The 519,511-nt window shown below is 42.5% G+C and overlaps 5 protein-coding genes, 1 long non-coding RNA gene and 2 other non-coding genes across 15 annotated transcripts; 4 read left to right on the forward strand and 4 right to left on the reverse strand.

Annotated features, from left to right (window-relative positions):
• The first annotated feature begins 25,104 nt into the window (after positions 1-25,104).
• Positions 25,105-25,177, forward strand: TRNAK-CUU. The gene has a single exon. It is a non-coding gene; the product is annotated as a tRNA-Lys (tRNA).
• Positions 25,178-44,019: 18,842 nt separating this feature from the next.
• On the reverse strand, positions 44,020-82,899 carry ASB7 (ankyrin repeat and SOCS box containing 7). Of its 6 annotated transcripts, none has more exons than XM_033166474.1 (6): positions 82,611-82,899; positions 75,764-75,852; positions 72,577-72,663; positions 70,713-70,979; positions 61,738-62,343; positions 44,020-46,343 (listed from the first exon to the last, which is right to left on the reverse strand). In XM_033166474.1, exons 4-6 carry the CDS (start codon positions 70,921-70,923, stop codon positions 46,204-46,206), a joined length of 957 nt encoding a protein of 318 aa, XP_033022365.1. In that variant the 5' UTR covers positions 70,924-70,979; positions 72,577-72,663; positions 75,764-75,852; positions 82,611-82,899; the 3' UTR covers positions 44,020-46,203. The 6 variants fall into 6 exon arrangements, with proteins under 6 accessions (XP_033022365.1, XP_033022364.1, XP_033022362.1 ...); XM_033166473.1 differs by having other exon boundaries at positions 72,577-72,666; XM_033166471.1 differs by having other exon boundaries at positions 72,577-72,671.
• Positions 82,900-83,413: 514 nt separating this feature from the next.
• On the forward strand, positions 83,414-172,795 carry LOC117056462 (protein Lines homolog 1-like). Of its 2 annotated transcripts, XM_033166848.1 has the most exons (16): positions 83,420-83,557; positions 86,204-86,725; positions 86,837-86,926; positions 90,643-90,784; positions 91,008-91,607; positions 96,295-96,466; positions 138,228-138,410; positions 141,375-141,492; positions 144,314-144,432; positions 147,380-147,437; positions 147,996-148,046; positions 148,520-148,612; positions 151,236-151,364; positions 152,952-153,058; positions 155,437-155,593; positions 171,308-172,795. In XM_033166848.1, the coding sequence occupies exons 2-16, from the start codon at positions 86,294-86,296 to the stop codon at positions 171,431-171,433; spliced, it is 2,577 nt and encodes an 858-aa protein (XP_033022739.1). In that variant the 5' UTR covers positions 83,420-83,557; positions 86,204-86,293; the 3' UTR covers positions 171,434-172,795. The 2 variants fall into 2 exon arrangements, with proteins under 2 accessions (XP_033022740.1, XP_033022739.1); XM_033166849.1 differs by lacking the exons at positions 138,228-138,410; positions 141,375-141,492; positions 144,314-144,432; ... (5 more) ...; positions 155,437-155,593; positions 171,308-172,795 and adding an exon at positions 102,282-103,541 and having other exon boundaries at positions 83,414-83,557.
• A 13,255-nt stretch (positions 172,796-186,050) lies between these two features.
• ADAMTS17 (ADAM metallopeptidase with thrombospondin type 1 motif 17) lies at positions 186,051-344,949 on the forward strand. 2 transcript variants are annotated; one of them, XM_033166477.1, is made up of 24 exons: positions 186,051-186,401; positions 190,089-190,456; positions 199,725-199,890; positions 214,266-214,438; positions 221,105-221,188; positions 222,146-222,303; positions 227,311-227,354; positions 253,887-253,992; positions 272,967-273,107; positions 274,450-274,600; positions 280,127-280,228; positions 283,162-283,307; positions 287,461-287,627; positions 288,447-288,574; positions 291,496-291,616; positions 292,986-293,060; positions 300,286-300,366; positions 309,845-310,002; positions 315,890-316,049; positions 317,202-317,337; positions 323,634-323,838; positions 330,222-330,374; positions 341,085-341,262; positions 343,921-344,949. In XM_033166477.1, exons 1-24 carry the CDS (start codon positions 186,317-186,319, stop codon positions 344,070-344,072), a joined length of 3,438 nt encoding a protein of 1,145 aa, XP_033022368.1. In that variant the 5' UTR covers positions 186,051-186,316; the 3' UTR covers positions 344,073-344,949. The 2 variants fall into 2 exon arrangements, with proteins under 2 accessions (XP_033022368.1, XP_033022369.1); XM_033166478.1 differs by lacking the exon at positions 292,986-293,060 and having other exon boundaries at positions 186,052-186,401.
• TRNAA-UGC lies at positions 264,923-264,994 on the reverse strand. The gene has a single exon. It is a non-coding gene; the product is annotated as a tRNA-Ala (tRNA).
• On the reverse strand, positions 341,090-361,751 carry LOC117056279. The gene is made up of 4 exons (XR_004427721.1): positions 361,623-361,751; positions 359,807-359,970; positions 344,529-344,582; positions 341,090-341,215 (listed from the first exon to the last, which is right to left on the reverse strand). It is a non-coding gene; the product is annotated as an uncharacterized LOC117056279 (long non-coding RNA).
• Positions 361,752-361,895: 144 nt separating this feature from the next.
• On the forward strand, positions 361,896-368,216 carry LYSMD4 (LysM domain containing 4). Its single transcript, XM_033167729.1, has 3 exons — positions 361,896-362,079; positions 365,186-365,476; positions 366,785-368,216. Exons 2-3 carry the CDS (start codon positions 365,201-365,203, stop codon positions 367,364-367,366), a joined length of 858 nt encoding a protein of 285 aa, XP_033023620.1. The 5' UTR covers positions 361,896-362,079; positions 365,186-365,200; the 3' UTR covers positions 367,367-368,216.
• Positions 368,217-377,310: 9,094 nt separating this feature from the next.
• On the reverse strand, positions 377,311-437,747 carry MEF2A (myocyte enhancer factor 2A). Its single transcript, XM_033167932.1, is given in 14 exon segments — positions 377,311-378,990; positions 381,017-381,143; positions 384,527-384,568; positions 384,571-384,616; positions 384,618-384,653; positions 388,170-388,193; positions 389,178-389,234; positions 389,236-389,256; positions 389,258-389,370; positions 405,640-405,699; positions 405,808-406,027; positions 408,587-408,718; positions 428,740-428,943; positions 437,529-437,747. Coding segments are annotated over 14 exon segments (1,488 nt in total). The 5' UTR covers positions 437,583-437,747; the 3' UTR covers positions 377,311-378,638.
• Positions 437,748-519,511: the final 81,764 nt, after the last annotated feature.

Below are 519,511 nucleotides of genomic sequence, written 5' to 3' on the forward strand. Positions count from 1 at the left end.
GGCTTCCGTTTCAGGAGAACAGGGTGCAGGTTCTGTTACGTACGGTGGAGTTTCACAGAAAACACAACTTGCGATACTCTGAAAGAAGATATCGGAGAACTCAAAATCATTTGCCCATGTACATGCACAGGAAATTGTGGGTTTATCCAAAGAGATATGCATTGAAACGCACCCTTCATTATTATTGTAGTATAATAGTTGAGACTGTGAGGGGGTGTTGTCGTGACCGAGTGTGGAGGAATCCTGTGCATGAAGGGTGTCGTGTATTGATTCAAGGGTTATCATATCTGTATTATTAGTGTTTATATTCACATTAGGGAAAAGTAGCTGTCTTCCTGTTCCAGAAGGAACAGCTACTATTGGTTCATTTAAGTTGCTGCATTTGGATCCTCAGTCTTATTGGTTCCCACCAAAAGGCGGCTTTGTGATTGCTTGAGATTGTTCCCTCCAAAATGTATCCTCTACTGTCCCTATAAATGTATCTCCCTCTCCTCAGTTCCCCAGTCTTGTTTGTCTGAATAAAAAGTGTTACATGAAGAAGCTGTCTCCTGCCTGCTCTGTCAGAGCTGAAATCACTCGCTGAATCACGATCCCCACGTTACAACAAAGGGCTCCTGCAATTCTGACTTTGCCAGTACACTGCTGTTGGTCTGGAACTGTGTAATGCTTTATGCCCCTTGAATGTAGCTCAGTAGCAAAATAGCCTAGTGGGATACTTGGGTCTGGGTACAAACCAAACATTCTTCCTTCAAACCCTATGTTTTGAAGCCTCTGAAGCAGGGCAGGCTTTTTCACCCCTTTCCCCAGGCCCAGAGCCATTTCCCAGCACCCTTGAGCTGCAGTTGGGGCCCCAGCACTTGGCAGGGCCCAGGAGTGCTGAGGCCTGCCCAGAGTCAAGCACAAAAATAAGGAACCCACTGTATAGGAACACATGCAAATAGAAAAAAAAAAACAGGGATTCAGGCCAGCATACAAAGACACAATATATGGCAAGCAATGTACAACGAATGTATTCGTCACAATGTACCCACTATTACTAATAATATATTTTCAGCAGTCGCACCTCTACTTGTTGCCTCTAATTGTACCCGATGTGGGACCTTGTTAACTTCACGGGCTGAAGGAGTTTCTCTTTGAAACTGGGATCGCTGGACTCCAGTCCTGTTTGCTACTACAGCTGCTCCGCCACTCCCAAGAATTCCCTTGTGTCAGAGATAATGAAAATATTGGGTTGTTGTTGTTGTTTTTATTTTGATTGTGTAGTTTGTGCTTTTATATTCTGATTTTATTCTGTGAACCACCCTAAGACCTGCAGGTATAGGGGGTATATAAATTCAATAAATCAATAAAATAATGCATCACGTGGGGTGCTTGCAATTGTTGCCGGTCTTCATGGTGACCCATGCATTTGTCTGATTCCTGCCCACCACCCAGCTGCTATATTTTCCCCTTCCTATAGCATACCTTCCAACATTTCTCTGATGGAATTAGGAATGTCCTATTCAACAACAACAACAACAAGAACAACAATTTTACTATTTATATCCCACCCATCTGACTGGGTTGCCCCAGCCACTCTAGGTGGCTTCCAACATATATAAAAACATAATAAAACATTTTTTTAAAAAAACTTCCCTATACAGGGCTGCTTTCAGATGGCTTGGGGATTGGATAACTCCATACCTGCCAACATTTCTCTGATGAAAATAGGGATGTCCCAAGGAAAAGCAGGACATTCCAGGATCAAATCAGAAACCCAGACAGCTGCTGTAAATCTGACGCTGTTCCTGAAAAATAAGGACACTAGGAGGGTCTACTATAGGTTGCTGACTCCAATTTTTGCTGACTTTTGCTCTTGGGAGACCAGTTTTGATGGGGATGTAGATGGAGAACCATCGCCATGTGCTTTCCCCCTATTGTAAACTCTGCTCCCTCTAGCCCAGCCCAACAGCTGCTTGGCAGGCTATATGGTAGCATGATTGAGATGGGAAGGGAGGCATGTTTGTTATTTATTTATATTTATGACATTCCCACCCCACCCTTCCTCCCAGAGGATCCCAGGGTCCCATACAACAAAGCAGAAAAGGGGGACAATTAAAAATGAAATAAGTTTTAAAATAACACTTAAAAGCATTAAGTACATGCTACAAACAATCACAAATCCTTACAGCTAATAATTTAAATGCTGACAGGAACAATGTATTTCAGGCATCAGATGCCTGGGTGATTGGGGATGTTTTTGACTTCCTCCTGTTTATTAATGGTGAGGGAAACAAATGTACCTCACTAGGGAAGGCTTTCCACAAATGGGGAACCACCCATGAGGAGGCCCTATCATGGGCAACACATGGGGAGAGTCGTCCCAATATGCCTTCCTCTCCATCACAATGACCTCCTCCCCAATCTTATTCCCGGGTCAACCCAACTCTCCCCTCCCCTTGTGTGCTTCCACCGCTAGCTCTGGAAAAATCCATTCCTATGCACTGCATGTTGGCCCCTGTACCAAATGGTTTGCCCACCCCTATAAACACAAAGTGGAATCACCCTGCCTATCTTGGGTCTGCTGGCCACCACTTTAAAATTTCCCATAATGCCCTTGGCATAACACCACCTTGAGGCAGTTTCAATAGCTCCATTAGGGGCCACCACTAGTTTTCCCACAATGCCCCAGAATAAGATTATGTCAGGGAATTGTGGGAAATTTAAAATCATGGCTCATAGTTCCTGGTGCTGAAGGGAACAAGAGAATAGACCCAGATGAGCTTGGGGAAGACGACTGCTGAGAGCTGTTGCTACTAACCAGTGAGTGTGGAGGTCCGTTGTGAACTCCATGTTGCCTGTGTGGAATGCAAAACTTGGATTCCACACCAACCTGGATGCCCTTAAAAGTGGATTAGACAAATTCATGGAGGAGAAGCTATGCCAGACATGCCAGGTTTACCTCAAGAGGCAGTAATGCTTCTGAATACCAGTCACTGGAATCCTTAGGACAGAAATGTGCTCTTGTGCTCATGTTCTACTTGTGAGTTTCCCAGAGGCATCTGGGTGGCCACTGAGAACAGGATGCTGCACTAGGTGGACCTTTGGCCTGACCCAACAGGGATCTTCTTAATTATTTGGGCGTCTGTGTGGTGCGCTTTTATTCCTTGGGTGTTTCTGCAGAACTGGTGCATGCTTTGTGCAGTATCCACACTATGGCCATCCTCATCAAGATGCTGACCCTCATTATTTTCCTGTTTAATCTAGATTTACTGTTTCTGTGGAAAATTCAATAAGTTATGGAAGAGAGAAGGCAACCATGTGTTTCTGGTAGAGCTAGCACACATCCTGATTAGGTTCAGGGCACAATTTGGTGCTTTAGATTGGGCCCAATCTGACCCAGGGTGACTTAGACTTGAACCTAGGGCCCAAATCAAATTGAGGGCCTTGTGCAGCCCTAATGGTTTAATTACTCTTGCTAGGTTTCCTTCTTCCCTCATGACCAATCATATGTTTAAGTATGGTACAAAACCATAATTAAACATGCTGTCGCCCAGCTGCCACTAGTCTCAGATCGCTCTGGGTGGACCTGACCTGGAGCAATTCAGGGTTGCCTCTACCTGTTCCATGAAACTCCAGACTCGCAGCAGCCACATTCAGTTCGGGATCCGGGATTTACCCAAAGTCAGTGCTCAGCCTTAGTTTCTGGTAGCATTCTGTGGTTGCAAGACATCCAAATGATGAGGATTGGGGGGGGGGGAGTAACAGTTTGGAATCATGCTCTATGATGGTCAAGAACATTGCAATAACTCTTGTCTTCATCCCAAATCTGTCTGTTGAGACCTTAAGCTGTTCCCTCACAGACACACCACCAGCAGTTTCTACAATGGCAAATTTGGGGTTGGTTTCTCTGTTGGCTTGGTTCAGCATCAGGCTAAGCCTATTTAACCACAATTTAATTGGTTCCCTTGAGTTTTTATTGCACGTTGTTTCCACCTAGCACAGCTGTCTAGCCAGATCATTTCTGGCAAAATTGTTTCTCTCCCCGCCCCCTCCCAGCCTCTGCCCCTTTTCTGAGGCGCCTTTGCTTCCTTCCAAAAGTTTTTAAAGAATATATTTTTAGTGTCATTTTTCCATTGGCAAGCTATTAAGCCCAAAATGTTGTATGCCTGAGGAAAACAGTTCTGCTTTCCATATGGAAGTTGGGATGGGCCGTGGGAGGGAGAGAGGGAGAGGGATAACTTTTGTCATCTTCCAAAGAGGAAGGGTCAAAAGTAAGCTTGTTGATTCATCTAGGAAATTTATATGCCACCTTGCAAATCAGAGTTTTCTCAAGGTGGGTCTTTACCATGGGTCTTTACCATGAATGTTCACTTGCTAGGGTTTTAGTCTTGTTTTAAACGTGTTTGTTGTTCTTATGTTGGCTGTTTTTGATGATGTTCTGTGCAAATTTCCTTGAGATGGTGGTTTAGAAGGCTATTAATAAGTGGGTAGGTTGCCCTACCCATAGTACATCTATTTTCACTGAATTCAGTTTCAGTTTCTTATCATTCCAAACTTTCCTCCAAATAACAGAGTCTAGTGCAGGGATGAAGGGACAAAACTTGGCATTTGGCAATTTTGATCTGATCAAGCTTTGCTCACATTGGGAAGCCTCTTGGATCCAGTGTGCTTATGTCTGAGCGGCTGATGTAACATCAGTTTCCATGCTATGCTAGATTTTCGCAGCATAATTTACATTTTTACATAGTCACACACACTGTATCTGAAGAAGTGTGCATGCACACGAAAGCTCATACCAAGAACAAACTCAGTTGGTCTCTAAGGTGCTACTGGAAAGAATTTTCTATTTTGTTTCGACACTGTTCTATGTATTTGTTTATGCGCTGGTTGCTTTAGAAGTTGTATTCAGCTAAGCCCTACTCAGAGCAGATCCACTAAAATTAATAATCCTACGTTATCCAGGCCCATTAACTTCAATGGGTCTACTCTGAGTAAGACTAGCATTGAATACCACCACCACCCTGTGTATCTCTAAGAGCATGTCTGTTTAATACAGGAGCAGAAATGGTGCCACAGTTATCAGACGTTTGGGAAATGCTACGTGAACTGCGATGTTTGCCTTCAGATAAAATCTACCTAAATTTAGCAGGCCGCCGTTTTTACAGCTCAGTCGCTTTAGCCCAGCCTTTTCCAACCTGGTGCCCTCCAGATGTTTTTGACTACAGTGGTGTTGGTTGGGAACTGTAGCCTGAAACATCTGAGAGGGCTCTAGGTTGATGAAGCCTGCTGGTAACCATTGTCTTGGAACAACCTTTCCACCCAGCCCCTCTCTTAATGAGTTGTTTTCTCTTCTTCTGCAGTCACACAGAACTTAATCCATAATGCAAACCCAACACAGAATCCCTTAAAAAACACACAAAGAAAACAGGCAACCCAGAACACTGGGGCCTTCCTTAATCCTCTTAACTTGCCAAAAGATTTCCCCCTCTCCTCACACCTCTTGCTTCCTACTTAAGGCTGTCGGTGTGCCTCCATCCTCCCAACCTCCCACCACTTTCCCTTTCTTTGTCTTCTGGTTACATCTAAGCCCTTGGCAGGAATGAAAAGCACAAAATCTACCCCTAACAGATGAGCTCTGAAGGATGGCTTACATGTTTTGTGGAAGGAAATTGAACACGCTTTCTTAATTACCACATCCAATTGCACACAACTTTCCCTCTTTATCAAAGGAACCTCACCGGGTTTATTTTTATCGTAGAATTGTGGGGTTGGAAGGGATCTCAAGGGTCATCTAGTCCAACCCCCTGTGATGGAGGGATTTCTACTGAATCGTAGCTATGGGGGGGGGGTGTCACATAACTAGCCTATTTGCAAAGAAAGCTTTTTCATCTTTTCACTTTCATTGACTGATCCTAATGCTACAGTTCATCTTCTTGAGCCAGGGTCACTCATATTCTCCCCTACCAGTTATCTGGTTGGTGCAAACCTACACACACACACACACACACACACACACACACACACACAGAGAGCTGGGAATCTAGCTGGGGATTTTGGTAACTAGAAGTGGATGCACATGCATCAAAGTGAGAAATGTCTGGTTATTTGCAGAATTTGTGGGAAGTATGACAGAGCAATCGAAATGATAGGGAGCCAGCTTACTTTACACTGGGGTAGATTATGCCATTGTAACATACTCCTGTTCCAAACCCAACCTATTCCAACCTCCAGCCTATTCCAGCCTCCAGCCTATTCCAACCTCCAGCCTATTCCCATCACAGCACCCTTTTGTAGGACCTACCCCAATCTCAGCTTATGCCAGTTGTGTTCAGCACAAGCTTTAATTTAGGAACTCTCAGGTTTCTATTTCTGTTATAAAAAATAATAATAATAAATGGCACACAGTGAAACCTTTCCTGTATCTCCCCTGTAGCCAGAAAAAGGTGGTACAGTCCACTTTCAAACACCAGTTTCAAACAAACAGGCACCACTGTTACGGTGTGTCAGGATTCCAATCCACATCAGCTCTGGTACTTTGGGCCAGAGGTGCAGTGGTCTGGGGTTGTTGGGTTTGTGTGGAAAACTAATTATTATTTCTACAACATAGTCTCAGTGGGGACCCTATCTCCAGTGTCTGAAAGCCACCCAATCATCATGAAAGGGGAGCTTTCAAGCCACCGAGAAAAAGTCTTCTCGCTCTTTTGTCGTGATTGGAGCCAATCAGGGTGAAAGGAGGCTGGTCAGCCATTGAGGATTGGTTCCTAGAGTGACTCTGGAGAAGGTGCACAGGAAGAACACGGAGAAGCTGTTGATCTGTATGCTTCAAAGCTAAACATTTAGGAACACTGAAAGGACAATTTCAAGAGGATGCTGTGCAAGTTCTGTTATGTACAATGAAATTTCAAGGAAAGAACAACTTAAGTTGCTGCAAAAGTAGATATTGGAGCACTCCAAATCATTTGCCCATGCAAGTTCTAGCTGAAATACAGCATGTTTAGGGAGGTTTTTGAAGTTTTATTCTGTTTTTAGTGTTCTGTTGGGAGCCACCCAGAGTGGCTGGGGAAACCCAGCCAGATGGGCGGGGTATAAATAAATAAATTATTATTATTATTATTATTATTATTATTATTATTATTATTATTTTCTAGTCTTAGAAGGAGGCATGGCTGTGGCTATCATGATGGGACCCTGCACTTCTGAACATACCACTACACAACTGCTTGTGGTCTGAACAATATGAGGCAGCAATGCAGGATGGAGAATCTGAGTGTCTTACAGTGTTGTAGATGAGGCAATAAACAACATCTTGTGGCACTCAAATATGATGCAAGTTGAGGCTCTGAATTTAATTCGCCACAACCACAGCTGCTTCATGCTGAGAATGTGTGAAGGGAGATGAGCTTCTCCAAACAGTCAACACTTGGAGGCTGTGCACTGGGTAGCGATGATGTTGACATGAGACCCAACAAAACATCAGCGCCAAAGTGTAAGAGTTGACTTTGTTGTGCAAGTGGAAGTGCACAAGGTTAACAGCCACCAAGTGTAATAATAATAATTATGGCAATTGCACTGGGGTTGCACAATGCCTTTTTATGAGCACAAGATTAGAATCGGCTATTGAGCAATGCAAAGAACGAGGCTCTTGCTCTAGCACAGCCTTTGCCAACCTGGTGCCCTCCAGATTTGGGGACTACAACTGCCATCAGCCACAGCCTGGTTAGGGCTAGAGGGAGCTGTAGTCTAAAAGATCCAAAGGGCACCAGGTAGGCCAAGCCTTCCTTAGTGGAATGGCTGTTGTGCAGTTTGCCTTTACTTACTTACTTACTTACTGCCCTATACTCGGAGGTCTCAGGGTGGTTCCTACCCCCCTATTTATCACAAATTCAATAACTATTAATGGGCAGGAGAAATTCCATTTGCTAATTGCAAACTACAGCCTCAGTTAAATGATGCTGCACAGCCCTTCCGAGATTATACCATTTAGTCTGAGCACTGGTATAAAGCAGCTTCCCATTTGTCCAAGCTAGGGGATCCCTAACAGAACATTTTCAGCTCCCTTGTGAAACTACGCAGTCTCAATAGTCTACTAGCATTTTGTTTTGTTTTGGGGAATCAAGATGCACCTTCCTCTTTCTGAAATGGTACAGTCACTGGAAGGTTGTATCATACATTGTTTCAGAGCATCTGCATTAGCTTCTGTTCTCCATAGTCTCACATGCTACCACCATGCACCAGGAGCAAATGTGTAGTAATAAATTTGCTGGGAGAAAATAGCACTCGTGCCTACTCATTTCCCAAGGAGGGCATCGTGTGATGAAGGAAAATGTGTGTGTAAGAATGTGTCTTAGGTTTCATGTCAGCTTCTTCCTAGAAAACTATGTTTTATGTCATGGACTGTTGTTAAATTGGAACCATCCATGAGGCTGCATTAGTTTTGCACCACCTGATGGTCACCCTGTCCCAGATGCCTCCCTTCCTTTTATCTCTGCTGGAGCGAGGAAAGAATTTGAGGGTACCCAAAAATAAAATGAGTTTGTTGAGCATCCTTAGATATATCAGCCAAAGCAGTTCCCAGCATCTGCATCCTGAATTGATTCAGTCATGCTGCAATGAATACCTGTGGTTTCTGCATTCTCAGACCGTCAGGGGTAAAAAGAGACTGAGCAGAATGAAACTATATCTAATACAGAGATGGATCCGTTCTTAGTCCCTCACTCAGAGTAGACCCATGCATTCATTTTCGTAGGCTTAATTTTACGGAACTCCTTTCTAGTTGGGGACATTAAGCCGAGAATTCCAACAACCGGTTGTTCTGCATCCAGCCAGTTTCAACACTTCCCACCTAGGCTTCGTCGTTCTCTTGGAATCTGCCATAAGCAGCAGCAGAGCCTCACAATGAAGAAGCAGAGAAAGAAGAACCACAAGTCAGTGGTAGGGCATCAGTTTTGCATACAGAAGATCCAGGGAGGGCTGCCTGTGTGAAACCCTTGCAGAGCTGCTGCCACTCAGTGTAGACAATACTGAGCTAAAAGGACTAAGGGTCTGTCTTGGTCAATGACGGCGTCCTATGTTCATTCGAAAAACAACAAAAGATGAATTCACATGAGCCACGACGTGCTCAGCCTAAAGACTTTGGGTGTTCTACATCTGACATGGCTGTGTTGCTGGGAGTTGCAGTATACACCTGAAAGGTACCAAGTTGAGGAAAGCTGGTCTGGGTGAGCTGTGGTGGAGGAGAGAGGTGCTGTTGCACACTGGGCTTCCCATAGACATATCCACTCTGAAAAACAATATGCTGGGCTAGATCATACCCTACAAGCACCCCAGAAAAACTGGGACATCCATGTAAGAACATGGCAGCTTTAAAAAAGTGCATCTTTTGGGCGCCATGATCTCACGCGGGTCAAGTGACTTGCGTGGGAGCACAGATGGGAAGACATGTATCCTGGTTTGGGGATTCAACATGTTGGAGGTTATGCTAGATGGGTCAGATCCAGCAGAACTCTTCTTAAGAAGATAAGAAGAGCCTACTGGATCAGGCCCATGGACCATCTAGTTCAGCATACTGTTCTCACAGTGGCTGACCACTAGTTCAAATGTTCTTACAGACAGGCAATGCCATAGGAACCAATTTTCCATCACCCTTCTCTCTCTCTCTCTCCCTCCCCCCCCCTTCTGTTTTTTTTACGAGGAGCAAATTTATAAAGCATGTTAAGCACTTTACAAGGAACACTGATTCTTTCCAAAATGTTCAAGAACACAAGGCCCTGTTCCTGCCAGGATCCAGCTGACGCATGCAAGGACCAGGCTGGGGGTGGAGACACGGGCATTGTCCAAAGAGTCCATGCCAGTTAGGGGGGGAGGACTATTTGTAGATCAAGCACTCGAGAGATTAAGATCTCCTCTGGATTTTATTACCAAGTGTTTGCGTGAAACAGACTCATTTTAAGACTGATAGAAAATCAGATGTTGGGGTGTGTAATAGCACCGTTTCCAAGAAAAAATGAAGCGAATGGGCTGATATTGAGTTGTGGGGGGAGACAGAAAAGGGATCTAAAGCTCCGAGTAAGTTGTTGCCTTTTAATGTTTCCAGGAAATTACCATAACCTTTAAAATGTTGGTATTTTGAGATGCTAGTAGAGGTTTGTGGGATTTTCTTTTCTTTTGTTTTGAAGGAAGATCAACTCTTTAATAAGAAAAGTCTGAGTTGTGACAGCAGACTATCATTTCCAGATTTACTTAAATAACTTTTCTCCTGCATACATGATTTCTCCTGCATACATGATTTGGCAAAGGCAGAGGGCCAGCTCTCCACTCCACTGGCCTCCACTAAACATATGCAAAAAAAAATGACAAATATGAAAGAAAGCTTTGATGGTCATGTGATCTGAGCCAAAATATTTTTTAAAAAAATAATGAAAAAGTGTGTGCTCAGTTCCTTGATGTTCCTGTAGAGGAACTTTGAAGAATCTATAAAGTGTTGCAGGAATTCCTTCAGGAGGAATTGATGTTATGTTGGTTTGTTTTATTACTGGTATGTATTTGGCGTTCTCATTTCATATTTTTTTGTTGTGAACTGCCCTGTGATCTTTGGATCAAGGGCGGTATACAAATTTAATAATAATAATAATAATAATAATAATAATAATAATAATAATAATAATAATAATATAACTACTACTACTACTACTACTTACTTAAGTTTGTATACTGCCCTTCATCACCTTCATATTTTAGATCCTTAGTCATAATATCTTTCCCAGCATATGTATACAGGATAGGTCTATTATGAGCAGAAAGAGATCTTTTCTAGCAAATGAATATTTCCAAGGCTTGTTCTTGGAATATTTTCAAGGTTAGATGGGGAAAAAGAAAAGAAAGCAAGAATTTTAATACTTGTCAAATTCCTCTCATCGCTTGGTGGGGAATTATAGGCAATCAGGTAATTATACCCACAGAACAATAACTTATCATTCATAACTGTCTGTTTGCTAAGACAGAACACTTTGGACTAACCAGTTTGGTGACCCCATGGACCAGAGCACGCCAGGCACGCCTATCTTTCACTGCCTCCCACAGTTTGTCCAAACTCCTGCTAGTCGTTTCAAGAACACCGTCCAACCATCTCATCCTCTGTCGTCCCCTTCTCCTTGTGCCCTCAATCTTTCCCAACATCAGGGTCTTTTCCAGTGAGTCTTCTCTTCTCATGAGGTGGCCAAAGTACTGGAGCCTCAACTTCAGGATCTGTCTTTCCAGTGAGCACTCAGGGCTGACTTCTTTAAGGATGGAAAAGTTTGATCTTTTTGCAGTCCATGGGACTCTCAAGAGTCTCCTCCAGCATCATAATTCAAAAGCATCAATTCTTCGGCGATCAGTCTTCTTTATGGTCCAGCTCTCACTTCCATACATTACTACTGGGAAAACCACAGCTTTAACTATACGGACCTTTGTCGGCAAGGTGATGTCTCTGCTTTTTAAGATGCTGTCTAGGGTTGTCATTGCTTTCCTCCCAAGAAGCAGGTGTCTTTTAATTTCGTGACTGCTGTCACCATCTGCAGTGATCATGGAGCCCAAGAAAGTAAAATCTCTCACTGCCTCCATTTCTTCCCCTTCTATTTGCCAGGAGGTGATGGGACCAGTGGCCATGATCTTAGTTTTTTTATGTTGAGCTTCAGACCATATTTTGCGCTCTCCTCTTTCACCCTTATTAAAAGGTTCTTTAATTCCTCCTCACTTTCTGCCATCAAGGTTGTGTCATCAGCATATCTGAGGTTGTTGATATTTCTTCCGGCAATCTTAATTCCGGTTTGGGATTCATCCAGTCCAGCCTTTCGCATGATGAATTCTGCATATAAGTTAAATAAGCAGGGAGACAATATACAGCCTTGTCGTACTCCTTTCCCAATTTTGAACCAACCAGTTGTTCCATATCCAGTTCTAACTGTAGCTTCTTGTCCCACATAGAGATTTCTCAGGAAACAAATGAGGTGATCCGGCACTCCCATTTCTTTAAGAACTTGCCATAGTTTGCTGTGGTCAACACAGTCAAATGCTTTTGCATAGTCACTGAAGCAGAAGTAGATGTTTTTCTGGAACTCTCTAGCTTTCACCATAATCCAGCGCATTATATATATATATGTTGCCATAAATTCACAGACTTCCCTCCCTCCCCTTCCAAGACTAATTTAACTCATCCACCATTCCTGCATATTTTTAATATATCCATCTAATTCTATTTTCCTATTTTACATCACTTCAATATGTATTGAATTGACAATTTCAGTATAGCTGTAGAACTTGGTTCATCAGTGAGAAAACAGGTGCAGCTGAAGCGTGCAGAGCCTGTGTAGCAATCTATTTAGGGTTTCCAATGCATCATATTTCATCAGTCCAGCAAGCAGAACTATATTCTGTTGGGCAACCAGTACATGGATCTAAAACACCAGATTTTGTCACATCTCACCCATGACCCACCAGACTCCACCATGGCCCTACGCAGATCCACCAGATTCTCCAAGCTTCACCTGTAGCTTGCCATGTTCCTCCAAGATCCACCCCTGATTTTCTTTCATGTTTGTCGAAGTTGAGGATACATATAAGAAGACAGCAATTTCCATTCTGACCTATCTTTGTCGCAACCAACGCCCTTTCCATTCCACTACATTTCGGTTTCTGCCAAATGCTGCACTACTCGTCTTACTGTCTGCTGTTTCACACAATTTACATGGTTATTTGCATAACTTACATAACCTAGAAATGTATCGTGATTAACAACATACGTTTCCCCACACCATTCATTTCAATCCAAAGGAAACACAATTTAAATAGGGGGAAAGTAATCATTTGTGGACTGGAACCAAGGAGAGCAGTGAAACTGACCCATATTCACTGGATTGATTTCCATTCCAGGCATGGGATGAGTAAGCGAGCACCAGAAATTCTACTTCTGTTTCCATTTTGAATGGAATTCTATGACACCCCATTGGAATTCTCCAAGCTCAACACATGATCTAGCACATTCCTCCAAGCTCCATCTCTGAACTGTCAAGTTTCGCTTTAGCTCTGTTCACTGCAATGGCGTTTTTCAAAATCAATTGCCAGACACAACCATAAATCCAATGAAATAGTAGGTCTGTCTCTTGCTGATTCCACCAAGCAAGATCCTCCTGGTGTCTTCATTTTTCTTTTAAAAAAAAAAGAGGAAGGAAAAAGAGGCATTAGTAGTGAATTAATTAAGAGAAAACCAATGAAGCTCACAATTCGCAATCACTGTGGCAGGGACCGCCAAACTCGGCCCTCCAGCTGTTTTGGGACTACAATTCCCATCATCCCTGACCACCGGTCCTGTTAGCTAGGGATGATGGGAGTTGTAGTCCCAAAACAGCTGGAGGGCCGAGTTTGGGGGTGCCTGCACTGTGGTCATCTGGCTCCTTCCACTATCCTCCTTAAAAGGGAAAGAGAAGTAATTCAGTTTAGTTTATATTTTAATGCAATCTCACCTAATTTATAATTCCTGAAAAATCATATGCAAACCAAAATGCACCATTCCTTTGAAAGTCACACTTTTTAGAATTTTGAAAAAAAACACAATTTACCTTTTTAAAAAAGTGTAAAATGTGCATTAAATGCACATATTAGTGAAAACAGCATACAAAGGGCATTGCATTAGGAAGAACTGACTGTGAAAAAATGTACTATTAAGAGAAACATACACTAATATGCTGACAGGTTTGTTTTTTTTTTTCACAGGGGGCTTTGAAAAAGAACTGTAAACCGGAAATGTGGCAACCAGAACTTGAGATTGGAATAATGAGAAATTGAAACTGACGGATTTGCCTATCCCTGCTCCTTAAGTGGAGGAGAAATTGATTTTGTGCAACAAAATGATTTTTGGATGAGCACTGGAATCAGTTAGGCATAATCATTGTTGACTAGTTGGAGCAGCCCAGACAGCAATTACACGATCCACAGCTTCTCTGCAGCTCTGTGCCAGAACTATGCCGTGAACAGGGGGAAGATGGATTTCCTCAATCTCCCGGCATTGTTCTGAGATGGACATCTGCATCCCTCGCCTTGTTTCCTTTCACAATGCAGAACAATGCCTGGTTTCTAAGATGTGAGCAGCTTCATATCATGCTGCCGGTGAACCACTGATTCCCGTGGTCAACACAAAATGCATTAATAGGAATGTGTGGCCCCAAACGTTTGGCATGAGTAGAGATTGTGGCTTAAATAACTTAGTAATGCTATTATTTATTTATTATTACATTTATATCTAACCTTCCCTCAAAGGAGCTCAAGGTGATAGATGTGATTCTCCACCCACATTTTATCCTTACAACCTTTGTGAGTTCATGGCTGAGTCAGGATTTGAATATGGGTCTCCCAGGCTTAGTCCAGAACTCTAACCACTGCCAATACCAGGCAGCAGACTAATGGTGCACAAAGCAAATAGGAAAATGGTGTCTCCCAAGCTGTGAAACCTCAACACACTCCTAATCAGCATATTAGGGGGAGAGAGGAAGAAGAGAGCGAGGATTCCCCCCCCCAATCATCTTATCTTCTGGTCCATCCACAAATGCATCACTTACCACCTAAGAACATCAGAAGAGCTTCATAGCCAATGGACCATCTAGTCCAACCCCCTATTCTCAAAGTGGTCAATCAGATGCCAGACCTCACTAGGAAGGACATTGTGGATAACAGAGACATAGGAAGCTGTCTTATTTTGTGTCAGGCCATTGGTCCATCTAGTTCAGTCTACACTGACTGGCAGAAGCTATCCAGGGTTACAGGCAGGGGGTCCTCCTAGCCCTACCTGCAGATGCCAGGAATTGAACCTGCAACCTTCTGTATACCGCTGAGCTCCGTTCCTTCCCCAAAATTTATGCTCCAGGTGAGACTTGAACTCATAATCTCAGCACTGCTTTGCGGTATAAATAGAGTGTGCTCACTCACTGCACCACTGGAGCTGAAAATTCTCACAAGCTTGCAGACAGGGAAATTATCTGAGCTTTCCCCCATTCTCTGGCCAGGAAACCTAGCGTAATTTCTGAGCTAATCTGAGGGGGGGGCGCCTTTGGAAAGCTCGCCCCTCTCTAGTTGGTAGCCCTTGAGCCTTGTGGGAGCCTGGAGGCAGGCCAGGGTGTGCTCAATCTTTTGCTACTCCAGATCAGTTTCTGGAGACCTCTGCCATGACTTCATCCCACCAGCCTTGACAAAGCACAGCTTAGATTTCTTCACTGCTGCTTTCCCAGATCAGTGTTCTTTAAAAAAGAAAAGAAAAAAAGCTCAGCATGCAAAATGAGCATTGTGGACCAGACTTTGCATAACACTCGGTTATTAGAAACAGCTCTTCATGTCAGCCACAGCCTTTCACGACGTTTCTCAGCCAGCTGAGAAAGAGTGTGGCCCTGGTACGTGAGAAACCCAAGCTGTTATAGAGCTCGTTTTGCCACTCTTGAGAAAACCCTGGGGCAGATGATGTGTAAGGAACCACTGAGCCAGTAATTCCACGGATAGGAGCGCCAGTTCTTTTTTCATGCCTGGGTTCTGAGTGGATCTGATGCCAGTGCCTAGCCGGTAAACACCATTTCTTCGTGTCACTTTACACTCCTCAGCAGATGTTTCTGCTTTTCAGAGTAATGGAAATTTTATGGGCCATTTTCTTTCTCTTCCTCCTCTTCCAAGCTCTCCTCCTCCTCTTCCATTGCCTGAGGTCCACGCATCAGATGTTTGATAGAGCACAGCAGTTATCTAAGGCAAATGTCCACCCATCTTTGGGTTGAAATTCCGGAGGAAGCTTCTGCTGAAAATCAAAATTGAGTCACCTGTGTGTGAACTAAGGTCAAAAGGGAGGGAAGAAGGGGCCATGCTCCTGAGATCATTACACTTCTATCCCAGTCTTCCCATAGGAGAAGTTTATGAAAATCTAGTCTTTACAGATTGAATGTGTACCTCAATCCACCAACCATTGAGAAGACGTTTTCATTAAATTAGTTGTGCAAAAGCCTTAAGGGAAAGTCATTTTGCATATCCAAGGATGGAGCTTGCCACAGTATATATGCACCCAACTCCACCCCTAAAATTGGGTTGTTCTAGGACAGTGGCTCCCAAAGTGGGTGGTCTCACCCCCTGGGATTACATGTTGTTGTTGTTGTTGTTGTTGTTGTTGTTGTTGTTGTTGTTGTTGTTGTTTAGTCATTTAGTCATGTTCAACTCTTCATGACCCCATGGACCAGAGCAAGCCAGGCACTCCTGTTTTCCACTGCCTCCTGCAGTTTGGTCAGACTCATGTTGGTAGACTCATGGTAGAGCTAAGAAGCAAGGAGGTGGCAGGGGTGCTGAAGGGGTAAATAACTATCAGATTTGAAAAGTTGGTATCACTGGATCGAGTTCATCACTTTTGTCAAATTAATTAAACTAGTTTCTATTGGATTTTGAATCAGTGTGCAATTAATTGTTCCTGTTGTGAATTTCATTGTGCTATTATCTTCCTTTGTTTTTCGTGCAAACCACTCTTCTGAATAATGCTTTTTGTAGGGTAGGGAGCACTACAGATGAGTTTATGGAATACAGACTAAAAAATAAGTGAGAAACCGAGAGAAATCAAAATGGAGAGATTCGCCCAACCCTTCTCAGATGTAAGTCCTATGGAGTTGATTCCATTAAATGGGGCCCTAATGCAGCCCAATGCACTGTACCACAGACTTCACTGGAAAGATGATGTTTTTCTCCCAACAGAGACCACATCATTCACGCAGGTGTTCTGCAAAGTGGTTACAGGCATAAGGGGCAGAGTCATTTGAGGGAGTTGGAGCCGCAAACTCTTGGCTATAAGCTGCAATCCCTCTTTTCAATACTTCCCCAGCCAACATGCATTATTCACTAGGGCTTTGTTTTCCTCTTTCTGCAAGACTTTGTACAAACGCCAGAATTTTCCCAGACTGGTTAAATAAAATGCATATGTTTGGAATTCTTTCTTAGGCATTGAAAGTTGCAGGGAGAGCTCGTGAAAGTCGGGGAATCCCGGTGACTCACACCTGTGTTAATTATTTTTAGCGGGCCTTGGATTTAGTCAATGAGAATTATTATCCTGTGGGGATTGTGAATACAATGGGAACAGGAAACTTTAAAAGAGCATTTCTATGCTGATATTATCTCACTGCTTCAGGACACAAGATTTACTTAATTGCAGCCAAGAAAGTTTTGGATTACCCTCTTTGCAAGAGGCAGCCTGCGAGTCTCAGCTATCAAGGGGAAGATTCCTTGGATGGCTCTTTCTTTTCAGATATGCGCCTTATCCACACAATTATGTCCGGATGAAAGTGGCTTCCAAACACTAAAATTAAATTCAGAGTGTTGGAATCCAGGATGGGGCAGTGCTATGAAATAACTTATCTTTGCAGATTCCATCCTAACCTTTTTTTGGTGAAAGAAAAATGGCAAAGCCTTCCCCAGCCCAGTGCCCCCCCCCCAGCTGTATTGGACTATAACTGCTTAGGACAGGATTTTCCAAACTTGGGTAGCCAGCTGTTTTGGGGCTACAATGAGCTAGCAGGACCAGTCGTCAGGAATGATGGGAATTGACCAAAAACAGCTGGAGACCCAAGTTTGGGAAACAGTGGTTTAGGATCAGGTTACCAGAAGGGTCACCTTGTCCCTTATATGCCTCTCAGATCACTGTGAATAACTGGAGAACCCTCCTGACTGTCCCACACTTCTTCCCATTTGCTTTCTGTATGTATGAACTAAGGCTTTTAGCACGGCGGCACAAGTATTTTGGGTCACTGCTCCCACTGAAACCTACCATTTTGATATTTAATCGCCTGCTGAAAACCTTTTCGTTGCGCCAAACGTTCTTAGGAGAATTGATTTGATTCAGTATTGGTCACATGTTCTGTATTCTATGATTTTGGAATTTGGGGGTGTTTTAATGATCCTGCTATTGACTGCCAAGATATTTTATTTCTTGCTGTTGGCAGTTTGTGAATATTATCATACATGATTAGGCTCTCATCAGTTCCAACTGACACAGAGGCATTACTTCCAAACAGCTCAGCATGCCTCTCAGGGAACGGTCAGTGGCAGATCATGTGGTCAACCATCAGGCTGGTAGATGGGTTCCAGAGGAGGCTGACAAGGACTCACAGGGCCATAGGCAAATGACATGGTCTTAACAATGGACTGGTGCTCAACTTCCAGTGGGGTAGAAAGGCTAATTTGTTACCCCTTTCACTATTGGACAAGCTGTTCAGACTGAGGAACTAAGCAACAATTCTATAGGGCCAGCTGGGTTTTTAGGTCACCTGGTCTGGCTGGGCTTCAAGGCTTGTTCTCCCCATCTTTATTAGGGATGGGGTAGAAATTTGATTCAGTTCGTGTTTAAGGGCAAATTTAAGGTCACACTTTCCAAAACAATAGGCAAACCAAAACACAGCCACCCTTTGAAATTCACACTTCTCTGAATTTTGCAATGCAAAATTCAAGTCATGTTTACAAAATACACGAACCAGGGAACCATATACCGGTAAATACATACATTGGTGAAAATGACACACAAAATGCATTATATTAGGGAAAGCTGCTTTACAAAAATGTGCCTATTAGGGAAATTGCATAAAATTGTGTACCTTAAAGGAAATTTGCACTTAAACTTCTGATGAATTTTCACAGGCACTTAAATAAATTGTGAACTGTTACAAGAATGTGGAGAACTGAACTTAAGATTGGAAAAAACGAGAAACTGAGAGAAATTGAAACTGACAGATTTGCCCATCCTTACTCTTTATGGTTTCTTATCCTTAAGCTAGACCTGGACTGGACAGACTTCAGACAGAGAACACCTTCAGAAGACTGTCCTTTTAGAAAAGCCCTTTAAAATATAGACCCATCCTCTGTAAAATAGGTCCTATGGTCATCCTCAGTAAAATCTGGTTGTTTTTTTTCAAGGGCTCAGCACTGCTCACCTGGCATAATATAGTTTTACTGGTCATTGAATACCAGCCAACATATAGACAACATATTCACAGCTTAGCCTCCCAGTCTCACAGGAACACTGTGATACTCCATTAGTCCTCTCCTCAAAGTCTCCAACCTCTTCCAAGCAAAGCTAAAGGATCTAAAATGCAGAACAAAACAAAAATAAATCTGAAAACCAAGACGGCTGCATTCTCCAGGTGAAGTCATGTGTGATGGGCATTTTTTGGGGGGAGGGGGCTAATTATTTCAAGAATCAGGCAGCTCCTTCACTGTGTGTCGCCAGGATTCTCTTTGTCAGGTAAATATGAGGACGGGCTCCTGTGAAGACAAATGCTTCCATCCTTCAGGAATGCCAAGCTTTGCTTGTTAGCTCAGGTTTCATATTCTTCTTCAAACTTGATTTTTTTTTTTAAATAAAAAGGCGGGGGGCTGAAATAAAGCTCCTACTGTTCAGCCCTGAGCTATTCCATTCCCAGGTCCTTCACTTGTGCTCAGGAAGGTTTCTTTAGGTTGGCAGGCATGTAAGGAGAGTCCAACTAAGCTGGCATTTAATGGTGAGTTTACCGAATTCACACTTTTCGAAGCAAGAGGTGAATTGAAACACAGCTGTCCTTCGAAATTCACACTTTTCTGAATTTTGCAATGCAGTTCTCCAGTCTATGGATATACTGGTGTAAACTGTGCATATAAATACTAAAGAAAGTACCATACATAGCATGAGGGAAAACTGTTTTGCAAAAATGTGCATATTAGGCAAAATTGCAAACAAAGATGTTTACATTAGGAGAAATTTGCACTTAAAATGCTGGTGAACTTTCATGAGGGCATTAAAAAAAATTCTGCAGACTGGTATAGAAATGAAGAAAATGGAGCTGAAGATTGGAAAAATGAGAAACTGAAAGAAACCAAAGTTGACATATTCGCTCATCCCTAGGCCTAACTCATGTTTCTTCCCATTCCATTAAATTAATATGAATGCCCCTGTATTCTTTTGCTTCGTTTGTTTGTTTGTGTTTTTAAAAAACCAGACCTTGTCCAATGCCACAGAACACAAACACACACACACTCCAATTACAAGCAAGGCTCCAGAAAATTCCATAACAAGTCAGATAGCAGATGCACAATGGCTTCAGATTATCTCTGAAGAAATTATCCCAGCAGGAGGGAATTCCTCTCTTTGTACTTTAGCTGGTCTTGGTCATGCTTCAGTGCCTGGCACATCTGGCCGATAAGACAGGTGGTTCCAAGGCAGATGTTGCAATCCTATGCACAGTTACATGAGGGTAAACCCCATAAAAAAACCCATTGCTCCCTGTATTCATTAGCTGCCCCATAACAAAAATTATCTGGGTGTCATTCAGCATATAATTGAAATCATGCAATCGTACAATATGAAAAGCCCCTTTAACAAAAATCAATTAAAAAAATTAAAATGATTCCAACGGCTAAAAAACACCATCTATCAATGATAACAACAACAACAACACAAAAACAACAACAAAAATAGTACCCCGCCCATCTGACTGGGTTGCCACTCTGGGAGGCTTCCGACATATATAAAAACATTAAACATTAAAGAACTTTCCTATACAGGGCTGCCTTCAGATGTCTTCTAAAGGTTGTATAGTTACTTATCTCATTGACATCTGATGGCAGGGCATTCCACAGGGTGGACACCACTACCGAGAGTCCATCAACAGACCACACCATATGACTTGCAGCATACAAAAATGAGATACAATATAGCCGTCTGCTATAACAGGTGTAGGAAACACCTTTCAGTCCAAGGGTCACATAGGCAACCTTCCGGGGAGGGGGGATACCAGTGGTGGGCAGAGCCAGAGACAAAAATGAGTGGAGCGACAGATGTGACCCTCACCTTTTGGACAGTAGGTTACAGTCAAGCCATGCAAAATTCAGATGTTTCTACATATACATTCAGGCAAGCTTCATTCTCATAATTATTTGGGGGAAGCCATGACCATTGTATCATAAAAATGCAGCGCAAATGTGACCTTACAGAACATGCACCATGCTTGTTGTTGGCACCGAATTCAGCCAGCTATGCCACTCAAAGCCAGTCTCAAAAGCACAGCTGGTTTGGCAAAGGCTTGCTGTAGCCCCAAACATGCCAGAAAGGAGAAGAAATGACCACAGAGGACAGGGTTCAACATTGAGGATTTGCAGCTGAAGTCTCAAAATGAGTTATCCGGAATGCCTGCTTGGGCAAAAAAACAAATCCACAAGGAAAACTCCACCAATTCCTTGTAACAAATACTTGGAGGACACTCCAGGCACTAGTCACACACACGGTGGCTCTCAATATCTCCCCAATCAAGCAAATATTAAGTGTTTTTTCAAGATGAAACTAATCCCGCTTCGCTGATATTGGAAAGGATATAAATACCGCTCTAATCCTGACAAGCTCCCTTTCTAGGAAGTGTCTGCTGGAGCAAATTAGTTAACAGGCAGCAGCCCATAAAATTTCATGTATTTCACCAAGAGAACAAACACAGCTGGTGGGGGGGGGGGGTTGGGGAGCTGATCCTCTGCTATACTCTCAAAAAACAAACTTTGAGAGGGTTTGTAAATCTCCTAATGTGCACAACCAGCACATGAAGAATATCAGTTCAGAATGCAGGTGGGATCGGGACAGTGCCACTTTTGAATGGTTCCCCCCTTCCACCCATGAAAAAATATGCTTTGGAAGCATGAGGAGGAGTAATCTAGTGCATCAAAGAACAAGGTTCTATCTCTATTTCTGACGGTCTCTATTTCTGACGGTAGGGGGTTGTTACTGTTTTAGTTTGCTTTTTCAACATTCGGCACAAGACAGCATTCGGAAATGTGATCCTCTGAAGTGACACCATCCATTCTGCCACCTCTTTACTACCTCATCCCTCATTCCTACTTCATTTGTAAGAAATCAATCTTTTATCAGCAAGCACACTTTGGAACTCACTGCTTATTGATATCAGGTAAGTGCCTTCACTGTGCCCACTTCGGTGTCCCCTAAAAGCATTTTTGTTTAGAAAGGCCTACCAGCTACATAGAATGTTGGCATGTGTTCTGATCAGTTTTTTTTTTTTTTTTTTAGTTTATCATGGATATTAAACTATTTTTTGAATGTTTTAACTGATTGTTTTTTAACTGGTTTTGCGGATAACTTTATTGTTTTATTCTTTTTGTAAACCACCTTGACGTTTTTGTATTGCAATCAAGCAGTATATACATTTTGGGTATATATATCCATCCAGTTTAATTAATTGTGGCATAACGATTTTGGGGGCCGGAACACACACTGTCAGGTGTGAACTGCTACAACAGACTGTAGGGTTGCCACTGATTAAAAAAAGAGAAAACACATCAGAAAAAAGACAGCTGTAGTTTTTTTAAGGGTGCTGAGAATTGTTAGGGTATATATATTGCCCTCAAAGAGCTACAATTTACAGAGTGGTTTAACAATCAATCCCTCTCCACAGGAAACTCTAAGGATTGTACACCTGTGCAGGGAATATGGTTATTCTATCAACTCTCAGCACCCTTAAGAAACTAAACATCCCAGAATTATTTGGGGGAAGCCATGTTTAAAGTGGCATCATAGTGCTTTAAATGTATGTTGAGAATGTGGCCCAAAGCAAAACTCTGCTAAACATGGCCCTGACTAACCCGTGACCTTCTTGGCTGGTGTGGATTTAAAACTGGCCGTGTTGAAACCCACTTCCTGTTACTGGAATGACCTCATACTGAGTGGGGGCTTCCAGGCAAAAGGAGGTGCGTCTCAAGCTTATCTTAGCACGGAGAAGTGATTCACTTTTCCAGCTCGTGTCCTGGAATCTCTTCACCGCTTGAAAGATGACAGAACATTCCGGCAGCACTGTTACCCACAGGGCTAGCAGAAGAAATTTGGCTGCCCAAGTCAGAAGAGCAGAACAACTCCCACTTGGGAGTATAGCAATACCCAAGGCCAGTCAAGTAACTTTGGGATCAGAGGCTGAAAACCCGTTCCCCCATCCCTTAGCAGTAAAAATACAAGAAAAATAAAAGAAAGCAACTTAACAATTTACTACCCTATCATCACCCCCAGAGCTAGTTGGGGCGGCCTTGTTAATTCAGTGCTTTTTAAAGTTTCTAAAATGATAAGTGGGACCTGCAAGGAAATGTTGCAGAAGCAGCATGTTCCCCACCAGAGGTACCCCAAATACCCCATACATATTATTTATGTAATGCACTTTAAAATATATTATTATTACTATAATTCACTTATATCCCTCCTTTCCCCCAAAGAATTCAGGGATTGTGCAGTTGGGCATTACCCACCCAACACATATCCCTCCAACCCTAATTGTGCCCCCCCCCCGGGGATGCTCACTATAAGCACAAATTTGTGTACCTACTCCCACCCTATGATACCCCTTAAACTGTCATGGCTTCACCCTCGAAACTCCTGGGAACTGTAGGGTGCTGAGAATTCTTAGGAGGCAACAATTCCCAGGGTGGTTTCTCAATCCATCCCTCTACATAGGGAACGCTGGGAATTGCAGTGCTGGTTGACATCACGGGAACATCCATGCCTTAGAAACCTCCCAGACATTTTTGAAATCATGCTTTTAGCATTGTCCTGAGTTCAGTGATAAATACTGGACTAGCTAGCTCATCAGCTTATTTGCATCGGTATGTGAATTGGGTTTTTTTAAAAAACAAACCATTGCTCGTTCTCCCCCAGTTCATACTTGCATGCTCATTGAGTGAACATTGAGCCAGTGTATTGCAGTGGTGTTGCATTAGGACCTGGGAGATCTGAGTTGGAATCCCCCATCAGCCATGAAGCTCACTGAGCAACCTTGTGCCAGTCACTGCCTCTCAGCCTAACCTACCCCACAAGATTGTTGTGTGGATAAAATGGGGGAGGGGGGAATCATGTACCACCACCTTGACCTCCTTAGATGGAAGGTGGGCTATAAATAAATGATGGCATCTGTTATGTACTGAGTTGAATAGGATCCAAAATGCAGCAGTCTGATTGGTCCTAGAACAATAGGATTGAGATTGCAGCAGTCTGACTGGTCCCAGAACAATAGGATTGAGATTGCAGCAGTCTGACTGGTCCCAGAACAATAGGATTGAGATTGCAGCAGTCTGATTGGTCCCAGAACAATAGGCTTGAGATTGCAGCAGTCTGACTGGTCCCCAGGAGCCACCCAATCCAGCTCCAGGTGGAAGTGAATCCGCACTCCGATTGGCATACAGGAGTATCCCAGAATTAGCCAATCACGTGGGGCCCATTGTGTAAATAGTGTATATAAAGCAAACATTTTGGGGGAACTGCATTCCTCACTACTATGAGCTGAATAAAGAGCATGAAATTCACACTTGACTCCGAGTATATTTCAGCATCATTAAATGGGGACTTGGATGTGTGAATGAGCCTACTGCTGATCAAAACACCCAAGTCCTGAACTCTCTTATCTATTCTCACTCAGTAGCCACTTGTGCAAGATAATAAGTTGAATTAATGAGCTGAGTTATGAATGGCCCTTTTTGGTGTGTGCATTCCTCCTACCCAGATGGGATGGAACAAAGCAGGGAACTGTTTGATTTACTATAATATTCCATTAGCAGCTTCCCAACAAGCCAGGATATTAAGCTACGTATCTTCAAACCATGTGTTAATATCCTGTGCTGTTTGAAACTCAACTATAGTTTCCTGGATTGGATGAAACAGGAAACTATAGTTAATAGAAGACATTCCGGTTTGCTCACTCATTCATATGAAGGGCCTGCATGCATGTCAACAAGGCTCATTAATATCTCAGCTTATCAAGAAATGTTTTCATGTGGTCCCTAAAGGAAGATTGGCACCAGGCAAACATCCCAGGGAAAAGTACTTTGTGCCATCGCCTCCACGTGTACACAGATGAACATGTGCCCAACAGATGTTGGGATAAGTTGCAATTAAATCAGGGGGAATTAAAGTTTCAAACCAGCATTTAATTATGCCCAGAAATTCACAGGAAGCAATCAGAGAGTATAGAGAAGTAAGCTCCAGTCCTTGGGGGGTGGTTTGAACCAATATACAAGGAACTGTGGTTTGGACCAACACAGTACACCTGTTTGAATAAGAACATAATAACATGCAGAGCTGAGATAGCTCAGTCGGTAGAGCATGAGACTCTTAATCTCAGGGTCATGGGTTCGAGCCCCACATTGGGCAAAAGATTGCATTGCATGGGTTGGACTAGATGGCCCTACTGGCGTAGGAAGGGCGGGGCGTAGCGGGCAGGGCGCCCCGGGCAGCAGGATCCCGATAGGGTTCCATCTCGGTGCACCACGCCCCCAGAACGCACACCACGCCCCTGCGGGAAGCGTGCCCCACCCCTGTGGGTGGTGTGCCCTGCCCCCAGAATGTGCGCTAGCCCCACCCCCGCCTGCTTCCCACCCCCGGTGCCAGAGCATGAAGCTCCGCCACTGGATGGCCCTCATAGTCCCTTCTATCTCTATGATTCTGTAATAAAAGCCTTGCTGGGTCAGGCTGAAAGCTCATATTTGTCCATATCTTGTTCTCACAGTGGCCATCCAGATGTATAATAGAAGTCCATAAGCTGGACCCAAGTACAACAGCATCTTCTATCCATATGTGATTTCCAGCAACTGCCGTTCAGTGGAGGAAGAATGAAGCCATTTTGGCTGGGAGCCATTGATAGCCCTCTCCCCCATGAATTTATCTAATCCTTTTTAAAAGTCATCACAGTTGGTGGCCACCTCTATTTCTTCTGGGAGCAAATCCCATCGTTTAATTATGTGTTGTGTGAAGAATAAAATGAAATACATGTTTTGCCCCACTTTCAGTTTATTGTTATTATTATTATTATTATTATTATTATTATTATTATTATTATTATCCTAACGTGGCGCCTAACGATAAAACCAATGTTACGAACTTAGAAAAAGAGTATAAAAAATTACACTTCAGAAATGGACAGAGTGCAGCTCAAATGCAATTTGTGAAACAAGCCTCTAGTCTAGTGCAAAAAATAGGTTACTCAACATGTAAGCTATGTCCTAAGATGTGCCCTGGATTCCTATCCCAGCCCACTGTTATCAAGAATTCAAGCTTCTGAGTCATTATTGACCCTGACACTTTCACTTTCCTCAGAATATTATGCCTTGTTGCTAATCTGCTGCCTAAGATCCCTTCCTATCTTAATGCTGGGAGACCAGGCTCCCAGTTTCATGCCCTCTTTCCTCTTGACTCAGAGCCTCTGCTGAAATCTTGACTCAGCTGCATTCCTGCTACCTGCATTTTCAAGTGGTGCAATTTCCTTTGTGAGATACACAAAGATGTCCAAGAGGAGTCCTCTTGTTTTGCTAGCAGAGCAACGGGGGCTTGGAATGCGTTGGCTGAATTGACTCTTGTTCCAGGAAATGGATGACATCACTGCTTTATCTGTCTGTTGGACTTGACTTCTGCTTTCCCTTCCTGGCAGATCCATCCGCAAAGAGGTCTCCTCCTTTGCTCCATCAAGCTTTTGCCAGGCTTTTCACTCAACAGAAGAGAACGAGCATCTGCAGTTTTTTGTTTTTAATGAGGCTTTGGAGAATAACATTTGTGCAGGTTTACCTTGCAATAAACACTTCTGCACATTAGTGTATCTCATGCCACACCTATTGTTCCATTTTGGGGGGATGGTTCATGGAAGCAGCTGCCTCCAGGAGACCTCACCAACAACTTTGCTCTTTGGTTTTATGTATTGAGGGAGCTCAGGGGGAATAAATTCCATTTTTATGCTCCTAGTGCCCTTCATTTTCAAGTTACAATTGATACATCGGGTGACCACTTAAGTATTGCCAAACATTAGAACAAATGAGAACAGATACTTGGAAAGATTGTGTGTGTTAACTGAGCAGTAATTACTACAAATCTAAGTAGAGATACATCTCTCACCATAGGGAGATAGACTGTGACCAGTTGGCTTGTCTGGATACTGCTAGCAGTTGATGGGCAACCTCAAGGCCACCAATCCCTGCTCTCCCTTCTTAGGGTTTTTTGTCTTTAATGACAGTATCATTATCACCATTTAATATACCGCCTGGTTTTGTTCAGAATAAATTGGCAGCTCTGTGCTAAATCCCCAAACTGCATGCCACAAGAGAATTGCTCAGTCTGCCACAAGAAATCAACCAGAAGCTCGTGGGAGTCCAAGTACCCTATCAAAGGAGGCTGCTTGCCATGTCTCTGCATGAGTTGATGTTCTATCTAGCTTCTTCTACAGGTATGTCTGCATTTCAGGGTTGTGCATGTGTGTGTGTGTGTGTGTGGTTTTTTCGGAGGGGATTGTGGCCAATCACTGCACAAGGTGTGTTTGGATCATTAAATATTCAAAATATAAGGGGGGGGGTGAGTGAGAACATGGGCTTGTGAATGCGGTTGTTTGTTGTATATAACTGAGAGCAGATCATCATGTCCTGCATTGTGTCTATTTGGATCATTCCCGGTGCAGATTTAGAGCATAATTAACAGTCCTCTGAGGTGACATGCCCAGAACAGTGACTGCCACAGAAGCGCAGTTTGTTGGCTCCGTTGAGGATGGAGAATTCTTCTAACATTCATGCTAAAATTAAATATTTTCAGGTGCAGTAGTGAAACATGTCCTACATAAAAAGAAATGCTTCCTTTTTCAACATCTATTGGAGTGATAGACATTGATATGCAATATTGCACATTAAAAGCTTGCACAACATGAGCATGTGTAAGACTCTCTTTTCAGGGGAATTTAAATTTTTGAATACTGATTATTTTGTCTTTCACAGCCAAGATAGGAGCAACCTTCTGAATCAGAGACAATGACGTCATGTTTTCTGACATTAAACTGAGATCCTTGTGATGGAAAACATTCTATAGAACAAACCACTATGGCTATGAGGGACGTCAGCATGATTTCATTCAGCAGTTATGTAGGTCTATTTGCTTGATCCGCTAACACATTGTTGCTAAACTGAACATTTGGGGTTTACGGATTTTTGCAATCAAGCATGCTGGAAGAGGAAAAGCGTTCCTGCTGCACTGATTACTACTTTTTCTTAAATGTCTACTTTTGTTCCAGAATATTTTGGCACACATTGTTCTCCCAGAGATGAGCTTAGGGACTTCCGCATACAGAATTGAGAGCTGTGTCTCGTTCCTTTTGTTGGGTGGGACCACAAGGCACAGCACTGAACAGGTTGGCACAGCTGTCAGTTCTGACAGCTCCAGTGACTTATGTAAGTTTGTGAGAGCAGGGACTGAATCTGTGCCCGCCCCATGAAAAAACAACAGTGCAGATGTTCCAACCTAGAGATGCAACACCTATCCTTTGATTTCCAAACAGTGCAAACTCAATAGTCACAGCTATGAAGAAGTGTTCAGAATAGAGCAACACGCTTCTAAATAGAGCCAAAACAAAACCAACAAAACAAAGGCAAGTCGTGATTCATTGTGAAGTTAGGTCAACTGTGCAGAACAGGGAATGAGATGCAGTAGCAGAAGTAGCCAACCTACTGCCCACATATGCTTTTGTTTAAAAAATAATTTTATTAGAGATTTTCTTGGCTACAAAACAAACAAATAAACGGGAAAGTGCATATAGCATCTTCACTTTTGATTTATGGAGTCTTTTTCACAGTTCATTTGTGTTTTGTATGGGACACTATCGTTCTAGATATTATACAGTTGGGGGAGGAAGAGAGGGAGAGAGAGGGGAGAGGGATAGAAGGGTGCTGTTCTTTTGTTCTATTGCATTGCATTGCATTGCATTTGTGTAGGGTATCGTGTCAGAGACATCACCTTAACCAACAAAGGTCCGTATAGTTACAGCTATGGTTTTCCCAGTAGTGATGTATGGAAGTGAGAGCTGGACCATAAAGAAGGCTGATCGCTGAAGAATTGATGCTTTTGAATGATAGTGCTGGAGGAGACTCTTGAGAGTCCCATGGACTGAAAGAAGATCAAACCTATCCATTCTTAAGGTAATCAGCCCTGAGTGCTCACTGGAAGGACAGATCCTGAAGCTGAGGCTCCAATACTTTGGCCACCTCATGAGAAGAGAAGACTCACTGGAAAAAGACCCTGATGTTGGGAAAGATTGAGGGCACAAGGAGAAGGGGACGACAGAGGATGAGATGGTTGGACAGTGTTCTTGAAGCTACCAACATGAGTTTGACCAAACTGCGGGAGGCAGTGGAAGACAGGAGTGCCTGGCGTGCTCTGGTCCATGGGGTCACAAAGAGTTGGACACGACTGAACGACTGAACAACATTTGTGCAGCAAATTCACTAGCAATCTGCTTATGCATTCTCTTGCACAACAATGTTCTTTGAGCGCAAAGCATTTCAACAGTGGGGACAAATGTATCATTGAGTGACTTTAACTTAGTGCTACATTGGATACAACCCACTGTGCTCAGTGAGACTTGCTCCTGAGTAAGTATGTTTAGGATTGCAATCTTATTCTCCTGAGCTTTTGAATTTGGTATGTTTCTCTACTTTTCAGCTGCTGTTGCTGCTTTTAAAAACCGCCTCATGATTTCCTTAGTAGTTTGCTGTTTGGATCAAATGTAACTTTTTAAACTTTTATGTAACTTTAAGCAACTTCGAAAGTGTTTAATGAAAAGTGGAATAGAAACCTTGCCGATCAATACATACATAGGTAAGACTAGTGGAAGCGTCTATTGAAACTATGCAAAAGCTTCAGAAGGCAGTCTTCTGAACCAGGGGTGGCCCTCCAGATGTCGTCCTCCAGATGTTCCTGGACTCCAACTCCCATCTTACCTGGTCATTGACCATTCTGGCTAAGGCTAATGGGTGTTGGGAATCCAACAACATCTGGGGGGCATAGGTTAGCCACTCTGGGAGGAATTCAATATAGCTCTAATGTGTTTCACCTTCCCAGATGGAATGATCTCTCCTCTTCTTCTGCTGTGCACTGTCCTGGGAGTTCCCCTGACACCTCACTGGAGCTAATTTGGTGTGCGGATGCTGGGGCTGGGGTGGGGGTGGTTGGACAGGGAGCAAAAAAGTCCTGTTGCACTAGCAGAAGAACTTGAAACTGCCCCCCTGATCTAGCATGGTTCACTAAAGAAGAGAGAACCCACTGGGGTATTAATGACGTTATTCCCACTCTTGGTAGAACTGTTCTCTCATTTCCAACAGATTTTTCTTTTCCTGGCAACAGTTCTTCTTTAAATGGGTAGTTTAACTTCATCCGGGAAGACAATACGACCCCAAATGTCACTTAGCCAGCTCACAAATCTCTCTTTATCTTGCCTTCCCCACAAAGGTTGCCCCCAGAATTTTGTAGACTAAACAGAAAGGATGTGTAATAGCTAATACAAAAGGGTGAGAACAGGCAGGGCATTGAGACCGAATGACACTTAGAATGAACAGGAGGCCCATTTGCAGGGGGGTAGGGGGGTGAAATTAAGTCTATCTAGTAACTGCAGTGAGGGATGAATAATGCTTCTTAAGAAAGCCTTCTGTATCTAGGAGCAAACTTTTGGATTTTGTCACTTGGTCCAACCATTTAGTCTTGCCTAAGTAACAGCTTCCAACTTTCCATCGCTCTTTCGAACAGAGGGCGGCTAACCTGTGGCCCTTCAGCTGTTCTTGGGATCTCTCCTACCATCAGCCGTGGCCAGCATGGCCAATGGTCAGGGATGATGGGAGCAAGGAGTCCAGCAACACCCGGAGGGCCACAGGTTCCCCACCCCTAATCTAGAGTGACAAAAACACATATGCTGGAATAGGGGTGAAAGGAGGCAAAAACTGCCTTTTGCCCCACTTTTAAGAGCCCCGCAGATATGCTAATATTTTCTCGCAGCACCCGGAAAACCAACAAATGGATTGCAGCATAGGTTTTCATACACTAGAGCACACCTTGTCACATTTACAAAGTCTTATATGCAATTGCAGATGTAGATGTGTGTTGGGAATCAAGGGTAGTGGTGGTGGTGGAAGAGGAGGAGGAGGAGGAAGTATGGGAAACAATGGGACCCAAAGACCCTGAAATGCTAGCGGTCCATGACATTTCTCCAAGTTTTTTATTTTATTTCATGGCATCACCTCAAATATGATTTGGTAGAGTTGGGAAAGTTTCAGAAAAGGGCAACCAAAATGATCAAGAGGGCTAGAGCTTCTCCTCCTCCTCCTCCTCCTCCTCCTCCTCCTCCTCCTCCTCCTCCTCCTCCCGCTACTGCAACCGCTCGTAGCAGAGTAAGATTGTCTCCCATAAACACGGTTTTAACAGTGAGTCTGTAAGAGACTGTAGAGGCCAGTTCTGGATCCACACATCCTTCCACAGTGGGGACATAGGTTTCCAGGTGGGAGTTGATCATGGTGATGGTTTGCCAAGCATGCCTTCCTCTTAGCACATTTCTCCCTTTCATCCTGAGTTCGAGCATCTTCAAAGTCCATGACACCTTTGGTAAAGGCTGTTCTCCAATTGGAGCACTCACAGGCCAGTGTTTCCCAATTGTTGGTGTTTATACTACTTTTTTTTAAGATTTGCCTTGAGAGAGTCTTTTGTTGACCACCAGCATTACGCTTTCCATTGTTACTAATAAGTAGTTGCTTTGGAAGACAATAATCAGGCATCCACACAACATGACCAGTCCAACTCCCATATGAAGGAAGGTTGTAGCATTGGGGACTTTGTCATTTAGAGAAAAGGAGAGTAAGAAGCAACATGATAGATGTTTATAAAATTATACACGACACAGAGCAAGTGGATAGAGCCAATCATTCCTCCTTAGCACTAGAACACCCAAAGAAGCTGAAAGTTGGAAGATTCAGGGCAGATAAAAGTCTTCACACAGGACATAGATAAACTATGGAATTTGCTCCCACAAGAGGCAGTGATGGCCACCAACTCTGATGGCTTTAAGAAAGGAGTGGACAAATTCATGGAGAAGGCGGCAATCGAGGGCCGCTAGCCATGAGGTCTGTGCTCCAGTTGCTAGAAACTGCAGGAGGGGAGAGTGTTCTTGTGCTCAGGACCTCCTTGCAGGTTTCCCACAGGCATTTGGTTGGCCACTGAACAGGAAGATGGACTAGATGGGCCATTGGCCTGATCCACCAGGGTTGTCTTATGTTCCTATGGTGTTGGGTCCCAATATTTAGGGGGGTTGCCCTCTGTATCCAGCAAGCATAAATGTCTGCCAATAGAGGATAAAACTTACAAAACACCTGTGACAAAGCAGACTCTAGTCCTCAAAAACAAATGCCAAAGTAAGTTATCAGAAAATCTTGAAGGTGCTACTGAAACTGGCTAAGACGGCTGTGTTCTGTTACAGGCATTTACTGACATTCTCTCTCTTTCAGATGGGCTGGGCCATAAATCAATAAAATGAATAAAGGACAGGAAACTGGGGTGACAGAAATCATGTTCACTAACTAAACCACTCAAATTTGCCAAAGCGATCTGGTTTTTCATTTCTTTCGCTGCTGGTGCTAACCAGATTGCCCATCCCTGAAAGAAACAGGAGGCTTGTGGAGAATGAGGAAGCTGCTTTATAGAAAACAAGGAGGCAGAATTCATTACATGGCCCATTGTTCTCATTCTCAGTTGAAAAGAGTGCCAACATACCAAGAGTGTCTCATCTCACAAGGCTGCTGCCAAATAATTAGAAAATGGCAGAAGGAAAACCCCTGTCATTATCAACTTAGGGGCAAATCACATATTTACAGGCTCCACTTGCTGGTCAGTGTGGATTCCTGATTTGCACAATTCCTCCCTCTCAGGGGTGGAATACAGTGGTACCTTGGTTCTCAAACGCCTTGGCACTCAAACAAATTGGAACCCAAACACTGCAAACCTGGAAGTGTTTCAGTTTGCAAACTTTTTTCAGAAGCCGAACATGCTCCGTTTTGAGTGCCACCCTTCCGTTTTGAGTGTTTCGCTTCCATTTTGATTGCCACACTTCCGTTTTGAGTGCCACACTTCCATTTTAAGTCTTACGCTGACAGTTTGATTGTCATGCTTTCGATTTGAGTGCCACACCTCGGTTTTGAGTGCCACACTTCCATTTTGAGTGTTACACTAAGGTCTGTCTGTTTTTGCTATTTATTTTACGTTTTTGTGGCTCTTTTTTGGTTTTTGTGACTGTGTGGAACCCAGTTCAGCTACTGATTGATTGATAGATTGATTGATTGTGTGACTGCAGTACGTTGTTTATTGCTTTCATTTGGTCTGGTTAGATAGTAAAATTCATGTTAAACTGCTGTTTTAGGGGTTGTTTTTAAAAGTCTGGAACAGATCGATCCATTTTGCATTAATTTCTATGGGAAAGCATGCCTTGGTTTTGGAACGGACTTCCAGAATGGAAGTTTGAGAACCAAGGTACCACTGTATTGCAAAAATCAAGCTCACACATGTGTGGGGCTTCAGATACTGAAAGGTCACACCCACACCATAGACTTAAAAGCAAAGAACCATAGTTTGTTAAAGGTGCTGGCAATTGTAGCTCTGTGGGGGGTGAACTATCAGCTCCCCAGTCGCCACCAGTGGCCCCCAATCACGCTCCCACTTGCTGCGACAAGGGCAGCTATCTATTGGCTGCCGCAGTGGCAAACAGGAGGGCTAATGGTAGCAATCACACAGCTGCGATGCGAGCGGTTGTCTGCTGTGTTCCAGTGGGTGAGCGATTTTCGGGATTCCCCCCCCCCCCAAATCAAGCGGCGAATGCCGACAATCACTCACCCACCGGAATGAAGTGTGAGCCTGAGTTTTAAGTGGTGATTGGCCGCTTGATTGTTGGGGGGGGGGGGAAAGATGCTGAAAATTGCTCACCCGTTGGAACGAAGTGCGAGCCCAAGATTGTAAGCAGCAATTGTAAGTGACGCAAGCAGTTGTGTGCTGCGTTCTGGCGGGTGAGCAATTTTCGACACCCCCCACCCAACAATCAAGCGGCCAATCCCTGCTTACAATCTTGGGCTTACACCAAAAAAAAATTGCGCGTCCCCCCTCATACTACCCGTGTATAAGACGAGCCTAAATTTTGAACCTCATTTTTGGGTCTTATACACGGAAAAATGCGGTAATTATTTTGTGACTGCAATTGTTTCTGTGAGAGTCAAGCTTTGTGTTAACTTAGGGTTGCCATATTCCCAAAAGTGAAAATCCGGACAAAGGGCTTTTTTGAGAATTTTTAAAGTTTTTTTTTTTTTTAATTGCCCTACTTGCCATACGTCTGGGTTTCCCTGGACATTTTGCCGATTCAGCAAAAATCCACCCGGACACCATTTTGCAGCCCGATTCTTGGATGTGTCTGGGAAAATCCGGACAAATGGCAGCCCTGTTTAAGTTCTGTCAGTTTTGTTTCCACTGGAACCATTAGTTATTTCCAAATATTTTTAAATAAGCTCCTTTATGGCTCATTGTTGTGCTGCAAATACTTCTTTTAAAATATTGCTACTGTTTTCTTACTCCAGTGAAGAAGAGGCCTCTTTTGAGGGCGGCACCATCTTGGCTGCAGCCAGCGAGCCTTTCATCCCAGGGCAGGAAGAACTGAGTTAGGTCTTTTACTTTCAGCGTTTACAAATCCTTTTGCATTCCCCTCTTCTTTGTTCAGGGTTTGGGTTTTTGTTTGTTTGTTTGTTTTTTAGGACAGCATCGGTTTTGGCTCCAAACTGTTTTTTTCTAGACCTTCAGGCAGAACTTAGATTTTAAGGGGCTTTTAAACCTAGATTGCAGCCCATTCATTTTGTTCTGTGGATTTCCCCAGGTCTTTCCACCATATTGTTTTCATACCTTGAGGGGGCCAATCGGTTTGGCAAAATACACCTCTGGACCTTTGCTCAGTGGTAGAGTTTTGGCTTTGCACAATGAAAGTCCCATGGCATCTCCAGACAGGGCTTGGAATGTTTCCTATCTGGCCCTGCCAATCAAAGTAGACAATACTGAGCTGGATGGCCCAATGATCTGACTCAGTCTAAGGCAGCTTCCTACATTCTTAACCTGCAGCTTCTTTGTCATCATTTAGGCACCAAGCCTATCACCCAAGCTATTTAGAGAGATGGGCTGATTTTAACGGAACTCTGCTTGCACGGTTTAATTGTAGTTGCAGTGGCTCCTTGCTTTGTTGATATTGTGTTTTATGCAGTTGTAAACTGCTTTGAAATCAACAAATACATGTTTAAATAAAGAGAAAATGTTATCTCCCAGCAAAGTCATAGCATTTATTGTTTTTTGCAATCATGCACAAAGTAGCTTTCAATGGGGTCTCCAAGATTCTTTTTATGCCTCTCACTAAATGATGAAGTCTGACATTTAGGAAACAAGGTGTTGAGCCGCAGGAGCCCCCCCCCCTTCACGTATCCCTCCCTAATTAGGCAAGGATAAAGGAGGTTTTAAACAATGTCATGGCAGATTCATTCTCTGCATTAACCTCTGTCATAAAGCAGAAAGGGGCAATCAGTAAGAAAAGAAAAAGCAGGAGTTTGGTTTTAAGTTCGTTTGTTACACTCACTGCTTTTGAACAAAGTTGTCCTTGTGGCCCCTAAACCACCAAGAAGAACAAAAGTCAAGGTCACAATGGCAATACAACTGGGAGGTGGGGGATGGGAGAGCGATGGACCCAAACGTACTATGATCACCCACTGGAATTACTGAACATGGAAAACACAGACAAGACCACCAACCCTTTTATCTGATTATTATTCCACAGTATCCAGGAATTGACATATTAAGGTGCTTTGAAAGTGGTTAATTAAATTGTTGATCCAGGCGGCCCCTTTGACACAAGTAACTGGAATGTAGAGCTGTAAGTATAACCATCCCTTTGATTCAATATCTATAAGCACCAATTCATGCAAAAAAAACCAACAAAAAACCCAAACAACAATCACCCCAATTTCTTCTGTATAAACACTCCATCATTTCCACTGGGTGTCTCCTCTTCCAAATGTAGCTCAGTCTTACCATTCTGAATTTCCCAATATATCTCTAACCACATCCTTTATGCCCCTGCAAGCCAATTGCTTCCAGATTCTAAGATGCCCCTTGTGGCCAGTTCTCATTGTACCCATCACATGTGATGCCTTCTATCGCTCCTTCAACAAATATCACCACAATGCCAACAATTCACTTGGTTTCAAACAGCAGCAGCTGGATGCACTGGGGTCAGAGTAAACAGTAATGTATGCAGAGTGCAAACAGGCTAAATGGGCACCTATCAGGAAGGCTATAGAGGTGGATTTCCTGCACCACTGAGGGATTGGATTAGTTGACCTCTGAGATACCTTCCAGCTCTATGATTCTATGCCTTCCCCCCTGAAATGTGTAGATGCTTTAGAAGTTTGAAGGAAGCAAACAACCAAATCAAAACCAGACCACACAGCCAAAGGCCTGTTGCGATGCGTTGGCAGAATCTATTTGGCAGATAAAATAGCTCATCTTTCACAAGGCATACTTGATTAGTAATGCTCCTGATATGAATTGGGTTTTTTATTTTTGTTTTTAATGGTCAGGCATTATACCCAGACAGAGCCTAGACGACAGCAGTCATTACAATGAGTTTCACTGACGGGAGATCAAGCAAGTGAAAAGCAGTGTCACAACGTTTAAACTTCTCTGTAAAACTGGATAAATATCCCTATTGTGTGGTACTGTATACAGACTGGGGGTTTTGTGTGCCTGCCATGAGGACGACTTCCAAAGCAAGCCTATTTAGCAGACCAGCCCTACACACAGACTACAATGTTTTAATAGTGTGTACTAAAAAAATCAATGTGACATACCCAACCCATCTCTGCTTTGAAACTGGCATTTGTGGCTTGCAACTGGAGTTGCACCAGACTCCCTCAAACTGGTATTTCATATTTAGCATTTTATATAGTGCATCTCAGGTATTCAAAGTGTTTCATGTAAACTGTCCAAGTAACCAGGGGCAGCGCATCCCATTTCGCCACCTGAGGCAAAACGGAAAGTGCCACTCTGCCCTGCTGCTGCTTCCACCACCACCTACCTGCTCCTGCTGCCACATCCTGCTCTGTTGCTGCCACATGCCCTACCGCATCCACCACTGGGAGAGAAGCAGCAGCACCATTGGCACTGATTTTTGGAAGATTGTGCCGATTTTGACTGAGATCTCACATATTGTGCACTTCGCAACATCATGTCTGATTTCAGGCAGAATCTCACCCAAAATGGATGTAATCTTGCCCAAAATCAGTGCCTGGGAGTCAGAAAGGAAGGCAAAGGTGTTGAGTGCAAATGAAAGCAGGAGGTTTGGCTGATCTGATGGAACCTGCAAGCTATTTGTTATGGAAAATCAACATCTATACAAATGCAATGTACATATGCAATGCCCTCACTTATGCCCAGGAAGCCTGCCAAGGCCACTTACCAGCTCCACACATTCAAGAGCACAAGGCAGGCTAGAGGCGTTGGGGGTCTCATTATTTGTCTGGAAGAGAAACTGTGGCCAAATTAGGTCAAGCCTAATTTAGGTCAAGCGGGTGGCACTGTGGTCTAAAGCACAGAGCCTAGGGCTTGCCGATTGGAAGGTCGGCAGTTCAAATCCCCACGATGGGGTGAGCTCCCATTGCTCAGTCCCAGCTCCTGCCAACCAAGCAGTTTGAAAACACACCAGTGCAAGTAGATAAATAGGTACCGCTCTGGCGGGAAGGTAAACAGTGTTTCCGTGCACTGCTCTGGTTCACCAGAAGCGGCTTAGTCATGCTGGCCACATGACTCGGAAGCTGTCTGTGGGCAAATGCCGGCTCACTCAGCCTATAGAGCAAGATGAGCACCACAATCCGAGTCGTCCACGACTGGACCTAACGGTCAGGGGTACCTTTACCTTTAAGTGTCAGTTTACTCAAAGCACAGTCATGGATACACAGTCCAACCTCTTTGTTTCCAGCATCTGCTAATTAGCACATACTAAGTAAGCAGAAAATCTGTGAGGGAAGAAGTACTAGAACTGTATTAGCAGACTTGTGTGGGGTTTTGGGGGGGGAGGGAGTGGGGGGGGAACTCAACACTGAGCTTAAGTAGACTGGTATACAACAATAAGCTTGATCAATCTCTCAAGCTGAGGGGGAGTGACCTAGCTAAGCTTGGCAGGACAGCTTACTCTATGGTGTTAACCCCTTCATGCATTAATTAGACTTAAACGTGTTGATTATAAGAGGCTGGTTATCCCAGTGTTTTCCCCTATGAGTTCTAAGGCATATCTTTTAGAGTAATTGGTTTTAATTCTTCTTTCTGGTCAAAGTCTTTTTAAAATTTTGCTAAGTAAGCAAGTTAATTCACTTCTTAATATGATAAATTGATAAATTCAATCTCCAGGGAGGGCTGGGAGAGATCCCTGTCTGAAACCCCAGAAAGCTACTGTCAGTCATCATGGAAAATACTAAGCTAGATGGACCAATGACTCCATATAAGGCAGCTCCCTATGCTCCTAGTCAAACATATTTATGGAAAGAATGCGCTATGCCCTGTATAAATTTCTTTTCACCAACAGCTTGCAGAGAATAATTTCTGTAAACAATAACATGCACCATTAATTATTCTGCAGACACAGGAAACATTATACATAAACTGGGACATAGTTTTTAGCCCAATACAGTTTAGCAGTCCATATTCACCAAAAGCACTGCCAATGGAAGAAGAAAAAACCTATTGAAACCTGGCAAGAGTACATTTGTACAGCTCACTTGAGCACAGTTCCCCTGTCTCTCTGTCCATCCTCACTTTTAAGTATTTTGCTTTGCTTTCCAGTTGGATGCTGTTAAAAGATATTCAGTGCACGCTATCTGTCCCAGAGAATTCTGGATTACTGATATGGCAGTTTCAACTTTTAGAGCCGGGTTTTCCAAACGTGGATCTCCAGCTATTGTAGGACTACAATTCTCACCATCCCTGACGACCGGCCCTGCTAGCTAAGGATGATGGGAGTTGTAGCCCAAAAACAGCTGGAGACACAAGTTTGGGATACCCTGTTTTAGAGCATGGTTTTAAAAGTCACTACGGGTTTCTCCAGGGATCTTTATATGGACCCACCTTGCTAACCAACTTGGGACAGGTAATTTGTCCCACCTACCAGTCAATCATGTGACTGATAGGTGGAATGTCAAGTGAGCCCATGCAGTCCTTGATCCAGAGCAAAATATGTCCCCTGTCCATGTACTAGATGTTTGAACTACTGTATTTTTCTGTGTATAAGACTAGGTGTTTTTTGTTTGTTTGTTAAAAAATGTCAAAAATTAGGGGGAGTCTTATACACGGGGCCATCTCCTCCCATTTTCTTAAATCTGAGTCCCCCAAAATAGGGGGTGTCTTATACATGGGGGTGTCTAATAGACAGAAAAATATGGTAATCATTTGCAGAGAGCTGTTGAAATTAGGCCAAGCCCAACAAGCAGCCTTAGGGTAGCACATTGTCCACTTGAGGTATGCATTTTTTTTATTAAAAAACAAGAACTACTAGGTGAAGCTGGCCTTGTGGTAGTATTAAATCCTCTGCATTCTACTGTTAACTTGATGTCAGAGCCCAACAACATATCCTAGGTGGTGGGCAGGGGGAGAGATGGGAACAAAAACCATATTAGAAACTCTTAAGTGAGTTTCAAGTATGAATGGGAAGAGCCAACAATATCCTCTTGCTTATGCTAACAAAGTCAACAAAGATGTCATAGAGAAGTTGGAATAGTGGTGGAGCTGAGATCAGTGCTGCTTTAGAATTAATGCAGAAAATTCAAGTGAAGATAGAGGGAGGGGTGTGTGTTTGTGTGTGTAACAAGTGCTAGATAAAGTGTAAGCAGGAAGAAGGGACGTAGGACATTTGAGACAAAGCAAAACAGCATCTCACCTTTTGGTAGTCCAGGACAAGACAGGACAAGTGTTACCGGTAATTAGTGGTATCAAGGCCAATCAAGGATGCCCAACTTGAAGCCTATGATTCCTCCCCTGCCCACCCACAATGGTTCTGTCAGAATGACAGAGCACCTGCTGCATCAAAAGCAGCACTCGTATGCTCTTTGACTAGGATAGCAAGCCTTCCCAGGCGACTCTTTGTCCAGGCCAAAAGCTGCAGAAGAGGGGATCACCATTTGTCAGTCAACATCAACACTCCTACGGCTAGGGGATGGGAAACCTGTGGCTCTACAGCTCCCATAATCTGTGACCATTGAGCAAGGCTTGCTGGGGCTGATGAGATTTGCGAGTCCAACAACATCTGGAGAGCCACATGTTTTCCATTTCTGAGCTAAATGCAAACTTTCTATCTGCCACTGGGAGAAGCATAGCTGGCTCTTTCAGATTCTTAAGATACAAACAAAAATGGTTCATCATTGCTAAAGCATTGCCATGGGATACAGAGAGCTCCCTGCTAGGACAAGACAGCTTGCATAAGAACAGGTTTTATAATACCAGATGTGTTTATATACTGTTCCCCTGAGTCAATTCTCACTTTTGTACAGGGTGGATAAATAAACCAGATTTCTTTTTAAAAGATTCAGTTATGAGTTTGCTTTCAGAATAAATTGATGTTAAATGCAATCTGCACTTAATGCAAATATAAGATGACCCACTTATGAGATGCTACTTTTATTAGTAAACTAGGGATACATCATAATCATCAGTCATTACACCTCCCAATAGTTCATGAATATATGGCTTGTTATCTGGACCAGGGACTGGCAAGTTAGCCCAGTGATTGATCATCATGTGAAATTTTACTCTTATTTCATGCCAAACTCCAATTAGCCCAGAGTCAGTAAATATTTATGATTACCTCATTGGTAACCTTCTGGAAGAGGTCACATACCAGCTGTGGGAAGGGCCAGTGTGGGTGGAGTAACCCACTCTCATACACATATAACACAAACTTCCATTCATACACATCACAACTTATCACACCACACATACCTTCCTCCCCCACCCTATATTAGGCTTGAAAAAGCATTTGAGATTTCCCCAATTCTAATTGCGAGGAGAAAGGGGAGATCCTCACAGAGACTGCAGGGTACGACATTAATACGTCCTACCCCAGCTGCAATATACACAAAGATCCCCCCCACTCTGGAAGCAATTCGGCTTGAAAAACAGTCTCCCTATTGCTCCAGTGGGATACCTTTTCCAAGCCTAATTGCTGTGATGGAGGGTTGCAGGACAGTTGAGCATGTCCCTGAGGCTGCACTTGGGATATAGGCTCCCCTCACCCCAATTTATAACCAAGCATCAGCCCAAAACCATTGACAGTTACCTTCCATCTCATGGTCTGCCTCCACTAAGGACCACCTGTCCTTGTGTCTGAATGAGATTGATGTTTTGCAGTGGGGGGTGGGCAAGGCAGTTATATACCCCACATATGTTTATTTTCATTAAATACATTTACAGTGATGCAGTGCTGTAACAGTGCTACAGTCATCCAGTTCTTCCCATTAACAGAGTAAATCTAATCTAAAAATAAGCATTTCTTTTAGACTATACTTAGGAAATGTATAGTGTACCCTCTGAAAGTTTTAGATCATTTTTTATGGTAACAGGAACCTTGGTGTGCAATTTTATTTAGAAAATATCTAATAATAAATGGAGAATTTGGATTTTAATTGATTACTTGACGTAGACTTTCTGCTTGGTAATTTAAATTGCTGATATACGGTAAATTACTATGGTTTAAATCCATCCATCCTAGTTTTTTCCCCCCAGAGGCGATCACTAAATTCCAGGTCTGAGAAGTACACAATTTCAACAGCCAGGGAAAGAGCTAAGTCCAGGAACTGATGGTCGTACTTCAAGTACAATATTTACAGAAGGCAGCTACTGAGGCAATCCTCCTCAACCATTGCAATATAAAGAATAAAAACTTTTGAATGGGTTTTTTTTTTAAAGAAATGAAGCAGATTTAAAAGAATTTGATAATTATTTTAATTCAAAATGACCCAACGCAAAACCTTACATTACAAAAGGAAGAACAAAATATGTTACGATGCTGCTAACACAAAGAACTGCATGGAAGATAATAATGGCGGGCAAAATGGTACATCATCCTTCTCACAGTGAAGTTTGCAACAAACTGACCGTATTGAGTTAGACTGGGATTTCAGATTTCATTAGCCCACCCTTCATTAAAACCTGACATAAAATCCGCAGCAAAGGTCTCCATCTCAAGCTCCGCTGAGAGGAACCGGAGCTTGCCACAGACCAGAACCACCAATTTGCTTCAAGTGTGCTTCTGTAGGCAACGTTCCCAGTGGACTGTATTCTCAATCACTTGAGGCTGGTGCAAATGAAATGCTGGCTCTCTGTAGGGTAAACCATGATTTGTAAACATGGCTTTGCTTAAGGAATGTGGGGTCCTTCTCTTATCAGGGATTATTTCCTTCTCCTGTCTGGTGTCAGCTTTAACTGGTTTAAACATTGCACCTGCATTGTGGTTAATGCTAAAATAAGGATGCCATCTTAACCAGGATTTGACACAGACAAGAGGAATCCTGGTTAGCACTGGTGCAGGTATAGAATTAAACTGAATGGGGGTGATGGGAGAGAGTTTGTGCTTAGAGAAGGAAAAACTTGTTCATGTAGCTGGCTTCTAATTTGCAAACCAACACTTGCAGGGAGCCACAGTTACTCCCACACTGGGCATCTTTGTGTGTATGAAGTACCAAAACCAACAAATACAAAATGCTGTGTCTTCATGCTGTCCCTATGAGGGCAGATTGTTCCTATCATGAATTATGAAATAAGCCAAAAATGAAAAATGTAACAGAAGCCTTGGGAATTTACAAATATGGTCTCTAATATTGTAAATAGATTAGAAATATGGTAATTAAATAATCTAAAAAACAGACTCTTACTCTGCTGTACATTTATAAACAGAAATATTTACAAAACTATGGTTTTGTTTTTAAAAGAATGAGGTTTGTGGTTTGCTAATGATCTTCATCTTGTCCATTTCTTTGGTGTGTTTGCCAATTTGTGGTTTTGTTTTTTTAAAAAAAGCTATATAAAAATGTTAAATATGAAAGAAGTGGGATAAATGCTCTTATCTTTTTTTCTTTTTTGGAATTTAAGCCAAAACATTTAATGGAAAGCTTCCATCATTTTTTTAGTGGTAAAACCAAAATACATCAACATCATTTCATTCTGATTCTCTTCTCAAAAAGAAGTTATGTTTGCTCAAAGAGGTACAAATCTTTCAGGCTGTATAACCCCTCATCCAGTTGGGCTTGCATGGAGATATGCACAATGCACATTCTGCCCTTTGGCCCCCATTCAACATGGTGCATATGCTATGGAATCTCCTGTACTTTAAAAAAAAAAAAGAGAAAGACGACCAACTACCCAGTTAATAAGTCAAAGGCTTGATTTTCTTAGGAACTGGGACCGAAGGTTATCCCTCCCCACTTTGCCATCAGCTAGTCAAATGGCTTTACTGAAATAATGGATAACACAGTAGGATTAAGGGAATTTTACTTTATGGCCTAAGATGTACTTCATTCAAAGTGTGTCAATTATTAAAACATTGGGGCAGGGGGAGAGACACGAAAACAAACCTCAAACAAATAAATAAATGGAATTATACATTTCATTAAATAGCACTTTTGTTATCAGCAATACATTTTATATATATTTTTTGAAGTCACAGCAGCAAGACAGAATAAAATTCACCTTACAATTGATCCCTGAACCAGTAAAGACTACTAGGCTGGTAAGAACGCACCATCACTTTAAGAAAGTCAACCAAACTGATCAAAGCCTGAATCTCCAGTAAACTGGGTTGGGGCCTTAAGATACCAAAGAACATAAAAATTAGAAGAGATTGGGAGGCTTTTGTGAACATTTCCATGAAGATCAAAACAGATGAGTTACTCCTAGCTCCTTATTACAAGAAACAGGGACCTTGTTGTCCAGACTTGCAAAACCCTTGTATTCACTAAAGACCATCTGATGAAGCATACGTAGCTTGAATGCTGTTCCAATTAAGGGCAAACTAAATAGAATAGAATAGAATAGAATAGAATAGAATAGAATAGAATGATGTACTAGTTGGGCATTGAAATTCATTTTTTTAAAAACAAACACATATATTCCTCTCAAGTAGAATCTTGATAAGGGAGGGGGGATGTATGTGTGTTGGGAGGAAATACCTTGTACTCTAAGTCAGTGCTTGCTGAGCAAAAAGTTGTCCTTTACTACCTTAGTTCCTTGTAATTGATTGACAACAACAGGATTGATGCTTATGAGAATGGAAATTAATGCTGCAGTCATATACCATCGATTACATAGCTCTATTGATCCTAAATTACTGACTTCTGTTCCCCTTCAAGAAATGAGTGGTGGGAAAGTGATTGCAAACTGCAGAGAGAACTAATAATGTTCCCCAAGTGCAATCTATGTTGAATCTCAGATGGAATCTCAAATCTCAGGATGCTAAAGCCACTGACATATAGAGGATAACTTTTATAAACTCATTTCCTTTGTAATCTCAACTCCTATCAAACTGCAGGCTTTACCCACGGTATCACTAGTAACCTGTGCCATAATTAAACATGTGCCAGTTTCAGCCTAAAAAGCACAGGCTGGGTTCTTGCAGATTTAGATTTGTGCTCAGAAGCTTATCATCTTCCTAGTGAGAAAGTCTCATTACAGTGGAGTTATATATAGAATCTTCAAAATAAAAAGGTCCAGGTGCTGCGGCTAAGTTTTCTATGGGTATGGCCAATTATTTATGCTTCAACATACTTATGGAACTTAATCGTTCACACAAGGTTCCCCTTTAGACCTGTGACCTACAGATTTATGGTAAATTTTACACAGATCTGCCTGTCAGCAAAGGTATTTTGAGATGCTGTATTTACATCACAGCCCATAAGAACCAATTAAGGGTTTGGTGAATCAGCCCAAAGTCCTAATTAACATCAAGCAAGCTGAAAACACAACAGGTTCCAGGCTATGGAGCCCTTTTAAAAATATGGAAACCCAATTGCTAGGCCAGATTCTGGTTTTAAGAATACCACAGATTAGCCTCTTGCATGGGGGTGAGGGGTGGGGAGGAAGAAGCGAGCTCAGAAGTGAGCCACAACAGTCCAAACTAGATGCCTTTGAAATTTGGGAGGGGTAACAAAAATATCTATATATATCCCAATAAGCAAGCAGCAATTCCAATAAGTAACGAACATCATATTGAGACCAGGGTAGGAATGTGTGTGAGTCACATGTGTGATGGAGAAAATATAAATCGGGGAAAAAATTATTGCATATGAGAAACAGGATGCATCAGCTTTGAAATTAGATTAGTTTTCCGTTAATGTTTTTTATAAAAAAAGAAATAGAGAGACCACAGAGGCATCTGAGCAGTGTAAAACCTAATTACAAACAGCAGTGAACATACTGGCATCAAAGGAAGGATAAGACATATGGACATCGGAACTACAATTATTATGTTAAAGATCCAACTTGTATTTTTTTTTAAGAAAAAGGAAGAAAAAAAAACAATGAAGGTGGCAATGTTTCCAAAGAGCTATCGTGTTTATAGTAAACTCTGAACACTCTAGTTACAAGCCTGAGCCATGATTCTGAGAAAAGCACCTTATGGGTAGAAAATAGTGACCATATGGAATCCAATCAACTGTCAGGACTCCTTATGAGGAATAAGCGGATACCCATATTGGTCCTTGGCACGGGAGCAATGCTAGTGGGCTTAATCCAGTAAGCACTGCTGCTATGTAGATCCTTCATTTCAGAGGGTCCTGCCTGGGATTCCCCATGGAACAGAGACTATACAACAGCAGTGTGTTGTGGATTACTCCCTTAAGTCTCCCACCTTTACTTTGTTTAGCATTCACTCAGCCATCTCACAGTATTACACATGCTACATTGGGGTAGGGGAAGGATCCCTTTGAACAACTAACATTCTGTCTTTATTTCAAAGCTGCAAGTTTAAGTGTTTTAAAAATAAAAGAATAAGATACTCACCCCTGTGGAGGGGGTTTGGGGAAACCAAACTACAATCGTAAAGTTGTATAGAGAGCTTGGATCTTGTAAACTTGGACCAAGAAATAATAAAAAGTAAGACCTTCTAGCATTTGGTATAAAACACCCCCCTCCCAAAGAAATTGTATACCTGCCTTCTGACTTCTCGGGGAAAACAAAAAAATCAGAAATTGCATAGGATATACGTTGTGCAAGGTGACCAGCCTTTGAAAGGTATCTGGAATATAAACTAATCTTGCTTATCGTCCAACGTTTTTGCAAAAATGTCAGATATCGTCAAATTTGTGTTTTAAGTAGTCTTTCATAACCTTGGCAATTGGTAGTTCATCAAGTAGTTTGAGGTTTTGAAGGCCTATACACTGGCGGATTTTAATTCGGCATAGATCTTGTAAATTCCGTGGCTGCCCTGAAAAGGAGATAAAAAGAATATGCCATCATTAAAAGGTAATTGAAAGCTGAAACAAACAAGCAGAAACTCTCACAATCACTATGAAGCAGAACAGCTAAATGTATAGACCCAGAAACTGGTTTTGTGTATGTTCAGTTAAATGTCAGGTTTCAACTAAACTATCCAAGTTAAAAACAATTAGCAACAGGTCTCAAGCAGAAGTCTTTCCCAACCTTGCTACCCAATAGCCTTTTAAGGATGCCAGAATGAACCTTGAATCTTTTGCATGCCAACTAACTATTACTATGCTCTAACACTGAGTTGCTCCCTTCCAGAGTTGACCCAGAACAAAGTTTAAGCTAACTGCAGAATGAGATGCACAGAAATAAAAAAAGCATTGCCAACTCAAACTTAACCATATATACATTTGCTTTTAACCACTAGTGCATGATTTTATATTCACATAAATTTATGGTATTTACAGGTGAAGACTGAAAATCCCACAGATATTTCATGAATATGAGGGGGGGGGGAGATTGAGTTTTTCTCCTTTTCTAGACATACTACAGTGATTGCTAACAACTACAGTTCAGGAAACTCAAATAGTATTATCTCAATAGTGTTCAGACATTCATAACACTTGAATCGGATTGTCACATCAGCATTCACAAGTGTACATCGAAAGTTGAACACTGACTGTAGCCTATAGAGAAACATCTCACATCCAAATCTGCAACAGATCTCCTGAATAAAATGGAAGGGGGTTGGCAGACAATCCACACTTAGGGCAGAATTCCTTAAGAGCTGATTATTAAGCGTCTTGACATTTCCCCCTGATAAGCTGAAGAGCATTTCCTGGGAATGTGCTAACAATAGACATTTCCAGTGTTAAGCACCAGTTGCCACATCTATTGGCTCTTGGTGTCTAGAGAACTTACTCATTCTTGGTTGCATTTGAATGAAAAAGGGAGGGGAGGGGAGGATTATAGACCAACACCAGGGAACCTTCATTTGGCAAATGTAAAATGTTATTAGTAATCAGGCAAAAGCAATACAAGTGAAGAAGGCAACAAATCAAGCTCTATCTGACGATGATTAAGAGGTGGTACTAAGTGCAGAACCTCTGCCAAGTTTGGAAACATTAAAAGGGAGATTAAACATGACAATTAAAAGACTTCCAAAGCTAGCACATTCAGAAATACAATGGTATCAAAACTAATTTCATTAACCCTTCTCTGTCTGCTTCCAATGATGGCACATGTTTGAACCATCAAATTTAATGAAGGCTCTTATTAGTAAGTTTTATTCCAGAAGTATAGGCAGCAGCTGTCTGTTCCTTTGGTACAGGCAACAGTTAAAAGCCTGATTTAAGCAAACATTTATAACCCATCCTATCCCAAGGGCTCAAGTTCAGTGAATGCAATACTACTTCAAAGAGACAGAAACTGAGAACTGTCAAGCTGGGTACTCCAAAAACTGCAGCTGCTGTCAGGTGAGCCTGCCCACCTTTTCCAGGGGGGAGGGGGCAGCTAACAAGTTCCATTTCCAACATAGACCAGCCACAGCGACTCACTTCCAGGTGTGTATTTTGTATACCTCACCAGTACAAGTGACTTAGATCATAAAAAGTTGCGACCATTTCATAACACTGTTCAGCAAAGTCTGAGAATTCTGACTATTTGGAACGTTAACTTTTTCGGAAATGCATGTCGAAAACATTACTACAAACTAAATTCCAATTTGATTTTGTGACTGTTATTTTCTCAACTAATAAGGATTTGGAATTTGAATGTTCTTTTTTATATGGATTTGTTGCAATATAAATTATAGTATGTAAGGGATAGTGAAATATAGTATTTAGCTGAAAAATGTTTATAGTTTACAAACTGTCCAGCATTGATACAACATTATGCACTTCATTTTCTACAATTTTCTTGTATACGGGAGATGCACAATATATATTATGCGAGATATGATTGGGAGGAATTGAAAAGTGATTATTTGAAAAAGAACTCTGAAACAAATTGATATGATACTGATTCTGTCTGTGGGATGGATGAAATGAAAGATTTATAGTTAAGATTGTCCTGCTACTATATTTGGGAGTGAATTATTCAAAGTTGATTTGATACTTTTGTGGATATGGCTCCAAAAATTTCTGAGAAAATTATTTGGGTAAGAGATCCCAATATAGTCTCTCGAGGTAAGAAAAGAAATTCTTCAATGAAGGAATTCAAACTGTCAGAAGATAGACACACAAAGAAGAATTGAAAGAATATACTGAGAAATCTAAGAGTGTCAAAAAAGTAGATTAAAAACATCAATGAATAAAGTACATGTTTATGTATATAACTTTAAAGAACTTGGTGATAAATTGGATAGTTTAGTTCAAAGAGAGAATGATTTTGGGGATAGTGTTCCTCAAGTGCATTAGCAAAAAGCATTAGGATGTGCTCAAGCTGAAAAATGGTTGAGATTAAAATATTTGATATATTCAGTAATTTATGATTAGGGGGAGTTTTAGATTTAAAATAAAAGCAGCTTATGATTTTATATGATTATGCATAACTGCAACATAAAGATACAGTGGGAATTCCATATGTTCCTTTCAATGTGCCCAATTCAACATGAGTCCTCACTCCAAAGTTCTCACCTCATGAGGTATAATAGGCAGCTATCATGAGCAGGGTCTTTTCCAAACTGGCACCCACCACGTGGAACTATGAAGTGCGACTCCAATACTTTGATTTTATGTGGTTGGTTTTAAAAAATGGCTCTTTAGGAAGGCATTTGGGCTTAACACATAGGAAGCTGCCTGATGTAGAGACAGACCTCCAGTCCATCAAGTTCAGTGCAGTATTGTCTACATTGACTAGCAGCTGTTCTCCAGGGTTTCAGACTAGGAACATTCTGAGTCCAATCTCAAAATGCCAAGGATTGAATGAAAGACTTTCCATATGTAAAGGAGATGCTCTTCTTCTGAGCTATAGCCCTTACCAAATACTTGTCTTACAAAATTGCTGCTTTCCCCTTTATAACTGTGGTTTTATGAATTACTTTCCTTGATTAACACTGTTCCTAAATTTCTTCCATTTCAGAAATTATTTAAAATGCTGGGCTGCCATCTTTTTATATATTGTTTGATGTTCTAATATGTAAGCTACTTTTGAAGTTTTGGTTTTTTAAAAAGTTATTTAAATAAAAATAACAAACTCGTAAATTGAGAGATGACTAAATCAGAAATGTTTCAATTAATCAGCTGTAAAGTGAAAGTAGCAACTGTAATTCTTAGTTACAATGGACAAAGTGTTTATCAGAAGGAAAAATACAGATTTTACCGGATTTTCAGTCAGCTTTATTAAATAGAAGTAGAGTATTTAGATTTTTGGACAGATATGCTTTGGATTATGCTTGTAATAAATGGGTCGTATTTAAATTGATAGTATCTCTCAAGAGGGTAATATGCAATGGTAGAAGCAAGTGATGGCACTAACTAAAACAATCATATCTTTTTGAGGTACTACATGTATATTAAGAAATTTATGTTGGTTAGTTTAAGATTTTTTTTATATGTAGATGATGCCCCAGTAGTATTATAACTGGACACTTGTAAATACAGTAGTCAGATGGAAGACTGTATGTGAAAATTAGATAAGCTTTTATTACTCGATGAGAAACTGTTAGAACAAAACAAGCTACAGAAAATCAAATCTCTTAATATACACGTAGTACCTCGAAAAGATATAATTGTTTTGGTTAGTGCCATCACTTGCTTCTACCATTAGCTATTACCCTCTTGAGAGATACTATCAATTTAAATACGACCCATTTATTACAAACATAATCCAGAGCGTTATCTGTCAAAAATCTAAATACTCCAAAAAGCTAGATTAAAAACTATACTGAAAAAATGTACCTGTGCTGCTGATACACGTAGTAATCTAGTATAATATATGCAACACGTTGGCGGCGCACAATAATCTCCAAGTCAATTATACATTCTTAATCATATATTAGTCATCAAAGTTCTGAGAAAAATATATAAAGTCTTATACAAAAGCCACAAGGACTTATAACCGGACAAATATGAAAACAGACTATTGATATCTACCTATTTTCCGGCGTATAAGACGACCCCCAACTTTTCCAGTTAAAATATAGTTTGAGATATACTTGATTGCAGATTCTCCACCCGGCGTATAAGACAACTCCCGACTTTTGAGAAGATTTTCCTGGATTAAAAAGTAGTCTTATACGCCAGAATATACAGTAATTACAATGGTTTGTATTATCAGTGTATATGTATCCAAGTTTTGAGAACCACTGAAGAAGCCCGTAATCTTTCATGGGAGTGTGCTATCTGCAAGCCCCAATCAAAGGGCCCCATTGGGGGCGAATAACGGCCTCCTAAACTACAGGATTGCCTGGGCAAAACAGGTGAAAAACGCTGGCACCCTGTCTCTTCATCTTTATGTACATCTTTATTAACGTCTGTTTGTAAAATCATCAACACCTCACACTTTTGGAAACCACAGTGAACTTACCTTTGTTGATATCTTCAGGAATTTATTTAAAGGAAATCTAAAGACTGAGTTTAACATCTGCAAGACATACTAGAATTAGATATTTAGATGGTATCAAACTTTTTGCAAAAAACACATTGTAATTAGATATCAACAGTCTGTTTTCAGATTTGTCAGGTTATAAGTCCTTGTGGCTTTTGTATAAGACTTTATATATTTTTCTCAGAACTTTGACTAATATATGATTAAGAATATATAATTGACTTGGAGATTTTTGTGCGCTGCCAACGTGTTGCATATATTATACTAGATTAAAAACTATGGCAATATATTTGTAATGGGTTTATTCAGCAGGGGCAGGAGAGGGAAAAGGAGATTCCACTGGTTATATTACATAAGCATTGTAAAAGCTATGAGTGAGTTTGCCACATTTTTCAATATGTTAAGTGCTATGCTGAACCTGATCAGCTTTTGTGAAGTTCTTCACCTGCATTTTCTCCCTCTTTTGTATGTGGTGAAATTCTTCACTACTGTGGGAACTGGTTTCATAGCTATACTGTATTCCAAATTCTATAATGTTAAAACTTAATTTTATTTGTGATTCTGAGAATCAAATTTGTGAAACTCCATTTCATAAAAAATAGCTTTTAATGACCTTCTGGGAATATATGACGTTTAGATATGTTGCTAGCCATTATTCATAATTTTTGGTATGATCTCACAATTGTTTTGCTAGCCTTTTCCAGTGTATTAATGTTTATTCCTAATGTTATGCAATTTTAATTTTAGCTAAAGGAAACACAAAAGTAAGACAGAAAACACTGTGCTCTAAAGATTTGTTTTGGAAACTAAGGGGGGGAAAGGGAACTGAAATGTTGATGCAATTATTAACAGCCTCCTAATTCGTTTATTTCTCCCATCTTTCACTGGGCAAGGTATTTCCTCCATCTCTAACCCCATTTGGGGGAAGAGGCTAGAGCTCCATCCTCAAGGAGGAAGAGGGAACAATTTGTGAATTGTCGTATCTGACTATAGCAGGGCGAGCCTGTGGCGACTCCCCTCCTCTGGGTTAGGAGGGTGAACCATTTATTTGGGATCTTGATGGTCCACCCCCATGGCAATTGTGGGGGTGGACAATTTGTGACTACCCTCTGGGGTAAGTCGGCTCCTCGTGTTGCTGTTGATATGTTCCACGTATGAGTTCCGGCACAACTGGATGGTGTCTGACAAACGCAAAATAAAATCTCAGAGAGGGAACAGTGACTGAGAAATCTAATTAAATTACTTTCCATTCATACAAATATTTGTTTCTACTCCCCTCCCCACAAGTTAACTCCTGTCTTGGACTCTTCCCAAGGAAGCCCAATTCTCTATACAAACATTACTTCCATGTGAGAAGTGTGTGAAGTGTTTGCATTTACATTCTCCCAGAATACAGGAGTACCTATGTCAAATTAGCTATGTTTATATGCCATGGGAACCCACAGCCAACTCTTTCACGACAGTGTATATATGATGAAGCAGTTGTAGTTTCATGAGTGAGGTCACATCCGTGTAGAAAATAGTCTCATGCAAATTTCTGTAGTAATTAATAAAACTGTCCTGATGTAGTGGTCAGTGAAAGGCTATAACCAGGGAGATTCAGCTTCAATTCCCATCTCAACCTACCTCATATGGCTGCTGTGTGGTTGAAGGGAAAGGGAGAAACCTGGTGCATGACCCCAAATTTGTTGCGAGGAAGAACAGAACATAAAAAATGCAATATAGTAGATCAATGCTTCTAGACCTGATTATTAGACCATATACTGGAGAACATATTGCACTTATTACATCTCCAATCGAAGTTGAACAACAAGCGCAGAAATTTATTTCCTGAAAGCACTGGGACACCAATCTGAGCACTGCTTTCTTTATGCATATAATGGGGCCACGATGCACAGCTGCACAGCTAGCCTTACATTACAAAGGCTTAAGAAAACATGAATTTGTGCTTAAAATGACCTTATGAGTCACCCCTCAGCCTTCATATTCACTCATCATAGATAAAACCAAGAGATTCCAGAACACAGAAATCAACAGTGTTGTGACTTTTCCATTAAGTGGTTTTGATATTATTCTGCAGTCTTTATAAATAAAGTATATGAATGAGTTACAACCATAAGCTTCACTTGACTTTAAAAGTAAGTTCGCATATTATGTTACCACAAGAAGCATTTTTAAAATAATCTGAATGGCAGCCACCTTTGAACATTTTTCTGCTGTGGGAAAGGACAGCGAGAGTTGAAACCTCAGCAATTCAAGACCTGCTTAGGGGAACCTTTTAAAAACGCTAACTTCTCATGCTGTGTTAACCAAATCTGGCCATTCTCCAGAAAGAAGCTGATTCCTACAAGTGAACAGTCTAACAGGTATATGTTAACAGCGTATTTTCCAGTATATTTCATTTGACAGCAAGCACAGACATGTTACAATTATCATTTGAAGTATCTGGGGGTGGGTGGGTTGTTTGTTGTTTTAATGAAGCAGATACGGCAATGGGAAAGTAAAAAAAACCAATGACAAAAAACTCGATCACAAACAGGAAGGCAGGCACAAGTCTAAGACAACAGCCCAAAGACCTAAATATTTTAATTAGAGTCTACAAGTCAGCCATTAATAAGTTCATAGTGCCTTTGAGATTCAGTTACCCAGCACCTTTAATATTATCCTCATAGTTGTAATATATGGCAATTTGAAGTCTACAGAAGTTACTAGACCACAAAGTTTCTTATAGAAGCAGACGTATCTTTAAAAAAAAAAAAGACCCGAAAGCTCCCATCCCCAACAACTTTTTGTAAAGTTTTCCAGCCTGGCCTAAATATACATTTTTTTTGCTCACCAAAGGCAACAAAACCTGCTGTGATTTTCAAGCCTACGTGGCAGCTAGATTTTCATCATATTGTGGTAAGCAAACACCTGCCCTGCTCTGAAAATCCATTCCCATGCAAGGGACATGGAATACTTTTCAAAATCTTGTTTCTAACAGCCTGAAAAGGGGGGACGGAACAACTTCTAAGTTGTAGAAAACTGATACCAAGTAGTATTGTATTTAAAGCATTTTAAGTTACTTTTTTTCAAATGCTGAAATGCAGCAATCAGAAAATTGAATATGTACGATACCAAACCTCCAAGAGATATATTAAAATAAAGATAGCTATAAGATAGGATTCAAAACACTACTTTTGAGTTTGCCCAAGTCAGATCTCTGGTATGCTCAGCAAGGTGTCTTCCACCACCCCAACTCTGAAAGCTAGATTTTCTCAAATCTAAAGCCCTGTCCAGGCAATACAGAGAACATGAAAGAATTGCATGAAGCATGTAGGGGGAATGGAGGTGCATGCTGGCCCCACCTTCACCACCCCCATCTATGCCTTGATCTTTCTGTGTTGAGCAGGAAAATCTAAAACTGGCTAGTGAGCACACTCAATGCAATGCATTTAGAAACCTCCCCATTTTTTAGAAACTGGGTAACACAAATATGTTCAGCTGAGCCAGTGTGCAACTTCCCTTCAGTCTCTCTTGTTGAATGTAGAAAGGTCAGGGTGGAGTAGGCAGGGGCAGTGGGGCAGCATGTATATCCCCTACACACTTTATGCCCCCATGCATTTTAAAGTGCCAGAACAGGTCTGTAAATCCAATCAATTTCAAAATAGGTTTGTGATGCAGTATGGGGAGGATGAGGAACACAAACTAAAAACATCTTTTGGCATGTAGAACTAATTTTGCAGTTATTTGGATTCTAGCAAAATTTAAAAACCCTCTCCCTCCAAAAAAATCAATCAAATAACCAATAGCTCATTAACACAACATTTTTTTAAAAAACAAAACAAAAACTTCCTCACCTCTGATGAGCAAGCATTCCAAAACCAGGGGACAACTTTGGCAAAGAACCTGCTCCCCCCTGCTGCTGGCCTAATGTGATGCACTGATGGATTAGTGAGCAGGGCCTATTGACATATAGGCATATAATATGAGGACATGGTCAATTTATTATGGTCTTTAAGCACCATCACAACTTTAATCATTCTAGATATTTCAGTAGCACACAAGTCGTTCCCCAGATCAGCAACAGTCCCATTACAGGATCACAAAAGCAGCAACTGACCTGCAAACTAGACCAGAAGCACAGAATTTGGTTTTCTGTCTGCGGTCTATATGATGAATAAAACCATCATTGTCAAATGATAAACTGGTCTAAAATTGAAATACAAATGAATCAAGAGTATCAAAAGCAGAGCAATTATGTACTTTAATGTGATGGTATATTTCTCCTTCTTTAGTTTTCCTTGATTGATTGCTGATTGGTGAAATCATTTTAGTTGCGCAAGAGTGTCCATTTAAAAAAATAATAATAATTGCCCGACTTGCCCAAAAAATCTACCTCCTGCAGCTTGCTTTAGATTCTTGTGGCCAATGATATAACAGAGCTCTATACAAGAAAAAATTCTCTCTCCCAGAAGAGTTACCTCAATGGGAGAAAGCTAGTATTTAACCCTCCATTTCAAATGCATTCCAAAGCCTGGTTTTAAATGATAGTTTGAGACCAGAAACAATGAGGTTCTTTCTCCAGTATAACATTTCTTATACTTAACATAGATTAAGAAGAACTTTCCATCAATACAAAATTTTGCACTGATCATTTGGATGCCCACAAAGACCCAACGTTTCCAGTGAAGGCAAAGAAGCGCTTTGTCTTTTTGTTTTTGTTCCACCCCACAAAAAAGTAACAACCTAAAATGCAATATAATTCCACATAGCTGGAAAAGAGCAGATTCCCCCCTCTACCCACCACCATTCTTCTTTCAAAAAATGTTTTAATTGGTTTCTCAAAAGGAATGTGAGATCATAGCCCCCTGTAAGAAACATTTTCCCTACACCCACAAAGCACAGAAACTATGGAGAACATTATTCCAAAGTTTCAAATGTGAGTTAGATAGATGCCATGTTTTGTCTAGCTACCCTGTTTCTCCTAAAATAAGACATAGCCATAAAATAAGCCATAGCAAGATTTCTATGCATTTGCGAAATATAAGCCATTCCCCAAAAATAAGCCATACCCAAAAATAAGCCATAGTGACGTGGTGCCTCCCATTAAAACAGCCTGGAGAGGCGTGGCTATGCAGCGTACCGATGCGACGCGGTTAAAATAAGACATCCCCTGAAAATAAGCCATACTGTGTTTGGTTGAGCGAAAAAAAATATAAGACAGTGTCTTATTTTAGGAGAAACACGGTAGTATAGGTACTCAAGATATTGGTTAATAATAAATTTCAAGGTAGCAATGAACTATATTTGATGTTACTATCTACTGTTTAAAAGGCTCCAAAACAGTAATATTAAGCAAAAAAAAAAAAAAAAGGATAGGTGTGAAATTAAAGTTAAACTAATTTATATCTGCTTTAAAAATACATATAAAAACCAAAACATCTTTCATCAGATACCGTATTTTTCTGTCTATAAGACGCCCCCTAATTTTTGACATTGTTTTTAGGGGGGAAAACATAGTCTTATACACAGAAAAATACGGTAATTCAAGTGCAATCTGCAAGTTAAAACGCCATCATAAATGGGCACCAGTCCCAGAAAGCTGTTTTAAGGAAAAGGCAATTGTCATTATTTTGATTGTCTATGTAATTTATATCAAGTGGAGAGTGAGGTAGAAGAAGCAATTCACACCGCTATTTTTGGTTTTGAAGTAGTGTTGCTTCCACTCTCCCCACTTCATGATTTTAACAGAGTGCACATTACAATCAAATACTAAAAATACAATTTGATGACCATTTAAAGCCTGAGGCATTCACATGCAGGGTTCCTATAGCTTCATGTGCAGTCTTGCATCTGCACTGGAAAAACTTCAATGGTTTTTATTTATGGAACTGCTTTTAAATGTCTGTTCTGTTTTTATATATGGAATTGTTTGTAATTGTTTACACTTTTGTTTTATGGTTGCAACTATTTTGTTTTATAATTGTATATATTATTGTTGTAACTCGCCTTGGGAACTTGCAGTAAGGGGCGGGTAAGAAATCTAATAAATAACTCCCTACACATTTATATTTATGTTAAATCTGCTTGCACAACTGAAGGGGTAAGTACCACTCACCCGTTTATTGTTTGGTGACCTGAAAATGCTGCAATTAAACTCCAGCTCTTTACAAAGCCTCAAGCTACAAGTTTATAACACCTTTTTGGTATACAGACTGTAATACTGTTGCCTAACACAGCAGCAGGCAATAGCAACTGTATGCAGATCAAAATTCAATAGGCATGTAAGAAATCCACCCCAACTCCAGCATCAGTAAAAGTAGAATATAAAAGTGGTTGAAATTAAACTCCAAAATTCTCGCAAGGTCTCTCTTTTGTTAAAAGCTTATTTAACTTTGTAGATCAAGCCCTAAAGAAGTCCAGCTCATGCTCATGGTGTTCAAACTCGCTGCAGACAGTGTACAATTATACATGGTGGTACACTTACAAATGCATTATTTAAATCAGCAAGACTTCAGCATATGTTATAGCTTAGCTCCATTTACAGTTAGTACACTGGATATTTCACTTTTATACTGTATTGCAATGCCCAAAGGCAGCCCAACCTCCCTGAAACAGAGTACTTTAGGGGGGTTTGAATAAAGGGATTGTTGGGGGATAAACACACAAAACATACTGCAATATCAAAGCACCTACCTGAACAAAAAGGCCAGTTATGTTCTTGAGGCAAACATGCATGCTTTGAAAATGTGCTTGGAATATGATAGCCAGGGAGTTTGCTTTGACTAACAGTCACCCACCTCAGATACTACATAACCCTTTGAAAGTTTAGCCTCCTATTTTCCATGCCCAAAAGAACCTAGGATGTCTCTTCTCTGAAAGAGTCTGATCCATCTCCAACATACATAAAAGACTGCCCCCGTCTCATAAAACCCTATTTATTTTAAAACTGGCATTTGACTATCAGCTACCTAACAAGGGGAGATTAGTACTGCATGAAGAGTCTACAATATCACATGCACTATAACATTAGTGCCATAAAAACAACATCTCTGCAAGAGGATGAACTAAGCCATCATCTACAACCTGACTTGAAAAGCAGAGGAAGTTTACAACCATTAATTGAAGCAAATGATTTTAAAACTTCATATTAAGTTATAGAATATTTTCCTACACATTGAAAGATGCTGATGCAGGAAAATCGCCCCACTGACCACAACTACATTCCATGAAGTTCTCATTTTCAAAGGATTCAAATTACGTAGGAGTGGAAGCCACTGCACGACTTAAAAACACCGAACACACTTTTTCAAATTTTGGCAAAGAAAATTTAGATTCATTTCAGTTGTAGGTGTCTAAAGAAAGGAGAATCTAAAAGGCTTTCAAATTACTTTTCAATCCATAAATCTTTCAATTTAACAAAGGGATTACAGTACTGTAGTATAACAGATACAAAACGTAATTAAATAATCTCCCTTGAAAAGTCTAATTTATTTAAGTGTCCTCTTCAACAGAGTCCTTTCTGATTATGATTATCAAGTAAACCACATTCCAAGCATCCAACCTTAAAGCTGGCTGGCCCCCCCTCAATCAATGGAAGCTCCTTAGAACAGTAATGTGCCTTTTCCTTAGACTACTGCAACACAGTAATAAATCTTGTAACTACAGCTTTATACTTTGTTGCCACAAACAGTTATTACCACCTAGTCAAACTGTCAAAGCCAACCTAGAGAGAAGCGTTCAGACACTAATTTTCACAGCACTACCATCATGGCTACAGGAGACAAAGACCTTTTCGTGTTGGGGCTTGGTGTGTATCAACATTGAAGGGCCTTCTCTCATGCTGAAAGTATTTGCTTTTACACACATTGTAGGTTTTCGCTTAAGGAAGTTCTGCAACTAACCACTCCCTTTACAAAAATAAGAATGAGTTTGCACCTTGGCTTTTCATAAGCCTGTCGCAAGTTTGCCAAAAAAGCTGGAAGTGGTTCGATCCACTTAATAATGGACACATCCTGTACTGACTTTTTGTGATGGGAGTACTCTCCCTGCTTCACTTAGTTAGCTAAAGTACAGTACAAACTTGTCAAATAGCATCCCAGAGGCAGAGATAAATGCAATAAATCTTGGGAATAAAGCCTAAATCAGGGACAAAGGAACCATTTTAATCCCAAGGGCTGCATGGTGAATGGGACCAAAGGCAAGAGTGGGCAAAGCAAAGGATGTGACTTTCCTTTGTACAGTTGCCTACATTTCAGGCATGCTAAAGTCAGCACACATGCACAACCCTTTCCACCATTTATCCAGGAAGCAAGAGGTATTACCACAGTTCAAGGACACATTCCTGTCAAGTCAAAAGCATTTAAGGAGGGTATGCAATAGGACCAATGTGGCCAAGAGAGGCCCAAGGCCATCCCAAGGATCACTGGGTGTGCTACACATGGATGCACTGGGCATCAGAAAGAGAGAAACAACAGATGTAGGGAGGAAGTCAGTGTGGCTGCTTATTCAATGCTTAAGTATTCAAAGGGTTGTACAAGGGTGGTGCTGAAGGTATGCCAAGCAGAATGTGAGCAAAGCAAGCCTTAGAAGGGATAGGCTCAGAAGAAAATCAGCACAGAGATCTTTCAGTTCAGCCGTTCCACAAATCTTAGCCAGTGCTAGTGTGGCGTTACATTTTGATGAAGAAAGGCATACAATCAAAATCAGGAGAATACATGCCAACAGCACTGAACATGTTTAAAGGGTTAAATGATTATGACAATAGAAGGGGCATGATGAAAAGAAAAAGACAGTATAGAAAAGCACTGTACAATCCATGAAGGACACTGAAAAAGATCAAAATTACACTGTAGGGTTAAGGAGACCGAGTTTTTAAAAAGGGAAACATTGATAGGAACAGTGCTACTAAAAATTACTTAACTACAGTGGTGAAGGGGCAATCCAACATACCTTAGTCGGAAGTCAATTTGGAGTCTAATGGAGCAAAATTCAATCTAGGTGTTTAGGACTGCAGCCTTAATGTTCAAAAATCTGAACATATGCAAAGTTATGCACATTTTTTTAAAAAAGGTTTAAGTGTTCAAGAAAAAAACAACAACCCCAAATTCCCACATGACACACAGAGGAGGGTGCTAAACAGGAAGTTGCTAGGGTAGGAGGAGAGTAAGCTGGAAGAAAAACTGCAGGAAAAGTGTTTTACTAAAGAGGAGTTGTGCCTGGATACAAAGTAACTAGGATATGAAAGCATTGTTATATGCAAAGAAAACTGGGTGAAATCATACTTCAGAGAAGAGAAAAATGAAGGAAAACTACAAGTCCAGAAAAACACTGACAATTCAAATGGTAGTAACCTCTCTCTTTGTTTTAAAGGAAAGGATTAGTTTTCTGGGACATTTTTTTTTAAAAAAAAATAAGGAAATGCTTTAAAGATCTGCGTTGTTGTTGTTGTTTTTTAATTGATAAATTAATGGTTTCTGTAAACCCAAGAATAGAAACTGTGAGGGAGAATTAACAAAAGACCAAACTTCATTTATATAATGCTGAAGCAAAGTTTAGTATTATACCCGTTACTAAATCTGTATGTTAAAAATTAATCCCTCTGTAGTTTCAAAGGAAGTACAAATTCAATAATGTGAGCAGATAATTTACATACCTATGACGTGCCTCCTCGAGCTTATTCAGCAATCAACCCCCCCCCCACACACACACTTCTTGAATGTAGGAGCCTCAGACACAGCTGAGTTAGTCTTACCCATATCTCAGCAATGACTAGAGATAAGACAGGTGATTGCTACTGAACAGAATTGGAACTATGGGTTGTTACACGCTACCTACATTTGACAAGTTCCACCTTCTGTGAGATATCATTATCACACAGTGCACACATAACAGGCTGGTTGTTATTATATGGTTTTGTAAAAAGAACAACTCTGGCTCTGCTCTATTCTGTATACCCTAGATCTTACTTCAAAAATAAGCCTGAAGTTTGAGTGGGGTTACGTTCTGGGGATCATGCCTAAAGCCAAAATCACATATAGGCAAAACACACTGGATTCAATGACAGGTGGAATTACCAAAGTCATTTTCCTTGAATCTCCACTCCTTTTTAATTTTTTTGCCATGCATGTCAAGCTGAATGTGCACAAGTTAAATGTGCGTAAATTGGGGGCTTAGTGACAAAGGAAAACTGTACAGATTAACCATGTCAACACTGCATCATAAGCACAAACCAAGAAGAAATATTGTGTCAGGCAACTGCTGGAAAAGGAATTGGTTTGGTAAAGTTTGATCGCCAAAGAAAAAGAGAAGAAGACTGATGGTGAAAATAATACTACTGAGTATCAACCACGAATTGCTTAGATCTATAATTTAAGAACCAACATACACGTGTTAATATCACTGTGAGGTCCAAAGGATGTCAACACAATAACCAGGCTCATTTCACAGCCCCAAGGGATAAATAATTCAGTATCATCTCCCATTCTAATGAAGAACAAATAAAAGTGAAAAATAATTTATGAGCAAGCAGCAGTTTTGGAACATTCCTTTGTAAACCAGAGAAAGACCTTGGAAAAATGTATTTTACGCTTCTCAGCCTTCATTCTCTGTTACCTTCCTGTCACATGTAGATCCGTTGATTGACTAGGACTGACAAAAAAATTCAGGATTTGAATCCAAGTTAGTTCAGGAGGAATGTATATAAGTTGAAGTACAAGCATGATTCTGAAGGGGGAAAGAGTGGTTATTCTCTGGGCCTGCCTAAACTTTCAAGTAATAACCAGCTAAGTAGGAAACTCATTTTTCCACCAACTTCCCCCAAAGACCATTGGAGGACTCTGATTAAAGATTTCCAGTATACATACTTGTTACTTCCTGTAGGAAATCCAAACAAGGTCGGCTACTTCCAGAAATACTTAGTGAAACTGCCAGCGGAGTCTGTCCTTCATAGTTCTTTGTATTAGTGTCTGCACCATAGTTGTATAACATCTGTGCACAGAGTACATCATCCCTAAGAGCAGACAAGTGCAATGGTGTCTGCCCGTCTTCTAAGCGCCCCAAGTTTGTATCAGCCCCTCTCTGAAGGAACATCCGGCAATAAGAATGATTGCTTTTGATCACAGCATAGCGCAACAGGAAGCCGTTCTGAATGTCAATGTTGGCATTGTGATCTAGGAGTATTTTGACACAGCTGGACCTTTCGCGGATAATAGCCAGTTGAAGTGGTGTAGTACCTTTGTCACTGAGTGGATCAACCTCAGCCTTGAATTCCAGCAGGAGACGGACAAACGAGTCTCTGCCGTAGTGAGCAGCCACATGCAGAGGAGTCCAGCCATCATTACTTTTTGCATTAATGATATCAACGCGGTAGTCTGATTCCAGCATTAGGCGTGCAATCCGAGCTCGGCCGTGCATAGCTGCATAATGTAGAGCAGTGAAGCCTCCAATTAAGTCTTTCACTGTGGGATCAGCTAAAGTTAAACAAAATTGCAATGGGTTAGCTATTATCAGGAGAACACAAAAAGGCAGCTGAATTTCTTTCTATACATTGTTACAATTCTTGGGAGGGTGTCCTACTAAATCATCTTACCCAACCATCTTGCAATTGACCAGTTCACTGGTCACATAATAATTAGTACTTATATTATGCTGTAAACTGTTCATTTTATTTACTTACTGTAATAAAAGCTAGCTAGCTTATATAGATATAGATATAGATAGACAGACAGAGAGATCTAAAAAGTTAGGGGAAGAACTAGTCTTGCTCCTTTTTCACTTTCACCAATTGAAAATATGTAAAATTTTACTTTATGGCTTTCTAGTCTTAGCTGATCCAAACAATTTGATAATATTGGCACACAACTGCTTGTATGCAATTTTCCAATTCAGTTGTAACCCTCAAAATACAAATTTCTTTATAACTTCAGAGAATTTAAGATGTAGTTTGGCAGATCCAGGGCAGAGGCTGTTGAATAAACAATAATAAACAATAAACCAAAATCTCATGTGCAGGCTGTATTTTGGAACATGGGCCTATTTGAAAAAGTGAGTTTTAATTTTATTTATTAAATTTCTATACCACCCTTCATCCGAGGATCACTGGATGGTTTACAGTAAGAACACACAAAAATACACAACATAGTAACAAACAAAATTAATGTATTTTAAGTTACGGGTGAACTCACTTTCCTTTTGAACAGACTCAACATTATTGCATATTAGCCTGGTTCACACATAATACTGAACAGCAGCTTGTTTAGCCAAAGTGTGGCTTGTTAAGACACCTGAATGCAGCTCAGCAGACTAACCTTGATTTGTTGTCTGGAAACATGCTACAATGCAAAGCCATGGCTTGTTTTAACCACAGGTGCTAGTTCAGGGGTCCCCAAACTAAGGCCTGGGGGCCGCATGCGTCCCAATCGCCTTCTCAATCCGGCCCGCAGACGGTCCGGGAATCAGTGTGTTTTTACATGAATAGAATGTGTCCTTTTATTTAAAATGAATCTCTGGTTTATTTGTGGGGCATACGAATTTGTTCATATTTTTTTTCAAAATATAGTCTGGCCCCCCACAAGGTCTGAGGGACAGTGAACTGGCCCCCTGCTGAAAAAGTTTGCTGACCCCTGTGCTAGTTGGTACCTTTCTTGAAGAAGTCTTTGCTCCTAACTCTGCCTGGCAGCAGGCTCCTTTTCCGGCCCAACTCCTCCATGGCAAGTCCCCCCCCCCACAAGCCAAACCAGGGAAGACGAAGACGGGGGGGGGGAATGTAAAAGCTACTGTTTTGCTGTCTAACTATTATGACAAGGCTGCACCAATTAACTGATACTTCACTACCGTGATTGCTAAACCTACTTACAGTAGAACAATTAACTCTTCAGAGCAAGGAAAACACTGATCTTCCACACTATACACTTTTTATTTTTATAAGGGAAGTATGTGCTTTCAGAAAAGGTGTTAATATTCATGTATCATTTTAATTAGGTCTTTTAAATTTTTAGTACTGTTGTGATTTATAATGTTTTTAATGGGAACACAGGAAACTGCCTCATACAGAGCAACAATCCATCCAGCTCATGCAACAGCTCAAATTAGAAGTAGATTCACTGAAATCCATATTTGCTTGAAATATGAATTAACTGATGCAGAGTTCTTGTAGTAAGCTTTATCTCAATTCACCTCCTCAGTTTCCACATATTGGTCAAAAACAAACCAAACAGGAGTACATGGTACAGATTGCTCACGCCGTCCAAGCTCCCCAACCTCCACTGTGCATCCTAAATTCAACTGCTCGAGCTATTTCTATGTATCAAAGCTCCTTCAACTCTAAAATGTCATGCTTGTTTCTGTGTTTTGTTTTGCCTTGTGCTTCTTGGTCTTAAAAAGAAGCATGTGAAGCAACATCTGCTGGCCCAAGATGCAGATGTATTGTGGTCTGGCAAGATGAGTTTGTATTGGGGGGGGGGGGAAGAGTGCACAATACTGTATAAGGTAAAGAAAGAATGCCCTCTGTGGTTCACAGCATTTCCAAAGTATGTAAGCTACATGTTATTTCAGATCATCTTGATAAAAGCATTTTCTATAAAATGAAAATAATCTGGGTTTGCCATTTCACAAAATGAAGGTTTTTCAGGCATGTAAACATCCAGCCATAGGAGAAAGAAAATAAGGTAACAAATAATAAAAGAAACAATATCACAGATTTCCCTCTACCCCCAGAAATCTAGATTCATTCTTTAAAAACCCACCAGTGTAGAGAGTTGATATTCCAACACAACACACATACCCCCCCTCAACCTTTCTAAGAGTAGTTTTGCTCATACATAATTGCCAAGATGCCTGGCAGTCAATCCTGTACAAACACACTGGCATTAGCTGCATACAAGATTGAGGTAAGATATTTGCAAGGACAGTTTAAAACATTGGCCTGGCTAAAATACAACTTTAAACCACTTTAAAAACTAAGATCTAATGCAAAATTCTGCACACTGCTCAAACACCTCTGCTTTGCTTTTCCCCTGTTCCTAACTCTGCTATGCTTAAGAAGGAAGCAAGCCATAGGCTGACTACAGGCAACCCATCATTTATGTACATTCAATATGTGTGTGTCACCATATATATGTGCATCACGCCATACCCGGGAGTGAATTTTAAAAATCGCTAAAACAGCCTCAGAAGAGGCACAAAACAGTCAGAAAAGGAGCGGAAACAGCACCTAGAAATCCCACAGGCCTTTGCACTTGCAATCCCAATAGCCCTTGCACCTACCGTTGAGGCTGGTGGAGAGTTGGGAGTTTGAGAAAGGAGGTTGGGAGAGAGTGATTTTTGGAGTTTTGGAGGAGTTTTTTTAAAAGCTGTTCTTTGATATGGCACCTAAACACACAGCATCGCCAATGCTGGAGGAGAAATTGGAAGTGCTGGACTGTTTATAGAGTGGCATGAGTGTGTGTGCTGTGGCACGCACGTTTGGCAGGAATGAATCCAGCATACGTACCATTAAAGTACAGGAGAAGAAAATAATAATAATTTTATTATTTATACCCCGCCCATCTGCATCAGGGGCAGCAAGTGCATGTACACTTACAATTGCCATAGTCCCCAACTACATGCTACTGCTACATAGTCCCCAGCTACATGCCCAGTGTTAGAAACAGATATGAAAGCTAGGAGCTAAATGGCACCTTAAACCTAGGTTATGGGTGCAACGACAGAATGTCTAGATGAGTTTTTTTAATCACAAGAATACAAAGCTGAAAATGAATGAACTGCAGCTAAAATATTATGTTCGTTTTTCACATGGTCTAGTCCTTCCCCTGCCCACCCCCCTAATATTCTTAAGAGGGTCTCTTCTCCAGTCTTCAGAGTAGCTGGAAGTGGGGCAGAAGAAAAAGGTCCTCCTTTCCTTTCACTCTGCAGTTCTAATCTAAAAACATAGGCGCAGGACTGCACCCAGAGCTCAGAAACTGCTTGCACTTATTAAATTACCAGTCTCAAAATGTGCCTAGGACAATGGGAGTTTCGAACACTGAAGCCCTGGTGAAGGCACATGAGGCACTGAATCTGTGTCTAGAGCAGTGTTTTTCAACCTTTTTTGGGCAAAGGCACACTTGTTTCATGAAAAAAATCACGAGGCACACCACCATTAGAAAATGTTAAAAAATTTAACTCTGTGCCTATATTAACTATATATAAAGTAATTCTCTTGAATTTTTTAATTTTTCCCGCGGCACACCAGGCAACATCTCGCGGCACACTAGTGTGCCGCGGAACAGTGGTTGAAAAACACTGGTCTAGAGGACATGAACTGCTAGTGTATCCCCATTGACAGCAGCACCTTTGCAGGCTGCATGTGCACTTCAAGCAGCCTGCAAAGGAGTTCTGAGCTAGCTGCGGTTGGCTGGACTGCTTCAAATGACATTTTAATTTAAAGAATATTGGCACCCATATTGAAGCTGCATTTGTGGACCAGGAGGCTGCCCAAATGTGCCCTGACCAGCTGAAGAGACAAAAGTGCCAGCTGCCCATCCCCATGTTCTTCTGCAATACACCATCAGTCCCACCAAGTGAGTCTGACCCACAACCAAGCACTTTGGGGTACCAGTCTACCCTGCTTGTCATTATTTGCAAATCATCCTCCTCCAGCAATGAGGAAGACTGAGTGCCACCATTCCTGCCCGTCTGGTAGGGCTACTGGTTTTTAAAGCGTTTTTTTAAAAGGGTTTCCAGAGCTTTAGAGGGTGTTTGCAGGCTTTTCCAATGGGTGCTTCAATTATACATGACTTCCCGTATGCGCACGGTGCCTAAGAACATAACCCTTGCTTAAATTGGGGGTTGCCAGTATATGTTAAGCGCAGACCAGTGCTGGTGGTTTGTTTCTCTCAAGACAAACAGAGGAAGCAAAGGAAGAAAGAACGAGGTGAAAAAGCAGGGGTAAATACTGTGGTGGCCAGGAAATGAATTAAGAAGTTTTCACCAAGTGCTTTCCCAAGGGTGTAGCAAGCCTGAGGTCAGCCCAGCTGCTCCAAACCTTAATCTCATGTTCTTCCTGCATGTCCCTGAAGTTCTGTTAAAGCATAGTTTTTTTTGGTTGGTTTTACTGTGAAGCTTCCAATAAAAAAAATTTTTTTCTACCCAATCATGTAACAGGGCTCTAGAACTTTAGGGTAGGGCAGCCATACGTCTGGAATTTCCTGGACATAGCCAGGATTCGGTAGCTGGAAAAAGTGCCCAGGTGAAAATCGCTGAAATGTCCGGGAAAATCCAGACTTATGACAGGCAACCCATGTCAATTTTGGCGAACTTCCTTAAAAAGGGGTAAAACTTAAAACAGCTCAACAACTTTTGTATCCAGATTTTCACTTTTTGAAATATGGCAACCCTACTTTAGGGCAACACTGTTAACATAACTATCTTGCTCTGTTATTATCTGGTGCAGGTGTTAAACCAAGTAATTTTAAGACTAGCTCTTAACACAAACACAAAAAAACCACTCTGCCCAACGAACAATTCCAGAAAGTCTATAAGTACTCAGTAGCCACTGGAAGGAATAGAAGAAGCCAATCTATTTAAATTACTGCAGACTATTTCTGATAAAGCAACTGCATGACAACTTAAAAACTCATGCTAACAGACAGTATTTATTATAACAAGTGATGCTACTATAATCCTATTTAGGACCATGGGTCTTCACTGTTGTTGTTGTTGTTGTTTTACTCAATTTTAATCTGAGAATTTGAATGCTTTGAACTTGTAGGTTTCTCTTCAATGAAGCCCACCCCCACCCCACCATCTATCAAACAATATTTCATGTTATCGATCAAAAGTTATATGATTAAAAATATAAATGATTATGTCTGTTTTTCAAAATCTAACACTAAATATTACTGCACGCTCATCATCAGCACACTGTTATGGGTACAGAGATTTTGAAACTTTTGTGGGGGCAGGGAGAGAGTCCCATTAGGGTTCCCTAATGAGAACAACAACTGGAAGATGGTTTGCCCACCACTACTGATCTTTCCTCTGCAATGTGCAGCCAAGGTGGAATGAGGCAGCTTAGCATTGCCCTGGGTGAACTAAGCAACCATCTTCAAACATGCTACAGAATGCTCTGTAATGTCCAGGAGCTGTATCACAGATATCACTGTCTACAGTATTCCCTTCAGAAAGTCTGAAAACCACCTTAACATACTACTGCCTACCAGCTATCAAAAGTATTGCTAATGTCAAATACGTTTTAGCAACTATCAAATACAGCTAATATAAACTGGCAGATATCAAATACTGGGGGGGGGGGGAACACTGGATATCGAAGCTATCAAATATTCTGACGAGTATTTGCATAACTAGGGAACAGGTGGAGATTATTAGACATCAAGACTCACACAGGGTAATTTCTGGGAGTAAATTCATTGCAGTTCTAAATCTGGTCTGCAAACACTTGTACTGCCATCTTCTGGCCACACTTACCACAGGAAGGATAAAAAATGGTCTTAATTTATTCTACTGGACCTTAAAAGATAATACAATTTTCAATAGTTGAAGTTTAAGCTAAAACTGGCCAACTCTTTATGCATTTTGATAATTTATAAGCTTTGCTTTAAGGCAGCAAGAGGCTATTTCTGTGCTATTCTCCTAATTAACTAGTAGTATATTTCATTGCACAAATCAACCCCCTCAATAAATGCTCAGTTCCATAGGTTAGCACCATCTAGAAGGAATGGGCTTCGTGTTTATGCAGCACATGCACTCAGACATAGATCAGGCACTATGTACAAGATCTAAAAGATACAATGATAAAGCATGAGAACTATTTCTTGCAACACAAAAATATTTTTCTTTTTCTTACAAATATAGCCAACAGTAAGCAAGAGGAATCTACTCTACTGGAGCAATGTAAGATAATGCAGAAGAGTCTACAATAAACACACCATTGTCAAGAGAAGGTGGGAGCTACATGAGCAAAACTGAATAATACATCATCATGCTTTCCTTGAGTGTTCAAAATCATTTCCATCATAAAACCTCAGCCTCTGGTAGATTTATATATATACTGTATTAGATACATGAAGGGGTACTTATGTGGCATACAGTAATACCTCTGCGAACGTCCGCCTCGTCTAGCATCCATACTGGTGAATGTCTGTGGCAAACCTGGAAGTACTGGAACAGGTTACTTCCAGGTTTGCCGCTCACACATGCGCAGAAGTGCTAAATCGCACTTTGTGCATGCGCAGAAGTGCAAACCGCTCCACGTGTGTGCAGATACAGTGCTTTGCCCAGAGTCCTTTTTGGCTAGCGTTTGGGGCTCCGCAACGGATCCCAGACACAAAACAAGGTACTGTATGACTGTACAAAGCTTTATTGGGTTTTGACAAAACATGATTCACTTGGATCAGTTTCTTCCACAAGCTCTTGCCTCCAGAGAAATTTCTCTGGTAAGAGGCTACCAGATCCATTGCTGTCGCTTGAGGCTCAGTCAGCTTCGGTGGCCTTCCATCAGCTTTGGCTGGTGGCCCAGCTGCACCCCTAACTTCTGTTGTCTATGCTCTGGTAACCTCTAGGTTACTGCAACATGTTATACATGTGGCTGCCTCTCCAGGTGGTTCAGAATCTTCAGCTAGTGCAGAATTCAGTGCCAGGTTGCTCACCAGGGCAAAATGGTTTGAGAATGTAACACCAATACTGGCCTGATTGCATTGATTGCCAATTAGTTTCCAGGCTCGATTCAAAATGTTGTTTTTGATCTGCAAAGCCTTAAATGACTCAGGAAAGCAATACATCAAGGATCGCCTCTTTTCACATGAACCAACCCAGATCCTGTGGTCATCATCTGAGGCGCCCTTCTTCATTTGCCACATCCATGAGAGGTCCAGAAGGTGGCAACTAGAGAACAGGCCTTTTCGATGGTGGCTCTCTGTGGAACACTCTCCCCAAAGAGGTTCATCTAGTGCCTCCATTACATGTCTTCAGGTGCCAGTTGAAAACATTCCTCTTCTCCCAGGCCTTTGACTAATTAAACAATCTATTGCCTTTTAAACTGGGGGTGGGGGTTGTTCTGTTTGTTATTATATTATATATTTTTGTGTTTTTTATATTGTAAACCGCTCTGTGATCCTCAGATAAAGACCAATATATAAATTTAATAAATAAATAACTTAACAAGAGAAAACTAACATAGCCTAGATGCAAAGTGAATGGATTCCTTGAACATCCTTGCAACCTTTTATTTCTCTGGTATGTACAGTATTCAAAATACTTAACACAGGAGAGCCCCCTTGTGGTGGATTTTGCAATTCCATAGCTTGCCTACTCACTTTTTTATTTTTTAATTCACTATTAAAGTACAGAAATTAAGTCCTACCCAGCTTACCTGACCATTTTGTGAAGGCAAACACGAAAAGAGCCACATTCAGATGATAAAAACCTAAGCTCAATATGAGTATACACTGCATACAGGTATGCAGTTCCTTCATTTCTCTCTCGATTGAACAAGCCAGGAAGTGGCAGTTAATAGCTTCCCATTATGCCCAACCAGGAACTATGGTTAATTGCTTTCAGTCAAGTCAAGATCTAGAGGCTAACTTTAAAGTGACCGTTTCCAGATTCAGGCATGACTGGAAGACAAGCTGCCATTTCCCATCTCATTTGCATACTCACACCAAGTGGGAAGCAAGGAGTTCATGAAGTTTGCACATATCTTGACTTACTAAGCAGAGATGTGATCATCTGAATGTGGCCACTGCCATAAAACAAACAAACAGGAGTTTAAAGTGAAGGTGTGAAGGATAAAATCCTTGATGTTTGGTGAAATTTCACCCCCACCTCATTTAAGTCAACCAACCTCCATGTTCGAGGAATACACGGACACATCTTTCTTTTCCTCTTGCTGCTGAGAAATGGAGCAAGGTCCAGCCATTGGCATCTCGACCATTTGGAGAATAGCCCTGCTCTAGCATCTTGCGCACAGTGTGAACATCTCCAGCAGCCACCGCAGCCTGAATCTGCAATTCTTCCTGTAGCTCGGGGTTCCTCCGGCAGTGATGATGTAACATCCTCGCAGAATCTGCCTCCTAAAGAAGGATCATGAGGTCTCACAGGTCACCTGCAACTGAAACATAGTAAATACAAATCAGAATTGGAGAAACAAAATAAAAAATTCTTTCCAGTAGCACCTTAGAGACCAACTAAGTTTGTTCTTGGTATGAGCTTTCATGTTCATGCACACTTCTTCAGATACACTGAAACAGAAGTCACCAGATCCTTAAATATAGTGAGGGCGTGGGGAGGGGTATTACTCAGAAGGGTAGTGGGAATGGGTGAGCAGCTGATAGTCTTGCAGGGAAAGGCAAGGGGTGAGATGGCTAAAGATAGCTTTGTCATGTATAATGAGTTAAGAATCCAATGTCTTTGTTCAGACCAGGTTTCTCCATGGTTTTAAGTTTGGTGATTAGTTGCAATTCAGCCAGTAACCAGAATTGGAGAGTAACCAGAATTGGAGAGAGGGAGAGTGTCAATAACACTCCAGAAGCAACATGGATAAATGGGACAGGATCCACAAAGCTGCACACACACACCCATGTGCCAGGGCTTTTCAGTCCCCACTACCCCACTATACCCCCAAAATAGCCATGTGAGAAGGCTGAAGGATCAATTATAAAGTCAACTTTCACATAATAAAATTTAATGGTACTCAAGGTTTTAGAAGCTTAACATTTTATTACATTCCAAATGAATTCCTAGATATTTAAATTCATGCCATTGGTCAATCAGCTGTTCATCCATTGCCCCTCAGTTTCTGATATTTCTTTCCAAAAATCATAACCTTGATTTTTTATTTCACCAAGCCTAGACACTTGCCCTTTTACAACTACATGTTTAAGACTGAGAGGGTGATCTGGCTGTGCCATTTAGGCCCCTCATTGCTCTTACTTCCTAAGTATCAATGGACACAACTATTTCTAATAAAATGTCATGCAGCATTATCTACATGTTCCTCAGGAACAGTGGAATTAGCTACACTACAATTCAAATGGACTATCTATGCATTTAAAAAAAAATCTTTGGGTTCTTTTAAGATTTGTGATGTATGCATTTGCATTATACAAGTGAACCAACAGCTTTTCTTCCTCCGACTTAGATTTGTGCAAGTGTAGAGGATGGTTTGCTTCCAACTTTAACTAAAGAATTAGCAGAAAACTGTTATTGTTCGAAAACTACGCTGGTTTTTTAAAATAGGTTTCAGAAACACTTATACATACATAGAAAACCATAACTAAAATTGCTTTGCAATCCTTAAAGTTGCTTTGCAGTTCTTAAACATTCTTTAAAATTTGCCAGGGTGTTCATATTTTGAGTAGCAACAACTAGGGTAGCCACACTGGCTGCTGACAAAGTTCAGTATTTAGTATTTGGCATTTACTATCCAGTATCTGAAATAGTTTTCTCTCTCTCATAAAAACTTTTTCTGTGGCTAGGAAACTATAACATGTTTTATAATACAAATTGAGCCAGGGAGGGGGGAAATTGCAATGAAAGTTTCATTTGTTATTATTTGCCTCAGCCATTTATCCCTAATGCTATCACTGAAGATAGCACTGCATGAGTAGATCCTGGATGTCCTCCACTGTTACTACCCTAAAAAAGAGGCATTTTAACCTTTTCTAAAACAAATCAAAGTTTAAGTGTTCAATTAAAAAAACAGTTACCTTATAAGCAGAGGTCACTTTTTGTTAGTTGTATTTCCCATCTTCATTATACATAACCTTGTTGGCAGGTATAATGTGTCAAGCGAACTGCTTTCCTTGAAATAAAGAACGTAGTCTTGTTAGATCAAAGCAAGCAAAAATTGTTCATCGACTCTCAAATGTCACACAGATTTCATGCATCTTAACACCAAGGTGTCTAAAACAGGGTGAAATAATGGAAGCAGTTTGAAAAAAGTTGCTTAATTTAATACATGTAACTTGGCAGGGTAGAACAAGATGGAGGAAAAATGCAGGGTGGACAAAGAGAAGGAGGAAGAGACAGTAACACCCACTGGCACATCAGCATCCCATCTTTTTTCTAGTAGGCACATAGATGTACAAACATTAAAACCCTAAAGGTTATCCTGTGAAGGAGATGGCAGGTGAATGATGCCCCCTCACTATAGTCTACAGAAATACACCCAACACTCTTTCTAAAGATTTATGGGTAAGAAATAATTCCCCTCCTGTGAAACCTCTGTATGCCAGATAATCAAATAAGTAGTTATGGTTATGGAATAGAAATGCCACTACCAGTTTAGGCCTGGTTGGGGGGTCTAAAGTAAGGTTATGGAATCGAAACTACTTTGGTTCCCTGGATGATGATCTCTGTCTCAACCTCTCAGTTGCTTTCAATACTATCAAGCATGGTATCCTTCTGGAGCGACTGTCCAAGTTAGGGGTGGGAGCCTTCAATAACTGAAGGACCACCTATACGCATATAAACTAACCTGGATGCTGTGATCACCCATCTGAGGCCCTTCCTCGTGTGCCTCCTCTCTGCAAGAGGTCCGGAGGGTGGCAACACAAGAATGGGCCTTTTCTGCAGTGGCTCCCTTCTTGTGGAATGCTCTCCCCAGGAAGGCTTGCTTGGTGCCTTTGTTACATATATTTAGGCACCAGGCAAAAACATTCCTCTTCTCCCAAGAACTTTGGCTAATTAAACAATCTATGTCTTCCCAACTGTGGGGTTTTTGTTTCTGTTTGTTATGATGGTGTGTATTTTTGTGTTTTACATTGTACACCACCCTGTAAACTTTGTATAAAGGATGGTACAGAAAATAATAATAATAATAATAATAATAATAATAATGACTTGTATACCCACATGGCCTTTTTATGCACAGGTCATAGGATCAGAGACCCAGTTCCTTTCTCAGGATTATAACTGTCAACATATATAGACAATGTACAAGACTCCTCTTTCCTGACCTTCTTTCTCACTTGAAGACTCACTCCTGAGTAAATGAGTTAATGATTATAAAGCACTAGGCATAATATTGGTGTGCATATAAATTAAGATTTTAATTCAAACTTAGACTTGTTAATGTTAAATAAGTGTATGAACCAGATCTAGGTTCCCTGTGAAGTCTTTCCTACCCCACATGTTACTTTGATCCTAAATCTAGGGAGGTCCCTTTTGACATTAGTAAACAGGACCTTTGGACTGTGGACAGGATGATCTAGTTCAACTATCCAGATTTTATCCTATTTGTATATAAAATGTCATCTATAATTTTATATGCTCATTGTTTTATAATATGATTGTAATTTAAACAAGTGCAAAAAACTCCTCAAGATCACAAAGACTCCATAAGAGCATTGCAATATAAAACAGCACAAACATTTGAATATACTTTAGCCTTCAGATAAATGTAAATATTTAACATAAGATGAATTTCAATCAAACTAAGATAAAACACTTAAGGCCAATATATTCCACCTTTTGTTCATCTTCAAATTCCTGCAATACTAAAAAGCCCCTTAAAACACAGCCTCACTGAACAAAAACAACATTTGACTCTTTCACTGCTAGAGTATCAATAGAGCCCAATCTCATCAAGACATTTATGATCATAAACATACATCAGTCACAGAGGATATCCAATTTCCAGGGATATGCATAAAATGCCATGGTTCAGACAAGAATCTCAGCTTAATAAGTGAAGATACACATGATTCTTGCCCCCACAAGAAACGGGCTAACTGAAGACTTTCTGGTTTAATTGCAGTGCACCGAAAAGGCAGTGCAAGATGGACCATGCAGGCCCAAGGCTCTTCCATATCTTAGCATATGCAGTACGAATCTGTGCTTAATATCTGAACCAGACAAGTGAAAAGTAGCACAGAAACTGATGCTCAGAAAAGCACAAATCCAACTAGAAGTTAATCCATAGTTATGAGTTAACTTGGTTCTATTTGCACTGCCTTCCTTTCACTTTGAAATCTAACTTGTACTACAATAGGTTTATTACCTGTATAAGCAAAAAAATATCCAAAATGGAGACCTTTTTACATGAAGCACAATCCTATTGGAATACACTGGAGCTTCCCTTGAAGGAAACATGCATAGAATCAGGCTTCAATAATTGCCCATATTGCACATGATACGTGCTGTCAGGGAACTGCTACCTCCCCCCCCCCCAGTGCCAATTCAGCAGCAGCACCTCTTCCAGCGGGGAAAGCCGCCACACCTCCAGTGGGGAGGAGAGGGAAGGAACCAGCCAGGTGGGGAGGGGGCTTACGGATGCCACTGAGAGCCCTAGCACCTCTTCTAGCCAGGAGCCATAAGCAGGGAGCCTGGCGGGGAGAAGGCTTGGGGATGTTGCTGAGACCCTGCACTCACCTCACCCGGCTGGTCAGGAGGGAGGCATGCCATTTCCGGCACCCCAGTTGTGCAGAGGGGTGAAATGCAAGGAGGGTAGGAGGAGACTTGGGGTGCCAAAATTCTTATGCTGGGGGAGAAGCTGGAAGGGGCCACTCCTGTATCCTGCCAGCGACTGAGACAGACATGCTTTTTGTAGCTCTGCACTGTAAATAGTTTGTACAATAAAACTGCAAAAGACTGTTTGGGCTCCTGCTCCATTACTCGTGAAGCACCTTCACGCGAACCTTACATGTGCTATATAAAATTTAGAACAGCTAATTCTAGAAGGCCATCCAAGTTTTCCAGGGTAACTAGCCAAAATACAAAGAGAAAACAACTATGCCACTTGCATCTCTCAACATTTTGATCATTTTATCACAGTGGAAGCTATGTAAGACATCAGCCAACAGTTACAATCCACTGTCAGCAAGCCAAGAATCTGGGTAACAACACTCACAAAATAGTGTGAAAGCATAAAAAACCAGGATTGAAGTTTGTCACCTGGATACTGGGTTCTTCCATTACATCTTTGCCTCTTGATTTTTGTTTTGGATTCAAAATCTGCAAATTTATTCTGCAGCGGCATGAGCCTGGAATGACAAGAAGAACCAGGGTTGCAGCTGGTACAAGATAATTCCTTACTCTACACTTGTTTTATTACATTTTACTCTACCCTTCCACCAAGGGCAGTTTATTGTTCTCCCTCTCCGACCCCAATTTATTCTCACAACAAATCTCTGTATTTTGTTTTATGTTGTTTCAATTTAAAAATAAAATAAAATTGGACTCTATATTTCTAATCTTGGACCTTTGGATGAAGGAGAGGGTATAAATAGTAAATAATCCCTGTGAGGTAGGTTAGGCTGAGAGATGGTAACTATCCCTAGGTTGCCCACAGAATTCCATGATACAGTACAAAGTCACAACCGAGTCGTACAGGTCAATTAACAATATTAAGTAGATCCTGCAAGATTAAAAGGGGGAAAACACTTAACTCTAAAATGACTAGGCCAGAGATTTTCAACCTTTTTGAGTCCACGGCTCCCTTAACCAACTACATTCTTTCTGTGGCACCCCTGTGGGGCTCAGGGGCCCAGGAGCATCACTTGCCTCCAGAGCTGGCAGCCTCTCACCCTTTTTTGAACACCCTCCCTTGTGGGGTGTTCCCTCAGTTTCCTCTCCTCTCCCTTTGGGAATCCTCCAGGCAGCTGCTGTTGCCGTCCAGGGTCTCTGAGCTGCCCCCCCACCCCCACGCATTCGCCTGCAGAGCTTATACCCAAGGCTGCTGCACTAAACAACTATGCAAGCCTTTGGGAGGCAGAGATGCGAGAAGGCATCAGAGGAGGGAGGGAGGAAAGAGGGATAGAGACCAGTGTTGCCCATGGCACCCCTGACCATCATTCAAGGCACCCCAGGGTGGCATAGCACACTGGTTGAAAACCACTGGGCTAGGCTATAGAAGACTTCCCTGTGATAGTTTTAAAAGACTATGGCTGCAATCCTATAACAGCCTAGCTGGGAGTAAGTCCCATTTAACTCAATGGAACTTACTTCAGAGCATATACATACAAGAGTGTGCTATAAACAACCACCTAAGGATCATGTCAGAAATGTAAAACAGATGACCAAAATAATAAGCTTCAGATTATTCAGAATAGATCTATGATTCAAACACATTGCTGTTATGCTTCAGTAGTCTTAGAGCTACATGGAAGAGTATGTGCAAGTTACTTCTGCATCTACTTGCTGCTTTCACATATATGCAGTATAACCTTCACTTACAGAGTACGATAAACCTGAGATACTCATATACACTTTTCATATTTGAAACTGGCAATGTGTTTGGGAATATTTTGTTTCCTTTTCTGTTATAGCTTGAAACTCATAATCTGGCCCCCAATTAAACTCTTAAACTTATAAAAATTGAAGCAGTGTTTCTTTGGAATCTAATAGTTTGTGGACCCCAAAAAGCACTCAGGGATAACATGAGACCTGCTGACTGTGTGTTGTCCTCCCCCCAAAATTCCTGGCAGTGAAGGGGAAGGGATAAGATTAGCAGACACCCCATTTCCATTTTGGGGGGGGGGGATTTTGGCAATCCCCAAAATGGCAAAGGTTAAGCCTGATCAGTATACAGTGGTACCTCTGGTTACGAACTTAATTTGTTTCGGAGGTCTGTTCTTAACCTGAAACTGTTCTTAACTTGAGGTGCACTTTTGCTAATGGGGCCTCCTGCTGCCGCCGTGACGCTGGCACGCCATTTCTGTTCTCATTCTGGGGCAAAGTTCTTAACCCAAGGTACTACTTCCAGGTTAGTGGAGTCTGTAACCCGAAGTGTTTGTAACTCAAGGTGTTTGTAACCAGAGGTACCACTATACTTAAGTCCAAGCCCCTGGAGAACAAAGGAGGAAACAATTATATTTAAATTTAAGGAAGGAATGAGGTTATGACAATATTAAGTGGATCAAACTTAAGCAGTATTGTTGGTCTGTTGTAGCATATATTACCATGGCACCTTAAAGCAGTGTTCCTCAAGGTTTTAAACTAGGGTTCCTGTTCTGAATAACAAATCAGGCCTCTAGCTCAGTACTATCTACACTGACTAGCAACAGCTCTCCAGGGTTTCAGGCATGAGTCTCTCTTAGCCCTACCTGGAGATGCCAGGGATTGGATCCAGGACCTTCTATATAAAAAGCAGGTGTTCTGCTGCTGAGCTACAGCCCTTCCCCTACCCAACCTTATGGCTGTCCCCCAATAAACTGTCTTATGGGTGAGTGTGTGGAGATTCTTGCTCACATGCTGCACATTGTGGAAATCTAGGGATGGTGGTCCTAACTGTATACTGCCCTTAAACAGGGGAATCAGATACATTTCCACCAATTCCCCCCTCCTCAAGAACAAGCCTTACAACAAAGCAGCAGCTCTAGCAGAGCTCCCTTATTCCCAAATCATGTTAGTATAATGTGGCACTGGGAATACAGTCATACACACCCCTCCAATATATCAAATATGGATGCTCCACCAGAGAGCATTCAAACTCACCCAGATCCTGGCTAGTGAGGGAAGGAAAATCCTAGCTTTACATCATCCTGTCCTGAAACTCCTCCAAAATTTCAGGTGTTCTGTGCCCTGCACCTCCCTCAGAGCAGCCTGCTCTACAATTTGAAAATCACTCCTTTAAGACTAGCATACTTGCTATGGAACTTTCACACCTTGGAAATTCACTGTTACTGTTAATTTGCTGTGTCATACTAGCCTTTATTAAATATTTTAGTTTTAAAAAATCTATTTCTATGATCTCCTATATGAGCTGATTATATTTAAAGAACTAGAAGAATATCTCCATTTCATGCCTTATGTCTTCCTGTTGCCCTTCTCTCTTCTCCTCTCCCCACATCACAATTTAGAGTGCAAGCTCCTTGAAGGAGGGACCCATCTTCTACATCACTCTGTAAATTGCCATATACTGTACTTGGGTGTCAGTATATTAACTCCCCCCCCCCACGCGCACACACACACTAAGAAGAGTGCTATAAAAGGCTATGTGTCCACTCTGAACATAGAGAAAGTGGGTAATGGGGGCAGATGTGTTAATCTGCTATGCAGAATCAACTTCTTCCATATCCCACATATGATCACTGCGATCTGCAGGGGAGCTTCTCCTACACTACAACATGGGTAGGCAAACTAAGGCCCGGGGGCCGGATGTGGCCCAATCACCTTCTAAATACGGCCTGCGGATGATATGGGAATCAGCGTGTTTTTACATGAGTAGAATGTGCCCTTTTCTTTAAAATGCACCTATGGGTTATTTGTGGGGCCTGTCTGGTGTTTTTACATGAGTAGAATGTGTGCTTTTATTTAAAACACATCTCTGGGTTATTTGTGGGGCATAGGAATTCGTTCATATTTTTTTTCAAAATATAGTCCGTCCACCCCCCAAGGTCTGAGCGACAGTGGACCGCCCCCCTGCTGAAAATGTTTGCTGACCCCAGTCCTACAACATCCAAAGATTTCAGAAGCCCACTCCACAGTAATTTGGAGCAGGGAGCAGTGTGGTTCTATGGAAAAGCATTCCTGTCAATATATGACAGATGCCCACTACCTGCACTTTCCAGAAACACCTGTAAACACGCCTTCCCAGCTATGTGAATAGGTATATCCTGTAAGTGTCTAGCTGGTATAGCTGTTTTATCTGCTACTCTTTTCTTTACTGTTTTAAAACTGCTGAGCTGCTTTACTGCATTCTCTACATTGCTGTGCGACGTGTGGAAGGTGACAAAAATCCCAAATCTCTGAGATACTCAGAAAAGGCTACTTATTCTAAACACATAGTTTTTAATCTAAAGAAAAGAACTCACCATTACTTTTCAATTCCTTCATCCCAGAGAAGGGATGGAACTTGAGCACTGAGGTGACAATATAGGTCACCTCATTCCTCACCACATACCCTTCCCAGATCAACTCATCTTGATTTACCTGCTTCCCTTCTCCCAGAGATGGGAAACCGATGGCCAGTCAGATGCTGCTAGAAAGCAAACTCCAGCCCTCCTAACAGAACTCTTATTAACACAACTAACCCACCCCATCATCTTCCCGATTCTTCCAAATGAGTCACATTTATTCCTTCTGAATCTATTCCTATAATCTCCAAAACAAAATCGAAAATTCTTTCTAGTAGCACCTTAGAGACCAACTGAGTTTGTTCCTGGTATGAGCTTTCGTGTGCATGCACACTTCTTCAGATACACTGAAACAGAAGTCACCAGATCCTTAAATATAGTGGGGAAGTGGGGAGGGGTATTACTCAGAATTGTGGTGGGAATGGGTGATAGGCTGATAAGTGTGGAAAACCTGTTGACGACTCTAAACGGCTGCAATTAGTCTTGCAGGGAAAGGCAAGGGGTGAGATGGCTAAAGATGGCTTTGTTATGTATAATGAGATAAGAATCCAATGTCTTTGTTCAAACCAGGTTTCTCCATGGTTTTAAGTTTGGTGATTAGTTGCAATTCAGCCACTTCTCTTTCCAGTCTATTTCTGAAATTTCTTTGTATTAAGACAGCTACTTTGAGGTCTTTTATAGAATGTCCTGGGAGATTGAAGTGTTCTCCTACTGGTTTCTCTGTCTTGTGATTCCTGATATCAGATTTATGTCCATTTATCCTTTGGCGTAGGGTTTGGCCTGTTTGTCCAATATAGAGAGCTGAAGGGCACTGTTGGCATTTGATTGCATACACAATGTTGGAAGATGAGCAATTAAATAGTCCTGAGATGGTGTGTTTGATGTTGTTGGGACCAGTAATGGTGTTATCCGGGTTTATGTGGCAGCAAAGTTGGCATCTGGGTTTATTGCAGGCTCTGGTACCAGTGTCCATGTTGAGTCCTGTTTTTGTATTATTGTGGGTGAGGAGCTGTTTGAGATTGGGTGGCTGTTTGTATGCGATGAAGGGTCTTCCTCCCAGAGCTTGAGAAAGAGAACTGTCATTGTCTAGGAGAGGTTGTAGATCTCTGATGATGCGTTGTACTGTTTTAACTTGGGAGCTGTATGTGATGACTAGTGGTGTTCTGTTATTTTCTTTTTTGGGTCTGTCTTGCAGCAAGTTCTCTCTGGGTATCAGTCTGGCTCTGTCGATCTGTTGTTTAACTTCATCAGGTGGATATTTTAGTTCTAAAAAGGTTTGCTGTAGATCTCTTAGGTGAGAGTCTCTGTCTGTAGAGTTGGAACAGATGCGGCTGTAACGTAGGGCCTGGCTATATACAATGGATTGTTTGGTATGTTTGGGATGGTAGCTAGAAGCATGTAGATATGTTTGTCGGTCAGTTGGTTTACGGTATAAGGTGGTGTCTATGTGTCCATCCTGTATTTTTATAGTAGTGTCCAAAAAGTGTATTTCTTGCATAGATTGGTTCATAGTTAGGTTGATGGTGGGGTGAAAGTCATTGAATGTCTTGTGGAAGGTGTCCAGGGTCTGTTGACCATGTGTCCAGATAATAAAAATATCATCAATGTAACGCAGGTACAAGAGAGGTTTGAGTGGGTAGGAGTTTAGGAAACGTTGTTCTAAATCTGCCATGAAGATGTTGGCATACTGTGGGGCCATAGTCTCCAACTATGCTCCCAAGCTTCCAACTGCCTCTTTCCTCCAAGCATGACAAATAAGTGGCCACATTTCAAACATCCCCACCAACACACAACCTAGCACTACAATCTTAACCACATCATTACAAAGTAATCCCCACTGAACTCAATGGAATAAACGTCTAAGTTGACATGTACAGAAATGAAACTAAACATCAGTAAAAACTTCCTGCTAGCACCAGCTGTTAAACAGTGAAAAGAATACTGTACTTCAGAATGTGATAGGCACTTCAGCATTAGAGCTTTTTAATCAGAGGTTAGATTGCCACATTTGGGGGATGCTGTAGCAACAGACGTCCTGCACTGGCATAGGTTGGACTAAATGACCTTTAACGTACCATCCAACACTATGAGTCTTTCACTTTGGTGGGGGGAGGGATATCGCTTTCAGAAGCTATTATAAAATAATTAAGTTATTTATGTGGATACAATAAAGCTGCCAAGCAACAATTACAGGATAATAAACAATGGTAAGTTGTTTCTTTAGGTTGCACTGAAACACTAGCTCAATATCTATGGCCAGGATGAACTACGAGCAGAAGAGGACAACTAGCACAGAAGCCAAAGAAAAATCAGAGAAGAGAAGCTCCCCCCCCCCAAATGCAGCAAACTACTACAGGAGAAACAAAACACTCTCTCTGCCTCACCCTCTGCCAGACCCCAGCAGGGCTCTAGCATTTTTTTTCACCCTCAGACTATTAACTTTTACAGCCATTAATTTTTTTCCAGTTTCTTACTGGCCTTTCACTGCAAGGTCTACATTTATTTAGTAGCCTTCTTACCTGTCTGTCACCCAAAGGTCCCTGGATAGGTTATAAGAGTTAAAAACAAACAAACACAATTACAAAAACAAAACAACTACAGCCATAAAGCTTGCTTCCAGGTTAAGGAGCGTTCACTGAAATAAATAATTAGAGAAATAGCAGTTGCAAAGAAAAACTGGGTAAACCTAGCCACCCCTCCTGATAGGGCAAAAGGGCTAAGCACCCCACCAAATCTCTAGCAGAGCAGGCCCCTCTCTAGCTTGCCAGGAAGGAGGCAAGGCTCAACCATCCCAGGTGAGGCTCACCTAATAATAATAATAATAACAACAACAACAACAACAACAACAGCTGCTGCTGCTGCTGCTCCCACCTCTCCCCTTCCCCAGCCCGTGCTGCTATTGGGGGAGGGGGCCGCTAAGCCCCTCCCTCCTCGCCGGCCGTTACCTGTCTGTCTTCCCGTCTCTCTCTCTCTCTCTCTCTCTCTCTCTCTCTCTCTCTCTGTCACTCACGGGCCCGGCCCAGCCGCCAGCCCGCGGCCACTTCGCCTCCTCGCTGGCGGGGCAAGTGGGAAAAGAGCTTGCGTACTAGAGGAGGAGAAAGGAGTCGTAGGCACGGCCGGGAGGGCGAAGAAGAGAAGCGGCTGCGGAGGGGGAATCACTTTGCACCGACCGACTGACTGACTGAGGAGGAGCCACCTCCTCTCCTCACTCAGGGGTCACCAGGCAGGGGCTGACCTCGGCGCCCAGCCAATCAGCGGCCGCGCTCGGCTCCCCTCCGCCTCGCGCCGCAGCCCACCGCCTCTCCCGATTGGGCCGCGCGGGGGTTCCGAGCGCTCCTCCCCTCCCACATCCCCGTTCCCTCCCCCCCCCTCGCTCTCGCTCTCTTCTTCTCTGTCCCCCACACCCACTCCCTCCGCCTCACCATAAGGGGCACATTCCCGCTGCACTCCCTTTCGACACTTCCGGAATCATGGCAGTAACTTTGTTGTTGTTGTCTCGCCTGCTAACGCCGGTTTGTAGAAAAGGGGCTTTTCGTTCAGAGACGGAGAGCGGCGCTGCCCCCCGAACTCCCCACATACAAAGCAATGGCCGGAAGCGGCTTTCCGTTTAATTCCTAAAGTTCATGGTGCGCGAATTCACTCTAAACTTTTCTTATCTCGATGGGCTCCCACCGGAAATCCTGGGTGTTGGTGTCACTCTATCATTTTGAAAATTAAAAGATCTATATGTCCTACGGTTCGCTAAGAGAAAGAGCGGAGCGGAGCCTTCCTTCTCTCCCTCAGTGCCGGAAAGCGCGAGTCAGGGGTTGTTGTTTTTTTGCGACGGGGAAGGCGGGTCGCTCGGACTTTGGATGAGGAGGCGCTGCTTCGATGGCTAGGCCTAGAAGCTGGGGTGGGTTGCCTAGCAACGCACGGGCGTTGGTTGTAGTGATGCTGTTGGAGGGCCTTGCGGCGGCGCGGGGGGAGGGCCTTTGCGCTCTCGGGACGCGGTGGTAGAGTGGACTGAGCGGGTTGAGTGGACTGTACCACACTGCACGTGGGGGGGGGGGCTTCCTTTATAATGAGAGACAGCGTGCTTCAGAAAACCGGCTGCTGGGGATCGCGAGCAGGAGAGGAGTTACTATGTTTTGGCTCTGCTTGTGGGCTTCCAAAGAGTCAACGGGATGGTAGACTAATGTTATGTTGCATTTATTTCCCACCTCTCCCCCCCCCCCCCAGGGTTCAAGTTGTGCCTCTGCTTGCCTCTTTATTTAATCCCCACAATCCTGTGAGGTAGGTTAGGCTGAGAGGCAATGACTGGCCCAAGGTACTTGATCTTCCCTATATGGTTGCAATATATCTATTTTAAAAAATCAACCAGTATTAAAATCAGTTAAAACAATTAACAGTCAGAAAAATAGCGGGGTGGTGGGCTAAAGAAGCCTTCAGTTTGATCCAGCAGGTCTCTTACATTCTTAATGAGCCGTCCTAGTAAAAAACCAAAATCTGAAGTCCAGAAGTAGCACATTACAGACAGAGCTGTTATATGTCATCAACTCCCTCCATCCTGTGTCCAGCTCTTTTAATCCTGTGCTAGTTCTGGACTTCAGATTTTGGTTTTTGTAATATATGCAGCGTACAAAAATCCACTCAGCCCCTTCAGGATCCTACCATCTCATTCTGCTCTGTAAATATTAGGTTTCAAGGAAGGACTACCAGGAAGAGATGGGTATATTGATAAGTTTTAAGATGAGACATATGAGGGAAGCACTAGGATGCAAAAAAAGTTATTGTGCTTTATATTACTTAATATTTGTAGCATTTATTATATAGCCCTCTAAAGAGTTCAAAACACTTCATATTACATCAGTGTTGTGCCAATCACAATAATAATTAACCTAAGAAACAACCTAGGTTAATTAACCTAGTAGATTGCATCCTTACTTCTCTTAATGGTCTCAGGTATGGGTGAGTTTTCAGTAATGAACATAGTTCTGAAATGTGTGTTTGTTTGGCTGAAATGTTTATTGGTTTGGCTGAAATGTTTTATTTGCCAAAGCCATGTGCCTTCTTGATAAAATGTATGCAATAGTAGCAGATTTAGACTGCGATCTTATACATACTTTTCTGGGAGGGTGACCTCATTAGTGTCTGCTTCTGAATAGACTTGTAAAGAACTGCACTGTTGGGCTGTGTAATAAACAAAATTAGCCCTTATTCCCTTATGGGGTACACAAGAGCCCTTTGTAGGTTCTCCATCCGTAGGAGAATAACAGAGGCCCCACCAGAGAAGATTGAGAAGCAAAGTCTTTATTATAGCTGTTGCAACAGGGTGACTCCCCTCACAAACAGGAGAGCAGGGGAGGGACCTAGAACAAAGGAGCACCTGCCCTTATATAGAAATTTGAAATTGCCCATGCTTCCATTCAAGACCATACATCACAGAAGAGGTATAACCCAAGACCACCACCACCCCAGATACATCATACCTACATCACAAAAAGGCGGTCTCCAACAAATTTCAACAGAAATCTGAGAAGTTGTTTTCCCCTACCTGCCAGTTTATCTGATTGCCTTTCCTGGGTAGCCCAGCCATTCCTTTGAGATGGTAAATACTTAGTTCCTGAATCTCTTACGCATATTGATAGTGTGCTCAGCTTAACAGATACTTGCCAGACTGTAGGGAGGAGGTGAGAAGTCTCTGCCTGAGGATGGGTCATTTCCCTCACAAAGGACAGCCAGTAGTCCTACCAGCCAGGGAGGAAACCTTTTGTTTTGCAGAAATGTGTGTTTGGGAGGGGTCAAGGAGAGATGGCATAGGTGTGGAAAATTCCCAAGTTACCTCCTCTGACCGCCCCCCCCCCCAATTTGTGATGTAGCTCTGATGTATCTGGGGTGGTGGTGGTCTTGGGATAACCTGTGATTGGATGCTGTTTCTGGGGGTGGGCTAGACTCCAGGAGAGATTTTTGAAATGTCTTTATAAGAGCATGCCTGCTTTGTTCTGGGCCTTTTCCCCTGAAAATCACCGCTGTTGCAACAGCTTCAAGAAAGATCAAGCTTACTAGCGCTTTGCTTCTCAATCTTCTCTGGTTGGCCTCTGTTTTTACTCCTATCAATGGAGAACCTGCAAAGGACTTTGCAAGGGCTCTTGTGTACCCCATAAGGGAATAAGGGCAGATTTTTTCTTATTACATCTTCCTCCTTGCAGAGAAATACTTGGTCAGCTGGGAGTCAAAATGGTGCTGTTTCAGACATGTGGCCCATACATTCATGTACATGTTTGCTTATGAACAATTATTATATATAAGACCTTAATATTCTTACAACAGGCTGCAATATCTATTGTTATATCCCACCTTTCTTTCAAGGAGTTCAATATTCATAGTTCTGATATGCTCCCTTGAAATATGGTTTATATCTCCCATAGGTATGCATAGGATTGCACTGTTTCCAAAAGTACTTATTTCCAGTCAGATAACTAATCTAAACTGTTTGGTCTTCTTGCTGATTTAACAATCTCCTGCTGATGACGATATTCACTATTGTCTTTAATTCTAGATACACCAGAGAAAAAGCTGCATGAAATGATGAACTTTTCCTGCTTATTGGAGAACCAACTCAGATCTCTGTAATGTGAATGTGCAAAGAATGACCGAAAATACCAAATTTTCCCACAATGGGGACTCTCTCCAGCAAATGTATGATGATATGCTGGTAGATGCCTTATTTCTGAAAGATAGTCATAGTTGTGCAGCTCTTCTAAATCCTCCTATATCACTGCAACATTTGTCATCAACAAATAGAATATCACGGGCAATGAGTCTGTTTTCTCCTAACACTGGTGCTCGGAACTCTTCTGATCCAGCGTTTACAGCCCTCAAGACAGATGATGAGCCGGACACATCTGAAAGTGTGATTCGTTCAGTATGCCATTCACGAGAAATTATGCTGCTTCAGTTAACCTTGATCAAGATGATGCTATCCAAAATACAATCCCAAGGGGTGGCAGTTGAATCAAAACAGAAATATGTAGAGATTATTAGAATTCTTCTGAAAGAAGCCAACATAGACTCAAAATTAGTAAGTTTGTGGATGATTCCCCACCCCCCAGCCCCAGCCCCGCCCAGCCCAAATAGCTCTGTTGCTAAGATATCCATTATTTACAATTTCTCCCTTTTCCACTTATTGCAGATTCATCTGTTACTTATTTCTGATAAACAGCTATCTTATCAGGCTTCCAAAGCTTTGGTCTTCCTTGTGCATTTTCAACTAACAGAAGAGGTGAGTTACAAAGTGGGCTTCGGGCTAGTTCCCACTAAAACAGCTATCTGCTTCACTCTGTTTTTTGAAGTAGGTGTGTAATTAAGTCAGCTGCATCATTCAGTTGATTTAAAAATCTGCAAGTAATTAAGGGATCCTTTTTAAATCAATCATAATGTTTTAAAAGTTCATTATTTTTTATTTAAGTACTTAAAAATCTGTGGATGGCAGATATCTTCTTAGAAAAGGCTTTCTTTTGCACACCAAGAGGGAATTATGGGATGTTCTGTTAAGTTCAATGGGGCTTACTGTTGGGTAAATGGCTGCAACTGTGTACCTACATAGAACTCAGTGGGGCTTACTTCTGAGTAGACTTATAGGAGAATGCTGTTAATTGATTAAACAGCCAAAATTTATTTATTTGGCAGGGCTATTTTTAAGGTGGTGTTTGAGAAATGAATCACTTTTTCTTCTTTTAACTAATCAGATTCTGTAGTGTTACTCCATCTTCCTAGGCTGGTTTAATCCGGGTTTTTTGTGCTTCTTTACTGTGGGGTGTGAGGGTAGAACAATCACTCAAAACATGGTCTGACAAAACACTTGCGTCTTCAGGGGTAGTGCCTAGATTGTAGAATGTCAGGGGTAGTGCCTAGATTGTAGTATGTCTTTGTTGGTGAGAGCTTCCTCTCTACTTACCGTAACTGTTATTTAAAGCTTTACATTTACAGCTTTTATTCTGTTCTTCAGTTGCAAAGGCTCTAAGTGGCTTATATAAGATAAATAAAAGCAAGACTGCCTCTGTCTTCAAGCTTACAGTGTTGAACAAGTGGACAGATTTCATATATTTATGATCTACTTTGTTGTTTTTGCTAGAACCCCAATTTGCACTAACCAGAATTGGGTACAAAATACCACTAGCACTGAAAGTACAAGTTCCTTCTGAGCATATTTTGAGCCTAGGAATTTGTTTTCACTATCTGAACTGAACTTACAGTCCTTCCAAACAATAGTCTGCTTTTGGTTAGTCTGGGCTTTATTTCAGTAGTCAAAATGAGGTGGGAAAAGTCATTTGTTGTTGGGAGTCATAAATCATTGCTATAGCAAAGCACTCAAAGATCTTCCAATAGATCTTGATCTACCTTCTTTTCACCCCTTGTCTTGGGTACATGACACAAAATGAGAAGGTTTATGGAAGGAGACAACAGAAATAATGACATCAGTTGTTAAAGCTGCACTGTAATTTTTATAATGACCAGCTTGATTTGAAACAATTCAGGGAGAGTAAGGTCAGTGAGAAAGAGGAGAATTGGTTTGAGAGGATATTGAATTATTTGGGTAGGTTTGAACAATTTGGGGTAATTAAAATGTTAAAAGTTAAATAAACCTTGTGGAGTGTTAATATATATAGAATTGTACATGTGGTTGATTTGAATATGTTTTTATTGTTCATGTATACCCAATGTATCGGCCACCTAGGGGGTTTCACTGTTTGTGTTTTGGTTGTTGGTGATTTAAATAAAACTATTTTTAAAAAAAACAATTCAAGGAGAGGAGCAGCTAAATGCAGCTGGTCTTGAAGGCATTGGCCACTGCCAATAACAGATGAGGAAAAGAAGAGCATGTCCTGTCTCCAAAGAGCTAGTGAAGTTCCCAGTTCTCCATCTGCCATAGCCTGATAGAGTTAAGACTGTTCCTTTCAGTAGGCATGGGGTATGATAGCTGCTTTGAAGTACAGTACAGTGGAACTTGGGTAGTTGAACGGCTTAGTTGTTGAAATCTGCTCCCAAATGTTGAAAACCCGGAAGTCAGTGTTCCAGTGTGTGAACATTCTTTGGAAGCCGAACATCCATCGTGGCTTCTGCAGCTTCCAATTGGTGATTCCATGGTGGCAGCACACATGGCCCCTATTAAGCATGAGCTCTGTGTATGCATGCCTGGGTTCTGATGCAGATTCTCTCCCATGCTCAGCCAACTTTCGCATCCTCAGAGTTTCATCCAGAGGGTGGACGCAGGTGAAGCCTGTTCCGCTGTATTGGTTTTCTTTTGGTAGTGCAGTACCAGAATAATCAGGCAGAGGGCTTCATAACACAAGAGAAACTTCATTTTTGTTATTCCATCTTCAGAAGTGTTTGCACACTTAAGGGGCTGATCAAGACAATGTCTGCACAGTGCATTAAGGGTAGCAATATCTCACCCACTATCCAAATGCAAGACCTTCAACTTAATCCCAGCAGCTGCTAAGTAGTGGGTGACAACTTCCTCGCAAAAGCTATCTGTTCCCTACAGACCCACTTTCTACAGTTTCCCCCAAAAAAGATTTTTATTGCAGTAAATCAAAGTCAAACACAATAAAAATAAGAGAGACACGAAAGGGTATCAGGTAAATCATAGAGTTGGAGAGTTGGAAGGGATCGTGAGGATCATCTAGTCCAATCCCCTGCAATGCAGGAATCTTGCCCAAGACCATTAGGAAAGCCAAATTTCATGTTGTACTGTGGAGAGGGAGTCCTGTGTGTCCCAACGTCATAAGAGTTTTTCAAAATCCTCCGAGCCTTTGGCAACACATAATTTATGAAGTATACCGCCGCCGCCCCATGCTAAACGCTACATCCTCATTTTATATGAAAGTCTTGTAAGGTTGTCTGTCCATTTGGGGGCAGTGAAGGCTTTAGCAGCTACCAGCATCCATGCCAAAAAGTTTCTGAAAGCTAAAACCTTTCAGCTGATTGTCCCATAGACAACGGTAAACAGAGCTGCAGTGAGTTGGAATAAGATGTTCACCTTCTACATTGCTAATGATATAGCTGAGCTCTTGCCAAAGGACTGAGCGATTCCCATACACTTCAGTATTGCCTTCATATTTCATTAAATTGACCCAGAGAATACAATGTTCTTTGCTGTGAAAACGTCAAACGGAAGCCTAAGAAGTTGGCAAAATTGAAAGCCAACAACAGGTATTATGATTTATGATTTATTATTATTTATTTTGTGGGAATAACAATTATTGATCTGTTGTTAATTGAATGAATGAATATGTAAGATTTTTTTTACTATGTTATATTTTATTTAAAATTTAATTGGTGTATTTTGTTATGTTTGATATTTATTATTAGGTTGGTTTTTTTTTCTTTTCTCTTTTTCTTTTTCTTTCTTTTTCTTTTTTCTCTGTTTTTGTTGTTGTTTGTTTTGTTCTGATTTTATTGTATGGAATGTTATAACCTTCAATAAAGAATTATTTTTAAAAAAAATTTAAAAAGGGAAACATCAAACCCATTACAGAATGTACTATCCATTACCTTTCCATGGCAGCGGCAGCTATTTATCTACTTGCACTGGCATGCTTTAGAACTTCTAGGTTGGCAGGAGCTGGGATGTTTCCCTCACGGTGTTCCGTTGGCCCAGAAGCGGTTCAGTCATGCTGGCCACATGACTTGGAAAACTGTCCGTGGACAAACGCTGGCGCTCTCTGCCTGAAAGCGAGATGAGCACCCAAAGTCGCCTTTGACTGGACTTAACCATCCGGGGTCCTTTACGTTTTTTTACGTACTGTCCATTGTGGAAGCCACCATTGGTCTTTCTGTTCTGAATTCAAATTGTGGATCTTGGGAGTCTCAAGGCTATTCACATGTTCCCCAATGCTCAGGTGTAGGAGGAGAAGAGGTCAGATGACACTTCTTCAGGTCTACCAGTTGCTCAACCCTAATACAGAGAATTGTTTTTTTCCTCTCTTTTTTCAGGGTTCCCTGAATAGCGCCTGGTTTGCTTTTTGTTCAGAGGCTTTGTCTGGGTTTCCCAAGAGCAGTCATGTAGCGGAATGCCTGTGGACTCTTACAAACGTGATCAGAGAAATTTTAAAAGATGAAGGATTGTGCAAAGGAGGTATCATTTGAACCAGGTTTACTTTGTAAATAACCTGTAGGGGAAGAAGGCAGCGTATACTAGAATAGTTTGTGTGCCTGAAAATATTTACTGTGGGCTTTTCTGTCTAGAGCAAAAATCAATATTTGGAAGTTTAACATTTTACAAATCTGCTTTAATTAAGTAGATGAGCTAAACTGTCTTAGAGATGGTCCTGAAACACTGCTTGATGCTGTCATTACAGGTGGGCTACAGAAGATTCTTACTTCTCTTGACAATGTGCTTGAAGACTTTTACAACCGCATCCCATCTTCTTATTCTGAAATTGCCCAAGATATCCCAGTATCTGCAAAAGCCACAAATGACTTGAGCAGCTTTCTGGACCTCCTTGAACTACTTGTGGCCTCCAGAACTCAGACACCACTGAACCTTGTCTGTCAAAGGATGTTGCTTTTGAACGTTTCATGTGTGTTGGGTCTTGTCACTTCACCCGTTCATGATTTAATCAAGAAGAAAGCTATCGTGCTGCTTAAGAAATGCGTTCTTCACAAGGCTGGTGAAGACCTAATCAAGGGAAACGTTCCTTCTTCCTCCCACCCCAACCTGCATTTTGCCAAGGACAGATTAGTGTTTGCTGATGTTGTTCTGCAGTTTGTAGCTACTGGGTGGCTGAATCGTTTCACCCTTAGTGAAAAGGCGAGCCACTATGGAGGCAGTCAGGTGAAGCCAGAAGTGGGTATCTGTTGCAATCCTGCTCAAGTGACCCTAAGAGCCCTAAGCTTGGTTTTGCTTAAAGCTTTAGAGGTTAAGATAACAGATTCTGCATCTGAAGCTGAAGCCCGAGGTAAGTTTTCAAAGTGGCTTAAACCCTTTCCAGCCATTAGTTTCGTGGGAGAGGGGTACCTTTAGAAAGGAGTGAAGGGTGATAGGCCAATCTCCCTGACTTCAGAAGACGGCGGACTCTCCTTCATTAGAGGCTTTTAAACAGAGGTTGGATGGCCATCTGTTAGGAATTATTTAGCTGTGATTCCTGCTTTGAACAAGATGGGAGGGGGTCTCCAACTCTACCAAATTTCTGTGATTCCCACATCCACAACCATTTTGTCTATGTGCCTCTTCTCTAGATCAGCAGTTCATGTGAATGGGCAATTCTACTTCGTACAGTATTGCCAATTTTACTTCTATAATTGGTGCAGGCTCACAGTTTTGGCAGCATGCCACATAAGGCCTGGCAGTGTTGTAGTCTTAAACAAAAGAATCCCTTCTACCCTTCCATTGAAACACTTCCATCTCTCCCTTCTGTTTGTGAGTTGCAAGAGCTGCTGGAGGGTTTGGCAACATTACACCCAAGGACACAAAGTGTGTAAGGTTAATGTGTTGGTGCCTCACGAGTAACGAAGCAGTAGCCCAACCTGTCTTTTTACAGGTTTATTGTGCAAAATATTTATAGTGCAGAGCTTCCAAGTACATGTCTGTCTCAGTCGCTGGCAGAATCTGGGAGTGCCCCTTCTGGCTCTTTCCCCAGCATAAGAACTTCGGCACTCCAAGTCTCCTCCTACCCTCCTTGCGTTTCACTCCTCTGCGCCATTGGGGCAACGGAAATGGTGTGCCTCCCTCCTGACCAGCCGGGCAAAGTGAGTGCAGGGGCTCTGTAGCCTCCCCAAGCCCTGTTCCCACAAGACTCCCTGTTTGTCACTCCTGGCTGGATGAGGTGCTGGGGCTCTCCGTGGCATCCCCAAGCCCTCTCCTCACCAGGCTGGCCCCTTCCCTTTCCTCCTCACTGGAGGTGTGGCGGCTTTCCACGCTGGACAAGGTACTGCTGCTCAGTTGGCGTCGAGGCTCTCTGTATCCTAACAGAGCCTCCGGTCCCCTCAGCGGGCCAGGTGGCGGTTCCCTGACAAAGTGCTTCTGAGCCTCCACCCCAACTCATCCTTGGTCCTGAGGTGGTGAGTGGTTACCTTCTCTGTTGAAAAGTATATGCTTACTCTTAACCTTATGCCCATCGAAAGTACATATGGTTGAAGAACAAGGAAAGATTGGTTTATTACTTGAAATGAAAGTGAAAGGGCATATGGGTGGTGCTCCAGACAGCAAAGTTGCAATATAAGTGGGCAGAAAATCGTACCTGTACATACACACCTTGATCTAAAGAGGAAAAAGAATACTTCTCAAAAAGCTTAAAGGGAGAGTGAGCATGACATTTGCCACACACCCATGCTAAAAGTAAAGTGAGAAAGGGAAGAAGAAGGGTATACATGCCGTGAAGTGAAGCATAGCATCATTTTGGTTCTTCAGAGTAGAGAAAAGAGGTCCATGTTGGAGTTTGTGAACTAGCTAGCCATTAAAAATCAGGGGTTTATGTCCTATTTTGAGGCAATGTACTCTTATAGAAGGGGGGGGCTTTTGAATGAGCAATTGTCAATAAATTTTATTCTTTCATTTCATTGTTTATTTCCTACAAGTTCCTGTTTTTCCCCCATTTTGATATCTTTGGTAGTTAGTAATTGAAGGACATAATCCTAATGAGAAATTTTTGTTTGTTTGTTGAATTCTAAGTTTAGATTCTATTTACAGGTAGGTAGCCGTCTTGGTCTGCCATAGTCAAAAAAAAAAAAAAATAAACTAAAAAAATCCTTCCAGTAGCACCAAAAGGTAGCACCATGCACACGAAAGCTCATACCAAGAACAAACTTAGTTGGTCTCTAAGGTGCTACTGGAATGATTTTTTTATTTTTTGTTTAGATTCTATTGTCTGTGCAGGGCTCCCATAGGGGGTGTTAATTATGTTTGGTAGTAGCACAAGATTACTGTGCTGATCCTTACATTAAAAGACAAGGAGTTTACCAATGCATTCCAGGATGCGTTTCAGATAAGAAGTAGCACCAGGATGGGGTTATCAATGGGGGTCTGTTTTTATATCAAGTTATGCCGACTGTACTGCTGCCATTATCTACAGTAATAAACCATAGGAAAAGTTCATATTGGCACCCACATCTACATTCTGTGTATGGGTTAGAGCAGTGTTTTTCAACCTTTTTTGGGCAAAGGCACACTTGTTTCATGAAAAAAATCACGAGGCACACCACCATTAGAAAATGTTAAAAAAAATTAACTCTGTGCCTATATTGACTATATATAAAGTAATTTTCCCACGGCACACCAGGCAACATCTCGCGTCACACTAGTGTGCCGCGGAACAGTGGTTGAAAAACACTGGGTTAGAGGATAACCAGAATGAGTGTAGCCCACAGCTCTTGCTCACAAAACCAAAATGGAACTAAAAAGTTTAATGATTCCTGTGAGACAAGACATTGCCTGAAGGCCTATTAAGGCACCAGATAGTTGCTTGGGATACATGCTCTACCAGCACTTTGTTGAAGCTGCAAGCTTTAATCAGTAGGTTAAGACGGTTGGGTGGTGCCTTGCATGTCTTCTTCAGGCAACTCCTACAGCCAAGCTAGTGCCAAATGTACTGCTCCTCTTTCCTTTGGACCACATCAGTGAGGCCAAGAGAGGGGTCTTGTTGTCTGGGCAGCCCAGGACCTCCATACACGCTGCCCAGGCTTGCGCCCTGGGGAGGTCACTTCAGTGCGCCCAACACAGTGGTTTGACTTCACCCCTTGAGGCGCGCTCCATTGTCTCTGAAGGATGCCAACAGCAAAGCAGCTAAAGCTTTAGTTATGTAAATAAGGACCACTTTAATTGGTGAGGACTAAGCAAAAGCCACTCTTTTCCCCCCAAAGGTTTTTTTTAAAAAAAAATATCTGATGTGCATATTGCTGTAATAGGAAGTTAAAAAGAAGATGCTAAAGGTGGTTTTTAACAAGTTGTTGCATGTTTTGTATATCAAGTAGTGAGGTTATGAAAAGAACTTTGTCTTGAAAATGCATGGAAATCCTAGAATGGTGAATTGCTTTTGTATTTGTATCAGCACCCGTTCTTTGTTACTCTGCTAGCCAACTAAAATGGCTTTTCAGATTTTGAGATTACTTCCATCATGGCTTTGGGGGTGTATGTGGCCAAGTAGTTCCAAATGGGGGTGGGAGTATGAGCTGATGTTGAAAGACAAGTACGAAAACTCTAAAGAATTCAAATTCTCCATGCAGTATAATTTGGCATGTCTCTTCTCTCTAATTAGAAAGTTCAACCCATAAATGTCTTGGTGCATAGACTGTTGATTAAGAAATCAGAATCAATTAATTCTTTAAAGGAGGAGCTAATGATATGTATGTATAGAACCAGTTTTGCATATTTCAGAAGACATAGGCCTCAAGGTTCCTGTTTGTTGTCTGTGGCAGACAATCTGCTGTGTCAGGTCTTTTTTTACCCTTCTGAACAAAGCATCAAGTTTCATTTTCCTAGAAGCTAGAAACTAGCCTAGGTTGTGGAACTCCTCACCTGCTTGTTAGTATTAACCAAACACCAAACGTACTTGGTTTCAAATATCTGTTCAAGACCCTTCAGTTTTGCCTAGGCCTTTTCTAAAGTGTAGCTCAGTCCACCCATTCCGGTATACCACCATCCCAAATGTGAAGCCTTTTATGCTGTTTTATGGATGAGTTGCATTCACTGGCTAGATACTTGTTTATAGGGCTGTGATATAAATATTGACCCTTTTGGGGCTCAGTCCTGATTTGTCTCAAGCTACCTTTTAGTCCATCTTTCTTCCACTTACAGTTTATTTGTTACCTGTCCACTTATACCTCCACCGAGCCTAAAAGGCCCATATTGTGACTGGAGTGGGAGGCACAGAGAGAGCAAGACCTATGGTGGTGCATGGATGCATTTCTGGCAATTTTGTCTCATTTCGCCAGCCAGCTTTGGCAAGATTGCCTGGGTTCAAAAGGCTGTTTTATCATTTAGCCAGGCTTAGGATAATGTGGAATGAACTTACAGGTGAAACTCGAAAAATTAGAATATCATGGAAAGGTTCATTTCTTTCAGTAATTCAACTTAAAAGGTGAAACTAATATAGGAGATAGACTCATGACATGCAAAGCGAGATATGTCAAGCCTTTGTTTGTTATAATTGTGATGATTATGGTGTACAGCTGGTGAGAACCCCAAATTAACAATGTCAACTTAGGGGTTTTCATCAGCTGTACGCCATAATCATCACAATTATAACAAATAAAGGCTTGACATATCTAGCTTTGCATGTCATGAGTCTATCTCATATATTAAACTCCAGTAGCTAATGAAAACAATTGCTTACATAAATGGAGTTTTCCATGATATTCTAATTTTGCAAGTTTCACCTGTAAATTAATGTTACGCCAGATTTGTTCCACAGGCTGCCAGTTGCCTACCATCACAAGGTATTTGGAGGTAATATGCACAATCCACACTATTTCTTGAAACTTTCCCTCTGTATTCCTTCTGAAACCTTTTAGAAGAGCAGTTAGTGATAAGTAGCCAGTGTAGAGCATGTGCAAAAGGCACACTTGGGAACACTCAAAAGTGAATGTTTGGTTTGATTAAAGAGAGCTTGGCTCACAAGAATCCTTTCTTCTCCTGATTTTTGCTTTTAGTTCATCTGGAGAGTATTATGCACCCGCTGCTGGCATTCTTAAAGAGCCATGTGTGGTCATCTCACACATCTGAACATCCTTGCGCATGGCTCTCTGCGCTGTTCATAGAACAAGACGATGACATGTTGGAAGCTGCAAAAACTTTATTAACAGTTCATTTAAAGTTTGAAAGGTTAGTGTCCATTTTCACTTTTCTGAAGTCATAAAGCATTAATTAATTAATTAATAAGTAAATAATGGTCATCACAAATAAGAAAATGATTTCATCTATATTTCAGGTAACAGTTCAACCTGAAGCTAACTTCAGGGAGTAGGAGTAAGAGATAGACATGGGTTTAAAAAGGACACCATGTAAAAATGAATGTATTACCAAGAAAGTTATTTTTGTTTCAATCAATCATGGTGGTTGGCAGGACAGAATGTTTCAATGTATGGCAAAAAGATATTTCTAAATATATCTGGCAAGGGAAAAAACTGGAAATATAAAATATTGATAAATGTGAAAGAGAGAGGAGGTTTTCCCCTGCCAGATATGAGATTATATTATGAAGCATCTCATCTATGCTGGTTGAAGGAATGGTTGACATTGAAAAATCTGCATATTTTAGACCTAGAAGGTCATGATAATATTTTTGGATGGCACACTTATTTGTGGTATGAAAAGCTGAAATTACATAAAGGATTTACAAACCATATAATTAGGAGAAATTTGTATATATGGGATAAATATAAAAATCTATTGGAGGAAAAAACACCACTTTGGCTTTCACCATTGTAAGCTATAGCATTACAGAAAAAGATTATGACGGAAGAGTGGGAAACTTATAGAAATTTATTAAGAGACGATGGAGGAGAATTTAAATTAAATTAATTTAAGGATTTATCAGGAATGTTAACAACATGGATACAATATCATTTGAATGAAGTATTTAAGAAAGATATGAAACAAGGTTTTGGAGAACAATTATCACAATTGGAAAGACACCTTTTGGAATGTAATGTTAAAGTGCTGTCTAAAATGTATAAAATATTACTGGGATGGGAGACAAAGGATGAGCAAGTAAAAGAATCAATGATACATTGGGCAATAAATTTTTGTTATATAGATATGGAAGCATGGGAACAATTGTGGAATATGGGCATAAAATTGACAGCATGTTATGCTTTAAGAGAAAATTATATGGAAATGTTATATAGATGGTATCTAACACCTAGTAGATTGGAGAAAATGTATAAATCAAAATCGAATTAAGTGCTGGAAATGCAAAGATTAATACCGGTAAGGTATTTTTATCATATATGGTGGTTTGTAGTAAGGTTAAAGCTTACTGGGAAATGAAATATAACTAGTTAAAAAAAGATGTGTAAGATAACATTTTTTTAAAAAACAAACAACCCAGAAGCTTTTATCTTGGGAATTATAGGTGCAGAACTACCCAAACAGTATAGAAATTTATTGTTGCTCCAAGAATTACACTTTCACAACATCAAATCAAGGAGTATCATGTCCTTTGGGCTTGTGGGGGTGGCTGAGGTTCTTTTTTTTTTTTTAAGAAACAGCAACTGGTGTGTCTGCTACAGAATTGCAATTGTTGCATTATATATTGGATTTCTGGTTTTATATTTTGATGTGCTGTATTCTAATGAAATACTCAATCATGTAGTGTTTTAGTAAACAGGAACCTTTGTGTTGAAAGCTGGGCTGTAAGTATAATGAATAAATGCAGACTATAGCATTGATTAATTTAAGCCTTTTGATCAGATAAAAAAGATTTAATCTGTCTTTAATGCAGCTGCTTACAAAGCCATGTGTGGTGGGCACCATCTTTAAAAAGCCATTTCCCTTTCTCTAGCATATGAGGGAATACTGTTTATAAGATGTGTGTCCACTCTGATGCATACATGTATCACCTTAAAGAACCCTCACCTTTAGGCAAATAGAATAGCCTAGCACTTCCACAGTTAAATAATAGCACAATCCTACATATGTCTACTGAGAACTAACCCCCACTGAATCCAGTGGCTTACTCCCAAGTAAGTGAGTAGATGATTGCACCCTTGTAATTGGGTGACAACTGTACTTTCAGGAGGAAAATTTATGTTTTAGTACCTGACCTGACCTTTGAGAGTTTCAAGTTGGAAAAGCTTCTCTGGGAGTGGGTCCCAGCCAACAAAATGGCTGGGGCAGGTTCCACCGGGGGGGGGGGGGGTTCACTGGGACAACCAATCTCAGTGATCACGGGTAGGAAGAGGAGTTACGCTAAGACCAGACCATGTCGTTACCAAGGAGGCAGGTTTCGTTGTTGTTTGAGGACTATTCCTGCCTCCGGGTCTGGTCTTGACCAGACGGATACTGGAATCAGCAAGGGATACCCACATGACCTGATGGTGCTGCTGTGCAATGCCAGGTCAATGATTCATAAGACCACTGCCATCCATGACTTGATCGTGGATGGAGGACTTGACCTGGCATGTGTAACAAAGACTTGGTTGGATGAAGCAGATGGGCCTGTCCTTGCCGCTGCTTGTCCACCAGGTTTCTCTTATGCACAGCAACCCATGCCTTGTGGGGGGGGGGGTTTGCAGTGATTTTTAGGAAGTCATTAGTTTGCACCAGGAGTCCTATTGGGAAGACCCAGTTCTCTTGAGTGCATGTTAGGGAAGTTGGGCAATAGGGGCAGTACAGGATTCCCTTTTGGTGTACCGACCTCCTCACTGCACCAAGGGTTCCCTGCCTGAGCTGCTTCAGGTCGTGGTGGATGTTCTGGAGACACCTAGTTTGGTTGTCCTAGGGGATTTTAACGTTCATGCCGACACAACCTTACAAGGGGCCGCTCGGGACTTTGTGGAAAGCATGGGCTCCATGGGGCTGTCCCTGAATAAGTCTGGCCCAACCCATAGCCACAAACATGCCTTGGATCTGGTGTTCACCTCTATGGATGTTGGTGATCTGACACTAAGTAAAAGCGAAACTAAAGAAGTGCCATGGTCAGATCACTTCCTGGTGCAACTGGACTTCTCTGCGACCCTTCCCCTCTTCAGGGAGGTGGGACCAATTTGGATGGTCCGCCCCAGCCACTTAATGGATCCAAATGGTTTCCAGAGAGTAGTAGGGGATGCTTTATCCCATGTTGATGGCCTTTCAGCTGATTCACTGGTGGCCTGCTGGAATGTGGAGTTAACCAGGGCTATTGACTGTTTGGCTCCGATTGCATGGAGCCAGGACAGCCCTGTGGTTTCCCACAGATCTGAGGGCAATGAAACAATCGCTGAAACGGCTAGAGCACCAGTGGCGGATAACTCATTCTGAAGCTGACCGGACACGGGTTAGAGCTCAATGTCGAGCCTACCAAGTGGTGGTAGCGACAGCGAAGGAGACTTTCTTCACTGCCTCTATTGCATCTGCAGAAAACAGCAGCAGGAGACTCTTTCAGGTGATTCGCAGTTTAGCAGAACCACCTGCTCCATTGGTGCCCAGTACGGGCCACATGATCTGCAATAATTTTTGCAGATAAAGTTGCTCAGATTTGGGAAGAGGTAGACTCCACCGTGGGAGCAGGGCCAGGCCGGGAGAGTGCTAGAGTCCTGTCTAGTCCAGTTGCGTGGAATCAATTCCAATCTGTTACCTCCAAGGATGTGGACAGGCTGCTTTGTGGGGAGGTGAATGCTTCTCTCTGTGAGGGAGCCTTCCCAGACCCGCTGAAAGAGGCAGTTATTAAACCGCTTCTTAAAGAAACCATCTTTAGATGCAACCAATATGACCAACTATTGCCCAGTCTCAAATCTTCCATTCTTGGGCAAGGTGATTTGAGCAAGTGGTTGCTGAACAACTCCAGGCATGCCTGGAAGAAGCGGACCACTTGGACCCCTTCCAGTCGGGATTCAGGCCTCATCATGGAACTGAAACTGCCTTGGTTGCACTGGTTGATTATTTCCGCCGGGCTAGGGACAAAGGTAAGAGCTGTTTCCTAGTTCTGTTGGATCTCTCAGCGGCTTTTGACACCATCAACCATAACATCCTTCTGGACCATCTAGAGGGGCTGGGAGCTGGGGGAACTGTTATACAGTGGTTCCACTCCTTCCTCCTGGGCCATGTTCAGAAATTGGTGGTGGGGGATGAGTGTTCAGACCCCTGGGCTCTCACTTGTGGGGTGCCTCAGGGTTCTGTCCTCCCCCCGTGCTTTTCAACATCTACATGCAACCGCTGGGAGAGATCATCAGGAGGTTTGGGCTGGGCGTTTATCAGTATGTGGATGACACCCAGCTCTACCTCTCTTTCAAATCAGAACCAGTGAAGGCGGTGAAGGTCCTGTGTGAGTGTGGAGGCGGTTGGAGGATGGATGGCGGCTAACAGATTGAGGTTGAATCCTGACAAGACAGAATTATTGTTTTGGGGGGACGGGGCGGGGCGGGCAGGTGTGGGGGACTCCCTGGGGCAACTGTGCCCCTGAAGGACCAGGTGCACATCCTGGGAGTCATTTTGGACTCTCAGCTGTCCATGGAGGCGCAGGTTAATTCTGTGTCCAGGGCAGCTGTTTATCAGCTCCATCTGGTATGCAGGCTGAGACCCTACCTGCTTGCAGACTGTCTCGCCAGAGTGTTGCATGCTCTAGTTATCTCTTGCTTGGATTACTGCAATGTGCTCTATGTGGGGCTACCTTTAAAGGTGACCTGGAAACTACATCTAATCCAGAATGAGGCAGTTAGACTGGTGACTGGGAGCGGCCGCCGAGACCACATAACACCGGTCTTGAAAGACCTACATTGGCTCCCAGTACGTTTCCAAGCACAATTCAAAGTGTTGTTGCTGACCTTTAAAGCTCTAAACGGCCTCGTCCAGTATACCTGAAGGAGCGTCTCCACCCCCATCGTTGTGCCCAGACACTAAGGTCCAGTGCCGAGGGCCTTCTGGCGGTTCCCTCGCTGCAAGAAGCCAAGTTACAGGGAACCAGGCAGAGTGCCTTCTCGGTAGTGGCACCCTCCCTGTGGAATGCCCTCCCACCAGATGTCAAAGAGAAAAACAACTACCAGACTTTTAGAAGACATCTGAAGGCAGCCCTCTTTAGGGAAGCTTTTAATGTTTAATAGACCATTGTATTTTAATATTCTGTTGGAAGCCACCCAGAGTGGCTGGGGAAACCCAGCCAGATAGGTGGGGTAAATTATTATTATTTATTATTATTAATTCTCTAGGTATTTCATCACATCCATGTCTACTATGCATGCTGTTTTTCCATACTGATTTGCTTAGTATTCATCTTAGTAAATCATTCTAGTAAGTTCAGCATTTTTTTGTTTCTTTTAAACCATAAGAATTGCTTTGCTGGGTAAGGCAAAAGATTCACCTAGGCAAGCATTTTTACTCGAACAGCACACAGTCTGATATCTTTGGGAAGCTCACAACATGGTGTAATGCACTGTCCTCATGAGTTCAGATCACTGACCACGAACCAGGATTAATGATATTATTATTATTTATTCATACCCCGCCCATCTTGCTGGGTTTCCCCAGCCACTCTGGGCAGTTCCCAACAGAACACTAAAAACAGAATAAAACTTCAAACATTAAAAACTTCCCTAAACAGGGCTGCCTTCAGATGTCTTCTAAAAGCCAGGTAGTTGTTTATTTCCTTGTCATCTGACAGGAGGGCATTCCACAGGGCGGGTGCCACTACTGAGAAGGCCCTCTGCCTGGTTCCCTGTAACTTCACTTCTCGCAGCATATATTGGTTTCATATCCGGCTTTGTAGTAGGAGATTAAGCCACAGTTTCCTCGTTTAGATATAATTGGAAACCATGGTTTGACAAGCCCTGGAAATGTTGAGGGAGGATGAAGTGCATGGACACCATGCATTGCACTGAACTATGGCTTATTAGACCAAGCTCATTATGTTTGGACCAGGCTATGGTAAATGACAGAACTTTGCTAAAATGTTCACTGATTCAAAAGCAATGAATTGCTTATTCTACAACTGTTAACTTTCTAGGTTCTGGCACAAAGCTGGTCTTTCCTTGTGTCATTCTGATGATGGAACCTGGGCTGCTTTTACACATCGGAATGGCTGCAATCCCCATTGTATCTTCTTATTTCTGCTGAAAAGTATTTCATTTGATGCCACAGTTCTACTTGATTTCTTGATTTCATCTGAAACCTGCTTCTTGGAATATTTTGTAAGATACTTAAAGCTTCTTGTACAAGACTGGGACCATTTTGTCAAGATTTCTAAATACTTCAAGACCACCTCTAATGGAGAGCTCAGCTTTTCTATTGTGAACTTCTCCTTCCAAGAAAAAAGTGCCTACCAGCTAGACTCAAGTTTGCAGGATGCTTCATATGATCCCCTATCCGGTACTGAGATCCTTTCAACCTCGTTCCCAATTTTTTCTTCACTGTGGCATACTGACAGTCAAGCTGTAAAGCCCAGCAAGTCTAACCTTTTGCAAGAGTCTGATAATCCATCTTCGGTGGAAGCCCTTCACAGGCTGGTGGATTATGAAAGCTCAGAAGATTCTGAGGTGGAATGGATGGGAGAGGAGAGTTTGGCAGACATGAGGCAGACACCTTTAGATCAAGCTTGTGCAGAAGTCACTGGCCTTATGGATGTGGATGGCCAGACAGAACGATGTGTGTTGCCTCAGGATACTTTGGATACTTCCTCACCTTTTCACTCCACAATTTTGCTAAATAAACTTGGATCAGAAGAAGGGGTGCTTCAAAAATCAGTGAAGTGTTTCCAACAAGTGCACGAGTCGGTTTCTAGACTACACAGAAGGAACCTCTTTCCGTACAATCCAAGTGCACTCCTGAAGCTCTTGACCTCTGTTGACACTATTAGTAGCAAGCACAGATCTGCTTCAAAGCAGTTCAGAGTCTAAGGATCTGCAGTGCCCATCTCCCGCCTTCACCCACTTACTGGTTTTCAAATGAGTTTTTCCAGAAGCTTAAAGTTTACCAGAACCGATGGTCAGAGGCACATTTTGGGATTTGTCTATGGGTCATTAAAAGCTGGTCCAACTGGCTGACAAACACGGACTAATCCATTGATGTGTTTAAGTGTGAAAGTGTTCGACAGGAGGATATGGTCTTGCCTGTGGGTATGTATAATGCAGCCACTGGGGGTGACTTTTAAAAAAGAAAATAATAAAATAAAACCCTGAATTTTATTTTTGGTCTCCTTGATAGTCCATCCCAATGGAAAGGCATAACCTTTCTCAACAGGAATAGCTGTCCCTTTTAAGAGATAGTAGGGCAACTGTGTGCTCCATCTCTGGATAGGCATGTACATTGTCTAAAATAACTAAACAGAATCAAAGTTAATAGTTATCCAGTGCTGCTGTTCTGCTTATGCAACAGACTTCCTCCTGCACATTGGAACTTCTCCTTCACCTCCTCCCTTGTTGCACCCTCAAAATCTGCTCCAAAGGGTTGAGGGACCAGCCTGAGCAAATTTTGGAGGTGCAGAGGGAACTCCTGTTGCTCAGTATTTGATGCAACTCAAGAGTTTCAATCTTTTAAAAAGTTTGTGAAATGAAAGGCATGGGCAAAGGTGATAAAGGTAGACTTACTTGTGACTGCCGCAAAATATCTGGATCCTGGAAGTATTCTGCCTCTAAAAGGCTTTTATAACTTGTTACCCCACAGCAAACTGAACACAGTCCACTTACCATATATGATGGCCCAGCAGGGAATCAATGAGCCTTCTCTTTTTCACCATGCAGGCAGCAAAAACACTGAATGTACCAAGCACCTGAAATATCACAGCACTTCTCTGGGGACTGTGTTCTGCTTGATGGGTAACCACAGGTCTGCAAATGTTATTCATTTACCTGCTGCGTCTGATATATAAGAACAATTGGCTTGATATGTATCAGGCCTGCAAAAATTGTGATCTCATAGCCAAATGTTGTCCATCCATCATGATGTCAATATAGTTCCTTGTTCACATGTTATACATGCATGCAAAATGCCCAGAGTTGTGGCAGTCCATGGGGACAGGTCCGTTACACACCAATTTCAGGGCGAAATACCAAGAAAACACAGGCTTCAATTGCAGATTTGAAACTTACTGAGCTTCTTACGAAACATTGGGCAAGTTAGTATATACAGAGGTAAATCCCTGCAAAGATTTCACAGGAAAAACCTGGACCAACAGGTTTACTTGGAGCAAGGAAGAAAGAGAAACAGATAAGAGGCAAGGAGAATTATTGGGAGGGGAGGGACACTAGGGGTGTAATAGGCTGCAGTGAAGCCCTAAATGCAATGGGATGAACTCTGAATGTAGTTGGGAAGCAGAACTCACTTTCTCAACTGTCACCCTTTTCCATTAGGTTGTAAACCTGTAGGCAGGGATTGCCTTGTTCTGTACGTAAGCCAGCTTGGGAGCATTTTTGTTGGAGGAGAAGGTACAGATTCTGCGAACAAATAATAGTAATAATAAATTATGCCAGTTGAGATTAGAGTGGAGAATGAGATCCAATACATAAGTGAGAGAAATGGAAAGTTTGAAGCGACCTGCTTCAAAGAGAAAATCACACATATCAAACTGTAAAATATTGTGGTTTATATTAAAATGTGAGCTATTTATTTAGTTATATATTTTTCAATCATTGTATAAGGTATAGCAAGTTTTGTTTCACTATTAAGGGAAGCGATATACAGACAATTGGAAGTCAATTTTTAATTGTTATTTATAATTCTTTGCTTTTTCTGTGTGTTTTGTTTTTTCAAATTTTTTGTGTGGATTATTATGTCTAGATTATATGTTTTTTTGGGGGGGTTGTTTGTTTATTTGTTTCTATTGGTTATTTGATATTTTTGTATTTTTCTGTTTATTTGTTTCTATTGGTTGATTTGATATGGTTGTATTTTAGAAGTCTAAAATTAAATAGCTATTTTAATAATAATAATAATAATAATAATAATAATAATAATAATAATAATAATTGTGGTTTGGAAAGAATGTATTTCCCATACCAGAAATGTTTCTTCCTGGAAGGAAGATATAAGGAGGGCCAGGAGTTATCTACATAATAAATTGAGCCATTATTTCTCATTTGAAAGCATTTTGTCACTGCACAATGTCTTTTTGTGTTATGCATTTTGTCACTGCACAATGTCTTTTTGTGTTATGCCTGGTGGAAAAGTAGCAGGAGATAATCTTTGTGATTATCTTCAGCAACTTTGCATTGGCACAAATTGTGCAGATTAACCACCATGCTTTGCTTAGGTACAAATTGGGAAATATTTTTGCATGTCAGTGATGTAAGCAGGGAGTGTATGGGAAGCTGCCACACATGAATATCTCGTTTTTCAGGTGAAATTGGTACTGAATGCAATTTCCAGTTTTAAGCATGGCAATAGGATTTTTCCATTGTAAGAGCTGAGAATTGCTGCTGTTTTAAGAAGGCACTAGAGATTGCTCTTAAGCGTATTACAAATAATAAGAACAATGAGATGCAGTAGTGGGAATCTTGGATTTAAAGGTGGAATCCCAGCTGAACCTATGGACTATGCTCTCATCGTTTATTCCCCTTTTTGTGAAAAGGGAATCATCCATCTTCCATCATGTTTAGGAGGATGGTTGAGAGCAGGATTGTGAAAGAAACAAATCTGGAAATGTAAACATAAGTATAAAGTAGAACAGAACACTTAAAAAGAAAGCATTGTGAAATCCCTCTTAATTGTAATGTTAGTTCAGATTACTGTATAAAGTTTTTGTAATTTTAAATTTATTCGTATTTAGCCCTGAAATTTGGCATCTTTCCGCAGGGCCTGCAAGACGGAGCTGTTCCACCTAGCCTTTGGGTTGGTTTCAGTTTAACCCTGATGTTTCGCTCTTTTGGTGTGATTGGTGGGCTACTTAAAAATGAGGCTGCAGTTTACCGGTAGATTTAATTTTAAGTTGTATTTTAATCTGTATTTTAATGAATTGTTTTATGCTTTTGTTGTGATTTTATTTGTGTTAGCCGCCCTGAGCCCGGTTTGGCGGGGAAGGGCGGGGTATAAATAATAATAATAATAAATTTTATTATTATTATTATTATTATTATTATTATGATGATGATGATGAAATCCAGTTTTGGATTGAGGGTGGTTTATACAGTTTTAAACAAAACACAACACCGAAACCTCATTACTGAAGAGCACCAAAGGGACAGTAGAGTAGAAAACATTAGATAAGAGGGTGAGAAGTCAGATCACCCACGAGAATGGAAGGGTTTGTGAAAAGAAAGCCCTCTCCTGCTTGTCTCTCCCCCACCCCAGCTGTCCAGCCTCATTGCAAGCTGCCTTCAAGTACTTCTGCGAGTTTATTCAGTCTGGTTAACTTCCCATGTAGGTGGGGTTGTAGTCATGGCACTAGTTCCCACAGCCTTCCTCCAAGCATGGGGCTGAGCAAGGTAGGTTCACTTGGGCTGGGAGGAACTTTGCTGGCCGACTCCCTGCTCCCCAGCAACCTAAGATGAGAATTGTAGTCCAGGGACACCTGAAGAGCACCTCATAGGCTACCCCTGCAGTAGTTCACTTGCTTCTAGTAGAAGAAGCTGGTGGCTGTGCCGCAACTGGACTGGAGTAGGCTCTTTCAAGAAGACCTGGGTTGATTAAAAATGTTGGGCTTCCTGCCCAACACCCCAAAGTAGCTGCGCAGGTGACCATAGTCAAACAGTGTCAAGTGGCTCAGCTCTTGTGACAGCATTGAGATTAGATGGTATAATCCTTTCTGTACTTCTATCACTGATTTAGTGGATTTTATTTATTTATTTATTGCACACACCTCCATCATGGTCTGGGTAACCTTGCATTTTATATAGCGGGAGGCTAACCCATAGCTGTCAAGTCTCCCTTTTTTGCGGGAAACTCCCTTATTCCAAGCTGTTTCCTGCTGCTATCCCTTATTGTTGATATCCCTTAAATTTCCTTTATTTCTGGGAAGGAGAGTTGGAGTCCGGGGACTCCTTGGGTCCCTGCATTTCTCAGCCCTGCCTGCCTGCCTGCCTACCTCACAGGACTGTTGTGGGGATTAAATGAGGACTAGGACCAGGGAGCTCCTTGGAGAAAAAGGTGGAATATAAATACCTAATAACAGACAGACAGACAGATATATAAAGAAGAAGATAAAATAGATGACTGTTTCTCGGCAACAGGTGCTCAGATTAAGCATTGCTGCCCCTAACTGGAGGCAGAGCAGAGCCAACCTGGCCAGAAGCCATCAGTGGTCCTCTCCTCCTGCATGAATTTGCCTAATCCTTTTCTAAAGCCATCCAAGTTAGTGGCCATCGCTGCTCCTTGTGGCAGGGAGTTCCAGAGGTTAACTGTGTGCTGCGTGAATAAGTGCTTTCTTTTCTCTGCCCTGATTTCTCTTTCCTGGGAGCTCTTTCCTGGTGTAAATTAATTTGTAGCCTGGGGGGATTACCGCGGCGTGGACTGTCCCTGAGAACCATAGACTGTCCCCAGGACAGGTGAGGGTGCTGATCCCTTATTTTCAAATCCGAAACTTGACAGCTATGGGCTAACCTGCGTTGACCTCTTGAAAATGTCTGAGAACATTGTACCATCCCCCCAAGCCCAAGCATTGACAAGGAAGACAGATCTAAGGTAAAACAGCATGGGAGGCAGATTCATACAATGTTAGATAATTAATTGGACACCCAACTATATTACATTACCGAACCAATTTGTTGTGTGTTTTTGCTGTGCTACTGCAGCAAACATGATTGCCCTGGAGAATGTCGCTTGAGAAAAGCATAGCCTACTGTATATTCATTCATTCATTCATTCATTCATTCATTCATACTGTATATGTTCCTTCCTGGAAATAATCTTACTTAATGCACTCTTTATGCACACAGCCCTAAACAGGCCTGGGTTGAGATCTTGCAAAGTGCTGTGCCAGGATTGTCTGTTGCTTGGTTGACTCTGGTGACATCTAGCTCCAATAGTCACCGAGTTTCAAGGAGCTGGATCTAGAGAGCAAGGTGTGGCCCTAAGGACTCTTCCCAGGCTACACCTTTTTTGGCCCTACTGTAGTTCTTCCTATCCAAGAGAGTTCAGTGGCCAACACAATGCCATCCCAGAGTCTGAGAATACTTCATTACTCGGACAACATGGCAAGAAGCAATTCTGGTGGCTCACCACCACACTGGGGAGAGTCATTGGTTTCTTATTCTAGCGTGGGCAGCTTCTGTCCCTGACATAAAGGACGGCTTGGAAGTCATTTGGATCCATTGGCCTCTGGTGGAAGACCATTCTAATAGGTCCCTCAACCCTATGCCATTTAGAAGCCACTGAAAGTCAAAACTTAGCTGAACAACAGGATGGATTACCAGCAGAATTTACATTACAGGGATGGGGAACCTGTGGCCCTGCAGGGGTTGATGGACTACAACTCCCAGCATCCCTGACAATTGGCCATGTTGGCTGGGGATGATTTGAGCTTGAGTCCCAACAGCATATGGGGGGCCACAGGTTCCCCCTTCTGTGCTCTCTTCTGTCTCTGGCACCCAGCATCAAGTACAGTGCTACCTTGGGTTACAAACACCTCGGGTTACTGACTCAATGCCTTTCTCCACTGGCAGGGGTGTGTGTGTGTGTGTGTGTGTGTGTGTAAGTAAGTACAAGGTAAGTGTGAAAGGAGAAGCAGGGAAGAAATTGTACAATATGAGGCATGTCCACTGCCACAGACCTACATATGGTGGCCAGGACAGAAGGTGGTGGTGGAGCCAAGTAGATCATCATGCCAACCTGAAGTTGGTGTAACATTTGGACATGGTTTGAGTGCAATGGTGGCTCAGAACAAAATGGATCCCAAGCTGGCTCCACCTCACCCCTGGAAAGGCTGCTTGGGGGCTTTCCATTGGCTGTCAGCAGCAGGGATGATACAGATAGCACACCTGCTTGCAGATTCACTAGGCGAAAGGGACAGCACAGTGCCAGTGGAGTAATGCTAATACCTGCTCCCCCCGTCTCACGGGTGGCAGTAGGTTAATGGAGGCTAGCAGGACTAGGTGGAGGGACACCTCTGCCCAGTCCAGCCCCCAGCCTAGCACAAAGAGGGAGCTGAGTTGCTCAGAATAATTCAAGGTGCTGGTAGAGATTGTCCTTATGAGATGGGGACTCTGGGAAAAGCAGATAAAATGGATATAGAACACGTTGTAAATGTGCTGGAAGCAATGCAATTCCAAGACCAAGCAACATTAATCTACAGCAGGGGTCAGCAAACGTTTTCAGCAAGGGGCCAGTCCACTGTCCCTCAGACCTTGTGGGGGGCCGGACTATATTTGGGGGGGGGGGAATGAACGAATTCCTATGTCCCACAAATAACCCAGAGATGCATTTTAAATAAAAGGACACATTCTACTCATGTAAAAACACGCTGATTCCCAGACCATCCGAGGGCCGGATTTAGAAGGTGATTGGGCTGCATCTGGCCCCCGGGCCTTAGTTTGCCTACCCATGATCTACAGTGTTAGCCTTTAAGGGTACCATCCCATACATACTTACCTGGGGCGTAAATCCCATTGAGTTTAGTGTGGCATACATTTGAGTAAGATATTCATATGGTTAAAGATTAAACCACATGGTCTTTGGTAATGGTTATGTCTCAGTGTTAAGAGATTAAAGTATAAATTGTAAATCTAATCTGCATTAGATCTAAATTTCCTTTTAAACTTTTTTTTTAAAAGGCACTACACTTTTTACTAAAAACCAACCAAAACCCTCATTTAAATAAATGAAATAAATTTGTTTATTTATATAAATGAAATAAATACAATTTAATTAAATATATATATATATATATATATATATATATATATATATATATATATATATATATATATATATATAAAATGGATTCTTATCCATCCTGCTGACATGTCTATGTAAGAGTCAATTAAAAGGAAACTATTAAAGGTGGCTTTTGTTATTAAGAATCAGTAGTGCGCTTCATAACTATTTCAAAACAATATTTACATTGCAGTTTTGGTCACAGTTACAGACTCTTCTTGTTTTTCAGCAGCAGTTCTACTGAATTAAAATTCTTAGTTGCTGAACATTACTTTGTTTTATGTAACTAAATAAATGCAAATCTATTACTGTCTCTCTTACATTTTGGGGGAATGCACTGCTTTTTCCTTGAAGTGCAAATACAAATTGGACCTGAATTTGAAAAATTGTGCCTTGTTTCCAATGGACTACAAATTGCACCATTGCTTAAATGTTCTCTTCTGAAAGTAGTGAAGGTGTGCAATAGCAGTACTGGTATGATTGTTCCATTCAGGGCTGAGTTTACAATTTGACATACAGATATTGTAGTCTCCAAAAATGGTGTTATCTTTCATGCATGGAAAGCTTAGATTTCCTCCATTCATGTAAATTCCATATGTTTGCTTGGCGAGATGAGCATCATAGTCATGAAAAGAGATATCCCAAGTGGGTGTAAATGTTGTTGATCTTGTTACACGGGAAAACGTAGCCTCTCACCTAAAGCATGAAGGGACTTGCTGTTCCCTTCCCCAATCCAGTTGGGAAATATCCCTAGCAAGCCCTACAAACATAATACTTAGTCACAAATCTCCTGTGGGAAAGAGCTGGAGGTGACTCATTCAGTTGATTTCTGTTGCTTCCATTTAATTTTTTTTTAAAAAAATGTTGCCTTTATTACAAAATGCTGTCTTGCATCAAACCAGTGGAAACCTTTGAGGAATCCACTGACTATGCACAGAAACTTGTGGCGAGATCTCTTAAAATAAACAGTAAGGAAAAGGAAAAGACCTTACCCAAACTGAACCTGTTGAATACACAAAGCTGTAAATCAGGGGTAGGCAAACTAAGGCCCGTGGGCCGGATGCGTCCCAATCACTTTCTCAATCCGGCCCGTGGACGGTCCAGGAATCAGCGTGTTTTTACATGAGTAGAATGTGTCCTTTTATTTAAAATGCACCTCTGGGTTATTTGTGGGGCCTGCCTGGTGTTTTTACATGAGTAGAATATGTGCTTTTATTTAAAATGCATCTCTGGGTTATTTGTGGGGCATAGGAATTCGTTCATTCCCCCCCCCCAAAAAAAATTGTGTGGCCCACCACATGGTATGAGGGACGGTGGACCGGCCCACAGCTCAGAAAGGTTGCTGACACCTGCTGTAAATCATAGGACAAACCTTGGTTGCAGTTCATGGTTTGCCTGGAGAGAGCTAAACCTCAAGCCCAGGTTCATCAAACCCTCCAAGTGTCCTGGTTTTCCAAGGACAGTCCCAGAATTACAGAAGCTGTGCTGGTTTTGCTTTCTCCTCCCCTCCTTTGTTTCAATTAAAAGTGGTAGAGAGATCAGACACCCCCCTGTCCTTTTAGGAAACAGGAGACTCGTGTGTGTGCGCCAACATCTTCATGGCAGATTTATTTATTTATTTATAAAGATATTTTATTATTTTCACATTGAACAACAAAAACACAATACATACACAAATACACAATAAAAAAACCATAATAAACACATCAAACAAAAACAACAAAGAATAAAAGAAAACTTATACATACCTACATAAACAGGAACTATCCTTATTCAATTCTAGTTTCTATCTTCTTTGAGGAGGGACTTCCCCCGCTCCTTCAACTGCGTTCAATATCAATATATTTTAGTAACTTTGTATCTTTTTTCTTAACATTAACCACTCTTCTTAATAGTCTTTAAGACATAATTAATCAAATATAATTCATTACTTAGACTACATATCCTAAAACATTCTTAAACATTTAGATCGTTCATAACAATACTTCTTGTATACAATTTTATCTAACATCAACTAGCTAAAGCCAATTCACCAAGCTAATTCTGCTCAGATATCCAATTTTACACGATTTTTTAAATAGTCCTTAAATTTCTTCCAGTCCTGTTGCACCTTCTCCTCCCTCTGGTCTCGGAGTCTCGCGGTCAGTTCAGCGAGTTCCATAAAGTCCATTAGCTTCATCTGCCATTCTTCCACGGTCGGGATCTCTTCGCCTTTCCAGTTTCTTGCAAGTAAGATTCTAGCGGCTGTTGTGGCATACATAAAAAACACTCTATCCTGACTGGGTATCTCATGATTGGTCATGCTCAGAAGGCAGGCCTCTGGTTTCTTACTAAAGGTAATTTTCATTACCTTCTTGAGTTCATTATAAATCTTCTCCCAGAAAGCCTTGACCCTTGGACATGTCCACCACATATGATAAAAGGTACCTTCCGCAGATTTACATTTCCAGCACACATTACTTGTGACATGATATATCCTAGCTATCTTAACTGATGTCAAATACCACCTATATATCATTTTCATAATATTTTCTCTTAATACATTACAAGCAGTAATTTTGATACCTTCCTTCCACAACCTCTCCCAGTCATCCATCATAATATTATGTCCCACATCTTTTGCCCAATCTATCATTACAGATTTAACCAGTTCATCTTTCGTATGCCACTCTAGCAACAAATTATACATCCTGGAAAGATTTTTGGAGTTCGGTTCAATTAGCTCTGTTTCCAGCTTTGATTTTTCTGTTTGAAAACCAATCTTTTTATCTAATCTAAAAGTTTCATAAATTTGATGATACTGCAGCCAGTCGGTGATTTCTTCTTTCATTTGATCGTAACTTTTCAGCTTAAACGTCTCACCTTCTTGCTGCAGTATATCTACATATCTTGGCCATTTTGCAGACATATTAGGTCTTTTATAGGCCTTGGCCTCTACAGGTGAGATCCATCTAGGGGTCTTTCTCTCCAATAAATCTTTATTTCTCATCCATACCTGAAAAAGGGCTTTTCTGACTATATGATTCTTGAAGCCTTTGTGGGCCTTTACCTTATCATACCAAAGATATGCATGCCATCCAAACACATTATCAAAACCTTCCAAGTCTAACACATCGGTATTATCTAGTTTAAACCAATCCTTCAACCAGCAAAAGGCAGCTGCCTCAAAGTAAATCCGTAAATCTGGCAGGGCGAAGCCTCCTCTTTCCTTTGAGTCCGTTAGTATCTTAAATTTAATTCTGGGCTTCTTCCCCTGCCAGATAAACTTCGTCAAATCCTTTTGCCATATCTTAAAACAGTCTAATTTGTCTAAAATCGGAATCACTTGGAATAAAAACAGCATCCTTGGTAATACATTCATTTTAACAGCAGCTATTCTGCCCATCAATGAGAGTTTCAGTCTTGTCCATGTTTCTAAATCTCTTTTTATCTCGGCCCATACTTTTTCATAATTATCCTTAAACAGGTTTAGATTTTTTGCAGTTAGATTAACTCCTAGATATTTTACTTTTTTAACGAAGCTTAGGCCAGTATAGTCCTGTAACTTCTGAATCTGCACAGGATTCATATTTTTAGTCAATACTTTGGTCTTCACCTTATTTAATTTAAAGCCGGCTACACGTCCAAAAAGTTCAATTATTTCTAAAGCTTTGGGGACACTGCTTTCAGGTTCTTGTAGGGATAACATCAAATCATCTGCATAGGCTCGTATTTTATATTCCTTCTCACCCACCTTTATTCCTTTAATCTGTTTCTCCGCTCGTATCATATTTAGAAGGACTTCCAGGACCGTGATAAATAACAAAGGGGAGATAGGGCACCCTTGTCTTGTTCCTTTCTCAACTCTAATTTCCTCCGATATCACACTGTTAATTATAATTTTTGCTTTTTGCTCTGTATAAATGGCGTTAATGCCATTCAGAAATCGTTGTCCAACTGCCATCTTTTCTAATTTTTTCTTCATAAAAGTCCAGGATATATTGTCAAAGGCTTTTTCTGCATCAATAAACATTAATGCTGAATCCATATTTATGTTTTTCCAGTTTTTCTAAAATGTCCACAATAATTCTCGTATTATTGCTTATTTGTCTTCCTGGTAAAAAACCTGCTTGATCCTTATGAATATAATCCTTCAGCACTCTTCTTAATCTCATAGCCATGACATTAGCGAATATTTTATAATCCACATTCAATAACGAAATCGGACGGTAGTTTTTCATCAAGGTCTTATCTGAATCTGGTTTCAAAATCAGTGTGATATAGGCCTCCTTCCATGTCTCCGGTGCCCTACCTCCTTCTAGCAAGTCATTGCAAACGTCTTTCAGAGGCTGTGATAGCCAGTCTTTTAACGATTTATAATACTTTGCAGTTACCTCCATCTGGTCCTGGTGCCTTCCCTATCTGCATATTGTTAATTGCATCTTCTATCTCTTGTGTAGTAATCGGGTGGTTGAGCATATTTATCTTATCTTCTGAGACTTTATGTAATCCATTTTTTTTCCAGAAACTGGTCTATTTCCAATTCTTCGGTTTCATCTTCCTTATACAATTGTTTATAATATCTTTGAAAACACCATCTAATTTCCTCTGGGTTCTTCACATTCCTTCCATTGATTACTAAGTTGTTGATGATATTTGCTTTTTGTCTTTTTTTCAACTGCCAAGCTAATAGCTTTCCACATTTATTTGCTGATTCAAAAGTTCTTTGTTTCATCAATTTTATCTTCCATTCTAAGTCCTGATTCAGAATTTTTGCATATTGGGACTGCAAATATTTAATTTCTTTCTGTATTTTTTGATTTTTAGGGTGGCCTCTTAATTCTTTTTCTTTTCCTTTAATTAATTTCAACAATCGTTCCATTTCTACATTTTGCTGCTTCCTCTTTTTTGCTTTTTCACTGATGATGAACCCTCTCATCACCGCTTTACTTGCGTCCCATACTGTCCTCTTTTCCACCTCAGTATTCAAGTTAATTTGAAAATATTCCTTCATCTTTTTTGCAGCTCTTTGTATCAGCTTGGTATCTCTCATCAATGCATCATACATTCTCCATCTAAAGGAGCCCTTGGAAATTACCTTTAAATTCAATTGTACAGGATTATGGTCCGAATAGGTCTTAGGACCAATTTCTGCTTTTTGTATTTTTGGTGTCAGTTCATTTGAAATCCAGATGTAATCTATTCTCGACCACGACTTCTGAGATTCTGAAAAATAAGTTGCCTCTGTTTCAGTTGGGTTTCTCAATCTCCAGGCATCCACCAAATTCAAATTATCAACCATTTCAAAAAACGTTTTTGGCAGTTTCCCATCATTTGTAATTTTTGTTCTTTGGGATCTATCCATTAGTGTGGAAACTGCACCATTAAAATCTCCGAGGCACACTATTTTGTACTCCAAATAGTCCAATAGCAAGTCATGAATCTTTTTGTAGAAATTTGACTTTCCATCATTTGGTGCATAAAGTCCCAGAATCAAAAAATTTTCGCCTTGCACTTTAATTTCAATAGCAATATATCTCCCTTCTTCATCTTTAAATAACTGTCTTGGGCTGTATTTTTCCTTTACATAAATTACCACTCCTCTCTTCTTGACTTTATCCGATGAAATAAATTCCTGGCCTAACTTTTTATTTTGTAGAATCCTTCTGTGTTGCCGAACTACATGAGTCTCCTGTAAACATACAATGTCCAAATTCTTCTTTTCCAAACTATGAAAAACTCTGTGTCTCTTCGGTCTCTGGTTCAATCCCCGAACATTCCATGTCATCAATTTCAGGGCCATCTTCTAATCTACTCCTCCAGATGCCTCTGCTTTCTTGTCTTCTTCTGGTTCTTTTGGATCTTCTGGCCTCGGTGCCCCTGGCAATGGCAATACTCCTGGAAGTTGAAAGAGAAAAGCTGGATCTAATGCTGTACCTTTGAAGTCTTCCAGATGCTTGTCCAGAAATTTTTGTTTCTCAGCCGGGGATCTTATCCTTATCTTCTTTTCTTTGAATGTAAATGCAAGGCCCTCTGGAAATTCCCAACTGTAAGGAATTTTCCTTACTCTTAGCTCCGATGCCAAGTCGTTGTAGGATACTCTTTTGTCAAGGAAAAATTTGGGGATGTCTTTAAAAAAATATAATTTTCTTCTGCTGTACCACCAGGTTATTCTTATAATGTAAGTCCAAAATATAGTCTCTTTGGTATCTATTATGTAGCACAATCAGGCAGTCATTGACTACTTTAGAACCTTTCTTTCCTCTGGATCCAAATCTGAAGGCCTTCACTATGAGTGCTGAGACGTCGTTCTCCTCCAGGTTCCAGAACGTTGCAAATTCATTAACTATAAAGGCTTTCAAGCTGTCTTTTTCCAGTTCTGGAAGTCCTCTTAGACGGAGGTTCCCTTCTCTCTCTCGGAGTTGCAGAAAGGCGAGAGATTCTTCCACGTTCTTCTGCTGTAATCCAATTTTTTCAATCTTTTCTAAATCAATATTCTCCAATTTCGTCTCCACCGTTTTTATTTTCTCCTTTACTTCTTTAAATTCCTCTGTTTCCTTTTTTAAAACTTTCACCTCCTTCCCGATTTTATCAATTTCTTCTCTGTTTTTCCTGACTCCTTCCTCAATTGCACCAATAGATTTTTCCAATCTCTGAGTGGAGTCTTTTATTTCAGCTTGTAACTTTTCTGTTGCTGTATTTACGGCTGTATTTACTGAAATCTGTGTTTGTTTCACATCTTCTCCTACTTTTCCCAGTCTTTCTGACACATCCGCAATACTGGCAGTTAATTTCTCAATAGCAGCTGCCATCTGTTCTTGTGTAATTATAGATATTGAAGTTTTTCGTAGTTCTTTTGATTTTGCTCTAGTACTATCTTGCATTTCCAAAACACTCTGCAGCTGGTATTTCAAGGTCACCTCAGTTGATGTAATTGTCTCAGACATTCACAGGGAAAGACCAACAGTCCCAAAAGTCAACACCAGGTGGCTAGCATGCTAATTCCGAGAACAAAGGAACAACAGAGCCAGGAGTCCCAAACAGTTCCAGCCAACCATCCAAAGTTTAGGCTTAAATTTCCAAAGTTTTAAAAGTTCTAAAGTTCATCAAAAGTCAAGAAGAGTTAATCCTTAAAACAGTCCAAGGCAGTACTTTACTATTCTTCTTGCAATGTAACCACCAAGTCCGAAATAAAGACTGCAGCCAGCCACAAAGAAGTTAAAATGTCTCCGCTGGTAAACAGTTGCAAAACAAATGACAACAAAGTAACGCAACCCGCTACCGACCCGGGATCCTATTCCAGAGGGCGAGCGGTGTCTTCTTTTGCCATAGTCCTTAATTTTAAGTCTTATAAACCAATTTAAACAACTTTTAAAGCACTTTTAAAAAGTTCAGCAAAACTTAGCAAACTTTTTTCCCGCTAGTCGCGGCTTAGCTCCTTTGCCATTACCTTGCTCTATAAAACAGTCCAAGAGAACGGGCTTCCTTTTTACGTTCTCTCTGCAAGTCCAAATCTTTTCTTTTAAATCCAAAAGTCAGTTAAAGTTTACTACTCACAGAGCTTCTTTTGCATAATCCAATTAAGAAGTGCTGAGCGCTCGGATCTGCCAGAATCACTGCTTTGTTCCTCGGGGGCAGACGTCTCTTCAGCTCCGTGCCGGAGCCTCGCTCGCCCGATTTTCCCCCTTACGAGGGTCAATCGGGAGCGGGGACGGCACGTCTGGAGCCCACAAGACCACGGTCCACGGGACGCTCTTCCCGTGGCTTTAAGGGGCCCGTAGCGCAGGTACGGAAGCCCCAAAACCCCCGGGGAACCGGAGCTCTTCAGCTCCCGTCCGACATGACCGGCGCTAAACCGGAAGTGGTTCATGGCAGATTTAGAACATTTCCTAAACTCCTACCTCTCTTGTACCTGCGATACATTGACAATATTTTTATTATCTGGATAAATGGTCAACAGACCTTGGACACCTTCCATCAGACATTCAGTGACTTTCACCCCACCATCAACCTAACAATGAACCAATCTATGCAAGAAATACATTTTTGGACACTACTATAAAAATACAGGATGGGCATATAGACGCCACCTTATACCGTAAACCAACTGACCAACAAACATATCTACATGCTTCTAGCTACCATCGCAAACATACCAAACAATCCTACGTTACAGCCACATCTGTTCCAACTCTACAGACAGAGACATTCACTTAAGAGATCTACAGCAAACGTTTTTAGAACTAAAAACGTTTAACTGGTGAAGTTAAACAACAGATCAACAGAGCCAGACTGATACCCAGAGAGAACTTGCTGCAAGACAGACCCAAAAAAGAAAATAACAGAACACCACTAGTAATCACATACAGCTCCTAATTAAAACAGTTCAGCGCATCATCAGAGATGTACAATCTCTCCTAGACAATGACAATTCTCTTTCTCAAGCTTTGGGAGGAAGACCTTTCATTGCCTACAGACAGCCACCCAATCTTAAACAACTGCTCACCCACAATAATACAACCAGACTTAATGTGGACACTGGTACCAGAGCCTGCAATAAACCCAGATGCCAACTTTGCTGCCACTTACACCCGGACAACACTATTACTGGCCCCAACAACATCAAACATACCATCTCAGGACTATTTAATTGCTCATCTTCTAACATTGTGTATGCCAACAATGCCCTTCAGCTCTCTATATTCGACAAACAGGCCAAACCCTACGCCAAAGGATAAATGGGCATAAATCTGACATCAGGAATCACAAGACAGAGAAACTAGTAGGAGAACACTTCAGTCTCCCAGGACATTCTATATAAGTTCTCAAAGTAGCTGTCTTATTACAAAAGAATTTCAGGAATAGTCTGGAAAGATAAGTTGCTGAATTGCAGCTTATTACCAAACTTAAAACATGGAGAGACCTGGTCTGAATAGAGACATTGGGTTCTGATCTCATTATACATGATAAAGCTATTTTTAGCCATCTCACCCCTTTGCTTTTTCCTGTAAGACCAATTGCAGTCATTAACAGTCATCAACAGGTTTACCACACCTATCAGCCAATCACCCATTCCTACCACCCTTCTGAGTAATACCTCTCCCCACCATCTCACTATATATAAGGTTCTGGTGACTTCTGTTTCAGTGTATCTGAAGAAGTGTGCATGCACACGAAAGCTCATACCAAGAAGAAACTTAGTTGGTCTCTAAGGTGCTACTGGAAGGAATTTTTATATTTTTTTATTTTGTTTCTCTGTGTGTGTGTAGGTGCAAAAACAGAGTCCTGTTTAAACTGAAAATAAAATACCTGCACCAAATGAAAGAAGTGGTGAAGCTGGCGTATGAAGTCCTTCCTAGAATTTTGAAGGAAAATGAAACCAACCAACTTAAAATTCTTTAACTGCGATGCTTCAGCAGCCAGCCATTTTTTTAAAGGAAATGCATGGAGTGTTTATTCCTTTACTGTAAATGCACTGTGAGCCATGTCTACTCAGAAGTAATCCCTACTGTATTCAATGGAGCTTGTTGTTGTCGTTCAGTCATGTCCGACTCTTCGTGACCCCATGGACCAGAGCACGCCAGGCACGCCTATCCTTCACTGCCTCCCGCAGTTTGGCCAAACTCATGTTAGTAGCTTCGAGAACACTGTCCAACCATCTCATCCTCTGTCGTCCCCTTCTCCTTGTGCCCTCCATCTTTCCCAACATCAGGGTCCTTTCTAGGGAGTCTTCTCTTCTCATGAGATGGCCAAAGTACTGGAGCCTCAACTTCAGGATCTGTCCTTCTAGTGAGCACTCAGGGCTGATTTCTTTAAGAATGGATAGGTTTGATCTTCTTGCAGTCCATGGGACTCTCAAGAGTCTCCTCCAGCACCACAATTCAAAAGCATCAATTCTTCGGCAATCAGCCTTCTTTATGGTCCAGCTCTCACTTCCGTACATTACTACTGAGAAAACCATAGCTTTAACTATAGGGACCTTTGTCAGCAAGGTGATGTATTTGCTTTTTAAGATGCTGTCTAGGTAATACCTCTCCCCACCATCTCACTATATATAAGGTTCTGGTGACTTCTGTTTCAGTGTATCTGAAGAAGTGTGCATGCACACGAAAGCTCATACCAAGAAGAAACTTAGTTGGTCTCTAAGGTGCTACTGGAAGGAATTTTTATATTTTTTTATTTTGTTTCTCTCTGTGTGTGTGTAGGTGCAAAAACAGAGTCCTGTTTAAACTGAAAATAAAATACCTGCACCAAATGAAAGAAGTGGTGAAGCTGGCGTATGAAGTCCTTCCTAGAATTTTGAAGGAAAATGAAACCAACCAACTTAAAATTCTTTAACTGCGATGCTTCAGCAGCCAGCCATTTTTTTAAAGGAAATGCATGGAGTGTTTATTCCTTTACTGTAAATGCACTGTGAGCCATGTCTACTCAGAAGTAATCCCTACTGTATTCAATGGAGCTTGTTGTTGTCGTTCAGTCATGTCCGACTCTTCGTGACCCCATGGACCAGAGCACGCCAGGCACGCCTATCCTTCACTGCCTCCCGCAGTTTGGCCAAACTCATGTTAGTAGCTTCGAGAACACTGTCCAACCATCTCATCCTCTGTCGTCCCCTTCTCCTTGTGCCCTCCATCTTTCCCAACATCAGGGTCCTTTCTAGGGAGTCTTCTCTTCTCATGAGATGGCCAAAGTACTGGAGCCTCAACTTCAGGATCTGTCCTTCTAGTGAGCACTCAGGGCTGATTTCTTTAAGAATGGATAGGTTTGATCTTCTTGCAGTCCATGGGACTCTCAAGAGTCTCCTCCAGCACCACAATTCAAAAGCATCAATTCTTCGGCAATCAGCCTTCTTTATGGTCCAGCTCTCACTTCCGTACATTACTACTGAGAAAACCATAGCTTTAACTATAGGGACCTTTGTCAGCAAGGTGATGTCTTTGCTTTTTAAGATGCTGTCTAGGTTTGTCATTGCTTTTCTCCCAAGAAGCAGACATCTTCTAATTTCATGACTGCTGTCACCATCTGCAGTGATCATGGAACCCAAGAAAGTGAAATCTCTCACTGCCTCCATTTCTTCCCCTTCTATTTGCCAGGAGGTGATGGGACCAGTGGCCATGATCTTAGTTTTTTTGATGTTGAGCTTCAGACCATATTTTGCGCTCTCCTCTTTCACCCTCATTAAAAGGTTCTTTAATTCCTCCTCACTTTCTGCCATCAAGGTAGTATCATCAGCATAGCTGAGGTTGCTGATATTTTTCCCGGCAATCTTAATTCCGGTTTGGGATTCATCCAGCCCAGCCTTTCACATGATGAATTATGCATATAAGTTAAATGAGCAGGGAGACAATATACAGCCTTGTCGTACTCCTTTCCCAATTTTGAACCAATCAGTTATTCCATATCCAGTTCTAACTGGGTAGAGACTCTGCAGCCTTATACTGCAATCCTAACAATTTTTCTCAGAATTAAGTCCCACTGAGTGCAATGGGATTTACTCTTTGGTTTGTTCCTGATCATTCTAGTAGTAGTAGTAGTAGTAGTAGTAGTAGTAGTAGTAGTTGTTGTTGTTTCATTACCTGCCTTTCCCCCTGACAGGGACTCAAGGCAGCTTACAGATAACATTTTATTTCATTCTATTCACCTGTTGAAGGTGCTATACATGATGCCTTCCCTTGCACATTTTTCTTTACCACTTTTCTTTTCTCTGTGATCTTTCACATTTCCCACATTTTGTTGTAACAGCTGGTACAAGAGGCAATGGACAAGATCCAGCTGGCATGCTGAGAACATGGGTTAAGTGGCTTCCTCTGGAGAATTCAGCACAGACAAATTAATACTTTACCATATTGCTGCTTGCAATTACGGTAACTGGTGTGCAATCTCCTTTAAAAAAAAAAAAAGCCCCCCCCCCAACAACAACACTTGTTGATCCTGTCTGGTCTTTGATCTCAATAAAGGTTGATTGATTGACACTTGTTGATCTGTACAGCTCAGCTGTTCTGTACACAGACTGTTCACCACCTCAGGGCACACAGTTCGGCCTAGCAACTGTCAACACCCATAACAAATTACACTTCCTAGAATTATTTGGTGGGAAGTCTAATTTCTATACTATGCTAATGATTGTTGAATGTTACTTTATTTGATGTAAAAAAGAAAAAGGCAAAGGACCCCTGACAGTTAAGTCCAGTCGCAAACGACTCTGGACTATTTGATGTAGGTTGCTTATTTTAAAGTTAGGTTTTATTGTCACGTTTTTGTATTGCATTAGATTGTTACAAGGTGTGCATTCTTTGTTTCTTCAGTTTGTAAACCGCCTTGGCTATTGTAAGATAGAAAGACGGTATACAAATTAAAAGTGATGAGGATGAGGATGATTTGCTAAATGGTCTCATAGTGCTTTAAATGTATGGTGTGAATGTGGCACAGGATTCTTCACCTGTTAAAATGTTGTGCACCTTTCATATGTATCTATTAAAAATGTATTGCCTGTAATACATATGTGCCTTTAAAAAAAAGAAGCTTTTCATACACCACAGGAATGCATCCCATGAAATTGGAGCCCATTGTGGCTCCTTCAGGGAATTCGTTAGGATCGAAGTGGAGTTTCTTACATGAAACTCAACTTTAAGCTGAAGAATCCCCTCCTGCCTCTGCTGTATTTGCCTCCCTGATTAAGGGATACCATAAAACAACGACGCTCTCTCTCATTTTACAAGGTTGGGACAAGCACCAAAGGCAGCAGATCAACATTATTCCACTGGAGGTGCATCCTAAGCTTTTACACAATAGGAGGATTGCCCTGAGTCAGGAATCCTGAATTGCAACTTTCGTGGGTGGGACACTGAAGAATTTAGAAGCATGCACAAATGGGGCGTTACCACAGAGAAAGCCGCTGTGCCTCTTAAATCTTCTTCACTAGGCGATGTAACGTACTCTCTGGAGTGAAACAGCCAGGTAGGACTTTTTTTGTCTTCTTTCATTCTTGAGCTTCATTCTGCAGCTTTGGTTCTTTCTCTTTTTTAAGGAACGCAGTTAATGCTAACAGTTGTATGCTGCGGGTCGCATTCACTGAAATTAATGAGTTTATGCCGAAAACAATGAAACAGTTCACCATCCTAATGAATGGCAGGTGTACTAACTGACCTGGAATGCTTTAATAACAGCAAAAACATGTAGAATCTTGACATGTAGATAGATATAGAGTTACGTTCTCTTTTTCTTGTCACCTTGTAACTACTGAAATATTTTAATGCAGCCATTGATATTACTTTTTTCCTGATGTTTATTTAAAAAAAAAACAGTTAACAGATCCATATGATATTCTGGGAGACAGGGAAAGACTGCTGCTTGGGCAGAGTGCTAAAAACCTACATTAATGATTTTAGATGGATAAAGTCATACAGTGAGGGGGAAAGTATTTGATCCCCTGCTAAATTTGCCTGTTTGCCCTCTGAGGAAGAAATGACCTGTCCATAATTTTAATGGTAGGTTTATTGTAGCTGTGAGAGACAGAATAACAGCAGGAAAACCCCCAGAAACCCAGAAGACAAAAGTCAAGAGATTGAAGTGCATTATAATGAGTGACAAAAAAATTGATCCCTTTGCAAAAGATGACTTAGTACTTGGTGGCAAAACCCTTGTTGGCAATTACAGAGATTTCTTGTAAGTGGACACCAGGTTTGCACACATCTCAGGAGGTATTTTGTAGCTACTCAAACCTTCAGCTCCCTCCACAGATTTTCGATAGGATTAAGGTCTGGAGACTGGCTAGGCCACTCCAGGACCTTAATGTGCTTCTTCTTGAGCCACTCCTTTGTTGCCTTGGCCATGTGTTTTGGGTCATTGTCATGCTGGAATACCCATCCTCAACCCATTTTCAATGCCCTGGCTGAGGGAAGGAGATGCTCCCACAATATATGACGATACATGGTCCCTTCGATGCGGTGAAGGTGTCCTGTCCCCTTAGCACCCCCAAGGCATAATGTCCCCCTCCATGTTTGACGGTGGAGATGGTGTTCTTGGGGTCATAGGCAGCATTCCTTCTCCTCCAAACACGGCGAGTTGAGTTGATGCCAAAGAGCTCGATTTTGGTCTCATCTGACAACAACACTTTCACCCATTTCTCCTCTGGGTCATTCAGATGTGCATTGGCAAACTGCAGACAGGCCTGTACATGTGCTGTCTTGAGCAAGGGGACCTTGTGGGCTCTGCAAGATCTCAGTCCTTCACGGCGTAGTGTGTTACCAACTGTTTTCATGGTGACTATGGTCCCAGCTGCCCTGAGATCATTGACAAGTTCCCCCCATGTCGTTCTGGGCAGCTTCATCACCATTCTCCTGATCATTGCAACTCCACAAGATGAGATCTTGCATGGAGCCCCAGACCGAGGGAAGTTGACAGTTATTTTGTGTTTCTTCCATTTGTGAATTATTGCACCACCTGTTGTCACCTTCTCACCAAGCTGCTTGGCAATAGTCTTGTAGCCCAGTCCAGCCTTGTGCAGGTCTACAGTCTTGTCCCTGACATCCTTGGATAGCAATTTGGTCTTGGTCATGGTGGCTACTTTGGAATCTGCTGGATTGATTGCTTCTGTTGACAGGTGTCTTTTGTACAGGTACTGTAACGAGCTGGGATTACAGCAGGTGCTTCTAATCTCAGCTTGTTACATACAGTAAAGATACCAGGTAGCCTGACATCTGGCTGGTTGATAGGGGATCAAATACTTATTTCACTCATTATAATGCACATCAATCTCTGACTTTTGTCTTCTGGGTTTCTTGGGGTTTTCCTGTTGTTATTCTGTCTCTCACAGCTACAATAAACCTACCATTAAAATTATGGACTTCTTCGTCAGAGGGCAAACAGGCAAATTTAGCAGGGGATCAAATACTTTCCCCCCTCACTGTAAATAGGATACTGTGACCGAATATGTGTTGCCTCACTATTCTTACCTCCTGATCCCTTAAACACGTTGAACTTGTTGTACCTGCAGGTGGTAATGAGGAAATCACATGACTAATTACTATTACATACCGGTATTGTGTGGAGTATGTAATGAAAAAATTGTTGCCACATCCAAGGTTGGAGAGAGAAGGCAAGCCTCTTACCCTTCTACCAGAGACACCTTGTTCACTATGTGCTGGGATTTAAAAAACAAAACGTGCAAGTCTTATTGTATAATTGATAAGTCATAAAAACTGTACACAATTTACATTATCACAATCAGCCACAGGAGCAACACTAAATGATTAATTCTCAGAAAGCACCTGATATGAAATTATTGATGATACAACACTATTACTTGGCTAGAATAAATATTGTTACACGCCACACCGATACCAGTTTCTGTATGTATTGCCTTTTGGACAATGAAGCACAGGAGAGGCTGCGGTGTCTTTATGAAATGTGGTGCATTTACACAGATATACAACCTGAGCCTAGGATAGAGGGTGCTCAGGATTGCAACCACAGGAGGGTCCGTTGCTTCTCTCATAGGTGCAGCACGCTTGGGTCTGCAAAAGGAGAAATCAGTCATGCCCTCTGTGTCTTCTTGTTATAGCTTGTCCTAGCCAGCCCACATGGTGTTCTCCTCTCTTGCTCTGCTTGCCAAACAACTTGCAAAACTGATAAGTCTTTTCTGTTCACTTATGTCATTCACCCTGAAATCTGAAACCGCTATGGTCTCCACCCACCACCAACGCACAGCTGGGGGAGGGGCTCCTCCCCTCCTTATGTGGTACATTTTTGCCATCTTGGCAGCTTCCTGGATGGGCTAATGACTGGCCGTCGTCAGCCTTCCGATCTTTCAGTGAGCCTCACCTGCTGAGCTGGCCTGGCTCGTTAGCATAAACCACATTAATCAAACGTTGATTAATTCTAAACTTTTACTAATTCCAGGATTGATGGGTGACTTTCACACACAGACTCTATATATAATATAATTTATTATATTATAAAGAACAATGCGTGATAAGTATAATAAATACTGCTACTGGTGTTCCTCAGCATACTATTTTCCTTTCTTCACAAATTGGTATATGCAGTTCCCTGGCCTGGAATTCCCAACTCCCTTTATTATATACACTGTGTTATTACCGGTTACTTAGTCATACTTTCTTCCTCCTTGAGCACAGTAGTTGATCCAACAACGCTTAGCTTTCCGCACACTTTCTTCATCTGATCTGATTTATTAGGCTTCTTATCCCCAGCATGCATTTGCATATAATATTCTGGCCGGACTTATAATGAATAAAGCTTGATTCTTTTTTTTTTTTTTACATCAGTGGTTCCCAGTTAGCTAAGTACTGCGGGCCCCCTGTTTTTCAAAAGCAGAAGCCATGGACCCCCTACTTTTGACAGTTTTGATAGTTTTTGTTATGGTGCCACAGAACCTCAGGGGTCTGCAAACCACCCATTGGGAACCACTGTTTTACATAGTTTAATGGCAAATTCACACCATACATTTATTTTATAAATATATAACTTTTTTTATTAAACTTTCTGTTTTATCATTTAGAATATTCATTTAAACATCCTTAAAATATCAGTGACTTCCCTTCTTCTCCTTCCATGGTTCATTTTGCATAACAAAAATCCCTGCATATTTTACATAAACTAAACCATTCAGTATTCCATTATTACATCCATCAAGACTTATTTGCACTGTTGAATTTAACTTAATGCTGCTATTGTTTTCAAGTGTATACAGTCCCCCCATATATTCAGTAAACATTTTCCAATCTTCTTTAAACATATGTTCTTCTTGTTCTCTTATTCCAGGCACCATACATTTAAAGCACTACAGTGCCGCTTTAAACAATCATAGCTTCTCCCAAAGAATTGTGGGAGCTGTAGTTTGTTTAGGGTTCTGAGAGGAGGAGCAGAACCAGGAGGCTCTGTGTGGTAAGCAGCCGGGCTATGTGTGCCTAATGAGGCCAACCCCCCAAATCAAGGACTCATGGGATATCAGCCATCTAAGCTGTGCACTTCTCACGACAATGTAGCTGTATTGGGTGGAGTAAGGGCCATATCACAGTGGTAGAGTATCTGCTCTACAGAAGCAAGGAGTTTACAGGTTCAGTCCCTGACAATTCTAGGTAGAGATGGGAATGGTCCCTGTCTATAGCCTTAGAGAACTGCCACACCAGTCAGTGTAGACAATACTGAGCTAGATGGGCCGAGAGTCTGATTCAGGGGTCGGCAACCTAAGGCCCATGGGTCGTTTAACCGGCTCACAAGCCGCTGCCTCCAACCGAGCTGTGTGCTCAACGAGTCTCCGCACTGCGCTAAACTGGCGCGGCACAGGGACTCGCTTCTGCAGCACCAGAAATCGCATCTGCGTAGACGCAGATGCCGGAAATCACACTGCGCAGACACAGATGCCGGAAATCGCATCTGCTCAGACGCAGACACCAGAAATCGCGGGTGCGCGACCTCCTGCCCACGGAGGGACCTCCACTGGATTGAACCGGCCCAGGCAAGGTAAACCTTGCCGACCCCTGATTTAATACAGTGGAACCTTGGTTCCTGAATGGCTTAGTTGTCAAACAAATCGGCTCCCGAACGCCGCAAACCCAGAAGTAAGTGTTCTGGTTTGCAAACCTTTTTCAGAAGCCAAACGTTTCCCGTGGCTTCTGATTGAGTGCAGGAAGCTCCTGCAGCCAATCGGAAGCCGCGCCTAGCAGCAGCTAAAAGTTATTTAAAGCAACAAGTTTTCATGTTGTTAGTCCACATATTCAGTGGATATGTTGTGGGGAGACCTAAACCAGTCATTTAATTATTTTAGATATTTCTTGATATCCTTGAGAACAAAATAATGACACCCAAGGGCATTTTCACCAATGATGGAAGAATGTCCCTCAGGGCCCACAGCTCTAGCCAGAAATCCTGTGTTGACTGCAATGTGATAGGAGACATCTGCACTGGTGTACAAATGCCATTTGTGCAGAACCACACGTATGATGAAACAGATTTACAGTGGTGCTCCGCTAGACGAAAAGAATTCGTCCTACGAAAATTTTCGTCTAGCGGGTTTTTCGTCTAGCGAAGCGGCAATGACAGCCGCACTTTTGCTAGACAAAAAAAAAAAAAGACGAAAAATTTTCGTCTTGCGAAGCAGCCCCATTGACTTTTTTGTCTTGCGGGGCAGCTTCCGCTAGACGAATGCCGTTCGTCTAGCGAGTTTTTCATCTAGCGAGGCATTCGTCTAGCGGGGCACCACTGTATAAGGCCTTGCTAACCACAGTGATTTCCATTCAGACTCCTATATTGAGCATTTAAATCCTTCTCCCAAGAACATTTCAGACCCAGCAGGGGACCCAGTGGTAAGTTCTAAAAGCACTATGTAAGTAATAGAGACCAGTGCTTTGCCTCTGTGTCTCTTACTCGATACAATAGATTTAAAATTAGTCAGAAATCTAGAAGCTTGCACTCGAAGTGACTGATCTCCCAATATATGCCAAAGTTGATACTTCTGTAAACAGTTTAGACACCGGCCCCCCATTTTTAATCTGATCTGTTCCCCCAAATTAGGAATATCATTAACATAGAAGTAATGCAATCTGATTGTCTTTGTCCATGGAGTTTTCTGGGCAGAAAACTGGTGCTGGAGGAGACTCTTGAGAGTCCGATGGATTGCAAGAAGATCAAACCTATCCATTCTTAAAGAAATCAGCCCTGAGTGCTCACTAGAAGGACAGATCCTGAAGTTGAGGCTCCAGTACTTTGGCCACCTCATGAGAAGAGAAGACTCCCTGGAAAAGACCCTGATGTTGGGAAAGATGGAGGGCACAAGGAGAAGGGGACGACAGAGGATGAGATGGTTGGACAGTGTTCTCGAAGCTACTAACATGAGTTTGGCCAAACTGCGAGAGGCAGTGAAGGATAGGCGTGCCTGGCGTGCTCTGGTCCATGGGGTCACGAAGAGTCGGACACGACTGAACAACAACAACAACAACAATGCAATCTGAGCATGTTTTTTCTGTTCCTCTGATATAATAGCCTTACACATAGATGGATCAACCGCCTTAGGGAGGAATAGTGGGAAAGGCATTGTTGCCAGGTTTTCCAAATCTTATATGTGTTCAGAGTAAATGGGTCGTTAGTAGTCTGCAGTACAGAGGAAGACGATTTACAAAACAGCAAAATCCATTACCGGTAATCCTTATGAGACAACATCTCCTGTTCAAAATAAATCCAGGTTTTACTGAGAACAGTGCATTTATAACGTCAGAATGACATGAAAATCACTATCACCCCCGAGTTACTAAACATACATTTTTGTCTGAATATGGTACCCAAACTGGATTTTTCCTCCATCATTTATGTAAGCAGCATCTTGATAACTGTGAAGACAGAGTAGCTCCTAGGAAGAGGGCCTTTCACCCAATTCCACTTACCCGCCCATAATAATCTGTTTTAAAAACAGGTTTTGTAAGTTATGTCAAAGCTGTCTGTGGCACTGCATTCTGTAATAGTACTTCCAGAGACTTTTGCCTGTTATGTGTTCTTGAATGAGCAGTCATGCTTTTTCATTTCCATGCCAATCTTTTCCATTTCCTGGTTTCAAAAAAACGGCTTGAATCAGAGGGAGCTTTTAGGCTATGTAGAACATGACTCAGTGCTTGAGCCTCTCCTATGCATGCAAAAGTTCCCAGGTTCAGTCCCCAGCATCTCCAGATATGGCTGGGAATGTCCTTTCTCTGGTACCGCCCTGGGGGGATGACACTCGGGGCGGGCCCCCGTGATTGGCGCCACCAGCCAGTGGCGAAAAAAGCCGCTGAAAGGGGGCTTTCCCCCTTTCAGCGGCTTTTTCCGCCGCTGGGCTCCCGGCCTGAGTGGAGCCGGGGCATGGAGAGGGGTGTCACGCCAGCCACAAGCGTGACGCCCCTCCTCGCTGGCCTGGGTGGAGGCATCGCTCCATGCGCATGCGTCATGACGTCATGCACACGGAGAGACGCCCCGCCCTCGGGGGTGCCGCTTGGCTTGCCGCCCCCAGCAGCCAAGCGGCTCGCTATGCCCCTGACAGCAAGTCAGCATAAGACAATACTGAACTGGATGGGCTTTTGGTCTGACTCTGTATAAGGCAGCCTGCTTCTGTAGTAGAATCCTCAATACCTGTCAGTTCGTGTCCAGGTAGGAAATAACTGGGCGAGATCGAGATATGAAGCAAGGCACCCAGTAGGTGATATTTATTAATTGCCGCAGCAAGTTCCAAGTCCTCCAAGAAGGAATGGGCTCCATCCAAGCCTCTGCACAATACTTTTTATGCTTTTCTCGGGGTGTTTTCCACCCATGTTTGCAAGCTTATTTATTACAGCTTAATATTTCTAAAAATGTTCATTGTTATTTGTCAAGTATGCTAAGGGCTGGTTTCTAGCATCTGCTTTGCTCACCAGAAGCTCTCTGCTACTTATTTCTGCTTCTCACTGGGTAGCTCATACCCTCCAATAACCGGGGGAGCCAAATGGGAACGCTTATTTTTGGGTCAGCTGCTCTGGTGCAAACAAGCTGACTCCCGCCAGAACGCCAAACCAAAAGGCAGGACATTCCAGGATTCATTCAGAAGCCGGGATGGCTTCTGTAATTCCAGGATGTCCCAGCTGAGCAGTATAGTAGCTGTGTACATGTCTTGTCAGTACTTTTGTTATGGCTTTTGCTCTGTTAAATTTGTTCACTGTGCATAAACAGCTATGACCAAGATGGCTCCTCTCACACTATTTTTTATGCCAAAATACACCGAAATGGCACCACTGCAATAATAACATCCTTCTGTGCACTGTCCTGTCCTGTCCTGTCTAGGGTTTACTCACACATTCACTTTGACAATATCACTTTGGTTTGGAAAAACTAACCAAGATTCATTCTTGAGTTTACTGCTCTGTGGTTTGTTTGGAGGAGACAAAACACGAACTGGGTCCAGGAGGCATATTAAACAAAGCATGCATAGCTCAGTTGGTTGGAGCATGATGCTGATAATGCCAAGGTTCCAGGTTCAATCCCCACATGGGACAGCCGCATATTCCAGCATTGCTGGGAGTTGGACTAGATGATCCTCAGGGTCCCTTCCAACTCTACAATTCTATGACAGCTGGCAGCAGCAGCAGCAGGACCAGAGGCCGTGATGTCCTTGCATGCTTGCGCATTCACACTTAGGCCATGCTCTGGCTGGGCGTTACTGCAAACTGAGCCTAAATATGTGTTGCTCTTATCTGCTGTTTCTCAGGGGCTCCTCAGAATTCTCTTGAGTTAAAGTCTGTCTTTTCGCACAATGAGTATAACATGACATCAGGTTCTAAGGCTGCAACCGTGTGGGTAGCCCCTTTGAACACGGTGGAATTCTTTTCTGACCAAACATACACAGGGCTGTATGTCTTGGAATGCATCCATTTGATTATTTCTTGGTTAGTCTATTCCCACTCCTGCAACACACCCTTCCCCATCTTTCCAGTGTCAGTGTAATGATAGCAGACCCTCCAAGTATCCCTATTTTCCAGGGACGTCCCTGATGTAGAGAAGCTGCCTTGGTTTCTGATTTGATCCCAGAACATCCAGCTTTTCCTTAGGATGTCCCTATTTTCATTGGAGAAATGTTTGGAGGGTATGGTGTTATCCAACCCCCAAGCTGTCTGAAGGCAATCCTTTATAGGGAAGTTTTTTTTTATTTATGTTTAATGTTTTATTATGTTTTTATATATGTTGGAATCTGACCAGAGTGCTGGGGCAACCCAATAAGGCACTACGTTTTATTTACATTCTATACAGACAATTCATTATCACGTCTGTGTTCTCCAAGCTCTGGCAGAACAACTGTTGCATACTGCAAAAGTGAAAGTACAGTTCAATAACATGCTCAGACGGAAGAGATAAGACACTCTTTCTTTCCCACACTCTTCTCAAACATCTCATGTGATTTATACTAATCACACTAGTGCAGCATCGGCTGCATAAAATCCCAATAATTGATGTAGGTTAATTTAACTCTCCACATGCTAATTGCTCGTGCTAATGAGTTGTTGTTGGCATCCATCTGTCTCAAGAGACTATGGAATGCACCTCGTAGGTGAAGTCAAATGCTGTGTTAGTAGCATCGAAGTGACCTCCCCTGACGCAAGCCTGGGGAGTGTGTATAGACCTCCCTCTTGGCCTCTCTGATGTGGCCAATGGAAAACAGAGAATACGTTTGGCAGCAGCTTGGCTGCAGGAATTGCCAGAATGAGGTATACAAGGTGCCATCCAACCATCTTGGAGACTCCACCACAGATTAGTGTAGGGTTTACTCCCTTAGCCTTTTCTCCCTTAGCGAGATGAGCGCTGCAACTCCATAGTCGCCTTTCACTGGACTTAACCGTCAAGGGGTCCTTTACCTTTACCTTTTACCACTCACAGTTGCCAACCAGATGCTTGTAAGAAGGCTGTAAGCAAGACCTGAGCACCCGAGCACCCTCCCCTCCTGCAGTTTCCAGCAATTAGTCTTCAGAGACTTAATGCCCCTAACGGTAGAGGTAGAATCATAGAATTATAAAGTTGTAAGGAGTCATCTAGTCTAACCCCCTGCAGTGCAGGAATCTCAACATGCGGTCCCCCATCCAATTTGAAAACATGCTGGAACGTGCTTAGCTTTGCCAATGTGGTAGCAGTCTTATTGCTGCACAATTCCTCTTTTAAAGACATCCAAGTCGGTGGCCATCACTGCCAGATGTGCGGAAATTGCTAAAAAAAATTGGGGGGGGGGACTTTTTTTGTTTCGTTTTTACGAATTTGACAACTTTGGCAAAAAAGAAAGAAAGAAAGCTCAACCACTTTTGTGTCCGGATTTTCACTGTTTGAAATATGGCAACCCTAGCCAGAGCCCACAGCATGGGTATTATTCCAAACTGCAGTTCTGATCACTCACCACTCAGGGCAGCCATATACAAGGCTGAAGTTTCCAGCTCCTGACAGTATGCTACCCTTTTGTTTTGTGATAAGGCTGCCTTATGGATCAGCTGCTTGTTTGTTAAAAGTGCCCAAAGTCCTGTTAAACCGCTGAGAAGTGTGGCAATGCACTGTTGTACAGCGTTACTTGTTCTGATGTAACTGCCTCAGCATCCTTTTACCTAGCCAGAAGGACGAGTCTAGCCTGCTGTACTCCTTTCATTTCTGGGTTATTGGAGAACAAGTTGCAGAGCCACCTGGTGCTCTGCCTGCAGTCAGGGCTCTGTGGTACTTTGGCAGCCAGAAAAGCTGGTTTCTGCAACTTCAGTTGTGCAGATGCTCTCTTTTTGCATCATTTAGCCTGCAATGGTTTCTTGTCAGTTTGCCCTTCTGAAAGCTGCAAAGCTCTGTGATGTTTGAATGCTGGTAGGCTCAATATAAGCATGATCCTTCTACATTCCCTGCAATAGAATCAAAGAAATATAGACTTGGAAGGGATACCGAGGGTCATCTAGTGACTAGTCCAACCCCCTGCAATTCAGCAATCTCAACTAAAGCATCCATGACAGATGGCCATCCAACCTCTGCTTAAAAACCTCCAAGGAAGGAGAGTCCACAACATCCCAGGGGAGCCTGTTCCACTGTCAAACAGCTCTTACTGTAAGAAAGTTCTTCCTGATGTTTAGTTGGAATCTCCTTTCTTGTGGCTTGAATCCATTGGTTTGAGATGTACCCTCCAGAGCTGGAGAAAACAAGCTTGCTCCATCTTCCATGTTACATTGTGTGTGTGTTTGCCTCCAGAAAAGGGAATCCTATCATGATCACCTTACCCCAAATGTGCCCACTCATCAGCTTCAGTCGGCAGAACTGACACTATTACAGAAGCCACATTAGACCCATTCCAAATTTGTAAGAACCTGATATTTTAGTGTGGCAGCATCTACCCTTTGGAACTTCCTGAAATTTGATATCAGGCAGGTGATTTCACTGTACTCTTAATGATATCTGCTAAAAACATCTTTGTTTAGGCAAGCCTTTAGAACGTTGATGTGAGTCTTAATCTGTTTTTAAGTCTATTTAACTTTTTTAATGTCCTAAATAATCGTTGTTCATTTTTCTTAGTGATGATCTTATTGTTGTTTTTGTAAACCACTTTGAAGTTTATTTTTACAATCAAATGGCGTGTAAATTTTATGAAGCAAAATTAGCTGCATATGTAATTTCAGTTGTTTCCCCGCACTTTGGAGAGTGTAGAACTTTTTATGTGCGCACATTGCACTATGTTCATTCAACACTTGGCCGGTGGAGACCCAATTTATGTGGGCAAATGAAGCTCTGCCCCACCAACCTCTGTTAGCTGCCTGGCAGCCCCCTACTTGCCTTGTTACTTACAACCAGATGGGTCAAAAAGAAAAAAAAATTGTTGCCTCTGCCTGTCATTGGCTCTGGCGCCCCCTACTGTTGGGCTCCCTGCTTTCTGCCCTGCCAGGCACAAAGGGCACCAGCTGCTACTGCACTTGATTAATTCATGGAGGGTAAGGCTGTCACTGGCTATGAGTCATGATGGCTACTTCCACTATCAGAACCTAGATAGTGATATGCAGATTAAATGGGGAGGGGCTATGCAAAATGGGACTGACTCCATTCTCCTTGGTTCCTATCAAGATCTGTGGGGTCAAGTAAATTTGGGGGTGCTGTCGTAGAATGGGATGGGGAAGCTGGGGGAGGGGTAAAATCTCTCTTCTGTCCCCAGGCAGTGGGTGGCCTAGCTTTTCGCCTGCCACAATGGCTGGCATTGTGTCAGTTTTCAGATATTTCAGGGTACTTTCAAATGTAACAGAATTACCCCCCAAAGGCCTCCTTTTCATATTGTGTTCTGACTTCTGTCAGACCCGCCTTTGTTTTCTGTGGGAGTTTACTATTACTGATATAAATTTTTTGTTAAGTCATTCTCTCTCTCTCTCTCTCTCTCTCTCTCTCTCTCTCTCTCTCACACACACACACACACACACACACACACACACACACAAGCACACCATCGGTTGTGACTGGCATGCTTAAAGACCCTTTATCTTAAAGCCTATGTCTAAACAGCCTCTTTAAAAGGCTGGCTTCATTATCATGGCATCTGCTCACTGTGAATGAGTGCCTTTCAGAAGTCCCCATTATAAAGTTCAGCCAGCTCTGGTTTATAGTTCAGTAATAAAAATTTGCTCTAGGCTGTAAGTTGGGGATACAAAGCATTTCTTCATACAACAATTGCGGTTGTTTTTTTTTGGTTTTTTATAAGGCATTGATGCATGGCACTCTTAAAGTTGTTTGGTATGCCTTTAGTTTTACCATATAGATATAAGGTATAGATATTTAAAAATGTTTCAAATGTTTGAAATACTGGCTGCTTTGCATAGGAATCTACCTGTATACAAACACAAAAAGTCCCTAAATACAAAGGGTGAGGGTCCCACCCTCTCTCTCTCTCAGGCATCTCCCTGCCTACAGAATCCTCCACCCTGTCCTCCTCTTCTTCCTCTTCACAGACAGCAACTCCCATCCCAAACCTGCCCCTGAGACACAAGCATGAAGCATTATCACACTCCAGTGACACATTCCAGCCAGGCAAAAGCACTTGAGGCTGCATAGCAGAGGCAGTGAAACATGTGGCCTAGTGGCAGGGATCAAGGTCTGGGGACTGACTCAGGGCCAGACAGAGAGGGCTCAAGGGCCGCATTCAGCCCCTATAAGAACACCAGATGAGCCTGCTGGACCAGGCCAAAGGCACATCAAGTCCAGCATCCATTCTGTTGCACCTTAGCAGTGCACACACCCATCTTAACAACGCTGTTAATTTAACCAGCAGAATAATTTCTTGCCCTAGCTTATGCAAAAAAAGTTGTTTCTATCAGGACTTTCTATCGGTGCTTTCCCACATTTTGACAAGAGGTATTCAGGCATATGTATAGATGTAATTCAGATAAGCAAGTATCGCTTCACTTGGTACATTAGAAGTATTCTTTGTCATGTGTGAGTTAGTGCTAATGCTGGAGTCCCACTTATGTCTGCAGTTGAGGACACGCACAGGAATGTGAGAGAAATTTGATTCAGTTTGCATTTAAAGGTGAACCTACCTAATTTGTGCATTCTGAAACAATATATGAACCGAAACATTAGCCATCTTTGAAATGAGCCTGTCTCCAAATTTTGCAATGCAAGCAGCAAATACAAAAAATGCACATATTTGCAAAAAGTGTGCATAAAAATACATATATTAGTGAAAATAATAATCCCAAAGAAGGGCAGTGCCAAAGAATGCTCCAACTACCGCACAAATGCACTCATTTCACATGCTAGCAAGGTTATGCTTAAAATTCTACAAGGCAGGCTTAAGCAGTATGTGGACCGAGAACTCCCAGAAGTGCAAGCTGGATTTCGAAGGGGCAGAGGAACCAGAGACCAAATTGCAAACATGCGCTGGATTATGGTGAAAGCTAGAGAATTCCAGAAAAACATCTACTTCTGCTTCATTGACTACGCAAAAGCATTTGACTGTGTCGACCACAGCAAACTATGGCAAGTTCTTAAAGAAATGGGAGTGCCGGATCACCTCATTTGTCTCCTGAGAAATCTCTATGTGGGACAAGAAGCTACAGTTAGAACTGGATATGGAACAACTGATTGGTTCGAAATTGAGAAAGGAGTACGACAAGGCTGTATATTGCCCCCCTGCTTATTTAACTTATATGCAGAATTCATCATGCGAAAGGCTGGACTGGATGAATCCCAAACTGGAATTAAGATTGCCGAAAAAAATATCAACAACCTCAGATATGCTGATGATACTACCTTGATGGCAGAAAGTGAGGAGGAATTAAAGAACCTTTTAATGAGGGTGAAAGAGGAGAGCGCAAAATATGGTCTGAAGCTCAACATCAAAAAAACTAAGATCATGGCCATTGGTCCCATCACCTCCTGGCAAATAGAAGGGGAAGAAATGGAGGCAGTGAGAGATTTCACTTTCTTGGGTTCCATGATCACTGCAGATGGTGACAGCAGTCACGAAATTAGAAGACGCCTGCTTCTTAGGAGAAAAGCAATGACAAACCTAGACAGCATCTTAAAAAGCAAAGACATCTCCTTGCCGACAAAGGTCCGTATAGTTAAAGCTATGGTTTTCCCAGTAGTAATGTACGGAAGTGAGAGCTGGACCATAAAGAAGGCTGATCGCCAAAGAATTGATGCTTTTGAATTATGGTGCTGGAGGAGACTCTTGAGAGTCCCATGGACTGCAAGAAGATCAAACCTATCCATTCTCAAAGAAATCAACCCTGAGTGCTCACTAGAAGGACAGATCCTGAAGTTGAGGCTCCAGTACTTTGGCCACCTCATGAGAAGAGAAGACTCCCTAGAAAAGACCCTGATGTTGGGAAAGATGGAGGGCACAAGGAGAAGGGGACGACAGAGGATGAGATGGTTGGACAGTGTTCTCGAAGCTACTAACATGAGTTTGGCCAAACTGCGAGAGGCAATGAAGGATAGGCGTGCCTGGCGTGCTCTGGTCCATGGGGTCACGAAGAGTCGGACACGACTGAACGACTGAACAACAGCAATACCCTAGAATGCACTACACTAGGGGAAAATTGCTTTGCAAAAATGTATATACTGGGCAAAATTGCCTGAAGACAAATATATTAGGAGAAATTCGCATTAAAATACTGATGGTTTTCATCAGGATGTTAAAAAATAAATCACAAGCAAGGAAATATTGAGAACTCACATGGAGAACCTGCATGCACACGTTATGTGACACACAGCCTCAAGGGTTAGAGAAATTATCCTTGTACTTGATGTAGAGAAATACCCTTAGCAGGAGAGGACAACATGATAGGGCAGAGGTGCTCATCTGATTTCCCGGCAGGTGAGTCACTGCTATTTAGCAAGGAGGGGCAAGGCCACACCAGCAGACCCAGCCTGGTGTTTCTACCACTGCATTTGCGCCTCTCCTGCTTCTCACTGCCTCACCCATTTCCTCCTCCCAGGTGAAAGTTGTCACCTCGCCACAACTTCCACTACTGATACTTAGATGTGTATATACCGGTACTTGTACCGGTAAATTGATTTGCATTGTTTAGTTGGCATACAGTTGCAGAAGATCTTGTTGTGTTCATGTCTAAATGTTACAAAGCGGTCGCAGTCTCGGTGTGCGTGTTTGTTAATAGACTAGCACGGACTAATTTGCCCCCCTTTTCCTTCCACTCAGAATGGCACACATAATAAAATTCGTGAATAGCTGGTTTTGGTGGGAGAACATCTGGATGCCTGCCAACTGTAGCTGGGCGAACTTTGAAGATCAGAATGGATACGTCTTTCCGAAACCACGCCAGTTATTGGTCACAATTCCATATACATTTGGGATTTTGGCTATTAGGTTCTTCGTTGAAAGGTATCTATTTCTCTTCTACTTTTATCTATTGCTTTTCCAAAGCTCCAAGAATGCTAAGGCAATGGGAATATTACTTCAGATTGGCCGCACATAGCTGTAATGTTACGAAGCTGTGTGTAGCTTCCTTAGAATTGTTTCTTGTTTGGTTTTGAAGCCTCTTGGAGTAAGTACCTTGCTGCTTTTTTCTATTCTGTTTCTAGCTGAATAGATTTTTGTAGCATTAAGGTGAGGAGCTTATATTTTAGATCACATGCCTCCCATGGATCGGCTCAGGATCTAAAACTGAGGTGTGGGCCCAACCTAGAACAGGTTACTGCAATTATTATTATTATTATTATTATTATTATTATTATTATTATTATTATCTATATATATAAAACGCAAGTGTCTCTGTATCCAGTCCCTGTGTCTCTGGGTTTGCGCTACTGAGCATGTGCCCCACGGACACAGGGATTGGAGCAGAGAGATCTGGCCGGGAGCAGCGGCGGCAGTTGAAGCGGCGGTTGAAATGGAACGCTGGCGCTCCAGAGGCTGAAGGGAGGCCGAGAAGGGAGGCCACGCTGCCACTCTCGCCGCTGGGCAGAAGGAGGAGGAGAACCGGGGGGGGGGGCGAAGCCTCCCGGGAGATGATGCCGCTGCCTCACCCCCCTCGCTTCCCCACCCACCACCCCACACTCCGAAAGGGGCTGGGAGCCCCACACATCCGGAAGGAAACCTGTTCTACCGTCCCCCAGCCCCACACCACTCCAGGGAAAAAAAGCCCCCTCCTGTCGCCGCTCTCCCTCGGCCTCCCCTTCCCCCGGCCAGAAGACCTCACCACAACGGCGGTGGGAGCTCCGCAGGAACCTACCATCATGGCTGCTCCCAGCCCTTAACTCCATTCCCTCAGCAGCAAGCGCAGGCCTAGCCCGCCAGGCAGCCCAGACCGGAGGGGCGGGATTAAGGCGGGGTTCTGCTGAGCTCGAGCTCGGTGTCGGCCGTGGGTGTCTGAGGCAGTGTGTTATTTCTGGGCGAGTGACAGGCATGTGGAGAGCATCGCGCGCACGCGCGGAAAGTGAGGGGAGGAGGAGGAGGCAGCAAGCCATGCTTCGTGCAGTAAGTATGTTTAGGACAGGAACAATAAAAGGAAACACACCGTCATTTCTCCCTCAGGAATCTTAACGCCATGTAGGGAGTGCATGGTTTGCCCTGCTCCCTGTACTTCAGGACCTTGGGTTTTGTGTCAGAAATGTTCTAGCGCCCGTTATTTTAACGGGTTTAAACCACTAGTTATTATTAAAGATAAGGTGGTGTTGAAAGACAAAGATGAAGGAATATGTAAAGAAATAAATTGAGGGATAAAATACCATAAAACAAATGTTACATGCATTAATTCACAGTAATATGCACCAAGATAGGAATCAATGGCAGATATGATGATGATTATAATAACAATAACAATAATAATTTATACCTCTCCCATCCTTCTGGATTACCCCAGCTAAGGCTGACCTCACTACTTTATTTATTTATTCATTTTATTTAAGTTTCAGCAATGGAAATGAAGTCTTTTGCTATTGCACTGTCATGTCATAAAATATTTACAAGTATTCCAAGAAAAATGAATGAAGAATATGAAATTTCAACTTTTACTTCTTGGGAGGAGGGGGAAGTACATGGAAGCACCTGCCCAGATCAGGGCTTGGCTGAAAGCCAGGAAAGGGGTACAGCCTCCAGTTCTCCTACCCAGGCCATCAGTCTGAGCTGCCGCATTGCTGAAGCAACATCTCTTGGCCGCACTCCAGGTATCCTTCTCTGGAGAAATTGACAGCTGGAAAGAGATGGGAGCAATTATATATATGGCTATACCAGAAGCAGTTTGTCTGGTAGGTGTGGAACTGCTATGCTAACTTCTTGGCAGGTGCGTTGCTGCTGCTTATGAGCAGGGAGGGATGAGGTGGCAGAGAGGCAAATCCACGAGCAGAGCCAATCTGGGCGGTCCTTAAACTTTGCACTGTTCTGACTTCTGCACCACCTCACCTATTTCCCTCCTGGTAAGCAATAGCAATCCACCTTCTGCAAAGCCAGCGTAGTGGCTCCACCCCTCCTGTTAGCTCTTTTCTTATCCAGCAGTACAGTGGTACCTTGGTTCTCAAACTTAATTCGTTCCAGAAGTCCGTTCCAAAACCAAGGCACGCTTTCCCATAGAAAGTAATGCAAAACAGATTAATCTGTTCCAGACTTTTAAAAACAACACCCAAACAGCAATTTAACATGAATTTTACTATCTAACGAGACCATTGATTCCTAAAATGAAAGTAATAATCAATGCACTGTACTCTAAAATAAATAAGACAGTATTGTAGATGATAAAAATTGAAATTAAATATTTTTCTTACCTTCACTGATGATAGTCATTGTTTGGATGGGGGGCTTGTATCCGTTTCCGCAGTCACACAATCAATCAGTCAGGAGCTGAATTGGGTTCCACACAGTCACAAAAGCAAATTAACCAAAAAAGCCCCCAAAACAAAAAACAAAATGCAAAATAAATAGCAAAAAAAAGCGCCAGACTTAATCCGTTTGACTTCCGAAATGTTCAAAAACCAAGGCGCAGCTTCTGAGTGGTGCAGATGCCCTGGAAACAATAGCCGACAGCCGCATTGGACATTCAGCTTCCGAAAAACGTTCGAAAACTGGAACACTGACTTCCGGGTTTTCGCTGTTTGGGAACCAAGGCATTTGAGTGCCAAGGCATTTGAGAACCAAGGTACCACTTTATTCCGAAGTGCAACACAGTCCTTTTTCCCCAGCTAAAAGAGTGGCTGATTTTCCATGCAAAAACCTTTCCATAGACACAGGTATCATTTCTCAGTGTTGCAGTAAAAGCAAACCCATCATGGGATAGCACAGTTTCCACTGAATATTAGAATCATTGCTATTTCTTTCTCCCTTTAAAAAGGGTTCCTTTTTCCGTCTTTCCAGGTGCATTGCTGCTCCTCTAGCAAATCTCATGGGCATAAAGAGTATGAAGCGTGTCCGGCCCCAGAAGAATCCCACGTTGGAAACTTTTTTCAAGACGTGCACAAAAAGACCATCACAGGTGAAGGCTTCTTTAAAAGGCTGTATCTTTAGTAGATGCCTGTTCTCAAAACCATCGTCTGTGCTTGTCTGCATTGGAGGTATAAGAAGGCATTGTTTTTCATTCCACCCTGCATCTGTCGCATGCAGCACTGCTTCCATTCTGCTGCAGTTCCTCTTCCACTGAAAGCTACATTCTTCATTTTGCTGTCTTTTTGACATAGCAATTTATGCAGTTAGGTACATAAATCATGCAAGTTACACGGTCATTACGTTATTCCATCCCAAGTATTTCATTGCAAAGAAGATGCAATGCAAATGGGGGGGGGGGACATAATGATGTATAATTTGTGGACTGAAAGCAACAACAACAGATTGATTTCTCTTCTGGACATGGGACAAATAAGCAGACATCATCAATTTCCACCCTCCATTTCTGTTGAAATTCTCCCTAGTTCTGAATGCATATGGCTTTCTAAAACTTGCCGTATATATCCCCCTAGCTAGACCAGTATTGGAAATTCCAAGTGGCACTCATAAATACACCTATGTTACATTTTTATCCTGCGTTTTAGACCCCAAATCATTAACTTAATAATGAAAATCCTATTCAGTTTACAATTCCCACCACAGTACAAAATGCAGTAAAATCTAGCAAAACACCAAAAATTTGAAAATGTTATACATCCATGCAGCCAGTTCGAGTAACACACATTCCCGCTGGTGCCGGTTTAACTAATCAAAGGAAGGAAGGAAAGGAAGACTTCAAAATGCTTGATGCAAGTGGACTCTGAGGCACTCCTGATTTGCCCTGTAGACTTTGGAGGAGTTGCAGCCACCTTTGATCCTCGCCACTTCCCCCCACTCCTCTTTTACTCCTGCTGCCGCCCAGCCTGAGTCCTTGGGCAAAGGCTGGTTTTTCAACTCTTAACAAATTAGAAACCAAAAAATGACCCCCACACTCTCCCCATGCTCTGATCCTTCAAGGGACTGTTTCTCACAGTTCAGGGAGAAAACAGCAGCATCCAGGAAGTCAAGGCACATGTGAGGCAAGACTGAATCAAAGAATTATAGTGTTGGAAGAGACGCCAAGGGTCATCTAGTCCAACCCCCTGCAATGCTGGAATCTCAGCTAAAGCATCCATGACAGATGGCCACCCAACCTCTGTTTAAAAACCTTCAAGGAAGGAGACTCCGCCACCTCTCGTGGGAGTCTGTTCCACTGCCAAACAGCTCTTACTGTCAGAAGAGCTGTTTTTCCGAATGTTCTTGTAATTTGAAGCCATTGGTTCATGTCCTACCTTCCAGAGCAGGAGAAAACAAGTATGCTCCCTCTTCCATATGACAGACCTTAATATATTTGAAGACGCCTATCATATTTCCTCTCAGTCTCCTCTTTTCTAGGCAAACATACCCAGCTCCTTCAACCGTTCCTTGATCTGGAAACCCTGAGTTCCACTCATTTGTATCCTGCTTTTTCCTTCCTTCAGGGGTGGCCAACACGATGTCCTGAAGGGATACGCCAATTTCATTTTTTTAAAAGATCTTTAAAAGACTGAGGAAGTAGAAAGGTCTCTGCCTGATGATAAAGAGATGTTAAGATAGGTCCCAGGAGGACCTCTCTGGGGAAACAGTGTGATTTACATAGATCATGTAATTTCACCACAGCAGGCAGTGAGACCATTAGCGTAGCTTCTGTCAAAAGACAAACTGCAGCAGAACGGAAGCAGTGCTGCATGCAGTGAACAGAGGGAAGAACAGAAAATAGTGCCTTCATACATCCCGGGAGGGGGGCACTACTGAAAAGGCTCTTTCTCTCAAATGCCAAACACACTTTCCCCACAAGCATGGGAAGACTTCAATCAGAAATAGAGAAGACAATGATTTTAGAAATGGTTAGAGAGCAAGCACCATAACATAGCAGCAGCACATGCATTAGAGTAAGAAAGGGGAGGCAAAAAGTTGGGTGGCAGGATAGTAAATAGAGACAGGTGAGGGGGGGTGCCCATTTACCCAAAGCAGATTGTAAACCAGTCCTATAAACAAGTGTGGTATATCTCAAAATGGATCAATTTAGGCTGACATCCTGTACACAATTATATGGAAGTCCCACTGAGGTAAGTTTCAGATTAGCCATTCTGCTGGTTAATCTATTATTGTTGTTAATTAAATTTGTATACCACCCCCAGTGTTTTTTTTCTGGGGGGGACGCAGGGGTAAGCATGCCTCTAAACATTTTGTGAATCTAAGTTTGGCCTCATTGAGGGGCAGTATTTCAATATGAGTAAGGAAATGAGAGTACCTCTAAACATTTTTAAAGGAAAAAAAGCCCTGACCGCCCCTCATTCAAAGATCCCAGGGCAGTCCACAACAGAAAAATACACAATGAGAATACAAATCTACCTCTAGAATCTACCAATGAAATAACAGAGCCTTTCCCACATTAGTAGTTTAAACCAAGCTCTGAATAAGGAAGAACTCTTAGGATCCTACAACCATAATGTGGATAGTAAAGAAAACAAAGCATAAACAAAGAGTCTTGTGACACCTTGAAAGACTTAACACATTATATTCCATGAGCACTTTAGCCCACTCCATCCAGTGCTTGAATGGCCATGAAATCTTATGCCACAATAAATGCATGGGTCCTTAAGGTGTTGTTTTCGCTGCAACAAGTTTGAGTCAGCCCCTGCCCTCCGAAAAAAACATGGAAAGTCAAATGTCAGAAAGAAGCGCCTACTTCCTAGTGGTGAAAACTGCAGCCTTAGAAATGAGAAGACCCTTTCTTTTTGTCTTTTTGCCTCTAACCTGTGGCATGTGTGTGCTACTGACTTTCCCTACAGTTGGAGATACGTGGATTAGCCAAAAAGTGTAACTGGACAGTGCACCTGGTGGAGAAATGGTTCCGGCGGCGGCGAAATCTAGAAATCCCAACTATGCACAAGAAATTCCAGGAAGCTTGGTAAGAACAGGCAGCATGGCCATCTGTTTGTGGGGCTTTGTTTTTTTTTTTTAAAACTTCTGTGTATGTAGAAAATGAGCATGCCAGGGAGAAGAAGATGAGGCTAGGAGGACCTTTATCTGTCTCTCCCCCCCTCTACCCCCATTATAGTTGCATGGAAGAGTATTCCATCACAGGAGCCTGCATCCTGCAAAGAATGCCCAATCACAGATTTGTTGGCTCTGTAAGGACAAAACATTAGATCCCTGACTCTTCAGTAGGGGCTGTACCAATTAGGGGATGCGGGGGTGGGGTGAAATTCAATTCAATTCACATTTAAAGGCAAACATAACTGATTCACACTTTCCAAAAGAATCCGAGAACCAAAACGCAGCTCTTTGCATTATTTTCACAAATATATGAGTATATGATATACATATACAAATACATGTGAATGTACCCTTTTGGTACACGTTACTTTTCTGGAGAACTGCATTACAAAATTCAGAGAAGTGTGATGGATGAGTGTGTTTCATTTCACTTATTGTTTTGAATTTGAATTGAACTGAATTGGATTTCTCCTCCAGACTATATCACTCAGTGTGGGAAAGCTAATATTTCATCATTCTGAATATTAGGAATAAAAATTATCTGGTTCTCTGTTCCTCCCATTCCCACACCCAAAGCTTTCCATGTATTACATCACTTTATTTCCACAGTGCAGGAGTAATGGCAATTTAAACCTCACTTTGTTTGCCTTTCACGGAATCTCAGCAGGTTCAAACTTGCAGATGATTCTGGGTACCATTTTGTTTTTAACTTTGCCTGTTTAGTTTTCTTCTCAGATCTCAGAATAGCTAAGCAAAACTGAGTTCTTTGTTTCAAAAGCCAAAGCTTAGCTGCCAAAGACCCTTTGGAAGTAAGTCCCACTAAATAACATGAGGTTTACTTCCAGGTAAACAGCAGAGGTTATTCAGTGTGTAACTTAAGGGTTCATTCTGCTATTGTTAATGTCAACTGGCCAAGAGGGGGATGGGTAGAAGTGATGCTTAGCAACTAAGCCGAGCAGCATGATCTTCACTGGTAGTGCATCTCTGATAGGCTATTTACTTCTGAGGGAGTTTTCATCTGTATGGTCCTGGCTTCCAGTTCCTGAGGAACAAACACTCAAAGGAGAATTCTTCTCAAAGACTTTAAAGTTTAGATTGCAAATTGCTGGGTTAAGGCACTTCAGGCAATACTGTACACACAATTAATCCTGAATACAGCTACAGGTCAAAAGATGTGAAAAGATGCTGTCATGCCCTTGCTATCCTATAAAGAGGAAATGAACCAACACAACTTAATGCAGCAAGTGTTGCTGGAATATCTCACCATGCCCAGTTGGTGGAACCCTCTGTCCCTTTCGCCTTTGGTATCTCCTAGATCTAGATGCCTGGGGAGGTGTCTCTGCCTCCTGAGAGGCAGCCAGGCCCAGTGGAACATCACCCTCTGCAAAGGCAGAGCTTCTCCCGGTGTCTGACAGCGTTGGGATGGGTGGCGTAGCAGGCACTATGGAAGTGTCAGAGACAGACTCTGACCTGTGAAGAAGCAGGCAGGACTCTCATTGCAGAGAGGGATGGGATGAGAGAGCAGGTTGAGGGACCCCCACCCCGGATCTTCACCACCGGCAACCCCAATCATGCTGGAGCCTTCCCCTAGGTCCTCAGCAAGCCCTCCATATGCATTGTCCTGACTTGGCCAGCCCAGGGCAGTATGTTTGGTTGAATGTCTTCCTGCTTTGTGCAAGGCCTGAACGAAGAAAGTTGAGTTTGGTTAGTGAAGTGTTACCAGGACTTTTTTCTCCCTTAAATGACTTCGCTAACAATGCATAGAATCAGTCTGCTCGTGTATGCATTGCTTTCCCTTCTTTGATGTTGGCTCGGTGGTCTAGCGGGTGGCCACACATCTGCAGTCTACCCACCATATTCACCTACTCCTTCCTTCTTCCGCTTCATTACAAATCTTCCACCTCCTTTCATTGGCCTGTGTGATTCTAGCTAGCATTATATCTGCTCCCCCAAAGGCACACTCCTCCATTGTTTCCCGAGGCAGATGGATGCCAACACAAAAAATGTATGCACTGGTATTTTTCACCAAACATTAAGGAATGATATTTGATTATTTTAAGTTGTCTTAGTTTCTCATATTTCCATTCTTAACTTCAGTTCTCCACATTTCTAAAGCAATTTGTGTTTGTTTGTTTGTTTGTTTGTTTAAAAAGCTCATTAAATTTAGCAGCATTTTAATGTGCATTTCACCAACCAAACACATTCGTGTATGAAGTTTTGTCTAATATACAAATTTTTGCAAGCCACTTGACCTAACACAATGCATTTTGTATGTTATTTTCACAATTATTTGCATGTATATGCACAGTTTCCCCTAATATAAGTGTCAAATTCTGAAGCATGTCTGCGTTTCGGTTCTTGTGTTGTTTCAGAAAGTGCAAGTTTGTTAGATTTGCCTTTAAATATGAACTGAATCAGTTCTCTCCCCCACTCCTGGTGCCCATCAAAACTGCACTTTGCAATCATAATTAGAAGTAGGATTTTGAAGCAGTTTCAGCTAACTACTAGCAGTAATCAGAAACAATGTTAAAGCTAACCACAATTTACCGTATTTTTCCATGTATAAGACTAGGTTGTTGTTTTCTTTACCCCCCCAAAAATGGTTTAGAATTGGGGCTTTGTCTTATACACGGGTAGTGCTGAGGGGTGTTTTCTTAATTTGGAGTCCGCATCTTATACACGGAAAAATATGGTAACTTTGAAAATGGAAGGAAGGAGTTAGGATGAAATGAGGGAGGTGGAAAGAAGGGATCTTTTTGATCTCCAAAATATGTATACAAAAACTGGGCAGCATTATGTCTACTCCAGATGTGTGACTTCTGTGTTCTTAAATCCTTTTTTCCTCCTTCTTTTTGCAGTTGGCGATTTCTATTCTACTTGACATCATGTATTGCTGGAATTGTATTTCTCTATGATGTAAGTTAAATGGGAGATAGCAATTGAACCTTTAATAAAATCTTCTTCAAAACTAAGGCCTGGTCCTGCTTTCTTTAAAGCAAGATTTGCCGTGTGCCTAGAATTTTTCCTTGTTGCAAAATAAGGGCTAGATTCCCCATTTCTAAGCAGTTGCTTGTCATTATAATCCCAAATCTAGTGTTATAAATGGGGATTTATGCAATTTTATTTGATTAAGAGGAAGCCGGAACTGGGAAATTATCCTGCCCTCCTCTTAGTCCAACACAGATATTGTGGTGTAAGGGTTTCTCTCCCCCCCCCCCAAGCTGGAAATCTGCAGGACATCTCTCCCACTAATAGTAACCCTGTAAGGTAGGCTGGAATTACCATCCTCATATTGCAAATGGCGGTAAGTGGCAGGGGAGTGAGAGTGACTTGCCTCAGGCCACTTTGTGGGTTTGTGGCAGAGGTAAGATTTGAACCAGCTCAGTTGCTCAGCCAGCGTGCTGCGCTCACTCTGTAACGTGGAAAATAATGGTAATTATCTGCCTGATTCTGTTTTGGTTTGTTTTCTCCTAGAAACCCTGGCTTTATGATATTTGGCAGGTTTGGGCCAACTATCCATTCCATGTGAGTGCTGTTTCTGCTGCTTCTCTTAGCATTCTAATTGTCCCCCTTTTCTGAAGATGTTCCCCACAGTGCTTCGATGGGGTCAGAGTAACCTTTTTTGCCCACCCCATGTTGAGTTTCGCATGCCCACTAGTCAAGAAGAGAAGAGTGCATAAGCACATAGGAAGCTGCCTTTTCCCAGGCCAGATTATTGGTTGACCTAGCTCAGTACACTGACTGGCTCTTTAGGATTTCAGATAGGGGTCTCTCCCAACCCTACGTGGAGGTGTTGGGGATTGAACTGCATGCAAAGTCCTTGGCCTCATCCCCCAAAGAAGGGAAAATCTGTCCCAGGGTCATAACTGCCCCCCTTCTTTTTGGCATCCTTCTGTTATTCCTTGGCCACAGTGCTAACACCAATTACCAGTGTTTTCTCCCCTCCCCCAGACTGTTTGGTTGACTCAAGAAGTAATGGGCATTCTTTCTCTTTCCAGTCTTTGCTGGCATCCCAGTATTGGTACTACATCCTCCAGATGAGTTTCTATAGTTCCCTGTTGCTTACTCTTGGATTTGACACCAAAAGGAAGGCAAGTTGTGATAACGGTTCATTATTTACAGTCCACAAATGTATCATGATTTTCTGCCTTTTTTTACTGGAGAAGAAAAACGTTGCACTGCAGTGTTCCATAAGTGCTATACAGCCGTACCTTGGAAGTCGAATGGAATCCATTATGAAAGTCCTTTCGACTCCCAAAATGTTCGGAAACCAAAGTACAGCTTCTGATTGGCTGCAGGAAGCTCCTGCAGCCAATCAGAAGCCACAGAAGCCCCGTCAGGTGTTTGGCTTCCAAAAATAGTTCGCAAACCAGAACACTCACTTCCAGGTTTGTGGTGTTCGGGAGCCAAAACGTTTGAGAACTAAGCTGTTTGAAAACCAAGGTACGACTGTACTTAGTTTAGTGCTGGGAGAGAACTGGACACCGATGGTTCAAGGGCTCATGATAGCAGCTCAGAGAAACCAGGGTGAAATGCACACGCCAAAGGCATTTTGAGAGACATACTGCGTATCGGTATGTTAATGCTAGAAGACTCCAAGCCAAGATGGCTCCGAGCAACAATTAATGGGCACAAAGGAAACTATAGGAAGGACAGGGAAGGGCATACTGAAGGTTGTGTTGTTCTCTGTATCAAAGAGGACCTAGAATTCAACAAGTAAAAAACTCAAAGGGGCAGGCTTTTCCCACATAATCACTGTGGGTGATAATGCTATTTATTATTAATAGTAAGTTTAATTCTGCCCTTCCTCCTACAGAATACTTTCTGGGACTTCTTCCTAAAGAGGCAAATACACCCATAAGAATTCATTTTTCAAAAAAAAAGTTTCTAAAAACAGTTTCAGCTAAAAACACTGTAAAAACATTCTGATACCATGTCCCAAGAGTAATTTAATACTGCAGATGTTCCCTCGTGAAAGAAGGCAACTTCTTTCAGAACATAAAATTCTCTTCAAATATAGCAGCTTGGGTGGAGGTGTGAACAGGACTGACTTTTAGATAACCTTGCTCCAATACTGTCACTTGCAAGCATTGGTGTTGGCTTGTGCCACAGGTAAGCTATGCCCCACCGCAATCATCTTGCTGAATACACTCAGAAAAAGAGCCAGAAAGCATCCAGCAACGTGCTGGGGTTTGGTGATTGATGGAGAAGTAAGGTAAAGGAAAAGGACCCCTGGACAGTTAAATCCAGTCAAAGGCGACTATGGGGTTGCGACGCTCATCTCACTTTCAGGCCGAGGAAGCTGGTGTTTGTCCACAGACAGTTTTCTGGGTCATGTGACCAGTATGACTAAACCACTACTGGCGCATGGAGGACTGTGACGTGTGCCAGAGTGCACAGAAACACTGTTTACCTTCCCGTTGCAGGAGTACCTATTTATCTACAGCATTGGCATGCTTTCGAACTGCTAGGTTGGCAGGAGCTGGGACAGAGCAACAGGAGCTCACCCCATTGCAGGGATTCGAACTGCCAACCTTCTGATCACCAAGCCCAAGAGGCTCAGTGGTCTAGACCACAGAGCCACCCGCGTCCCTTTTGGAGAAGTAGTAGCCATTAACAGAGTCTCATCAAGCAAAGGCTAATCAGGACCCTGGACAGCTCCCAGTGGGTCTTCCTGGGAAATGTTGTCTCAGCACAACATTAGCTCAAGAAATGTTGCAAAACATTGCCCCCCCCCCCAAAAAAAATCACATGTCAGGATGAAAAGTGTTTAGAAATGAATAATTGTGATAAACTGCATGTGAGAAAAGATTTTGTGATAAAATGTGTATTTAAATGTCATGCTTTTTAAAGATGTACAGAATAATGTGGATGGGATGGAATGAGCTTATGAATTAACACTTGTGACATTGATACATACTGTGAATAGACTGGCTGGTCCTTACCTACTGCCCATGTGTAAATTTTTGCACAATTAGGTCTTTATGAAAGATGCATCAACTTCCACCTCCAATATGCATCTGGTGGCTGAAAATTGAGTATTTTATGCTATGCTCCTGCACTATAAAATATGCTCTCTTCTTGAACCAAGCAGCGCTCATCTGCACAAGCTACAGAATGGGGACAGTAGCAGTGAGGTGCTTCAAAGTAATATGGTCCATCTTCAACATGGTACTAATGGTCCCTATATTGATGTGGCTTTGCTACACCTGCAAAAAGCCAGAGTTTCTGGAATGAACACAGAATCAGAGAGCCTCTTTTTAATTTCTACAACCATACCCGAGGCATTGGCTTCTGTGCATCTACCCAGCCCTCTTTTCTTGAGTTCAGATTCTGTGTTTAGGCAGGGGACAGTCAAGATGCTCTCAGTTGTCTCCCTTCCTAAATGTCCCCTTTTCGCCACTGCCACTGTTGCTTCTTCTGACTCACTGGCCTTCCCCTTTGGGCTCAATCTGCAGCATCTCCCAGAGCTGATAGAGAAACCATGGAAATGCTACTTCTCTTTGTCACCGCTTGCTCAGACAAGGAAGGCAGGTGAATACGAGGCAGCAGCAAGGGATTGGCAGGGCACCCCTGGTGGTGCATGGGTTTCAGGAGGTGCCCATCAGTGCCGACTCCTGACACTGACCATGATGTCAGGTGTAACAAACACATTTCTGTTAAACTTGTTTGAAGAAGAGGGTTTGAGTTATTATTTATTCTTCTCCCCAACAGGACTTTAAAGCCCATGTGGTTCACCATTTTGCTGCCCTTGCCTTGATGTTCTGCTCCTGGTCTAGCAATCACGTCCGCATAGGAACGCTGGTCATGCTCATCCATGACTGTGCGGATTTCTGGCTGGAGGTAAAAGCTGTTTAGTTTCCAGCACCTTCTATTTATGAGATCATACTGGGTTTGTGTTCTTTGTTTTGATCATTCAGACATCTGGTTTGACAAGCAAAGATAGTCAATTTTGGCCTACGTCGTTGTCAAACCAGTTCCACATGAAGGGCAGCTGATGTCCCATTGGGAAAGGAAAGTGCTTTCCTTTGAAAATTACTTTGCACTTTCAAAGGTCTATTTAACAAGCATTTGAGAACTTCTCCCTCAATCTATTTTGGTTGGCTGAGTAAAAAGTGTTAGATGGATCAATGGAGGTGGCAAAGAGGTTGCATTTGTTTTGATTCGTATATTTGCAAATGATGTGAGACTGTGTGAAGCATTGGTCAGTAGTGCTATAGCCAGCTCTAAGTCCGCCCCCACTCCTTGTTCCTCATATCAGATGTTGTTTTTGTGGAGCCAAGCAGGTGTCTTGGCTAGGTTTCTAACATAAAGTTTGAAGGGAACATCCAGTAAACCAATAGGGCAATAATTGGGGGGGGGGAGTTTTATTCCCTTTCTTGTGAATGGATTTCAGGATGGATCTGGAAGCATACTCCTCCCCCCAACTATGTACCTGTTCCTTCAGAGGGAGTGCAACCCTGTCCAGAACCAGTGAACTACCCAACTCCCAGACCTGAGAACTGCTCATTCACAGTGCCTCCATCTCACCAGGATTCAGTTTCAGTCTTGTTGGCCCTCATCCATCCAGGCTCTGTTTTAAAAGAGACAGAGCCTCTCCTGAGTCATATGTAGCATGCCCCATATCTCCTAATGACCACTTCCAGCAGCTTCATATAGTTATTGAACAGCATTGGAGAGGAGCAGTGCAGGGAAGATGCCAGCATAGGAAGAATTGCACCATTGGTCCCTCCCTATCTGCACTGGGCCAGAAGTATGGAGTGCCGGAGGTGTCAGTACCAGTGGGATGGAATGGAAGTGCAGTGAGATATGCTTTGATAGCTCTTGCAGGGAGGTTTAGAAAGGACTGGGAGTGGCAGACTGCAGATTAGATAAGAGAGTATGAAGAAGAAGAGGAAGAAGAGTTTGGATTTGATATCCCGCTTTTCACTACCCGAAGGAGTCTCAAAGCGGCTAACATTCTCCTTTCCCTTCCTCCCCCACAACAAACACTCTGTGAGGTGAGTGGGGCTGAGAGACTTCAGAGAAGTGTGACTAGCCCAAGGTCACCCAGCAGCTGCATGTGGAGGAGTGGAGACGCGAACCCGGTTCCCCAGATAACGAGTCTACCGCTCTTAACCACTACACCACACTGGCTCTATGAAAGCCTATGGAAGTAGGAAGCAAGCTGCTATTGACTTATCTGGCTCAGTATTGTCAGCACTGACCAGCAACTGCTCTTCGGGATTCCAGACAGGGAACATTCCCAGCTCGGATGTCCCCATGATTGAACCAGGGACTTGCTTCATACAAGACAGAGAACCGTACCAAGAAGGACCAGCTCATGGCTGTTCTACCGCACTGTGCAACCGTTTGATAATCCTGCAGATTTGAAAGAGGGGAATCTCCTAAATTTATGGATGTTGCCTAATGGATTTGTTTGCATTCCAGGCAGCAAAGATCTTCAAGTATGCTCACTGGGAGAGAGCTTGCAGTTTCTTCTTTGTTATCTTCTCCATCGTATTCTTCACCACACGAATCATTTTCTTCCCCTTTTGGTGAGTTGCTTCATATGGACTAGCCACGTGAACACATGTTCAGGGTAAAATAAAGGGTTGTATCCAATGTAGCACTACGTAATGGGCCTATCCAGATAGGAATTTCCACTTTCTCAATAGAACTACCCTGCCTCTCCTCCCACCACTCCATCCTGAAAAGTGTTCTACACCTCCCACAACCATCTGGAGCAGATTCAGGGAGGGTGGGGAGAGGAGCAGAGCAGAGCCTAAAGTTCAAATGCACAAGTGGAGATCCTTACACTGATGGGATGCATTAGTTGGACACCAATATTACAATTATATGTCATTCAACTTCTGTTATAGTTGTGATTGTGCCCTCTGTTGGCTGTGTTCAAGGGTGAGTGGCATTTTTTTATTCAAGAAGGAACACCTATTCCTACATCAGCCTGCCTAGGTCCTTAGATCAGGGATGGAGATCAATGGATAAAAGGCGGGTTAAAAAATGCCCTTAATAAATGAATGAATGATACTGCCTGAATGGCATCACCCATAAAGAGAGGCAGAGACCTCCCTGCAGGTGTACAGGGATTCACTGAGATATACAGAAGTGGAAAAACAAGCAAACAAACAAACAGGAGCAATCTTGAACTGAAAAACTAAATGAATATGTCGAAACAAAATAAAAAAATAAAAAAATTCCTTCCAGTAGCACCTTAAAGACCAACTAAGTTTGTTCTTGGTATGAGCTTTCATGTGCATGCATACTTCTTCAGATACCATACCAAGAACAAACTTAGTTGGTCTTTAAGGTGCTACTGGAAGGAATTTTATTATTATTATTTATTTTGTTTAGACTATGGCAGACCAACACGGCTACCTACCTGAATGAATATGGCAAGTTCCGCAGAGGTTATTTTAAAATTCTTTTTTTACTTTTCTATTTTTTCCTGTTTATATTTCTGAAATAATGAGGCTTGGGTGCTTCCTTTTGAAGAAGGAAGGCACAGAGCACCAATGAACTTTGTGTTGCCGCTTGGTATGGGAGGAGCATGATGAGCTTTAGGATAGTAAACCTTTCCTGGCTGCCTTTGATTTGAGCTCTCATCTTTGCTTGGGCTCTGTCAGCATTCGAGTGTGTCTGTTCTTAATTTCAGCTTTTGCCTCTTTGTTTTTTAATAGACTTTTTGTTTTGTTCTGCATTTTGCTTTTAACTACTGTACGCTGCCTTGATGCCCTAAGGGCAGCTTAAAATTCAACCGCAATTACAGTGATCCATAATGTTCTTTGGAAAGTGGCTTGTCTCTGTTCTCTGTGAATTTGGACACCTCTTACTATATTGTAACCAAATTTTGCACGATGATTCCTGAGATCATTCCTGAGATGAGTAGGATTTCATCAGTATTTGGATACAGTTGGACACCATTTTGAATCAAGGCAGCAGGCTGAATGATGGTTCCTCAATCCTTCCCCCTGCAGATATTTATATTTGTATTGACTTTTCAATAATGTACATTAAAGGAGCACAATAACATCCATACAAAAAAAAATGTAAATACCCCCCCCCCATTGCCAGAAGTCAGGTAAGTATTATCCATATTCTATAGTATGTCCTTTACCCATGTTTGGTTACTATCTAGTTTTGTATCCCTTCAACATGGTTTTTTTTATCATAGTCTCTATCACTCAACATAGGGCACACACCAACATAGTTTTAACAAAGGAAAAGCAACCAGGAAGTCAAGATCAGTACTGATGCAGCCAACATCATGTTATCCAGTCCACATGTAATCAACGGCCACCAATTGGCCTAGAAAACACCCAATTTCTCTCTTTCCCTTTCAATACTGCTGCATCATGAGTTGTTTCCTCTGCAGGTGCTAAGTCTCCATACATTTTTGAACCATAGTTGAACCTCATTTCTGTGATGAAGGAGCAGGTTTTCAGCCATGTTTGGACATGATTTGGTGCCATCTTGAATCAAGATGGCGAGTTGAACCTTTCAAGGCTGCACAGATTTCAACTGCTGGTTTCAAAATGGCACTCATCTCCTTGTCTTGTGGAATTCCCAAGCAAAGCAGGGCATGAGGATGATAGTAAAGGTATACACTGCTTAAAATCCACCAGGGTCCCCCCCACACACACTTTGTCACAATTGTTGTTGTTCAGTCGTTCAGTCGTGTCTGACTCTTCGTGACCCCATGGACCAGAGCACGCCTATCCTTCACTGCCTCCCGCAGTTTGGCCAAACTCATGTTAGTAGCTTCGAGAACACTGTCCAACCATCTCATCATCTGTCGTCCCCTTCTCCTTGTGCCCTCCATCTTTCCCAACATCAGGGTCTTTTCTAGGGAGTCTTCTCTTCTCATGAGGTGGCCAAAGTACTGGAGCCTCAACTCACAATACCTTTTCTATTTCAGGATTCTACGAGCCACAATGATTTACCCTCTATATTATACACAGACATTCGCCCTAGCATATATCCTCTACAATGGACCATTATTGATCCTGCAAGGTCTGCATCTGTACTGGGGCTACTTAGTTCTCAAAATTTTGAAGAAATTCATCTTTATAAAGGTAAGGCTTAAGCTTCAGCCAGAGCATCGGGGTAAGTGTATGATTTGGGCAGAAGTCCATTTGATAATGATAGACTAGGAAACTCCCAGTTCTCTTAACTCTTTGCTTATTAGGAACTATCGTTTACATCAAGGGCAGGAAAACTCAGGCCTGGGGTCCAGAATGCCTCCCTCCATGCCTAGGGGTGCCAACTTGAATAAAATATTGGGGGGGCAGGTAAGCCCCACCCCTCATAACTGATCACAAGACAGGGCTCTCCCAAACCATTTGAATGGCAATGCCCATCAACTTTGGGGGGCCTAGCCCCCTCAAATATTTTATTGGGGGGTCGAAAGGACCTCGGCTTCTCGGTGTTGGCTCCTATGTCCATGTCTCTCTGTATGACCCCTGTATGTTTGTGTTTGTGTGTGTAGTTTTACACGATATTTTAAAAATGGAACAGCAAAACAGCAGTTGTCTGTACAGTGGTGGTCATAATACTGCCCTTCCTTTGCCATCTTGGATGACTTCAGCAGGCTCTCCCTCCCCATCCATTTTCCAAAGGGGTGGTGAAGTTGGCTGTGAAGGCAGCTTGTATCTCCAAAGCCATTAAGCGGATTTCAAAAGCAACCTGCTTGACAGGCCATGTCACGAGATCGTCTGTTTATAGAAGTTGGTACTATGCTAGATATTTAAATGCATATCTCTCCATCTCTCTGTGTCTTCTTCTAGCCATCCCCACTCCTGCAACTATATATTGCTGGTTCAGGGGAATGCCAATTAGATGTGGGCCTCGGTTTAGCAAGATTTTGTCTCTGTATCTAATTACTTTTGGGTGGTATTCATTCAGGAAGCAAATACAATTCTGAATTTTAACCTCGGGGCAGTATCACTGGCTGAAGGAAATGTGTGACCATTGCAAAAGTTTTCCATCTCCTCCTCTTCCTTGTATCACTGATTCATGCAAAATGCACAAGGTGATCCCTATTTCACTTCATTGGCTGCTGCTTCTGAGGGTAGGGAAACTGGTAGCATGATGAAATCACAGCATGTATTTTGTATCACTACACAAAAACCTTAAGAGGAGCGCCTGTAGCTCAGTGGCAGAGTTCAAAAGCGTCCTGGTTCAATTCCCCAGCATCCCCCAGTACTTGGAAAGACTCTTGGCTGAAACTCTAGAAAGCTGCTGCCAGTCTGTGCAGACAGTATGGAGCTAGATAGACCAGTGGTCTAGCTCAGGATAACACAGCTTCCCATATTCTCAGGGAAGAGGCCATATATCAGTGATGCCACAGATAGTTTGCACAGTTCATGGCATCTTTCCCATACGAAACGCTGGAGAGGGGTCAAATCAAATCGAGTTTGTAATCTGGGCAAATACAGAGCTAGACTGACATGGACTTATTATGACAGCACCCTGTGTTCCAGCTGTCTGGCACGCTCTTTTCAGCAGCAAGTAGATGCATATCCTCCTTCATCTCCAGTTCTTTATATGTACAATCAGTTCTACAAGCAACATTTTAGGCTGTGGTTCTTAACCATTGGGGGGGGGGTCATTGACCTCTTTGAGAATCTGGTGAAAGCTATGGGCCCCTTTCCCCAGTAAAATGCAAACAAAGGCATAACACTAAGTTTATTGCATTGGGGAAATTTGTGTCTGTGTGTGTGTTGTTCATGGATGCCCTGATGGTCCATGGACCACAGGTTAAGAATGCCTGCTTTGTGGCTTCAAAATAACTCTACCTTAACAACTATCTGAGCCCTTGTATCCCAGCCCAATCACTGAGATTATCCATTCCAGATGTATTAACACATGTTACAGAGGCCCGATTGGCCTACACTGGATGTTGGGCATTTTGTGTTGCCGGTCCCATGCCTATGAGATACTCTTCCAGCATATATCTGGCAGAGGCATTCTCACATTTGGCTTTCAGACACCTCTTGGAAACCTTTGTATGCAGACAGCCCTGTTCAGTTTTTAGTTTTAATTAGCTGGTCACCTTAAAGTTTATCTGTGTTTCTGTCTGTGTGTGTTTTGTCCTGAACCCCTGGCCTACCTGGCAGCAAGTCAGTATGTCAAGTCCAAATCCACACAAGCAAAGTCCAAAGGTCAGGAAACACAGTCCACACACAACACCTCAGCTCTTGTTTCCCTTTTGTTCTTTGCATGCTGATTGCAACATCTGGGCTTGATGAGGCATGTGACGCTCACCTGTTCTGAGCCTACTGAGGAATCACACACCACTTCCCAGAGCTAGCGAGCCCCACCTGGCCAGCTAGGGAGCTGGGCTGAGGTCCGTTGCTTTCCTCTACCTCCTAGAGTGCTACTCCTGCTTCTCCCTATTCCTCAGAGGAAACAGAGGCCCCTTTGGCTCTGGTGATGGGTCCCAATGCTCTGGTTCCTGCATATTGATCCCCATCTCCTCGCCATCCTCTGTCACCCTGTGAGTACTTCCTTCCCCATCCCCTTCTTGCCCCGGTGTATCCCAGTCCTGGCTACACTCCTTGCCAGAATCCCATTTCTTCTTCTTCTTCTTCTTCTTCTTCTACCTCTCCTCCTCCTCTTCTTCTCCTCGTCCTCCTTTTCCTGCCAGTTCATGTTATGTTTTAACTTTGTACACCACCCTAATATTTTGTGATATAGAATGTCATTTGTGGTGTAGAAATACATTTATAGATAAATGTACTATGCACCTGCGAAGGGCCAGGTCACCAGTTGGCTTTCTAACTGGCCGTCCTGAATTTGTGCTTTTGAAGAGAAGTTTTTGTTTGCCATGTCATGTTAGGTTAGGGAATAGTAACACAGAATCCACTCCCCACTCCCAACCCCATTTTGTTTGGTTTGGGCTACCATCTTGATGTTGAAGGATTTCTGTTGCTAAGAAGCACATTTTGTTTCTGTAGTACAACTCCCTCTTGTAGTTACAATGCCCTCTTGATTCAAGCTTCCAGCATCACTGAAACATGTCCAGAGCCAGAATGTCTAAACATAGGGTGGATATTTTAGGGACAAGCTTTAAAACATGTGGGGAATTGAGGATGTGAAATGATGTACTAGTGGAAAGTATCTTGCCAAAGAGAATCCGCTGAGATTAAGTGTTTTCTTTCCAGAGCTGAATGAATGAGTATAAAGGATGGCTATGCATCTATACTACCGAGGCAAATTAAGGCAGGACACTTTTAGAGCATGACTATTAAAGGATACTACTGTTGTCTGAGATGTGCAGAATGCCTGTAGGTTTTGAGTTTTTGACTTATACCCTATGCAAGCATTAGATTGCCAGGCTGTGTGTTGTGTCACACCCACAGCATCCAGTTAAATCAACAGTCTAATTTGTCAGCGCCTAAATGATATCAAGTGTCAGAACAACTTGGCCACAATAAGGAAATTTTTCCCATTCATTCATCCAGTTAAATCACTCATATGCCAGCCATGGCTTCCCAAAGGATTCTGAGAACTGTGTTTTGTTGAGGGATCTGATCTCATGAACCTACAATTAACAAACAGCTCCCAGGATTCTCCTGGACTCTTAAAGTGGCATAAGAGTGCTTTAAATGGATGTTGTGTGGATGTGACTTCAGAATAGATGGTCACGTGACAGGAAAAGCCTAGCTCCACCTCCTTCCTTTGAGCAGAGTCAATCCAGTGACCTGGAAAGGAGGGGTTCATACAGATGATCTCTCAAACAGCCAGGTCCCAAATGTTTTAGGGCTTCAGAGATCAAAAACAGCCCCTTAAATTATCCGGCATCCTAAGGAAGAACCAGTCACCTGGGGCCTGCCCATAAAAAGCAAGTCTAGAGTGAGAGACTGGGGTGATGCCTGCTGTTTCCAGGAACTCTTTAACATTGCGAGACTTTTTGTGGATGAGCTGAGAGTTTGTTTGGACCCCAGAGGCTGAGAGTTAGAAGGAAAATGAACTGATATTGATTTATACATATTAGTAACAAAAGTAACAATTTTATTTATAACACTGCATTTTTGTCTGTTGTTGCTTCAGTTTTTTGTACACCATTTAGAGATGTTTTTTAAGACATTAAGCAGTATGGAAACTAAGGAATCAAATCACTCAAACCAAATTGAAGCAAATAATGCCCAGTGCAAATGGCACAATTTTGTGCATAGACCTCATCAATCACACTCTTCTTATGTTCTTAACTGACTTTAGAGAGGACGTGCAACCCTCTTTAAAACTGGTTGCAAATCTCTTTCCAGATCAGCTGCCTTTCTGACCAACAGTGCCTCTAGCTTCTTTGACTTAAGCATCGGAGTTTTCTTTTTTGCCCTTATCAAACCCAGAATTGCTTCCATGTACTCATTCTGGATTTCCTCTGCTTTCTTGGAACTTGTTAATGGGAAAACAAAGGCAGAGCTCTCGACAAAGCAGCTCGGATCTGGATGTGGAAGTCCTCCAAGATGAAAAGCCTTGAGGTCCTCAGCACTACCTCTGAGATCAGCCCCATTAATTTGGGCAGAGAGACCATTAGGAAGGGGATGGATAGTGCACTAACAGAATCCCAAACGTGCCTTAAGCCTCTGATGCAGTGGTAGCCGATGTGGTGCCCTCCAGTTCTTGTGGACTGAAACTCCAGCATGGCCAATGGTCAGGGATGATGGTAGTTATAGTCTACGATGTCTGAAAGGCACTATGTCAGTTACCCATTCTCTAACACCCAGGACTGACATTTGAAACTGATGCACTGGGTGGGACAGATTTAACATGAACCTTGTGAAATGTTCATTGAGATGTCTCCATCTCTTGCACCATTTTGTTGGGGGTTTTTTTTTTTTTTTTGCTTGCTAATTTTGTCTCACTTGCAAAGCCTTCAGGGTTCAGACATTGCCATATTTTGAGCCAATCAACAACCTCATTTTGAGTAAGAACCTTAGCTTGGTGTTGCTTCAGCATTTTTTGTGGGCTTCTCGCCAAGGGTGTTTCCTACCACTGTAATTTTGGTCTGAATGATTACAGTGTTGCTAACACCTTGTGAGAAGCTTTGATGCGAAGGGATAATGCAAAATCCCAGTGGAGACAAACTGATTGTATGCTAATGTTTTTCTTGGTATTGGCCATCAAATCTGCCTATACTTATCTCTTCCGCAACCACAGATTTTCACCACCATCACTTCTTTGGCTCAAGATTTTTCTCCCTACTTTTTTCTCTCGATGTCATATCTGAGATGTTTCTGCAGATGTTTTCACACTGGTTCCATTCAGTTTACTGTAATAGCTGTCAACAACAAAAATGTAGCAGGGGGCCTGGGAATCCTGCAAAATATCCAGCAATCGCTTGCGGAGAAATCTTGATGCCAGCACCAAGGAGAACCTTTCACCCTCCAGAAGTTTTTGGACTACAGCTCCCATCATCCCTGACAATTGGCCATGCTGTCTTGGGCCGATGGGAATTGTAGTTCAACAACATTTGAAGGAACAGAAAAGTTCCCTACCGTTGACTTATGGTGAGGGTCTTGCCCACCTTTGGTCCTCAAATACACACACACACACACACACACACACACACCTGAAGGTGCCAAGTATTAAACCTGAATCTTTATGCATGCAAAGCATGAACTATGAGCTGTCTCTAATAAGCTCTTTAAGAATGTAAGGTGAGATCGTCTTGTTTTTCATGTTCTTTTTTTGAAAACAGGTTTTCAAGTTTACCTCTATGATCATGCCATTTGGGGGCGGATGGAGGTGGGGTAATGGAAGCTAAAGACTCCTGAGGATTTTATCTCAGTCTTTGCATAAGTATCAAGTAATGTGGAGAGCACTGTAGAGCCTGGGCCACACTTCTGCCTTAAAAACCTCAGGTTGGGATAGCTCTGTCGGCAGAGCGTGAGACTCTTAATCCCAGGGTCTTGGGTTGGAGCTCCACGTTGGGCAACATATTCCTGCATTGCAGGGGGTTGGACCAGATGGCCCTTGTGGTTCCTTCCAGCTCTACAACTCTATGATTCTAGGTTGCCATAGCCAATATCTGCCTCTCTTTCTACCGTACACATTCTCCACTGGTTAAAGGCAGACGCATTTGTAGAAAACCCCAGAGACGCGGTAAAGTGTGCTACTGTATTAAAACAATGTCTTCTCCTTCAAGTTCACTCTTGAGTCCTGTCCCGTCCCATCCCCCATCCCCCAGTTGTGACAGAAGAGTCCTTGCTGCTACAGTTGCAGTAGGTCGCACCATCTTGCTTTCCAGTGTGTGAAGCAGCAGGTCAGGAGCTGTTCCAACACAACAACAGATGAAAGCAGAGCAAACACAGCATCTTCGGAGCTGCTGTTCATGTGTTGGTCACCAGTCATTTTATAGTCAGTTATCCTTTCCAGGTGCTCAGAATTCCTATCTCACATATCCCAGCCTGGGCTAAAATTGACAAGGACAAGGTAAGCACCAGCTCTGGCATCCGCATGTTCACCCTGGATGCATGCTCCACTCTGGTGTCCTGAGGCACTTAACAGAATCTCCAAGCCAATGGTAATCATTTTCAAAACAACACATTGAAATTGAACTACTGATTCATCTCCTCTGTGATGCAGCTTGTTCTGTAAATCATGTCTGTGGTGCTGATTCTCTTGAGTTCTGTATAAATCATATTTACCCGCAATCATCTTTTCCTCTCAACCTCTTGTCCCATTGAGACTCACCGGCCTCTCTGAAGGCTCATCTTTTCCTTTAGTTTATTAGTAGACTAACAGTCTTCCAGTAGGGAGTTAGATTGTCCCAGAAGTGGGAGAGATTTTCTGTTCTGGGACATATGTACCGATGGATTTGGCTTCTGTTCTCCTTTTCATCTTTACTGATTTGGGACACCGTTGTTGTTTCATGGTTGATCAAAGAAATTACTCGGATCACTTTTGCCATTTAGGACTTTGTTTGGTGAACCAGCTTCTTTTGGCTTAAGTTTCTTTTTTTTAGTAGGTCATTTTTCCATTAGAGATCTAGCCATCTGAGATCTCTACAATTAGACAATTCTGTCTCCAAAAAGTGGCAACTTCAATTCAGTATCGAAGAAAGTAATGCACATTTCCATTTCCTGTTGTTCACATTTTCATGAAGTTACCATAACTGGGAGAGTTTGGTTGTCTTTACCAAGAGCTGTTGAATTTTAGCACTACCTGTAATAAAAAATCTGATTATACTGCCAGCCATCAGCACGTCCTGTGGCATGGAGTTACACAAGCAAATCCTGATTCTCCTTTTAATCTCACACCACTGCATTTTAACTGCACTGAGAGTGGCAACACTTTTGCTATTCACTTTTCCCCAAACAATTCATTGATTCCCATGTGTTCTATATCACTGGAAGCATCTCTATAGTCTTTCCAACCTCCTGCCGCTAAGAATCTCAGATCAGACTAAAGGTGCAGGATCAGACTAAGGGTGCATTTCTCCAATACCCTGTTTCCAGAAGCAGGCAGCCAGATGCATCCAGGAAGTCCACAACCAGGGCACAAATGCACCAGGCTTCCCCTTCTATTTGTCCCAGCAATTGATATTGAGGTCTGCTGCCTCAGAACATGGAAACCAGCTGCCGTTGGTCTCCATGCATTTGTCTGGTTTTCCACTGGAAGCCAACTGAGCCACTGGTCATTGCCATGACTCTGCACTACAAAGATATCTGCAAACGTGACATGAAGGCTGGCAACATCAACCCTGCCTTGTGGGAGTCCTTTGCAGACAACCAAAGTGCCTGGAAACAGTCAGGTCATGTTTTCATAGCAGTGACCAGAGGAGGAATGATTTCTAGAAGGAGCGCAGAGAGAAGAAACGCCATGGTGCATTTGCAGCAGCACAACCAGACACCTTCATCTGCCCCAGCTGCAACAAAACATGCAATCTTCCAACAGTTTTTCTTCACCCACAAAGGTGCATTCCTCCATTGTCTCCCAAGACATATGGGTGCCAACAGTTGGCTATATATTGATAAATGGTATGCATCCCTCTAATCCAAACCTTTCAATTTTCCCTTGAAAATTGATGAGGATTTGGTGGACCACTTAAGGATTTTTTTTACCTGTTGTAGCAATCATACTGCACTTTGCTAGAATCTTTATGGTATTAATTTGTATTTCCAGGGTTTCTTTTATTTGTTATATATCGTATTTCATTGTATTGCAATTTGAATTTCAGACAATACAAATTGCAGTGCAATAAAACAAAATATAAGAAACCTATCTCCACAAATAAAGATGAAGCTTCTAAATTCTAGCCACCCATTTACTCTGCTGCCAAGCCTCCCCGCTCCTTTCAAGCGCCTCCCCTTCCCATTGCTGCTAGTCCATTCTGCTCACCTTCTGAGCATACCACTTGGTTCTAAGAATGATTGAGTAGCCACTGCACGTACCATTCACAGACCCTGCCCCTAGCCCAGCTGTTCTTCACAGACATGCCATGGACCACCTAAATGAAGCTTGCAGACTGCTAGTGGGAACCTCTGCTCTAAACTTACAAGGAGGAATCTATTGCTCTCCAGATGTTGGTGGGTTCCAACCCTCCATCATCCCCAGCCAGCGTGGGATGATGCCGGGGTGATGGGAGTTGGGAGTCCAAAAACATCTGGAGGGCCACAGGTTTCCACACCACTACCATAACAGCCATTTTGTTGAGCATCTTTGGTGCCTTATCCCACTCTACTCCATCCCAACCCCCAATTGTGGTATTTGAAAGCTTCTTTATACAGTTTAACAGGCTCAAGTAGTAAATATTTTATTGGGCTGTTTAGCTTCAGGCCACGTGTGGGTGTTTGGGTGGGGTGTCCTTGTGTTCAAATGTTCCTATAGGAAAGAAATTCCCTGCGTATAGATAAACGAACTGTCAGGGAGAAATGATGCTGAGCTTGTCTCAATGACCTGCTAGCTTTCTATGTTTATGGAGCTTTCATTGAAGGAGAAACTGTAGTCTTCCTACCTGAAAAGATTCAGACCAAGATCAGCTTTCCCATTTGATTCTACTGGTTTATCAGCTGGCCTTGATTTACAGGGCATGGTAGCATGGATTCATCTTGTTAACATCTCCTTATTCTCTGTTTTATCTTGTAACTTCACCTACCCGCTACATCCTGTGGCTTAAAAACCTTCCACTCAGCATATGAACACTTGGGCAATGTTGCTTAAGCAACTCAGCCTACATGGAACACTGTGGAACTGGCGACAACTTTGCTGGTGAAAGGATACAGTTTTCACACACACTCCTTGCTGCTCCTATCCCATTCAACTTCAGAGTGGCTTTCAGAGGAAGAATAGGGAATGGTGCCATTCTTCAGCAGCCGAAAATTCCAAGAAGCTGGATGGCTTCTATATAGTGTGAAGCTCTCCTCCTTTTTTATTGACTTCCTCTTCAGTCAAAAACAAAAGCAAAAACCCTTGGCTTTTGTACAACATCCCCGCTCTGGAATGTGTTTCATGGAGAGTAAGTTGGCCAAGGTTGGAGTCCAAGATCGAAATCTGATGCTGCAGGCAAGAGTGTAAAATGTTCCTGCCAAGGCAAAGATCTTCCTCAAAAGAACATGCCGGTCTCCACCCAATGAATTCTTTTCAATTTATAGAAAATCAAAGAAGAAGGTGTTTTGTTTTCTTATTGGCCCAGAAACCTATCAGTCAAGGGAGCTGAACAGGATATCTGGTAAAAAGGAACATCTCAAAATGCCGCATGAAGAAAATCAGCAAAGTGACCTTTTTCTCACACTTCCTTCACTCTGGTACATTATTCGTAAACACTTGCCTGGTGAGCTCATTCAGAAACCATTCTTACTCCCCAAAGCTGAACATTCTTGTGGCAAAAGCAATACCCATTTCAGAGGATTTTGCCCTTGAATGTTTTGAGAAAAATACTTGAGGGCAAAAAGCATCAATGGAAGATGTACTTCCTCAGTTTCCTGTACAACCTTTTGTCCTCTACAGGTTTTTCCTCAGCACTTTCATGGCTTCACATAGGAACGGGAAACAGCAATGCAGTAATAAGGGATCTTGGGGTTCCCTTCTGGATGTAATGTCACTTGGAAAAATCACAAAGGGAAGACTTCAGCTTTTGTGCAGAGAACAGCCCTTTTGATTTTGTAGGAAAATACTGCCCAGAAAATCCATACCAACCAGATCCACACCTTCAGTAGTGAAGAAGAAGGCAGTGGTGCTCACCTGACCTCTGGTTCCTTTGCTGCTTCATGTCCCAGGATGGAGAAAGGGCAGGGCAAGGGTGGCACATTGCAAATACACCAGCAGCTCCTCTCCCTCTGCAACCATTTGTTCAGACTTGTGAATGTGATTCTGGTTAATCAATTCAGGTGCAAGTTCCAACCAGACTCTCTTTCAATTTCATCTTTGTATGTCGCTATGGCATGATGGGAGTCATTCTGCTCCCATGCTAACACCCTTGGCATCACACAGCAGTGTGCTTTGGTGCCAGCCCCAAGTTCCCAGAAAACCTGATTGTTCTGGGAAACACCATTGATGTGGAGACAATAGTTCGCTTCTTTCCTAGGATTCCAGGCAGCTCGCTTCTCTGTGTGAAACTGTTAAATATAAACCACTGGGTGCAGATCATGTGGGCAAGCAGGCAACATCCTTCCTCTCCAAGTGGGACAGAGCCACTATGCCAGCTTCCCAGTAGGTGGGTCACAGTGGCTTAACAATGTGGACAGGCAGAAGGGAGATTGGCGTGATGCAAGCAAATTTGCAGGATTGCCCCCACTGGAAAGTTTGCGCTATTCTAACCTCCCTCCTACATTGCCCCTCTCCTTCCTGGTGTGGACGAAAGTATTTGAGAATTATTTTAGGGTTGCAAAGATCTGGAATTAAAGAGTTGGAAGGACCAAAGAGTCATCCAGCCTATCCTTCTGCAATGCAGGATCTGTTAAAGATCAGTTTATTGAAAGGCTGTATTGCTTGTGAGGAACAGGTAGAAACCCAGCAGAGAGTCTCCTACTTTCCCCAAGGGAAGCAGGCTTTTTGCACCCATTTTCATAGGGCTTTTTCTCAGCTGGATCTCATGCCTCCACCCCAAAACTCACTTACCCCGTTTTGGGGAAACAGAGCAAGGACTGGAGGGGGGGCTTCAAATGTTGCCAAGGACCACCAAAAGTGGCCCAAGGGCTGCATGCAGCAGATCACTGGTAGAGCATGAGACTCTTAATCTCAGGGTAATGGATTTGAGCCCCACATTGGGTGAAAGATTCCTGCATTGCAGGGAGGTGGCCTAGATGACTCTGGTGGTCCCTTCCAGCTGGGATTCTGTGAATTTAGCCAAGCTTGTTTCAAAGAAGGTTTTACTTCATCATGTCATCTTCAGCTAACCTTGCAGTTATGTTCTTCCAGCTCCATCCCAAGAATTTGTTTTTGATAACAAGTTCTGAGAACACCACTTTTCCTTTGTCACGTAAGCATCCAATCCCCGTTCCCTTCCATCATCACCCCTTGTCAGCAACCTCAAGCAGAAGGTTTTCAGGCATGGGGTCTTTTACTCCCACACAGATAAGCAAAAGTGACCCTCCCCTGACCCCCACTAGGAAGCTGGCCAAGCAGCTCCATCCCACCTTGCAAGCTGAGTCTTGGCCTGGCCCCCTCTGAAGGGCTGAGGAAGCAGAGCCATTTCAACTGCCCAGACGATCTGTGATGACAGCACTCGATAAAATGCACCCCAACCCAAGAAGTCTGTTTTTTGGCTAAGGAAGCATTCATAATGTGAAACAAAGTCTAATAACAAGGAGCCCTTTAGCTCAACTCTAAGCTTTTGTCTTAGGGTTAACAAAGAAATTCCGTAACAGCACCAAAATGCTTATTATATCGGCCTTTGTTTCGTTGCCAAGAGGGGATTTATAATTGGACTCGCTGGGGAAGCAATGGGATGTGATGACTTGTGCGGGGCTGCCTGAGCTTTTGACATTCTCCCAAAGTCACATACCCTGGAGTAGTTAGTGGATTTCAATAACACAACCCTGCAGAATTTATAGGAAGCCCTGGAGTACATGATTAATTGCGAATTATTGTAGTCTCCACTTCGTTAAAACTGAGCAGTAACTTAAGAAACTAGTTTGATATTGAGTGCTGTTGGCTTTTCTGGATCCTGGAAAATGAGAGACGTGGAGGTCATACAATGGTAGCGTTGTAAGGGACCCTGGGGGTCATCTAGCCCAACCCTCCTGCTATTCAGGAATCTCAACTAAAGTATCTATGGCAGGTGACCATCCAACCTCTGTTTAAAAATTCCAAAGGAGAAGGAGATTCCAGCACCTTCTGAGGGAATCTGTTCCAATGTCAAACAGCTCTTATTCTCCCGATCCACCAAGCTTGTAACTCTAGCAAAAATAAAAAGTGGGGGGGGGATGAGATTTGTCTGGCATGACTTGTTTCTGAGAAACCCATGCTGGCATAGTAATCACAGCATCCTTTTCTAAGTGCTCGCAAACCAAATGCTTGATTACCTGTTCAAGGACCTTTCCTGGTATTGATATCAAGCTCACTTGTCGGTAGTTCTCCCCCACCTCTTTGAAAATGGGGGCAACATTTGCCCACCTCCAGTCTGCAGAGACCTCACCTGTTATGCAAGAATTTTCAAAGCTTATAGACAGAGGCTCTGAGATTACCTCCACAAGCTCCTTTAGTACTCTTGGGTGGAGCTCAATAGGCCCTGGAGATCTGAATTCATTTAAAGTATCTAGGTGCTCCCCTAACCCCCTTTATTCCTGTCTTGGGCTGCAGCTCCCTCCTTGCGTCTTTATTCCGTTATCACCAGGCTGGGCAGAGGAGATAAGTAACTTTTTCTTATTAGGCTTTTGCAGGCTTGCAGAGGCAGGAATTGAAACAATCATTTTTTTCCAGTTGTACAAAGGGAGCAGGGCAAACAGATTTCTCCTGCGATTGGTGGGGGTGAGAAAGCTTTCGTTCTTTCAGGGTGTCCTCACAATCAAATGCGTGGCTATAATTCTTTGCACACTTCCTCAGGAGCAAGCCCCATTGGAGATGGTGGAACTTGGATCTATGTGTTCTATACAGATTGCCCATGCAGACTGGATTGTACTGATGGACTCAAAAGTTTTGGTACCATTCTATAATTATCCCATGATGCATTTGGGTTATCCATCACACGCTACTGTCAATGAAAAAGGAAGATTGTCTTATCACCGCATGAATGGATTGTTAATAGGCCAACTGAAGGCCATCATCCAGGCCTATTCACAACAATTTTATTTTATTTTTACATGTTGGGATTAACACGAGTTGACTTTTTCAGTGGATTTAGATACCTGGAATTATTATCCTTGTAACTATTCAGCAGGGCTTCAACACATCCTAGCTTGAGGTGGCTGTTTTTATAGAACGTCTCGAGTCGTGATCTGGTGACATTTCACATAATTTCAGAGCAGATTCCACAGTCCACTAAAGAAAAGAGAGAGAGCAATGAAATAGTCTTGAACGTGCAAAACAGGCGGAAAGATCTATCCTTGTGCTTTTCCTCTTCTGCTTGCACTACACAAAAGCAACAGCCTTCTTTATGTGTTCATGGATGAATGCCCCATTAATATTTCAACCAACTTCCAGATAATACACTGGGGGTGGGGTGGGGCGGGGCGAGGAAGCATTCCCTCATGAACACAGCCTCAAGATCTTTAGACCCATAGGAAGCCACCTTCTTTTGAGTCATATCAAGGGACCATCTAGTCAAGGATTGCCTTCATTGACTGCCAACAGCTGTCCACTGCTTCAGACAGGGCATTCCTACCTGGAGATGCTTGGGACTGAATTTGGTACCTCTTGCATGCAGAGCAGATGCTCTACCACTGAGCCACAGCCCTTCTTGGCTCAGTCACAAGCAAATCCAGCATGTGCACACCCAGAACTGGACAGTAAGCCCAGTTCCTATTCTCTCTCTGTGCTCAGCATGTCTGCTCTTTTTTAATTTGTGGAGGCTTTCCTCCCTGTGCTCTCCTGGTGGTAATCATCGCGGACCCCCAGAAAACATGGTTGCCTTTTGTTTTTTTGTTTTTTATAAGAATTTATTGGCATTTTTCTATAACAACATATACCCACACCCACACCTACAATTAAACAAATGCAAAACACATAGAACAAATACAAACAGTGTCAAGTTTTCTTATTGCATCTTTCTAGGAAAAAAAAAAAAAATTTCTATTTCCGTATCTTGACTATTGACTTCCCCTGCCTTTTCACCTTCGAGTTTATATCCTAAGTCTATTTTATAACCATTTCTCCTAACAAAAAAAAAATTAAATTCAGTTGTATAATTACAATCAATTATATCTTCAACATTTTACTAAAAATACATCACTACATCTTGATCTCAATCCTCTTATTCCATAAACATAATTTGACTGCGAATGCAAAGTGAGTCCTTAGCTCAGGAAGTGCCAGTGGGCGATTTGAACAAAATGATACCTCATCAATTGTCTGTGCGGGGAAGGTTACTTTTCCTTTCCTTCTATCTGATGGTGTGCCAAGTTTATCCTACAGTATTTACACTATGATTTGTTTGTTTGGATACCCTTGTGAGCATTGCTCTGGAAAAGACAAAAGAGAGAACTCCAGGAAGTTTATGTTTTGCGGTCAAGCTGGTAGAGTTTATGCTTTAATTTTCCCTCCTAGCTTTACTCTGTCTTCATGGAAACTTAATAGATAAAGGGGAGTGGGGGGAAATGACAGACAATTGCCATCAGATTAGCTACTAACATAGGAGTCTTTTACTAATTGTAGACCTGGGACAGATCTGAAAGGCCAATGAAAGAATGCCTGCACTTGTTTTGCAATTCTTATCCCAAAATGTTCCAAGGCCGTTGTGCACTTACCTGTGAGCTCACAAGGGCTTACTTTTGAGTAGAGATGCATGGGATTGCACTGATGTTGGGTGGAAAAGACTGAACTGGAAGCACTGGGAATACTTCCTCCTGCTGCAAGAGATTGGTGGGTGGAACTTGATTCACAAAGTGTAATGGTAGAGTCGCATAGCTATTTCACACAGCTATGGGTGTTCATTGGGAGAAATTCAGACTTAAACACTGGTGAATTTTCAAATGCCTGTGAAAATGTGGAGAACTGAACATAAGAATGGAAAAATGAGAAACGGAGGGAAACCAAAATTGACAGTCGCCCAGCCCTGGGAGGTACTGGTGAGACAATGACAATGTACTAGTAGACTCACTGCCCCTCCTGCATCCTACTTGTTCATGAGTATTTATGACGGAACAGAGTTACAGTTTCACATGAATCAGTTCTTACAATTGAGTAACTCTGTATAGGTGTGGGAATTTCCACCTGCTCAAGGGCAGAAAAAAATGACACAATCCATTTGAACGGTTTACCATGTTACCTCTCCTTTCTGACTCAAAGGCCTTTGCTCCCCCTGACCTGTTTTTTTTCTCCTCCTCCTCCTCCTCCTCCTCTGTATTTTCTACCAAATTATTCTTTGTTCTCAAGCAACTTTGGTCCAAATGTGCCTGGCCTCTGTTTTAGTGCAATGTAACCTGGGACGATGTAAGTTAATCTGTACATTGAGTTTCTAAACATGATTCCGGTGTAGGGCGCAGATTTGGCGAGAGTGTTTTCAGATCAGTTTCAACCTCTGATTTGCCACCTCTTTCTTGAATCAAAAGTAGCCTGTTTCCATTCCTTCTGAACAACACACCATGTCCTTTGGTTTAACTATATGTTCTGCTGCTGTCAGCAATGGATGTGTGTGTTGGTGTCTGTGGATGTTGACTAATACTCTTCCTCCCCTCCCCACTTAGAATGTGAAAGATGTAAGGAGCGATGAAGAAGAAGAAGATTCTTTCAGTGATGTCGAAGAGGAGTGCACCAAAAATGGAAGCAAGAATGGATTGAGCCACCCTCTCCTAAACAACAACAATCATTAGCGTGTTGCCAGCGCCTTCTCCTCAGGGTGCTGTTTGCTGCGCCTGAAACCCATCCTACAGTAGAGAGCTTAGCGTCAACATCTTAACTGGAGTCCATGATTGATTTTATTGCCGGCCAGTTGAGCTGGAAGAGAGCCCAGTTTCTTAAAAGAGCAAGAATAATTTGCTTAACTCGACAAAATGTGTTTAATGGGCCACTTTCTAACACACTGCATACGGGTGCATGGCAATCCTGACCTTTTCAACTCTTGAGAATTCTCAAGGATCGCCAAACAGTCTTGGAGTGTCATCATTTCGAACTGAGCTGCTCACACACTTAGAATTTGATAAGCGCTTTAAACAGTTTTGCCGAGTCTCTAATAATGTTTTAACATGGTTTCATAAGTGTGGAGTTTTATGTGATGGAAGTTGTTGCCACCAGATTTTTTTTCAGTAAGGCATTAGGCCATCTTTGTGGAGTTTCAAGCCTTTATCGGTTGGTTGCTTACCTGAGAATTGCTTCTAATTCTCTCTTGGGAGGGTTAACCTTAGCAAGAGGCAGCGTGGACCACTCTACCAAGGTTCTTTGTGACATTTCCCTCCAGAATGATGATTGATCGTTAAGCCACTCTGGGAATTGTTGTTAAGTTGGTTTGTTACTCTATGGTAGAAGCACAAGACATTGTGGGAGGGCCCAGCAGCCACCCTCTGTGTGGGGAGCCTGAGAACATAGGAAGCTGCCTTAGACTGAGTCAGGTCTATCTTGCTCAGCATTGTCTACACAAGCAGTTCTCCAGGGTTTCAGATAGGATTCTTGCCCGTTTTACCTAGAGATGCCGGGTATTGGACCTAGGGCCTTTTTCATGTAAGGCAGATGCCATACCATGGAGCTACAGCCCTTCTCTGCCCTGGAAGATGGTCCAAATGGCATATCTGGTGGCTTACCACACTGGCTGCATGGAGAGCTGGGAGCTCCTGGTCCTAGCCCAGGTGGTTGCTGACAGCTCAGCACCACCTTCCTACCTCTTGAGTTAGAGATTTCTTGCTGGGCCTCCAGCAGCCTTGTGCAAATTGTGGGTGGCAGTGATCCAATGCATAGATCATTCTGGAGTTGAAGGGCATGGAAGGCCTTGGTTGGGCTGTATTGCTTCTTTCTTAGCTCAGTTGTGCCAAGTGGGAATTGTACTTTTTTAAGGAAAGCAGATCATTTGATGATGCCTTGAAGCCCTACAAAGAATTCTTCTTCCTTTATGTTTTTGTTACATTGCTTTGCAGTGAAGTGTCCATAGAAGCCTGCTGCTTTCTCTCTAAAAAAAAAAAAAAATTATCCTCCAAGAAACCAAGTAACACATCTGGAGTCCATGACTGCCTCTGTTTCAGGTTGGCCCAATAATAATAATAATAATAATAATAATAATAATAATAATAATAATAATTTATTTATACTCCACCCATCTGGCTGGGTTTCCCTAGCCACTCTGGGTAGCTCCCAACCAAATATTAAAAATATGATAAAAGATCATTAAAAACTTCCCTAAACAGGGCTGCCTTCAGATGTCTTCTAAAAGTCAGGTAGTTGTTTATTTCCTTGACATCTGATGGGAGGGTGCCACTACTGAGAAGGCCCTCCTCTGCCCAGTTGCCTGTAGCTTCACTTCTTGCAGTGAGGGAACTGCCAGGTGGCCCTCCGCACTGGACCTCAGTGTCCGGGCTGAATGATGGGGGTGGAGATGCTCCTTCGAGTATACTGGGCCGATGCCGCCGAGGGCTTTAAAGGTCAGCACCAACACTCTGAATTGTGCTCAGAAATGTACTGGGAGCCAATGTAGGTCTTTCAGGACCGGTATTATATGCCCTCAGCCATTGAATTCTTGGCAGAAGAAAGCTTAGAAAAGAAAGGTGAACAACTATTAGACGTGACAAGAGTCAATTAAAATCATGGGTGATGTGCAGAAAATTGCGACCAAACCAGTGGAGGATGGTCCATTAGGGCAAACGGGGCACTGCCCTACCAACCTTACCATTTCCTCAGCCAGCCCTCACCTTCTTGCTTTCAACTGGTAAGGGAATGGCTCTGCCTGTCAATGACTTTGGTGCCACCTATTGTCTCCCATTCCCAATGGGCACCAGCAACCACTAGGCCAAACAACTGCCCAGTGAATGAGACATCACTTAGTGAAACTTCACTGACTCCTACTTTAGAATTGGCCTCTTTCTTCTCAATTTTGCTTCATCTCTGATCCAAAGTGTTTTGTTTTGTTTTTTTAAAAACCTGAGGAAACCAGAAATAATTATTCTGAGGTTACACAATTCATCCCTTAAGAGATTCCACAGGTGCCATCTCCCCAACCCCCAACCGCCCAACACATTTGGCTGCTTATCTGGTAGGGAGAAAGGACAGCAGCAATTTCTGGATCAGCCTTCTCCGATCTGATGCCCTGAAAAGTTTTTGGACTAGAACTACTATAAGCCCCAGATTTGGGAAGGCTGATCTAGAGGAACAATATTGGCTGTGTATTTGTGACTTTATCCCCCTCCCCCCATTTGAACCGCACAAGTGTTGTAAAATCTCCCCTCTTTGGTCTGGGAGAGGGTGGGATGAGTGTGTATTCTGTATGTATAAATTGCAACGCCAACTACCTGTTAACGTGTGTACGTATTTATTTATATATTTACCTCTGCCTTTATATGAAAATGCTATCCCTTCTTGGCAATGACTTGGCGTGTTCAGTTGTGCCGCTGATTGTCAGCAGGGAATGAAAGAGGGGCAGAAAGGAAAAGGGTTAGGAAACGGCCCTGAGCTCCTGTCTCAGCAGCAGATGGATCGACGAGGAGCCTTGTGGAATTCACCAGCATCTGAGATGGGTGAACAGCAACTAGCCTGTAGGACCAGTGACTGGTTGGGGAAGGGCCATAGCTCAGTTGCAGAGCGCTCATTCTGCACACAGAAAGCCTCAGGTTCAATCTCCAGCATGTTCAGGTAGGGCTGGTGAAAGTATTTTGCTTGAAACCTTGGAGAGCTACTGCCTGCCGTTGAAGGCAAAAACTGAGCAAGACAGTGCCAGTGAACTGATGCAGCATCAGGCAGCTTCCTATGAAGAGAAGGGGCGAGCCAGGGATCTTAAAGGTGACTGCCTTGTGTTACTGTATATTAGAAAAATGGGTGGGTGTGAAAGAGGGCCCCACCAGGGCCTGGCAAGGCTGCTTGTCCAAATGGGATCAGTGAGGAGAACAGAGAGGCCAAGGAAATCCAGGATCCAGTGCAGATATGGACATGCAGTCTGTGGGTGGGTGGAAGTTATTATTACTTTAAGACTTTTACAGAACAAAAGGAAAGGGTGCGATCCAAATTCAGGATGTTGTACTTGAGGTTCCAGTATGGAGACTGGTTTTCCAATAAACCTTTTTAAAAATGTGTCGTCTCATCTTCTTTGTGTTACATCAGTTCCATTGTAATGACGATAGCCTGCTTTATTTATTTTTTCAATGAATGGTTTCCCGTAAAATACCTGAAACTTGATTTTGCAATAAGAACATCAGCAATTAAAAACAACTCCGTATGTTGTTGTTTTTTAAAAAAAACAAGAAAATAAAGAACCACCTGGTGTAGTTGCAAAGGGAAGGCCCAATTTCTATACCATACGTACAGGATAACTCCTGATGAGGTTCTATCTACAGTGTGCCTTCTCCTGCAGAGTGAAATGATTGGGGGGCATATAATGGGTGAGATGATATTTTAAATGGTGGCAATTAGAGTTTAAATGTATCAGCAGAAGTTTGAACTGTGCACTGAAATCCCTGCTTGGAGGAGAACCCCAAGACGTTGACTATGGAAAATATGAAAGCTAAGTTTATTACTGGAAATACATGTTGGGTAGGAAAGAACTTAGTTCCAGCTAATTCAATTGGAGATTGCCTAACCTCAGACCCTCCAAGTGTTCCTATTCAGGGATAGTCCCGGATTTACAGAAGCTGCCCCAGTTTCTGATTGGATCCCAGAATGTTCCACTTTTCCTCAGGATGTACCTATTTTCATCAGAAATATGTTAGAGGGTATGTTACCCCACATTTGGCTGACTGACATATCAGCAGAATGGGCACTAATACAAGTGCCACCACTACAGGGCTTTATATACTAATAGTTACCTTGCCTGGTATCAAATCTGCAACCAGCGCAGATCTCTGAGCACAGGTGTTATATGCTGACAAGGCCTCACTCCTGTCAGCAATCATGCTGCAGCATTCTACACTAACTGCAGTTTCTGGATCTGTCCTGAACCCCGGGCCTACCTGGCGGCAGGTCAGTGTGTCAAATCCAAAGTTAAAAGACCAGGGATCAATCCACAGAAGCAAAGTCCAAAGGTCAGGAAGCACAGTCCAGAGTCAAACCCAAAGCATGGTCCCATGGAAGTCCAGGAGCATCCAAGTCAAAGTCCCTCAACATGGACAGTTGAGCAGACACAACCCCTCAGCTTTGCTTCACTTGTGTACTTTGCATGCTGATTGCAACATCTGGGCTTCATGACGCATGTGACACGCACCTGTTCCAAGGCTACTCCAGCTGAGGAATCACACACCTCTTCCCAGAGCTAGCGAACCCCACCTGGCCAGCTAGGGAGGTGGGCTATGGGCCGTTGCTTTCCTCTGCCTCCTGGAGCCCACTGCTCCCTACTTCTCAGACCCCGCCTTGTTCTGCTGCTCTCCTTCCTGTGCACTGACACCCATCCCTTCGCTATCCTCCATCACCCTGTGAGTACTTCCTTCCCCATCCCCTGCTTGTATCCTAAGGGGTGTAGCCAGGATCCTCTTCCTCCTCCCCGTTGTCCTACCAGTTCATGTAGGGCTGCCATATGCCTGGAATTTCCCAGACATAAATAGTGTCCAGGTGAAAATTGCTGAAATGTCTGGGCTCAACAATTTTTGTGATTTTCACTTTTCGACCCTAAGTGCATGACAACCCTAAGTTCATGACAATATCAAATCTTACAGTGCAATCCAAATAATGGACCAAGACAGAGAACTACTTCAGTATATCATGGTTTGTTTATGTGCTAGAGATGAGGGAGGAATTCAGTTCAGATTTTAACGTAAACTTACCTAATCCCCACTTCCTAAATCACAGCTATCTTTTGAAATTCATACTCCTCTAAAATTTGCAATGCTGCTCTCCAGCCAAAAGATGTATACTAAATTTTAAAAAAGTATATTGAGGGAACGTGTGGATGAAAGTTTATATATGAGTAAAAATAAATATATACAAAAATGTATTATCTTTGGTAAAATTGCTTGCAAAGAAATGTCCGTATGCCCACTGAAATGCCAATGAATCTTTGCAAGAATCACAAAGGGAAGCCAAAATGTGAAGATTGGGAAAAGGAGAATCGGAAAGGAACCCAAAATTGATAGATTTGTCTGTCCTTAGTGTATGTACGCACATAGATAGATGATCTAGATTTCCCATCAAGTTATACAAAAACAAAGGGGAATGTGTGAGTTTTGGCGTTATGCATGTCCCAAACTGTGAAGGAGGGAAAGGTAAAGAAATTGCATTTTGCTTATTTTGAAAGAAAAACAGGGTCTCCACAGGGATTTGTTGCCTAGTCCCTTCAGCTGCAGATGCTCAGAACAGTTGACAGTGAGTTGATCAGAAGTATTTTTAAAGCACATACAGGATTACAGTGGTACCTCGGGTTACAGACGCTTCTGGTTACACTCTGCTAACTCAGAAATATTACCTCGGGTTAAGAACTTTGCTTCAGGATGAGAACAGAAATTGGGCAGTGGCAGCACGGCGGCAGCGGGAGGCCCCATTAGCTAAAGTGGTGCTTCAGGTTAAGAACGATTTCAGGTTAAGAACAGACCTCTGGAACGAATTAAGTATGTAACCAGAGGTACCACTGTATATGAATAGAAGATCCCTAAGGATGCATATATTGTTGAACACCTACAAAAAAAGCCAGAGGTGATGACCACCAGCTGGAACTATTAAAAAAATGGTTTCAGAAGAATTATGGCACTTAAAAATGCAGCCATGCACCATACATGAAGAGGCCCACTTTCCAAACCATGTAAACAGTAAACATGTTCTACAGCAGGAATGTGCAAAGTCCATTTTGGGGGCCTAACTTTAATCCTTAAAAAAGCTCAACATCTTTGGGGGTAAAACTGTAAAAAAGGTCAGCCCCATTCATGTTCACTCAATCAAATCTGGCCCTCTTTGAAAAAAGTTTGGGCACCCTGTTCTACAGTCTCTCATATTAGCACGGCTTAGCCTTGCTGGGAACTTTGCCTCAGGGAATAATTAAACTATGGAACTCACTTCTGCAGGAGGCAGAAGTGGCCACCAACTTGGATGGCTTAAAAAAATGGATTCAACATATTCATGGTTGAAGGCAGTAATGCTTCTGAACACCAGTTGCTGGAAGCTATGGAAGAGGAGAGTGCTCTTGTGCTTGAAACTCTGCTTGAAGGTTTCCCACAGGCATCCGGTCAGCCACTGTGAGAACAGGATGCTGGACTAGATGGGTCATTGGCCCGATCCAGTAGGCTTTTACGTTCTTCGCCTCAATGCACCTTCACTTGCCTGAGGCCTTTCATCCCCAATAGACTTCCTCAATCTGAACTGTGGCTTCTGCTAGCTATTGGCGATCCAGCCATTGGTGTTGGCAGCATGCATCACAGAGCAGTTGTAAGAGACCAAAAGTGGTGATGGGTTGGGGGTGGGACTACAGCTCCTGGATGGATGGGATTTGGAGTTCAACCACATCTGGAGAACCACTGGAGCCCCGTGTCTGGCTTAAAGCCTCCAACTTAGACTGCAGAGATGAGATCTGAGGTGGGGGTGGGAACTGGCAAGAACTCTAGGACCCCCTGCAAGGGAGGGGGAAAAGGGGGGGACCCAACCTTTCTGCCTTCCACCCTGTCTTCTAAGTCAGCCTAGGTAATAAGCAGCAGAGAGGAAGTGAAGACCTTGACGTTAATCCCTTGTCAAAGAGTGGGATTCCCAATCAAAGAGATGGGGAGATCAAAGGCACCTAATCTCCCTCCTCCCTGACCACAGAGGGCTCCAGTAGGGTTCTGAGAGTTTATTTAGCTGACAGCCCCTCCCCCCCCTTGACAGGATTACTGGAGGCTGTGGGTTTATTAGAAGGTGAGGCCAAAGAAAGTGGCCTGAGCTTCAACATATGACTTCTCCTCTCACTCTGAACGTGAAGTCATAACAATCTGCTATAGGGGCAACGTTGCTGATGTTTGGTTGCTCCCAACTTCTTCTTCTTCTCCCCCCCCCTCCACAGTGGAGAAGATATATCATCTATTTACTCAGCTGGCAACTTCCCCGTCCGTCCTGCTTTTTGCTGGACTGTCAATGGTTGGTGGGGCTCTGCCTCCCTTTCCCTCATTCTTCATTCATTGCAAGTTCAAAAGGCGTCCCACGGAATAAGAAGGCACCAAGCTTTGGCTTTGATGTTCGGGAGGCACATTTTCATTCCGAGGGCTGGAGCATTTCGGGAGGCCACTGCTGGGTAAGGCACACCTGACCTTCTGGAAGGTGATGATGAGAAGGAAAGGTGAAGAAAACAATATTCTGGCATTATACACGTTTTGTCTCAAGCCAGGACCCCCTCAAGTAACAAGAATCTATGCTATCAGTCACCCTCCCCTCTATTTCTGATGTCCAGGCTCAGACGGCCACTTCTAGGAGGCAAAAATGGCATCACCCACCCCCAACACAGAGCTGGTGGGAGAGGAAGCATCAACAGCCCCAGGGGGGAACCCTATGTTTTGTAGAGGTACAATAAAAAGGGGGGGGTGACTCCAAAACTGGCCAGTTAAAAACTGTGTGATCAGTCACCACAGACTGCTGACTGCTGTTGTTGTTGTTTTACCTATCACATTTATATCTCACTTTTCCTTCAAGGAGCTCAGGTGGCACACATGTTTCTCTCTCCCCGTTTTATTCTTCACAACAGCCCTGTGAAGTAGGTTAGGCTAAGAGCCAGTAACTGGCCCAAGGTCATCCAATGAGCTTCATGGCCGATTGGGAATTTGAACCCTGGTCTCCCAGGTCCTAGTCCAACACTCTAATCACTACACCACACTGCTCTCTTTAGCATCACCTAGCAGAACAGCCACAATGCAAGAAATCAGCCAAAGAATGGGCTATTGACTTCACATTAATATTTGTCAAATATTTCCCCCCTGTTCCACTCTCATCCTCTGCATTTGGTTCATACTGCCTTCTCCTTCATCAATCAGTTCCTCAATCTGTTGCCTACTCTGAACCATTCCTTAAGCAGCTTTGCCACATGGATCTCTGACTCCCAGCACCCTTCCTTTCCAGGATCACTGTCCTTTGCCTGAACCACAAAGCAGCTCTTGCCTCTGTGAATTTTTAATCTCAGCCAGACCAACAACAGTCCCTTCCCTCATAGTTACCGGACTGTGGAGATTGTCAGCTTTATCCTTGAAGACTTAGAATGTTTGTGAACACTTTGTCATCGCAGAAGCTCAGCCAATCAGTGTAAAGCTTTCACGACCAACAGCATAGTGCAGTATATTTTTTTACTCTCAGTAGCTGGGTATATGAGAATTTTAATTACAATTGGATTATCCTTTATCAGTATTTATTGACTGCTCCCAAAATGTCTATCCTACTTCCCCCCCCCCATGGAGATGCTTAAAGCGGTTAACCCTATATAGCAGGCATGTCCAACAGGTAGATCGTGATCTACCGGTAGATCACTGGACGTCTGTGGTAGATCACCGGTAGATCAGTGGCTCCCCCCAAAGAAGCAAAAAAAAACTTTGGCTTCCCTAAAAAAAAACCTCAACGTCTTTGCCCTGCACCCCTAAAATCACCTGAACCACCAAAACAGGGCTTTCCTTCCTAAAAAAAGCTCAATGTTGCTTTCCTCCTCCCTAAAGAAGCTCAACAACTTTTACATGAACTCCTAAAAAACAGGGCTTTCCTTCCTAAAAAAAAAAGCTCAACAACTTTGACCTGAACCCTCCAAAAGAGGGTAGATCACTGCCAATTTTTAACTCGGTGAGTAGATCGCAGTCTCTTGGGAGTTGGCCACCCCTGCTATATAGCAAACAATTTCCAAAGTAAAAAAGAAGAAGAAGAAGGCACAATCCCCATCCCTGAAACAATCCTATTATTTATTATTATTATTATTATTATTATTATTATTATTATTATTAAAATGTATACATTAACATTGCTCTTCATCATAGGATCAAAGGGCAGTTTACAGCTTAAAAACACAGAAACACCTAACACATTAACAAACGAAAACAATAATCCTCAACAGCACCACAGTTTAAAAGGCATAGATTGTTTAATCAGCCAAAGGCCTGACTGAAGAACAATGGCACCTAAAGATATGTAGTGAAGGTGCCTAGCAAGCCTCCCTGGGGAGAGCATTCCACAAACCAGGAGCCACCACAGAAAAGGCCCGTTCTCGGGTTGCTGCCCTCTAGACCTCTTGTGCAGAGGGCACATGAAGAAGGGCATCATCTGAAGAAGGGCCTTCAGATGATGAATGCAGGGTCCAGGCCAGTTCATATGGGGTCTTTAGCTGTTTAAGGCTTTATAGGTCAAATCCAGCACTATGAACTGGGCCTGGAAACTAACTGGCAGCCAGTGCAGTAAGACCAGGATTGGTGCCATTTGCTAATATCCCATCCTCCTCCTATTGCTTTTGGTCTGCTTTTGAATTATGTTCTATTCTGGTCAAGGGGACTTACTCCCACATAAGTGTGTTTAGGATTGCAGCCTCAGTACCAGTTTTGGTATTGCTAAAAATGATCGCCAGGTGGCGGTAGAGTCACACTTCTCTGTATAGGAGAAGGCAAGGACCATGCATAAGGGACTATGGAGAAGAAATCATCCGCCTCCATTTACTTTGTAGCAAATGACTGTCAGGATGCATAATGGAATCTGCCAGGCTGCCCCCAAACACTCTGAAACATTCCCCTTCCCTAGGGGTCTGATCCTGGCGAGCCTCCAGATTTTGCTGGACTGTGACTACTGTAGCCATCATTGACCATCTGGGAATTGGACTTAAATGACACCTGGAGGTCTCCCCACCCCTGCAAACTTCACTGCCTTTATATCACCTAAATATGCACATTTTTTTTTTACAGGCAACACATTATGCAAATACTCATTTAATACATGCATTGTCCTCAATCTGAACAAATCTTGAGCCCAGTTTTGCATAATTATGATTGCAGGTGACCAGAACTGATAGTGTCGTGGTAGTGGAGAAGAAAGAAGAGAGGTACAGCAAAAAGTGGAGCATTTAAATAGTATTGTCAAGTAAAATAAGTGCACAGAGGCCAAGAAGAAGAGAGATGCAGCTTGGCCAAGCTCAAAGGTCACTGCAAAATCTTGCAAACGCTGACTCTGGGTTTTCAAACCTATCTGCACATCCATAAGAACCAAACATCTTTTATTTATACAAAATAGAAATTGTGGTGCACTTCCTATACTCCCCCCCCCCCGATCCAAATCATCCAGAAGATGGCCAACTCTGATTATAGGTCTGAGTCCTCGGTTATTATAGACTAGCCTGCTTTATAGGCTGAAATGAGCAACACACCGTGTAGAGTTAATTATAGGTAGAATTCATTGGGCTGTCAGCAGTCCTTCCAATTTTATTAATTGGCAAGCCAGGCTTTCTCTTAAAGGTCTGTTTGTGCCGGCCTTCCACAACCGACGTTTTGAACTACAACTCCCATCATTCCCAGCCAGCACAGGAAATCAGATCAGGAGATAAGGTTGCAGGGCCTGGCGGGCCAAAGCTGGTCCACAGGACAGAGGCTAGCTGCTCCTGGTCAATACTATATTACTAGTTTAAAACAGGTTCAAAGCTGAGTAATCAACACAACTCCCAATCCAGGAGTTCTGGGTGTTGTATTTCTGCGACGATCTATGGATCTTGGGACAGAATCCACAGCCTAGCTCTGGTTTAAACCAGAGTGGCTTAACCATCAATCCCTTTTCCCAGGGAAATCTGGGAGTTATAACTCACTGAGGGGAATAGGGCATAGGGTTGCCATATTTTGAAGAGCAAAAAAGAGGACACATTTGCCGACTTCTACTTGTAACTACGGATTGCTATGATGACTCTCGTTTTACATACCCCTGAAAAAGAGGACATATGGCAACCCTAAATAGGGGCTTCCTCAACTCTCAGCACCCTAGACAAACTACTGCTCCCATATTTTTTTTGGGGGGGGGAGGAACCATGACTGTTCAAAGTAGCATCATAGCACTTTAAATGTATGGTGTGGGCTTTGCAATTTTGTAGGTACAGAAGAAGCAGGCACACGAAGGCTTGATCAGGTGCTGAAGATTCCCACGTGCATTCATGAGAAAAGGCATCGTCATGACTACGTTGCTATGTGTTTGTTCTCTAGGAAGGCCACAAAAATGAACCAGATAGCAGATAAGAGCATTTTAATATATGATGCCTAAGTGTTTTTAGGGTTGATAGCAAGCTCTGTGCTACCCAGATATGGGTTTTTGCCTGGGATGATCACCACCATTTTGCTGCCTAGCTAAAATGGACAGAATATCAAATGGATATGCCAAAGGTTCAATTTTTCGGTATTATCCACCCACTTCATTCAAACCATATTTGGGAAGGACAGCTGTGGACCCCGCTATATACCTGATGATGCAATTAGGCATGCACCCCGTGCACAACTAGCTCTGCAAGCTTCTTCTGCTTCCCCCAGAAACAGGGACATGGCTGAAAGGATCCAACTTACTCTGGGCGCAGAGGGCATTCACACAACCACTTGATCAGGCACCAGTCCGACGTAGATAGTGTCTCAGACTCACAAGACTTTACAAGGCAATTGTCCCGGGCCAGATCTACAGCCTCGTGCATTAAGCACAAGCATGGGTGGCTGGAGAGCATAATAATTTAATCTGCAGAAGCAAAAATTCAACCCCATTCTCACCACAGTGGCCTGTCTTCGTTGCCTTTCCCCCCCAAACCTCTTCCTACTTCATTTACTTTTTCTGCGTATTACTGCTCACACACTTCCTTCAACCACAGGAAGGAACAGGGGAAGCTGCCTCCTACTGAGACAGACAATTGGTCTAAGCTCAGTACTGTCTACATTGACTGCCAGTGCCTTTCCAGGTTTTCCCAGCCCTACCTGGAGATGCTGGGGAAGGAACCTAGGGCCACCTGAATGCAAAGCAGATGTTGCTATATGGACCTTCCCCTGGAACCTTAGAGAGTTTCACACACACAGGCTAAGACCATAAAGTTATTCTGCAAGTTCGTGGCAGAGATGACCTCTGAAACTATCTTGTCCCCGGGCTGCTTACCCTTTAGTTTCCCCACCTCCTGAGTTTCCTTCCAAAGCTTCCAGTCCTTAATACTGTCCCTTTCAGTCCATGGGAAGTTTCAGCCCCAGTCAAACTGCCAATGTTCCCTGCCTTCAGCGAAACTGGACAGCAGCTAATCTGTTTCAGAAGCTTTGCTGTCACAAGTACAATGCTACATAGATATCCCATTGAGAGGAAGCCAGAGATGCTATCTGGAAGAGGGGAAGGGATGTAGGGAGGAAAGTTACTTTGATGAGCAGCCAACTTAACCCTTGCTTTCCAGGCCAAGAGCCAAAGGGAAATCTTATTGCAAAGATGTCTATAACATATGCCTGATGTCTCTGAAGGCTTACTAACTTTGCAATAATGGTTGCAAAACTTGGCTTCTCTGCTGGGTATTTAAAATGACAAAGAGGAGTGGGGGGGGGGACGGGGAGAGAGAGAGAGAGAGAGAGAGAGAGAGAGAGAGAGAGAGAGAATAAAATGTAGAACAAGCAGCAGTGGAAGGGTTTGTTTCCTATAAAATAACTTGAGGTAGTCAAGTAGCACCCAGAGGACAGTGCAAGTCTGGGAGTAAAGGAAGGGCTGGGCACTAAAGCAAGGTCAGTAAATGGTTTGGGTCATGTCTGGAAATACATAGGGGAGGAAGAAGCAGTAGACGGTTCTATTAGTACAAGAGAGCATACCCTCCAACACTTTGAAGACAAAATCTGGGGTGCCATCTTCCTGGATGCCCTCTTCCTATTTTTTATTGCAAAACCTGGTGGTTGTGACTGCCTTGCCCCAGATCAGATCCAGGAGCAGAGCTGGTGACAGTGTCCCAGTCTGGAGGAGAAGGCAGCTGTTGCCCTCCAGTGATCCCTTCATGCTGCATTTATAACCCTCACAGGAGAGAACTTCGTGGAGTTGTCTTCGAAACTAGCTGGAGGGTAACAGGTGAGAGAAGGCTTGGCTACAATTCCTGGCAGCGGTTCTCTGGGGATTCGAAACAGGAGTGTTTCCAAACTGTGGCTGAAGATGCCAGGGATTAAATTCTGGATCTTCTGCATGGAGAGCACATCCTCGCAGGCCCTCCATAGCCATTACTGGATGAGCCAGGCATGATCTAGCAGCCTATGCCAGCCTTCCCCAACCTGGTGCCCTCCAGCAGTTCCTCAGGTATCCTGGGTCTGAGCCATTAAGGGTCCTCCTACCTGTCCATAATTTGAGGACTGAGTCAACCTCTGTGGGCATAGCATGGAACGTTTCTGAAGAGCTGTTCCCAGAAGCAAACTGGCAGCCAGAGAATTGGGTGGCTCTTCCTCTCAATTGGCTCTGGCGCCACCTACTGCTGGGCTCCCTGCCTTCTGCCCTACCAGTTCAAATGGGCACCAGCCACCTCTGAAAGCAGGATGCAAATACTGTAAATATTGTACATAGGCAAGCAAACTTTGGGCAGCTTACTCTTGCAGACTCCTCCAAGTCCCCAGCCTCAGAATGTTTCTTGGTCAAAGAAGTGTTTCCCAAAAGGCTCTGCTTTGACCTCTTTCCAGTTGAAAATTAATCATTCTGGTAAGGTGACTGGAGGCAAAAGGAGGATGGCAGGGCTGCAGGGCTTTTATTAGCTGGGCAAAGGAGAGAATTTTCTGCAGGTCCAGCTTCTCTCTCTCTCTCTCTCTCTCTCTCTCTCGTGTGACAAACCACACAGTTGCTGACATTCCTTCTCATCTACCATTAAAAACCACAACACCCAATCCACTTGTCTTTTGAGATGTAAAACAGATAACTATAAAAATGTATCCATCAACTGTACTTCATCTCCCCTCACCCTTTCCTGCTCCTGTACTGTACTTTCAACAGCTAGCTAACATGCGGAGGTGAGTATCACGGCATGGCCATAGCAGGGGTTGCCAACTTTTTGGGCCACTCCTGTGGCTGTGCCTTTAAACAGCAGCCAGCCCAATGCACAGAAACGCAGAAGGGGAAAACCCTTTTTTCCAGGCACCTGATCTCCAAACCAAGTAAAACGTCTCCTGCTGAACTTCTGCAGGTCAACCTGGTAGGAGAACCCGAGATGGCAGCGCGGCTCAACCCGCCTCTGACCTAAGCGCACCTGAACCCACCAGGTTGCAAAACCAACCAACTAACCGGCGCCCGCCTCTGTAGCGCCACCTGGCGGCGGCGCTTCCCCTTCGCCCGCAACCCACGTGTACCGCTTCTCCTTTTACAACCTCGCTATTTACCCGAGTGTGTTAATTCCGACGACCAATCAGTGGGCAGGAGGTGTAGCTCCGGGAGGTTAAGCTCCAATCAGCACCTGCGAGTGAAGAAGGGAGGAGATGCTCTCTCCCTCTCTCTCCTCCGCTTCTCCCTCCCCCCCTTTCCTCCCTTTCTGTAAACCACGTTGAGTTTGTAGCGCTAATTAATTTTTCCAAAGTCTGGGAGGGCTTCGCTGCAAGTCGGGATTCCGCTGCTGCTGCTGCCGCCATCAACGGCCCTTCTTCGCCTTCCTCCTCCTCTTCTTCTCCCTGCACCGCAGAGTCCAGTTGCGGAGGCCCCTCGGCTGCAATAAAATGTTTGACGGCTCCTTCCTGTCTCTTATATCCCCCCTTCTGTTGCGGCTGCTACTGGTGCTCTGCGGACCGGGCACCTATACAGGTAGGGTGCCTCTGCGGAACCCCCCCCCCCCCACTTCAATCTTCTGCCTTCTGTCGTCTCTCTGGATTTGACATTTTGGAAGCGGGCGCGGGGAAGTGAAGTTTCGGGGGGGACGGGACGGGACTGGAATGCAAATTGCATGCATTTTTAAAACGCACACCAACCCTTCGAGATACAATAATTTTGGGAAAGCCCCATATTCGTTGCATCTCTCCCCCGCCCCCTTAACAAGATGCAAAAGTTTGCAAAGCCAAATGGCATGTTCGTTTCCTTCTCTCTCTTTTCCACCCTCCCTTCCGTTATATGGCTCTGATCCCAGTTTTCCTTATCCAAAAGGATGTATCTGTTTCCAGACTTGTATATTCTTTATTCCTGGCTGGTCTTCTTGCAACCCCCCCTCTCTCCCCCCCCTCTTCTTTTTTAATAGGTTTGGTGAAATGTGAGTCTCCCCTCCAAACTCTCCCTCCTTCCCTCTCCTTGTGTGTAATATCTAAAATACTTTTCTTGAACCATGCAAGAAAACTCTGGCGTTGTTCGGTTATTTATCTCCCTCCCCCACTTTCCCTTTATGCTGCACAACTAAAAGAAAAGTTGTCGCTACTGGCGGCAAATGAAATTAAAAAGAACCATCAAACCCCCCCCCTTCTCTGCCTGCAGCTGGCTCAGAACTTCCAGGGCATTTGATTGGGAATATATCTCATTTATTTATTTTATTAAACTGCTAAATGGGCACTGCATGGGATGTAGGTACAAGATATGTGACAAGTTAAATGAAAGGTGATGTGTCAATGGCTACTGACCCTGATGGCCGGAAGCATTATGCTTCTGAAACCCAGTTGCTGGAAACCGCAGGAGGGTAAAGACCTGTTGTACTTGGGTCCTGCTGCTTGTGCGCCTCCTATAAGCATCTGGCTTGCCACTGGGATAATGGGATGCATGGCAAGATGAGCCACTGCCCTCATCCAGCAGCAGACTCGTCTTCCATCCTTATGAAAGGTAGAACTATAGAATCGTAGAGTTGGAAAGGAACCCTGAGGATCATCTTCTAAGCCAAGCCCCTGCAATGCAGGAGTATGCAGTTGTCCCATACAGGGATCGAACCTGCAGCCTTGGCGTTATCAGCACCACGTTGTAACCAAGTGAGCTATCCAAGCTTCCCTAATAAATGGAGCTTCTGTGTTCAAAGGCAGTCTAAATTCTGAGTGTCAAGATGCTGGGGGCAAATAAGGGAAGGCTGGCAGATCCATGGAGGATAAGTCTACCTGTGACTGCTAGTCATGTGACGAGTGCTCTAGCCTGTATGTCTCTTGATGCTGGTGCTGAGAATCACAGGCGGGGTGTGTGTGTGGAGTTGTTGCACTCTGGTCCTGCTTGCAGACTTTCTATAGGCACGTGGGTGATCATGGTGAGAATAGGATGCTGGGCTAGGTGGGACTTTGGCCTGATCCAGCCTGGGCTCTGAGAGGCTACCGAAAGTCCCACGGGAAAGACCTAGTACAATTGTTCCATTGGTCCATCTAGCTCACAGGATTGCATCAATACAGGTTGCTGGGATTTGCAAGCAGGGAGAGTGCCGCCATTCTCAGGTCTCGCTTTTGAGCATCCCACGGGCATCTGGTTGGCCACTGTGAGAACAGGATGTTGGGCTAGGTAAGAGTTTGCCAAACTTGTGGTCTAACTACAGCTGGAGGCCCAACTCCCATCATCCTTAGCTAGCGGGACCAGTGGTCAGGGATGATGGGAATCGTAGTTCAAAAACAGCTGGAAAACCAAGTTTGGGAAACCCTTGGCTAGATAGACCTTTGGCATGGCCCGGCAGGGCTTTTGTGTTTCAGCATCATGAGTATGTAACAGAATGCTGGCTAGAAAATCCTTAGCCTGACCCAGAAGTGCAGCAGAATGTGTATGAACCAAGGGAATTTAGGTAGCTCAGTTGGATAGAGCACAGTGCCAATAATGCCATGGTTGCAGGTTCGATCCTGCTATGGGACAGCTGCATATGCCTGCATTGCAGGGGCTTGGACTAGATGATCCTCATGGTCCCTTCCAACTCTTATGATTCTTTAAATGCTAACAGGAGACCTAAGATTCCCCACCCCCCAGCCTATGCTAGAGAAGAGTCCATAGGTCAGTGCTAGAGCAGTTGCTGTGCATACATAAGGTCCCAGGTTCCACACTTGGCATCTCCATGTAGGGCTGGGAACATGTATACTCAGGTGGCGCAGTGGGTCCATGGGTCCGGCTGTTAACCAGAAGGTTGGTGGTTCGAGCCAACCCAATGCAGGATTCCTGAGTTGCATGTACTTGGACTACATGACCCTCGAGGTCCCTTCCAACTACAGTTTTATCGTTCTATGATTCTATCCCTTTCTTGAAACCCTTCGGAGCTACCTCTGGTCAGTGTAGACAATATCAAGCTATGTCATCTTTCTATGTTCCTTAGAGAGCCAGTGTGGTGCAGCGGTCAGTTGAATTAGGGCCTGGAAGACCACAGTTCAAACCCTACTCAGCCCTGGGTGACCTTGGGCCAGTCATGTTCTCTCAGCCTACCTTCCAGGTTGTTCTGTGGATTACATGGGGAGAACAATGTATCCCACCTGGAGCTCCTTGGAGAAAAAGATGGGATATAAATGTAATAAATAAATTAAATGCACTGCACACAGAAGGTCCCAGGTTCAATCCTTCTCATCTTCCATTTAAAGAAAAGAGGTTTGGAGAGTGGATGACGAGGGAGAAATAATTGCCCAAGACCCTGGAGAGGCCCAGCCAGTCAGAGCAGAACTGAAATGGATGGGCGGATAGTATGGCAGATTCCTTTGTTCATTCCTATGTGCCTTTGAGCATATGCGGAGTGCTTTCCGTCGCTATTAAGAGTTGCCAGAGTAACCACTTCCATAAGGTGCTACTGGAAGGAATTTTTTTTTATTTTTTATTTGACTATGGCAGACCAACACGGCTACCTACCTGTCAGAGTAACCACAGCTGAACTCCCCCCCCCTCCTTCCCCATACACCTGTGGGGAACAAAGGAGGATTAGGAACAAAGGGGGAGAAGTAGGAAGGATGTGACCTGAGCCTAAATCTGAATCCCACGTTTGATTAAAAAGAAAAAGAAAAATAGTGTGTCCATCCTTTAACACACAGAGAGGTTGTGTAATTCTGACAAAGCATCATCAAAAGATTGACAAATATAAAACAGGACCAGTTTTTAAAAGTACAGTAGTAGTACTGGGCAAATAAGAATAATAAAAAATGTCCAGCATTTTCAACTTTTGACCAGAGACCTCTGCCTTCTCAGTCACAATGTACCAAAGCGGGTTGCATGTTGTTGGAGAGGGGATTTGCTCTGCATATGTGCAGAGATGCCCTCTTCTTACAGACTCCAGTGTAAGACTGGCAGGTTCTAGCATTGCAAATAAGGTTCTGAAAATAGGTTGCGGTTTTAATTAAGACAGGGGTGGGGAACATCTGGCCTCACCGTTTGACCCATGTAGATGCTGTGCTGTATCTCAAGCCACCAACCTGACTTCATAGTTTTCATGGGAGGGCAGCCCCAAACAGGCATCTAGCTGCGTTCTTACAACTAACAGTGAATATAGCCTTCTACCCGGGAGTTGGGTTCTCTGGCCTGTATTGCTGATGTTCTCCCACCCCCCTTTCTTCTCTCCCCCTGTGTCTCTTTTTCCAGTCAATGCAGACCTGGGTGTAGTGATCATCCCGGAGCAGGTGCCCCTTGACAAGATCCCTTCTCTGCAGGTCAGAGGGATCCACTCTGAGGAGCATAGGAGGCGACGCTCTGTGCCTCTGCAGCCTGAGGAAGAAGCCGAGGTGCTGATCATCCGCCTTCCCGCCGGGCTGGGATCCGATCCAGGCTCTGACATCTACTTGAACCTTCGCAGAAATGGGCAGTTTTTGGCACCTGGTTTCTCCGTGGAGGAAATTGGCATGGGCCGAAGCAGCCACCGAGTGGACTTCGACCGCCTCTGCTTCTACACAGGACACGTGCTCAACCGCAGCGGAGACTCCTTCGCTTCCCTCAGTGCCTGCGGCGGGCTGGTACTTGTCTCTGGGCGAATTTGCCCTCGATGGGCGCAGTCTGGTGTTGCGGGAGGCTGTTTTTTGGGGAAGAAGAGCCTGTGGAAGAGTGTGTTGGGTGGGGCATGGAGTTAAGGGAGTCAAAAGACAGGAATGTGAGATGGCTGGAGGGTCCCCTGTACCTAGAAAGTGGGGGACCCAGTCAGGCTAGGGAACAGCGTTGCAAACCTGTGTTCATTCCCTTAACAATTTTCAGTTAGTTACAGGTTACACTGCCAGTTTCGTACTGACAAGTGGAAGAAAAATGTAGCAGTTTGGCCTGCTTCTGATATCAGAATTACAGCCAGCCAGCCATTCCCTTTTCTTAGGTACTCCATTCCATTCAGCCATCATGTTTTCCATTTCCACACTCCAACCTTCAGACAGCATTTTGTGGCATTCTTTGGACTGTGTCTGGGGTGCATGCCCTGGAACAGGAGGTGTTCTTAATGTTTTACCCCTCGGGCCTTCTTAAGAGGGCTGACAGTTGCTAAGGGCTACCAGAATGAAAATGATGGAGGCTTGAGGTAGTGTCTGGCTTAATTAGGTGGCTGTTACTGACATGATTTTCTATTGATCCCTAATCAGCCTTTGGTCATTGCTAAATTCTTTGCCACAGTGTTTTTCATGTGGAAAGGAGTTCTGTAGTCTATCTTGCCTGAATTTCAAAACAAATGCTGCTCATCCTGGGGATATTGTAAGATGAGGTTGCTGATAAAGCACACTTGCATTCACTTCCTTTTGCTGCAGTTACCGTATTTTTCGTTCCATAAGACACACTTTTTTCCTCCTAAAAAGTAACGGGAAATATCTGTGCGTCTTATGGAGCGAATGGTGGTCCCTGGAGCTGAATTGCCCAGGGGCCAAAAGAGGATCATGCTTTTTATTTTACAAAGAGAAAGGGGGGTGTTGAAAGGACCCTGCTCAGCAGCTGATCAGCAAGAGATCGGGAGAGAGATAAGAGTCCCCGGCTCCCTTTCAGCCCCGCCCTCCTTTGTTGAATGTGCTGCAGAGGGAGGTTGTTTGTTTCCCCAGGACATGTGACTGGCTGATTAGATTATCTGTCTGGAAGCTGTAGAAAAGGCTCCCTTTCCTTTAGAAGCTGCAGAAATGTGAGTTGAACCCCATAAAAACAGAGCTTTTCCTCTTTGCTTTTCCCCCTTTGCAAAAAAAGCTGCAAAACATTTAGCTGATCCTAAAAAAAAACAGGGCTTTTCCCTTTGCAAAAAAAGCTGCAAAACTTGTAGCTGATCCTCAAAAAAAACCAGGGCTTTTAGAGGAGGAAAACCAGAAAAAATTTTTTTTTCTTGTTTCCTCCTCTAAAAACGAGGTGCACCCTATGGTCCAGTGCGCCCTATGGAGCGAAAAATACGATACTCTCTTTTACACTGTTCCTTTCTATTCTCAGTTATTATTATTATTATTATCATTATTATTACTACTGCTATTTATTTTGAATAACTTTTGCTGTCTCTAATTTCCCTCAACACCTCCTCAGGTCTTTTCCCCTTTGAGAAGGGAGGCCTCCCCCCTTTCCCCAAAATTTATCTGACCCTTGGCCATCTTGACTCACCATATGGGGAGTGCTGACATTAATGCAACCATTATCCCCACACGGCCAGGGGACTAGATGGGTCACGGCACCATGGCTCACTAGTCGTCTCTGGCCCAGCATTTGGGAAACTCTATGCTAAACTATTCATCCGACGCGCCTTTGCGTTGCTGGCAAAGAGGGCAGACCAGCTTCTGCTTAAAGATCTGCCCTTACGGATCAAATTGCAGAGGGAATCCTGGCTTCATTTCTGAGGAACGGCAGGGTGCTCCAGGAGCACACCTTGTAAACCAGTAGGGGGCAGCATTCTAAAGTACAGGCTTTTAAAAAAAGAATCTCCAGTCTGCAGGAGCTCTGGCCCCTTTTGCCCTTTTGTCACCCTCCTAGCCCTTATTAATGAACGAGCATTGATAGCTCAGTTGGTTAAAGCATAGTGCTGATAATGCCAAGGTTGCAGGTTCAATCCCCATGTGGGACAGCTGCATATTCCTGCATGGCAAGGGGGCTGGACTAGATGATCCTTCCAACTCTATGATTCTATTTTGGGACTGGATCCCTTTATGGTACAACTGCCTTCCCACTCTATGATTCTATGAGGCTCAGCTTGGTCTCCCAGTCTTCCAATCGGTCTTGCCCGCCTGTTAGCTTTCTGCGATGTTTCTGAGGCTCTGCAGGAATGCCGATGAGGCTGGAATTCTTCACAGCCTGTCCTTGCCCCCCCCCTTCCCTCCCGCCTCCCCACCTAATGCAGGCGTCGCCCCTCAGGGCAGGAGTGGGCGGAGCAGGGGGGTGCTTAGTTTGGGCAGCTGTGCTATAGACAGTCCTTAAGGAAGGAGGGGCAAGCACTGTGCCTCAGGTGAGCACCTGCATCCAGATAATGGGATACCAGCGTCTTTTGTGATTGATGTTGGAAGCTGGAGCTGAGCACCACCAAAGGTTTCTTGGAGCTTGAAAATAAGAATGCTTCCCCCCCCCCCTCGTGAAATGCTGACAGGGTTCTCCACCCACCTTTCCCTTGCTGCAAAGCACACTTTGTTAATCTCATTCATAAATTACCAAGCTCTTAAGGCTCCAAAGCCATCTGAAAAGTGTACAAACGGAACAGGGGGGAAAAGCCACGTAAAAATATAAACTAAACGGGAATTCATTTGTAGTGGCAACTTTTATTGCTTGAGAAGTGATAGAAAGGGGAATTAATAACACTGCTGGCAGTTGGGGAATATGTCCTGATCTTACTTACTTGGGAGTAAGCTCCTTGAATCCAGTGGGACTTGCTTCTGAGTAGACATGGTCCACATCCACACCAGACATTAAAAATGTTATGATACCACTTTAAACAGTCATGCCCCCCCCACGAATTCTGGGCACTGTAGTTTAAGGGTGCTGAGAGTTGTTAGTGCTACAATTTTCAGAGTGGTTTAACAATCAGTCCTGCTTCTCAGGAAATCCCTGGGAATTGTAGCTTAGGGAGGGGACCAACTTTAAGCACCTATAACAAATTACAGCTCCCATGTTTCCTTGGGGGAAACTGTGACAGCTTAAAGCAGTATCACACCTCTTTAAATGTATCGTGCGAATGGGACTGTGGTTAGGTTGAAAGACTGAATTATGGAGGGAATTTAGGAAGCTCCTGAAATCTACAATCTGGATGCCCTAACACCCTTGCTCCTGTTTTACCTTGTAATTAAAATTGGCAAACTAAGGGTGTTGCCACACAAAGTTAAGAGGTGCAGGTTCCCTTTTTATCCCCTATGACTTGAGCAGCACAAGGTTACACAGCTGAAATTGGAAGAATCTCTATACCTATTTGAGTTAGGACCGAACCACCACCACTGACAACCTTCTCCCCTTGCAAGGAGATCGAGAACTTTTTTGCCTAGGAGTTGAGATTCTTCTGGATCCTGACATTTCTCCAGATAATAAATCAAAATCTTAAAACAGTTAGGTATGCTGTTCCACTTGTCTGGGAAGCTTCCACAGCCAGTTCCCCAAACTCTAAGGTAGTGGGGACCCTCGCAAGGTGTCAAATCAAGACTCTTGCTTTGGCAGGAGGGATTAACTGACCAAACAAAAGTGCATAGCAGCTGCTGGGGGGGGGGCGCAGCTAGTTAAAGAGAGATCCTCCATTGGGCCATAACATGGGTGGGTCTGGGATAACCTCTTGAGTAAACAAAACAGTGCAGAGGCCAGACTGCCTTCATCAACCAGGCGCAGAAAGTCATAGTGGAGAGATCTGGGCACTAAGGGAGTCATATCACAACTACGGTTTTAGGAGGTGATAGCAAGAGCTAAGGGGAGTGTTAGAAGAAGGTAGGGGGCTGCCTCTCCCCCATGCAATCCCCCAGGCTGGGTGGGATACAGAGTGGGAAGCAGTTGTTGAGCAATCCTCTGTACATTTTGCTTTTGAGATATCTCTCCTTTTGAACTGTTTTCCCCAGCATCTGAAACATATGCAGCTGCTTTACACTGAGTCAGATCAGTGTTGTTAACTCTGAGTGACAGTCTCCTTCCAGGGCCTCAAGCAGAGGTCTTCCCCAGGCAGGCCTGCTGGCTGAGATCACATCAGCTGGAGATGCCAGGAAGGAGTATGCAACAAAAGCACTTGTTCTACCACTGGAATCCCCTGTGAGCGATGGCCTCAAGGCACTTTCCATTTTGGAAAGTTGAGCAGAGCATGGTATTGTCCCGATTCCTGCTGTGAAGGCAATGTTCACTGCGTACCATGATCTGAAGCTGAAATAGCTCTGCGGTGATGATGAGCAGGTTGCTTGCAAGTCCTCTATCTCCTAAAAGCCAGGCAGCATAACTTTAACGGGAATCCCATCTGTGGAAGAACCAAGGGTTGTTCGCGAACAGCAGTTGCGTCCGTGACATCTGTGTGCCATGTGTAAGTAAAATAACTTGGGCTCAGCAGTAAACTAACCACAACAGATAGGAACATGGACCCTCTCATATTGTTGGTCCTCTTCCAGCCCTGCTAACTGCATCATTGTTGGCAGAGAACAGATTGCGGCAAAAACGACATATCCTGAAAAGCACTACCAAACACATGGGATGGAGGCGCAGAGAACATGATCCTCTAACTATGGCCAGCTGCTGATGCTGGGAAGACCTATCCAGATGTTCAGTGGGGAGCAGTAACTATGGTTGCCTTGATGATGTGGACAGGAGGGGGAGCAGGGAGCTGTGAGGCACTGAGAGAAGAGGATGCTTGACTAGATAGGCTGTTGGCCTGATCCTGCAGGCTTTTGTGTTCTGATGTTCCTGTTGGTGCCAATGGAAGATTGTTTCTTAATGCTAATTGCCACCACCTCTCTATGTAATTTGTTCCAAAGCTAAACTGTTCTTACTGCCAGTAAACTTCTTCTCGTGTTCCACCTCTAACTTATGTCCAAGAGATCTAGTCCTGTCCTATGGGGGACAGCAGAGAACTAATTTTTGCCCTGTTTTGTGTGAGAGTGCTTCAGGTATTAGAAGGGGGCTGTTATTTCCTACCTCTGTTTTCCCTGGGTGAACATACATAGTTCCTTCAACTTTTCCAAGTAGGCAGGGAAGGCGTTTTGCTCTGGGAAACTGGGGCACTACTCTTTCGACAGGCAATGACAACTCTGTTCTCTGTCTGGTTGGAGCCTGTGTGTGTGTGTGTGTGTGTGTGTGTGTGTGCAAAAGAGAGGCAGGTGGTGGATGATGAATGCAGAGCAATCCTATGTAGGTCTACTTAGAAGTAGTTTCTGCTGAGTTCAGTGGGGCTTACTCCTAAACAAGCCCACATGGTATTGCAGCCTTGTATTTCAATCAGTATTTTCACTGCTGGATTTCTTTGAACATTGTTGTTGTTTAGTCGTTTAGTCATATCCGAATCTTCGTGACCCCATGGACCAGAGCACACCAGGCACTCCTGTCTTCCACTGCCTCCCACAGTTTGGTCAGACTCATGTTAGTAGCTTCGAGAACACTGTCCAACCATATCATCCTCTGTCATCCCCTTCTCCTTGTGCCCTCAGTCTTTCCCAACATCAGGGTCTTTTCCAGGGAGTCTTCTCTTCTCATGGTGGCCAAAGTATTGGAGCCTCAGCTTCAGGATCTGTCCTTCCAGTGAGCACCCAGAGCTGATTTCCTTCAGAATGGATAGGTTTGATCTTCTTGCAGTCCATGGGACTCTCAAGAGTCTCCTCCAGCACCATAATTCAATGTTCTTTGAACATTACAGATGGAAATAATTAATGTCCTTAATGCCGTTTGCGAAGGGGGAGAATGAGAGGAAAGCTATAATTAGTTGTCTCTGACCACTGTGATTCCCTGCTCCATCTATCCTTAGTTACCATTTCCTTGCCCCCACCTGTGTCAGCAAGCACCATCTGCTGCTGCTAGTTTGTGCTTCCTGTACCATGGACCATATTCACTGACCTCCTCTGAACTTCTTCCAGTTTGTTAATTCCAGTCTAGTCTCCTCCCTGATGTGTCAGGAATGCATTTGTACCAGAGGGAAACATAGTCAGTCCTTGTGAGCAGCCAACCAACAGTCTAGAAAAGCACAGCCCAGTGCTGTTACCCATTCCTGGATATTTAATGGTGGTAAAGCTAAAAAGTCCACCTGTGCAACGATGCCCCATATTCCCATGCTATGATAGTCTCCCCGGTAAGTGTGATGTGATAGTCTTTTAACTAAGGATATAAGAAAGCAGTGCTTTCCATTCTGTGTTGTGCTGTTTCCATCCCACTGCAGTTTGTCTTCCACTAAAAGGCACATTAGTTGTGTTGCTGTCTGCTGTGACAAATTTATAAAACGTATATAATTTACATAAACAATCACATGAAACATGTAAGCTACATTATGTTATTCCACCTCATTCATTTCAGTGCAACATTGTTATTCCACCTCATTCATTTCAGTGCAAAGGAAAAACGATGCCGGGGGGGGGGGGGATAAAATGTAAGCAGTTACCGTATTTTTCCGTCTATAAGACGCCCCATGTATAAGACGCCCCCTATTTTTGGGGACTCAGATTTAAGAAAATGGGGGGAGATTATCTGTGTATAAGATGCTCCCTAATTTTTGACATTATTTTTTAAAGGAAAAAACCTAGTCTTATACACGGAAAAATATGGTACTTACTGTTTGCAGGCATAGACTGCAAGATGCAACATTTTATTCTATCATCTATAATGGAGACTGGGTCCATGTTTTCTCTATGTAGTCTATGCACGATCTTCTTAAGAAAACTGGTTTCATTCTGAAAATAAAAGCTTACTGCAGATTGATTCTGCATTACCCCACATTGTGCCCATTTGAAAACAGATGTAGGTGGTCCTGACAATGGTGAGGTGTGTATTAATACCTGCTTGATGTGGTTGTGGGTGGGCGTATATCAAGATCGCAATCATTGCTTCCTTCTTCATTCACCTGGGGCTAGTGCAGGAAGGAGAAGGCATGGATATTGGATAACCAAATCAAGGGTTGTATCAGGCAACCACACCCACACTTGTAGACGGCAGACTCCAGAATCAATGTAGGTTGAAAGCAGCATGTTGGAAGACAAACATCAACAATTCTGGATTGAGAAAAATGACATTTCTGTGCTGGTTCATTTCCGTTCTGGACACAGGACGAATAAGTGAACACCAGCAATTTCCTGTTTCTGTTTCTATTGGAATTCTCCGACATCCCTGCTTTTAACTCTTCCATAAGGAATATTCTAGTTAAGTGATGCAAAATGCTATCAGTTGACACGAACAGCTCCTCAAATGCACTGCAATGCACTTCAGTGCTGTTCAGCTCATTCTAGCTCACTGTGCAGGAGCCCACAGGGTGGTTCTCTTCTGAACGGATAGAACAGCCCCGAACAACATGTGATCCACCAACACTGGATAGCTCAGTTGGTTAGAGCATGGTGCTGATAATGGCAAGGTTGCAGGTTCAATCCCCATATGGGACAGCTGAATATTCCTGGACTAGATGATCCTCAGGGTCCCTTCCGACCCTACAATTCTGTGATTCTATGGCAACCTGAATGCAGCTCTACAGCTGTGGATGGGCCTGCTATATGCCCTGCTGTTCCCCTGGTTTTTGGATGCCCAATCAGGCAATAAGAACAGGAGGCTTACTGAGGCCTGGGTAGGCTGTGTAGGGCTGCTGGGTCACAGCTGTGAAGGCCTGTCAAATGAGGTACCTGGCTGGATTTGTCTGATCTAAAGCAGGCCAAGATTTCTCATTCAGCCAGATCTTTTTAACATTCAGTCAAAATGTTTCACTGACTGGGGAGGGGAGGATGTGTGATCCAGTAGTAAGTAGGGAAACATGGGGTTCCTCCCGGGGCTCATTTAAAGTTTGGGTGGGGTTTTTGTACCTGGTACCTGTTTGGTTATCAAGGGAGGGGATGATGAGCCCGTCTTAAGAACAGAAGATTAGCCCTACAGGCTTGGCCCAATGGCCCATCTAATCCAGCATCCTGTTTTCATGGTGCCCAACCAGGTGGCAATGGGAAGCCCGTAAGCAGGGTCTGAGTACAACAGCCCTGCAATATAGAGGAGGATGCCAGGGCTCTTCTTAAATTGTTTACCGGATTAGACAAATTAATGGAGGATAAGGCTATTGATAGTTCTAATCCAGAGTTTCCTCAAATTGGTTCTCCTGCTGCTTTTGGACTACAACTCCCATCATTGCTAGGTAGCAGGACCAATAGTCAGGGATGATGGGAATTGTAGTCCAAAACCAGCTGGAGACCCAAGTTTGGAGAACCCTGCTCTAATCCCATAGGCATTTGGTTGGCCACTGTGAGAACAAGGGCATTGGACTAAATGGACCTTTGGCCTAGTCCAGCAGAGCTCTTGGTATGTTCTTGTTCATTTATTGTGATATAGTGATGCCCCAAGTATTAGCTTTTCTCTTCAGCAAAGTATAAAGCCCACATTGGATCTGTGCTTCTGTTATTAGTATACCGAAAACACCCTAGAATGTAAATCAAGAGAGGAGAAAGACCAAGCTGATTTATGAACTTTATCCTCAACAGTAAAATTTAGCAATCTTCTTCTTGCCTTGGCTGAATTCTCCTGAAAACGTTAAAAAGAAATGTGAGCAGTTCTCTTATTTTAGTTTGTAATCTTCCTATGAAGGTATATAGCTAAAGTATGTCAACGAGACTGCCCGGGTGTAAGTGAAGACAAAGACTAGCGTGTTGTGTGTGTGTGGCCTGTGTAATTTATAACACATATGTAATGTAGATTGTAAATCACATTAATGCAGTCAGCTGTTCCACATCCCAGCAGTCATATGTACGTGCAGAGAACTTATTTGGGTGGCTGCCTAGCTGGTATAGAACTCTCTCTTAAAAACAACCCCTCCCCCTTGAAATATCTGGCCTTATTCTCAGTCTGTACCCATCTGGTGGGTCTTGCATACAGCTGTAACAGTAAAAAAAAAAAAAAAGAGGAGATGAACATTTCCCTTTTCAAAGTTTGATGTATGCCTGAGCACGCAATGATGGCTCGCTAAAATTTTGCTAGAGCTCTAAGTGTGATGTGGTGATAAGACATAGCCCAGTGAGCTCATAAACATATAGTAGAAATGTTTAAACATCTTTTTTTTCTTTTTTGCCTAATGGAGTGGATATTTTTCCCCCTCCTGGCTGCCAAGTTATTTAATATTCTTGGTCAATGTGATTCCAATGACTTTTTTTGTTTTGTTTTTGTGGTGAACAGGTTGGCTATATCCAGATTGGATCAGAACAGGTGCAGATACAACCAGTGAACACTTCCGAGACCTCGTTTGATGGGAAAGAGCACTTCATCAGGCACAAACGGGCCACCAGATCGGCACATCCCAGCAAGTCGGAGATCCCAATTGAGCCCTGCAGGGTGGTAGCAGGTGGGTTATTGGAAGTTGGTGTGTGAATGAGTGGCCTCCTTGGAACAGTGGTGGTTGCTGCAGCTAGAGTTGGCCTCACACACCTGTTTGTTTGTTTGTTTGTTTGCTTGCTTGCTTGCTTGTATGTTTGCAGAGTTGGAAGAGGTTTAGGAAAGGGCGACTAAAAGGATCAATGGGATTGAGTGACTCCCCTATGAGGAACGGTTGCAGCCTTTTGGACTTCTTTGTTTTGAGAAAAGGAAAGTAGGAGGTGACATGGTAGAAATCTATAAAATTATGCATAGCATGGAGAAAGTAGGTAGAGGAAAGTTTTTCTCTTCCCCCACTAAAACCTGTAGACATCCAGGGAAACTGAATATTTGAAGATTCAGGCCAGATAAAAGAAAGTACGTATTCACACAGTACATGGAACGCGCTCCCACAGGAGGCATTGATGGCCACCAACTTAGATGGCTTCAAATGAGGATTGGACAAGTTCATGGAGGATAAAGTGATCAGTGGCTCCTAAGCAGAATGGCTTTTCTCTGTGTCCATGGTGGGAGGCAGTAATGCAGCCGAATTCCAGCTGCTAGAAACCGAGGAGTGCTCTTCTGATCAAATCCTACTTACATTTACCAGCAATTAAAAACAATTTCAAGTCCAGCACAGATACATACTAATATAAACATCTCAATCTGAAAAGCTTGAAAAGTGCTGAAAATATAATAAGAGACATAATGGAAGGAAGTTCCAATGGGTATAGCACTGTAGGTGGAATGTTATAAGATATGCAGCCTTTGGGTCTAGCTGTTCATCCTTATTCATCCTGTGTAACCCTTTGGCCTGCCAAAGAACATGGATACACTCTCTTCATATCTCTGTTCTGCACAGGTTGAATTGCTCGCAAGGTCCAGCTCACAAGGGCTTGAGAGGTGGCAGATGTCTTGAGCAATAGAAGCAAAGATCAGGGGAACGTTATAGAAGTATATCGGCATATCCGACATGAGGGAATGCAGCCATTGTTGTAGCTATAGAGCGGGCAGTGGCATGATTGGCTTTCCAACCGATGACGAGGAGTGTTGTGGTCTGTAGCTTTAATATTCTGGCCTTAACTCCCTGCCCTGATGCAGGCAGTAGGGAACTAATATTTAACCAGTACAGCTGCTGGTTTGATCCCTGGAATTCCTTGCAATATATTTGAAAGCAAGTCACAGGATGCTGCCTACTGCCAGGCCAGACTGTTTATCCAGCTAGCCTGGTATTTTCTACTGTGATTATACTGAGTCAGAACATTGTTCCATGTAGCTCAGTGCTGTCTACATTAACTAGCACCAGCTCTCCAGAATGAGGTATTTCACCATCCTACCAGGAGAAGCTTGGGATTGAACCTGGTACCTTCTGCATGCAAAGTCTATGCCTATCATGCTCTACATCTGAGCCATGACCCCTCAGCCAAGTTCCATTAATTTCAGAGCAACCTCCTTCCTAGCAGCATCAAACTTCAGGGTACCTAGAGATGTCTTTCTTGCACCTGTTACCTGAACATTTTTAGGTGGAGATCCCAGGCACTGAACCTGGGACTTTCTGCATGCAAATAATGCCAATGAGATCTGGCCTCCCTCTCCCACCCCAAGTCCTGCTGATTCCAATACAGCTTCCTTCTGAATATATAAATTAGGTTAGCCCCATCTGATTGGTGGGTGCAAGGCAGCCTCCCAAAACAATGCTAGAAATAGTTGTGCCCTTGATTCCTATCTACAGTATTCTAGGTGTGTGACACTTAATGGGAACTTAGAGAGTGAAGCGTGGCTGAGCATCTGGAGCAAAGCATTTCCAAAATTCTGAAGTAAGCAAAAATGCCAATAAGGCTAATTACATTTCCTGCGGTGGTTCTGCACACCCCTTCCTGTAAGCAGTGCAGATCAGGACCCTGATCAGTTCCAAGTGGGCTGTGCTGTGTTGACTAAGCTATGAAAAACATTGTTTTAGCCATAGACTTGATTCTTATGAAGACGGGCAGAGCCTTGACTTCCAGCAGCCTCCCTCCCTGGGAAATGCAACCTGCATGGCTGTGGAGCAAAAGAAACTCTAAGAGAGGGGTTACAGGTAGGTAGCCGTGTTGGTCTGCCATAGTCAAAACAAAATATGCACACGAAAGCTCATACCAAGAACAAACTTAGTTGGTCTCTAAGGTGCTACTGGAAGGAATTTTTTATTTTATTTTGTTTTGTCTAAGAGAGGGCACAGACTTTAAGCTTGTGACACCTGCTTTGTGTTTTACTGGAATCCCAAGAGATACTGACTGGAGCAAGGTGTGAAAGACATACGAGTTTTATAACATGATTTTATCTTAGCTGCTGTTGAGCAAGGGGTTGTCAGCGTCAGAGCAGAGTTGTGCTCACAGGCCGCCGCCACCCCCAATCCATTTCTGGTTACCCCTAAGTGCTATTATGCATTGCATTTTATACTTTTTGTTTTGTATAAAGCAACTGATAAATGTAATAAATTAATTAATAACAATAATTACCACCCAACTTCAGTGAAAGTGAAATTTCAGAGAGAAACTAAGAAGTTCTTACTCTGAACAAACAGTAGAGGCAAAAACTGTTTGGATTTACAAAAATATTCTGGGCAGGAGTGCTCTATGCATCCCTAGTTAAGTGCAATAGTTTCAGTATCTTCTAACTAAGTATTTTCCAGCTAGCCTAGTGAACCTTAAATTTCATGAATTGCCCTTAGGCCCTTTTCTTATTTGTGTGTGTGCGTGTGTGTTTTAAAATCATGATTGCTTTTTATCCCTTTTGCTTCAAGAAAGATGTGATGTCATGGCTTCTAATAGGCTTAGTGTGTTAATGACCTAATTGACTCCTGTCTTGTTTGGATTAACGTTTTTGTGCCTAAGAGAGGAGAGGGTGGGGAAACCCTAATCTGCTGTGACACACAAAAGAGCCTATTCCTTATGACATGGTTTGGGGACCAGGTGATCTTGGAGCACTTTAGAATGCCTCATTAGAATGGCACCCATCAGTGCAGGCAGGAGTTGGCCAGGATTCCATAAGAGACCTTTGGTTCCAGAACTTGGAATTTAGGCTGTCGCATCTAGGCACAAACTTAAGTTATTCAGAGCAGAAGCTGAAAAATATATATAAGGACATGCTTTTCATGCTATGAAAATTAATGTGTATATTTGTATGAGGAGGAACTGGAAAAAAAAATCTCAAGAATTTTAGGGTAAGCTGTTGAAAGAGCTTTGATGACCAGCACAATTTATCTGAGTGGTTTTGTACAATCTACTTCCTTGTGATGGCACACATGACAATGTTTACAAGACAAGCATGTGTGACTAAAGGAGTGGTAAGTGTGTGCATTGTGATGTTATATTTTGAAATGTATTACTAGATGGGAAGACATAAAATACAGGAGATAAAAAGGGGGAATAAGCTTTGCAAATAAATATGTATATTGAACCCAATGCATTTCAAATATCTTCTTCATAACTAGGCATAAACAGCTTGAGTCTCATTTTTTCAGCTCTGGCAGAATTGTAGTTTATGGAGTTGAGAATTTGATGTACAAACCATAGTTCTGTGTGCATTTATATTGCTGCAAAGGAACGGTCAATTGCTTGCAATTATTTTGTGGATAATGGAAGTGACCAAAAAGTGGCAATCTTGCAAATGGATTCTATCACTTTGCAGAAAAATTTGGTTGGGGACTATTAAGTGTTAAACTGGCATAAACTGATTGATTTCTTTTTTATAAAGACTCTAATTGGTGGATTCTGAAACTGCTATACAAGTTACGTTACATTTATGGGAGAAAAGAATATCTCAGGTATTTACTGGGGCTAAGGATGACATTCTTGTTTAAGTAAGTGTAGCTAAAGTAAGCAAGTGTGACACTAAAAGAAAGGCATGCCTTCTTAAATTAGCTATAAATGTAGTGTTTTCTCTAGGAAATCTGACGTACCTTCTTAAGGTCTGTTCCAAAGGTCTCAGATGGTGATTTAAAGTCCCATTACCTAGAAAGGGCTTCTTATAAAATGCGGCTCAAGAGTGTGAAACAAGGCAGATCATCTTCTGAGGAAATGCAATAATTTAATGCTCATGACACCAAGCTCATAAATTACTCTTAAATGTGCAACTGCCTAAAATTTGGCTCAACATTCTTCATTTAAAGCCTCAAGTCGTACTCCAAAGAGAGGTAGGAATTTATTACAACAGAGTAAACTATTTTTAAGAAGTGGGCTAACTTTATTTTTAACACACTTCTTTCTGCATAAGCAAATATGAATGCAAACAATGCATGTTTCTGAGCTAGAATCTTTTTTCCTTGGGAACCTTGTAATTCTTTGATAACCTGTAATATCTGCTAGAAGATCGGTAGTAGTGAAATAATTTTTCATTATAGCTCTTCTCCTGTAGTGCACAGTGTATGTGTGTTTGATATGTTCTAGATTGATCATGTTCTTCAAGGCTGGTCCATTACGACCTACAAGGCCCTGCTCCACCAACCTCAGCCTGCCATTAGCCAGCCCCCAGCCAGCCCCACCTATTGCCTTCTTACTTATATCCAATGCAGGAGGTGCCACTGCCTGTCAGCTTCCTCCTTAATCTCAGTGTTGCTAATCTAGAACTCATTGAGGAAAAACTAGAATTAGCTGGCTCTGCATGCCATTGACTGACTCCAACTGTTGCTGGGCTCTTTGTCTTTGGCCTTCCCAGTCTGTAGGGAACTAGGCGGTTTTTCAGGTATGGAAGGCCTAATTCATTTAGGGCTTTAAACATTAATGTTAGCACCTTGAATTGGGCCTGGAAATGAACTGGCGACCAGTTCAAAACGGGTTATGTGAGATTAAACAGAATCCCAGCCAGTAATCTGGTGGTCGCAATTTGAACCAATGGAAGTTTCCAAGTCATCTTCAAGGGCAGCCCCACGTAGAGTGCATTGCAGTAATCCAACCTGTAGACACAGATGATCCAGAAATGAATCTAAGATTGCCCAAAGGACTTTTACCTCTAAATTTGTAAGCCTATAACTGCATTTCCAACATAGTGCCAGAAAGTTTGAAATTAAAATACAAAATTTTGAAATTTCCAGATAAGGTTTAGTATCTCCCTGCTCCACTCTCATCCAAGGGTCCAGGTATACATATTCAGGTATCAGCTGTGGGCCATTTCCCCAAACACTTATTAATTGTGACCACATGTTATTCCAGCATTAAGTCCTCTCCTCCCCGTGTATTTTTAATGATTCTCTCTCCACCATGTTATTTTTTTTCCTGTAGGTTTAACTTGGCTTGAAAAACCCATTGTTATGGCCAAAGGCTGCACATACTAAAAATAGAATGCAATGTAATGAAACCTCTATTATCCCATATTAGGAAGTATCTGTTGAAATATTAACGAGTGCATTTTTTGATGACAGCTTGTGCTCGATGTATCACGAATTCAGTTTATAGGCTGTGGAACTTTCAACCATCTTGGATGCCCATATGAAATTCCCTTACACCATGCTAAATCATTTAAGAATCTAATAAAAAAGGCACACCGTTTTTAAACAACTCCCCACTCCCCAATACCTTTGGCTTCTTATTAAGTGACAACACTAAATAGCATAATTTATTGGTGAACAACTTTAGTGGTCCAGGGCTGCAAGTGTAACACAACTCCTGTGGAGGGCAGTTAGAGCCAGGGTGGTGTGGAGGTTGCTGTTTCTGTTCAAATATCTATTCAGTGTGGAGTTCAGTGGATGAGCCTCCAGCCATGATGTCTGTGGTCTGTCTCCACCAACAGAGGCAGCATGCCTCCATATGCCTGTTGCTGGGAATCACAAGTAAGGAGACTGCTGATCCGCTTAGGTCAGGGGTCAGCAAAGTTTTTCAGCAGGGGGCCGGTCTACTGTCCCTCAGACTTTGTGGGGGGCCGGACTATATTGGGGGAGGTGAACGAATTCCTTTGCCCCACAAATAACTCAGAGATGCATGGACACATTCTACTCATGTAAAAACATGCTGATTCCAGGACCGTCCACGGGCCAGATTTAGAAGGCGATTGGGCCGGATCCAGCCCCCGGGGCCTTAGTTTGCCTACCCATGGCTTAGGTCCTGCTTTTCAGACTTCCCTTATTTGTTTATTTCCAGTTATAGGCTGCTTACTATCTAGAGATGCCAAAGTGGCATCTGGTTGGCCATTGTGACAACAGGATTCTGGACTAAATGGGACATTGGCTTCATCCAGGTGGCTCTTCTTATGTTCTTATGAGATGGGAACATAGAAGTAGACTTCTACCAAGTCAGACAAATGGTCCATCTAGTTTCAGTACTGCCTACACAGGCTGGCAGTGACTCTCCAAGGTCTCTCTTAGCCTTATTAGGAGATGTCAAGAATGGAAGCTGGGACCTTCTGTGTACAAAATAGATGCTCAGCCACTGAGCTACACCTCTTCCCTTATAACATTAGGGTCTATCCCATAGTATGTGAGATAATTATTTCTCATCCAATTGTGGAAAACTTCTGAAAGTGAAACTTGTAGGCAATCTCTGCCCCACCATACTTTGGTCAAATAACATATTTAAAGCACATGGTTTCCCTGAAAGAATCTTGGGAACTGCAGTTTACCCTTAACAGAGCTACAATTCCCAGCACTCTTAACAAACTGGAGCAGAGGCCTGTGCCTTAAATGTGAGTGTGACATTGGTTACATCTTGGTAGGGCAGATGAGGGCCAGATAAAAATGCTTCACAGTCTTCCCCCCACCCCCAGGGAACCAGTTTAGCCATCTCTGTTATGAATATAGTACCTGGGCTCCAAAGAAATTATTATGAGAGTATAGCATCCACGTGGGCAGAGAACACAACCTTGTGTTCGCGTGGAAGTTATAAAAACACAATAAACACTATTAAATAAGAATATAAAGCAGCATTTTAAAATATAGTAACCAAGATTAAAAATAATAGCTCACAGATATAAAATAGTTGGCAAAACCTGGAACTGAAAAAGACATCTTGGCACCTGGTCCAGGTGAGCTTTCTTGGGGAGAATATTAGAGATCCAGGGAGCCATGCCAGAGAAAGACATATTCTTGGCATCATCTGCCTCATATTTGAAGGTAGGGTTATATAGAGAAGAGCTTTAAAAGAAGACCTTAATACTTATGCCGGTTCATGTGGAAGGAGGTAGTCAAATAGCTTAGAGCTTTGAATGTTAAGATTAGCATGTTGCTTGGAAACAAATCAGGCGGCACCAGCATAGTCCTTTTAAAACTGGCAGGAAGTGTTCCACAAACCTAGCCCCAGACAGCAATTTAGGTTCTGTATTTTTAACCAAGTGGAGTTTCTGCAGTCTCCAAGGGAAGCCCTGTTTGTAAATGTAAAAACTCAGAAGGTTGAGCCAGGGAGGAGGGAAGTCTTAGGCTTATATAGCCAAAAGTTTATTATATTGTTTTATGAAAATGGTATTATGTTTGAAAAAATGTAAAATTAATAAAAATTATTATTTAAAAAAACCCTCAGAAGGTTGTGCAATTGCACAGATTCAATTTTTAAAAAGAAAGGGAAAAAAAGAATATGTTTTGTATTGCTGCTGCTTCCTTTAGTTACTTGGTCAGCACTCTGGGGACACTCTCAGGGACACTTTGAGAAGTTAGAGGGTGGTGAGCAAAGGCCCCACCTCCTCAGTTTCCCACAATGGACTCCTGGCAAGTTCCATGGCTGTAACCATCTTTTCCTACACACACACACACACACACACACACCAATAAGTTGGCAAGAGGGATGAGGGCAGAACTTGGCAGCTCAGGTTGCTGGTTGCTCATCCTCTACCTTAGTCATTCTGATTACTTGGGGTTCTTAAGCAACCTGAGAGCTAGTATTGAATTATCTCCAGTGGAGCCATCTCTCTCTCTCTCTCTCTCTCTCCACTTCATAAGGGAAGAATGCTGAACTTGCAGGGTCAGTAGGAGCTTAATCGTATAGCTTGGCTGTGTAAATTGACATCTCCTTACTCAGCAAATCTGCTGCCTGGGTAGTCCAAGGTATTTGCTTACATTACTAGGGATTACAGTGGAGACTACTTGTTAATAATGCAGTTGGGGAGTCTGCCCCTCCCCAAGAGTTGCAGCTGGGATCCCTTCTGGACTGTCTGTTGCTGGTGGGATGGAGAGTGGGATGCCAGCTACTTATTAGTAGTATTAGTAGTAGCAGCAGTCTATGTGTTTAATAATTCCCTGACAGGGGCTCAAGGCGGCTTACAGATAAAATAGAAACAGCTAAAAGCAAAGGGTGTGTGTGACAATTTAATCATATCTATCATCTGTCTATCTATCTATCACACACACACAATATCACTTAAAACATATACCGTATTTTCCGGCGTATAATACGACTGGGCATATAAGACGACCCCCCAACTTTTCCAGTTAAAATATAGAGTTTGAGATATACTCGACCACAGATTCTTCACCCGGCGTATAAGATGACCCCCGACTTTTGAGAAGATTTTCCTGGATTAAAAAGTAGTCTTATATGCCAGAATATACAGTAAATAATTACAGTGAAACATCACGGCAACAGCCCTTTCCTTCAAAACAGCCACTTCTCCAAAACCTGTCGGAATAAGAAAGTTGTCATCTGCCGGTAGAAAGACAAGGAGGGAGCCACAATGAAATGTACCCAGTTTACTCTGTACTAGGGCTTATTTCAGGATGCTAAGGCTGATTGTATCATGCAATTGGTTAAATAAATACGAAATAAACCTGGGAAAACAGTGCAAATCCCCACTTGGCCACCCAGTTCAGTGGGGTGACTTTGGGTCAGCCACAAATTCTTAGCCTAATCTACCTCATAGAGGTGTTGTTGAGGATCATATGGAGGGGAGGGGGCCAATTTGAGCTCTTTGGAGGAATGTGATTATAGAATGAATGAATGAATGAATGAATGAATGAATGAAAGTAAGTTTGCTACTTCTGCTTTGCATAAGGAAGGACCCTCATCTCAGTGGGTAGAGCATTATCTATGCATGAAGAAGGCTGCAAGTGTCAGTCCCTGGCATTTTACCCAGCTCTGCAACATCACCATTTGAAAGAGCCTTCAGTAATTATAACAATAATTTATAACAATAATTTATTATTTATACCCCACCCATCTGGCTGGGTTTCCCCAGCCACTCTGGGCGGCTCCCAACAGAATATTAAAAACACGATAAAACATCAAACATTAAAAACTTCAGATTTTGATGCTTGTTATGTACATTTCTCTGCCAGTCGGTCTGCTTGGGTTTAATGACTTTCATGCTTACACTTAAACATCTGAGCTGCATGGCTTTTAACGCCCGTTTGGCTATTTGTTTATTTTAGCTTGGGGTTTCATTGGCTTCACAGAGGGAATACCATTCCAAGGTTCATAAATCAGATGATACCAGAGGATAAAGGGGAGATGTGCTGTTGTGGCTTCAGCCTTCTTCAGTGCTGCTGGAGGTTTTCAGAGAGCTTCCTTCTTCAATCTATAATGACTGGAGGCCAGGCCAGTCCAACATAGGCCTGCAGGATCATTTTAGCCCCACTCAAAGAATTCCAAATACTCTTGTTTGTGACCATTTCCATCACTCTGTGGGAACATCTAAGGTCTGCCCAAGTCCCTGAAAAACATGGTTGAATAAAATACAGTCTGAGCCTCTGCATCAGTGCTGATCTTTATCCCATTTGATGGAGGATCTGGGATCACTTTCCTCCAACTTCATTGTAGCTTTGGATTCTTGGGGTCACTTCTGCCAGCTGTCAGCCAGCCCAAAGTGGTTTAACAGTCAACCTCTCTTCCCAGGAAACTCTGTACTAGGGCATAGTTCAGGATGAGAATTGTAATTCTGGGAGGGGAATAGCGGTCTTAACAACTCTCAGCCACCCTCAACAAACTACAGCTCCCAGGATTCTTTGGGGAGAAGCCATGACTGTTTAAGGTGATATCATAGTGCTTTAAATGTATGGTGTGAATGTGGCCATTCTTCCTCTTTTAGTTTGACACATTTTTTTTGAAGGCTTGCTCATTGCCAAGCACAGTTTTCTTTTCTTTTCTTTCCTTTCCTTTCTTGTTGTGTCCAGCTCCAGCCGTACTTCATAGCAGTTACTCTGGTTTATGAGACCAGAATAACTCCCTCTCTCCCTCTCTTTCAAATAAAGAAATACAGTATAGGGCTTTAACCATGGAGAATAGGTTGGTGGGAGAGAGAGGCGGTGGGAAAGAAGAGTGCTTGAAGAAACGTTCTGAAAAATTCCACAGAACTCTCCTCACACTTGCATCATCTGGTGAGGAACAAGTGGGCATTGGATGCAAAGGCACTCCGAATGCCAGCCGTCATGGCTGCCAACTCCCAGCATGCAGCTGTTCCTCTTCTCTTCCAGTTTGTCTCAGGTTAGTTGCCAACCGGCAAACCTTCTCCCACCTCAATAATGAAAATCTTTTGACAGCCAGCATCAACGGACAGCTCTTGAGTTTTCCCTCATACTGGGTCCTGTGAAACACTTCGTAGCTTATGAGCCAGGAGCTGGCGGTGGGGGTGATGTGAGCAGCAGAGAGGGGTGGCAGTGTTGGAGTGAGGTTGGACGTGCAGCTCTTTCAACACAAAACGTGAAGCTTCAGCCCTACACTTGGAGAGCCCATATTCTGCTAAACAAGGTAGCGAGCCATTTTGATGACTGCCAAGGGAGACGAGAGACAGCACTGCCAGGTTATCAGTTTGGAATCCTGGTTCTGCAGGCTTTAAAAAGATTTTAAAAACTAACTTTTTGCTCAGAATTATTGTATGGAGGAGGGGGAGAAACTTCAGCTGTATTTGCTTGAACCCCTCAAATTTATCAATAACTGCAGGAAACATAGGGCACATTCAAAGCATACATTTAAAGATATACTATGATATCACTTTAAACAGTCATGGCTCCCCCCCAAAAAAGTTTCTGGAACTGTAGTTTAAGGGCAGCGATACCTCGAATTCCCTGGGGAAACGGATTGACCGTTAAACCCCTCAGAGAACTGTCACTCTGTGAGGGAAACAGGGGCCTCCTACCAACTCTCAGCACCTTTTACAAAATATGCCTTTCAGAATTATTGGGGGGAAGCCATGGCTGTTTAAAGTGGCATCATAGCAACTCTTTAAGACTTGCCTGGGCATCAGTACCTCAAATTAGAGGAGGATTGGGGGTGGCAGCCCCCCTCCCCTGATGACTGTTGGAAGGCTGCATGGGGTGAGGGCAATATTTGGCCCCAAAACCTCTATTGAAACCCCACCCCTGGCCTGTATCTCATCCCCTGTGTCTGTTGGTGGGCCCTGTGCCTGGCAGAAGAGGGTAGTCTGGTCTCCAGCTGTGCATGGCTTTTGTTTCATTTGGCTGCCTATTCAGATCCACCCTTGTTCAGTGTTAGACTTGCAGAGGGGATGGGGCAACCTGGCTGCCCCCTGCCCGGGCAGCTGTTCATAGGGGAAGGTTATGGGGTGTGTGTCTGTGATTTGGGTTAAATTAGGAGTCAGGCGTGGGACTTAAGGGGTTTCATTAAGGGCCGACCTACTTTTCTTGTAATTCAGTCACGGCAGGTCACAATTGGAATGACTGAGCAATTCTGAATTCTCGTAGGTATGTATGTATGTATGTATGTATGTATGTAAAGATGGATAAGTGCAAAGGGTATTGTGTATTGTACAGAGATCCTTATTTCCCATGGCTGCAGGAGAATTACGTCTTGCGACGCTGATAAGGCAAAAGTATATGCTGTCACTGCCAGGCGACTAGGCCCAACACTCACTTGAACAGTTTCTGGCAAATCCTATAATGTTTAGCAGATCTTAGCAAGCTGCTTTTCCTCAATAGCGCTTATCCTCTGCTTCTTAAAACTGGCAAAATTTATTGCTGGGTAAGAACCGAAAAGCATAAATACCCATCTTTTGAAGTGTAAAAGCTTTGTTCAGCCTCATTCAACTTCTGACTCCTGTATACATTTACTGTAGATTCCTGCGTAAATCATTAGGATTTTTGCCAGTCCATCGTACTAACTGTGAGAACCAGGGTGGTAAAAGGAAAAGGATTTTTTTTCTTTTTCTTTTTTTGGAGACTGGACAGTTGGGATGGAATAAACTCATCCTCCTGGGTCAGGACTGCACAACTTGTCACCTGCAACAAACACAGCCCACAAACCATGTAATGAGGGCCTGTTGTCTCATTGTTTTGGCTTATTCAGGATGCTTCCAGATTTGAGTTTATTGTGGGATCAGTGCTTTTCATGCATGCAAGTTTTTTCTTTCTTTTGCAATGTCCATGCATGCATTTCTCTCTATTTAATCCCAGTTGAGAAAAACCTTTTTGTGCCCACTCTTTTTATGCCATGCATTATTTTATCACATACCATCTCACTTGTCTTTTCTCTAAATTAAAAACTCCCAGACACTGCAAACTTCCCTCATTGACACACAGTGCTTGGTAATAACCCATGTTTATCGCTAGTCTGAGCTACTAAGAGATTTATTCTGGGTAACTGGAGACGGCCTCTCTCTCCCTTGAACCTGGACAAACCAGGTCTGATTCGAGTGGAGGTGGCCTTGCTGATGCTATGATGGAATTAAATTGCTAACCCTTTGCTAATAGAAGCCCTCCGACTTTGTGGAAATTTGCTGCTTCCTACCCCAAACCTCTGTGAATATGGTGGGCTGTATTTCTGGCTTAACAATAATCTATATCCTGTTTTTTGAACACACAGAGAGAGAGAGAGAAGGATGAGGATTTGCCCAGGCAAGCCTAGTGGGATTAAGCCACTGGTGTGTAAATGGTTGTTATTCATTACTATCTCAAAAAAAGGTGAATATATGGTAGATCTTTATCACAATAGGGTATTTCCACAACATGTATTTTTTTCTCTTTGCTTCTGTGTGTTTCTCTTTTTCAGGAGGAGGGTGTGTGGTGGCGTTCAATTTCTTGTCTGTTGCTTCAGTTTAGAAGTGGGGGGAGAAAACTATATTGAGTGATGATAGTTGGTGCCTCAGGCAGAAAAGCAATATAGCAGAACGGTTGCCAGACAGTTTGACAGAGGATGGACTGGATGTGAACAAATGCAGGCGCTGACGAGACAGAATGGAAGTATGAATGAGCAGAAGGGTATTGGTTTCAGGTGTGCCTTGAGGGGCCCACAGTGGCAGCAGAGGCCATGACCGTTTTATTATTTAAAAGATCCTTGCTCAAGGGAAATTGGCAGCCTGTTTTGAGGCAATGAATAGTTTAATAGTCTGGTTAGGAAGGCAGAATCATAGAATTGTAGAGTTGAAAGGTCATCTAGTCCAATTCCCTGCAATGCAGGAATCTCAACTAGATCATACACTGTCAAACAGCTCATTCTGTCAGAAAGTTATTCCTGATGTTTAGTTGGAATCTCCTTTCTTGTACCTTGAATGCTTTGGTTCAGGTCCCAGCCTCTGGAGCAGGAAAAACAAGCTTGCTCCATCCTCCATATGACAGCACTTTAGATGTTTGAAGATGGCTATCACATCTCCTCTCAGTCTCCTCTTTACCAAAGTATACCCAGTTCCCTCAACTGTTCCTCATAGGGCTTGGTTTCCAGACCCTGGATCATCTTGGTTGCCCTCCTCTGCACATGTTCCAGCTTGTCAATATCCTTCTTAAATTTTGGTGCCCAGAACAGGACACAGTACTCCAGGTGTGGTCTGACCAAGACAGAATAGAGCAGGACTATTCCCTATAGCTAAACTACTCTGGGGAATTTAAAAGAGAATGTACCACTGAATATGGACTCATCAGAACAGTTGTAGGAGCCAATGGAGATACTTCACCCAATTACTAGCTTGAGAAACCATGATGACTTGGTATATATGGTTGGAAGCCATGTCAGGTGTCACTGGTTCTCAGCCAAGTTCATGGGTTGTAGTGAACTAAGTTATGTTTAGAGCAGACACACTGAAAGTAATGGGCCTAGGTAAGTCATGTCTATAATTTTCAATTGGCTAAATTCTCTCTCTGGTAGCGTAAGGGCTCCAGTTCCTAGTGGACAGATGACTTTGAATGTGGTACAACAGAGGAATCCAATGCAACTATTGCAGTACAGTGGTACCTCGAGTTACAAAGGCTTCAGGTCACAAACTCCGCTAACCTGGAAGAGTTACCTCGAGTTGAGAACTTTGCCCCAGGATGAGAACGGAAATTGTGTGCCGGCAGTGCAGCAGCAGCAAGAGGCCCCTTTAGCGAAAGCACATCTCTAGTTAAGAACAGTTTCAGGTTAAGAACGAATTAAGTTCGTAACTAGAGGTACCACTGCAGTGGAAACTTGTTGCTTCAAAGTTAAAGCATCAAAGGAGAATATTTAATAGTGCTAGAAAAGATGTTTGAACATGTTGTTTGCTTTCTAGAAAAGAAGAGGCAAAAAAAGGCAAAGCTTACCAATGACTGGAGAGAGCGGAGGAATGCTATTCGGCTCACAAATGAATACACAGTGGAAACACTCGTGGTGGCGGATGCTGATATGGTCCAGTACCATGGGGCAGATGCTGCTCAAAGATTCATTCTTACTGTGATGAACATGGTAGGTTCACTTGGTTTCCTTGAGATGTGTCTGCATTCAAAACTAGTCCTATGTTTTGATGCTAAGTTTTTGTATTTGAGTTTGACCTCTTTATTCATTTTGATATGAAACATCTTCTTGCCTCATGGGTTTAGGGGTGGGAAATAAATTTTATTTCAATGCAACCCTACCTAATCTGCATTTCCCCAAACAATACACAAGCCAAAATGCAGCTATCCTTTGAAATTAGTACTCCTCCAAATTCTGTGTACAAAATTCTGTGTACAAAAATGTGTGTGTTAGGGGAAAATGTGCCTAAGAATGCATATATCGAAAATTGCATACAAAATTGCATAATTTTAATGAAAACTGCTTTTAAAAACGTGTATATTAGGAGAAATGCGCACTAATACACTGATAAATTTTCATGAGGTCTCTTAAATAAAAATTGCAAAGTGATGCAGAAATGTGAACTGAATTTAAGATGGGGGTAGGGATGAGAAACTAAGTGAAACTAAAATGGACAGATTTTCCCATCCCTATGGGTGGTTTGTTTTAGCTCTGACAAAAAAAAATTAAAAATGGTTGCCTCTGCAAGAATTCTCTACCCCAGCTTCCTAACACAGCATTATAAATGCCCTTCAGATTGTGTGGTATGTTCTACCACCTGCTTAGCCTGCATTTTTGTAAGCAGATTCTGCTTGAATTCTCTGTAAAAAAAATTATTCTTGTTAAGAGCACCAAAGAAGAGAAATTCATTAGGCTGCATCCAGTGCTAGCTCTACTCAGAACAGACCTGCTGAAGTTATTGGAGACTGATAACTTCATTTATTAACTAGGACCATATTATAAAAAGTCAGAATGCTCTCCTTCCCCAGGAAACTGAGGGTGCCAAGAGTATGGGACAAGTTTATCTGCAATCCTTGATGTGTCCCCCTTTGCACCCCTTTATTTTTGGCCACTTAACTGAATGGCTGCTGCTCCTATGCTAGGTAGGATCTGCTTAGTACCTCTGACAGTGCAAAAAAATAATAATTGCCTCCCTTGCTTCTACTAACTACCCACCCTAATGTTAGTGTTAAATTACAAAAGCTTTGCATTTCAAATTGTCAATGAGGGCAATGATGAACTTCCATCAAGGCTTAAGGATGCAAGGAGTCATGGATGTCTTCCTATGAATGTTGATAAATGTTCAGGTTTTGGCCTTGCAAAGTTTAGTTTCTTCTCTATTCTAACATGGCAGGACGAACAGCTGCTTCTAAAAGAAACCAGAATGTTAATTTTGGCATGTATGCCGGGATTTAAGCAAATAGAGCATTGCTGTCAGGGAGGGGGGGGGGATTTATTAATTTGGCTCCTTGCTGTAAGGCATTACATTTACAGTCAAACCACAAAGTAAGACTTAAAATGGCATATTAGCACACACATTATATTTATAGTTTTTTATATATATAAAAAGCTAGGATCTGCTTAAAGCAATTTAATATCTGTTTGTTGGGAAGGAAAGCCAGCATTACAAAATATGGTTTTATTTTTGCAGCTGCTGAATGAGGATATGAATTTGGGGTGGAAATAGATGCAACTCAAAAGAAAACAAAAATAAAAATTATTTCAAAAGACACAGATTGGATGATGAGCTCCTAAAGCCAAATCTCTGCTTTAAATGTCTTTTAAAAGCTTTGAACTGTGCCTTAAGACAACATTGACTTATGAATATATTGTTTAAAAAAATTAAATGTCCCAGGGAAACCATTATGGAGAACTCTAGGTGCTTGGTCTAGACCTGAGGGTCAGGTTTTGGTGGTGATGAGTGCTTTCTGTGAAAGAACTAGCATATGGTCTGGCAGAATTATGTAGTACATTCCACCTGGGACCACAGGTGGAGAATCTCATAATTCTGAAAACTCCTTGCTTTAGAGAGCAAGTTCTAACAGCTGTCTCCCTGATTTGCTAGTTGTCTGTGTGCTTGTGTTTGGCTTTTTGCTGCAGTCCAGATATTTGGGTATATTACCACTACCAACCTTCAGCATTGGTATGCTGACTGGGGTTGATTGGATTTGTAATCCCAAACACAGGAAAGCACCAGGTTGGAGAAGGCTGGCTTGAGGCATTTGAACAGGGCTGTCTAGCACATGTGCCGCCTGGGTGCAAAGATCTGCCCAGCGCCCCCAAATTTAGTTTGGCCATCCCCAAATTAACTTTTATTTACCTTTTTTAGGGGAGGGCAAACTCAAAAGTTGTTAAGCTTTTTTGGGAGAGGAAATCGCTCACCTGTAACAACAACGCAGCGGGGGAAAAATGCTTTTGTTTTCTGACTCGTCAGGAATATTTGACACTATGGAGTATCAGAGCGACGGAGGAGGTGGCCGCTCCATTGCTTTTCACTGCTGCCTATAGAGAGGGCCAGTATACAGTAGGTATACGTTTGGCGCCCCCCAGAATTCGGCGACCGGGTGCCCAGCACCCCTTGAATCCGCAGGTGAAGATGGCCCTGCAATTGAAGGCTGCTTGGCATCTGTCTATCTCAGGAGACAATGGAGGAGTGCACCTTTAGGGGTGAAGTCAAACTGTTGGAGGACTTGCTGTGGTTGCTGAGATGGGAGAGACATGTTTTTTTGCAGCTGGGGCAGGTGAAGGTGTCCGGTTGTGTTGCTGCAGATGCAGCATTGTCTTTCTTTTCTCTGTTCTGCTCCCAGTGGTCATTCCTCCTCTGGTCGCTTTTGTGAATGCACAACCTGTCTGTCTCGAGGATTTTTGGTCTTTGTAACACATCATATACATTGAGGATGCAGGATACATAAAAATAATAGTTATTACCCACATCATATTGTTTCAGCCATCCAGGAAAAGGGGATGGATAATGTGATGTTAAAAATCCTTCTTCCTCTCACATCAAACTTCCTCTCACATCAGAACACCAAATGGTGCCTCAAGGAATAAAAGCATTACTCCCAAAATAGAGATTAGTGTATTTTGAAGAAAAGAACAATTATTTCCGCATACAACTCTGCCTCTAAGATGCATCTGCAAGTGGAAAGACCAGGCTTAACAGGGTGATTTAAAATCCAAAAGGAAACTACAAAGGGAAGCCCAACTTTATTCAAAAAATCTAACATATAAACTTTCCTTTTTAATAATGTTCAAGGGATCACTAATTTCATGTTACTGCTTGCTGCTTCAGGAGGCTCTTAAATTAATGGTTTAGCAACAGCTGCAGCCACACTAAGAATATACATTCACAATTTCTTAAGTCAGCCTGTGGTCTTTCTTGAAATAGAGGCAAGTTCATTTCAAAACCAAGAAGAAAGTATATATTTGAAAAGTAATTATTTAGGTTAACCAAACAGCAGATTATTTTTAACATCACTGTTGCATAGATTTCAATATCTGGGCATCCTCTTACCACAAAGGTCTTAGAAAGTCACTCTTAAATTGTAGATCTGTTCTTCCATTAGGTACATCTGAAGATGACCAAAATTTGATATAGTTGGATATACTAATTACTAGTTGAGTTGCAGGCTCACAAAGCTAGCATTATTTGTCACTATTTTGGGAAGAGCAGGGTTTTCCTCTTGGTTGCTCAACAACCTTCTGCCAGCAAAACAAGTATATTGTCAGGCTCACATCCCAGAATGCGATAACAGTGGCACTTACTTCGGAGTAAGAAACAGATCTTTCTTCAGGCACAGTATGAACAGCAGGTCCAGGAGTGGTGAGGGTATATGAGGAAGATTAGTGATCCACAATGAGTGACACACCTCTTCCTCCAAGCTTGTAAAGGGTGAGTCTGCTGCATGCGCACCTGCGAATTCCTCCTAGGCAGGTGCAACTGATCCCACCTACAACAGTGACATTTCGTTCATGGTGACAATGCTGTGTCCTGTCCCACTGCCTCCAGCTCCTCTTGTTCAGCGTCTTCCCGCTCCCTAATGAATATCTGCACACCTCAGGAGTGGGGCAGTGAGGAGAGCCAGTAGCTCTGCTTCCCCATCTGTGACACCTGGAGTTACAAGGGGCAGGTTCCCATCCTTCATCTCCTGGTGCCTGTTACCCTGCCCTCCATCAGCTCTATCTCCATCCTCCTCCTCTGCTGTTTAGGACTACAGTGGCATGCCTGATCTTGATGGGACTGAGGGATTCATGGCATATACTGCTATGTGACTTTAACGTAGTGCTACAATGGACCCAAGTCTTCAACTTAAGGAACAGAAATATCATTATGTCCACATGATGCCCTATGTATTCAGGCATCATTTCCTGTCCTCATCATTAGTCTTTCCTAATGTTGCCAGGCACCAAGCCCAGTGTGGACCTCTAAGGCAAGGGAGTGCAGCCAAGCAGCTGGAACTCACCCGGCTCATGAGGCAGGAAATTTCCAGCCACCACTGCCTATCAGAAGCCGTCAGTGTTTATTTCTTTAAGCATATTGTAGGTATCAATACCTGTTAAAGGAATACTTTCAGCTATTAGCTAGCTCAGAGACAGTCCATCTTCTGTATTCTCAGGGGCTGTTCTAATATCCTTACAGTTGTTCAGAAGCCAGAAGTGTACTTTGCAGCACAAAATGAACTGCTAGGCATCTATGCTTACTGAAATCTTTTAGATCCACTGGGCATCCCTTTCTAGATTGCTCTGCGGGTGTTGGCATTGCCCGATAGCAAGCAATCAAGTTACAGAAAAGACAGATGTCTCATCACAACACCATATTCTAGGATTTACGCAACACAAATTTGTGCTTTGAATTTAGCTCCCTTTGTTAGTGGAGAAGAGCATAATTCGAGATGTACAGAAGATGCTTAAGATTTGCAAATATTTCTTGTTCCTCCAATTTTTGAATGATTGATATATTCTAACATGAGGTATCTGTGCAATCAAGGAATGGGAAATACAGTTATGGGCTTAATTACATATCTGTAAAAGAGATGAACTGTCTAGCTGGAATGTACAGTCTGGAGATAACCATATAAACTAGTTTCCTGCGGTGTTTTTGAGATTTCTAACTTAAGATTGTGCCATTCTGTACTCACTCATATTTCTGTTCTCTTATACTGCACATGAATAACTCAAGGAAATTGCTTTTCCATTCTATTTCCTGAAGTCCAGAATGCACCATTATTTCATTTTGCTTTCTGACAGCACTGTTCTCAGTATTTTTGACCTGCACAAACCACAGTCTTTCAACTTATTTCAATGACTCTAAAATTATATTTTAACCTCAGTGTTCCCTTTGATTATAGTGCCCAACCATCCATTTCCCTCAGAACCATCTATCTTTTTTTCCCTTCAGCTGCCTTTTCAATGCCTGGTGTTTTGTTTGGTTTTAAACCCATATATGAATTTTCTTTTTAGCCCTTGGAGAGCTTATTAAAAAACATTGTTCCTTCTTAGGAAGAGCTGTCTGTGGATATGCAAGTTATCAGATGAGTCAAATTTAAGGAACATGTGCTTAGCATTTGTGTACATAAGAGAGCTGGTTTGGTTTACTATGTCAGGGCTGGCAGACGTGGAGTCAAATCCTAGTTCTGGATTCACAAGGAAAGGCATAATATTTTAAATCATGGGTGGACACTCTATTGCACAGGAATCACAGATTGCACAGGCAGAGGAGTTTGTAGAACTCTGAACACAGGATGTGGGCCTGTGAGGCTGCAACAAATTCAGGCTCTAGTGCTACACTTCTGCCTGACAAAAAGCACTCCCCCACCAAAGCTATTGGGGTGGGTGCACAGACTTATTATACAGTACCTCACAGCAAAGTAACACTTTCTCTTTGACTTAATTTGTGCCATAGATGGATTTAGGGCAGTGTAGGTGGTTCCCCTGCGCAGGGCACCAAGCTGGGAGGGGGCACAAAATAATGCCATCACCCCTTATATTTATATGGGTACCTACTGAGAAGATCCACAATAAAGCAACTGTATGAAAATGAATTATTGTGAAAATAAAAATATGTTTTGTGAGGAGGAGGAGTCCAATTTCGCCCTCGCTCAGGGTGCCATATTACCGAATTCCATCCCTATTTGTGGCACAGTTGCCGAAAAGACTGTGGACCTCACTGTTTATTTATTTATTATTTAATCCTTCATTTAAAATCTTAAACAGCGTTCATAGTCTGGTGTCTTAGAACTTTGAATTAGTTGCTGGTTGCTAGTGAGTTGTGACTCAAACCTGGGTTACAGTCTCTCCCAAAGTGCATTGCCCCAGGGCTACAGCTGCCATTTTCATTTATTTTAAAGACAAGGAGAAAGAGAGGTGAAGTAAAGTAAGCGGATTGATTCTTGTCAGGCAGAAGTTAGGTTAGGGAAGGCCCATAGCTCAGCAGTAGAGCATCCGCTTTCCATGCATAAGGTCCCAGGTTCAATCCCCGGCATCTCCAGGTAGGGCTGGAGTGTCCTTGCATGAAATCCTACAGTGCTACTGTCAGCAGTGTGGACAGTACAGAGCTAGGTGGATCAATGGTCTGACCTGCTTTACCTGTAAGGCAGCTTGCTGTGTTTCTGTAAGGCTGTTGTAAGAACTACTCAGATATGTGCATGAAGCTATTTGCTTGAAAAATAGTATGCAAGTTATTTAAGTACTGTTAATGGAATTAAATTATTTGTACTTGTGGCAAGTAGTTTAGTATGTTAGGTCTTCTTTCAGTGGAATGATATTCTGAGCTTGTTTTCTGTTACTGCCTTTGTTCAGGTGTACAACATGTTTCAACACCAGAGCCTTGGAGTTAAAGTCAATATTCGAGTGACTAAGCTTGTCCTTCTTCAAAGCCGTCCTGTAAGTTGGTGACAAGCTGCTGTGGTGGTGTTTTTATTTTTCTCAAAACAACTGTTTGAAATTGTGACTTTGATAACCATTAAATGGTAGATGGGTTAAATAAAACAGCAGTGGACAGATCTCAGAGTTCCACAACCCATGTGCTGTAGCCATCTTTGGTGAGGTTTCCCCCCCTGAAGTGAGCAAGTGCCAGTTTACCTGAAATTGACCTGGATCCACTGGTGGGCTGCAGTTAATTTCTGCCCCAAGTCTGAAAGCCCACATCCTCGTATTGCGACATCACATGTAGGCCAACTTTCCTTGGTAGATTTGCCTTCCTATCATCCTTAAGACTGACTACTTTTGATTATATGTATATATGCTCCTAGGCAGAGCAGGGTTAGAGCAGAGCCTGGAGAAATCTAGTGGAGTAGGGATGGAGTGTGGAGAAATCTGCCAGGGCACAGGCACTGCCAGGGCATAGGCACAACCATGGCAGAATCTGGAAACCAGGGACCAAAACTAGGGTAGACCCTGGTGGAGTATGGATAGAACTGTAGAGAATCTATAGGGTCATGGGTGAAGTTTCCCCAGAAATGATTTTACAGATCCCAGTGCTGGTTACTAGATAGAACATGACTTTAATAGTTGGGCTGCTAAAATACTGCTTGGCAATCTTCATCCCATTGTTCCCTGTACTAGTGCAAAGTGAAAATGCATCCCCTCTGCTTTTGCAGCAGGATTTCTTTCCCATGCAAAGTGGTCCTCTAGTCTAGGCAGCCACCTCCGTGAAAGCTAGCCCTGGTAGAGTTATTCCTCCAGTCCATATTAGCTGTCCATATGTTGTCCATATTACTCTGTCATGAAAGATTCTTGGTTCATGTTCTACTGATGGTCTACTCATTGCTTGCAGATTTGCCACCTGGGTTTATACCCTACCTGCTTTGTGTCTCTTCAATTCCTCTTTGTTTCCTGAAGGCCAAGCTGTCCATTGGGCATCATGGGGAGAGGTCCCTGGAGAGTTTTTGCCATTGGCAAAATGAAGAATTTGGTGGCGCAAAGTACCTTGGAAATAACCAGGTGCCGGGAGCACGAGATGACACCCCTCCAGTGGATGCTGCTGTCTTTGTCACCAGGTAGTGATCTTAATTCAGATTGATTGATCCCCTCCAAGACTGGCTTTTTTATTTCAGGTGTATCCTGCAACATGTTCTTGACACAATAATAGTTGCATTAGTGATGGTGGACTTATTTTGCTTTAGTTTGTTTTGTGATGCTTCCTCAATGCTACCACATTATTTCTGCCTGGAAGGGCTATAGGACATCAAAAGCGTGACAAAAATACAACAGAACATTTCTGGTATGAAAAGTTACCGGATTTCAGCAGGACATTGCAGGATATGCACTGATTGGAAATAAAGCAGTGTGATTGCCCCCAAACATTTGTGGGCATAAGTAGTATTAAAAGTGGGACTGTTTATGTGGTTTTGCTACTGATAATGGCCAATGCTTGATAACAGTGTTGAGCATTTAATAAGGATAAGTGATTAGCAAGAAGCCCATTGTGCCAATAGTTCTGCCATTTTCACTTTCCACTAGGGCAGCGCAGAAGCAGCAAAGAGAAGTCCAGCTTCTTTGGACACAACACAGAATGAAACACCCTGCCCAAGTCCCCAGTGAGGAGCAAAGAGTAAAGGGATATCTATTGCAAACAACACTCTGGGATAGAGTAGGCACTGCTTTAAGATCCTCTTTCCATCTCTCCAAATGACAAATGACAGCATCTTGCCCAAGAGCCTATCAAAACCTAGAGCCAGTGAGAGTCATCAGTGTGTTCCTCTAGTCTAGACATTCCTTTTTATTGTTCATTCATGATTATCTGTGCTCATGATTGAACCCTGTAGCTGAGGTGTGATTGGATTCTCTGATTTCTCTCCCCACTTCGATGTGAGCTATAACACACACTAAAGCACACTATATTGTTGAGAGGGGCAGCAAAGGTCCAGTACCGGTATTTTACCTATTCTCCTTCCTTACCCACTGGGTTGATTTACCAAATGGAATGCCACATGTACTTCAGCATTTGGAGCAGCTAGTCACACAGGGAAAACTTGGGACACCCTCCAAATTATATGGATTTGGAGAAGTTTACAGAAGTAATAATAGATGGGGCGCTCCAGCTGCCACTGGTTTGGATAACAGACTCAAAGATTAGCTAATTTTGTGAGAGAATTGGGCACCATACCAATGCAGGGCTTCAGCAAAACCACATCCACCCTGCAAAATAAGCCAGCACTATGTTGCCACAACCTTTCCCTTCCTGTATATCTCTTTGCTTTTGTTTTTTTGTCCTGTTTGAACTTTCCCCTGCATAGGAAAGGACAGTGTGTCAGTTGGAAGATTTCTTGGCTCAACTCTTTTTGGTTTCTATGGCACAAAAGTTAGCATTTTCAGCTAGGTGCTGCAAGCTTATTCATTAAATGTTGGCTTTCAAAGTGCATGTACATGTCCCTGGATGCTCCCCAGTGTGTCCAGTTTGGAAGGGCTAAGCCAGGGAAAAGCAGGAACTGGTTTTTCAACAGCTGCAGCTGCTACAGTTAGCATAAGAACTAAGCTCTTAAGGGTCAGCCTCTAAAAAGGAACTTTTTTCTGGATTTTGTACGGCAGGCTATGTTTGTTTGGGCAGTGGAGGAGCCAAATGCAGCTTATCTCTGGGACGTTGTGTTTTAAATTTCTATTTATGTGATTGCATCCCACCTTGATATCATGCTGTAACTTAAGAAAAGCCAAGACAATCTTCTCCAGCATCCTGTTCTCACAAATGCCTCTGGGAAGTCCAAAAATGGAATTCTCCCCAACTGTGATTCCCAGCAGCTGGTCTTCAGAGGTATACTACCTCTAACACTGGAGGTACAACACAGTAGTCACTAGTAGCCGCTGATAGCTTTATCTTCCATGATTTTGTCTAATCCTCCTTTAAAGCCGTTGGTGGCCATCACTGCCTCTTGTACGAGGGAGTTCCATAGTTTAACTATGCACTTTGTTTAGCTGAAGGGCAGTATATTATTATTATTATTATTGTTATTATTATTATTATTATTATTTTCACCTTTGCCCATTGCTTTCTGCAAGCTGTCCTGAAGCTAGAGGGTGGGGGCACAATTAAAATGATTTTCTGATACATTGTTTTCCTTATGACAAGATGTAGCGTGCTTGAGGAGAAGGATCAAGGAAAAGTTTTCATAGGGCTGTGCAGAAACTACCCTGAGATATTTCCCAAATCTTATCAGAAATTCTTTTTTTGCTGCCCTTGAAGTTCCACAGATGTTTCTCTTCTGCAATAATTAAATTCACCTCAAAATGTCAGTTCTTGTGAGATTTGCCAGTAATTCTATGCTAATTGCTGAAAAAGAAACTTTATTTGATGTGCCCCTTCCTTCCTTCCTCCCTCCCTCCCTTCCTCCCTCCCTCCCTCCCTCCCTCCCTCCCTTCCTTCCTTCCTTCCTTCCTTCCTTCATTCCTTTCTGCCACACCTCTCTACACTGAGCTCCCTGTATCTTATCTCTCTCCCTCTGCGCTGGCTGCTACTGGATCCTATGTAGAATAAGGCAGCTTCCTTAAAAATTATGTCCTTCACTTGTTGTCTGAAGTGGTAGAAGAAGAGTTTGGATTTGATATCCCGCTTTTCACTACCCAAAGGAGTCTCAAAGCGGCTAACATTCTCCTTTCCCTTCCTCCCCCACAACAAACACTCTGTGAGGTGAGTGGGGCTGAGAGACTTCAGAGAAGTGTGACTAGCCCAAGGTCACCCAGCAGCTGCATGTGGAGGAGCGGAGACGCGAACCTGGTTCACCAGATTACGAGTCTACCACTCTTAACCACTACACCACACTGGTACAGCCCTCTTTACCACCACATTCAGCTGTGTGCATATATATGGCCTCTGAGCCATTCCATCACAGAATGTGGCTAGTGGTGGACTGACAGGCCATGGTTCAAATCTTTGTTGTTATGAGCAATGGCCAGCAGATAGGCCAGGGATTTTGCCAGTGAATCAAGTTAAGATTGTAGATGTGGAAATGCATTTTTGTAATCCTCTCACACTCTTGCACATGCAGACACAATACACCCAACTATAAAAAGCTAGGACATTAGGGAGAAAGGTTTGGCATAGTTTTGTAGGCTACTAGTGGAGATTAGTGTAGACACAGCTCATAATTCTACCACCTCAGTCAACCTCCCCATTCTGCATAATGTAAATACGCAGCTAGCTGGCTACATTTTCTTTTTCTGCTCCCCTTCCCGCTGCCACTTTAAGAGCTCCCTGGTGGACTGTTTGGTGTTGAGGGATAAGATGATTTTGCAGTCCTGTCAATCAATCACAGGTGGCTAATTTTGCTGCACTGTTTTCTAGTGTGGAGCAGTGGCATTTAGAGGGGAGCATCCAAGGAATTGCCTGGAACCACCAGCTCCCATTGTCATAATTTTGGTACCAGAGTGCAAGAGGGAGAAATGTCATGATTTTATTTGCTAAGCTAGCAAGCCCCTTAGGGGAAGAGGCTTTTCCAGCCGTGGCCTCCCGCCACTTACTCAAAGTTCACAATAAAAGCATCTGTTTGATTTACCAGTTTATATAACATAATAAATCCTTAAATAAACTTCTGTCGAGCTGGCTCTGGGAACTCCTGTGAGGGTGCTTGCGCCAGCTGGGTCAAGAGCAGAATGTCATCAGCTGCCTTGTGGAAAGGCTTGTATTTCAAGCATTTAGATGCAGTAGAGCAGCCCTGGATTCCTTTGGTTCACTGGTAGCAGCTTAAGAGTTTCTTTTGCTTCAGCCTGAATTAAATCCTTTTTGATGACTCTCCTGAAAGAGAAGCCTGGAGATGGCTTTGGGAAGAAAGAAAAATGAGAGCAATGGATTGACAGTGTGCATTTAATAAATTTTAGTTATGATGCATTGAATCACCAAGGGTAAAGATGGGCAGAGCATGGTTAGTGCACTAGGAATGGATCTGGAAACATTTTAACTGTATGGTCAAAGTTGGGGTGGAGGGATTGGTTCTGCAAGTTTGCAGCAAAAGCTGGCCTTGGATAGTGCCAGCTGGATGTCACACCAATATGCCTCCCTTCCCGATCCCTGGAGCAACTGTTTTTAAAAACCCAGCCAGATGGGTGGGGTAAAATAGTAATAATAATGCTTTATAAACATATTAGTAGTTTATTCCATTTTATGAAACAAACAGCATACAACAGTTAAAGGAAAAGTACAAAAAACATTAGAACATTACAGGTAGGTAGCCGTGTTGGTCTGCCATAGTCAAAACAAAATAAAAAAAATCCTTCCAGTAGCACCTTAGAGACCAACTAAGTTTGTTCTTGGTATGAGCTTTCGTGTGCATGCACACTTCTTCAGATACACACATACACACATGTTAGAACATTATGTTCATAGTTTGAAATTCTCAAACATCTCAAATATTTTGGTTTTGTTAAAAGTTAATTGGAACGAAGTAACGAGGTGGGTAAGTCCACTTAAAGCCAGAGGACTCTCTTTTTTGTCTTGAGGGCTGCATTCTCTCTTGGTCAGCCCTCTGAGGGGCCACATGCCAGCGATGGGCACAAGCAAGGTGGAAGTAGGCATGGCTATGTACTTGCCCATGCTCAAATACAGCACACACATCCAGCATATTTTCTTATACACTCAAGCATGCAGGCACACGCGCGCACACAGAACTTGGACAACATTTAATGGGGATTAAACAGATTGACAGAAGATCAGTTCTAGCAGGGCTCTTCTGATGTCTATATACACTCATGCACCTGCACATTAACTCTCTCCTGCCCCAGCAATTAGGTCATGGGGGAGAGCATTTCAGACCAAATTGCTGTGGGGAGGGTGACAGAGACTGCAGCTGAGGAGAATGCCCCTGAAAATGTCACCCACATCTGGGTACCACTATTAAATTTAGAAAATTTTCTGTTCGCTCTGATAGAGCAGTTTTTCCCAAGCCTAATCACTGTGTGTTTAGTGCATATATAAATGTGCAAGACTGGATTCAATGATTTTATTATATGTATATGCTTATTTTAATGAATGTGCATTGTAACCTTTCATGTTTTTAATTACTATTTATTATTTTTAGGACAGATTTTTGTGTCCACAAGGATGTGCCCTGTGACACTGTGGGTAAGTAACTAAGTGATTACGTTACATTTTTATGAGGTTTGGTGAAACCAAGGCACTGAAGATGGTGTTGGAATCCAACTCCCATCAGCTCCAGTCAGCATGGCCAGTGGTAAGGAATGATGGGAGTTGTAGTCCAACAATATCTGGAGAGCCACAGTTTGCCCAGTTCTGATCTATGTTGCCTTTATTTTATATGTGGAGTTTTCTGATCGAGCTCAGAAACCACTATCACTAATTCCAGTGCGCATAAATCATTATAGGTAACTTGCAATTTACATGCATTTAACTTGTGCGCCACTTGGCAAAATTTAAATAAATAAATAAATAAAGGGAGAAGAAAGAGGGTGGGCATGCGGGGGGGGGGGAAGGTTGGCAATGTCACCCACCATTGAACCCAATGTGTTTTGAGTCGCCTGTGCATAATACATTTGCATATTCATATTTATTCCCTCAACTTTTTCTACACAGTGTGCTAGACTTGGCAATTAATTCATCTTTGCTTTGGTTTGACATTGTGACACTGGAAACTGTAGAACTGTAGAGTGAAGTTGCTAAGGCAATCAGCATCTGAGTTAACTCTTGCTAAACTGAACTATTCTTCATTGTAAATAAGAAATGAATGTCCTAAAACTGAAGCTTACAAGGAATAAATCAGAGTACTTTGAATGAAAATGCAAGGCAATTAATGGAAAAGGAATGTTCTATAAGAGTATCATGTACTGCTAGAGCCAAACCCTGATAATCATCTATGTCCCATAAACTGGGAGTGGGGAGCATTTTTTCAGTCTGAGGGCCACATTCCCTTATGGACAACCTTCCAAGACAGGGGCACATACCAGTGATTGGTGGGGGTAGAAGCAAAGATGGGTGGGGCAATAAATGAAAAATTTACCTTTGTACAATAGAAGAGTTTCTGCACACGCTCACACAGCCCTCTCTGTCTTCTGTCCAGGCAAGCAAGAGGTATTATCATAGTTCAAGGAAGCAGTCCAGCCAAGCTAAAACATACAAGGAGGGTACAAAGAAGGGCTCTTAAGGGATTTAGCCTGGAGAAAGGGGGTGTGGCCTGGGGGATGTTCTGAGGGCCAGATAGAGTGGCCCCTAGCATAGACTTTTCGGTAGAAAATAGTAATGTACAGTAGACTAAAACTGGGAAAATTAAATACATTTCCAGGATCCATCCTTTCTTAGACGATTGCATGGCAAGGCTTGTACAGTAACTCCCCTGTTTATATCAATGGGAATTTGGCTGGATCATACTGCTTGGGTATATCTACACTATAAGCCTCTATCAGTTTTCTTTCTGCTTCAATGTCATGGATTCCTCCAAATATACTAAGGAATTGCTGAATGTGTTAGAGATCCCTAATGCTGCTTCTAGAACTGTATATACAAGATTTTCTTTGTGTGGGGGGGAGGGGAAATGACAGCTAAAACAGCTTTAGTGTAGGATAGCAAGGTGAAAAGGGGGGCAGAGCTCCTATACCAGGGGTAGCCAATGTGGGGCTCTCCAGATGTTGGACTACAAATCAGATCAGTCACAGGTAGCATAGCCAGTAGCCAGAATGAAGGGAATCCATCAACATCTGGAGGTCACCAGGTTGGCTGCCCCTATCCTACACCTTTAACATTTGTGTAGAAGCAGGAATTTCAGTAGGTGTAGAATTCATAACAAGTAGTGTACTGTTTGATGCTTTATTTCCTTTGCCATACCTGACCTCTTCATCCCAATGCACCTACAAACATGGGGCACATAATATACGTAGAGAACAAATTCAAGGATAAAACTAAGGCAAGTTGGTTAACCTGTGTCTACTTGGATTATTTTGCACCTTTTACATAATTATGTTGGGTTATGTAGTTTCATTGACTTTTTTCTTGCTTGTAAGCTGCCTTGGGGATTCTAGAAAGGTAAAATAGAAATGTTTTAAATAATAAAATGTGATAGTTGAGGACTCATAGTTGAGTATAGAGTATTTATAGTATAACTTACATAGTTCAGTTTAGTTGGGTAGGAGCAAAACTCTACTCCTTAGAAATGTGTATTTTGTGTGAAGACTTTAAAGCATGTTTCGGAGAAGTAGATATTTTTTCAGCTTTAATATTCCCTTGCTATATCTGCTTCCTGTTAACATTATAGCGCTAAGCACATTTTCTCAGAAGTAAGTCTCTCTGAATTCACTGGGATTTATGCCCCCAAAAAGTGTGTTTAGGATTATAACTGTAGACTTTATCAAATACTCAGTTTGTGTTTTTTGCAGATTTTAGTACAGTCATAAAGGGGAGGAATTTGGAAACTTCCACTTTTGACTAACCAAAGTTTGCTGCGTTGCCTGTACCTGCACGTATCGTCAGTTTTAACCGTGGTTAGCTTAAACTATCCAGCTTCAGTAACTATGGTTGAAAGTTAGCCTTTCTGAAACTAAACAATTTGGTCTGATGTCAGTATAAGGCATCTTCTTATGTTCCTAATGAGCACAATTCCCTCTTCAGCTGCCCAGAGAACTTTTATGTTAAGTGTCGGCACACAAATAACATAAATTAATTATTTTTAAAATGATGGCTATGCACAGTGGCCAATGTTTCTGTGTATTCTCCATTCAACTTGTATTAAGCCAGATATATCTAATGATCCAGATTCTGCACAAACTGAAGTATTTTCTTGGAAGCTGTGCTTGCTGGAGGAAAAAAAAAATGGCACCAGGCGGCTTGCATTTGTATTTTGGCAGGGTGTGCTTGCTGGAATGGACTGCTCAGGGAATGGAATTCAACTGCCAAGGTAGCTTTGAAGGTTACATAATGACTCAACCAAGCTCAAAAATGGGGGGAAAATATGTAGGTATGTATATGCGGGATAAGACTGTGCTGGCTGCTCCAAGAATCAGAACAACCACATTTGTGTTGGAAAGAGTCTGCTGGCACTTATTGTATTTGCTCAATTGCTTACCTGGCCCCAAAGGACAGCTGAATTCTTTCTTTATTTGAAAAGAGAGAGAGAGAGAGAGAGAGAAGGAGGAGGAGGGGGAGGATTTAATGGGAAAGGCATGCAAATTTCTAGCAATAGCATTGTAAGCAGCATAACTGCAAAGAACCCACAGCCTCCCCCCACCACCAGTACTGAAATGCAGGCGGCCTTGCTTTTATGCCGTTCAGGGTTCCCTGTTGACAGAAGCTAGTTAAACAGTCTGTGGGCTGCAGCCGTCAGCCCTCAGCCATATCTCTCATGTTGTGACTTGAATCAGTTCTCCTGTTTCCTGCTGAAATCTCTGTTCCAGCCACGCTGCCTTTGAGCGAGCCAAACAGTGAGAGTTCAGCGTCTCGCTCTTAATATCCTGTGGAAGGAGACTGGACGAGCTTTGCATAGCTTGTCAGAGTCTAACCTTGTTTTGTAGGCCAGCATGTTTGTAACCCTTTGCAGGTTTTAGGGCAATCTCCTTTGCTCTTGCAGCCCAGAATGAAAATGTTAGACATGAATTGAGTTTAAAGAGTCACAACTTTTTTGTAATAGCAACTATCTGCAATTGGATGACCTTAGCTTAGCTATTTCCTGGGGGCATACCTAACTTGAGGATAAAGCTGGGAGAAGTTCCTGCCCTCTCTCCATTTGAGTGACATCACCAGGCACTGGATCTGAAAATTAACTCATCTGTGACTTTCTTCAGCCACTTGCATTGGAGGCAAGTCAAGAGAGGCTGCTGGATGCTGGTCAGCATCATTCAGAGCAGAGGTTGGCAACTTTATCTGAGGATGGGCCGGTCAATGCTCCGTCCGTCAGAGGGTGGGCTGGAGCATGTGCACGTGCGCTCTTCCTGGTTGGAGGAGGGCCCATGAGCGTGTCACACGCTATTTCGGGCACTCCTCTGACTCGCTGGTAAGAGTGGGGGGGGGCAGAGGGCACCATGGGCCGGTTAGACAAGCCTTGTGGGCCACTACCGGCCCATGGGCCTTAGGTTGCTGACCCCTGATTCAGAGGGATGATTTTTAAGCCAACTAGTCCAATTAAAATGCCTCCCCGTCCTGGGATAGGAACATAGGAAATTGGTCCATCGAGCTCAGTACAGTATTGTCTGCATTGGTTGGCAGCATCTCTCCAGAGCTTCAGATAGGGGTCTCTCCCAGCTTTACCTGATGATACCCAGAGAGCTGGAGGATTGAACCTGGGACCTTCTACATGCAAAGCAGATGCTCTACCACTGAGCTATGGCTCTTCCCCCATGAAGGAGAATTTCATACCGACTAAACAAAATAAAATAAAAAATTCCTTCCAGTAGCACCTTAGAGACCAACTAAGTTTGTTCTTGGTATGAGCTTTCATGTGCATGCACACTTCTTCAGATACCGACTACATTTTTAAGCAAACTGCCCTGGTTCATATCTCCTGGACTAATAAACAGATTGGAACATAGTTGCTGCCCAGATTTCATAAAGTCCTTACCAAACTTTAAGGTACATACTCAGAGATTAAATACAATAGAAATACCTTTGCTGAGATTAAATATGTTTTTAAACACGTATTTTCTGATGCAATTTACAATATATTAAATGCATTTAAATGTATTTTAAATGCAAGCATTGATATGGATTTTTTAAAAAATGACAGATGAATAGCAGAATGGACAGCTTAGAACTGACACATGTATTAATGAAGACATGTGAAACTGACATGACCAAGCTTAGAAAGAGCCCTTTTGTGGTGTGGAGTATACAAACAAACAAACAAGCAAACAAAAAACAGCCCAATTGGCTGTTATGAGAAATCCCCATAAAATTCATTCTCAGCTCACAGAAAGGCAATAAGTTAGACTTGCTGTGCAATGAAAAGATGGGTGTGTGACCAGGAATGAGGGCAGCACTGTCAGTGAGATGCAGTGATTAGAGCCAGGAGTCAGCAACCTTTTTCAGCTGTGGGCCGGTCCACTGTCCCTCAGACCATGTGCTGAGCCGGACTATATTTTTGGGGGGAAATGAACGAATTCCTATGCCCCACAAATAACCCAGCGATGCATTTTAAATAAAAGCACACATTCTACTCATGTAAAAACACCAGGCCACAAATAACCCAGAGATGCATTTTAAATAAAAGGACACATTCTACTCATGTAAAAAAATGCTGATTCCTGGACTGTCCGTGGGCCGGATTGAGAAGGCGATTGGGCCGCATCCGGCCCACGGGCCTTAGTTTGCCTACCCCTGGATTAGAGTGTTGGTCTAAGATCTAGGAGACCAAGATTCTGACTTAGCCTTGGAGCTCACTGGGTGACCTCTGGCCACACACTTACTCCCAGCTAAAGGTACCACACAGGGTTGGTGTGAGGATAAAACGGAGAGGAAGAGTAACTATGTATGCCACCTTGCACTCCTTGGAAGAAAGTTGGAGTATAAGTGTAATAAATAAATAATAAAACTGAAATAATATTAAGACCAGCTGCATTTCACCCTTGTTGGCTTGCTGTTGCTCCCTCCTCTTCCACCACCACGTGAGCCCTTAACTTGCAGTGTGTCCTTCTTCCATTGGGGTAGGGCAAACTTGGCCAGGCTGGAGGGCAGAGGAAAGTCGGTGTTGTGATAAGACTGGGCCCTGGTTCCATCTCTGTTCTTTACTTTGCTTACTACTGTTTTGAGGCTTTTCTGTGAAAGGTTTTGTACACAGAGGCCATGAAGGAAGGGTTTATTTGTGGTGATTCCTCAGGCTTTGGTTTAAATCTCATTGACCACTTATTAGAACCTGATGCTGGTGTACTGCTCCCAATCTCTTTTGTTCAGAGATGGGGAACAGGTATTCTCCCCCCCCCCCGTGTCAGAATGTGAATTCCCCTCCCACTATAATGTTTATTCCCCCCTCAATAATGTGAATTTGTAACTTGTTTTTATGTACATTGGGCCAAAATGTGCCACATACTCTCAACTAAAAAGAATAGAAAAGCATTTGTTAAATAACGAAATAAGCCAAACCGTGTCTCACTTTATATTTGGTGCCTTGTTTTGTTTTTGGGTGTTGTCATTTTTATTCTTATTATGACTAGGGATCTCAAAAGATGGAAGTGGGCTGGGCCTCTCTGAACCTACAAAAGGGCCTGCCTGGCAGCCACCTGCTAACTATAACCCTCCCCCCTATGCCATGCCTTGAAGTTATAAGAACATAAGAAAATCCTTGATGGTTCAGGTAAAAGGTCCAGCATCCTGTTCTTACAGTGGCCAACTGAGAGACCCACAAGGAGGGCAAAAGAAGGACAGCTCTCTCTTCCATTCATGATACCCAACAACTGGTATTCACAGGCAATCCTGAACCAAATGGACTGATTGACTTGACTTTGCAAAAGGCAAAAGGCAGTTTCCTATGTCCTAAATCGGCCTTCACCATGCCAGTTGTGTTAGTCATTAAGAATATAAGAGAAGCCCCAGTGGATCAGGCCAACGGCCCATCTGGTCTGGCATCCTATTCCCAGAGCAGCCAGCCAGATGCCTATAGGGAGCCCTCAAGCAGAACCTGAGTACAACAGAACATTCAAGACATTGAGGGGACAGGGAGCAATGATGACTGCCAGGAGGCAGCTGATGAGAGTACTTCCACTGCCATCACTAAATGTTTTGCCCAGCCCCTTCCCCAAATCAATGAAGTAGTGCCTGGCTCATCCTTCACCTCTTCCAATTTTCCACCAAAAGTACTCATTTGAGAATTTTAGGCTCAGCCCTAGTTTTATTGTGTGCTATATATGGTTCACATCTTACCTCAATGGCAAGTGTGTCATTCCAGCTGCAGTTAAAGATGCCCTCCCTTTGCAGTTAGCCATTCAAAGCTGCCAAAGTTTTCTATATGATTGTATACTGATATAGTAAATCTAATTGCTGTCCTTAACTGGGAGAGGTAATTTTGGTTTTGCTCCACCCTGTTCACTTTGCTAGAATCTTTGAAATAAACATTTTTAGCCTTTTTGTGCCTCAGTATCAGCATGCAGAATATTGTCTACCAAAAGCAAACTAATTCCAAGTCATTGTAATTTAAAGCACATCCTTTACATATCTCAGAAAGCAGGCAATCGTATATGCAGTTGGACTGGCTGAAGACACAAGCCTAACTGATGTCCAGCTAAGAAACTTCAGCCAAACAAATGTCAACAAAGGCTTTTTGGAATCCTTCCCAGCTACTGGGTGTGTGAGGCATGAGGTCTGTTTGGAGGCAGATGTGGACGGAATAGCTTAAGCGTGTTAGAACTGGAGGCGGGATGTTCCATGGAGAGAATTGCAACTCCTGGAGTTTATCACTTTTGGGTGTTGCCAAAGCTTTAAAATAAGGTCCAGTGAGAACTGGAGTGTATTGCAAGTGGAGGGGAAAGTTTTGTAAACACTTATTGGAGACCCAAAGAGCACTTCATGGCCAATATGCAATCATGGCCAATATGCAAATATTTCTTTCTTATAGTTAGGTTTTTAAAACTCTAATTCCATGTACATTTACTGGCAAATGAAGCCCACTGAATACAGTGGGATTTACTTCTGAGTAAACACACTTGACATTGGCTTGCACAGCTGTGGTCCTCACACTTATTCGAAATCACTGGGACTGTCTGAACATGGCCAAGTTTAAGATGGGCCGATGATCAGATTCCAGACCAGGCAGACAAACAAATGGGATGAGGCAAAGAAAGGAGAGGCAAGTTTGTTCTAAATATGAGTGGGTCCAACTGAGGTGCTAGGCTTTATGGTACAGATAGATGCTGACTGGCTTGTTGGGTCAGCTTTCAGAATCCAGGTTGGTGCTGAAGTCTAGAGGGCTCCTTTGACTCACAGAACTTCTTATGAGCAGCGCTGGACGTAAGGCATTGGAGACTGGCTGCTGGAAGCCCTGTTTTCAGACCCCACATTCCCATCAGCACCTTGCAGACTTCTAAGTGTAAACATGCATACGACTGGACTATAGCTTGAACCCTATGCACACTTATCTGGGGTAACTACCATTAAACACAATGAAACACATTTCCAAATAAACATGTATAGCGGTCAGGCATTACCTTAGCTTTGACTGCATTGTAGGTTTTGCTAGTATTCTGCAGTTTATTTTAAAAATGCACACGCTGCCTCATTTTCAAAGAGCTTAAGCTAATAAGTAAAATTCAGTACTCCAGTGTGAACATTAAAAACTCAGCAACTTCACTGCTGAGAAAATGCAAATCCCAACTAATCTCAACATTGAGATAAATCCATGCTCAGATTTTTTGCTGACGATTGGCCTTTTGCCACTTCCTTAGGATATCTCCTAAGGAAGTCTTTCCAGATGTATCCATTTGCCACATACAGTGGTCATGGACTTGTACTCAACTTCTTGTGACAGTGTTCTTGGAGTTTACATTTTGCATGCAAACAGTAAAGCTGTGCAGGCCATTCCCACACTTGCGAAGATAACACAGTTTCCTCTTCAATGCCATTTCAGCCATCAGGGAAGTCTTTTAGCATTTGTTTAGTTTGGATTTAGGTTCTGGTGCTGGTACTTGAGTTCTGAGGAAGCAGTGTTAGAATTGTTGCATTTTTTTCTGAGTGTCGCAAGAGAGCATGAAGGTGTTGAAGGCTCTACACTGGGATTGTTCATCAGTTGTGTTTTTAGTTGGACAGCAAGATTTAGTTGGATAATTGGTAGGGGCCAATTTTATTCAGAAATAACACATTCCGATTAGCAGAGTTGGCATACATATTTTTTTAGGATATTTCGGTCTCTCTGTGTTGCTGTAATAGGGAATGCAAAACTTTCCAAGGTTTAGACAGGTGTAAAACGATTGTGACAGCTGGTATGATCAGATTGGGAGCAATACACATTCAGCATAATTTATATGTGTGCGCACACACATTTATGCCTGGAAGCTGTTTATGTTGCTTTTAATCCAGAGGATCTGTTGGGAAATGTTAGGCATCTCATCACATGGCATTTCATATTCGGTTCTTCAGTAACAGGGACCGTTAAGCAAAGTCAATGCAAAATTGTTGCTGTTTAAGCTGTGGCAAATATTTTCCACTTTTGATATTCAGTTTGAAAGTAGCCCATTCTATGCAACTGAATAGATTCTGGGGGGTGTGGAAATCATTTTACTCAGCATTATACTGTTTCTCTAGGGTATATGGGGGGTTAGGGATGGGATAGTACCCCTGGTGGGGGACATACCATGCTCCTTCTGGGGTAGTTTGTCCATCTTTGGTCCCCAGCCTGTACTCAGCTCTCACCTGTGGTTCCTAGAAGCTGTCAGCATGCGACAGCGGCCACACCCTGGGAACAGCTTTGACTGGCCAGCTAAACCAGGCGAGGGTAGCCAATGAGTCTCAAAGCCTCGGTGAGTTAGGGACTTCCCCTGCATGTGAAGACTATCCCTTCTGTTGTGTATGTATGACCATCTCTGCACATTCAGCAAAGGTTTGAGCAGAGAACAAATTACCATTGCGTAAATTGCATGGAGGAGCCTGTGCAAGTACAGCCAGCTTCCCATTCAGATCTCGGTCAAACATGCAAACACCAGGGGGTGGCATTGACACCGTGCAGTAGCAGTTAGAGGGTGGGGTGATGCCGCTTACCTGATCTTCCAGGGGTGAGGTGACAGTGAGATCAGGGCAGTGCCAACACACTGCCAGAGCCAATTGCATGAAACTTGTTGCTTCCTTGCTCCTCATCTTCCTAGTACACCACAGTGGTAGTGGTGACAGGAGATCACATAAACAGTGCCCCCACTGCCACCTAACCACTTCTGGTGGGGTGGAAACATTGCTTTTATCTTCCTTGAACATTTTAAATAGAAAGACAGAATAAAAAACTATTGTAATAAACAAACAAAACAAACAAACAAACACACACAGGTGTGTTTACAACCAGCGCCAAAGAATTGGAGGTCATTGCCAGCATGAAAAGAAAGCAGTTTCAGCCTTAGATCAGATGGAAGGAATTTTCACCATTTCGTTTTTTGAAGTGAAATTCAAAGAGTGGGAAAAACCCAGAGGCGGAGCACTGATTTGGATGGTGATATCAGTAGGACTGAGGGGGGGAGTTGCTTTGGTTGGCATTTTACTGTGAACCTACCCAATTTCCACTTCCCAAAACAATGCACAAACCAAAATGCAGCTATCCTTCAAAGTGTGCACTTGTGCGAACTCTGCAATGCAGTTCTCTAAGTCAGTAATGCGTACAAAAATATGACAGTGTGTATAACGATGTATATAATAAGATAATGTATGAGAGTGCATTATATTTGGGGGGGAATTGCTTGCAAAAATGTGTATATTGCAGAAATTGGATTTTAAAAATATACATTAGGATAAATTTGCATTAAAATGTTAACATATGTTCATGATGACTTGTAAAGACTAGGAAAATGAGAAACAGAGAAACCAAAAGTGGCACCCCTAGTATCAGCACCTGATCTACAACAGGATGTGTTGACCATCCCATTGGTTGTGCTTGGATGCCCTTAAGCTCCCACAAAAAGGCTGTTACTAGTGGAGTGGCAGAAATTGTATCTTACCTTTTTGTTTCTTTTTATGCACAAGCAATGATGCAACAGGTCTGGGGATGGAGGGGAAATGATAAAAACAGAAACGAAACCTTAGGTGAAGCAAAAAAAAAAAAAAAAAGTGGGGGGAAGCAGTTGGAGTCCGTATGAATGAAAAAATATATTGTTACCTCACAGTATGCTGACATGATAGGAGATATCCATTGGCAATAACTGCATGCAACGCCTCAGTGAATGTGACTGAAGCTTCGTTTCTCTGTGAGCCTCTTGTGGGCTGGGGTGGGGGAGGATGTCTGAATTCAGAGCAAACGCTTCAGGGCCAGAATGTGCTGTGGCGTGCTTCTAGGAAGCACGGTGGTTCTTGTGTTTTCTTAGTATTTATCTATCACATTCTTACATTTGACTTCCCAGGTTTACTGGGTCATATCCAATATTCATTCTACTTAGTGTAGTTTATAGAAATGTGTATTTTAGGTCCATTAATTGCAGTGGGGCTACTCTGAGTAGAAACATAGTTGGATGCAACCCCTCACTTCCTTCTAGTGCAAGCATTTTATTTTTGAGAGTTTAACTTTTAAGCTGATTTGGTCTCTTTTAAAGAAATGTCTACCAAATTCTCCAAAAGAAACAGTTCTCAAACTCTCTTTCTTTTTTGGGACCACTTCAAATTTGCTAGAGTGGAACAATTGGTGGAACTCTTAAACTTCCTTTGTTCTATGATGCAAAACTGGCACATAGCACATATTTTAACAACCAAATCTTCTAACATGAAGGAGATGCCTGTTTTAGTGAGCAAATTTCTGTAAAATTGGTGTAATGTTTGTCAGCTTTAGCCTGAGGTTCATTTTCCATCCTGCTTCCGCATTTGGACTCAAGGGCAGCAATTGACGAAAATCCCCATCTTGTACAGGTACAAGAATAATGAAATTATTAGACTGCACCAGCACTGTATTCACTGTATTTTGAAGATCATGGGACAGTTTCTCTCTCTCTCTTTCTCTCTCTTCCAGAGGCATAGCTGGGAAGGGGGGGTTGGGGGCACTGGGCACCACACCACACCACACTTATGGCTGGGCCTGCAGTGCACCTGAGCCACGCGTCTCCACTGAGAGTGATGCAGTGTCTTGGGTGCTTACAGGCTCTGCACTGCCTGAAACGGCAGTGTGGGGCTTGCATCTGCCTGCCACTTCCCCTCAGCCACCCTACAGCTGAGGGGAAGGCGGTAGGCGGACTCCTTGGATGCTCCACGAAGTGCGGCCTGTCCCCGGACACAGGGTGCACGTGCTGCTCCTGGTGCCCGAGCGGCTAGCTACGCCTCAATTCCCTCCACCCCCTCTCTCAGGTTTCAGGGAGCCCCACAAGCAAGTAGGTATTCTCCCCACCATGTGCATCTCTAGCTTAACCCAAAAATATTGGGACAAATAACAGGGTCATTATATAGAACTCTGTTTGATTCAACAAAGCAAATTTTATGATAAATTGCATGTGCAAAGAGGCTATATTTTAATCTTTAAACATCTCCTATCCCTGCCATCAGCCTCCAGACCCGTAAAGTCAATATAATCATGATATATTATTCAATACAGCATGTCAAAAACTCTGTTCTGGGGAAAATGGATTCGGCGTATGGCTTTGCAAATAGAAGGCAAGCTGGTTCCCGACAGGACACAATGCAACTCATTTGTCTCTAAAGCCTGTTAAGATAGTTGAGTTGCAGATCCCCAAGATAAGCAAGCTAACATTGTTCTCCTACTCATTCTTCTGTGGTCTCTGTGCTGAAGCCAAAATGTAATTTAGAGCTTTCATTTATATAGTCCTTTTTGTACTGCCATGTCTTTTTAAAAGCTGTCTAATGTATTTACCGACCCACGTTGGAAGCTTTTTGAAAGGGAGTGTTAGTGAGGTCAAGGCCTTGGCCTGCTGTTTCTTTCCAAATCAGATAGGACTGCAGAGATATGTCAGCACTCAGTATAAAATGAGATAAAACTCCCTGTGCACGCCACCCAAAACAATTGACTATTGGAATTATCAGCATGCAGAAGTGTGAGGAGGTGAAGCCAGTGGAAAAGTTGGCCCTGTGAGTGAAGATGCAAGGTGTCTAAATTGGGAAACATCACTACGCTATATGCAGCAGCAGCATCAGTTCAGAGTTCAGACCTTCAGAATCGTTCCATTGAGACGGTCCAACTTGGCCTTGACCCAAGTAGCACAGAAACGAGTTGTGTCTTGCCAGCTCAGTGTCTGGATGCTTGTAACCTTTCTAAAAATAAAGGACTACTTCTGAGAGGAGCATGGCTCCTTCATTTTACTTACACCCTTAGGACTCTGAAAATGCAAGGAAGCTGATAAGACATTCCTCAACTCGACTAAAGTTTATTCCGTGCATTTCCACACTGTCTATATTTAAACTGGTTTAGTACCTTTTTTTCATCTCTCTGGGAAACTCTTACTACTGGAATTCTGTGAGGGGCCCATCCAGTTGTCAGTTTTATTGTTCGTTTGTGGGTTTTTTTTGTTCTCATGATGCTTTTGGGGCGATCATGCTCAGTTCTGCTTTCCTCACAGCTAAATGCAGGACTTGGAAAGACCCTTTTCTGAAATCCTGGATAGCAGCTGCCAGTCAGTGTAGATAATTCTGAGCTGATTTATACAGAGCTGATTTATACCTTGGACTCACAGAAACTGTTCAGTCCAAGTTCCTAAGGCAATTTTTCTCTGTCTCATCCTATGTTCCAAAGGCTTCACTGCGCTTGGAGGCTAATCTTCCTTCTTTTGAATTACAGATTTAGCGTAGAACATTTAATTAATGGTTTTGGCTGAATTTAACCCCCACTGGTCTACTAACCCTAGTATTGAGAGACAGTCATGAGAGTGCCTGAGTGACTAAGTGTGACTAAGAGTGTCATCCAAAAGCTTTATTCCTCTGGCTTATCACCACAACAGTTATTAACATTGGGCTTCAGCAAAGCAAAGAATGTAATTAGACAGCACCTATATGACATTGAATGACAGAATAATTTGGCTTCCATAAGGTAATTTAGTTCATGGTATGATTATTTTTCACCCAGTCTTCTTGACACATTGGCACCATACTTGCAAAAGTTAACAGTTCTACAGATGTGCTTTCACTTATGCAAGATTGAACATACTGCCTTCAGCCGTACTTGAGGGTCGATTTAAAAAAATTCTGCTGGAAAACCATTTATGTCCATGTGGAGATGACAGTATTGAATCAGTAGCTCATGTACTGCTAGATTGTGCTCTTTATAAAGATTTGAGGAGTGAGGTTATTACCCCTCTACTACTATCTATACCAGGTCGCTCAACCATCGCTACTGTGTCATTTCTTTTGGCAAATAAAGATAACCAGGCAATAGCAAAAACTACTAATTTTTAAGCAGGGGCAATTAGAATAAGGTCTATTTAACTTTCTAACATTGCTCAGCTTTTTAAAAAATAAAATAAAAATAAAGCCTATTGGTTCACATGTTTTATCTGTGCCTAAGGATCATGTCTTAATTCTGTCATTTGCATTGATGTAAACCTCCACAACGTATTCTGCATAGCTAACTACAGTATTTAGCTCTATTCCCCAGGGGAGCGGGTGGCGGTGTGATCTAAACCATTGAGCCTCTTGGGCTTGCTGATCAGAAGGTCAGTGATTCGAATCCGTGTGACCGGGTAAGCTCCTGTTGCTCCCTCCCAGCTTCTGCCAACCTAGCAGTTCGAAAGCATACCAGTGCAAGTAGATAAATAGGAAGCGCTGTGGCGAGAAGGTAAACGGCGTTTCCGTGTGTTCTGGCTTCCGTCACAGTGTTCCGTTGTGCCAGAAGGAGTTTAGTCATGTTGGCCAAATGACCCAGAAAGCTGTCTGTGGACAAACTCCGGCTCTGTCAGCCTGAAGTGAGATGAGCACTGCAACCCCATAGTTGCCTTTGACTGGGCTTAACCATCCAGGGGTCCTTTACCTTTACCTATCCCCAGTATATTTTATCTTATTGCTATGGCAAGTGGCTAATGCAAATAAAGTTTCTATCTATATCTATCTATCTATCTATCTATCTATCTATCTATCTATCTATCTATCATCTATCTATCATCTATCTATCATCTATATAATTCTGAGCTAAATGGACTAGTACAAGGGCTTTCAGTGTGGTTGCCCCTATTCTGTGGAACAGCATTCCTGTCAAAATACAACAGGCCCCTACTGTCTACACTTTCCAGAAACAACTGAATATGTTTTTTCTTCTGAATACCTCTCCCACAGCTGGATGAAGAATTCTCTGCCATGGGTGTCCATTTCGTTTTTAAATTTATCTTCTGTTACCTGTATACTGGTATGTTTGTGTTGCCATATTGCTATGAAAGTTGATAGCAATATTAATGCTTCCTGTGCTCCCAACTTCTTCTGCTCCTTCTTCTTCATTAAATTTATATACGCCCCTTCGTCAGAACACCGCAGGGTAGTTTACAAAATGCAACCCGTGTCTTTATGTGTTATATCTGTACAACATACAGATCAAAACAATTAAATGAATGCAACTCTAATACTAAACATTATATAACAAAATACAGATTCTCATTAACAGCAGCAGCATAAAAAATAAGGAGAGGAGAAAATCAGCAGCAGATCAGCAGCAGCTCCCAGTCACTTGTCACAGGACCACAGGCAAAGAGATATAGGAGAGGAGCCTTTTAGCCCAAGCAGCTCTCAAATGAATAAAATACCTACAGAGTGGGAGGTTCAGGAGATAGATAAACTCTGCTTCTAGCTGCCAGGTGTTCCCCTCCCCCTGCTCCTCTGCATCAGCCTTTGTATTTGAATGCTGTGGGCTTCAAAGCATCAGTGATTCTTTATGGTGAATTCCATGATACTCTCTTGCTCAGAAGTGTTGCTTAAGACTCGTGTTTAGTCCCATCATCCTTCCCTGCTCCCGTCTTGTTGCACTGCCTCCTTGTCTCCATCCAAAATACTTTATTGATACAGATGGTTTGGGCAAACTGGAAAAGAAGGAAGTCTCGGAGTTCATCTTAAAATACTGAATGAAAAGCTGACTTTTGAAACTCTGCAAAGTTTGCAGTGTAGTTGTCCTTGGTACATTTTTAGCTGGGGGCAGTTTTATTTATTTTTTATTTATTGAATTTACATCCTCCCCTCCCCTCCCCCCCCCAGGAGCCCAGGGTGACAAACAGATCTATAATTTAAAAACAAAAACAAAGCAAAAGCATTCTAAAACAGTTTAAAACATTCTAAAAGCAACTACAATTTTAAACTTCTAAAAGCAGTTATGTTTAAAAAACATTCTATAAGCAATTTTCGGCCTGAAAAGCGAGATGAGCGCTGCCGCCACACCCCATAGTCGCCTTTGACTGGACTTAACCATCCAGGGGTCCTTTACCTTTTCCTTTACTTTACCATGGATAAATAATCTGAACTTTGGCCTTACTTTTCACTCTAGGCATTAGCATCCTAATTGCAGTGCCTGAGCCTTGGTTAAGGATCTTCCTGATCAATCCTCAAAATATTTAACAATAACTGAAATGTTGAGCAGGGAAATGCATTTTCATTTCCACTTGATTTCTAAGCAGCCTACACCTACCATACTCTGTAGGGTTGGCAGAGGGTGGGATTGTTTTGGAATGTGGACATCAGCACATCAAAGCTGAGTAAACATTAAGATGATGCTCTACTTCCTCTGCTTTGGCTAATCCCATAATTGAAGGGGCCACTGTGTCATGCCAGATCTGTGGCGTTTATTAACTTGCTCTTGGATCTGGAGAAGGAATAGGAGGGATTGTTTTAATGGGATAATGAGCAGATGTCAAAATGAATGAGGGTTTTTTTCTGCTTATCTTGTTTTCACTCTGCTCTGGTCCTCTGTTATGACTTGGCGGGGAGGCAGTTTGATGAGGATAAGCACATATATACATATGCTGACTTTCTTTAAAATAATGGAGGAAAGGATTCAGGCTGGGCATTCCAAGCATGAGGATAATAGCTCTTTTCTGTCAAGGATTTGGTCACCACCTTGGTCCAACCAGCTTCATTTCCTTGTTGGATTTTGTAAATCTAGAGGGGCAAGTGCATGAATCTTAACAAAGCCATTTGTCCAAATCTTCATGTTGTACTATCTGAAACTTTACCATTATTGATATTATTTGGTGGGTTGTTTTTTTTAAATAGATTTCTTACCTGCCAATCACCATGAAGTTCTGGGGCGGTTTACTACAATTTTAAAAATACAATGTGTTGTATCTAATGTTAGTCCTACTCAGAGTAGATCTATTGAAATTGATAGACATGAATACTAGGTTCAGTGGCTGGTTTTCAGCTAAGGTTTACTCTGAGTAGACCCATTAATAATCCTAACTTAGCCATTTTCAGTGGGTCCACTCTAAGTAGAACTTAGTTGCATACAGTTCACTGTTAAAACAGATTACAGTTAAGCTATGGTCCTAAAAATGTTGTTATGAGTTTGTGAGTGCCAGATACCTATAATTCCTGGACCCAGTAAGTGTTAGAATTTAATCAATGCTTGGAGTGTTAAACTAGGTGTCAAACACTGAACCCCTGGATTCAGCAGTTTCCTGATGAGGTAATTGCCTGGGAGAGAAGCCATTCAGAAAACAGAGGAAAGGCTCTGGGCCAGACAGCAAATGCATGGGGCCTCTCACCCAACTCACAACTCATAGTAAGAAGAAGAAGGCAGTATTTGAATTAGAGTTTTAAAGGTGTAATCTAGGAGAAAAAAAGTTGAAGGCGGGTAAAGGCAGCAAGCTGGAGAGAGGGTCAGAGCACGATGGTTGATTTTTTTTTTTAATAAATCCTGCCACGGGAGAAATAAGACCCCCGTGGACTGTTAATGCTGTGATCCCCTCCATCGTAGGCTCAGGTTGTATATATGTGTAAATAAACCATATGCCATAAAGATACCACAGTCTCTGCTGTGCCTCATTTCCGAAAGGAAACACAGACACTGGGTAAGTGCATGGAACCCCTGGAATCTTGCACCACTCAGAGATTGAGGTGGCATAAAACAATACTTACCTTGGCTATCAAAGGTCAGGGGAAAATTATGTATTCAGCATTCAGCAATAATAGACTGTATTCTGGAGACCTAAACAGACTGACCTGCCGTAATTCTAGAATCTAAGTTATGGAAGACAGAAGCAAATTTATCCTGAATTCTGACATCACATCTAGGTCCTTGGCCCTTCTGTGCATTTCATATGTTAAAAGAAAGTACTTCTTCACACAGTACATAGTTAAACTATGGAATTTGTTCCCACAAGAGATAATGATGACCACCAAGCTGGATGGCTTTAAAAAAGGATTAGACAAAATTCATGGATGAGAGGGGTATTAATGGCCACTGGCCATGTTGGCTGTGTTCTGCCTCCACTCTTGGAGGAAGTATGACTGAATACCAGTTGCTTGAAACTGCAGGAAGGGATATTGCTTTTGGGTTCACGTCCTGTTTTTGGAATTCCCATAGGCATATTTTTGACCACTGTGAAGACAGGATGGACCTGGACTAGATTAACTCCCACCTGATGCAGAAGGACCGCTCTTATGTCCCAATGTCACAGTTTATGGTGATGGATCTGTGGTAGTGGGCACACCACATCCAAAGCATTTCCTTGCAGGCATGAATTTGGGCATTGGGCACATTTACTGTAATACTATTTAAAAAATCACTGGTAGAAAAGTTTGTGCCTAGTTTTTATCCCTGCAAAGGAATCCTGATCGTCTATGTAGTTTAGAATTGGTAAAGGCTTTATTTGTTTCCAGTGTGGTTTTCATTAACTATAGTGACAAAGACAATTGTTGCTAAGGACACCAGTTTCCTTTCATGGAAGTGAAATCATAATACAAACCAGAATTTGGCATCCTGTTGTCTAACCAAACTTGGGACAAACTGATCTGTGTCAGAAGATGTTAACCCCTTGTTCTGGCTGAGGTTGAATTCTGCAAAGAGGTTTCAATTTATGGATCCAAAAGGCACTTCTCTGAAATTCCAGAGCATAGAGCCAGTTAACACACACACCTATAGGTGAGCTTACATGTGGTCAGAAGCCTTTAGGTGACTGTTGCAGGTTTTAACTCTGATAGCTGAAAAAGTAACCATACAGAGCCCCTGAGTGCCCATTTCTCCGAACCATCTACACTTTCAGCAGCAGATAGCAGCCTTCTGATATAGCAGAAGGGAATCAAGGAAGTTGCAGTGAAATTGACCATCCTGTGACTTCCTTGTTCTTGTCCGCTGCTACAAAAACCAGATACTGCCATAAGGCAGGTCAAGAGAAGACTGAAATTGAGCTGTGTATGATTAACAATCACAACTGATAGCTGCGACAGTCAACTCAGAGATTCTTTCGCAAAATACAGTGTGAACTAGCCCATAGAGTTCTCTTAGGTTCTTGGATGGGGAAGCTTATCTGTGAATGAATCTTTTAAAGGTTGAACAAATTCATACATCATATACTGGTCTAGGTAAAGTCATTGCTTCTTTACCTATTTTGCGTCTTTTGTACACCCCCCCCCCCCGAATTAGAGTTTTCCTTGGCAAATTAAAAGTAGCAGCAGTTAATTTTTCATTAATTAACTTGCTAACAGAGCTGACTACACATTTCTTAGCTGTCAACAGGAGCTTCTGCAAATAATCATTAAAGGATTAATTGAGGGGGAACAGCATTAGCCTTTACATCCACCAGCATTTGATGTATCACCTCTGCAATTAGGCAATGTCCTCATGGGCTGGCTGTGTTGCTTTGCGAAATTGTAAAGGGCTCCTTGCAGAGCTAAGCAGAGTCCTTTTTAGCTGGCAGTAGAGTCAGCAGCTGCAAAATGTTTACATGTAGCAACTGGGATAAACCCATTTTTTAATAGTTGCGTGCAGTTTTTCTGTTCAAGTCTAGATAGCATCATATGTTCAAACTCAAACTCAGAAGTTACATGCTGCAATTACGCAATTTCCCTCGGGGAGTAATTTTTAAAGGAACCCTGCCAATACTTGAAAATATAGCGCTGATGTTGCTTTGGCTGGGCATCTGATGCTCCTGTGTCAGGATTGTTTTTAACATTAAATCATGCTGGTTTTTGGAAATGAGTAAATTGGCTTAGGTATCATCTGTAAGACAAGAACTGTATCAAGTAAGACTCTCTCCCCCACTCCACACCCCCAGCCCCAGCTTAAACTAAATTGCAATAGTTGGTGCTGTTACTTAGACTGGATATCATACAGTAAACCTTGTACAACAGTGGCCGAATTTGGAATTGATCAAACACCAAAGGAACACAGACTTTGGCTGATTCACTTCCTCACAAGCTCATTTAAAATGTGTTCTCTGGTTGTTGTTGTTTTTTTAAAAAAGGTTTCCCAATCGAGCCTGTACACACACACACACACACACACACACACACCACAATTGTTTAGCCCAAATATATGAATTGATTAATTGGAGCCATTTATTCAACTCCATATAAGCATGACTTTAAAAGGCATAAGACCTTTTAAAGCCATCCTCAGCTTGAAAAGACCACAGCTCTCCAAACTGCGAAACATGGGACTCTTAAGAGGCAAGCTAGACATAATGTTAATATTTTCTCTCTCTCCCCCCCCCCCTTTAAATAGCACCAGGTCCCAGCTGGTATCTTAAAAATGGAAAATTAATGATGTCAATTATTTCTGTAGATATTGCCTTGTAAACCTAGTTGTGGCCTGAGAGCCAATCCCATTTGTTTAAGAGTACCTACAAGTGTGACTTGCAATTTTAAAAAAGTTGCAGAAAAACCTTTTCTGTCTTCTGGTCTCCCTTCTCCAGGTTCTGCTGGGATGGGTAAAGTACAGGTAGTCATTATGCAATCCTGGGTCTGTCTTTTTTTCTGAATTGAGTGGCCACTAAATTATTATCCACCCTACTCTCTGAGGATCTTACCAGAGATTTGTGCTGGGTGTTTCCCCACTACTATACAAGAGGAATCAGAGAACTGCAGAGTTGAAAAGGGCCACGAGGGTCAAGGAAGAGAATAAAGCATGTGTGTTGGTAGTGTTGCCCAGGCAGAGCACTTTTGGTCTTGGACAGCCCTTCTGCATTGCTGGATACTTTCTCATTGAAGAAGTGGTTTAACTGACCTGCATAACTGTGCACACACTTGTGTACAGTCCTTATTTCCCCCCTTTGTGTGTGAGAAATTTTGCCCCAGGGGAGTAATTTTAAAATGGCATGTACCAGTTTCCCTGGTAAAGCAGAAATCTTCATTATGTTGTAAGTGGTCCTGTTTTGTTTCCAAAGTAGTAGCCTGGCCAGTTTGCTATTAGAGGGAATGGTACCTGGATTTGACCCATCACCTCCCACTTCATCCTTACTCCTCTCTCCCTGGCAAGAAAGGGTGAATTACCGGTCTTTGTCTGCATCTCAGAGAACAGCCTCTGAACTGAAAGGAAGCTGCCCAACTAAAATACTTCTTATCACCTGCTGATGCACAAGAGGAATTATTTGAACATATTGCCCCCTCCCCCAATTCTTAAGAAAACATTTTCCAAGGACTTAGGACTAATAGGGACATATTTGAAAAAGACTTAATGGTAAAAATGGACCTATGATCAGTTGTTCCATAGTATTATTATTTATGCACCCAGTTTATTTAACTTTTATTATTCATTGTCCGATTTGTGTTATTGTCCGTTGTCTCCTTATTATATACAGTGTATTTTTTAACATTGCAAGTATATTTTAATATTTATGGGTCATTTTGCTGATTGTGTTCTTCCATATAGGAGCCCTGATATTCAGTTTTGTCTTCTGGATGCTGTAACAAACACCTCATCATGAAATTAATTAACTATACCAGATACCCATATAAGCCTATAATTCTCATGTAAGCCTGAATTTCAGCTTTCCTTGTACACCACCCCCTTAATCACTGGCAATTTTCACTTGTTTTCTTTTAGCACGTAAGAGTATGATGGCCAAGCTTTTCCCACCAAAGGTTTCAAAAACTGCAAAACAGCAGAACATGATGGAAAGTTGCCATATAGAGGCCCCTGCATTGTACTTGGCTTGCTAATTAAGTGTTAGTTTATTGGCAAAAGGTAGAAGATTTTCTACTCAACTGCATCTTCCAAAAAAGGGTAAACTATCTGCCCCCTTTTTAACATGCCAGTTAAGAAGGGCTTAAAATTGGTGCTTTACTGAGAACATTTACTGAATTGTGCTAAAACAAGCGATGTTGCTATGCTCCGTGTTGGCTTATTTCATTCTGATAGGATATGGCTCTCATTATAGAAGGGGTTTGATTTGGCATCAAGCATGCTGGCATGTGTTAAGCACGTTGTGTAGCTGGGCTCACACCATAAGTGAAAAGCCCTTTGGGGCTACTCTAAAATTCTGTGTCTGCTTTCCCCCAAAGATACTGCTCCAAAAAAATAAAAATAAAAATAAGGATGATCAGAGAATCATAGAATTGTAGAGTTGGAAGGCTCTTCCAACCCCCCTATAATGCAGGAATCACAACTACTGTAAATAATCCACTCTAAAAACCTCCACTGAAGGAGAGTCCACTGTTTTCTCAGGTAGTCCATTCTACTGTTGAACAGCTCTTACTGTCAGCCGTGGTGGAGGAAGGGGGGTGCAGTAGGGGCGATCTTCCCTGTGTATCACCACTGGGGGTGACAAAATGCCTGGCGGCACTCACCGCAGGGCCTGCAATGCGCTCGAGACACGCGTCTCTCCTGGGAGAGACACGGTGGCTTCAGTGCGTGCTGACTCTGCACTGCCCAAATGGTATGTCCACCTCCCCGCCCCAGCTGTAGGGCGGCTGAGTAGGATGAGGCAGGCAGACTCCTGAGGCCCTGTGGTGTGCCCCGCCCCTGGGCGCACTGCCCCAGGCGCCCAAGCAGCTTCCTCCGCCGCTGACTGTCAAAAAGTTCTTCATAATGTTAAGTCTTGTAATTTGAACCCATTGGTTCAGGTCCTACTCTCTGCAGAAGCAGAAAACGAGCTTGCTCCTCTATGTGACAGCCCTTCAGATATTTGAAGATGGCTATCATATCACCTCTCAGTCTTCTCTTCTATGGGTTAAACATGCCCAAATTCCTCAATCATTTCTTCATAAGGCTTGGTTTCCAGATCCTTTATCATCTCCTTTGGACACATTCCAGCTTAATATCCTTCTCAAACTGTGGTGCCCAGAACTGAACTGAACTACGTCTTTTGATCTTGACACTATATTTCTGTTGATGCAGTCTAGAATTGCATTTTTTGTTTTTGCTGCTGCTGCTGCATCACACTGTTGACTCATGTTAAACTTGTGGTCCACTAAGACAACTACCGTATTGGCCCGAATATAAGCCGCAGCCAAAAATAACCTGCACCTTTAAAATTGGAACAGCGGAAAGAAAAAAAGAAAAAAATACCCGAATATAAGCGGCTCCATTCCTTGCTGCTCCTGGCCGCATACTGGGGGGTGGGGGCGTGCTGCGTTGCCAGTGGCCTTTCCCCTTCCTCACTCTCTCCCTTCCTGGCCTTGGGGTAGAGGAGAGGGGACTGTGTATGGAGCGGGCGCCGCTTTTCTGCGCTCCTGATGGCATACCGTAAGGTCGCAAATATAAGCCGTACTTTAACTTTTCACAGTCGGAATTGGGGGGGGGGGAAGTGAGGCTTATGTATATTCAGGCCAATATGGTAGATCCTTTTCACATGTAAAGGTACTCTCAACCTGCCTTCCACGCTCTAAATCATGGATCTCCTCACAGGTGTATGCATCTGTTACATATAATGCTGCTACTTCTTGAAAATGATCCTACCTCTTCATGCAATAAGAAAGTATAATGTAGCTTAATTTCACAGAATGAACCCAAATATACAGTCATGAGCCTTTGAAAGTTGTCACTGGTAAGGGGGGGGGGATATATCTATTCTATTATTATTATTATTATTATTATTATTATTATTAATAATAATAATAATAATTTTACCACTCTTCATCAAAAGATTTCAGGGCGGTTCATAAGATAAATTCTATGTTATTATGTTATATTACATTAAACAACAACAATCTTATAAACAAACTGGATGAGAATGGCCCCTGTATAGTGCAGCTGGATCCATTGTCTCACTCTATTAAATGCAGTTGAACTCCAGGCCACCTCTGTGTGGGAGAAACATTTATTGCAAGTAAATAGATCTCTTGTCTCTTAGCTGGGGTTGGGGAAACCAAGCTTGAAATAATTAAAATTGCTATTGAAGGACTGTAGGCTTTAGTTCCCTCCTTTACAATTAAATAAGGTCCTAATTAAAGAAAAACAACAACAACAAAAACGTCTTTAGATGGGTACATGTTTTGTTCATACATGCCTGAAGTGTTTACCTAGCTTTCTGAATGTTGTGCTTTCAGCAAAAGGTCACCTATGAAACCTTTTGGAAGCAGGTACCCAGAGAGGTAAAGAAAGCAGAGTGAATAAAGGGATACTTCCTTTTTGAAAATTGGAGTGGAAGTGACTATTTCCATCATATACTGGATGACTATGTGAATATAAGTTTATTGATTGCTATGACAGAGCCAATACCAAAATTGTTTTATGTTCAGACAGCTGATGCTCTTCTGAACACCAGATGCTAGGTATTATCAGCAGGTGATAGAGGTGGTTATGAGGGTAGATTGCTCTAGTGTGCCCTGTCTATGGACTTCCATGATAAATTTGATTTGACCACTAGTGGTGAAGAGAATACTAGGCTTACGTTGTCAATTATATGAACAGTCTATGTCAACTGCCTATGTTCCATTTGATTATGAGTCTACATGTTGGAACAGACTTTTGGACTGGCTGTGCAAAATATTTACACATCTCCTATCCTGCAGCAATTGCAGCCTCTGAGCATGTTTCGGTGCTGGTTATGCAGCATCTTGGGCTTGCCGATTGGAAGGTTGGTGGTTCGAATCCCCGCGATGGAGTGAGCTCCTATTGCTCTGTCCCACCTCCTGCCAATTTAGCAGTTCAAAAACACGCCACTGCAAGTAGATAAATAGGTACCATTGTGGTGGGAAGGTAAACGGCATTTCCGTGCGCTCTGGCTTCTGTCATGGTGTTCTGTTGTGCCAGAAGCAGTTTAGTCATGCTGGCCACATGACCCGGAAAGCTATCTGTGGCCAAACACCAGTTCCCTTGGCCTGAAAGCGAGATGAGCGCCGCTACCCCATAGTCGCCTTTGCCTGCACTTTGCTGTCCAGGGATCCTTTACCTTTTATGCAGCATCTAGTAATCAAAGTTAGATTTTTATTTTTTATTTTTTAAAAGCATAATCAGTATTACAAAATATAAGAGTACAGTTGTATTTTCCAGATGAATAGAGAGTCGATAATGTCACAGAGAGTAGATTATGACACATAAAGGAAATCTCACCAAATGGCATCTTCCTTACCCTTGGAAATGTGTAATTTGTGAGTTATTTTCACTGCAGTAGCCAGTCTATATTTTCTTGAACCACAACGGAAGTTTTAAGTTATGTACTGGACCAAATAAGTTCTCACTGCAGCCAACATCCATATAAGAAGTTCCTTAAATCAGAAAGTTGCTGTTTGATCACCCCACAAATTCAAAAGGGCAAATTGTGGGGAAGCTTGAATGGAAAATTTTAGTTTTAAAAATATTTCTTAAAAAACGTCAGTCCAAAAATTAGATGCCAGAGGGCGTTCCCATTGGAAGTGGAAAAAATGTTCCCCTGCTATTGCAACCACAACAACCTGTGGGGTATTTGAAGTCATATGAGAAACTGCACAGAAGTACAGTGCCACATGGGCAGAATTTTTAAGGAACATTCCCTTATGTAAGCTGAGGTTGATTTATAGATTGTAGGTGCCCATATTGCATTCCACTTAGGGCCATCTAAGTGGAGGTCCCTCACGCAGGTAAGTTTAAAGCCTTCTAATGAACCTTTAGAAATATCAAGAAGTTACTTCTAAATGATAGACCTGGGATAGCTCAGTTGGTAGAGCATGAGACTTAATAATCGCCATGTTGGGGGTTGTACTTAGATGACCCTTGTGGTCCCTTCCAACTCTACAATTATATGAATTTATAACAGATACCAGTTCTTTGCCTTGATGACCCAGATTTAATAAAAATACATGAAATTTAGTGAGAGGTCTAGTCTCTTTTGACTCAAGGGCAGGATCAGCCTGTAATTATTGTCCCTTATAGATAAATAGCCAATTAAGCCCAAATTTCTTACGACTAGCCTGACTTGCTAGGTTTTGTAATTTTGATTATTTTGTTTTGTTTTGTTTGTAATTTTGATTTTACATAAAAACAAAAACAAAGTTAGACTACATCTCAGCATTTGGCTTCCTCATAGACCTATGTATCAACAGTTTTTATCCATCTTCATGAACTTGATTTTAAAAGAAAATGCCACTTTACCTAGTAACAGTACAGTGTCACATGGCAATAAATGTTAAAGGCTATTGATACTTGCACCAAGAAAGTACTTCCTTTTTGTTTCCCTTGAACCTACTGTCAGGAATGCTTTGATGGTGTTTCCTGCTTGGCAGGGGGTTGGACTGGATGGCCCTTGTGGTCTCTTCCAGCTGTATGATTCTATGATTCTATACTTCCATTCAGATTAATTAAATCCCAAGTTCTAGCATCCTCAAAGCAGGGGTGGATAGCCTGCAACCCTCCCAATGTTGAACTTCCATCAGCCTCAGCCTCATTGCCAACAGCCAGGGATGATGGCAACTATAGTCTAGCAATATCTGGAGGGCTACAGTTTAGCCACCTGTCTTAAAGTAACTTCTCTCTGCTTGCTGTTTTGATGCTTGTTCATGATTTTATATACCTCTGTCATACAGGGCCCTCCTTGTTTGGCATTGAATTTCCATCCTGGTGCATATCCTCCTTGGAGCAATCTGTGAGCAAATTGCTCAGTATTATTCCTTAATGACTCATAATTTTATTTCTTATGACAAGCTGCTTCAACGTGTTTTTGAAAGGCACGAGCTGCTTTTGCTGGCACTGATGGAACCCTTCATTATTTTTTATAGGAATTGCCTATCTTGGAGGCATCTGCAGTGCGAAGAGGAAGTGTGTCCTTGCAGAAGACAATGGGCTGAACCTGGCATTTACCATTGCTCATGAATTGGGACACAAGTAAGAGGTCACCATTATATTTGCAGCAGTGTCTGAGGGTGTTGTAACTGGGGTTGTTCATACAAGTTATGGATTGCTGCTGTTGTTGCAGCTAGTATTCCTAGTGAAATTTCATATTTGTTGTGACTGGATGGTAGTATTTCTTAAACAAAGCGTAAGTGAACTTCCAAAGAAAACCAAATATTTCAGTGAAACTAGTAAAATTAGTTCAACATTTCCCAAGGCGGTCTCTGAATTTCACCAATTTGATATTTGAGGTCATTTTAAAAGTTCCCCCCTTTAGATGAATTGCCTTAAGGAATTCTAAGAAAAGGCAAAAGAGTTTCTGTAAGACCAGCAGAAGAACAGCAACATTTCTTAAGCATGCTTTTGTACATTGCTAATGTACACTCTGACAATCGATAGTAGAACATTTATTATAGATGAAGATTATATTTACACAAAGACAGCATTGACTGCCCCCTACAAACTTCAATCATTCCTCTACTGTCCAAAAGGCTTCTGGATCCAGCAAATAATAGAAAATCAAAAATGCATTTTAAAAATCCAAATGTGAATAATTGTTGAAATGCAGAAACCTAAAATGTTGAGTAGCATATAGGTCTAACTAAAATTGCTGGTATAAATGAGCTATTAGTTTTGAAGATTTGCATTTAATAGTTTTAAATTTTTAAACAATGCAAATACATACTTATGATTAAGCTGTGTCTTAGTCATGTTGGTCATTGTGATACAGTTGGTGGCTGTCTGTCATTTCCAGTATTCAAAGTCGGCAGTGTTGTCTGAAGCCTGATAGACTGGGGTTATAGAGAATGCATTGCTGTTGCACTATATGCTACAAATATCCCATAAGCATAGGTTTGTCGGGGCACAAAACTATTTATTTATTTATTTGTTTGTTTGTTTGTTTGTTTGATATCGCATGTACTGATCCATTAAAAAAAGCAACTCAGATTGGTTTTCCACTGATAAAAATGACTATGTACATTGAGCTTAAGGATAAAGAATTTCAGTAGTTATACATCAGTGGAGTAGATGCTTTTAGGTAAAGGTAAAGGACCCCTGGACAGTTAAATCCAATCAAAGGCGAGTATGGGGTTGCGGCGCTCATCTAACTTCAGGCCAATGGAGCCGGCGTTTGTCCATAGACAGCTTTCCAGGTCATGTGGCCAGCATGACTAAACCACTTCTGGTGCAACGGAACACTGTGATGGAAACCAGAGCGCACGGAAACGCTGTTTATCTTCCTGCCACAGCAGCACCTATTTATCTACTTGCACTGGTGTGCTTTCGAACTGCTAGGTTGGCAGGAGCTGGGACAGAGCAACAGGAGCTCACCCCGTTGTGCGGATTCGAACCGCCAACCTTCTGATCAGCAAGCCCAAGAGGCTCAGTGGTTAAGACCACACTGCCACCAATCTTACTCGGCTATGAGTGATTGCCAAAGAAGAAGAAGATGCTTTTAAGGAGGATATTTATTTTATATGCTTTGCAAGGATTATTGCAACACAGAATGTCAAAGCAGATACAATATTATTTATGAAACCATCAGTACACATGCCCCTGGAGATTGCAAACTATTTTTTTTTTGTCTTCAGGGATGACCGCCAAGGAAACAGAAATAGTTGCCAATTGGGCAACTGCAGAAGCTTGTGCTGATGCAGAAGCTGTAAGCTCAGATTTCTCCTTGTATGTGAGCAGGCTTATTTGATGGTGGAAAATGGTTTTGGAAAATATTCGTCAGACACCTGAAATGTGTGTTTTCAGGGGGCCACTCTATTCTTGTGATTGTAGTCTCTTTAAACTGTTTTTAATTTTGTATCTGGGACTTGCTGGAGATAGGTGGGTAAATAATAATGGTGGTGGTGGTGGTGGTGATGATGATACAGCAGACGGCATCCCTACAAGTGACTGGTGGTAAGCTAGAGGTACCACCTTTTCTGGAGCATTGAGAGGGCCTGTGCTGCACAATATCCGGGGGGCGGGGGCGGCTCTGAACATTGAGTCCGGCACCCTTTTGGTGAGCAAAGGAATGAAGAGCAACTACATGGAATCTAATTGCATGTATGTTTACCCAGAAGCAAGTCCTCTTGGGATCAAAGGAGCTTTTCCCTGAGAAAGCGCGCACAGAATCACACCGTTGGTTAGGAATGCAGACTGAGGTGCTAAGCTAGGGCTACTGAACCTTTGGCCCTCCAGGTGTTGCTGAACTACAACTTTCGTGGTAAATCAGTATACAATAAGCAGCACAAAAACGGCACACACAAATCTACCAAACCATTCCACGTTCTGAATTCTATATTGGTAGTCCAACCAAAGAGAGAGCAATACAAGAAGTCTAACAAAGAAGCCACAAACAGAAAACTCATTTAAGTTAGTGCAACAGGACAATCTCAGTCTTTAAATTTCTTTAGCCAGGCTCCTGTAGATATTGATGAAAATAGGTCCAGTCAGATGAAATATCAATAATGATACACACAGATGTTAATTGATGAAAGGAAGTCCAATCAGATGAAATATTGAAGATGTTACACACAAAAGTTAGACAGGGTGCCGGCGTTTGTCCCCTGTTTCGCCCATGGACAGTTTTGGGCTTCTTCAGTAAATTCTTTCCCAGGGTTTACTGTATTTTCATACATACAAATTTACATGTTACATCTCATCTTAACTAGAACATCTAGTCTTCTTCAAAATATTCTTTCTCAAGGTTTTGGTACATTTACACACTTTCAACTTCATATGCTAAGTTCTTTCTTGGCTTAAGCATTTATTCATTTAGCAAACTACAACTTTCAGCAGCCCCAGCAAGCATGGTCAAGTTATAGTTATAGTTATAGAGTTATAGTTAAGCAACATCTGGAGGGCCTAAGGTTCCCCACATCTGTGCTAAGCCAACAGCTTTAAGGAAGAGATGGATTTTGAGGTTGGGAATTCCTCTTCTGTCTGTTAGCAGAGCAACTAGAATAAAGAGCAGGGAGACATATTCAACCACACAAACTGAGGTAAACCACCTCCTCCCTCCTGTTCCACCACCTACCAAATCTCAACCATCTTCTCCCTTCCAAATGACTAGAACCTCCAGACAATCAGAGTCCTCTGTCATCCAGACCAGTAACAGAATTAACCCCTTAAGTCACACACTGAATGGTTCTTGCATTTGTCCTTCCAATAAAGTCCCTTCAGCTCCATTTCCCCCAAACCTCCTTCAGAAGTCCCAGGACTGACTTTACGAACTTCTGCAAAAGGTCATAAAAAGAATCAATGATTCTATTTTAAGCTCATACACTTGCATACCACAAAAACTAAAATGAAAAGGGAAGAAGGGAAAAACCCTCAAAAGAAATCATTGGACACAGATCTGCAAACATTTTTACTATTTTCATGGTCCTGATGATGCATTACCTTTTAATAACAAATATTTGCAACTTTCCCCTAAATACATATTTTGAATACTTAACGGAGTGGGTGAAGTTTGTATGGGGTTCAACATCATGCCTTCATGTAAAAACGAACTCCACTCATAATAATCATAATGTTTTTGAGGCTTATTGTACCTGATAGTGTTCAGTAACTGTAAAAAAGAAATACGTGGCTTCTCAATTCTTGATGGCGTACTTGGGGCAGGTACAGGAAATATTTCAACTCCTACCAGACTTGACAAGACGAAAACGAATGTCCTGTTCCCCTTCTGTTGACACTGAAAGGCGGCCGAGCCAATCTGGGAATGGTTTCAACAGAAGTGAACGATGGGAAGCCTTGTTTTTATTTGAACCATATGAACCAGGCTGTTATATCAATTCTCAACCTTAACAACACACTAATCTTTGAGTTGGAGGGTGAGGACACCATTGTTCTGTGTCAAAAAGATGTTGCAGAAACTAGCTCAGTAGTTTCCCAGCTTCTGAGGAGTCCACATTTATCATCACCATCATCAATATTACTATTTATTAGATTTCTTAGACATGGTTTACAAAACAGTCTCAATGTGTGTACAGGCAGTTTAATACAAATATAAATAAAAATATAGCAAGGACACACAACCATTAAGCTTACTATACTAAAACCACACAATTCCACAAAAACCTGAAACACCACTCTCATAACTTCCAGTTAGACAGATGCTGGTAAAAAAATAATAATCCATTAGTCTCGGGATCTGGGTAGGTACTTGTCAGCTAAGTGTTGGGGTCCTGAGTTGTGTATGGCTTTATATGTTAAAACCAGCACTTTGAACTGGGCCTGGAAATGAATAATTAGCCAGCGCACTTGGTCCAGAATTGGTCATACGTGGCCAGACTGGCTGGGGCCCATTATCAGTCTTGCCACTACATTCTGCACTGCATTCTGCATTTTCCAAACCATCTTGCAAGGCAGTCCCATATGCTATTGTAGTAACTTTACCTGGAGGCAGGTATTTTGGCACCTGAGGCGAACCACAAAATGGTGTGACCCCTCCCCACCAAAAAAGGAGGGGCGAGTGAAGATCTACATCAGCAGTGAGTTGAGGGAGGGTACACCCATTTGAAATCTGTCTTAGAGCCACTTCCTTTGTTACCTTAATGGCCCATGCTTTGAGGGCCATTACCTCACCATGGACTTCAAGAAGATCAAACCTATCCATTCTGAAGGAAATCAGCCCTGAGTGCTCACTGGAAAGACAGATCCTGAAGCTGAGGCTCCAATACTTTGGCCACCTCATGAGAAGAGAAGACTCCCTGGAAAAGACCCTGATGTTGGGAAAGATTGAGGGCACAAGGAGAAGGGGACGACAGAGGACGAGATGGTTGGACAGTGTTCTCGAAGCTACCAACATGAGTTTGACCAAACTGCAGGAGGCAGTGGAAGACAGGAGTGCCTGGCGTGCTCTGGTCCATGGGGTCACGAAGTGTCAGACATGACTAAACGACTAAACAACAACAACAAGAAGAACAAGAACAAGAACAACAACAACAACAACAACAACACCTTACCATGAAGCTAACCTGGCTATTCCAGGAAATGAAACTCTGCTGGATCCAGGAATTAGAAGGGGACTCAGGCACACAGACCCACCCACCACCCACAACTCATAACAGTATGCTTATATCTGTAGTATGGTTATGTTCTTGTTTGTACCTGGTGCCTTCATTACATATCTTTAGGCAATGGCGTAGGAAGGGCGTGGCATAGGGGGCGGTGCACCCTGGGCAGTGCGATCCCGGTAGGGTTCCATCTCGGCTGCCTCCCCCGTGCTGCGCGCCCCGCCCCCAGAACGCACGCCAGCCCTGCCCCCGCCTGCTTCCTGCCCCCGGTGCTGTAGCATGAAGCTCCGCCACTGTCTTTAGGCGCCAGGCAAAAAATGTTCCTCTACAATTGGCTTTGGCCAATTAAATAGTCTATGGCCTCTTAAACTGTGAAGGGGTTTATTGTTTTTGTTTGTTACTATGTTATGTGTTTTTCTGTTTTTATATTGTAAAATACCCTGTGATCCTTGGATGAAGGGCAGTATAGAACTTAAATAAATAAATAAATAAGATAAAAATAAGATGATAATATATATATATACTCAGAGATTCCAATGAAGAAACATAATGCAGCACATGTATTATGTCTGATGAAAAGTTAGGCATCCTCCCCCCCCCCCAAAGTTCTTTGCCAAAAATACCTAATCTTCCATATTTGTAGCTTTCAGCAAAATCTCTTGGTAGAGCTTCCTGGTGTGGGTTAAAAGGGTAAGATGTATTGCTGCTTGACAGGAGGAAAAACAAATGATGTCTGTTCAGATCAAAGTTTCAGTTTTGGCATTCACAAACAACCTCGGCTGTTACGCTGTGGAAAAAGTGAATGAACTTACTAATTGATGTGTCAGATTCTGAAATCCTCCACTCGTGTTGCTTGGATTTACTGCAAAAACATTGCTACAGACAGCTGCTTTATAAAAAGTTTCAGGCAGAGTTTATTCTAATGAATGAATCCATTAGAGAGTGGATTAGTATATACATGAAACATCTCCTTGTGTGTTGAAACTATAGGTTCTCACATTGCTTTCTTTCTTTCTTTCTTTCTTTCTTTCTTTCTTTCTTTCTTTCTTTCTTAAAACCCTGTTCTTAAAAAAACCCACCTCCTATGGAAGTTGGATTTTTGGAAGGCCACATATTTATTTATTTCATAAAACTTATACACTTCTTGATTGTAAAAAACCTTAAAGTGGTTTACAAAAAGATAGGACAATAAAACTGAGGAAAAAATAACAACCATACAAAAGTTAAAATACTAAATTGGATTAAAATTGCCCCAGCTTTTCAGTATCTGGGTAAGGTAAAGGTAAAGGGACCCCTGACCATTAGGTCCAGTCATGGACTACTCTGGGGTTGCGGCGCTCATCTCGCTTTACTGGCTGAGGGAGCCAGCATACAGCTTCCGGGTCATGTGGCCAGCATGACTAAGCTGCTTCTGGCGAACCAGAGCAGCACACGGAAACGCCGTTTACCTTCCCGCCGGAGCGGTACCTATGTATCTACTTGCACTTTGACGTGCTTTCAAACTGTTAGGTTGGCAGGAGCAAGGACCGAGCAACAGGAGCTCACCCCGTAGCGGGGATTCGAACCGCTGACCTTCTTATCCACAGTGCCACCCACGTCCCTCATCTGGGTAGCAGGCTCCAAAAAGAGTACAGTGAAGGCGTCTGTTTGATCTCAATAGGCAGGGAGTTCCCAAGTGTAGCTGCTACTACAATAAATGATTAAATTCTTACAAACGCAAAATGGGTATTATATGGCACATGTACCAGCACCAGTTCCAGCAATTAAAGCAGTCGAGTGGGCACAAGTGATATTTAGTAACATATGAAAACACTCATAACCAGCTAGCTTGTAAAAATCCAGCATCCACATTACTAGTTGTTAAGATAAAGAGGAAGTCCATTGACAATGGTTTTCAGAATGGAGGCAGGCACAGAAACATGTGAGAAAGAACCGCATTATTTTGGCCCAATATACTTTATAGTCCACCATTCTTTCAACACTGTTCCACTTGATGCTCCTGAAAAGCAGAGTTTGGAGAAGATAAAATCCTCTGCTGTCTTCTCCCCCACAAACTGGTAAATTGCCTCTGTTCATGGAGCCTGCAATTAGTGTTGCTGTGGTTAATTGATTTGGAAATCCAGATTTTTTAGTTAGGCATCACCAGATAATGGTGTTATTTAGATGCATTTGAAAACGGATTTAAACTATTTTCCTTTGTCTAGACAGAATAATGGACAAAGGGCCCCTCCAGACTGTTGTTTTATTGTGGTTGTATTCTGCAAGATGTTATTGACACAGTAATAGCAATTAATGGTGGATTTATTCTGCTTTATTGGTTGCTCTTTTATGCTTCCCCTGTGCTAACATGTTTTTGCTGTCTGGAGTGGGCTATAGTGCAACACAAGCGGAACATAAATAGACCAGAACATTTGTGGCATAGAAAGTTATGGGAATTTGGCAGGATGCTACAGCATATGCACTGTGTAGAAATGAAACAATGTGACTGCCTAAAAACTTTTGCAGATGCAAATGGTATTGAAAGCGGGACTGTGTATGACCACTCCAATAGCATTATGAGCACAGATCATTGTGAATTTGCAATAAAAAAGAAGGAGCCCATAAACTTTACAGAATGTTTTATTGGCCAAGAAAGAGAAGGAAAAAACTACATGGTTCCGTGCAACTTCTGATGGGTACCCTTCCTGCCCTGAGGCTTGCACACAAAGATCTTCATGTAGAGCAGAGGTTGAACCAAGAATGCCATGGTCTAAAGCAGTCTTCTGCAAACCCAAGTCTCCTGTGCAAGTCACATCATCCCCTAAACATTTACCATGTTTGCTGAGGATAATGAAAGTTGTAGTCCAGCAATATCTAGGGACCTAAGGTTGTGGAAGGACATTCTAAAGTTAGAAACTAACCTATTTAAGTACCCCAGACTGTGGGTGCAATCCCTAAATTACTGCAATCCCTGCACTCAGGTAGGGATGTAAGGAGGTAGTGATTTGTCTGCTGCCCTGTGTTTGTTGCAACCAGCACTCTTTCCCACCCATTACAGTCCAGCTTCCACTAAACCCTACATTATTCATCTTGCTATCTGCTATGGCCAAAATAAACATAATTATTTACGTAATGTTTGTGAACTTTAAAAAAAAAAAAAAGATAGCAAATGCTGCTTATTTTTGCTTGCACGATTTCCATTTCTGACCTCAAACAAACATGTGAATTGCGGCAATTTCCATTCCTGTTTCTGTTTCCAACAGAATTTTCTGACACTCCTACATGCACCATCCTCATCTGGCATAGAATCAGGGAACAGAGACACACAACATATGTCCCTGCAGTTGCCAGCAATGTGAAGCCTTTGGATTGGCTAGGCCTAGTATTAAATGCCACAGGACAAACATTCTGTCAATGCCTGCTCAAAAGAGCAAAGCCTCCTGCCTGTTAATCTCCACACTCCAGCACAAGCCCTCACCTCCAGCAACAGACTGCAGGGACCTTGGGTTTAGGCAACACACATTCCAAGCCTTATTCTTAGTTCAACTGCCTTTGGAGCATATTGAATCAGACAATCTCATTTGCCATCTCTCTCCCCTCCCCCTTTTCATCGCTGTGTAATTATTTCTTACTCCCAGGAGATGGGACCGCTGGGACCCCTTTCATTAGCTTGCCATTTCTGATGCATTTTGTTGAACTGAAGGTTTAGATGAGAGCTTAGGGAGCCTGTGTCTGGAATACTTTGTCACGCAGAAGTCTGTAGGAGCAGAGAAAGATGTCAGAACACAACCACAAGCCTGAGAGTGACTTGTCTCCAGCAGTTACAAGGCCTGTACCAAATTACATCCTGCTGCACACAACCTGTGTGTGCAAGCTGGAGATGATAGAACGTGGGCACACAAGTGAGTTTTCTCAATTCCCCAAGCAGGAAGTCGAAAAAAGCAATTATCCAGATGTGTGAAGTGCAGAGATTTGCCTGTACTACATATTAAAAAATTGAAATATTTCACAAGGGACCCTTGGAACAGCCCAGAATAAATGGGAGGGAGATTCCGGTATCTTGGCCACCACAAACAACAAACTGGCTGGTGGCCATTTCTTTTCTTTAGGTTTCCTGGTTGCTGGCTTCACTCAGCGTTGCACAGGCTACGTTGCAGACATTAAGCCAAATAATGAAGCAGGCCAGAGAGAGGATTTCTGGAATGTCATGACGACGACTTAGGGATGTTTGTTTTAAAACAAACAAAAAATCCCTCATGTTTCCCCTAGAGGTATGTTATGGATTTTAGTTTGCACTTACAGATGGCTGTCATTGCATGAAAAAACAAAAACTAGAATCTCCTTCTGAGATATATGATTCTGCATTGATAATATGATGCTCAGCAACTCCCCTTTTAACTATGATTTCCAAAGACACATACTGCAGAAATTCTGCTGGCACAATATGTTGAGGTTCCTAAGAACAGGCATTTCAAGTGGCAATAACAAACTAACAGAGCAATCCAAACTATAGGAAGCCAACATAACTTACGCCAGGGCAAATCATGCCGGTATAATTTACCTCTATTCCAAATTCTTTCTAGGATAGATTATGGGTAGGTTATGCTAGTGCTATTTACTGTTACTCCAAACTTCATTTGATAGCAAGGCTAGTGTCAGAGCCTGGCAGAAGGAAAACAAGCCTTTAAAGTAGTTTGACTTACACTACCCCTTTGCCAGTATAGCTGCCTCTGGGTTGATAGGCCACGTGACTGAGTTGAACAGAGTTTGGAACAGAGGTAAGTCTCCCCCTGTCTTGCGCTGCCCTGCTGCCGCCCTTCCTCCAGTACACTCCTTTTTCAGGAGTTGCCATTTCTTTACATCTGTATATTCCCTTAAAACGATAGGTTAGTTTGAGGTCTTTCCACTGCACTGTACTAGAGTGGCTGCGGAAAGCCAGCCAGATGAGTGGGGTATTGTTATTACTATTATTAATTACCCATGCCTGGGAAACCTCTTGAGTACCCTACCACTGCCCATGTGCTACTTTGATTTTCTGCTATTTCTATTGTACATCTAGGGTAGCGTATTTTTTGTCCTTTTAATTATTCATTATTTTACCCATAGAAGAATGGAACTCTGTGCTCAGCTTGACAACACTAAAAACAACAACATTTGATTCTTTTTTACACCGTGGCTTCATATTTCAGGGTGACATTTGCAAACTCCACAGATATCATCACTGACGATGGCAGCTGGGTTGCGTTTAATGTAAGGTTGCCACTTGGGTGCTTCTTATCGCCATCTGTTGATTTATTTTCTAATTATTTATTTAGAATGCATTTCACGACATCATACTTTGCTAATCATTCTGTTTGCACAAGCATTTCAGCTTGCCAGATGAAATTAACCCACCCCCCTTCTGTGTTGTTCTGGGGGTTCACCAACTGCTGCCCCCAAACCAATTGCGTGGGTGCAGGGGAGGAGAGAGGAGAAAATCCAATTGCACAAGTGGGATTCCTTGCACATGCTTTCCGCTGACAAGGCTGGTTAGGTGAATTCAATCAATTGGAACAAAGGAAGTTGCCTTATACTGAGTCAGACCATTGATCCATCTATCGCAGTACTATCTAAATCAGGGATCAGCAACCTTTTTCAGCCGTGGGCTGGTCCACCTTTCGTCAGAGCATGTGGTGGGACCGGACTATATTTTTTTGGGGGGGGGGGTGAACGGATTCTTATGCCCCATAAATAACCCAGAGATGCATTTTAAATACAAGGACACATACTACTCATGTAACAGCACGCTGATTCCCGGACCATCTGCTGGCCGGATTGAGAAGGCGACTGGGCTGCATCCGGCCCATGGGCCTTAGGTTGCCTACCCCTGACCTACACTGACTATCTGCAGTTTTCCAGGGTTTCAGAAAGAGTTCCCTCCTAGCCCTTCCTGGAGACGCCAGGGATTGAACCTGGGACCTTCTGCATGCAAAGCAGATGCTCTTCCACTGAGCCATGGCCCTCCCTCTCATTTGTTTTCATTTCCCCCATTGAATATAGCCCAGTCTTTCTCTTTTGTTGGCTTCAGGCCATTGAGGTTTAGACCTTTGTGGCAAATGGGGAGGCCAATGCTAAAATTGCCTGGATCGTGAATCTTGTGTGAAATCACAGGCTGCACCACCCACTTTCCAGTCTCATGCAGTAAATCCCAGCTACCCATATTTCCCTTTATCCACCTCTGTGTCTTTTGTGTGTGCCTGCCTTATCATAGAACAACTAGGGAAAACTGCAAGGCAATGTAATGAGCAAATAATCCCTTCCTTTAATGCCATCTAAGCATGCTCTTCAGCTGTTGGCCTTAGAACCAGGAAAACCTGCTAAACCGCTGGGACTATAGAAGCCACGGTGCTTCAATTAAACATCCACACGTATATATGTAAGATTTGTTTTCCTTGAGAAATAAGGCATGCATCTTTACATATTGCACACGCTAACTTGTCTTGCATCTGCAGTATGCACACTCTGCAAACAGTTGCACGGAAAGCATTCCTACTCTACTTGGGTTTGCGTCATTGGGCAAAGGAGATTACTGCCAACAAAGGCCATGATGGATTGAACCAGAACCATCCTGGCACAAAACATCTGTAAGCTTTGCCAGCTCATTATAGCCTAGCTATTCCGTGTGTCTTTCGCTTACTCAGCAGAATGAGCCCAAGTGGGGGTAGACAGCTGAGCTGCAGTGCTGTTGATTAAACTAAGATTATTTTGGCTATGTTTCTCAAAATGTCTCAGCACTCCTCGCATTTTCCACACAGTTCCAGTATGTTGAAGTAAAACTCTGCAAGATGCTTATAAACAATGCTATTTTTCTGGCACTGAGACATTTCACTGGGAATGTTGGACACATACTTAAGGAAAAGCTTAGAGGAAGGGGGTAGAATTGGGGAAACTTGTTCCCTGTGGAATACAGAAGTCACCAGATTCTCTTCCCACCTGCAACTGGATAAGATGCTAGAGAGCAACAGTTGCTGCAAATTGTGGTGAAAAGAAAAGAAGGTAGATTGCTTGACTATTAGGATGTAATGCAGACATCTACACATCCTCCAACCATTATTCATTAGCTATCTTCTGATCACTAATAGTAGCCTCCATTTGCCATAGAAGCCAATAGGGAAGGGTGTGTCCAAACAACAAATCTGAAAGGGGATATGTGTTCCTGGCACTGATACAACCCCAGAATTAACAAGCAGCTACATTTGTTCTGGGGATGCCTGGAGCACATCTGACCTTCAGATCCACTATTTGGGCACACCCTTCATTATTGCCTTCTATGGCAAATTGTTATTTGTGTTGGCAGGCAGAAGAGAGGATAGGGACAGTGGTTGGGGGTCCACAGAATTGTGCAAGTAACGCTGTGGATGCTTTGGACTTGTGTTTGCTTTTTTCCAAAGTGACCCCACTTGCCACATGGCAAATTGCTTTTGGAATTAAAGCCCCTTTTAAAAGCAGTTGGTGATACAGCATTGGCCTGCAGTTTAAGGTGAGATAGTTCAAAAGTCCAGCTAGGTGTAGCCAAACCCTTGGGTATACCTAAAGTAGCTTTTAGTTTATTCTCCTGCTTTTGTTTTTTTACTCTTCATTGTTTTTGGTTTGGTTTGGGTTTTTTTGTTTGTTTGTTTGCTTGCTTGCCAAAGCAGTTTTGTGCAGAAGATCTCGACTATACGAATAGAAGTACATGCAGGACTTACTGAAAAACATTTGTTGTTGTTGTTCAGTCGTTCAGTTGTGTCAGACTCTTCGTGACCCCATGGACCAGAGCACGCCAGGCACACCTATCCTTCACTGCCTCCCGCAGTTTGGCCAAACTCATGTTAGTAGCTTCGAGAACACTGTCCAACCATCTCATCCTCTGTCGTCCCCTTCTCCTTGTGCCCTCCATCTTTCCCAACATCAGGGTCTTTTCCAGGGAGTCTTCTCTTCTCATGAGGTGGCCAAAAACATACCCATGGTATATTGGGAGTAAAGCAACAATGTTTGCAATAAGTTACCTGAAAAGGGGGGGGGGACTGGCAATGGACAGAGAGGCAATCTATTCTTCTCTTGGTGATTCCTTCTTGAGTTCATGTAGATTGTCTTTTCTTCCTGCTTCTCCTCCAAGTCAGTTAGTGTTAGACTTCTTTTTGTTATAACCTCATGTCTCCATGATAGCCATATTTGAGTCTGCACCCACAATGGCTTTGTTTGAAATCTTAAGTTTCTTTATTCTTTCAACCAGCAGTCTTACCAGACTATCTATTTCTGCATTCTGATGCCAAACTCCAACATGATGGCATTGCTTAGAACATGGGTAGGCAAACTAAGGCCCGGGGGCCAGATCCAGCCCAGTCGCCTTCTAAATCCGGCCCGTGGATGGTCCAGGAATCAGCGTGTTTTTACATGAGTAGAATGTGTGCTTTTATTTTAAATGCATCTCTGGGTTATTTTTGGGGCATAGGAATTCGTTCATTTCCCCACCCCAATATATAGTCCGGCCCCCCACAAGGACTGAGGGACAGTGGACCGGCTCCCTGCATAAAATGTTTGCTGACCCCTGACTTAGAAGACATGCAAGATCCTATCCATTTACAGCTTAATACCCTCAAAATGTGTCTGTTGTTCCCTCACCTTATACTATAATTCAACTTAATATCAATGTGTTCCGAGAAATGTTTTCCGAAACCAATGTATCTCTTTTCAAGTGGCTTATTCATTCTCTTATGTTATTATACAATAACTTGATTTCATTAATTCTGGGTTTTATAGGCAAACAGGCAACCCACCACTGCTTGCCAATTTCACTTTTGGATTCATCTTATATGTCTTGTTTTGGAGTTGCTTTGATACCAAGCCATCACCTACAATTTCTTCTGTCACCTTCTCCCTGTGGAGAAGGCAGAGAAGACCTACACAATGCACTTCTAAAATAATTTATAGAGCAGCCAAGCCAAATGGCTCTAGGATTTTGAATTATCTTTCCCAGCTGCTCCGATACGAGTAATAATGGAGAGCTGGGAACTACGAGGGGCTGTCAACTGGAATGCAGCCTTTCTCACTTCAAAAGGAAGTAGAAATACCATTGATGGGCAGGCAAAAGCAGTTGGGACATGGACACAGCTGAAATTTCATACCCTTTTGGTGTTAGACTTCTTGAGCTGGAGGATTTTGTTGCTAGCAAATGGACTCGCACATAAGGTTTGTTGGATTACAACAGAACTTGGAAGCTGGCACCTGCCGAGGAAGCACTCTCCTGATGAATAAAATATCCATTTTGCATGCTTGTAGGCAACCGAGAGAGATTAATTCATTAGAGTGGGGTTGAGTTTCTTTTCTCTTACTATGTGTCAAAACACCTGTCTGTAGGCATCATATTATGTTGGCAGCAGAGGCGACCCAATACATTTTTCTTCCTGAGGTGAAGGGCAAGATGGCCGCCACCCTGCCATTCCACACAGAGAAGCCTATTGAACGGGTCGCTGAGTCTCACTTCAACACAGCTAGTATAATTTTCTGTAAAATTATGTTGTTGTTACGCTGTTCCATTTCAGTACAGAGGACATGGAATACAAATGGGGGGGGACGTAATCACTTATGTAACGTTTACAGACTGAAAGCACTGTATTCACTGGATTGATTTACATTCTGGACATGGGGCGAATAAGCAAAGATCAGCAACTCCTGTTTTTGTCAGGATTGTCTGACATCCCTAGTTGGAAGCTCTGACCAGGCCAGGATAGAAAACCAGGCTGGTAGTCATGGAAATTAGGCCTAGGCAATCCAGAGGCCTTATATGTCTGTCAATCACAGGGGGCACTGTTGCATATCCCATTTTACTTTTATGCCTGAGGATGCTAAGCAGGCACAATCCTGGAAAGGAGCCCCTCACCCTCCTCCTGTGAGGTTCCAAGGGTTGTATCCAGTGCTAGTTCTATTCAGAATTGACCCATTAAAATTAATGGACCTACATTAGTTATGTCCATTAATTTAAGTGAGTCTAGAATTAGCACCAAAGAGAACCCCCAGTTCAAACTCCAGCTTTTCTAAACCAGGGCCCTTCCTTCATTGCTTCTTTTCTCACGCATGGGTGCCTGAAGATTTGCCGGGCTAGGCATTTCAGGGCTGAAACACTTTTAACATATTGAATCAGTTTAGCAACTGGCCTTCTTCCAGTGTTGCAGCTTCAGTATGAAACACCAATAAAAATTCCTAACATTCAAGTCCACTGAGGACTGAAGAGTGAGTAAAAAAAACCCAACAAGGGGTGTGTGGGGGGGGGGGGTCTCTGCATTGGAAAGGCGACTTCCAACTTGCATCATACTTGGCTCTTGCATCAACAGCAGGATGCGTCGTAGGTGGAGCTGCAGCTCTTTTGTCCTTCAGGAAGCTTCAGCAATGCTTCACGTTTTTCTTGGCACGTTGGCCCAAAAAGTAGATGTTTCAACACAGCTCACCATAAAACTTTTATTGGGGTGGGAAAATGGCCTTGTGGCATTGGATGGAAATCTGCAATGACCCTAAGGGGGAAAATACAGCTTTAATGGGACAAAGAAGAAGGGCTTATGTAACTGTTTGTGAGTTTTCATTGGGAAGAATGTTCATCTGCATCGTAATCACTGGGAAGGCTCCCATCAATTTTTAACAGCAGTTCTGGTCAAAGCCTCAGGGCAGTAGCTAGACTTGTGTGCGCTCTGCACTAACCATTTCCAAATTCTGCACAAAGAAAGGCTAAGTTATTTGACTGAGTTACCAGTAACTGACATAAGTTAAGCAAATATTGTGCATGTTGTTTATTTGCATAGTGTGTTCATGTAGTTGCATATGGGGGGGGGGATGTAGTTCTCCATAGGGAGGATGAGGCAGGTAGAGCAATAAAGCCCAGCTTCTTGACCACAAGAGTCCTATTCAGACATTATCGTTTGTATGTACAGCAACAGAAGCAGGGTTCAGGTCCATTCCGACTAGCACGACCCAGTGGCATTCGTGCATACAGCATGAATGTCTGCAAGGGGGGATTTTTGCGTACAGCAATACATGCAAAGGCTTCCACACAACATGGAACTGCGATTGTGCAGAGTTCCAGGTTGCATGGAAGCCTTCACACATACAGATTTCTGTGCAAAGGCCTCTCCCTGGAGGCATACATACAAACATAGATCATTTTATTTGTATGCACCTTTCCATAGTTAAAACCATGTTCAAGGTGGCTTACAACATGAAATTGTTTTTTACATAATTACAAACATAACAAAAGTAGTCATAAACAATAAATAAAACATCAAAACGTACACAGCCAAATTAAACAATTTCCACATATGTCATGCTATGGCCTTTTAAATGTGTTTGTGGGAGCGGGGGGGGGGGGTTTATAGGTTTGTTTTTGTTTTATTGTGTATTTTATGTTTTCATTTTGTTATGTTATGAACCGCCCTGTAACCTGGATGAGAGTGGTATACAAATCATCACCATCATCATCTAAAAGACAGATAAAAAATATAACAACAACAACCCCCCTCTCCTGCTGGAATCAATCAGAGTCGCACCCTCCCAGGCCAGGTAGGAAAAGGCCTGTAAGGTAGTGAGCAAGTCTTCCTGGACTCACAGCCAAGATGGTCTTTGGCCATTCTCACAGGTGCTGGGGGCAGGGTAGTTGGCACATGTGATAATGGGCATGGATACTCAGCAGGGTCTCTTCCCTGCTCCCATATTGCACTCCACAGAAGGTATAAGTCCTGGATAAGCTTACAAGTCCAGCTTGGTCCCCATTTTGTACTTTCACCAGAGTATGAGGTGTACATTTTCCAGCTTTGCTGCACTGCTGTAAGAGTTAGAAAAATGGTCCTGTCCCCCAGAAAAACCACGCATGAATTAGTTAAAACTATATAATGAAGTTGTCCCTGTGTTTGATCTGTGAGGTAGCTTCTTTGCACAGACAAGTTGTACTTTATGCATGCATGAGCCAGCCTGTGTGTGATATAGGACACACTTTCTTTTAATTTCAAGGGTGAATGGGTGTTGAATGTAAAAAAAATTACTTTAACTAAGAATGTTAATCTGATTTGATCCAATTGTCTCAACCTTGACATCTGCCCATTGTTTCTAGCCTTTCTAGCAGCTGCATATGGCTGACTTCCTACCATTTTCACTACTCCTACTTAGATTAACTATGAAGAGGCTTGTGGAAGAGGAGGAATGTGTGACAAGAGAAAGCAGGGATTTATTACAGTATTCCTGTTTAACAGACCCTTAAAAATAAAAATCCCCTCTATTCTGTTTTAGGAAATTCCCTATGGGAATATCTAAGACTAGTTTTTCCAAAGGGGGAGAAGGATGAGTGTATTTCATACCAAAAGCTTCAGACCTGTGAACTCTGGAAAGATTTTCAAATGTGCTACTTCTGCAATTATTTCAATGAGAAGTGAATGGGAAGTGAATGGGAAATTTGCTCTGTTATTTATTCGTATTTGTTCATTAGTTTATTTTAAAGCAGCAAGTGCTACCTACTAGCATTGATTAACAGTCATTTTTAATTACATGCATAGCCGTGAGAATATATATGCTGATTGAATGGAGGCATCCCAACTCAAAGCACAAAGGCAATTACTGACAACCCCCCCCCTTCACGTTAGCCTTTTAGGCATGAACAGATGTGAGGAAAAGACGGAGACCTTTGTAAAGTGGCTCAGAGGAGCCGCTTTCCCAGAATTCCCTTTAAAATGCAGCTCATTGGAGGCAAGGATTACATGACCTCAATTGCAAGGGTGAGCTTGCATTGTTAGGTGAGCTTTGTGGGCCCTTTGCTGCATTGAACAGAACAGTTATTCCTAAACACACGACACCTATCAAGTCACAGACCATCAGCCATTAAGAAGCAGTTTTGTTTTATATGCATTTCCCTGTAACATGGTTATTGGCTGTTATCAGATTACTCCAGACCTGCCAAGTCAGATGCAGCCCACTAACCTAACAATTGACATTAATGTCATTCCATAACTGGGCATAATTGAGGCCACCAAAACCCAGGAGCAATGGGAAGACCGTTGGACTTAGACCAGAGAGACTTGGGTTCAAATCACTGCTCAAATATGAGGTCATTTGGATGGTCCTAGGCCAGTCATTATCTCTCAGCCTGGTCCTATTCATAGCTCATTTGTTGTGAGGTTACAAGGGGACAATCCCATTTACACTGTGGTGAACTCCTTGGAAGAAGGGATGGGTTGTTTCCCTGCCTGGTTTTCTTGTTGCTGTACAAGTTTTCATTTTCTATCTAGGTAAATGTGTTCAGTGTGATCTCACTTTCAAGTTTTTGAAGGTGGTTTTACAGCTAATTATTGCATTTAAATCTGGTGCTCCTTTAAGTACAGAGCCTTGCATTGTGTCCAGGTCTTTACACAAAGGCACCATTTGAGGCCATTGACTTCTGTGTTCACTCCTCCATTCTACCTTGTGATTGCCAGGTATTAGCCTTGTATCCTGTGTAGAGTTACTTACCTGGCTGAAACTGAAAGATTTCTTTCCATTAAGCTAGCAATGACAGACAGAAATCCTCAGTTCTGCATCCTGGATCACTGATCCGAGTGACATTACTGTGCATAGGGAGCCCTGAAACAGCTTGATTTTTATCTCTGATAATGTAGAGCTGAAGGTGCATATCCTGGCAGAATTGGGACCAGAGTCAAGGTGGAATGTTGTGGCAGTTCCACAAGAATGGGAAATCTGTGAAGACAGTGCTGCCAATTGAGTGGTACCAGCATTCAAGACAGTCTATGGGACTCTAGTGTGGATTATCACAGCTTGGATTATCTGGCTGAAAAACTCTTTTCCAGTACTACAAATCTGCCATCTCTTAGAAATAAACAATATATTGTTACTTTTTGAAACTGAAATTGAGAAGCTGCAACTGCAAATGGAAGTGTCCCATTCACAGTATTGGTTTACTTATTTCCTTTTCTTCTCTGACAGCATGGGGATGAGCCATGATGATGACCACTTGTCCTGTGCTGGAAGATCTCACATCATGTCCGGAGAATGGGTGAAGGGGAGGAATCCCAGTGACCTATCCTGGTCTTCCTGCAGTCGTGATGACCTTGAAAAGTTTCTCAAGTAAGAATGCTGTTGTCAGCAAAGCCTTTGAATCACAAGACACCAGTCTCTTGTCTTCTCTGCAGAAATGATGAACAATTTTCAATGGTGGGTGCCAAAGCTGTCTCCTTTGAATCCTGGGTTTTGCAGACATTACTGGCAGGAGATCAGAAACGTTATGATACCCATATTTCAGCACCTTGACAGATTCTTGACAAGAATCCCAGTTTTGCTGTCCTTTTCAAATCAAACCTTGCCAGTGTTTTGTGACAACTGAAATATGTTGGTTTGAATGACGAATCCAGTTCTATGCTTTTGCAGCTTTGCCATGAAATTAATAGAGAAACGTAACATTCATGAGTGTTTCATCTTCTTTGGGCCAAACTTGGCATAAGAGATACTATGGGTCTTAGTTCTCCCATCCTCTCCATAACATCTAGTAGAAAACTTTGATTATGGCATCACAAAATTATGCATTTTCCCAGCTTTCACTGCTGGAAAATATAGAATGTTGTGATGTCATGATGTCATGAGATAAGTTTTCTACTAGATATTATGGAGAGGGAGAGCAGAGCTAGACATGTGATTGTCGTTTTTGGTGGTAGTCACATTTTTACCATCGTGCCTAGTTTGTTTCTTATAATTTCTGCCAATTTCTTCCCAATGCTGAATTTGGGGAAGGTCTGAAGTGGGGCCAAAGTTTACCCGAAACCCTTCATAAGATTATAACCATTTCCCCCCTTTTAGCAGCTCCATTATAATCCCTTTCTGAGACCATAATCCATCAGAACTTTAATTTCACAGTTAACTCTCTGGATTGTAGCCAACACATTTTGTCATGGGAATCTGATATTTGATATTTTTGTTTTTGTTGTGATATTGATGCTGTTAATTCTGTTCCGTAGATTTTCAATATAAGCCTCCTTAAGCACTCATGGACAAGAACTGTGTTGTACACTATACCTTTCTTTTTTTTTACAAATCAAATACATAGCACAGTTTCATAGCAAGCTGTCACTTAAAAAGGAGGTAGTAAGTATACATAGTAGTACACTGTTGGGAGGCATGTTTTGAAGAGGTTGCTAAATTGGAAGTCCATTATACAGTCATACCTCATGTTGCGAACGCTGCGGGTTATGTGTTTTCGGGTTGCGCTCTGCGCCGAACCCAGAAGTACCGGAATGGATTACTTCCAAGTTTTGGCGATCGTGCATGCGCAGATGGGCACTGCGGGTTGCGGACACGCCTCCCGCACGGATCGCGTTTACAACCCGAGCGTCCACTGTATTGTGAAAATGCAGTCATTTGATGAAATAGAGCAACGCTCTCACAATGCCCTTCAAAATATGTTTTATCTCTGCAGGTCAAAAGTTAGCACCTGTTTACTGGTAACAGACCCACGGAGCCGATATGTTGTGCGACTTCCTTACAAACTTCCAGGAATGCACTACAGCGCAGATGAGCAATGCCAGATCCTCTTTGGAACCAATGCAACTTTCTGCAAAAATATGGAGGTAAGATAACCCATTTGGGACATAAGCAAGCTGGGGACCGAACCATAAGGCCCCAAGCAGGGTTAAAAAAAGTATGCCCACAGTTTCATTTATTAGGGCAAATTGTTTTGAGATGGAAGTAATAAAGAAATTTATTTTGTACATAGCATGTAATTCTGTGCCTGAGAACATGAACTCAACTGCAAAGTCAATGGCAGCTCTGTTATGGAGTTTCATCACTCCCAAGGAGGCCAGTTTGGGTGGCAAAATTTATTCTGGCCCCTGGATTGCTGTGTGGTTTACAGAGTGGCCCTTGGGAATACAGACTTTGGCCATTTCTCCCCTAGAGGTCGCACTTAGAATAGGGAGAGTAGTTCGTAATTCTGCCCTTTATTTAGGGAGGTAATTGTTTCAGTAAATGCCCCCCTTCCCCTTAGTTAAAAATCCAGGAACTTGAAATGTGATATAAAACAGAAAATAACCATTTATATTTTTTAATGTTACATAAATGAGACGTGCCAAATTAATAAAACTTTTCACTGTGTGCTGTAGCAGAGGGAATGAACTTCAAGCCTTAACTGTTCCATTTTATTTATTCTGGATCGGGAAGGCAGCTAATGCAACATGAAAACAATGAGCACAAAAAATATTTTAAAAACCTTCTTAAGTAGTGTTTTTCAGGGAATGTGGACCACCAAGCTCGCTGTTATTGAGAGACGTTCTGAATGTGTATATCTTTAAAGACCATCCCAGGAAGTGTCTGTTAAAAGAAAGGACATTCTCAATTATTTTCCCTTTGAGAAGCTGGTTGGCTTTCCTTGGCTTGAGGCCTTTATATATACATATGTATTTTGCTGGTTGGCCTACTGCAGTAGTTTTCAACCTTCAGGAAATCCTTTCTGTGCTGCCTTCTCTTGAGGAACCCCTGCACGTCAGCTGTGGAACCCTTGAGAGTTGCACAGGATTCTCTATAGGGGAGGACATTATAGTATGCACAGTAAGTTAACTTGAGGCATTGGCCAACAGTGGCATAGCATGAAGGCATGAACTCAGATAATGCTTGTTGCTTGCCTGAATGGAGGATAGAGAGGGGTGTGTGTGTGTGAATGTGTACAGAAACTAGTCTACTGTACAAAGGTAAACCCCACATCTGTGGTTATGCCCACTTTCCCCTCTATCTCTGCCCACCAGTGGCATGTGGCCCCTGAAATGTGGCACAGAATGGAATATGGCCCTCAGGCTGAAAAAAGTTCCCCACCCCTGAATTGAAGCCAAGGGCAAAATAATATGTTGGGAGAGGTGGCGTACAGCCAAATGCAAGATGGTGGTTAAGGTGGGGAGTCACTATTTTTACCTGCTGTATCCTGAGCCATGCTGTGGCCTAATATGTACAAGTATAAATCTATATCTGATGTACTAAAGATCAAGAATGAGAGAGGGCTCTGAGAGGTAAATTATGTTGAAATCCAACTTCTTTCAAAGTAGATGTGTTAAGTGCTAGGGCTCTGTCATCCAGAATATCTACAAGAAATAAGCAGAGTAGAGGAAGTGGTCTAAAACAAGAAGTTGGTCTAAGTTGCATAAAAGATTGGCAAGCTGTTCTTTTAGCCCATATTTATCCAATAAGACAATATATGAAAAACAGAATATAAATATAAACATTTGTTACAAAAAGGAAACAAGCTTCAATAAATCAGCCCTATTCAATTTTGTTGAAATTTGGTATTAAAAAAATAGTTATGAAGATAACATTCAGTAAAACAACAACCACAACAATGCATAGTTCTCTGCTTGTCCCTTACCTAGAAAGCACGGGTCCAAGACCTTGACCTTGGAGAGTCAGAGACCCACACATTTCCACATGCACAACTAGTTCACCAACATAGGGATGAGCCAAATTTCATTGGAAATTGTAAGGTCCTCGGTTAGTTGCTCATGAGTAAGCAGGCAAAACTCTGACCTTTCCTTTTGTAGCTTTATTGTGCCTACTATGTACAGTGCAGAGCTAACAAGTTCATGTCTGTATCAAACATCAGCAGAATCCGGGAATGGCTCCTTCTGGTTCTGACCCCAACGGTATACGGAAACCCCGCCTTCCATCCTTTCGTTTCACCCCTCGACACCTTTGGGGCAACGGAAATTGTGTGCCTCCTTCATCACCCCTAGGGCTAGGGGAGTGCAGGGTCTCTCCGACATCCCCAGAGCCTCGACCCTCCATCTCCTGAGACCCATGCCCCTCCACACTGGAAGCCTCTGCTACCTCTGCTACCAGAGGAGGTGCTGCTGGTCAGGTGTGGCCGGGGCTCTCTGTGGCATCCCGAGAGTCCTTCCACCACCTTGCGCTGCACTGGGGACAGTTCCCTGACAGAAATGAATGTTCTGACAATTTTTTAAACTGTTAGAGAATTTCAGTTCCCCCTGGAGATTATTCAGTAGAATGGCCTCCCCAATTCACCCTCTGTGAATTTGAGGCACAATATTGTCCATCCAGTTTCAATATTGTGTAATATTATTTTACTATTGTTCAAGGAAATGAGGGTTATGGCCCCTATACTTTCCAATCCTCTCTTAATCCATGGCTTCCTCTCCAGGAATCCTGGGAACTGGAGTTTCTTAAGGGAGTAGAGAGTTGTTATGAGACCCTTAACAAACTCCAGTTCCAAGGATTATCTGGGAAGAAGCCATGTCTTTTAAAGTGGAACAAAAGCGCTTTTTATGTATGTGTGGATGTGATCTTAATGTTGAATGGAACTTTATTGTTAGTTCATGTTATAGGGTAAAAGAGGAAACCAATACTACTGAATGGAATAAAGTCATCCTGTGTGGGGTTTACAAAAACCAAACTTTTAAAAATGGGTATCATTGGGGGTAGGGTGGGAGAAACATAAGCTGGATTTCTGTCTTCTGTCACGCTAAGGCAATTGTTTGAAAGGAAAATTGCAGCTCATAGAACTTACATTTTCCCCAAATTGTTTGCCTCTGTACTATATCCAGTGTAAATCAGGTGACTGGAGCAGAATGTTTTATCTCTCTCTCTTTTTAAAGAATTTGCTACAATTCACTTGCTCTCATGTTCATATTTCAGTATAATGGCAAAAAGATGAACCCCTTGATCCCAGCACCAGCTGTTTCCCCCAAGATTTATAGCCTTGTTAAATAGCTAGATGCAATGCACTTTGACCTTGTCATTCTTTAGAAGTTTAACTTAAGGGGGGGGGGCATTATTATTGGGATGTGAATACTGTAAATGCTCTCTACATGCAATACAGAAAATTCTGCTTTTCAAACTGGATCTCTAGCAAACCCAGAGATTCCTAGATATTTTATCAGGAACCTCTCAATGAGGAAACCAGCAGTAGTATCCTTTTAAAGCTGTATTTAAATTGTAGCTTAAAATGCCATGGCTAGGGATATAATTCAAGCTGTCAGCTTTCTTGGTTTTTTGTTTTTTGTTATTTATTGAGCCCATTCCACTTCATGGCACTTCCTTTTTCATCATTTTGAAGCTCTGTTGTTGCGAACTGCCCTGAGATCTGTGGATGAAGGATGGTATACAAATATATACAATGGAGGATTGTATACACACACACACACACATTTAAAATGTGTGTGTGTGTGTGTGTGTGTTTTCAAAAAAAGAATTCTGCCTATGTAACCTATAACGAAGTGGTGCAGAACTGAGTTATGATCCTTTTTTTATTTTAAATTTAAATTTCATATTGGAGTGCTTTGTGCCCTCTCGCACTTCTGAGATCCCTGCTTTCTGACCCTGAAGGCCTCTTCCTTCTCCTTCCTTCTGCTGCTGATGCTTCTCTCACCTTTCCTGGACCTATCTATGTGCCCTAGCCTTCTTGTAGGGTCTGAGCAGTTCAGCAAGTGATGCTTCTGCCTTCTGTCTCTTCTGTAACATTAAGGCAGCTCAATCAGTCATTTCCCACCAATATTACTGTATATTCTGGCGTATATGACTACTTTTTAATCCAGGAAAATCTTCTCAAAAGTCGGGGGGTCGTCTTACACGCCGGGTGGAGAATCTGCGGTCGAGTATATCTCAAACCCTGTATTTTAACTGGAAAAGTTGGGGGGTCGTCTTATACGCCCAGTCGTCCTATATGCCGGAAAATACGGTACACGTCACTTGGTATACCACAATACAAATCTTAACTAATTCAAAGGAAGCATAACTGTAGTTTTGCTTTGCACACCAGCCCCTGTGGAAGTTAATTGAAAGCTGCTTGTGTTTCAATTTCTCAAGCCCTTTGCTTATTTATAGCCATCACTTTAAAAATTATTTTTATTTGGATATTCTTAGATTCCCACATTGTATTTTACAATTCTATTTAAAGTTGTTCTCTCTCCTTTCCCCCTATTAAGCCAGAGTGCCTTTTGACAATCAGCCAAACTGAAACCCATGCAAACATTTTTAAGACATTCCAGTAAGTGTAAAATGGGTTGCAATAATTTTAATAATAATAATAATAATATGAAAAATATTTTCTAGTAAGAGGAAAGTCTTGCAATATACAGAAGCAGTGAAACCAAACACTTAAGCTTCATATAAAACAGCAAAGTGAAAACAGTCACACTTTTTAAATACCCCAACTTACGAAAACCATAAAACACAAGGACAGCAATTAGACATGTTATTAACTTTCACATGAGATTTTGTGTATGTGTGTCTCTGAGGATTAACAAAAGTAGAACTTCTTTGCTGGTTCATTGCCATAGTGTCTCATATTGAATATAAATGGCCTGTGAAAAAAGACTATGGATTGAAACTGGAGACACTATATATAACACATACATACACAAGACCCCAGTTGTGTTGGTGCTTTGGACCAAATTGTCCTGGTAAGGTTCTCTGAGGATCTTTTAAAGGCACATTTGCAATTCAACAAATTGTGTGATACAGTTCTCCAGCCAAACAATGTCTACAAATATGCATATATTAGAGGGAAATGTGCATAGACATGCACACATTATTGAAAATAGCATGCTTACCAACATGTGTATATTAATCAAACCTGCATAAAAAGGGAAGGTAAAAAGGTGAAGGTAAAGGACTCCGTGATGGCTGAGTCCAGTCAAAGGCAACTATGGGGTTGTGGCACTCATCTCGCAATAAAGGCAAAGATGGGGGGGGGGGAACAGGTTCAGATTATGAGCAGAGAAGAGAGGTGTTGCAGAGATCAGGAAGTCTCAAGCTCCCATACTAATCTAAAATAAGCAGCTAGCTTGTTTACCAAAAGCATCTACTTTATTTCTTTGGGGAAGGAAGAGGAGAAAGAGAAGAGGGGATGGGGGATATGGTAGAAATAAAAAGTGTCACATTTCCCCCAGTCAAGTGTGTGTGTGTGGATGCATATTTCCAGCCCAGGTGGCCAGTGCTGAAAACATAACTGTATTGTTCTTTGAAAATATCACTTTGCTTAAAAATGAAGCCAATCAGATACTTCTGGATTCACATGGGAGACATCCTCCCTCACAAACAATAGCTGATATCTCCAGAAAAAAAATGACAAAATGCCTTTGCTTTTATGTTGGCAGCATTTGATGTGTGCTGGTCTCTGGTGCCTTGTGGAAGGAGACACATCTTGCAAAACCAAATTGGACCCTCCTCTGGATGGCACAGAATGTGGAGCAGACAAGGTAATCCCCCTAAGGGAGATTTCAGGCCTGGTCTTTTTATTTATTTGCTGTGTTTCTATGCTGCCTGATAGCAAATTTTTCTAGGCAGTCAACAGTATCAGTTTTCTAAAAGTTGCCCTTCCAAGTTGCCCTTCCACTTGCTTTTCAAGACCATTTTCAAGACCAGTCCTTGTGCTACTCTCCCAGAGGCTGGCAAGCACAAGGCAGAGGGCTTAGAAATTTCCACAGCAGGAAAGCCTAGCACAGAAATATCTTTTTAAGTCCTTTGCCTTGCTTTCCAGGCTCTGGGAAGGTTGTACAAGTGCTCTGGATGCTGTTGTGAAATCTCACACAGCCCCTTCTGAGGGCTTTTTTCAGGTCTCGCATCATTCATTCATTCATTCATTCATTGACAAAGTGTGCAAGGCTGTGATCGTGTGTAAGTTAACTGCACTTATGTATTGGGCCTACTGTACTCTTACTATTGGCAGTATCAGTATCTGATACAGTGGTACCTCGCAAGACGAAATTAATTCGTTCCGCAAGACTTTTCGTCTTGCGGAAATTTCGTCTTGCGAGGCACCGTTTCCCATAGGAACGCATTAAAATTTAATTAATGCGTTCCTATGGGAAAAAAGTCAGGGAGCGCCGGTCGGAAGGGGCGGCGGCCGGCACCGGAGCCGCGCGGCGCCGCATTTTAAGGCTGCAGCGAGCGAACTGTTCGCCCGCTGCAGCTTTAAAATGCACCGTAGCTAAAAAGGCTTACCTTTTGGGGGGGGGGGTTTCCGAGTCGCGTCCGCCATTTTGGATCGACTCAGACATGCGCAGTCGATCCAAAATGGCGGACGCGACGTGGAAAACACCCCCCCACCGGAGCCAAAAGGTAAGCCGCGCCCCTCCCGACCGGCACGGCGCCGCGTTTTAAGGCTCCGGCGAGCGCTGCAGCTTTAAAACGCGGCGTCGCGCCGCAGCTAAAAAGGCTTACCTTTTGGCTCCGGTGGTGGTGGGGGTGTTTTCTGCGTCGCGTCCGCCATTTTGGATCGACTCAGACATGCGCAGTCGATCCAAAATGGCGGGCGCGACGCGGAAAACACCCCCCCACACCGGAGCCAAAAGGTAAGCCTTTTTAGCTGCGGCGCGACGCCGCGTTTTAAAGCTGCAGCGCTCGCTGGAGCCTTAAAACGCAGTGCCGTGCCGGTCGGGAGGGCTTACCTTTTGGCTCCGGTGTGTGGGGGGGTGTTTTCCGCGTCGCGCCCGCCATTTTGGATCGACTCAGACATGCGCAGTCGATCCAAAATGGCGGGCGCGATGCAGAAAACACCCCCCCACCACCGGAGCCAAAAGGTAAGCCTTTTTAGCTGCGGCGCGACGCCGCGTTTTAAAGCTGCAGCGCTCGCTGGAGCCTTAAAACGCGGCGCCGTGCCGGTCGGGAGGGCTTACCTTTTGGCTCCGGTGTGTGTGTGGGGGGGGTTTTCCGCGTCGCGCCCGCCATTTTGGATCGACTGCGCATGTCTGAGTCGATCCAAAATGGCGGGCGTGATGCAGAAAACACCCCCCCACCACCGGAGCCAAAAGGTAAGCCTTTTTAGCTGCGGCGCGACGCCGCGTTTTAAAGCTGCAGCGCTCGCTGGAGCCTTAAAACGCGGCGCCGTGCCGGTCGGGAGGGCTTACCTTTTGGCTCCGTTGTGTGGGGGGGTGTTTTCCGCGTCGCGCCCGCCATTTTGGATCGACTGCGCATGTCTGAGTCGATCCAAAATGGCGGACGCGACGCGGAAAACACCCCCACACACACACACCGGAGCCAAAAGGTAAGCCTTTTTAGCTATGGCGCGATGCCGCGTTTTAAAGCTGCAGCGCTCGCTGCAGCCTTAAAACGCGGCTCCGGCGGCTCACAGTGGTACCTCGCCAGACGAATTCGTCTTGCGAAAAACAGCCATAGACGAATTCGTCTCGCGAGTCAACTAAAAACTCGCAAAACCCTTTCGTTTTGCGAGTTTTTCGTTGTGCGAGGCATTCGTCTTGCGGGGTACCACTGTACTGATGTCTTACTATTTTATTGAAGAATGCTCTAAGCAGCTGACTATGGGCTTCCAGATAAGGTTCCCTCCCCCCAAAAAAATCTTCCTCAGAGTTCTCTTGCTTCTCCAATAAGCAGAGCAGGCTTGAATCTTGGGACAGATAAATCAGCCAGGCTGTCTGTCTGTTTGTTTGTTAGAGCCTGCCCCAGCCAACCCACATTGTGCACCAAATGATTTTCCTTACTTACATCATCCAAACTGAAATCTTACATCCCATAAACCCTTTTGTCTCTGCCCACTAACACACAGCTGGAGGAGGGGTCCCTTCCATTTTCCTCTGACATATTTCTCAGGATGACTGCTTTATTATTAGGCTGCCTATCAGTATTTTTTTTTACTATGTTTTTATCATTGATGTTCTGTGATGTGTTTTTAATGTTGTACACCGCCCTGGGATCTTTTGCTAAAGGGTGGTATATAAATTGAATAAATAATAATACTATCACCTCAAAAGTGTTTCAAGGCCCTGATTGCAGTTTTTACAACTGGGAGGACTTCAAGAATATTTATCTCCAATATTTATTTACCCAATCTCCAATATTTATTTACCCAATTCCAAGAGGATATTGCGACTGCAAGGGTCCAGAGCTATGGGCACACACTCCAACCATGAAGTTCATTGAGTGACTTTGTGCTGGTCACCGTCTCTCAGGGTTGATATGAAGAAAAAAAGATGAGAAGCATGTGTACCACCTTGGGTTGCCTGTGGTAATGCTGGTATATACCTGTAATTTCTCTTTATTTCAGCTTAACAAGTTCTTCTGCTTGTGCTTAACTGAATCCTTGTAGCCATTCCCCTATTTGTTTCATGGGTCTCAAAGCACCTGTGGCATTGAAGTCATTGACCACACTGTTTTAACCCCTGTTACATTCCAGTGGTGCCGAACTGGGGAGTGTGTCAGCAAAACTCCCATCCCCGAACACGTAGATGGAGACTGGAGCATGTGGAGCCAGTGGAGCATGTGCAGCAGGACGTGTGGGACCGGTGCCAGATTCAGACAACGCAAATGTGACAATCCACCGTAAGTTGCCTCATTCCAAGGAGACATTAAAGCCTGAAGGCATCTTATGTAACCTAGGATGCTGCCTTATGCTGAGTCAGATTGTTGGTCCATCAAGTTCAGTACAGTCTACCCTGACTGGCAGCAGCTCTCCAGGGTATCAGCTGGGGTTATTTTCTAGTGGTACCTGGAGATGCCTGGAATTGGACCTAAGGTCTTCTGCATGCAAAACAGATGCTCTGGCTGAACCAAACCAGGGTTGGACAGTGCCTTGACAGGAGACCTCCTGGTCCTGGGGACCCTATGTATGTCTCCTTGAGTTTCACATAAAAGCTGTAGTATACAAATGTATTAAACAAAGTAAGCTGTGGAACAGGCCAAAAGATGCAGCCGTTACTTCAGGAGGCTCCTTTGTAGCTCGGTCTGCTTTCCTTGCCATTTCCTCATTTCTTTTGTGCATAAGCTAACTCTCCAGCACACATCACTCAAAGCTGCAGCATTGCTCAAGGCCCAATACTATGAAAAATCACAGAAATTACCATGCTGTGTGCCGATCTCATCTATAGTTGCCTAGATGGTACACGCTATGTGGATATCTGGGATCAACAAAATCTGCTTGAGCGGATGAGAAATGGAGTGTGTGCATCAACTTCAGTAAAACTAAATCTCTCATGTGCCTCTTACTTTAATGCACCAGATTTTTGCGCTGATTTTTCACATTCTTTTGCTCATGTAAGTTCTTGGCTTGTAAATGGCACATGATCCTGTTTCACTCTCTCTCTATAGATTCACTTTATATTCCTGTCTGCATTCTTTGTTCTTCGGCAGCTGGTTTATTTGCTGTCTAAAACTATTGATTGAGGATTTAAAAAATACTTCATTTGGGGAATTCAGTAATGTTGGTGGTGTTCTCTGCCAGGGATGGAGGAGAAAATAGATTTTGTTCAATCTTCCAAAACAATATGCAAATCAAAACCCAGCCATCCCACTTTCCTGAATTTCCCCTGAAAATTCTTACCTTTTTCTGAATTTTGCACTCCAGCCATTTAAAGAGTGCAAAATGCATATACTAGGTAAATGTGCATGCCTCAGGGAAAATAACATACAAAAATGTGTTATATTAAGAAAAAGTGCTTTGCAAAAATGTGTATTTCAGAAGAAATTTACACTCAAATGTTGATGAATTTTGAGGAGGGTTCTTTTTTAAATTACTTGCATAAAGGGACAAGGCAGGGGAGGTAAAAGGAGCTGTGGCTCAGGCCCCACCCCTAATGATATGTGTCTCCTCTGATCCCGGAATTAGCATGGATGTCTTTGGCAGGGAAACCTGTGCGTCTCGGCCTCCCTGAGTCCTGGAGCCCTCCATTATCAGGGTTCCAGGAGCCAGAGAAAATGAACATAAGAAGAGCCCTGGTGGATCATGCCAAAGCATAGCTGTCAACTTTTCCCTTTTCTTGTGAGGAATCCTATTCGGAATAAGGGAATTTCCCTTTTAAAAAAGGGTAAAGTTGACAGCTATGTGCCAAAGGCCCAACTAGTCCAGCATCCTGTTCTCACAGTGACCATCCAGATGCCTATAGCAAGCCCACCAGAATGGCCTGAGCACAACAGCATTCCCCCCTCTTTTGTTTCCCAGCAAAGGGAATGTGCAGAAGCTGGGACAGGGCTGGGGGAAACCCTGATTCATCTGCCAGGGGCAGAGGTGAGACTTCACAGCCCTTTCCTCCCCACATTGCTCCTTCATGTGAATAATGTCTGAGTGATTTGGTGGCAAAGGTAGGATAGGAATCCTGTGTTTGCTAGCTCACAGTTCAGCATCTTAGCTACCATGCTACTACTACTCTCAATAGTTTTGTCTTCCTTCCTTCCTTTGTCATTGATGCATTTTCATTTCTAACAGGCATTTGACTCCTTTTCAAAAAAGAGCACAGGCATGCATTAAGTTGGCTTGCAACAGGTCCAGCTGTTCATCCATCTAGCTCAGTATTACCTGTTCTGACTAACCATAGCTCTCTAGGGCCTCGGGCAGGGGAGGGTGTTCATGTCACTTTCAAGCTGATCCTACCTGGTCTCTATGCTGGGCAGGGGAAAGCCCATCCCCCCTTAAATTGCAGGGAGTTGCTGCCAATCAGAGTAAATTCTGGACTAGATGGAGCCATGGTCTGACTCAGTGCCATAAGGTGACTTCCTGTGTTCTTATTCTTTTAACTAGAGCTGCCAGAAATGGAGCCTGGGGCTGGGACCTTCTGCTTTCATAGCAGATGCTCTGTCACTGAGCTGTGGCCCTTCCCCAACTTCGTTGATTAAACACGTGTGTGTGTGTGTGTGTTTGGTAGTGGCACGGTTCTTCACAAAAGACACTCTGCTCCTGGCATGGTGATGCAGATGAGTTCCAGCTGCAGATTGGAATCTTATATGGAAATTCTGCCTGGCTAAGGAGGATTTAGGAATTGGATGTTTTAGGCCTTATTTAGATAACGAGGATTAGATCCCGGGAGCTTTAGCATTAGCTTCTCCCACATGTAGCATCTGAGACAGGAAAGCATTCGGGTTTGGATTTTATTCAGCGGATTCTATTAACAAGGTAACTTGTGTATACAGAGATCATGTTCCCCACCCATACTGTGCAACCATTTTGTACGCTAGAACTCAGCAGCTGTGTTAAATGTAAAGAGCTTTAGAAATCAATGAGGGTGGTAAGTGGATGTTATAAATGACAGTCCAGTGTGGTGAGTTTTGAGTTAAGGAGGGCCAGTAGCTGGATCATATGCTCTGCATGCAGAAGGTCCCAGGGTCAATTCCTAGCATCTGGTTAAAGAATCTTTTGGCTGGAAAGGACCATTGCCTCAGATATTGGACAGCTGCTACCCATTGAAGTAGATCTGTGGTTCACAAGCTCCTCCACCTCCAGACCACTTGAAAAATTCTAAGGAACTTAATGGATTACATAATAAATGTTTTTGTTCTGTAAACCAAAGCACATGCATAACTCTTACTAACCGTAGTCTTTCTTTTGAATGCAATGGATTTGCTTGTTTTCATGAGCAAAGTCATGTGAAGTCAACTTCACATAAAGTTGTTTATCAGCTTTACTCTTGGGACAGGTTCAGCATTTATCCTACTTCTGTATTTAGACTTGAAGGTGATAAGTAATGAAGATCCCAAGTCTTTCACCAGCAGCATACTATGAAAATCATGAGCACTGTTTGTTAGCTTGTTTGATAAGCCAGCCCTGTTAAAAACAGCCTGTTTCCATCATCAGTAAAAAAGGTAAATAAATAATGGCCAGGGCCAAGTACAGATATTCTCAATTGTTCTGCATCCTTACATCTGATTGAAGTTTGCAGTCCACAGGCCAATGTTTGAAAGCTACTGCAATAGAGAGTAGTGGGCTTGATGGGCTTTTGTTCTGACTCCCCATCAGGCAGCCCCATCAGGGTTACAGTGCCGTAGTCAGCAGAAAGGTACCTTTTAGAGAGGAACGAGGACTAGTGGTTTTGTTGGTTAACTTTCACCTCCCAGTTAACTGGCCAGAAAATTCTGCTGACACAAATGCTGCTTATTTCATGGCAATGTTTTAAAAAAACGATTTTAGTGGTTGGGATTAAGAGTGGTTAGAGTCCTGTTGGGTTCTAACAAGGGTGCACATGGTCCAGTATTCTGTTTACAACAGAGGGTCTTGCAGATACTACTAGGAAGCCAGAAGCAGGGATTAAAGGTGATGCATGTTTCCTGTTGGTTGGTTGTCTCCTCCTCAAAGCTGATTTTAAGAGGTATACTTCCTCTGGGAATGGATGTTCCATTTCCCTACCATGATTAATATTTGGTAGACCTCACTTGGCAAGTTGTATTTCACAAGCCTTTCTCCCCCCCCCCCCCTTTGAGAGCTCATCTAGCCTTAGAGCAACTCAAATTGCTAAAATTCTACTCAGACAGACATGTGTGCTTCCAAGGTCTACAGTACATTCTCCCTTTGCTAGGTTACAAACACACACACGTTTATTACTTCAAATATGACAAAACAGCCCTCCTACATGTGGGGCCCCCTCTGGTTTGTTCTGCTGGGTGGGACCCTGTAGTTCCATCTCAGAGTCCTACACTGACAACAGCATTGCATTTATGATCCGTTCGCTGTCTCCTGCTAATGGCTACCCATGCTTTTCTCCACTAACAGCCCTGGACCCGGAGGCAAAAACTGCCGTGGCACGAGTGTCGAACACACAGTTTGTGAAAACTTGCCCTGCCCCAAAGGGGTGCCCACATTCCGAGACCAGCAGTGCCAGACTCATGAGAGGTACACCAACAAGAAGAAAAGCCTTTGGACTGCTGTCATCATGGATGGTACATTTCTGTACGCTTGTACATTATTTTCCCCTGCCTCCCACCCTTCAGTACAGTTTTTTATTTTTATGGTCTTGTTTATGTATTATTTTAAACTTATTAACATGGAGTAACTGAGTGATATACACGTATGTGTGGCAGTTCATTTAGAATATGTGCTGTGCTGGCTTTTCAATGACCAAATAGGCCCGTACTGTTGTTTTGGTGGTGATAACTTAAATAATATAACTTGCTGATTTATATTTATTTTATTGTTTATATATAAGATTTCTTGCCCACCTTTCATCATAAAGTTTCAGGGCAGGTTATAGCAATGTAATATCTAGTTATATAAACGGATGCAACTGTTATAATTACAAAAACAAATTAAACCTGCTATTGCACTGCATTTTCTTCTGCGGTGTTCTGTGTGATTGTTGGGGGCCAAGCATTCGGAATTGCATTGCCTGTGGGTTTGGTCTCCATGTTTATATAAATTAATACATGTAAATTTACATCTTTTGCCATATGAAATAGTGGGTTGTATCCAAAGTAGCACTATTTGCTAGCATAAGGATTTCTGCTTGTGCAGTGGAACATCCTCCCACTCTTCCCCCACCCCACTCTGGTCCCCTAGATCTGAAGAGAAGGGAAGGAAGTCCCATTTCACAAGGATAACTTCATGCACTGACAGTTCGCATTAATTGAATACCAAATACCATCTTATCTTTTTGTATATCATATACTTGTCCCGATAATTTTCAAGTGCTTTGTGTACATGAGATGGTTAAAGTCAATGTTCTTGCATGCTGTTTTGTGTGTTGTGTGTGTTTTTTTCAGATAAGCCCTGTGAACTTTATTGCTCCCTGTTTGGAAAGGATTCCCCTGTGTTGGTGTCTGACAGGGTAGTCGATGGTACACCATGTGGGCCTTACGAGACTGACCTCTGCGTTCATGGCAAGTGCCAGGTGGAGTAACTTTTTTGTTATTCTCTCTAAGCAATAATATTTGCCTTGTGCATGACTTAACTATGGAAGATGATAATAATGAGGATGATACGTTAAGCTGCAGCAAAGGCATGTCTGTTGCGAAAGGCTAGCGGGCAGCATAAAGTGTGTTCAGGGAATTACTGGAACTGTGACTATGCTTAGCTGTGATTACATCCTCTTGCAGGACCATAGGGCCTCAGTTTTCATGTTGCGAACTGTTTATTTGAAAATACCCCCAACTGAAAATTATGCCCCTGGGTCACATCTTCCTGTTGCAGTGAAAATTCTTGAAAGCTAGAAGAAATGTGAATTTGCACAGATGGCACAGTCTTTTTAAATGCAGGATATGAAGACATTTTCATATTGTACCAAAGTTCACCTGCCTATATATATGTGAAGCTAGGTTTCTATGCTAAGCATTGTTTATTTTATGTTATGTTATGTTATGTTATGTTATGTTATGTTATGTTATGTTATGTTATGTTATGTTATGTTATGTTATTTTATTTTATTTTATTTTATTTTATTTCATTTGTCTCACAAGATTTATATACCACTTACAACTTCAACATGTTTTTCAAAAGGAATAAAACAATTAAATTATTGGTTTAAAAAAACCAGTGAAAACCAACTATTTAGAACATTAAAAGTATGGGTGTTGCCACCCTAAAATACTGTTTTGTTTTGTTTTTTACAAATGCATTGAAGTATTATGCTGCACCTGTAACAGTGCCGGTTCTATAGATTGAAGCAGCCGAGTGGGCATGTATGGGGTAAGGCAATCTCGCAAGTAAGCAGGTCCAAAGGTATTAAGGCAACGTTTCTCAAACTTGGGTCTCCAGTTGTTCTTGTACTACAAACTCCTATCATCCCTGACCACTGGTTCCTGCTAGCTGGGAATGATGGAAGTTGTAGTCCAACAACCACTGGGAACCCAAATTTAAGAAGCACTATATTAAAGGCTTTGTATACTAATAGCAACACCTTGAATTTGGACCAGTAGCAAATTGGCAACCAGTGCAGGTCTCTGAGCAGAGGTGTTATATGCTGACAAGGTTTCACTTTCGTCAGCAATTGTACTGTAGCATTCTGCGCAAACTATAGCTTCCAGATCAAGCACAAGGGAAAGCCCAAATGGAGCGCATTGCAGTAACCCAATCTTGCATGATGATGTGCATTTGGTATATAAGACTTGAACAGCTGGAGGTGGTTAAGTGATGTTCTTAAAGGGTATTTGCCCAATAGCTCAAGCTTCATATGGGGGACTTCTAGTGCATCCTCTGGTTTCTTTGGATTCTTGTGGCTGCCAACTTGGCCAACTCCTAGGTACACCCCAGCCTTCTCAAACACCATTTGCTAACATCTGATTTGTTGACATAATTTGGGGTGTTGTTTTTAATCTGTAAAGCCCTCAGTGACCTGGATGTAGGCTATTTGGAGAGCTATCTGACCTCGTTGTAAAACTATACCCTAAGTAAATAAAGCACAGTTGCCTGCATTTCTTGCACCCAGGTGCACATACACACAAACTTTCTTTTAATAGGCATGAGCATTTTTTTCTTGATTCAACTGTTTCCACCACTGATCATTATTCTCTACTTTATACAATAATTCTCTCTTTGTAACATCCCAGCTGGTTGCTGAATTCAATAATAGCATCTTTAAATACTCTAAAGTTCTATGTGAGTGTTGGAAAATATCCAAAAATAAGAATGATTTGAGAATTGGGTTAGAATAGCTATGTTTATTAAGAGCACCTCTAGCTTCCCCTCACTCCAAGTTTTGGAATCTTGCCCCCTGTACAGTATTCTTTTTTCTTTTCTTTTTCACTTGCAAATGTAAGCCCTTTCCCAATGGAGTTTAAAAGTTTCTGAAAAGAAGGGATTTAACAACATCTAAATTTCTGTAACAGCCATCACAGATGTTTTGCAAAAAGGCAGTCACCCAATATCGTAAGGCAGTGCTCCCAAGACAACAGCTAAATGGCCCTGACATACATGGGAGCCAAAAGACACTTAGGATGCAGTCCAAATCCCTGACCAGCAGTTGCAGGGTTTAATGGAGTATAGTAGCCACTGCCTCATCCACAGCCCTGCCATCCGTGCCAGGTGGGGGAGGCGGCAGAAAAAAATGTAGTTCCATTACACCTGCACTGGAGTCTAAGGATGGAGGAGAAATTTGATGCAGTTTGCATTTAAAGGCGAAGCTGCCTGATTTATACTTTCCAAAACAAGCAGAACACAGTCATTATTTTTTTTGAAATTCTAGAAATTATGCAATGCAGTTCTGCATGTGTACATAAATGCATATACTAGGGTAAATTGTGTGTGTAAATGCATATCATAGTGAAAATAACATACAAGCATACATATTAGAGAGGGATTTTTTTTCTTACCATGAATTTCAGTTTACAGATTGGGGGGATGGCATTCCTGATAGGGATGACACCCCCTTCTGGAGACAGGCAGGGTTTTCAGATTCTTGTGTCCTCTTCAGAGGGGAGGAGTCATCTGGTCTCTCCAGGCACTTAAGCAGAACCCACAGGAACTTATCACAAGAGAGGAAAGCACGCATACACACCATAAGATATTAGGTGAAAACACAAAACTAACTCTCCAAAACTCCTCCCCATACCCAACTGCAACCAATCACAACCTCCACCTAGGGTTGACATATGCTGAAGTGATTCAGGCCAGAGGAGGGCCGAATGTTGGCAAGATTCTCATTGATTTTTTAACAGATCCATTTTGCAGTTTCCCTTTCTAACAGCAACTTTGGCCCTACCCAACAACACCTCTTCTAACGCCCAGTTTTCTCTTCGCAGTCCCGTGCTTAATCAAAACAGACCCCTTTGCAAATATTTTCCATCAAAATAATGAAGAACCTCTTGTTATCATTAGAAAATTGGCTGTGATGGGATCATCGGATCAGCTGCCAAAGAAGATCATTGCGGCATCTGCAATGGAGATGGCAAAACCTGCAAAGTGGTGAAAGGAGACTTCAACCATACTAAAGGGATGGGTGAGTAGATACTGGGCAGTCTCAATAGCTTGGCATGGGAGGAGTGAAATGCAAAAAAAGTCTTGTCTTGAGTTAAGGCATGTGCTTCATTTTGAGTGCAAAGTTAAGAAATTCAACTTGTTAACAGCAATGTGATACTCGGCTTGATACAGGTATTGACTGAAGTCACTCAATTTTGATTCAAACTTTGTGGTTTCAAGACACGCTGCCCCAAAGGTCTTTACATCCCAATCCTTGCGCTGTCAGATTTCAGAAGGATAGCATTGAATCTACTAGTCATTATTGTTCCCTGTGTGCTACCATCTTGTTTCACAGTGAACAGGTGCATAGTCCAAAGCTCATGCAGATCAAGAGTGAAGACAAGTGGCGGGAGCATCACCCACTCTTCCCCTCCCTTCATTAATAGTTGATTACTGCTCTAACCATTTCTTTTCAGCTAGCCGGACTTTGCTGTAGTCTTGTGATGGTTGCCGTTTTCGGAGCCAGGAAGGAATTTTCCTTGCTCTGCAGGTTTCGCCTTCCCCATAGCACTAGTCGCAACTTTGGCGGTTTAGGCCTTGGGCAGAATCCTATAGTCTTTCATCTGGTCGGGGTATGGCGAAGTGATGATTCACCCACCCCCTATTCCCTGCAGTGGTGTTAACAGGGTACCCCGTTAGAGGGGTCTGGAGGGAAGTGTCTGTCCAAAGACCCAACTGCGTAGGGCTAGCGGGCCATAGAGCTTCCCTCGGCGTTTGGGGGCCATCCACATTAACCTGCGTTTTGCGATGGATCCACCCCCAAATAGACCCTGTAATACCTCAGTTCCCCCAGCGGGGGGGGGCGCTGAGAGGGATACATGGCCAGTGCCTATGCTAAAGCTTCCTACATCTGAAATAAATAAAGTTTATGGCCGTTTAAATCCCAGACAGTTATTGTGTGCATTCATTTTACTCATCAGTTAGACGCACTGGGAGGGGGGACTGCGGCTGGGCACGCAATGTTGATTGCTGCTCTTTTATTTTGTGTTATAATAGAATGTGATAGAATGTGTTACCTTTTAAAATATATAAATGGAACCTGTTCTAAAAGTTATAATTGAACTTGGTCAGATATTTAAATTTTATAAGAAAATAATTCATTTTTAAAAATGCAACAGGTTATAAATTTTACTTATATTGCACAATTCTGCCAAATGCTGGTGACACCTCTGCTTAGAGTTACACTTGTAGGCACTGTGTTGGATATAGTAAAAAGCTGTTTGGAATGAAACTGTGTAATATCTGCACACTGGGCTCCACTGAATGACCTCTTATTTTGTGATTGCTGACTCATGAAAACAGAGCAAGTGTTGTAACTAAACCCATGCCAATTCCTTTCTTTTTCTCAGTATCCAATAGTCAATGTAAGAAGGTTTCCACGTGTGTGATGACAAAGGCAAAGGGAGTCCCCAAGTGTTTCTCGTGTAAGAAGCCTGGTTGCTCTGTGTGGTGCTTCTGGGGTAGATGCTATTTGGTGTTGGGTCTCTCTCTGTCTCTCCTCTGGTTGGATCAAAACATGGAAATGGTATTGTTCTAAAGGAAGGAAGGAAGGAAGGAAGGAAGAGCTGTTGATAAATGTGAAAGCCTTTTGCATATATATTCAGCACGACATGTCGGGATTGCAACCAAAATACACAAATCCCTTCTTTATAAGGATCTTTTGACTGTCCTCTGTGAAAAACCACATCTTGTGAAATTCATTATCCTTGTTTTTTGCCTTGGTCTTTTTGACGTAACTCTTAACTTTTGGAGTTGGCTATGTTTCAGTTGTAAGGGCTTAGAGAACAAATAGGGTAAATTGCTAGATTATGCAGTAGTGAAGTGGTATAGTCAGAGGTGCAGTTTCTTTCGTGATAGTCACAGCCACACAGCCTCACATCCATGCCCCTTCTAAGATTATACAAGAATGTAATTATTATTATTATTATTATTATTATTATTATTATTATTTATACCCCGCCCATCTGGCTGGGTTTCCCCAGTCACTCTAGGCAGCTTCCAACAAAATATTAAAATACAGTAATCCGTCAGACATTAAAAGCTTCCCTAAACAATAAAAGTAATGAGGGATGAATTGTAATAATCACTGCTGATCTCCTTGGGTTCCCTATTAGCTAGATCTACTATTTTCTGAGCACATACTGTGCTTTGTCTTCTGTGATGTTCCATTGTACATAACAGAACACACCTTACATTTTAAGTGTTCCTAAATGCTAAGCTTTGGAACATACAGTGGATAAAGAGTTCCCCTTTCATGCTGATTGGCTGGAGACAGGGACACTGCTGCAGAAATAGCAGCATATATTTGATCCTCCCCCTGCCTTGACCTCTGACATCTACCATATTTTTCGCTCCATAAGATGCACCTTTTTCCTCCTGAAAATTAAGGGGAAAAATCTGTGCGTCTTATGGAGCGAATGGTGGTCCCTGGAGCCGAATTGTCCAGGGGCCAAAAGCATATAGTGCTTTTTATTTTACAAAGAGAAAAAGGGGTGTTGAAAGGACCCCGCTCAGCAGCTGATCAGCAAGAGATCGGGAGAGAGATAAGAGTCCCGGCTCCCTTTCAGCCCCGCCCTCCATTGTTGAATGTGCTGCAGAGGGAGGTTGTTTGTTTCCCCAGCGACATGTGACTGGTTAATTAGATTATCTGTCTGGAAACTGTAGAAATGGCTCTCTTTCCTTCAGAAGCTGCAGAAATGTGAGTTGAACCCCATAAAAAATGGGGCTTTTCCTCTTTCCTTTTCCCCCTTTGCAAAAGGAGCTTTGTTTTTCTCCCTTTGCAAAAAAGCTGCAAAACCTTTAGCTGATCCTAACCCCCCCCCAAAAAACCCAGGGCTTTTCCCTTTGCAAAAAAAGCTACAAAACTTTTAGCTGATCCTCAAAAAGCCAGGGCTTTTCCCTTTGCAAAAAAGCTGCAAAACCTTTAGCTGATCCTCAGAAAAACAGGGCTTTTAGAGGAGGAAAACCAGAAAAATATTTTTTTTCTTGTTTCCTCCTCTAAAAACGAGGTGCGCCCTATGGTACGGTGCGCCCTATGGAGCGAAAAATATGGTACACCACTGAGTTTATGCCTTTCACCTGAGCAGCCCAGTGAGTTTATAGTACTGACTAAAGTTTGAGTGCACCATCTCTTATTCTATGCATCTGCCACACAGGTGAGAAGCTTACACAAAGCCCAGCAGATAGCAGCAATGGAGGGGGTGCACTTTGCTCAAGGACACACAACCAATCTTATATATCCCCATTTGGGGTCTAAAAATGTCTGGGAGTGAGCTGGAATATTGAATGGAAAAGGGGGAAATAAGCATTATGGGAACCTGTTGCCTTCCAGATGTTGGACTGCTAGTTGTCAGGACCACATCAGCTTATACTCTCATGCTCCTTATTTGTTTTAATTATTTAAAAGCTTTTCTAAATCCACTTAATGTTTTTAAAATCTCTAAGCACTATGTGCAATATAGAATACCGTTCATTAAAACAAAAATACAACATAAAACCAATAAAAAGTATAAAAGCAAATAAAACAACGATTCAGGGGATTCATCTTAAAACAAGGCCCGATCTTACGGGTTGATGAAAGCCTAGGCAAAAAGACAAGTCTTCACAAGATGTCTGACACCTCTGATGGTTGCTGTATCACATTTGGCAGAGGGGAAGGGCATTCCACAGTACAGGCAAAAGCAGAAAATGCCTGTTTCCAGGTCACCACCCTTTGATATACTGTAATTTCCCCAGATTTAAGTGCTCTTAAAGGCCTACAGAGGAGCAGGTAGTCTTTCAGGTAACCTGGTCCTGAATTGTTCATAGCTTTATATGTTAACAAGACCTTGAACAAGGTAGCTGATTGAAAGCCAGAGCAGTTCCCACAGCACAAATGCAGCATGTCCATGTCCAAATGTTCCATTCAGCAACCTTCTGGGGCTTATATTGCTTTTCCCTGTCCTGTCCCCCCATGCATGCACACAGGGTGGGACTACAGGCAGTCCCACATGTGCAAAGCCGCTGTGGGTGGGTCTGCCTTAGTGGGTGGGTCTGCTCTAGGACTTTTACATCCTACATTGGTGCAATAAGGCTTGTTTAGAAATTGGTTTTTCTTTTGATCCGTGCAACTTATAACATGCAGTGGAAAGGAAAGTTATTTGCAAGCTTTGCAGCACTTACAGCCACGGTATAATATCTGTTTCACTGAAGAGATCACTTTCCAGAAAGATCCATACCAGCTTCCTCACTGAAAATCACACTAACATCTGGCTGGCTGGGGAAAACAGCTTTGCCTAGTAATAGAAATACCTCAACAACCTTGCTTCTTCCCCCACACCCTCTCCAGAACTTATTCTTAGCCTTCTCGGTGACGGTACAACAGGCTACCCTTCACATATTAATCTTCATGGTGACGAAAATCTTGGTTCTCCCTTTATCCCTCACTTCCTCTATCTCTGTTCAGGTGTCTCCTCTAATTTGAGTTCTACCATATAATTTATATGCAGGATTCTCTTCAATCGCAGCTTTGCATTCCTGAAGCATTGGTGTAATGCAGGCTATCCAGAAAGATCATTGCATGCCAAAAAGAGAGAGCGCTGTTCCTGAGGTGGAGCATGCTTGTGTACAGTGCTATGAATAATGAGGTGCTCCTTCAAAGCATCGTCCTTAGAACAAAAGTGCTCTCAAGTTAATGGATGGATGGACAGGACATGTAGGGAACGGTACCATCCCACAACTGCATATAGTTGATACTGTCAAACCTGAATCATCAGCGCCTAGAAGAATAGGCTGGATACTGTTGAAAATATGGGATGTCATAATTCTGGCACTGAGACTTAAGTTGCTCAAAGTAAATGAGACTTGTTGATCTTTCTGGTGGAGAAACTGCAGGTACTAAGTGCTGAAGGAAATGTGGCTTGCATATAATGGAAAAGGTATTAAGGGATGCGGTTTTTTCCCCAAATGTTGGCAAGCTTATTTCCATTAATTTATTAATCGCTTGCGAAGCAACATGTGAATCAATTCTAAAGCTCAAGAGAGCAATAGTGGAAATGATTTTGCATGTATCTGTAGTACATTTATTGAATTTGCAACCGGATTAGATTTCTGTAATCTGTTGTTGCTAAAATCTCCAACTTTTGTGTGTGTGTGTCCAAAGGAACATGCCCAAGAGTCTTACCATGAGCCCTTCAAGAAGTTAGATTCAGGAGCATTGTACCTCTATTGGTGGCCAGCTGTTTCATACATTGCACTTTAATAAACCCAACAGAGAGCACCAGTCTATCCCAATACTCTAGCTATTTGCACCTGCAGGTGTTGTCAGTCATCCAATTGTATTATCCACATTTTATATGTTCAGCTGTATGCTAGATCTGAAATTGGGCAATAGCTTTAAAAAGCTATAGTTTGAGAGCTCTGCATACTATACTATGCATTGTTGTTACCATATTGTCAATGGGAGGCTGAAGCATTGAAGCTTGCCCCAGGTCAGTAAATGACTTTATGGCTGAAACTGGAGCAAACCACAGGTGTCGTGCTTTTTAGCCACTAAATCTATATGCCATAATTCTTGAATGGTCAATGGAAACACAGTTCTATGGGAGTTCAGCCAGCAATGGTCCAAGGCAATCATGAAACGACACAACTGCACTGTGATGTCTGGTGCCTTCTGGATAGTCTATGTTGATTGCACTTGAGCTTCTCTAAGAAACGAGCCCTATGAACCAAAGAAGACACAATAGCAGCTAAATGCATTATTAGCAAGCACTTCAATTGAAATATATAAAAATGAACCTGTGGGGTTTTTTGTTGTTGTTGAGGCCCCAGCCTGGAAGGAAGGAATTCTTACCCATTTCCTCCCTCAGTGGTCGCAATGAAATTACACCCCTCTCCAAATCTGCTATTACCCTCCCCCAAATGGGAGAATGGAGGCGTGTGCCTACTATCAACTTTTCTTTCTTTGACCAGTGTGGATGCCAATGCTGTGTTGAACATCATGTCTACTGTGGCCAGAAGCTCGTGGTTGTGCAGATATTTTGCCAGAGATGATAAAAACTCCATTGAAGGGTTGCTTTACCACGTGTTACATGTAGACAAACATACTTGGAAACAAAAGATCCAGTAAAGGCAAAGCAATCGTGATTTGTAGTAATAGTGCAACCAATACCAGAATTTGAATTACATTTAAATAAAATTCATTGGGTCACTTATCAAGCTTATGAATAAATGGCTTGGCTTTCCTGCCTAAATTACATTTTTAAAGTGGCCAAAAATAAAGAGGTTTTCTCTTGTAATGTGGGGAGTGGCCTGCATTTGAGAAATTCTTCTGCTGTGGTGGATTCCCTGCTTTCCTCTGAATGTTGAAATTGGTTGGATTTGTCCAGCAGGTTGAGTCATTTGATGCCACAATTTTAGAAGGATCTGGCTTGGAAGCCCTGGAGGGCCAGGGCTAGGCAAAACATAACTTGAATTAACTTTCTTTTTAAAAAAATCAATAAGAAAACATTAAGAAAACAGATTTTAGATTTTGGGCATGTTCCAAAGTGGTGACAGATTGTGATTGTCATGTGTGTCATGTTCTTGTAATAGTGTCATGTTATTAATCACTCATCTCCTATGTGTTCATGTCTGGTAGTCATTGTTGGTTGGGTGTGTTTGTTAGTGCATAAGTTTTGGCAAAAGATTTTTGCCATTAGAGAGTGTGGTGACTGCAATATCATTTTAAGTCTTGAATTGGACAGCACACACTAAAAAACCAACACCATACTATATATCAAATGTCTGTTTGCTTTGACCATTATGGGTTACATTATTGTGGTAAAAGCATATTTAAACAAAAACAAAAGCCCACCACTACATGCAGGGAGGGGATGGGGGAGAAATCCTATTCAGTTCACATTTTAATGTCAACTTTAATTTTAATGTGAACTTGCCTAATTTGCACTTTGCAGAACAATATGCATACAAAAACACTGCTGTTCTCTGAATTTTGCTTTTCTCTGAATTTTGCAGTGCAGTTCCCCAACTAATGTATATATCAGGACAAGATGCAGATAAAAATGCATATGTTGGGGGGGGGGGCACGAAAGTGCATCACAGGAGGAAAATTTGATTTAAAAATGTATATACCATATTAAGCAAAATTGCATGTTAAAATGTGTATCAGGGAAAAAGTGTAATAAAATGCTGGTGAATTTTCATGAGGACTTAAAATTTGCAAACTGATAATGGAAGTGTAGTGAACCTAACATAAGATTGGAAAAAAATGGGAAATGGTAAGGAATGAAAATTGACCCGTTTGTCCATCCCTACCATAGCTGTCAACCCTCCCTGCTGTTTCCCAATGCTATAATAAGGGAATTTCCCGCAAAAAAAGAGAAAAGGTTGACAGCTATGATCCCTACATGCCAAGACAATTTTTTTTGCAACATGCTTTGTGGTCACTGAACAGCTGCATCCATCCAGCTGGTCTCCACTGGAGTCTTTATACAGATCCCTGCTACCACTGTGTTTTCCATTTTCCCTCAGGGGTGGGGTCAGGCTGCTTCTCTTGGTAACCTGACGAGGGGAGAAGAAAATGAAAAAGGTAATGTGCAGTCAAGGTGGGGAGATCTGGTAACATGGAAATGCAAATTGGGGTTAGGAGAGTGAGACAAGGACAAAAGGGGAGACTAAGAATGCTCATTGAAATAGGTGCCCTTGGGTCATATCTCTTTCCTACTTGTTGCCTCTAGCAGAGACCAGATGAACATGAGATCTCCACAAGTTTGGAGAAAGAAGGGTTTGCAATTTATCATCTAGTGGGCTGACCCAATTAATACTTGATTGCTGCAGATGCTGCTGTTTAAGCTCATAATCAGTAACAAATGCTCTTGGACCTTTGCAAAAGCATACCTGAGGTGTGTGTGTTTTTTCCAGAGGTCATTCATACAGGTTAAACTATTAAATCAGCAGCTCTTCCTTTATACCAGGCATGGAGCAAGAGTACAATATACATGAGCAGGAGCTCAGCTCCCCAACCTGGTCATTTGAAGACCTTCAACACAATTGCTATTTCTTTTAAACAGGCTTTGCTTATTTATTTTTTTGTTCAATTAAAATTTTATCCCACCCATCCTCCAGTGAGCTCAGGTGGCACACATGCTTCTTCTCCCCTCATTTTATCTTCACAACAAACTTGCAGTAGGTTAGGCTGAGAGGTGGGTAACCTGCCACCCTGTTTATAGATAGAGATATATGAAGCAGTTTCCTGCAAACAAAGATAGCTAATGAATTATCTGGTCAAGGAGGTGTAGCTGAAATACCAGGTGGCTTCTTACTTGTTTCATAAGCTTATATCTGCAACTCTTGGAGCAACCTGACACATCTCTGATAATGTCAACATGCAGAAAGTACATCAACGAACTAGACTTTTATTCATTGTAATCTCAGATGTGGAAACATATTTAAGGTGCACCCAGAGATATTTTCTTCCTCCTCTTCAGGTTATATTGTATGACACTGAAACTTGAATGCCACATCATAACATTTCAAAATGTGAATTGGAATTGGCTTTAAAAAAATAATTCATGGAGTTCATATGTTAAATCACAAGTACCCAGTGTCTATTTTCTTATTTATTTGTTTTTGGAGATACTATTATCAATGTGTCCTTTTCATTTGCCCCAGGTTACATTGAAGCAGCAGTGATCCCAGCTGGTGCTCGACGGATCCGTGTGATGGAGGATAAACCTGCCCACAGTTTTCTGGGTAAAAGAGAAAGAAAGAAAGAATGGCTTGATCTTACCCTTTTGTTTGCTATCTTGAAATACAGTGAATTGTCTCCAGCCAATAAATACTCAGAGTAGACCCATCAAAATTAATAGATCTAAGTTCATTGACTTCATTAATTGCTGAGAGAGAGATTTGGTGAGATATTGGGAAGTCATCTGATCCCCTTGTCTCCTTTTTGCAGGGATTCACAATGACTAGTTGCCCCAAGCAGTTTTAAACCTGGGCAAGAATTGTATCCACTCCCACTCACCTTTTCACATGTGTTCGCCAGGGGGAAAAGGCTTAGGCTAAAATGAACCACATACACTATGCTTTTTAAAGAAGTAAAAGACTTTACAAACAAAACATCAGAAGTCACAGAAATGAGGCTTTAAACGTGTTTCCATCCAGTGAGCAGAAAGATTTAAAAAGGAGGTTCCAAAATTGTTTTCAAGAGAAAATAATTAGTTTCAATTTCAGAAACGAAACATGCAATCCTCATGTTAATGAAATAAAGCAGATTGTGTGAATCTTCCTGTTGGGAAGATTCACCACTTGGAGTTTGGGGAGCTGGAAGCCAGAGGTGGTCCCTCCTCTTATATCTTTATTCTTCCAAAAGAAAAAAGTGGACTAACCTGGGAGAGAGCAAAGACTACAAGTGCTTTTAAGTCCCTCTGAGGTCCTAACCAGGGGACTCATTGAAGCTGCTTCAACTTAACCCTTTCATGGGTACAGTGTGAGGCAGAAACTATCCCATATTAATTTATATGGGTCTGTTCCAAGTTCAACTAACTAGGGATACAACTCAAAGTAAGAGAGGAAGTAATATTGATTTCTGTAACTAGCTGTCATGTGCCATTGCTCTTTGATCCCCAAACGTTCCAAGGGCTCCTTTTAGGGCTGATAAATGTGAGCTGATTTTAGGGGAAAGTGCCTCAAGGCAGAGATACAGTGACAGCTACAACTGTAATTGTTTAAACATTATCATTACCAGCACCACTGTTACTGAAAGTTGGGACCTATAACAGGATGCTGTAGTGTTTCCTGAGGTGCCAAGGTGTCCTCTCTTTGAAGCACTGTCAGAGAGTATTTCTATGTTTGGGGGAATTCTCTGTTTAAAGGGTTATCCCCCCTAGTTTAAAGATAAAAGAAGCATAATAAAGGAGAGCAGGAGTTTCAAAGTTGACCCTAGACAGCAAATGGAGTAGGCACCCAAGCTACCTGGCCCTAGTCCTCACTGCTACAGTCTTTGTATTTCAAATACAGTGGTGCCTCACAAGACGAAATTAATTCATTCCGCAAGTGCTGTCGTATAGTGGAAATTTCGTCTTGCGAAGCACAGTTGGAGGAAGCGCGGTTTTACGGGGGGGGGGAAACGCAAAACATTTTCGTTTTGCAAGTCACGGCCATAGGGAAATTCGTCTTGCGAGTCACCCTTTCGTTAGCGAATGCCTTTCGTCTAGCGAGGCATTCGTCTTGCGAGGTACCACTGTATAGTAGTTATTTTAAAATTTGCATCTGTACATAAGCATGTGTGAATATGTGCCATCCTTTTGTGGCAATGCATTTCTTACTTCCTTTCTTCAATGTATAAGTGGCCACCCTGGCCTTTCCTCACTCCCTGCTCAGTGCTCTTGTTGACGATACCAGGCCCTCCTGTTCAAGTTTTTCTTTTTCAGCTACCACTTAGCATTCTGTGGCTACTGAGCCACATCTCATACTGAAGCAACTCAAGACTTCCACTCCCCCATTCACTCCACAGAAAAGTGTCTCCAACTCTGAGATTTGGATGGGGGGGATAAGGGGGGGGGGAGAGAGACCAGCAACACTTTTTTGTGTTCTGCAACTGTTGAGGTCTCCCTGAATATTTTGGTTCCTCCCTCCTTGCTTTGGCTCATTCCTGTCTGCACTCACCACCTGAATTCACCAAGATAGGGTGTGGTTATTGACATTCATGTGCACAACAGTTTTACAGAGTAAGAATAAGATGACATGTCCCTGCACCAAGAACCTTACAAATTCGACAGAGGAATGGGAAAGGGTGCATAACTGTGGAATGCAATTCCATGGGACAGCAAACAAGCCGCATCCCTTATGGGTTTCAAACAGGCCTTAAGTAAAACTTGCCTTCTTACCACTGCCTCTAGCAACTGATTAGATGTGAGCTACAGAACTTGAAAAGAGGGCATTCAAATATATTACATAAATTTATGATAATAAACAGGGCAGAGGGTGTTCTTTCAGTTCAGTTGCACAGTCACCTACAATCCCTACAAGGGGATTGGTCTAGACTCTAGGAGCTTGTGATCCTCAAACAATGGTGAAGCTAAGCAAGTGTGGGGTTCATAAATACATAGACGGAAGCACCATATCTGCCCTTCTGAGCTTTCTAAAGCAGCAAAATGTTCCTAATAAATAAATGGATATGATGCCGACTGCACATCAAAATGCTTGTCTTAACTTGTGTGTGATCTCCTCTGTGTCCTGTGGCTGATCAAAGCCCCTTCTGTGCTGTCAGTTGGTGCAGTTGCAAATGTGAGTAAACCCTGAGGTGACAGAGATGTGCTATGTTTTTGGGGAGATGGTGACAAAATTGAATAACAAAGAAAACTTCGATTCTGCAACCTTGGATTACACAGGTCAACACATTTGTTCTTCTTTTTGTCTATGCAAGAAGCCTCTGATCAATAGAAATGGTCAACCATCTCTGTAGCTTTTGTAATTTCTCTAGTCTAGGCATTGCCCGCACCCTCCCAGCCCTATTTCACACCTATAAGAGTTATTTTTAAAATGGGAGCTGGGATGCTCAGGAAGCTGCATTCTGCAACAAACAAGACTTTTTTTCAGGATCGTCTCCTCCAGGAGGCTGAGTAGCATCCAAGATTACAGTGTGCCATTCTTTGATCTCTTGCCTGCTACTGCTTTCATTTCTGCTTATCCGGCAGCCAGTTTTGTGGACTAAAATTACGCCTACACGGAAGACTTTGACATAGCAAAGCTTTGGAGAACAATGACTGCCAGTGTTCTGGGGCATTGCAAGTCCTGCTTTTGGAAGCCAGCATTTTTATTTGTCTTGGTTGGATTAATTTGGATGCTTACTGCCAGTTGAGCTTTGTCAGATGTCACTTAGGGTGAAGACAGACATAATGTAGCTCAGATTGCATCTGCAGGGCAAGCTGGCCTAGGTGGCAGTCCTTTTTCTGTGGCTGGTCCTTAAAAAAAAAAAAAGACTGAGTGATTCAACATTCATTTATCTCTACAATAACTTGTTGTTCAATTCTTTATTATTACAGTATTACAATCACAGAACAGCCACTAAATTGCAGCCAAACAAATGCAATTTGCAATTTACAGGCTCACAAATAATAATGTAATGTAATGTTATAATTATAATATAATATAATTAATTTATACCCCACCCATCTGGCTGGGTTTCCCCAGCCACTCTGGGTGGCTTCCAACAAAGGATTAAAAATACAATAAAACATCAGTCATTAAAAACTTCCCTGAACAGGGGACTATTACAAATTAAACACATAGCAAAACCCCAAAAACCCTAAGATATGTGTGTGCATTGTCATATGTTCACAGTCATGCTTAGGATGGATTACTGAGCGCTACCATAGTTGGGAAGGAGTTTTAACCATCTAGTTCCTAGTAATGCATGCTGATGCACAAAATTATGCTGCTTTTGTAGTAATTTCATTAGCAAAATCTGACAGGAGGAAGGAGGTGAAAAATTATCAGATCGCTGTGGGAAATTAATTAAAACAGGTGTCATGTATAAGGAGCAAATCTCTTTATAATATGAAATGTACAGTTGTTTTAAAAGTAAAGGTCAAAAGTGCTCCAAGAATGGGATGGGGAAAAACTGGGGGTGGGGGGGAGGGTTGGCATCATGATGGGCCAGCTAATCAGCACAACACAGATCCCGTTTATTCTTCAGATGTACAGACCTCCCCCCCCCCCCTTTAGGGCTCTCCTCCTGAAAGTGTTGTTTTTTTCAGACTGTATGCATCAAAGGTGCTTTCAGAACAACCCCACTGTGCTGAAATTGATCCATCTGACTTTATCCTAAGTGTGAAAAATCATACAGTGGTTTTGCTTGCTGATGCTATAAACATATTCAGTGGGCCTGTGTATTAGATGTGCCTGCCAAAGTCTCTCTCTCTCTCTCTCTCTCTCTCTCTCTCTCTCTGTGTGTGTGTGTGTGTTGAAGGGATGTCTCTTTGTCCTATGTTGATAACATTGCTATCATAACTTTTTTTTAAAGCAACAGCAACGAACTTTCTTAAAATACACCCCTTTTTTCTTTTGCTATTTGATCACTGATATGTCGAAAAAACAGGCTTTGGAACCATGCTGATAAAGTTGCCCTGCCCATATTCAAATATTTTATCCTGCTCCAATAAGACCCCAGCTGGACCAAGTGAAAATGACTGGGAATTGCCGCTTGCAGTTTGCCTGGCAACCACAAAGCCTTTTTCTGAATCCCTCCATCTTCCCCCCCCCAATTAGATGATAGCTTACCTGTGGATACCACAGTGGTAGTAGCAAGGATGCGCATCTATGTTTCAGCCCAGGATCAGGATGAAGGTGGGGCATGGGAAGAGAGAGGAAACCAGCCTTGTATATAATACTACAAAAGTTAGGTAAAGGTAAAGGGACCCCTGACCATTAGGTCCAGTCGTGGCCGACTCTGGGGTTGCGGCGCTCATCTCGCATTACTGGCTGAGGGAGCCGGCATACAGCTTCCGGGTCATGTGGCCAGCATGACTAAGCCGCTTCTGGCAAACCAGAGCAGCGTACGGAAACGCCGTTTACCTTCCCACTGGAGCGGTACCTATTTATCTACTTGCACTTTGACGTGCTTTCAAACTGCTAGGTGAGCAGGAGCAGAGACCCAGCAACGGGAGCTCACCCCGTCGCGGGAATTCGAACCACCGACCTTCTGATCAGCAAGCCCCGGGCTCTGAATTACTGGTCTGCTGGGGGCTGGCAGAGAACAGAGGAGGAAGGGAAAGCTCCCTCAAGCAAAGCTCTCTGCATTTTTGTGTTGGGTTGGGGAAGAAATTCAGTTCAGTGCACATTTAATTTGCACTTTCTGAAACAATACAGTGTTACCTCAGGTTACAAACACCTTGGGTTACAAACACTTCAGGTTACAAACTCTGCTAATCTGGAAGTAGCACCTTGGGTTAAGAACTTTACCTCAGGATGAGAACAGAAATTGTGTGGCGGTGGTGCAGCAGCAGCGGGAAGCCCCATTATCTAAAGTGGTACCTCAGGTTAAGAACGGACCTCCGGAACGAATTAAGTTCATAACCAGAGGTACCACTGTATATGAAGTGGAGTGGAGCCATCCTTCAAAATTTGCACCACTACACTTTTTGTAGCACAGTTCTCCTGCCAAGTAATGTGTACAAAACTGCATATTATGCTAGCTGAAATGTACAGGAAAATGCATATATTAGTGAATTTTTTGGGAAACTAGTTTACAAAAATTTGTATATTAGGCAAAATTGCACTAAAGAATGTATATCTTAGGAGAATTCATCTTAAAACACTGAAGGCTTTGCATAGGGAAATAAAATGGTGTGAAAATGTGGAGAACAGGATGAAAGCTGATGATTGCTCAAATGCATGGAATTTTTGATCACCTGTGGCTACATACAAGACTGGGGAGAAACTACATGTCAGTTAAATCCTGTGGGCATTTTGCCTCACTCTGTTACATGGGCAGGGCCTGCTGACTGACTTCCCTGTTAATTCTGAAGTGTACTGCTGCCTCTGAGCTCAGAGATCGGCTGCTTTGTTATCAAAGCCTTGCAGCAGAACATGGGCAAGAATCCAACAGGGTAAGCAGAATAATTAGGAAATCAAAGTACTACAATTTCCTGCCACTGTAACTTTAATAAGGCCTCTGGTTTGTGCAAACATAGCTGTGTTTAACCTTGGAGTGATGGCTGGAGCTAATTACACTCTCAAAGCTTAGGCCAAGTAGGTCTTGTTTCCACTGTGGACTGGGTAGGGCGCATTGGAAATGAACCCAGCTTCACGTTGAATTGATGTTCCATTTGCTGGGAGCAGTTTCTTTCCTCCTACGTCCATCCCACGCCACCTGGCTTAGTTGCCGTTGCAAACTACCTTGAACAGGAAATGCCTTATAATTTGTATCCATAAAGCAGGGAAGTGAATTGGAAGGGGCCTGAATTGAGCAAAAGACTGGACTTTGACGCAAGCTTGGAAGACAGACCAATGGGGTCAATTCATATCCGGGGGGAAAGAGATGTTTCAAAGAGCCAAACATGGATAAATATAGTTGTTGGCTTTCGGGCTATATAAGCTTTGAGTGGTTTAATTAAAATCAGGAGCTGCATTTAAAGTAATGAGAAGCTTAATTTAAAAGGTGCCATATCAATAATGATTACAAAGTATTTTCAGGTCTGTCCAGGCAACATGATTAAGGTTATGCAATAGGGTTAGGGAAAACTGAAATGGGAACAGAAATTGCCAATGTTTGCTTATTCGTCCCATGTTCAGAATGAAAATCAATCCAGCGAATATGATTGATATTTGCTGTTGCTTTCAGTCCACGAATGATATGTACTTGATTACATTTTTCACCCTTTGCATTGTGTTCCCTTTGCATTGAAATGAATGGGGCATGATGACAATGGAATTTTTGATGGAAAAGGAACTGCAGCAAAATAGAAACACAGCTGCATGAGACAAGTGGATGATGAAGTGCCTATCGCTACCAGTGATCTGGAGGAGAGCTTAGCATAATACATGTTGGGTGGCATGAAGATGAATATATTTCCCTCTGCATAATATTTGTTTACTTTATTCAATTTATATTCCTCCCAAAGGAGCCCAGGGTGGAATAGACATATTAGGGACTTGCATATTCTCTAGTGATGTTGCCAACTTTTGTAATTCCTTGGCTTTATCCGAAGCAAGCATTGTCATCTGAGCTGAAGAAACCTCTGCTCCCTGAGAAATAGGAAATACAATGACATGTATTTGTATATAATTTGCACGTTCTAATACAGTGGTACCTCGGTTTAAGAACAGTCCGGTTTAAGAATGATTTGGTTTACAAACTCTGTAAAACTGGAAATAGTGTCTTGGTTTGAGAACTTTACCTCAGTCTAAGAATGGAATCTGAACGGTGGAAGGGCACCGGCGGCAGGAGGCCTTATTAGGGAAACCGCGCCTCGGTTTAAGAAAGGTTTTGATTTAAGAACAGACTTCCGGAATGGATTAAGTTCGTAAACCGAGGTACCACTGTAGATGCACAAGTAAAAATAATTAATATAATTTAAATACCAGTATAATACATCTTGCTATATAGGGGAAAGACTATAGGCCAGGTGACCTGTGTGCCAGCTCAGTCGGCTGTCCGGGTGCTACTAACTGTAGATGGACAACTTCAAAGCCTGTGTACTCATTCCTTAGGATTTTTAAAACCTTTAAACAAGACTTAGACTGGATAGCCTTTCAAATAAAGCAGGGGAACCTCAAACCCAGGGACAAATGCAGCCCCCTAGTCCTCTCTGAATGGCCCTTTGGATTCTCCCTAGTCCTAACCTCCCCAGGACACACCTGTCAGCAACCCTACTCAAATGTTTTGCCCAACTGGAATGCAATTTTGCTTGCCTGGGTGGAGAGATGTGTGCTTAGAAACTTCCAACTTTTGCATGACTGGAATGTTGCCTATTGTACAAAAGGTAAAACTCGCATCCATTTCTCCACCCATATTTTGCCTCTTTCCTCACCCACTGCTGGAATGCAGTCCTCAGGTTGGAAAATGTTCCTCACCACTGAAATAAAGGACCGTCCTTTGTAGAGTAGGCCGCATAACTACCATACTCACTTCCACCCCCATCCATCCCTCTACCTGGCTCTAGCAGCTGCTGATCCCACCACCACCACCCCTAAAACTGCCATAGAAGCAGACCAAATACCAGGAAATAAGGAAAGTCCTACATACAGCCACAGCCAGGTAATAGAGGGGGTAGATCTGTCACGGAAGTATCTCCCATATGATATAGGTTGGGGTCCTCCATATGATGGGTGGATTGAGTGAGGAATTCAGATTTCATTGCACTTCTGATAATGAAAAGGGCTCATAGCTGGGCCTGGGGAAACCAAGCTATTTCTTCACCCTTATTCTTATTTTGAGAAATAGCTTCTTTCAGAGCCGTCTTAAGGGGATCTGCCGCCCTGGCGCGGCTATCCCTCCGGCGCCCCCGCCATGCCGCCTCTCCGCCACCTCCCTCCCGCACTTGCCGCCCCTTGGGAGGGGGATGGGCGAGCGGGGGATGAGGGGCGTGGCGCTGGAGCGGCGCGGGGCTCTGCGCGCCCTTCCAGCGCTTCCGGGATGGGAGGCGAGGGCGGCCGGCTCGCGCTCCCGCGCGCAGCCGGACGGCGCGGCTGGGCAGCTCGCGCTGCATCGGGCGGGCGGCCGGCCGGCTGCGCGCGGAGCGCGAGCTGCCCACCTGCGCCACGCCATCCGGCTGCGCGCGGGAGCGCGAGCCGGCTGCCCTCGCCTCCCGTCCCGGAAGCGCTGGAAGGGCGCGCAGAGCTCCTGTGCTCTGCTGGGCAGCCAGAGGGCGTGGCGTGGCCGGCCAGCTCCCTTGCCGGGAGTCAGAGGGCGCTGCCGGCAGGCGCTGCCAACGGGGCTGGAGGGCGGAGGCGCCCTCCAGGCCATTGCGCCCTGGTGCGCCGCGCCACCAGCCCCAATGGATGAGACGGCTCTGGCTTCTTTGGTTGAGTCCAGTTCCACATCAATTTTATCAGGGCTTGTCCATCATTAATTCTTTCTACTAGGGCTGGATGAATGTCATTTTGTATGTCTCTCTGTTTCTCGTTTTTCCAATCTTCGGTTTTCCACATTTCCACAGTAGATTGTGATTTTCTTTTTTTAGTGAAAATTTGTCAGCATCTTTGTATAAATTTATCTAATATACATATTTTTATAAGCAATTTTGCTTGCTATATATATATACATTTTTGCAAGCAGGTTGTCTCATTTTTATATATTTAAATATTATATCTTTTCACTTATATATGTATTTTATGGTCATTTCCCCACAATATACATGTCTTCATACACATTATTTGGATGGAGGCTTGTGTTTGAGGTGCCATCTCTCCCTTCGACTAGCACTTGTTCAGCCTCAACGCCAGAGGCTGAATTCACTTATGATGCAAATGACCCCTCCTCAGCCTCATCTAAGGATCCTGGCTCCTTGCCATCAGATAGAGCCTGATTCTGTGTTGTTGTTTTTTGTAATGCTGACCTCAGGTTATCCCCTGGCTGAGACATGACAATGAGGAACACTTAGGATAATCTCTTAGGACCCAGAAAAGGAACATCTGTCAACCTAAATGAAATTGGACAACAGCAGTTTCTCTCTGGTGAGGTGTTTGCTTTCCGTTTCATCCCATGCTGTTTGGTTCTTTCCAGCTTTGAAAGATTCCAGTAAGAAATCCATTAACAGTGACTGGAAAATCGAACTTCCTGGTGAGTTTCAGATTGCAGGAACCACTGTTCGGTATGTGAGAAGAGGTCTATGGGAGAAAATCTCAGCCAAAGGACCAACTAAAATTCCACTCCACTTGATGGTAATTTGATGCTTTTTCATTGTCTGCTCTCAGTGTTTCATCATGGTAGAATTGTTTTTGTGTGTGTGAGTGTGTGTGTGTTCAGTATTAACTACCGGTACTTCCTTCTTCAGTTATAAGAGTAACTGACATGCAGGCATCAAAGACAGATAGAAGCCTCCAAACTAGTGTGGTGTAGTTTGTAACATATTCGAATTGGAAAAGGAGGATCTGGGTTCTAATTCTCTGGATAGGCCATGAAACTGGGTAATAATGTACTTGTCAGGGCTGTTGTGGGGTTAAAATGGGATAAGCCCATCTTTAACACCATGATCTCCTTGCAAGAAGGGTGCAATAGAAATTTAGTAAGTAGGGTCAGTTCCAAAACTAAGCCATAGATACTGGGGGGGGGGGGCATTGACGTGAACTGTTATATCAAACTTAATCTTCTTTTAATGGAAGGTATCTGCAAAGGAAAAGTAGAACACCCAAAAGAGTTCTGAAAATTAATGATAAGCCAGCAATGATAGCTTTAATATGAGAGATGTGAGTTGATTGTAACTTATATTCCAGAAAAAGCAAAACAGGTGGTTATATTTGTCTGGGACTTTAATTATGTGTTCTTCATGATTTGATATTATTATTATTTAATTGTTTGTAATATGTGGGTTTTATTGTTTGCAACTTCAATAACCTGTCTAAAAAGCAGCTTAAATTGAAAATAATCATAATAAAGAGGAAGAATAGCCAACATTGTTTAAACCAGTCTTTTAAACTTGTTGCCTTCCAGATGTTTTGGAGTGCAACTACTATCATTACTGATCATTGGTCATGCCAATTGGGGCTAATGGGAGTTGTAGTCAAAAACACTTGGAAAGCACCATGGGTTTCCAAACTTTCTGACTTCAAGGAACCCTTTCCACATTCATTTGCCTGGTGAGCATATGCTACAGAAATCTAGTGCATCATGGAAAGATTCTGGAGCATATTCCAAGATGTACACTTGGTTCATGCGAAACACTCACTAGGCCTTTTTGCCTAATCTCTGCCCCACAAGGGACAGAGAGGGCACAGTCCAACGTGTTCCCACAGTCCTCTGCAGTTGCACATTGCAGAGGAAGATAAGCGAGTCCTAGGTTGGCTTCAATTTAACCACTGATATATTTGCAAAAGAAAAAACAAGGATTACATTACCAGAAATAAAATATGCTCATACTAATTCATATTCATAGATGTTAATTTAACAGTACAGTAATTACAATAATTAGAAATGCATCTCAACCTACTGGATGAGGACCATGACCCGGTGAGTGTTGTCCCTGCTCATTCTGCTGTCCAAGTGCTGTTAATGTTTGATGGGCATCTTCAAGGCCCTTGATGTTCTCCCTTAGAATCATAAAATGGTAGAGTTGTTAATGTTCTTAATTTTTAAACCATACCTGGCAACTCTTCAAATTTGGAGTGCCTTCAAAGTGGTGGGGTGGCTGTCCTCTGACAGTCCTTCAAAGAGAGGGCTGTTCTTTGTAATATAGGACTCGTGACCACCTAGCAGGTTGTTTTTCAAGGAAGCCTGTTCCCCATTACCGATCTCGTTGAGGGCCTCTGCAGCTTCCGAGGGTCCTCAGGGTTCCCTGGAATGCAGTTTGAAAACCACTTGTTCTGAAGACGGTTAGAACAGCATTGACTGACAAAGTGCAAATCACCTGAGTGAAGACATCTTGACCTGTGTTTGAAACCCAATTACCCACACCGCCAAACAATGGCATGAAATCTATTTCATATGTGCCCTTAGCTTCTCTAGCCTTGTTCCCAGATTGAGATAATAAAGATCTCTCTCTCTCTCTCTCTTTTTCTTTTTTAAAGAAGGAGCTTGCCTTTCCCCCTCTTTCCCCCCCTCCTTTAAATATCCAAGGCATTTCTCCAAATATGTTACTGTAAGTATGTTCCTTGGATAAATGAGTGTTTGTGTAGCTAGATCTGCCTCAGACCTCCACTTGGCAACTGGAGGCCATCTCAGCCCACGAGATGCTTCCAAATACGACGGCTTCCTCCGAACTGTATAGCAATGTCGTTAGCATCTTGTTTGCTTAAATAAGAGCAGGGTGGGGCTTCACGTCTTGTGCTGGCGAGTGCCGAGTGTTTTGGATCCTGCAAAAAGCTTTAAAACTATAGCTTATTGTCTGGTTTGTCTTAGCTTTGGCTTCCAACTCAGACTAATAAAGCTCCTTCTGTAGCTACAGATGTGTCTTTTATTTCTCCCCATCTTGCAAAAGATATTTGTCTGTTTTCATACAGATCAGCACACACACACACACACACACACACACACACACACAATTTTTTTTAAAAATTAAGGCGATGAGTGCCTGCTTTCATAGAATTAAAAGGACTGGAAGGGCCTCAAGGGTTATCTGGCCGAATGTCTTCTTGAAGGCAGGATCTACCAGACCAAACAGTCCAAAGCAGATGTTTGCTGGAGTATTCTCAGCCCTCAGCACCTTCACTTAACACTTAACACCCAACCTTAAACAAAACAATTAAACAGCAATGGATTAGCACACTGTCAGGACCAAGCCTGGGGCATAAGCAGCTAGCCTGAACCCAGACTTGGAAGTGTGAATTTTCCACCCCATGGTCGCTGGTGGTATTTGCAGAGGCAGATATAGGGGCGCCCTCCAGGTGTCCCAATTTACCCAGGATGGTCCCAGAATTACAGAGGCCACCCCTGCTTTTGATTTGATCCTGGAATGTCCCGATTTCCCCTGCCAGCACCAGGCTCTGGGAGAAGGATCAGCAGGTGCTTGTCCTGAGCAACAATCCCATTGCCTTTCTATGGTTGCTGCTGGCCTCCTCCTTTGGGCAGCTCATAACAGCTACTGAAGAGCTGGCCCTTCCTCTCCTTCTCTTGAAGGTGTTGTACATGATCCCTTCCCTCACACATTTTTTTTATTTTACAACAATGCTGTGAGGTAGGTTAGGCTGAGAGATAATTGGCTCAAGGTGACAGCTGTATATGTGTATATGACATATAAGTGTGCAGCAAGATCAAACACGGGAGAATCTTTCCAATACAGAATAGAATGTCCCTATTTGCAGGGTATGGGGGACCGGTTCAGCCCCACTGGGCATGGAGCCGCAGGAGGCACCACAGCTGTGAGGTGGAGGGTGCAGTGAGTATTCTCTGCACAATGCAAGTGTCTGTAGCCATGTCTTCAAGGTTCTACAGGATATTTGTGTACTAAGTACAAAAGTGATCTTCCTTCAATTACCTCAAAAGTATGTTTCTTTTTCAGTTTCCACTTTGATCTCATTTGTGCTAGGTTAAAAATTTGTAGAACGCATTTACTTTGAGGCAGCATTACTTTACTCTCATCAGCCCCAGAAAGCATCGCCAATGGACAGTGATGGTGGGAGTTGTAGTTCAGCAACATCTAGAGGTTCCTCACACTTGGTTTAGTTTTTGTTTTGTTTTTAACAGGAAAAAATGACTTTTTTGTCTAATTTTTGTCTAATCTATTTTTTTCTAATCTTGTCTAATTTTGTCTAATCTATTTTTTTGTCTGATCTAAGAACAAACTTAGTTGGTCTCTAAGGTGCTACTGGAAGGATTTTTATTATTATTTTGTTTTGACTATGGCAGACCAACACGGCTACCTACCTGTAACTGTCTAATTTCCAGTTGAACATGACAAGAGAGTGACTTACCTTCCATGAATGCCTAGTAACTATTCCCATATGTACCTGACATGGCATCCTGTTGCTGTTGGGGGTGGGGAGATTGAAAGACTGTAGCCCAAAAATAATTTTTCTGTGTCACAAATGCTCAGCTTCACCTCTCCTGGCGAGCACTTTGCCAAGCAAGGTGGCAATTGGGGTTTGTGTTGTGCAATGTCCCTCTTTAAAGCTACAGCTACTATGATCGGCACTCCTTCACTTCTCTTGGCAAAGCACTATACTACTTTCAAGAAACCATTTCCCCCCTCTTTGGGCATGCAACAATTTTTTTATTATTATTAAATTTATATACAGTGGTACCTCGATTTACGAACCTAATCGGTTCCGGAAGTCTGTTCTTAAACTGAAACCATTCTTAAACCGAGGCGCGCTTTCCCTAATGAGGCCTCCTGCCACCGGTGCCCTTCCACCATTTGGATTCCGTTCTTAGACCAAGGTAAAGTTCGCAAACCGGGACACTACTTCTGGTTTTGCAGAGTTCGTAAACTGAATTGTTCGTAAACAGGAGTGTTCTTAAACTGAGGTACCACTGTACTGCCTTTTATTATAAGCTCTCAGCGTGGTTCACAGAATAAAATTGTTAATGGTCATTGGCCAGAATAACTAAATAGAACTTCAGTGTTTAGAGATGACTTACCTCTGAGAAAATCAGGTGCTGGGGGCAATGGGAGGTAATAAAGAAGGTGAGCAATTGAGACCTACTAAGGCAGGCGTAGGTAACCTTCGGCTCTCCAGATGTTTTGGCCTACAACTCCCATGATCCCTAGCTAACAGGACCAGTGGTCAGGGATGATGGGAATTGTGGTCCAAAAAATCTGGAGGACCGAAGGTTGCCTATGCCTGTACTAAGGGTAGACCAAGGTTGTTGGGGCAGTGCTCCATTTCCCCTAACGGAGCAGTCTCCACTGTTACATGGGCAGTGTTCATTAGCTTCTCTGTGCAATCTTATAAAAGGCAGCATTTGATTTTATCTATTTTGTCTCATTCCACAAAGTCTAAGCAGTAGCAGATGCCTCAAGCTGTCAGAGGGGCAGATCAGTTCTAGTTGGCACCGTTCCCTACCACACATTAGACAACGCACTGCCATGTTTATTTATGGCTTGATTTGTTCAATGGGCTCCTTAATACCTCCGGCTGTTTCAATAAACTCATGTACCATTTCACTGCAATGAGATACAGTGTCACCTGCCTGCTTGCCCGCCCATCCCCCTGGCCTTCCCGTCTTCATTCAAACCTGTTCCAAGTACTAGCACACCTTCCAGCACACCTGAACCCTCCCAAACAAATTTAAACTTGTACAGTCAATGGCATCTTAATTCAACAGAATCGTTAATGAGTCGCTTTAAGAGTAAGCTTGGTTGGTTTTCAGATTTCCTGCAGTCGTAATTACTTCTAGCTGAGTTGCCAGCAGCAAACTAGGGGAAGGTGTGGGGAGTTGAGACTGCAAGTTTCACATTAAAGGTATACTGTAATCTTATTTATTTATAGGCCTTTACAAGCTGCCTTTTCTCTGCCAGATTGGCACAGCATATAATGAGGACAATGAAACAATATGAAACTACAATGCACAGTTTCTAAAGCATTACACTGTCAAAAGTCCTCTAAGTTCAGAGGGTATGTGCCATCAAATGCCAGTTGCTAGAGGAACAACAGCAAGGGTAGATGATTGCTTTCATTCTCAGCTAGCTCAGCACTCCTGCAGCATCACAAGTAATACAGGCTTATGTGGGCGATTTAGAATATATATTTCCATAATAGGTGATTGCTGATTTTGTAACTTTTTAATATTGTTCTTATTTAATGGTTTTATGTATAATTGTAGTAAACCATTCTGATCTTTTTAATGAATTGTGGCATATAAATATTTTTATAACTAAATAAATTTAAATCTAGGTTTCAAGGTTTTTTATAGACACATAGTTTTACAGTAGATCAAACATCCTTTCCTTCCAGATGATCTCCTCTGTGGAGATGGATTTGCAACCACAGGGCTTCTACTCCCCAGAAGTAGACTGTGTTGTTTCTATTTCACTCATAAATCCCTTGACCTAAACCTTTTATTATTATTATTATTGGTTGCTTTGCCATTTGATGATTTCCATTTATTTGTCTTGCCTCCCCACCCCACACACGCCAGCCTCAGCAACTGTCTGTATCCTGTGCTCTCAACTAGGTGCTGTTATTCCATGACCAGAATTATGGGATCCACTACGAATACACCATTCCTGTGAACTACTCTGCTGAAAACAGAAGTGAGCCAGATCATCATCAGGACTCCTTGTACATATGGACCCACAGCGGATGGGAAGGTTGTAGTGTGCAGTGTGGAGGAGGTAAAGATTTTGTTTATCTAAAATAATTTATCTAAGGCGGTCCATTAGTGTAGAAAGTCTGCAGAACAGTACTCAACCTTTGCAGCTGTCTTTGTCTCACTGATAGTGTCTCTCTAAGATCTTGGGCAAAGAGGTATCTTTTTAAGCAGGAGATACCAGGGATCAATCCTAGGACATAAGAGGAGCCCTGCTGGATCAGGCCAATGGCCCATCTAGTACAGGATCTTTTTCTCACAGTGGCCAGCCAGATGCCTCTGGGAAACCTGCAAGCAGGCTCCAAGCACAAGACCACTCTCCCCTCCTGCGGTTTCCAGCAACTGGTATTCAGAATCATTACTGCTTCCAAATGTGGAAGGAGAGTATATCTATCGTAGCCAGTAGCCCTTTGTGAAACCGAATTCCATAGTTTAACTAAACAACGTGTGATAAGTACTTTCTTTTGTCCTGAATCTTCCAATATTCAGCTTCATTGAATGTCCCCAAGTTCTAGTGTTAGGAAAGAGGGAGAAAAACATCTATTTATCCACTTTCTCTATGCCAAGCATAAATTTATGATATTCTGTTGTTCTGGTTTATAAAATTTCAATACCGCTCTTCATCCAAGGATCACAGGATAGTTTACAATCTATCATGTCACCTCTTACTTACCTTTTCTCTAAACCAAAAAGCCCCAAATGTTGTAACCTTTCCTCATAGGGGAGTTTCTCAATTCCCTTGATCAGAGCACACGCAGCATGTTCTCTCCCATCTGAATCCTTAACTGAAGCATTTCAGAATTGAAGAAGAAAAGCTTTTCTAAAAAACAAAACAAAAACAACACTGTAGCGGACAGATACCAGGCCTCGGAGCTTTGAAAGCCCCATTCCAAATTAGCAAGCTTCAAAGTCTCCCAGATAATGGATATGGGTGAAATTAGATTCAACCGCTCAGAAGAGTTATATTGCAGTGCTCTTTGGCTTGGAGTCCCATATCCGTGGGGTGTTGCTGGGAAAAGTAGCCATGTTGGAAGATAGGGACTTGTTCACAACCAAGTGGAATTCAGCAAACAAGACATTTCTTTTAGTGATATTTTTGAAATCAGATTGCCTCTGAAGAAAAATAAACATATCGGTAATCTAATGAATGACACCGCCACCCCCATTTTGCATCCAGGAGAACGTAAAACCATTGTGTCCTGTACACGGGTTGTTAACAAGACTATGATATTGGTGAACGACAGTGCCTGCCAGCGGGTGACCCGTCCCGAGCCTCAGGTCAGAAGATGTAATGTGCACCCCTGCCAGTCAAGGTAAGGATCCCATTACAGTTTTCATAAACTTTTTCATATACAAAGGTTCATATTGCATTGTAGTCTCCCATGCACTATTTATGTGATTGTATAAGCATTGTGGTGCTGTGGGTGGTGCTGTGGGTTAAACCACAGAGCCTAGGGCTTGCTGATCAGAAGGTCGGTGGTTCAAATCCCCGTGACGGAGTGAGCTCCTGTTACTCAGTCCCAGCTCCTGCAAACCTAGCAGTTCGAAAGCACGTCAAAGTGCAAGTAGATAAATAGGTACCGCTCTGGCGGGAAGGTAAGCGGCGTTTCCGTGTGCTGCTCTGGTTCTCCAGAAATGGCTTTGTCATGCTGGCCACATGACCCGGAAACTGTACGCCGGCTCCCTCGGCCATTAACGCGAGATGAGCGCCGCAACCCCAGAGTTGGACACGACTCGACCTAATGGTCAGGGGTCCCTTTACCTTTACCTTTATAATCATTGTTAGTGCAACAGAGAAAGCACAGATAAGGCATTTGTAAACATTAAAAACTGTTTTAAGCCTCATTTATAACACCCCTGGAGCTGCATGGAACTGCATCCAAATTCCTATTTTTCCAAGCATACTGATCTACAAATGCATTTGTGCATCTTTGCCTTGTTAAACCATAAAGCTCATTTTCTATTTATTTGGTAGATCTGAACCACCCAGCCTCTCTTTTTTACTCCACTGGGGGATATAACGACTTGATATTTTAATTCTTAAACATCATTGATCCAACATACCCAAGGGCCCCTTCTGAGAGTCACACAAGAAAGGGTGCTGGGAGATCACAGAATGTGCATTTTTCTACACATTATTTGGTTGATGAACTACATCACATAATTTGTACAAGTGTGAATTTTGAAAGATGGCTTTTTCCAGTTTTCATATTGCTTCAGGAAGTGCAAATTAGGTAGATTCACCTTTAAATGAAAACTGAATTGAATTTCTCTCCCCTCCTTATTTGAGACCCCAGGGAGCCAGAGTGTGGGAAATGATGAGCTAAATGGGCCAATGGATTAGTTGCCAGACAGCTTCTTAAAGAGCATAATGTTTCTGGAGCAACACAAAAATGAGAGAGCTTAACAGAGCCCTTCCATTCCCTATGTTTTATTGTAATCCTTCAATATCATGTGTGTGCCATATCAGGACAGCCAGGGCCCCTAAGCCAAGTTGCCTCTGAGATGGTAAACCTGCCTGTACCACTAAGTTTGCAGGTGGAGGTTCACATAGATAAGTACTCCTCCATTTAGAAAAATGTCTTGCACATAAGAAACTGAATGTATTTGCTACCTCATTCAGAACTAGGCCATAGAGAAGGTATTTGCCGTGGTTGTCTCCAAATCCCCTGGCGATTTGCCAAGCCCATACATTGCTCATATATGGTCAGAGGCTTCTTTTCTTTACTAGGGACTGGCTTAGTCTGGGCAGTCTGCTTGTGTTTAATGTAGGCCTGTGTCTGTTAGGATCTAGTTATTTCTGGTGTTAAAATTAATTAAAACTGGTTGATCTTAAATGGATGCTTGTCATTTGTGGGGGTGTTCACCCACCCTCTTCTCAAGCCTTCATGGCAGTATAGATTTCTAGGCAAATTGAGTGAAAAATATCCAAAGGAATCATTGATAGGGAGGTAAACCAGCTGAAGAAAAATAATCTGGTCTCTCTGAAAGAGTTGCAAAAGGGAAAAACACACCATTGAAAAAGATCTGTAAAGCTTGAAACATGTCAGGTCATTCTCTAAAAATAAATCCAGCTTTCCGCAGCACCTTTTGGGCCTTTTCTGGTCCAACTCTCTGGTTTCTGGTCTGTGTGGATTTCTAGCCCACCTGAAGAAGCTTCCGGAACCGCCTGCCTGTGCCATTTCTGACCCCCAAACTTTCATTTTCCTTTTGCTAGCCCACAGGCAAAAAAAAGAGTCAGGGTTGATCCAAGGGTGGTGCCAACCCAGCCCAGTTCTCTTGAGAAAGGGAAGTCTAAATTGCCTTACTCTATGGATTTTAATCCTTCCCCTTAATAGAATTCCAGAACTGCTGCTTTTGGTTTGGAGTTCCTGAGCCAATTTAGAGTTACAATAAAGGGCCATTATCCTCGGCTGGACAACTACAGTGTGGGGCTCTCATTGGTTCATTTTGCCACCAGCACCATGGCAACCAACAACCACACAGTGCTTCACATCCAAGCAGGCCACGCCTCTCCCTCTCTCCTAACATTTTCTCGCTCCCTCCAGGTCGACCACACATTCACACTTCGGAAGCTGCCAAATGGAAACGTTTTCCGAAGCACATTCTCTAAGTCTCTGTAGAATTTAAATTTCCATTAGTGTTTGCCCACCCAGATATTAGAAATGCATGCTTGGCATATTCTCTGACCGAGAACATCTTAAAGAGAGACCTTTCTCTTTCACCATGACTATAGTTTATTTTGTTTTTTTAAAGAAAGAGGCTCTGGGTTTGCTTTCAGAGTTCAAGCGGAATTATTATAGCGTTGTCGCAAGAACTTCTCCTGTTTTCTACATCGGGCTCTGCTCTCTGGTTCTTATAAGAGCTACCGCTTTGATTTCTCTGTAGTTTGGCCTGCTATTTGACATTATTGCTACCAGAAATTCACATGGTCATTCTTGGGATGAGATGGGAGAATCTGTCAGTTCTGCTTTTCTGTTTCTCATTTTTCCAACTTTAAATTCAGTTCTCTACATTTCTGCAACAGTAAAAGTCAGTAAAAATCATCAGCATTCTATAGTGTAAATTTCTCCAAACATACATGTGTTTCTATGCCATTTTGCCTAATATATACACTTTTGCAATGCAGTTTTTTGTGTTATTTTCACTAATGCATTCCTCAATGTGTTCATTATAATGTCCATGCTATTTGGCTAGAGGACTGCATTGCAAATTTTGCAGAAGTGAGAATTTCAGAGAATGACTGTGATTTGGTAGATAAAAATGAGAAATTCAAACTTTATAAGGGATGCTGAGGAGTCAAAGGGGATATGAAGGAGAGAGAGAAATGATGCCCTACACATTTTAATCTACTTTAGAGTTTCTGCTTTGTCTCCTCTTCCCACCATCTGAAATTTGGCATGTGATGATGGGAGGCAGGACCACCTCTGCTGTGCCACCTTGTTGTTAGTGGCACTTTTAAAAAATCTGCTTATGCTGTTTTAAATTGGTGTGTTTTATTTTTTTATGCTGGACTTTTAACTTTTCGTGCAATTTGTTGTTTTCTTAGCATATTCCTATTTATTGCATTTATTGTATTCTGATGCTGATCTGAGAGCTGGGTCTGAAGAGTGGCAAATTAAGTTTAAATAAATAAAAACCAACCAGACATTCTGATTAGTTATCTCTAAGAGAGAATTTTCAACATCCCCAGCAAAGTGTCATTCCCATATTTCTTTAAGACTAGAATACTTAGAATTGCCATACGGAAAACAATATTAGTATTTGAATACTCAAAGAGGCAGAGTTCTACAAACCGTCTGAAAGAATTCCATGTTCCAATAATTCCACTCAAAACTGGTGAGAAAATTATTTTTATAATTTATCAGCAATTCGAAGATCTTGCTCCCCTAGCCAAACACTTTTCTGCCTCTTCGTTCTCCCCCCCTTTGTAAAATCAGTTTTATAAAAACATTTTTTAAATGCTCATTTAAAAAAATAGAAAGTGGCACTAAAAAGATGGTTGACACAGTGGCAGTGTAAATTTGTCCTTAACAAAGTTAAAACTCAAGTTATTCCACAACCACCCCTGTGCGTGTTGCAGCTTTGTACCGAGTTCATGAAAGGACACTTATGCCGGACCTGGACAAGAGTGCAGTCTGGGTTGTCCATTTTCCCATCTGTCATTGTACTGAATTCCTGGCTCATCTCATGCCCATTTTCCTGTTTCCTTACAGACCACCGAACTGGAAAAGAAAGTGAGAGGCTGTCTCCTTTCTGATTCCTCCCATTCCTTTCCCCTTTAAGTGAGGTCACAGCCTCCTTTTTCTCGGGACTGTATGGTGTGCGGTTGAACTGTCAGTTCTGGAGGCAAACAACCAGGGTGGCTCCTACCAAGTTTTTCATTCCTTTCATCTCTACTGTTCTTTGCTCTCAATCCTTTTCTCTCCTTTCTTTGCCAATAGCTATAGATCACAGGGAGATTACAATGCTGTTGCTAGACTTAATTCAGCAGGGCCTGGACAGCAGCCATGCCTGCTCCTGGAGAGGACAGTAAATTAGTAAAGCAGCCCCTCTCTTTCCCCTTCCCAGCTTCATCTCACCACCTCTATCTGATTGGGACTTTCAGTCAATGACATATTTAACAACACATCTGTAATTTGTGCTCCAGTGCTTAAATAGTGGCCTGTGGGCATCCTTTTTATTGCATATTCATGATTATTTGTGCTCATGATGCTATCAAGGCTATCACATGGGTTCCCACTTTCATTATGGTTTGCACCTGCAAAAGTTTTGGTGCAGTCACCTGCAAAAGTTTTTGGTGCTTCATTTCCACTCAATGCATTTCAGTGTATTTGTGTTATATATATATATATATATCACTCACAAACTTTCTGGTTTATTTTTGTTTTGCTTTTATGGTGCTGTAGCCTCTCCAGACAACAGTATTGTGGTAGCATGGGGAAAACATCTCAGGGCAACTAATAAAGCAGAATAATTTCAGCACTACAGCATTATGTGTGTGTCAAGAACATGTTGCAGAATACTCCTGGGCTTAAAAAAAAAATCAGTCTGGAGGGGGCCTCAGTGCCTTGGCATCAGGTTGCAAAGATTAGTTTGGTTGGGAGGCAAATCAAGTTGACAGGTCTGAAAGACAGACCAGGATTCCAACTTCCTGAAAAAGGGGGTGCTGTGATTGCCACCTCCCTCCCCCTCCTCATGCATTTTTCATGTTCACACAGGGCTATTGTTCCAGCTCTTCACTTTGACGAGGAATTCCTGTAATTACAGAGGGGATCTTCCTCTGTGACAGGTCATAGGAAGCACTTAGCAGAGATGCCATATAGGCATTTATCAAATACCTTCCTCTTTACTTGATTCTTCCCATGACCTCCAACTCAGAGTCACTCTCAAAAAGTTCCACTTCTGCTGCTCAGGTCTCAACAAAATAGCAATTAGTTATATGGGGTGATTGGAAGGGCAGACTGACAAAAGGGTCTGTAGAGTCCATATCTCTCTGGGGACAAGCAGTTATATTTCACAGCACCTGAGAATGTAAGGCTACAGGATTTTTCATTGTAAGATGATCATAATGTGAATCTTATTTGCAATGTGATGTAGGTAGCCGTGTACTATTTGTGTCAATTGTTTGAACAAAGCAGATGACATAATTGCCAAATGTCCCCTGGTGGTTCTCTTTTCTTCTTCATACTCTGACCTCATCACTCCTGAAATCTCTTGTTCTTTTTACTTATCTGATGGTTTTGCCACTCTTGATGGTTTCAGTTGATCTGCTTGGATATCACAGCTAGAAGCAGAGGAATCCTGGCCCCTCTTGGATTAGCTCATGCCACAGAAAAGCTAGCATTAGCAGCTGAGCATCGAAGGGAGCATGGAGACCTTTAGAATTGGGTGTTCAGTGCCCATGAGCAACTTTGCTTCAGTTAAACAGCATAACAATGGTCTGCAAGCCACAGGCTCCCAAATGACCCTTGGTATAAATGGCTTGGGTGGTTTTTATACAACTTATTTGTTTAATGAAAAGAGACTGGCAACACTTGCTGTTAACTTGTGTGATTATAAAGTTCTCATTAAGGCACTTAAATTGCAAGCAATTTGCATCACTAAACAGGTATACAGATCTAGCTCAAGGATTTGAGCTGCAGAAATAGGGCACCCCAGAACCCCCTGCAACTTTAGTTCTGAGGTCCATTGCTTGTAAGGGGAACTGGCCATGCCAAAAGCATTCCTGTCTTTAAACCAGCTTACACAAGGTAGGAGGACACTTTTATCCGGGCCCAAGGAAGAAAGGATTACTAATATGCATGAAGTGTGCTTCAATAACCCTGACTTGGAAAAGAACATCAAGGTTATTTAGGTTGTTGTCCTACATAATCTCCCACCACCAGGAAATTGCAGGGGTTACTTGTGTCCAGATTTAAAGCCTCTTAATTCTGCATTAAAAATGTAGGGTTTCAAATAATAAAAACCTTGGACACAGGTTGGTGGGGCCTGACACCCACCCAGGGTAGGCACAAGAGGCAGTGATTGATGAGTGGCTTTGTATAAACGCCTTGTGCCTCAAAGGGCTGTGTCCCTATTGAATCCTTTCTCTCTCTTTTCTTAACAGGTGGGTGGCTGGGCAGTGGAGCTCTTGCTCTGCAACCTGTTCCAAAGGCATCCAGATCCGAGAAGTGGCATGTGTCTATCAGCTGCAGAATGGCACCTATGTCAACACCAGGGATCTTTACTGCCTTGGCCCTAAGCCGACACCAATACAAAGCTGTGAAGGTCGGGACTGCCTTTCCATATGGGAAGCATCGGAGTGGTCTAAGGTAAGGAAGTCTTGGTGGGAGGAAAAATACAGAAATTCCACGATAAAAACCCCAAATTGGAGTCTACTACACATGAGCAAATCCTACTTCATGTGATCCATAATTAATGTATTTTTAAAGATAAATATCAAGGGGGCATTTTGTGGAAGTCTTAAATTAATATTTTTTCCCAGGCTATTAAGAATCAGTGTTCTCTAGCCAGGATTAGCCAATGTGGTGCCCTCCAGATGTTGTTGGACTACAACTCCCCCAATCCCTCTGGCCACTGCCTATGCTGGCTGCAGCTCATGGAAGTTGTAGTCCAACAGCACGTTGACTACCCTGATGTAGGTGCTTTTACATGCCCCAAATAGCACCTGCAGAAGCAGATTCCCAGAATCCAGTTCCAGAACCTAGGGTTGGGATATATCCAGTGGCACCTCCTGAAGCAGCTCAAGTTGGTGGGGTTTGCCCCCATGCATCCATACTATATCTGTCATATGATGAGCTTGAGTTCACAAAAGCTTATGCCATTGTAAATTTGTTCATCTTCAAGGTGCCACAAGAATCTTTGATTGTTTAGGTGGTTCAAGAAGTACATTCCAGGATATATAACACCATCCGGGGGATAAAACTAGTCACCATGCAACAGAACAAAATGCCCTAGGTGTATTCACAGAGTCGTTTTCCCAACACACAGTGACTCTGTATGTATTAGGAAAAGCAGGCAGTGATTGTTGTAAGACCAATTTTAGTAACACGGGTCCAATACTTCTACCCACTGCCCCAATGTTCTTCTGCTGTGTATCTACCAAAACTTGCTATTTTGCCTTGTTTGCTCAAGGTTGTGTCAATGAGTCTTGTGATTGCTTTCAGGAAAATAGATTTTAGGAATATCGCTGCCAAGAGGTTATTTCCACAAAAGTAATATTGTGACTTTTGACAACATTGAGTCCTACCACTAGGTCTGCATAATCTTTTACGGTGTAGTTCATATTTTGCAGCTGACATTATTGAGTTCCTATCACAAAAACTTTTAAAGATGCTTTCTGGCTCTTTCACAGGCTTAGAGGGGTGAAGGATCAGCTGAATGTTTAATATAATGAGTGCCTTCATTGCATTCGGACTCCTGTCTAAATTAAATGAGCAAAGCTCCTTAATTAAGTGTGTGCATGGCATTGGGTTTCAGGGTTAGCCAGTCCTTAGCTTCTAAGTATCTGCATCTTGAATTTGTTCCACAAATATGAATTGTGCTACGTGAGAGATTCATCAGATAAAGGATCCAGCTAAACCACTTCTTTGCAGTACATGGTTTTTTTTTTAATAAGGTTAAAGTGAGAGGTGTGTTTTCCTTTAATCAATTTTGTGTCTTGATTAGTAAATGTAAACCAGTTGTTTGGTTAAAAAAAAAATCTCAGATGGCATTTGTTGTTAATTGACCTAATGCTGCATGTTGCTGAGAAGGAGAATAATTGTTATGTCATTTTAAGTATATTGTACATGGTTAATACAGTTTACTTGTAGCATGAATAATCTTAAAATGAAATAATAATCTCAATGGTGCTGGTGGAAATTCCTGTATATTTCACATGAATTGCTTTGGGTTTTTCTGGCTGCCAAACTTGAATAAAATCCAAAATATAATTTGGTTTTTAGTCAAACTAGTACGTTCTTAAATCATAAAGCAAATGTTCACTTTCATTGTTGCAAAAAATAATGAATTCTTACTTTAATGGGGCACGGTAGCAATTTTTTGAGATGATGCATTGCTCCACCACATTTAGTGGACTGACATATATGAAGAGGAATGTGTGGATCTGGTCCTACGTTATATAGTCATTAGTAAGATTCCCTGCTTCTGCTTTTCAGGCCCTTTTAAGTTCTGGTTATATAAGAGAAAGGGCCATAACTCAGTTCCTTGCATGCTGACAGCCCTGATTCAGACCTTGGCATCTCCCATTAAAAGGATCTCATGTTGTGTGGCTGAAAAAGACATTTGTCTTGACTACATACATTAACAAATGAAATGCATCAGCCCTGCTAGTACCAATCTGAACAAATCTGCTTATACTTCTCATGCATAAACTTTGCAAAAGCTTGTCACCCCAAGTGGTTGGGCACAACTCTCCGCTCGCACACATTTACACAATCCAAGAGGGTCTCATCAGGATTCCTTTCCACAGGTCAGAATATGTATTATACTGTAAGTCACTTTGAGTTTGCTTTTCGTTTTTTTAAAAAGCAACTCATAAGTGCAATCATGGAAAAGAGAAAGAAGAAATACCACGGCCAGCTCCAGAGGTTAACAAAGCCAGGCATTTGGCAAGGCCCTAAGACTAGCAGAAGGCTACCATTCTTATATTGCACAGAATAACCAATAAGTTATGATGCAGCAAAGGAGAATTCTCAGTTTTCACGTCCTGCCTCTTCTGACTTGAGGAGACCTACAGAGGGTGCCGTGCCCAAGGACCAACAGAATCCCGGATCCAACACTGCAAGGCTAAGAGTTCAGATAAGGAACTCAATCAGAAACTTGTGCCCCAACATTTTCTGCTATACTGCAAGGCATTTTGAGGCACATCTCTGTTATCATATGCTGAGAATTTGCACATTCCCCAAAATGACACTTGTTGTGCCCAGTGATTACAGTGCAGTCTGGCTGGTCCTGATTTCCCTTTTTAGAGGAGGAGACTAAAGCAGCTGGCAAGCCTTTTAAATCCTTTCCTGTCTTGTGTTTTAATGCTGCTCCACAGCACCAAGTTATTCAGCCTCTCTCTCTTTTTTTGAGGATGGTTACAGGCGGCCACTCATTTCAAGACACAGCTGTTGAGTTTCAGCACCCTTACAATCGTAAGGAATCTTTCCCAGTAGCCAGCAGAATTCTATTCTTGCTTTCACACTATGAAGATGTTACTTTCCATAAGGGGGTCATGCAATGAGCAGCCATAAATTAAGTGGAAGACTTCCCAGATTTTCTTCTTCTTCAATAAGTCACTTTGCAGTTGCTGTGAAGTATTTCAAAGCATGTCTGTTTGCTTGCCAGCTCATAAACACTTGTCATTCATGTCCTTAACAGGGTCAACAGGTCATGAGTGCCTGGATTGTATTTTTTTAAGACGATTAGACAGGCATGCTGAGATCTGCCCGTTTATTGTAACATATATCAAGTTGAGTCCTGTTTCCATCCTAGACCCCCTAAATAGAGAAACTTATTGGAGCGCATTCAAAAGATCTCATGGAGTATCTCATATCTCCAACTATTTATTCAGTGTCAAGTCCACAGTTTCTTCTGCACTGATCCCTTGAAGGGTGTGTGTGTGTGACGATTGATGCTCCAGAAAAAGTTAGGGTTTTTATTAGGACTGAGCAGTTTCGTGAACATTTTCCGCAGTGTCAGAAAGCACCATAACTGCTTGGCAATGTTGTTTACTCACTTATTTGACAAATATTAGTCTGAATAGACTTTGTTTGCCTTTAGTGACATCATCATATTCCTGATTGGCTAGAAATACTCATGTGACTAGGGGTAGAAGCATTACTCTCACTCTCTTTTTTCCATAATAATTTTTATTAGTTTTCAATTACAGTCCAATAATAGCCTCATTATAACAATACCAATTATAATACAATTATTAATACTAATTGTTCAATACCAAATTATATAGTTTAGATAAAGTGGCCCCCCGCATGCTAGATTTGATGGCTTGATGATTTTCTTTATTTCTGCATTCCAAAATCGTATTGATTTCAATTTCATTCCGGTCATAATAATAATCCCTTATACAACAACTGCAATATTAATAACTCCTATTCGTGTTGACGCATTAAATGGTTTGTAAAACTACAAGTGAGGAACTCAAACTATATCCTTGTTCTTACTTTGTGTGGCAATTATTCTGTCCATGGTGTTTCTTCCTGTCTTTGTAAGATGTTATGTCTTTCTTTCCCCCGGTTGTTGCTGTTGTCCATCATGCCTTGGGCGGAGCTGATATCCCATTGTTGTTTCAGAAATTTCTCCATTGCTCTGTCCCGTGCTTCACAGACTCCTTTCATCGTTCCTTCCAACTCAAGATATATAAGCAGTTATATTTCCAATTAAATTAAATTCCAAGTCCTCTTAGCATTATTTGGTTCACTTCGTAAATAATAAAGGATGGGGAAGAGTCAGCTCTAAGTTTCCATCGTAAACCTTTTGCAAAATAGAGCTTCCCTCCCTTTTCCCCTTTTTTAAACACACAGTTCCATTTGATGTTATATTCCGTATTTATAATCCAATTTCTTCCATCCTCGCTTGTACAAATATAATCTGAACTAACATTCAGAGGAGGGTTTCCGAATCGTAAATGTAGAGAAGAAAACTTTAAATAAAGAAACCATAGGCTCCCCTCCCGCCCCACCGTCTTGCACTGAATGAATCTTATTCAAGTTCAAACCAAGTTCAGGTCCTTGCAGTTGGTTTGTGCCACAGTTTGTGATCCCGTCTCTTCTAGCACGTGCCTGTACTTTAGTTCAATTAAGCTCCAATTAACAGGAGAGCCTCTGCTTCTTAATGGCGGCGTTGGAAGGTTTTCAACAGGCTAAGTGCTTTTGCACTCAGCGCCTCCCTGCCGCCACATTCCATGCTGGAGCGAGAACCAGGTACTGAGAAAAACTGCAAGTAAAGCCTGTTCCCCACCCCCATCCCTAGGGGGAATTTGCAAGGATAATTACCCTCAACCATCCTTGTTTTTTCTTTGCCAACGATCTTCCGTTATTGTGGGGGATAGTGGAACCGGAACCCAGCATTACTCTCACTCTTAATGAGCTGTATTTGCCCTCTGTGATGTCAGCATGTAAGCCGATCTGATTGGGTGCATAGTGTTGTGACCTCACCACATTTAGCATATGAGCTTTGATTGGCTAGCACCACCCTATAGAATTCTCAACCAAAACTAAATAAACAAACAAAATACCAAAAAGCAGAAGAGGGAAACAGGGAAAACAAAGTGAATACATTGTGCATGATCAAGGGTATGGGTGAAAATATTTTATCTCCCTGCCCCAAAGCTAGAAATTTTAGCCTGAAATGCAGAACAGGCAAGCACTTGGCACAGTTCTAGATTTTATCTCATTGGATACATTGATGGATGTTCAGTGTATGTGGCAAGACAAGTAACATAGTCTTTGGCAGAAGAGGAACTGCGGCAGAACAGAAACAGTACTGCATGTGACAAATAAAGGGCAGAACAGAGAACAATGCTTCTTACATTCCTAGTTGCATGTAATAACCAGTATGTGTTCAGGAAGGCCTATGCAAAAGCTACTGCTTATGAGTAGGGGTTTTGTGTGAACAGGATATCTGATTGTGTGGATGTCCCAAGGGCATAGCTGTCAACCCTCCCTGCTGTTTCCCGCAGGGAATTTCCCGCAAAAAAAGAAAAAGGTTGACAGCTATGCCCAAGGGTACAAATCCCCTACGTAGCAAGCAGGAGCTTGCACTGTGCATAAAACCATGTGCACATGTGGTTGTTGAAAGAAACTGTGACATCGGGGGCAGAGGTAAATATTCAGCCATGTTCCACACTTCTCCCTGTTAATGCCCTACACCAGAAGTTCACAAGCTGATCTGTAGCCCACCAGTGATCCATGAACTTCAATGAGGTGGTTTCATGATGTGTCCACATTAAACATTTGTATTGATTTTTATGTGTTTGTATTGTTTCCTTTATGTCACAGATTGCATTACAGTTTGAATTAAAAATGCCGCTCACAATATTTTAAGTCTGAAATATTATTAAGATCAGTTTTCATTCTAATATTATCTGCGAGTCAAACTAATTTAGGATCAGCCCTGGTGTGAAACAATTTTTTTTTGCACATTTAAACTGAAGGTTGAACAACTGTATTGGTGAAACTCCACCTCACCCCATAATAGGGAATGTATTGATAACAGTGCTAGTTGTCTGTTAAGCCTGCCTTTGAATTCAGTAGTATTTATTAACAATATAAGGCTGCATACAAACCATACATTTAAAGCATGCACACACATTGCAGCACACTGGGAACTGTAGTTTGCTTCTCACAGGTTTATAATTCTCACCCTTAACAGACGACAATTTCCAGGATTCTTGGTGTGTGTGTGTGTGCGCGCTTGCGCTTTAAATGTGCTTTGAAGATATGGTGTGTACATAGCCTTGGATGGACGATGGCTAGTGTTAATGTCCAATGTCAACCTCCCACCAATAAAGCCCGCAATCTCCTAGTCAAAATTTTATGAAGATTCTTGTGAGAAACATTTGGGAAAGCAGAACTCTTTGCATCTGAAACCACTTAGGAAAAACTTGTTGGCAACAATAGATTTTTGTTCCCTTTTCGTCCAAGTCAGTTTTCATCAACAACCAGTGATTGTGCCCATTGCTTTGCAGTGCTCGTCCAACTGTGGGCAGGGGAAGAAGAAGAGAACTGTCACATGCACCAATCCTCAAGGGAAGTGTGATGCAGCCACCAGGCCGAGGGATGAGGAAGAGTGCGAGGATTACACGGGCTGTTATGAGTGGAAAACAGGAGACTGGTCCAAGGTAAGGCCATGTATGGAGCCTTAACTCAGTAGAGCAGATACGGCCACTAGTTATCTCGTAGTGGTTATTAAGTTTTAGAGAGACCACAAGTCGGTGATGGAGCACATCATTTCCATCCAGAAGGCCTACCTGAAACCCTGGAGAGCCCCTGGAAATACCTCTACCAACCTCCTTCTGTTCCACCGTTGTTGCAGCCCACTGCCATTGCAGACATTCTTCTTTGCTCATCTTAACTCTGTTTTCCAAGGGATCCCTGCTGGAGAATTTTGGTATCCCAGGATGCTCAGGGTGCAAGAGGCTTCCATGGTGTTATCTTGGCCCAAAACAGCCACACAGAAGCAGGTTTCCTACACAGAATGGAAGGTGTGTCAACAATATTGGGCTGGGTGGACTAATGATCCGATTCGGCATAAAGGCAGCTTCCTGTGGCTCTAAGCCCCTCTACATTGCTTGCTCTCATGTTTGCAGAGAGAACTGTATACACTAATCAAACTGAGGAATCAAAGCTTTTACTTGTAGTGCATTATAGCTAAGGAAACACTATTCCCATTGTCTGAGCCAAGGAAATCCAAGGTAAATCATAGAAGCATGAGAAAAATGTAGGAAAATTCAGTTTAGCTGTGTTAAAACTAGGATTGCATGGATGGAATCTTCAAGAACAGGGTGGAGACGTTGATGGCGTGCCCATGTGAAATTATGCCCCCATAGCTGCTTTATGGTTTCCAAACTCTTGATGTAGCCACTGAGCCAAGGAGAGGAAGCTGTTCCTCAAACACCCATCTAGTTAGGAGGACTCGAAATAAATTCTCACAATATTTTATTGTCACTTCCAAATTCTCAAACTGGGATTGAGCCTACCCCATTGGAACAGGAATTATCTATGGTATATTTGGACTGAGATCAGCAACATACATATAAGGCCAAGAAGCCACATTCGTAAATGGATCTACAGACATTTCATTGTTGTGAGGCATGCTAGTTACTTGAATATGTTGGGGATTTTCCTTTTGCAGAGGGTGAATGAATAAATGAGCAGTGAAGTAACAGGAGATGAGCCAAGAGGGAGATGATTAAAATATGGCTTCCTCTGTGTGGATTGGTGGATCTCTATAAGGTGTTTCCTTCAAGGCCTACCAGAGCACCTTATAAGAAGGCCACATAGTTCAGATGTTCTAACTTTGGTATTCTGGCTATGCTGAAACACTTAGTGGGGCAGCTGCAGTACAAGCACATCCCTGGGGCTTCATATGATTCCTTTATACCTGGGCAGTATGTGACCATATAAATCTGGTTTTGTGGAGCCAAGCAAATGTTAGATTAAGAAAGCAGAGACTATAATTAGTGTCACAGATTTACACCTTTTTGTTTCAGCTTTAATTCCCAGGATCCTTTGACAGTTTTGTTCAGTAAAGTGCTGAGAATTCTGTGGTAGAAAGCCAAAACAGAATGCAGTGCGGACAAATATTCTATTAATTTTTCCTTAGTGTATATCAAGTCCCTTTACATTACTAGATTCTATGTTTTCACAAGGAACAGAAATTTCCCAGGAATATTGTATTCTACCTTGGTCATATAAGCCTGTGGAGGGGGCAATATTTAAATACTTATTTTATATATCAATGCAGCCATTCCTAGACTTATCCTCAAAATACACATTTTTGTATGCATGTCTGCACCTTTTTCTTGAGCCAAGATCCATATTGCAAGATTTGAAGAAGTGTCAAATCTGATGGATAATTGCATTAATATCTGTGCATAGTCTGGAAGCTGCAAATTAGGTCAATTCACTTAAAAATGCAGTCTGAACAAAATTCTCCCCCATGTCTAGTTAATAGACATATCTTATCTTTGCCCATTTAATGGTCTTTAAAGAAAGAAGCTGTTTTTCCCCCAAAAGAATACACAGAATGCAATAAAAACCAGACAGTTCAGTAGCTTCACCTTAGTTTCCAAAAACTAGAGTTGAATTTTGTTGTTAGTGACAGAATTCTAGCAAAACAACAACAACAACAACCCCACTTAGTCCATTTTGGGTGAAATTTCCACTTTTGACCAGTTGACAGCAAGAGTGTTTGTGGTCTCAGGTGGCCAAAGTAAGTGTGACTATGGGCCCCTTCAGACTGGTGTTTTATTCTGGGTATATCCTGCAACAATTATTGACACTGACCAAGGGTCAGTGTTGGATTAATTCTGCTTTGTTACGTAGTTATTCTACAATGCTTCCCTACGTGACCCCATTATTGCTGTCCAGAGAAGCTGATGCACAACAAAAGGGGATCAGTAACCAACTGTAGAACATTTGTGATATGAAAAGTTATAGGATTTCAGTAGGAAATTGCAGGATATTGGAAATGAAGCAGTATTGCTGTCCCCAAACCTCTGCAGGCACAAAGAGCATTGAAAGCAGGGTCATGTCTGACTGCTCTGATAGCATCACGAGCACAAAATAATCATAGGTACAATAAAAAAGGATGGCTGGGGGGGGGGGGGCCCTATATGAACTTGCATCTGAGAGAAGGCCATCTCACTTATTCACTCCCTGCTAAGCCAATATTTAGGTCGCACTGAGAATTTCTATCACCAAATGTTTGGAATATTGAACATTATATTATTCATAACCTGGAACATAGAACCAGAAGGGCCAGCCAATATAAACAGCCACTGTGTATTAACAGGTGAAATAACATTTTTTGAGGCTTACAAAACAAAAACCCCTCCTCTTCAGGCTATGAATTGACCATAGAGTCTATTTTTCAGAGTGGAGCATATGAAATAGTTGCAGTGCTCTCCAGTTTTTCCCTTCGAACTGTCATAAAGCAGGATTTGAAAAAAGTACAATGACTGACGGCTGTGGAACTATGGCAACCAAGGATGGTGCAACTGGCAGCTTATGTTTCTTTCATTTCTGGGCAAGAGTGGAATTCAGCTGATACTAATTCACTGAATTAGCCCTTGGGGCCCTCAAATAATTATCTAAAGCCATTGGTCTCCTATTTCATACTGAAGCCTATGGGTGGAACCCAATGGCTGTTGCTTTGCTGATGGAACACATCCATCAGCAGAAAGAGGGAGGGGGTCATTTTCAGTCATTCTTCCTCCTTCCTGGCAGATAGTCTATATCTGGCTGCAGCCCCCACCCAATCTGTTCTGGAGGGTTAGGGGACTATCCAAGAAGCCATTTGCATGCAGCCTGCTTACAAGCACAGCCTCGGGAGCAACGCTTATCCAGGAAACTACAGGGCATGTATCTTTGTTGTTGTTGTTGTCATTTAGTCTTGTCCGACTCTTCGTGACCCCATGGACCAGAGCATGCCAGGCACTCCTGTCTTCCACTGCCTCCCGCAGTTTGGTCAGACTCATGTTGGTAGCTTCAATAACACTGTCTAACCACCTCGTCCTCTGTCATCCCCTTCTCCTTGTGCCCTCAATCTTTCCCAACACCAGGATCTTTTCCAGGGAGTCTTCTCTTCTCATGAGGTAGCTTTACAATGTTAAAGGTGATTCACATTTAACCGCCACCCTATAAGCAAGTACTATTGTCACTGTAGGATCTTGCCTCAGGCTAGGGGTGTAAGAAGGCACAGATTTCCATTGTAAACCATGTTCATTATATGCAGAGCTGTGTCCTTTCCACTGCAGTTTGGCTTCTGACAAAAGCTATGCCATTCTGTCTGCTGTGCCAGAATTTTACATAATTAATTGCAATGAATTAAATGATTCTACAGCATTCCTTTCCGTGCAAAGGAAACACAATGCAAAAGTGGGGGTGGGGTACACATTTTTAGTTTTGTATCACTTGCAGACAAAAACAACAGCAGCAAATACCGATCATGTTCTCTGGATTGATTTCTGTTCCGGACGTGGGACAAATAAGCAAACGTCATCCATTTCCACTCACACTCTCATTTCCATTTCCACTGGATTCCTCCACCAACTCTGCCTAAGGACCACCTAGTAATTTTCATGGCAGAGAAAAGAGTTGAATCAGGGACTTTCCGGCTGACAGCTCTGACTCTTATCAGCCCACTCTGCAGCACTACTAACACTTTGCTACTGCTGGAAGACTTTGCTTTCCTAGAAGACTGGAGAAGGCAAAGCATAAACTGGCTCCCGGACGCAGAATCACAATGTGCATTTATGATAAGCAAGCAGCCCCCTTCTTCCCCCCCCCCCCCACCTCGCTGGGTGGCGAGCATGGGAATCTGGCAGAATGCCCACGTTCCATGCCCCCACTCCAAGCTGGGAAACAAGTCTTACTTTCCATGTCACGCACCTGACTGGCAGTGCCTCTCCACGAGGCACCCCGGGGACCCATATCCGCCTGGAACACATTTTGAAGCACCAGCGAGAACTTGGCAAACGAGAGAGCATTGAGAAGGCTCCTGCTGCTGCTGCCAAGTCATGTCACTCATGATAAAGTGCATTTGAAAAATTGCCTCTAGCCACCTGCCCTCCCCTGCCGTGAGGAGCTGCCAATTGCTTCTTCGGCATCCTTGTTTCTGCAATCCTGGCTGCAGGTATCCATCCCAGTAGGACATGTGAAACCTGGGGAAAGTCTCATTTCCTGTTAGAATAATCTCTCTTTTGTGCCGTCCCCCCAATATGTCTTCTATGCGGGATTATCAGTCATCCATCATTGTAGGAGTAATGAGAGACTTCTAATTGCAACTGAATCATTTTGGCAAGATCAAGTGTAAACCATATTCTATAAAACCAGGGAGAATAAAGAGAGAGAAAACAAAAGAAATCCAAGGTACGCAGGGGGAAATTTTATTAGAAACAATCTTTCAATTAAACTGTATTACAGATTACGTTCTGTTTTAGCTGTTGCCACGGGTATAAGAGCTATCATGACATAGAAGCTAAGATACTGGGCAATAAAACAGGGCCCATTAAAACATCACAAACTTGTAGCCCTCACCAAAGCCTCTTTGTTTATTCTCAAGTCAATTTTTTCCATGCAGACACCCATTAAACCAGGGGTGGGGAACTCCTATCAGCCCCTGCAAGTATTGTCCAAGGCCTGGGATTATGGGAGTTGTAGTTCAGCAACATCTGGACACAGGTTCCCCACCCCTGCATTAAACACTCAGTTCACATCCAAACTACACATTTAAAGCACATGGCTTCCCACAAAGAACCCTGGAAACTGTAGTTTGTTAAAATTTATGGGAATTGTAGCTCTGTGGGGATAAAATGCAGTTCCCAGGATTCTTTGGGAGAAGACTTGTGCTCGAAATGTGCTTTAAGTGAATGGTGTGGCTGTGAACCTAGCCTCTGCCTCCCACACCTTCTGTAGTATGGAAAGGATAATACTGCTCAGGGGAAGAGGATATTGATGTATTTAGGAAAATTGGGTAAGTGAATGCATAAGAACAGGAGAGGTGTACATGGTCAGGGACTGCAACTACATACTGCTTTGAAACCACAACCCAAAATGATGGGATGCAGCCGATGCAGGCCTCAAGGTCGATTGAAAAGTGACAAGGAGAAATTCCATTGGATTAACTTAAGAAAAGTTTTAGTTTTAGGTGGGTTGAGCCAAAATACATCTGATAGCACCTGTCTGCAGATTACAGGTGATGTTGTGCTGCTTAATCATGCCCATCCCCCATTTTACATACTGGTTTGTTTTGGAGCAACGATGAAATGTTTGCAAAGAGATTGTGAGGAGGGTTTTTAAAAGAAAAATACGAGACACAGCCAGCCAGACATTTAGAACATGTGATTCTTCAGCCCATGCCAGAGGGCTTGTGCAGATGGAATCCTCATGGACGCGTACAGATCCTCTGCGTACTGCTCAACATGCAGATGTTGCACGTACAAATGTCGCCTGCAGAAATTTCTGGTGATGCAACAGTTGGGTTTGCATTCCTTCCTGCAGCTCTTTGCAAGATTTATTATTGCCCCAAGAAAGAAAGCAATAAGGTGATAAGTTTCCAGAGCTCCTTCAGGGAGAGCGCACACCGGGGGGGGGGGAGATTATCAGTAATGTTAGATGATCAGATCTTCACATTTTCAGATGCTTCATTTGTAAAGGAATTTCACATTGGTATCACCTCAGACTGGGTTGCTTTGTGCAAAGTGATTCTATGACTACATGCTAGAAATCAAGTCATGAGACTTCTGGGTCATCACAACCATCAGGAAAAGTCACCATCTCCATTGCAGGAAAGATCGCCCCCTTATTTCCACTGCTGGTCAGTTGCAGTTTTTGAACAGTGCTTAAGTGTGGCTGGGGCCACAATGCAAAAGGGAAAAGGGATGGGGAGGGAAAAGGAAAAATTAAGGCACAAGTTCTGATAATGATCATCTGGGATGGAAACTATTCAAAAAGAGAAAGAGCCAAAGTTGGCCAGCAGAGCCAATGGAGCAGGTCAGGCTTCCCATCTCTCCCTCTCCTTTAGCCTTTCATGTGTTCTTCTTACCAACTGCATCCCCCTTCCCCTCTCTTCCTACTTTGGCATACGCGTACTTCCAGGAAGCAGATGGATTTATGTACTTGTCATCTTGAACTCTCTGCTCTTTGAAAATGGTGAAGTCATTTTTAATTACACGCAGAGATGAAAATGCTGGCCCCATCTTGTTCTCAGTATCACCTGGACTTAAAAAATACAGCTTGGAGGCAGTTGGGGGGGAAATTTGGTAGGTAGATGCCCCTTTGCATTCTACAATATACTTGTAAGATCATCCAATACATTTTTTTCTCCTCGGTGTAATTTATTCCTTTTCCCAATGTTTAACTATTCTCCTTGAATTCAGGCGTTCCATTTCTTACCCCCACTGGAATCAAACAAATCATTTCCTTGACACAAAAAAACTGTAAGATGGTTTTTGACAAGACTATGGACAATCATTATATAGTTTTGGTGTTTCTTTCTCTCTTTGTCCTTTGCTGTGTCTCCCCACTTTTTTAAGCTATGAAAAGTAGCTTAAAGTCTGCTATGGACTAATTAGATTGCAGCTCAGGTGACCTTGGTGGCCCAAAGTGCCTTCCATCAGGTTTGATTGGTGGTCCAGCTGTGCCCCTATCTAGACAGGGATAGCCCAGCTTCTGTTGCTCAAGCTCTGGTAACCTCTAGGTTAGATTACTGCAACATGTTATACGTGGGGCTACCTCTGAAGACTGTTCAGAAACTTCAGCTGGTGCAGAATCCAGCAGTCAGGTCGCTCACTAGGGCAAGATAGTTTGAGCATATGACACTAAACCTGGTCCAATTGCACCAGCTACCTATTAGTTTCTGGAACCAATTCCAAGTGCTGGTTTTGAGCCATATAGCCTTAAATAGGTCAGGACTGCAATACCTCAAGGACCTCCTCTCCCTATATAAACTGACCCAGATCCTGCCCATGTCTATGTTCCAGTAGTTCTGAATTTATGATACTAAAAGTAGCTGTTGGAGTTGATTGAATGTTTATGAAAAAATGTATCATGTACTGATTGATGCTGGAAGCTTTAGCCCAAATTAATGGCATGGGCATGCAGGACATTGATTTTGCAAATCATCCTTTCAGGATCCAATCCTTCATTTTAGGTTATGAAACTACAGCCATGTTCTGCCAGTGAATGATTTACTGGAAATCTATCTGCTACATTCGTCTACTTTTCTTTCAGCCTTTGAAACGAGTGGGATAGTTAGTTGAGAAGGGAAAGGGGAGCAGTTTTATGCTTCTTCACGGCTAAATCACTGGACCTGAGGGAAGCCATCCTGCTCCATCAGCTCTGTCCCCTGGCCCAGCCCGTATCCAAACCTGCACCCCCATTTGCCAATCCTGGGTGCAGGTTTGGATCCAGCTCCAGATAGGCGCTGCAGGCTTACACCCCTGCCACCCATCCAGACTGAGCATTGATCCTGAGCCACCCTTGCAGGGCCTTTGGAGGAGCCTCCACCATCCCGCAATGCCACTGCACGGAGAGGGTTAGCAGACATACCACTTCACACCACCTGATATCTACTCCAAACAAGTTTTCCAATATATATCTGCCCCAGCATCCAATGCCAGCTGCAAATCTTTAATCTTTGTAGAAGGCCCATACAAGTCATACTACAGCCAAGAGTTAGAAACAGGCATATATACATCCTGCCAGACTAATCTTACCTCATTTTTAAAAATTGGATTACTAGCGTAGTAGATTGTTGGACTGCTGTGGACATAATTTATCTTGATTTCTCTAAAGCATTTGGCTACAACCCTCTTCTTTAAAAAAGTACAGGTATAGGGAGGTAGGGAATATCTAGCTTAGCTACTGCAGAATATTATGGTTCAGCACAAGCTGAATTCGTCAGTAGTGTAATGTGGCTGCAAAAAGGTGGAGCTAATGCAATTTGCAGTTGAATGTTTAAAGAAACCTTTTGATCGTAAGAGCAGTTTGTCAATGAAAGCAATGATCTAGAACAGCCTTCCAAACTTGGAACCCCAGATGTTATTGGACTACAACTCCGATCATCCCAGACCACTGGCCTTGCTAGCTAAGAATGATGAGAGTTGTAGCCCAAAATCATCTAGGGACCCAAGGTTGAGGAAAGGCTGATCTAGAGTGGTAGGGTCTTTCTGCAGAAATTGGACTGGTATCTGATGGGGATTTAGATTTGCTTGATTAGTCTAGATGCCATGTATGCCCCTCTTCAACTTGCTGATTCTCTGAATCAGACATCAGCCACATGAGAGATCAATATGAATGTGCATGTGTATATGAATCAGCTAATAGAATTTTTTTAACATGTATGATGAAATAATTCTTTTAAGTTTTTTTTTTTAAAGGATATTAACCTAGCAGGGAGAAGGGTTCTAGCCAAGTCTGCTCCTTACCATTCTTATTTTATATGTTCAGGGATTTCTTCTTTTGATGGGGACCATTCAAACATACATTTCCACCACCACATCTTACAGGTTCAACTGGTGCACTGTTGAACTATATATCTGGACTAGGAAATCAAAATTATCACCCAGTGAAATCAGTGAGACATCTCCCAGTCGGGTTGTATAGGATTTAACATTTTTGGTACAAATTACAGCATTATCAACATTTACTTACCTTCTGCCCTTAGCACCCTTGCTGTTCCCAAAGTACAATGCCATGTGTTCAAGAATCCCCCATGTGTACACTTTTCTGTATTCCCTGTTTCCTGGAAAGCTAATTCCCCCCCCCCACAACCCTAAAATAAGCCAGATGTCTCCTTAGCTGCCAAACCCAGGCAGTTCAAGATAGATGTTAAAGTCTGTCTTCCTGGCATAGAAAAGACTAATTGCATAGCCTAGGTGATGATCTTGGTTTCCCAGGAGAAGCAATCAAACTAAGCTCAAGGCAAGGAAAGAGAAAAAACACACACACTTGGTGGTTCTTTGTGTATTGAGAAGCAGAGTTGGCAGAAAGTGTGGAAAAGGCGGAGGAAACCTTGAATCTTTGCCCTCTCTGTGGGCTCATAGATGCAGACATAAATGTAGAGGCAGGTAAACATTTGCTGTTTGCAATACAGACCCCTGAGTGGTGTGTATGTGTATCTCCACACAAACATGCATCCATTTTGATTTGATGAAATCTTCATAAACATGAGAGATACTAGTCAAGCAACAGTAAATTCGTATCCCGCATATGACATGGTTTGGGGGCATAATTGTGACTTTTCCACTGACTACAGGCTGCAATAGATCTTTTGCATGCTTCATGGCAGGATCATGCAAATGTGTGTTAATGTTGTCAAACCCTTTTGAAGCTGGGAATAGCTGTGAGAAGGGCTGGGCATTGTCGAGAAACGAGGTCTGTCTGCTTGTGTTGAAAGGACCACCCAGGTAGATTTATATGGACCTAGCCCCAAGTGTGAGGATATGGTTATATTTAGTAATGTTAGACTTCCAACCTACATATCAGGAAATGCAGAGATCAAGAACAGCAACAATGGAGAACATACATGCATCATGTTTTGGCAAGGGAGGTACAGTGTATATCACAGTAGGTGTTTAAAGCAACAGGGTCAATGCAGAAAAGTGAGAGTTAACAGCCAAATCCTCTATCGCTTCAATTCGCTTCTGCTGCTGTTGGCTGCAAGTTGAGTGCAACTATCAGAACAGCAACCTGGTCAGGGGATTTGCACTTTCCTGGTGGTGCAAGGAAGGCAGCTGAGTCACTTTCCCCATTTGCATGGGGAAATATAACTTATTACGTTTATTAGATTAGAAACTTGGCAGGGAGAGAACTTTTTTCACATTTCACAATAAAATATACTGATGTATGTGTGCCTGTGTAAAAGACATTGCGAATTTGTTTTCATAGTGTGCAGATGACTGGAACATGTTAAAAAAGTTCAGGATGCACCAGTTCTGAGCAGAGGCCCCATTCCTGATTTCCAGTGGTCTTCCACTCCACCCCACCTCACAGACTGGACTGGAGCCTCTTTGTTGTCTCTGAACTGCCACAATAACTTCTCCCCTTGTCTCAAAGGGTTGTTTCCTCCTCCTCTTCCTGTGCTGTGTGCCCTGCCATTAACGGAGACTAGAAGACTCCTGAGGGACAGGGTTAGCCAGCAGAGCTCAATTGCACAACCTTCTTTAAAGGGAAGCTGTCCAAAAATATTGTGGTTTGAGCATCACTTGCCAGGAATTTTCAAAGCCAAAGACATCATCTGATGTCATCCCAAGAGCCTCTCTGCTGTCTTCATGGGCCTTCCCACTGTTGTATACAATTCACCAAGGTCACCTTCTCTTCTCCAGTGCTCCTCAACTTGTGGGAAAGGCCTTCAGTCCCGTGTGGTACAGTGCATGCACAAGGTCACAGGTCGCCATGGCAACGAATGCCCTGTCCTCTCCAAGCCTGCAGCCTACCGACAGTGTCACCAAGAGGCCTGTAACGAGAAGATCAATGTGAACACAATTACCTCACCAAGACTTGGTAAGTATGGCTATGTTTTTCACCCTGAAGAAACAAACTCTGAAGCTAGCGACCGTTCTCCAATGACTTTGTGTTGATGTATAGAGTGTCAAAACAGATATGGCTCAGCAGAGCTGTGCAGCAGGGTTAAAAGCAGCTCAGAGGATGGGGCATTTTGATCAGGAAAACTGCATCCCTCCCCTACTGATGCTATTCTGATTAAGCCCATCTCTGTCCCACCAGCATTCTTTGGCTGGAGCCCCCAACCTGCTTAAAAGTGAACAAAAGCAGCAGGAGAGCCAATAACGTCTCGTTCTGTAACATCAAGTTTATTTTAGTTATTTTTTATTTCACAATATTTATATGCCACTTGATTATAATAAAACCTCAAAGCGGTTTGCAAAAAAGGGGGGGGGGACAACAATAAAATTATCAGTAAAAAAATTCCCAGTTAAAAACAAATATTTAAAGCATTCAAAAATAATTAAAATCCACTATAAGATAAAACCACATTAAAACACTGGGACAGCTTCTACATGTCTGGATAGACTTACTCAGCCACATCAAGTATATTTATATTTATATATTCATTTTATTTCACAAGTATATATACACCACTTGATTGTAATAAAACCTCAAAGCAGTTTACAAAAATAATAAAACAATAAAAGTAGCCTTTAAAAAGCATTTGAAAGTGGCTATTCAGAACCTTCAAAAAAAGATGCCTGCCTGATGTCGCTGTTCGGCCTTGATTAAATGTAATTAACATGTCTAGAGGTTCCCCCCTTCTAAACAATGCCCATGGAAGGGTGGGGAAACCAGACTGGAAGCCACAGGCAAGGGGGGTGAAGGTTCATATCTTTCCTTTCTTCCACTGCAGTCCTGATGAAGCACCCCACCCCTGAAATCACTACTACTACCAGGAGGAAAGCTTTTGTCTAGTTGATCCTCCTGACACACGTGGATTCCCTCTTCTGTGAGAAGGAAACATTTGGCCTTAAATTGGAAAATGTCCACTTCATATATTTCCCACGTATGATAAATGGGAGGTCCCTGAGTATACAGTGCTCTGAACAAACATTTTGAAACGTGCCTGCGCAAGGGCTACAAACTTGTGTTTAAAAAACCATTAAGCAAAGCACACACACAAGTGAAAATGGAGATTCCCAGGAAGTCAAGTACTGAAGTAAACACTCTTCCTAATTTTCCAGGTCTTAGCACAGTGCTCATGTGTGTATATCAGGAGTGAGGAACCTTTGGCTCTCTAGAAGTTGCTGGATTACAACTCCCGTCAGCCCTAGCAAGCAAGGAGAATGTCATTCAGCAACATCTGCAGGGCCAAAGATCTCCCACACCTGCTGTATATTATAAAGCTCTGAGAAGAGATTCAGCCAGGGCACCTCCTACATTGCTGATCTGTGCCACCACCTTCCTCCCAGATCTGTAAAGCGAGCCTCTATGTTCACCCTGCACCAGTATGAGAGGAGGGGTGGTGGAAAGGACTGGTGGAGGAGCAGCTTCAGACCCTCCCAACCTTAGACTCTGTATACTTCATGAGAGCTATGGCAGCAGCATGGGGCCTGCGTGAAGTGGTTCAAGTTTCCCAGCAGCTGTGAACTTACTAGGCAGCCTTAGGCAAGCTTCAGAGTGACCAGGTGAGGATGGGGGAGAAATGTGATCCAGTTGGTATTTAAAGGCAAATCTACCTAATTTGCTCTTTCCATAACAAGATGAGAACAGAAACACTCCCATCCTTCAAAATTCACAATTCTCCTAATTTTGCCATGCACTTCTCCAATCAAGTACTGTACAGTGGTACCTTGGTTTTCTAATGTAATCTGTTCTGGAAGACTGTTCGAGTTCTGAAACATTCAAAAACTGAAAACTCAATAGCCGACAGCTAGGCCTCAGTATCTTGCACTCAGTGGAAGCCGCATGGCATGTTCAACTTCCGAAGCGTGTTCAAAAACCAAAGCATTTACGGTGTTCGAAAACGGAAATTTCCATCAATGGAGACATTCGAAAACAAGGTACCACTGTAATGTGTTCAAAAATGCACATTACAGTGAAAATTATGCAAAAAATGCATTATATTAGGGAAAGTTGCTTTACAAGAATGTGTACAACAAGGAAAATGGCAGAGTAAAATGACAAATTTCCATTTTCCATTTTCTTTTCTTTTTTTTAATAAATAAACCTCAAACTGATGTCAACAACTGAACTTAAGACTGGGACAAATAAGAGATGCAGAGATAAGAGATACAGAATGGATCAGCTGTGCCTAGCTATTCCTCTGCATGACTGTTAGCCCTAGTGCATACAGGGGGCATCCACGCTCCAGAGCCTTGATCATTCTGGCCTGCCTTCCAAGTTCGTTGTAAAGTTTATTCAGGTGATGTGTTTGAAATTAATTTAAGCACGCAGGGAAAACATGGCCCATAGTTCAGTCCCCAGTTAAAATGACTTTGGGTAAGAGGGCTGGGAGGAAACCCTCAAGAACCGCTGCCAGTCAGAATACCAGGCTAGATGAGCTAATGGTCTGGGCTCCTGATAAGGCTGAGTATTGTGGGTCGTGTAAACCTTTCACTGTGATGGTGGTGATCCCAGCCCCTTCCCCAGAAAACTTTTTCTATCTTTTTTTTCTCTCTCTTCCTCCCACCCCACATTATATTTTAAAAGCTGCTCTGACCTACAAGTGCACAGGAGACCAGTGGATGGTATACTGTCGCGTGATTCGGGAGAAAAATCTCTGCCAGGACATGAGGTGGTACCAGCGCTGTTGCCAGACCTGCAGAGACTTCTATGCAAGCAAGATGCAACTGAAAAGTTAATGACACCCACCTTTTGCTCCTTTAGGGTATTACAGCTCCTATGTACTGCTTCATACAAAATGTGTCATTAACTTATGGAACTGCCTGCCACAAGATAGTGGCAATAGCCACTTAGCTTAGATGGCTTTTTTTTTCTTTTTCTTTTAAGGATTAGACAAAATTCATGGGGGGAGGGGATAGGTCTGTGGATAGCTAAACAGCCATGACAGCAAAAAAGAACACACCCCCATGCACAGAGGCAGTCTACCTCTGAATGCCAGGTGCTGGTGACCAACAACAGGGGATGGCCATTTCCACCGGGCACCAGCGGCACCTGGCTGGCCACTGTTAAAATGTCAAAATGCTTGAATAGATGGACCTTGGCCCAGTGCAGCCAGGAAAAGTTGCAAGCTTGAGGGTAAGCTGCCTACCAGATCTTCAGCAAGCCACTCAGACTTGGTGGATTCCAACACTTACCTAATAGGACTTGAAACTCCTTTTGCAGACCGGATGAACCAAAGCAATCCACGACTGAAAAAGAGAAAGAAAGAAAAAATTCATCTCTAAGCCAATCCTAGAGATTTTTATGATGTTTTGACGTTGCGACTTCCCCCCGCCCCCCAGTAATATATAGATTATTTCCAGCCACTGGATGGCTTGCTACCATTTTCCTTTACTTAAAAAAAGGAAAAGATTTGAAAAGTGATTAAATTGACTAAAGTTACATGTACCTCAACAGGGTAAGCCTCTGGCAAATAACTCAGTGTAGATAGAGACATTACTTAATGCTTCAGCCTTTGGCTTCTACGTTCCATTCCCAGCCCGAAAGTGCGGACGGAGGCCGGGTGGCTTGAAAGCAAGAACCATTAATGAAATGCTTAATTTTTTTATTTTATTTTTTTAAAAAGAGGCATTGCTAGAAAAGCTCCTGAAAGCCAAACAGCAGTGGATGAACGCATTTGAAATCTCTGCCGAATGCTCGCCACAGCTGCTGCCAGCATTCCACTGAGTATAATTTTAAAGGAGTAAAAAGAAGAAAAACAAATCAAGGGCTTACATTCCGCTTCCTCTCTGCCAATATATATTCTCTTTTGCCTTGTTTTTTTTGTTAAGGTGCTTTATTATCCAGTGTTGCAATACATAAATAGAAGACGACTGTAATGATCCCAGGAGACCAAGTTCAACTCAAAATGCTTCATAACTCTACAGCAGTACAACAAGCTCAATCGTGAAGTTTTGCATCAGATCAGTTTCAGTAGCCCATCTGAGCTGCATAAAAACATGCCTGGCCCACTGCATCCACCACTGCAGCTGCATAATGAACCTTCACATGTGGCACAGAAATTTCAGTGGAAGGGTCAGCGCTAAGCATTGAAAGCAAACTTTTATGTCCGGCATGGGGAACCTGTGGCCCTCTGGAGGTTGTTAGACCCCAGTCTCCATCAGACTCAGTCATCAGGGCCAGTGGTCAGGGAAGGTAAGAGCTTTAGTCCAGTAACATCTGGAGAACCACAGGTTCCCATTCCTGTGCTGCCTATTATTTTGCAACAAGTCCGGACATCCGTGCGGTGATCACAGTATTAGAATTGATGTGTTGAATTTGGGAAGCAGGAGTTAGCAGAAAGAGGGGTTAAATCTTCTCGGCTCTTGCTATTTTGGGAGAGCATCCTTACTTTATCTCTTCCTGGGCAGAAGGCATATCCCTGTTTCTCTTCTTCCACACCCACACTCCAGTTTGGACATCATTTATCGTTTCCGATCTGGACCAGTGGGGTAGTGCCACAGAGCTGCCCTCCCAACAGCAGCATTGCTGTTGCTCACCTGGATGGTACAGAGGCAGGACAGGGCTGCAGGAAGGACCCAGCATAGTATATCTGGTTCCCCTACTGTGGTGCTGAGCCTTGCTGCTGCCCTACCCCACCAGCCCTCACACTGTTCAGATAAGCAGCAGCGACACCACTGCTGGGAGGGCAGCTCTACCCCACCGCCCCAGCCACTCCTGCATTCAGTGGTGGGAATCTTTTCTTCCTCTTTCTCCAAAGAAATAAAAAGGGTTGCTGTGGAAGACCAATGCAGTTCAGATGTTACCTTTCACAGGCTCTATGGCAAGCAGTGCTGTAAGCAGAGAGAGGCATTGCTGTTTTCATGGGTTGGGTGTGCCGATTTAAACATGCTCTGTTAAATAAAGTGCATTCAGGTCGCATGTTTGCATCTCCAGCCACAGTGCTGAAGATTAAGCTATGAATCTCCACCTCAACACCTTCGCTACGGTGACAAGTAGGTAGCAAATGGGAGGCTCTGCTCCATGAAGCCACTCTGTCCTCTGCAACTCAGTTGACTGGAAGGCCAAGTTCATATTAGGTCATTCTGACACCCCTAATACAGAAATGCCCCCAAGTTGAAATCAGAACTCACAAAGATCCCTGGATGTGCAGTCAGACATGCATTTTGTTTTTGGGTTTTTTAAAAAGTTCATCCGTATGACAAGACACTGAAATCAATCTATTACACAAATTGGTTTTTTAAAAAAATCCTCAGGCATGGCAGATGTCGGACAATGAGCTGGGTTTTCTAGAGTACAGACCTGGGATCTTATCAAGATGGAAATAAAGATAATGGTGCTCGAAAATTCAGGACCAGCTTCTAACCCTTCCCAAGGCAATGGGAATGTTTGGATCAAAATGAGCTTATTCACTCCCTGAGCTCCATTGGTGCTAGCCTGCTTCTGTATTATCAGGTTGTTTGTGGGGCGGGGTTCTGTGGTTCTTTATTCTTTCTACATATATTTACAGGCAGGGCTGCAATGATGACTTGGCAGCCATATGCAAAGACACTGTGTAGTCTTGGTGGTGAGCCTAGTACATCTTTCCCCAACTGCCTACCCTCTTGTGTTTTTTTGTGTTTTTTTTTACTACAACTCCCATCAGCTGTGCTCCTATCAGTCCCCAGCATCATATGACTGTGCTGACTGGGGCTGATGGGAGTTGTAGTCTAAAACTTCCCTAAGATGGGGAAAGCTTGTTGGTCTCCTGTTAGATTACACATTTTGGATTGGATCCACTACTAGACCTACTCATGAGTGCACCCACTGAAATGAATAGACATGATAACTAAGATATATTACTTTCAGTGGGCATCCTCTGAGGTAGGCTAACATTGGCTACAACCCTTTGTTTCTTGTCTAGCTCATGGGAGCTAACATCAGATCTAATCCAGAGAGTTTGTGTTGGATTGGGACCAGTGGACTTCAGCTGATTGATGGTGTACACAAGTCTCATTGGTGAGTGACTGTGGTAGGAACTCACTAGGAGTTACTTCTGAATAAACATGCTTAGGACTGCACTTTACTGGAAGACTTGGGTTCAAATCCCTCCTCAGCCTGGAAGCTCACTTGGTGGTCTTGGGGAAGTCAACCTAAACAGGGTTGTTGTGAGGTTACAATAAAACAACCTGACTTCCGCTACTCTGTGAGCTTCTGAGATGAGGATAAAGGTAATATATTCCACCACCCCACAAAAAATAAAAATAAAAATTTGCCCAACTTTCTCTGGATTCTATCAAATTTTTGTACAGTGTAGCTACTAATTATCCAACCAGTTTATCTTGTTGAGTTCACTTGGTGTTTGTAGTAGTGCTTTTGGCTTGTGTTATGTCTTTATAGTGTTCCTTATTCACTTCAAAATCAATCATAGAAAAACATTCAGACTGCATTTCAGGCCTCTTTGCTGGTGTCTCCTAGATGTTATGGCTACATCTAGGAAACTGTTCATGAACGAACCAAACCAACATACTAAGGCAATCCCTGGTCAGATACTTCTAGCAAAATGATCATCCCTTCCTCATTCTGCTCTATGAGATCAGGCCCATCCCAGGCTGATAGCCTGCCAGGGTTCCTTTCAGACCCCAGCCCAGCAGTTTTGTGCTGTGAAAAAGTCTTGTTTGGGATAGAGTGGGTAGCACGCCGGCCTTTGTGCTAGGAGAACTAGCAGAGAAGCCTCAACTCATTTCCATCACTTTGGCACTGGTCCGAATAGCCAGACCTCATCAGCTAGCTCACAGCATCATGGCTTAGGCTGCAATCAAGAGCCATGATTCTGCATGCTGAAGGTATCTTTTGCCTTGCACTATGAAATGCCAGCCTCTCTCACCCTTGCAGATACAGAGACAGGGTTGTATGGCTGAGAATTAGTTTAGATGGCTTTTTTAAAAGGGTGTAGTAGACAAATCCATGGGAGCTAGGGCCTAATTGGTGCTAGCAACAATTGCTTATGGAGCCTCTGTACACAGAAGCAGTGTACCTCTAAATATTTTGTGCTGGGGATAAAAACATGGAAAGGGTAGCCCCTTCAAGGAACAGATGGTGTGCCTTCTTGGAGGATCACTGGAAACAGAATGCTAGGCTAGGTCTTCCTTTGACCCAACATGCCACTCTTACACTTATGCTGTATAGCAGGGATGGAGGACTTGTGGTTTCCCCAGTGCAGTTGGACTCTATAACTCCCACTAGTCCCAGCCCAGCATTTCTAACAGGCAGGAAAGATGGGCAATTGAGTCTAGCAACATCTAGAGTGCCACGAGCATGGGAACCAAATCTTAGTGGTTGAGGTCCCTTCAGTCCCCTCCAATAAAATATTAGAGGGGCCACCACCTCCATGTTGAAGAGCATTGCTGTTCAAATGGTTTGTGTGTGCTGTATCATGTGAATATTTTATTCATGTTGCCACCCCTAGCCATGGGTTCCCATCATCCCTGCTGTACAGTGAATTAAGTGCTTGAAATTGAAGGCAGTTTCCAAAATGGTTGCTGAGATGATGCAAGGGTTTGTTCAAATAAAATTTGGTTTTGAAAAAGTCTGGTGGGCCATTGCAAGATCTGAAGGAAGCCTGAAGTTCACAACATTTTCTTTTTCACCTTCCGTCTCCTAAACCAGCCCTATTGCCCATCTCCCCAATAAATGCACAGATCTTTTGTCATGTCATTGTGTTTTCCCTTGCACAACAATCTTCCAGCAGTGCAGCAAGCATGCCAGTAAGTGACTTTAATCCTACAATGGATGCAACCTGTTTTTGTGTTGTTGTTTTTAATTTACCAAGCTTTCTTGGGAAAAGGAAAATCCAGATTAAAGTACAGGCTGCCATTTTGATGCCAGCAATGTTGTGTGTACACTGCAATTAACATGGGTGCATGAGGAGCATCAATGCCACATCAAGCACCCGCAGCCAGAATATACAGTGGCTGTGGCTTCTTCATCTATACTTACTGTGTAGGCACCTGTTGGTTTCAGTGTAGCTACAGCAACGCCTTTGGTTTGCTCCCTCTGAGCCCAGCCCTCTTGGATTACAAGGGTAGGAATCCCATTGTCTAAAATCTATTTTCTTTGTGCTGCTTTTAAGTACTGTACATTTGTAATTGCACAAGTTGTCACATACGGAGTGTAGATTCTCACTATCATATGGTGCTATCTTTTTGTCTTTTGTCTATATGATTTTTTTTTTTAAAAAAAAACACCTTTGCAGTTGGATACTGATATTTTATTCTAATGCAAGGTAATAATACCGTGTTACGTTTTTCAACACCAAGTGCAAAAATGTGTGTGTGTATATATATAGATATAGATATATTTCCCAGTAATTAATTTCCATATGAACTGTAGCCATGGTAATATTTCTAATTCCTTGCCCCACCCTACTCTGGTGCTGTAAACAAATAATAATAATTCCAGTCAAGCATAATGCAACAAATTGTAAATTAAAAGAGATCATTCCCATTTGGGGATTTTTTTTAAAGGTTCAACATGTATAAGATAATAACAGCAGCAATAACAACAATAATAAATGTATTTTTTCCATAATAATTTCAAGTCTTGCTTTTACCTGTATCACACAGACCTGAGTTGCTTCTGGATAGCTTGCTCTGTTGGCACCATGATCCTAAACTCATACTTGGTTTCTCTTGTGCAGAGCGAGTCAGTTCAACTGCATTTCCACCAGGCCAAAATTGTATTTAGCAGTGGCCTCATGTGCAGCCGCAATTAAGGCTGCAGAATCCATAACCCACACAAGCCAATGGAACATGATGTGTTATATGACATCATTGGCAGCATCTGAAAAAGCATGGACTAAATGGTCCTTTGACTGCTGCAGCCCCACCAGAATATCAGGAAATGAAATCACTTCCTCTGGGTCCTAGCCCCTCTCTACAGTCATACTTTATGTTGCATCCGCTTCAGGTTGTGTGTTTTCGTCTTGCATCCCGCGGCAACCCGGAAGTACCAGAACGGGTTACTTCCAGGTTTTTTCCACTCGCGCATGCGCAGATGTGGCGCTTCTGGATGCGAATGCTTCAAGTTGCGGACGTGCCTCTGGGATGGATTACGTCCGCAACTGAAGGTTCCACTGTAATTGTTATGATGGGGCTCAATTTGCCCGGGGAGTCAGTTGCCAACTGCCCCACAGGCTCAAGCCAGTGTGCTCTGCACATTAGTGGTTAGAGCATCTGCTTTGCATGCAGAATGTCCCAGGTCCAATCCCTGGCATCTCTAAGTAGGGCTGGGAGAGACCCTCTGCATGAAACCCTGGAGAACCATTGCCAGTCAGCATAGACAATACAGAGCTGGAGGGACCCATTGGCCTGACTTGTTTTAGGTAGCTTCCTGTACTTTTATTGAGGCAGTAAAGCACAGTGAAGAATGCTGGTGCTGGCACAGCTGCAAGGCCCTTGTAACAAGCCAGAGTTGGACTGAAAGTGGAGCACGGGGAGTGGCAACACCCTGAACAATATTACTGCTCAGGCCAAGAGAGACTGGAGACGACTCTTCTCCCACCAAACCCAATGCTTCAATCAAACCATATGTACTCAAAACTCCAGTTACCAACTGAGCACCAAGTGGCAAAACCCGGAGCCAAAACAGACCAGTGCAGAGGCCACGTGGGAACAGGGTACAAGTGCCAAATCAGCCCATCGAAGGCAGCCCTAGAAGCTTAGCTGACTATAAGCTCCACGGTACATTGACAAGCTTCACTGCTGGAGAACTGCTGCTTCGCTCTTGGAGGTAGCAGCAGCCAGAGACCATCAGTGGAAGAGGTGAGCTGTTCATCTGGCCTTCCTCAACTGCTAGAATTCCTCCCTCTTGAGGAAGCCACCCTTTTTGCACCTTTGGTTGGCAAAGGGAAGCCTGCTCCAGTGCCCCATCTCACCTACGCAAAATAGTCTGAGCATATTACACCAATCCTAGCCCGACTGCACTGGCTGCCAGTTAGTTTCCAGACTCGATTCAAAGTGCTGGTTTCAACCTATAAATCCTTAAACGGATCAGAACTGCAATACCTCAAGGAACACCTCCCTCCATATGAACTTTCCCAGACCCTGCCATCTTCATCTGAGGGCCTTTTTCATATACTCCCTCCATGAGAGTTCTGGAGGGTGGCAGCATGAGAACCTCTTCTGTGGTGGCTCCCCCTTTGTGGAATGCTTTACTCAAGAAGGCTTGCCTGGCACCTTCGTTACATATCCTTAGGTACAAGGCAAAAACGTTTCTCAATAACCAGGCCTTGGGCTGACTAAGCATTCTATGACCTTTTCAATGTGTTTGTGGGAGGAGGGGCTATTGATTTGTTTATGGTTTTTGGATTATGTATCTTGTGTTATCATTTTGTATTTTTATGTTGTGAACCGCCCTGTGATCTTCGGATGAAGGGCAGTATAATAATAATAATAATAATAATAATAATAATAATAATAATAATAATATAACCATTCCTTGATCCAATGCTGCCTTCCCAGCACAAGGAGACTTCCTGTTCTTGAAGGTATCCGAGGTACTAACCGAGGCAGCCTCCCATCAAGGCTATAAAACGGCAGCAAAACACAACAGGCCTTGTCCAAAGGTCGCTCTCTATTAACACATCATTAGCCTTGGAAGAGTCCATCATGCACACGAGCCAGATGAGATTGTAATTGTTGAACTCCCTAAACAACAGAAGGCCTGTGGGGGCTCCCTAGGAAGCCAAGAGGCATTGCATTAAGTTGGGAGGGTGAGAATTAATGCTGTAATAGGTTTGGCTGGAGGCATTGGAGACTTCTGCCAATAAACGCCCTCCTGGAATTTCAAGCTGCATCTACAGTGGGTCTGGCAGGTACAACCGGCATAGGATTGGATGATTTCCATGGGACAACAGCCCCGTGTACCTTCCCTCTTGTTTCCAGCTCCCTTTGGAACAGTCTTCTATTGAGTTTATCAGGGACAGGCAAAACCATACCATTACAGTACTTCAAAAACCAGTGCCTGAATAAGAATCACATTGTGGCTGGGTTTTGTTTGTTTTTTTGTTTTGTTTTAAACTTTTTAGAGCATAGTAATCGCTCCCCAGTCCACGGAGTCCACCTGTTCCCTCCACTCGCTCTCAAGTCTTCAGAGAAGCTGACGGCTTTACCAGTCTCTTGAGAGTTCACCAGCAAGCCAGTCTGACTGTTTGTACATTAAGAGGTTTTCTCTGGATGGGAATTCCTTTCCAGCAAGCCAGATAATGGAACACCTTCTCATTTCAATCCCCAGAAATGCAGCTGAGCATTACCAGCCTCCTTAAAAACAAAACAAAAACACTTAAGTCTAAAGCTCTTTAGAACTGCTCCCTTGGGTAGATGAATTAATCAAGGTTTTTTTTTACCTACAGATAAAAATGTACACAAAATCTGTGGGGCTGGCACACACACACACAAAAGATGCTGGCATTTTAGCTTTGAGAGTGCAATCCAAAACCACAAGTTCCCCTTGTGGCCAACAAGTCAAACAACCCATTGGGGGAAGCGCTGTGGCTTGATGGCAGACCACCTGCTTTGCCTGTAGTAAGTCCCAGGTTCAATCCCTGCCATCTCCAGGTTGGGCTGGGAGACACTCTCTGCCCCAAACCCTGCAGTGTAGTTGCCAGTCAGGGTAGACCAGGGGTGGAGAACCTCCAGGCTGGAGGCTAATCTTGGCCCACCAGTGAATCCAGTTTGGTCCACAAAGCCATTATCCTCAAAGCATGCCCATCTGCCCTGATGAGGTCTGGGAGGCCAGGACTTAATCCTGTGTTGGCTGTGTGCCATGTTCTAAACAGAGAACTGTGTTGTGTAGTCAAGGCAATCCCTGCTCATCGACTAATGAGTAGAGATTGAAGCACTTCTCAAAAGCGCTGTTTGAAACAGTTCATACGTTTCTCCTAAGAGGGGGCAAGAGAAGTGTACAAGCTCTTCAAACAGCACTTTTGAGAAGTGATGTAAAGCAGTCCCTACACTCCCATTTCAACTGAAATGTTGAGTGCAGGGGCTGCCTTAAGGCGCTTCACAAAAGCACTGTTTGAAGAACACCCACACCCACCCTTCATTTAAAGGAGAAGGTGGCAGCTACTTCAAATAGCACTTTTCTTTTACAGTGGTACTTCAGGTTAAGAACTTAATTCATTCTGGAGGTCCGTTCTTAACCTGAAGCACCACTTTAGCTAATGGGACCTCCCGCTGCCACTGCGCCGCCAGAGCACAATTTCTGTTCTTAACCTGAAGTGTATGTAACCTGAGGTACTGTAATATTAGACAAGCACCCATCTCTGCCTTTTTGGCACCTACCGCAGACCTTCCTCTTTCACTAAGCCTTTTGAAGGTTGTATCTGTAGTGGAATTGTCTTTAGATGTTTTTATTGTTTTATCTTTTGTGTGTTTAATGCCCTGGATTCTTTGGAGAGGAAAGAGTAGGAGGGGTGTAAGTTTAACTGATTGATTAACAACAACAACAGCAACAACATTGTTATTATTAAAAGCCAATGACTTCAGGAGATATCCTGTAAAAAGATCTGTTACCCATAGACAGTTAAGTCAGAAACAAGAAATCTAGTAGCTAGACAACCTACATTAATAGTGGGTCCTAACCTTTGCCAGACAAATATACTTGGAGGAGACTTTCCAGTTTTCTTTAGAAGGCATTTGTTATGCAGGCAGCAAAGTTGGAGTGCGAGCTGTCACTTGGCCCAGCTCCGCCTGCATTTTCTTGAGCCACGCACATGTCTATATCATGGGACTCCAGGAATTTCCTCCAGCTCTCAGATGGAGAGTGGAAGCTGCTGGCGGGACAGAAGCACTCTGTCCAACAGACTTGCTCCATGACCTAAAAAAATGCACAGGTGGTTAACAAAACTTCAGCCATTTCTCTCTCGCTTGCTTGCTGTTTTACAGCCTGCAAATTCATTTGCTTCCCCACACGTTTCTCCTTGGCAAAAACGTATAAGGTGCATCCAAGACAAGTCTACTTTCTTTTCCATGAATAACTGCAGTCGCCAGTTGCACCAGCAGTAATTATTCAACTTTGAGGGTAACTAATACATGCTGTGCCTTGCAAAGCTGCCTTATACTCAGTCAAGACCATTGCTCCACCCAGCCTAACCCAGTGCTGATGAACAGCAGCTCTCTGGTGACCTGAGGAGAGATTTTCCTCAGCTCTGCTGTTAGAAATCCTTTTGTTGAGATGCCAGAGCCGCCTCATTCCTCTTTTTTATCTAGCAGCAACATATCACAGCAAATTTCCCAAATGCTCTTGTATCCTCTGCAGTCTCCTTCTGGAAGTGCCCACTGCAGCCTCCCTCCAAGCTTCAGGCTCTAATCTGACTGCAATGCCATACTATTCTCAGAAGTCTGGGGAGGAAGGGAGGGAAAACCAGTTGCATCTCAAAAACTAGTTGCATGATTTTAATATGGGCAACGCATCACTGCCCATTAGCTACATTTGGTCACATGGCAACCGTCCTAATCTCTCATTTTGCAATGTTTGGTCTCAAACAATAATCAAATTATTATTGACAGTATAACTGAAGGTTCCAACAAAACAGGACTAATGACATGTAGGTTTATTAGAAGTTGGGCTCAGCATACCAAATATATTTCCCTATCATCACCTCCCACATTTTTAATGCTTTATTTTCAATTGATTTATTTCCTGCTAGTTACATCTCTTCCCTGCTTCTCTGTAGAACAGGTTCAGGGAACCTTTAGGCCTCCAGATGTTGCTGAGTTACAATTCCCATCAGCCCTGATCATTGGCCATACTTGCTAAGGTTCATACTTGCTGTAGTTCAGCAACACCTGGATGGCCAAAAGTTCCCCATACCCAGTGGTGTGCCATCAGGAGACTAGGCTAGTCCCCTAAATGTTCCCAGTAAATTAAGAGTATTAAATTCTGGTGCCTCCTTCCCAAAGCCTAGGAATCATGTGCCTGGCTTAGGGAAGGAGGCACAATACTTCAACATGGTCCAAGAGCCCAAAGTCCACCCAGATTTAGGAAGCAGGCAGAAGGGCTCTAGTATCCTGTCCAGCTTAGGGAGGCATGATGCTCTCTCACACAATGTCAGGACAACATCACACACGCAATGTCCCCAACATCACCCTTGCAAGCTGGCACCTCTGCCAATAACTGTACCCCTACAAAAAATTTCACTGCATGCCACTGCCCATACCCATACCCTATCCAGAACATATGTAGATCTAAGGCAGACTACAGATCAGCAAAACTAACACCACTAAAACTATCATAAAAGAGCACTGCAGAACTGAGGTTGAGCTAAATGATTCCCAGGATCACCACCATGTGATTCAGTAGTTGTAAGACTGGGGTTTGGAGAAGAGGCCTGCTGAAATGGTCAGATCCACCCTGACCTTATTTCATCTCAGCAGCAGCTGTACCAACTTGTGAACAGAATATATAGCTGAAAACAGGGTTTATTACATTCACAAGGAGCTTGTGAGGAGACATTTTGTTATAATGTATGGCAACAGCATCACCTGCTGACTAATTGTTAAATTGCTCCTTCATTGTTTTCATCCTGAGGGAAAATTTGCACCTTGCTTGAAGGAAATTTTCCTTTGAGATAAAGGAAAATATTTGGTGGTGGTGGTGGTGGTTGTTGTTAATTAAATTTGTATACTTCCCTTCATCCAAAGATTTCAGGGTGCTTTGTAACAAAAATACAGAATAAAACCACAAGGTGCACAATAAAAACAAGAACAAAAATAAACGGAACAATAACCTCTGCTTAAAATGACATAGACCAGTGGTGGCGAACCTACGGCACGCATGCCAGGGTGGGCACGCAGAACCCTCTGGTGGCACGCACACCATCGGCCCATCCGAGTGGAGGAGGCGGCGCCGAGAAAGAGCCACCCACCCCCTCTGTCACTGTTTTCTGCCGGCGCGGCCACTCCTCCGCCAGCCGGGCACTCCTTGGGCAGCTCCCCAAGCATCTGCGCACGGCCAGTACCCGCCCCCCCCATGGCGGCCCCAGCCCTAGCTGCTGAGCTGAGTTGGGAAGTGCCACTGACCACTGTGCGTCATCTTTACTGTGAGGTGGCGAGCCAGAGAGCGGGGCCGCACTGTTCCCGGGAACCTGCCTGGCACACAACCCATCCTTCGGGGCACTGCAAAGACGTGGCTCCTATCCAGGTTCCGGGGCCGTGCCAGAGCGCTGCCTGGTATCTTGCCTGAGCCGCGGCTCGCCGCCGCAGCAAAACAGCGGAGCCTATACAGGGGTCAGGGCCTCCGCCCAGGAAGCAGGACATCTCAAAAGCCCAGCCGGCCTGCGTGGCAGAACTTTGGGCAGCATCAGAGTGGGGTCCCCGGCTGGGGCAGGACTTCAGCTTCACTGGTGGGGACCACAGCAAACAGTGGCTGCTCCTACAAGGTCTCCCCCAAAAATCCCTCCCCAAAACAACAACTCTGGGGAACCCCCCCCCAAAAAAAGCTCAGCAAATCCAGGCAATCCACACACACCCTCGAAAAAGCTCAACAACTCTGGGCACTTTGTGTTGGCACTTTGCGATAAATAAGGGTGTTTTGGGTTGCGGTGTTGGCACTCGGTCTCTAAAAGGTCCGCCACCACTGACATAGACTGTCAATCAGCTAAAGGCCTGGTTGAAGAGGAACATTTTCTCCTGGTGCCTAAAAGTGTACAATGAAGGTGACAGCTGAACCTCCCTGGGTTGTGAGTATTTCCACAAACAGGAAGCCACTGCAGAAAAGGCCCGTTCTTCATGGAGGAGGCACCCAAAGAAGGGCCTCAGGTGATGATCACAGAGTCCGTGTTCTTGACGGGTCAGCAAGCTGGACGTGTGAGCAGCAGTGCACTTGTGATACCTGTCTAATGGCATTCCTCCAGCAATGGAAGTAGAACATAGCCCCCGTTGGCTAGTAGTCATTCATAGCCTCATCTGCCATGAATCTTGCATTTCAACTCCCACCCCAGCCAGCAAGGGGATGGTGTATAATCCAGAAACACCCAGAGGGCCTCAGGCTCTCCATTCCATTCCTGACCTCAAGATTACTATCTATCCTTTAATACGAGTGCCGTAGAATATCCAACTATAAAGAAATACAAGGAAAAGGACATGGGTAGGGTGTATCTAGTTTGCTTGCACAAGACCACAAGTCCAATCCCTGCCATCAGGTAGGGCTGGGAAAGACCTCTGTTGATAGCCAACGTGGTGACTTCCAGATGCTGTTGGACTGCAATTTCCATCAGCCCTGATCATTTGTTTATGGTATCTTGGACTGATGGGAGTTGTAATCCAATGACATCTGGAGACTTCCACCACACTGGCTACCCCTGGTGTAGACAAATGCTAACTTGGTATAAAGAAGCTTCATATGTTCTTCTAAGTACAGCAAGAGATGGAAGCCTGTTGTCCTCCACTAAAGCTAACCTGTTGTCCCATTAGACCTGTGTTTCCCAAACTTGGGCCTCCAGCTGTTTTTGGAATACAACTCCCACCATCCCTAGCTAGCAAGGGATGATGGGAATTATAGTCCAAAAGCAGCTGGAGACCCAAGTTTGGGAAACACAGCATTAGACAAAGCACAATATTAAAAATTGCAAACAAACACATACTCCAAGTGCCAGAGGTTACCAGCACAAAAGGATTATAAAAAGACCTCCCTTTCACTGGCCACCTTTGAGTTCTGAAAATGCATTGACTCTTTGCCATTGATCTCGTTAAGAGGGATTCCGACATGGCCAACTATGATGAAAAAGACAACCTGCCATCTCACTAGGCTCCGCTTTTTATTAATCCCAGATTAGGAATCACGTCGAAAGTAATAATCGCTCAAACGATTTATGGGTTGCAGTATCTAATTGTGCAAGTACTGGACAAAGCTTTCAAGTTGGATGCCAATTTGAACAGCTGCAGCCTGAGCCTTGGCTGGAGAACACCCAAGTGTTTTTAGAATGATATAGTCCAGTCTAGGGCTATGGAGAATTATCATTATAACAGTTATATATAGGGAAGCAGGACAAATCTGACTCAGTTTGGATTTAAAGGGAAGCCCACTTAATTTGTACTTTCCAGAACAATACATGAACCAAAATGCAGGCATCCTTCAAAATTCACACGTCAAATTTTGCAAGGCAGTTCTTTAGTCAAGTAAAGTGTGCAAAAAAATCATATACCAGAGTAAAGTGTGCATACAAGTGAAAAAGCATACAAAAATGCATTATACAATGGGAAATTGTTTTGTGAAAATATGTATTTTACACAAAATTGCATAAAGAATGTGTATATTAGGAGAAATTTGCACTAAAATGCTGATGCCTTTTCCACGTGGACTTAAAAAAATAATAGCAGCAAATTGATGTGGAAATGTAGAGAACTGAATTAAATATTGGAAAAGTCAGAAACAGTGAGAAACAGAGATTGAGAGATTCGTCTACCTTTCACACAGGTCAGAGTTATCCTGCTTGATCCTTGTGACAATTATGTTTTCATTTGTTTTAAATACTGATGAACTGCTAAACGATTAGAAGTATCATAGAATATCATACAACAAAGCAAGTAATACAGGTGAAACTCGAAAAATTAGAATATCGTGGAAAGGTTCATTTCTTTCAGTAATTCAACTTAAAAGGTGAAGCTAATATATGAGATAGACTCATGACATGCAAAGCGAGATATGTCAAGCCTTTATTTGTTATAATTGTGATGATTGTGGCGTACAGCTGATGAGAACCCCAAATTCACAATTTCAACTTTGGGGTTTTCATCAGCTGTACACCATAATCATCACAATTATAACAAATAAAGGCTTGACATATCTCGCTTTGCATGTCATGAGTCTATCTCATATTTTAAACTCCAGTAGCTAATGAAAACAATTGCTTACATAAATGGACTTTTCCACGACATTCTAATTTTTCAAGTTTCACCTGTACAAAGTTGCAAAAAATGGAGACAAGTTCCTATCAGTGAAGAGGCTTGTTCATCTAGTAAGGCCTGGATAATTTTTTTCAGGTGTTAGAATAGGATGAAAACTATGCCTGTCTAATTGTGAGGGAAGATGTGCTCCACAGTGCAGCTGCACTAAATGTTTCGTCTGAAAAGTCACATATCGTATTGTATTGTATTTTTGTCAAGTTGCTTTGAGACTTTTTATTGTAAAAAGCAACTGATGAAATGAAATCTAATGAAATGAATAAGAATAAGAATAATATAATAATAACTTTGGTCCTAAAACAAACTGAGTCCCAAGTTTGTTTAGTTAAGAGTCATGTCTGCTTTGACCCAAAACCACACATGTGATGACACACATGAGGCTGTCAGTAGTTTTGTCACATACAAACATTCTCCGTCCAAGGAACATCTTATTAAAATTCTGTGAAAGAAAGAAAGAAAGAAAGAAAGAAAGAAAGAAAGAAAGAAAGAAAGAGTGCCAAGGTAAACAGACCAGCGCCAAATTTACATACCTCGCTCAAATCAGCTTCTCCACAGGCAGTGATGTTGCGATAGCTGGAATTAATTCACTGAGGAGGAACACACATATCCCCTGTGTAGAAGGTTAGATTGTAAGGTCTTTGGGGCAGAGATCTTTCAACTTGCACGTTTAAGTGCCTTGCCCATGAATGTTGCTCTATTAAAAAAAAAGAAAGATTTAAAGAGAGGAAAGACAGAAAAGCCTATTTAATCCTTTGCCAACCTGGTGTCATCCAGATGTTTTGGATTACAACTCCCATTAGCCCCAGACAGCACGCAGACCCAGTTGGGATCCAGAACATCTGGAGGGCACTGGGTTGGCAAAGGCTGGTCTAATGCATGCCATATTGTTTGATTCAGACCAAAGCCATGGGCGATGCACAATCAGTTCCAAAACAACAGGGTGTGTTCTGTGTCTGCAGTCTGCTGCTAAAACCTGAATTGTTCTTTTGATCAGTAAAGAGCAAAAGACTCCTAATAGCCTGGCCAATTGCAAGGTCCAAGAATGGCAGAGCCAAGGAGAACCCAGCTGTACCAAGCCAAGGGCCCTTTAGGCCAGCACTCCATTCTCACAGTGCCCAAGCAGATGTCTCTTCAGAAGCTCACCAGCGGAACCAGGGGCTCCCAGAACAAGAAGAGGAGTTTGGATTTGATATCCCGCTTTATCACTACCCGAAGGAGTCTCAAAGCGGCTAACATTCTCCTTTCCCTTCCTCCCCCACAACAAACACTCTGTGAGGTGAGTGGGGCTGAGAGACTTCAGAGAAGTGTGACTAGCCCAAGGTCACCCAGCAGCTGCATGTGGAGGAGCGGAGACATGAACCCGGTTCCCCAGATTACGAGTCTACCACTCTTAACCACTACACCACACTAGCTCTCACTACACCAGAGGGTTTATGGGGCCCTGGGGCATGTGCAACTTGGAGTTCCCCTAAAAGAACTCAAGAATGTGTGTACAAAGGGAGGCATGTGAAGATTATTGCTTGCATGGACTGCGTGCGAGAAGCAGAAATCTCGTACGCAGCTCTTGGAAAAAGGAGGGCCATTCCCTGGCAAGAGCTGGCACAGTTTACATCAGAGACATGCTGGCGGAACATATTAAACATGTATGAAACATATGCCACAAAATTAGAAAGCAAGGAACAAAATAAAATTTGAAACACTTTCTGTGTCTAGATGTATGCAACAGGAATTGCAGGTCTAAGCAAAGTCTTCCTTGTCTTCATTGATGCAAAGTTATCCTGACTTGAGAGCCAGTGTGGTGTAGCGGTTAAGAGTGGTAGACTCGTAATCTGGGGAACCGGGTTCGTGTCTCCGCTCCTCCACATGCAGCTGCTGGGTGACCTTGGGCTAGTCACACTTCTCTGAAGTCTCTCAGCCCCACTCACCTCACAGAGTGTTTGTTGTTGGGGAGGAAGGGAAAGGAGTATGTTAGCCGCTTTGGGACTCCTTCGGGTAGTGAAAAGTGGGATATCAAATCCAAACTCCTCTTCTCCTTCTTCTACAACCTAGGAGCCCCGGGTTCAAATCCCCAGCCATCCACCAGCAATATGGAGAGAAAACAGCCTTGTTGCAAATTTACTAAGCCTAGGGCTTGGACAGACCCCGGGGAGTCAAACCTGCGTGACCTCGCCTAGTCACTGTCTCCCAGCCTTACCTACCCCGCAGGGTTGTTGTGAGGGTAAAACGGAAAGGGGAGGAAAAACAAGGGCGTCCCCTTGAGCTCTTTGCAGGAGAGGGTGGTATAAAAATGCAATAAATAAACAAGGCTGAATCCCCTGTTCCTAGGAATCTGGCTGCAACGATTACCTCATATTCTTGGCAGCAATTATGAAGCGGCCTTCATACGAGGCCCCAGCAAGCTCAGCCCCCTGCTACTGCTGCTAGCGAACTGCCTTTCCCCACACCTTCCAATATCTATGGGGAGCAAAGGAAGAAAGGGGGCAAAAAAACAATAATAGGGCTGCTGTTCCTTTAAGGCCCACGCGCGCTTCACTCCTGAGGCACGTTCCTGCGCTGACCTCTACGCCGAACTTGACTTAAAGGAACTGCTCTACGCCCGCCTCCGCCCACCAAGCGCGAGCCATGTCCGTTCTAGCAGGCGATTGGCTGCGACGCTGCTCTCGCCCGCCTTTCCTCGGCCATTCCGAACTATCCGGCCGAAGAGGGAACCCACAACAAATTCGGGTGAGGCCAGGCAGCTGGGGCGAGAAGGAAGGAAGGAAGAGGGGCAGCTGGGAACCAGGTCGCCAGCAAATAAAAGCAGGTACGGCTGAATGGTGGTTGGCGGGGATGGGGAGTATTAGATCAGGAGCCTCGTTCAGGGGCAGGAGCAGCTGATCTGGAAGGGACACCCTTTAACCTGGGAGTTCTGTGTTCCCCTTCAACTGGGGGGCTCCACACTTTCCTGGCAGTAAGCTCCATTTAATTGAGTGGTACTTGCCTCTGAGTAGACCATTCAATGGAGGCTTTGCTTTTGGAGGTGTTTGGCTTGCAATACTAAAAACCCACTTTCCTTGGGAGTAAGCCTCATTAATTCACTAAGACTCTACTCTTGAGTAGATCTGGCCAGGATCACGCTGCAAGTGTTTCCTTTTTATTGCTTGGGAGTGTGGGCAGAGAAGAGAATTTGCCTGGGCATTTACACACACACACACACACACACACAAATTTCCATTGCAATAAACAAATGCTGTGTAGGAATCTTGGTCTTTGCTCCAGGGGCTTAGAAAGGGAGCCAGGGGTGTGTTGATGTGAAGAGAGTGGTTTTTCTTTTTTACTTGTACGGCTTTCTTTGAGGTGTGCAGGTAGGACTCCTCTACCCCTTACGCAGAATGAGGCAGATGATGACTGAGGCTCAGGACTGCAGCACTAAAGACTTCCGGGGTGGAGGATGTGTGTGTGTCATAGTTTAGGATGCTAACTAAAGCTTTGTGCATCTAGTAAACTAGCCCAGTAGGTTGTGGGGAGGGGGAACCTGTTGCCCTTTTGTGCTAGTCAACTAATTGAAGGGGTGTGTGGTTTTGCTTTTAAGCACAACCTGGAGTCTGTATAATACAGTCCACATTTATTCAGGCTGTTTACTGCCTAATGTGTGGAGCTGCTATTGATTGTGGTGCCCTCAGAGTGGGCCTTTCAAGCAGAGACTCAGCAAAAAGAGCATGAGGGCTCACAAAGAGGGCAGGGCCAGCTTACTTCAAACATTGCCATCTAAAGGCTGTTTGTGTGCCAAATTGAGTCCAGAGTCCAAAATTACACGATTGCACAACTATTTTCTGCTAGGATACTTCTTTTGATCTGGTTGGAGGGTAATGGGGAATGCAGGTAGCTTTAATTGGTGTCCCCCCCCCCATTTTAGGGCAATGTTTTTGTTAAAGCAACACCTTCCTCCTCCTCCTTCTGCTATGATTACTCATAGTCTAGTAAAAGTGAGTCCGTAAGACACTGTGGAGGTCAATTCTGGATCCACGTCCTTCCACAGTGGGGGCACAAGTTTCCAGGTGGGAGTTGATCATGGCGAGTGTTTGCCAAGCGTGCCTTCCTCTTAGTGCGCTTCTCCCTTTCGTCTTGAGTTCGAGCGTCTGCAAAACGCCTGACACCTTTGGTAAAGGCTGTTCTCCAATTGGAGCGTTTGCAGGCCAGTGTTTCCCAGTTGTCGGTGTTTATACTACATTTTTTTTTTTTTAGATTTGCCTTGAGAGAGTCTTTGATCCTCTTTTGTTGACCACCAGCATTATGCTTTCCATTTTTAAGTTCAGAATACAGTAGTTGATTTGGGAGATGATAATCAGGTGGGTTAGGGCACAAATATGATACGCTGCCAAAACAACAGAAAGTTGAACAGTGATGTCCCCTATCTGGCATAATTCTCCTGCTGTACAGAGGAGAAGGCCTTGAGGGGCCTGGGAAGGAAATCTTATGCTGATGTGAGGGTGCTTTCATGCTACTTGACAGCCTGTTTGAGGCAGCATCTGGCTGTCTTCTCTGTTGGAAACAGAATCTTTGGCTTGATTTGGCAGCAGGGCCCTTCTTATCTGTTCTAATAAGTAAGAACAGCCGTAGCTCTTAATTTCCCCCAAGGATTACATCAAATACCTGGGAATAAGATAACCTGAACATGTGGCTCTGATTTTCCATCCTTGGACTTGAAGGAAAAAAGACTACTGGGTGGGGGCAGTGTCTATGGCCCGGTCATGATGATTTATGGGATAACTGAAGGTCCAACGTGATTTTGCTTGAAGGGGCCACTCTGAGCCTTCCCCGACACAACTCCTGCCAGTGGACAAGTCATCGAAGCAAGTCAGGCTGTTCTGGGGCATAGAGAGTTCTGAAACGGGGCGTGTGAGTTTTCAAAAGATCTTTAGCCTTGTCACTGGGACCTTTGAGCACCTGGAAGGTATATTCAACCTTTGCTTTGGGGACAGGCTCAGCGATAAAGCCAAAGGACCCAGGTTCAATCCCCGTTGTCCTCCTGTTTGAAATGGTGGAGTGCTGTTGTCAGCTGCTGCAGACCAGGGGTAGCCAATATGGTGTCTTCCAGATGTTGCTGGATTACAACCCACATCTTCCCCGTTGCCCATGGTGGCAGGGACCAGTTGGAATTGGAGTCCAACAAGGTCTGGAGGGCAGCACATTGTCTATGCCTGCTGTAGACAGTACTAAGCTATACAGGCCAATTGTAGAAGGCTGTTTCAATGTTCATCATTCTATGTTCTCAGAAACTCAGGGAGGGATAGCTGGGGAAGGGAACTGCCTGTGGCAGTTGTGAAACTCCTTTCCCCCACCCCCAGTGGTGCATCTGACACCTTCATTATACCGATTTGACAAATGCTGAAGACACAGCTCTTTACTCTGGCATTGGACACTTGAGGTGTATATTTTTAGCACCCACCTTACGTCTGTAAGTTGTTTTAAACTGTTTTTTAACAAACTGTTAATTGTTGTTACCCATCCTGGGACCTTAGAGTAAAAGGCAGATGCAGCAGATTTGTGGATCTGTACAGGGTAAATGCAGAATTGAAATGGAATAGACCAGACATAGGTTGATTACTCCATCCTTTCTCATAACCCTGTATGCAATGCAGGAAGCACAGAAATAGCCAAAGGGGAAAGTGCTTTTTGAGGTTTCAGTATTAAAGATGATAAAAAGAAAGGAGGTTGTCAGAGTATGAGTCACAGCAAAATCTAAAGGATGGGCATGGCCTGAGTCTGTCCTAGAGCTTGCTTAGCATGATGAGTAATCTGAACCCTTCTGCCATGGCTGCTGAGCTAAGCTTCATCTGTGGCATCCCAGGCTCCCAACTGTTGTTAAGGTATATTGTTCATTTTATGATCATTTAAAAAAAATCCAAATGCTTTGTGTTGTATTGCAGAGGTTTTTGTAAAGCATGAGGCTGAGTGAGGCACCGACTCAGCCCTTCCAGGCTGCTGCCAGAACCCGAAAGTTCTCAAGCAGCCAAGTTTACCTGTTCAGAAGCAGGCCGTCGGATTCAGATGACTCCACGTCAGAGGATGAACTCGACGTCATGGAATTGCGAGTGAGAGGGAAGGAGCAACGGAGGCGCAACGCTGCCGCCGAGAAAGTTGGGGATGTGGTTCTGCTGGAACGCCAAGTTAGCAAAGACGACAATCTGAACAAATTGGCACTGCAATATGGATGCAAAGTAAGAAGCAGCTTCCTTGGAAGCGATTGATTACGTCCGTGGTGGGTTTTTGTTTTTTTACTTTTCTGGCTCAGAGCCTTGCAAGGCTAAGGAAGAGCACTCTGTTCTGTTCCATTGACAGGCAAGATGGGGGAAGGCATCTCCCACCCAAGGGCAGCCTTTGACAACCAAGTCAAGCTGGGAGTTTCCAGGCTTGCGTTCCAATCATTTTGTTGTTTGGGTGGCAGAGGAGTAACAACTGTTTAGCTGTTGTAACTCACCCAATGAAATGTTTAGCTGTTGTAACTCAACCAGTAAAAATAGCTGGGTGAAACATCTTTGAAGTTGGAACAGGAGTGTCAGCTGGAAAAGGTGGCCAGTTATGGATTGCTGAATTCTGTGTACTTGGGGAAAGAGTAACTCAGTGGCCGAACACCTGATTTTCATACAGAAAGCCTCAGGTTCAATCCCCAGCATTTCCAGGTAGGCTTGTGGAGCTGCAGCCAAGCAGTGTGGCCAGTTCTGAGCCAGATGTACCAATGGTCTGACTTGGCAGACAGCAGCTTCCAATTTACTTGGGTTTGCAGGAGAGGATGTTTGCTCCCTGTCCCACCAGCAGCATCGGATGCTGCCTTTTAGCGAATCTGACCATTTGCCCAGCCTCAAGGAACTCAAGGCTACATCCCTCCCATTTTGCCATATCACACTGAAAAGGTTCCTCTTTCAACAATGCTCCTAAATGAGGTGTGGGAAAACTTTGGCCCTCCAGAAACTGCTCAGCTCTGAACATCTCTGTCCATTGGCCATGCTTGCAGGGGCTGATGGGAATTGTAGTTCAGCAACACCTGGTGGGCCAAACATTCCCCACACCTGTTCTAAATGGAGATTATTATCCCAGCTGGTCACTGCATTGGATCTGAACTGATTTTGTGTGTGTACTGCTGTTGTCTTAAACTGCTTTCTGCGATGTAGGTGTTTTAAAAATTGTTTCTATATACGCAGTTGTTTTTTATATATGAAACTGTTTCATATATGCCAGTGTGGGCCAAACTTGGGTCTCCAGCTGTTTTTGGACTACAACTCCCATCATCCCTAGCTAACGGGACCAGTGGTCAGGGATTACGGGAATTGTAGTTCCAAAACAGCTAGAGACCCAAGTTTGGCCAACACTGATATATGCATTTACTGTTAAATTGCACATTGCTTTGGGGTGTCCTCTTGGAAGCGATTAATGAAGTAAATGTTTGCATTAGGAGCTGTTTATATACAATGAAAAAAGAGCTCGATAACTGACTTCCCACCCCATCTCCCCCTTCTGAATTCTCTTAGGTTGCAGATATCAAGCGGGTCAACAACTTCATCCAGGAGCAAGACTTGTATGCACTAAAATCCATCAGGATTCCAGTCAAGGTCAACGGCATGTTAACAGAGACCCAGGAAGCTTTGCTGCCTGCCCAGAGAGCTGGTCTGTTGTTGCCTGCTGAACTGTCTGGGTCCAAAGAGGGAGACGTCAGCTCCGAAGACACTGAGCAAATCGATCAGTATTTCAGAGGGATCGACCAGGATATTGAGAAAGCAACTCTGCTGGACATCTCCCCAAGCACAGACTATTGCACCGAAACACCAAACTGGTCACCTTCAGGGAGGAAGGAAATCAGTGCTGGAGCAGACTGTGGGATCCAGTGGTGGAATGCAGTTTTCATTATGCTCCTCGTAGGAATAATTTTTCCAGTGTTTTATATTGTCTATTTTAAAACCCAGCAGCTCGAAGTGACTACTACCTCCAACACAACTCTTCCTGTGAACAACACTGACGGGTCAGTGAGGGGGACACCCGTCCTCCGTGTGCTTAAAGAACCTCTGCCCACTATCCAAACCCACAGAGGAGACTTCCTTCCATCAGGGGGATGACCCTGTCTGTTACCTCACCCCTCAAAAAGTGGAGGAAAGTCTCTTTGCTTTTGAAATAATGTTCTGGGATGAGCCAACAACAGATCAGTTGCTTCTTAAGTTGATAGGAGCTCAACTTAGAAATGAGATCAAGGAAGACCAGGACAGAGCAAGACATGGACAGTGGCTGGTCAGTCACAAAGGGAATGGTGGGATGGCAAGTGAGGGTGCAGAACCCGAACCCTCTTGTAGGTTGTGGGCCCCCCAGTATCAGTCTTCAGCCAGATATCAGAAGCAGGCTCAGCTGGGGAAATGGCACTTAGGGAGAAGGTTCTGCACTCCTCCCCTGTGCACCCTTTTTGCTTTAAAAAAATTGGCCACATTTGCACCTTACATTCTACAGTCGGGGCTTCCCCCAAGGCATCCTGTGAGCTGTAGTTTGTTATGGGTGCTGAGAGTTGTTAGACCACCACGATTCCCTTCATAGAGCTACAGTTCCCTTCATAGAGCTACAATTCTGAGAGTTCACTGGGAAGAGCCATTGATTGTGAAGCCAGCCTGAGAATGGTAGCTCTGTGAGGGGAATTGGGGGAGGAGTCTCCTAACAACTCTCATCATCCTTAACAAAACTACAGCTCCCAGGATGCTTTGGAGGCTTGTTAAAGCGGTATGACAGCACTTTAAGGTGGAGATGTGATCATATCCCCCCCTTTCTTGTGTTATTGGGGGCAAATCTCATTTTATGCTCGCTGCCTCTTTCAAGACTGAGGTTTGGTCTTTCTGAGGAAACAGGCATAGCCTATTACCTGGGCTATATAGATATAGATATATATTTAAATTAACTGCCAGTTTATTAAAATTGTCTTGTCTTAAAATGGCAGGAGCAACTCCAGTCTTCCTTTGCATACAATAAAAGCTTTCTTTGCATATACTTTTCTGCTAAAAAAGAAGAGAAGAACCTAGTCGTCATCTCAAGCTTGGTTTACACATATACAAATACGTGGGAGATACAAGGTTTAAGATTTCTATTTTACTTGCATCGCTTCCTCTTTTTCTAATGAGCTCAGGGTGGTGTTGCTGGTGATCTTCATCCTGTCTTCTCCCCGTACCACACACTCTCCACTGTCACTGCTTAGGGAAGGGCTGTAGCTCAGCAGTAAAGAGCATCTGCTTTGCCTGAAGAAGGTGCCTGGTTCAGTCTCTAGGTAGGGCTGGGAAAATTTGCCTGAAGAACCACAGCCAATCTGTGAATAGCACTGAACAAGATGGACCAATCGTCTGATGCACTGTGCCCTCTCTGACGAGGCTATTGTAGCCACTGCTGAACTAAATGATGGCTGTTCCTTTTAAGACTGATGCAAAGGTTAAGGGGGAGAGCCAGTGGATTGGAGTGGTTAGCATGTTGGACTAGGACCTGGCAGACCAGGGTTGAAATCCTCACTCGGCCACGAAGTTCCCTGGGTGACCTTGGGCCAGCCACTGCCTCTCAGCCTGAGCCTACCCTACGTAAAAGGCTTGCTATGAGAGTAAAACAGGGAGGAAGATAATATAGGCCACCTTGAGAGCTCTTTGGAGGAAAGGTGGGGTATACAAGGCAGGCAAAGAGTCGTATGTGGGCACTCCTGCCCCATTTTTCTCCTAGCAAGCACCAGGGCTAAGACCCCAAGCCTTGACTGGTGGTTCTAAACATCAGTGGAAGGGAATCTCCTCCCTCCTGAATACAGATGGGGAGACTCCTCCCATTTTCACATTGGCTCCATTTGCAAGTTTGACTTCAGCGCCTTCAGCCATATGTTTCTGCCCATTGCTCCCAGAGGTCCTTCTGGTAAGATGGCAAACACGAAAGGCAGAAAAGAAAATCTATTTCTTCAAGGCTGCCTTTCCCAAACTAGCAGGTGTGGCCATAACCAATGTGGTGCCCTCTAGCAGCTTGTTTATTTATTGTTAGATTTAAACATCACCTTTTCTCCAAGGAGCTCAGGGTGGCATTAAAGTGACCCTCCTTTCCACTTCATCCTCACACCAAGAATGGGAGGTAGGTTAGGCTGAGAGGCAGTGACTAGCTAAGAAAGAGCAAGTGGCCCACTGCCTTGCTGGACTCAATTCCCATCATCCCAACAACTGGCTGTCCTAGCCGAGACTGATCGGAGTTGTAGTCCCAACAAGAGATGGAAGGACATCATGTTGGCTATCCCTAAAGCGATTCAAAATGGCTCTCACATTGGAACTGTTCTCTCTCTCCCCTCCCCTCCTATCCACTGTATATTGTGTTCTTCTTTCTGTACATGATGCACTGGGAGAGCTCTCCCCTGAAAAGCAGTTTTATAGATGCTTTGAATCACTATAACTGAGCAAACAGCATTGTAGCCCAAAATGGTTACCTGCCTGTTCCTGTGGCTGATCAGGGCCTCTTCAGACCAGCAAAAGCTATCACCATCTAGGCTTTCTTTACTTCTCTCCATAAAGCATTAATTTGGGAGTTGGGCAAGAGGCACATGCACACACACACTTTAATCACTCCCAAAGTCTTAACTCCATGCCCATGGAAACTGGCAAAAGCTCATCGTAATGGAAAACAGGCTAAATCTGTTTCAGCTGCAGATCTTTCAGACAGCAAAACACGACACTCCCTAAATGTTCGGGCCAGAGCACAAAGTATTAATTTCCATTCCACCTCTCTCATAGCAAACCTGACAATGCATTTACAACAAAGAGGAATTTGGTCCAGAACAGTATGGCAGAGCGGAAGGTGAGGACTGTGTTCAGAAAACTCTGCAAGAAGCCCCCTTTTTATTCTGTGATATCAATCGAATAGCTATAAAGAAAAACAAACAAGACTTTAAAGATAGGAAATCCAGAGCAGTGACCTTTAAAAATACTTGCATGGAGTTTCTCATGTTGGCTAGACACATGTCAATCCCGGCCAAGGATCAGGCATGACTCACCAAGCTTCTCTGTCTTGCAATTTTTTTTAAGGGGTTCAGCAATAGAGTCTGGACTCGGAACAGCTCCGTACAGAAAAAAAAGAGAGAATACACTAATGGCTGCAGAAATCAGGTTCCTGACAATCTCAGCTTTCATTTTAAAAAGCTTCTAGTCTTTATGGCAATAATTTATTATTAATAATAATAATACCCTGTCCATCTGGCTGGGTTTTCCCCAGCCACTCTGGGTGGCTTACAGCATATATAAAAAAAAATTGTACACCCTCAGACATTGAAAATTAAGTGGGGGACATATCTAGTGGTTTAGGCTTCAGTGTCCTTGCCCTTCCCATCACTAGCAAAAATAAACATTTAAAAGTTTGCATAATGTATGCAGGCCACATAATTCAGATTTTCTTGGTGGAGAATCCAGATTACTTTAGCACAGAAATTTAAGGCGAGAGTACACATATACTTATATAACTATAAGAGAATATTTGAGAGGCATCCTTATGCCAGTCTAGAGCAGAGGGTAGCAGTGGTCATGCCCTCCAGCTGTTTGGGGTACAGTGCCCATTAGGGCTGGGTGATGTAAAAATACACCGTCCAAAATCAGTTTGAAGTCCACATTGTGGTAACAGTTTTATAACAGTCAGCATGGTGATATCATGATGTGTGTGCTATGTAAAAAAACAAGATGTGGGGAAACCGTAATCCCGTCATCACTGCTCACATGATTCCTGCCACCCATGTTGCTCTGTACTATAAAATAACAGCTGTAACAATATGTTAAAGGTAAGTAAAAATGTATCAGTATCCTAAATACTGTAGTAGTAGCTGCCTAGAAATTTCCCCATTCGCCTCTACATACCGTAGTTCCGCCTTATTTCAGACAGGAGTATCGCAATGTTTATATCACGATGTCGAAAACCAGACATTGCTCAGCCCATCAAGTGACCACTGACCATAGCCTAAGACAGGAATAGCCAATGTGTTACCCTCCATATGTTGTTGGGCTACAATTCCCATCAGCTTCTGAATACCAGTGGGTGGGGATTTCAAGTGGGGAGGGGGGGGTTGCATTCGGGTCCTGCTTATGGGTTTACCATAGGCACCTGCTTGGTCATTGTGAGAAAAGAAGCCCATCTAGTCCAGCATCCTAATGTTCTTAAATACTATGTTCAAAGTTAGTGCAATTGGATTTAAAAGTTTATGGTCTCTGGCAGAGAACTTGGGTTTGGTTTTTGTTTAGTTTTTTGAAAGAACATTTAGCATACCAAAGTGGAGGATACTTCCTAATGGAAAAGTTATGCCTGATGCTTCATTGTTTCCTACTCACAGGGGCCACAAATCTTGTAAATAATGTTAAGTGTTTTGTTCCAGCTCTGTTCGGGATCTTAGAAGTTTATTAGTTAACACAAAGTTGCAGAAAAATCAGGTTTAGGTGGCAAAAAAGAAAGTCAACATACAGAGCTAAGAAAAACAACAGTGAATTGATTTTAAGCATCTGTAGCTACACTCTCAAGTATTTTTAGCCCAAGGAACTCAACAAATTTTCTGGAGTCACTAATAAATCCAGCCTGCTCTTCATGCCAGGAAGCAAAGCTAACACGTAGGTGAAGGTGAGAGCAAGAATCAGCTTTTCTAAAAAGGTATTCAGTCCAAAGAAACCCAAGTCATTTTCAGTGGTGAAGTTTAAAACTAGGCCAGCAGAAAGCATCTTTCGCCACCTACTGAATAACAGAGGCAATGATGAACAAATGGACACAGGAAGGGTGTGTCTATTAGTTCATGCAGGTGTAGCCTACCACATGTTCCAGATAAAAGCAGGCTTATTTTTAGATCATTCAAGTAGGCCACACCATGTCTGCATAACATGTTAAAAGGTTTAATAAAAAGTTGAGGGGAAATTGAGTGACAACACAAGGAAGACTGCTTGCCTTTGTAAAAAAAACTCCCTCTTCTATACAACTACTTAAAAGCAAACCAGGGTGGGTAGCAGCCAAAATTCACTGCACAAGCAACTGATTTATTTATTTATTTTAATCTAGTCAGCTGGGCAGAAAGAGAAAATGGGGATAAGTATGAACCTTGGAAACAAATGTTGGAAGACCAGGATTAAAAGCTAGTCATGCATTTGAAGAAAAAAAAGGTGAAAGACGCAGAGAATCGAAGGAGCTCCAGATGTTGGAACACCAAATCCCATCAGTCCCAGCCAGCATGGCCAATGGTTAGGGGATGATGGAAACTACAGTACAACAACATCTGGAGGGCCACTCCTCTTTAAACAGCGAAGTTTAAGCCAGAAGGAAACACTTTTTATTCCATCTTGTTTTACCTGGCTCACAATTGGAATGTAGGGTGGGATACACCTTCAAATATATGCAAGTGCTTCATTTGTACCTGCAAGCCTGGATCTTTACAAGCAAGGAAGCAGGACCAAATCCAAGTTTAGGTGCTGACAGAGGAAAAAAGATTTGAGAGCTTCAGTTTAAATATGAGAGAGAGTCCGATATACACAGTAAAAGCCAGTATTTTTACTTTAGTGAATGCAAGATACAAATATTTTACAACAACTTCTAGCATTTTCTTAACCATTTGATAAAAGGTTCACTAGAATATTTATTGTATAATGAAGAAAAAAACACCACATTCAGGGAAAAAGATTAACTTAATTCTTTTTTCTTAAAGATTCGTCTCAAAGATGGCAACAAAGTCCAGCTTGTGCCGCCAGACGGCTTTAACCGCAAACAGCTTCGTCTGTGAACTGTTGACTACAAACATTTACCAAATACATATATTTTTTCTTATTTTAAAAAAAGCTTTTCTTTTTAAATATAGCAAAGCAGTGTTTTCTTGCACAGCAAAGTGAGGAAATTTTCCAATATTTTTTTTTAAAAGTCTTTTCACATTCTAAATTTTAAACTTCTTCCCATGGTTGATTTGGCAGGAGTCATTTATGTTCCTTATTTACTATATATTTCTTGTGCGCACAGTAGACTTGTCAATGCATTAGTGTCCTTTATAGTTTAAAGGCTAAAGCATTTCCAACATGCCTTACTTCTTCTTCTTTTTTTAAAAAAAAAAGAGATACCAGGTACGAACATGCCAAGTCAAGTCAGTATTGCTATGTCCACCATATGCAACATTTGACCCCAATTCTAGCAATCTGGATTTGCACAAGATTTAATCCAATTGCAACCTTCAATTAAAATGCCATTGATTCTATTTACACTTTATTTATTTTTACTGTCACAATATTCCGTGGTTCTAAAAATAAAAGGGGTGCGTGTCTTTGAATAGCTTCATTGTACAAGCTGCTGTTGAATTTGCAAAAGCCAAATCTTAGCGAGACCTGTGGGACAGCCCTCTTAAAGAGCCAGTAGCACCTCAGAACCTGTTAAGGACAGAGGTTGAGATTGTCACTTCTTTGAAAGCACTCCCCGGCCCAAAGCACCCTGCATTTGAAAAGCTAACAGGCCCGGCGTGGCAGTTTCCCCCAAATGGGGAGTGTGGCACAGGAGCTCTTCCAAGCAACAATTCCCCTGCTTCTACAGCAGCACTGACACAGAAACCACACCATGTATTTCCTTTCGCATCTGGAATGGCTTCAAACGGTTGCCCTATAAACCTTGGGCTTAAGGGGACTGAGAGATGTAAAGCTACTTTGGGCATAGCAAAGGACCTGCAGGCGCCCAGTATGATTTTTCAGCAGGTTTAAATAGCATCCTCTTCTGTATCGCCAACCTCTGCCCTGCAATGATATAGCCTAAATCCCTTCATATTTCAAAAATGGTTTTCTATGAAGCATGAGGTACTTCTGCTCAGAAACTGGAGCTTGTTTGAGGATTCTGGCCAAAGTGGGGCCCTCAAAAGCCTCTGCTACCATATTAGCTACAACGCTTGGGGCTGTAGCCAATGCTCTGTCCACTAGCACAAAGTTTCTAGTGCTAGCAGGTAGAATTTGATGCAGCAGTTGCGCTAGCAGAAACTTCTTGTGCAACAGATATTGCAATCCATTGCACAACCAAATTACTAGCAACCTGCTTACGAATTCTCTTGTGCAACAACATTTTACCAGTGCAAAACATTTCACCAGTGGGGGGGGGGAAGTGACTTTTAACTTTGTGCCTTGCAATATTAAGGTTTTTATTCAATGGAGTAGCGCGGTGGGACTGGGGAGGGGGCTCATCAATGTACCACCCTAAAGGCATTTGGGGCCATTATGGGGCCAGGTACTTCAGTGCAAAAATCTAATATTTGGTACGAAGGAATAGCAAATGACAGCATAGAAACACTGACTCACTCCCATGCCAAAGTACAGGACAGAGCTGCACACACACGCAATCCTCTGCCCTGCTGCAACTATCTTTATCTCTAGGACCAATATGTAAGACTTTCAAAACATCTAGAGTTACATGATTAGTGTTAATTATATAAAAAAGTCAGCATGTTTTGTTTTCATGATGTAAAGCTCTTTTGCAGGAGACAATGGATAGGACCTGATCCTGGAACAAGGAGATTAGCTGAGAGTTAACAGTCTTGACTCTAAGAACTGATTATTATTATTTCTTTAAGAAAGAAAGAAAGAAATTGGCTGGCTTGATTCAAGTACAAAGCCCAAACTATATCTTTAAAAGGGGGTGGTGGTGGAGTTGATGTAACTCGTTACAAACCTGCATAGGAATAAGAGACTATTGGGATACAGTCAGCAAAGCCATCTCATTAAGGCACACAAGAAATCAGACAGTAAATGTGAAATGAAGAACTCCCATTCAAATGTACAGCAAAGTTCATGTAGGTGCATAAATAGTGCAGGAGAATCATACCATTTCGAAGCATCAAAAGGATCTATGAAGCAGTGGTGTGGTTTCTGTGTTAAGTGTGATTCAGGAGGGGAGGGGGGAGGAAGCTGACAGACCACTGGGACGTTTTCTGCTCTACCCTATCAAGACAGAAGTACTGGTACCTAGTGTGCATTAGTTCCTCAAAACGCTTTTAAGAGAGAGAGAGGGATCCTAGAAGCTTATGCTTTTACAGAACCCTTAATGAAAACTAAATCAGAGCCAGCTATAAAGCACATAATCCACCACCAGTTTGTACAGTTTTTACATAAGGTGAGGAAGAATTATAAGTGAAATGAGTTATACAGGGAATAGTTTTGCCCATACCATGCTCATCTTTAAAAATAAATAACTGAGGCAGCCACTTGAAGATATATTACAGAAAAAATAAATTGAGAGCTTCCATTTGACTCTTGGCTCTTGCTTAGTTTTACTGATATTTTGCCAAAAGTTAGAGAGAGTTTAGGTTGTTTTAAATCCTGATTTCTAGGTAGCAAAGGCAATTGTCAGGATGTGAAACATATTGGGTTGTTATCCAATGTTGTTCCTACTCAGTTATTAATATTATTATAACTAGCTTAGGTCAATACATTGCAATGGGTCTACCATCAGCAGACCTTAGTTGTATACAACCCACTTAGTTGAAGGGGCCAGGCTCTCATATGTGGCATCTGGGTACCCACCACCAGCCTATGAGCTCTGCAAACAGTTCCCAAGAGGGCAACACTGGGCATGAACTGGCCCACAGGCCACAAGTCCTACCCAGGCTACAATACAAATTACTTTTCCAAAGGTTCAACAGCTCTACAATAATACTTGCAATCTGAAGTCCTGCCCAGTGGTTGCAAAAGACAATCTATGGGCGCTGGCTGCTAAGCTGCCTTTACTTTCTCCTATAATAGGTTAAGGGGCTTTTTGGGGGAGGGGGGGTAGTTCAGCTTCTGCATGCATTACTTTGGCATGCACGGCTAATGTATGCTCATTAAAACCAAGCCAAATGCAACAGTAAATTACCGGTAAACTTTAAGTGCACCTGTTTTTGCTTTATTATAGATTTTGTATTCTCATTTTGTATTTTTCTGTTGTGAACTACCCTGGGCTCTTCGGATGAAGGGTGGTATGCAAATTTAATAAATAATAATAATAAATATCAATGGGAGCTCTTCTCCTAATGCAAACAGCAGCTTTGGAAGAGTCAAGAACTGCAAAGGAGAGAGGGGTTTTAAATCCTACCTCTACCAATTTGAATGCTTTAAAACGTGTACACATCAAAATGCAAGGACACGTTCAACACCATATCTAGTTTGGCCCTAAAGATGTAGCATGTACATACTCAAATATGCGTCACAAAACATGCTTGGTTATGTAAACATGCCACAGGGATCTGCTGGCCTACAGTCGCTCCCTGCAGTTAGAAGTTTCAAAAAACGTGTTGCTTCCACAGGTATCATGTGAAGCAGCTCTCAAGCTGGGATTGTAGAATTAGAGCCCTCTACCCCCCCCCCACAGACATGCAAAGCACTGACCAGCCACTTCACTTGATGTGGTGCTCTGTCTAAAGGATACCAAGCATTAAAAAAAGGAAACTTCTGAAACACTTTGTCCCCAATCCACACACCACTTCAAAGCCCTTTTATTTTTTTGCTTCTGATGTATGTTCCTGCTACTTCAGCATGAACAATAATATAATCTCCCCCACCCCACCCCCAAGAGACAATTTTAAAATAACAGGTTGTAACCACATTAATTCTACTCAGGATAGAGCCACTGAAATTAGTTGACTTTTATGTCAGCCATGTCAATTTCAAATCAGTCAACTTTGAGTATGATTAACCTTGGCAACAACCCACAGCTTTTACCCCCCCCCCAATGCATTTTATTTTCTATTTATGCAGGATGAACTTAACACCAGGTTTTCTGGATGGGATTGGAAGGGTGGGTATCACTTTGCTATCTATATACATATATTTATATATGTATATATATACACATATATGTATATATATATTTATAAAATGTATTATGAAGCCTTACCATACAGCACAAAAATGTTTTAACACACATTCACCACCAGTGAGTGGGGAACGGCCCCTTTTTAAAACACCCTCTGAAAAAATCTGGATAATATTAATTAAAATCCAAAAGGAAGTACAGTATATTGAACAAAATAGTAAATATTAAACAGTGAATACTCTACTTAATAAGGACCTCGCCTTTTTTTCTTCAAGTTGGCGTCAATCCACAAAAATATACTTTTTTAATCTGGCGAACGTACAATACATAGGTACTTACACCAAAAGGTGATAATATATTTAAGATGCTATATACACAAAGTTTGGCTCAAATTTTAAATTTACATATAGAATAATAAGTATTCATGGCTTATTTTTCCCCAAGGTTCTGCCTGCAAGATTTTTTTTTCCTTCCTCCCCTAAAAACAAAAGACCAAAAAAATAGACAATCAAAAAACAAAACTATATTCTACCAAAAAAAAAAAAAAAGCGCGACACCATACAGCTTTGGCTTATATAAATAATTCATAGCAGAATGTGTTCAAAAGTACTGTATATAACTTTCTATATAATCTTAGAGAAGGGTATGGTTTATTTAATAAAAAATATACACAAGCTAAAATTGTTTTTCTCTATTTTTTAAAAAAGGTAGGAGGAACATAAGAAAGATTTCAAACATTTTCCAATTATAACTTAATATATTAAAATTTTCTTTACGGACTATCTTCTAGTCTAATATCTTTTGAATATTCCATGCACGTTCTTTATGTCTCTCTTTCACACTTGGTAAAAGGAAAAAAGGGGGGACCCTTAATTTGACCCAGTATAGTTTTGCACGTGCAAATACAGGTGTTGGGGGTTTCTTGTTTCGTTTTTAACATTGTCAGCCCTTCTCCATGCACCCTTTCGTAAGAGAGAGAGAGACCCATGCTTGATTGGGTAATATAAAGGTCATTCTATGTACAGTATTGCTTTCTTTTTCTACGGCTCTGCTGCTACAAAGCGTACTCTTAACTACAGGGGACAGTACGGCTGTTGGAAAACACACACACACACACAGGAACACGACTACAGGCGAGCCCTCACGCCTCGGCCATCTAGTTTGATAGATTACATACGGGTACGACATTTATTTTGCAAAACAGTTTACATTATTCAAGGAGCAAAGTCCAGGTTAAGTGCCAGACTAGACCAATACCTATAAAGGGTTCTTTCTGTTATACTGTGTTTTAAAAACCACGGGGCATCTGCAGCTATAGGAGGAGTTGGTATTTAAGTGCCTGCTGATTTTGTGTGTGAGAGAAAGAGAGAGAAAGAGAGAGTATGCGTGCCTTGCTTCACACACTCACACATGTATATGTATACAAAGATATATATATTTATATATATGCATGTATGTATATACATATAAATATTTATTTCATGTCCTTATTTATAAATTTAGATATGTCAGGACTGTTCATTGGGATAACTCAAAAGTAGAAACGGAAGGGAGAAAGGGAGAATGGGAAGCTTATGTCACCCAAGTATCCATTCTCATCCGCTTTACGGTCGGGCTCTCTCTGTCTTCTGAATTGGGGGGCCTTCCCAGTCCAACCGGTGAGTGGAAGTCACTCCTTGGGTCCTCCCGGTCGCTGCCATCGTACGAACTGCTGGAGCTACTGAGACTGTCGACGGGAGAGCGGCCCATTTCCTGACGTGATTGTTGCTGAGGTTGCTGCTGTTGCTGTTGCTGCTGCTGCTGGTGGGGGAACGCGGATGGGGTCACTCGGTCTCGAGGAGGCGAAATTGGCTCGGACTTTATGTTAATGTTTTGGTTGGTATTAATAGATAAGTTGGAACCCTGAGATAATTGGCTTCCAGTCCTAGTAAAAATTAAAACCGGAGGTGGGGTGGGAGGAGAAAAGCAACGTTATTTATAGGGCTTTACAGAGATGAGCTATAAGCAAGGCACAGCCCCGCCATCCAAACTTTCAGAAAGGCAAATACAAAAGGAAATGGCAGGGGAAAAGGAAAAGCAGCATCGCTGGACAAGACTGAGAACAAATCTGGCTGCATGTACGCAAGTTTTAACATACCCTTCTGCTCCAAAAGACAATGGGCTAGCTTGCAGGCAATGCTAAACCATGACTTGGCATTACATGCCTGAGCCTCTGCATGCCCCCCCCCCAAGCCTCCTGCCCCTTTCCCTTCCCACTGTGTGACCAGAACGACAAGCACATAGAGATTCCATTCTGCTTTCCCCAATTTCTGGCTTACTGGTATGTTTGAACAGGAAGTGTGGTTTAAAAAATAAACTATAGTATGTTAAAACAAGTCAAGGTTTGAAGTTAGCTTATTTTGCAGCTGACCAACTGCATCCCTCCTGGTTGTGCAGGAAGAGGGGAGAGTTGTAGCTCAGTGGTAGAGCATCTGTTTTGCATGCAAAAGGTCCCAGGTTTAAACCCCAGCATCTACATGCTTCTTTAATTTCTTTTATTTAACAAAATTTATATACCGCTTGCATGTAAGGAAAACCTCTAAAATAGATTTGGAAATGTCCCTTGCTTGAAAACCTGGAGAGGGACTGCCAGTTGGTGAAGACAGTACTGACCTAGATGGACCAGTGGCCTGACTCAGTATAAGGCAGCTTCCTATACAGTCGTACCTCCGTTTACGTAACCCTCTGGTTACATAAACTTCGGGGTGTGCGCGCAGCAAACCCAGAAGTATTTTACCAGGTTTTGCTGCGCATGCGCAGAAGCAGTCCTCAGGTTGCAGAAACCTTGGGATCTGACTGGACCTCTGGAACGGATCCTGTCCGCAACCAGAGGTACCACTGTATTCCTATGAGGGGAGGTGGGAGTCTTTGAGTCCAAGGCTTTGCTGAGACTCAGAGACTATTGCACCTAACCCTAAGTCATGGTTTAGCATTGCATGCAAACCAGGCCAATTGCTATGCACAATGGGTGTTCATGCACCATCCAGATTTATGATGCTGAGACAGTCCAGGACAGTGCATTATTAACCCAACCAATGGAGCAAGATTTATATACCACTTAATCAAAACATTATTAAGTGGTTTACATAAAATACTCATTAAATAGATGAAAACAGACTTTAAAAACAGCACACTATAAAATTTATCAAAATATAGATACAATCAACAGTTTTAAAAACAGGTGTATGTAATAAAATAATGTTGCCCTTCAGTGTTTTAGCCACTACAGAACAAGCTACACTGCTGCAATCCAAAGCAACCCATCTAGGCAACTGCCAGGAGCAGCTCCCAACATAGGGGGTGCAGAGGGTGCCTCAGATCACTCATTCCCCAGTCTGCTTAATGAAACTGTCATGAAGGACAATAAAAAACAACAAGTTTGTACATGACTAATAGAGCACTTTTAAGTGCTGCTGTTCCTTCAATTCAGTAATAGAGGCCTGAGTGCTCAGATCGGCAATCCATTTAGAGCCATATGCACAAGCTCTAAGTGTGCAGCCTAGTTCCTGGCAACCCCTCCGCTTAGTTTATTCAAGGTCAACTCAGTTTCAATTGTATTGGAGTATTTATTCAAATGAAGTGAAGGTTAAAACATCACTATTTGCATGGGGGGGGGGAGGTGCACTGGACAATGAATGCACAAGCAGGAGCAGAAGGATTTCTCTACAAAATAACTTTCCAAGCCCACTGAGTTGCAAAACATCTACAAGTCACAAATCAGTATGTACACCAAGGAAGCTACCCATGTATACACAACCCACTCAAAGTAAAGTGTTAAAGAGCATTGTGCTTAACCAAATAGGGCCAAGTCTGAGCTTGTGGGCTAAATGGAAGAGGTGCCTAGTTGGGTGTAACTTAGCAAAGGCTGCCAATCCTCCAGGGAATGGGGGCGGGAGTGTGTTCCCACTTACACAAGGGAGCTGAGGGCTGCTTGTCCTAGATGATGCTGTTGCCAGGCAGATACTTGTCCTAATGACAGCATTCCTGGGGAGTTAAAACCCTGCAGGGCCGACAGGTCTGCACTAGTCAAGGAATAATCTGAAAGGAAGAAAGGAGCAAGAAAGGGGGGAAATTATTTGTACCATGTATTCATCAGAAAGTGTAAGTTTCAGTTTCACAGATTCATGGGCTGATACCAGCCAGCACTGTGTTGAGGACAGGCATTTGAATCCATGACAACTCCCTCAGGCACACTATGGCAGAACGGCTTTGAGCCTGGTTTGGAAGACTGTGATCTTAAAACTGCTAACTTCACCTCAAGACCCAAAGGGCAAATTTTCTCTATACCATTATTAAAAAGTGTAATTCACACATGCCCTCCATTCAAGTGACTCTCAAGGCTAGGCCCAAAGAGAACCAATGGTTCTAAAGCTGATTTCCACCCCCTCTATGTTCCTGTATAATCCACTCAAAAGAAAATGGACAAATGTAGCCCTTTTCTTTCTTCTCTCTCTTGACCTTCACCTAGTCTCCTATGTACTGCTAAATGGCTCAGGTCAGGTTGAGTCCCAAATGTGAGCTTTTTATTGCTATATTGCAGGGGTGGGTAGGTCTGGCTCTGGAAAGGGAGAAAGGTATGCTTTCAATTTTACTTCCTCCAGAAACATTCCTATATAGCATAGCAAGAAGGATTGCACTCACAACACCCACCCAAACTTAACCTGCCTCTCCAGGATTCTTACTATAAGTCTGACACAGCCAACTTCCTTCTTCTTCCTCCCCGCAGCGCCCAACCCTACAAAAACTGGAATGTCTGAATTGCTCTCAAACATACACTTAACTGATAAGACTCACATAGTCTGCTGATTTCTGGTACCTTTGAACCATCCCTGCCCCCTGTTACCCACATTCTCAAGTCCTGGGACCTGACAGGTGTTTTGAGGGCAGTTTGGGGATTTTAAATGTTCTTTTTCTTTTCTTTTATCATCCATTGGCTACTAAGCTCACCAAGCGAGACAAATAAAAAAGCATACAAAAATAAATTAGGCTATTAAAATGTCAATAAAACTGTCACAAACACATTATAATACAAACACTTCCAATGTACAAACTTTCTGCATGCCAAAGTGACTCCCCAAGAATGCAGAAACAGCTGCCTAGTTTTGGGGTACTCCTGGTTTCACTTCCAAACTGATAGGCACTCAACCACCTGAATTCACTATCAGATTCACTGTTAAAGTGCATGATGAAATCCAGATAACAAAACAGGAACTTTTATTTTCTACAACTTTAAAACCAGCACTTTGCAACCCCTGCAAGTTCACAGCAAGCAAAACAAGTAAGGAATGTTATTCGGACAATGAAATTTGATAAGGCAGAAATCCATTCTATACCAGCAAAAGTTGCAAGTGCTGATATGAAAGGAGAAACTCCAACATCAGACTCCAAATAGCATGGATTTCACATCAAACTCATTTCTTGGAAGCTATGAGATTGGTTCAAAGGGGACTCTCCCATGTTACTCATGGCTTTGTCTCATGCCTTTTTGGTTTCAAAGGCATATTTGCTACCATCTTTCCAGACTACAGTGCCGTCAAAACAAAAAGCAAAAAAAAAAACACCCACCATTAATTCTGATGTTATTTTCACTCTTAGGGGATGAATGTTGAAACACTAGCAGGAGCTGTGAGCCTGTGCGTGACAGTCTCTTATCTGCTTTCTGCTTGCAAGTCAAAGTACAAGAATCCTTGATAGAATTTATATACCAAAAATGAATTCTAGGTGCACATTCATAAGGAAGGGAAAAATGATGGAATTAACAGCAAGCTGCCATGGACAGCATAACAAAGACTGAAGAACGGTGTGTTTCCTGTCTCTTTTTTTTTAGGCCAATTTTTCATTTTATGTGTTACAAAGTGGCTGACTCAAACAGTTGAAGGCAACAACATCTCTCAAAAGTTTCATGAATGCAGCATGCAAAACTAAACCTCTATGTTCTTGACCAATTAGATATTTGAGTTTTAAATCTAGGATATATAGTACTTAAGAGTGTTATCTCTACTGATTCACACATAAGAAGTTATTTCAGTTCATAATTATCACTTGTTTTTCCTTTGAATTTGGAAAGAGAGCTGTAAAAGCTTTTCTACACTTAATCACGTTCTAATACAGCTTTAAAGATGCTCTACTCTCTTGGGGGGGAAGGAGATAAAAGTGTGTTCCCGTGAGACAGCTACAATTTTCATCTCCGGGTGGTTTTTTTAATCCATAAATTATCGTCTAGGATATCAGAGACTGAAGTCAAGAGAACTTCCTTGGACTTCAAAATCAAGAACAACTGAGTATGCAAAATCAATCCAAAAATCATAATGCATGTTGCTTTTGTCTCTGTTATTGTTGTTGTTGTTGTTGTTGTTGTTGTTGTTTCATTTTGTCTTTTTATGTTGTGAAAGGTGGTATACAAATTTAATAAAATAAAATAAATGTAAGTCAGAGACATCTTTTAAATTAGGTCTGAATGTTCATTAAAGAGGTGTGAGCATCTAATAGGGCCTACAGCACTATTGAGAGAGGTCAAAGTCCTTGAATTATATTTTAACAGGAGCTTCCAGGGATTGAATTGTCTTTGAGATACAGCAGTTTAAACCTCAGGTGCTTGATCACACATCTCTCTAAGAGCTGATCCCTGCAAATTTGCTGTGCCAGCAAGTAGGTGATTAGGATAAGGCACACCAACTGCTGTGCCAGCACAATGTCAAAGGAGTCCAATACGACATTGCCATAGTTGCTCGAGCTCCTATAGCAAAAACAGGGTGGGTGGGACCTCCCAGTGGCCACACCAAACGCTTAACAAGGTACTAGGTTATTATTTGTAAAGGCAGGCTTTGTTTTATTTTCTGGGGTCTCCTCACTGCTTGCTTTTTACCAACAAGACTTACTTTGTTTTTAACTTCAAGCTTTCACGAAGCAGCTATGATAGCTTGCTACAGAAATGTCTGCAGATTAGATATTGATAACTTCAGGGACTAAGTCAAACTATCATAATTTAAATTAAAATAACTATCTAGCATACTTCAGAAAAAATGTTTAAAAGGGGGAAAAAAGAACACTGGCAAGATATAGCTGCCTCGGAGATTCGAACAGCTGACCAACATATTATGCAGAATGAAGTGGCAGAATTCCGGAGTGTACACTTTGGACTGCAAGTGAGGCAGGTCATATTCTCAACTACAGAACACCCCCCACAGGGAACCTTCCATAGTGCCTACTACTTTGCTATCATTTGGGTGCCAGGCAAATAACTTTTTAAATTTCACTGCATTTAAACTCTTAGCTTTTCAAATTTAAGACATTTAAAATACTATTAAGTTTTTATTTATTGGAGTTTTAAATCTGTGTTATTCTCAGTGGCTTCTCCCCACCCCACCCCACCCCAAAAAAAAACACCAGGGAGAAGGGAGAGCAACAAGCGAGTAGCTTACCAGTGTTGTAAGCTGTAGGCATTGCTGAATACACCAATCCTGTGGGGGCAAGCTTGGAGTTGTCACAGACACAACTGGTGTTGCAAGAGGCCTGTGTAGACTGAGAGCTGCTTAACCGCTGTGTGTTCTGCAAAAATTTTTTTTACAAAAACATAGAACCCAGTTAAGTCAAATACACAATGAAATTTAATCACAGGTTGAGGCACTTTCTTCCTTGTCTATGGTTTTTGTGCAATATTCTTGAAAGCCAAGACCAACAACAGAGAGAGGAAATGTAAACCTATTTCTGAGCCACTGTCATTCAGAAGGGAGAGTACTGGGAAGCAATGACTAACGTAGGACCAAGTCACACTCAACTCCATATGAGCATTCTGTAAATGGAGCATAAGAGGTAAGGCCATAAGTAGTACTATATGAAGTAATATACCATGCATTGTGTGCCAGTATTATCAAACCCAACTGCACCAAAAGGAGATCATGCACACACCACAAAATAAATGCAACTCTCCAAAGTCACCCTCCACGCTGGTAATATGCCTTGTCAAAGGAGAGTTCGACAGATGATACAAAACTAGTTCAGGTTACACATGTCAGAAGTTGAGAGGGTTTGGGTTTGTTTGGTTTTCTTTGGTCAAGGTGCAATGGAGTGGTTTTTTTGGGGGGGACGGGAATTGCTGAGAAAAATGGAGCTGTCTAAGCAACTGAATTTCAAGACTGAAAAATCTAGCTTTGCGACAAGCTAAACCCAATAAGCAGGTCAAGAAGCTGCCCAAGGTGCTAGATTTCAAGAGAGGCCAGGCTACTTTGCAAAACCTACGGTGAGCTGGTGTGGGGGGGGGGGGGTAAAGAGGAAGAGAGAAATATGTAGCAGCCTCTGCCACTACAATCTGGACAGTACTGTATTATCTCCCCGTATTATCTCCCCAATTGCAGCCCTTTCCACCTGCTCTGCTCACTTATGCAGCACAGGGAGGGTGGAGAGGTCCAGTCAGGAAAACCCTTGTGAAGATCTTACAATCCCTATTCCCTGTCTAGAAAAAAGGTGTGGTTAGGAGGAAAGCACACTGAAATATTTGCCTAGAGCAGCAATATAGCCTGAGCTACCTTCAACTTGTATGACAAATGTATGACTAGTTGCTTGGAGGAGGTTTTTTTCTCCAACTAGCTGCATATTTCCCTGCAGGAAGCAACTCACACCACCAGAGGGCAACCCTCTCCTATAGCTTGCATACCTCTTTGCTACTCTTTGTCCTTGTCTGTTGAAATTGAAGAGCTACTTCAGTGTTGCACTTTTGACAGGTTGCAAGATTTAGCACAGTCACACCACATACCCAACACACAATGCAAACAGTGCAATTCTGATGGAAAGAGAATGTATGGATGTAACAAATAAACACAGAGCACAATAAAGGCAACACTGGGTGCTTAAACAGAATTAAAATAGCATGCCTCTCCTTTGAGTGGTTTGGGGGTGCAGTGTAGAACACACCAAGTCTCATGTGTATGCGCTCAAATGTTATAAAATGTAAAAGCAGCCTTCAGCTAGATAACAGGACTGCAGACTGTGTTTGAACCTTGTAAGCAAGCGTAGGTGCCTCGCCTGCATTTTATGCATTCATTATTTGAAATGGGGGACTTCAGCGTGAAGCTCATCAACATACTAGAAATGCTTCAAATTAATTCAAGGGACATCTTCTGTATTTATGTAATTGTTTCATCACAACAGTTCAGGGGGAAAGTATCTAAGCTGTGGATCTCATACTTGAGATGCAGGAGAACAAGCAGCCTGTTGAAGTGGACTCTAATCCTCAAAAGCTTATGCCATCATAAATTTGTCGAGTCTTTACAGTGCACACACAAGACTTGTTGCACAGACTACACAGCTACACCCCCGCAAGTTGTATAGGAAACCACTGGGCCATGAGTGTGAATCATTGGCTAACCTTATGTTGACCAACTCTGCACATCTTTAGCTCTCAGTTTATAAAACCATCTACTTCACAGAATGTGAATATGGAAGGTGCCAAAATAGTTATTTGCCTTGTGCCTTATGAATAAATATCTGCAGCAGGACATTGACTAGATGGCCTTCCAGGACCCTTCCAACTGTGGATGGCATTTGCCAGTTGGGTGCTTGTACTGTAATGTGAAATGGCAACTTCATTCGCACAGGTTCCATGGGTCTATCCCAATGAACAGACAAATCTGGGACTTGCACTCAACCCCTCTGTCACTGACAGCCATCCAGTTCCAAAGCAAGGGTGAAGCTTGAACTAACCACAAGATAGGATACCAGACTATCCACATTGCATAAATACCAACCTATGAGGAGCGTGGTCTGAAAAGCTACAATTTTGCTGTATTTTGGAGAATGAGTGAATTATGGAAAGCCCTTAACATAACACGCTAAACCAAAAGGTTGGTTTTTTTTTCTTTTTTTGTAACTGAACAGTTATCTGCCCTGCTTCTTATGAAAGAGAACTACACAACAGTTTATGCACTGAGGTCCTACAGAACTTTGCTGCGAAACTAGCAGAACTTTGCTGCAAGACCCACAAGACAAGCAATACAACATGACTTAAAATAGCACATGATATGACTTCGTTAGCAGAATTCTGGTAAGTGCACCTTGTTACTTTAGCATTTTCCTAGGAAAAGACGTTTTTCCCTCTGGAAGTTGAACACAGGTGCAACAAATTACAGGGCTTTTGATAATCACTAGCACTTAGCATATGGATGCAGAGAAGCAAAAGGTTGTTTGTTGATAAGCACCATTACACCTTGTACAGAACTTTGTATTTTGGTTTGAAAACACACACGTAGTACCCAACACGATGCATTTGCCAAGACAAACATCAGCAATCCCATGCTTTCATGCAACAAGAGCCCCATATCAGCAACATGTCTGGGGTTAAAATAATTGATAAAAAGCACTAAAATAATTTCACACAGGTTTGTAATAAATCAGTTCTTTCCAAAATGATTGCAATAGAACAGCAAAGACAGCCAGGTTCCGGTCAACAAAGAAAGAGCTTTATATGTGCCAGAGACCAAATAAAAAAAAATACTTTGTGAAAAACCTTTTTAAAAGGCTAAAACATTTCCCCTCCCCACTAGATTGGAAAATAGCTTGCAATTGTATGTTTCTTTTGGTAAACAGGGAACCCCCTTGTGGTTTGCTTCTCTTGTAGAGCATGAAATTAACTTGATCTCTAAAATGGTGACCTCACCAGGAATGATGTAATCTCCAAGAAGCAAAGCAGCAGCAGCAGCAACACCACAGGAACTGTATTACAATTTGCAGAACTTCATGAGTGAAGTAAATCACTGCAGAGTTTGACATGGAATATAAGGTGCCTTAGAAGAAAATTTCAAGGCTCCTCAATGTGCACAGTGGACAGTTGCTGTTAGAGGCTCTGTTCCAACGTTCCCCTTTGCAACACCACTGGTAAAAATATTAACGTTTTTGGAAAATATTTATTAGTTTTCCATATTCTGTTGGTCAGTGTAGAAACTTAAGATAAACCAGTCACAACCAGCTTTCTCTCTGCAGCAAAGGGAATGTGGTCTAAGCTACAACAGACAGTTAACATGAAAGCTCTCCAGATCTTGATGTCTCATACAAATAGGAACCCAGACTCACCAACTCCAATTCATCCTCCTCCGACTGTACTCAGCAAATAAGAGGAATAATAAGGTTACTGAGAATAAGTACAGTATTCAAGAATGATAAGAGTTGTGTTGGTGCTTGATGAGCTAGCTACTTTTAGCCTCACCAATATTCCAAAGTCAAACAAAATAAAAGACAAAAAAATTCCTTCCAGTAGCACCTTCAGATACCTGAAGAAGTGTGCATGCACACGAAAGCTCATACAGAACAAACTTAGTTGGTCTCTAAGGTGCTACTGGAAGGACTTTTTTGTTTTTTATTTTTAACTATGGCAGACCAACACAGCTACCTACCTGTAACTAATATTCCAAAGTTATGATGTGATTCAGTAGGCAATGTAGCATAACAAGATACTGTGCCAGCTCCCAGAAGCATCAAGTTGTGGGGGAACTGGGTGCTAGGCTAGAGAGAGAGAGCTCTAACCCAGAAGGACTCTTCTTCTTCTTAGTATAGTTAACCTTACAGCCTGTCTACTGACTCCTATTGTCCAACACACAGTTGATGGGCAAAGCACATTTGAAATGGTCAAAAGCAAAGGGTCCACACCCAAATTTGACCAATTCACAGTTACTTTGGAGAAACCTCAATGTACTTTGCTTGGAGAAAAGCAAGCCCTTGTGCCCTTGAAACTGCTTCCACAAAAGCCCACTGTTTTCTAAGTTCACATGAACATGCCCTCCAGTACAGGAATATGAATCATGTTTACAGTATAATCTGTTGCCCTTATAGCTGGGCATGGTCTGTTGACAGTGCCTGCGTTCGAACGCAAAACTAAGCCATTCACTTGAACACTTCGCCCCTCCCTTAGTGAGCAGGAAAACAAACCATGGAGTGCCTGGCTTTGTGTAACCTCTGAACCAGTGCTTGCAAGTTTGTTTCTCACCAAACCACATTCTCAAGCCAATGTTTGTTCTTAGCTTCCTGATCAATGTCTCTTTTGTCTTTCTCCAAGCTACTAATAGGTCAAAAAGCTAAACTTACCAATGGAGGCATCATGCCTTTGCTAGAGGGAGGGATGACAACCCGGAGGTCTGGCTTTGCGACTGTTCATTCCAAGGTTTGCCGCCGCCAGGGGGAGGGGGAGATTTTGTAGGCATCCCTTTGCTTAGGCCATTCCCACCCCCGGTGCTGCTAAGCAGGCCTGGTGAAGCTCGTGAATTCACAAAACCATTTCCTGTAGTAAGAGAAGAGGCAAAAGAAGTCCACCTTAAGGCAAAGATAAATGATCATATATTATGTGAGTGAACATATGGGTGTAAAGGTAAAGGTACCCCTGGACCGTTATGTCCAGTCATGGACGACCTCTGGGGTTGCTTTTGCATGAGCTTGTGCAAGCGCAGTAGTTGTTAGAGGGCAATCTGGAGATCCTTGGGAAATGGTCTGGAGCACCTCAATAAGAAGATTAAAACTGGTGGAGAAACGTCCCTGAAATACAGCTTCCTGATTTGCCCTCTAAAGTGACAGCTTTGGGAGAATGTTGATACACACTAGAGAAGGGGATCCCAACTTTCTTCTCCACAGGACAACTTGAAAATTGCTGAAGCTCTTGGCAGACCACTCAATATATTTTTTGGTTTATTTTTTATTGTTGTAGCAAATGTAACATGCTGTGCTAGATGCTGTAGGACTTTTTAATTTTATTCAAACTGTAATGTTAAAAAATAAAAGCAATAGAAATTAAATTTAAAATCTGTATGACTATTTGACCACACCATAGCCCCATGAACGAAGTTTGCGGACGACAGTTTAGGAACCTGTGTTCTAGGGCAAAGAGTAGCCGTCTGGATTTTGTTTGACTCCAACTTCCATTCATCTGGAGGGCAGCACACTGGCTACCGCTGTTCTGGGTTAAGCTTTCAGGTCTTGCTTAGCAACAGAGAGGCCTACCAAGCCTGGCCATGCAGGATGCATGGACACATCCTAGAAGCACTCACAACGTGCAGGAGTTCTGCAACAAACAAGTCACTGAGGAAAGGATCCCTGAAGCAAGAAAGTTTGATGAACACTGATCTGCAGGAGAGTGGGTGGCATGGGTGTGTGTGAGAAATGCTGCATTCTACAGGCTAGAAAAAGCGGGTGGGAATGTAACCTTTCCCTGGGGGAAATGAAAGTAACTGTGTGGAGATGGCACCACTTTAAGGTATGATATAGCAGCTTGACTGATGAGAAGGTGCAACCGTCACAGAGATGTTCTAATGCCATCTGTTCTTTAACATAGCGTTTGCAGTAGCCTTTAGCACTCTCATCTGACACAGGGTCCTTCGCACTCTCATGCACCACAGGAGGCATTAGATCCTGCTGACAGTAGGACCACCAGGTCTTGGCTTACATGACATCTGATGAACTTCTTTGCAGGTGAGGAAAACAGTTAAAAGACCTGAGGAGTGTGTTGACAGTTTTTTTTTATAAAAAAAATTGTTTGTTTTTAAATTTAAAAACTCATTGTGGATCCAATCCAATACACAGAAGGCCTTGTGGCACCTTATAAACAATAATACGTTTATTTTGGCATGAGCTATGCTGCAATACATTTGTCAGGCTTTAAATTGCATCAAGACTCTTTGCTGCAACAGACTAACACAAGTACCCCTCTAGAAAACCAGCACACAGTTAATCCCATTTATCGTAATGATAAGTAATTATTGCACATAACTGGGAGCAGGACCACAGCCAGCATGTTCACAGAAAACACTCATGTTTTGGCTAGTTCAACCACATTTGCACATAGGACCACAAAATCCAGAAACAACTTTTTTGCACTGACATACTGTAAGTAAACATTCCACATTGCAACATTTTGTTGAGGTTCCAGTTGTCCATCTCCTAATATCAACCTGTCAAGTTGTAATGGGATATGATGTGGGTCTCAGAAACACACACAAAACACACCCCAAAAGGCCTCTCATTTTGTTTAGAATGGAAAAGGATTCTGAAGAACTTACTGAAATAAATGGAAATTGCACAGGAGAGTCTGGAATCTAGTAGTTGCTGCAAAGAATTCTTGGTGCTTATTACCTTGCACAATAGACATTTAAAAAACCTATTATATTCCAACAACTACATTTATCCTAATGTGCTATTTCTCAACATTCTCTCAAAAATATCACACCACCAGCATTTCTTACCCCAACCAGATCCATGTGTGGAATTTTTTGTTAATAGACTACGAAATGTTGCAAGCAAGTAGGTTATAGTATTAATTGGATCAGCATATACTCTTGTGACCTATTTTATTACAGCAAGTAATAAATTTCATATTCAATTTAGAGGCATGCAAAAACCAACATACAATGGGCTCTTCACTCCATGTCCTTAAGCCTCCTGAGCAAATGAGCTAAGAATAAGTTAAGGAAGTATGGTAGTAAGAAAACCACCATTCTAACTTCCTACCTTTCAAATCAAATTCATCTGCCAAGGAACACTCAGAGTCCAAAGCATATTCTAAGGTTCATACCAACCAGTATTGTTGGTTCTCAGCGTCACCATGCATGAACCAAGAGTAGGCCCTAGAATAAACTCAGCAGTGGGGGGCAAGCTGTCTTTCCGGGAAGCTTATTTGTTATTAAGTGCTCTTACTAAGAAATCCCAGTAAGCATCTGAGGAATCCTGCGACAGTGTTTGAAAACTATAGGACAGAATAATGTTACACACTTCTGTGTGAATGTGCACCTATTTAAAACATCACCTGTGGCAAGAGGAAAGAATGCCACCTAAATATGTAGATAGGCATGCAGTGCTTGACATTTAATGTTGTCAGGCCATTCCATCCTGGTTGGTCTATCCATCTCTTTTCTCCACGTCCCCCCCCCCATTATTTTTCTGTTAAATCTTAGCAAGCCTGTCCTTTTTAATCCACCTTTTGCCTGGAACTAAGTGGCATAAAATCCTTCTAATAATCTAGCCATTCTGGTTGTCAGGTATATGTGGGGGGAAGAGTGAAAAGCAATTGCCCCCTCCCCAAAGGGCAGGGAAGATATGTCAGGCCACCAACCTCAAATGTTAAAGTTATGAAGTGGCTGAGGGATAGGGGTGTATTTATTCTTTAATAAATACTGTAGCATCTTCATGCTATTCTGCAGCACTCTACAGCTTCCCTGCCATTCCGGAAAGTCAGATGGACAACACTCATGGGAGAGCCTGGGAGCCAGGCAATTCTTTAAAAAAGAAACAAAGAAAAATCAGGTCAAACCTGCATTGTGGCTAAACGCCATTGTAATCTATAGCTATAGAGCTATATATCTATATCTATATTGACAGGCTCAAAGGTATACAACAAATCACATTTGCAAATTCTGAGGCTACTATGCATATAAAACACAGCCAGGCTGTCAGACATGCTGCAGGCAGCCTCTTGGGCAGTCTCACTCTCTGGAACACTGGAGAAGCTTTGGAGTGCACTGAGGGCAGTTTAAGTCAATGTGAGAACATCCCTCACCCTTTGGCCACCTTGTAACTGAAGGGAAGCGGCAAAGCTGTGCTCTCCAGAACAATTTTGAAGTAATAATTCTTTCCTACGCCGTGAAAGGGACAGTAAATCAACTGCCTCCTTCTCTCTCTTTTTTGTGGGAGTGGAGAGGGCAGATTTCCCAGAATTGAAGAGAAGGCTTCAGCATGACATTAGTGTTAGGTACTAAGTTGTTGTTTTGTTATAATTCCAGTTTCAAATTTTGCAACTGTGTGCATGTGAAAATTGAGGCTGTAAGGCTCCCATTGTATCTTTTCTGAATGCAATGTACAAGTGTCCTTCAGAAGCACACATTTTTAAAGTCTGAACAATTGCACTATGGCTGTAGCTTAGCAACAGTATTGCATAAACCGTAAATATTCTCGCATGTGGAAGAACATGCAGTAATTGTAACCAGGCTGAAAAAGATGGGAATCTGGTCAAGCATTTGTCTCTGGCCACATACATACACAATAACAGCTTGTGGGATCAAAGCCCAAAATGAAGAGCCAGAGAAGGCTGGTTGACACAAACAAGTAAACCAAAAGGCGGTATTTACAGAACATGTCCAATTGGTTTCTAAGAAGTTGACACTAAGCATCTAACCAGCTCCATCTGCATTTTACTAGGCTAGAATAAAATTAATTGCTGGAAACCTGGAAAAGCAAAGAGAAAAAACTTAAAAGAGGGAGAGCCAACCTGATGCCTTCAAATAATGGGGAGCCAACCTGATGCTCTTCTCATCAGCCCCCTATTAGCAGAGACTTGAAGAACATCTGGTGGGCACATTGGGTACCCCGCCTTAAAGAGTGACCAACTGCAATTCATTCAGCAGGTTGCACCCATTCACCAGAACAGTATCAGCCAATGAAGTTGGTTTTAGGCAAAACAGGACAGACCACTCGGTCCAGTTATCCCATCACCACTTGCTCAGACTGTGGCCTGAACTCAGAACTTTCTGCATGCAGGACATCAGCTACCACCACTGAGCAATGACTCTTCCCCAAACAGAGTGCTTCTAGGTGTGACGTGCATAAGCTTACTCCTGCTGTACAGAGTCACCATGGTATCACAGGGAAGGCAGCAGCACCAAAATTGTTTCTGCAAGCCTATATGTACTGTGATGCATAGGCATAGCTGGGGGGGGGGGCAGCAGCCCCTCTAAATCAAGTAAATCAATTAAAAAACTAACTGACATTTTGCTCCCCCCCCATGAAGCCCGCCCCCTAACATAAATCCTGGCTGCACCCATGTTGTGATGCCTCTTGACATTAGTTATGCCAAGATTTATCAGCACACTGCCATGAAAAAGTAAAAAGAATAGTTGCACTATGGAACGAAATGGTGGCTCAAGCAAGCACACTTATTCATACTTGAATGGTAGTATGAAGGAGGAATCAGGGCCACAAAGCCTCACAAGGGATCCAGAGAAAGGATATCAGCTAAGCACAAGTGCACACATGTGTTGGACTTGACCACTTCTCCCTTATTTGGAAAGCAACATATGAAACAGCTTACACTGCACCCAGAAGTCTCTACCATCTGCTTAGGAAAGCCTGCCTGGCACTTTAAGAGGCAGAACACATCACATGTTTACTCTCATCAGTCAACTCCTTCAAGATAAGGGCTAATGCATCATAGCCCTCAAGATCACCAATTACAGCTCGCATTTACCCACTAAGCTACTGATGATGTTAATTGTGCTTGAGCATTTTTTTTATAACACCACAGTCTACTTGCTTCGCTAAAGTCTATTAGAAACTGAATTCACAGCCATACAAGACAGCTGCTTGAAGCTTGTATATTATTCAAAAGTCTTTTAACACAAATCTAAAAGTCCATGCACGAAGCATATTTACCTCAGGTAATCCCCCTTAATTGCAATGGGATTTCTTCAAAGCAAATAAACTCATGAATACTTCCTTGAAAATTCTGTTTATCTTAAATGGGAATTACATCAGTGTGGGTTACTTTTTTTAAAAAAAACCAACTATTCCTATTACTCTCTTCAAGCAAGCAGGCAGTTCTGCTTTTCCTTCCACACCCAATACAGTCATTTCCTGCAGCCCTTCTTACAAGGGACTGTCAGTCTTTCAGAGAACATTTCATATCCTTTAATGGCACTGTCAGACATAAGCCTCTCTCAACAGTGCGGAGCCTCACTCAGGCAGGCAGACTGATGTGAAGCACTCTGCCTGCCAGAAGAGAGCCATTTTCTAGATAAGGCATCAAAATAGGAAGGAGAAGATTGTGTGCAAGAGATAAGCAATACTCTCAACCTAAGAAGCGTTCTCTCTCTCTCTCTCTCACACACACACACACACACACACACACAGAGAGAGAGATTATTGTGCATGACTATGTCTATGCTTAAATCAGGAAGATTACTGGTACTTCTCCCACAACATCTGGAAATATATTTGTTCTTCAAAATCTTAGAAGCTGCCTTACTCGGTCAAGATATGGAAATAGAAATTTTTTCTTTTTTAGATAGATGTAATAAGAAAACTTGACACTGTTTGTATTTGTGTTATTTGTTTGGTATTTGTTTAATTGTAGGTGTGGGTGTGGGTAATGTTGTTATAGAAAAATGCCAATAAATTCTTATAAAAAAAAAAAAAAAAAGAAGCTGCCTTACTCAATGCAAACCTTGGTAACCCAAGAATATCAAATTATAAACCCAAGTGAAAGGGCAGTTAAAAGCGCAGGATTTTTTAGCATAAGGTCAGGAGCCAGAGGCAGATAATGATTACAAGATGATGTAATAGTCAGGCAGCTTTCCCAAATGTAGCCAGGGTAACCCTTTGTATGCCAGCTTCCTCTTCCCGACACAATGCATGTGTGTGCACACATTAGAGCCAGTAATTTGCACCTTTTAAAAACATGAGAAAAAGAGACTGTACTGGTTACCCCTGGGAAAGCATTTTAGAAGAGGAACTTTTGTTTTGAATTTAAAAAAAAAATCATCCGCTGCAAGACACATTTTTAAAGAATCAATTTCTGCACATTATTAAAAGTACTTTCATAGATAGAGCAGATCTAATGGATTGTGTGGCATGAATGAAAGACCTGGTGACTTTCCCAACCATCCAAATTTCAGACACTGTGATATGTCAGAATATCACAATGTTTAGCTGCAAAGTCTGTCAACTTTAGAAGACAGACACAAGCATAGCCTCACACTCTTGGGTTTTAGGGATTAGATATAAAGGTGAAGGTAAAGGTATCCCTGACCGTTAGGTCCAGTCGCGGACGACTCTGGGGTTGTTGCGCTCATCTCGCTTTACTGGCCGAGGGAGCCAGCGTTTGTCCGCAGACAGCATGACTAAGCCACTTCTGGTGAACCAGAGCAGCGCATGGAAACGCCGTTTACCTTCCCACCAGAGCGGTACCTATTTATCTACTTGCACTTTGACGTGCTTTTGAACTGCTAGGTTGGCAGGAGCTGGGACCAAACAACGGGAGCTCACCCCATCGCGGGGATTCGAACCGCTGACCTTCTAATTGGCAAGCCCTAGTCTCAGTGGTTTAGACCACAGTGCCACCTACGTATATATATAGAACCTGGTAAAAAGACATCAGCTACAACAATTGTTTTGAGTCTTACGTTAAAATTTTGGTTACTGGTTTTTTGTTTTTATTCTTAATGTTAATATTTTGGTTATTTGCTTTTTATGTTTTGTAATGCCATCTTTGGTTCTATACTTTTCAAGAACCAGTTTCTAAAGCTTAATACATCCCTTCACAAACTCATTATCTGATTAAAAGAGGTGTCAAGCAGGGTTGCATATTGGTACCTTTTGTATTTATCATCAATCTTATCCCTGAGATGGCATCCCCTTCCTTCTCTCCCTCTCTTGGAAATCGCAAAGTGTCCATTTTGCTTTACACTGATGACCTAGTCCTGCTCTCTTTGAACAAAATTGGACTCAGAAGGACGCTGGTCAAATTTGGCCAACTGTGCAAAAAACTAAGGTTGCTGTATTTGGTAAGAGGGTTACCAAGTCTAAGTGGACATTAGATGGTCACACCCTCGAGCAAGCACATCGATTTAAATACCTAGGATTACTTATTGATGAAAAGCTTTCATGGAAACCCAATCTGGATGCAATCAAGCTAGTATCTGCCTGCTCTACTAGACAGCTATACATTGATATTTAATAAAGACTGTGAGGCCCACTAGCCAGTGTTCCTCCAGGAAGGTATTCTCAGAGAATTTTAACAGCTTGATTCCTTTTCTAGTCTAACCTTCCTGTGTGTTAACTTTATTTTACTGCAACACCAATATTATTTACATGCCAACCATGTGAAATGCTGAGATACTTCTCTATCAAATTAGGACACATTTGCCTTTCAAATGTGGCAGCTGTCTATCTACCTCCCACCCCACCTCACCCTCTCAATAAATTATATTTTTTCTATAACATCTGGTGATACTAAGCAATCAACCATGGGAAAAGGCTTTCACTGGCTGCCAATTCATCGGAGGCCACTTCAAAGTGCTTTTAACCCAATACAGCCTAGGTCCCGATTATCTCAGGAAATGCCTCCTTCTACATAAGCCTCCTCTCTCAGCAACTGAGATCTGCAAGGCTTTACTTCAAATTACAACTCTTTTGGAGATTGCTTTTGCTTCTTGAGGAGACTTTTGGTTGTGGCCCAGTGCTTGGAATGCCCTCCCCCAAGAAGTCGGTGCATTTTTGCATTCATTTTTATTAAAACAACACCAAAATCAACAAACCTTATATTCAAAGGAGTAATAGATACACAACTGAATATGCAATATCTACTCACTTAGAGTAGGCAAATATTATGGCACAAGCTTTTGTGAACTATCATGCAATTCATCAGATGCATGAAGTGTTACCCTCAGCAGGTGTGAATGCAGCTGGGGTGGGTACAATTTTGCTGAACTACTTTTAGCATTTCCTTGCCATTTGACTCCAAATGGAATTAAAAATGGAAGATTAGTTTGGACATTGAGAAGAATTGGCTTGGTTTCTCCCCAGTGTTTATTACTATTTATATGTGGAGAGTTTAAACTTAGGATGGCTAACACATGGTCCTCTAGATGTTACTGAACCACAGCTCCTATCAGCCCCAAACAGCATGACCAAGTATGATGTTTTTTTAGTTCAGTAACATCTAGAGCAGTGGTTCCCAATTAGGGGTCCGGGGACCCTGGGAGGTCCGCAGAATACATGCAGGGGGTCCTTGCATCCCCCTCCCAGCTAATCTTTTTGTCATTTTTGCATAGTAATATCTCCAATTTTATGACAAAATAAAATAAAAAATTCCTTCCAGTAGCACCTTAGAGACTTCTTCGAAGTGTGCATGCACACGAAAGCTCATACCAAGAACAAACTTAGTTGGTCTCTAAGGTGCTACTGGAAGAAATTTTTTTATTTTATTTTGTTTTGACTATGGCAGACCAACACGGCTACCTACCTGTAACTCAAATTTTATGGTCTGTTTTAGCGCTGTGTGTGTTTTTGATATATTGGCCGAAATCTGTTTTGAAATCACACCACAATAACGATTTTTACCTGGCAATATGCAGCAACATATCACTCCTCGCACGAGGGAGAGCAGGGCAGCCGATTTCAAGGCACCGCCAATATTGCACAATGATCTCAGCTGATATTGCTGCTTATCTGAGCTGCCTTCTATCACATTGAGGGAAAACAGGGCAGCCAATTGTGAGGCGCTACCTCCCTCTCACACTGATGGAAAACAGGGCAGCTGATTGCCCTTCAAGGCACCATGGCACTACCTTCCTTTGGCGCTGAGGCGGAGCAGCTTTGCTCAGTCAACAGGAAAGCAACAGCAGCCACAGTGGACATGCATCTTCGCTGGCTGCCCCACTGATGGCGGCTTCATGCCCCCCCCATATCCATCCCCTCCCACTCAAAGCATGCAGTAGAGGTGACTCCGCTTCCTTTCCTCCCCCAACCCATCCGATCTTCATGGCTGCTTCTTCCCCTCATCCTCACATCTGATCTGCATGCACCTCATCCACCCGATCTCCAAATTTTAGATACTGTGATATGTCAGAATATCACAATGTTTAGCTGCTGATATATCACGATGTTGAAAACCAGATATTCCTCAGTCCTAGTCTGTTTTTTAGCATACCTAAAATCCTCTGCTTACTAGAGGCTACACCACATTTTCTTCAAAAAATTGCCTTGCAGAGGTAACTACAATAGAGTTATCAATTTCTTCAAAAGTATGGGATCCGTGGCTTGGCTTCTGGAAAATAGGCCATCCTGAGTAATTAGCTAATTGGGAACCAAGGACCAAGGTTAGCTCTAAACTGATATTGTCCTGGGGCCAAGAGTGCCTGTGCTTGGCGATGTGCCACTGCCCCTGCCCCTGCCCTTGCCCCCACCCAAATACCACCTAAATATGCAACATTTGAGTTTTGTAAAGCAAAACTGCATCAGGTGCCCTGTCTCAGATTAGATTATTATCTGTCACACAGATCAGGTGCCCCTTAACAGTCTCCCAGGCAGACTAAAACCCTGGTTCTGTCTCAGTGCCTCAGAGGGAGTTCATTATCACATTAATTTCTAGCATAAATTATAGAAAGCCAATTGTTAGAACACATTTCCTTCAGACAATTTAACTTTGGATATAAGCACCGAACATCTGATAAGGGATATGACTCAGTGTAAAAACTCAAAGCTCCTTAATTGTTGGACAATATGAATTCATAAATTAAAACAAGAGCTAAATGAACAGTTCTTTGAAACATGAAGATTTTAACTTCTGGCTTCAATACAATCTTAACTTCTCTCTTCTTTCTTTAAGCATCCACAAAACTGTACCCTCTGGGTGGAGGAGATACAATTTGATGCATGATTGGTTTTTTTCAGCCTTAATTACAGATATTAGTATTTGTTCAACCTTGAGTCAACCTAAGAATGACTGTTTTCCACAGATTAACATTTCAATACTTCTAAGGGAGGTGCCCATCACACTCAGATCTTTAACTGACTATACTACAGTATTCTTTAGGTGTTACAGGAGTGATGTTAAACCATTTTTCTGCTGTTTAATTCACACAGTAATGTTTAAGAGCTTAGGAGAAAGAGGCAAAGTTCAGAAATAGAGCACCTCATTTGCACACAAAAGGTCCCAGGATTAATCCCCAGCACCTCCAGGTAGACCTGGAAGAGAACCCTTTCTAAAATCCTGGATAGCTGCTGCCAGTCAGCTAGAGGGACCAATGGTCTGACTCAGTATAAGGTAGCTTCCTATGTTCCAATATTGTTCCTATGTAAGAAGACCCTATGTAATGGACAACTGCACTCAACTTTACCACTCAACTATCAATCCCTGAATTCTGCTTTGGTGACAAATGTGTGATAAGGACCTATGTGATTGGAATTATAATTGGTCAATATGTTTTCAAATATTACAGCAGAGTAGCAGGATGAATCCTTGGAAGAGCTGCTCCAATGTTGCCACTGAAACATCTAAAGAGCATCAAGAAGAAGAGAGAAAATAGGGAATTGCTAAAGAAGAATTAAGATCTAGTTTGAAATATTGTTGTTGTTGAGTCGTTCAGTTGTGTCCGACTCTTCATCACCCCATGGACCAGAGCACGTCAGGCACGCCTATCTTTCACTTCTTCCCACAGTTTGAAATATTACCACTTTCTAAAAGAAGTTATCTGGAGATTTAGGGTGCAATTTTCATCAGTATGCAGATAACACACAGCTCTAGCTCTTGTTTTGACATACTCATCCCAGGGAGGCTGTGAAACACTTGAACTGGTGTCTGGATTCAGTTTTGGGATGAATTAAACCATTCAAGCTAAAATTTAATCAAGACAACACAGAAGGACTGTGGAAACCAACCAAAGCATATGGACGTTTGGAACCAGACTAGGGTGGGGTTACATCCTTCCTCTGATGTAACTTCCTCAGAGTTTGGGGGTTCTCCTGCACTTTGTGTTGTCTGTGGAAATCCAGTGGTGGTTAGGGTGCCTTTTATGTGTTCAGGGTGGTGCAGCATATGTGATTTTACCTAGATAGGGTTTACCTAAACTATGTTGCACATACACTAATGACATCCAGACTTGAATACAACAGTGTATCCTACACGTGTCTGCCTTTGAAGACTCTGTAGAATGTTCAATTGGTGTAAGCTACTTTCGTGATATTGGATTTTCAATTCCATGTTGTCATTTTATGCTGTGGAGTTGCCCAGAGGACTACTTATTAGCAACCTTGTAAGATTATAGCACATCAGTAAATAAACTAAACAAACATGTGCCCATCTATATGTTGATGGGAGAGTTGGGCAACCCTTTGCACTGGTTGCCCATGGATTTCTAAAGCCATTTTATATCAATTCAGTTAGTGTGCACGAGACACAGGCGCTTCTCATGGTGGTCCCACACCTGTGGAATTCTATTCCAACAAATGGGCATATTGTACCATCAATACATGCTTTTAAAGACCCAATTACCCCCTTACAATGCTGGATCAAAAATGATACTGAAACATTTCAGCTGATTTAAATGGTTTAATGCTGACTGTTATTGTTAAAATGTGTACTACATTTTTGGACTATTATATACATACAGGTGAAACTCGAAAAATTAGAATATTGTGGAAAGGTTCGTTTCTTTCAGTAATTCAACTTAAAAGGTGAAATATATGAGATAGACTCATGACATGCAAAGCGAGGTATGTCAAGCCTTTATTTGTTATAATTGTGATGATTATTGCATACAGCTGATGAGAACCCCAAATTAACTTTGGGGTTTTCATCAGCTGTATGCCATAATCATCACAATTATAACAAACAAAGGCTTGACATATCTCGCTTTGCATGTCATGAGTCTATCTCATATGTTAAACTCCAGTAGCTAATGAAAACAATTGCTTACATAAATGGACTTTTCCAACATATTCTAATTTTTCGAGTTTCACCTGTACTCGTGGTTTTGGGCAAGTTGCCATGCAAAGGCTTTTTCCTAAGAGGTGACCTAAACATATTTAGATAAATAAAGTAATGTAACAAATGCCTGTGGTTTGTTATTAATTCGTATTCCAGTTTAAGTGGGTCCTCTTTCAGAATGCATCTGCTAGACTTCAGTTTGTATTTTCAGGATGGCGGAGGTTAATTCCCACCTGCCACAGTGTGTCACTGGAGTAACTGACAAGTCACAGCATCCTGATGAAATTCTGGACGCTGACTGTTCAGTAATACAGTGAAACTTGAATGCCCTAGCTAAAAGCTACAGTGACATATTTAAATTTATTACCAAGTTGGCGGGGGGGGCAGATCCAGGAAGTGGCAGGGTTTCACTTCTGATGGGCTTAAAACGCTGCTAGATTTACTGCCCTAGTTTGGATGTAACACACTCAGCTTGCTAAGCAATAGTTTAGGAAGCTCTGCGGAAGCATCTGTCCTGTACACTCCCCAGTCTTCTTCTCCCTTCGTTGACATGCTGATCCACTACATGCCAAACAGGGAAGTGTGGTTTAATGTCAGTTTACTAACCAGGATGAATATCGTTTTGAATATAAAAAAGAAAGCATCACTTTCTTTTTGAATATAAAAAGAAAGCATCACTTCAGCTAACTAGGATCAGCATGTGTCAAAGGGGGGAAGGGGAGTGGAGAGGGAAGCATTCCTTGTTTACAAAATTGCATCCAAAAGGAGCCACTATCATCTGCATTACAGAGCTGGTGTAATGGTAGCTAATAGTTCGTGCTTAATCTTTCATTTTTCAAGGCTACTATGGAAGTTTAGAAGTCTTGAAGTGATTGTTTGGCACCAGCATTCTCTCCCCTGACTTCCCCCCACTGGATCACCCTGAATTTAGGCACAAATATAAAAGGTAAAGGGACCCCTGACTATTAGGTCCGGTCGCAGACGACTCTGGGGTTGTGGCGCTCATCTCACTTTATTGGTATTGGCCGAGGGAGCTGACGCATGACTAAGCCACTTCTGGCGAACCAGAGCAGCACACGGAAACGCCGCTTACCTTCCCGCTGGAGCGGTACCTATTTATCTACTTGCACTTTGATGTGTTTTCAAGCTGCTAGGTGGGCAGGAGCTGGGACCGAGCAATGAGAGCTCACCCCGTCACGGGGATTCGAACCTCTGACCTTCTGATCAGCAAGCCCTAGGCTCAGTGGTTTAACCCACAGCGCCACCCACATCCCACATCCCACAGGCACAAATATAAATATATTCAATTTAAAGAATGGAAGTCTAAGCATTTGTATAGAATTAGAGATGTTGTAGTGAAGGGCCACCTCATTAAAGAACGTTTTGAGGGAGAAGTAACAAGGTGTTAAAGTCTTTTGGCTCCAATTTAAGCGGGTGTGGTCCTTTGGGAAGGAGGGAACTTATGAGAAAGGGTGACATGCTGTGGTCCTGACCACTGTTTGAAGGTTTATGCACCAGGCTGAGCCAGCAACTGAGACCGTCTGCCTCAGTAATCTATATACTGCTTATTAAGTAATCAGTGGGCGACAAAACAGGTCTCCAGGAGGTGTGGGAAGGAGATATAGATGTGCACTGAAGATGTGGATTGGGAAAGGATATGAGAAGGATATGCCAGAATCCAAGATGCATCCTTAAAGGTACTCCTTCAATGGCACTGTACACCATCCAAGTTTTCTGTACACCAACCAAAGAACTGGTTGTGCATCTTTTGACATATTAAAAAAAGTTGCTAAGTGTTTGAAGTCAGCTAATGGGCCCTCTAGAGCAGCCTTCCTCAACCTTGGCCCTCCAGATGTTTTTCGCCTACAACTCCCATTATCCCTAACTAGCAGGACCAGTGGTCAGGGATGATGGGAATTGTAGCCTCAAAGCATCTGGAGGGCCAAGGTTGAGGAAGTCTGCTCTAGACTCTAGAGAGCAGTGGGTGAGTGTTGTTTGGTCCATAGCCCTCTCCAAACATTTGAGAGTGGTACAAGGCATCATGAAACATGACTGGTTTGATAAAGTTTGGCCCCCTTTTTAAAGTTACATTAATTAACTATTAATCTTCACCAGTCTGCACCACACCGTATGACAACAAGGAGGGTTTACCTGGATGTGAATTTACCTGTGAATTGGGTTGCTTAATGATAATTTTATTGTAACAGGAAATCCGCTCCACTTCCGGGTGGGGAGGAGTTGTGGTGGACCGCAGAGCCGCTCTTCCCACTTCCTGTGGGCGGGGGACTTTTGTCCCTCGCAGCTTAGGGAGTCCCCGGCCACGTCAGCAGGCATCCGGCCAATCAGCCGGCTGGGGGCGTGGCCGGGGGCTCCCTTTCAAAAGAGAGGCGCGAGCCGAGAGACTCCCTTTCGGCTCGCTTCCTCGGATCTCCCACCCTCCCTCCCTTCCCTGTAGGCAGGTTTCACCCTATGGCCTTGCTTTGGACTTCGGTTGGTCGCCTGCCCTTGTCAGGGGCCTGGTAGGAATTTTTCCACTTGGCAGATTGGCTGGGCCATTTGGTTTTCGCCTACCACTTAGCAATCGTCACAACTTTGTAAGGTGGCGGTTAGGCATTGAGTGACCTAATGTTGGGGGAGGGGAGGCCTGGCCATCGCCTGCCCCTCCAAGCTTAAGGGTAGTCCGTTAAAGGAATCTGGGGGTGTGGGATCTTGTCCGAAGCCCGGGGCGGGGCTAGGGCCACGCCACGACCCCATTGGAACCCAAGGGGAACTCGAGTTGGTCTGAATCGACGGGGCTCCCCTTATCAGTGGTTTACCCTTACTGGACTTCCTGCTCTGTGGGCAGGAGTCAGATATAGTCAGGTCCACTCAATGCCTAAGCCAATACCGCTCACAGGCTGTAATCAATAAAGTTGTGGCCAAATTTTTTCCCAATATCATTAACCTTATATTCTGTGTCCTGGTGTCTTTATTTCATTCCCGGGAGGGCGGCTTTGGGGTCTCGACACGCAAAATATATTTTGCAATTGTATATTACCTTTTAAATCACATTGCATTGTATTTTTTTCTTTAAAAACCTTTAATAAATAAATTTTCTAAAATTCTGTCATTCATAAATACTGCATGAAAAGAAATTGAACTGCAGCTTAATTTATATCCATTTTCATGCCTAAGCTTTTACTAGAATTCAACAGTTCTGCAGAATGCCAGAGCAAAAGCAGGAAGGGTTCAGGTTCTCACAGCCAGCACGCCACCTGCAACCTCAAATTCACATACATATAAGTCTTTGTTATCAAAGGACTTCCAGACATTTATGTTTTAACTTATAACAGTGACACTGGAAAACTGGGCTCTAATAGGAAAATCAATTGATTTCACAGGAATGATTCTATGCTCTCTGATCTGAGCTAACTGATCCTTCACCATCAAATGATGTTGTGAGTGGGCACGTAATACTGACAGCAGGTGTTCATGCCATCTTCCGGTAATTTGAGAACTGGAACACAGATGCCTCTACACTGATTGAAGCAAGCAGCACAATCTCCAGTTTGTCAACAAGTGCAAGGAAAATATCTGGAGCTCCCCTTCGAAAGTCAAGCTGACATGCAGGCCTACAGATTGATTCTGCCCCCCACCCCACCCCCACTCCTTTGGAGACTGCTCTTTTTCAGTACAATTTACAGAAAGTTACACAAACTGAAGACTGGCAAAAGCAAAAAGCTCAGAGTTATTCGAGAAGCAGAAAGAGATAAGAACATGCCCATAGGCTCTATTATCCTTGTAACTAATTCCCTTCAACAGTGCACTTAGTTCAAAATAGAAGAAACCACTAGGAAGATTGAAGTCTCATTATGACTTTGGATGCCAAAATTTAGGGTAACCACATTTTCTAAGCACTTACACCAAAAAGGACATATCCAAGAACATATAACAACCATAAGCAAATGCTGGACATAAAAAGTAGCAGATATCCTTTCCCACAGCTCAGAAGAGTCAGTCCTGAAAGTCTTTGCTTTGAGTTCTTCATCCATTCGTAAGCCAATTAAGCTTCTTGCAGTATTCAAAATGCAAAACTTTGAAACTTACCCACTGGGCTCGAACCAGCTCCATTTGGCACTGAGAGATCTGTTGTGGACAGCATACCACCTAATTGGGGGATACAGAGGAAGAATATTTATTTCACTCAGATAATGCAATGTACAAAAGTAAAGAGTGACAGCTTGTTGAAACTTGCGGGGAGGGAGGAATGCTTACTTGCACTGCCTGTACTTGGTGGTCTCTGAGGACCTCCTGGTGACACATTTCGATGCAATGAGGCTTGAGGAGGGGTCAGCATGGTAGAGTCTGTCAAGGTAGAACTTGCTGCCAGTGCTGGGGATACAAGGGAACTCCCAGGATTACTGTAGGTTAAAGTATTGGGGCTGGACACAGGAACAGTGACCGACATTGAGAAGTTCTGCGGAGGTAACCCAGGCTGAAAAGAGTGGGGGGAAATCATGTGAGATTTAAAGAGCTACACTTTCCTCAAGTTTTAATCAAAATGTTAGAAAAAAACAGCTTCTTGGTTTCTAAAAGGAGTTTTGAAACATACATATAGAACACACACATCTTAATTATGTAATGCAAACTATTCAAATTTGTTACATACAAACCACACTTAGCACTCTCAAAATTGGTTAGAGATACCGATAATTACCAAGAGCTACAGATAATTACTCCAAGTTGATCACATGGAGATATGTTTTACAAAATATTGTTATGTAGAAAATGAAAGATGTTCTGGGCATCTGCCCGTAACTTTCTAGCAAACTTTTAAGAAGCATTTTGATTATTGCAGAAAATGAAAATTATCCCTTTGCAATCAGAAACAGTATTTGAGAGCACTTAAGCATGCAATGAAGAAGGGAGGAAAGGATGTTACTGGAAAATACAACATACTATTTCAACTTTAAAAGTTCCAAGGCAAACCTGATTCTTCACATTATGTATTTCTATAGAACTATGCTGAAAGTTCCAAAAAAAAAAGCTACAGGTAGAGAGTTGTTCTATTACATTTGTATTCATTTGTAAAACTATATTTCAAGTAAAAAATGAATAAATTAATGTATAATTCTTTGCAATTTAGTTTAAGATTGGATTTGAAGGAATGCAATTTATGTTTTTAAAAAAGCACTATGATGAAGTACATGTAAGCAACCATTACATCTTATGTTAAATCCTGTTTCTTTGAAATCCTTCCTCAAAAACCCATCTGAGAATTGTTTGTTCTCTAGTCCTCAGAACCTACTCAACTATACCTAAAAACATGTAACAGAAATGATAGCATATTCTTCCACAATTCACTACCACCTCCCACTACCTCTTGCTATGGCCCTTATATCAATTTCTAGATTGTAAGGCTGTCATGACAGGGACCTGTCCTTTTTAAATGCCATGTACTTGGATGGTGCTATATAAAATAAGAACCAACAAAAGCAGCTTCCTTATAGTTTGACTGGTAAATAATGTACCATAATATGACTATGTTATTTTCTATTGTTATATGAGCAGCACATCATCACTACAAGGTAGAATTTTGCCTTAAGTAGCACACTGAAAAGTTCCTTTAGCAATTCATTTAAGAGAGTAATAGATCACAGGACTTTATTAAAAAAAAAACTTCTTTTGGTGTGTACAGAATTCTTTTGGTGTGTACAGAATGAACAAAATGAAAGAATATTAGGACATATTTAGCAATAGAAACTAACAAGGTTTTGAAGATATTTGTCATAGCTTCTGCCAACAAAATTGGGAAATTATAGTTGTGCAATCATGTTTATTTTCATTTATGTAGAATGCTTATATCCTGCTTTATGGTCTTAAACACTCTCAAAGTGGCTTACAAAGGTTTTTCAAAATAAAATCACATTCAAATATGGCTTCCCTTATAGACTAAGGACAATAATTATCTGATCAATTACTCAATGGTGTATCCTGATAATCCTGTCTCTTTCTCTCAATGATTTTTAGTGAGGGACAAAAACAACTGATCACAATATACAGACTGCCTTAACTTCTTAAGAGTTACAAGGTTTTGTGTATATATATTAACATTTATGAAGCACTATTTATCACAGTGTATTTTTCACAGATCTAGGATGATACATGGCAAAATAACAGAAAACAACTACTGTGGTACCTTGGTTGTTGAATTTAATCCATTCCGAGAGCCCACTGGACTCCCAGAACCATTTGAAAACCAAGGCGCAGCATCCAATTGGCTGCAGGAACTTCCTGCACTCAATCGGAAGCCACGGAAGGTGCATCAGACATTCGGCTTCCAAAAAACGTTTGCAAACTGGAACACTCACTTCCGGGTTTGCAGCATTCGGGAGCCAAGCCGTTCGAGAACCAAGGTCCCACTGTAGTTTATTGAGAAAAGATTGCAGAAAGACAGGAGCCTGTACAGGAGCTTGTACAGAATGGATTTCTCTAGGCCTGGAAGGTTTGTACTAGGCCTTGTTTGATTTCAGCTAACAAAGTAGACACTGTAAGCATTTTTGTTTCTCTGTGACCAGAAATTTAATGAAAGCAGTGCTTCTTAGGAAGTTGACTGTGTAAGAGGCTTTTCCTGCTGCCGTCTAACTCACATATAGCATACAAAGTGCCTTTCTCAGAGTTCATACAAAAATCCCAAGATTTCTGTCTCAGATTCATGCATCTTGCATGAATATTTCTGCTTTATGAGCTCGTACAACAACGTTATCTTTAATGTAGCTTTCAACGTTAAGGAGATGTTGCAAAATGTTCTCATGCATATAATAAAGTCACAAGCCATACCACAGTACTCACTGCGATTTTATGATTCCTCATCATATTATCAAACTCTTCATTAATTTTTTTATATTTTTCTTCTGTATGTGGCGTGAGCACATATGAAGTGTCAGGGTCCGGGCTGTCGCACCCTCTGTTTTCCTTCTTGTTCAGAGCCTAAATAATGAAGTTAATAAAAAGAATCAACAAATAAAAAGTAGGAGCTAAGAAAAGTACTTACAGGGCCTCGCTTGAAAATAAAATCACTATCTTCATTTAGTTTGCTGAATCTGTCCTCCGATAGTGGACTGTGCTCAAAGTAATCGTCAGCATCAGGGCTCTCACAACCATTAAGGCCTTTCTTTCTTAAAGTCTGAAATACAATTGGAAAATTCACACAGACAATACTAAACTTGCCATAATTTTTTTTAATCGCAAATTTGCATTAAGAAGGTACACACTGTTTTACAACCAGAGCCACTGAAATAAGCGTATCCAAATACACTGATACTTTGGTATTGTTAAACACATGCGGTTCTATCCCAAAGTCAATGGGCCTACTCTATGTAGGACTAGCACTGGATATAATACCTACGATTCTCTCTTCCCCTGCCCTTTATAATTGCTACAGCGATTTCCAAACTTTTCTAAGAGATGGGGGTTTCTTCAAGAAACTGTAATAGTTCATCAACCACTACCTATTTTCTCTGGCAATTAAAAATAGCCACAAAATAATTTGTGAAAACAGTTTGTAGGCACCAGCCCTGTGTGAACTGAGAGCATATCCTAGAACAAGGATGGACAGAAGATAGGGAATGATCTACCTTGTAAGGCACTCTAATGATCATTAAACAAGTAAAGTCATAACTAATCCAGGTTAAGAGCTCCTGTGGCTCACACTGCACATTAAACAGGGTTCTGCGTTATTTTTTTCTCTTGGCTTTTTAAAAGCCAAAACTGCCCTGAGATCTGGAATGAAGGGAGCAGAGGCAAGCAGAGGCAGCTTAATCCTTCTCCCCCTCTGGCACTGTTTCAGCTCAAAAATCACTCTCCACAAGCTGTTAAGAGTGTTCTCTTTGTGAATTTTTGAGCCAGCATAGAAAGGGTTGAGCAGCTTTTTTTCTGCCTTACATCTTCCACTCCAACATTCTATAATGTGCAACTTATTTTGTAAATTTAAGCATGTTTTGTAAACCAGAGATTCTAGTTGAAAATAAAAAATTTCCTGTAAGGTGAAGGCATTCCTTAGAAGACAAACCAACATAAGTAAGGTTCCCTGGGCTTTGGAACTTTGAAAACTACTATTCTAAGCAGTGTTTAAAATCCAACTAACAGTAAAACTGTAGGTTGTTTTTTTTAAAAAAAAAATCACTAATGGGAAAGTATGTTCTGAACCCAAGTCACTTTCTCATAACATTCTATGAATACGTCATGCTTAGTTTACAAACTAGAAATCCAATCGGTTGATAAATAATAAGCACCCATAGAATCCAGAAAGGAGAATATATCCCATCTTATTACTTATAAGATTTTGCTGTGAGAAATACTGGGAGAGAAGCTTTAGTCAAAAACTATTTGAACGTCCTAAACACCACTGGAGAAGTTGAACTCTCATGGTAGCAAACCTACACAGATGTCAAGCCGTTGTTGCCTTGTAATTTCTTAGCAACCACTGCTAGTAACAGCTTGTCTTCTAGTCCAGCATATTCTATTCACAGCGGCCAACCAGTTGTCAGACATAAGTGCAAAAGTACTCCTGGCCACCTGAGATTCCAAGCAACTGTTATACAGAAACATACTGCCTTCAATGGTGGACATAGAACATAGCCATGGAGAACATAGCCATCGTGGCTAGTGGTCATTAATAGCCTTATCCTCCATGAATACAGTATGACTAATCACATTTTAAATCCATCCAAGTTAATACCATCACTGCATCCTGTAGAAGCAAATACCATAAACCAAAGTCCACTTCGGGGGCCTAATCCGGCCTCCTGCATGTCAGTTTAATCTCAACAACTTCAATCCTAAAAAAAGCTCAACAACTTTGGGGGTAAAATTCTAAAAAAGGTGAACAGCATCAATCCTAAAAAAAAAGGTGAACAACTTTGGTTGGCTCTTTGGTCAGCCCCCACAGCCCTTCACTTCATCAAATCTGGGCCTCTTTGAAAAAAAGTTTGGACACCACTGCCATAAACTATATGCTGTATGGTATGGCTTGGCTAGTAGCTAATGAGGCCTTTTGGCATTTACCGGTAACCCTCACATTCCTCCTTTCTGCAAAGCCAGGATGGGTTTTCCATTCTGCTTCTACAACCCTTTCTCATCCTTTCCCGACACCTCTTTTCTCCCTGTCCTCTCCTATTTCACCCCATCCTACCCCATTCCACCCTCTTGACTGATATCAGAAGAGAGGAAAAGGGAGGGGGAGGGGCAGCTTTGCCCTTCCCTCTTTCCTCCCCCCAGCTACTTTAGCGAGGTGCCCAGAGAACTATATGGGTGGTCAAGCCCTGCTTGGGTGGGTACAGGTTGATTCGGTCAGGAACTTCCCTTCCCCAATTTTGGTAGATTGGTTTCCCCACATTACTTCCCCATCCCAGCACTGGAATGAATTATACGCAGTGGTGGCGAACCTTGGCACTTCAGTTGTTTTGGAACTACAACTCCCATCATCCCTAGCTAACAGGACCAGTGGTCAGGGATGATGGGAATTGTAGTCTCAAAACATCTGGAGGCCCAATATTATAGGGTACTCTGTGTGTGGCTGCATCTAAGGATGTGGGGGGTGTCACTGCCCTGCTTTATGGATCTCTACCCAACATCTTGGTAAGAAGGTCTACTGCAGGCAGACAGGCTCCTCTCAGGCTGCCTTGGCTCCTTCATTTCCCTCTCACTGACTTGTACACATGTTGTTTGCTCATGCAGTAAAAGAAGGGAAAGCGCTGGCTGTGCATGTGTACAAGAGTTCTGCTGTGACAACGGCCTTACGCAAAAACAGATATAGGAAGTTTTGGCTAAATTTCTTTCCTAGGAACTCCAAAGTACACTCAGCATTTCACATAACACAATCCAATTGTGTAAAGATCTCAAGCCATCAGTTAGATATAATTCCTTCTCGGGTTACTTGGCATGGTGTTGCAAGTCCCACAGACAGTGCCTGGAACTCCCACTAAATCAGCATTCTCAGGAAAACAGGTGTAGCTTTTGGCAACACCTGTCACAACACTTAGCAGCACAGTCTAACCAATCAGGTGGTTATGTATATGGACTTAACCATACATGGCCCTGCTGTCCAGCACTTTGAAAGCTGCTAACCCTCCCAAACCTTCAACAAGGCTAAGCCTGCCAGTCTTCTACACTGATATCAGCAGGGAAAATGCTAACACTACAGTCTGGATTACAGTTAACCTTTACAAATTATTGAATACTATAAATAGATTTAGAAAGTTTGTGGCATTCATACCAGAATACACACGTTTTGCCCAACATGTCTCAACACTTTATACTTGAATAGCCAGGAAAAAAGAAATGTAGATTAAAAAAACGCTATTTTAAATTATGAAAAAAAATAAGGAGGTCCATACAAACCAGAGGCTGCTGACCATTTCCAAGAAACAGAGCAATCTTATTTTGTGTGTGATGTGTGTATTATATTTTAATCTAGAAGCATTGTAGAGTGTTCAGTCTGTGTCTTAACGGAAAAATCTAGAATCAGTTCATCCCACACTCTGAAGCATATCCTTTTAAACTCAGAACAAAAGAACATATGCACTCTTCGTAATTGTTATTTTTATCGTGTTAAGAATGGAATTAACCCTGCTTTAACTCAGGAGGAAGGAAAAGGTTTCACAATCTCCCACTTCAGATTCTGGAAACCCTCACTCTAAACCAAGTTCTTGTCACTCTTGGGCCACTTAAAGTTACAGTCTCCCATTTCTGATAAAACAAGTCAAAGTCAAAGCATTTGGTCCCCTAATTTCATACACAGAAACATCCCTTTGCGCGCCCAACTCTGATAAGAGTACCACTTACTTTATCATTATCACGTACCATAAGAGTAAACTGTTACTCTTGTGTCAAGGGAGGCACAAGTGGAATGCTCTAATCTAACTGGGCAGAATCAGTGGGCTGTTTCCTAACAGGCAACTATGTTAGAGATAACCCACCATGGCTCAAAAAGGGAGAAAGACCCAAATGTTGGGAATACACCTATGTGCGGTGCAAAAGAAAAGATTCTAAAATCCAATCATAATTACACTTTGCATCATATCCACTGTTTGGTACTTCATATATTTTGAGTTTTGTACTGTTTAAAAAAGCTTTTTAAAACAAAATGCAAGGTCAGATGCTGTGACAGAGAGCCTTCTTTGTGGAGACATATTACTCTCTTCTTTCTCCACAATGAGGGAACAACAGATTTTGTCAGCCAGTAACATCTGTGGTTTTCAGAACTCAGCCTCTCTCATAATTCAGGGGCAGGGGAGAGATCTCATGACTGACACAACACTGTGGTTCAGAAGCACTTGGAAGCAGAAGCAAGATCCTGTAGGTGTCAAGGTGCTTCTGAAGCTCAGTATGATATTGGCAAGAACTCATACACTCACATTCTGAAAGCAGTGAGAAATCTTGTTTCCATGTGTCCCCCAAAGACCAGTTCAAGGTCAGGTATGCACCATTCTCTCAAAAACAACATTTACAGGGTGGTAGCAGGATGACACTGTCAAGAAGCAGGTTTTGTTGTTGTTGTTCAGTCGTTCAGTCATGTCCGACTCTTCATGACCCCATGGACCAGAGCACGCCAGGCACCCCTATCCTCCACTGCCTCCCGCAGTTTGGCCAAACTCATGCTAGTCGCAGGTTACTATTATATTCATAGAAACACTAGATCAAAACAGTACAGACACTGATTTTGGGGCTGATGGGAACTGGAATCCAGTAACATCTGTGAGAGCCACAGGTTCCCCACCCCTGGTGTAAATCCTGTTTGTACAAAAAGCTGCACCTGATCACAGTCAAGGGGTTACAGGTAAACATTATTCTTCAAGTTGCTCTCACTGTAGCCATACTAGTGAGGTCTCAACCATGGCAGCTGAAACGCAGCAACCTTTGCAAACTTTCAGAGCACAGGGTGCTTGCTCCCTTCCTACACTGCGTCAAATAAATAAATCAAGGAGCCTCACCTGCTTAGTTCTTTCAAAATGCATGTTCATGCTCTCTGTCAAAGCCTTTATAATAGAGAAGGAAGGTGGATTCTTTGAATATTCATAACAAAGAATATTCATAACAACTAATAGCAACTCTTGCTGTCTCCTTTATTGCCTCTGTGCAATCCGACAAATGTGACTTAAGTGTTTTTACCAAATATTGACAAAGTGAAGAAACTCTGTTATACCACACTTTCCATTCCTGCTTCTTTCAATAGCCTATTGCTACTTATAATTCCTCCCCCTCCCACCAACATGGCCACCTGCATGTTTTGACCCCCCTAATAGAAATGCAACCTTAAAGAAGAAAGATTGTCCAAAGAACATACATATAAGGGCACAGGAAGTTTTATCATAAGCTGTGAAGAAAGAGCAACAGGCTCCCTCAAGAGATAGCTCTACAACAGGTGAAACCTGTCAAGTAACCCTGTGAGAAACTGCTTCGCAAAAGCATGGGAGAATGCCTATTAAAACATCCACAGAACATGATATGCAGATATGGCCCTAAAGTAGGTTTAAAGAAGAGTTCGCCATTGGCAATCTACAGAAAAAAACAAAATGAAATCTGCAAATTTTACTAAGGGACAACATCAACACTTACTGGAAGAATTTCTTCCAGTGAAGCAGTGCATCTCTTGGACTTCATCAAAGGAGGGTGTTATGGCATCCCCATCTGACATGCTTACATATATAAATATGGGAGATACTGAAAAGGTGTTACTTTCAATTCTGTGAAAGGAAGACAAGAAATCATGCACCCATGCAACGCTGCCTTCAGTGGGGAGATATTGCCATGCTGCGTCAACAAGGATCTGCCATGGCTCAATTTAAGGCCCTCGTAAGCAACAGCATGAAGACGCACCACCTACTTCCCAACCACCAAATGTGAAACATCCCCAGGGACAGAGTGACTGGCTTCTCCTTGATTCCAGAACCTGACACTTTCTTATTTTTTCAGATGGCAAAGAAATCTAATCCATTATGTCCCTAAAGGGACTCTGCAGTAACCACTCTGCAGATGCATCAATTCAAACATATTTTTTTTATTTCAAACAAAGTGGATTATTACTGGATTAACATTGTGATCATAACATTCATTCATTTATTTATTGCATTAGCCCTATGGCCATAGCACATAGTAAAAGACCAGGCAGTAGCCTGACACGATTATGCAGAGAATACAACAGATACAGTTAAAACAATTGGAAGTAAAATCGTACAGGTTAAAACAAATAAATGAATGTGATCATAACCTCAAAACAGATTAGGACCTGAGATTAAAGGTCCCCTAGCATACCTTCTGTGAAGTTCCACGCCCAACTCACTTATCTATATATCAGCAGTAGCAACTGTGTGGACATGAATCATGAAGGCAAAGACTGAATGCTTATAGTCCAAGTCTCATGCTCTCCAATCCAAGAGAACCGTGTTTCTACTAGGGGCTGAGCCCCTGCTCGCTTCACTCACTAATCTCCACCAACCCACCCCCTTCTCAACTCTTCCCTTAGACCTCACCAAACCCGCCCTCCTTCCCTTAGACCTCCTCCTGCTCATATTGCCTGCCTCAGATCAACAACACTGTTTCCATCTCAACAGTAGAGGCCTACTAGAGGGTGAGGAGGAGGAAGGCAGTAGGTGGTGGAAGAGCAGGATGGTTGTTGGGGAGTTTCCCTGTCCTGACTGTTCCTCTGCAGCTTGTGGGGACCAGCCAGCTGACTGCCTCCAAGTTATCTGTGTGAGGCAGTCATCAGCAGAGCAGGATGGTTGCTGAGTAGCTGCCCCACCCTTTCTTGACAGTTCTTCCATGGCTCACCTAAGCACCCACCCACATCCATCTCCCTCCTCTGCTGATGACTGCCTCACCCACCAATGCTGCTGTGATGGCCCAACAGCTCTCAAAAGGCTGTTGTCATGTTGTAGCTTGCAGCAGCATTTGTTAACAACCAACCAAACTGCAGCTTGATGACAGCATTACCTTATTGTTATATGTATGTAAGCAAACTGCCATTCCACAAAGACCAGCTGCTTTTGGCCACCTCATCATCACAATCAGTGCCCTATTTCCATAATGGTGAATCCATGCTCAGAGCTCAGAAGGATGCAGATAGTAAAAGGTCACACTTCAATGAAAATTAACCTTGTCATGGTTGGAGGCGGGGTGGGGTGGGTGGGAACAGAATGGAGTAATGATCAGGAGTTTGGACTGGTCAACCTTCATTGTACTGACAAGATCTGGGGGACCACATCTGAAGTAAATGAAAGTAAAGGTATGCCAAATGGACAAAAAGTAGTGGGTGCCATGAAGTCTGGGAGATTCTAAACGATATGACCCTCTTGTACAGGACTCTAACAACAATCTATTGCCAGTGCCTTCAAACTACTGCCCCACTCCTACAGCATATAGGTCTTGGAATGCATACTATTCAGCAAATAATAAAATCTAATACATAATATAAAGGTAAAGGGACCCCTGACCATTAGATCCAGTTGCGTACAACTCTGGGGTTGCGGCGCTCATCTCGCTTTATTGGCCGAAGGAGCTGGCGTACAGCTTCTGGGTCATGTGGCCAGAATGACTAATCCGCTTCTGGCAAACCAGAGCAGCGCACGTACCTTCCCGCTGGAGTGGTACCTATTTATCTGCTTGCACTTTGACATGCTTTCGAACTGCTAGGTTGGCAGGAGCATGGTCCGAGCAATGGGAGCTCACCTTGTCGCGGGGATTCGAACCGCCAACCTTCTGATCGGCAAGCCCTAGGGTCTGTGGTTTAACCCACAGTGCCACCTGCTTATACATTATATAGTATACATAATATACTATATAACAATAAAGGTGCATAATAATTAGGTGACAGCATATGAAAAAGATGGTAGCCAGTTAGGAACATAATTATAGCAAAAAGTATTGATTAACAGAGAAGGCAGCAAAAAAGACCCGTAACGTATCAGTTCAGTGGCCAAATGTCTGTTTAAATAAAAAAGTTTTTTTTAAATAAAAAAGTTTTTTTGTCCTCCTGCAAAAAATAGGGTGTGATAAACCTTCCTCAGTAAGAAGCTCCAAAGCCTGGGAGTAGACACATACTCTTAAGAGACCTTTGGTGTCATGAATAGTCCAAACTGGAGGACTCTAAACTGAAAATGTCCAATTCAATATGTAAGTCTAAGAAAAGACCAGCGTTTTTGGTCTGATGGCCATGCAAAAATATGTCCAGGACTGCAAACTGATCATCTTTACAAAACAAATGGACAATGATCTCCACTGACAGCTCTGAGGTTGCTAAATGTATAATCTACCATCAAAGTAACTAAAATAAAAACCCTGTAAGCATTATAATGCAAAACCCACTCTATGGCTCCAGTACATAAACTTTCCCCTACCAAATCCAGTGCATATTCAGAATTTGCTAAAAGTAATTCACTACTTTCACTAGTGCCATGAGTCCATCCAGAGTAAATATTGCTAGAGCAGAGTCTGGTAGAGCCTTCATAGTCAATATCCTGTAATTAGCTTTTTCAAATCTATGCTCTTCAGTTAAATGTCATGTACCTTCACCATCTGAGAGACAATCTGTCTGCTTTGTGGACTTGAAGCCACTGCTACTCTCAGGGGCCAAGATACCCAGCACCAAAAATTAGCTAGATTGCTAGCCGCTGGTCTGGGAGCTTCATCAGGCCCTCTAGGGAATTTTCCCTCCCACCCAGACACTGCTATTTTGGTTGCAAAATGGAAGAAAAATTAAAGTAGACACAGCACTGGGGAGGGCAGATAAATATAAACCTTTCCATCCAGCCCAGTTCTTTGATGGATACACAAATTGCCCCCTCTTCCAGTTACCAGATTTATCATTTGAGTGGGGAGAGGGCAATTATCCCCCTCGCCAGCTGACCTGCACAGGTCAGGGCAATGTGCCTCTGTCTGTGGTGTGTCCATGGCCACAGCCACCGCTAGCATGTAACCACCAGAGGGTTGGTCAAGGTTAACCATGCTAAGTTTAGTGGGAAGGGTGACTCAGTAGCTGCCAGTTCAGAATCCAAGGGATATATATAAGCCTGGTCTCTGTACTTGTTCTGGCCTGTCTAGTAAAATTTTGACAGATTGCTCATTGGGTTTGCCTAAACAGTTTAGGGAGAGAAGATAGTCAGCAGGAGCAGGCAAATTTGCTGCTATGCTAATCACACTTTACAAAGGGGGGCGGGGTTTCCATAGGACAATCTGAGGGCCCCTGCTACAGGACTGAATTTTAAAGATTTTAAATACCCCACAAAAAACTTTTGACAATTACTCCAGCCCAGAATTAAAAAGCTAGGAGTTCCTCACTCTATGGTAGCAATATAGGAAATGAATTGGTGAAGTTTTTTGTTGTTGTTTAGTCGTGTCTGACTCTTTGTGACCCCATGGACCAGAGCACGCCAGGCACTCCTGTCTTCCACTGCCTCCCGCACTTTGGTCAAACTCATGTTAGGAGCTTCAAGAACAGTGTCGAACCATCTCGTCCTCTGTCACCCCCTTCTCCTTGTGCCCTCAATCTTTCTCAACATCAGGGTCTTTTCCAGGGAGTCTTCTCTTCTCACGAAGTGGCCAAAGTACTGGAGCCTCAGCTTCAGGATCTGTCCTTCCAGTGAGCACTCAGGGCTGATTTCCTTAAGAATGAATAGGTTTGATATTCTTGCAGTCCATGGGACTCTCAAGAGTCTCCTCCAGCACCATAATTCAAAAGCATCAATTCTTCGGCGATCAGCCTTCTTTATGGCCCAGCTCTCACTTCCATACATCACTACTGGGAAAACCATAGCTTTAACTATACAGACCTTTGTCGTTAAGGTGATGTCTCTGCTTTTTAAGATGCTGTCTATGTTTGTCATTGCTTTTCTCGCAAGAAGCAGGCATCTTTTAATTTCGTGACTGCTGTCGCCATCTGCAGTGATCATGGAGCTCAAGAAAGTAAAATCTCTCACTGCCTCCATTTCTTCCCCTTCTATTTGCCAGGAGGTGATGGGACCAGTGGCCATGATCTTAGTTTTTTTTATGTTGAGCTTCAGACCATATTTTGCGCTCTCCTCTTTCACCCTCATTAAAAGGTTCTTTAATTCCTCCTCACTTGATCCTCACATTATCTTAGTTTTTTTGATGTTGAGCTACTGTGCCTTAATGCTACAACATGGTGGTCAAGATGAGAAAAAGGGCTTCCTCACTCTTCAAAAAGCTGTAGACATTTATGTACATGCAAGTATCTGATTTCTGATACTGAACTGAGGATACGAAGGACAATTCCAATTATTATATAACTAGTATGGCACTATACACCAAACATGGACATCCAAGACATGGGACAAAATGCCTGTTCAGCCATGCAGCTCACTTGGTGACAAGCTGATTACACACCTTTACATCATAGGAGCGAGTACAAGAAAAAATACTTTTATCTGTGACTTAGACTTCAATCCTCATTCCATTCATACTTAAAAGCAAACACAAGTAATGATTCTATTTTATACTTAAATATTTTGGCACTCTTCCAAAGGATTTCTACATCCTCCTAACACCTGCATAAAATTCACCATGATGTCTAATACAAATACAAGCATATGTTTAAATAATAATAAAAAAAACCACACACACAATACCCAGCCTGTTGTATTATTCTGTAATCCCTAATGTCAAGCAACAATTTGGCAGGATTTACAAAAACAGCCTGGTATAATGCCAGCTGGAATCAGTTTCAGTTTAATCTAACCTTTATTGAACAGAATATTCAGTTTGACTTTGTAGGTACTCAAGATTTATGAGACTGGAGGATTAATTTTTAAATGCAGGTATTAATTTCCAGGTGCAATGAAACTCTACCTATAGTTTAATCAAATTAAAGAACATGTAAAGGCTTGCATTCACAATTCTATTTACAATTTGCAGAAAAGAGCCATCTTCTTTTATTATAGTATAGCATATTCATTATGCTACATAATTCCAATTAAAATTAGCATTCATAAACACGCATAGGAAAATATACCCCCCATATAGCATGAAATATTATTTACATCTAATGTTAATAAATTTCTAATATTTGCAAATAAACATGCTCTCAGGCCTTTTTTATATACAGTCATACCTCTTGTTGCGTTTGCTTCACGTTGCGGCTTTTCAGGTTGCGAACAGCAAACCCAGAAGTATATACTTCCGGGTTTCGCCCCGCGTGCATGCACAGAAGCATTCTGCACGCTATGCGCAGAAGCATTCTGCGTACTTTGCACATGCGCAGAAGCGCTCTATCACGCTCCGTGCTTGCGCAGAAGTGCCGCTCTAGTTGTGGACTTTTCGGGGTGCGAACTAGAGGTATCACTGTATATAACAATGCTATTGCAAACAAAATAAAATACTTCTAAGACTGAAATCCTAAATACACTTATTAACACACAGCTGAAGAAAACAAGTCTCACTGCAATCGGTTTGGCTAAGAATAGGTTTATTGTGACACCAGGCAGGATAGAATGATCAATTACATTTACCGGTATATTAAATTTCAAATATTAATTTGCATTTATATGGTTAAAATAATCATTATGAAAAATGTTTTGTATTCAAAATTTCTCATTCAAGGTTCACTTTGGATGATATAAATGGGAGAGGGTTAATCTACAAATACTTCTGCTTTAATTGCACACATAAGCAATAAACAGTTGAGTCAATGGGCTGCTTTCCAGAGAAGCGCAGATCACAGAAGTGGTCATGAATGTCTACCACTTGTATTTATTGTATTTTTAATATTCTGTTGAGAGCCACCCAGAGTGGCTGGGGAAACCCAGCCAGATGGGCGGGGTATAAATAATAATAGGCTTGGGGTAGGCTTGGGAGTCAGGGGCGGGCAGTGTGCCAAATGTCACCCCCCCCAGCAAAGACACTTGGGGTGGACTGCCCCCACCACACACCCCTTCCTCCGCCACTGAGTACAACACAACAGCCCCATGCTCAGCTTGCCCTTGACAAATATTATTCAACATTTCTAGCAGATTCATACAAGTGGCCTTCTCCTTTTTCCATCACTGAATAGCTTGAGTGTTTTTTGGAATGATGAAATCTAGGGGAGTTTCCAAAGCAATTTGCAGTTCTGCCTAGATGGCCACAGTTCATATCTACAAAGCCTCTGGGCACAAATAAAGATAGATGTTAGAGCAGGCCATAGAAAATGCAACAGTTTGTTACAATGTCAAAGTTAGAATGCTTCTGATTCTGCAGAATTGGTTACTTTTGAGGGGGGAAGCCCATACGTTCCATTTCTCTGGAGCCAGGTAAACCAGAATTTGTCCCAAAATACAACTACAGAAGAAAATTCTGGATCATCATCATCCTGAATTATTACTATTTTAGCAATAGGGTTTTTGGCAATTCAGCAATTAGCCAGTAAGTTTTTCTAGATTATCAAACTTTTCAAATATCACCAAGGAGCATGGCATTAAAATAATTCATTTTGCCGGGGGGGGGGGGCGATATTTTGTAACTGTCAGCTGGATAATTCCCCCTTCCAAAAAAAGAAAGTAAGTAAAAGGCATGTGTCAAAGACAAACCACACCAATTTTAATACATGACAAACTAAGAACTTACTGGTATCAGATATTACACTTGCACTGTATAGGCCAACTCACTGGATTCCCAAAGATCCATCACATTTTCTTAGCTAATGGGGTCCAAGAGAAGCAAATTTGCCTTTGGGCTTTGAATGAGGCCTGTCACAAGCCACTGTAGTTGTTTGAGGACCTATCTACATCAATCACAATGACCTTGCTAAAATCAAGAAATTTTAAACATCTAATTCTAACTGAGAATAAGCCCCCCCCCCAATTTTCATCAGGACCACAACACTATGATCCAATGGGAACGTTTTTTCCTATTGCTAATTGCAATGCTGTGTGCGCTCTGGGGACGGGTGCTGCCAATGAGATTGTGGCTGTGGAAGGAAGGGTTAAACTACCCCTCCCTGTGTGCCATGGTCCTGAGGGAACTAGCCCTTAAGCCTAGGATTAGTTTAAAATATTTTAACACAGGCACAACAAGCAAATTCATCCGTGTATCTTTTCACTTGAAAGTAAGAGAACTCTCCAAGGACAGAACAACGCAGCAAAAAATGGCACATAAACATTGATATAAGTTCACTCATTTAATTTCACCCTTCTATCAGCATCATGAAGTAAATGTCTATCTGAAAATCCAGGTGTCTGCTTTGCTTTAAGATTGGTTATTATAGAAATAGATGCAGGTGTTTGGCTGCTTATCAACTATTTCTGGGCCTGGATCAGACCAGAAGACCCTGTAAGGTTCTTATTTTACGCAGCCTTGAAAGCAAACATACTGAACTATCAATCTTTAAATGAAAACCTCTTCCTGTTCTAGAACTAAATCAGACTATGAATGTACTACACATTTTGTATATGAAGACATATTTATTCAAGCTTGCATCTGGCAGAACTGTGCTGGTTTGTGTGTGTGTGTGTGTGTGTGTGTGTGTGTGTGTGTGTGTTTCAGAATAATAAACATGCTCCAGTCAGGCAAAGCAGGGCCAGTGAGGAGTGTGGGCTGGGGAGAATTCAAAGGTACCAATAGAGGTGCCTGCAGGGCAGTACTGGGTCCGTGGCTCTGATGTTCCCTACTTCTGCTCTATAGTTCAGTTCTCCCTGTCTGGGGCATGGTGGGGGCTGACAGTTCCCATCCAGGCAAGGCTACCTTTGAAAGCATGGCTCTGAGTACATCCATGTTTTCAAAAGCACTCTGATTAGGCTGGCCTGGGACACCTTTTCCATGTTCTTTACAGCTTCTGCCTCTGGCTTGGGAATGAAAGGGCAGAGTTCTCAGAAATGCTGTGGGCTGCATGAGGTACATGCACTGACCACCTGTGCTATCCGAAGTGCACAGTAATTCAAGACTGACCATATTTTAAAAACAGCTACTCAGCCCAACTCAGCACAGGCCAAGTATGCTGAAGGGATGCAGCCCCTTGCTTCCAAAACAGAAAATTAAACTCTCTAACGGTGGTCACTTTCAGCCAATTGGAAACTCCATTGCCACATGTGGCAAGTGAGAGGTTCCATTTACCAGGGTCAGTAAGAGTCACTGAGTGATCATGTTCTTCAAAAAAGCAGCAACTTTAACCAAAACTGTGAACTATTTCAGTAACTGTTTCTGTTGCCACTATTGCACACTTCACAGAGCTGTTTCACCCTAGTGTACATGGAAATTACGTTCAAACCTTGAAAAATACAAAAATATATTGCTGAATGAGTCTCATTTCATTTGCACCTGTTCCCGCCCAGTGATAAAGCACAGAGGGTTAAACAAGAATAGCACAATAAAAAGCTAAGGCAGCAAGTGAATCAACATCCATGTTGAAGTTCTCTGGAAACCTAACTCATGGCCTCCCACCCCTGCACTACAACCATGCTTCTGCATGCGATTTCAACATTTTAAAATTGTACTTCAACTTAAGAGAGATATTAAAATGTTCTTTTTCCTGTATGTGTGACTAGCAGAGATGCTGTTTAGTGTCACACAGTACGAACAAGAAGGTAGGTCACGTTTTAGACAACTGCCTGAACTATGTCACTTTAAATTAATGAGGGGGCTGTACTGAATAAGTGCTCTCTTAATAGAAGAGGACAGAACTAGCAGACAATGACATGCAATTTCAGAGCTTCAAAGCTATATCACTATCCTCGAAGAATAAAATTAAACTGTAAACATAGTTTTGGTAGCTTGCTTTTTGTAATGCATCACACAATCAACCCAGATAGTTAACTTCCAAAGATATTTAAAGGTAAAGGGACCCCTGACCATTCAGTCCAGTCGCGGACGACTCTGGGGTTGCAGCGCTCATCTCGCTTTACTGGCCGAAGGAGCCGGCGTACAGCTTCCGGGTCATGTGGCCAGCATGACTAAGCCGCTTCTGGCGAACCAGAGCAATGCACGGAAATGCAATTTACCTTCCCGCTGGAGTGGTACCTATTTATCTGCTTGCACTTTGACATGCTTTCGAACTGCTAGGTTGGCAGGAGCATGGTCCGAGCAATGGGAGCTCACCCTGTCGCGGGGATTCGAACTGCCGACCTTTTGATCAGCAAGCCCTAGGCTCTGTGGTTTAACCCACAGCGCCACCCTCAAATATATTTACCTGTAGATGCTCTAAAATGCACTGCAACTAAAAGTGGCACTTCAGTTTAGATACCATTAATGGATTCTACACTTGAAAAAGCAGACCTGGTCAAGATCATTCATACTATGCTATTAATAATAATAGCAGGTTCCACTAGTGTAACACTTCTCTCCCTAAGGTTACCTTTGAGCAGTAGTCCAAAATTTCAACCGGTCCAAAATGAGGCAGCAACACTTACAAATGGAATTTTCTCAACATAGCGTATGTCAGATTTTTATGCTAGATTCACTAGCAAAGGTTTGTTTCCAGGTGTAATTCAAGGTGCTCGTGTTAACCTTTAAAGCTCTAAACCAGGGATGGGCTACCTGTGGCCCTCCAGATGTAGGACTACAGTTATCATCTTGTCCTAAGCAGTTTGGTGCAGGGATATTTGAAGAATTGCTTCAGAATACATCTACCTATTCCTACATTTTTATCAACATCTGAGGACTGATGTGTCTTTTCTGAAAAATAAGTAACTGAAATTTTTTCCTATGCAGGTAAATTGCATTAGAAAATGTTCTGATGCCTTAGTCATCTAACTTGACATGATTATTTTGCTTGTATTTAGCAAACAAAACTGAACATTTTGAAACCATCTTGCCTAATATTTGTCATTGGCCTCCATTTTCGGTTACTAACCGACTTCTGGAATGGAAAATTTCCACAGGACCAATCAAGCACTGGAAATTTTTCAGTTTTGGAAAATTCTACTTCCTGTCATTGCTTCCGAGGTCTTGCTCCATGTCTCTGTACTCAGAAATGAGTGGGGTGTGCACAAGGGACAGGACATTTTCAATTGTGGTGCCATGACTGTACAACATCCTCCCAAGGAAGTATACTTGCATTTTAGTGAGCAGTGGGGGGGGATCTAGTCATCCAAGGAAGGTTTCTGAATGCTGAATAAGTATGTGTGCCACTGAATATTTTTATTTCTGTTTGTGATGCTGCTCTTGTGCTTTTCATACGATTTCATAGTTATACTGCTTTTTTCATTTTTTGTGTTTTATTACATTTTTGTAAGCTTTGTTGGAGGTCTCCCAAGATTAAAAATGAAGCATACCAAGGATGGTAGTGGGATAAATAAAATTCTAGCAGTGCTAAACTTTAAAGTTACAGGACTTTATTACAAACTTCTGAAAGTTTGTATTTATTTTTATTTGGATATTTATACATCTCAAATACTGCAAGCAGCAGTGTAGTTCATGTCCTTCTCTTACAATCTCATTTAAGTTAAGTCACAAAACAGTACTTGCTCTCTTGGTCGCTCAAGAACTACTATGAGCCTGGTAAGCAAAGCAGAGCCATCCAGCTCTACCTGCATCCAGAGAAACCCCCTTATCTAGCACTTTATCCTATGATGCTATTTTCTTTCTCACTTGAATCTTCAGACCTATAGGATGGAAAGTAGCATGACTACCCAGAAACTGACCTCTTCAGTGCCTCATCCAATGTTGCCACTGCTGCAAAAACCCTTGCATTACACATGGCATTGCATGAACTGCACCATGTCACAATCACTGAAGGCTATCCCTGTGCCAGACCCAAGTTTGCTTCTGATGCTGGCACAACGCCATGAACTGTGAAATATAACTATACAATTACATAAAATAAGGTCTGCTGAAGGTCAATGAAGTGTTGCAATTTAGTTCCGTTTTCATCCACTCACTATAATTTGCTGGAACAGCCACACAAGGCATGCTGCAAGCATAAAGAGGTTCCATGCCCAAGCACGGGGGGGGGGGGGTCCATCAGCTGGCCTCATCCCCCCCACCCTTTTCCACTTCAATGCTACCATTGCACTAGGAAGGTAACCTTGATTTTTACAAAGAATCAACACAAAGGATAAACGTATTTACCCACAGTAAATGCATTTACTCCAACTCTAAACCTTCTAGTCTAGATTTTACTGCGAAAAGAGGGGAAGGATAGACAGACACACACACAGGGTACAAAAGGGAATATATCCAGAAGTCAAAGAAGCTATTATGATTCTTACAAATGTAAGTTCATTGGGTAATATTCTAGATATTTCATATGGGAGGAAAGATTGTCACTGGACAGATTAATCACCATCATCATTATTTAGATTTCTTAGCATTAGGTTGCAGGGCAGGTTACAACAATTCACAAATTTTAAAAAAAGTTAAAACAGATTACAATCTGTAATCACCCACATGTTACCTGAATGTAACAGCTAAATTTTCTTGGCTGACACATAGGCAAGATACTTCCATGGACAGAAGGCTCTAGTGCACAGCAAGAACTGTTGTCCATCTCTGCATATCCACAAGTATCTGTACAGTATTTGCCAACTCAATAAAGGAAAAATACCTACAAATGAGCAATTCAGAATGTTGACTAAGATTATGTGTCCCACCCATCTTCACCTCAGAAACCATTTGCTAGTTGCCTAAGAAGAGACACCACCCAGCTTTATACAATAATTTTCATGGTCTGGACAGTCAGTAGATTCCTGTTGCACAAGTAGTACATTGAACTTGAGAACAAAGATTTATTTGTAAATGTGATTAGTAATTATGAAAGGTAACCAATTTTAGAGTCTACAAAAGAACTGGATTTACTTACTAAAGCATGGGTGGAGAACCTGTTGCCCTTCAGGTGTTATTGGACTTCAACCCCCATAAGCCCTAGCCAGCATGACCAATGGTCCAGGATGATAGGAATTGTAGTCGAACACCTCCTGGAGAGCTAGAGGTTTCCCATCCCAGTGTTATGGCATATAATTTAGTTTGCCCCATAATGACAACTTATCTATGTGGATACTACCGTGTTTCTCCTAAAATAAGACACCGCCTTATATTTTTTTTCGCTCAACAAAACACAGTATGGCTTATTTTCAGGGGATGTCTTATTTTAACCGCGTCGCATCGGTACGCTGCATAGCCACGCCTCCCCAGGCTGTTTTAATGGGAGGTACCACGTCACTATGGCTTATTTTTGGGGTATGGCTTATTTTTGGGGAACGGCTTATATTTTGCAAATGCATAGAAATCCTGCTATGGCTTATTTTATGGCTATGTCTTATTTTAGGAGAAACAGGGTAAAAGCAGGAAACTAAAAACTCTCTGGCTCTTGGAACTGTGACTGGGATTTTTTTAAACAACATTCAGGGTTGGACAATCTCACACACAACCCACACTGCAGCAAGGAGAGAACAAGGCTCTGTCAACTGAGATGAGCCCAAAGCTTCCTCCAAACCCTGGAACATAAGAGAAGGAATAATTCATGCCCCCTTCCTAGCTCTGAAGTTCAACTGAAGTTTGGAGTTATTAATTTGGCTCTGTGTTTGCCAGGTACAAGTGCAGAACAATAACAAGTCCCCATCCTTTATCTCTAGCTCAGAGCTGCTAATGGGAAACAGAATCTGCCAAACAGGGCACTCTGGGCACCAGGTGAAGAGTCAAAAGCAAGTCAACACACCTATCTCCAGCTTCAAGCTAGGAGCAGAATTCCTCTCCTCAGCTCCAAGCTTAGAGCTGGGGGGGGGGGGGAGAGAGAAAGAGAGAGAGAGAGAGAGAGAGAGCGCGCAGAGGTGCATTTCAGAGAGATGTAGCACAAGATTGAGCACAAGAACCTGCCCCTTGGGGAAGGGAGCTAACATAAGCAAGTTTCCAGTTGTTTGACAACACTCAACATAATCAACTGGACCTTAATATAAAGTCACAAACCAGGGTGGATTTGATTTAAATCAAACTGATTTAAATCACGATTTAAATCACTAGTCAGTAAGGCTCAAGGTGGATTTAATTTTTTTTTTTTTTTAATCAGATTTAAATTTTAAAAAATCGGATTTTTTTATTTAAATCGGATTTTTTTTATTTAAATCCACCTTGAGCCTTACTGACTAGTGATTTAAATCGTGATTTAAATCAGTTTGATTTAGATCAAATCCAGCCTGTCATAAACATCCTGCTCAGCCCAAAACAATGCTATAAGTCAGGTCATGCGTGACCAGAGAACTACGAAAATCCCAAACTACTGCATGCTTCCTTCAGTAACAAGCACATACTAGTCAGAACAAAACACACACTTCAAATAATAAGTGTACAACTATGGGAGTAAACCTGGAATGAAATGTAGTTCAGCAGAAATGAGAGTATGGTTCCTCTGCAAAAGACAACTAGTGGAATTGCCTTGTTGCAAAAGAGTCATATTAAAGGCTGCCCTTAGATTTGATTTGGTAAAGAAGAGTTGATGGAAAAACCATACTGTAAAAACCAATTTTAAAAAATCAAATTTAAAGACATATATATTATTCTGCAATGCAGACACTAAATTAGTCTAACATAGCTAATCTCATCTCATATTTGTACAAGGATCTTTTTCAAGATTTTGCAGAATTCCTGTTTCCTGAAAGGAAGAATCAGATTCATTCTCTAGAGGTACATACTTTATATAAACTACTTTGTTTTCTTCACTATCTTTATCATTAAATATATAATAAAGAGTGCTAACACAAGCTGCAAAAAACAGTAAACAGCCCCAGATATTCAGCTTTAACGTGGCAAGAATGCTGATACATTGACAAACAAAAAGGGGAAGTATATCTCAAAGATGCCAAGAAGATAGAATATGTTATTGTTCAATATGCTCAGTGTATTTCAGCAAGAATGCCTTTATCAAGGGCTTGCTTTCTTATTCCTTAGTGAACTTGTGCCATACAAGCTCTTCTGTAACAGAAGGCTTTGTGATCATTTGGCATCTTTGCAATATATTTCTCCTTTCTGTTTGTCATCCTTGGGTGCTTCCTGGTTTTGGTGTGTTTCAGTTAAATCCATGCAATGCCTTATGAGACAGATTCCTTCAGGAGCAGCCTCCAGTGATTTATTCATGTTTGTTACCCGTCTTGGAGAGCTTTGGATAAAGTAATGTATCATTTAAAATAGTGTTGATTGAAATTAATTACTTTATTTACTGTCCAGAAGGGTATGGTTGGCTTTACTAAAACTAAATGAGGTATGAGGATTCATTCAGGGTTACAGTTTTGTTACCTCGACAATATCAGAGTTGGTTCTGCTCTCATGGGGTTCGTTGTATTCTGTATACTTGAGTAGAACTTTGTCCATATCCGTGCTGGCATATTGAAAGAGTTTGTTAGAACTGTTAAAAATGATGAGTGCTATTTCACAGTCACAAAGCACACTCAGTTCATAGGCTTTCTTCATTAATCCAAACTTCCGTTTTGTGAAGGTCACCTAGACAGAAGAAGTGGGAAAGGAATTTGAGAAAACCCAATGGCAAGCAATGTAAGTGAGTAAGCACTTATTACAAATGGACCATCAAATGGCCACCTTTAAACATATGAGCAAAATAGGTTTGAATTCTTCATCATCATTTTATTTGTATGCCGCCTCTCCATAGTTAAAACAATGCTCAAGGCGGCTTACAATATGAAAAGATTTACATAATTACAAATGTAACAAAGTTGTCATAAAAATAAATGAAACACATCAAAAACTGTATAACCAAACTGAACATAAAAATAAAGATACAAAAAATTAATATCAATAACAGCAGCAAAACTCCCAACAAAACTTCCCCCAAAATACCCCAGCTCAAGAGTCTGTTCAGCAGCCTCAGCTTTTGTAGCTGGAGTCAGTCAGTGTCCTGACTCCACGGCCAAGTGGAAAGAGGCTAGCAAGGCAGTGGGAAGGTCTTCCAGGTTTCCCAGCTGATTTGGAAAACCAGGACATAAAATTCAAGCAACAGCTAGATACAGGGTAATATAATTGTTACATGAAGGTAATCTAGGTTTTAAGCCAGCTAAGCCATGTAACCACCTGATTGTGAATGATTACACAAGGAAAGGGGATCCAATAATTTGTTGGCACTATTCAATACCCACTACATCAGAGGGAACCTACCGGTATGTTGCCCTATGGGCTTACAGACAACATGCCCTGATATAAATTGATTAGAAGTTTTCTTACAATCACATGGTATATAAATGTTGTTTAATAAAATAAGTAAGTGTACTCTCAAGACGGCTAAACTGGCCCCCTCCAACTGAACTTTGTCACTCTGGATCCCATGTTTATGCCTTCGGCCACAATTTGATGCTATAGGAAGATCAGGCAAAGAGTTCCTGAGCTCCCAAGTCATTTAGCTCACTATGGGTATCCTGGCCAACCAAAACAAGGATAAATAACCAGACTGTCACTTCCCGAGCTGGAGGGGGTAAGTATGTGCAACAGAGAACAAACCAATAAACCTGGTTAGAAAGTAGAGACCCAGTAGATTTTAAACTTATTGCCAGCAAATCTAATTCATTGTGCAAATCTCTGGAGACCAAAACAAAACAGAATGTTTGAGGGGCAACACACACAACTTTCATGCACATTTCATGAACATTTTGGTTCTTCAAGCATGGGAGTAACGTAGCTTCAACAGTGCCCTTAATCAAAGTAGATATATTACTTTTCTGAAGTACAGGGGTTGGGAACATGTGACCCTTCAAGTAGTTCTACTCAAAACTCCTATCAGCCCCAGCAAGTTGATGGTAAGAGTTAATGGGAGCTGTATTCCAACAACATCTGGAGGGCCACAGATTCCCATCAGTGATCTAAGGAATGTAGAGAATCTAGGATAGCCTTCCTTATAGTTACTAAAAGCTATTATATTATAGAAGCTAGTGTGTGAAATTGCTCCAAGACTCAGGCTTTTCCCACAGAAACACAACCAAGTTGGTCCCACAGGAACACAGAATTTCTACTGCAGAAGAATAAACCAAAGCATTATAAAGTTGTTCTTTATCTGAATCTGTCCATGTGCTCATTCGTGCTTCTTTCTGGGACACTGGCCAAACGTGTGTAAGAAGTGGGACCAAGAGTCAAATAAAGTACATAGATATACACAAATCTGGCACACGTCCAGAAAGGAAGTTCACATAGCCCTGTTAGGAATGCATTCCGAGATGAAATTATTCCATGGCAAACTTCACAGGGTGGGGAGTTTGTCTACCAGATACTGTAACTAGAAAAAGAATATCCAGACCTGCCAAATACAGAGCTTAAGCATGTCTAATCTACAAAGTTCTATTCAGGAATTCATCTGCATAATTTAAGAAGCCCACAGAAATGACTGGGGTGACTCTGATATGTGGCTAGCAGTTCTAAAAACAGAACAGACTCTGTCTACCTGCCTCTAGCAGCAGAGCCAATTCTTCCTACATATTGTAAGCCAGGGGTCTTCAAATCTTTGAAGCATAGAGGCACATCTGGAAATGTAGCACACTGATGGAGGCACTGTGAAATACTCATTTCTTAGAAGTAAACTAGTGGTGCTCAGATTTCCCTCTTCAAAATAGGCAAAATACCTCCTGCGCAAAAACGAATAAACCCCTCTTAAAAAGCAGGCAACAACCCTCACCCCACAAAAAGGAGCAGACAGTCCGTCAGCCCACCCAAACATCAGCAACAACAGAAAGCTTTAAAATCTCAGTTTAAAAATGGAGGGGGGGCAGGGCGCCCTTGGCAGATACAGGGGGGCATTTTGAGTGTGCCATGTTGTCCATGGACACCACATGGGGGAACCTTAATTCTAAACCAATTACAATATTCTGCCAGTGGACAGAACATCTATTAATACCTTACCCAAGATTTTCTTGGAAGTATTCATTTCATTCTTTTGAGTTTTAGAGAAACAGTGAGGTGTAGTGGTCAGAGAGCTGGGCTAGGATCTGGGAGACCAGTGTTCAAATCCCACTTGGCCAATGAGTGACTTTGGGCTAATCACTGCTTCTTGACCTAACCTACCTCACAGGGTTGTTGTGGGGATTAAATGAGTAGGAAGTTGATACAAATTCAATAAATAATAATAACTGTCACAAGTACACTTAAGAAATAACTGGAAAAGTTTTACATTTTGGTTCACAGCAACAACCTTTAAAAAGTGATAACATATAACCCATGACCAAAAGATTTTCAAAGTTAAATAAGCATCGATCAGAAGAGTTATGATTTAGTTATTGTTCTCAGCTCAATAATTTTATCTGATTCAGATAATGAGCTTAACAATTAGGTCAATGCACCAGCAGCACTGCTCCAAGTACAGATGGAATTGGGTTTTCCATTAGGCTGCCTGCATTAGCGCTCCATAATCTGAAATGATTTCTTTTAAGTAAAAACTGTAGTTATACAATTGTTAACTATTTTCAAGAATAAGTTGCTGGAATAGTATATGTGCTTGTGCTGATAAAAAAAATGGGGGGTACAAAATTCCTAATGCTATACTATTGTGGACATAGGTAACTGTTCAAGAAGCTACAGAGCTTAAGCCATAAACCCTTTGGAAAATAAAAACAGGCAGGTTTGTAAACAGTAAATTCACAAGCGGCTTTAGATTTTGTAAAACACAACAGCAAAGGCAAAGGCTCTGGGTGGATGAGGCGTAAAATCTGGACCAGCAGCAGTAAGAACTCTCTTGCCTAACTTCAGTATCATTCCCACAATTTCAAAAGGACAGGGCTGGGGGAGTAGTGCACATGCAGGCCTTGCCTGTATACATTCAGAGCAACAAAATACTGTAATTTAAGGACAGAGATTGAATAGAAGCATGTAAATCCCAAAGGTCAGGTTCAGGGTATCTAATCATCCAGCGGAAAGAGAGAGCTGCTCTGGGTAGGTAATCCCAATGTTTGGAGGGATCAATTGTACTTGTGATAGATGAGGTGGTAATCATTGCATCTGAACATGTTTGACACCTGGGGTGCTCTTTTTTGTTCCTGAACAAACAGACAGTGACCAGGAGTGGCTCCAACCCCTTTTGACAACACTGGATTGTGCTACTCTGTACATACTTCTGTAACTTCTAGAAGGGACTGCAGTAAACCTGCATCTTATGCACATTACACATGATTCCAACCATATGTGCTTGGCTTTGTCTCTCTCTGCTTCTCTCCTTCCTCCTCTCTTCTGCTGCTCCACAAACCTGAACCTGCCTAGGCAATTACTGCTCTGTACACCCTGGAAGCAGGGTTCCTTGGGCTGGCAGAATGGTGACTCTGCGAGTGGTGGGGATGCTCTCACAAGAACTCACAGAACAATTTGAGTCCCCATAAGAGCATCCCCACCACTCCCAGAACCACTAGCTAAACACAGGGCGTGACAAGTAGGACTTGCCTGGAAAGGCCAAGAACTTACAAAGCTCTCTTTGCACTGGGTCTGCTTGGGCCTTCCAGATTCCTCCCACCTCTGATCCTTCCCCTTACAGGCAGCCTTATAGAAAGTGGATTACCTAGCCACAGGGCAGCTATTTCATCCTCCTATAGAGGGGGACTAAGCACATGCCCCACCTATAATGTGAGTAATAATGGCTCTGAAAGCAATTTTACCTATATGCTACTTTTGCTTTATATGCGTAACCCTTAGAACTGAACCCGCATGTACAGTGGGAGTTGCCTTTATTGTAGTGCATTTTACAGGGATTGTCAATGAAAACTATTCTGAAGCTCAAGCAGGTGAAGAATGCTATAGCTCACCACCTAATGAATACTGGAAAGCAAAAATAAATTGAACTGTACTAGTTACCTGGCGTTTCTGGGCCCAAGTGCAAGCTGCTAGTTCTTATTTTGAACTCCTTCAATGATGGAGAATAACCTGGAAGATCATTTCTCCCTTGAGCTGCCTGGATAGTTCGTCAGTTTTGAAGTAAAGACATTTGCTATAAGGTCAAATACACCTCTTTGCTTAGGACCTTTTGCAGAGATTACAAGACTTATTTCAGAAGGCTTTTGGCTTCTGGAGGCAATTAATAGGCAGTTCCAAGTTCATTTGATGTTTACGAAGTTTCACAAGCTTTTTGTTTTTGGCACCTTGTTTAATTACCGTATTTAAATGTTCTGTGATATTTGTATGTAAAACTGCTTACAGCATAGAAAAGGTATATAGATGTAAATTAAAAGTTTATTAACACAGACTATGCTTATGTAAAAGGTCAGCTCAAGGAGAGTTGAAATTAGACCATTTCAAACGCTGAAACAAAATGAAATTCAACAAATTTACTTTTGCTGCTACTTAGGGTAGGTATTACACAATGACACGAAGGAGACAATTACTACTATACTTAAGGGTCAGACTGTAAGATACAGAGGAGACATGTGAAAAATATTGCCCCTACAATCACACCTGGCACTTATAATCAACTGGCACTTATAATAATTGCAATAAACGTCTTCTAAACCCCAATTTCTCTTTTGCTTCACATAGCAGGCAAGGAAATTTACCAAAATGTATTAACTAGTACTATATCCATATATTGCTCAGTGCCAGAAAAACATTACATTTTTAATCCACCGAAGAGCACAGAGTGATGTATGTACATGGCTCTCCTCCTGCCTTCTCATTTTACCCTTACAGGATGCCAGTTGCTTCAAGTTGCCTTTAGAAAACTGCAGTAAACTGTTTGGGCAGTAACTGTGAACTTGTTTATTTGAAGCGTCCAAACCCATGGAAGATCACCCAACTTATGTCTCACAGGGAAAAACACACTCCATTGTGGCAAAATAACAACATAATCACATAGTGACAAGTTCTTCAGACACACCCCTGCTCTGTGACTATACTGGTATACCTCTGGTTACGTACTTACTTCGTTCCGGAGGTCCATTCTTAACCTGAAACTGTTCTTAACCTGAAGCACCACTTTAGCTAATGGGGCCTCCCGCTGCTGCTGCGCCTCCAGAGCACGATTTCTGTTCTTATCATGAAGCAAAGTTCTTAACCTGAAGCATTATTTCTGGGTTAGCGGAGTATGTAACCTGAAGCGTATGTAACCTGAGGTACCACTGTATTCTCAATAAATTGAGGCTTAGCCCGTGACCTCAAACTACATGGTAACAAGTTATACACAACTTGGTTTCCATGTGTTATAAAGTTACCATTTGAACAACATGGTAATCCATACATATCTCTTAATAAAAGTTTATAAATGGTTTGCAACAGTAAGAATGCCAACAACATTCAATAAAATCACCTAAAAAAATAAAATAAAAACAAGAAAATAGACAATTGTGTATCACAAATAAACCTGAGCAGTATACTAAATAATTTTTTTAAACGTAAGCGTCAGAGTCCACAGAAGTTTGCATAAAGTTAAGTTTTCAAAAGGCTTTAAAAAATCATTCTTGTCACCACCTGACAAATTACCTGAGAGAGACTATAGGGGTGCTGTCACTGATAAAGTCATTTTCAAGTGACAATCCACTAGTCATCAAACAGCTAGCAGGATCTCCTCATAAGATCTTATATTAAAGATTAATTTAAACAGCAAAACCATCAACTTGGCTCGAAGTATAAGGCAGGCAGTGCAGATATTTCAACACTTGTATAACATACTGTATTGGCCTGAATATAAGCCTCCCTTTTTTTCCAAATTCTGACTGTGAAAAGTTAGAGTGCAGCTTAAATTCGCGACCTTAAAAAAATGGGCTTTTACTATATCGCTGCTGAAACAGACATACAATAAAACAGAATGGGTGTGAGTGCCTGCTGAATTTTAAGGCAGCAGTTTATATTTGGGTATTGTATTTTTTCCCCTTGAATTTTAAAGGTGCGGCTTATATTCAGATGCGGTTTATATTCAGGTCAATACGGTATGCAAACCTGGGTGTCTCATTAAGCACCCTATCAACTGCTCCAGTGGTGGGGTTAGATTAGTAGGAGAGATGATAAGCAACTGGTAGGGTGGGGAGAAGGAACAGTCTAGATAAGTAAAGCAGTGGATGTCACCCACCCACTGAATAACTTATTAGGGTGGCCTTAAGTGCAGCTTTCTTCTTCAGGACAAGCAGTTACTTCTTCAGGACAAGTAGTTAATCTCAGCCCACCCACATGTACTGCATACCCAACCATTTCACTGACACTGTATGGAGATTTGCCCACACTAAAGCAATCCATCTTAGACTGAATCGTAAGTGGAGCTGCTATACCCAAGCTTCAAGTGAAGTGTAATAACAGTCATTTTTTCGTCTTGTGCAATAAAAACATCTAAAACCAGAACAATGCATTTGAGAAACCATAAAATGATTTCAACTTTGTACAACAGTGACGGGCAAGCCTTCTCAGTGTTTTATTAAGTCCATCAGGGGCTTTTAATGTTTACAGAATATAATGTTCTGCCTTTACAAAAACATAACAAAAAATTCTTATAAGGTCACAGACCTGATAAGCATTTGCAAAATGCTTTTATACACTTAATTCATGGGGAAAAGTTATCTTATGGGGAAAAGTTCTCACTTAATTGTTAACAAAGATGACTATTTGATGATGCTGACACTGAGTCCCTTTGATAGCCCAGTTACAACCATTTATTCCATCTAGCTCAATTATATAAATGGCCTACAGCTCATTCAGGCAGATAAGAGTTTGTAATTACCATTACAACGACAGTCTCATGTTAATTATAATCCCCCAGAGTATCAGTTACTTTGTATACAGGATAGAGCTGAGGTATAATCCTATCTGAAGAGAAATGTTTTAAGACTTCCCTCGCTATAGTTTAAGCCAGTATCTTGTGTGTGTAAAGGAACACACATAATAAAAGTACAGCTAAATAATAGCAATAGTATATTTCTAAACAAGAACTGGCTGAAAACATGAAAAGTTTCCTTACTACCCCATGTTTCTCCTAAAATAAGACACCGTCTTATATTTTTTTTCGCTCAACAAAACACAGTATGTCTTATTTTCAGGGGATGTCTTATTTTAACCACGTCGCAACGGTACGCTACATAGCCACGCCTCTCCAGGCTGTTTTAATGGGAGGTACCACGTCACTATGGCTTATTTTCGGGGTATGGCTTATTTTTGGGGAACGGCTTATATTTCGCAAATGCATAGGAATCCTGCTATGGCTTATTTTATGGCTATGTCTTACTTTAGGAGAAACAGGGTACTGTATTCATCTTACTGAACAAATATAGTTAAAATGCTGATTTAATGTCAGGTGCTGGGAGTTTTCCCCCATAAAAGATACAAGTTTGTGTTTGATTTTGCCAATAAATCAAACTGATATCTTCCACCACCACCCCCTTAAATCAATAAGTGTCAATAGTTTCAACAGGAAGCTGGCATAAACCTCTCTTTGGAAGTAAACTTTGAGAGAAAATAGCACTAGGGCCCGCTTTGGAGCCTCTCTTATAGATTGGTGTATCCATGTCAATGGAATTTTGCCAGATTAATATGTTGGGGGTAGGGAGCAGACAACAAAAGGGGCCAACCAATCAAAAAACAATATTAGGCAGATGCAATTTACAAAGCTGGTAGAAAATATCTAAATCAGTGATGGCCAAACTTGGCCCTCCAGCTGTTTTGGGATTACAACTGCCATCATCCCTAGCTAACAGGACCAGTGGTCAGGGATGATGGAAATTGTAGTCCCGAAACAGCTGTAGGGCCAAGTTTGGCCATCACTGATCTAAATGTTCTCATGGCTTAGAACAGCTAGGATTGTGAGATCTTAGTTATTATTCTATATTTTATACCTTTTCTTATTGGTTGTTTGGTCACATGACTCACACGACTCAAACAGTATCTGCTCTGTCAACAAAGTGTGTGGAGCCAGATGCCATTAAATCAAGTTATTGTCAAATTAATGACACAATTACTTACTTCCAAAAAACCTTCCACAGCACCTTATATAAGATCAATAAAAGTAAGACAAATTTCCAAACAGGTTTACAATCTAATAGACATGGCACAAGAAGAAAAGGAGATGAGGAGGACTTTGCTATTGGGGAAGTCATATCAAATGACCACCTTTGCTTAACATTATTATTTCTCACCTGTCTGTTCCGTTCGTCCATTATTCTTGTGATCTGTATTTTCTTCCTCCCCATTTTCACTTTCCTTCTTTATAATCCAGAAGCACACAAGTAAAAGTATCCACAAACTTTGTATCCTAGCACATGATAGATAGTTGTCTTCCAGGACTAAAGCCTAAATTCTTTTCCACAACCATGCACTGTGCTGTCGTGAGGAAAGCCTAGAATGAAAAAACATTAAAATTGGTTTCTGATGTCAAAAGTACATATTTCACATCACAAATGTTTACATATTACAAGTCAAATGCAAGACAACCCAGCCTCTTCTCTGATCAGAATGAAATACAGTGAATTATATCATATGATGTGTTCACTGTACTCTGATCAAGACACAGAGTTCAGTCACAGAACCCAATTCAAAACTTTGCATTTGTTACCCAATGATTTAGAGGTACAAAAGTCAAGAACTCTTTTTTTAAATAAATAAATCCTGAGCCAGTCCTTCAGCTGCAACTATTTTATTCTATCAAGGCAATTTTAGAAGTATCACAATTATTTAATACCTTATTGTGCACAGAAATGTACCAATAACACATGGTGCAATTTATTTCTGTTTTATATATTACATTATAGAAGTCCAAGTATTTAGCAGTTGTGTTTTAGTATGGACATGCAGAAAACTAGCACAAAAGCAAGACTCTTTCCAACATTTTGCAATATGAAGTTGAACTAAATTGAAGCCCAAACTGCCCAGGTCTTGCTCCACCAGTTACTCTCCTGGTTTGTCTTTCTGGAGAATAGTGCATGCTCAAATAGAAGATGCTATTCAAGAACAAAACATCTTTTGAATGCCGTTTAAAAATAAATCCATTCTGAGACTTCTCCATGTAGCACTCCATTTTCCCAAAAGACTATTTCACAGGAACATACAGGCTGACAAATAGCTGAGAAATTCAAGGTTATATTCATTACTGTAAAACTTGCAATTTTTCACACATCACTAACAAGCCAATTACCAATCCAACACTTCTTTGCTGCTTGCAAACTTTCCCAATAAGCCTGTGTCACCATCCACATAAATGAAAAGGCTTGCAAGATGAAACGTGTGCATATGTGCTGGGGCTCACAAGTTACATTTTCCTTAAAAATGTAGAAACTTCCTCTGAAATTATATATATATATATATATATATATATATATATATAGAGAGAGAGAGAGAGAGAGAGAGAGAGAGACTGCAATAAACTAAGCAGGCACTACACATTGATGTTTTGGGAGCCAATCAGATATAATCCAGGTTAGTACCAAACACACTTTGCCTGACTGCACCCATTGTGAACTATGGTGAGAGAAAGCCAGGAAGGAGGAGAATGGAATCTGCTTGTGGGGAGTAAAGGGAACACAAAGTACAAGTCTGTGAGTGCTCTCAAAGCAACACGTTTCTGAATTGACCACATGATAACACAGGTACAGGAAAAGGCAGGAGTTGGGTAAGTCAACATAAAGGCAAGTGAATGCATTAAGCTACCATGCTTGCAAGCAACAATATATAGACATACAAGGCATTTTGAGCAAATGAACCTTCCTATCTTTATTATTCTCCATGGGCAAGGTGTGTGTGTGCACACATATTCAAAATATCCCCACTTGGTATCCTCAAGTCTTGGGCCTATGGCCCTATGTAAAGATGTTCATCTTGAACACAGATCTGCAAATACACTTCATCACTGCTGAATCTTGGAAACAACACTGTGAGACTTCTTGCTGCTTTTTAGACATCTGACACTAGATTGAAGAAGTGGGAAGAACGGGAAAGAACTACCATGGATTGGCTATCAAGACCAGCCATGGTCTACAGACCGTTGGCCCCAATCCAAGTCTGTCAAAGTAATTTAAAAAAATAGGATTGATTACAGAGTTTGCAGTCTTCTAAATTTTTCCCATAAAGGGGGAAATGGGTTACTGAAATCAACATCAATTGTCTCAGTCACCTGTCACAAAATGCCCTACCTTTCAGCCATGTATAGGAAAATGGGCAAATGCACTAAACACAATTATCAAAGTTAATAAGCAGTGGCAACACAAGATTAGTCAGACAGCATTTCACATTCACCCTCAACTGAGAATACAGCCATGATATTCTGATGCAGTTTTAAAAATGGATAAGAGGAATATAATTTGAGAAATTCCATTTGAATATTCCTCTGACATCTAAGTCATGTTTTAGAGCTTAGAATATCATTAAAATGCCCAGGAGACAAAGTTAGAAGAAAATGAAAATGGACACATGTGTTACTATTGGCTCAGAGTGTAAAAATACAGTACAGCTTTGTGTAGATAAAGAATGCAAATGTGTCCATGATATGAATACTACCCCTTTTTACATCATGGAGCAGGCTACATTTAGGAAGGTAGCACTACTGAATACAGATGCCACCTGCATGTGGCATCCTTAATTGAAAAAAGATCCTTAAGGGAAGAAGGTAACGAAAGCATGAAAACACAGGAAATACCTCTGCCCAATACTCTGAAGAGCCACTACCAGTCATCCTGCTGGGCTAGATGGATAAGCAGTTTGACTTGCTGTAAGATAGCTTCCTGCCTCTGTTGAGGAATAACTACTAGACCAACATACTTGCTGACTGAACAGAGAAGACTGCTTTTGTCCTGATGACATTATGTATCTTAAAGTGCAATATAGAGGACAAAGGTCACAAAGATACAGGACTGAATAAGGCACCAGCCACTCAAGCTGTGTCCTACATTTTATTTTATTTATTTAATTTGTCTGAGGATCTCAGGGCGGTTCACAGCATAAAAATACAAAATAAGAATACATAATAAAAACAAGCAAAAACAGAACAAACCCATAACCCCCCCAAACAGACACAGGGACAGCTTTATATCAGAAGTCTCCGAGTGCTGCAGTTTTTCTGTTAAAGACATTTTTTATTTAGATAGACTTTTACAGGTAGTGGTCACCTTCCTCCTGGTGTATTCTCTTTTCTCCTTTGTCATTTTACCCTTCTGTAAAATTAGGAACGCCAAGACAGTTAACAGTTCACTTCAAAAAAGGAAACTTTTCAAAAATGAGGTGATTGGTAAAAAGGAAGTTGAAAGGGAAAGGGAAAAGGATTCAATATCAGGGTATTCAAAACCACAAGCTCAGCTAGAATTTACAGCACAGATCAAGAAAAGTACCATCAAGCTGGCTTTTAACCAGCATGGTTAAAAAGCATCGTCAAGGAAACTAACCGATGGCGTTTTCATAAAATGGAAGTCTGGCCCAAATGGAGAACAGAAAGGAAGGGAAATAATTTTGAAAAAAAGAATGCAGTTAGCCATTAAAAGATGCAAAGGGGGGGAGTAGTTGTGGAGTATATTGATTAAAGCATTGACACCAATTTTAAAAATGTATTTAAATGAATCAGAAGCAGGGGGGCTTTTGACAAAGTCCCTCACCAAATGCTCCTGGGTAAACTTAAATTGTCATGGAATAGGAGAATACATTTGGAATTTTGTCATGACACACACTGAACTCCAAAGTAGAACCCTTGTGCAAGAGTGCTTAAGGCATACATTTTCATATGTTCAAAGTTATGAAATAACTTCTTATTTATTGTTGATATATAGTTTTGTTAAGGCAAGTACTAACCAGTTTTTCTCAGAAGAATTCCCCACACCATCTGCTTTTACAAAGAAAAAAAACCTGATTATGTGAATGGGATAGCTGATGACATTTTATTATACAAACTGCACACTTAAAAAAAAAGATGGAGTACTGATCCATATGCAACGTTTTCTTCTACCACCTAGTTTTAAACTTGCTAGCTTTTAAGTCCAACTAACTCTCATGTGGGTCTGCCTCAGCACCTTGATACAGTTTGTAAAAGTCTCTCTGCCTGAGCAGCATAGACCAGGAAGTTAGATGCAATGTTTCTTCCCTAAGCAGAAGCAGTTCAAAAGCTTGAAACGCTGACACTAATCTGATTTTTCTAGCTGCATGAATTAAGTTATAAAACCAGGTAGTATCTCAATTGTCAATCCAGAAAAGCACATAATAAGCAAGTGGGAGAGCAAGGAAGAATGATGTGGGGAAGATGTGCTACGTGGCATCTTGAAACAATAGGAAATAATCAGTGTTCAAAACACCCATTGTTCTAGGTGCATTTTGCGACAGGAAATTGGTGCGAGTAGTTTCTGAGCTCTGGGTGCAGTACTGAGCCTAAAATCTTGGATTAAAACTGCAGAGTGGAAAGAAAGGAGGACCTTTTTCTGCCTCCCCTCTACCAGCTACTTTCTGAAGACTGGAGAAGAGACCCTCTTAGGAATATTAGGTGGGTGGGGAGGGGAAAGACTAGACCATGTGGAAAACAAACATAATATTTTAGCTGCAGTTCATTCATTTTCAGCTTTGTATTCTTGTGATTTAAAAAGTGTGCCTAGACATTCCATTGTTGCGCCCATAACCTAGGTTTAAGGTGCCATTCAGTTCCTAGCTTTCATATCTCAGTTTCTAACACTGGAAAGAATGCAGTTCCATCTATTCCAGGTGAAGAGAATGGGGCAATGGGGGACAGCTGTTCAAAGGGGATTGCTGCCTGAAGGTCATGGGAAGGATTCATCTTATCTGCTCCTACTACATTCTCAAAACTGCCCACCAGGACTAGCTATGTATAGCTCTCATGGAAACAGCATTCAGGTTTACATTTTTTAAAAGGATTAATCATGTGGTTATATTTCCTATAAGATGAACTCAGTTCATTTTGGTTCCCCTTTAAAGGTTGCCCCTTGGAATCATAGCTGTACCTGAGAGCTCCATTTATAATAGAATTTAAGATGATTTAGGCTTCAGTTTTATAAGCATCTACCCGACTGAACATCTATTTTTTTCTGAGTAAGCATGCACAAGATTGGGCTACCTAAATGGTTTTAAGCAGTAAAATTACTCAAATCTGAAGACTTGAGACTCAAGGTTTTTATTCAGTTAAGAGTATCAAAATGTCATTTGCTGCCTAAATGTGCAAAATACTTCATAAATCACCACAAACAGAGCTTTAACCTTTCATAAGGCAAGCAAAGACAATAATCTCAGGTGGTGAGTGTGGAGAAACAGTGAACTGGCACGCATACAAACACACCAGGACCCACTGCTCGTTTGTCTCATTGACTGCTCAACAATGCCAGCCAGCCAGCCAAATTCTTTGCTGCACCCTCCCCATCTTCCCTGCCTCAACTCTAGGAAAGGCGAAAGTGCTAAATAACTATAAAATTCAAGGCCATTTCTAGCCACCATAGTAGGAGCATAAGCACTCTCCCAGGATCCTGCTGCTCCTCCTGGGTGAGGCAGGAAGAAGAGGAAGACAGAGAGTCAGTGCTGATGCTACTAATGTAGCAGCAAAAGGACAAGCAAGCAAGCAGGCAGGCAGGCAGAGAGGCAGAGAAGTGGAGTGGGGGCAGCAGCAATAATTCCAGCAGTACCATCTCTTGCACCAGCCTTGACCATAAGATATACAGATCAGTCATTCCCCCCACTCCAATGTTAGAGTGAGGTAGTCCAAAACCACACAGTAACAAGGCATACAGTGCTTGTAATGAAAGATCCTTTGTGTGCTGAAAAAGGTATTACAGTATGTGCTTGAACTTATTCTTCAGGCACAGAGCAGTAACCCGGGAAGTCTTCAGTTAACCATAGTTTCCTAGTTAAGTCTTAATAGGGAACACTGGTTATCAGACTCTGAACAAGTCTGGATCTTTAATGATGGTTTGAAGTTTGCTTCAGGTCATAGTTTGCTCCAAATCTGGTAACCAGGATTGTCTACCTGTTTTAAAGTGACATGAGTATCTGCTGCAAACACTCATGGAGAATCCCAGCAGGGCACTGCTTCCCCCCACCCCATCTCCCAGCCTATGCCCAGAAACAATGGGATCTTAGGGGATAGGTCTGTTCAAACCTCCCAGATCCCCACTCCGCACAACACAAAAATACTTTTACACCTTTCATAAGAAGCACTAATTAGGTGCTTAATATGAAGTTGCCATAGTTTTATAATGGATGTTCCCAGAAATTAAGTTTTATAGTTTCACATTTACATGCCATTATTAGCACCGTACAGCTTAACACACATGAATTAAACTGTAAAAGGTGATAATACATGCATTTTCCAACATCATGATTTATGAGTAAACTCTACAAACAGAGACATACTATAGGCCAGAGGTCTTTGCGAATCTGACTCAGAAAAGGAAATCACTGCCAAAGGATCCAAGGCTGGCAGTACATCCCCTACTCTTTCACTATCTGCTTGCTTAAAGAGCTATAGCAGCTGAAGCAATGACCATTAATGATTGGCTGGGAACAGCTGATATTACAGTCACAGCAGTCTACTATTTCAACTTGCATCAGCAATAAACAGAGGTTAGGGGGCAGCGTTATTCACTGTTTTTAAAAATGATTTTCTGTCTAACTGTGCATTCGTGGAAATTGCATTGTGGTAAGTCATCTACTTTGAAATAGTTGTCAGTAAAATTGTTGTTGTGTTTTTTGCTAAATACAGGTGACTGAAATTTTATAATAATAATAATAATAATAATAATAATAATAATAATAATAGACTTTTATTTGTACCCCGCCCTCACCGGCCGAGAGTTTAGCAAATATTTCCTGTCTATCAGTTAATTATTTATCATGTAGTTCTGCAGCTTAGCATTTTTCCGTTTCTAAAAAGGCACTATTTCACAAAAGTACTAACCAAATGAATGGATACAGCACCAATAAGTGACTTTTGCTGATGTGCTTAGCCTTCTTCTCACATTTTATATTCAATCAAGTAGCAAAAGAGCAGGATCATGGCTAGTGACCCTACCCCAAACACAAACAAAAAAGGAACCCCCTAGCCTTCCAAGGCCCAGGGCAAGTGTACCTGGCTGCCCCTGACCCTGCATGGGCCTGGTTTTGAGAATGGTTTCAACTGTGGAAAGACTGCATAAAAATAAAATTTTGTATGTATGTTTTCTTAAAATGTAAACGTTAACAGAAACGTTTGCTGTTGAATTGTCATGTCTTAAAATACAGTGGTACCTCTAGTTACGAACTTAATTCATTCCAGAGGTCCGGTCTTAACCTGAAACTGTTCTTAACTAGAGGTATGATTTCGCTAATGGGGCCTCTTACTGCCGCTGTGCCACCGGCACACAATTTCCGTTCTCATCTTGGGGCAAAGTTCTCAACTCGAGGTAACTCTTCCAGGTTAGCGGAATTTGTAACCTGAAGCATTTGTAACCTGAGGCGTTTGAAACTCGAGGTACAACTGTATTTACAAGTGTTCTAATAAAAAAAATTCTAAATAAAGTTCAGATAAGTCATGCACACATATTATTATGTTTATTATTTATTAAATTTGTATACTGCCTTATACCTGTAGATCTCAGGGCAGTTCACAATATATAATCACAATTAAAAAAACACAAAATACATTATCAAAACAGGAAAAAAGACAACCGAATAATCTCTACTTCCACAACATATTTTAAAAGGGCATCAGATGTCAATTAGCCAAAGGCTGGTTAAAGAGGAATGTTTTTGCCTGGTGCCTAAATATGTACTGTATAAAGAAGTTGTCAGCCAAACCTCCCTGGGGAGAGCATTCCACAAACAGGGAGCCACTGCAGAAAAGGCCCATTCTCATGTTACCATAAACAGTGCACATTAGATTATCATGGCCTTCCCAGAGGGCCCAGGTACTACCGGTACCAAGTCAAAGCAATAGGATCCATGAGCTATTGCCCTGTGTATCACTACAGTTGCCCTTGAAGCCCAAACACATGATTATGTTCTCCTGCTTTAAGTTCTCCCAATTAACACTGTTCAATTTAATGAATATTTATTGTTCCACCAACTAAATATCAGGGATATTTACTTTCTCCCTCACTGAAACAGTAATTTGCTCAGTAGCTACCAGCCCTTGCTTGTAGTATATTTTGGAACAGTCTTCAAGCAAATGGTCTTGTTTAGTAGCCTGGTACAGAGAACCAAAACAGAGATGCCTCTCTTGTCTAAGCAAATGTAAATATGCTATGCTTGTTAACTACATGGATCACATGGTTTGGGATTATGCTTCTAGTTTGCGTAAAGGCTCCATTTAGTTACAACCCTTATGTTCTCATTGTACTAGCAACCAGTAATGTTTGCTCCAGTAATCTAAGCTTCAAAATAGAAATCCAATTTAAAACAAGTCCATTTTCTGGATAATGATTTAACTCAAGACAATTTAAATATCACATTTCAAATACAGCCAATTGTGGCATGATGCAATGCATTCTTTTTCCTGTTGCTTCTGGGATTCCTTGTTCATCATAAGAACTATTACCACAGTTCCTCTTCCCCAAAGCAGAAGAAAATTAAGGTTAGCTGTTAGGCATGTTTCCATCAGAAAAGAATGTACTGGAGTCTTAAAAACATTGTTGATCCTTTAAAAAAAGAGAGAAAGAGAGATTGCACTTTCTCCAGCGCCCTGGTTAAAGAAAGAGTTTTGATTAAAGCAACATCAACCCTATCTCCCCAACACCCCCAACTCTACAATGCTGTTCTTTTGGCTCCTTTGTCACTATACTGCACAAACCAGCTATTTATTTCATTTCATTTATTTTATTTTATTTAAGGAGCTACAGCCTCCTCAACCTGCAAATTCCATAACATAAGACAAAGAGGCTGTATCACTCCCTAGAGTCTTCTGTGCTTCAGCAATTACTGTACCAGGTCATACCTAAAAGGAAGCTTTGCTTGACAAGAAAGCATGGCTCATGACATCACCTTACTGTTGTTGCATAGCCCAAAATTTAGAAAAAGTATCTCATTCATCTTGGCTATTAAGAAAATGTTACAAAGAGTGGTGGATTTTAGAGTCATCAAGGTACAGTATCAACAGGAGTCTTGCTCTGATGACTACAGTTAATTTTCCCTAGAAAAAGGTAGTGCAGTCCTTTAGAGCAGTGTTTTTCAACCACTGTTCCGCGGCACACTAGTGTGCCGCGAGATGTTGCCTGGTGTGCCGTGGGAAAAATTACTTTATATATAGTCAATATAGGCACAGAGGTAAATTTTTTAACATTTTCTAATGGTGGTGTGCCTTGTGATTTTTTTTCATGAAACAAGTGTGCCTTTGCCCAAAAAAGGTTGAAAAACACTGCTTTAGAGTTACTCCTTACTGTACCATAGTTCCCAGAAGTCACTATAAGGTGTACGGGGGGGGGGGGGGAGCGCGAGAGAGCCAGGAAGCAGAGCTAGCTGTGATAAGAAAGATACAAATTAGAACTGTTACAGGAAGAAAGACAGTAACTGTTCACTGCCTAAAGTGATTTCATAATTAGACAAAACTTAAACATGCAACAAAGAATTTCTGAAATTATTTCACGCCCACAAAAGATGGATTAGGGAAGAAGCAAAGCAAAACAAAGCAGTGTATTTTCTTTATACCGCACAAATTATGAAGTTAAGATTTTTGAACTTGATGCCTTTTTAAGATTAAGAACTGCTATTAAAAATTATTACTTATTTACTAAAAAAGAGTTTTAAGTAATTACTAGTGAACTAAGTCCTTTTGAAGTACATGTTCAGAAAGTCTGCAGGGTCAATTTCATATCAACTTTCACTGGAATACCTCAAGACATTCATTTATTCTCCTAAAAGAGCAAAAAATTCAGACAGGAATTGACAGCTTGAAGCCACCTGACAACATGGGGCATGTAATACTCTAAGATGCAGGTGCAGTTCCAATTGCAAGTGTTTATAAAGCTCTAAGTAAAAACAGGACACACCAGCTCCCTTTCACAAAAACTACTGGGTAGTATGGCAGTTATAGGGAAGCGGGTGGTGCTGTGGGTTAAACCACAGAGGATAGAGCTTGCTGATCAGAAGGTTGGTGGTTCGAATCCCCGCAACGGGGTGAGCTCCTGTTGCTCAGTCCCAGCTCCTGCCCACCTAGCAGTTCGAAAGCATTTCAAAGTGCAAGTAGATAAATAGGTACTGCTCCAGCGGGAAGGTAAACAGCATTTCCGTGTGCTGCTCTGGTTTGCCAGAAGCAGCTTTGTCATGCTGGCCACATGACCCTGAAGCTGTATGCCAGCTCCCTCAGCCATTAACGCAAGATGAGCGCCGCAACCCCAGAGTCGGACACGACTGGACCTAATGGTCAGGGGTCCCTTTACCTTTATTTAGTATGGCAGTTAGCCTCAACGTACCTTATTTAAAAGTAACTCAAGTATTCTATTAAGCACATTCCATAATTCACATATTCAGAACTGATATGGACAATATTGCTATGTTCAATTCTGGTTGCATAACATACTATCAAGTCAAGGACCAATATTAAGGATCTGCTGTGCTAGGTTGACCCCCTAGGTCAGTCTGACATAACAGGCAGTGTGTTAGCAGTGCAGGCATGCAAGGCAAAATAAATGTTAAGAACAATATTTTGGACAGTCACAATTCAAAATTATTAACTCTTAAGTCTTTTCATTCCAGACTTGTAACCATAACCAACTTGAAAGGCTCTTAACAATTTTGAATCTTTGCCAGAAACCAAGTGCTTGGACAACCTTGGAAAAACACTTTAGTCTACTGCAGAGCTGGGCCATGGGTAGGCAAACTAAGGCCCAGAGGCCAGATCCGCAGACAGTCCAGGAATCAGCATGTTTTTACATGAGTAGAATGTGTGCTTTTATTTAAAATGCATCTCTGGGTTATTTGTGGGGCATAGGAATTCGTTCATCCCCCCCCCCCCCCATATATATATATATAGAGAGAGAGAGAGAGAGAGAGAGAGAGAGAGAGAGAGTCCGGCACCCCACAAGGTCTAAGGGACAGTGGACCGGCCCCCTTCTGAAAAAGTTTGCTGACCCCTGGGCTGGGCGATATATCAATATATTATCCAAAACGGGTTTGAAGTCTGTATTGTGGTAACAGTTTCATAATATTTGACATGGTGATATATTGTGAATCACAATGTGTGCATGTACTATGTAATAATAGTGATGTGGGGGAAACCGTGAAGCTGGTCATTGCTTCTCTCATTATTCCTGCCACCCCTGTTGCTTGTTCTATAAAATACCAGTTGTAAAAGGGTAAAGGTATGTATCAGTTTTAGAACCCTAAGTAGTAGCATTCGCCAGGACATTACCTTGTTTGCCTTTACATAGTTCTACCCTTATATTGTGATATACTGGTATATCATTAGTCTACTGTTCAAGGGACTGATCTTGTAAGAGCCCTCTCATGATATCTATTGATTTTATTTTGGGGATTGGTCCATGTTATTCCCATTGCCTCTTGTGTCCTGTCTCAACTAGGAAAGATGGAATGTGTGAATATCATCCCATGTGCACCTTAAACATTCAAGAGGCTGCCTCACTCTCAGCTTCCATTTCCTGTCCCACGTTCTTTATTTTCCCACAGTTCAGGTGTCTGATAGTAATACTGACCCATTACAACTTAATGTCAAGAGCGTTTTGTAAATTCATTGTGAAACTGTAAGATTTTGCTGTGATTATGTATGCTTCAGCAATCATCTATTTTAAAGATATGGTAAGAAACTTTTTGTTTGTTTGTTTTCACTATAGCTACAAAATAGATCCATTCGGAAAACCTTAACACACTATTATAAAAACGGCAGTGCATTGAATTGAACATTGAAGCTGAAGTTCCAAATACAACATTAACACACACCCTTCACAACCAGTTGCCAAGAAAAAATACAATAGGAATCAAAAGCTTTGAAAAGATGTGAAGCATTATATCCTTATTTCAAATACCAAAAAAACCACATCTTCCAAGACAGAACTTTTAATCCATGCAGCCATGAAAGTGGGCCAAGAGTACTTAATCCCATTTAGCTTAGAAACACCCTCACACATGGCTACAAATATTACTTTAATACATACATATTCACATTCTGAAAAGCTGCTGCTTCCTCCCATTTTCAGCCTCCTGTACCTATAAGAGCAATTTTTATTTTTATTTTTCATGCAGCTATTTTTGTGCAAGAGCACTTCTACACAAAAGAGCTGTGTAAAAAGAAACAAACCCATAAATATGCCTTCAGCAACAGCAAGTGAAAAAGGGTGGGCTGCATCCTTCCTTTGGACTGATAGAAACAACATGGAAGTCAGTGAGGTAATACATGGCATCCAGCAAAACGTCACCACCCTTCTAAAGCCTGTACCCACAAAATGTGCTTCAGTGCACTCAGTCACGTAATGTGTGATTTTATATTGGATTTTCTTCCCCTATTGGATTATCCACAGACTGGGAATATCCGGGGGGTGGGGTTACGGACTGCTACTTGGATGAAGAGGACATAATGTGGATTATACACACCCACACACACACAGTTGAAATCCACATTATCTCCAGCATGGATGAGCCCTAAGTAAAGTAAACAGGGAACCATTACCCTTTCAACTCTACACTAGAACAATGCCATATGAACTTTTGACATGCACAGTTGACCTGTGAAGATCTCTGCCACTAACAGTAGCACTGATTGTACAATTTGGGTGTTTTTTAAAGTGAGAGCAGCAGACAGACAAAAAATGCAGACAACTCAGTTTATCTACTTTAATGCTTTGGATTATCGCCAATATTTTAATACAAGTGTAAATGGCAGAGAGAAGCACAATACTAAAATAGTGGGATTTCTTTATAGAATTTATACCCTCTTTTCACTATATGTCTCTAAGTGGCATACAGAAAATAATAAAACATAATTAAAACACAGATTAAAACATCACTAGACAGAAACATTAGAGCAACTCCAAGTTAAGTATGTATAGCACAGTAGCCTAAAGTCACAAAACTGTGCATGCTTACCTGATAATGAAATTCACTGAACTCAGTGGGTGTTGGCACCAAGAAGACATGCACAGAATTGAGCTAAAGGGGCAAGGTCCCAGTGACCAACAGTTTTGGCTTGGGTGTCAAGAGCACCCAAAACATCAGGATCTCTGACATGCTCTATTGGTGTTCAAAAATCCATGTCAAGTTAGGATCAAGCCAATAGCAAACTGAGTATCTAACCTGGCAAATAATTCCATTTGGAATGAGAACAGGGCCACAGACCAGTTTATACCGATGTTAAAACTTCCAGTTCTGCACCAGCAAAGATGCCCTTGCAAATGTCAGCTTTTCCTAGATGCTGTACCAAAACATCCACTTTGCAAATATACCCTACGAGAGCTGCTAACAATGTTGTACACTTGACTGCATACCTGTATGGCACATCAGTGGCAGAAAAAGGAAGGAGTGGGAACAATCACTCTCTTCAAAACAAAGACTTCCTAACCTGGTGGGAGAGGCAATTCTTACCCCTCATAAGCAGCCGCTACATTACAAGGATCTAAGCCTACATTTTAGTCATGCTATAGCAACTCTCATCAGTTTATAGTATGAAAAGTAAGTTATTAGGATATGTGGCGACTATGAGCTACTGTCAGTCAGTCACCATACTCCATATATTGATAATTACAGCTGTTTGAACCTCTAAAGGAGAGATTCCTAACTGTGGTCAATGAGTATCTGTGAAGAGTGATGTGAGCAGCAGCAGCTCCATCATTCTAGGAACCTGGTGGTCCATTTGGAAGGTTAGTGGGACACACTAGAAGTGATGGGGCAGAGAAACTTGAACAGAGTGAAAAGGATTGGAAATCAGAAAGACAGAGCATGAGGCAAATCCATTATCAATGTTTTCTGTGTATTTATTGATTTAACCACTATTGTATTTTTATGCTCTCATTATAATTGCTAACCATTTGATTACTAGAATAAACAGAGGCAATAACAGGAAACTGTCTAGAACCTGACAGAATAATCCCATTAGGACATAATTTTGCTTCTGGATTTCATTAAGTAGTTTATACCAATGTACAAAATGATACTACAAAGTTGAAATATTTTAGTATTTCAGATAAAAAGAGTCACTCAATATTGTCAATGGCCTTTTCTGCATATAGGAACAGCATCACCATTTCCTCTTCCTTGTTGCAATGCCAAATCTTAAAAAAAAACATAGATTATTTCTCATTTTCCGACTTCCGGCGGCGACGCCATTACGGAGCGGTCGTGGGCTGCCTCGGCTGCGAGGCAACCCCAGTCCGTCCCGGGGGTTGGAGCCCCGCTACCGCAAAGCGGGGCTCCGATGGGGTGCGGGAAGAGCGTCCCGCACCCTGGGCTCCCCGGCTATGCCCACTGTGGCTCCGAACCCTTCCCTCGCTCCCCCTGTAAAGGGGGAGTGGGGGTGAAGGGAAAACGGAGCCGGGCTTCAGGGGATATGCCCCAACCGGGACGCGGAGCGGCGGTTGCCCCCGCGATGAGCGTCAATGTTCTACCTGTCAAATCTGGGTCTAAGAATCCCGGTGGTCGTGAGTATTGAATCAGACTTGCTTTTTGCGCTTTTTTTGACGACCTGGGTGATATTTGGAAAGGGAGCCTGCCTCTCTCCCTTCGGGGGATACAAAATAACCAGCTTAAGAGACTGCTGTTACAGCAATGGCTACAAAGTATTTAAAGTTTGACAAGTGAGACTTTCTGGATTTCCCTTTGGGGAATAAATTGGTGGATAATATCTCTTTTTAAAATTTGTGGTTCTTGCGCCCTGGATTCAGGGAAAATGGCCGTGAAGGACTGTGACTGAATGGAAAGTTACTGGTATTAAGATGGAGAAGTCTGAAAATCGAAAGTGTAATTTGACACCTATTCCCGCTTCTGCCATGCTTGGCTTTGTTTTAGACTTGGCTACGAACTGTGAAATGAGTGATGAAGAAAGGATTATGTTATTGAGACTGGAACTGCTTAACCGAAAATTGGAAATATTGAATTGTCATATGTCAGAAAAGCTATATCCCACAGAGGAGACTTCACAGGAAATGGCTGCATTGGAAGAGAACCTTGGCACGGAACTGAAGGGGTTGATTAAACAACAGGATGGAATGATATGGCGACTCCGGAGAAATGGATCGTCCTCTGGGGGTGGCAGACCCAGGACGGAGAAAATTGTTATATCTAACTCTCGAGGTGAGAGCTCGGGAGCGAAGGTGAAAATTTTATGCTTATGTTTACAAATAAAAGAAGAACGTGACGATGAACTGGAGAGGCCGGAAGAAAAGGTGCATACCCGGATGTTCTGTGCAAGGATTGTTGTGGACTTAGTCTGGATCTGTGGACTTGTAAAGAAAAAGGACACTTCGAGGAGCGGCTCTGGAGCAAGACGACCAAAGAAAATGGACAGAAGGGGGATTGGGTGAGCTGTATTAAGGGTAAAAAGGAAAAAGGGATTTATTATGGTAACCTGAAACCGGTGTGTCAAGACTTTAAGTTTTAGATAAAGAAAAGAGATATTTTAATTTTTGTTATTAACAGCAGTTATAGTGAATGAAGATTTTTGTTATGATCTATATTGAAAATAATGGGTTAAGAATTAGAATCTTGTGTGGAATTAATACGAAGTTATAATATGACTCGATCTATGTTAAGATAAGAATGGGAAAATATTGTTTATATAAAACAAGATTTGTTAAGAAGAGTGTTTTAGATTTTAATTTTTAGATTTTTGATCTACTAAGAATATGATGGTATATGATGTTATTAAAGTAATATTTAGGATTAGAACCGAAGGTGAAAAGGCAGGGGAAGTCTGCATTAAGATTCAACCAAGGAATTTTTTTTTTTTCACAGTATAAGAAGAAGAATTATTGGCGTTTGTGTATTTGTCTATTGTTAGTTGGGTGTTGGGTCAATGTGGGTGTTATATTTCTGTTGTTTGTTGTAAAACCAATAAATTTTTCAATATTTCTCATTTTCCTCTTCCAAATGAAGCCTACTTGATTGCTGTTGCTGTACGGGTGAAACTCGAAAAATTAGAGTATCATGGAAAAGTCCATTTATGTAAGCAATTGTTTTCATTAGCTACTGGAGTTTAATATATAAGATAGACTAATGAGATGCAAAGCAAGATATGTCAAGCCTTTGTTTGTTATAATTGTGATGATTATGGTGTACAGCTGATGAAAACCCCAAAGTTGAAATTGTGAATTTCGGGTTCTCATCCGCTGTACACCATAATCATCACAATTATAACAAATAAAGGCTTGACATATCTCGCTTTGCATGTCATGAGTCTATCTCATATATTAGTTTCACCTTTTAAGTTGAATTACTGAAAGAAATGAACCTTTCCACGATATACTAATTTTTTGAGTTTCACCAGTATATGTATTTGTGTATAATACCATTTGCTATTCTTGATAATGTATTAGTAAAAATCTTATACTAGAGGTTTAAGTGATAAATTGGCATGAGGTAACTACCGGTAATAAGTATTTTCCCTCTTTAGGAATTGTCACAATAGTAGTATCCAGTCATGTTTCAGGTATAATGTACTGTTCCTCAATAGTTCACTAACTGATTTCAATGGCTGCTTTGACTAATATAGAGGAAAAGATTTTATAATAACTTGCTGTGAAGCCATCTGGATCAAGCATTTGATTTCTTTTGGCATTAAGCAAGGCGTGTGCATGTATATGTGCAAATCTGATCATGGAAAAACTTGGACATCTTCAAAAAGCTCATTAGCAAATGACTTATATGGTGGTGATACATTGATGGTATCTTTATTGTTTAGACCAATGGTAAAAAGGGCCTTAGAACAATTAAAAATACAACACATCAATTTTATACACCTAACTATCAACTTAACCTTCAGTAGCAACACTGAAAATCCACACATCCCTTACCTTGGATGTCCTTCTCACCATTAAGAACAACAAAATAGTCACTAAACTCTGAAACAAACCCAGTAATGTCAAAAAAATACCTATACCAGTCCAGGAATGATGCTAAGCAAAACTTTTTTTTTTAATTGTCTAAAGCTTGGCTCTCAGAAACAAGCACATTTGCAACACATAACAATATCTAAGAAGGAACAGCGAACACCTTCTGCCCAGAGGATATTCTCTTCTTGTAATCGATTTCTTCTTGTAATTGTAATGGCAACATCCACTAGGCCTCCATCCTGTCTAGAAAAACTTCCTCCATCAAGTAGGTGTCAATAAACAATGAAACAACATGTCCCTATTTGTGTAGCTGGGAGAACGCTAGATGGAAATCTATCACCTGGCGATCAGAGGAAAGCTACCCATTGTTGGCAAACTCTGAATGTATTGCTGAAGCTGTCAACAAAACCTCCTATTAAGCAATTCACCAGCCTCCAAGTCTTCACAAACTATTACTGAGAGCTCTACTTCTGCCACCTATCAGTAATTCTAATTTTTGTCCTTGTAATTCCAATTCCTGTAAAACCTGTGGAGCTGGACAGGATAGCACGAAGGGAATTTACATACTCCTCCTTAAACAGTGGAGTGAGATAGATTATATTTATTATGTAATCACAAATGCGCCCCTTAACTAAGAATTTTGCAGTGGGAGACCAACTGGAGAGTGATCGTCAGTCTTGTGACAGGTTTTAGGATATGATGAGAGGCAGCAAAGGAAGTACAGTCTGAAGTGGATCTCAATATCCAGTTAAAAGTAGAGTAAGCTCTACTCAGTGAACAGATTATTACAAATAGACTACTGCAGGGGTTGGCAACCTAAGGCCCATGGGCCACAAGCGGCCCACAGGGGTCGTTTAACCTGGCCCACGAGCTGCCCCGGAACCGAGTTGCCCGCTTGGCCAGTCCCTGCGCGCTGTGCTAAACTGGCGCAGCGCAGCGACTCGCTTCTTGCGCCACCGCAAATTGCGTCTGTGCATACGCAGAGGCCACAAATCATGCCTGTGCAGATGCAGACGCTGGAAATCATGTGTGCGCACGTGCGATCCGGCCCACAGAGGGATCTCTGCTGAAGTGAACCGGCCCAGGCAAGGTAAACCTTGCCAACCCCTGGACTACTGGGAACAGAGAACTATGATCCACAGACCACAGCCCATCTGTTTGATATTGTGCAATGTTCAGATATATTTATTCAAACAACTTGCCTTACAAGTCAAGCCATCATCCGTGTGAGGTTGATGGAAACTGTACACAGGCAAGACATGATCTTTGCATATGACAGGCGAGTTTGCTAAACCAGAGCTACGCCTCGGTTCTGCTGCTAAGGTTACTCTTCAGTTGACACATGGGGGGTAAGGTTACTCTTCAGCTGACATATGGAGTGGAAATCTGGGGCATTTTGGGACCCATTCATTTCTATGGTATACCCAATAGATTTATTTGTACATTACTGGTCTCCTACCAGGAATGCTCACAGCCCCCCTGGCAGGAAGAAGCAGAGTAATGCCAATTTTATATTTCATTTCCAGGCGCAAGTTTCTCTTATTTTTTTAAAAATGAGATAAACAATAAATGAACTGGTTCAAATTGTGTATAACAAATCAGTCTCAGTCATCCTCCACAAACCCTGGACAGCTAATAGTACAAGAATGAGGACACTGGACTAGGCCCAGCGCCTTTTTTGCTGCTGAAATACAACTTAGCCATTACAATAGTTAAAGTGTGGCTCCATACCTGTTTGCAGAACAGAACATGAATGCTATTACTTATCCAGATTTTCTGATACTTTCCCCACCTAAAACTCATGCCGCGGGGAAGAGAAATACTTGCCTGAAGTAAATCAACATTTTCTCTGCAAAGTACTTTCAGGCCCACATTTTCAGACTATAAAGCCAATTGTCTGGAAGGGAGATTTAAGAAAATCCCCAAAGATCAGTGTTTTTGCATATGCAGTAGCCCTTGGATAGAGAATGCCACACACTACATGTATACTGTAAACTGTATAAAATACCTATGCAAAGATAGAGAAACTTATTGGTGGCTGGTGCCCTCAGTGGTATGGATAAGATTTAATATAGGTTTTCCAGTACAGATGGGTCTGTAATGTTAATACAGCTAAATTCACAGTGAAAGCTACCCAACTTAGACAAGGTCATGTGGCCTCTCTTGGGAACTAATATTTTTCTTTTTAAGTACCGGTATGTCTTATTTATTGTACTGGTCAAGATTTTACTGTTATGCATAATTATTATGAATATTATGCTCATGTTTTTTTGGGGGTAACATCTGTATTTGGTTGCCTTTTTAATCAAGTTGATTCTGTATCACATGTGTGTATTTCATGGAGGCAGTTACCTTCAATAGCACCAGGATAGGTAGGACATAGTACATCACCTGCTAGTCCTGCAATCTATATTACCAAGTACAAAAACCAGGATGTCATATTCAGTATGTAGGTAAAACTACAAGTGACTTTTGCAAACCTTTACAAACCACAAATGTGCAATTTATTCAATTAAGTGGAAACAACCGTTGATAAAACATTTTAGTTCTGAGAACATACAGTATTTCTGTCTCATGTATCAATAATTGCAACAGTTATCACTGAACGTACAAAGATGGGAAACTTCTGGGTGTGCACAATGGACACAGTAATACTGCACTGTTTCAACCTGGATGATAGTACCAACATAATTAGCTTCAGCAAATGAAGTCCTTCTGAACATTCCATCTTCAGAACTCTGTAATTGCCACCTTGGCAACAGTATCCTCTCATTTTTATCAGAGCAGCCAACAACGGCTGAAGCTGAAATGTTTTGCCACATCAATGAAATCTGTCTTGTTATTCATAAATATATGTGCCTTCTAACATTTCTTTTTCAGAAAGTATTTCATGCAAACCTTCAATTGTTGCATTGTGGCGTCTTAATTATTTTTAATAATTGTGGCTTCTTAATTATTTTAAATAATCAAACTACTTTCTCTTTGTTTGTTTTGTTTAACACAATGCCCCAACACCTTGCTATCCTAATTCCTCTAATGCTTCTCCCAATGATTTTCTGTGCTGTGATACCATACAACACAGAACAAGCAATCACATGGGCAGGGTCCATGCTAATAACCACTGCCCTACTATCCCAGCAGGGTGACAATAGGGTAGAAAGATTCATGGAATTGGAGCACCCAATATTGGAGTAGCCATTCAGGACACTTGTGAGCAGTACAGGGAATCACAGCATAGGGAGCAGCTTCCAAATCCATGGGTACATGTGAAATGAGGTCAAGGGTCACCTTTGCTACTTCTCTTCCAAAGGTTCCAATAAAGACAACAGCTACTGGCAGCTTAGAGGAACAGAACACTCATAAACTCGAATCTATTTCATCCAAATGCATGAAGTAAACTGAAAAGGGGGTGGGGGGCTGAGGGGGATTTACTATCCAATAGCCTTCTTATTTTCAGTCAAAACTTCGTTTTTTGCATACGTTTGGGACTTCAACAGTGATGGTGAGACCATAGTTCAACCTACATCAGAAAATCAGAAGTATTCTAAGAGAAATTCCCTCATCTATAGCCCCAGTGCTCTGAACATTTGTGACATGCCTTCCATTAATCTTCAAGCAATGGTAACATGACCAAAATGAAACAAATGAAAGCAGGAGAACTAGGCTTTCAGCATGTCATATTCCCCAGAATTGACAGCCACTGTAGGCCTGAACATAACAAGTCACTGCCGTTTCAATTGCTGATATCCAACCAGGAAATACATACTTTCATTGTATCCTGTGAATATCCCTAGTGGCATCTATACCCACAAATATTTATTCAGAACATTCCTGTATAAAATGTTCTTTATAAGTATCCACCAAAAATCATTACAAGCTATTGAACTCCAAATACAAATAGACAAAATCAAAGTGGCAGATTTACTGATCTTAAGTGTAGCCATGTTTTTAAAAGGCGAGCATTCATTTAAAAAAAAACACAGAAGAGAGGGAAACAAAGCACATACTAACTTATTCAAGAATACTGTGGAAGAACTAATAATAATTTCAGTTCACTACCCACAGTGGGCGTAGGAATCAGACTTCCTTGGTGAGGCATTTGTTTTCAACTGTTGCTATATTTACTCATTCATTGGATAGTATGCAAGATACAGTTCTAAATTAGACAGTCGTCCACATGCAGTACATTTCAAGAAGGCTTATTTAAGGAAACTCAGGAAGCTGTAATAACAAGCCAGTTACAGTATGAGAACTGAAGATGAGATGAGAAAGAAACAAGTGGGTCAAGAATAGAGTTGCTATGGCCAAGTTTTCAGATAAATCACAAGTGAATTTGACAACAGCCTACAGATATGAGAAATATACTATTAACCAAACAGCTGTTTGTTAGGCTTCAATTCAAGCCCTGTTTTTTCCTGCAATTTACTAGTAAACCTATTCAAATGTTACACAGTATTGTTTGATGCATTTCTCCTGAGCTAGTAGTTTGATGCACTTTCCTTGAACCAGTAAGGGGTAATTTTAATGTACTTACTTTGCATCACAGAGCTCACTTCAAGAGCACAATAAGCACATGTGCACACCTTTTTTCTTTCCTTCTTTCTTTCTTTCTTTTCTTTTTTTTTTTTTTTTTTTTTTGCAAAAGCAAGATGAGCACACGAATGCAGTGATGTACATGACTAATTAGCTCCAGGCAATTTGCTCTTCAGCATGAGGTTGATCCCCAGAGCACAGAGTTCTACCTCCCTCTTGATCCCACTAATCCCTGTACACTGGAAACTCCCACACTCATTTTCAAAGCCAAAAGGTCAGGCAGCAACACATATGATGTCACAGCACTTTGACAGTTGCAGAGGAAAAACTTCTTCCACATGGCAATGAATTCAACAATTTGTTCAAGAGCACATTGTATCCACATTCATAAGTGACAACTGCTGTGGGGCTGGATCGAGCTGTTCTTTAGCAGTATTTCCAGCAGATAAGGCCAGCAGATAAGTAAGCATAGGACTCGTTTTGCACTTAACGCTAAACCACAGAACATGCTGAAAGAAGCCCAAGCACTCCCTCTTTTTTTCCTGCATGACAATAATGCCTACTACTACTGTATTTAGTTTCAGTTTCCAGAAATACTAGCCTGTTATGTTCAAACCAGAAAATGGGTTAAAACTGGGGTAGGCAAATAGTGCCCGCTGGGTGTTGCTGGACTTTCATTTCTGCCATCGGCCCATGCTGGCTAGGGCTGTTGGGAGTTGCAGCCTAATAGTATCTGGCAGTTCACCAACCACACTGACTACCCTTGGTTTAAAACAAATCTAATCGATTTCTAAACAGTCAAGTTCAAAGCAAGACAGTTGCAAACCCGCTAGTTTGGCTTTGGTTCATACATAATGAAACCTAGATGATTTGCAGAAAGTAAGCTATAGAATTCCTCCCACTGTAACCTTGGGCTCATTTCCAGCTTGTGCACATAACACTGAAGTTTAGCACTATAGGCAGAAGCTGGAACAAACCCAAGCATTAAGTGCAAACCAACTCATTCAAATGCATTAGTATTAACTGCTATTCTGCCTTAATAAATTTAACATTCAAACATTCAGTAAGTTGAGCATATCAGCATCTAGTCCCCCTCATTACATGCCATTGTACAACAACATGTACACATACTAGCCACCAAGTTATGACCTAGTGAATCAAAAGTGAATGTTCCAGAATCAGTATATTTATTTTTGTTAAAAGAACCCTCTTGGCAAAGTAAATTCAAGACATTTGGAATGTTGTTATCAGTCAGCACATATTATTATTATTATTATTAGTTGCCTGTTGAACTAGATGTGATTAACATAGTGCACCTAACAATTTGTTGGACAAAACAAAATCTCTTAATGGAACAAGATTATTGCAGTGGCTTTTTTTTTAAGGATGTGATCTGTAAATTTAGGAAGCTTGTGCACGAAAAAATAATTTGAGCTTTTAAATCTCTAAGTTTAAATCCTGTTATGGCAAGTATCACAACTCTGGGCCACTTTTGCTGCAGATGTGAGCCCATACCACCTTTTAAATTGGTTATCTGCACAATCTTATGTGATCAGAAAGCTACGTAATCTCAAAATGTAGGGATTGGGTGAAAACTATGATTGAAGATAAGGATCTGATCAAAGTCTAAAGAAATCTTCCCAAGTATTTTCTATCTGAACTCCCATATCTTCAAGACAACTTGGTGCTAATAACTATATATATTAAAGAATGTGTCTGAAGAATAATTTAATCCTTCACAACTATATGGAGGTTTTCCATCTTGTTCTGTAAATGCCCATACCAAAGAAATGAAAAGTATTCATTTCTGGGCATTTTACAGGGCCCTTCATATTTGAGATGTACAGATAAGAATATCCAAAGTTACAGTATTATAAAACTATTTCTGAAATTAAAAGCTAGACCCTGGAAATTTCATCCTTTACATGTAAATAAGGGAAGTGTAGATTAAAAATTGGCCATTTTCTTGAAAACTTAATTGGGCTTAAGATTTACAAGCCCATAACCACTTGAGGGGAGGCCCTTTTGAGGTCAGGAGGCAGAATATATTTGTATATAAATAAATAAGAATAAAAAGTGTATGGCATTTCTTGCCAAACTCAATATTCAGCAAGTTTCAAATACCCTTCGGATTTGTATCACACTTTCCTTCTACACCGATAGCATTGCATACACCACTAAAAATGAAGAGTTTGAAAATAAAAAAGTTGAAAATAAATGTTTTGGAACAAATAAATTGCAGTCTATCAGTGCATAGTTTAGCATCTACCACAACCAGAAGAAAATATAGGCAATTGTTATGTACAACTAAATATGCATGCCCTTCAGCTCAAGATGGCATTCTCTTGTTTCCTCAACTGCTGAATAAGATGACAGTCTAACCAGACTGTGTACAGTATAATTTTGGCCAAGTAGGATACGGAAATGTGAATCAAATATGTTCAACAATGTGCACACTAGCCCTCAAACACAGAAATCTAGTGATGAACAGTACACATTCTACTACCAATTCATTCACAGATTCAAATTAAGGTGGCAATGTAGCAATCAATTAATAAGACACTTTGTTTCCTTTTGCAGTAAAGCATCAGTCTCTTTTCTCGCAACGTTATTCTATATTTTGAAAGCTTACATAGGAGCAACAACCAATGTGACTCCTGAACAAACCCATTCACCTTAAATATATTAAGCTAAACTTTCATATTAAGTCTCTTAGAGGTTGTTTAACAGAAATATGGCTGCTTTGAAAGAATTGTTCTATTGAAAGCAGTGTTAAACTTCATACCAGAATCTCATAGAATCATAGTATTGTAAAGTTGGAAGGGCCCCAAGGACCATCTAACCCCCTGAAAAGCAGATTTTACAAAATGATATCAGTCATCTAAATTTGCTAAGACCTTATATACATACACCCCATAACACCTCACTACCTTGCATTTCCAGATGCCACTTCTCCCTTCTCTCCCCAAATAACTTCACCCAACACAGGAGATTCATTGAGCCAGCAGTGGTTAGGCACTTGTGCATTGCTAACCCTTTCGGTGTATCCCAGTGGACAGTAACCCAAACTTAGAGAAACGGTAAACTTTGCAGAATTGTTTGCAAAAAATGTTTCCCCTCCACTTCAACTGACATTACATTCAAGACACTTTAAGATGCTAATTTAGTCCATAAATATTATGATTGATTGCATGACAATCATATACTATAGATTGTCTATTCCCTACAATCTAATAGCACTGTGATCCAGAGAAGATGCAATGCAATGGATGTATCTGAAATAAATGAATAAACCCTTTTTATTTTTTCCCCAAGGCTTTTGGAGGACAGGTGTTACTTGAAAAGAAAAAAGAATATTGTTGCAACTATGGAAAACTAAATTCTCCCTTTTAGTCCTAGAGTTTCAAGAGGGAAAAAATGTGCGAGGCTAAACATAAGTGACAAGGCCTTGCAAGTCACTCACACAGTTCTTTATAGTAAGCAACAAAGACAATCAGTCACACACTTAAAGGGAAGAAGTTTACCAACATGTCATTAGAACACTTAACAAGGACAAATACTTGCTTAACACTTTGATTCCCTTATCAACAACAGGGTTCCCTATATAAACAGGAAAAGAGTGTTGGAAAAGTCTAACTTTATAAACTGAGCTAATCTCAATGGGCTTCTTCAAATAGAAGTGCTGTTTTGCATGAGACAGAAAAAACTCAATTCCTTTGTAATCTTTATTTCTTCACTGGCAGTCAAAATAAAGCTTAAAAATAGTATGCATTTTTGGAGTGCAATTCCCCCCCCTGAAGTCTGATAACAACAAACAACACAACACCTTTCCAATATCAAATTATCTGGCAAACAACAGAAACTGATTCAATGGACATCTTCCCTGCTGCCCCTTCCAAAACAGGTACCTGTGTTAATCTTACAGAATACGGAGAGGTATTTCCAGCCAAAACCTGCCATTAATCAAGGAGGGTTCTCACAACTCTAAGCAAAAACAAAAACAGAAGAAAACAAATGTATTCACCACAGACAAGACTGTCACCCTTCCATTACGTTAGCAAAGTTAGCTCTTAAAGGCCTGTCTGGAACCTTTAACAAACCACCAATCGCTTTCCCTAACCTGCTACCCACATTCTCCACCCACACATTAAGAATCCTGTGTCAGATTCATAAAATGAGGGTACAGTTTTACCCCAAAAATGAAACATCCCTAAATTCAATTCCCCTCATCTCCACATACCAATCTTCCATTTCTTAAAAAGAGAGAGATGGAGAAAGCATAACTTACAAAATCTCTTGCTCTCACACTCATCCACGTCAATGCATAAATTACTCTTAACAACCTCTCAGACCACAGCTGAGGGAAACAGTGGAAGAAAATGGGACAAAAAAGGTATCTCTAGGAGACAATGTGAGCGAATTACTAGTCTATGAGAGGGAACATGATTCTGTCAACCAGAAGCCTGCCTACATCCTTCCTTCCTTCCTCACCCCCCCCATGTTTCTTGTGTACAAGCCTCAGTAGAAGGAGGGGGTAGATTCTCTTTTGCACACACTCATTCCCCTAAAGTCTCTCTTATTCCACAACTCCTCCCCCTTAAAATAATAATAACCAAGCATGCCTTTTTTGATGTGTTAATACACTGCAAGTCTAGATCCGGACAGAAAAAGCAGGAAATAGATAAGAATTTCATTTATTCCAACCCCCTGAAAATCAATGGGGAAAGGACCCAGAGATTTGTTGGGGGGGGGGAGAAAGAAGAGGGGAGAAAGCAGCACAGTCCTTTAATGCAGGCACCACAAACCACTTCAGCTATTATTTTATCTTATTATGACCCAAACTTAGCTCACCCAAAAGTGCCTCTTCCCAATCTTGAAACAGATGCATAACCACCACAAAGTATTATGTCTTATTGTGTGTACATGTCTGGTGTTTATATATATAGTCATGTAATTTTTATTTGACTGTGGCATTAACTTAAGCATGTGTGTCTGTAAAAAAACCACATATACACACATGTATATCTGTGTATATACACACAGACAATACGTTCAGATATTTGTTTTATACACACACACACACAAACATTTTGCTTACAGCCATGATCAAATCAGAATATACATAAACATATCACACACAAGTGCATATACATACTAGGGTACACACACAAATATAGCCAAACACGTGCATTTCTGCTTCCCAGACTATATGTGTGTGCATTTTTGCTACCTATTATTTTCATGCAAATACTACAAAAACTTTAATTTCCCCCTTTCACCGCCTAGTCTCATTATCTCACTCCAAATTGCAACTACTTGAGCTAGACGTGTATACGGAGACACACAAACACACGTGTGCTTTTTTTTTTACTGCCCAGAGACTGTATGTGCATTTTAGCTACCAATTATTATCATCATAGTCATCACACAGATACTCCAGAAACTTTTGATTTTCCTCCTCACCTGCTAGGCTCACCCTCTCAGCCCAAATTGCAACTGTTTGAGCTAGAAGGGGGGGAGGAGAGAAGGTGGCGAAGGAGTTTGGGGGGGAGAGAAGCAGAAAGAAGGAGGAACCTTCTCCCTCATTTTCTCTCATACTATGCCCTCCCAGAACACCCCAACCCCTTCACTCCATCACCTTCCTAACTTGGAGTAAGGACTTGAGGGGTAAAATATATCGCATCCCCCCCCAACTCCTTGGCCACCTTCTCCTCCAAACAACCCTCCCTTTTGCCTCTCCCCCACCCCATAAATGAGCACCCGCGCTCACCCGTTTGCCTCTTTCCTTCCTCTCTCGCCGCCGCCGTCTCCTCCTCCTCCTCCTTCTTCCTCCGCTGCTCCTGCTCCTGCCGCCGCCTCCCTAACTGACGCTCCTCCGGAGACACTGACACCGGCGCACGGATATCCACGGGGCGCTATTTTTAGGCAACACGGCCAAGGTGCTGCCGGAACTACTTCCACTCCCCCCGCCCCCGCCCACTCCCCTTCAAGCCTCTCTAGGCGAGCAATATACGGTCCACACACACACACACACACACCCTTCGTTCTCGTCTTCCTCCGCCGCTTTACACAGCCGCCGCCCCGCTTCCCAGGCCAGTAAAGTCAGCGACAGGACCCGCGGGTGCTCGAACAGCCCGGCGCGCGTACCTAGGCTCTCTTTGGATCACTTCTTTTCCTCTCAGAGAGCCGCCGGCCGCGAGGACTATGTTTCGCTTAGCTGTAGGGGAGCGGTTCGGCCTCTTACGTTCTTCACACCGTCAGAACCCCGAAGCCACGAGGTGATTGGGCGGAGGGCGGGAGAGAAGGCTGTCAAGGTCCAACCAATGGACGGGGGAAGCTGCCGGCCAATCAGCGAAATGTTAGTAGGCGGATACCTCTGCCTCTGTTTGACAGAGCGGCGGCTCCAATCAGGGCGCGATACACAGGATAACAAATGACCAATCGGAACTGGGAAGCGCCGTGGCGCTGTTCCGAGCGGTCCTTGACAGGGTGTAGAGAGTGTAAAGAGATGCACGCATGCGCTCGGAGTGTCCTCGCTGCCTTCTCTTTTTCCTCCAAGGAGCAAGTGACGCATCGACAAGGGAGGGGAGCGGAGCGCATGCGCACATGGAATGATTCCCTCCCTTCAGTTTACCTCGGCGAGGATTGGTCGGATTGGAATAAGCTGAGCTTTCAGCCTCCGTCGCTAGACGAGATCAGTATACGAGACTTTACCCTCCGCGACCCAAAAAAGCAACCTAACAACGCGCCATGCGCCGCATAATATTTTCACACACGCGCGAGACACAAGCCTGGAGACACGCGAATATGCGTTGTGACAGGAGAAGTGTGATTGGTGAAAATTGTGTGAGAGAAACTCTCCGCCTGACGCCAGCCAATCATGTCGCTCCTTGCACAGGGGCAAAACACTTTTCCTCACGCAATTTCTAATGTAATGTAAAAATGTCACTTGTTATGTTCTCAATAAAACTTCACTTTTAAAGCTCATGGATAATTTTACCACTAGTTATAGTTTGGCTCTATAAATTATTTGTTTTTTTTAAAAAAAATCCATTTGTTTTTGAAATGCATACTAGCTGCAATCTTTTATTGGCCTGTTTATGCTCAGAGGTCTGACCCTAAAGCAATGGTGAGGAACCTATGGGCCCCCAGATATTCTTCGACTACAATTCCTATCGTCCCTTTCCATTAACTTTGGTAACCATGGCTGATGGGAGCTGCAATCTAATGATAGAGTTTGTAATTTATTGACACTTCCTTAGTGTTCTGGCCTGAGTTGTATCGCCTGGGCAATTCCTATGGCCTTGAGTTTTCAGTTCTAGCAGACTGTTTTAGGGGCTCCTCTGAATAAAGCTTCTTGTATTAAAAAACAAAAAACAATTTCTCATTCTTGGTGCCTGCTGTTGGATGCAGAAACATTACCAAGTCCAACAACACCTGGAGGGCCACAGATGTGCCTTCCCAGCTTCAGACCAGATTTGCCCAACTTGGGACTGCTCAGCCAGCCCATGAGTGCCCTCGGGAAACCTCTATTTTTGTTGCCATCTGGAGAGCTAACCCAGACAACAACATGGTCATCATCATGCTCAGTCATTGAAATAAAAAGTGGTGTGTGTGTTATTTTTAACAGTAAAATGAGCATGAGATAAGAAGCACTGAACTCTCTGAGCTCCAGCACCCTCATTCCCCAACCATTTTTCTGTTGTCCCAACTCTCCAATACCAGAAAAGATAAGCAGTGGCTGAAGCAACAGGGTAAGTAATGCAAGGAAGTGGAGACGTTCCACCTTAAGATAGAGAAAATGGTTTCAGCTCACATTAAAAGGTGACTCTTTCAAGCAATGACATCATATGAGATTGTGGGACACGATTGGGGAGGCTGTGCCCCTCCGTAGGTTGCTGGACTACAACAGTAATGATCTGTGAGATTTAACTGTGGATTTGTCCACATTTTAGCTGGATAGCAGCTGTTTGAGAGGGATCTCATGAGGACAGTGCTACTTAAATGGGAAGGTTCAAATACACATTAAACTCAGCCCTGTATTCATAACTTTCATAGTCTTCCTATTCCCCCACAACAACTAAAACCCCAAGAACATATGTTCAGAAAAAATGGATTTATGTTAACTATTTTTTTTTAAATGCAGTGTTGAACTTTAGTGTTTGCCAAATGGTAAAGCAAATGGGAATTGCTGGGCAAAGTTCACTTACCAAACACCTTCAGGGTGCCCACTGTTCAATGGGCCTTCTCCCTCTCCTCCCCACTGTATAGGGGGTCAGGAGACCCCCTATAATAGCACACGGGGGGACAGAAGGGGTAGATCATTCTGCCCAGCAACCTGATATGCTTGTGTAGATAAAATATTTGTAATAGTGTGACATTGACTTCCACCCACTGTCAGTAAAATATAATGTGCAAACAGTTTTCAATTCTAATGTTTAAAATCCTTGATATTGGTAAAAAGCACTACATATTATGTTTTAAATCCTTGATGTTGGTAAAAAGCACTACATATTAACCTTTAACATTATAGCTTTTAATACAAACTATGCCCAAGTTGTAGACCAAACTATGCCCAAGTTGTAGACCAAACTATGCCCAAGTTTTTCAAATATAAATCCCTATCTCTTTGATGCTTTGCTCATGCCTTTTAAAAATGGGTTAATGTTTCATTTTAAAAGTGAGTAAAACATTTCCAAAACATCTCCTGATTTTTATTAGCTATTTGTGGTTTTGCCCATTAAATATTAGCAATACAAAAGCTTTTGGCTGAAGACTCAGCTGGTGTGGAAAGTCTTGTCACGCTTCCAACACATGTCATTTCAATTGCTTCAAATACTTTTCTGACACAGAACAGAGTCAAAAGTACATGGCTTATGTGTCGTATTGAAGTTGCCTCCAGCATATGCATGCAAATATTATGCAAATTAGCCATGGCATTGTTTCAAGATGGTGCTCTATCATGGTGAACAAATATAAATTCCAGATTGCAGCCTCGTAGAAAGCTCAGGATATACAGTCTTGACATGCAGAATATATTCCAAACCTCTTGGTGACCAGAACTATGAATAATGCATTTCCAAAAAACTCTGCATAATGTTCAGGTAGTCAGAAATAATCCTAAACTTATACAGTAATGGTGGCTCCATTTCTACCTTCCATAGTCTATCTGCTGGCGGCATAGATCTCCTGTTGTTTGGGCCTCTTACTGATGTAGAGTATCTTAGCTGTCTCTGACAACAGGCGCTCCTGGCAATGTATAAATCAGGGTATTTCCCATTCCTTTCAAATTGGAAGGCGCTCTAGGATTGTCTGAGTCATCCTCAGTGTATTAAAAGCTCAGCTTCAGCTAATGCTTAATGTGGGGTGTGCCCTGACATTGTAAAGGATGTACTGTAACAAGTAAGACTTATGCTGCAACATTACAGCTTGCCTGCTTGTTGCTCCGTGTACCCTGGAAGAGACCTTTTGTAGCTCTGTTCAGTTTTTCAAGGTGGGGAAGTTTCAGAAGTGTTAAAGGGAAAAAAATTACCTTTTCTCTCCCCACCACTTTGCCAGCCTTCCCTTGTTAGAGCCTCCAGTAAAAGACTAAAGGTAACTCGAGTGGCACTCTGGTCTAAACCACTGAGCCTCTTGGGCTTGCCAATCGGAAGGTGAGTGGTTCAAATCCCCACAACAGAGTGAGCTCCCGTTGCTCTGTCCCAGCTCTTGCCAACCTAGCTGTTTGAAAGCACGCCAGTGCAACTAGATAAATAGGTACCGCTGCGGCGGGAAAGTAAATGGCATTTCCGTGCGCTCTGGCTTCTGTCATGGTGTTCCTTTGTGCCAGAAGCAGTTTTGTCAAGCTGGCCACATGAGGTGGAAAGCTGTCTGTGGACAAACACTGGCTCTCTCAGCCTGAAAGCGAGATGAGCGTCGCAACCCCATAGTCGCCTTTGACTGGACCTAACCATCCAGGGGTCCTTTACCTTAACCTTTTACTTAGAATAAGACTATACTCCCTTGAGTGGCAAAATCAGTGATTTCCTGGACATCCCAACATTTTCCAGAATACTGCAGCCGCAAGCAGACCTAGCCCATGTTGGCAGTGTCATTTTTGCCAATTTCCCTCAGAAACAGCTCAAAAACATCTAATTTCTCTGCGATTTTGCTCAACAATTTTATGTCTGAATTTTCACTTAGTGAAATATGGCAACCCTAGGCTAAATGTATAAAATTTTGCATGTTAATAAAAAAAAACCACATATATGATCTTCTAGTGCTATCCCTGTGCACATACTCATGCTGTTAATGGAGTATTGAAAATGGGAGAGAACCATGTTTAGTGAAATATTTATTGTAGACATTGCATTCAAATTACAGGTTCAGGAAGTACAGGAAAAAACAAAAACACTCCCTGACCATTATAGTGTCACTTGCTCAAACAGCACAGATGCCTTTCTAAACAAGCATTTTCACGCTTATCCAGAAACACAGAAAGAAATCCTTTTGCTAACAAAAAGCAGATAGATCTGACTCAAGGGATACCCACCCAATGTCATTCCTTGAGTTGTGTTCACAATGCTTATGATCACACCCATTGCCAGAGCATATGGACAGGGGAACAGGAAAGGCTGAGCAGAAGGACTGTGAATCTCTGCATTCCAACGCAGAGTGATGCAAGATTGTTTGGGGATCTTTCCTGTGGCCACATCCCAGTTATGGAATTCTCTTTGCTTAACCAACAAATTGAGGTGGTTTTTTCTTTAGGCTGGATGTTCTTAACCTGCAGTCCACGGACCCCTGGGGAGGTCTGTGGATGGGCTTTAGGGGGACCGTGAACTGGGCACAAAACAAATATAATACAATAAAATACACTATGTTCAAAATGTTGTGCTTGTGTGCATTTTTCTGGGAAAGGTGTCCACAGTTTTCATCAGATTTTTAAGGTGTCCTTGAATCCCCAAAAAGGTTAAGAACCACTGGTTTATGCAAGTTTTCTATTAATCTATAAAGGTTTATATGCTGTGATATTTGCATAATCTGCCACATTATTCCTTTGATCTCTTTTTAGTTTATGTTGCTCCTTTTCCATTTCTGATTTTTATTTATTTGCTTACAGGTTTGCTTTAGGGATAAAGGCGAAATTATCTTTCTATATTTCTCATTTTAATGAAAAACTACCTAATTCGCACTTCTTGAACCAATATCTGAACTGTATCATAATTATCCTTCAACATTCATACTGCACCGAATTTTGCAATGCAGTTTCCAACCAAACAATGTGTAGAGAAATGAGCCTCTTCGGGGAAAGTATGCATAAAAGTCAATATGTCAGTGAAAATAGCATACAAAAATGTATTCTATTACAGGAAATTTCTTGCAAAAATGTGTCTATTATTCAAAACTACATACATGGGCACTTTAGTAAAAAGTTGCATTAAAATGTTAATTTTCATGAGGTGCTTTTTAAAAATTAAAATCACTGCAGAAATATCAAAAACTGACTGTAAGATTGGAAAAATTAGAAACTGAAAGAAACTAAAATTGACAGATTGATGCACACCTGCATTACATATAAACACTTCCCTAAACTGAATGTTAGGTGAGTCTTTGGCCTTGGGGCTGCTCTCATAACAAGCCACTACAATTAAAAAATAATAATGCTTGCTTCCTCCCCACCTCTATCCCTTGCAATGTTGACAAAATGTAAGTTAAACTTTACAAACTCCACTTTGTGAACTGCCTCATATTTCCATGCTGTTATATAGGGCATTCAATATTTCAATTGCCTTGGGAATATTTGCTTTTCCAAGATTTGTGGCCAAAGTACATAAGATTAGATCAGGCACGGCTTGTATAAGAATGTTGTAATGGGGGCGGAGGATACATTTGCCAGACTGAAGTTACAGGTAAAAAGAAAGAAAGAAATTAAAAGAAAATCTCTTTCAAACACTTCCAAATGCCGATTGCAGATTTGTTCTTCGGAGTCAGCTGCCACAGATGCGACTTTTAAAAAATCGTTTCCCCCTTTATTTCACTGCTTAAATGTCAGGAGAAATATTTTGCACACTGTACCAGAGCAATCCTGTACCCAGGTTACACTAGCTGATTGTTACAGGATTTGGCGGAGACCCCAGCATGTTGGCAGGGTGCCAGATTCATTTCTGTGGCCGCCATGACAGATAATCTGGTCTGGAAACTGTAGTATGGGACTGAGGAGCCTCAGGACCAGGGGTCAGATATGACCCTCTAGGCCTCTCTCTCTCTCTCTCTCTCTCTCTCTCTCTCTCTCTCTCTCTCTCTCCCCTCTGGGTCTGTCTTCAGGCCACACCCCTTTCTCCCAAAGCCACACCCCTCACCAGCTCTCCTTCAAACTTTGCTCGATCATTTTTGCCTGGCTAGAATGTGTCCTTGAGCTCTGATCATAGAGAAGGAATGTGTGAAGGTTAGCAGCAAGAAGGAGGAGGAATGGGAATGACAAACTGGAACGAAGAGACACAAAGGATGGCTTTTTGCTATCTTCTGAATCCAGTGCTGCCCTTAAGGAGGGGAAACCACACCCTCATAGGATGTGAATGCTCTGCAATACCTCCATCTAGGTGCAGGTTTTATATATATGCATAAATAAAACTACTATATACAGTCAAACCTTGGGTTGCGATCGCTGTGGGTTACGTGTTTTCGGGTTACAGACCCGAATTGGGGTGGCATGAACACTATCTTTTGTCATATTTTGTATTGTTTTAAAATTTGTTTTTTTTCCTGTTTGTATGGTATGCCTGAGATGTACGGGAACTCAGAAATTGATAAAATGCATTGTAATAAAGAAACAGAATGCCTTCCCCATGACAACGTAAGACAAGCTTCCTGGATCAGGCCAAGGACCACCTAGTTCAGCATCCTTTGCAAACTGTGTCCAACCCAATGCCTGTGGGGAGCTTGCAAGCTGGAAATGAGTGCAATAGCATTCTGCCCACCTGTGATTCCCAGCAACTGTTTTTCAAAGGCAGATAGGCTTGTCTGGCACCCACTTTTATTGTCCCAGGTTTTTAAATTATGAGTTTTCAAGTCCACTGAATGTTTGATTCATGGCCTTTTTATTTGTTTTCTGCTCCAGCTTTCTCTATGCCATTTTAGTTACTGATTTTTTTATTATTATGAATTTCTTGCGTGGATTTTATTATTCTGTGATTATTATTGTATGTTAATGTCTTGTAAGTCACGCAGAGAACAATGTTATTTGGCGTCATATAAACACTTTATATGAATAAATAAATAAAAATGAAAGAGGGAGAGGGAGAAAAATGCAGACCTCACTGGGATTCACACTCATCCGCTGGAGTTTTTGCACCATGCTGCTTATTAACATAAACCAACTGCGCTCTGTGTGTGTGTGTGTGTGCTGGAATTCTTTTTATGAAACATCAATAAATTAAATTTTAATTGCCTCCCCATAAATGGCCCTAAGTATAAATAAATAATCTTTGCATATAAACCACGAGGGCCACCTTAGAAGATGAAGACCAGAGATGGAAAAGTGCTGCCACCTCAACGCTTTTAACTTTATTTTGCTATAGTTTTAAGAGGATGGAACCCTCTTAAATTAACCTAAATTAACCTAGATTAAGCGATTGTGCCTGTCATTTTTTCTTTTTTTTACAAACTATTTTGATTTTGTATTATTATTGCAACATTTATATTGTTAATTTTTACTACTACAAAAAAATAAAATAAAAATAACAGGAATTAACATACAGGGGGGTCAGAATCCTTTATATGCTTTTTACGGTGATTTTGTTCTGAAGGGATAAAAGCAGTGGCAGCTATTTTGGGCTGGTAGGGCAGAAGGCAGGGAGACCAACAGCAGGTGGCGACAGAGGTAATGACTGATGTTCTGTCCCCATCTTCATCTCTGCTGAATTGTTCAAGGAGCAAAACTGAGGCTAAGGAGGAGGAAGCTGACAGGCATTTCCAGCAACTGGAGTGGTTGTAAATAAGAAGGCAGACCAGTGGGGGTTGGTTGAGAACAGGCAGTGCCCCATTTGCCCCAATATACCAGCCTCCGTGGGCTAAAAGATAGTTTGTTTGGAAGCGCTAATCAGCTAAAACTAAATTTAAATAGACTAGTGCAGAATTGGAGACATTAACAATAAATTGGTTTGGTGTTGTTTTTTTTAATTAAAATGTCATGTCCATCTTAACAGAGCAGTTTATTCAATTGTAGGGTGCGGTCTAAACCATGTCCTACCTCCCACCCCCCACCCACAAAGGGACATGATACAATGAGTTTGTTGAAACTGAAAAGATCTGGGTCTGAGCAGCACCTGGCTTGGAACTCCCCAAACGAAAGTCAGGATATAAATAAATAAATAAGTGACTCCACGACTCCACTATCACCAACAGCCACTTGTATTGGGGTTTTGGTAATGTGCGGAAGCATTAAATTAAGTTGATTGATCAACGGTTTCTCAAGGCAGATGAGTAATAGACTAGAAAGAATTAAAGTAAAGGCTTTGCCAAAACACAGCTCATAAATAGCTATCAGTTAATAAAAAGTGGGCTCTTAACAAAAGCATTAACAGCATGATAATATGCATGTCGACTCAGAGGTAAGGCCCATTTCATTTCATTTCAGTTTTATAAAAATTGTATAGTGCCCTTCATCCGAAGATCACAGGACGGTTTACAACATAAAAATACAAAATGAAAGAACACGAGATCCATAATAAAACAGCAGAAGCAAAACAAGCCGATAACCCCTCTTCCACGGACACATTTAAAAGGCCATAGGATGTTAATCAGCCCAACGCCTGGTTGAAGAGATCAATGTGAATTCATCCCAGGCCATCTGTCAGAGATTCTTTAGCTGTAATTTCTGCATTGCAGGGGGTTGGACTAGATGATCGTTGGGACCCCTTCCAAGCCTACAATTCTATGATTCTAAGTGCATATAGAATTGCAGTCTGTCACTTCTGTAGCAATCAATGATATTGATTCTATATTTGTCAACCTAGGGTGTTTTTGCAGTTATAGACAGAATAAAATTTCTCACACCATTCCATACCATCTTTAAAACATTTTCGTGCATGGCACTCATCAATGTCTTTGAACTTCTTATCTTTTGTGAGTCTGATTGGTCTTCAGCCGTTCTTGTCTTCTTATTGTTTGCTGGTTTATATTTTAGAGTTGATTATCTAATTTGCTGTATTTTATAATTCAATGTTATGCATGTTTATTTAGTAGGGAATCCTGTAGTTTTCAACTGAGTGTTTAGGGCAGGAGTGTTAAGCTGCTTTCTGAACCCGTTAGTGGGGAATACGCACACTCTAATCATCAGTCTTGAATATAAGATTTTTGTTATTGGGAAAGTTTAAAATTAAATTATTGGTGGGGCCCACATTAGGTAAGTCAATCAATGGAGTTTAAATTAGTCAAGACTAACATTTCACATTGATTTCAGTGGAAGCTAAGCGTGACTAGCTTGGTTTTGATTCAGCCTATAATATTGTGAACATATTCATTATCAATAAACTCTCAGTTCAAATAAAATTATTGGAAAGTTGAGACAGAGAGAGAGAGAGGGAGAGAGAGAAGGAAAGAGTACAATTCATTTGACCAGTGCAAAGCAATCTTATGCAACTTTACTCAGAAGCAAGCCCCAGTTCTTTCAGCAGGGTTTACTCCCTGATAAGTATGTTTAGGGCTGCAATGCCCGTTGTCATTTTTTCTGATTGTTCTAGCACTCTTACTAATTTTCATGCTTCTTGAATTTAATCCATTCACTTTTAATTTATACGTATAATCTAAAGAGAGCACACAATATGCTACCCATGGGAACTGGAAAATGGAAAACCTCTCCGTTTCCAGTTTTCCATTGGAAACTGGAAATCTATCCCATCTGGATAACATGTCTGATTGGACATGGCATATACATAATCATAAAGCGGACACGGAGCAATGGATTCAAACTACAAGAAAGAAGATTCCACCTAAACATTAGGAAGAACTTCCTGACAGTGAGAGCTGTTCGGCAGTGGAATTTGCTATCAAGGAGAGTGGTGGAGTCTCCTTCTTTGGAGGTCTTTAAGCAGAGGCTTGACAGCCACCTGTCAGGAATGCTTTGATGGTGTTTCCTGCTTGGCAGGGGGTTGGACTGGATGGCCCTTGTGGTCTCTTCCAACTCTATGATTCTATGATAAAATGTGCATGCACATAAAAATGTGCACATTACATCTTACTTCAAGCCAAACCTTTCAAGGCCCCAAGAAGAACGTGAGAAGTAAAAAGAGCTAAATAAGTCTGGGCATGTACAAATTGGACATGTGCACCACTGAGTATCCACACCTCTAGAATACACAACCTAGAGCAGGGAAGGGCATTGCTGGACTAAAACTCCCATCATCCCTGATCATTGTCTCGGCTGGTTGGGGCTCATGGGAGTTAGAGCGCAACAACATCAGGAGGGCCACAGGGTTCCCCTTCCCTAGCTAAGTGTGACTATTAGGCAGACTTCAACTTTGCATCCTCTGATTTTAGAAATTAAATACTTGCATTAAGTGGTAACTGGTTTAGGGCCAGAGAATGTGATCTTCTGAATGCCTCCTTGTAACACTATATACTGGCGTGCACAGAGATATTAGCGGACGTTTCAGTTTCCAAAACGGCAATTGGAGTTTTGTTTTCACAGGCTCCCTTCGCTTCCTGCTTTTGCCATATCTTTCCATTCATTAAACTGCAGCTCGCAATTAAACATTCTGACATAACATAGCTGGGATTCTTGAGCCGCAGCCTTAACCAGAGCTTCTCACAAGTTTCCTTCAGACGATTTTTAATTTTCATATCCTTCTGAGTCTGTGCCGCCTTCTTTTAACAACCCTGAGGAGCAGGAGAAAAACCACCCAGGCCTCTCTTAGGAACTGTATTGTCCCCTGTGTTTTCTTAGCGCACATATACCCCTTTTAGAAGTGTGTGATGACTGTGTATTTATAGAGCTAAGTGTGTACATACGCATATTATACAGTGTGGCACTTTACACAAGGGAGGTGGGGGGAAGGCAGCTGCCTAGGCATGGCTCCAAAGAAGCTAAATTAAAGTTTAATATTCCTTTTTGTGAAAAGTATTACTTGGCCCTATAGTGTTACAATGCAGACTGGCACTGATCTTCCTCCTTGGGCAGAAGACTACTTGATTCAGGGTCACCAAGCTGGCACAAAGTCAGGAGGGCCCATAAGGATTCCAAAATCCATAGTTAGACCATGCCTTTATAAGACCAACCAAAATGTCACAAAATTTGCTTTTGAGCTCATTAGAATTCTAAAACGGGGGGGGGGGGGGGGAGAGGAAGGTGGTGTGCCGCTAAAGCCATAAAATATGCTTCCAAACGGGGTTTAATTTGCAAATGGGTCGTTGGCAAGAGAGGTTTCTTTCTTTCTTTCAATATTGGATTTTCCCGTGAATAAATGGTGGGAGGCAATACAGGATGGCATTTTGATGCCAAACATTGTGTGAATGTTGCAAAACAAACGTTCTTCCCCCTAAGACCGGACATTTTGGACTCAAAGAATTGATGGGGAAATGTATAAGAAAATGGGAATGGGTGAATCTGCCCATTTTGGTTTTGTCTCCGTATCTCATTTCCCCCCAAACTTTAAGTCCACCTCTCCACCTCTCTAGTGCTTTGCATTAAAAAAAAAACAAAATAGAAAATACTTTCCAGTAGCACCTTAGAGACCAACTGAGTTTGTTCTTGGTATGAGCTACCAAGAACAAACTCAGTTGGTCTCTAAGGTGCTACTGGAAAGTATTTTCTATTTTGTTTCGACTATGGCAGACCAGCACGGCTACCCACCTGTAATTTAAAAAAAAAAAATCCTCATGAAAACTCACGACATCTTTGTGTCAATTTACCCTAATATATACATTTTTGCCTGCAATTTTGTGGAATATAAACTTTTTTTACAAAGCAACATAATGCATTTGTATAGGTTGTGTTCACTAATATAGGCCTTTTGATGCACACTTTACCCATTTTTGTAAACATTACTTGTATGGAGAACTTCCCTGCAAAATCTGGAATTTTGCGAATTTTGATGGATGGCTGTGTTTCATTTCCCATACTGGGTTAGAAAGAATGAATGCAGACTGAATCAAATCCCCCCTCCACTGCCCCATTCCTGCTGGAAAATGTGGGATATCAGAATGAATGCTCCTCCATAAATAGCTGGTGTTTTCTAACCTCCCCAGAAACTTTGTGCAAACAAATCAGGATGAGTGTTGTATAAACAAGTCTTTTGCTCTCTGCTTGCCTGAGCACGGTTCACAGCCCACCCTTTCTCCTCAGAAATGAAATTGACAAAGTGACCAGGTGGGGTTACCTTTGAAGAAACCATGTCAAAGAAAATCACACACACACAGCTCTAGCCAACTAATGGGCGAGGGTCAGAGATGAGGTGTGTATATGAAGTGTCTGTCTGTCTGTGTGTACATAGCAGGGGTGGCAGTTTAGAAGATCCACTGAGACAGCAGAGAACTGGGTGAAGATAGAGATTTGGGGGGGGACGGGACGACCTTGTAGGGTAGTGGGTTGCTTGCCCTGTCGGGGTGCATTGTCGCCTCTGCTTGTACTCTGTTTGTACATAAAGTACTTAGTGACTTATATAGCAGGCATCCATTCTCCAAAAGTAAACAGCATGCCCTTGGAGTCTGCTGCTGGCTGCCGAACTCAGACTTCTGTCTCTTTCACTGGCGAAATTCCAACTCCCACTGTTCCTGTCCAGGGACTTTTGTGCTCTAGCTACCAGCAGCCACACATACAGTGTCAAACATACAAACAAACAAACAAGCAGCATCAGAGAAACAGCAGGAGAGCAGCAGAACTTAAACGCAACAGTCAACCCAAGACCAAAGGGGGCTGCTGAAATGTGCTGAGTAAAGATGAAGCCTGGCTAGGATAGCCATGTGCTCTCCTTTACAGAAGACAGTCCTCAGTTTGAAGAGGACAGTCCTCTGTTTTGAGGTGCTCCCTGTCTGAAGGGTTGTCTGGTTCAAGTCTGGTTCTGGCCTCACCTCAAAAAGGAGTTGGGAAAGGTTCAGAAAAGGGCAAACAGAAAGATCATGCGGATGGAGCAACTCCCCCATGAAGAAAGGATTTGCAGCATTTGAGACTTTTTAGTTTAGAGAAAATGCGAGTAAGAGGTCACCTGATAGAAATTCATAAATTTTACATAGTGCGGAGAAAGCCCCTTCCGCCCTTAGAAAGGAGGGGGGGTTGCAGTTAGCACGAGCCCTCCACGTGCACAGGGGATGCGGGCATCCCCTGGCGCTATTGGGTGAGCTCTGGGTGCGGTGCCCAGCTGGCTGCCCAACCGGTGCAGCCGGCTAGGGCGTGCCCACTGCACTTAAGTGGGCTCGCAGCCAGAGCTTGCCCTCTTTTCCTGGGCTCCCGTTCGTTCCTGCTTTGCTTCCTGCTCCGTCGGATCAAGACACGCCGGATCAAGCCTCTTCGGATCAAGCCCTATTAGCTGAAATCACTTCCGCTGGCTCTTAGCCTCGGAAACCCACCTTGCGCTAGCTGGAATCACTCCGGAGCTGATTCCCCTGAATGGCTCCACAAACGGCGTTTTTAAACGCCAAATTCCTTTCTTTAGGTCCTCGGAAGCGCGTCTCTGGAAGCTGTTCGAGCTGATTCCCGGAGAGCCGTCTTCCCTCAGAGCCGGCATCCAGCGGAGAAAGTGGATAGTGCGGAGAAAGTGGATAGAGAAAAGATTTTCTCATAATACAAAAACTTGAGGGCATCCAATGAATCAGAATGTTGGAAGATTCAGGACAAATAAAAGAAAGTACTTATTCATGCGGTGCATAGTTTAACTATGGACCTTGGTCCCGCAGGAGACTGCGATTGCCACCAAGTTAGAAGGCATTAAAAAAGGATTAGACAAATTAATGGAGGAGAAGGCTACTAGCCATGATGGCTATGCTCTGCCTTCACAGTTGAGGGCCACAGTGAGAACAGGATGGTGCACTAGATGGGCCATTGGCCTGATCCAGTAGACTCTTACGTTTTTATGGTTTGAAGATAAAGATGGAAGAGCAGGAGGGGTCTTAAAGTTAGCAGTCACCAACAGTTAGAACCTGGACAGCAGACATAGGTCACCTGTTCACTGTCTTACCGAAGAGGGTGAGATGCATTTCCTCTGGAAAGCGTTCCATTATTCTGGTACTGCTGTTGGTGAGGTCAGAACTTGTGTCTGGCTGATCTTAATGAATGGCTTGAATTATGTCTATGGATATATATATGATTTCCATCCTGGCCTGTGTTCATCACAATCAGCACTGTGTCAGTTCTGCTACAATTCAACTTCCACTAAAACATACGCTATCCACCTTGCTATCCGCTATGGCCAAAGGTTGCATATAATTAATTGCACAATTGATCTCAATGCATTTCAAGGGGGACATTGAAAACAATGCAATAAACAATGTGATTGTTTTCATAATGTTTGTGTGCTAAAAAAAAAAAACCCAGTAATGAATATTGCTCATACTCACTTGTGTGGTTTCCATTCCTGACCTCTGACGATAAAGCAAATTTTGTAGGAATTCCTGCTCCAATTTCTGTTTCTGATAGAATTCTCAAACATCCCTAATTATCTCCTGATGTGACTCCACTAAGGACCCCTTCAGACTAGTGTGTGTGTATTCGGCAGCATGTCACTGATGCAATAATAGAGTGCTAGTGGTGGATTTATACAGTATTTATACTGTATTAGTGATGAATTTAAACTGTACTGGGGTTTTAGTGAATCATCTACATACCATTCTGTTTTATTAGTTGTTCCGCAATGCTTTCCCAGTGTTACTGCATTATTACCATCGAGGCACTATAGCACAACAAGAATGGGGCAACAGCAAAAAACAGGAAAATGTGTGAAAAGTTACAGGACTTCAGCAAGAAGCTATGAGACATGCACTGATCAGAAACGAAGCACAAATAATCATGAAGTTCTAGAACAGGCATGGCCAAACTTGGCCTCCTCCAGATGTTCAGCCATAGCCACACTTGGTCCTCCAGATGTTTTGGGACAACAATTCCCTTCATCCCTGACCACTGGTCCTGTTAGCTAGGAATGATGGGAGTTGTACTCCAAAACAGCTGGAGGGCCAAGTTTGGTTTTGCCCGTTCTAGAATATAAAAGCTCCCCATAGCATGTGGACCACCAACTAACCAGAGAACCAGCGTCAAGGCATTAATGCTTTCCTGCATCTCTTTCTTTTCAAAAATTTAAGCACGGGTAACTCATAAACAGTCCCTACAGATGCACAGATCATTTGTTTGCCATTTGTTCATTTGAATTAAGCCTCCATCTGGCAAGTTCTTGGATGTGAAATCTGGCCCTGCCTTCTGGTATGAAATGTTTAAACAGGTTTCTCATCAACACATTGTGCTGGAAAGCAACACAGCTATGTAATTTTAAGAGGCAACGTTTCAAAAACAAAATAGCGAGGGCTGGGAAATTGTACCGAAAGGCAACTTTGAACATGGTAAAATGCAGTTTAACATTCAAGATCCCCCCCACACTTTTCTTTTCTTTTTTGTAAATGTTATTTTCTAAAGTGTCAAAACATATATACAAATTATTTAAAAAATGAAATACTGTGGCTAAAATCCAGCACAGTGTTAGGCGGGCTTGCTAGGAAGTGAATCGCATTGATATCTGTGGGAATTACTTCTGAGTAAATGTACTTTGGGATAGGGATAAAGTATGCTCAGTTTTAAAATTGTGGGTCAAATATTTTGAAAACAATTGTGTACAGTTGAAAAGGCTGGCAGTATTAAAGAAAAATTCAACAGTATAATATATACTGAAGTGATGTAAGATAGGAAAATAGAATTAGATGGATATATCAAAATATGCAGGAATGGTGGATAAGTTAAATGAACCTTGGAAGGGGGGAGGGAAGTTAATGAATGTATGGTATAATAGATGATGTTTAATTTGAAATGTAAAATTTGAAAAGTTAATAAAAAATAAAAATGGAAAATAAAATAAAATTGTGGGTTTCCTCCTGCCTCTCGTCTCCCTTTGTGTCTGTTTTTCTGTGAGCTCTTGAAACTTAGACCCGTATAGGCAATTAAATTGCATTTAGCTTCCCTGAGTCCTTAGGTCCACAGAGGTGGACACAAACAGCAAGAAACAAACAGCCCTGTTATGCAAAACCTCCAGTTTGTGGGCCTAATTGCAGCCGGCACAGCTTCCCATTTGGCCTGCAAGGCCATTCCTCAGAAACCATGCCCCCTTGTCCCGTACCTGACATCCTATGTCACAGATTACAAAGGAACAACCAGGAGCTTAAAGGGAGATCCCCATTGTTCTTTCGCAAGCAGGGCTCACTGTCATCCCCAAGCAGCTGATCGACACGGACAGGAAGCACTGCCGCAATCGGCGGTACTAAGGAATTCACTATTTCCCCTTCTGCAGATGCCTGCATTATGAACGCCAAGGGATATAACCTTCCTTTCTGTCTTTGATATAATTAATAGTTAAGTAGGTCTGTTTGGATGGGCATTGATCACAGGAAGATGTAGTGGTACCTTGGTTCTCGAACTCAATCCGTTCTGGAAGTCCATTCGACTTCCAAAACGTTCGCAAACCAAGGCGCAGCTTCTGATTGGCTGATTGGCCCCGGAAACAATGCCGACAGCCGAAATGGACGTTCGGCTTCCAAAAAAGTTTGCAAACCCAGAACACTTACTTCTGGGTTTGTGGCATTCGGGAGCCGATATGTTTGGGAACCAAGCCGTTCAGGAACCAAGGTACTTGGTTCAATGAGCATCAGACAGCTTATGATGAAGAGATTCATTGAGTTAAGTGGGGCCCTATTGGATGCCTAGAGTTGCACTGTTTGAAATGCCAGCATGTGTCTGTTGAAAGATAGTTGGGAACCACTGTGGACAACTGACAAAGTACACCAGCAGTGATGCCTCTAGACAAGAATTTCCAAAACCACTGATTCAGTGGAAAGCTACAGAACCAAGCTTTGGAAAAAATTTCAAGCATTCCAAGGTAGGATGTTGTCAATCTGGTGACTCCCACCCACACCACCTTCAAACTAACAGGACATAACAATAAATATAACTTGGGGGGCAGCGGAAAAATGTCCAATAATGCTGGAGAGAATATTTCTCTCTCTCTCCCTCCCTCCACCACATTCTGGCTTGCAATGACACTTTTACACTTGGTGCCATCTGAAAAGGCGTGTCCCAGGCACAGTGGCACATTCTGCGAAGCTATTTATCATGCAGTGACGGCAGAAAACAGGTGAGCTGCCTGCCTGCCAAGTTTGCCTTCTCAATCGTTTGAAAGATGAAGGATCAGTACTTAAAAAAACAAACCAGTAACAAAAAACCCACAACCCCGCTAACAAACAAGATCCACTCATTTCACGCTCAGTGCTCAGCATTATACAACAACAACAAAACTGACTTGCAGCAAAGAAAAGAAGAAAGAATGTAATTTGATATCCCAGAGAAGACACACAAGGCCTTCAACATACTGGCTTGACGTTGATGGAGTGAAAAGCATAAGAAGTCATTTATGTTCACAGTTGCTGACAGAATCTCATGCGTTCCAGGCAAAAACACCCACTGAATCTCCACATCCATATGTGTTGTATATTGCTTTTAGATATCGATTGAAATCGACAGTTGAAACCAGGTATAAATTTGGCATAAAGGTCCTAATGGCTAAAGGTAGAAAGAGCTATGGAACATCCAGTTCTCTCAAGTAAAGGCCTGGTGCAACCCTAGCTCCTATTTGGGAAATTTTCCATGTCCTAACTTTAGGCTCTTCTCTTCATTCCTTCAACATTTCAGTCCTCTGTCCTACTTCTGGCTACGGATGGCCAAATAAGTCAATGTTCGTTTCTCTCCATTTCTATTTTTCTGCAGCTTTACATTTGGTTCTTAACAGTGGTTCATGAATTGTTTATTTTCAAGTTCTTGTGAAAATTCATCAGCATCTTAGTGCAAATTTCTCCCAATATACCCATTTTTGTATGCATTTTTGCCTAATACATAGAATTTCATAAATCAAGTTTCCCTAACATGATGCATTTTTTGCATGTTATTCCCCCAATAATGTATTTTGTATGCTATTGCCACTACTATATGCATTTTGAGCGCACTTTGCCCCCAGTATGTGCGTTTTTGTACACATTGCTTGGCTTGCAAACTACATTGCAAAATTCAAGGAACTGCAAATTTCAAAGGGTGCCTGTGTTTCAGTTTGCATATTGCTACAGAAAGTGAGAATTAGGTAGGTTTGCATTTAAATGCAAACTGAACCCAATTTCTCCCAGTTTCTATTTCCGGCAGGGTAGTGTTGTTGGGTTTTTTTTGCTGAGAACCATGTCTGAGGAGAAAAATCCTTTGCATTGCTGGGTTGAATTCAAGCTGGCAATTGAAAGGAATTATTGGGAATGCACTCTAGGTGCGCTCCTGATTCTTCTTCATTTTCAAGCTGTGGCTTGAGATTTCTCACACCTGATATCATATATGATGTCAGGAGCAAGGAAAGTGTATGTGGTTTGCCTAAAATAGCCAAGCGAGCCAAACTCCAAGGCCTGGCAGGCCTCAGGAAGCCTGTGGACCAGAGGTTCCCCACCCCTGACTTAGACCTGTCATTAGAGTGTTCTTTACCACAAAGTCAAGAAACAGCACAACCTGTTGGCAACTAAAAAAATAACTATACAATACATGTCAATATAGAGTTGCTCCATTTTGGTTCTCAGTAACAACAACAAAACCAGAAGCAGCCCTGCAGACCAGTTGAAAATTGGCAGACCACTTAAACCTTTTGCCTTCTACAAAAGATAATGTGTGATAATGTTCACTCTATAAAAGGCAATTAGAAAGAAATAAGAAAGCAGGGAAGGACAGGGCTGGTCAAGGGCAGACTGGGGTTGATGGACCAGCCTTTACTGGTTATGAAAATCATGGGCCCCAGGCCAGGAATTTGCTAGTCCAGACCTGACCCAAATGGTCTCCATCTCAGTTGTCAGGGGGGAAATGAATCACGTGCAGCTCCAACTATATATCATTCTCAACTATTCTGTAATCTTTCAATAGAAGGTGTGGATCACACTCATGGGCCACCAGTGGTTGGCAGGCCTTCATGTGGGAACCTCTGATCTGAATACAACCTCAAACAAACGCCAGCACTTAGGGTATAATAAACACAGGTCATAGCTGACCTTATCCCAGTGGTTCCCATGGTCTGAGTACCTGGCCCATTTTAGTTTTCAGCATCTTCTGAAGAACTAGAAGCCGCCCGGCTCCTCTCTTGCTGTTTCAGCTTGTTAATTACTTCACGCTACTAACATGAACTGCACATTTCAAGAAACATTTTCCTCCTGGGCTTTGTTTACTTGTTATTATACTTTTAAGTGTCATCTGAAATTCCAGATGATCGCTCACTGTGCCCTAGATTGTGGTGCTACCAGAGATGATTTATCATATCTGAAGGGAAGTACGGTCATATCTGTAGGAAAACGAAGATGCAACACGGGGGGATAAAAGGGAGTTAACACAGTTCTGGCTGTAAAAGGGGCTGAGGAAGATGACATTTAGGTTCCTGTGCAAGATGTAATTTCCATCTGACTGGACTGGGCACATATCCAGTTTTTACTTCAGCCCTAACTTCACACTAAGCATAGCTGACGTCTCTTTTAAAAGCTTCAGAGAACAAACTGACTTGAAGTGACTGTTTAGTTTTTAGCAGAAGGAGGGAAAATATGTGTTTGGTTGCACTGGTGAAGTCTGAGCTAGTGTACTGCTTGAGGAGCGATGTTGTGAGTAAGGAGGAGGGAAATATCTGGTGTGGTTCACAAGTGAACGTGAATCTTCCAAATCCACACTTCTGAAATGGTACACGGACCAAAATGCACCTGTCCTCCAAAATTCACGCTTCTCCAAATTTTGTGATACAATCCCGAATCCCAAAAGTTTAGTACAAAAAATGCACACGCTGGGGGGAAACAAAATGCCAAAACGCATAATATTAGGGGGATCTTGCTTTCTATGTAATCTTACTTAAAATTACATAGAAAAAATATGTGTATACAGAGCAGACAAAATTTTGTGAGGGCTTAACAAAATTGTGTTTTATTGCAGAAATGTAGCAAACTGAATTTAAGGTTAGGAAAGAGAAATTGTGAGAAAATGAAATCTATAGATTATTATTAGTTATTAGAGAGGAAAATTGCTCTTATGCTTGCTGGAGAAGAATGAAAAGCTACACCTGTTGAAATTCCTTCTTCTGTTCACCTTTTAAAAATGCAGCAGCCCTTGAAAAGACTTAGGCCCCATCTGTATAGTACACTTAAAGCACTATGATATCACTTTAAACAGTCATGGCTTCTTCAAATGAATTATGGGGGTTGCAGTTTGTTAAGGATGCCGCAGGTTGTTAGGAGACCCCTATTCCCCTCACAGAGCCACGACTTCTGGAGTGGTTTAGCAGTCAATCCCTGTCCACAGAGAACTCAGAAATGTAGGTCTGCTTAAAGTGGTACGATCCTGCTTTAGATGTATAGTGCAGATGGGTCACTGTCATATCACACAGATGCACACATACACCCTCGTTTTCTGCTGCTGTTGGCATCCGTCTGTCTTGAGAGACAATGGAGGGTGCCTCTGGGGGTGAAGTCAGACCACTGTTTTAGCAGCACCAAACTGATGTCCCCAGGGCAGAAGCCTGGGCAGTGTGTTTGGAGGTCTTGGGCTGCCAGACAACAAAATCCCCCTCTTGGCCTCACAGAAGTGTTCCAAAGGAAAGCAGAGCAATATGTTTGGCACCAGCTTGGCTGCAGGAGTTGCCAGAAGGAGGCGTACAAAATGCCATCCAAACATCTTATGGACTCCACTCTGGATTTGTCTAGGGTTTAGTCCTTGTGCATTTTCTTGTGTAATACCATTTTGCTGGTGCAAAACATTTCCCCAGTGGAACCAGTATACTGGTGACTTCAACTTTGTGGTACATTGGATATAACACTTACTAAAAGCCATTTTCTAAGCGCTGTACATATATTAAAATATGGTGGTCTCTGTCTCATAAGCTAATAATTGAATAGACACGATACAAAAGGGGAAAGGAATGGGGAGAGGAGATGAAAGCAAATGGATAATGTATAATAATATGTAAAATTATGCTAAAGATGGTCACCAGATTAAAGGCATTTTAGTTTATTAGTTTTAGTTGACTGACTCATTAATTGATTAAATGGGTGTAAAGTTGGCATATTAATAAAACAATGGTCGTAAAGGGGGGGAGTCTTTATTTTAAGGTGTTCCAACTGAGGTTATAGTAGGCATTTTAATAGAAAAGGCATTCCTTGTTCTCTGCCACATGTGACAGCCTTGGGATAAAACAATTTATAATTTCTACATATACTGTAGTAGCAGCATGTAGACATCTTTGGTAAATTGTTGAAAGATCAATATATTTTGACAAATACTTTTTGAATGAAAGGTATACAGTTATTCTTATATTAATTTTTGCACAGGTTCAAGGCTGAATACGAAAAAAGCTACAGTGTGCACAGATCTGAAGTATGCAAAATTCTCGCATATTCATCAAGGCGTTTGCCCAAGACGGAGTTTGATTACCTTGTTGGTACCTCTGGAACAAATGAACATGTCTTCAGGGCTCCTTGTTCCTCTGAAAAAAAAAACCCCATCACATCCAAATGTTGCCTTTGCATCTCCCCCTTTTGAAATAACTACCAGATCTCCTGTGCAGGTAAGATGCAAAGGATTTTGCTTGGACATGCTGCAAAGGAACAAGAAGCACTATGTTCTGTTGCATTCTGTTCCCATCCAGCAACTGAAATCTAAAGCAGCACTCAGGTTTTGCCAGAGTTTTATAATGCCAGTTGCTTCCACTTTTTTAAAAGATACAGATTATATGCCCATGTATTCATAGATATGTGAGGCTGCAAGCGACACACCCAGCTGTTCACCAGCATTGTACCCAATTCTATCCCAATTGTAAGAGGATGAGTGCCCTTTACCATCAACCTAATCATGTCCGCCCTCTCAAAGAATACCAGTAGAGAAGAAAGATGACCAAATGTTGTACAGCCAGCTATTCAAGCATCAAACTCCTACCTCCTGATGAAACAGAAAGATCAGTTCAGCTGTACTTTGGAAGTCACAGCATGTGACATCAAAGATCACCTGTAGTGTTATCACCCGGGAGATGATCAGAACAGGAGAGCACATTGCTGCTCTCATTAGGACCCTTTGAATTTCTCCATCAGGCGACCTCTGCCTCTCAAATCACCATGAACCAAGATAGAAAATATTAAATGAGGTCATGGGGGCTCTCTCCCTCTCATCTGCTTTAAACAGCACGGGAGACATGGTGTGACAGATCTGTCTGTACAATTTCCTCTGGCTGCAGATATGTTTTTGTTTTCCAGTTTTCAAAGTCATAAATGATGGGGGGGGGGTTCTATAGAAGTTTTCAGATTGTGCTCTGGAAAGCACTGCAATTAGAAGAAGATCCACCATGGTGGATGAGCTTCTTTTGTTTTTCTGAGAGACAAGCTTCTCAGTCATTATGAATGTCCCCTTCCCCACCATGCCCAGCTGCAAAGGAACACCGCCCACCTCTGCCTTGTATTCAGTTTCTTAGGAAAGTTTTTTCTCTCCCCCCCCCCCTCTTTTAGACTGACTAGTTTGTCTTCTGTGAAATGGGTGCTTTGCAACAGACCTTGTCAACACCAGAAGAAGAAGAAGAAGAAGAAGAAGAAGAAGAAGAAGAAGAAGAAGAGGAAGAAGAGTTTGGATTTGATATCCCGCTTTATCACTACCCGAAGGAGTCTCAAAGCGGCTAACATTCTCCTTTCCCTTCCTCCCCCACAACAAACACTCTGTGAGGTAAGTGGGGCTGAGAGACTTCAGAGAAGTGTGACTAGCCCAAGGTCACCCAGCAGCTGCATGTGTAGGAGCGGAGACACGAACCCGGTTCCCCAGATTAGGAGTCTACCACTCTTAACCACTACACCAGCCATTTTGTGAATTTCAAATCTAATACAGATTTTTTTAAAAAAACTTAAAAGGCATGTTGGAGAAGGAAGGTGTTCAATAGGTGCCCAAAAGACAGAATCTGATATCTAATGGAAGGGAGCTCCAAAGGTTCAGTGCCACCACACTAGAGGCTTGATTCCTAAACTTTACAGAATAGACCTCCTGATGAGATGTTGTCTGCAAGAGGCCCTCTCCTGCTAATTGCAGTGATTTGTTGGGTATGCAACAGGTGATTATTTGGGGGTATGCAATGTACCCTGTACTGACAGGGAACATGCACAAGAATGCTTTGCAACACACATGGGGTTTGAAGGAGAAACAGCTCCCCACTGTGAGTTGGAAAGTTACTATTGTACAGCATATAAAATCAAAAAATCCTTCCAGTAGCACCTTAGAGACCAACTAAGTTTGTTCTTGGTATGAGCTTTCGTGTGCATGCACACTTCTTTGTATAGCAATTATCTCTAGCATCCTGTTCCCACAGTGGTCAGCAAGATGCCTGAGGGAAGTCTATAAGGTGGACAGGAGTGTAATAGCACTCGCCCCACCTCTGGTTTCCAGCAACTGGAATTCAGATGCAATCCTTACAGACCGAAAGTCTGACTTAGCATAGAGCAGTTTCCTATATCCTAAACCAGCCTTACCCATGGAAGCTCTTGTGGTTCATAAGAAGAGCCCTGGTGGGTCGGATAAAAGGCCCATCTAGTCCAGCATCCTGTTCTCACAGTGGCCAACCAGATGCCCATGGGAAGCCCACAAACACACACAAAACACGTAACCGGCTGTATCAAAATAATACTCTTCAATATATTTCTAAGTAACCTAGGTTTGATGTTGATTTGCTAAACATGGGAAGCCCACAAGCAGGAAACGACTGCAACACAGCCAACTCCCAACTTGTGATTCTCAGCAACTGGTATTCAGGTGGGAGAAGAAAAACCTAAGGAATAAACCCCAGACAAATCCCTAGGACAGTTGGATAGCCCCTTGTACGCCTCCTTCCAGCAACTTCTGCAGCCAAGCTGGTGCCAAACATATTGCTCTACTTTCCTTCGGACCACATCAGCGAGGCCCAGAGGCGTCTTGTTGTATGGGCAGCCCAGCGCCTCCATACAGACAGCCCAGGCTAGCTCCTCAGAGAGGTCACTTCGGTGCTGCTAATGCAGCAAAAACAACACAGGAGGCAGCAGTTGTGAGATACTGGTTTCTGTAGCCCCAGCAGGTGCTGTGATTATCCAGTGGTTTGACTTCACCCCTCAAGGCACACTCCATTGTCTCTTGAGACAGATGCCAACAACCTCCTCTGAGAGTGAAGGTAGTGCATTGCCATCATGGCTATCCTCCTTATCCTCCATGAGTTTGTCTAACCCTTTTTTTAAAGCCCTCTAACGGTTGGCTTAAGTACTTCTTGTGGGAGTAGATTCCATAGTTTAATAATAATAATATTCTCATTTATACCCTGCCCATCTGTCTGGGTTTCACCAGCCACTCTGGGCAGCTTATGGCATATATAAAAACATAGTAAAATATGCAGTGGTTTTTTCTGGGGGGGGGATGCAGGGGTACACATACCCCTAAACATTTTGTGAATCTAAGTTTGGTCTCATTGAAGGGCAGTATTTCAATATGAGTAGGAAGATGAGAGTACCCCTAAACATTTTTTTCAGGGGGGGGGGGGGAGCACTGAAAATATGTGCTCTGTGAAGAAGTCCTTGTCAGCTCCTACCTGCAAACAGGACCTGAGGTAGCTCCTTTTCATTATTTGCTTAAAGAGCTCCTGCTATTCCTCATGGGGTATCTTTGCGTAACAGCCACCTTCACTAAGGAACTGTAAAAGCAGGATGGAGGGAAAGCAATAACTGTTAATGAAGCCTGAGGTGGAATCAATGAGCCAGTGTCAAAATGGCAGCCGCAGGCGGGGTGAGGTGAGAGGGGAGGGGAAGGGAAGGGAACGGAAGGGCCAAGGAGGAAGACACAGGATTCATCTTCCTTGTCTGCCCTGAAGAAATTGTTTCAGCTCTGGACCTATCCAGAGTTGGGGGTTTTTTTGGGGGGGGGGTAGGTGAGGCAGAAAATACATTCTGTATTAAGTAACACCAAATTCTGCTCAGGATAAGTGTTGCCAGTTAAATAAATCCATAACACAAGAAGCTGCCTCATACCGGTAATTGACTTTTTTCTTTTTCTATCCAATTTTAAGGGAGCGGCTTATATTCAGGTATTGTCTTTTTTTTCCTTCCCCCCCCCCTTGAATTTTAAAGGTGCAGCTTATTTGCGGGTGCACTTTATATTCGGGCCAATACAGTACTACGTCAGGCCACTGGTCTGTTTCTAACACTATTGTCTCCATGGATGGGCAGCAGCTCTCAAGTATTACAGACAGGAAGTCTCTCCCAGCCCTTAGCAGAGATGCCGGGAATCGAACCTGGGACCTTCCACATGCAAGGCAGATGCTCTGCTGTTGAGCTACAACCCAAAGTGGCTGGCTGGGGTGGAGCCACTACGTTAGCTTCTTGGCAGGTGGGTTGCTGCTGCTTACTGGGAAGAGAGGCAAACACACCAGTGGAGCCAATTTGGCACTCCTGCTGGTGCAGGAGCGGCTGTGAGAGGAGCTAAAAGTTCTGCTGCTTAATATCCCAGGTCCAGTAGCAGTGGGTGGGTATCCTATCCTGGATCAAGGCAAGGTTGTTTCATATGCTCAATTGATAGACAAGAGAGAGACAACTTGCAATGCAACACAGGGTTCAGAAGAAGTTCTGTGCTCTGCTTTATGGATGTCTCTGTGCATTTACCTGTTTGGAAGGAATCAGCTGGTAAATTTTGAAACTTAAAACACAGAGGTGTGGGGGAGTTTGCCACTTGAAGAGACCAAGGTTTGGTCTTTCTCCCAGTGCTCATCCCACAGTCCAACTTCCTCTGCCTACTTAGCAAAGGGCAAGAGGCTCTCCACACCACCACACAGCCAAGAAGAACAGTGTTTAGCCCAAGGGGATAAGATGCAACTTGGACTGGTTTTGTGCTGTCTGGAAGCGTCCTGTAAATACTGATATTTTTCCAGAAGGGAAGCTGGCTGGGGTTGATGGCACATAATGGGAGCCATTTTCTCCTTGAAATAACTTTGCCCTTGTTAACACCGAGGCCTTGTTTTCTGCTCATAAATAATGCATCCCATTTCTGGGTCTCTCCCTCCCTCCTGCTTACATGCTAGTGTCAGATTCCACACTCTGCTTTCTGGAGACTGGCTTTCTGGCTCTCTGAAGAAAAGGAAAACAGAGAGGAGGGGGGGGGGTGGGCAAATCCAGGAAAGATGTAACAGACCCACAAGGCTTATTAGGCTTAACATCACTGCTCCTGATTGTGGCTTCATTTAAAGGCATCTGAGTCTTGCATTCCCCCTCCTTCCCTCTGATGCTGTCATGTGCTTTAGGTACCCTTTTCCTGGCATGCACAAATAATAAATAACACCACCACACACAGCAGTGAGCCACATGCATGTTGCCTGGGCTTGTTCTTTCCAGATTCCTAAATTGCGACGCAGGCCAATGGTCTGAGATGGCACACAGCGTTGTGACCTCTGAGCTTTTAATTTTTCATATCAGACCCTTTCTTGCCATCCTGATGGTTTCCTTTTGATTTATCTTCTTTGACATCCCGCAACTTCTCCTTGTGTTTCCGGAACAGCCGCCACTGCTGCAGACCATCTCCTCTTAGGACTAGAAGAAACGTTTCCTGCAATTGCGCTTCATTTTTCTTTTTTGCCTCCTTTTAATAACGTTCAGTCTGTGCACGGCTTATGGCAGTGCACCTTTATGTGTGCCTGTTGTTGTTTTTTAATAAAGAGGGAGGGAACTGTGGGTGAGGGAGGGATTCTCAGACATCTTGTAAGATTGCAAAGTAGCTGTGAGATGTGCCATGTCAGAAAACGAAAAAGCGAGTTTAAAACTGTGCTGTTCCTGGATCTGTTCTGGGGTGGAGGAGTGTCCTTCCAGGGATGATGTGAGTTGTCTGGCTCTGCACATACCATACATTCAAAGCATATTGAAAGCAGATTTCTTCCCTCAAAGAACCTGGGAGCTATAGTTTACCCTGGAAAACCATAATTCCCAGCACCCTTAACAAACCACCCTTAACAAATCAAGTCAGCTCTCTGAAGGAATACCTGCCCCGCTGGCCTAGATTTTATCTGTAGCACTTCTTCTGGATCTGATGGGGAGCAGAGAGCTTCTGGGAAACGAATGCTGTTCATCAAGGCCACATTGGCCTCCTGAGCTGGAGATTCCCCACCCCTGGTGAAACCAGCTCAGTGTGGGGTCACTCATGGAAACAGATGAAGCCTCATAATGAGTCAGACCAATGGCTCAATACTAACTGGCTGCAGTTCTCCAGGGTTTCAGGTGTCTCCAACCTGGAGATGCCACTGGAGATTGAACCTGAGACCTTCTGTGTGCAAAGTGAACGCTCTGCCATTGAGCTGTGCCCTGGAAGAGCCACTCAAGTGCAACCCCCAGCTTGGTACCTTTTTCTTGTAATGCTTCCCTCCCTCTTCTGGGTTCTCTCCAGCATTAAATCAGCCACAGAGGAAGCTGTCTGGCCGCAGACGAAGAGAAATCTGCAAGTGGAGCACTAACTCAGGCAGCAGAGGATGCAGGGCAAGATGTGGGCTGCACAGCATACTTCAGACATACCCAAAACAAAACCACGGATGGAGAGGAAACAGCATCCGGGCCTTCGGGAAGCGCATGCTTTGATCCGCACCGATTGCTCTGGGCAGATGGCACATGGCTGCAGGAAGCAGGATGTTTTTAATGCTGCGAGCTGGAAAGCTGAGGTGTACATTACACGAAGGTATTGTGCTCCATTGAAGTGACTCATGCACCTCTCCGAAAGAGCAAAGCAGGTGGCCGAAGAGCTAATATCCTTTCGCTAACAGTTATCACAACTCCCTGCACGTCTTCCCCCCACAACATTTGCTTTGTTTTAGGAGGGATCCAGGATCTGTCTCGACTGCCAGAAGTTATTACTTTGCCACTATTTGGATTGGCTGTGTGCGCTTGTACCCCTAGGAGGAGGATTGAGTTTGCAGGAATCGGCTTCGTGTTTCGCAGCTGTGCTCCTTGCTTTCTAGACATGCCCACACAGACACATAACAGAGCTATATACCATGTATATGTAGGTCGTAGGTCATAAGAGAATCTTACACAGACTACTTGAGCAGGGATTGGGAACCTTTTTTGGTCCGAGGGCCGCATTCCTTTGTGGGCAGCTTTCCAGGGGCCGCATGACAGAGGTGGCAGGGCCACAGGCAAAAGCAGGCGGACTCTTTACTATGTGCAGTAGTCTACATTCCAGCCAGACAAAAGTCAGGTGTTTCTATACAGACACACCCCTCCATCTGCAGCTCTGTGGTAGAGCATCAGCTCTGTATTTTTAAGGTCCCAGGTTCAATCCCTGGCAACGTCGGGTAGGGCTGGAAAAGACTCCTGTGTGAAACCCTGGAGAGTCATAGTGTATACAGTACAAAGCTAGATGGACCAATGTCCATGCATAAGGTTTCAGGTTCAACCCCGGCATCTCCAAGTAGGGCTGGGGAAGACTCCTGCCTGAAGTGCCTGGATAGCTCAGTTGGTTAGTGTGAGGTGCTGATAACACCAAGGTTGCAGGTTTGATCCCTGTTATGGGACAGCTGCATATTCCTTCCTGCATTGCAGGAGGTTGGACTAGATGATCCTCAGGGTCCCTTCCAACTCTACAATTCTATGAGTCTAGAGCTGCTGCCAGTCAGTGTGGACAGTACTGAGCTAGATGGGCCGGTGGATTGTCTGACTAGTGATAAGGCGGCTTTCTGATGTTCCAAATGTGTGTAAATTTACTCCAACCTTCAGTAAAGCTTTGCTGGATCCGCATGAGCTGAGCAAAACATAATCCATCACAAAACAATAGATACTAATAGAAAGCCTCCAAGAAACCAACAGGAATGCCAAAAGGAAAATAACCAACATCTTACCCCAAGGAAGATCACTTTGTCTAAGGTGGCCAAGCCTCCTTAAGGAGTCGGTTCCAAAGTCGGGCAACATCCTGGTTGAAAAACAATATTAAAGATTTTGCAGCAAACAACAACAACAACGCGGAGCCCCAGGGCAGAATCAGCTATGGTCCCTGGATTTAACAGACTCAGAGCACACAGAACTGCTTCTTCCCATCCTCTGCCAGCCAGCTGAAAATGACCTACTTTTAAGAACATAGGAAGCTGCCTCTTACCAAGTCTGACCATTGGCTCAATCTAGCTCAGTACCTCTGACACTGACTGGCAGCAGTTCTCCTAGGTTTCAGGCAGGATTTCATTCCCATGTGGTTGGGACTGAACCCGAGACTTTCTGCATGCAAACCGGATGCTCTAACCACTGAGCCCCTTTCCTCTCACCCTGTAGCTGTAGGAGCCCTTGGTTTCTGTGGATCTCTGTTCACAGCATCATCCTCTCCTGGCAAAGCTCTGCCAATGTTCTTCTGCGCACATCATTTTGTATTATCATTTTTGCAAAATCATTTACAATGTGTGGTTTATTGCAATTTTGCACGCCCGGGATCTATGTGAACCTGCTTTCCTTCCCTCCCTCCCAGGAATTTCACAAGTTAGTCATGGCGGTCTCTGTGCCGCCTTCCTTGCTTATTCTGCTTTATTTTGGTAATAAATTTTCCCATACAAATCCCAACCCTGAAAATCTCGCCTGTGTTTCAGGTTCCTAAAAGCAACTGCTTGTTTAAAAAAAACCAAAGCCCTGTTGAAATTTCCGAACTTCTTTGAGCTAACTCAAGAGGAAAATAAGAATTAATCATATATACTTTCTCTTTAAGCAAAGAAAAACCATCTAATTAAAGCCGCAGCAGAGAATCCGAGTCCCCAAGCCCCCTCCTCAAGTTGAGGAACTCAAGTTCCCAGAATTACCTAGGAGGAGGGATTGACTGTTAAACCAGCCAGGCCAAGCTGGCTGGGCAGATGGGAGCTTTAGTTCTGTAAGGGGAATAGGGTTCTCCTGCCGACTCTCAGCACCCTTAACAAACTACACTACCCAGGATTCTTTGGGGGAAGCCATGACTATTTAAAGTGGTATCATAGTACTTTAAAAGTGTGGTGCATATGGGGCCTAAGTTAGGGTTGCTATATTCCCAAAAGTGAAAATCCAGGGAAAGTTGTTGAGCTTTCCTCCCTCAAAATAAAGTTTTGGGTAGGGGTGCCACATACCCACGACATTCCAGTCCTGCCTGGGCCTTCCCTGCATCGGGCAGCTGTTGGGGGCTACCACCACTGCAGCACAGGCAAAAACAAACATGAAAACACCCCCCAACACTCCCCCCAGAAAAAGCAAAAATGCCTTCCTCCCTCCCCGGCCAAGGGAAACAACCTCTCGTCACTTCCACTGCCACCAGGGCACAGCCTCCCCCTGAATCCCACCCCCCCCAAAGAAAGCTATGGGGAAATGTTTTGGGAAAACCAGGGGGGGGGAACGGGTTAAGTTATTCATGTCCATTAATATCAGTGGGTCTATTCTGAGCAGGACTTACTTGGGATCCACTCTCAAAGACTTGAATTTGTGTGTGTGTGTGTGAGAGAGAGTTGCTCAGTTCTGGCACACACAAAATATTATTTGGGTCACAGTAAGTGTTGCCTTTTGCACCAGGCTCTGTGCATTTACCTGTTTGGAAGGAATCAGCTGTTAAATTTTGAAACTTCTCCCGAAAAACAAAGCAGATCTCGCAATGCTCTGCTTTAGTCTGACTCCTGTACATTGCATTCGGATACTCCACCAATGGCTGTTATGCAACTATCTGGAAAAACCAGAAGAGTGTAATTTTGAAGATATACTGGCCAGTGGGAGACAGGCAGAAACACAAGTGTCCCACAATAGATTCAAAATATTCCTCAGTAGCTGCAGGACTTTTTGGTTTAGCAAAAAGAGGAAGAAGAGATAACATGATGGAATTTAATAAAATGGTGCATGGCATGTAGAAGGCGGATAGAGAAAAGTTATCTGAAGAAGTGTGCATGCACACGAATACCAAGAACAAACTTAGTTGGTCTCTAAGGTGCTACTGGAAGGAATTTTTTATTTTGTTTTGTTTTGACAAGAAGTCGTGGACATCCAACAAAGCTGAATGTTAGAAGATTCGGGACAGATGAAAGTAATCACTTCTTCAAGCAGTGCAAAGTTAAACTATGGGACTCACTGCCACAGTGAGTCAGTGGTGGCCACCAAGGACTTACTCACACTTCCTCTTGCCCTGCTGCTTCCCATCTGGGGAAAACCACTCTTTAGTGCTCAATTGGAGCAAACTGTGGTTTTCTCCAGATTGATGTTTGCCCCAATTGAGCAATAAAGAATGGGTTTTCCCTAGGAAAGCAGAGGGGAAAGGGGAAAACTGCTTGGACCCATGCTTTCTAGGCACAGGATAAGTGGAAGAGTGCCTAGCTTTAAAAGAGGGCTGGACAAATTAATGGTGGATAAGGTAATCAGTGGCTACTATCCATCATGTCTATGCTCTGCCTCCATGGTCCACTTTTCCCTCTAGCTCCATCCATAATTTGCGCACAACCCTTGGAAACTTGCATGTGGGGAGCTGCGGCTCTTGGGTGGAAGAAGGTTCCCCAACCCCTGATCTAGTGGGATTTCCAGTATCCTCTTTCTACGAGGGCCCACTCCGCCGAGCATTGCAACTGAGATTTGAAGGTTTGTGGCCAAACATGAATAATAATAAAAAGTTCAGAACCTGATTCTGCTTTCTTTCCTTCTTTTTTCTTTTTCAAAAAGTAGAAAACTGCCGGGCCTCACCTCAGTCTCTCACCAACAGTAACATGAGAATCGGAGCAATAATATTAACAGTCGTAAAACTGTTCCCCACACCCAGCTGGGGCGCTTCATAAAATATAATAAAATACAATTAGCATTCCAGGCACTTACATAAGTTGAAGCACAGGAACATAAGAGGGTGCCTCATACTGAGCCAGTCCAATTGGTCCATCTAGCTTAATATGCCAAACTCGTAGTCCCAAACTATGGTCCAGAGGTGCCAACTTGCATCGGAAATTGAGGGGGCGCTGGGGCACATGCACAACATTGCATCATCAGAGGAGAACAAATGTAGAGCACAGTGTGACTTCAATGGTCTTTGGCTCTTCCTTTCTCACGCTAAGCCTCCTTCTACACTGGGGGATCCTCCTCCCTCCCAAAGGATATGGGGGGCTCAGACCCTATGAGCTGGCACCCCTGCTATGGTCCATGGACCACCACTGGTCCACGAGCTTCATTCAGGGTGTATGTCCTCAGTGTGCCTGTCTAAATACAATTAAACGTCATACAGCATCTAGCACAGTGCATTACAGTTGCTACAACAGGCAGAAGAAGCATGAAGGGGTCCGCCAACACACACACATTTTTCAAATAGTTCATAAAAGGGAAAGTTTGGGAACCACTGGTCTAGAGTGACTGGCAGTGACTCTCTGGGCTTTCAGGGCCGGCCATGCCTGAAGCTGCCAGGAACTGAACCTGGGGCTTGTCCATATGCAACACAAATGTTCTGACACTGAGCTATGGTGCTTCTCAATGCAATGTACTGTGGGAAGCAATCCTAAGCTACCTATGCCCTAAACCATTTGGGATCAGGCTACGTTGAAGGACCACCTACACCAGGCATAGGCAAACTCCGGCTCTCCAGATGTTTGGGACTACAATTCCCATCATCCCTGACCACTGGTCCTGTTAGCTAGGGATGATGGGAACTGTAGCTTGCCTATGCCTGACCTACACACATATTTAACAACTTTTTTAAACGGTGCTGCTCCTCTGTTTTTCTGCACACCATGCACATGGAAACTAAGCAAAGGGGGGTGGCGGCATTGTGTTCCCTCAGAATTCCCACAAACAAAACCACAGGAAAGATACAGAAACAGCTGTGCTTGCCACATACTGTGGCCTTGTTTCGCACCAAGCCACCACTTCCACACTGGTTTTTCTGTCTTCTGGGGACAGACAGCAGTGGTCTGTATATCTGGCTTGCCTGCAATGACTCCACCACAAACAAACGGAAGACAAACAAGCCACACGTCTTGTAGCACATGACAGACTGAACAAATGTATTATGACATAAGCATTCGTGGGGTGCAGAAGACTTCATGCATCTGATGTAGCAGACTGCATGCCATGAAATCTTAGGCTGTAATAAGATTCTTTCTGCCATAAGATTCTTTCTTGTTTTTACTAACACAGCTCCTGGAAATCGCTTCACCATGGGGACCAATTTCTTTTCCCATCCACCTGTGGCTTCCCTTGTAATGCAAAACGGGGAGTGGGCAATTGTTCTTCTGTTGATGCTACCAATTCATTGCAAGAAATGAAGCTATAACAAACGCAAAATGACACCATTAGCTGAGGGTAGAAACTGGTGAATCTGTCAATTTTGGTTCCTTTCCGTTTCTCATTTCCTCTTCATTCTTAAATTCAGTTCTCCTCATTTCCACATCAGTTTGCAATGGTGAATGAAAATTCACCAACATTTTAACATCAATTTCTCCTAATGTATTTTTGCAAAGCTATTTCCCCATATAGAATGCATTTGTGCACATTGTATTCACTAATTTAGTTTTTTAAATGTACACTTTAGCCATGTATATCCATTTTAGTATGCATTACTTGGCTCTGCATTGCAAAATTCAGAAAAGTGTGAATTCCCCCCCCCCAAAAGAAACAAAAAGGCTGTATTTCAGTTCACATATTCTTTTGAAAAGTGTGGATTTGGTGGGTTCATCTTTAAATGCAACCTGCATTTGATTTTTACCAATCCCTGGCAGAGCAGAGTAAGTTCTTTGGTGTGAGCCCCATGGAAACAAATTGGAGAAACTTGCACACAACAGAGAACATGTATGCTTCTAAGCTCTTTTCCACTGTTTTCTGCAGGCCTCGTGCCAGAAAACCTCCCTGCAGATCATGCCCTCCAAGAATATTCACATTATACCCTACTTTCGCTTCCTGCAAAAATAAATAAATAAATGCAGTTCCACTCTAGTGACAGTTAAGGACCTGCAAAATTCACAAGATTATAACAAGTCAGCTACAGTGACAGGAGGGGGGAGAAAATCTCCCTGTTCTTCTTGCGCCTTGGGCAGGCTCCCTGATTAATCTGGTCTGGTTTTTGTCTGTTGCACAGCAGGAAGCCAAATCCAGCTCAGGACTGGACTGGAAATATTTCTCACGCTTCTGTTATCGTAGACAAATTGTAACAGCGTGAGTATTGTACAACTGACACCAATGCCTACTGCTTGACAGGAAGCAGAAAGGGCACAGCTATGCTGCAGCCTTATAATTAATTGCATTTCTTCTTCTTCTTCTTCTATTATTATTATTATTATTATCATTATTATTTCTAGCCTGTCTTTAATATATGCATGCATTTTTATCGCACTAGGATCCCCATGTAGGTTTGCCTCTATGACCTGCAAACTTCCTCTCTGCCCCTTGCTACTACCCATCAATTTCTTCTCTGGTTACTGAAGACATCTTCCCCACCAAATAATGCCCAACACCCAAACTTCTCTTGCTTTAGAACTGGCGGCCACTACCATCCTAGCAGCACACCAGACAGAATTAGGTCTCATCTATGGCTTTGGATTTAATGCCATTCTTGTAAGTTGCCTTGCTGGCTGTTGCAGTGGGAAAACAGGATGTAGTACCTTTAAAATAAAGAGATGCCTCCAAGATCACAGTGATGCTCACACAACAGTGTTCTGAGTTCCTGAGCTGAGCGCCAGTGTGGTGTAGTGGTTAAGAGCGGTAGACTCATAATCTGGTGAACCGGATTCGTGTCTCCGCTCCTCCACATGCAGCTGCTGGGTGACCTTGGGCTAGTCACACTTCTTTGAAGTCTCTCAGCCCCACTCACCTCACAGAGTGTTTGTTGTGGGGGAGGAAGGGAAAGGAGAATGTTAGCCGCTTTGAGACTCCTTCGGGTAGTGATAAAGCGGGATATCAAATCCAAAACTCTTCTCTTCTTCTTCACTGTAGTTGCTGCTTTTAATTTTCTAACGATCGTTGGCACAGCTGTGAAGCATCATACATTACAGAGATTGTGGTTAGGTTCATAGTTAGCTTAGTGGTGCATTGTATTTACGGGCTTCCCATAGACATCTGGTTGGCGACTGTGGAAACTGGATAGTTCAGTTGGTTAGAGCATGGTGCTGATGATGCCCAGGTTGCAGGTTCAATCCTCGTATGGGACAGCTGCATTGCAGGAATATGGACAAAATCATGTTTTCCCAAACTTCTGTCTCCCGCTGTTTTTGGACTATAATTCCCATCATCCCTGACCAATGGTCCTGCTAGCTAGGGATGATGGGAGTTGTAGTCCAAAAAACAGCTAGAGACACAAGTTTGGGGAACCCTGGACTAGATGGTCCTCAGGGTCCCTTTCCAACTCTACAATTCTATGATTCAGGTGAGCCTTTGGCGTGAACCAGCAGAGCTCTTCCTATGTTATTTTATGCATGCCAGGAGGGAGAAATGTGATGTGCAAAGAGAGGGGGGAAGGCTGACCTGTGCCTTCCAGGTCTTGAAAGAACAAGAATCATCCATTTTCAGGTCATTTCAGTGGTAGCAAGATCCGGGAGGGAAAGCAAGAGAGCACACAAGGCTATGAAAACCGAAATGTAGGTCATGGATGATCACAGCAATAAAGTCAGTGTGTTCTTCTCGGGAACAGGAAAGAGAAGGCGCTCCTGGTTTCTGTAGTGATGTACAGTCTTTCAGTGGACTTTTATATTCACCCTCTTTTTCCAGAGCATGAAAGTAACCCCTTACCATCACTAACTAGGGGAAAGGAATGGTTTGCCTTTATCATTTTTAAATGCATTTATATATGCCGGGAAAGGATTCTGTTCCTGCAACGTCTATGAGATCCTTTCAAGAGCTGCTAGGCCCTGGAACCAGGGTTTTTAAATCATCCCATCATTGTCACGCATTTTGGCACAGCTTCCTCCCTTTGCATATTTTAACATATTTCCAAGCAAATTTCATTTCACGAAGCTTGAAAGATTTAAAGCTGCTCCTCAAAAAAAAAGAGAGGAAGCCCCCACCCCCGACCAACAACCATATGTGTTTTTATCCAGTGAAAATGTCTTGAGCTTGACAGCACTTTTAAGCCACCATTCTTTTCATTAAAATGGTTGCAGAATACCCCTGGGAGCAGGGAGTAGGCCGGGGAAGTGGGGCATTGTATCATAAGCCTATTCCTTGACTCTCATGTTTAAGCAGATCCTGTGTCACATCCTGAAAGCCATTTCCCTCACAGTGGAATAAAAAAAAAAAGTTTAAAAATAATGGGTGGGGGAGAGGAAGAGGGAAAACGCAAGGCCAATGACAAAGGACAGGTGCTTTTGAAATCAAAAGGTGTCAGTCACTTACGTCAACCACAGCTTATATGTATTTTCCCTTGGTGGGCTCAAGCAAATCCTTGGCTAATGATGGTTTAGAGCATGGAACGAACTAGTTCAGTTTCACAAAGTCCACTTAATTGGTTAAAAAATCTCTAAATGGATTGGGCTGTGCCATAGAATCATAGAATTGTAGGGTTGGAAGGAACCCCGAAGATCATCCAGTCCAACCCCCTGCGATACAGGAATCACAGCTAACGAATCTCTGAGAGATGGCCAACCAAACTTCTGTTTAAAAGCCTCCAATGAAGGAGAGTCCATCACCTTCTTAGGTAGCCCTTTCCACTGTCAAATAGTTCTTACCTTCATAAAGTTCTCCCCAGTGTTTTGTTGGAACTAGACACAACACTCAAGGTGGGGGTCCAACTAATGCAGAATAGGGTGGAACTCTTACTTCTCTTGATCAGAGCACTATACTTCTGTTGGTGCAGCCTGGAATAGCATTAGCTTTCTTTTTCTTTTGCTCCTGCATCACACTGTTGACTCACATTAAAATTGTGGCCTTCCTCTTGTTGTTGGCATCCATCTGTCTCGGGAGACAATGGAGGAGTGTGCCTTTGGAGGTGAAGTTGAACTGTTGGAAGGTTTCAGTGCCTGCTGTGGCTGTAGAGACCAATACAGGAGAGAGATGTTTTGTTGTAGCTGGGGCAAATGAAGGCATCTGGTTGTGCTGCTGCAGATGCACCATGGCGTTTCTTTTCTCTGCATCCCTCCCCTTTCTTCCTCTGGTCAATGCTATAAGTACATGACCTGGCTGCCTTCTAAGATGGCTAGATCCTTTTCACATGGGACTTCCACCTTAGAGTTTCATTTCACGTATTGTTTCTGGAAATGTAAACCTGGAAGGTTTTGAGAACTGAACCCCATCCTTACCCCCTAATCGTGACCAGATTCTGCTCAGTCTTTGTCTCTTGCCCAGCAAAGTCTATTACACCAGCTTGGCTCTGGACCCACCAAGCTCCCTTCTTCCTCTCATGGTGCCAGTGTAGATATATTTAAGTTGCCAACCCACTTCCAATCCATTTTTTTTTTAAATCAACTCCAGGCCAGAGTCTGGGGCAGGGAAAGTAAATATTGACTTCTCACTAATTCTGGCGCAAAAAACCGAGTCCTTTTCACACAGCCTGGAAGTGCATAAAGTGGGTGCGTGGAGGAAGGTAAACTTGTTTGTGCACTGAGCATGCATGCATAGCCAAAAGGACATGCATCATGCCAAAAAGTAGGTGAAAGAGAACATAGATTAGTATAACGTATATGTGATAATAGATATGGATGCATAGTGGGGAAGGCTGACCCAAGTGGCTTGCCTAGTTTGCTGTCCAGGTGCCAACTTTTTGATGGGCAACTTTAAGGCTTTCCCACTGTTAGCAGAGTCACTTGAATAACACATATGGAATCCAGTGAGAAAAGAAAGTGATAATATGTTATTGAGGGGAAACAGAACACAAACAGTGTATAACTTGAGGTGGAAGGAGCAGTGTTATCATGTTAGTTTTTCTTAGGTCAGGCCTTGTTTGTAGCAGGTTGACTTTCAACAACGACATACACAGGATAAGAACTCCCTCAGAACCACACAGAATTCATGTTAGCTAAGCAAGGATCATGCCACACTGCCTGGTTGCTAGGCGACATTATCCCACCCCCAGGTAGTTGGCACTGAGAACATAATTAACCCTTAGGTTACTAACTGAATGACCCCTGCTGTTGTATTTGCAACACCTCCACCCTCTCCTTTCTTATGGTTCCTCTTCTTTAAACTGGACATGGATTAGACAGTCCAGAGGGTATGAAGAACAAAACTTTAGGTTGTATTCATTGCTAGTCCTGGTCAGAGTAGACCCATTGAAGTTCATTGCTATCTTAGGTTCATTAAGTCCAGTAAGTCCAGTGGGTCTGCTCTCAGCAGGATTAGCATCGGATACAACCCATTGAGTTACTTCCAATGTTATCATGCTCAGAGTATGCCCATGAAAATTAATGGATAAGACTTAGGTCAATTAGTTTAAATGGGCTTACTCTGAGTAGAACTTAGTCCCTACAAACCCCTTTTTTGTATCAGGCAATGCCATTTCTTTTTAATCAAGGAGCTGCAATTCCTTGGTATTGGCCTTAAATTTGGAGTTGCAGAATGCTTTCCATCTAATTAAGGGTTCTCTCCATTTAATCTTCTGCCTCATCAATCAAGCAGAGCCGTTATGAATATATAAATATAGAAGGAAATGTTTGACTTTGAGGATCATGGTGATATTACAGAGGACCAACATGCAGGCCCCTTTCACCCTCTTGGCTTTATTGTGTAGATTCTGGTTCCAGGCTAGCTCTAGTGTCACTGTGCTGACAGGCACAGAATGCCTGAGGAATTAACTCTTTATTATCAAAAAGCACACTTACAAGCTAGGAAAAGGCATGCCCACCAGTCCTACATCTCTCAGCTACTCCTATGTGTGCACCCAATGAGGCAGTTGCTGCAACAGAGAGGCCCCGTTCCCGACCTCAGCTTATTATCTCTCTCCACCCCTTCAAGCTGCACGTAAGCAGGCGGAGACCCTGCCTGTAGTAACCTGCTTCTGCTCCTCCCTCTTCATTCCTCTTCTGGTCCTGGGAGACAGTAGAGCAGGAGAGGTGGGGACAGGAGGAGGAGGAGGTGTGGAAGCCCTTGACTCTACACCTGCCTGAACTATCTCTTCCTCCTCCTGCACCTGTTCTTCACTCTTCAATCCTGCAGCCAGTGGCAGATCTACATTTTGGGGGCCCTGAAGCTTGAACTGTCATGGGGGCTCCTTCACAACCAGCAACAAGGTCTAGGTAACCACTGTTATCTTCTTCAATGGGGTTGTTCCATGACAGATCACCGCACCTTTACAATGTCTGTGCTAGTGACTCTCAAACTTTGGGACTGTTGAAATATATAAAACAAAAAATTAATCAATTTGACTCAGATCAAATTGAGTCCACTAGACCCCAATTTTTAAAGCAATGTGGACTAAAGTCGTTTCTAGGGCCCCTCTAGAATTAGTTACACTGAAGCTTAGCTCCGCCCCTACTTGCAACTTCTCCTGCCTCTGACTCTCATCTCCCGGCCACTACAGGTTCCCACAGTTCACAGATCCCTTCTTCCAAGTCAGTCTCCGAACCCCCTTCTCCCGGTACCCACTCATCAGGATCCAGCCACCACTCCTCGGTGACCAGCCAGTTCCTGACATCTAGGTTGGAGGGAGTCTCCAAAGCACATAAGAAGAGCCTGCTAGATTAGACAAATGGTCCATCTAACCCAGCATCCTATTGTCACAGTAACCAACCAGGTGCCTTTGGGAAGCCTGCAAGCAGGACCCGAACACAAGAGCTGTCTCCCCTACCAGTTTCAGCAACTGGTATTTGGAAACATGGTTGCCTTTGACCAAAGAGAACTTGACAAAGTTCCTTAGCAGTGAGCCCCTTCCAAAGGAAGAGGCAACAGTGATGGTGAATAGCAGGAGTGGGTGGAGAAGCAGAGCAGATGCCCTCCCTTGCTAGTGAGTCACTGCTGTTTAGTAGGAGGGAAAGATAAAGAGGGCAGGGAAGGTGGTGTGGTGCAGACACAGCAGCAGAGCTACTCCATTTTCAAATAAGTAAGAATTTAGGAGGATGGCCCAGGTTCAGGAAATACAAATATTATTTCAGGAAATGCAGGGGAGGTAGATTCACCTTTAAACAAAAACTGAATCAGATTTCTTCTCTGCCATCCTTTGTTGAGCTAGAGAGTTTTAACTCCAAGTCAGCTATTTTCCCCTGGTATAGTTTATGTTCTTGGCTCTTCTCAAATAACACACTTGAGCTCTTTGCCAAAAAGTGACATTTAATACAGGTTCTGAGCAGCGTGGGAGACGAGAAGAGACAACATCTGGCAATATTTTTCCATTACAAATGACAAAGTCCGAACATATTTGTGCGTGTGCGTGTGCATTTTGAAGCACATTGTGCTTTTGCACAGTTTAGGAGGATAAGGGCCAGTTAGTCCACACTCCTGTTCTTTTGTCATAAAAAAAGGTAAAGGACCCCTGACAGTTAAGTCCAGTCGCAGACGACTCTGGGATTGCAGCGCTCATCTCGCTTTACAGGCCGAGGGAGTCGCCGTTTGTCCGCAGACTATTTTTCTGGGTCATGTGGCCAGCATGACTAAGCCACTTCTGGCGCAATGAAACACCGAAACCAGAGCAGCACACAGAAACGCCGTTTACCTTCCCGCCGGAGTGGTATCTATTTATCTACTTGCACTTTTGGGGGGGTGCTTTCGAACTGCTAGGTTGGCAGGAGCTGGGACCGAGCAACGGGAGCTCACCCTGTTGTGGGGATTCGAACGCCACCAACCTTCTGATCGGCAAGCCCAAGAGGCTCAGTGGTTTAGACCACAGCCACCCGCGTCCCGCATCTTTCGTCATATATATATATACTGGAACGTGCTACATGGCTAGTAATTTTCAGGGGTCGGTTACGAAGCAAGGTTGCACCTTTGTTTGAAAAACACATTAAGAATGGAAGAAATGAGCATGCCTGTCATTTTCATACTATATTAATTGTACAATTGTAGAAATAGTTGCATAATTTTTTAACTTAGTGCTTTTCATCTTACTGTACAGTCATGCCTTGGATCCCAAACGCCTTACGACTCAAACGTTTTGGCTCCCGAACGCCACGAACGCCACAAACCTGGAAGTGAGTGTTCCGGTTTGCGAACGTTCTTTGGAAGCCGAACATCCGACGCAGCTTCCGCGGTTTCCGATTGGCTGCAGGAAGCTCCGCCCCCAATTTGTTATTGCATGGTGGCTATTTTTAAAAATCCAAATGGTTGAGAAATGTGTGTTCTTCCCACTCTAGGGACTTGAACCGGCAGCTTATCTGCTGAACAAATAATTCTCTGACCCATTAGGCCATGGCACAGTGGCCTTTTTCTATTGTCTATGTTCTATGATTTCTCCACTTGAAATATAAAAAATTATTTAAATTATTTTTACCTTTTTTTAAAAAGGTGTTTACTTCTGCTTCACTTCGAAATAAGACTCAAGATTGTATTTCTGGATGGGTCCCGGCTATCTGGAATTAATCCTGATTTCCTGCGTGCTTTTTTTTTTTTTAAGTGCATCTAATAAGAAGGAAATAGGAAGAAAGTTTTGATTTAAGAACAGAGACCGTGTTGGAGAAGTAAACGCCCTGGGTCTATTGTTCTGGTATATCAAAGGGGCACTAATAGGCAAGGGGCTCACATGCTGACCTCTCTTTTCATTTCAAAATCTGGTCCTTTGCATGAAGGACACAGGATGAGGGCCTGGAAAAGAACAAACAGAAGGAACCACCTCCCTTAAGTAATTATTTTTAAAACATGAACAATCATTGATGGAGCACCCGTATTCTGCCCTACTTGAAGCTCTGAAGAAGATTAGATGAAAAGTTTCCTCCCTCTCATGGCCAAACTCAGTCGAAACTTTGATCCTCAAAGATATCTTAATAGCCATTTGCAGCTTTTCATGATTTTAGACTGGCTTTTGGGAGAGTGGAACATTTTCTCCCCACCCCACCCCCTTCTACATGTCTGGGCCTTTTCTCAGAGTTGAATCTTTACAGTGAATAACTTGTTTATCTTTAGCACAAACACTCACGCAGGAATCTTTTTATATTTCACTGAGTAAAGAAAAAGAGTTCCCAACACTACTATAATCACCTTCCATTTAACTAGGGTAAGATCTAATCTGGGTGCACTTCTCATTGTAGAATTTACACAATAGTAGAGTTAGCTTGTGAAAACACGATGCCTTTTTAAAACACATTTGAAGAAGCACGTTCATCCCCACAAAGAATTATGGGCATTGTAGTTTACCCCTCATGGAGTTACAATTCCCAGCAGTTCTTAACCAACTGCAGGGTTCCAGCCCTCCTTCACAGGGAACATACCCGCCAACATTTCTCCAGTGAAAATAGGGACGTCCTATTCCATAATAATAATGATAATAATGATTTTATTATTTATACCCCACCCATCTGACTGAATTGCTCCAGCCACTCTGGGCAGCTTCCAACATATAAAAAAACATAATAATACATTAAACATTTTTAAAAAAAACATCCCTACACCGGGCTGCCTTCAGATCATGTCTTCTAAAAGTTGTATAGTTACTTATCTCCTTGGCTCGGGGGGGTCACATAACTCCATACCCCCCAACATTTCTCCAATGAAAATAGGGACACCCTACCATACCCTCCAACATTTATCCAATGAAAATAGTCCTAAGGAAAAGGGGACCATTCCAGGATCGAATCAGAACTCAGGATGGCTTCTGTAAATCCGGGACCATCCCTGGAAATAAGGACATTTGGAGGATCTGAGGGAAGTCTGGGAATGGTACTTCATTGAAGGGATTGTTGTTGTTGTTCAGTTGTTCAGTCGTGTCCGACTCTTCGTGACCCCATGGACCAGAGCACGCCAGGCACTCCTATCCTTCACTGCCTCTCGCAGTTTGGCCAAACTCATGTTAGTAGCTTCGAGAACACTGTCCAACCATCTCATCCTCTGTCGTCCCCTTCTCCTTGTGTCCTCCATCTTTCCCAACATCAGGGTCTTTTCTAGAGAGTCTTCTCTTCTCATGAGGTGGCCAAAGTACTGGAGCCTCAACTTCAGGATCTGTCCTTCTAGTGAGCACTCAGGGCTGATTTCTTTGAGAATGGATAGGTTTGATCTTCTTGTAGTCCATGGGACTCTCAAGAGTCTCCTCCAGCACCATAATTCAAAAGCATCAATTGAAGGGATAGAGTCCTCCTAACAATTCCCACCACCCATAACTACAGCTCCCAGAATTCTTTGGGGGAAGCTATGCCTGTTTAAAGTGGCATAGTGCCTTAAATGTGTGGATGTGGCCGTAGAATGACCTTGAAATGTGATGATACCTGTTGATGACCTCAGGCCTGGACAGAGATTTTAGAAACCTCTGACTCTGGCAGGGCTGGAAAATGGTCTATAAGAGAGTCACATCTGTTGCTCTGCCCACACCCACTGAATAATAATACTTTTATTATTTATACCCCGCCCATCTGGCTGGGTTGCTCCAACCACACTCAGCGGCACTTTTGACTCTGGCCCTGTCCACCACTGGCAAACAGCCCTCTGAACTTTGCCAATGAGGGAATGCAGCCCTTTAGCAAGGCTCCCCACCCCTGTGCGTGTGAGTCTATATAGAAGCTACCAGCTCAGTGAGTCACGCAGCCTAATTTGGAGGAGCCTCTTCAAAAATAGGTGCAGCCTGAACTGGTTAACAATTAAGGCTACCGCACTGCAGACCACTTCAAAGCCGGTCTTGATGTAGACTGAGTTTTCTTTTCCCTGCCAAGGAGGACTTCCTTGTCACACGGAACAAGGGGCTCTTCCTGAACAGAAGAAAATATCCCCTCTGCACAGGAGACCATCTATTTGCGAATTAGCCAAGTCGAATTTGGGCAGGCAGGAGGGCTGGCATAGCAGGGTAACAGTGAACAATCTATCCAGCTTCCAGCCTAGGTAGGTTTCGGTTCGAATCCACCTGGCATATCGTACTTGGCGAGGGCAAGATCGCGAAGAGCGGCAGAACACGTTCTTTGCTGGAGGCCATTGGTTCAGTGCGTGGGTGGCTGCTTTCTACATGACGCTGCCAAAGGAGCCTCGGGACACGGGATGGTGCATGTCGGAGGGGGGGGGGGAGAGCATTGGGAGGGACAGGAGACACACATGCTTTGCTTATTAAGTCACGAAGGAGCACAGATGCAGAGGAGAAGAATACCAGAAAAGTCTGACGCATTGACTAAAGAAATAAATGTATGTAGGCACCTGATCAGTGGTAGAGCACATGGAGAGTTGCTGTTCCAGTCTGTGTGGGAAGGTGGTTCTCAAACTTTGGCCACCACTTAGCTGGGGGGGGGGTCATTTTCGGTGGCTACACTTTAAAAAAAAGAATCTGAAAATCAAAGCACATATGTAACTCATATTTTGGTAATTTTTTTTTCACAGCAAAAGTGCTACCATCAAGACTAGCACAGTAAGATGAAAAGCACAGGACCTGGGGCAGTCCACATGGGTGTAGCCAGGATTTTTTTTGGGGGGGGCAGGCCTTAATGTTGGTGGGTAGAACCGAGTTATCTGCAATGCAACTGGTCAGTTAGTTAGTTATTTTTATTTATTTATTTTCTTGATGGCTGCCCCCTGCCCCCCCCCCTGGCTATGTCCATGGCAGTCATACAGGATGGGCTAGTAAATTTTTCAGGGGGGATGAGACAACTACACCAGTGTCGTATGATGGAAACCAGGCACCCTAAACTAGGGCCTTGTTAGCTTGTTTGATAATCTGGTCTTGGTCAAGAACAGCCGTGATCTCCATCATCAGAAAAATAGGTAGATCAAGTACAGGATCAAATGCAGTCTATAAACATTAAGAAAACCTTCCCTATACAGGAAGGTCGGGGGTCGGATGGGTTGGGGGTTGGATAACTCCATACCCTCCGACGAAAATAGGGACATCCTAAGGAAAAGTGGGACATTTCAGGGTCAAATCAGAAACCTGGACAGCTTCTCTAAATCAGGGATGTCCCTGGAAAATAGCGACACTTGGAGGGTCTGGGAATATGGCCATTGGGCTGAAGAAGGCTCTGCACCCTTAAGCTAGCAGGACCAATTGTTTGACCTTACCTCCTGAACTTGGCACCTCAGGGGAAGTTACCTGAACCACAGAACAGATTGAAGAAGCGTTGGCCATCTTGGAACTCTGGAAAAAGGAGAGTAAGCAGGAGCCGTAGGCTGAAGCGGACACAGAAAGCTTCATCTAAACCACAGATACAACAAAGGCCTCTTGATCAATGTAAACAACCTTTCTAGTCCAGGAAACAGTGAGAAGTGAGAGAGAAATAAGGGAGAATTGGCTGTTCCAGACCCCTTGACTGTTCCTGACTGAAAATGATATTTTAGGTTTGCTGTTCTCCAGTGTTAACAGAGCTTAAATCAAACAGAAGCACCTCCGACTCTCAGGGTGTCCTTCTGCGGTCATCATTGGCAGGATGAGTTGAGTTTCCTGTAAAAAGCTTTGCTGAAGTCTCTCTGAGAGGCTGTAAATCTGACACAGGGCAACAAGCCAGCTTATGCCAACACCGTAAAATGTGGGTCTGGGCACAAGAAAATATGGAGCAGGAGGAGAAGACAGGTGAGGTGAGGAGAGGTGAGGGCCTGTAAAAGGGTAGGTTTTGTGCACGGTGATGGCCATGTAGAATTCATACAATGGGATTGCTGCCAGACCTTTTTGTTCTTTCCTTTCTAACTCTTCTGACAGCTTCATGTTTGAGCTCAGCCAAGCTGTTTCAGAATTTTTCAGTGTCAGCTGTGGAACTATTAAATGCTTCCTTTGTCTACCATGATTTGGGGAAAACTTTATAATAATATTCCATACCAATGTTTCCTCCCCACCCAAACTTTCTGCATCTGCAGAAAAAGCCCTGTGCAGTTCTGATGTGGAACCGTTGTGTATTGCCAAGGATTCTGGGCCTGTCCAAGAGTGCACACTCTGATAAGGGAGGACATTGGCCAAGCCTACTGAGTCTCCCCTCTGCTCTGCATGAATTGAGAGTGTTTCTAGAACCAGCGGCGGAGCAAGGGGGGTGCAGGGGGTGCCTGAGCCACGCGTCTTTCCTGGGAGAGACAGGGTGGCTTTGGCACGTGCAGGCTCCACGCTGCCCAAATGGTCCACCCATCGCCTCCCCCTCAGGTGTAGGGCAGTTGGGTGCGAGGAGGCAGGCAGACTCCTTGGAGGCCCCGCAGAGTGTCCTGCCCTGGCTGCCCCTGGGCGCCACCCCAGGCACCCGATCGGCTTGCTCCACTCTGGGGCAACCTTCCAGGGGCCACATGCAAGTGGTGGGCAGAGTCATGGATCTGACTCCCATCTTTGTACAGCAGGTTACACTGCAGCCATACAAGAGTCAAAGGTTTCCATACACCTGCCCACAATGCTCCATCTTCTTTGTTAGCAAGAAGCATTTGTTGTTGTTGTTTAGATGTTTAGTTGTGTCTGACTCTTCGTGACCCCATGGACCAGAGCACGCCAGGCACTCCTGTCTTCCACTGCCTCCCGCAGTTTGGTCAGACTCATGTTGGTAGCTTCGAGGCCTGTCACTATCCAACCACCTCATCCTCTGTCGTCCCCTTCTCCTTGTGCCCTCCATCTTTCCCAACATCAGCAAGAAGCATTATCGCAGTTCAAAAGAACATTCCAACCAGGTGAATGCACTCAAAAGAGCATGGAGCAGGACTTGTGAAGGGGGTGACCTGGGGAGGGGCTAGGGAGAATTTCAAGGTCCAGACAGAGTTGCTTGGAGGGCCACATTTGGCCCCTGGGCCTGATGTTCCACACACACCCCAGCTTTAGGAGCTGCACACAAGGGGAAATGCTTGCAGCCTTCCAGCACTACAATGGGGAAAAGCTGCACCTGGCCCACTTCTACATTCTGTGCAATTCTGAAAAGGACAATTTTTGAAAATATGAGGACCCAACAACCATGCAGATAAGTAGGTAGGAGATCACAATAGATTTTTTTTTAAGAGACTGGAAACAAAAGACAGGTGTGCAAGGGCCCACCCACCTGCTGACAGGTGCGGTGACAGAATGGAGAAGACAAAAGCAAGAGTTCCCCATAGGGGGAATATTGTGGCAATACTCAAGCTGTAGAACTCCACACCCCATGAAATTCATCTGCCCCCCCCCCCCGTATTACATTTTCAGTACCTTCTGATGGATTTCTATTTTATTTTATTTTATTTTATTTTTTTTCAAACTTATTTTGCCAATTCTTTTTATTACTGCTGGCTTGTTTCCTCTGCTGCCTGTATCACCTATTAAATTTCACTGATTATTTTTATGGTGCTATATTGCTTTATTTGATGCATGGTTTTAATCTGTCTTTATCTTTTCTGTGAGCTTCCCTGAGTCCCGTTATATAGTGGAAAGGCAGGATATAAATCTCCTTATAAATAAATAAAGACGCGGAGGAGGAAAACAAGGCAATTGTTGTTTCCTTGGCTCCTTCCTAAAGGGCCCTACCCTCTCTTCCAGTTGAAATCTTTTAACAAAGATGTGTCAGAAGGTTTAAAGAGAAGGTTTATCCAAAGCATGACAGTAAGTTTCTTCTTTAAATCCACTCTGCAAAATCAGGGTAGCTGGCAAGCATACCTCTCGCATATTCCAACTCTGATGCTGTTTCCTCTGAAAATAGTTCCCTGTCTGGTCTTCACATAGGCTCAAGGGAGAGGAAAAAAACAGAAGCGTAGCACTTTAAAAAGAGTGAGCGAGCTTCTTTTTACATCCTTTCATCTAACTACTGGTTATTGAGAATGAGTTCTTTGCATATAAGGATAACTTGGAAAAGCTGTAAGCAGCGGAATGGTTAGTGAGGAACCCAACCCAACCCAACAGTATCATTCCCTTGTTTTGGCATGGCATCCATCCACCCAAAGCCATTTTTCTGGGTGTGAATGCACTTTCACCTCTTCTGGAGAACTGCCTTCTCCACTGCACCAAGTACTCCAACTGGAAAGCTGGCAAGGAGGACCACGTCATGTGGTATCTCACCGTCTCTGCGATTCTCATTAAGTTTTCCATCCACCCATCTACGGGAAGAAACAGACTCGGCTTGTTGCTGCCTCGCCTTTTGGAGTCTGTCCTCCTGTGCTGAGTGCCAAGGTGCAAACACCCGGCTCCAGGTTCAGCAAGCTCTTAGCTCAGTCACTTACACAACACAGAAAAGAACTAGTGGAAACCAGCACAGTCCATGCTCACACTGACAGATCATGCTAGATCAAAAATGACTGGAAATGTCCATTTCTCTCTCCTCTCCTGTTAGTAGAAGCTAGGAACCAGCAAGTTATGAAACAGATTTTGCGGCTACCAAGAATTTAATTAATTTATTTTGAACATAAGAAGAGTGAGTCCTGCTGGATCAGGCCAAAGACCCATCGGGTTTATCATCATCTTATTTATATACCACCTTTCCACAAAAGAATTGTGCTCAACACAACTTACAACAAAGAAAACAGCGATACATCTCAAAATCAAGAACAGCAAAACCAATTTCATAACAGGAATAATAAAATAAAAACGCAAGAGGTGATGTAGGAATATACAAAAAATAATAATCCTGTAAGTGTAACAACAGTCAGTACAGTTGCAAGATTATACCTCATAGAAATAGCAAAAACACGGGCGTCTGAGAGTTTTACCCTGGTTCTAAAAACACCCACCAATGATGTAGCTCACAGAGCCAGTGTGGTGTAGTGGTTAAGAGCGGTAGACTCGTTGTCTGGGGAACCAGGTTCCCGTCTCTGCTCCTCCACATGCAGCTGCTGGGTGACCTTGGGCTAGTCACACTTCTCTGAAGTCTCTCAGCCCCACTCACCTCACAGAGTGTTTGTTGTGGGGGAGGAAGGGAAAGGAGAATGTTAGCCACTTTGAGACTCCTTCGGGTAGTGAAAAGCGGGGTATCAAATCCAAACAACTCCTCCTCTTCTTCTTCTTCTTCTTCTTCTTCTTCTTCTTCTTCTTCTTCTTCTTCTTCTTCTTCTTCTTCTTCTTCTTCTTCCTCTCCTGCAGGTTTCCAAAGACTGGAAATCTCATATGCCTTAGACCACAAGCTGTGTTTTGACCTGTCCTGACCAGATACCCAAGGCAGCAAGGCAGGCCGGTAATTGCAGCACCACAGATAGCTCCAAGTGAGAAACGTGCTCTGATAAAGGAAAGAGGGAGACAGAAGCCATACAAATCTGTTCCTCCAGTAGGCCTTTCCAGGCTAAAGCTCCTTGGCCTAGAAACTAGGACTCTTACAAGGTGGAATCTGTGACTTGCAGACAAGCACTCTTTCCCTGCCCCCTGCTTTCTGCAGTCTCTTGTACTGCAGGCATGGTAATAAATAAAGTATAATTCCTCTTATGAGTCGGGCCCAGGGGGTTGCAGTCATGGGACTTCTGCCTCAGCTTCTGCTGACTTCAGACTACCAAGCCTGATGTTCAGTGGGCTCAGAACCACCAGCTTTGGGCTTTGTCTGTTCTGAAACAACAGCACCAGGACCCTGGTCTGATTCCCCAGTTAGCAGTACAGCAGCTGCAGAGTTGACTGGCTCCTCCTCTGGCTCTTAAGCTCAAGGTCAAAATACTTTGGGATCATAATCCAGAATCTGAAAGTGAGAAGTCACAATCATATATCCCTTTTGTGCTCATTTCTGAATGACACGTAGAGTGATATCTCTACTGGAACTTGCAGAACAAAATGGCATCGTGTCACTTCATAGTAAACTCTGTTTCTCTTTTCTTTGAAAACTAAAAGGCATCATCATTTCAGTGAGGTGGCTTGTCTTGCAACCTGCCTCCTGAGGTTGGGCAGGGCCACACTTCTGTGGCTTAAATTGCTAGCTGGAGCCAGGAAGCTATTCCGAGAATTGCTGTCCTGGCTGGCATCACCAACTGCTGTTGTTGCAGTGTGTGTGTGTGAGAGAAGCCCATAGCACAGGCCTGATAAATGCTGCAGCAAACTAAAAACATGCAAGGGAGCCAAAACAGTCCCATCAGCAGCTGAAGAAAACAAGCAAGTTGGAAAACAGCAGTTCAGCACATTGAATTTCTCTCTGCTTACCACTCCATATGAATGATGGTGAGGACATGTAACTCACTGGTTGGGACCCACTAGTGACCGTGGCCTGATCTAAAGTGGGTCACAACAGGATTTCTACCACAATGCAAATAGAAGATTAAGAAATGGGTCCCCAAATGCATGTTGGGATTAAGTGTGGGTCCTAGGTCTGAAAAAAAGTTTGCATGACCTACTTCTTCTTTCTGCTCTATATATTTTTCAGAGCTGAGATTAATTCTGCTGGAACTTTTACCCAGATCCATTGGAAAAGCGAAGTATGAATGCATGCTTTCTATCTGTTTTTTTGCAGGGGGGCATGATCAAGGGGAGAGACGTGAGTGGGGGGGGGGTTTGCCCATGGCACTCACACAAAAATCCTGTGTACACACGCTCACCCCCCAAATGGGCAACTCTTGCCTTAGACGAGCTCAGAGGTTCCTGTGCTGCAGGTTACTGCTTTGCCCTTTCAGACCAAAGGAAAGGTAGATTCACATCTTGATCATTAACACCAGATGGAACTCTGAATATATGATGTCCTATCAAATACAGTGCAGCTCCTGAAGAGTTGAGCTATCCAGTGTTGCAGAGTGTGAACCAGGCCAAGGGTGTTTGTTGGCCAGCCTTGAACCATTTTAATGCTCACCTGTCACCAGCTTCTTATTCATGGCAAGATTCCTAGCCTACCCCCGCCCACCTCGTTTTCTCCAATATAAGCTGCGGAGCTTTCTGGGCAGCAAATAAGCAGGTTCTTGTGCCATACCTAAGCACACACTGTCTTCACTGTAGAGAGGTCAAGAGAAGTAACAGCAGAAACATTTATATAAGATGTAGGCTTATATTGCAGGATCATGCAATTTCTGAAAAAAGGTAGGGGGTATGTTATTACCACCAAGCAACATAAATAATTGCAATCCCCCCTCCCCTTGTATTTTTTAAGCTTTGGAAGATTTTTTTGGTGCTATTTGTTTCATTTGACGAGGTGAAAATATTAGTTTGGAACACACCCCCCCCACACCCAAAGGTCAGATAGTTAACCTAAGAGCTGTATTCCAAATGTCCTACAGGTTTAGCCTGCCAAAGGACAAATCCAGCTCTGCACATTTCAACCTTCCATAAGCTGCTTACGTCTTCTTTTAACAGATTCAAATTTCCAGGAAGATATTAACCTATGTTTAATTAAACATCTGTGCAGCCCTGACTGCAGACCCTTACCCCGTCCACCCCTTCACCACCAAGATTTAAGGCATGGATGGGAATTTGTGGTCTTCCCAGATGCTGTTAAGACTTCCAGATTCAATTAGCCTCAGCCAAGAGAGTCAGTGGTCAGGGATGATGGGAGCCGGGAGTCCCAACTGGAGGGCCAGATTTAACGGACTTTATAAGTTGTCATTACCTAGGTTCGAAGGGGGGTTGCTATGCCTTTAAGAGCTATGAAACAGGGAGAAGCCCAACAGGTTTTTTGTTTTGTTTTTTTGCCTGCTAGAAGTATTATACCTGCTGAGCTTCTTTTCCATCCTCTTATAAAACATCACTGTCTTTGCTCTGGGACTGATAAAAACCCCTGCACTAATCTATTGCATTTTTAGGTATGGGATTTTGATCTGTGTTGATCCAGAAGATAAATTCAAGATTTCTAGTTTATTGGAACCTAATAGAAACGTCTTTACATGGGCTTGAGCTTAGCAAAATGGCCATTTCCTTTTGCATTCATTTACCATTTGCTGCATTCTTGCGATTCACTCCCCAAAGGGCCTTAACTGTGCAACTTGTTCCACTGTATAGAATACATGATTATTATCAATGGGAAACAGTATCATCGCTGATGGCAGCATCCAAAGCCTCACACTTAATTAGGCTACAGCTGCGAGCAATGAAGAATCCAGTACCGTACGTGTGAGAACTGAGGCTAAAGCAAGAGACCATACACCTACCTGGGACATAAGGGAGTTTGTGCCGATGTGTCAGGGCCACAAGCTGGTAGAAGGGTATTACCAAGTGGTGTGTGGGAAGACAACCTTCCTGCAACTTTGTGCCCCTACAGATTTTTGAAGTACAATTCCCATGAGCTCCAACCAGCATGGAATGTGTTTCTAATGGAATAGCATGTTACTTGCACTCAATACCCATAGGTTCCACCATGAACATAATCGGTTCCTGAGAAATGGTCTGTAAGGCAAGCGCTCACGTCTATGAAGAAAATCCCAATGCGTTCCTGTCCCTGACTTTCAGTAGTTACATACATACATATCCTTTATTCGACCGATAGTCAGAAAGACTTTCAGTAGTTGTGTTTGGTCAGAGAATCTTTCTAGGAGCTGATTTGTATATTGTTTGGATATCTGAATCGGAGGTCTGTGTAGTGACATTAGGGTAGAAATCTATCACGTGAGGATAACCGAAGAGCTGTATGACAAGTGTTCACATAGTGGGATTTGCTTGTACTTCTCTTGATGAAAAGGTGTGGGAGTTTCTTCACTTTCTTTAGGTCAGGGGTGAGAACTGGATGTGGGAAGGGGGCAGATCCAGCCAACCCTCCACAGGCCACTTTTGACAGCAGGTGGGGCCACCCCCGTGTCAAATCACCTGATGTCATATAGTGCAAAATCACTGTGAAACCACAGCTGCAAATCTAGCATTCCTTTGCAGCTGCAGCTTGAATTTGGCACTGTTTGAAGGCTTTACCTGTTCCCACACCTACCTGTACATCAGGTAACTAGCAGGTGGGTGTGGCTTGAGCCAAATGGGCCAGGTGGGGAGGTTGCCAGGCCACAAGCTCCTCATCCCTGCTTTATGCTGAATTGGATCCTGACCAATACAAGTGGGTTGAATTGCTTTCAGTGCTGTGGAAGACTGGCTCATTATTAGCTTTGTTACCCACCATTTGGCTTCTTTGAACACATACACACACTGGCCTACCAAACAGTTTAAAAAGCAGAGAAAAACAACAGACAAGATGCCTCAGTTTTGTTTTATTTTGGGGTGGATGCGTACAGAAATAATTGCAGTTAAAGGCAAGCTTCACATTTGAGGGTTGCTTAGTCTTTAAAACCAGCAAAGCAGGCAGATTTCTGCCCATGTAGTCAGACAGGCTACAAGTTACAGCTGTGCATTTAGAAATATGTATCCCAACAGGCAGGAATGGCTGAAGTCCTGCCTTAGAACCTGCCTACCCAAGGAAAGCAAGCCCTGGGCAAAGCCCAAGGAGTAGCTCTGGGTTTTGGGGGAGGCTTGCAATTTGAGAATTAACTGTTGTTCTTCCCCCCATTAAACCAGCCTTTCCCAACCTGCTGCCCTCCAGATGTTTTGGACTACAGCTCCCACCCAAACGTCTGGAGGATGCCAGGTTGGGGGAGACTGCAATGAGCTCTACCAGATTGGTGACTGTTTCTTTCAAAGAGTTCCAAATGTTGGGTGTTTTTTTATTATAATAAAGCAGCAATGAAGGGAACTCCTTCCCTTGTACAAGGAGTGATTCATTGCTCCTTTTATCTGCCCAGACCTGGCATCAATGGGCAGCTCCCACCATAGCCAGCACCATCATCTCTTATTTTTAACTCATAAAAAAACAACGGCCCAGTACTGAGGCAGCTGCAGCAGACTTCCATGATTTTCCACATCCCCAACACCTCCGTAGCCCAACCCCTACGAGTGAGGGTTGAGGCCCAGAGGCATTTGATAGAAGTGGTGACAAAGGCTGTAGCTGCCTTGTCCTGTCCTGGGCTGAAGGAGTCCTGGGTGGCTAGAGCTTTGCTGCTTTCAGCACCCTAACCTGTTCCTTCTGCTCACACCTGGGGAGGCTGACCAGGGAAAGACTGGGTCCCACTGGAGCGCATTTTGCCCAGGGCCTTGCCTTTGATTTGACCAGAGCCCTCCCCTCAGCGTGGGAGGTCAGGGAGAGCTAGGGATTCATGCCACTAAAATATTCACTGCCTACTGGGATACTTACTTATGGGCTCTTCAGAATTATCTGCGGACAGCTTCCTGAGGAAGTGAACGAGGCAAAAGTATTCTAGATTGTGGTCACTTCAGACTGCAGTTTCAAACTAGCGTTTTCGAATGCTCCCCAGGAAAAGAAACAACTTTCATGTGTGCATCGGAGAACTTCTCTTGGTTGAACTTCCTGGGGGTTGCTCTGCTTAAGGAAAGCACCCATGAAGAGCCAGCAAGAGGGAAGAGATGCTCCCCCCCCCCTTTTTTTGGATCTGCAGCACATTGCAAAATACCCTCTGCTTCCCAGACTACACAAAGCTCCTGCTCTGACCAATATTGCACTTGCCACCCAAATGTACATGAAATAGTTTGCCACCTCCTTTCTTATGCTGCTTTAAAGATTGCTTTGGTATTTCAGAAAGTTAGGTACTTTGAAACAAACAAAGCAAAACAAGCAGTCTCATTGGGTCAATGCCTGTAGCTGATTTGTGTCTGGAAAAGGACACCAATACCAATGTGT

Source organism: Lacerta agilis, chromosome 13, assembly GCF_009819535.1.
Source record: "Lacerta agilis isolate rLacAgi1 chromosome 13, rLacAgi1.pri, whole genome shotgun sequence".
In the NCBI taxonomy this organism is placed as follows: Eukaryota; Metazoa; Chordata; class Lepidosauria; order Squamata; family Lacertidae; genus Lacerta; species Lacerta agilis.

What these genes read in the sequence shown, in the direction of transcription:
- ASB7 (XM_033166474.1), bottom strand. Translation starts at nt 70,923, where the DNA reads ATGTTACATCATCACTGCCGGAGGAACCCCGAGCTACAGGAAGAATTG. An exon ending in TGTATTCCTCGAACATGGAG is followed by an intron (nt 62,344 to 70,712) that starts GTTGGTTGACTT and finishes GTTTAACTTTAG; the next exon opens with CTGATCCCACAGTGAAAGAC. An exon ending in TTTCCTACAGGAAGTAACAA is followed by an intron (nt 46,344 to 61,737) that starts GTATGTATACTG and finishes TCTCCTTTTCAG; the next exon opens with GGCAGCCACGGAATTTACAA.
- LOC117056462 (XM_033166848.1), top strand. Translation starts at nt 86,294, where the DNA reads ATGACCGAAAATACCAAATTTTCCCACAATGGGGACTCTCTCCAGCAA. An exon ending in CCAACATAGACTCAAAATTA is followed by an intron (nt 86,726 to 86,836) that starts GTAAGTTTGTGG and finishes CACTTATTGCAG; the next exon opens with ATTCATCTGTTACTTATTTC. An exon ending in GAATTGTATTTCTCTATGAT is followed by an intron (nt 147,438 to 147,995) that starts GTAAGTTAAATG and finishes GTTTTCTCCTAG; the next exon opens with AAACCCTGGCTTTATGATAT.
- ADAMTS17 (XM_033166477.1), top strand. Translation starts at nt 186,317, where the DNA reads ATGTTTGACGGCTCCTTCCTGTCTCTTATATCCCCCCTTCTGTTGCGG. An exon ending in TGTGCCCTGTGACACTGTGG is followed by an intron (nt 227,355 to 253,886) that starts GTAAGTAACTAA and finishes TATTTTTTATAG; the next exon opens with GAATTGCCTATCTTGGAGGC. An exon ending in AAACAGGAGACTGGTCCAAG is followed by an intron (nt 330,375 to 341,084) that starts GTAAGGCCATGT and finishes TCTCTTCTCCAG; the next exon opens with TGCTCCTCAACTTGTGGGAA.
- LYSMD4 (XM_033167729.1), top strand. Translation starts at nt 365,201, where the DNA reads ATGAGGCTGAGTGAGGCACCGACTCAGCCCTTCCAGGCTGCTGCCAGA. An exon ending in CACTGCAATATGGATGCAAA is followed by an intron (nt 365,477 to 366,784) that starts GTAAGAAGCAGC and finishes GAATTCTCTTAG; the next exon opens with GTTGCAGATATCAAGCGGGT.